General features: G+C 43.0%; 4 protein-coding genes and 4 long non-coding RNA genes across 32 annotated transcripts; 2 read left to right on the top strand and 6 right to left on the bottom strand.

Moving 5' to 3' along the window:
- Positions 1–96,941: 96,941 nt before the first annotated feature.
- LOC102554174 (uncharacterized) lies at positions 96,942–103,025 on the bottom strand. The gene is made up of 3 exons (XR_015641376.1): positions 102,852–103,025; positions 98,372–98,481; positions 96,942–97,760 (listed from the first exon to the last, which is right to left on the bottom strand). It is a non-coding gene; the product is annotated as an uncharacterized LOC102554174 (long non-coding RNA).
- On the top strand, positions 102,762–164,508 carry LOC147999923 (uncharacterized). Of its 2 annotated transcripts, none has more exons than XR_015641378.1 (4): positions 102,762–102,876; positions 154,744–154,972; positions 159,775–159,842; positions 162,219–162,715. It is a non-coding gene; the product is annotated as an uncharacterized LOC147999923 (long non-coding RNA). The 2 variants fall into 2 exon arrangements; XR_015641377.1 differs by lacking the exon at positions 162,219–162,715 and adding an exon at positions 163,567–164,508 and having other exon boundaries at positions 102,772–102,876.
- A 208-nt stretch (positions 164,509–164,716) lies between these two features.
- On the bottom strand, positions 164,717–175,109 carry LOC147999922 (uncharacterized). The gene is made up of 3 exons (XR_015641375.1): positions 173,795–175,109; positions 167,577–167,708; positions 164,717–164,829 (listed from the first exon to the last, which is right to left on the bottom strand). It is a non-coding gene; the product is annotated as an uncharacterized LOC147999922 (long non-coding RNA).
- Positions 175,110–175,250: 141 nt separating this feature from the next.
- Positions 175,251–331,217, top strand: Ercc6l2 (ERCC excision repair 6 like 2). Of its 7 annotated transcripts, XR_015640860.1 has the most exons (21): positions 175,274–175,464; positions 179,540–179,964; positions 185,025–185,144; positions 192,577–192,770; positions 199,207–199,368; positions 199,762–199,969; positions 202,682–202,822; positions 204,583–204,696; positions 206,034–206,153; positions 210,277–210,348; positions 210,992–211,137; positions 221,050–221,145; positions 231,900–231,999; positions 234,911–235,063; positions 235,722–235,805; positions 236,448–236,528; positions 237,503–238,622; positions 242,853–243,007; positions 263,538–263,719; positions 329,888–330,094; positions 330,601–331,217. XR_015640860.1 is itself a non-coding variant. In XM_087590922.1 (20 exons), the coding sequence occupies exons 1-20, from the start codon at positions 175,422–175,424 to the stop codon at positions 329,997–329,999; spliced, it is 3,828 nt and encodes a 1,275-aa protein (XP_087447048.1). In that variant the 5' UTR covers positions 175,274–175,421; the 3' UTR covers positions 330,000–330,938. The 7 variants fall into 7 exon arrangements, 5 of the variants coding, with proteins under 5 accessions (NP_001387628.1, XP_087447048.1, XP_087447047.1 ...); XR_015640861.1 differs by lacking the exon at positions 235,722–235,805 and having other exon boundaries at positions 330,604–331,217; XM_087590922.1 differs by having other exon boundaries at positions 329,888–330,938.
- On the bottom strand, positions 299,192–319,874 carry LOC147999921 (uncharacterized). 8 transcript variants are annotated; one of them, XR_015641367.1, is made up of 6 exons: positions 319,572–319,867; positions 304,338–304,417; positions 302,226–302,310; positions 301,416–301,543; positions 300,629–300,787; positions 299,192–299,951 (listed from the first exon to the last, which is right to left on the bottom strand). It is a non-coding gene; the product is annotated as an uncharacterized LOC147999921 (long non-coding RNA). The 8 variants fall into 8 exon arrangements; XR_015641370.1 differs by having other exon boundaries at positions 300,629–300,755; positions 319,572–319,855; XR_015641368.1 differs by lacking the exon at positions 319,572–319,867 and adding an exon at positions 316,621–316,791.
- Positions 331,218–427,039: 95,822 nt separating the features above from the next.
- Positions 427,040–458,365, bottom strand: Hsd17b3 (hydroxysteroid (17-beta) dehydrogenase 3). Its single transcript, NM_054007.1, is given in 11 exon segments — positions 427,040–427,319; positions 428,246–428,395; positions 431,965–432,030; positions 432,172–432,253; positions 433,394–433,428; positions 437,434–437,469; positions 441,195–441,262; positions 442,683–442,790; positions 444,774–444,849; positions 456,341–456,387; positions 458,203–458,365. Coding segments are annotated over 11 exon segments (921 nt in total). The 5' UTR covers positions 458,345–458,365; the 3' UTR covers positions 427,040–427,208.
- Positions 458,366–465,846: 7,481 nt separating this feature from the next.
- Slc35d2 (solute carrier family 35 member D2) lies at positions 465,847–497,407 on the bottom strand. Of its 9 annotated transcripts, XR_015640648.1 has the most exons (13): positions 497,238–497,383; positions 490,623–490,656; positions 488,300–488,386; positions 486,257–486,324; positions 483,287–483,358; positions 482,118–482,186; positions 477,746–477,848; positions 476,851–476,888; positions 476,393–476,485; positions 474,457–474,524; positions 468,531–468,609; positions 467,552–467,634; positions 465,847–466,923 (listed from the first exon to the last, which is right to left on the bottom strand). XR_015640648.1 is itself a non-coding variant. In XM_087589931.1 (12 exons), exons 3-12 carry the CDS (start codon positions 488,384–488,386, stop codon positions 466,821–466,823), a joined length of 825 nt encoding a protein of 274 aa, XP_087446057.1. In that variant the 5' UTR covers positions 490,623–493,587; positions 497,238–497,383; the 3' UTR covers positions 465,847–466,820. The 9 variants fall into 9 exon arrangements, 6 of the variants coding, with proteins under 6 accessions (XP_087446057.1, XP_087446056.1, XP_087446059.1 ...); XR_015640649.1 differs by lacking the exon at positions 467,552–467,634; XM_087589931.1 differs by lacking the exon at positions 476,851–476,888 and having other exon boundaries at positions 490,623–493,587.
- Positions 497,408–501,299: 3,892 nt separating this feature from the next.
- Positions 501,300–520,429, bottom strand: Zfp367 (zinc finger protein 367). Of its 3 annotated transcripts, XM_087590345.1 has the most exons (6): positions 517,608–517,739; positions 514,978–515,084; positions 513,769–513,919; positions 512,588–512,707; positions 511,332–511,470; positions 501,300–503,805 (listed from the first exon to the last, which is right to left on the bottom strand). In XM_087590345.1, exons 1-6 carry the CDS (start codon positions 517,630–517,632, stop codon positions 503,583–503,585), a joined length of 765 nt encoding a protein of 254 aa, XP_087446471.1. In that variant the 5' UTR covers positions 517,633–517,739; the 3' UTR covers positions 501,300–503,582. The 3 variants fall into 3 exon arrangements, with proteins under 3 accessions (XP_087446471.1, NP_001012051.1, XP_087446473.1); NM_001012051.1 differs by lacking the exons at positions 514,978–515,084; positions 517,608–517,739 and adding an exon at positions 519,851–520,429; XM_087590347.1 differs by lacking the exons at positions 514,978–515,084; positions 517,608–517,739 and adding an exon at positions 519,257–519,674.
- Positions 520,430–527,500: the final 7,071 nt, after the last annotated feature.

Genomic DNA, 527,500 nt, shown 5'->3' with positions numbered 1-527,500 from the left:
AGGATACAGTGGAGAGAGCCACACAAGTGGTCTGAGCTCCTGGCACCAAGTCTTCCAGGTGTTTCTGTGGCTGCAGGTGGGACGCATCCGCACTGACTTAGCCCCAGGGCGAGAGCAGACTTATCAGAAAGTCACTCTCAATCCTGTGCAGATAGATCTTTCTAACAAGGAATTCTTTCTCAGTTCATTAGACATGGGATTAAAGACACTGTGTTTCTCCTTTACCTTAGTCTCCTATAATACCAGATAATCTCCTTACTGAAGACGGCAGTGTCTTCTGTAGAGGTGACTCACGTCCCTGAGGCTTGGGCAACCAAGAGCCTGCCAGGCACAGTCTGCTTGGCTTCCAAGTCTGAAGTCTGGGATGGGACCTGAGATGACTTCAGTGACCTGACTGACTTTAGGGAAGTCTCGTCTTTCTCTCCTATGATACGAAGCCCATCTTTATGATAAGAAGGCTAATAAACCCCATAGCCAGGAGTTCTTGTTGGGCATTAAGGTTGTGAAGGAACAGTTTGGCACCTTGACATGATGGTGTGTTTGAGGGGGATTTGTTTGATTGAAGAAATGGTCTGTGTTGAAATAGTTACATTTTTATATATTGGTGAAGAGCCAGTTAGACCTGGGAAAAGCCTCGTTTCTTGGTGGCCTTCCTTGATAAGGCAGCTTGGTGTAGGGATAAGCATGTGGCTTCTGGGGCAGGATGACATGAGTTCAAGTTCCCGTTCTGTCTCTTGTTAGCAGTGTGACATCGGACAAGCCTGAAACCAACCTGAGAACCCATTCATTACCTGGAAAGCCAGTCTGAAATGACATCATCCGGGGTCATGAAGGACACGTGTAACTCACCTGGTACACACGGGTATTCAATAAAAAGAAAACTGCTATTTAATTACCACCAATGTCAACTCCTCAGTACTCATGGGTTACGTGTGACATAAATCCACTCGCAAGATGACATTATTACATAAGGGAACTGACAGTTTTTCTTTGGTTTTTTTTTTTTTAAATTATTGTTTCTGTGAATGCATGTGTGGATTCCCACAGAGACCAGAAGTGGATGTTGGATACCTAGAGTTGGAGTAACAGGTGGTTGTGGGGATCAAACTCAGATCCTCTGGAAGAGCAGCAAGGGCTTTTACCTACTGAGCCATCTCTCTGGCCTTGTTCATACACTTTTGTCACGGCCCATTAATTTGTGCCCTGGAACTTCTTTTAAGGATTTTTAAACATTGAAGCGTTCCCTTTGGCTCTTGTGCTTTGCTGACGCTATCGAAGGCAGTTAGGTAAATCACACATGCTCCAGGCTTAAGTGCAGAGTGGAAGCTTTGGGGATGTACGTGTGCTCTCCATCTCTGGAAAGGAGCCCTTGTTTTGGAAACAAACTCCTCCACAGCGAGGGAAGCACTCAGGGTTCTCCTGTTTAAGCTGCAGGTGTGTACCACTCTCAAGGCTGCACTTCCACAGGTGGAAAAGGAACTCCTCAGGCCTGCAGGTGGTCCCAGGCCCTCTGGAGTCTCTGGATCACTCCTGACATTAGCTTTTAACAGAACAAACACAAAACATTTTAATTGACAGATAAAAGTGGTGTGTATTCACTCAAGCACACGTCCTGGTGTTCTGAGATGTGTACACACTGAAGCCAGGTTAAATCGAACTAATTTACATATGTGCCACTTCACGAGTTTATCTTTTTGTTTTCTGTAGTGGGGATATTTAAAGTCTACCTCCTGGTTACTTGTACGTATGCAGTCACCTTTCTGTATCTGGGAGTCCCACAACTACGGGTTTACCAGCCTACTGAGGACTAGAAAGATCCTTAAAAATTAAAGTTCCTTTTTAAATGAACATATAAAACAACAGGTTTGCTTGTGACAGTTTCGTGCATACTTGGTTTTGACTGATTCGGGCCCCTCCCCCACCTCTGCTGCTCTGCTTCTGGCTTGGCCTCTCTGCCCTTGGTACTTCCCCTGTCCACTTTCCTGTCACCTTTGCTCTGTTTCCCCTCCCGCCTGCCTCTTCAAGCTACACCCCCCTCCTTTTACTTAATTATTTTGAGACAATGTTTCATGTAGCCCAGGCTAGCCAGGAATAGCCAAAGCCTACCTTGAACTCCTAAACTGCCCGCTTCTACCTTCCTAGTGCTGGGGTTACAGGTGTCCATTGTAGTATCTTCTCTGTGGCTATGATAAAACGTTTTCGCTAAAAGCAGCTCCCCAGAGGAAAGAGCTTATTTGACTATAGGGTTTGTGAAGTTGACAGTTAAAGATAATGAGGATAGACACCATGCCTGGCTTATAATAAAAAAAAAAAAAATTATCGATGGGGGCTGGCTGGGGGCCTTGGTGTAGAAAGCTTGGGTCTCCAGCCAAACTTCTGACTTCTCTTTGGCAGCATCCAGTGCCCGAGTCCTTGGTGGCTCGTGAACTCATGGCGTATCTCTACCCAGGAACAGAGGCTCTTTGAAAGAGAGTGTTGAACTTGAGAATCAACCGTGACGCCGTGGGCCTATCTTAGCAGCGAGGAATTAGAGGAAGGCAAACCCAACAAGCTTACAAGTTCAGATGGAATTATGCCTCGTGAATGAGCCCCAAACCTTGGGTGGCTTCCTTTCTTGGCTGAGAGCAAACTTCTCACCGTTTCTGCAATGACAGTACATTGAACCCCAGTGTTAGGAGACACTGGAGAGGTGGCAGTGCGTAACAGTGACACATTTCCTCCCACAAAGCCACACCTACTCCAGTAGGTCCAAACCCTCTAGCCCTCTCGAGGAGCACCAAGACCCAGTGGCCAAGCATTCGAATAGATAAGCCTATGGGAGCCAACCCTATTCAAACTGCCACGAGAATTTTAAACATTGAAGTGTGATTCTTTTTTTTTTTTTTTTTACATTTTTTTTTTTATTAACTTGAGTATTTCTTATATACATTTCGAGTGTTATTCCCTTTCCCGGTTTCCGGGCAAACATCCCCTTCCCCCCTCCCCTTCCTTATGGGTGTTCCCCTCCCAACCCTCCCCCCATTGCCGCCCTCCCCCCACCAGTCTAGTTCACTGGGGGTTCAGTCTTAGCAGGACCCAGGGCTTCCCCTTCCACTGGTGCTCTTACTAGGATATTCATTGCTACCTATGAGGTCAGAGTCCAGGGTCAGTCCATGTATAGTCTTTAGGTAGTGGCTTAGTCCCTGGAAGCTCTGGTTGCTTGGCATTGTTGTATATATGGGGTCTCGAGCCCCTTCAAGCTCTTCCAGTTCTTTCTCTGATTCCTTCAACGGGGGTCCTATTCTCAGTTCAGTGGTTTGCTGCTGGCATTCGCCTCTGTATTTGCTGAAGTGTGATTCTTAAAAAAAATAGGATGGGGGCAATACACATGATGGGGCTTAAGGGAGAGCTATGGCCCAGAGCTGCCACAGTTTGACCTCTGTAATAGTCAGGATGTTGAATGTTCCCCAAAGTCCTATGTCCCAAGTGTGGTGCTATTGGGTGATAGTAGAACTTTTAGGAGAGGAGGTCTGCAAGGAAGAAGTTGAGTTATTCAGTGTGCACCCTTGGAGATGATATTAGAAACGCAGCTCCTTTCTTGTTTTTTTTGCTTCCCGATGAAGAGGCATCCTTTGTCATATGCTACTACCACAATGCACTGTGCCACCACAGTGTCATGGGCTGAAATCTCTAAAACGGAGTCCAAGCCTTCCTACCTTTCACATTGGTTACCTCAGGAACCTCAACACAGTGACAGAAATCTAATTAGTATGACCTCTTGTTATACAGATAACATGGAGAGAAGGCTTGCAGAGGAAGTGAGCCCTGGGTGTCCGGAATTAAGAGGCAGACACTCAGGGCATGTTTTCTGCTCTCCTAGAAATGGGTTTGTGGAGGGAGAGAGAGTTACAGCTTACTGCTACAGAAAAATTATCTAACCGTCAATCCATAGACAGGGTTCTTGCTAGCCGGACCCATTACAGGGCACCCTGGTGTGTTTCTCTAGGAAGCAAGCAGAGTAAAAACACGAGCTCATTGTCATTAATTTACCCTGTCTTATTTCAGAGCACTTTGAGATTGGAGGGGTAAACAAGGAGGAAAAAGAGGTATGATCAATTTCTAGGAGTTTGAGACTGATAAGTTTTAGATTTAAGTTTTATAATATTTTAGTAACTCTTCAAGACCAAAGCTCATGGACTTTTAGGTGAAAGTGTCAAAACCTACACTTTGAAATGTCCGAAGAACAGAAGGGAATCTAAATGCTCCAGCATATTTTCATTTACTGTAGCTAAGTAAAATTACTGGGTTATCATTATTGCTGTGGTCTAAAGGTACCCTGAGATTCTACAAGAGCTAAAGGGATGTTGAACTGTTCACTGTAGATGAGTGTACATCTGTCTGGGAACTCTGTAACTTTGAGACTACATTGGCTCCTCCTAACCTTTTTCACTCCTTCCTGTTTTTCTTGCAAAATTACGAGCTGTGATACAAATGCTGAATCCTAGGGTGCACTAAGCACTCAGAATGCATTTGTTATAAAAACACTTACTGGTCAAAAGTCAGTTGACCGAATGAGCAAATGAATGAATGCGATGAAGCCCTGTCCTTCACCTCGGAGCCTCTGTGGGATGGACAATCAAGTATCCACATGGATAATTTAAAACACCCAGCTGACATGATAGGCAGTGCCCTGGTCTCTTCAATGATGGCTACCAGGTCTCAATCTGGAGGGTGAAAGTGCTTGGGCATTAAGGTAAAGTTTTGTCTTTTGATGTTGGTGAACCTTCTGTTTATGAGTGGTGTTCTGTGCAGTCTGGAGAAGGGTGTCTAATAGGAATAATCTTGGTTTTGACAAGTTTTTTAAAAATAATATAATAAGCAAAATGATAAGTAGCAAATAAAGGATAGATAGAAACAGTAGAGACATGGAAAGGCATCAAGTTGGGCACTCATGACATCTAAGAGAGACACCTGGAGCAAAGCCTCACTGAGGGTGAAAATAAAGGGAACATCGTCAAGTTAGGGATCTTCAAACACCCAGCAGAAGGTGAATGGGAGATGTCAAAACGGTCAATGAGTAAAGGCATTTGTCATCAAGTCCAACAACCTGAGTTTGATGTGCAGGACCCACATGGTAGAAATAAAGAACTCACATAGGTTGTCCTCTGACCAGCTAAAGAGGCCCCCATAACCAAACAAACAAAAAAAAAAAGAAAGAAAGAAAGAAACCACTTTCTTTGTAAGAAAGAAGAAAGATGGGATAATGAAAGGAAGGAAGGGAGGGAGGGAGGGAGGGAGGGAGGGAGGGAGGGAGAGGAGGAGGGTGTGGTGTCAACTTGACTATATCCAGAATGAACTATAATCTAGAATTGGAGGTTACATACACCTGTGATCCAGAACTTGAGGCTGGAAGACACAGGCTTCTGACCTGTATCTTGACATGAAGATCTTGGACATGAAAAGCTTAAGACCGGGTAGCACATGCCTTTAATCCCAGGAGACTGAGACAAGCAGATCTCCAAGTTCAAGGCCAGCCTGGGACAAAGCAGGTTTCAGATCCAGGTGAGGTGGTGCATACCATTAATCTGGGCCACACCTTTTTGCTATATAAGGACCTTGGAAGGAGGAAGGATTCGTTCTTTGCCTGCTTGCACTTACTTGCCAGCATATCTGTTGAAACCTACTTCTTCAGGATTCCCACTTATACAGAGGACCAGCTCAAACAACTGGAGTTTAAGACAGAATCCTGAGGGTTGCAGTGACTTCACAGCAGAGAGTTTACATCGAACCACACTTGTGACTCCCAGCAGAACCACTGGGGAAGTTGAGGCATCAGCCAGAATTTCTGGGTTGAGCTTTCTCTTCCTGGACAAGCTTCCTATTCACACTATTCCAGGGCATTTTCGCACCCTGGAACAAACAAAATAGCCCCTGATGGAAGTGATTTACCTGTTAGCTGTCCTCAAGGACACGATGGCTTTCCTCTTGGAAAGGCTGTTTGCTGTCAACTCTCTTCCATCCCTGTCACAGAACTGTGCTGTCCAGCTCACCTCCACAAAAGGGTCTTGGAGGAACTCAGACAAACATGTCTATGTGAGGGGAAACTGCTTCCTGTGAACTCAGACACCTCCTGACAATCTACTAGTGTAGCGAGCTTTTTTTCTGAAGCAGAAACTAAGATAATTTGGGGTAGCAGATATTTATTAGGTATCAATAGATTCACAGTAAAGCACAAGGAATAGTATTGGGTAGAAGTCCTCACAAGGTTTGGCTGGGAGAGATAGGAATTCTATTCAGTAGCCTCTCCAGTTCTAACCCCAAAGCATGCCATAGAATTGTGTGCCTCTTAGCAGAGGGCTCAGCCAGTAAAGCCCTTGCAAGCATGAGAACCTGGATCTGGAGTCTTTAGAACCCATGGAGAAGCCAGGAGCAGGTGCCTGAGCTTGAGAGGTAGCTAGCCTGGCCTCCAAGGTGGAATTCCAGGTCACTGTGAAACTCTGCATCAAACAAATATACTGACATCTGTGAGACTCTTTTTTTTTTTCTTTTTGTTTTTCTTTTTTGCTGAGAGAACAGGGTTTCTTGAAGTTTCTCTTTCAAAATATAAAATAGGAATATAATTTATTTTGAGTTACATCTTATCCAAGCAACAATTTTCATCTACTAATGCAAGTTGAAGAAAGTACCCTTTTAGTTTTTTATATAATTTACGATGTATTTATGCTTTTTTGATCGATAATATTCCAGTGGTTATTGCTCAGCCTAGAAAAAGCTGCTTAAAAGTTGCAAATTGGGTTGGAGAGATGGGTCAATGGTTAAGAGCACTGACTGCTCTTCCAGAGGTCCTGAGTTCAAATCCCAGCAACCACATGGTGGTTCACAACCATCTGTAATGGGATCCGATGCCCTCTTCTGGTGTGTTTGAAGACAGCTACAGTGTACTCACATACATGAAATAAATAAATCTTTTTTTAAAAAGTTGCAAATTTATACAGATATCAAAATCGAAATTTTTTATAGAAGAAAATGGTAACGATGACCATTCGTTCAAAACTTCAAACAAAAACATCTGTTGCCAAAACGTACAGAGTAAATCAGCTGGAACCCAAAGAGGGGATGGACCAGTAGTGAGTCAATAAAAAACATCTCGTGCATCCAAAGGACAGTAGTAGCGGGGCTCTGTTGGCAGTGTCGGTTCACCGTGCATCAGGCCCCAGGCTGGACCCTTGGCATCAGTTGTGGTGGTGAGTGGTTGTAATCCTAGAACCCTGCAGACGGGAGTTGAAAGTCGGCTTCTACAACATACGATCTTTGATGTTAGCATGGCTACAGGAGATTCTGTGTCTGACTCCTAAAAGGAGGGATGGGAGAGCGGTGTGTTTGGGGTGGGGTGTGGCTCACTTGGTTCAACACGTAGTTTGCAAACACGGGAAGAAAAAGAGTTCGGTCCCTAGAGACATTAAAACGCTGGAGTCTGTAATGTCAATGCTGCGAGGCAGAGAGAGGTCAGAGGACCGGACCGTGAGAAAGAGGCATCCCTGAGCCTCATTGGCCACACAGTTCAGCCTAGTCAGCGAGCCCAGGCCAATGAGAGACTCTGCCTCAAAGGAGGTTGATGATGGTTTTCTTTTTCTTTCTTTTTTTATTTTCGTCCTCTGCAAGAGCATCGAGATTTCTTAACTGCTGAATCATCTCTCCAGCCACATGGGTGGTATTTTTGAGGATGATACCTGAGGTCTCCTACGGCCTCCACACAGAGACACACATATGTATGCCAACACACGGACAGACATGCATTAAAATCCCTTGGTAGTGTAGATAGAACTACTATGGCACATTAACTCTTCTAGCAATACTTAAGCGAATATTGCAATTCTTTATATTAAAATGTGACTGTTTTCAGTACTGCTTGTTTCAGTACTGTCCTTGTGGAAATATATGTTCTCCTTACTGAACCACTCCCCACCCCAAACACACCTCTCTCCCATCCTTCTCCTGTAGCCGTGCTGACTTCAAAGTCCCTTAGGAAAGCCACAACAACCATTTAAACTTACAATCAAAGTCATTCTTTTAAAAAATAAATTTCATCCATCTTAAGGACACACATGAGCTTTCAAATCGTTTTTAGGAGCCACATAAGCTAAACCTGTTGGAAATCGCTGCTCTTGGGGCTGAAGGGAGTTTATGGGGTTTGTTAGGTGGGTGGAGCTTAGACAGGAAGTGAGGGGTGTGGTATACCTATGCTGTACCTTGATAGATGGAGAAAAGTGGGTGGCTGCTGGGGGGAGGGCTTTCTGCTAGCTTCCACTTCAGGAAAGCTGATACTCTAGGGCCAAGGCCAGCTGATAGCATAGTCGCTAGCCCACCTGTCATCATAACTTTGAACCTGTGACTGCAGCAGCTACTCCTGTAAGGCCTACATGGAAAATAGTGAGACAGTGGACTTCATTAGCTTTATGATGACCCATCTTTTCTGACTACTGGAAATTTCTCTGGCCATTACTCACTGCTCTCTTCTGTTGGCCAAAGCAGAGCAGCTCTTCCACAAGTCAGCTCTGTACTGAATTAGCTTGACTTCGCCATTCCCTTCCCATACCCTCAATTGCAGTATTAGAGCCACAGTGTGCAATGAGGACAGGATAGACTATTTGTTCCTAGTGTTCTGGGATCCAGGCTGGTATTGTCTGTCTCTGTGATCTGTGGAAGTCAACGCTACAAGACTGGAGTTGAAAAGTGAACAAGAGTAGGGCCGGAGTGGGCCAGTGAGTTTGCTCTACAAGCCCCAACACCTACATAGTAAGGTAGATGTAGTGGTGGACACCTGTAATCCCAGCAGTACCCAGCAAGATGGGAGATGGAGACAACAGGTTGCAACTCAAGAGCTAGCCAGTCTAGATTATGTAGCACAGTGGCAGAAACAAGAGAGACATTGACTCGAAACAAGGTGGAAGAGAGATCTGACTCCTGAAACCCTGTCATCTGATCTACATGAGTCACACACACACACACACACACACACACACACACACACACACACACAAGAGATCTATCATCTGGGGCTGGAGAGATGGCTTAGTGGTTAAGAGCACCGACTGCTCTTCCAAAGGTCCTGAGTTCAAATCCCAGCAACCACATGGTGGCTTACAACCATCTGTAATGAGATCTGATGCCCTCTTCTGGTGTGTCTGAAGATAGCTACAATGTATATAATAAATAAATAAACTTTAAAAAAAAGAGATCTATCATTTATCTATCTATCTATCTATCTATCTATCTATCTATCTATCTATCTCATCTCTCAACACATTTTTAAAAACTTAAAGAGGAAAATGGACAAGAATAAACTGACAAAGATCATAATCAGCCTAGCATGGTACTTAAAGCCTAGCACTCAGCAAACTGAAGCCAGAGGATGGACCGTGTGAGCCTAGCCTGGGCTACATGGTGAGTTCAAGGCCAGACTGAGTATATGTGGAGACCCTGGGCTGGAGCTAGGGCTCAGTTGATAGGGTGCTCACCTACATGACAGAGTCTGGCATTTGCATCTAACACTGAAAAACTGGATGCGGTGGTGTGTGCCTACAATGTCAGCTCTTGGGAGGTGGAGGCAGGAGGATCAGGAGTTCAAGCCAAGAATGCCTACACTGTGTGTGTTTGAAACCAATCTGAATGCAATACATGAAATTCTGTCTCAATTAACAAATAAATAAACTGGGGACTGGGCAGTGTTTGTCTTTTGCGGCCATGGGAGAAGGAAACCTTGGTAAAGTTAAGAGTGAGTGTCAAGTCTTGGATAGAAGGCTTTCCAGTAAACCTGAAGTGAAGTCAGGCCTTCTCCCTCTCAGCTGAGTTCAGAAGTTTGTGGATGCCTTTGGAATAAGAAAGCTTGTGCTGTGGACCTCAAAATTTTTTCTGTGTTGCCTGAGGAGCCACAAGGCAGGTATGGTTTTCTGAGGGGCTCTACTTGCTGAAAATTCCACAACTGGAGCCTGTGTGGGGTGGGCAGGGTCCACCCGCAGAGCTTCAGAGGGGCCTCCCCTGGTTCTGTGGGGAGTCTGCCTGTGTGTGTATTTATCTTGAGATGTGTATACAGATGTGTGGGGTTTCTGGAAGGGGTCTGCGCAGAATGTTTAGAGGCACAGTGGTTTAGCTTGGGTAGAAATGGTTACTTTTTCCAGCTTGTGCAGATGGACCATGCATGTGGGCTGTTAGCTCCCGCGTCGGTGCCGTGCTCTGTAAACACTGCTGTGGTCCTGGCCTGCAGGATGCTGTGTTGACGGTCATGCCTTACCGCCTAATTGGCTCTCGCTGGAGGCCATGGCTGTTCCTGCTCTCTGTTACTCGGGTGGTGGGGGTGGAGTGTTCAGAGACCGCAACGGGAGACCAGTGATTTGCTTCTGTTCTTTAAAGTCTATCTATCCATTTCTCAGTATAGCGGACATAAGCTAAGAGGGACCCTACTATCTTTTGACAGACTCCCTTTCAGTGTTTGTGGGTTTGGGGGTTGAAAAGAAAAGTCCAATTACTGCCAAGTCCAGTAACGGAAGGACCATGAACCCCTTAGGGCCTGGCTCCCCTTCCTCACAATTGATTTGTTTTAATTAAAAATTTAAGTCATATTAACTAATTTGTGTGTGCACGCGCATACATGCACGTGCCCGTGTGTGCGTGTATATGAGGAACACCACCTGTGCAGAGGTCAGAGGATAAATTTTGGCAGTTGGTTCTCTCTCCTTCCCTATGTGGGCTCCAGGGATTGAACTCAGGTGGAAGGGTTTGGCGTAGGTGTTTTTCCCTGCTGAGCCGTCTCACTGTCCCATGATGGCTGTTGTCATTCCTTCTGCTCCTATTTCCCTTCAGGACAAGCACGTCTGCTTTCTGCTCTTCTCATTTTAACTGCCCAGATAGGGCTGTGCACTGTGGTTCCTGGCAGCACACGTGCACAAGGCTAAGTCAGCATGGCATGCTGCCAAATGCCAGGTTCCACCACCAACAAATCACAGTCATTCCAGCCCACTACAGCCCTGCTGAGACTCAGCTCTATAAATTGCACCATGACAAGTCGCCTGGGAACTTCCTCTGCTGCTGGCTGCTCCCCACCCCTGCATTTCCTTTTTCCTGTTTAAAAAAAAAAAAAAAAAGTCCATTCCCAGCTCCAGTTTAAGATATCAACACCTACTGCACACAGACATATTTTCAGAAAACTATTTTCACCTTTGAAATCCCTTTCTGGGTGTTCTCTTCCCTTCTCCATTCCTGCCTGGATGCCTCTCTTGCTCCCCTGCCCTAGCAGGAAGAGTTAGTCTAAAGGCACTTCCTGCCACCCCACACTCCGCATCTGGAGGCGGTGCACTTTAAGAAAGGACTCCAGTGGTAGTAAGGGCCCTCCCAGAAGCCCCCAGGAGGATGGTGGGGAGATGCCCTGAGGCAGGAGACCAAGCTGAAGACAGAGTTCCTTTGTGCAGCAGCGGGTTGGGTGACTTTCTTCCCTGCTTCTCATTTCTGAGACTGCAGCAGGACTGTGAGGATCCAGTGCCTGGCTATTTAATGGTCATTTCTCTCCATGATCTGGAAGGATACTTTTCTGCCTTCCCATGGACGTCAGCCCTTGAATAAAGGCATCTGTCTCCAGAAGTCTTAGGTTAAAATCACATAAATGGACTTGGGGAGGAGCTGGAGTGAGCAGTTGTTGACTTTGCAGTTCCCCATTCATGCTAATAGCACCCCATTTCCTTTCCAGGAAATTACCTCATTGCTGTTCCGTGCATTCCAGGGAATTAGCTCACCCTTGTGCTAGACTGTCAATCAAGGTGCCCCACTCTCTCTGGCCAAGGCATTGGCACATTACCAAAAGCGGTGCTAACTGGATTCTCCCTTCTAGGCATTGCATGTGGAAGAGGATCCGGAGGTAGGACACACCACGGCTTCCTAACCTAAGCCAGAACCACTCTACAGAGATCTCTGGTCCCATTCATTCCAGACAGAGGGGTGGGCAGCAGGACTGAAATTAATGCTTTCTCCCAGCCTCCCGAGTTAATTCTGTTCTTGACAAAAGAACAGAAAATAAAGCTCTTACCTTCCAAAACTGGTGAATGAACCATGAGGCCAAACCACACGGTGTCAATCATCAAACTGAGGATAAGAAGTTCATCCAGAAAGCCGGACTGAGCGAGAAGGGACCCCAGAACTGCCCCACGAAGTCTTTCCAAACACTCCATGGAATACCAGGATCCATTATAATATTATATGTATCTTTCTGCTTCTGTGTTAAATGTGGAAAGGCCTTCATCTCCCCTATCTTCTCCTGCTCTTTCTCCCCACTCCTTTCTCTTCTGTTCTTCTTTAGACATGGTCTCACAAGGTGAGTTTGACAGTCCCACCATTTAGCATGATAGCAGTAATAGGCTCCCCACTCCTAGAACCTAAGACCTCCTAAGCCACCAGCTTTTAACCCGGTCTTAGTAACGGGCATGGATTCATTCCTCTGGAGCAGGCCTCAAATCAAATCCAAAAGTGTTTGCTTACCCCTATAACCTTTGTGGCACTATTTACACAAGCAGGCAAATCTTGCCTATCGGGCCAGTATTTAGCATCTAGGGGTTGCCACTGAACAATAGCATTGATGGCTTTTCTCTCACAGTGGCCTGAACCTTCAACACTGTGAGAGCACAGAGGTAGACTGAGGTCAATTCTAGCTTGACTTCTCTATATCATGAAACCAAAGAGTGCTGTGTCTTCAGCAGTAGGGTTTTACAGTCTAGTCCTGGAGGGCAGTCAGAAGCCATGGCAATACCCTCTGTGGTTTTGGGTGGTGGTGGTATGAAGCTTCTAAGACTAATAAATAACATGTAGGACTGTATCCCATGCCTGGCACGAGGTGTCATTTAAGATCTATAACTTAATAGGTTGTTGGGAGGTGGTGGAAACTTGAAAGGAAGTAGGTAGCTGGAACCCTGCCCTTCAAGAGTACAGTTTCTTGACTCTTCCTTTCCTCCCCTGGGCTTCCCCGAGGAAGCCAGCTTTCCCATGCTGTGTCCTCCCTATGTGGTGATCTGCCTTGTCACAGGCCCAGAACTCTGGAGCTAAGAGCTTCTGATGCTTCTGAAACTGTGACCTAAAACAAACATCTTAAGTTATTTGTCTCGGGAACTGGATCACAGCAAAAGGAACCCAGTTATACCCTTGGTAGCTGCAAAAGGCCCTGCAGGATGTCACGGTTCTAGTTAGCCCAGTACACTCGGTGACTTCACCTGTCTTTCAGCACTACATTGGACATTTCTGTTCAATTCCTGGTGAAATGTCTGTCACAAAGACCCTGGGGAAGTCTGCAGCCTACTCAATGCAAGGTCAAATTGAGGCAGAGATGAGTGCTGTCTTCTCTTCTTCAGGATGTGCTAGGTTAGGTACAAGCTATCTTCACTTAAAAGAAGGGTAATCGCCACTGGGTGACACTGGATCTGACTGGTGTGTATGTCCCGAATCTAGGTGCTTGTGCATGAAGATGCCCTTGCAATGGACCTGCAACTGTATTGGCCCCAGAGTTCAGACTGTAAAATGATAGGCACTGCCATTAGAAGTAGCAGAACCTGGAGGAACTGGAGGGATGGTTTAGCAGTTATCTTTTAGAGGACCCAGGTTCTTTTCTCAGTATTCACATGGTGGTTCGCAACTGTCTGTAATTTCAGTTTCAGAAGATCTCCAATGTCTTTTTCTGGCCTCCTTTCTGGCTGGCTTTCCACAGTGCTGGAAGGTGTTATCCAAGCCACGGAGAGAGAAAAGCCATCAGTGGTAATTACCCAATGGCAAACCCTACATGCTACAATACTGACCTGACAGGCAAGGTGTGTCCACCCATATGACAGTGCCACAAACATTATGGGAGTAAGCAAATATTTAGATTAGATTTGACCAGCTGGGTACGTGGTGCACAGGCACAGATGCAGACAAACTCTTATATACATAAAATAAATAAATCTTAAAAAAACAAAGTATCAAGGAAGAAATATTCGCCACAACACTCGTGTTAAATGAGGAGACAGCTCTTGGGCCCTGGTTCCTCTTAGGTCAATGCCTGTCATATTTGCCTCCTAATTTTCTGGTCAGACTCATGCTTCAGGCTTTTTAGCTCACAAACAATGCGTGATTTCCACTGGGCGGTTCTGTCATCTCGTGGGAGACCTTGGAACGTTATTCTTTGTGTTCTGATTTAGAACAGAAGTGAACTAAAGAAAGAAGATGGGGGGGGAGAATCTTCTCAACTCACAATTATAATCTGAATCCGTAATGAAGCTCAGAGTTCAGTATGTGGGAAAAAACACTGTGCCCCGTCCATCTGTCTCCTGGTTTCAATTTCCAAGGACCAAGTCAAGAGCTTGAGAGAATGGGGAGGAAATAAAATCATAGGGGAATTAGGACATTTAAAGGGAGGTTGAACTCAGGATAAAAACGTGGGGCCAAGCTGGAAGCCTGTGGGCCAGTTCCATGTGCCCATGTGCCCACACATGTTCAGGAACTAGAAGAGGACATCAGGCCTCTCTCTCTCTCTCTCTCTCTCTCTCTCTCTCTCTCTCTCTCTCTCTCTCTCTCCCCCTCCCCTTTCCTTCCCCCTCTCCTCCATGTTTCTGAGACCCTTCTCTTACTGAACCTGGAGGTGGGCTGGTAGTCTAGAGCCCAGGGATACTCCTGTCTCCATCCTCCCCACCAGTGACATAATTACAGGTGTTCAACCACACATGGATGCTGGGATTCGAACTCTGTCCTTAAGCTTACAGACCCTGTTTCTTAACCACTGACTCATTTTCCCAGCCCCTGATATGCATTGTTTATGTGTCTAGCTTCTGGCCTATTCAGTATTTTGAAGAAAAGGTAAGTTGGTAGCAGACATTTAAATATATTGAGATTTTACATTAAAAAAAAAGACTTCCAACTTTATTTGAAAAATCAGAATTTAGGGCAACATTGAATCCATATTCTAGCATGGTACTAATTGAAAACTGGTGACTTCTTCAAACAGGGAAAGATTTCTTACAATAGTCTCACCAGGCATCACTAGGTTGCATATTATGGGTTGGGTCAACTCTGCATGTCCTATAGAGGCACATTCATGTGCAACCCTATTAGAGGGAAGGAATGAATTGATTGGAAGGTTGGAAACACTGGGAACAAAATGAGTTTCACCTGAGAGATACTTCAGCATTTGCTGATTGCTTTACACAAACTACTGCTGAGGGGAGAGTGACAGTAAAAGGGGCATGTTGGCTGAAGGCAGGGAGGTCTTCTGAAATACCAGCAACACAAAAGAGAGCAAGAACAGGCTGCAGAGACAGCTCAGTAAGAGTCTGCTGTGTAAGCATGAAGACCTGAGTTCAGGTCCCCAGAACCCGGCTGTGGGGAGGTGGAGTCAGAAGGACCCCTGAAGCTCACTGACCTTAGAGGTACAGGTTCAGTTAAAGACTTTGTCAAAAAAACAAAAAACAAAAACAAAACAAAAAAAAACAAACAAACAAAAAAAAAGAGGTGGAGTTGGGTGTGGTGGAATCCACTTTTAATCCCAGCTTTGGGAAGCAGAGGTGGGTGTATGTCTGTGAGTTGCAGGCCAGACAGGGCTGCATAGTGAGACCTGGCATATGTGTTTTGGGGAACCATAAGCCTTGAATCAATGGTATAAAATATCTGTGAGAAAAGCACCTACTTTCTCTTTAATGTCATTTGATGAAGTTAAGATGCCACTTGTGTGTATAGAGAAGGGTCGGACCAGACCTTTGTGCTGGTCTCAGTGAATCTCTGTTGTGAAGTTTTGAGCAGGTCCTCAAGGCAGAGACATTCTGGCTGCTCTGAACACTCAGAGCGATTTATCTTACTTCTAAGAGTGAGGTTTGAATAGTATGTTCCTTCACCAAGAAGACAGGGTTTCCCACCATTCTCACATCCAAGTTCTTTCTTACATTTTTCTCTAGGATTTAAATGCTCTGGAATTTTCTCTCAAAACCATCCCAATCACCTTTATTTTCATCTTTTACTCTTTTCCTTCCTGCCACAAATCGAAGCTGTGTGCAGCCCTCACCAAATCTGTGTGGAGGTTATTGCTCCCCTAGTCTCCAAAGCTATGAGCCACACAAATCTCTTTTCTCTGTAGATGACCAGTTTTAGGTATTCTGTTACAACCGCAGGAAATTCATTCTCATTCGACTCTGCCTGGCTCCCCCAAGTTGCTACTGAAATTTGTTGGCCTGGGCCATCCCTGGCTGCCAGTCAGTTTTGTGGGGAGGCTGTACCCTGCTTGGCTGAGAACACGCTCTGTGAGTCTTTTCTAGCATTTCCTAGCCTCCTTTACATTTGAATTCTGTTTCCCTGAGACCACGATGACAAAGTTCCTAGGAACGTCTAGACTACAGATTCTGAGTTCAAACAAAAACGTCTCGAAATGAAAATGAAAATTTCTGAGATTCAAAGCCTAACAGCCCTGGTTGTTGCTGCATTCGATCTGGCCTGTGTGCGTGGTGGGGGGCAGGTGGCCTGTGTGTGTTGGGGTGGGGTAGAATATGAGAAGCCAGGAGAAACGTCTGACAGCTTTGCTTCTACCAGTCATTTCTGTTTACCAGGTTCTAGAAACAGAAATTGTGTCCATTGATAACTGGGCTGGGAACATGGCACAGTGGTGGAGTGCTTACCTAGTGTGAGTGAGGGTGTAGGTTTGATAAGAATGGATGAGAGCCAGGTATGGTAGTGTTTACCTTTGATCTCATCACTTGGAAGCTGGAAGGCAAAGGAAGGCTGGTCTTTTAGAGCTTGAGGTCAGCAGCCTGGTTTGTACAACTTCAACCCCCCTGCCCTTAGACATCCATGTGGCTAATTACCTCAATATCTCTGCCTTTACATCTAGACAAAATCCAATGGCTGCTTCTTTTTGTTCCTTTTTTTTTTAAGTTTGATTTTTTTCTTTTCAGCCCCAGGGTTTTGTGCATGGCTAGGCAAGTTCTCTACAGCTGAGCCCTAGCCCCAATGTGCAGTTTTTGTCAACATGGTCTATACATACAACTTTTTAGAGTGCTATGCAGATGAGAACTTTCTCTTATGCATTTCCTTGTGAACTTCAGTCCAGTGTCTTTTCTGGTCTTGTCTGGATGTCTTTGACTCCTGCCCTCGGATTTTCTTTCCTGGTTGCGTTTTGAATCCTTTTTCCTGCCCAACGATTCCTTCTTGCTTGCTATTTGGCCCTCCCATGAGCCTTATGCGTAGTTTTGATAACTTTCATGTCTAAAACATCTTGTTCATTAGATCATCTGGAGTTGCATTATGGGTAGAACATCTCCCAAGGCTTCTGTAGAGCTGTCCATTTCTGAAGGTTCCATTTGGGGCCCATCAGTGACTTTTGTTCTTCCCAAGGTCCTTGAAAGGCTGTGTAAGGTAGGAGATTTTACTGATAATTTTAAAATATCGCCTACTTGTTAAATTGATAATATATTGACTCTTTAGTTAGCTCTGTATACTCACAGGTTCTGTATTGACAGCTCGATCATTCTCAGGGTTACAGCAGTAACAGTATGTAAGCATTGTCGGGTGACTAATGATGACATGAGGTCTTCAGGACACAAAATATTTTATATGAGGGACTTGTAGATTATGGAGTATTATTGGGAAATCCTGCACCAGTCCCTCAAGATCACTGAACTGTGATCATGGGGAATTTATTAACGTTCCACCCATGGCTTACACCTTGTTTGATGAGCTGTTCCCCTGTGATTGTTGGAAGGAGATCCAATGGCTGTGGGTCCCATCAGCCCCATATATGTACGGGAGCTGTTGTTTGTGTTTATCTTTCTCGGCTCAGGAAAGTTCTCCCTGCTTTGACTGTCTCTGCTAGGTCATCATTTCCACCCGGCTTGTACCTTCCAGGAGGCGATGGATGAATCCCCACTTCCAGCTTCTGAGGGTTTATGACTTTAATTCTTTTCCTTCGCTGCTGTTTTGTAGGATTTCGAGAAGGAGTGGAGAGAGATGTTTGTGATTAATCTGCCATCGGTGAGTTCTAACGGCCCCTGAATCAAATTAAATTGTCATCTTTAAGGTCCATGATAATTTCCTTTTCATGCCTGGGTTCTGCCATAAGCCCACAGCACAGATGGACTAGGCATGGGGCTTAAACAACGGCAGCTATTCCTCATGGTTTTAAGGAGGCTGGCAAGTTCAAGGTCAAGTAGTTGACTCTGCTCCTGGGTGAGGGCTTCTTACCTTGGCTTGCTGATGGCTGTCTTCTTGCTGTGGGAGAGTTGAGGGGGGAGAGGGAGGAGACAGAGACACTTTTCGAATATCACTCTCCCTTTTTAAAAATTTAGTTGTATTTTATTTTAGAGACAGGGTCTCTAGTAACCCAGCTTCCCTCAAACTTTCTATGTAGTTGAGGATGACCCTGAACTCTTGATCTTTTTTTTGTTGCCATATCTCAAGTGCTGGGATTTTAGGTGTGAGGCACCATGCCTCATGCTGGTGTCTCTTCCTTTGAGCCACTACCCTCGGGACTTTATGCACTTACTTCCCAAGGTTCTGCCTCCAAACACCATCATCCTGGCGTTAGGACTTGAAGTTGTAAATGGGGCACTACACAAGCTAGTCTGTGGAAGTCTCTGTTCTGGTGCCTCCTTGTCACCAATCACCTCAAAGTTTCTCTCATGTTTCTCATGGTAAAACTTGCCCTGTTTCACACAGAAACAGTTTTCAGCTGATTTGGGAAAGCAGAAGAACTCTAAATAATGCTGAAACCAAAACAATAAAAAAAAAAAAGTCACCAGGCTCAGGACTGTCAAGGTGGATATAGCATTGCTGTGAGGGCATATGTGTTCATAGTCCAGGATTCAATGTCCAGATCTGAATCCACATGTGTACAGTGAGGTAAATGTGTATGAGAGTCAAAGCAATGAAATAGGAAATGGAAAATCTCTTCTGTGAGGGGTACAGGGCTAATGGGCCAGTCACACATTCATAATTCATGTGTGAGGATAAAGTTTCAACTCTACTTCATGCTATACATGAACCTCAATTCAAATCAGTGTGATATGCATAATAATAAAAACCTATCAGAAGGACACCTGGGGAACACGTCTCTGAGTTTTGGAAAGGAAGGAATGTGTTGGAGAGGGTATAGAAAAAAATTGAACGGTGTATGTAAGCTAGAAACCAAGAAAATTTCAGTCTTTAGCCTTTAAAAGGAAATCAAGAAAAATAAATAAGCTACACACTGGGAGAAAATATTACAACAACATATATTTCTGTTCTTACATCAGTCATATGTAAAGAGTTTTCATAAATCAATGCATAATGTCATATGTAGGTGCTTCCAACTGAATGAAGATCCTCTTTTTTTTTTTTTTTTTTTTTTTTTTTTTTTTGAGCTGGGGACCGAACCCAGGGCCTTGTGCTTGCTAGGCAAGTGCTCTACCACTGAGCTAAATCCCCAACCCTGCAGCCAGTGGTTTTAACCATTAAGTCATCTCTCTAGACCTGAAGTCTGACTTTTTGATGGCTTCATTTAACGTGGGTGTTCATTGACTAAAAGACCTCTGGGGGCGGGGATTGAGGATATAGATCAGTAGTGGAGTACTTGCCTAGCAAGCACAGGTCTTGGGTTTGATTCCCAGCAATGAATAACCTGCTCACAATAGCATATGACTGTAATCCTAGCAGGAGGGTTACCAAGATATTCAAGATCATCCTTGGCTACATAAAGAGTTCAAGGACAGCCTGAGCTACATGATACCCTGCCTCAGAAACTCACAGACAGACAGGCAGACATAAAAAAGAAGCTTGTGGCTAGAACTTCATGGCTCCCTCTTCCCTGGCTTCCATGGTGCTGTGACCTGCTGTGTAGAATTGTCCACTGGAAGGACACCTCATGCTGGCTCCATGGACAGGCAGACAGCTGTTCCTATAGGAGCTGATTCTTCTAGAAGCTGTGAGCTTTTGGAGACACTGAACATCTGCAGTCCCTTTCACAAAGTGCTTTACAAAGGCAGATGGAGGCCCGGGTTGCAGGAACTTCAAGCTTGTCTGGTCTGCAGTCAGCACCCCCGCAGGGCGGGCCTTGTTAGTTGACCTAAGAGATTTCATTTCAACGTGCTGAAGATGGATTTTCGTCTTGGCTTTTGTGGAGGCTAAGAAAGATTCATTGCAAATTTCTGTTTGCTTGTCTGGCTTTTGTGGGATAGCGAGTGTTTCCCTTGTTTTAGGTTATCTTTGGCTTCAGGGCAAGAAAAATAGTCAACCATGTCTTGAAAGTTTTAGCCTATACTATACGGCCCTTTTAAAAAATATTTGGTTATCCAGCAAGATATTTCTTGTGTTTCTGTGTCTAGAATTTCTCTGTGGTTTGGCAGCACCAAAGTTTTTCATGGCTGCCAGTCATATCTTAATTGGATCACCTTGTGGAAACTTGGGAAAGATTTTTCTAGAATTTGTTTCCAATTCCTGATGCCAATACAGCATTGATTATCCCGGGTTAAGACAAGATAAGGCAATCAATCTCTCATTTCTCCACCTTTTCTGCACGCCCCTTAATGGGGGAGGGCTCCCCTTTCTCTGTAAAGGCCATCTCCTTGCCAACTCTTACCCTGGAAAGGAGAAGAACCTTGGCACACGCTGGCAAGGAAATTCAAAGAAAGGAAGAGCCCCGAATTCTGCCCATTCTCAGCACATGGTAAGGCTTTTTTCTTCTTAAATTGTGCTCATTTCAACTCACCGTGTAGCAGAAGCAACAAATGTTCTCATCATTTTTCTTTTCAAAATTATAAGCTCCCCCACTGCAGGAAAACAGCCTCTAAGATGTGGTTATTTATTGTTATTATGCGTGTGAGGCACATGCCAACGCATGTGTGGAAGTCAGAGGACAACTCCATGGTTTCATTTTTCACCTTCCATCTTTAAAAAAAATCTTTATCTCTCTTATTTCTGTCTGTGCATATGCCACATGTATGTAGTGTTCACGGAGGCCAGAAGAGGGTGCTGGGTCTCCAGGAGCTGGAGTTACAGATGACTGCAAGCGCTGTGTGAGTGCTTGGAATGGAACCCAGATCCTACAAGAGCTGCAAATGCCCCAACTCCTGAGGCATCTCTCTTGGCCAGGAAAATACAGGTTGGTATAAGTGGCAAAGACACAGGCACAAACAAACAAACAAAAAAAACAAAACAAAAATCTGGAAGGGAGCTTGCCAAATTAGTAAACACAGCAGCACAGCAATCCAGGAGGTCAGATTAAAGTATAATTTAAGTTTTTAGTTTATGATCTCAATAATATAATAATTATTTATAACAACCATGCCTTATTTTTTTATTTGGAAAGCTTTTAAAATGTTGTATTAACTTTGAAAGACTATTGACCTTGTGTATTAAGCTAAGGCATGGTTACACTGTTGTTTATGAGCAGCAGCAACCATTTTTATTCACGCTGGTTGCAGAGGCTTGAACGCCACACATGACAGCTCTGGAAAATGTTAACCACAGAAGCTAAAGGATGCTCAGAGGGGGGGCAACTGGTCCAATGGACACCAATGCTTGGGGTGAAGCCCCTTAGCCTTTGTGGTCTCTGATACTGCTGGACTGGGGATGCTTAGCACTGTGGGATCTGTCAGTTTCCTATTGTCTTCTTTGCCCTTGAAACCACCCCAACTGTATTTGATGCTGAAGTATTTAGTCCTTTGTAATTCATCAATGCCTACATTCTTGGTGTGTGTGTGTGTGTGTGTGTGTGTGTAAAACTGTGTACATGTGTGTGAGTGGGTGTGTTCCGTGTGTGGAGGCCAAAGGTCACTTTGGTGTCTTTGAGACAGAGTCTCTTACTGGGACTCTCTGTTTTGGTTGGACTGGCTGGTCAGTAACACCCAAGATCCACGTGCTTCCATATCTCCAACTTTAGGATCATAACATATGCTACCATACCTGGATTATTGTATGGGTCCAGGAGATCTGAACTCAAGTCTTCATGCTTGTGCAGCAAGCAGTTTACCCACTGGGCCGTCCACCAGTCCTGTGTAGTTCATGAATACCAACATTCTTAACAAGCACAGATTAACAAAAAACAGCAATAGTAAATGTTATCATATGTGTAGAGAAAAAAAAATGGGGCATACACACCAAGATTTTAACGCTGGTTGTAGGATATCTGCTTTATAGGTGGTGGAATTCCGAAGTGTTTTACTGTTAATAAGCCTGCATTATTTTTAGTCTGAAATGTGATGAATGAATGTGAGAAGGGGGTGGAATTAATTCTCATCCTAGAGCGGGCTCAGCATATTCTCTCTGTTAAGGGCCAGGGCTGTAAATAGTTTCAGCTTTGCTGGCCATATGGTGTCCGTGGCAATGACTCACTGCCATTACTCAACCCGCCAGTGTTTCGTGAAGGCAGCATTGGGTATTGCACATAGGAGCGGGCATGGCCATGTTCCAATAAATCTTTATTTTCAAAAACAGGCAATAGACTAGTTTTAGTCAGGGGACAGTTTTCTAGCCCTTGTCGATTAGTTTTCTGTCTCCGACGAGAGTTTTACAGAAGTATGGTGTTCCCACAGAGCCGGGGAGGACAGGAGCCTATAATTATTCTCTTTAGGTGAAATTTAAGTGCCTATAGCCATCGCCATGTCTGCACATACGAGGAAGCTGTTTCTTGCTATTTCAGGATTCCAAGGCTTCAGACACTCCTTGGTTTGTGGTCACATCACAAAGTCTCTGCTTTGATGACCCCATTCTCTTCTGTAATCAAATTTCCCTCCACTTCCCTTTAGGTTTTTGCTTAATTTTTTTTAAAAGGGGTCTCAGATACCCCAGGCTAGTCCAAGGATGACCTTGAACTCCTGTTACTTATACCTCACCTCCCCAGTGTTGGGATCAGCAGCTAGTTCATACTGTTCTGGAGACAGAGCTCAATCCTTCCTGCAAACCACACAAGCGTTCTAACATCCGAACTGCATCCCCAGCATGTGCCTGCCTTGTCTAGGTCAATCACATTTGAATAAAGTGACATTTGAAGGTGGTAGACTGATGCTGTGTGATTTGGGAGTCCTTTATTCACCTTACCATGTAATGTAACAGAAGGTAGTCTAGGCTGCTGTAAACACAGACTCAGCCTCATATGATGGCACTCTGAGGCAAAGCCAGGCAGATCTCTGTGAGTATGAAGTTGCTCAGGGCTGCAAACAAAACAAAAACAAAGAAAGACAAGATAAAAACAGTGGTTTGGTCTCAGACTCACTTGATTTGGAGGCCCAGATCTGACAGGACAAGGTAAGGTCCTGGGAGAGTCCTTCCCTCTCTCTAATCTGTAGCCTATTGCATGATGTGAGGGAATTAGACAATATGACCACTGAAGTGTTTGCCAGCTTTCAGAGTGACTACTGTTGTAAATAATGAGGCTTCAGTTCTGTGTTGACTGCCAACATGCAGGGTTTAGGGCTATATGCAAAAGAAAAACAGGAAAATGAAAATGTAGCTACTCCTCCATCAGTACAGCACGAGAAACTGTGGAGGCTGGCCCTGTCATTAGAATGGGTCTTTAAAGTTCTTACATTCCGCTTGGTATAGAACAAGCAACTGAGAAGCTTGTAAAAGCACTTTGACAGCACAAAGATGATGAATGATGAAGTCACAGAGAGGCCGATGGACTTACTACCTACAACAGAACAAAACTACATCCAGGAGACTGTTCACTTTCTGTGCTGCTCTGAAAATGGGCTGTAATTCTGTCTGTGAGTTTCCTGGAGGCAAAGGGATGGGAGAGAGAAGACCAGGTATGGATATTATTTGTAAAGACTTTTAAACTAATTAATTAATTAATTGTGTGCATGTTTGTGTGTGTGTGTGCATGTTTGTGTGTGTGTGCGGATATCTATGAGCGGTGGACAGAGGACAACTTGCACTGTTGGTTCCCTTTCTCCACCATGTGGGTCCCGGGAACTGAAGGCACATCATTAAGTTTGGCAGCAACCACCCATTCTGGCTGAGCTACCTCGCTAGCCCAAAAATATTATTAACACAATCTTAAAACAAACTGCAAAGAGTTCCTTAAACATGAGTAACATTTAGAGCCATTAAAGATAGGTCAACATTGGGTCTCACCCACAAAGTCAAGTCAAGTGCCTTCAGCAATTTCTCTTCACGGATCCCGTTCTGTGCTAAGGACTAAAGTCATGAACCAGACAAGAAGGGTGTCTTGTTTTCTTGGAGTTTACAACCTGATGGGGAGTAGAAAAGCTGGGGCTGGGTTTAGCTCAGTGGTAGAGCGCTTACCTAGGAAGCGCAAGGCCCTGGGTTCGGTCCCCAGCTCCGGAAAAAAAAGAACCAAAAAAAAAAAAGAAAAGCTGACAGGTTGAGGGAGTGCTTACGTGGCTGAAGAGAGCACATTTGGATGTATAATTCAGGGTCTCATGGGCTACCTAGGGAGATCTTTCTAAAGAATGCGGGGGTTCCCACCATAATATGATAACTCACCAGGCACAGAGAAGAGAAGGAACTTTCTAGGGCAGGAAGAAAATAATTTGCCTGAAGTCCAACAAAGGTTCATGGAATGACAACCATTAACATGGGTGCAGCAAGTCTTCAGCTATTCAAAACTCTGCATACTGAAACAATGTATATCTTTTTTGAAACAGCATTTTCCTGAATAATTTGAAGTAATTTTAATAGTAGTCTTGTGTCTGGCTGTGATTAGGAGAAGAACAATCAACACTGAAAATCAAAATAAAAAACCCAAGGGTCCTGGGAAATCAGTAAGTTTTTCATCTCCACGTCGTTACTTAGTCCTTGGATTCAACTTGAAATGGTTTTCGATTCTGATATTTTGCCCAAGTTAAGCAAATTCAGGAGCTATGTGGTTTGTTTGCATTGGCGTCAGCAAAGACATGGGGACTGGCCTGAGACACGTCATGAACCATCCGAGTCAACTCTGTGGTGCACATATCAAGTCTGCTTTCCCTACCTTGTCTGTGTTTTATGTCTTCTTCCTTCCAGTGTTTGTCTGGCATCAATCACATTTTCCTGAGCTGCTCATCTAACAAGCGTTCCAGAAAAGGACAAAAGTTTTCTGCAGGGCCTATGTCTCTGTGAGCCCACCAGAGACTGCAGCCATTGCTCAGACTTTAAATAGTTTGTGTGTGTGTGTGTGTGTGTGTGTGCGTGTGTGTGCGTGCGTGCGTGCGTGCGTGCGTGTGTGTGTGTGTGTGTGTGTGTCAGTCAGTCAGATGACAACTTTGTGGAATCTGTTCTTTCCTTTGACCTTGTGTTTGGGGCATGGAACTCAGGTCTTGCCCTGTGAGTGCCTTTACCACAGCTGTGCTTCTCACTAGCCTAAGTAATCCACTCTTGTCATTTGTCTGAGGTTTCCAGAACTCAGGCTTCAACATCCTTTTCTGGATGTTGAAATGACACAACGCCTATGCATTTACCTTTAGTTTTAACTTCTCCTGGCCACCATTCTCCAAGTTCCCTGATTCTATCATTGGCCTCGGGTGTCTTTAGATTTAGAGCCCAGAATTCACCATCTTCCATTTTCTTGTTTTCTCTACTGGAGTGCTCTTGGGCCATCTTGTTTAATCCCACTGTTGAGCCTAAACATCTTTGAGAAGGAAGATTCAAGTTCCCATCAATCATTCTGAGCAGACAGGCTTCTGTCACATGCGGGTCTTTCATTGTTTGTTTTCCAAGCAATTCTCTCTAGATCTTGGAAGCATGACAAGGTCATGGCTTCTTTTTAGGAATCAAGTGAATAATTAGGTAACTAAGTGTTGGTTCCTATGAAGCCCTTGCCCCGCCCTCATCCTTTGTCATGTTTGGAATAGTCTCTGGCCTAACAGAGTGCATGAGTTTGATCTATATTTGCTAGGTACATGTTAAAGACTCAACTCTTTCCCCTAGCCCTGCCCAAGCTTGTTACCCTGCTGTGTGGCTGAGATGTGCTCTGGCCTGTTCACTGTGTCAGGGATGCAGAGCCATGGTAGCGGTTTATTCTTCCATGGTGAGCACCTTAAGGCTCATAGGCGTAAGTCACACTCTGTCCTACAGTTGTCTGTGACTCCAGAAGACCATCTAGGCTCAGCCCCATGCCCACAGTCTGGTGTGCATCTCACGAAGCAACCACAAGATCCTTGCCTCAGTGGAGCATCAGTGCTCCTCCAACAGGATTTAAGTCAGTGTAAGCCAAAGCCGGCATTTCCTCTGAGGCTGGAGTTGAAGAGAGATTTGGAATTCCTTACCTTTCTCATCACTAGGTTCCTTGGCTACTGATACTTTTCTTGCTCTGTACACCAGGGGAGAGAAGGTAGTTTCTGAGAGAGTAACAGACCTTGTAATAGGGATTAAGGTATGGGCTCCTTACCTGCATATGACAGGCTATCTTGCCCTGCTCTCCTTAAATTTTAGCCCAGGAGCTTCAATCCGGGTTCCTGAGCATACTAAGAATGTGCACTACCACTGAGTTTTATATATCCTCAGCCCCTAAAAGAACCATTTATGTGATATTGTTTCTAGGTGAACTTGTAGCTGCATTACCTTGGTTACAGGCACAGAATCCAACACAGCCATTTAAACAGCTTTCTGTCCATCTTGCAAGACCAGCTCATTCCCAGCTGGGGCCTAGTGATAGTTTTTAAGTATTCAACACAGCCACCTCATGATCTGATAGGAGAAGGAAGTTCTTCCCTGAGAGATCAGAAAGCCCTCGAAGGGCATGGGCTCTGTCTCTCACTCATGTGACAGGACCACGCTGGCTGGTCACTGACTGACTTCCTCTTCTAGGCCAGGTGGGCACAACTGACTTTCTCAGTACGCTCAGCAAGCCACGTGTCACGAATCATACATCCTGCTCTTTTTCTTCATTGTAAATTTTAAAGGTTTTATTTATTTTTATTTTATTGTATGAATGTTTTGCCTGCAAGTATGTATGTATGCACACCATGCGTGTACCTGGTGCCTATGAAGGCCAGAAGAGAATGCCAAATTCCCTGGAACTAGATGACAGACAGTTGTGAACTACCACGTGGGTACTGGGAACTGAGTCTTTTTGCAAGAACAGCAGCCCCTATTATAACTTTTTCATTTTGAAACAGTTTAAGGCCAATTAAGCATTTCAAAAGGCAATGCAGTGGGTCCCATGCTCCTCCCCACAGCATCTCACACGAGCACACCATGTTGTCAGTCCCTGAAAACTGCCAGAATGGCTTTGTTTCACTTTGTGCACATGGAGTTAGGGCTTGTACTCGGGGGCTCACATTCCAGGGAACTATCCAATCAGTTGACTCAGACACAGACTTGTGTAATCAGATGTTACACACCCCCCCACCAAAGATTCTTTACTTTTAACCAAACAAGCCTTTCCTTTTTCTATGAATATATGCTTTGGCAGTTGCACCAGATGTAACAAGTATATTTCTAGATAGAGAAGGGCTCCACCCCTGGTGTTTCTGCCACCTGACGGCTAGCCAATCAAGATCTCACTTCTCTTTCTTCTCCATATCTTGACCCAGATACATCCCAGCAGTCTTAGTCCCTGGCTCCCTCATGACCAGAGAAAACCATCTTGTCATCCACCTGCTCCTTAGTTTAAAGATCACACACCTGACACAGCACACGCACCTTTCCTCCAGCTGAAAGTGACTCTAGTTAAATGGGAAGTGGGTGTCTGTCCGTGTTCTTTAACGTTTATGCCAGTTTATGTCTCTCTTTCTTTCTTCTCATTCGTGGCCTCATAATCCTCAAGTCAGGTTTCATATAACAAGGCTGGCTCCAAACTCACTGTGTAGTAGAGAATGACATTAACTACCCGCCATCCTCCTGCCCCCACCCCACGGAGCACTGGGATCACAGGTGTACACCATCAGCTCATTTCATAGACTCCCAGGGCTTTCTGCCTGCTACATGAGCCTTCAATCAGTGGAGCTACACAGCACAGATATCCGCATTTGTAGCTCCATTTCACTTTGACATTGAAAATGATTTTTTGAAACTACGTACGAGAGTTGGAAAAAAACTGAAGTTCCTGAGTCTGCCTGCTTCAAGGCCAAGAAGCCTTCTTCTGGCGACTGTCCCAAGCAGTGGCTGCAGCCACCTTTTCCAGGGGCTGGTTACTGACACAGCACTCTTCCATTCTTCTTAATAAAAGGGTTGAACATCTAAAGCAGCCACAGGGATTCTTGGCATTGGTCAGAGGCGGAGATCCACATGGCAGACCAAGAGAGTCATAAAAATCTTTGTTTTAGTTTGGACTCATTTAAAAACTGGAATGAACTTATTATTTTTTTTCTTACACAGACATAGTAATTTCCTCTTATAGGGTGGAAATGCTACCAGGGTATGACATCCAGGGATAATGCCTCTCCGAGAGTTGTTTTCTTGCTTCGTGGTACTGTCTATGGAGGCAGGGGACCTTCTAGCTTTGTTCTGAGTGCTCCTGGCCCCTTACTGCAGGTGAAGCCCTATAGCTACTGCGTGTTCTCACTGATGACTTTCAGAGTTTTACCTTGCATTGTGGTCTGCAGATGTGGTTTCAAAACGTGCCTTTGCAAACATCCATTCCCACCCTCTCATGGCAGCAGATCCTGTCTTTTAGAAGTGCCAATGTCTGTCTAAAACTCGAGAGCAGAAGGGTGTAACTTTTGGTTTGCGGTCTCGCCTCTCGGTTTCTCTCATTACAGAAACACACAAGAAGCTCAGAGTGGTCTGGCGAAAGGGAAAGGAGGCAGCGCCTCTCACTCTGGGTCCATTTCAGACACATTTAAATGGATGACAACTGAAGTGCTGGGTGTGGTGATCCCTGCTTTCTGGAGGACACTAATGTATTGGTTAGTGACTGGACACTGCTTCTAAAGCCCTGGTTTGAACTGTAGAGCAAGTTAACAGAAAACTTTATGCTAAATAGAACCTACCCTCCAAGGTTCAATGAGAGGTGATTCTTCTAATGAAATCAGGTCAGTTCTTTGAGCTTCAAAGTGAAGCAAGAAGCATAATTAAAACATCTTCACTCACAGGGCTGCCATCTTTCCAGGCTACCATAATGGTCTACGTGAATGTCCCGAAGGAGTATTCTCAGTGAACACATCAACAGTGCTGACAGAAGTCGAGCACTAGGTTCTTACTGGCCTTCCTTAAAAGTCACCCTTCATTTTCTAGCTGTGATGAAGCACGCTCACATTGGCAAATTTGAAGTCACTGAAGGTCATGGAGCTGGGGAGACTGTTATGCCCCTCACTTTACAAGCAGGTTAGACAGATGTAACATGGTGCAGTCCCAGATCTGCCTAGAAAAAAATGGCAGAGTAATACTGAATCTAATCAGTTTAGTTTCCTTTTCTGATAGCTCAGCTGACATCATGGATCACACAGACACAAAATGAAAACCCACTGGCAGGAAGATCCTGAAGTCCTTCTCTAGAGATTTAATGCATATGGAGACCGAAACAACTCACTGTGGGTGAGGGGTTCTCTCTTAACTATCAGACAGTTAGAATGTTTTTACCTTGGACCCAGCTCTGGATTTGGTTCCAAAGCTTCCTCCCACTCTAAGGGTGACAAGACTGTTTCTTCATTTTGTGTAGTATATGTCATGACAGGTGGGTGGGACTCAGAGAAGGGTGGACAAGAGGCACAGGAAACTGCTCTGAGGATGAAATAAGGCTTGTCCTGAATCTTGAAGGTCAATGCGGAGAGAACCATGGACACAGATAAAAATGTATGTGCAGAGACAGGGAGAATCTGCAGAAGGATTACAGGCAGGAGCAAGTTTATGATGTGGTAGAGCTAAACAGAGAAGAGACTGAAAGCTAGGGAAACCTTCTCTACCTTTGAGTTACTATAACAAATGTTCAAGCTAATCAGCTTATGAAGAGAAAAGGTTTACCATGACTCAGTTTGGAGGTTTCAGTCCAAGGTCATAGCTAACTCTTACGTGGGGCAGTATATCATGGTGGCTTGCAATAAGAGAAAACTTACTGCTCATGGCCAAGAAACAAAACCAAAAAAGTGTTACAAGATCAGGGGACCCACATCTGCTTTGAAGGTATGCCTTCAATGACCCAAGGTCCCCCAATTAGGCCTAAGGTCTTAAAGTTTCCACTACTCACCACAGTGCCAAACTGGGGTCCAAGTCTCTAACACATGGGTGTTTGGAAGACAAAATAGATCCAAGCCAAAGCAATGATAAAGAACCAGCCATGGGCTGGAGAGATGGCTCAGTGGTTAAGAGCACTGACTGCTCTTCCAGAGGTCCTGAGTTCAAATCCCAGCAACCACATGGTGGCTCACAACCATCTGTAATGAGATCTGATGCCCTCTTCTGGTGTGTCTGAAGACAGCTACAGTGTACTCATATGCATAAAATAAATAAATCTTAAAAAAAAAAAAGAACCAGCCAGAAAAGTTTCAGCATTTATTTCCTTGGTGCTGGAGAGATGGCTCAGTGGTTAAGAATACTTGCTGCTCTCACATAGGACCCAGGGATTCCTGATTCTAAGGCTGAGTGTCTCACAGCCACTTGTAACTCCATTTCCTGAGAGTAAACACAAAAACTGAAAATAACCATTTGAGTGAGGTTATGCTAAGCAACCCTTTGAAGAAAAGAGATTTGGTTATACTTTCAGTTGGCCTCTTAAAGACCAGTTGGCTGTATATATTATGTGACTGTTTTATTTATACTTCAGCCTTATCCAGTTTTTATTATTGTAGCCATACAGTAAGTCCCGAAGTTGGGTAGTATCAATACTCCTGTTTTGCTTTTCTTCTTCAATGTTTTGTTAGCTATTTGTGATCTTTGGTCTTTCATTTTAGGCTTTAGAATTAATCAATCAGTATCGATGAAGTGACAAGGAATCGAAACTTGGCATTGTGCATGCTAGACAAATGATCTACCATTGTGCTGTATCTACAACCCGACCTGCTGGGGTTCCAATAGAGATTATATTAATCCTCGATTATATAAATCCATATGTTAACTGATCTCCTGAAAATATTGAGTCCTTGCCGGGACTGTTACCTAGTGGCAGAAAGCTCTCTTTCCCTGCATAATAACCAGGTTCAATCCCTAGTACTGTCCCCTACCCCAGAAACCACTGACAGTACTGAGTCCTCTCTGTGTACATGAAATGTTCTTCTATTTATTTGTTTGCATTTTATTTCTTTCCTCTAGTTTGGAATTTTTCTCATGTATTTCTTTGAGGTCATGTTCATATATTTTGGTTTATAGCTGAGTATCTTACTCTTGACTGTATTCTTCATCTTAAGCTCTTACTTGCTCCCTGCTGGGATGTAAAACTATAACTTTTGAATATTGTCCTTGTACAGTACATCCTGGACTAATTGATAATTACTTTTAGGAGAGTTTAATAATTAATCTTTCAGATTTCTTTGTATGTATATGTGGTATATGTGCATGAATGTGTGCGTGTTCTGTACATATGTGTGTGGAGGCCAAGCCTGATGTCAGAGTCCTCCTTGACCACTTCTGCACCTTATTCATGGAGACAGGGTCTGTGAATGGAACCACAGTTCATCAGTAAAGGCTAGGCAGTCAGTTTGTTCTAGAGATTCCCTCTTTCTGTCTTCCAGGCAGGCCATCACGCTCACCCAGTATTCACCATGTTTATGTGGGTTCTGGAAGTCCAAACCCCAATCCTCATGCTTTCCAGGCAAGTAAGTGCTTTAACCACTCAACCTTCTCTTGAGTCCCTTTTAGATTTTTTTTTTCAGACAATCATGTCATAGTCAAGCAAAGATAGTTTTTCATTTGTTTGTTTGCTTGCTTCCCAATCTGTATCTGTTTCCCTTCTCATTTTCTTTCATGGCATCAGCTAGGACTTCTATGCCAACACTGAGAAGCTGTGTGTGAGCAGGACCTCCTTTCCCATAGTGGGAATTCTCTGATGTTCTCATCTTAAGTGTGGTTTTCACTGTTACCTTCTGTAGTTGTTTTTCATGGAGTTGAGAATATTATCTCTTATTCCTAGTCAATAGGTTTTTTTTTTCTTTTAAGATTCTGGAATATGGTTGGATTTTGTTAACTGATTTTTCTCTCTATTTGTATGAATACCAAAGTCCCTGTTGTATTTTAAGGGACATTCCTGAATCACATCAACACATTTCATTTTATAGTGTGTTGTCCAGGATTTATTCATAGGCTAACTTAGATGTATGGGAGACTGGGATGGATTTGTCCCAGGTAGTGGTAGAGCTGGGTTGCAGGGAAAGATTCAGGCTGGGGAGGTGACTCAGCTAGAGGACTTGATACATAAGTATGATAACCTGAGTTCAATTCCCCATCCATGAAAAAAAGTTGGGCACAGCCACATGTGTGCCTTTAACCCAGCATTGCAGGGCATGGAGATGGGGGTGGGTGGGACTGACAGTCTAGTACCAGGTCCAGGGAGAGACCCTGTCTCAAGTGTATAAAGCAGAGAGAGAGAGAGAGAGAGGGATAAAGGCCACACGATATCCCTCTCTGGTCTTCTGTCTCTGACTCTCTGTCTCTCTGTCTCTCTGTCTCTCTGTCTCTCTGTCTCTCTCTCTCTCTCTCTCTCTCTCTCTCATCCTCGGATTATACTATTATTCCAAATAGGACAAAATCAAGAATGATAGCCTGCCACATGCCAGCCTCTCAAGATGCCCTGGGTGACTGACCTGGTTAGATACTGTGCTTTATCTGTGACTTTTTGATATTTCAAAGATAGTGGCATAGGACTTGCTATATTATTGTCCCCAGAGAAGGCCTTCCACATTGTTTCCAGGTCTCTTCATGCAAAATTTGAGACTACCTTACAATATTAGTTTATGTCCAAAATGTATAAACAACATGAAAGACTCTTAACAGCAAGATTGGACACCCTAGAAGAAACACCCAGTTTTTTGAGCACAGACTGGTCTTCTCTGAGAAAAGGATGTTTCTCTAATCTGGAAATGGTCAACCATCCAAAGGGTGTTTGTATTACAAGACAGAGAACCAAGTTGTAAATAACATGTTTCTTCTGAAAGCATGCCGATGCACAGAAAAGCATAATAGAATCCCCTCCTCCTGGATAGAAACTTCTTGACCATACATTTTATCCAAGATTGATCTAGTTTTAAAATAAAAATTAATTAATGTGTGTGTGTGTGTGTGTGTGTGTGTGTGTGTGTGCTCGCGCGCGTGTACACCCAGCACACCCCCATGTGGGTAGACTCAGGGGGCACCTTTTGAGAGTGGTTTCTCACCTTCTACCCTGTATGTTTCAGGATTTGAACTCAAGTCATCAAGCTTGACAGCTAGAGTCTTTACCTGCTGAGCCATCTCGCTGGCCCTTAGCCTAGGTTTTGATATGCAAGAATTGACTTTTCTAATTTATTGTCTTAAAACATGCCAAAGCAGATTAAAGTTCTGAAGGGGGAAGCCTGGAAGCCACGTGTTCTCTGTGTGTCTTTTGTGTCAATATTTAGAATTCCAATGTCAGTTATTTAGAACTTCAATGCATGGGCCACATGCTTCTTGCTTCCAGGAACTAATTATTATCACACTTGGCCCCAGGACACACAGCCTTTTTAGTAAGAAATTGCTGCTGTAGTTATGACAACATGGGAACATTGATCACTTATTAGAAACTAATGTGAGATTTTAAAACTAGAGTTTCCAGGAGGGCCTTAGAACTGTAATGTAGACACATCTCCCAGAAATTCTGTGTGTAGGTAGGAAAGCTTTTATTTACCCCCGTGATCTTAGTTCACAGATCTGACTACCCTTGTCTTCACCACATACTGAATATATACTGTTGGCCAAGGATACACAAAAATGTCAGCCCAGGCACAAACCACACAGACACTCTCCTGAAACGTAGCTAGTTCACCATGATCAGGGTTATGATAATCTCTGTCCATTGAGGGCTTGCATATTTGAGGTTATCTAATTACTTTAGCCAACTCAGACTTCTTTGGAGTAATTCACATCCAGAGGGGTTAGAACTGGGAAATTTCTGGGCAACCAAATAGCCTATGAGATGGCTTTTGAGGCTAGAAAACTTCAGAGTTTGTTTTGTGTGGTACACGTGTGTCTATGATTGTGTGTGTATATGATTGCACTAGATGTCAGAGTCAAGTCCAGTGTTTTTTTCTATTACTCTCCATCTTGTGTTTTGAGACAGTGCTTCTCACTGGATCTGGAGCTCACTGATTGGCTGGACTAGCTGGCCAGCAAGCTCCAGGGACCCTCCCATCTCTGCTACACTCATCTTTTTGCATGGGTTCTGGGATTATACTGAGGCCCTTTTGCTTTATGGCTAGTATTTGCCTGACTGAACCGTCTCCTCAACTCCCAGGAGAATATTCAGTTCAAGGCAACCCTGGGATACCTAGGAAGGCTCTCTCAAAGTAACAGTAGCAAGGAAGAAGGGAGGAAAAGGAAGAGGAAGAGGAGGAATAAGAAGAGGAAGAGGAAGGCAGGGCTGAGAGTTTGACAAGCAGATTAACTCAGTTATAAGTAGAGGCTGGGAATTAAGGTGGAGAGTGATGGATAGAGATAAGCCAGTCCTTGTGAATGGATCTGTAAGGAGGTACTATTGGGTGGAAGGTTAGAAGGAGGTAACAGTGGCATTTGCTGAATAGGGAATGCAAAGAAAGAAGAAAGACGGGAAAGAGGGAAAGACTGTGTGGTCACAGATTTTAAGGGCTCCATGAATCAAACTTGGGCAAATGCTCAAGGCCAGAATAAGTACTAGCCCCATTTGGGGCCTTGCTGCTCAAAGTATGGAAGTGTGTAAAACAGGCGAAGTCGTTAGGCTCTCGCAGGCCCGTTGGAGCAAAATCTAGGAAGATCTCCAAGATTTATAAACAAAGCTGCAGAAGCCCGTCTGGGAACTCAGAGCCGAGTCTAGCTGTTGCTGTTAAACATCTGATCTGGCGTGCAATTCCTGTCTTCAAGGTTTGTCTGCATGGGAGTTTGCAAGGCTGCCTGTGCAGGAAAGACGCTTAATCAATGCAGTGCTTAGAGATGCTTTTTAACACTGAGATTCTGTTTTAGCTCTGACAGGGAAAGAGAAGGCGGGAGGGAGAGAGAAAGGGAGAAAAGGAAGGCTGAAGGGGGGAAGGAAAGAAAAAAGGAAGGGAGGGTGGGTTGGAGGGTGAGAGAGAAGGAAGGCGGGAGGAAGAGATGGGGAAGGGAGGGACACTATTAAAGATATATATGCATTAATTTGCTCTCAGAGTGGATTCCTGCTGAGAAAAACCCAGCTGCATCAAGAAGAGATTGCATATTGTGGACACAATGCTTCAGTGCTCTGAAAAGGAATCGAAAGTCCCCAATTCCCACTTTTTAGATGAGTTTCTTTTTAAGGAGGGGATGTTGATACTGGTTGCAAATTTCCAAATGTTTTTAAGAGGGGAGAAGATGCTGGAAAAGCTTCACAGCAAGACGTTTATTTTGTCCGGTTTTTGTTTTCACTAGGCCCTGCTGGGCAGGGATTCCAACAGGTTCCACCCTGTGTCCAGCATAATGGAGGGGTTCAAGTCAAACCTCAGCACCGGCACAGGAGAGTGCAGTCTGCATGTTAGCTAGTTCAGGAAAACACATCACTCCTGGGTGGTGTGGTTCAGCAAGGCAGGTGTTCCATGACACTCAGTTTCTGTGAAGGGAAATCCGGATTTGACTTACCTGGATGCCTATGTGTGAACATCTTTGCAAGGCTGCCTCCAAGTACTCTACTTGAAGGCACAGCTTGGTGGTCATTGCAGAAGAGCTTCACCTGCCCCCTGGGAATATTTGGGAACCCTCAGCTTTGTGCTTTTAAACTAAGTCAGTAATTTCAGTTTTTATTTAGGAGAAGATGACGCAGAGTTTGGGCACTTGGTAGGAATAGGAGGGGTGTCTGAGAGGCCCCGGAATGCCCCACTTTATTTCTCCCTTAGTTTCTGCTCCTATCAGTGGCTGGAATTGGTCCTCTTCTCCTATCACGTTGGCCCCAAAGGCTGAACTCCTCTCTCACTTATCATTCCACTCTAACAGATGAGGGAGTTCTGCTACACACACACACACACACACACACACACACACACACACACACACACACGTAATGAAAACATAAATTACTAACATTACTAACAGTTTCAATTTCAGCATGGGTCTTCAAGATCTTGTCCCTTTGGAGTTCCTGGCTTTCACTGGTCATAACTCCATGAAGCCAGTCCTGCCTCAGAACCCAACTTAATCCCTACACTACCTACTGCTGCCCCCTTTCTCCTGGCACAGGTTGAGCTACTCTCTGTCTTGAAGATCTCCTTGCTGCTGTCTGCTTCTACCAGGATAGTGTGAGCTTCCCGGAGCATGCCCTAGCAATCTCTATGCCTGGGGCAGGAACTGTAGCAACAGACTGTCACTAAATATTTGTTGATTGAAGAAATAAATGTGAAAGGGAAGTTGTGCTTAGATTTAGATAAACCTACCATTTCTCCCAGCTCATAAAAACTGGCCACGTGACAAAACCTTCCAGCTAATGGGTTTCTGGCCTAAATTTGGGGTTACTGGACTGAACCTAGAAGTTACTGCCATATCAAGTCTATCTAAAGTCCAGTTCAGGCTGACTTTGGCCTTGTAACCTAACCCCAAGTTACTTTGGGGCACTTGGTGTTTTTCTTTCTGCTGCCTCTGCACAGCCGGTCCCATCAGCAGGGTGCCTTTAGCAGAGGAGGCTGCATGCAGGGAGGTCTTACTCTCCAGAAAGCCTCATCCAGGAAGGAATTCTTCTTGTCCCTTCCTCCCCTCACACCCATCTTTCTGCCCTTGATCCTAGAGATTCTGCCTGCTGGGGCAGCCAGCCAGCTACTGTGATGGCAGTGGCCTCCCACAGAGCTGAGGGATTGCCACCAGCCCACAATTATGCTGGATCTTGGAAAGCCTCTGTGTGGCAGGGAGCAAGGGCCTGTGTTCCCAGGTATTATTAACTCAGGTTGAAGCCTGAGGACTTGCACATCTTAGGTCTTAAAACACCATTTTCGTTAGACTATTGAGCATAAATATGTCCTAAATAGGAGCTAAGGAGCTGTTCAGTCAGGCCCTGCGTTTACCCCACAGAACAAGGTGTCACAAGGTTACCAATGTGGAAAGCGTGTAAGTTGTGGATAATTTCAGTTTCAAAGGTAGCTCATTGCTAGATGTGAGGGAAAATACAAACAAACGAACAATCTTCTATTTCTAAGGAGCAACTTGGGGATGTGTGCTTTATAGTGAAGAAAGTAATGTTTCAGAAAATTCCCCAAAAGCCATGTGCATAGTACGTGTTGGGGTTCAAACTGTGGCTTAGGGCTTCTTCTGTGGCCCCTCTATTTGACAGGCACACACAGGCCAGCTGTGTCCATAGCATACATAAATGCATTTCTTTCTTCTTTCCTTTAAGTGGTTTAAGTATTGGTTTCTAACCACCTGAAGTGACTGACATCTTTTTTCCCCAAATAGAGTGTCCAAAGCACTATGTATTTGACATAGCCTCCCTGATGCCTTGATCTTTCTTACAGCAAGCTTCCTGAAGAAACAGCCTCTGGTTTTGTTATTTTCTATATCTTTGTATTAAAGAGAAAAATCTAGATTATTATTTCTTCCCCTAACTGAAGGTTTAATCTGCTCTTTTTATTCTAACTTCTTAAACAACTTTTACTCATGTGCATGTGTCTATGTGTACTTACCATGTGTGTTTGGGTACCAGCAGAGGTCAGAAGAGGGCATCCAACCCTGGGCCGGAGTTACTGGTAGCTGTAAGCTGCCCAGAGTAGGTGCTGGGAACCAGACTCTTCCCTGAAAGAGCAGGAAGTGCTTCCGACCCCTGAGTACCTCCCAGCCCCTCATTCTAGTTTCTTAAGGTAGAAACTTAAACATTTGATATTAATTCCTTTTTTTTGAACACAGTCATCTAACAGAGGACATTTCTGAGGATCGTGTAAGCTGCATTCTACAAATTTGTATCTGTTGAGTTTGTATTATTGGTATGTTTCAAATATTTTCTATTTCCATAACTATTTCTTCTTTTGAGAACCCACTCTGTGTAGACAGATGAGCTGGCTTCAGAGTAGAGGCAGTTGCTGTCAAGCTGTTGACCTGTGTTCTATCCCCCGATCCCACAGGGTGAAAAGAGAGAACTGACGTCCTCAAGGTGACCTTTGACCTTCACATATATCACTGCATTTGCATGCATATACACGTTCACAAAATGAATGGATGTAAGAGTAAAAACAGAATAGAACATATTATCATTATATGTTACTTAGGGCTAAATTTTGGTCAGATTTAAAGCCACTAAAAGTATTGAAACCTCTTATAACCTTGCAAGAAATAGGAAGTTTTAGTGAGTCACTTTTCTACACTTAAATATTCTTAGAATCTCTTTTCTTTAGACAAATGAAGGTTATTCACACTCCAGTTTTGTTGCCAAGGCCTGTGTTCTCTGTGGTTAATACAGGCCGGGGTTGGGGAGATGTCTCATCTCATCTTGCACAGCACTTGCTATACAGGTGGGAGGACCAGAGTTTGGAACCTCAGCGCCAGACCGACGTCAGCCAAGAGCAGCAGCCCAGCTGTAATTCTGTGTGAAGGAGGCAGAAATAGGAACCCCGGAGCCACCTGACTACCAGACCAGCTGAAGTAGCAAGTTCTGGGGTCAGGTGTAGAGTGACTGTTTCCTATATGTACTCCCCCAAACGTGCACCTGCACACACCAGTGCACGAACACGCATACACATGCAAACCACCGATCCACACGGACAGGCTGAGACCACATTGAGGTGGGCCCCTCCAAAAACATTTCCTCCAGAGAACAGGTTTGAAATTTCTCTCCTGAAATCAGGGATGAGTCCAAGAGACAAGTGGCAGCCTCTGCCTATTTTTTAAGCAAGAGGCAAAAGGTGTCTCCTTGGTCTTAGCACCCTCTGAAAGGCTGGTCTGCTTCTGTCCCTTGGGATTCCATGCCCTCATCAGTTTGGCCTGCTGTTTCAAAATCTTGGAGCTGGCATACTCTTGGGGACTCCCCTTAACTGAATAACAAACCAGTCTGGCAGGGGAACCAGGACTGGCAATGTGATAACAAGGTTATGAGAATGGACACTTCCTACTGGACCTCACACAGCGTCTTTAGAGCAATTTCAATACTAGATGTTACTAAGTGACCCCTGTGGGTCCTTTACAAAAACACTAGAGTGTTTATATGGAGCTTCCTCTTTGAAAGTCTGGTCATTGGACCCAAGGTCAAATTCCAAAATCTTACCATAAATGTTGCAGAGAGTTTCATACGCAAATTGGGGGTAAAAGTTGAAAGTACAAAATATATCAAAGGCAGATGTGATGGGAGGTGTAATGTGGAGAAGAGTACAGAGCTTTCTTTTTCAAGGTGTCTAATATCCATGAGTTGGAATAAAACAGATGCCTGCAAGACATTTTTAGGGTTGAGATTAAATTTAATCTTGCATGGAGATTAAGTTGCATGATGTGGCAATGGCACTGTTATGATTCTGTTTACCAGATTCCAAAAGAATGTGTCAATTCAGTAAATCTGATTTTCAAACTAGTCAACATCATTTAGCCAAAATAGCTCTATCGCTCACAGGCTGTCTTGGTGGGGTGCTCTGCCCAGCTCATGGCCTTACACATGACAGATACTCTGACTATCAACCAGATCTGATTATTTTTTTTTTTCTGTATAGGGCTAGAATGATGAACTTAATAAAGGACTGCTGTCATAAATGCACTCCCCGCCCCCATGTGTGATTGTGTGTGTTGATGTGTGTGTGTGTGTGCGCGCATGTGTTCATATGTGTGTGAGATATGTGTGTACGTGTGTGCATATGTGAGTGCATGTGTGTATGTATGCATGTGTGAGTGTGTGTATGTGTGTTCATGTGTAAGTGTGTGTGCATGTATAAGTGTGTGTGTGTGTTTTGATGTGTGTTTGGAGCTGTGAGTTCCTGGTGGGAAAACATCAGATGTCTTTATCACTCTACCTTATTTCCTCAAGACAGGGTCTCTTACTCCTGCCTCTATCGTAACACAAAACTGCTGTTGGGAGCAAGACGTGCCCTCCCTACTTGCTAGACTTATGACCTCTCCTTCTGGAATGTTCTTCCATCATGCCAGGCACCATGAGCAATCACCAGCCCAGCCCTCACCTTTCAGCCTCCGAAACAGTGAGTCCAATATGTCTCTTTCTTCCTCTAATGTCAGGCAGTTGCAGCCCCAGCCATTATGTAATGTCCATTATTTTCAGGTGTCATTCTTTTATTCTGTCTACGTACTTTAAAGGTTTGGGAAATAGTCTTGGATGTTTAGCAATTAAAAGCTCAGGTTTCAGTATTTGGTACCGACTTGTGCTGGACTTGCGACTTTTGGTCTAATCACTGATTTTTCTTCTTGTTTATGATAGCATTGGAGAGTGAAACTAGGCCCCACAACTTGCTAAGAAGGTGTCTTACCACTGGGCCACATCCCCAAATCACTGGAAACTGTTAAGCACCAATTTTTTAAGTCTCTGAAATAGGAAGAAAGAACTACCCTCTTGGGTCATTGGAAGAATGAAGGTACTTTTGGTAGTTTGACCATTCGTTTACTGAAAGAAGGTATGTTTGGTGAGACATGTCACTCAGTTGTATAGTCCTTGCCTGGCATATACAGAGTCCTAGGTTCCATCCTCAATGCTATAAAACTGTATATTTGGACTGGAAGGATGGCTTGGTGATTAGGAGCTCTGGTTGCTCTTACAGAGAACCTGGGTTCTGTTCCTCACACCCACACAGTAGCTCAGAAGCATCGATAATTCCAGGTCTCACTTTGTAGCCCTGGCTGGCTTGGCACTCACAGAAATCTGCCTGCCTCTGCTTCCTGAGTGCTGGCATTAAAGGCATGCACCACACTGCCCTGCCAGGAAAGGTATTTTAAAGTGTCTGTTCTTCACACACGTCCTTCTTGACTGATCTGATGTGTAGTTCCAGTGTTTCCTAAGCAGACCCCCAGCCTGCTGGAAGAGGGAACAAATGGAATCTGCTGGCAAATCCTGTTCCCGATTCCAGGCAAGACCTAGACTTGCCTCATATATGCAAAGATAGCCTTCCAGAAAAATCTGAGAGGGAAACTTATCCTTGTTTCCCCAAATAACCCAAGGGCATGTCCTTCACTTCTGCAGTCTGAGTCACTGGCTGTGAAGGCAAGCCTAAGCCTTTAGATGTGTTTTCTTAGTGACAGTTTTACCTTGGCCTGGGCCATTGTGGCCATTTCCTCCTTCAGAACAAGTCCTCCATGTTCTGAGAGGCAGCGTCAGCCTGGATTCACCACGGAAAAAATCACAGGCTCGAGTAATGAGCAGTCTAGAAAAAGATCAACAAACAGATGGACTGTCTGTGGCCAGAAAGTTTGGAGACTGGAAGACCTCCCTGAAGGAGACAGGCTGCCTCAAGGGCTTCTGTATAGAATGCTTGACTCTGCTGTGGGATAGAGACAATGGTAGCCATATAACTGCTGTTTTCCCAACATTTTATGTAGCAGGGAGGGCTAATTTAATATGGCTACACACGACCAACCAAATGGCAGATTTACTGACATGGTTTCCATGAAAAACATCAAAATATGTATTCCTCTGACCCAAGAGGAGAGTTGTTTCTTATAACTGCCCCTCTTCCCATGTCTCTCAACTACATCTTAATTTACAAGGCTTTGAGGAATTTTGCAGATCTCTCTGATAGTGTAAGGTGTTAGTTGCTCTTCTTTCTGTGACCTAATTCCTGATAGGACAACCCAAAAGGAACACCATTTGGTTCACAGTTTTACAGGGCTTAGTCCACCATAGTCAGAGGACCCATGTGCTTGGGCTGGACACTATGAATGTGTGGAAGGAACACCTGGGGATGGGTTTGCTGGTTGTGTGTCTGCACCACCAGTGTGTGTGTGACACCTGCAGAAACCAGAAGAAGGGGTATGATCTCTGGACCTGGAGTCACAGATGGTTTTGGGCCATCGTGATGATGCTGGGAAGTGAACCTAGGTCCTCTAGAAGAGCATCCAGTGCTCTTAACTGCTAAGCCATCTGTCCATAACATCTTTCCAGGCTTAGGTTTTATATCATTATAATCCAAAAGGACCTTCTCTGACATACTGGGATTTTGTTAAATAATTTCTTCCTGAGAGTATAGTATACTAACTTTTCTGATAATTTAAGAAAATCAGCTCTGGGTTTCCATGAGCTGTTATGATTGGTCTACTACACCATGTCAAAAAGATCTAAAGGTTATTCTTAGATAATACCATCTTTTTCAAATACCTGATCCCCAATTTGGATGAAAATGAAAAAGAACTCATAGCTCTTTATTTAATTTGTAGCCTCAATGTTTAGAAATGGGGTGTACTTCTAAGAAGGAAGAGATTTTTGGCCACTCGTAGGACTCATCAGCCATGGCCAATGCTACAAGCTCTTTTCCTAAGACCCAAGCAAGGCCATTCTTCCCTCCTTGCTCAAATTCCCTCCTTTGATCTACAGAAGACACCATGTTTTGACACATACTTGGTACTGGGCAAGAAAGATGGAGCTAACCCACTTAGATTCCTACCTTTCCAAGACCCCAGGTTCATCAGTGTGCAGTGTGGCTGTTATGTTGTTTAGAGCAAGCCCTCAGTAAAGATCAGTGAACTGGCTTCATGGATGATGGACGAGACAGATTATCTCAATAGGCACTCGAATATTTTTTGACGAAGTGGGGATGCAAAATACTGTTTCTAAAACAGTCAGAGTACTTACATGCCTTGGAAGGGATAATTGTTAAATATTTGGTTTAGCTTAAAAAGAATCAAGGCCCAGTGGGACATAGCCTCTTTCATCTACTGGAAATTTTATTTTGTTTGTTGTTTAAAGGGGGGGTGGGGTGGGAGCTAAAGCACTTGTTTAGCAGTATGCAAGGCCTTAGTTTTAATCCTTAGTATACCAGGTAGCTTAAGGAGGCCTCAACTCATTGCACAGCCAAAGATGACTTGATCTACTTTCTAAAGTTAATGCTACCTACCAAGTATTGGCACTGCTGGCATGAGCTACTACACCTGATCTGTGTGGTACTGGGGACCAACCCCAAGCCTTAGAGTGTATTAGGCAAGCACTCTACCAAGTGAGTTGTATCTTAGCCCCTATTAACCCAAGCTTTAAAAGCACAGGGATCTTTTATTTGTCCACTATTTAGTTGCAATTATAATCCAACTCTCAGAGCGAGAAGATTGTGTTCTCAACTCTCGGAAAGATGCCCTTCGCATCACACTCCTGCCCCAAACAGGAATCTTCACTGAGCCTGTGACCGAATGTACAGCAAGGGGCAGCTCTGGAGGAGCACTGGTTGTTGTGTATGGTTAGAATTACAGGAGCAGTAGTAAGTCTAAACTTGACTGAGGCCAGTAGCCTCTTAAGACAAGAAGTAGAAAAATAATGTACCGGTATTAGGATCAGCCGCCGCTCTGGTTTGGACTTAATGCAGTATATCCCCAGGGTCTGTTGGCATCTAATCCCCATTGAGAGGTATTAAGAGGGTAGAGTTTTAATCCTATTATGACATTCAGAGGTGGGGCCTTAGGGAGGTGTTTTAGGGTTAGACAAGGACATCAGGGTAGAGTTCCCACCAATTGAGCATTGGTGGCTTTATAAGAAGAAAAGAGACCATAGAATGATACTCACATGCCTGTCATTGGTTGTGTAGTGCCCTGCAGGAGCTCAGACTTCTACAGCATGAAGGCCATCTTCAGATGTGACCCTCAACCTTGAACCTCCAGAGCCATAAACAAAAGTAAACCTCTCTTATTTTTATAGAGTAGCTTGTCTTGGGCATTTTGTAATAGTAAGTAAAACCTCTCTTATTTTATAAAGTAGCCTGTCTTAGGCATTTTGTTATAGTAAGTAAAACTAATATAGTCACATGAGGACAGGAAAGGGGAAGGAGTGGGTGTTGGAGGGTACTTGGAGATTACTGTAGAGAATGTGGATTTGGTGTTCTAAGGAATGAAGGGCCACCACCAACTTCTATGTGGTGTAATGGGATAATAGATCTATATGGGAAACAGGCCATTTCAGCTGCTGAGAATAAAAGGCACATTTCCAGCTACTGTTGGAATAGTCCAGAATAAAAGAAGAGACAGGCCTCCTTCAGGGAACTTGGGTCTCTTTCCTCATACCCTTCATTACTTTCCACAGGAAACACACTGATGTGATGTCACAGGGGCATGGATATTTAAAAGCTGTACATTGTGAAATAACTTTAGACTCATGAGAAGGTCATATGACATCCTGGCTTCTCCTGCACACCAGATACATCCACAGGAGACTCACTGAATCTGTAGAAGACTCTAGAGTTCTAGCTGCTGCTGTTCATCAAGTTTAAGGTCCATTCATCAGCCCATACTATGCTTAACCGCCCCTCTCTCCCTCCAATCTGTCCAGTCCCTCAAGTTTTGGTGACAGTTTTGAAAGTAGTGACCCACTGTTTTGGGAGACGTCCTTCAGTTTAGGCTTATTTGTATTTTCTGGTTGTTAGATTTGGGGTGTGTGCTCCTGGCCCATCCTACTCATGCTGCTAGGTTAATTGCAGATGATCTAACTGAGAAAAATGTCAGGAACTTCTGTTAATCCTTTTCACATCTTGGCATCCACTTCTGGTGGAGGGAGAATCTCTTGTGCACTGTGTAAAAGCATTCACTTGTCAATAAAAAAAGCCTATGGCCAATAAACTGAGACAGGAAATAGGAGGTGGGAGTTCTGGGATATATAGAGAGGAATTCTGGGAAACTGCCAGGCATGAGCGATTCACCTGGAATGCTAAGGAGACAGACACATGAACCTGAGGAGAGGTAACTAACCTCGTGGAAGAACTCAGACGAGAAGAAACTGTATTGCTGAGATATGACTGGGAACCGAGTCAAGGCTTTCGGCCTAGGCATTTTATTCATGAAATATTAAGTCTCAGAGTTGTTATTTCAGGGTACAAAGTGGCTGGGTAGAAACAACCAGTTACATCAGTTTCTTGTTGTTTTGACTCTCCCTTCATTCATGAAGTAGTTCTCTGGCCACTTCAGAGAGATGTTGATTTCTCCCTTCTCCTGTAATGGCTATAGTAGAGACAACAATTCCCAGAACATCTCCTCATTTATAGAAAACTCTAAGATTGAGCTAATCAAAGGCTGTCTAGCTAGACAACTCAATACTACATCTTGTTCTAAATGCTGTTATAGTCCTTGTTGTGGGGGCAGAAGAGTTTCTGTTCATTATCGTAAAGCCCCTTTCTCTGGACTTCCTCCTGAAGTCATGAACACAAAGCTGACTAGAGAAGATCCCTTAGTGCCCATCTAAGCCATCGGTCAAGAAAAATGGAGCCATGCAAAGCCACTTCTGAGGCCTGTTCGTCATAGTAACTTATTGGGACATCCTAGACACTTAGAGTTAAGGTGCCACAACCAGAAGATTCACATTCCCTTTGCACTCATTATTTGCACATGGTGCAGACATTTCATGCCATCACTTATAATGTGCTTCTCAAGGTGGGGACTCATGATAAACTGTCAGATAGATAGCTCTGATTCATCATTCAGAAGGGCATGGGTTGACAAGGGCATGGTGTTGCTACCCTGCTTCAGTGCAAAGCAGAGGCTACCAATCCATCATGCTACCCCTCGGCCATCCTTGGATGAAACAGACCAACAACGATAAAACCTCTTTGTCTCTAAGATGCCGGCAGCCATGATTGCCTATTGGAACTCATTCAAAGTAAAATTCCAGTATAACATCCTGGAGCTTCGAGAATTACCATCTTGGAGCTTCTAGAGTTTGGAGTTTCCACTCTTGTACTTACTGAGTGGAAGATTAAGCTTCCTACAGGGTAGAAAATAATTTTGGCAACCTTTCTGTAAGAAAGCACCTTCTAGACTTTTTCCCTCTTCGGATTTACAAGAGCATGCATGAACTGGGGAGAAAGCTCATTTTGTTAAGTGTTTGTTGGATGAGCACAAGGACTGAGTTCAGCTCCCAGGACCCATGTTTTAAAAGCTGGATCTAGTGGGTGTTTACAGTCCCAGAGCTAGGGAGACAGAGACAGAAGGATGCCCGGGACTCCCTGGCCAGCAAGCCTAATCGACTTCACAAGTTCCCAGCCAATGAGAGACTCTACTTCAAAACACAAAATGGATGGCATTCTGACTTGTAACAGCTGAGGCTGTGACCCCTCCCCACATGCCCACACTTTACACCCCGGACACTCAAGGAAAGGTGTCTCTTGGCGTTTTTCTTCAGCTTTGAAGTTCCAGAAGCTTGGGTTTACCATTCCCTGTGGCTGGGTACTGTCCTTGTTTGACTGGCTCCTCAGAAGCTGCCACAGGTGCTGTTACATATGTTTGCTGGGATTATGAACACTGTGAGCGTAGGCAGCAAGTATAGGGGTCCCCCACACAGAATTTGTTGAGGGGCAGCAATTGCTATCTTGCCACAGGTTCCTGAGTTGGGTTTTCGGGGAAGGGTAGTAACGGAAAGGAATGAAGACTGATGCAGGGCAGTGGGAACTAGGAATCAGATGCCAGGTCTCAAGTGATAGGCCAAAATAAGTCACATGGCCACACCTAGCTTCCCAGAGCTGAGTTCAAGCATGCCCAGAAAGCAAGGAGGGAAATAGTAACAGTTGCCACAGAGTCTAGGGAACATTTGTGAATGAATACAGCACCACCCAGTTCCTTGGTCAAACTCTGGAAAAAGCCTCAAAAGACCAGTCTTCTCTTTTCCTGCATCTTGACAAAGGCCAGACAGGGGGATAGTTATTGCCAAAGAGTGTGTTCTTAGGTCAATAATGCAAGTTACAATCACGGCTTTGTTTCCCCAATGAGAAGGGACCACTTTGCTCCTTCTGAAGAGTCTATCCCTTGAACATCCAAAATCAATATCAGTGAAATGTGAAACAGGGTTGAGTTTAGACATCAAGACAACATGGCCCCCACAATAGTTTCAGATGAGCTAACTCTCCAGGGACTTGGGCCTCTTTCTTCTCATAAAAATCTAAATGAACTAAAACTTTCCTTTTAGGAACATGTTTAGACTGAACTAATGTAGTTGTATGCCTTAAGTTTTAAGCACTGAAGAGACAGTTTCCTCTTGTGCTGTGACTACACTCTCAGAACACACTGCCCACAAACATTTATGGCTTATTTGAATTATTTTTATTTAGGAAATAATTGGACTGAAGCCATTGCTCCGTGGTTAAGAGTATGTTCTTGGAGAGGACCTGGGTTTGGTTCTCAGCACCCACATCAGGGGAGCACACTGCCTGTAATTCCAGTTCTAGGGGAGAATCCATCTATTTAGGCACCAGCATTCACATACCCACAGACATGCATATCCTTGCCCCCACCCCACACAATTAAAAATGGTAGAAATAAAATAAAATAAGCTTTTAGAAATGATCTTCCAGAGCAGGCTAAACATCTGACCATAAATAAAGGAAATCGGACTGTTTATATACGTTGGGCATGGTGGAGCATGCCAACAATCCCAGCACTGGAGGGGTATAGAAAGATCAGAAGTTCAAGGTAATCAACTACATAGAGGAGTTTGAGTCCAGCTTGGGCTGCACAAGACTCTGTCTCAAAACAAACACAACAATGTGCTGGCTAGTTTTTCCTAGCTTGATACAAACTAGAGTCACCTGGGAGGAGGGAGCCTCAATTGAGGAAATGCCTCCACCAGATTGGCCTGTTGGCAGGTCTGTAGGCCAATTGGGTCTTAAGGTATAAGAAAAGAAAAGCAGGAACAGGAGCCAGTCTGCAGAGCTCCTCCATAGTTCCCACCATGACGTCCCTCGATCTTCTATAGTGATCCAGACGACAGATAGGCGAGATAAACCCTTTCTTCCTCACTTTGGCTTTGGTCACAGGGTTTTTAGAGAGGGAGAAAACAAGCTGGGACAGAAATCGGTACTGGAGAGTAGGCTATGCCTGTGACAAATCTGACTATGTTGTTTTCTGGGAGGATTGTGGAAGTTTTTAGAACTCTTGGAGTGCTTGGAGCTTAATGAGCTGTTAAGGCAAGATAAGAATGTTGAGAGAGTTGGAGAAGATGGAAACCCGGCTTGTGAAGTTTCAGAGGGAGGCAAAGGCTCCGCTGGGGCCATTGGGGTAATACAATTTGAATTAAGAATGTATAGAAGTGAAGCCTTTGCTTTGCTTGGACAATCAATGCTGGCCAGCAGGGGCTGAGGAATCAGCTGAGATTAATAACCCAGAATCATTGAGAGGAAGCCTTCTGGGCAGTCTTTCCTCAGGGTCAGTACACAGAAGCTGTGATCCAGAGATGGATGGGAGCCAAGGCTGCAACTCAAGCTGGCAGTGAGCTTGGGAGTGAGTGTCTCCCGTGGGAGAACTGTAAGCTTGCATTTGTTTCTCTCTGCTCTCCACTGTGGACTGTGGATGTGATATGACCCATTGCTTCAAATGCCTGCTGCTAGGACTTCCCCACAACAGAGAACTGGGAGCAAAAGTTAACCCAACCTTCACCCAGTTGCTTTTTGTCAGGACATTTTAATCACTGTGACAGAAACTAGGACAGCATACACTTACACATTAGTTAGAACCAGAAGTATTTAATGCAGAACAGACAAGCTACAGAAGTTAGCTTGCCTGTTGCCAGGAAGGTTCTTTCCTTATAGGACCTGCCTGCCTCTGCTTCTTAGGTGCTGGGATTAAAAGTGTGCATTGCCATGACTAGCTCTTTCTGTTTTTAAAAAATCCCTAATCTTGACTTTCATCATTATAGATTTTCATACTGTGTTTGTTTGTTTGTTTGTTTGTTTGTTTGTTTTTGAGACAGTGTGTCATGTACTACAGGTGTGTCTGAGTTTGCTATGTAGTTAAGGGTGACCTTGCACTTCTAATCCTCCTGCCTCCTCTGAGTGCTGGGATTAGAGATTTTCACCTCTACACCTAGTTTATATGATACTTGGTGTATGGAAAAGGCAAGCATTCTACCAGTTTAGTTATATCTCTGACCTGTGGAGGGGGCAATTGCCCACCTGTATGGGCACCTATGGAACCCAGAGGATACAATAGAATTTCTCCCTCAATCCTTCTCTACTTTGTTTTTGGAGTGGGGCAAACCTAGAGCTCACTGACTAGCTTCCCAGCAAATCCCCAGGGTCATCCTGTTTCTATCTCCCAGTGCTGGTTATAGGTGCATTAACACCATGCCTGGCTTCTTACAGCAGTGCTGAGTAGAATTGCAAGTACTTTGCTCATGAAATCTTCCCCCACGGTTTGTTTTTTTTTTTTTTTTTTTTTTTTAAATCAGTGCTTATCAGTTGGTGTTGACATTGTGAACACATTGTATCATTTTCCAAGTGTGGGTGGTAGAGAGAGTTTGGGTTTAGAGTCAAGTTGACTGGCTGTTGCTTCTAATCTCCATTCTCCCATTGGGCCGTCTGTCTTCTTGGGGACATGGCTATCTCCTCTGTACCTTTATTTTCTAATCTGTAAGTCAGGAATATAAGATACCTTCTGTTCTGTTCTCGGAATGGGAGAAAAGATGTACATAGGGTTGGTCATTGTGTGCTCAGTAAATGTACTGCATCCAGACGAGGATGGCGGTACGGGAAAGAAGGACTAACCTTGGTCTTGCTTTCTGTACTCTCTGTGTGTGGTTGGGATGGTAGTGTGGTTCTCCGTGTGTAAATAACAGCTAATGTTTACTGTCACCTTGGCTGGATTAGAATTACCTAGGAGATACCTGTGGATGTGTCTGTATGTGTTTCCAGACCGTGTGGCAGGATAGATGGCTCAGTGGTTAGGAGTGCTTGCTGCTCTTCTAAAGGACTCCAGTTTAGTTCCTAGCACCCGTATTGGGAACAACCACCTTTAACTCCAGCTCCAAAGGGAATCTGACATCTTCTGGGGGCACCTGCAATCACATACAACATCCCCTCTCACACAGACACAGACACACACACAGACACAGACACACACACACACACACACACACACACACACACACACACACACACAACTTAGTTAGAAAGGGAGCTGAACACTGGTATTTGTCACTTTGTTTCCTCACTGTAGATACGGTATGAGCAGCTACCTCATGCTCTTGCACCTCATGCTTTCCTTGCTTTGAGAATTCCATTATCTCAAACTGTGAGCCAAAGCAGACCCTTTATCAACAGGAAAGTAACCAGTGCAGTGTGGCTGTGCACGCAACTTCTGTCATGAAACAAGCCATAGCATTTCCTTGCATCTTATATTCTTTTGTTTGTTTGTTGTTTTGTTCTTTGAGACAGGGTTTCTCTGTGTGTAGCCATAAGTGTTACAGAACTGGCTCTGTAGAGCAGGCTGGCCTTGAACTCACAGAGAACAGCTTTCCCCTGCCTCCCAAGTGCTGGGATTAAAGGTGCTCACCACAACTGCCTGACACATCTTATATTCTTAACAACACTCCACAATGTCATTTTAAAATGTTGTATAGCAGGCATCCTGTGGTCATATGGGCTGTACCCAACCAGCCCTGATTGTTGGACCATTAAGTAGTTTCCAGCTTTTTAAAAAAGCCTCATTCCTGCGTTTAACTACTTTTCACAGGTTGCTGAACCCTTTGCATGGCTGTCACTTGGAAGGAATGCAAGGCAGCTTACAATCCCAGCGCCACATTGATGTCACAATTCCAAGTTTAAGCAAGAAAGTCAGGAAATACACACAGCTGAGAAAAATCCCAGCTATCTAGGTGGTAAATGATTCAGAAGATAAAATCTCTGAACAACGCAGAGAATAACCAAGCCAGTGTTGCAGAGGAAGGAGATCTGTGAACAGACAGCCAAGGAAAACTTAATAATGAAATGAATGCTTTGGGGCATTATCCCAGTGGACACAGCACTCGCTGCCCAAGCCTGAGAACTGTTTAGATCAGCTCACCCCCATGTCAAGACTGGGAGTGGCAGCATGCACCTGTAAACCCAGAGCTGTGGAGGCAGACAAGCAGATCCCAGCAACTCAGCAGCTTCCCAGTGTAGCTGAATCAGTAGTGTGCTCCATGTTCAGCGAATGGCTCTGTGATGGCTGTTCTTGGTTGTCAACTTAACTATTTCTGGAATTAACTAAAAACCCAAATGAATGGGCACACATGTGAGGTATTTTTTTAATTAAATCATTTGAATCCATGAAGGACTTTTTTAAAATTAATTCATTTGAAGTGGGAGGACCACTTCTTTTTTTTTTTTTTTTTTTTTTTTTTTGGTTCTTTTTTTCGGAGCTGGGGACCAAACCCAGGGCCTTGCGCTTCCTAGGTAAGCGCTCTACCACTGAGCTAAATCCCCAGCCCCGGGAGGACCCACTTCTAATCTAGATCTTTGATGTGGGAAGACCCACCTTTAGTCTGCCCCCACCTTCTGCTGCAGCCTATAGAAAGGACACAGAAGATGTTCTCTTACTGGTAAGTCCATTCCTTCACTGGCATTAGAGCCTAGTTCCTTGGGAGTCTGGTATATACTGAAGACCAGCTGAGACACCCAACCTCATGGACTGAACAACTACTGGATTCTTGGACCTTCAGCTCTTAGGCAGCCATTGTTTGATTAGCTAGACCATAGTCTGTAAGTCATTCTAATATCAGTCTACTTATCTACATACCTACCAGCTATCTATTGATCATCTATTGTGTATATATATATATATATATATATGTATATATCCATTCTAGAAGTTTCTGTAACTAGAGAACTCTGACTAGCACAGACCCCATATTCAAGGAGAAAAAAAAAAGGTGAAGGGAATTACTTAAGACATTGCTACATGGGCTGGAGAGGTGGCTCAACGGTTAAGAGCACCGACTGCTCTTCCAGAGGTCCTGAGTTCAATTCCCAACAGCACATGGTAGCTCACAACCATCTGTAATGAGATCTGATGCCCTCTTCTGATGTGTCTGAAGGCAGCTACAATGTACTCATATATAATAAATAAATAAATCTTTTTTGAAAAAGACATTGCTACGTGGACCTTTGCTTTCTATATATCCATGCATACATGGGGGACACATATATGTATGCACATCCACATAAAAGGAAAAAGAAAGCTATTAATGCTTGAATCAGAGTGAGACTGAGAGGTGAGCAGGCTTTGGTGGCTTGGTTTAGACAGTCTCCTGTATAGCACAGGGTGGCCTGGAACTTTGCCTCAGCCTCCCAAGAGTTCTGGAATCCCAGGTGTGAGCCGCCACACCCGCCTGGCCCCAACACTCTTAGAGCAAGTGAAGGCTTGGTGGCCCAGCCCTAAGCACACTGATGTACCTGGACGTTCCTTATTGTGCAGAGGAGGCAGGCACTGCTTTTCCAGCATCCTTCCTCTACTTCAGGGAGCAGAGAGCAGAGAGCAGTGGCTAGAAAAGGCTTCCGGGGCACACACTGCCCAGGTACTCAGCACTGATGCTTCATTCAGCGTTATCTTATCTGTTACAGATGAGGGAGAGAGATTAAGCAACTTGCCCAGAAGGTACCCCAGGGCTAGTCAGCAGCAAGACTTGGCTTATGTCCAATTTAAAGGGTGTGGTGCTCTGGCTGCTCCCATTCCCAGCCCATGAATTCTTGCTGGCAGCTGCAAGGTGGTAGGGTGCAAAGAGAGGTATTCACCAACAAAGGACTTAGCTCAGGACTCCTGTCGTTGAGAGCTATCTCCTCACTGTCACACTATCTGTGCTCACCTACTAATGTGCTGTCTTTATTCAATAACTGTGAGTATTTGTGGGGAAAACCAGTTAGAAACAGAAATAAAAACTGTCTACCCAATGATAGATAAGACAGCAGCGCGATAACATCAATCTCAGTTCCAATCTCTGAGGACCACTTTCTGGTTGAATTCCAGTTTCTCAAAGTGTCACTGCTCTTTTTTCATGATAGCTGGGGGAAACCTAGGTAAGAAACTTGAAAAGGGGGAGTCAGGGGTTGGGAGATGGCTCGAAGGCTGAGATCACTTACCATGTGAGTATGAGAACCTGAGTTTGACTCTCTAGGGTCTATATAAAAGCTGGGGCATTGGCTTGCACGAACGTAATTCCAGAAGTGGAACTGCAGAGACAGGCAGATCCCAGAAACTCAGTGGCTGGTGAGCTAGCTAGCCTAGCATACATAGTTTAGAGAGCCTAGCCTTCAGGTTCAGAAAGAATGGTCTTATTTCAAGGGAACAAGGTAGAGCATGATAGAGGAAGACATTCCATGTTCTCTACTGGCCTCTGTGTTATGTGTATCCATACACTCAAATGACACACATATAACAAACAAATGTAACACACACATGTAATACACACACACACGCGGGGGGGGGTACTTATCTTTGTGAGGCTGTATTACCCATGTGCTCATGTGTGTCTGTTGGAGGCCAGAGGAAGATGTCAGCCATATTTGTTGCTCTCCACCTCTCCACCTTTTTTTTTCCTAAGCTTAGCTGGCCTCTGAAGCTCCAAGATCCTCCTGTATCTGTGCCACCTCAGCGTGAGTTACAGGGACACATGACTATCCCTGGCTTTTGTGTGACCAAGCTCAGACCCTCATACTTGCACAAGAGCTCTTACAAACTGAGTCTTCTCTCTCCACCACAAAGAAGGTTTTATTTTAGCACATGGATTGGCTTTTGGGTCTGTATCAAGGCTAGCATAGTGGAGGCATGAGGTAGAGAGGCTCTGCTAATCTTGTGGCTAGGAGATGGGAAATGGGAGGAAGAGATTAGAGTCCCATCCAACTGGGATCCACTTGCTAAAGTTTCTACCACCTTCCAATCATATGACAGGCTTGAGTTAGTCCTTTAACACCTTAGCCTTTGGAGAACAGTCTAGGTCCAAACTATAACAATCACCATCACCATCACCACCAATACTGCTGTCATTTCCCATCACCATCATCACCATGACTACCATCACCATGACCACCATCATTCCCCATCACCATCATCACTATGTCTGCCACCACCACCACCATCACCATCACTACCATAATTGCCATTACTGAGGTCATTATTGTCATTATACCATCATTTCCCATCACCATGACCACCATCCCTACCACCACCATCACCATCATTACTACCTCCACAATCACTATCCCACACCATCATTACCATGATCCCTAGAATGAGCACCATCCTCACTGCCACCACCACCATCACTATTATGACCACTATAACTACAACCACCACTCTTCCACCTTCGTTGTCATATCTGTGGTCATTACCATCAATCACCTGGTACTCTCTAGACCTGGAAGTTCTTGTATTCTATGGCTCAGAGTAGATTCATTTGTTTATGGTGTTCTCAATAATTTCCAGTCTGTACAAGGAGCCTGCCAGGTCTGTAGTCCCCTGTAATCATTTTATTTAGTCAAAATAGCTTAGTCTTAGAAGATTTTATACCTGAAAACAGGGCTGGAGAGATGACTCAGCAGCTAAGAGCATACACTGCTCTCCTAGAGGACCCAAGTTCACTTCCCAGCTCATAGCCATCTGTAACTCTAGTTTCAGAATATCCAGTGACCTCTTCTGGCTTCCATGGGCTCCAGACACAAAAGTGGTACATGGACATACACACAGACAAACACCCATATACATAAATAAATAAGATAGAAAAAAACCAATGGTTAAGCTGGCAATTTACTCAGACAGATGATACAGGTTAAATAAAATATTTACTTCTAAGAAAAATCTTTTTTTTTCCTTTGTTAATCTTGGAGTTAAAATGCAAGGACTGAAGCTTTTGTAGAGTTGCCTTGTCCCTTTAAATGATTGACTCCATGATTTAAACATACTATTATGTCGACAGGTTAAACAGTGGTAAATTCAGTTAGCCAATGACTTGCTGAAGTTCCTCTGAGCTCAGGGTGTAGCTGGCCTGAAGAGATGTTGCCTCATAGTCTGAGGAAATCCAAAGAGTGCCTGAATTGAGACTCCATCAGTAGACATCTGTTTGATGCCCTGTAGACTGTCCCAAACACTAAAAAACAAAAATCCTTAAGATTATGAGCTCATAGCTCAGAGGTTGAAACAGTCTTCTTAAAACACGATCCCCATGACTCTAGCCTCAGTACAGAACTCTGGGATCAGAGAAGGTGACTCAGTTTGCATGTGAGTGGTATGGGGGGTGTTAAGAAAACATCCCAGCTCTGGGCTCTGGGCTCTTCCACCTGTGTTTCTCTGTGACAGCAGAGACTGGTCATCAACTGCTAATGAGATTGACACCATAATTTGCTTCTTCTGTTCCTAGAGACCTAGACACCCCCATTCAAACAAGGTGAGGAAGCAGAGCTGGACCCTGGTGTTTGTCTTGGAGAGAATCCTCATGTGGACCGTGGGGGCATGAAAGATGGAGTTTCAGGAGACACAGTTTCCAATGCTACCATCTAAGTGAGTTAAATATAAACCCAGACTTTAGTCCCCGTCATTTCAGCAGGGCAGACCCTCCCCCATCCTTGAACAGAAGGTGCACGTTCCTTCCATATAGCTGCCTGGCTTTTCTCACTCAACCACAAAGGCCTGTGACAAAGCACAGAGGTGATAGCACAGACTTGGGGGAGATGCCATCAATCGAAGGGATACTGGAGCAGTTTTCTCAGGGTTAGTTAAAATATACACAGCAGACACACAGTTATGTCATTTAGACTGCCTGCCTTGGTGGCTCCATTTGGGAAAACATATTGAGAAATGACTTCTCCCAGGTTCCATTTGTGGAAAGAAAAGTATGTGACTATTTCCATAACACAGTACATTTGAATGCACATGGAAGCAGCGTTGGTATCCAGGGACATTCCCAACAGTGAACAGCAAAATCACAATGAGATGGCAGGCGGGAGGAATGGCAGCACTTGCTGCTCTTGCAGCGGACCCAGGTCAGTTCCCAGCATTCATGTCAAGCTGCTTACAGCCACCTGTAACTGCAGTTCCTGGGAATACAACATCGTCTCCCACCGCCCATGGGCATTGCGAGCATATGGCACACCCATTTAAAGAATTCCTTTTTTAAAAATGGAAACAGAGCCTGTTCGTAGAATATATAATTACTTACAAAATAGCAGAGCCATGAAAATGCCATGTGCAAATTTCAGTGATGATGTCATAGAGGATCAAGTAAGAATGTGTTTATTAAAATGGTTAGGGACTAGGCTCAGCAGTCTAAGAGCACCGTCTGCTCTTGCAGAGGGCTCAGGTTTGATTTTCAGCACCTCGCCCCATGGATGCTTACAACATTTTGTAACTCTAGTTCCATGGGATTCGAAACTCTTCTTGTCTCTGTGGACCAGGCATGCACATAATGTATACACGTACATTCAGGTGCACTCACACATTATACATAATACAATACAAAATTTTTAAAAAAAACATTTAAAAACTTGGTGGTATGGATGGTAAAGTTTGACTGTAGCAGGGTACTCCCACTGACCTTAGTGACCGTCAACACCTCGGGCATAGCTTGCAAAGCACACAAGCCAAGATTTCCCTTGCTTATTGTCCAGAAATGTCTCAGTAATGGAATCCCAAGGGAATGTTCTGCCTCACGTACAGCACACACCCACACATGTGCCCTCACACGCACACATGAGCACGCACGCCCACACCACACGCTGCCTGTCCCTTTCTAACAGCCGATTCTTGGTGATGAGGTCAGAGGCAGACAGCATACATAGCTGGTTAAACCACATTGGATTTGTTACTTCTAAACACGAAAATTTGAACCAGAAATCACAAAGACAAGAAATTAAATGGAAAAAAAAAACCCACATGATTTTTTTTTTTTTTACTTTTTTGTTGTTGTTGTTGTTGTTGTTTTCGTTGTTGTTAATTTCCCCACCTCTGGCCTCCTAAAGCTGAGAATCTCTCTTCCAAAATTTCCTAAAGCTGATCTTCCCTCTGGGTGAGCGTGTCCCTGTGGGTGGGCTCTAAGGAGGTGTTGCTTTTCAAGCCTTCAAGCCGTTCAATCAAACACTAGAGGCTCTGTGAGCAGACACCCTGAAAATTAAGTCACCTAGGTCTGCAACCAGATCCCACTGTGTTGTGTTCCCCTTGACCATCTTCCGAAGGGAGCTTGAATTTGCCCTCAGATCTGACTGGTGCCCACCCAACTTTATGGTTTTTTTTTTTTTCCCTTCACTAAACAGTTGCAAGCTGTTTATAACAAATTCCTCTTGCTCAGTGTTTGCATGAAACCATAAGAACAAACACTACAAAGGCTTCTCTGCAGACGTGTTTCCCATTACCAAGTGATTTAGGGCCCCACAAAGGATTAAAAATATGCAAAGCCGTCCCCTCGCTATTCTTGGGTGAAAAAAAATAACATTATGAGGTCTTTTATATTGTCATGAAATGCAAGGACTGTGCCCAAAGAGGGACATTGCTCCCAGGTGAGGTGTTTGTGTCCCAAATAGAGAGACTGTGCCACCCTTGGTCACTTTCCTAGCTTTTTCTGCCCACCCACCACTTAAGCTTTCTTCTGTCTCAGTTCAGTAAATGTTATGTCCTTAACCACATGATGCCCTGAGTCTACCTCAGAGATTTGCTAACTCACAGAGGTCAGGATGTCTCAGAGACAATTTTTTAATTAATTAGTTAGTTAATTAATTAGTGTTGGGGAATACAACCATGTAGAGACCTGAGGACAGCTCACGTGCAGCTCCTCAGGCATTGTACACATTGTTTTACTGAGCCAGGGTCTCTTACTTGCAAAAAGCTTGCCAGGTGAGCTAGGCTGCCTGGACAGTGAGCCCCAGAAACCTTGATTCCACCTTCTCAGAGCTGGGATTACCAGTTCACATAGGTTCTGGAAGTCAAAATTATGTTCTCATGCTTGCAAGGACTACTTTGCCAACTGAGCTATCTACCCATCTCGCTAACCAAAAAGACCACTTCTAGAGTACCTATGAGAGCCTCCAGGGAGTTCCTAGGCTCATGGGCTTCCTTCCACCCAAGCTGGAGAATCCTGAGAATGTATGGTTGCTCCTGCTGCAAATCAAGATGAGACTCAAACCCAATGTCTTAGGGTTTTGTTGCTGTCAAGAGACACCATGACCATGGCAACTCATAAAAAGAACAGCATTTATTTGGGGCTAGCTTATAGTTTCAGAGGTTTAGTCCATTATTGTCATGGTGGAAAGCTTGGCAACATGAAGGCAGACATGGTCCTGGAGGAGTGAGAGTTCTATATCTTGGTCCCAAGGCAGCCAAGAATAGTAGGCAGAGCCTGAGGATATGAGACTTCAAAAGCCTACACAGTGACACACTTCCTTCAACAAGGCCACACCTCCTAATAGTGCCACTTCCCATGGGCCAAACATATTCAAACCACCACACCCAAGTTAGGCCACCCCTCTCCCAGCAGCAAGCTGCCATCCCAAGATTGCTCTAGCATCTCTAGGAACTGTAGTCATTTGGGGTAAGGTCAGGCTTTGTTCCTGGACAAAGAATTTCCTTTCAGCAGTAAGTGTGGCTAAAGAAATGTCCAGCTGTGCCAATAACAGGTCATAGCGGTAGCTGGAAAGAGTAGTGTGTATGCAGAAGGGAGAGCTGGCATCATATGATCAGGGTCCCTTCTCGTGGGCTTTGAGACTCCTCCCATAAGACTCCCACCCTGTGTGGCCCCATGTGGCTATGACTCTGAGCATTCATTGGTCTGGATCAAAGTCCTGTTTTTTGTCCTAGTGTGTAACTTTCTCTGTATCCCGACTATGTCCCCACATTTTATATATTAGAAACTTAACCACCCAATCTATCAAGTCCACTTGCCAACGGTATTGAGAGGTGGGTCTTTGGAAAGTTATTTGGTATAAAGCCTGAGGATGAGGATGGCAATAGCAGCTATAGAAGAAGTGGCCTGGGTTTCTCCTTCAGCTCTGTTCATCATGTAATGAAGAAATAACAAGGCTTTCACCTAGTGTAGCCCTCTGATCTCAGACTTTAAAACTTTTGTAAGAAATATGCTTCTTTTCTCCGTAAATTACCCAGATTATGTTTTTGTCACTAAGAACCAATACTAGAAGCATGGTGGCTTGGACCTGTAATTCTAGCTCTTGACAGGCTGAGGCAGGAGGATAGTTATAGGTCTATATGTTGCCTACACAACATTTATTATTTTGTGCCAGGATATACCAAACAAAACCTTTTCTGGGTAAAATGAAGATTTCAATGGAAATACCAGATATTACCATGGGGATAAGGGTAAGACCTTCAAGGAGTCAAAGATCTCCTCTGTATAATCTTGAGTCAACAGAAGTATGGGGATTCTGCATATCGAACATAAAATACAGCTATGGTGTTTTGACCCCTAAGAATAGAAAGTGGGCATTGTTACCCTTGGGTTACATATAGAACCACAGTATGGCTGTCTTGGACCCACTGACTTGAATAAACCTGGCATTGCAGTGATGTGACTTATACATCTGAGTTGGGGAAGCGATCTGTCAGTTATGGCGTTAAATCAACCCCAGCATGAGTTTAGTCAGTATAGATGGCTTAAATTCTAGAAACTTAAGAATAGCAATGTTTAGCTTTCTGAAAAAGTTAACTCATTATTAGTTCTTTCAAAAATTTAATTAGTTGATTAAAGTAGTGTATATGTGTGTTCACAGTGGTCAAGGGACAAACTGCAAGAGTTTGTTCTCTCAAACTCAGGTCATCAGGCTTGGTAGCAATTACCTTACCTGCTCGCTCTGTCTGTCTGTCTGTCTGTCCGTCCGTCCGTCCCAAGGATGCTGTGGTACTCTCTGTGTTTAGTCCCCCCCACACTGGTCATATGTGAGAATTGGAATAACAACCAAATACCTAAGGGGAGCAAGAAGGGGGTGGTGGTGCTGCTGATGCAAAGCTGGGCCCTGAACATGCAACTCAAATAAAGAACTTCCTCCAAGTGTTTTCCATTATGAGAGGAAAATGAGTTGTTTTGATAATTTTTGAGTCTCCTTTGTTTTAGGAACATTGGATTTTCGTTTTGTTTGTTTAAATGTAAAAGAGTGAGATGCAAATAGCTTGTTTTCCTTGCATTATCTGCAACAAAACCCAAAGTTTCTTTTTTGTTTTTGTTGGGTATAATTTATCATTTCTTAAGCTGTGTCAAAATGATTGCTGGGAGACACGTGGTAGAAAGTCTTTTACAGTAAATGAAGGGTAATTGAACCTGTCGTCATTTGGGTGCAGGGGTGTTGTAGACGGCTACTGCTGGATCACCAGCAATATAAACAGTAGGTTTATCACAAAATAAATAAATGTAATCTACAGTCTTCCATCTAACTGTATCAAAAAATATTTGGAGTACACGGCCCCATGTTCAGTCAATTTGGTCTCAATAATGTTATTGGCATGACAAGGCCAGTGAATATTGCCAAAATCAACAAGGTAGGTCAGGAGGGACTGGACAGTTTACACAAAGGTGGTGAGATGGCTTGTCACAAGTTTCAACTAGATGCAGATTTGGTTTAGGACAATGTATACTTGGGATCCCCTGTATCCAAACTTGATAAGGCTTTGGTCATGATTAATGACAATGACAGAACATATGTGACTAATTTGTCCTGAAAAGGTCAAAGTGGGCTGATGGGATGGTTCACTGGGTAAGGCTCCTGCCACCAAGCCTGGTGACCTTCATTCTACCTTGGTTTCTACATGATGGAAGAAGAGAACCAACTCCAGCAAGCTGTTCTCTGACCTCCATATGTGCATGTACTTTGTGCATATATGCACAGCCCCACTTAAACAATGAATAAATTAAAATGAAATAAAAAATTTAAAGGTCAACTATTAACAAAACGCACTACAGAAAGAATTCCCATACAAGTAGGCACATGTACACACATACACACACACACACACACACACACACACACACACACACACACACACACACACGTAGTTTTATTAATTCTCCTTATATTTGTTAGACTCACAGCAGTTAAGTTCTAGAACATAGAGTCCATGGTTACAGTACAAACAAATGACATGTAGGCAGGCCTCCTTCCTAGTCTGTCTTCTGACATCTGAGGAAGGGGTGCACAACTCCCCTTCCTGAAAGCAACTATGGTCAGTTTACTATAGACACTTTCAGAAACATAACTAGTGCTCATGTAGCATTCTCTTTCCCTTAATGGTAGAATGATCTTTCTGTCTCTCACGTCTTAGTACACATGAAGCCAGTTCATCCTTTTTTTTATACTGCAGCACTCGGGATTTTCTTGATATTATATCATCAGTCTCCTGTCATTGGACATTTTGGTTGTTTCAATGGTTAATGTTACATATCAGCAACAGCTGATACCCCTAAACACAGCTTGCTTCTGAGGTACGCAGATGTATATAGCACGGAGTTACTGGGTAGGAAGGTTTATAATCTGTAGTCTGTTAAGTTTTTGTCAGGCTGTCTGTCCATGTGGCTCACCAGTCTCCCTAGGAAATGCTTGCAAATGGCCCCCCATGACTCCACAGCACAGAATGCTGTCCAACATTTGAATGGTTTCTTTGATTCCGATATTAATGGTCAGCCAGAGTCACACGATTTTAACAGCTTCTTTTGCTTTGGGGGCCTAGAACAGACTAAACAACCATCTATTCATCCATGCAACAAATGGGCATTGAGTCCTTAGTGATTCATTCAGGAACACCTTCTATGTGCCAGGCACAGTGCCAGGCTGGGGGTGCAGTAAGGAGACAATGGTCACAGATTTTATTGACAATGGGAGAGAGGGGGTGGGGGGAGAAATAGTGACATACATGGACTCCAGAGGAAAAAGCACAGGATGTGTGAGTGTCTAGCAGGAGAGTGTTCTGGCCTGGGAGCCAGAAGTGTCCCTGGAAAGTGCTGCCCGGCCTGGAGTATGGCAGGAATCGTGGAGACAAAATGTGCACACTTGCACAGAGTCTCCCAGAAAACAGATGAAGTGCATGTCACCTTCAAGGTTGCCAAAGGCAGTCAGGGTACAGAAGGGAAAGGGAGCAAAGGGTACAGAGAAACACAGTGCAAGGCATTATGGGAGATGTGCCCCAGTCTCAAGGGACTTGTGGGAAGGAATGGAGAGTAGCTTGCTCTGAACACTTAGCTAAAAACGAAAGCACAGGTGGATCCCACGGCTAAAGCATGTTGCTTAGCTGTGTGCTTGGTTGGCTGGTTTCCTGTATCTGTTTTATGCTGTTCCATTTCTTACCTCGCTGTTCTTCACTGTGCTGTTGGCCTGAGTCTCCTCCCTTAGCATACTTGATGAAGTGAAGACCAGAGCTCTGCTCAGGGATCTCTCTATTTTCTCATTTGCATAAGGAGAACAGGGCAAGACCGATGGGTCATCAGCCTGTCCAGCTACGCGTCACTGCAGGACACTCCGGGACGGTTGTTAAGAGACAGTGCTTAGTGTGTATAGAATGAGAAGTCAGGAAGCTACCCACAGACATTCTTACAGAGCAGCAGTGCAATGACCCTCACTCTGGCTGTGAAGATAACACACTTTTCAAACGTTATAAAGTAGGCCAGGTGTGGTGGCACACACCTCTAATCCCAGCACTCTGCCAGCAGAGGCAGGCAGATCTCTGTGAAATGGGCCAGCTTGGTCTATGTAGCAAGTTCCAGGCCAGCCAGGGCTATATAATGAGACCGGTCAAAACAAGTTATTAATGACTTCCACACAAAAACGTGATTGTGCTCCTGCCAAAACTATACATAATTTGTTAATGGATGAGGGAAGAAGAGGATAGGACTCACTCAAAAGAGAAATTGTAGAGCATTAGTCTTCTGTCATTTAGTCACCCAAACAAAGGAATATTGGCGTTAACTTGCTATCAGTTGCAAGTGCATCCCATTTTTTCAGTACACTGTGGTCTTTGGGACTATTTATAGATATTTAAATAAAAGCAAATGGGACGTCTGGAGGGAAAATCAGTATTTCTCAAGCAAGAATTCCTTTACCTTGCTAATGGGTTTTGCCCACTCCACAGCACTTCCCAGATAAAAGCTCCCATCATTCCTCCCTACCTTTTGTCTGTGTGGAGGCAGCAGCGTGAGTGTACATGTGCTCCTGCATGTGTTCCTGTTCACATAATGAGGTCAGAAGCTAGCTTACAGGAGTCCTTTCTTTCCATCAAACATCATCAGGCCTGGCTGTGAATGCCTTTGCCCACTGAGCCACCTCACCAGCCCAACCCCGCTTTTTAAATAGTATGCACCCTGCATTCTTTCTACAGAACAGAAGTCTGCCACCATGGGATCATACCAGAATGATGTTTAGGTATTCTAGAGCCCAGCCTTCTGTCAGGACTTAAGAGCTCTGCTCAGAGTTGGAGGGTGGAACCCGGAACAAGGCAAACTGCAGCCTGTAATTAGGCATCTCCACAGCCCCAATTAGAGACATCGCTACTCTTTGAACTGCCTTTTATTATCTTCATTTCCACCACAAGGCTTCTGACTAAGTTCCAGTCACAGAAAGTAAAGCCTTCCTCACATGGCCTGTAAGTTCTGGAGTAGCCTGAGTATACCGTCAGTTACCGGCTTGCTTTCTTGTTAGTGACTTTCTTAAAAGTAAGAAGGAGGGCTAGAGAAGTGGCACTGCTGTTAAAGGTGCTTGCTGCCCCTTCACAGAGCCAACTTTCTGGTTCCAGCCCCCCACCCCAACACATCACACACACACACACACACACACACACACACACACACACACACTCTTTTAAAGTAAGGGTATAAAATGGAGTAAACCTGGAATTATGGAAGAAAGCAAAATCTAATGACAGTGTCTGCAAGGGGTTCAAAGCCAAAGGGAAAAATGGGGAGAAGCCAGGTGGTCCCTGGTGTGTTTGGATCACGGGTTAAATGTTTGGTCACAGCCCTGGAACACTGAGTGGAGGCAGCAGGACCTTCAGAAGGAAGAGCTTAGCAGAAGTCAGCTCCCTGGGAGCGTGCCCCTGAAGGAGATGTTGGGACGCTGGCCCTTTCTCTCTCTCCTTTACTTCCTGTCCAACAAGAGGTGAGAGGACCCCCTGCTTATATGATAAACTGTGCCACCATAGGCCAAGCAGCAGACCCAAGGGACCTGAAATACTACCAGGCTCTAATACTTTACATAGTTGTAAGTGGAGGCAGAGAAGCAAGAGCCTAAAAATGAAAACCTAACATGTAAATAAGTCATGTAAATAAGTCCTGTTCTGGCTGAGTGAAGCAGAGTTTGCAGGGGGTGTTGCCTGGACACCCTGGTGCTCTTGCCTTGGGATGGTGGGAGGGTTGGTATTAGTTAATGGGCTCTTGAATCTCTGAAGCTACCCTGCCTGCATGAGTTCATAGTGCCCTTTTATAGGCTGGAGTAGTCTACTGTCAGTGGCATTTGTCCTACTCTCCTGTCCTAAGTGAATCCATATAAGAATGACTGTAGCCTGACATGACCTGAGGGACAGGTGCTTTGTGTCTGTGGGGTTTTGTTTGTCTGTTTCTGTGAGAGGATTGCAGTGGTCTGACCAGTTCACAGAAGATCATGCTTGAGATGGAGAAGGTGAGGTCTCTACTCAGTAGCTAAGGGTACCCTGAACTTCCAAACCTTCTGTCTCTACCTCTCAGGTTCTGGGATCCCAGGTCTGAGCCACCATGCCCAGTTCCTGTGGCACTGGGGACCTTATGCATGCTAGACACGCACCTTTCCAGGGGAGTTAGATTTCCAGCCCTCTGCTTGGATCACTGGATATGATCAGGGTTGGAATGAGTAATCTCAGCTGCAGCACTACTTTCAAAGAGAGACAGAGTGCCAAGAAACAACATTTGGGAGGTTGAGACAGGAGGATAAAGAGTATAAGGCTAGCCTGGGCTACAGCAACATCCTATCTCACTATTATCACCACCACCACCACAGCAACAAAACACTCCAACCAACCAAGCAAACAACAGAAAAACTAAAACTAAAACACTATCACATCTCCCAAAATAATGGCCTGGGAATTGAGGGTGTAGATACTTCTCTGAGGACAATGGCTGAAGTGAAATGCTTCCCAGCTCAGGATCTACAGTGTGTGTGCCCATGTGCTGTGCTGTGCTGTGTGTGTCTACGTGCTGTGTGTGTATGTGTGTGCCTATGTGCTGTGTGTGTGCCTATGTGCCTGTGTGTGTGCAGATGAGACCAACTTGAGAGATCCACAAAGCATCTTAATTTCATAAACGTCAGGAAGTCCTACAACAAAGACAATTCTTATAGAATTTGTTCCCTTGTAGAATACCCTGAACTTTTCTATTTTCTCACAAAACCACAGTATAAATTGAAACATTGATTTTCCTCTAAATAAACAACTTAAAACAATAGTCTTCATGCCAAGGGTTGATCCAATAGATGAACTCTGAAGGGCATGAGTGACTAATGGGCCATCCTGATGTCTCTGTCTGAGAGGTGCAGAGTTAGCTGTGTTTGGAATAGCTCCATTCAAGAGTGTTGTCTTTGAATCCTAACAGCACCGGACCCTCCAGAGAAAGGTGACTACTACGTGTCTCATCTCCCAAGTACTTGGGACCTTTACAGATTCAACTGACCAGAGGGTGGGGAGTTGTTGGTTGGTTTAATGTGGGGATCAAACTTTGTTGTCCCTCTACAGAGTTTGGTGTCTTGCTTTCCCACTAGGGGTCACTAGAGAGAGACAGGAGACAGGTTCAGAATATTATTACATAATCCCAGAAGTGTTGGTCATGACTTTGGACAACACACCAGGCAGAGCTTCTAAAACACAACACAACACACACACACACACACACACACACACACACACACACACACACACACACACAGAGATAGTCTGAGGTATCTGTGCTGACTCTGACCCAGTGGGGTGGAACAGGCCTGAGAGTCTACATCTTAAGTCCCAGGTGATGTCAGCATTGTTGGGTCAGGGGTGTGAGGATAAGGTGCTAGAGGACCAGCTATTTCCCAAGAGTTTAAGATCTCAAGATAAGAGTACTGACAAAGTCCAGCTCCCTTGCTGCAGTCCAGACTGGCTCCTCTATTTTTTTCCTTCTCATCTCCCCTCCTCTCTTCTACCCCCCTCCCCCCATTCCTTTGCTCTTCATTCAATTCTTCTCCTTTTTCCATCAGTTGGACTTCACGCTTGTAAAAGCTTAAGTTTACTTTTTGTGAGAATGTCGTACACAAATATTTACATCATCCCTCCCTTCCCTCTGCTTTCTGGCTCTTCCTGGGCTCCCTATTCCCTCTCAAAGTCATGGTGTCTTCTTTCAGTTATTTTTACTCCCATGTGTATATAAATGTGCGAGTAAATAAATATGCAAATACCTTGCGGAGTCCTCTTACAGTTGTACGTGTACACCTGGATTTAGAACTGACCCCTTGGGATTGGATAACCTCCTGTCAGGGAGCTCAGTCGGAGAGGACTTTTTTTTTTTAAGCAGCTTTTCATCTAGAGGTGGGACCCTGTGAGATTCTGAAAATTTGCTTCGGAATTGGATGCATTTGTCTAACAACACACCATAAATAGTATTTCACTTAGCATGGCCTATACTATAGGAGTTAATAGCTATGCAATAGTCCGGTGCTAGATGACTCTAGGTCAGCTGGACACAAGCCAAAGTCATCTAAGAGGAAGAAAATCAACTAAGAAAATGCCTCCATAAGATCAAGTTGTAGGCAAACCTGTAGGGCATTTTCTTAATTAGTGATTAATAGGGGAGGGCCTAGCCCATCTTGGGTGGGGTCTTCCTTGGTCTGGTGTCTTTGATGCTATAAAAAAGCAGGCTGAGCAAGCCACTGTGGGCAAGCCAGTAAGCAGCTCCCCTCTATGACCTTCACCTGCTTCTGCCTCCAAGTTCTTGGCCTGTTTGAGTTCCTGTCCTGACTTCCTTTGATGATGAATGGTGATGCAGAAGTTTCATTGGCCATGTTATTTTATCACAGCAATAGTAACCCTGACTGAGACAAGTCCACATCAGATACTAGATTAATATCCTGTCATTGGGTGTTCTGGTCATTCTGAGTCTTTGGAATCCAACATCCACATGGAAACCAAGCCATTTGAGAACTCTGCATGCATGCATTCACCGCACTTCCCACTATTGGGCTTGGGAAAGCTCCAAAGGGTAGAGCTGCTGGGGTAAAGATTTTGAAAACTCCGATAGAGAATTGTGAGGGAAATCTACATCAGGATTTTCCAACAGGAAATGGCATGTGGGTTCCACTAAGACAGCAGTAGCATCTCTGGTAGTGGGTTGTCAGTCAGAGTGTGAGCCAGGAAAACGGTTTAATATCTGCGCCCATCATGTATGGGTTCCTACACCATGCTGCTTTCTGGATGAGAGCCAGAGTGCATTGAAAACTTGACGTGGCCAATATTTAACAAACATTGTGATCATTCTTATTATTGTTCTCATATATGTTCAACAATAAGCCCAGTATCCTTAAATACCAATGATCCAAAGCTCTGACATCTGTGTTTTTCCTAGGGCCCCTGCTGTCTTAGTCAGGGTTTCTATTCCTGCATAAAACATCATGACCAAGAAGCAAGTTGGGGAGGAAAGGGTTTATTCAGCTCACACTTCCACATTGCTGTTCATCACCAAAGGAAGTCAGAACTGGAACTCAAGCAGGAAGCTGATCAGGACTGGTCAGGAAGCAGGAGCTGATGCAGAGGCCATGGAAGGATATTTCCTACTGGCTTGCTTCCCCTGCCTTGCTCAGCTTGCTTTCTTATAGAACCCAAGACCACCAGCCCAGGGATGGCACCATTTGGCCCTCCTCCTTTGATCACTAGTTGAGAAAATACCATTTCCTTAACTGAGGCTCCTTTCTCCAGCTTGTGTCAAGTTGACACACAAAACCAGCCAGTACAGCTGCTAACATCAGGGTGTCACTTTCAGGACACTGAGGTTCTTAGCCCAGGTGTGAATGGAAAGGAAAACTCCATTTCCTTGTTTATTTGGACAGTGTGGTGAAAGGTAGATGGACATGTTTATTGGTCAGGGGTTCTCTAAAGTAACAGAAATTGTAGAATGGACCTCTCTCTATATTGCATGCATAGACATATATACAATGATCCAACAATGGCTGTCTATGAATGTAAGGTCCAAGAATCCAGTAATTGCTCAGTCCATGAGGCTGGATGACCCCACTAGTCTTCAGTATGTGCTGTAATCCTGAAAAAAGCAGGCTCTAATGCCAGTGAAGAAATGGACTTTCTAGCAAGGGAAGAGCAAGCAGGCAAAGAACAAAAATGTCCTTCTTCCATGTTCTTATATAGGCTTCCAGCAGAAGGCATGGCCGAGATTAGAGACAAGTCCTCCCACCTCAAAGATCCAGATTAGAAGTGGATCTTTCCACTTTATATTTAGCAAAATTCCCTCACTCTGTACCCCATTTGGGGGTTTTAGCTAGTCAAGTTGACAACCAAGGATGGCCACCGCAATGTGTTTGGGAGGAAAACAGAGCTAATGGTGACAAGGCCCAAGGGGTGGAGTTAGGAGAGGCAAGCTGGGAGGGTACTTTTCCTGCCTTGGCCCAGCCATGGGCACTGGCTTAAGCCAGACCTAGTTCTCAGAACACATGCTTCCCAAGAAGCACATACAAGCACGAAAAAGAAGGAAGAACAAGGGAGAGAGTGTTTGTTCCCCAGGGTCAGTACTAGCACTGGATCCTCAGCACTGTGGGACGAGGCTAAGGGACCAGAGAGAGACACTGTCTCCACAGTGTACCTTTCCATTAAGCAACTATTTCCACACTGGCAGGCACAAAAATGCACTGATTCTAGGGAAGGGGTAAGGCTGGCCTGGGTACAGGTTGTTAAGAGAACATTCCTGTCTGCTGGGCTGCAGCAGCAACTCATATGGAGGCCAGTAGTGGCCTACCAGGCTGGACTGGGAAGTTAATTACTGACTTTGTTCTTTCTGTAAGGCAGGATGCTAAGAACAGCAGAGCCCACATGGGTTAGGCTTCCAAGTTCCAGAGCATGAAAATGGACCCTCTAAATTTTTCAGAAAGAGGTTTAAGATTGGGCGGGAGAGATGGCTCAGAAGTTAGAACAAGTTCTGCTTTTCCAGGCTACCAGAGTTCAGTTTTTAAGCATCCAGTTCAGGTGACTCACAACCCTGTAAGTCCAACTCCAGGGCATTTGATTCCCTCTTCTGGCCTCTGCAGGCACCTGTACTCACATGCATAGATGGACACACACACACACACACACACACACACACACACACACACACACACACCACATTATAAGTCTTGTTTTTATTAAATATTTTTCTTATTTATTTATTGAACATGCATGTTCTATCTACACAGATTCTAGTATAGAGGATTGTGAGCCACCATGTGGTTGCTGGGAATTGAACTCAGGACCTCTGAAAGCAGCAGACAGTGCTCTTAACTGCTGAGCCATCTCTCCAGCCCCCAAACAAGTCCTTTTTAAAAGAAGAAAATTAGACTCATGGAAGCTTCCTGAGTTTCCCCCTTAGATATGATGCCTGCTTCTCTGACCTGCCATCCACCCTTCATCCTTCAAACTTGGCCTGTTTGTGCCTTTAAGGTCACTGATGGATCCGGGTGAAAATTGCAGGCTTGGGACAGAAACAAACTGTCACTTCCTTGCAAATCAAACAACACAGATGGGGCAGAGCACAAGTTCAAAGGTTGCCACTGACATTGCAGAAATGTTTTCTCTGCTATATGTTTTAATTGTGTAAGTGTAACAAGAGATGGATAACGAACACATCGTGGTTAAGAGTTGTTTTTAGAATATTCTAGAGGGATGCAATGAGCCGGGCCTTTTGCCTTATTGCAAACCTTGCCAAAAATTTCAGTTTAAGGAAAGAAGGGCTACCCAGCACTGAAAGGACCTTACATGTGGAGGGGCATCTGAAAACCCAGGGCTGTTACTCATGTCCCTGTCACCGACAGCCAGTGTGCAACAGATGGATCCAAACACTACATTCCTTGGCTGTTGAACTATTACAGTGGAAGCAATGGTGCCCGCTCGGGCCATGGTTATTGTGGTCAGCAAACTTCTGACACCCAGCCCTGAGCTCAGAGCTTCATGGATGTGCTGCTGCCATGACATAACGGGGCCTACTTTGCTCTGGGAATGGCTCCCTCTCCTTGAGTTTTCTGTATGTAGTGTTTCTCGACGAAAGCATTTGCATCCTGAGAACAGCTTTTAGGACCCGCCTGGGCTCTGCAAATTAAAGGGCACTGATTTAAAACCACAGCTATTTACCTACTTCTTCGTAATGAAAAATAAGAGCTGACATCTGGTAAGAAATGTCCCCTGCAACCCAAGGAAGTGACTCTTCTTTTTCTCATCATGAAAGGGACAGATCTCCATTGGTGGCCTTTCTTATTTACACCACACACATGGTAATGGCTCCACATCCAGCTCCTTAGTATAAACAGAAAAGATGGTCTTTTTCTGGGGAAGTTAATGAATTGAACAACAAAGCTGTTCTGTATACCCACTCACTCCAAAGAATAAAAGAGCTACAGTGCTCCAAGTCTCGGGCAAAACAGTTGCTTTCAAACTAATTTTGCCCCTTCCACTCTCCTCCTCCCCACTTCCCACCCCCACCCCTTTTTAAGAAGAAAAAGAACCATTTAATCACCTTATAAGGGCAGAGAGCATTAAGGGAGCAGAGCAAGAGTCTGAGGCCCAGATCTTATTCTTGGCTGGGACAGGGCTCACTGGGCGATCCAGGGCTGTCCCTCAACTGTGCTTTTCTGTTGATGCAGCTGTGATATGGGGACACAGATGTGTGTGTGGTGCCCATGTGCAGTCTTTGGTGAAAGACGTGGAGCTAAATCAGGAGGGCCTGTTTTGCTGTTTGTAGCTCGGGACCTGAGGACTGAAATACTAGTGGGTCTCAGACTCAAAGCTGCTAAAATAGATGCACACACAGACAAGACCTGGGGTGGGGCTCTGGGGTTTTGGAGTGAGGTTGCCATGGCAAACACAGCACCCTGTGTCTGACTTTATAAACATACATCCCAATGTGGTCATCTCTTTACCAGTGAATTATGGTGTGTGATTTCACATGATGTTTCCTGTGATGTAGTCAAAGAATAAAACAAAAAGAAGGCTAGGGAAGTAACTCAGCTGCAAGCATGGAGTTTGATCCCGAGGAGCCACATGATTGTAATCTCAGCACTTGTGAGGTGAAAACAGGCAGATCCCTAGGGCTTTGCCAGCCTAACCTAGGTGGTCAGTCCCAGGACAATGAGAGATTCTGCTCAAAAATTAGGAAGTGGATGGAACCTGAGCATTGACACTTGTCCTCTGACCTCCACATAAAAACACACATTCAGACAACATTCACATACACATATACAACACATTCACATACAGACAACACAGATATACATTCACACGCACATACTTACACACATATACACACATAATACATATATATTCACACACATACTCTCTTACACACATACACACCCTTACACATATACACATACACACAAACTCATACACAGACTCTTACACACATATATGCACACATACAGTCTTACATACACACACATACACACTCTCATACACACACATACACATACTCTTACACATATGCATTCACACATGCATAGAGACATAGAGCTCTTACACACTCACAGGCATACATTCTAACACACATTCACACAATACACATATACTCTCATCCACTCACACACACATACCCAGACATACACACACACTCACACAATACACTGTCACACACAGACACAGACACAGACACAGACACACACACACACACACACACACACACACACACACACGAGGGCGGGGGAGATTGAAGAAATGGGCAGAAAGGATGGTGGCCACGCCCCACTGGGCAGCCTCTGGTATGCAGTTTTGCTCTGTACCCAGGCAGGCCTCTAAGACTTTCCCCATCCCTTCTGGACTTTCTGGCATTTATCCATGGAAGTTTCTGGAAGACTGCTATGGTTTGCCTGTGACGGTTTCAGGTGTGCTATAATGCTACAAGATGTCTTCCCTTACTACTTCTGTTGGCTCCTGCCGACTTCCTTCTGATGGCTTTCCCACTGTCAAAATCTTTCCTTCCTCTTCCCAGAGCTGCGCAGACCTCAGCTTGCCCAGGTGCTCTGAAGAATGTCTTCAGGGAACATTGACGAATATTCACCTAAGTGGTTCAGAGGCTAAGCCTGAAAGGGGACCCAAGATCCCTCACTCTCAGTGTATTGCTGTGTCTTTGAACTTGAACTGTGTTGTCACCACCTGGTATTAGGGTGTTTAAATGGGAGCAAATATTCAAAGCAAAGCCTCTCATGATCTCCCCTCCCCTGCAAATGCCTTACTCTGCCATCTTTTCACAGTGCTTTTTATTCAGAAGACTCTTGAAGATTTTTAAAGATGCTGTACCCATTTTGCAGTTAGGGAAACTGAAAATGAGGTTGGCCCCAAGCCACATCCTGGTGAAAAGTTAATGGTTGACACTCAGTAGCTGGACACTGATGGTAATGTCTCTGTGTTCATTTTCTCCCTGATTGATCCTGAAATACCAAGGGGTATAGAGCCAGTTTTTAGGAATTACATGTCAACTCATTTAATTTCCACAGTGACTCTGTGAGGATCATACATTTATCAGCTCCATTTTACAGATCAGAAAACTAAGGCTTCAGGGTTAGGAGTCTGCCTAGAGGCCACATAGCTAAATAGCAGGAAACTTAGGAAGGGAAATCCAGACAGTCTGGCTCCTAAGGACCCTGTTTGGCAACCTCCCAGGATTCCAGGAATAGGGATCGCTGTTCAGACAAGGCCCAGGGCTTGGGGAGCAGGAAGAATGTGGAGTTCTCAGGGACCACACCCAGGGCCAACCATAGCATCCGTCCATGTCTTCCAGGGCATTCTAGGCAATTTGACACATAGCTACAATGGCCTTGGTCTCAAGCATAAGCTTGGGGACAGTCAGTAAAGAGGGTCACGCTGGCTGACGTATTTGGATTCTCCATTCAAAGGGGTTTTCTCTTTGTTTCATGGTACTCCATTGCTTACAACTGTCCCACCCCCACCCCCACCCCAACCTGCTCTCATCTTTGACCTCATAGCTTCTGCTGATCCTGGTGCCTATTTTTTTTTAACATGTAGACTTGATTCTGCCTTATGGTCCTGTCCTGCTCACCTCCCACTTCAGGCTCAGCGACTACTGACTTTAGGCTTTGTTCTCTTTCTGAGTATGGTCTTGAAGGAAGTTTGTGTGGCTGTTTTCTCTTCAGTGGAGATAATGTGCACGGTTGTCAGCCTGTGAACTCTTTACAAGTGCCCATGTTGCACCGGGAAGACAATTTGAGATAGAAGGGTTAGGGAGCATTAAGGCCTATGGGAAAAAAGTAGATACCCAGGCTGTCTCTTCAGCAGGGGATAGGGGTAAGACTGTCCCCATTTTAAGGTGCTTCAAACACAGCAGTGATCAGGAGCCCTGTGACTCATTCCCCTCACCACCTGACCCACTCTAGACCCAAGATGGGCATTGGGCAATGTGGTGGGAGGACCATCCAGTCTCAGCTTCTGATGAATGCCATAGCTGAGTCTGTCAGGTCCCAGTACACAGCAGGCAGAAAGTATAAGCAAAGAACCAGCAAGGGCTAGGCAGAGGAACCATCTTCATAGCACAGTCAGGATGGAGAGAAACCCTTAGGACTGGTAACACACCTTGGGCCAAGTGCATTGGTAACCTGACCGTGCCTGGGCCTAGGGATGGGCTGGAGCATGGTACCTGAAGCACAGAGGGAGTGATGGCCATCATGAAGAGCTGTGTGTGGGAGACAGCTCCCAAGAGCAGGTAGCTCCCTATAAAGGATCAGACCCTTTGCCCACCTGTGACTCAGAGGGAAGGAACCAGGGAGAGCTGCATCTCCACCCCCTCGCCCTGCCCTCTGATCTCCTGCCAATGCACTACTGTCTCCCAGGAACTGGAACCAGGGGCCAAGGTACTCAGGGAAACCCTTGAGGAGGTTAGGTTCCTAACTGAGATGGATATTAACAGAGACTTGGGAGAGGCAACTGAAGAGACTGGACCCCCCAATCTACCTCCACAGTGTGCTGCTCTTACCAGAGAGTTAAGTTATTCAAAATTAACTGTCTGAAATAACATGAATATTTGTACATCACAGTAGGACATTTCAATACACGTATACAGTGTAGTGACCAAGTCAGAGTGCAGTATTTTTCTTTGTTTTATTTTTAGGTTTTATGCATGTGATATGGGTCTTTCACTGAACCTGGAGGTAGACTGGTGACTGGCAAACACAGCGATCATCACTGCCTCTGCCATCCACAGCTCGGGACACAGGCACATGCAGCCATCCCTGGCTTTTTACATGGACGCTAGAGATTTGAACACAGGCTTCATGCTTGTGCAGCATGCACTCTCGCTGGTTGAGCTGTCTCCCATTCTCTAATTTAACATATTTTAAAGTAAAAAGGAGCCTAAGATTAAGACTACAGTGTTCAAGGCTTCCAATATGTTTCCCTGGAACCCCTGAGAATTTCCATTCATAGGCATAATTCTGGAAGGTTCCAACCATACCAAGAAGACAGAGAAGTCTAATGAAAGGACTACCAAGAAGGACTCCTTGTTCTGCTGAAAGGAACATCACGGGGCAGGTAGTATGGGCCACCTACTTAGAGTCAGGAGAATATCTATATTTCAGAAGATGGCAGGGTCAGTTACCATACATCAGGAGGGAGACAGAAGGCTTTCAGGTGAAGAGGCCGTCAGAGGAGAAATGAGATGGGTTTGGGGAGACACTGACATCAACTCCTTCAATTGATGAAAACAAAGCCTCTAACATTTGGAGGGGAAGGTGCTTTGAACAGAAATTAAGTTTCATGCCTTAAAAAAAGTAAGGGGTGTGTGTGTGTGTGTGTGTGTGTGTGTGTGTGTGTGTGTGTGTGTGTTGCTGTTGCTTTGCACACCTTTGGGAGTAGCCTACCCCACAACCACGTCATGTGACTGCTGTTATTTTGCACAGGCGATAGCCCTTGAATTCAGGGCAGTGGTACAGCTTTGGTCCTTTTCATATCTGTGTTTCTTTCAGGATAGAAATAGTCCCGGAGGAGGATTCTTGTCCCGAGTTGAAAGGTGTTAATTGACATAGTACTTGGGGCTATAAAAAGTTGATGATAGAATGAGATTTGGCACTCGGGTATAGCTGCTTCATTATTTCATCTTTGAAGGCCCAAATGAAGGCATGTTTAGATAAAAAATACCTCCCAGGGAGTTAAAAATGCACTGGCCTCAGTATATCTCTTTCCCATCGCTCATGCATGTTCACACAAAGAGGAAACCGCTAAGGGACGCTTGATGTTTAGTTGTTCTAGAAGTTGGTGGGAGGCAGGAAGGTTGAAGGTCCCGGCATGTGCCTCTAATTTATTTCCTTCTACTTTCCCAAGAGTGGGAGAAAAAATATTTGTGAACTTGTGTATTATTGAAATGTTCATGCCGTCCACTTAGCACTCACCTATCATCCCACCAGTTCTGTGGACCAACACAGTCTCCAGATTGACTCGGTGAGGACAGCAACTTCTGATTTTTCATGGTTTCCAGAAGGCTGTATGGGAGGGACTTCTCTTTCCCCTACCATCCCTCAGCTGCTTCACTGAGGAGAGCCCTAGGGCAAAGGCACAGTTTTTAAAGGGCCTTTCCTCTTCCTGATCTCACATGCAGATCTCTCTCTCTCTCTCTCTCTCTCTCTCTCTCTCTCTCTTTTTCTCTCTCTGTCTCACTGTCTCTGTCTCTGCCTCTTTCTCTCTCTTATACACATGCACGCACGCACGACCACACACACACACACACACACATCTCTCTCTTTCATCTCCCTTTTCCCCTCTCTCTCACGCACCTCACTTGTTCTCTCTCTTTTGTGTATGTGCACATTTGTGTGGGTACATGTGCCCTGTGTGTACATGGAGGCCAGAGGAGGGCACTGGGTGACCTGTTCTATAACTTCTGCTTATTCACATAGGACATTGTCTTTCACTGAGTCTGGGGCTGAGTTGGAAGCCAGTAATCCTGTCCCTCTACTCTCACCCCCAGCACTAAAGATAAAGGTGTACGTATCAATGGCCAGCATTTTATGAGAGCTGGGGATTTGAATTCAGGCCCTCACACGTGCACAGCCATCATTATTACCCATTGATACATCTCCCTAGCTCCTCACTCTTTCACTTTCCTGTCCCCTGACACAAACAATACTTAACAGGTTGTGGTTGGTGCTCTCCTAATAACCAAGAACTCCAAGCCTTCATCACCTGATTAATATGGCAGCGGGGACTAAACCATATCAGCAGCTAAGCACTCCTGATCTCCACGCCGAGACTGACCCTTCTTCACATCACCAGCTCTGAAATTCAATGCAGGGTTGTGACTGACATTTAGAAGAGACGAGACTGGAAATGTCAGGGCTCTCCTGCACAAATAAAATAAGCACGAGAACTTTGCTTTGTTTGTGCTGATTTACACTTGGCTTGTGGTATAAAATGGGTTTCTTCATGTGGATCACACTGAGAATGTGAAGCCACTGAAGCTGGGGTTACAGAGAGGGGAAGTCTTCCTCTGCACACTGGCTTGGCCTTCGTGGAGAGGTCCCCAGGGGGTCCTGATGGGCTTCAAGGTCTTCTGTCTCCAGCTTTCTGATTTCTCAGAATCAATGCCAGTCTCTGTTCTGTCTTTCACAAGGCTGCTCACAGCTCCCAAGATCCCAGCAGCAGAAGTGCATTGTGTGGTGCTGGGGAGCTGGATGAAAACTGTTTCTCTGGCTGGCCTTCAGCCGGTGGCACTGTTTAGGAAGACTGTGGGAGCTTTGACAGTTACAACCCTGCCATACCTCTGTCCTATCTCTGCTTCCTGATCCCACCAAATGCGGCCAAACAGCCTTAAACACTCCACCAGATCCCCAAACTGAACTTGTAGCCCCGTCCTGCCTGCCATTATGGACTGCTTTCTGAACTGTGAGCCAAAATAAGTCCTTCCTACTCTAGGTTCCGGCCTATCAGGGACTTGAACACAGCACTGAGAATACCGGCTGATATCCTAGGTAGCTCCTGGCCCATCCAGAGATGAAGAGCTTTACAGCAGGCATGAGACTTTGCTGGCCTAGGATGTATCTCACAGGAAGACCTCTGGTCTTGTCATCCCTTGTAGCATGCTCTCCTATCTCTCCAGCCCCAAACCGTATAAGTCAAGGCTGAGCATGTTGAAATGATCTTGCAATGCCCTGGAAGCTGCCACAGCATAGTAGTCTGGATAACAGTCAGCCAGGGAACTCCCCCAAGGACTACCATGACCCTACCCACTCTGTTCATTCTTGGGTAATATATTCTACTTAGTTATCAAAGGCAGCCAGGAAATCGCATTATTGGAAGCCCAAGAGAGAATTTAAATTTAAGTTAAAAGATCAATGTGTAACACAATTTCACCCATTATTTAATGTCATTGTTTAATGGTACAAGCGCTCAAAAGGCATTTATTGAGCAACTATTTTTCTGGATCAGATATTGTACAAGGTGCTGAGTAACAGAAAATGAAATACATGTGCTCAAGCCAAAACCCTAACTTCCAGTTAAAAAGTCAACCATTTTCCCAGATAATTCTGATAGATGCTTGTTTTCATAGACGTGGTGCCACACTGTGTTCTTGTAGAAAAGACACATCATTGGATAGTGAAACAGATCTGTTTCTGCCTCTTATCTGGCTGTAGGAGACTTGCTCTATTATGGTTTATGTGGCTTCTTGGGGTCCCAGCTCAGGTCCCCACACTTTCATACCAAAGCATTGTCCCTGCTGAGGCCCCTCCACCCCACTTTCCTTTTTCATTCTGAAATGTCAGTCCCTGAATAAGCTTAAGAGCTTTGACGGCCTCATTCTGCTAGTGCTGTCTCTCTGCCTGGTGCCATCCATGGTCTTCTCCTGTTCTCATGCAGACCTTCACTCCACCCCAGACAGAAATTCCAATTGGGAAGCCAACCAACAGAGGTGCTATTAGTAGCAGTGTCTTCTATGACCTGTACAGCTTTGGGATTGACCTCATTCGGGTAGTGAAGTAACAACAGACACACACAAGAGAACTGGGATTGGGTGGGCCAGTGCTCTGGTGGAGACACACCAGCAGCAACCTAGAAACTCAGTGTGTTTCTTACACACTGCATGGGTGAGGAGGAAGCAGGTAACCAATATGGGTAGGAGGTCTGAGCAAGGGTCTCAGGCTGCACTCATTCAAGAGGGGAAAGTTGTGGTTGAGTTTCTGCACACACTGTGTTAGGTAGAGGTCAGCCATTCACCAATATTCCTACTTGGATCAGTGGGAGGTTTCACTGTTCCCATGAATATGAGGCCTTGGGGTTCTTGCATAGTCATGCTCATATGAATAGTACACGTTCACTCAGGACTTCCTCTGCTCCCCACAGTATCTATGGTGCTCTACTCAAGACACAGTCTGTCTGCTCTCCCCACTAATCACACACATTTACAGGTGTTGAAGCATCTTTCTGGGGTGAGACTCTAGTGCTGTGGTTTGGTGGTGTCTCCTAAAGGCTCTGTGGTAGAGCCCAAGCCTGTAGCACTGATGAGGATCAGTAGACATTTTAGGATGCAGGCTTCAGTTGAAGGAAATTTGATCACTGAGGTGGGAGATGGACCCTCGGAGGGAACATGGGGACCCTGGAACTGTCCTTCCTCTTTTACTGGTACCCTCCTCTGGCACTCATTCCTTCTGTGATGTATTGAGCAGCCAGAGGCTTGAGGTAGCAGGGTCAAGTGGCCACAAGCTGAAGCCTCTGAACTGGGAGCTAGAATGAACCTTTCCTTTATTAACTCAATTTGTCTTACACATTTTGTTACAATAATGAGAACCACACATACTATAATATTCCAAAATTCCAAGGAACCCAATGCCTTCCTCTAACCTCAGTGGGCCTTGTGTGTATGCAAGTGACCTGAAGCCCAGGACTTCAAGTGGCAATCAGATATTTACCTCCCTTTCTTACTCACACAGCTTGCCAATGGCTCCTCCAGCCATATTCACCAAAGTCTCCACTCCTTTCTCTGAGTCATATCTGCTAGATGACCTGGTTCCATTTTTCCTCTCTGAGATGCCTGAACCTCTAATCCCATACCGTCTGTTCAACCCTAGATCCTACAGACAAAAGAATCAGAGGCCCCTGAGGAGAGGGCTGTGTGTGTGTGTGTACAAATATGGAGGCTGACAGTAGCTGATGCATGCCTTTAATCCCAGCACTCAGGAGGCAGAAGCAGATGCCTATCTGAGTTCCCAGCTAGTGTGATCTACAAAGTGAGTTCCAAGATTACCCAGAGAAGCTCCGTCTCAAAAATCAAACAGAGGCCAACGCAGGGTTCCTCCCTCTGTCTTTGTGCACATTTTATTTTGGGACGGGATCTTGAACCTTGATCTTTCTATTTCAGCTAGGCTGGCTGGCCAGTGAGTTCTTGGGATTCTGGGATTTGCTGGTCTCTATCTCAATCTGTTTCTACTGCAGAGATGAGCAGTCAAGCCCAGCTTTCGCTTCAGTTTTGGAGAAGGAACTCAGGTCCTCATGTCCGTGCAGTAAACACTGGGACTGAGCCATCTCCCCAGTCCTGAGAGAGACCTTCTTACTTCAACAAGAGCAGAAAGTCACAGAACAGCATAGGACTAAACACTCTTACCTTGTTAACAAATTGGTAAGGAAGGATTATTAGTATTGATGGCTAACACTGCTGGTTAACTGTTTGGGGGAAAATATTGCACTTCCTACCTTACATCCAAAATCTATTCCAGATGGTTTGAATGGTTTAAAATAAAAACTTAAAGGAATTAGAAAAACATAGGTGGGAACCCATCTAGTCACATAAAAGTAAAGACCTTGGCTATCACTTCATAAAAATATACAGTTCTGCATGTCATAAAGCACCACAGAAGTTTCTAGAAACAAAAATTTTTGAAAGAATGGTGCAATGGCTATGAAGGATATTTATTTTCACTAGGGTACAAAAGAGCTCTTTAAATATAACCATGAAAGAGACAGTCTTCAGCCAAAAGATAGATTGTAACAGAATTCAGTTTGCAAGCTTGAGACCAGCCTGGGCTACACAGGCATGTTCTGCCTTCCTAAAGATGATGACCCTTTTCAGGCATTGTCTAAGGTGAAGGGCAGAAAGCAGTGGCTCATTTGCCTCATACTTGCTGTTGGCTCCAGAACGACAGAGAATGGTTTTCTAGAGGTTGTTCACTGGAGGATGGGGTTTTTTGTTTGCTTGTTTGGTTAGTTCTGTTTCGTTGTGTTTGGGGGTTGTGGAAGGTGAGGCTGAAAACAGGTCATCCTGCTCAGCACAGCTGCTGAGGACTAGAACTTGCTGCAACCACTGGAGAGACTCCAGGAAGGGGCCAGGCTCCTCCAAGGTTTTCATACCTTTGCCCTCAGGAGTTGCCTCTCCAGCATCTGTCTTTCCTCCCTCTTTGTCTTCTGCATCTTCTGCTAAGGAAAAGCTACTGTAGTCTAGTGTCTCATCTCCTTGGGTCCTCTCTACTGAGACACAGCTTCCTAGAATCCTTGTGGCCAACTGTGGCTGGGTAACGTAAATCTGCTCCTGAAGAATTGCTTTTGCTGAAGCAACCTGAATACACTTCAGGGGTGTGGTGAGCTGAGGGCCTCCACACGCAGAGCCTTTCCCACACTTCCTGGGACACTGGGACTGAGAAAGAGAGACTGGGGGACCTTGAGAAAAATTGGCCCCTGAGTTTCCAAACACTCCTGTATATTATAACCCCACTTATAATTCAAGAAAGAGTAGGCAACAGTTGAATCCCCAATACTCTGTAGACCTCCCTCCAAGAAGCAGGGAGGCTGGATAACAGATCACAACATGCCATTAGATGAGAAGAATAAGCTCCCAAGCCCCATAGCACCACAAGCTGTCTGGAGTTTAACTATTGCACATTTTGTGATAACTGTAAGCAAGGCACTGAAGGTTCTGAACACCAAGAAACAATGAATCGAAAGGAATGGCCTAATCAATCAATAAATGCACTAAGTGACCACACTGTTCTCCATACCTACAATGTCATTTGAAAAATAAAATCTGGTGGGCTAGGCTGTGGCTCAGTGATAGAGTGCTTGCCTAGCACTCATGAGCCCCTGACTTCAATCTCTAGTGCCACAGAAATAAACAAATACTAAAATTAAGTGTTTAAAACACCCCTTCACATTGGGGATTTAGCTTAGTTGGTGGAGTGCTTATCTAGCTTCAATTCTGTGTAAACTGGAGGGCTTAGGGAAATGGTTCAGTGGGTAACAGCACTGTGCTCTTGTGCAAGCATGAGGATCTGAGTTCAAATCTCTAGCCTGATTATGTATATCTGTAACCCCAACATGGAGAGGGGAAGCAGATGGGGTCCCAAGTGCTCATTGGCCAGCCAAACTGAATGGTGAGCTTGGAGGACACTGTTTTAAGGTGGAAAACAACAGAGGAAGAGAACTGGTCAAGGCACAGAGAAGAAGAGACCGTGGGATGCTCAGCCCTGAACGGGCCATCTGTATTGCAGTACCACCCTCCAAGGCTTGGAGGTCATCTTTTCAGAAGCCGGTAGAAAGACTATAGGGGCCAGAGGCAGAGGGTGACTATAAGGAAACTCTTTTCTGGACACAGCCAGGACGGCTTCACACAGGAACTCACAGACTTTGTGACTGCATGCAAAGACCTGCGCTAGCTTAAGCCAGACAGAAATCACAGCATAGAGGGTAGGGGCTGAAGCTCAAGTCCCACCCCTGGCCACTGGCAACTGACTGGTGAGAGGGTGAGTCGGTTTTCCTTAAAGACCGAGGCCTCTCTGAGAAGGGCTACCTATTGCTCCAGTAGATGGCCCTGTTGGCAGCAGTTAAGTAAGCTCAGTAGGTTTAAACATTAGTCTTCCTTTTGAAATGAGAGGGGATGAAATTGGAGGGCAGGTCACCAGTGGGAGTGGGGTTGAGGAGGAGTTGGAGAGGAGGGGGATGAGGATAGACTCGATCAAAACATCATACACACATATAAAATTCTCAAATAAAGAAATTAAGAAAAAAATGCTCACAGTGTGCTGAATTGAATCTCCTATATGTTATCAAGGCCCACAGCAATCACAGAAATGTTTAGCCCTTCAGCCAGCAAATCTATTCTTCCCGGCAGGAGAACTTGATTGTTGGCGTTGCTAACACGTAGACCTCCTGCAGGCTCTAAGGCACCTCTCACAGAACCCACCCTGCTCTGCCTGGGGTGGACCACATCCAGCACCACACCTGTATCATATCTTCTTGTTTGAGGAACCCCACGATCCCTCGTCGCCCTAGCAGCTGCCAAGCTTGGAGCATGTTGCCACTCGCAGCCTCTGCCCACAGCCCACCCACCCATCCTGCCGTCAGCAATAACTGGAGCCCAGGGAACCACAGGGAGCCTACTTAAAACAAAACAAAAGACCAAAAACCTTTTATTTTCACAGAAAAAAATTACTTATGTGATTTTTTTTTTAGCTCCACATTCTTTCACTTACATTATTTTACTTGGTTCTTTACCAACCCTTTCAAGTGGGCAGACTGAGTGTTATCACCCACTTGGAAGGCACACTTGTGAGACTCTAAGAAGTTGAAGGACGTGCCCAAAATTGCTGAGAGAGTGGGAGTTAAAGGCACTCATCATAAAGGAATGAAAACTGTGAGAGGGGAGATGGGTTAATTAACTTGATTTGATCATTCTGAGCTGTATTCATGTACTAAAACGTCATGCTGAATCTCAAACACACAGGATTATTTCTTGTAAATTAAAAGTAAGAATTTAGGTCTGGGATGTGGCTCTGCAGTATGGCACTTGCAGAAAATGCTGGAGGACCCGGGTGGAGTCTCTGATACTGCAATAAATAAATAAACAAATAAATAATATAAAAATTTAAATGAGGGGGCTGTTTAGATGGCCCAGCAGGTAAAGGTGCTTGCTGCCAACCCTGGTGACTTAAGTTCCACCCCTGGTACCCAGATGGTACAAGGAGAAAACCCACTCCTGCAACCTGGCTTCACCTGACCCCCCTTCCCCCAACACAGAGGAGCAGACACACACACACACACACACACACACACACACACACACACACACACATAGACAGACAGACAGAAACACACACACACACATAGACAGACAGACAGAAACACACACACATAGACAGACAGAAACACACACACCTGTAAATAAAAAAAATCGAAGTACTAAGTAAATGTTGAAGATTACACAGCCTACTAAATCTACAAGTCTCAGACTTGCAGGATGGTTAAGAATGATATATTTGTTGTTTGCATTTGTGTTAAATTCAAGGCCATTGCTCATAGTTCCAAGGTTTTAAAACTATTACTCTAGAGCTGAGTGTGGCAGCTCCCACTTGAACCCCAGTACTGGGGAGGCTGAGTGGAGCATTATCACTAGTTCAAGGTCGGTGTGGGCCGCATAGAGCATAGTGAGAACAGAGGTGATGGGGTAGAGGAAGAAAAGAGGAGGGAGAGAAGAGAAATAAAACTAATTTATGAATCTCTGGGGTATTGCAGTAACCAACCCCGACCTGAGTGTGCAGCCAGTAGACTGAGATCATCCCTGGCCATCTCCAAGGTACGATTTTAAACAGCGTTTATTATATTGCATGTATGTGTGTGTATCTCTGTGCACATGAAGGCATGACATCTCTGTGGAGATCAGAAGATAACTTGTGAGAACTTGTTCTCTCCTTCCACCATGTGGGTCCTGGGACTGAACACAGGCTATCATGCTTGGAGGCAAGCTCCCTAGCCCCCACAGGTCTCACTGTGTGGCTCTGGCTAGACTAGAACTTGTTATGAAGACCAGGCTGGCCTGGAACTCTACAGAGATCCATCTGCCTCTGTCTCCCAAGTGCTGGCATTAAAGGAGTGTACCCCCAGGCCTCGCTCATGGCAAACTCCTTTGACCCACTGAGCTACATTGAAGCCCCCTGCACTCCCATCAAACTGTATTGTAAGGAGCTAGGTTTTTTACCTGCCTATTCTCTCTCGTCTGTAGCATAGGCTACCCTGGAACTTACTAGTTAGCTGCTATCTGGCCTCCAGTGGATGGTGTTTTTCTTCCCTCAGGCCCCAAATGCTAGAATCACAGACAGGCTCCACCACACTGGGTAAATTCCTATTTTCAAGAGCTCTAACTTTGCTAGAATACTACTGGTCACTGATAGACATTTCCTGAGTTCTGCTCTACACTGTTTTTGCACAATGACACAGTCAAGAACTCACTACAGCTTATTCTAGGGAGCTCAGGACATACCCTTTCTAGGTCATTTATATTTCTTAGACACCTTTTAACACAGTGTTCTTAACTGAATAATTTTGCCCCCAATCGTATCAGGAGGCAACTTTCATGGTTAATAAAGATTGGCTGCTACTGGTGTCTAGGACAAAGGGCAGGGCTGTGTTAAACATCCTCAGCTGCATGGCATGGCTCCTGCAATGTGCACAGTATTGAGGCTCAGAAATCCTGACCTAACATCCCTCCTTCCTGGGAGCTTATGTCTCTGGTTTGTGGGGAGGCTTATTTTAGCAAAACACCAAGTCCTTGATGATGCCCCCTGCTTCTGGCTGGGAGCCCCCTCTGGCTGCTGTGCCCTGGCTTTAGTTTGCATAGAGATCTACTCAAGCCCTCTGAAGAACCCTTGAAGCAAGAGCCAGGAGGACTGTGCCTGTAACTAAAAGGAGAAGGGAATGCGTTTGCGGGGTGGGGGGGTGGGTCTGAATGCTGAACTTTCAACCCCTCTTGGCAGTATTTGCTGGTCAGAAAGCAAAGCCAGCTGTTAACTTGGACAGAGCTATACACAAGCAGACAACAGACTGCTATCTCACAAATTGGAGGCTTTCGATGGCTTCTCATGTGGGCACTGGCCTCAGGCAGGAAGACCACCCACAGGCAAGCACACAACGCCTCCCAGGAGGCCTCTAATCACCCACCCTTCTGGCCACCTGTTCTGGGGCTGCTTATCAGATGTGAAGGAGCCAGTTAATAACCATTTATAAGCTATAAATGGAAGTGGCCGTGGCAGGGAGCTGATAAACATTTGGGGGCAAATTATTTGTGTTGCTGGACTGTCATTTGCACCCCTCTTGAAAGTATGCGTTTCGGGTTACAGGATGTCCAGATGGCTGCTTGTGGCCAGCCCTGTCTACTGAAGGGCTGGGACTATGTTCTCCACCCTGCTTTGGATACTGTGGGATGCCTGGGAGAGTGTCAGCCTTCCCAGGCGTCAGCCCTGTCTTCATGACTCTGAAGGAGAAAGAAAAAGTCAAAGCTAATGAATGCTCCCCTAAAGGATTTTTATGCCATACATTTGGGGAATCTCAGATCTCAGTTTGGAACTAAAGGGGGATTGTCTGTACTCAGCACTGAGCTATCAGGAGTGAGTGTTGTAGAAACTCCAATCATTGGAGTAGATTTTAGATCCCCCTACCTTCCCTCTAAGAGATGATAAGGATGATAAGGATGGCGATATGTCAATCATCTAAACTGACACCTGACAGTCAGAGGCAACCGCAGACCCTGACTTGGGAAGAACATTCCACGAGGTGCTTTCTAGGGAGGCAACATAGCTGCAAATGAGTCAGCTTTGCTGTGGTCTCCAAAGGCCCGTGTGTTAAATGCCTGGCCCCCATCTGTGGGAGGTGCAGAACCGTAAGAGGTAGGGTCACATGGGATGAATTCAAGTCACTGTAGTGTGCTGGTGAAGGGGGTACCTATGCCTTTGTCTCTCCAGTGGGATAAGCAGTGTTCCTGGCCATGATGTGCTCCCACAGTCACAGAGGAAACTACCACAGACTAGAAGCCCAAACAAACCCTTTTACTCTAAGTCTTGATCCTCTTGAGGCATCTGTTACAGTAAGGAAAAAACTAAGGCAACCATCTTTTTTTTTTTTTTTTTTTAGTTCTTTTTTTCGGAGCTGGGGACCGAACCCAGGGCCTTGCGCTTCCTAGGCAAGGGCTCTACCACTGAGCCAAATCCCCAACCCCTAAAGGCAACCATCTTAACCAGGGTTGGTAACTGTGAAATTCAGAGGCTAAAGAGGATCTTGAACAAGGGAAAGAGGTGCTGGGTAGGGAAAAGGTCCTGGGGCATTTGAATATTAGAAGTGACACCTGGTTCTTTCATCTGAGAGCTGTAAGTGGAACACAGCCAGCTGTTCAGTCTTTATCTTCTAAGACTGGATATGACCAGAATTCCTCAAGACGTCAAGGTGTGGATACTACTGAACTGGTGGCTGCTAACATAGAAAAAATGATCAGAGTGCCCAGTCCCAGTTCTGGACCTAAGGTTCTCTGTGACCTGGCTGGGGTTTGCATACAATTTAATAAGCTGTGTGCCTATGCCCCACCTTGGGAGCTACTATATCAAGTGTGGCCCACAGCTGGGCCTCAGGAGTCCATGACTGGCTAGAGAAGCATTCGAGGCCACGGGAGAAGGCCAACAGTGTCTGGAAGAGTAAGTGTTGTCAGGGTCTGTTCCAGACATTGACAAGGCATCAAAGGAGCCTCTACTTGAGAAAAGGGTGGCAGAGATCCAGGTGTCAGAAAAGGGCCTCTGAAGTGGCTTTCAGAAGACAGATTGTGTACCTAAAGCCCCAGAAGGAATTGTGCAGTAGCCTTAGGGAGAAGAGAGTCTTTCCTTTGTAGGTCAGTCAGAGAAGCTGAGGTTGATACAAAGGTCAGACCCAATCAGGGACTGGTGCTTCTCCTGGCCTTCGCATGAGGTCAGCAGGTCAGGAGGTTGCTGTGGAGAGAGAGGTGCAGAGACTTCAAGAAGAATGAGCTCTGGCCAGAAGGAGGCAGGTCTGATCCTCTGGAAAGAGGAACACCTCTAACAAAAACCAACCAGTCCTCAAGCAAAGGATGGCTGCCTTCTGGGCTCTCCAGTTTGGGGTAAAGGAACAGAAATAGCCAGTCTGTGGCTGGAATTGGAAGACTGTAATTGAGGAGGGTGGCTTGATCCTCTATGTCCTGACTGGTGGCTCTTACTTCCTGGTTACCAGTGAGCAGCGTCTGGAGATAGGATGTGCGTATTAGAGAGGACCAGCTATGCAGTAACTCTTCAGGCTGGTGTGAGCTGGACATGATTCTCACTCAGACACAGCTGATGCTAATGGCTTCTCTGACCTCCTTGTGTTGAGTCTTTCATGGGACTTTTTATTCCTCTAGGACTGATGCAATAACCCAGACACATGATATATGGCCAATACCAACCTTTCTGCGTCCAAATTTTTTATAAATAAATATTAGAGTTGTTATTAGTCTATGACTTTAAAGATTAGAACAAATATCAGAAAAGTAAACCTTGGCTTCTTGTAAGCATACAGGCTTAAAATATCAAATGAATCAGTATTCTTTTCTAATTTAAATTTATATTAAATATTAATTTAATATCTTCTCCAATTTGATCAAGCAAAGGGATCTTCTGAAAGCCAAAAGTGACAATATAAAACAACTCTGTGTCTTTATTGCAAAGTGTTTGTTTAGAAGCTGTGTGCAAAGAAGTTTTTGAACAATACTTCACCAATTAAAGCTTTTTCCCATGTAGCTGCCATGCCTGATCTCTCCCCTTTTGGGTTAAAATGTCATTTACATTTTCATCTGGGGCAGAAAGCACACAGATTCTTCGAGGTTTGTAAGTAACTTGGGCTTACTGCCTCTCGTCTTCAACCCACAGCAGAGTGGAACTGAAAAATGAAATCAGAAACCCAGCTACAATGGTTCTTATAGTGTTTAAGTCTTTGCCAATTTGGGTTTGGAAAGAAATTTACCACAGAGTGTTTGGGCACAAACCTTTCTTTTCTTTTCTTTTTCTCCCACCCCTCCCTCCCTCCCTCACCTTCCCTTCCCCTCTCTTTTTTTTTTTTTCTTTTCTTTTCCAACTTTCACCTGGAGCCCTTAGCTGGGAGGTGGAATGATCTCAGATTGAAGAAGAAGAGTATATGACACACAGGTGAGGGGCGTTTGCATTTTATTTCCTTTGTTATTAGGGGGAAGCTTGTTAGCCTTCCCTCTCAAATAACTTAATGGTGACACCAAAGAGATAGCTTTGGCTAATTCCTGGGGAGTTGGCACATCCCACCAGGGAGTGATGCTCCTCAGTCCTCACCAGAGAGCAACTGAGCAGTCAGCCATTTGTGGCTTGGAAAGCCATGTTTCTGAATCCAGGTTTCTTTTATTCCAGGAAACCCATCTCTCTCTCTCTCTCTCTCTCTCTCTCTCTCTCTCTCTCTCTCTCTCACACACACACACACACACACACACACACACACACACACACACACACACCCCTACCTCCAGGTTCCCTCAAAACAAAAGAGCTACTCGGAATCACAGACATGCACTATCTTGTGGAGAAAAGCTAGAGTCCAGAGATGACACACCAGGGTCACTTCCCTGCACCCCCCATGGCTCTCCACATAGCAGAGACCAGCATTTGGGTACTGAGAACTTACTACATGCCAGGCTCAGGGCTTCTTTGGCTACTTAACTCCTCAGGAGTGTGTGTTATGCTCTCCTTATGGGACCGCAGGTGCCTGAGCATCATCAACTTCCTTGCCCTGGACTTCAGCCTTCTTTTCAAGCAATTTAGGGCATTTTGCTGTAGCAAAGTCAAGGGTCTAAAATAGCTCTGCTAATTCCCAAGTCTTCTTCACACCTGAGATGTCTGTGCACATTGTAATTTCTGTTTCTATAAACGATGATGTTGCTCCTGGGTGCAGCCAGTGTTCTCATCTTGCAGGTGGTCTGTCCTACCTAGATGTGTCTGGGAAATACTTGTCTAGTTAACCAACCTTAATTAAGAGATTCACAAAGACCATTTATGAACATTAGTATGCTAATAATTAGATACATTTAGACTCCCGTTCTTCTTCTCCTCTTCTACATGGAGATCCCATAGTTTCTCAGGAGAGGGCTTCCTGATCTAATTCTTACTCCATTTTTGTGTTCAGGCTGAGAACCAATTCTTTTCTGCCCAATTGGAGCATGGGCCACTACGTGTTCAGTGAGTGATTTTTAGTGAACACCTGACCCAAGCCCAGCCAGCCAGAGCCTGTGGAATAGGCTCTTGAAACTGCTTTTGCTTGAGAATGTCACCTCCAGTCTTGGGCTTACAAGATGCCTCCAGGCAGCAGGAAGACCTGGCATCTCTGTCTCCTTTTCTTTGGGTCAGACTCCTCTTCCCTTCTGTGTGTGCATGACAGTCACCCACATCGCATGTGTCCACTGCCTCATCCTCCTTCCAAGATGAAGGCACAGAGAGGTAAGTCATTGTCCTAAATACAGTCTCCTTGGATCCCAAGGGCAACGAGGCCTCACATGTGACCTACAATTTACTGCCCACTCCAGCCATCTCGGCAAACCTGTCTTAGGCACCATATTGATTGTCCCAGAGGATGACAGTGATTAACAACTTGTGGGGTCACGTTGCAGCTGAAAACCTGAAGGAAAGGCCTACACCTTGATCCAAACTGCTCAATTAGGCCAGTGCACGTCCTGCCTGATTCTTCCCTGTTTAAATCTACAGCTGATTCCAGTACTCTGCAGATGAACGTACGGACACCAGAACCCTTTTCCAGTTCCTTTCCAGGGTACACTGATTCAGCTTTCCAGATTGTGCCCTTATCCCTGCCTTAATTGGCATTTTGATGTGGCAAGTATAAAAGGCAGAGAGGGAAGCATCAAGATTAAGGTGGAAGGGCCACTGATATAGAAAGGTGCTTGCCTACAAGGGTGCCATCCTGAGTTTGATTTCTGGAGCCTACATTGTAGAAGAGGACCAACTCCTGAAAGGTACCTTCAGACCATGACATGAGCACCAAGGTATGCATGTGTGCATATACATGGTGAATACATTAGTGTAAAAAAGCATGAACATAGAAGAAAACTGTTGGCAGAATGCCTGGAAACCCTCCCCACCAGGATTATGTGTAAGGGTTGGGGCATCTAAATTCTTGCAGCTCTGGCCCTCTCTCATTCTCACCGTGATTTTCTCTTTCCTAGTAAACTGTCTCTGGTTTTGCCACGATGCACATGCCCCTGGTCCAATTATTTGTCTGAGGACACAAGAGCTTGGAAAGCAGTGCCTTGGGTCTCTAATCCACACCTGTAACATTAGGAGGATGAGGGAGGCTGGCCTGCTGGGGCTGCTGGAGCCAGGGTGGTGTCCTGAAGTGCTGGTTCTCTATGGCATCTCCATGATTTTAGTGGTCAGATCAGGAATTGTCTGCAATAGAAACTGGTCCAGATTCCTATATTTGACCCATATCCACCCAACGAGACTTATTGAAGATTGTTTGCTTGAATTACTGTGGGTAAATTCTGATGCTGTTTGGGTGCCTGCATCCAACTGTGCGTGATGGTAGGATTTCCAGTTACTAGTGACAGTTAAGTTCCCTTCTCTTACTTAGGCAAATTCGAATAAGTATCCTAACCCAATGTGTAAAGCACACAGCTTACAAATCAACACTTTTCTTTGTCCTTGTCCTTGGTATGGAAACAACAAAAAAGGTACAAATTTCCGCATTGTTGATGATTGGCTTAGCATTAGTCCCTGGAGGCATTTTGAATGAAGCAGTGCTGTGCAAGAGGAACATTTTAGTCAGTGGCAACCTGACTCATCACCTTGGTGAATGACCAGCTTAGATTCCAGTTCACTTGTGTTTTCAGCCATCAGGAGTGGGGGTGGGGGCCCACATGAGTGCTGGCCTGTGAGTTGTTTGGGGGAGGCCAAAGACTGACAGTCAGATAATTTCCTCTATGGCTCTCCACCGTAAATTTTCAAATGGGATCTCCTACTGGATTGGTTTACTGTTTGGACTAGAGTGACTGGCCACTAACTCCCAGCATTCCGCCAGTCTCCATTCGCAGTGCTAGGATTTCAGGCATGTGCTGCCATGCCCTGGGTCAGACCTCATGCTTACATAGCCAGTGCTCTATTCACTGAGCCACCTCCCCAGTAGTTAGGTACCTGGTTCCATGGAGCCACTTCGTAAGCCACTGTGGAGTCTCCATGTGTTGAGAAAAGTGTCTCCCTCACCTGTTACTCCCTTTGGACTCCTCAGTTGTTGACACACAGGTGAGGAGTGAGGGTCCCTTTGGCACCAAATGGCTCTTCTTGCTCTAGAGCACTGGTTCTCAACCTTCCCAGTGTTGTAACCCTTTAATACAGTTCCTCGCATTGGACTGACCCCCAAAGATAAAATTATTTTTGTTGTTACTTCATAACTGTAGTTTTGTCATTGTTATGAATTGTAATGTAAATATCCGCGTTTTCTGATATTATGTGACCCTTGTGAAATCATCATTTGGCTCCCAAGGGGGCCCCACAGGTTGAGAACCTCTGCTCTAGAGGTATATATAGAGGAACATACTTAAAACATCTAGCCTTCCTGGTTGTTAGAAAAAGAGGAGGAGGGGAAGGAGGAGGAGGGGGAGGGGGAAGAAGAGGAAGAGGAAGAAGAGGAAGAGGAGGAGGAGGAGAAGTGCACGGAGCCATATTGAATTTGGGCCTAGCCGCTTTTTGACTGCATGGTTCAAAGTGACTCTGGGCTGTTTGGCCACAGAGACTCACCCCTAAGATGACTGCCATAAGTCTTAGGATTGTTGGACAAAGCCTCTCCCATGAATTTACGGCACAGGAGTATAACATTCAAGGGATGCCTCAGCTCGAGCAGATACCAGTTATCTCCTCAGTCAACACCCAGTGTCTCCACCACCTGACCTCATCGCCTGACTTCTTTGCCTCCAGCTATCACTGCCTATACCCTCATCTCCCCCTCCTTCATATTTCACAAAGGTCACTCCCCCTACCTGAAAGCCTTAAAAGCTGCAATGTTCATCCCAATAAACGAGACCTTGACAACAGAACTTTTGCTTGGTCTCCTTCTTCTCTTCACCCCCATTTTGGCCCACAGGTAGAAAGCCTCTTCGGGACCCTGAATAACTGGGTCCCCGCTGGCGGGGACAGAGAAGGAGGAGGAGAAAAAAAATCCAGTGTTTTTCTTACCTGTGGCAGCAATGGCCACAGCACAGGACTGGATCTGCCTGAGTGACAGCCTGTGTCACAGGCAACACTGAGAAAGGGGAAGGTCTGCAGCAGAGGCTTGTGGCCCTAGCAACTGGCTTGGTGTGTGGTCTCTGAGCTCCAATTACACAGCCCCTCCCCCAGATTCTGGAGTGGGGAGCATTTTGTCAAGCTTCCAGGGGATTCCCACAGACCCCCCTCAAGGCTGAGAATCAAATCTCTGAGTTGCCTTTCCAAGCATCACCTTCATCCCCCAGACCCTGGTCATACCAGGCCCCAGATTTAACTCACAAACATACTACCTATAAAAAGTAGTATCGCTGATTTCCCAAAGTAGCAAGAAGTTCCTTCTGGAAGACAGTAAAAGCCCAGTTTCTCTAGGCCCTGCAGTCAGCTGTCATTGTCACTTGGCACCTGAGTACCTGCAGCTATGAACGTTCTGATCTGTGGGATTATCATTTGCTCTTCTTCTTAGTCCTACATATATTCAGATGAGAACTCCCCAATGGACACCACCACCAACCACATCACCCAATGTGATTGTTCCCTTACAGTAGCTTGGTCCCTTTCAAGTTTCGTTAATGTTGAACAACAATGCCATGGCTGCTGACAATTGGAGACTGTTTTCCTTGTAACCCTGTGTTTTATACATGAGTGTTTCATGTCACAGATGACTGGAATATTCAGTATGGTGTTTGCAGCCCAGTTCTTCCCTGTTCGAACTCGCTTTCTGTCTCTCTGTCTCTGTCTCTTTCTTTCTCTGTCTCTTTCTCTCTCTCTCTCTCTCTCTCTCTATCTCTGTGTGTGTGTGTGTATGAGTATTTGTGTGCGTATGAGAGAGAGAGAGAGAGAGAGAGAGAGAGAGAGAGAGAGAGAGAGAGAGAGAGAGTTCTAGCCTCTGTGTGTGGCCGCTTCCTGGTAAAGGCAATGTTCCCTCTGGTGCCTGTCCTGAATGCTTTCCAAGCCTTCTTCCCATGCCAACAGCCAGGCAGGCCTGGTGATCTATCCCTCTCCATCAGCAAGGAGGACAGAGGACCTGCTGCCTAGGCTTAGAGGCTTCCTAGTTGAAGAGAGCCAGGGAGCACAGGCTGCAAAAGGTCTCTCTCCCCCACCCTGACCCTATGCCTCTTCTTGGAAGATGCCCCAAAGGCTATCTGGAGGGTTGCAGCCTTCTGCACTGCTAGGAACCAAAGTAGAAAGCAGTTGCTGTAGAGGGCTAGGAGGACCAGGATTCAGCAGCCCCTCCATGTTTGGGACCAGAAAGGTTCCAGGACAAGATAGCTGGGGTGGAGCTGGTACTTGGCAGGAGTCGAAGGTCTAGGAATAAATACCAAAGCACAACTAGCTTGAATAGGGTGGAGCTGAGGCTCACCTTCTCCAAGGCCTTTCACCTCACTTCACTTCACCTCACCTTACCCCTTTACCCATGCTCTCTCAGGACTTCCCATTCTGGCCTTGTGTCCTTTAATTACTCTTTAAATGATTCTGACTTTATGAAGGAGTATGGTTGGCTAGGGTTAGGACAGACCTAGCTCTCTATGCTTGTGACTCAGTCTACCCAGGTAACTGGCCATGAAAACTGCTCTGACTTCTCCAGCCACCCGCCTGTCTCACTGGTCAGCCGGGCGACTTTTCTTTTCCAGAGGATTCACTGGGAAAGTTGTTCAGTGACATTCCATTACTCGATCTCCCCAAACACCTTTGTAAGTCTTAGTAACTGCCTGGTCTTTGAGTGGTCTGGCTGACTGACGGCTGTAATGTGTTTCTGATGCTGTGTAGTGAACCTCTTCCGACATCCTCAGATGCATGTGGGGGAACCCAGGGCACAATCTCCCTTTTCCTAGCCATCCATTTTCAGTCTAAAAGGTTGGGCTGTGGATCCAAGCTCTTTGACTGAAGAATATTGCCAGTGTATTTTATGCACACTTGGCCCCATGGATGTGTAGTGTCTGCCCCATTGGTGGCGTAACACTGGTGCCAGGGCCTGCTTCAAGGCTCTGTCACCTTGGTCCCCTCACTGTCTCTTTCTCTGATAAGTTAGACAGGCAACTTTTCTCTGGCCCTCATGGTTTTTTGTTTGTTTGTTTGTTTTGGATATGAATATTGGCCAATCCCCAAAATTACTAGAAACAGGTAGGCAGTTTGGCCATTTCCAAGTCTCAGCTGAATACAAATCACTTGGGAAGAGGGTAGAACATCCCCTGACCCCATCTTCCCCAGCTAACATGACTAGATACTTAAAAACAAAGAAAAATCTTCAAAATGGAGGCCAATGAGAAGGCTTAGTGGGTAAGGGACTTTCTGAGTTTAATCCCAGAACCGACATGATAGAAAAGGAGAGAAGCGATTCCTGTAAGTTGTCCTCTGACCGCTACACACCACACTAAATAAACCAAAATGTAATGTTTAAATGAAAAATAATGTTTTATAGTCTAAAGTGTTCTTTCTCTTCTTTACAGTCTAACAATACACACCCTGTATAGATTGCTCTGGGGAAGTGAGTAGGTAGGGGCAGAAAGGAAAACTTCTGGATAAGAAGGTGTGAGGTGTAGGTTAGAGAGAGGAGAGAGAGGTGACTCAGCAGCTCGCAGCTCCAGGACCCGTCTCAGGGGAAGCTCACTATAGCTGGTAACTCCAGCTCCAGGGGACATGACATCCTCTGTCCTTGGGTTCCTGCACACACATGTTCATACACATAGTTTAAAAACTGTGAGATGTACAGGACACAGACCCTGAGTGGGTCTAGCCAGTCACTTCTTAGCACACGCCTCTAGAGACTGAGAAGGACAGTATTCCAGGCCCTGCTACTTTACAGGATAGTTCGTGAACCAATGGACTAATGTTTATAAGGCTATTTTACTCACCATAAAGTGCTGCACAGATGTGAGTTACTGCCCCTTAAAAAGTAATTTCTAAGAAGTTTCAAGTGTTCCTGGGAGCCTGGATGCTTGTTCTCAGATGGCAAACGGAGGTCATTGAATGATCAGCCCCTCAGGATCTAGCATTTGGGGTATATCTCAGTGCAACACATGTGACTAGCAAACGCTACAGCAACCTGTTTTTCACATAATGTCTTAGATAACCACAGGGGTTGGTCTTAACTAAGCACAAGGATTAAGGAGCCAAGTAGCACTGTAGCCTGACTGATAGAACTTTGAGCCTGGCCCTGCCTCATAAATTGGTTTGGGCAAATTGCTAGGCTTCTGGGAACCCCATTTCCTCATCTTCAAAATGATCATAGTAAGAATATGCACCTCAAGATTCTTGTGTGATTTAAAGAGAACTGTGTGCCTTGCTCTGAGACAATTCCTATCAAAGAATCCCTCGTATTGGTCACCCAGCATATCGAAAGGCATTTATCAGGTATCTGCTATGAGGAGAAAATAGCTTGAGCCACTCCTAAACAAGCATTGTTGATCCAAAGGCAAATTATGGACTGGGTATAGGGGAATTCTGTGCCTAACAGCTGGACAGAAACTTACAAAGACAAAAGATATATCCTCCAGTCCCCATCGATTCCCACCCTCCACCTACACACTCACACACACACTCTCTCTCTCTCTCTCTCTCTCTCTCTCTCTCTCTCTCTCTCTCTCTCCCCCAGAAGAACAAAGTCATCCTGTGAAGCCACTGTAACTCCGGCTGGCCTTTAGGAGGAGGTAAAGAAACCTATGCAAACAACTTTACTTCCTAGCCTCTGTTTGTCTTCCCTTTTGCCACCCAGAGAGACATAAAGACTGGTCCTGCCTTTTGTTCTTTTCTTTTCTTCTCTCTTTCTTAGGCAATGGGGTGGGGGTAGTTGGGGTGGGGGTTGTTGCTAAGAATTCTACCCTGGCCTCACACCTGCTTTGTTGAAGCTTACTCTCCACACCAGCTCTGTTTACTTCATTCTCTCAGAGTGCCCCTCCTGTATATAAGAAATACAACTGCTGGTAAGTGGTTTGTTTTTCCCTTGTTAATCCCTTTTGTAACCAGGGTTACAAAATGCATTCAGGGTTCCTTTTCCCCCAAAGCTTCTAAATAACTTTTGGTTGTCTTAAATGAAGAGCCTGCAGCATAAACCAGATTCCATCTACTGCTCTCTGCTGAGAACCTCAGAGGCAGTGCAGCGAGGAAACGAACACAAACAAGATGTGGTTGAAGTAACAGAGCAAAGCAGTTCAGTGGGGGTTGGTGAAGTGGCATTAGGACTCAGTAATAAACATGGTCACAGATGGTACGGAGTAGGGGACATAAAAAAGTAGCAAAGACTTAAGATCTGGGAGCTGAGACACAGCAGAGGCTCCTTCAGGACTGAGTAGGTGATCTAGTCTACGGTGACAGTTTGTATCAGGGAGCCTGGCTCTTCACCTTGGCGTTTCTCCTCCTCTGTGTCCTTCTAGTCCTTCTCTTCGCTAACAGGAAAGATCCTGTGGCCTTTCAGCCAGCTCCAATCCCCAGAACCCATATTAAAAAGCCAAACCCCAGGGGCTGGGGATTTAGCTCAGTGGTAGAGCCCTTACCTAGGAAGCGCAAGGCCCTGGGTTCCGTCCCCAGCTCCGAAAAAAAAGAACCAAAAAAAAAAAAAAAAAAAAAAAAAAGCCAAACCCCAGTGCAGGGTTGGGTGGCAACAGGCAGATTCCTGGACTTACCTGGCTGGCTAGTCCAGTCAACTGTGAGTGCTAGGTTCAGTGGGAGACCTTGTCTCAAGAGATAATGTAGAGAGCAACTGAAGACAACATGACTCTTTGACCTCTGTGTATGCTCACACATACGCACAGGTATCTGCATGCACATGCATACAGTAAACACATGCATCCACATAAAGAACATGACCTGGAAATGATACACATTCCTGCCATAACTTACACATGAGTACAGTTAGCAAGGAGCAGTGGGAAATGTAGTACTGGTGGTAAGTTGCTATGCAACCAGTTATAAAATACAAATTTTATTATTAAACACTTGGGGGACTAAGGCAAGAAGTTTGTGACTCTGAAGCCAGCCAGGGATACACGGTAAGACTCTACCCCAAAACAAACAAGATACAGCCAAAGAGAAATGTCCAGAAGGAATGGATATGAAGTAGGTACTAGGTTCTAGTTCAGATGTATCGGTCAAAATACTTTTGTAAGTTGTTATACCACCATGTGGCAGGCACCTAAATGTAGCTAAGCATAAGAGGCCTGAAGGTGGTGGTATGATACTTAGTGAGTGAGATACGGTCACAAATCAGGGCATCTAAGGTGGCATCTGGTGCTGCAGAGCAAAAGGCACAATTCTGGCATTTCAGAGACTAAGAAGAAAAGATAAACCACCCCCAGCCTACCTCCACCTTTAAAGTGAGACTGTCAGTCAAAAGCATACCAATGGGACCCATGCTGACAATGTGAATGTGAAAGGCATAGTATTGGGTGGAGAACAGAAATGGGAAGAATTGCCATTGGGTAGACTTGCTCAACCATAGCTAGTGTTGGTGATGGAGGCCATCCCTCAAGGCAGGGAGACGAGAGTGAATGCTGAATGGATGCAGCAAAGTAATAAGGGTAGAAGCAGCACACAAAAGCAATCGCTAAACCAAAGCTGCCATGCAAACAAAAGGGTGGCTCAAAGGAGGTAAGGCATCAACTCTGAGAGGTAGGTGCTCTGCTCTTGCAGTCAGAGCTCTTGACTCCCTTTTATTCACTGCTCCACAGTCCCCTTCCTGGGCTTGTGGTCCTTGTTCTCATGGTCCAAGACAATGGCTTCTGTGTTCTAGAAAGCAGAGTGGAGGAAAGGATGACAGAGAAAGTAAGGCATGCTACTTCTTAGAGAGTCTGGAAACAGTTACACAATACCTGCTTTTGCAGCTTATTCATCAGAACTTAGTCCCATGACTATACTTGCTGCAGTGGAGTCTGGGAAATGTAGTTTGCATAATAAATGTCCACGTGTTCATTTAATTGTTACCATGGGTAAAATGTGTGTTATAGGAGAGTTAGCCATCCTGGCCATATTTACCTTGCTATAAATCTAATGGCAGAAGTCATGAGAACTTGTCACCTCTGAATTCCCATATGACAACACTGTACACCGCCTTTCCTTCATCTTACCTTTGAAGCATGCATATATGTCATATGAACACATAATACTTGAGTATGTGTAATACAGGGTCATTGTGCTGAGATTTCAGTCTAATACTCAGCTGTATTGAACCAGCAACAGAGAGGAAATAAAACAAAGCCAAATGCTTGGCAGAGAGTTTTGCTAATTCTTAGCTCACATAGCCTATTTGGAACAAATATTGTGTGTGGATCAGAATGTTTTGACTTCTAGGTTATAGACAATAATTAGGATAGTTGATAATGACTTGTAAGAATGCTTACCTCTGTTCTATGTATCCATATGTATCCTATGTATCCATAATGTACTTAATATGTCACTATCAGGAGCAGGACTTGGGATGGCTCAGTTTCCCCTGCTGTTTCTCCCTGATCTGTTGGTAGTGAAAGGACCGAATTACTATGGATGGCAACAAGAATGCAGGTGCCTTTCCCCGTCCTCCTCAGAACCCACCACTTTGAGAACACAGAGGGGCCACAGAATAAGAGAGCTGGGGGGATGGTTGTCGTGTTTAATGCCCTTGATACAAACTGGCAGGACACATGAGAACAGCATTGCTCAATGAGTGCAGGTGGCGTCCTGCCTCAGGTAACTAGTCTCATTTTCCCTTTGTGTCCTTGGATTCATTTACATCTCAGGCAAAGCATTGAGTGACACTTTAGAAGACAGGAAGGGCAAAGAGGGATCCACAGACAAAGAAGTAGTTTGGGAGGCAGAAAAAGAAAGAAGGAAAGAAAATCCCTAGGACTCCCTAGGGCAGCCCAGTCTAAACTCAGTGACTTGAAGGACATTTCCACTCACATCATCACCTCCAGTTGCCTTTGTGAGTGTGTGTGTGTGTGTGTGTGTGTGCGCACACTTTTGTTTGTGCAACCACAGGTACACACACACACACACACACACACACACACACACACACACAAGTGCATTAAAGATATCTTGTGGCCAAGACTGGAGACTCCTCTATATCAAAACATGTGAAAGGATACATTTAACATGGTCTGTCAAACTCACCTGTACCTCTGCTTGAATGGCAATAACTTAGTATCTCTTTACCAGATAAACTTCTTATGGCTGGCAGAGCAAGTAGCCCTAGTCACAAGTCTTTGCAGGTGGGCAAACAAGGTCCCAAGGATTGCTGGACTCTCTACATCTCAGCCTGGTCATACAAAAATGGGTGATAAGAAATGGAGGATGTTCTGTGCCTTCATAAGGCCACCAGTTGTGATGAGGTGATAGCTTTTCTGTGACCAGGTTGGATCCAGGTCAGGACCCCTTTGCCTGCTGCAATGAAGGTGCTTCTCAGCTTTGCGTTTGCCACAGAATCTACCTTTAAGGTTTCACCTCCCTAATCAACCCCTTTAAACTGTGGTTTCTTGAGTTTGTTAAGTTACAGATTAATAAAGTCGTAACACTCACTTTTCATGCTGGTTGCAAGAACTTAAAAAAAATATGCAAAGCACGGAACAAATGCTCAAAGCTGTTGCGTGTGTATATTCTTATTTTCCTAATAAGTGGGAATGGTGCCCTCCTGTTTTTGTTTAATTTTTGAGAGAGGGTCCCCGTGTACATAGCTCTGACTGTCCTGGAACTCATTATGTAGACCAGGCTGGCCTCAAACTCCCAGCGATCCACTTGCTTCTGCCTCCAAGTGCTGGGATTAAAGGTATGTGCTACCATGCCCAACTTCTCCTATTCTATCAACATAAGCCAAACTATCCCTTTTAGAAATGCTTTCTCCTTTAACGAATGCTCTAAATGTGAATTTTAAGCTGATTTTTAAGTAAAAAAAAGAAAGAAGTGGATTATAATATATTCCCTTCAACTCAAAAATTCCATAGCTTTATGTACAGAGAGAGAGAGAGAGAGAGAGAGAGAGAGAGAGAGAGAATGTCTAAGAGGTTGATTTACATTTCTGCAATCTGTATAAATGTGAAAAACAATTATAAAATGTTTAATTTAATTACTTGTTGTGTAAACTTGAGCAATTATGTAGTGAGAAAAGCCTGAAGGAGCTAGGAACCCAGGTTACCCCCTGAGATGCCTCCCTGCCCAATCTTCTTCAGCAAATAGTAGTTATTTGCTATTTGACCAGGTCAGGGGATCCTGGCTCCATAGTCCTGGCTCAACCCCCTATATTTTGTGGTCTCGCTCATCAGGTTAGGGATAAAGAGTAGTGGGAAGACCTGCCATGTTTCTCCATCAACGTGGAAGGCTCATGCTGAATATGCCCTACATTTCCTGGACCAGGATGTGTAAGTGTGGCTTGTAGTAGTTTGTAACAACTGTGCCTGGGATGGGAGCATTTTGCAGACTTGATGCTGCAGTTTCCCCTGAGCCCAAGCTACAGAAGCCACTGCAGTGATTTTTGAGTATATGCCATGATCAGGCTCCCGGGAGAAAGGAAGCTTAAACATGTAATTAGAGAGAAACCAGAAACACATGGGACATATTCTAAGGGTGACTATGGAATCCAGGGGTAGATGGAATTGCTAAAGCTTTTCAGAGCAGCTGATGGAATTTCAGGATTTTATCTTGCCTTTTATTTTCTTTTTAAACCATTGAAGGCTGAAAATATTTGAGGATAAATGTATGAGTATGAGCTTTTTGGGCAGAGTAGGAAAAAAACTGTCATTCTGAATCCAGGTTTGACTTGGACAAGGAGAGATTTACAAAAACACCAGGAAGGCAGAAATTTATGAAAATCGTATTTACTTAGGGCTGAAGGGAAGGTTTCTGTCTAGCCTGAAAGGGATGTCATATGAAGAGGAGGAAATACTGAATGTCCTGAGTTTGTATTCCCCAATGTGTGTTTCATTGAACCCAAGTCTCACAAGAAGCTTATCGCAGAGGGGTTCTCTGGCAGGTGTCTTTGGGAACCCTCAGAGTCCTTGAGATAAGCTTTCAGAAACCCTGAAACAAATCTTTCATGGTGGACTCAGTAATTTCCAAATAGTGGATCCTTTCAGCTTTCTTTCTGTCTCTTTCTCATTTTAATACATTGTAACATTCCGATATATATGTAATATATTCAAGTATATAATATATAATGATTAAGGTAATTACCATATCCACCTCACTAAATACTAGCCACTTCTTTGTGTTGGGAACTTGTAAGCTTTTTTTTTTCTCTTTTAAAGATTTGTTTTTATTTTTAAAGTCATATGCATGTGTACTTGTCTATGTATGTGTATGAATGCAGTGTCCTCGAAGGCTGATCCCCTTGTGCTGGAGTTACAAGCAGTTCTGAGCTGCCTGCCGTTGGTGCTGGGAACTGAACTCGGGTCCTTTGTAAGAGCAGTGTCTTAGTAAGGGTTTCCATTGCTATAAGAAACACCACGGCCAAGGCATCTCTTCTAGGGCACATTTAATTGGGGCTGACTTACAGGTTCTAAGGTTCAGTCCATTATTACTGTAGTGGTTTGGATATGCTTGACCCAGGGAGTGGCACTATTAGGAGGTATGGCCTTGTTGGAGTAGGTGTGTCATTGTGGGCATGGGCTTTAAGATCCTCCTCCTAACTGCCTGGAAGTGAGTCTTCTCCTAGCAGCCTTCAGATGAAGATGTAGAACCCTCATCTCTTCCTGCACCGTGCCTGCCTAGACGATGCCATTCTTCTACCTATATGATAACAGACTGAACTTCCAAACCTGTAAGCCAGCTCCAGTTAAATGTTGTCATTGTAAGAGTCTTGGTCATGGTGTCTGTTCACAGAAGTAAACCCTAACTGAGGCAAGCATCATTACAGAAGCATGGCAGTATCCAGGCACTTATGGCACCTGAGAAATTGAGAGCTCTACATCTTGTCCTGAAGACAATCAGGAGATGACTGTCTTCCAGGCAGGAGAAGGGTCTCAAAGCCCACCCGCAAAGTGACCTCCAACAAGGTCACATCTACCCCAACAAGGCCACACCTCCTAATAGTGCCATTCCCTGGGCAAACTATATTCAAACCATCCACAAGCAGAATAAGCTCTTAGCAGCTGAGCTCTCTCTCCAGCCCCTCTTACACAAAATGTGTAAACAACAGACATCTGAAACGTAGTACTCCTTCTCAAGTTTTGTTATGAGAAATATAACTTTGTTTGAGAGAGTATGACTCTTCATAGTTCAGAGGTGATACAGAAGAGTGTGTGACTCAGCGTTATGGGTCGGTGACCCACATGGGGTGTTCTGTGACTTCTGGAGACGACAAGACATACACAGGAAAAATGTGTTTACTTTCTGCATAGCATGAGGCTGTATGAAAGACTATGGTGTCTGGAGCTGTGGCTGCCACCCTGTGAACATGACGAGAAGGCAGTGAGAATGGAGGCAGGAGATGCCTATCTAATACCTAATAGACAATAGAGCCACCGAGCTGAGCTTACTTATCATACCTGCCTCTGCCCTTCTCCATAATGACAGCAAAGGTTGCTGATGACCAAATGTCTTCAGGGCTGGACCCTTTGTGTGACATGGGATATCACACAAAGGAATGGACCTCTCTCTCCAGGTTTGAGTGATTGGATGACAGCGTTACATCAGAATCCCTGCTAATACCCTTTCCAGGTCATGTGAAGTCTGAGGAACTCACTCCTGCTGACACTCTTCCTGGAACTTTTTTGCAGAACTCACTTCAGGAAGTGAGAGTTGGGTCTAGGGTTGACCCCTGAGATCATTAGGACTTGGCTAGAGCTTCAGTGTTCAGTGGTCTGGGACAAGCAGAAACTCTAAGAAGCAGGGACCAGTCTGAGTTCTTACCAGGAGTGTACCTTCCGAGGGGATGGTGAGTCACACACTCTTCCTGTTTCTCTTCTGTTTGCAGGCTGTGAGGTAAGCAGTTTTTCGATGCCCAACTAGGATGTGCTACCTTCCTCTGGTCTCAAAGCAACAGGGTCCAAGGCTGAAACCTCCAGGCTCTAAGCCAAAATAAACCTTTTCTCTTTATAGGTTAACTCAAACATTTTTAGAAACAAATAGATAAAAAAATTTAATATGTGTGTATATGGCTGTAGATATCTGTGTGAGGGTATGCACCAAAACATGCATTTGGAGATCAGAGGTCAACCTGTGTTTGTTGGTCTCACTTTCCATCTTGTGTGAGGCAGAGTTTCTTGTTTGTTGTCTGCCATGGAGTAAGAGCATAGGTTCAGTCAAGCCTGGTGGAATCCGCCTTCCATACTGGGATGCTCCTCAGGCAAGATGTCCTCTCAGGACATGTCACAGAGACGTGGATGTCCTTAGCAATAATAAGATGGTTGACTGAAACTATTTCTCTGGTCTTCTCAAGAATAAAGGGGGATAAGACAGAAACAAAACAGAGAAACCCTTTTTAGGAGTCTTGTGGTGATACCTGTTTGTGATCCCCAAATGGGAAATGGCTTTCTTTTTTTTCTTTTCAAGACAGGTTTTCTCTGTGTAGCCCTGGCTGAGCTGGACTTGATTTGTAGACCAAGCCTTGTATCACAGAGATCCACCTGCCTCTGCCACCATGCCTGGCTGGGAAAGGCCTTTATGGAATGGGTAATTCTAACACTCAAGTAAGATCCACCAGCTTTCGAAGGCCTAGCTGAATTTCCAGTGGATCAGCAAAAAGTCAACAAAAAGTTGTGTTACCTGCTGTAATCCCTCCATTTATCCCACCACATGGCTGTCAGTCAGATGATCAGCTACCAGGAAGTGGAGAAAGCCTGTACACTACCAGGAAGTGGAGAAAGCCTGTACACTACCAGTAGGCTTCCTGTTTGGTTGCTGTGAGGTCTCAAAAACAGTGGTGTGACTGACAGTTCTGGGATGGTGAGGCACGTTGAAAGAGTGTGCGTGCATTTCAGGATGCCTGGGAACAAGGTGGAAGGAAGAGTAAGAGGTTTGTCTGTTGTTTGTATAAAAGAAGCCAACGACTCTCACTCCTCTTCCGCTCTTTCTTCCTCTCTCTCTCTCTCTCTCTCTCTCTCTCTCTCTCTCTCTCTCTCTCTCTCTCTCTCTTCCTCTCTCCCTCTCCTGGCCTGACACGATAAAAAAAATAATAAATAAACAAAACAAAACAAAAAAAAAAGCCAACACGAAAACCCATGTTTTTCTTCAAGCATAGCCCCAAGTTCCGTGTGCTTTTTCTCCAGCACTACATAATTCCCACTAGTTTTCCAACCCTGATCAATTAGCAGGTGTAGACTGTGTTGAGATGGTTTCTGAGGCCCACGTAGGATAGCAAGGATCACTCAGTGGTCTGTGCCACAGATGTCCCCAGGGGCATCTGGCTCATGTAGAACTTCACAAGCTTTAAGGAGCCTCCCTCCAGCATGGAATGTTGAGGCTGGTAGGAGTGTTCACAGCCTTGTGACTGAAGAAGCTCAGTCTGGGATCTGGGATTCCTGAATTCTAACTTCTGACCCCCACATTTCTCAAGCTGTCCTGCCTGTTAGGTTTCTCACAACTCATAAAAGACTCTGGGGCTCTCGACTTGGTCTCTTTTCAGCTCTGAGACTCTTTTGGGCATTGCCTTACTGTTGAAACCTAACTCGGACAACCCACTTGACGATCCTGAGGTAGAATCACTTTCTGAGGGTTTTGGAACTTTGAGTAAATACAAAACTTCTATTTATATTATGTGAAGTTATGGAAAAATTTATTATCTTACAGATGAGAAATCCAAGAGTAGGGTGGACTCCAGAAACACTGTGGTCACTTTTTCTTTCACTTCTTTATTCTAGAGTGACTTGTGAGGGTTAATATTATCAACTAGACAGGACCTAGAATTAACTAAGAGACAAGCCTCCAGGCATGCATAGAAAGGATTATCTAGTTTGGGATTATAGAGGTGGGAAAATAGAACCACTGAGGTGGCACCATTCCCTGGGCTGCAGTAGGAACCGACTTAACAGTAGAAAAAAAAACCCATCAATCTCTCTCTGCTTCCAGAGAGATATAATGTGACCATCCTGGTCTCTAACTTGCTGTGACAGTTAATATCACAGGATTTGGAACTACCTAACAAACCAGCCTCCAGGAACACCTGTAAGGGACTGTTTCCTTTAGGCTAGCCTCTGGGCATGCCTGTGGGGATGACCTTGATCAGGTAACCAACCGATCTCCCCTAAAGGAAATGACCAGCTGGTTCAAACACCTTGTTATCTTGACTTCCTCACCATGATAAATATTAAATATGGACCCAAAAAAATCCCTTCATTCCTTAAGATGATTTTACCATGGTATTTTACTACACTGAGAGACAAAGAATAATAAATAGAGCTTGACCCTCAGATTCTGCCACAATAGAGTTTCTAGTTTCAACATGGGTTCCTTTCCTTCATCCTGACAACTATTTCTTTTTTAAAAAGAAAAAACACTTATATGTTTATTGTATATGGGAGGGGCATGCATGTGGATGCAAAGAGAAAAGCTTGTGAGGGCTGTACTTTTCTACACTGAGCCATCTCACAGGCCTTGAGACTGTCTCTTTCGCAAGCACTGCTCACATATATGCTTTACATCTCCCCCCATGGAAGCTACAAATTCTCTGCTTACTGTACCTCATTATTCCTCACCGTTCAACAAGGATAACGTAATATCTAATCCATTGGCTTGCTATAAGGCTAAAGTAAGATTCATTATGAAATATTTATTTTAGGTCCTGAAACATAAAGATGAGCAATAGAGGATAGCTTTTTTCTTTTGGTTTTCATGGAAAATATACTTTCTTTTGATAAAAATAGACATTAACATTGAAATCGTCCTCAGAGAAATGATGTTTTCTTAGATTGAAATCAAACTGTCCTTCCAAAATGGTAATCAACGATTGAATTAACTGTTATTGACGTTTCACAGTTCTCCCTCCTTGTGAGGGGTGTATACTTAGGAGATTACTTAGTCAGTTGCTGGCACCTAGAAATGCAGCAGACATAGAATGAGGGCTCAGCTTACGGTAGAGCATCTTTTCAAACTGGAGAATGCTTCAAGAGAAAGCTGAAATCCCGCAGGAGCACCATCGCTTCTGAATGGTCTTGGGTGGTCACACAACAGACCTCTCCCAAAGGCTTTCCCAGAACTTTTCCTGAATGTTCAATCACTTTATTTCCTGGTGTTTCCCTCTGCTATGAAGAACTTTGAAGATGCACATTGAAGCCAGGTCTAAAATCTTTTGGAGTTAGCCATACTGGAGAATCCCCATTTACAAGAGCTAGGTTCTTAGATTATGGTATGCTCATGAGAATTGAATATATTATTCTTGGAGAACTGGTTCAAATAAAAACAAAAAGGGGTTGATAATGAGCACCGGGTCTACTGAAGTCAGTTGTGGGGTTTACTGTGTGTGAAATAAATGCAGCATGGGATGTCTGGGACAAGACCCTGGAGCCAGGCCCTTGTGAGTGGATATACTTCTGCCAGGCTTGAACTGCTGCCAGGAGTTAGCTGGAGCCAAAAATGCTCAAAAGATTTCCATAGAGAGATAGGTGGACAGTTAATGCTCTGGCCAGCATGCCCACTTTGCCTTTGCTGCTGGACAAAAGGTCCCAATGCAAGGTCACTACATAATGAGCCTCAGTTCAGCCAGGAACGAATTTCAACGGCTTCTGTCTGCTGCAGAACAAAGAGCAGAGCCAATTCAGGTCAGCATGTGAAATGCTCTTATTTGAGGAGAAAGATCCTTGATTTTTTTTTTTTTGTCAGTGGCTATCTGTGTGTCTTCCTAATTGTGGGAAGAAGCACCCCCGATGCCCTTGGCACAAGGGGTGAAGCCTAACCTGGCCATTACACACGTACTGAATCGGCTTCTCAGCTCCGAGGGTTGTGATATTCCCATGTGCAGTCTGAACCAATAGATTTCCATCTTTCTTTCACTGTTCTTGTCCCTCCTCCTCTCATCCTCTGGTAAGATTTTATAGAACAAGAGCAAATATACATGTTTTATTCTAAATAAGGAGTTTCAAAACCTATTTTATAAATTATTATTATATATTATATATTTACATATTAACTGTATAATTTAGTGATTAGATATGCAACATACTTTCAAATAATCACACCAGCCAAGTTAAACAACACATATGTCCCTCTGTCCCTCCTGTCACACTGCTATTTTCTTTGTGTGTGTGTGTGTGTGTGTGTGTTGATAATAAAGATCTTAGTATCTTAGCATCTTAGCTCAAGTATTCAGCACTGTATTAAGTGTGGTTACCTTCTCCAAAAGTTATATACCTTTCATAGCTGAAACTTTGTGTGTGTGTGTATGTGTAGGGGTCACTGGTTCTTTATCAGTGTTTTGACATAACCTTTTTTTCAAATTTAATTTATTTTTATTTTATTTTTTCTCCATCTTTATTAAATTGGGTATTTCTTATTTACATTTCAATTGTTATTACCTTTCCAGGCAAACATCCCCCTAACCCCTCCCCCTCTATATGGGTGTTCCCCTACTCATCCTTCCCCCATTACTGCCCTCCCCCCAACAATCCCATTCACTGGAGGTTCAGTCTTGGCAGGACCAAGGGCTTCCCCTTCCACTGGCGCTCTTACTAGGCTATTCATTGCTACCTATGCAGTTGGAGCCCAGGGTCAGTCCATGTATAGTCTTTGGGTAGTGGCTTAGTCCCTGGAAGCTCTGGTTGGTTGGCATTGTTGTTCATATGGGATCTCAAGCCCCTTCAAGCTCTTTCAGTCCTTTTTCTGTCAAATTTAATTTTACTTAAAAAAAACTCATTCATTTTACATCCTGCTCACTGCCCCCTTCTAGTCACCCCCCTCCCACAATCCTTCCCCATCCTCCATCCCCTTCTCCTCTGAGTGGGCACCCCCCCAACCCCCACTAATATCCCCATATCCTGGCACTTCAAGTCTCTGCAAGGATATGCACTTCCTCTCCCACTGAAGCCAGACAAGGCACAGCTATTAGACCATATCCCACATACAGGCAATAGCTTTGGGGATAGCCTACAGATTCAATACAATCCCCATCAAAATTCAAACATGATTTTTTATAGACCTTGAAAGAGCAATTCTCAACTTCATATGGAAAAACAAAAAAAACCCAGGATAGCCAAAACAATCCTGAATAATAAAAACTCTTCAGGAGGAATCATCATCCCTAACCTCAAGCTGCACTACAGAACAATACCGATAAAAACTGCATGGTATTGATACAGAAAAAGGCATGTTGATCAATGGAATTGAATCAAAGACCCCAAAATAAACCCATACACCTATGATTTTTGATAAAGAAGCCGAAACCATACAATGAAAAATAAAATGAAAGCATCTTAAACAAATAGTGCTAGACTGAGTGTCTACATGTAGAAGGATGAAATACTTATCACCCTACACAAAACTCAAGTCTAAGTAGACAAGGACCTCAACATATATCCGGATACACTAAATTTCATAGAAGAGAAAGTGGGAAATACCCTTGACCGCAGTGGTAGAGGAGACAATTTCATAGCTGAAACTTTGTAACTCTGACCAATGCCTCCCAGTGCCTCAGCCCCTTGGCTATGGGTAGCCTGCATTCCACCCCCTGCCTCTGTGAGTTTTACTAAGGAATGTCTTGTGGTCAGACTCACCAGAATTCTCCCAAATGTTTCTGCCGCTCCCTGAACATTCAATCTCTTTACTTCCTGATGTTTCCCTTCCTCTTGTCCATGATATTACAGAATAGCTTGTTATAAAGAATGTTAGAAATACTGATTTCATGTGTAAGAGAAATCGCAGCAGTGTTCTCTTTCTCTATCTGGCTTGCTTCACTGAGTACAGAAGAAGATTCAAACAAACTAAAGATAGAAGTCAGAAAATCAATGCAGGACCCAAACAAGAAAGTCAGGAACACACAGGGAAATCAGCAACATGGAAGAGAAATTCAGAAAGGAACTTGAGGTTTAAAAATGGCTGATCATGGTGGTAAATACCTTCAATCCCTGTACTTTGGAGGTTGAGACAGGAGAATCTCTGTGTCCTGGCTAGTTTTTATGTCTATTTGACCCAAGCTAGAGCCATCTGAGAGGAGGCAGCATCAGTTGAAAAATGATTCATAAGATCAGAATTAGTGGTTGATTTGGGAGAGTTCAACCCATTTTGGGTGGGGTCATCCTGGCCAGATGGTACTGAGTTCTATAAAACAGCAGGCTAAGCAAGCTGTATGGAACAAGCCAGTAAGCAGTACTCTTCCATGACCCCTGCATCAGCTCCTGCCTCCAGATTCCTGCCCTGTGTGAGTTCCTGTCTTGACTTCCTTCTATGATGAACAGCAATGTGGAAGATTAAGCCAAATAAACTCTTTTTTCCCCAGCTTGCTTTTTTGTGATAGTGTTTTGTTGTAGCAATAAAAACCCTAACTAAGACACTATAAGTTCAAGTCCAGCTTGGTCTACATAGCAAGTACCAGACCAGCTAAAAAGCTACATAGAGAGACCCTGTCTCAAAAGCCAACCAAAGAAACAAAGCAAAACAAACAAACAAAAAAGAAAAACAAAAAGGAAAGAAATGAAAACAAATTGATGCAAAAAAAAAAAAACAACCCCTCTATGATTCAAATAAAAACTACATATGAATAGACTCAGTCCAACAATGGAAATTAAACCAAGTGGAAGACATCGTCAAAAGCATACTACATTCAAATATCAATAAAGAAAAAAGAATAATGAACATTACCAGAATGCCCAAGAAGTTTGGGAGATGGTCAAGGATCTACAGAATATAAGAAAGAACTGAGATAAAGGGATAGAAAAATCTCTTAAATCATGGAAAGTTTGCAAACTTAGTGAAAGTGACACCTAGAGACAAGAATAATTAAGCTCTTCAAATAGACCCAGCTAGAGAAACTCTGAAAGGCATTGTAAGAGAGCCAAAAAAAAAAAAAAAAAAAAAAAAAAAAAAAAAAAAAAAAAAAAAAAAAAAAAAAGGTGTCAAAAACAGTATTAAAAAGACAAAGAAAAGAAACAGTATTGAAAGCTTGAGGAAAAGACAACAAGTACCTAATAAGGGAAGCTAGAGGGGGCAGGAGGAGGATGGGGGAGTTTAGAAGTGGGCGTGAGGTCTCCTGGAGCAGGAATTTTAAGCAATTATGACATGGGTACTGGGGACTAAGCTAGGTTTTCTGCAAGAACAGTACACCTGTAGAGCCATTTCTTCAGCCCAATGATGATCATAATTTCTGAAAGTCACAGCAGATGAGAAAAAAAGAAGAAAATTATGCAAATATACCTTCTCCCCACCCCATTTTCCTTTCCCCGTAAAAACCCTGTAAATTGCTGAAAGTCCTCTGGTGACTTCTCAAATTTGGCACTGGTTTGATTGGTTTTGGCAACCATACTGTAGTGACTCATGAGAGAATACCGTGGGTCTCCTTACTCACAGATGGAGCTTGCTAACCCACGACAGCAATTCCGCATGCTTATGAGACTGCAACAATGTGCTGCTGGTGGGCCAGTGAAAACAAGCACGTCCAAGGAAAGCGAGCCCAGTGAAAAGAGAGTTGCAAAAAGATAAAAATTAAAGCACACATGGTCAGTAACTGCGGGGTTTAAAACAATGCTCTAGTTATTTATTTGAATATGTCCTGGGGCCTGTGAGATGGCCCCGCAAGAAAAATGCCTACTGCCAAACCTGACGACCTGCACTCAGTTGTTCTTCTGTTTCCTGGCCTTCAGGAGGTAAGTGGCACGGCCTTTCTCCTCCACGTGTTCCCCTTCAGAAACTACTGTCCCTCCACGATGTACCCACCATGATGAACTGCATACCCACAATTCTAAGCACAATGAAGTTAAAATACCATGAACTGAATCCTCCCAATCAAAGCTAAAATCAAATTGATTGTTTCAGGTAATTTCTTCACAGCAGTCTGACCTCCCACTGTTAAAGTTTTCTTCTTTTTCTTCTTCTTTTATTTTTAGTGCTCTTTAAGCTTTGCTGTAATAAAGTGCTTAAGCATAAATTTTCTCCCTAGCCATTCTGTGTGTATAATTGGCAGTAATTATATTTAAGCTATTATGCAGTCTTTACTACTTCTTTTGTCAAACCTTTCTCTCCACCCAAAGTATACTGCCTACCCATTAAGCATTCCATCCTACCCTGGACATTGTTAGGCCCTAATGCTCTCTCTATACATTTGCTGATTCTAGAATGTTCAGTAGGTAGAATCACCTGGTGTTTGTGTTTGGCTTATTTCATTTAGCGTAGTGTTTTCTTTTTTGCGTGTGTGTAAGCATGCTTCTATGTGGGTGGACATGTGTTAGTGCAGATGGAAGCCAGAGGTGGACACAGGGTGTCTCCTTCCAACACTACTTAGAAAAAGAAATTAAGAGGGGAGTTCCCTTTTACGAGTTCCATTTACTCATTAGGGATGGATTTAACAAAAACTAAAATTTATACTCTGAAAACCGCAAAATATGCTTACAGAAAACTTAAACTAAAAATGATTTCAGGGTCTAGAGAGATGTTTCACAGATTAAAGCACTGGTTGTGCTTACACAGGACCCAGATTTGATTCCCAGCCACACGTTGGGTCACAACTGTCTGTAACTCTATTTCCATGAAATCTGACCCCCTCTTCTGGTCTCCTTGGGATTTGCATGCATGTGGTGCACATGTGTAGACAAAACACTCATATACATAATGCAATTCTTAAAATTTTTAAATGTTTAAATCACTGGATGGCAGCACATGCTCATGGATAGGGAAACACCACACAGTGGTAAAATGGTAATTACTTCCCAGCATGATTTGGAAGTATCTATTGGTGTTGTGGTTAGCTCCTTTGTTGAACAGACTGATCCTAAAGTTCATGTAGACACAGAAGAGGCTTAGAACAGCTGGAGAAATCCTGAAAAGAACAAAGCTGGAGCATGCTTCTTCCCCCACAACCAATGTCAGAAAGCACCGATCTAGAGCAACCATGGTGGTATAGGTCTAGCACAAAGGCAGATGTGTAGATGGATCGACCAGAATTGAGAGTCTAGAAATGAATCCAAACATCCAGGACCAGCTCCCTTCAACCAGAATGCCAGGGCCACTCAGTGAGGTACCCTGGAGTCTTAGATACAGTAAAAACATGGTGGTTCACATTATGTCAGATCAAACGTTAACTCAGAATAGATGGCTGTAGCTCATCAGTGGAATACTTATCCAGTGTATATGAAGCCTTGGGATCTATCCCAGATACTAAAAACTCCAACTGTAAGAGTTAGCCCAACTGTAAAATTTTAAGTTCACTTAGCACATTCCTTTATTGTTTACCTAAAAGAAGTGAGAGCATATTTGTGTATAAAACCTTTCTCAAAAATTTTCATAGCCCCAGTATCTAAAATAGCCAAAGAGGGGCTGAAGGAATGGCTCAGCAGTTAAGGCATTTGCTGCTCTCACAGATGACCCAGCTTCAGTTCCTAGCACCCATACTGGGAGGCTCACAAGCACCTGTAACTTCACCTCCAGGAAATCTGATGCCCTCTTCTGGACTGCATACACATGGTGCACACAAACTCAAGCAGGCACACACGAAGACATATAATTTTAAAAAAATCTTAAAATAAAATAGCCGAAAGGTGTGAACAACCCCAATGCCCATCAAATAACACACAAACATGATGTAGCAATCCACACAGTGGGAAGTTATTTGGGAATATAAAGTGTTGAGTGGTTCTAAGTGAAAGTGGCTTACACAAGCATGTACCATGTCCCTGACCTCCAGCACTGATCTCTGGCTTTTCAACATGGGGTCTTTACACCACAGCTTGGCCTTGAACTTGAGACCTCTCTACTTCAGCTTCCTAAGTACTGGGTCACAGCCCTGCATTCTCATGCCCAGCATGCCTGCTATTGAAAATATGGTGGTAAGCCATCTACGAGTGGACTTGGAAGGCTTCTCCTGCAAGACAACTTAAAACTTTTTCTATATTGAAAACATTTAACATCCAGGTGTGTCCAAGTCTTTTGCCCATTCACTTCTGAAACCCCATACTGTGGCCTAGATCAACATCAAACACACAGCAGTCCTCCTGCCTTAGTCTCTTAGGTTGTTGGGATTATAGGTGAGTACCACCACAATTTGTGGTGCAGCTGGCATTCAGGACAAGTTCCAGAAGAATGGCCATGAGTTGTTTTTCCTAAAATCACTAATATCTATTCAAACTCAGATCAGTCATTCTCTTCTTTGTAAGGCCTCCTTAACATCTCCCCATTCCTGGTGACTCATTGCATCAATTGATGGCATCGTGTGGCACAGATGGGAAGAGGGTTCAGTCTGACTGAAAATTCTGACAAAGGAAGTCGAATTTCCCAACAGAACAAACACTTTGCATGAAAGCAGAATTGTAAAAATTGGCTGCTAATTCACAACACTGAGGTCTGGTAAGGTTGCACATGGTCTAGAAACCACTTTGGTGATATTCAAGGGGGAGTTATTCCATCCAGAGAATTTTTTTTAGTGATTCCACTTGAGGTCCAGACTCCACAGTGTCATATAAGTCTTTCTTGAGAAAGAGACAGGCCAGAAATTTTCTTGTGATGGCATTTGTGTGCTCAGAGAAGCTAATAGCTCCATCAACAGTGACCTCATCACAAAGATCTGAGCAGCTATCAATCTCTGAGTGCTGGAATTCCTTTTCTTCTCTTGGTGTGGTGTACATGCATGTGTATATAGAGGATGCCAGTTGTATTCCTCTCTTGTTTTTTGTCTTAGTTTTTGAGACATGGTCTCTCACTGTATCTGAGGCTCTTCACTGTATTGTTAGCCTGCCTGGCCAACGAACTTCTTGAGTCCAGCTGCCCCCAACTCCTACCCCAACCTCTAAGTTGCAGTTACAGGTACTCATGGTTAAGTTTGGCTGTTTGTGGGTGCTGGGGATTTGAACTTAGGCCCTCTTGCTTTCACAGAAAACACTCTTACCCACAGATCCCCATCCCCAGTCCCAAAGCTATTTCTTAAGGAACTCTTCCAGCCCAGTGTGCGGCTAGTACCACCCTATGTGTGGTTTGTTTTGTTTTATCCTGGCCTGAGAAGACATTGCTGTGGATCCCCTGCAGGTGCAGGTTTCAATCTTGAATCTGAGCAAGGTATCTGAGCCAGAACACTGGGTGTCACTCATGTTTTCTGAAACTTCTTCATCCAAATCAGGAACCTTTTACCTTGTCTACATAAGAGATTAGAATAAGTTGGAAAAAATGGTTTTTAATAGAAATCCTACTTTGTAGGATTTCTTCTTGACTAATATATTTGGAAAGAAAAAAAAAACCCAGCCAAGCTGTAAAAGGGTCTTTAGTCAGCCCTGCTTTTTAGTTGGGGCATGGAAAGTACTTACCTGAAAATGATTAAAGACAATGCAATGTAACTGTGCATATATTGGAGGTGCACATATGGATGGAAATAGAGGTATACATGCAAAAGAACCAAATGCTATATAACTATCAAAGAAGAATGAGGTTGGGCTCTGTGCATTAGCACAGGAGATTCCTCAGAACTAGCCAGAAGGATGAAAATTTAAAGATCATACGTGCATGTGGGGATGTATGAGTGGCATGTGTCTGTGTATGAATGAAAGTGTTTCTTGAAGGTGAATTAGCAAACGAGGAAACAGACCATCACCCTTCATGTTACAGTGTCTTCTGGTAGGTTCCAGGGCATATATGTGTCTTTTATAGTTCAACACAGGAAAGGGACATTGGTGAATGGTATTTTTAGAATTTGCAATTATGAGCCAGGTGGTGGTGATGGTGCATGCCTTTAATCCCAGCCTGGAACAGAGGGAGTTCCAGGACAGCTAGGGCTACACAGAAAGACCATGTCTTGAAAAACAAAATAAAAACAAAGAAACAAGGAGGAGGAGGAAGAGAAAGAGGAGGAGGAGGAAGAAGAGGAGGAGGGTGGAGTTGTATAATTCTTACCAAAAAACTAAGAGGGTAGATTTTAGAGTATGTTTTATGAAAATAACTTAAAAATGGTAAATCTCAAGCTCTTCCAGACTAACAGGAAAGATGTTACTGCATCTTTTGATTTGATATGTGAGATGGGCTGGGTCTAGAATCCAGTGCATTTAGGTGCAGAAAGCTGTTCAGACGTGAGATGCGATGATATGAAAAGTTAGAATCTAGGCTTTGTGTGGACATGTGGTACTGATGAGCACACCCATACATGTGCATGTGGAAGCCAGAGCTTGGTGCTAAGTGTCCTCCTCAGTCACCTCCACCTTAGTCTTTGAGGCAGCATCTCTCAGATTAGCTATGCTAGCTGGCCAGTGGGCCCTGAGATCCATCTGTCTCTTCTTCCCAGGGCTAGGACTATTACCATGCACGACAATACCTTGCTTTTATCTGGGTATTGGAGGTCCGAATTTAGCTACTCCTGTCTATACAGCAAACACTTTACCCACTGACTGTGTGTGTGTGTGTGTGTGTGTGTGTGTGTGTGTGTGTGTGTGTGTATTTGACATGCAAACATGAAGTCTTGAGTTTAATTCCTAGCACCCATGTAAAAGGTTAGAACAGTATATGTGCTTGTAATCTCAGGGCACGTTCCTGTGGCTTGTTGGTATAACTATTCAGTGAGAAGTGTGCCAGGCTTCATGTATAATTTATAACGAGTTTTAGTGTCTAGTGGCAGGAGAAAAAGAGGCTGTGAAGGTTGCTTTGGATAGGAACACCAGGCTTTCACAAGGCCAAGAGCTCTGGGTCTGTGTACTTTCTGAATTCTGAGACATTTACGAGCATCCTGTTTACTAAAGTTGTCTCAGGAGTTTGTGCCAAGTATTGCTGTGTTTTCTGAGGATGATTTGATGGGAGACAGCTTCAGGAAACGATTCTAAAGATCCTTTGTAGAAATACCCATGTTTGAAAGTTTGTGACTTTGAATTTGACCTTGAATTCACTCCTGGCAGTGCCAGCTGAAGGCTTACCCCATGACATCAGAATTCACACTCACTTCAGAGCATGAATGTTCTGCCTTCTGCTCCCTTCTCTCTGCATTCTTGTGAGTCTCACTAGAACCAATCTCCTGAGGTTTTGTTCAGTCTTTTTTTTTTTTTTTTTTCTTTTTTTCGGAGCTGGGACCAAACCCAGGGCCTTGCGCTTGCTAGGCAAGCACTCTACCACTGAGCTAAATCCCCAACCCCGGTTTTGTTCAGTCTTACTAGTTGAATTGTTCGCTCTGGTTGAGATGTGCTTGAAGTGTGTTTAGGATTTAATCTCACTGTCTGTTTTGGTTTGTGATAAGCTTAGTAGTATTCCATCTGGACCTTATCCACCTGGGACAGGATGCTGGGAGGCTACATCCTGAATAGAGAGAACTTGCTTGAACTGACTTGTACTTCTTCAAAAGTCCTGGCAGTTGATGTGTTTATTGTTATGTTGATGTGTTATAAGTTATGTGTTCTGAATTTGGAGACTTCAAGATTGAGTGCCTTCCATGACCCTTTGTCAAATATCCTCGAATATAAACAGTCTCTCTCAGTACAACTCCAGCTTCACAAGAAAAATAATTTCCAAGGGAATGTCTCTTTCTGACCACATTTTACTCCGAATCTCCTGGCTCAGGAAAGATTGTTGTCAGCATGGGTATTCATTGTTCCTGCATATGATCTCACTCTAGATAAGCATTTTTTAAATTTTCTTTTTTAAAAAAATTAATTGTTTTATTTATTTATACCCAAAATGGTGCCCACCCTCTGGGTCCCACCCCCCTTGCACAGGGTTCTTCCCCCTAAATCCCCTTTTACTTTGCCTCTGAGAGGGCATCCCCCATTGGGTGTCCCCCCACCTTGCGGCATAAATCTCTACAGGATTAGGTGCATCCTCTCCCACTGAGGTCAGACACGACAGTCCTCTGCTACATATGTGCTGGGCCTTGGACTTGCCCATTTATGCTCTTTGGTTGGTGGCTTTGACTCTGGGAGCTCCCAGGGGTCCAGTTTAGGTAACATTGTTGGTCTTCTGCTGGGGATGATAAGCATCTTTAAAACTACAAACTGGGGGCTAAGGAAATGGCCCATCACAGTAAACCCACACAAGCATGAGGGCATGTGTCCTATCCCCACATAAAACCCATTGTAGTAGCCTGTGCCTGCATCCCACAGCCAGGAGGCAAAGACAGGCAGCCAGTCAGTGCAGCCTAATCAATGAGATATCCTGTCCCCAAAAGTAAAGCAAAGGAGGCCCACACCTTTAATTCCAGCTCTTAGGAGGCAGAGGCAGAATCTGTGAGTTCAACACCAACCTGGTCTACATCCTGAGTTCCAGGACAGCCAGGGCTGGCTATACAGAGAGCCCCTGTCTATAAAACAAATAAGGTGGAGAGGTTGGAGAGGTGGCTCAAGATCAATTGCTGCTCTTGAAGAGGACCCAAGCTCAGCTCTTTTCACTAATGTTACATACCTGCACTCACATGGACACACATATACACACAACGAAAATAAAATAAATATTAAAACAAAGACACAAACAAGCAAAATGGCAGTAAGGCAAAGTTTGATAAAGGAAGATTCCTAACATCGACCTCTGGTCTACACACACACACACACACACACACACACACACACACACACACACACACACACAAGCAAACTAAGAGATAATTTGTACTCTTAAACTTTCAATTTTGACTTTAATTTTCATTCTTTCACTGAGTTATAAAGACCCACCCCCCCTATTTTCCTTCTTTAGGGTGTGTGTAGAGACATGTTTAGTTTCCTTTCAAAACAGACTGATTTCTGCCTTTTTATTAAACTGTCTTTTGACATGGATCCTCCTATTTCCTGCAGCCCTGACATCTATCCCATGTTCACTCCTTTGGAAAGCTGTAAGACTTGTTTCTGCCTTGAAATAGCACATCATGGAAGACAGAGAGAGAGACCTCTAGTTTCCCTCCTTCACCTGCTACCCTCCAGCCCCACAGCTGTGAGGCAGTCTGTATCTCAACATGGCTTTGGCATGGATTGCAGAAGGGGAAGGGACTGGGCACTCATAGAGCAGGCTAACTGTGGTGTTTAGAAGTCAAACTGGGGGGGTTGGGGATTAAGCTCAGTGGTAGAGCGCTTGCCTAGCAAGCACAAGGCCCTGGGTTTGGTCCCCAGCTCTGAAAAAAAGAAAGAAAGAAAAAAAAAAAAGAAGTCAAACTGGGTTGAGGGAGCAAGTCCAGAGTAGAGCCAATAATGCCTTTGTTGATTCAGCAACAAGAAGATTGTTTTCCCAAGGAAGGGGGCCAGATGCTCTTAAACCACTTAGAAAATAAGTCCTGTGTAGCCTTGGCTCTCCTGGAACTCACTCTGTTCTAGTGGTTTTTCTTCATCTCCCATAGTCTTTTCATATTTAGATAGCATAATTTTGTCTAACTATATTGCTCAAGCTGCTGCTCCTTTGATCCCATCAACCATGGTAAGACACTGTGTTTGCTTTTCTGTCTATTCTCAAATTAGAATCTTCTAGATGTTCACACTTAGGAGTTAAGCTTGTGGATCTACAAGACCATTAATCTAAGCCACAGCTTATTAAAGCTCCAGTCATAGACTCCATGAAAACGCAAGGTGTTCCGAGTAACCAGGATAGGTTTAATACTCTATCAGTATCATATCTCATGCTGGATTTTGATTTTAGGGTGGTTTATTTTTATTAGTAATTATTACAATAAGTCAATGTGTTGATAATTGTGTTTAAAGCAATGTTATATTTCATTAATTGTTGAAAAATTTAAATAGCAATAAGTCGAGGCTTCATTCATTTTCTGAACCTTCCTGGGATAATTTCAGGATCTGTAGAAAAATATTTGCAGCTTCTAGCAATTAGGGATAGGTGGCTGCCTGTGTCCCCTTTCCCACATACATAACCTTGCTACCAGGACCTAGGTTTAAATGAAAAAGTCTCAGCCCAAATTCTTCTACATTTTCACAAATAACTTTTTCACAGCAAGCACAAAAAAAGTCAGGTGGCCTTTTCTCTCCATCCAGTGGTCTTCCTGGATGCTCTGACACTTTGCAGGAAATACTCATTTTGAAGTCACAACAAACTTTTAACTTGGAAATGTTTAAAGATATGGTCTAAGCTTGCTCTTTATTGGGTGGGGACCCCAGGGAGGAATTCTTCCCTTGCATTGGGCATCACTCTGGAGGTGTTCAGCTGGGTTTACCAGATTAAGGGAAGTGATGACAGTGGAGATCCTGTTAGCCAACCACACACATTAGTACTATCAATTCCTTAGGTGAAAAATGACTACTGTACTATCTATGGAATCCAATAAACCCGGGATATTAGAGATGGAAATGGAGCCACTGGAAATGCCCACTTTAGTCCCTGCTGAAGCTCAGCTGCCTTGTTAAAATCCTGTGATGACTAATCTCAGTTATCAATACACCTAGGAAGAGGAATATTAATTAAATAATTGCCTCTTTTAGATGACCATATGGGCAGGTCTGTGAAGAGCAGCATTTTCTTGATTGCTAATGGATATAGTACAGTAGGCCCGGCCCACTGGAGGCAGTACCATCCCTAGGTAGTTGGGCATGATGTATATATAAGAAAGTTAGTGAATGTGAGCCTTATAGAAAGCCAGAAGGTAATGCTCCTCTGTGGCTCCTGCCTTGGCCTCCCTTGAAGATGATCTAAGATGTGAAAGCTGGAATAAACCCTTTTCTCCTCAGAAAGCTGTTGGTTATGGTGTTACCACAACTGCAGAGATGTGGCTAGGACAGAGGTGGTCAACAGCTAATGACTCAGTGCGACCGAGGTTCTTAAGCTTCCTTCAATACAGCAGTTCCTCCTGTTGTGGAACCCCCCAACTATAAAATTATTTTCATTGCTACTTCATAACTATATTTTTGCTACTGTTATAAATTATTGTAAATATCTGTGTTTTCTGATGGTTTTAGGCAACCCTTTTGAAAGGATCATTCAACACCAGAAAGGGTTATGATCCACAGGTTGAAAACCACTGCAGTACAACAAAATATCAATGAAAGTAAAAAACCAGAGAGTTCTCATTCATTTTGCTAGTTTTCAGGTCTCCAGCAGCTACTTCAAAGCCTCCTTAAATAAAAATACAACTTACAAAGTAGCACAGGTAAAGCATACATGCACTTCAACACAATCCTTAACTTCCCCCAGCTCCTTTACTGTCCTCTTGAGATCTCCCATTGAATTTCTCCTAAAAGGAATCTAAAGTACCAGAGATCCAGGGAGAGCTAGCTGAATCATGTACAATAGGTACAGTGACATATATTTCTGGAATCACTTTACAAATTTGAGCTTGCAGGGATGTTCATGCATCCTTGTAGAACATGTCACAGATCCTCATCTGCAGAGTCACTGCAAGAATCCTGAAATCATGTGACACATGCTGTGGAACCGACAGGCATTGGCCCACTATGCTGCATTCCGTTTGCAGTATCTTTCTTGATGACAGTCATATTCTGGTTCAGGACCCTGGGTTTTGATAGTATATTCAAAATTTCAAGACACGATCTTTTAGGACCTTGTGTTATATATTAATTTTAAAATTTATATTATATGTGCACTGTGTTGAAAGAACCAAATAATTCTGCCAAGTTTCATTTTTCAGACTGCTGGTTAAGTATTGGCACTCATTTTTATCCTTAGTAGTGGGACTCCAGTATCTTAATGGCACATGACCAACACCCAGATGCACACTTTTTAGCCTCCCTATAGCTTGGTGTATCTGTCCCAATAGCTTTCCCACCTCTGGACATATTCTGTCTGGAAGATACACAAGCTTCTCTGACACAGTCCCCTTCCCTTGACCTGAAATGACAAAATCTAGCTGGAGGACTGTATCACAGAAATGCATCCACATCTTGGTGGATATAAAGATGATTTCCCAACTGAGGTGGCTTCTCTCTCACATACCTGCTACTCGTCCTCCAAAATAGTTATGTCGTAGTTTGGGGTAGACAATGGCATCTGTATAATAAAGATAATGCAGTGCACAGGGTGCGGATCTGTCCAATGTCCCAGGGTGAGCATCCTCTCTTAATGATGCTGAGCTCTGGGTTTATTTCCAGTTGCTTAGCATCCCCTTGACTAGTTATTTCAATCTTAAATTCTCTCTTCATTGTGTGAGCTCCTCTCTATATGTTGCTGCGCACATGGGAGGCCATCAGCATTATCTGCACAAAGAATTCTTCCATGATCTTTCTGATCACATCCAGAAGGAATGGGTGCTTGCTAATCCATCTTTAAGTGGACATCATGGCAGTTTTGTGTCTTCAGAGTGCTATACAAGGCTTGTTTGCCCCACAGCTACCAGAACTCCTCTAGCTATATAGTATCAAGTCATACAAGAGGTTTCATATATAAGTGTTCGTGTTGCTAGAGACTGTCTTCTAAGAATATTGGCAGCCACAAGACTGAAAACTTCCAAGCTGGGCGTTTTATTCCTTGGGAAAGTTCAGACTTTAAAAAGTTCTTCCTATTAGGTGCAACAATGAATACTAATTAACACTGTCCTCAAGCACATAAACTCAAGGTATTACCATTTAATTGCTCCAAATTCAGTACCATTCAGGTACCACCATTCCACATGGATGCCGGCCAGCTTTTAGCTTGACAGAATCCCCAAATATTTTGTGTGTGGTTCTAATGTATAATCTTTTGGTCTTTGTCCAAGTACAGGCTTAGGTATAACTCTTAACAGGAATGTCTGGAATCTAAACAGGCATGCTTAGAGCTTAAACAGAGTCCCCATCCCAATGTCCTTCACTGCTAACAGTCAATGCACCCTCCTACCACTGACAGGGAATTATGGGCACTTCCCTTATTATATCTTGTTACACAATTAAACTGTGCAGAAAGTCTGGGGGAAATTTAATGGGAGAAAACTGTTAGTCACCTTCCCTAAATTCTGCTATTGGTTTGGGTGCTTGAGCAGGCAATGTGGTTTGGTGAGGAGTTATCAGCTGAGGGGAGCCAAAGGAAAGGGAATTAAGGCAATTGGCCCACTTGGGGGTTAAAGAAAACAAAACTAGTGATTACAGCTCCCTAACCCCCCCCCAACACACACACTGATATTTCAAAATTGTGTGCCCAAAATTGTTCTTAGTTGAACTCTAAGTGTATATAAAAGCTTTCCTATAGGATAGTGTTTCTGAAATGTATACGTTAGTAACTGTAGTTATTGCCACATATTTCTGAATATATTCTCTAGAATCTCTACTGCGTCCCAACTGCCACATATACAGCAAGCAAGCAAGCAACAACAACAACAACAAAAGGTGAAAAGGGGAGGGGGAGTAGAGAATGAGACTGCGAACCCCTCACGTAAGAGATGGGATGTATAGTGATGCAGAGGGGGAGTCAGCAGGGTCCAAAGGGGAACAGTGTAAGTATGGGGGCATAGGGGAAGACCCAGCATGAGGTGGGGACACTTAGGTAACAACGTGCTCTGTAGTACAGAGTCTGGGTGTAGGAGTGGGGAAAGGCCACTATGAGGGGTTAAATGGTTCTAAATTGTAGCCAAGCTCTAATGCCAACTTCAAGGATTTGAACATCTTGAAGATGTAGGGAAACCACAGATGGTTTCTGTTGTGTTTAGGGATGTGGGTGCGGTTAGGGAGGGAAGGAGATATGATGTGGTATACAGATATGGCTGCAAGATGACTCAGCCCTGGTGGGTGATGGATCAGAGTGGAGAGAAAGACAGAGGTATTAGGGATCTAGGGGCTGCAGTAGGCCAGGGTGAGGACATGAGAGCCCAGCTCGAGGCTGTCAGGTAATACAGCTGTACTCCAGTTAAACTGTGTGAACTCTGCTATTCCATTTTACCTCAGTTAATTCTCATCATTTTTTTTTTTATGAAGTAGCTGCCTGACTGTCTTATAGAGAGATCCAGTGTCATACAATGGGTGAATAACAGGTCAAATTTAAGCTCACTTTTACTCCCTGTTATAAGATCCATGTTCACTGTGACACCTTGGCATTTAAAAACATGTTAATAACTGCAGAGGCAAAGATTGTAGAAGGAGACTCTACCTACGCTGGGATATCCTTGCATCCCAAGATCCCAGTCAACCATACCACCATTGTGTAAGTAACTCCATAATCTAGTATCTTCTACTGGGACTTAGAACAGAAGCCTCCTGTGCAGAGTCTCTGTGTGCTCAGTCTTGTGGTGGTAAGTTGGGCAGAGTCACAACATGTTTCAGGTTTGTGGGAAATTGCAGAGGACAAGACAGAAATCATAAAAGTGCAATTGAATTACGTTGTGTCGTGGCCCCTGGGATAACAGCTGTTTTCCAGGTCTACAATCCTCATTAGGAAATTAAAAACTCGAAGCTCCCCATCCGCAGCCTTGCACTGTTGGCCACGTGGTGACAGGAAGCCCTGTGTTTGTACAGGTGCAGGAGCAAGCAGCCTTTCGAGGTGGGTGGCTAGAAGCTCTGCTGGGAGCACAGGTGGGGTGTGTGAGGAAAAGGCAGTCCAGGAAGAGGCTGAGTACTTGCTGCTCCCTGTGCAAGGGAGGAGTAGAAGGAGGGCCCCTCCATGTTGCTGGGTTGTGTCAGGGCTAGATTCAGTGAATCTCTGCACCAACTGATGTTGGAGGTTTCCGTCCTGGTACAAGTTCAGTTCCCATTTCTAAACAAATAAATCACCTCCAGTATCATAAACCTTTGTAACCCGCTGAAAGTAACCCAAACCTTGAAAACACATAAAGGATAAACCCATAAACAAATTATGTATATTTAAAAAATACATATATAATAAATATGAAATATATCCTTTAAAGTATTAGACAACAAATGTTATATATGATTATATGTATTTATGTATATATACATATATAAAATATGGTGGCTCCCTCAGGCTTGGGGTTTTCGAGACCATGTTGTAAGTCTTAAGGATGATGGGGATAGAGGCACAATGTTGAATGGATTCTAGTTTCTGAGTTGTGTGAGGTGATTTTTGCCCAACTGTAGGTGAATGTACGTGTTCCAAGCACATTTGGAGAGGTGAGGCTGTGACAGACTTGCGTTAGATGCACTAACTGCATTTTTGGCACAATATTCTTAATGTACAATGGGTGTTTTGGGACATAGCCTCATCTGAGGTTAAGGAGCATGTGCAGAACATAAAACCAGGCAGAAACAGGTGTTTTGACAAAGGAATGCTTCAACTATTGGCAAGCAGCTGATGACTGGGGGAGTGCAGACCACTGATTCTATCCACATGGTGGTCAAAAAAGTTCACTGCTAGGACACTTGACCTTGACCCATGTTCCAAATAAAGGAGAGAATTAGCCACCTTGAGTAAGAAGTGGGGACTATTTGGGTCCTAAAGCAGAAATGGCTACATACCTAGCCATTTGTAGACCAGGGGGCAGGGTGGCTAGAGTTAGAGCTCATCACATAATTTGAAAGACTTAATGCAAGAGGAAAAAGAGAGGTCTTTGTCCCCCAAACTCAGGTCTCTGGACTATTGCAAGAGCCATCATAGGTGTGGTTTGCTCTAAGGAGAAGCAAGAACACTAAAGAGCTCTGAGAAGCACTAAGGCTGATTTCGTGGTCTAAGCTACCATGGGGACCTTAAATTTCACTCTGTGTACAACAGAGGCCATTAGAGGTTCCGAGGAGAGAAACAGTAGAACACAACGTGCTTCTGGAAGGTTTTCTGACTCTTACATGGGAAATGTAAGAAGGCCAGTGGGGAATCCAGTATAGGTAGAAGAAGGATATAAAAAACAGTTTTACATGATACCTTGAGCCATGCTCAGGCCCAACTTGGTACCATCTCCCACACTAGCTTGGTTGATGAGTGAACTGCTATTGGGCTAATGTAGATATGGCTGAGAGAGATGGGAAAAAGCCAGGGCTGAAAGAGTTCTTTTAACTAATTTGATACTATGTGGAGACAATCGATAGAAATAAAAAAAAAAAAAAACCTCATGATATATGTGAGTTCCATGATCTATAAGCACATTACATGCTCCTTAAAGAAGAAACTCCTGTCAATATTGCCTGCAGGTGTCCCAAGAGGGGAGATTCAGAATTCTAGCTGAGCCAGAAAGAGGGCTTGCTTGAGACTGATACAGTAGGTGGCCTAAAGAAGTGGGGACCTTAGTGGATAGTCCACTGCTTTTGTCTCAGCCATGATGGGATGGGCTGAGAAGACTACATTTGAACAACAGCTTTGAGAACAAAGCTTCATGGAGTTACAGGAGTGGGCCTGAGGCTTCTTCCTTGAGGAGGAGGAAAGGGTAATTAGGCCCCAAGAGAAAGAGGAAAAAGAGAGTGAACAGGTAAAAATGATTTGGTATATGGATATGACAGAATAACACACAGCAAGAGTAAGAAACAGGCCAAAGAAACAACATAGAGGACTTAAATAGTTACACAGAGAGAAAGAAATCAGGCAGAGAGGGAGCATTTGAATAGGTGATTCTATCATTGTACCACCTTAGAAGATGCAAACTAATTGTTAGTGAGAGGAAGCATAGTATTTACTGGTTTTCTGTGAATAAGGAAAGTTTGGAGGAAAGAAGAGGAGGGACTGGGGGACACAATGAAACTTGAGGGCAACTGAGGGATGCTCATGTCACTTTCACAGGCATATACTCATGTCAACTTTATCAAACTGTACTGTTTAAACACATACATACTTTAGGCTGGGGATATAATATATACAGTAGAGTGCTTTCCTGGTATGCACAAGGCTCTGGGTTTGATACTCAACACTCCCCCCCACACCCCTCCTTTTACATTTGTTTTGTTTTTAGTTATGTTATTATGCATCTGAGTGTGTGTATGTATGTCCATGCATCATTCTCTCTGTGTGTTATGTGCACAAGGAGCCCATGGAGACCAGAAGAGGGCATCAGATCCCCTGGAGCTCAAGTTATAGGCAGTTATGAGCCACTTGATATGGATGCTGGGAACTGATCTTTGGTCCTCTGAAGAGTAGTAAGTGCTCTTAACTGGGGAGCCATCTCTCCAGCCCTACACACATGTATTTTGTTATACCAATTATATTTTCTGAAGCCATATTTTTTTAAAAGAAAAAGGAGATTAGAATTAACCAACTGCTTATGAACTCCATGTGCTCAAACATGGGTTTGTGCCATTTGTGGCAAATGTGATCACTTGCATTTGCATAGCAATAGAAGAGGTTGTTAACTTGCCTAAGGTCAGACACTTAGAAATGGAGGAATCAGTATTCAAAATCAAGTTCATATGTTTTTCTGTCTTACAAAAAAAAACCATAATAGGGGTAGTTTGAAAGTGTGACAGTGGCTCCTCCCTTCAGTTCCCATCAGTCTCGTGGAAGGAGCTCTATATTGTTTTTGAGGCTGTGTCAGAGCAAGCCACAAAGTTTCCATCTGGTTCTCTTAGAGAGTTAACTGTTAGAATGTTTCCTTTGAAGATGCTTCCTCTAGGAACCTGTCAGTCTTGAGAAGCTGGAGCCACTCAGAAAAGCCACAGAACTTGTACATCCCAGACTTGATTGAGCAGCCCAGACCAAGCACTAGCCATGTGGGTGAAGAAGCTATCTTGAACATAATCTTCCCAGGCCAGTTATCCAGTCTTCCCAGATAAGTCTCTAGATGCTATGGAGCAAAGATCATCCAAATCTTCAACCCACTGAACCCATGAGTATAACTTTATGCATTTGGCATGGCTAGGCAGCAACAGAGAGTAATGCCAGCAATCTGCTTTGGTGGTATGAACAGATCTAAGCCTGCATGTCCAATAGGAACAAGCAATGTGTGCCATGAGATGGACTAACTGCAAGAATGACAGATTAATCCCTCACTTGTTATCAAGTCTGGTCCCATTCTATAGAAATGTCATGTAGTCTCTTAAATCCCATCAATTCAATAAACTTCTTGGGTCACACAACTAATGCATAGTCTTATATAAAGTTATAAAGCTAAGTCAGTCTTTCTGGCTTGTATAGATCATTAAAGAGTGTTTTTGATACAGTAATTCCATGTTCTGTAGCCTGTAAAGATATTTAGAGTTACATGGCTAATGGTATTTCTAAATCTAGAGCTGGTGGAAGTCATTTTAAGTCAGAGCATTGAATAACTTCATTTTTTTTCAAAAGTAATGTTTTGGGATGTATTTATTAAAGAGGTCAAGTTGATATTTATTCAGGAACCCAAACCATGTCCAGATTGCTCTTGAATGTTTCTTTGAGGGCGTTGTGTAGTATTAGATTGCTTTGGACAAGCATGACCCCCTGTAAACCTAAATAAAGATATGTCTTTCTTCTGAAGCCTCCTTCAACTAAAAATACATTGCACTGAAAAGTAGATGCTTGCAGCAACTAACTTCAGCTCTCTGTAGTGTTTTAAAAGTTCAGGAGCGGGGTTGGGGATTTAGCTCAGTGGTAGAGCGCTTGCCTAGGAAGCGCAAGGCCCTGGGTTTGGTCCCCAGCTCCGAAAAAAAAGAACAACAACAACAAAAAAAGTTCAGGAGCATAAAAATCCTGATGTGGTAGCACACACCTGTGATCTGAGCCCAGGGGAACTGGGAAGGTGGCTCACAAATGGCTAGAAGGGTCTCTTTGGCTGACTAGTTTAGCTGAAATAGTGAAATCTAGGTCCAGTAAGAGATTCTGTCTCAAAAAGTAAAGTGGAGGAAGACACCCAAAGGTGATCTCCGACCCCTACATATACCACACCACACGCATACAGAGTTCATGAACATAGAGAATGTGTTCCTTTGCTTACAATCAGGGAACCTAAAAACAAATTAAAACATGAAATAGTGAGGCTGCTACCCTCTGGACAGGCTAGGCCAACTATGCAGGACTGTCCCCAGGGCTTTTAGCACACAAAGATAAGGCATCAACTTGAGCTTTTGGGGGTTGGGGGGTTATGGTTCATTGAGAAATCTAGATAGAGCTTGGGGAAATATTCGGGGCAGAACCAGAGGAAAGTAGAAGGTATGGTACTTAAGAAAGCGTTAAGAGCCAAGACTCCAGACAAAAAGAAAGAAAGCACTGAGTGCAAACCAGTTGTGACTGTGCAGAGCTCCTGCCACCAACCATGCCAGCCTTCTCAGACCCTGTGGCAAAGCAAGATGCTGCAGCCAACCCCCTTTGCCTCAACCACCCTGTGTATTGTACAAGTCCATGTTCATGGTGCTATGTCATTCCCACAAACTCCAGATTCCTTCTATGAGTGTGCAATAAGGATTGTGGCAGAAACCCACATGAAAGGCTCCGGTTAGCTAGTGATAAATCTTCTGGAAGATGAAATGGCTCTGATGACTTCCATGCTGCCATCTGGACTGTAGCCATTTTGAAAGTTAACTCTTTACTCATTTTAATTGGTTGTGGCTAGTATTGCTTGTGTCGTTAGATTAAAAATAAAACAGGGAAAGCCTTCCCACTGCCACAAAGCTCACAGCCGGCAGTAATAGTCAGAGGCTTGCTTTGTGAGCTGTTTGGGAATGAATCATCAGGCTACTTGAAGCCAGAGGCTCCAGTAAATCTAAACATTTGATAATGCTTGTTTTGGCTTCATTTAGTGGGTAATGTGAGATCAACCAGTCAAGCTTACTGCCATGCCAAAGCTGGGTGGCTTCTTATAAAAATAGCAGCGTTCCCCTCAAAAATCCCAAGAACACCTGTGAAATAATGCAATTTCTAGACTCAAAAGGGACAACCTTCCAATGAAGAGTGGGAGTGCCATTCAAGTAAAAGTCAACTTGGTTAAAAGCTCCTTGATAGGGGTGTGAACCCTGGAAGTTGTCCATGCTCCTGTGGATGCTAGCCCCACACCCATGCGCATGCAGGCATCAGTAACTGGACTCAGCCAGTTATTAAAGAGGAAGAGGTAGAGGAAGAGAAGGGTGTGGAAGAGGAGTAAGAGGAAGAGACGAAACTGGGAGGGAAACATGAAGGAAGGAGGTCTAGGGAAGGTTGGAGGGAGAAGCAGAGGGAGATGTGACCATAATATATCGTAAGTGTGCATAAAGTTCTCAAAGAATAAATAATTTTTTAAAAAGGGCTTCGAAACTTGTTACTGGGTTTCATGCAAATTTTATCAGTCAGAATTTGTGCAAAATTAGATTCCCTAGGAACAGTGCTTAGAAAAGAGGACTGTGTGTGAGTTTAATTGATTAAAGATACTTCTCCAGGGGAGCCCACCCAGACACAAACGAAGGGAAGTGGTAAGCTGTTTGAATGTTGTTTGGAAGTGTCCCCCAAAGTTCCATGTTTTAAAGGCTTAGTCATCAGCCTGTGGTTCTTTTTGGAGGTGCTGGAACCTCTAAAGAGGTAGACTCTAGTGGAGAAAGGTGAGGTTCTTTGTGGGCATGTCCTTTAAGAGAACATTGGGACCCTGGCCCCTCCTGTCTTTTTTTTTTTTTAACTTCACTCTCAGACACTTGCACCATGATAGACTGTGCTGTCATAGGCCCAAAGCAACAGAGCTAAAAGACCATGAACTGAAGTCTCTGAAACCATGAACCACAGACAAACTATGAACCCTTTCTCCTTTTAAGCTTGATTTTCTCAGGTCTTTTGCTGTGGTCGCAGAAAGCTAGCTGATACACCGGGCTAACATGCTATAGTGGGCCATGTGCTGTGAAGGCTGGCAGCAAATGAACTGGGCTGTCATTTAATGTGTGAATAAAGCCTCTGTGAGCTCCACTATGAATATAATCCAGGGGTTATTCAAGACTTGGCAAAGGATTTGTGAGTTTATATATTGCCATCCATTAGGCAGCTGTTCAAATATTAGAGCAGAGTGTAGGTGAATTTCCCAGCTCTCACTGGGAACAAATGCTTCTAGATACCCAAGCCCTTCCATGTACCTCTCTCCTCAACCTCCAAGTTCAGTGTTCTATATAAGAAGACTGAGAAAGACTGGTATGTTTTGATTATTCAAGGAAATCATGATACATTTTTAGCTGTTATAATTCCTTTCCATTTCTGTAATATTGTTTGTCTTTATGGTATAAACAAAACAATTTGGATTCAGTTTGCATTGAATGTTAAAGTTTTCATGAATCTAGCTATTTATGTGATGGTCACCTAGTGTTTTTGTGTTCTGATCAGTCTTGGAGACACAGGGCAGCAATATAGCCTATGAATGTCCTCATATCTTCAGAGCACAGTCAAGGTTTAGAGAAAGAGATGAGGAAGGTAAGCAGGAGCCATACCAGGAAGCTTCTGGAAGATTGCCCTAAATTCAATGAAGTTTCTTGAGTCATATTTCCCAGGGTCATAAAATATTACCAGCAACCTAATTCCACTTGACTCCATTCTGTGATACGCAGAGACGATGAGGTAAGCGCCTTACTAGGCACTTTGTCCAGGAGCTCCAAATCAAAAAATTTCTTGCAAACCTCTCCTTGAAAGCATAGACTGCACAGAACACGAATTACTGTGTACTTTTCTGTCTGCTATCTACTTTCCTTGGCCTTTTCCCAAATTCTGTTAGCTTCTGTGATGCTGACACTTGTGTATGCTGGGACTAGAACATAGGTCCTCAGACATGTTGTATACATACATGTTGATACACACTCAGGCCTTTCTCTTTCATCACCTCACTGATCACATGACAATGAAACACTCAATGTTCCAGTTGTCTGCCACTTGCTGCCTCCATGGAGCTAGAGGCTTAGCCCTTCTGGTATTTATGCACTAAGCATGGGGGAAAAGAAGTTTCTGGAAATCAGTTCAGGGTAAGGGGAAAGTGGTAAAGAGGAAAGGAGAATAAGATACAGTTTCCTCCAACTGTCCTCTTCCTTTGCTTCCCCTTCCACGGCAAAATATCTCAAAGGAATTTTCTTTTTTAAAGAAGATTGGTTTTATTATTTACTTATGTATATGTGTGAATGTATGAACACGAGCAAGGCCAGCAGAAGGTGTCAGGTCCTCTAAAGCCAAAGTCACAAGTGGTTGTGAGCTACCTGATGTGGGTAACAGCAAGTGCTCTTGACCACTAAACCACCTCTCCAGTCTCTCACAGGAATGTTCTATTATCACACTCTACTTTTATTGTTTCCCAGGTACGATTCTTTTCTGTCACACCACAAATAGCACCTTTCCATGGTCATTGACAATTTTTTGACTACCGAAATGCAAATCAGGTCTCCAGTCTGTCCTTATCCTCAGCCTCTCAGGGGATGACCTGGTACTTGTTGCATCCTTAGCAAATATGGGCTTGCTTCACCCATACCTGGCCAGCTCCTACTGCCTCTTTTCTCTTTACTGTTCCCCACCCTCTGCTGGGCTTCTAAATATGCTAGAGTAATATAATCTGAATTTTGAAACCATGGAACCTTTACCCATTTGCCTCCACTTCTGTGCCGATGGCTGCAAAGTGAACCCCCACCTCCATACTGAACTCCAGATTTGTGCCTCCTCTTGTCCATCTTATTTAGAAGATAACGCATCTCAACTCTATTCGTGTGCTCTGTGCATGCTTCTGCCATGGACCCCATGGACCCAGCCTCCACCTCAGCTCACCTGAACTCTTGCATCAGTCTCTAGACTTCCTGCTTCCACATCTGCCAGAATGATTTTATTGAAAAATTCAGATTATATTACTCCCCTGGTTCCTGCCTTCTACTGAGTTTACACTGCACCTAAAATTAAAAGAAAACAAGAGCCCAAGTCTTCAGCATAGCTTCCTAATGGCAACTTCCTTGGCTCCCACCACCTCACTCTCTGACCTCCCTTGCTAGCACTGACCTTGCAAAGGCAGATGGCTAAGAGTGGTCAGCTCTTGGATGTGTTGGGCACAGAAAATTAAAGAACAGTAATCATACAGCCTTAGTTGGCCTGCTTTTTTGTACTAGCAATTCTTTGCAATCTCAGTAATTACAATTTGTTAACCAGAGTTTAAAACAATTGCTGGATTTATAAAGAGTTTTCTTTTATGATTAAATTTAAAAATTTTTTTTAATTTTATGTGTATGGGTGTTTTGCTTGCATGCACATCAGGGCACCACTTTTGTGCCTGGTGCCTGCAGAGGCCAGAAGAGTGTGGCAGGTCCCTTGAAACTGGAGTTACAGATGTTTGTGAGCCACCATGCAGATCCTGAGAATTAGAATAGGATCTTCTAGAAAAGCAGTCTATGCTTGTAACTGCTCAGCCTTCTCTCCATCCTAAGTTTTCACTTTTACTTTTTAATTGTTTGTAAGTGCGTGTCTGTGTCTGTGAGCACAAGTGCTCATGAAGGTAAAACCCTTGTGTCCTGAGTTGTGTACACTCAGCTATGAACATGGACCTGACAATGCTTTACTATAAGGAAAGGTCAAGTACCACCCTTCAGAATGGATGCAAACAGCACAGCAGACTTTACCAAAGTACTTTTCTCCCACTGTCAGTCACATGCATCAGCATCCTTAACCCAGACCACCTCCCTCCAAGCACAATGTTTCTCTGTCTTTTAAAACAAATGCCTGAGATAATCAGCTTCCAAAGGGAAAAGTTTTGATTTGCTCCAGAACTCATATAGGAGTGTAAATCATTCAACTGAGTAGGCTATGCTCTGCTTCCTGAGTGTGTGCACGATGTGACCAGCAAGTCTCTGGATCCTCCCACCTGTGAAGCTTTGTGATGACACTATTTCAGAGTGACACACCCAATCATCTCTAGAGTTTTCATGCTCCACACACATCGGGGACTCAATGGAGGGAAATCTTAGGGATCAGGATGTTGCAAAGGAAAGGCAATTTTAAGTATTGGATTTTGTTCTTTCCTCCAAATGTGTATCACTGTCAGCTCCAGCCTCATAGGCTGCAGGTACATATTGGTGCCATCCTACTGTTACAGTTTTGATCTGGAATCTGTGCCCCAAGTCCACATAGTAGATCTTTGTCAGACTGAGAGTCTAGAACACAGGGATGGTGGGACAATTATTAGATGGAGTTTGGGACAAGATCTTCAGGTTATTGCCCTAGCCCTGGTTGCTTCAACTTTCTGCTTTTTGGATGTGAGGAAAATAGTTTTGTTTCACATAGGTTTCTACTATGCCACAGGCCTAAAGTAATAGGACCTATCAATTTCTAGTAAGCAGAAACATACTTTCTCTCTACATGACAGTTGTACCCAGTATTTGTTATAGTGTGTGGTAGTTAGCTTTAATTGTTAAATTTACATAATCTGGAATCACCTGGGAAGAATGTCTCAATGAAACTGGGTTGGTCTGAGGCAATATCTTAATTAATTCAGTGGGAAGACCTGACCCACTGTGGGTGGTAGTATTCCCTAGGTAGGGGACCCTGAACTGGGTAAGAGTGGAGAAACTGAGGTGAGCACGAGCAGGCAGGTAACTGAGCATGTGTACATTCACTTCTCTCTGCCCTTGACTATGGGAGTAGAAGACCAGCTGTATGCAGCTGATGGACTGGAACCTGGAATTATGAGATAAGATGAACATTTACCCCCCTGAATTGCTTTTTGTCAGGATGTTTTGTTGCAGCAATGAAATCAAAGCTAGACCATAGTGATGGCTGCACACGAATTGGTTATTTATCTGTCTTATTTCCTACATTGATAAGTTACTGACAGTCATTATTATTTGCATATGCATGGTACAATGTGTACATGTTTATTACTGTGTGTGTGTGTGTGGTGTGGTGTGTAGGCCAGAGATTAATCTCAGATGTCTTTCTCTGTAACTCTCTACCCTATTTTTTACTGTTATTTTGTTTGTTTTCTTTTGTTTTATAGACAACTGTGAAGCTGTGATTGGCCTCTAACTCACGTTGTAAACCAAATTGGCTTCAAACTGACATAGATCCATCTGCCTCTGCCTCCTGAGTGCTGGGATTAAGGTGTGCACCAGCACACTAAGCTGCCATCTTGGGTTTTGCCACATTGAATCTGGGGCTTATCCATTTTATCAGACTGTTTGGTCAATGAACTCCTGGGATTCTCTTGTCTCTGCTTCCTCAGCTCCGGTATTACAAAGGTGTGCAACAATGTCCTCAGCTTTTTATGTGGGTACTGGAGATTCAAGACGCATGTAACATCAAGGAAGAGGGAGGAAACAACTTAAAAGCCAGAGGGTAGAGAGGAGTGCTTGGGAATGCTGAATTCTAAGCATGACATGGATGGTGTTGCATTCATGAGCTCACTGCAGCTGTTGTTACCCACACAGGATCAAGCCCAAAGGTCATCCAGCACTCCAACAAGCAGCAGTCATTCAACCCAGTGAGTTATTAGCAAAAACCAAACCGAAACAAAAATAAATAAATGGATATTGAGTGGGAGGAGGTGCATATGACTAAGACACATTGTTTATGTGTACGAAATTGTCAAAGAATAAATAAAAACACCCTGAGGTGAAACTGCAAGTACACGCACATGCAAAGAACTGTAGTAGATGCTGCTGGGAATTCCAGGGTTTTCATCACTCTGGTGCTGGCCTGACACGGAATGGATGTCAGGATTTGCATCTAAGAAAAGGCAGGGCCACTCCTCTGCACTCACTTCAGGCAGAAGGGCCAGGAGTATCACTCCTCCCCACCTGACCCAGCATTCTTTGAGATAACTGGCTGAGTTTGCCGGCCTCTAGCCTTACAATGCTAACTTTGCAATGTGCCCTCTAACACCCTCTGAATTTCTTCAAAGCAGTGATGTCTAGATTAATTTTATGGGCTGCAAGCTTAATAACATCCCTTAACCTTTCCTTTTCTGTCTGTATTAGCTACATCTCTGTTACTGTGATAAAGTACATGGCCAAATGTAACTTATGAAGGAGAGAGTTCATTTTGGCTTACTGTTTCAGAGTCCATTGTAAGGGTGGTGTGGGGAAAGCACGGCAGCAGGCTGCTTGGAAGCTAAGAGATTACACATCAACCTCAAATATTGAAACAGAGAACAGACTGGAAGTAGGACAAGGCTATTGTCTTACTTTTGTTGTTGTTGTTGCTGCTGTGAAAAGGCACCATGACCAAAGCAACTTATAAAAGAAAGGATTTAATTTGGGGGCTTGATTATAGTTTTAGAAGCATAGTCCATCATCATCATGGTGGGCAGCTAGGTGGCAGGCAAGCACAGTACAGGAGCAGTAGGTGAGAACTCCCATTGGATCCACATGATGAAGCAATGAGAGAGCTAACTGGACCTCCAGCAAGACCATACCTCCTACTCCCTACCAAACAGTTCTACCAGCTGGGAACCAAACATTCAAACATAGGAGCTCATGGGAGCCATTGTTGTGCAAACTATCATAGCTGTAGATGCCTAAAGTTCACCCCTAGTCATGTACTTCCTCTAGAAAGGCTGTACCTCAACAGGTTCCATGACTTTCTCAAACAGCACCATCAACTGAAGACCAAGTGTTCAAATACAGGAGCCTATGGGGGACATTTCTCATTCAAACCAACACATCATCTTTCTCTTTGGCACCTGTTATATTTTCTATACAGGTATTGTGCTAGTGAACAGGCAAACAAGCAAACAGACAAACAAACAAAAAAAACAACAAAGCTAATGCAGACCAGATGAGTAGATGCTGATTTCCACAGTGTAAGTACTCTCTCCATGGCCTATTTTAAGCTCCCAATGGGACATCCCTGTATGTGGAAGTGGGAAGAGAACCTACAGTTTGCCTTCCCAGCCGGTGCAAACTGCCTATAGCACACCACTCCCAAAATCTCTTAAAAAATCATACCCTCAAATCTTTATTTTGGGGCCCACTTTGGGGACAATACAAAGAAATATGGAAACCAAAGTCCAGAGAAACTGGATAGTTTTTTTTTTTTTTTGGTTCTTTTTTTCGGAGCTGGGGACCGAACCCAGGGCCTTGCGCTTCCTAGGCAAGCGCTCTACCACTGAGCTAAATCCCCAACCCCCGGGTAGTTTTCTTAGATGTGGACATTTGGCCAGGAGCTGAAAGAATGGCTTATTATTACTTCATTAGTAACAGGATAAGCTGTGACATTATGTCAGACATAGTGTGCATGTGAGTTACTTAAACTTTCAGTGTTTGTCCTTGGTAATGCATTAGATGCTGATGCTTTATTCAGCACAGTGAGACGAATTCTGGTCTTATTATAAAAGCACAAGCAGATCATAAAATCCTATATTGCAACATTGTATCATAGTGTCCTGCCAAAAGGCCTGACTTTACTCCATCCATTATTCTTTGCCATGACAGTTTCACTAGACCTGTTTTCATGTTTGCTTATGTAATTAGCAAGATTGACTTTGCATCTTCAGATGAGAACCATATTTATTGCATTCTTCAGTAGAACAGAAATGAACTAATCGGTCTTGGGGTTTGTCCTTTCAGAAAGTGTTGTTATAATACATTTAGAACCTTGTAACTTTTGAGAACATTGCCTGGAAGTTGCTTCTTCTTAAAACTATTTTTTCTAATGCCAAAAAATTCAAGGCAGCTCATCTTCTTTTTTGCTGTCTTTTATAACAGACTTTTTTTTTTTTTTTTTTTTTTTTTTTACCTCTGTCTTGCCAAGTGCATGCAGCCCTAGCTGCAGGAATTACCCTCCAGTGTGCGGAATGAAAAGATTTCAATTCTCAGGAACATTCCATCTTGGACTCCTGCAAAAACTGGGTTAGTGTGCCAAATATATGGGATGTGAGTTGAATGCTAAGAGTAGCTTGGCCTGCTGCCTCACACAGTTATCCAGACTTGTAGTGTGATTTTTTAAGAGTTTGCCTCACTTCTCTGGAAAAAGTCAAGATAGGTTTCAGAGATAAATCATGTCCTCCATGTCTACTCATCTGTGTCTTTTACATTTTGTATCTATGATAATACCCTCGTCTATTTAAATCCTGTCTTTAAGACTTGTTCCCAGCGGGGTTGAATCTAGAGCCCCTTGCATGCTTCAGGCAAGAACTCCCCCACTCCTCAAGTTTCTGTTCAACTTAACAGAATGTACCAAAATTGCTATCACCTGCCTGAGGGGCCCTAGCTAACTGGGTACAGTACTTTATGCATGATTTTTGTGGCATCGAATCAGATATTTGGCCTAATTATGCAAATTAAAAGCTAGATACATCAACAAGTCACATCTCCTGTTTTGTTTTGTTTAACACTGGTCCATGTTTTGCTTGTTTTGCTCTCATCACATCTTGAACAACTCAAGTTACGTTTATGGAGCCATTTATCTTACTCTTTTTTTTTTTTATTAACTTGAGTATTTCTTATATACATTTCGAGTGTTATTCCCTTTCCTGGTTTCCGGGCAAACATCCCCCTCCCCCCCCTTCCTTATGGGTGTTCCCCTCCCAACCCTCCCCCCATTGCCGCCCTCCCCCCCACAGTCTAGTTCACTGGGGGTTCAGTCTTAGCAGGACCCAGGGCTTCCCCTTCCACTGGTGCTCTTAGTAGGATATTCATTGCTACCTATGAGGTCAGAGTCCAGGGTCAGTCCATGTAGAGTCTTTAGGTAGTGGCTTAGTCCCTGGAAGCTCTGGTTGCTTGGCATTGTTGTACATATGGGGTCTCGAGCCCCTTCAAGCTCTTCCAGTTCTTTCTCTGATTCCTTCAACGGGGGTCCTATTCTCAGTTCAGTGGTTTGCTGCTGGCATTCGCCTCTGTATTTGCTGTATTCTGGCTGTGTCTCTCAGGAGCGATCTACATCCGGCTCCTGTCGGTCTGCACTTCTTTGCTTCATCCATCTTGTCTAATTGGGTGGCTGTATATGTATGGGCCACATGTGGGGCAGGCTCTGAATGGGTGTTCCTTCAGTCTCTGTTTTAATCTTTGCCTCTCCCTTCCCTGCCAAGGGTATTCTTTTTCCTCATTTAAAGAAGGAGTGAAGCATTCACATTTTGATCATCCGTCTTGAGTTTCATTTGTTCTAGGCATCTAGGGTAATTCAAGCATTTGGGCTAATAGCCACTTATCAATGAGTGCATACCATGTATGTCTTTCTGTGATTGGGTTAGCTCACTCAGGATGATATTTTCCGGTTCCAACCATTTGCCTACGAATTTCATAAACTCGTTTTTGATAGCTGAGTAAAATTCCATTGTGTAGATGTACCACATTTTCTGTATCCATTTCTCTGTTGAAGGGCATCTGGGTTCTTTCCAGTTTCTGGCTATTATAAATAAGGCTGCGATGAACATAGTGGAGCACGTGTCTCTTTTATATGTTGAGGCATCTTTTGGGTATATGCCCAAGAGAGGTATAGCTGGATCCTCAGGCAGTTCAATGTCCAATTTTCTAAGGAACCTCCAGACTGATTTCCAGAATGGTTTTACCAGTCTGCAATCCCACCAACAATGGAGGAGTGTTCCTCTTTCTCCACATCCTCGCCAGCATCTGCTGTCACCTGAGTTTTTGATCTTAGCCATTCTCACTGGTGTGAGGTGAAATCTCAGGGTTGTTTTGATTTGCATTTCCCTTATGACTAAAGATGTTGAACATTTCTTTAGGTGTTTCTCAGCCATTCGGCATTCCTCAGCTGTGAATTCTTTGTTTAGCTCTGAACCCCATTTTTTAATAGGGTTATTTGTTTCCCTGCGGTCTAACTTCTTGAGTTCTTTGTATATTTTGGATATAAGGCCTCTATCTGTTGTAGGATTGGTAAAGATCTTTTCCCAATCTGTTGGTTGCCGTTTTGTCCTAACCACAGTGTCCTTTGCCTTACAGAAGCTTTGCAGTTTTATGAGATCCCATTTGTCGATTCTTGATCTTAGAGTGTAAGCCATTGGTGTTTTGTTCAGGAAATTTTTTCCAGTGCCCATGTGTTCCAGATGCTTCCCTAGTTTTTCTTCTATTAGTTTGAGTGTGTCTGGTTTGATGTGGAGGTCCTTGATCCACTTGGACTTAAGCTTTGTATAGGGTGATAAGCATGGATCGATCTGCATTCTTCTACATGTTGACCTCCAGTTGAACCAGCACCATTTGCTGAAAATGTTATCTTTTTTCCATTGGATGGTTTTGGCTCCTTTGTCAAAAATCAAGTGACCATAGGTGTGTGGGTTCATTTCTGGGTCTTCAATTCTATTCCATTGGTCTATCTGTCTGTCTCTGTACCAATACCATGCAGTTTTTATCACTATTGCTCTGTAATACTGCTTGAGTTCAGGGATAGTGATTCCTCCTGAAGTCCTTTTATTGTTGAGGATAGCTTTAGCTATCCTGGGTTTTTTGTTATTCCAGATGAATTTGCAAATTGTTCTGTCTAACTCTTTGAAGAATTGGATTGGTATTTTGATGGGGATTGCATTGAATCTGTAGATTGCTTTTGGTAAAATGGCCATTTTTACTATATTAATTCTGCCAATCCATGAGCATGGGAGATCTTTCCATCTTCTGAGGTCTTCTTCAATTTCTTTCCTCAGTGTCTTGAAGTTCTTATTGTACAGATCTTTTACTTGCTTGGTTAAAGTCACACCGAGGTACTTTATATTATTTGGGTCTATTATGAAGGGTGTCGTTTCCCTAATTTCTTTCTCGGCTTGTTTCTCTTTTGTATAGAGGAAGGCAACTGATTTATTTGAGTTAATTTTATACCCAGTCACTTTGCTGAAGTTGTTTATCAGCTTTAGTAGTTCTCTGGTGGAACTTTTGGGATCACTTAAATATACTATCATATCATCTGCAAACAGTGATATTTTGACCTCTTCTTTTCCGATCTGTATCCCCTTGATCTCCTTTTGTTCTCTGATTGCTCTGGCTAGAACTTCAAGAACTATATTGAATAAGTAGGGAGAGAGGGGGCAGCCTTGTCTAGTCCCTGATTTTAGTGGGATTGCTTCAAGTTTCTCTCCATTTAGTTTAATGTTAGCAACTGGTTTGCTGTATATGGCTTTTACTATGTTTAGGTATGGGCCTTGAATTCCTATTCTTTCCAGGACTTTTATCATGAAGGGGTGTTGAATTTTGTCAAATGCTTTCTCAGCATCTAATGAAATGATCATGTGGTTTTGTTCTTTCAGTTTGTTTATATAATGGATCACATTGATGGTTTTCCGTATATTAAACCATCCCTGCATGCCTGGGATGAAGCCTACTTGATCATGGTGGATGATTGTTTTGATGTGCTCTTGAATTCGGTTTGCCAGAATTTTATTGAGTATTTTTGCGTCGATATTCATAAGGGAAATTGGTCTGAAGTTCTCTTTCTTTGTTGTGTCTTTGTGTGGTTTAGGTATAAGAGTAATTGTGGCTTCGTACAAGGTATTCGGTAGTGATCCATCTGTTTCAATTTTGTGGAATAGTTTGGATAATATTGGTATGAGGTCTTCTATGAAGGTTTGATAGAATTCTGCACTAAACCCATCTGGACCTGGGCTCTTTTTGGTTGGGAGACCTTTAATGACTGCTTCTATTTCCTTAGGAGTTATGGGGTTGTTTAACTGGTTTATCTGTTCCTGATTTAACTTCGGTACCTGGTATCTGTCTAGGAAATTGTCCATTTCCTGAAGATTTTCAAGTTTTGTTGAATATAGGTTTTTATAGTAAGATCTGATGATTTTTTGAATTTCCTCTGAATCTGTAGTTATGTCTCCCTTTTCATTTCTGATTTTGTTAATTTGGACGCACTCTCTGTGTCCTCTCGTTAGTCTGGCTAAGGGTTTATCTATCTTGTTGATTTTCTCAAAGAACCAACTTTTGGTTCTGTTGATTCTTTCTATGGTCCTTTTTGTTTCTACTTGGTTGATTTCGGCTCTGAGTTTGATTATTTCCTGCCTTCTACTCCTCCTGGGTGTATTTGCTTCTTTTTGTTCTAGAGCTTTTAGGTGTGCTGTCAAGCTGCTGACATATGCTCTTTCCTGTTTCTTTCTGCAGGCACTCAGCGCTATGAGTTTTCCTCTTAGCACAGCTTTCATTGTGTCCCATAAGTTTGGGTATGTTGTACCTTCATTTTCATTAAATTCTAAAAAGTTTTTAATTTCTTTCTTTATTTCTTCCTTGACCAGGTTATCATTGAGTAGAGCATTGTTCAATTTCCACGTATATGTGGGCATTCTTCCCTTATTGTTATTGAAGACCAGTTTTAGGCCGTGGTGGTCCGATAGCACGCATGGGATTATTTCTATCTTTCTGTACCTGTTGAGGCCCGTTTTTTGACCAATTATATGGTCAATTTTGGAGAAAGTACCATGAGGAGCTGAGAAGAAGGTATATCCTTTTGCTTTAGGATAGAATGTTCTATAAATATCTGTTAAGTCCATTTGGCTCATGACTTCTCTTAGTCTGTCTACATCTCTGTTTAATTTCTGTTTCCATGATCTGTCCATTGATGAGAGTGGGGTGTTGAAATCTCCCACTATTATTGTGTGAGGTGCAATGTGTGTTTTGAGCTTTAGTAAGGTTTCTTTTACGTATGTAGGTGCCCTTGTATTTGGGGCATAGATATTTAGGATTGAGAGCTCATCTTGGTGGATTTTTCCTTTGATGAATATGAAGTGTCCTTCCTTATCTTTTTTGATGACTTTTAGTTGAAAATTGATTTTATTTGATATTAGAATGGCTACTCCAGCTTTCTTCTTCTGACCATTTGCTTGGAAAGTTGTTTTCCAGCCTTTCACTCTGAGGTAGTGTCTGTCTTTGTCTCTGAGGTGTGTTTCCTGTAGGCAGCAGAATGCAGGGTCCTCGTTGCGTATCCAGTTTGTTAATCTATTTCTTTTTATTGGGGAGTTGAGGCCATTGATGTTGAGAGATATTAAGGAATAGTGATTATTGCTTCCTGTTATATTCATATTTGGATATGAGGTTATGTTTGTGTGCTTTTCTTCTCTTTGTTTTGTTGCCAAGACAATTAGTTTCTTGTTTCTTCTAGGGTATAGCTTGCCTCCTTATGTTGGGCTTTACCCTTTCTTATCCTTTGTAGTGCTGAATTTGTAGAAAGATATTGTGTAAATTTGGTTTTGTCATGGAATATCTTGGTTTCTCCATCTATGTTAATTGAGAGTTTTGCAGGATACAGTAACCTGGGCTGGCATTTGTGTTCTCTTAGGGTCTGTATGACATCTGTCCAGGATCTTCTGGCCTTCATAGTTTCTGGCGAAAAGTCTGGTGTGATTCTGATAGGTCTGCCTTTATATGTTACTTGACCTTTTTCCCTTACTGCTTTTAATATTCTTTTTTTATTTTGTGCGTTTGGTGTTTTAACTACTATGTGACGGGAGGTGTTTCTTTTCTGGTCCAATCTATTTGGAGTTCTGTAGGCTTCTTGTATGCCTATGGGTATCTCTTTTTTTAGGTTAGGGAAGTTTTCTTCTATGATTTTGTTGAAGATATTTACTGGTCCTTTGAGCTGGGAGTCTTCACTCTCTTCTATACCTATTATCCTTAGGTTTGATCTTCTCATTGAGTCCTGGATTTCCTGTATGTTTTGGACCAGTAGCTTTTTCTGCTTTACATTATCTTTGACAGTTGAGTCAATGATTTCCATGGAATCTTCTGCTCCTGAGATTCTCTCTTCCATCTCTTGTATTCTGTTGGTGAAGCTTGTATCTACAGCTCCTTGTCTCTTCTTTAGGTTTTCTATATCCAGGGTTGTTTCCATGTGTTCTTTCTTGATTGCTTCTATTTCCATTTTTAATTCCTTCAACTGTTTGATTGTGTTTTCCTGGAATTCTTTCAGGGATTTTTGTGACTCCTCTCTATGGGCTTCTACGTGTTTATTTATGATTTCCTGGAATTCTTTCAGGGATTTTTGCAATTCCTCTCTGTAGGCTTCTACTTGTTCTCTAAGGGAGTTCTTCACGTCTTTCTTGAAGTCCTCCAGCATCATGATCAAATATGATTTTGAAACTAGATCTTCCTTTTCTGGTGTGTTTGGATATTCCATGTTTGTTTTGATGGGAGAATTGGGCTCCGATGGTGCCATGTAGTCTTGGTTTCTGTTGCTTGGGTTCCTGCGCTTGCCTCTCGCCATCAGATTATCTCTAGTGTTGCTTTGTTCTGCTATTTCTGACAGTGGCTAGACTGTCCTATAAGCCTGTGTGTCAGGAGTGCTGTAGACCTGTTTTCCTATTTTCTTTCAGCCTGTTATGGGGACAGAGTGTTCTGCTTTCGGGCGTGTAGTTTTTCCTCTCTACAGGTCTTCAGCTGTTACTGTGGGCCTGTGTCTTGAGTTCACCAGGCAGGTCACTTGCAGCAGAAAAGTTGGTCTTACCTGTGGTCCTGAGGCTGAAGTTCGCTCTCGGGGTGCTGCCCTCGGGCTCCCTGTGGAGGCAGCAACCAGGAAGATCTGCGCCGCCCCCTCCGGGAGCCTCAGTGCATCAGGGTTCCAGATGGCCTTTGGTGTTTTCCTCTGGAATCCGAGATGTATGTGCAGAGAGCAGTCTCTTCTGGTTTCCCAGGCTTGTCTGCCTCTCTGAAGGTTTAGCTCTCCCTCCCACGGGATTTGGGTGCAGAGAACTGTTTATCCGGTCTGTTTCCTTCAGGTTCCGGCGGTGTCTCAGGCAGGGGTCCTGCCGCTCCTGGGCCCTCCCGCACGGGAGCCCAGAGGCCTTATACAGTTTCCTCTTGGGCCAGGGATGTGGGCAGGGGTGGGCAGTGTTGGTGGTCTCTTCCGCTCTGCAGCCTCAGGAGTGCCCACCTGACCAGGCGGTGAGGTCTCTCTCTCTCACGGGGTCCTTATCTTACTCTTTATTTGTTGAGCACTTTCAAGGCAAGGACTTGGTCTTACATATATCATTTATCCAAGTGCTTCCTTGCTCTTGAGAAAATATATATATAATTTTTTTGAGACAGAATCTCATGTATCCCAGGGTGGCCTTTAACTCTATGTAACTTGAACTCCTCATCCTCCTGCCTTCTTCTCCCATGTGCTGGGATTACAGGTACACTCTACCATGCTTGGCTCTCTGAATGAGAAAAATCATTAAACTGAGGTGAACTAAAAGGTGAATGTCTCTTCAGATCTGGGCTTGAGCTAGCAACAGAACTTTTGACTCACTGGTCCACATTTCTGTCTGTTTTATCCTCTGTTTATCACTTAAAGCATAACTTCTGGCATGTGAGTCTTTTGTGTCTAAATAGTTTATTATTAATGGAATAGCTTGTGGATTTAAAATGGCGACACATATGAATGCCTCTTTGGATGACACTTTCAAAGTGTTGAACTTTACTCTGCCTCAGCAGATTGAATCTGTCACCGTCTCCTCTAAGTGTGGCCCAAAGTTGTGGGTGGTGGAAAGCGCAGCCTGTGAACCACATGTGTCCTCTGGGCTGTACTGGAAACGTGGAGGCTTCTTAAATTCCAGATGCCACTTAGGCTTCCAGGACAGTTGGCCTGAGAAAAGCCATCCTTGGGCGACTCTGAGCCAGTGCTGGGCTGGGCCTTGAAAATGCACTTCCTTGACATGCCTGGTAGCCGTTTAGGTCTGCTTTCAATTGAGCACTGAGGAACTCTCAGGGCAACTTTGAACACACTTTCCCATTTCCCACTGTTTGCTCCAACCTGATTAGGTGAGCCAGATTTCTCCCTGCCCCTTCATCACTTTATTTCAGTTCTCCTCTTCTCTCCTTCTATGTGATCCATCTAATAACAACCTCATTAAGCTCCATGCTCCATCTTGACTGGATGTTCTTCAGCACTCATTGCTCCTGTCCTAAAGTTCCATTCAGCCTGGCCAGGACTACAGAGCCCCCTGCACAGTGTCAGAGACCTCCCCCCTCTCCTGCAGCTGGTCACTATTTTGAATCTTTAGTTTAAAGGCCTCTTTGGCCTTCTCTTGTGGGAAGAGATTAAGTTTTAAAGGACAGGGCTCTTCGTGTAGACTCTCAAGTCAGCAGCATGAGCACTGCCTGGTTAGCTGTCACATGATTAATTCTCTGGCTCCAATTCTGACTGCAGAGTTAGAATCTCTGGAACCAGAGCCCAGCAACCTGTGTGTATATGTTTACAGTTGGGGCAAGGTATACACACTATACAATTTACTTTGAACCATTTGTGGGTGTAATTATACGTATATTTACCCACACTGCCAGATACCATCTATGGTGGTTTGACTAAGAATGGCCCCATACATTCATCTATTTGAATGCTTAGTCATTAGGGAGTGGTGCTGCGTGACAGGGATTAGGAGGTATGCCTTGTTGGAGGAAGTGTGTTACTGGGGAGTGGGATTTGGGGTTTCAAGTGCTTAGGCCAGGCCTAGTGTCTCTTCTTGCTACCTGCTGATCAAGATGTAGAACTATCACCTACTTCTCCAGCACCATGTCTGCCTACATGCTGCCATGATTCACACCATGACAATGGACTAAACCTTTGAACTGTAAGCCAGTCCCAATTAAATGTTTTTGCTTTATAAGTGTGGCTGAGATTATGGTGTCTCTTCATAGCTATAGAATACTAAGACACCATCAACTATCCATTTCTAGGACTATCAAAATTGTCTCAAATAGAAAGCCAATATTCAGGCTGGAGAGATGGCTCAGAGGTTAAGAGCACTGGCTCTTCTTCCAGAGGTCCTGAGTTCAATTCCCAGCAACCACATGGTGGCTCACAACCATCTGTAATGGGATCTGGTGCCCTCTTCTGGCCTACAGGCATACATTCAGGAAGAACATTGAATATGTAATAAATTAATCTGAAAAAAAGAAAGTCAATATCCATTAAGCAACAGCTTCTCATACCCCATTCATGAAATCCTAAGTACCCCAACTACCCGTCTTCATGAATGTGTCTGTAGAATGGCATCTCCTGTAAGTGGTCCTAAAACACATGTCCTGGTGTGTGCCATGCTGTGCTGAATTGCCTTCTTCCAGGCTCAGAAACATGCCTTTGTGTATATATAGTACATTTTATCTGTCTGTTGATGGACTTAGGGCTTTTGCTATAAGCACTGTTGTACTGTGTGATTTGAGTCCTTGCCTTCACTTCTTTGGAATACCTGTTCAATCGCATGTATGAGCAAGTTTCTCATCTGTTTCCATGGTGATAGCACCATTTACATTTCCATCACCAAGATAGTGTTCCTGTCTCTCTACAGCTCTGTCATTTATTGTTTTCCTAAGTATTTTAACAGTCATTTTATTCATTCTCTCTCTCTCTCTCTCTCTCTCTCTCTCTCTCTCTCTCTCTCTCTCTCTCTGTGTGTGTGTGTGTGTGTGTGTGTATGCACATGCATGTGAAAGTCAGAGGACAACCCAAGGGAATAGGATCTCTCCTTTCATTATGCAGATGGACTCAGGTCACCAGGCTTGGTGGTGAGTGCTTTTACCCAGAGGCATCTCGCCAGCCCTGTTTACCATATTCCATAGGAAATATGCTAGAAGAGCCAGTGCTCTTGTTATAGTTTCGATTTGCATTTGCCAGTGGCTAGTGACACCATTTAAGAATCTTTTCATATGCTACAGCATGCTATATGTGTTCTTTGAAGCAGTATCCATAAAGTCCTTTGGCTCCTTTTACGTTTTTATCTTTTCTTTGTTGATTCATAGGTTCTCTTTATAGATGAGATTCTTGGTATCTCTATGTAGATACCAAGAATTTATTAAACACATGATCTATAAATATTTTCTGCCATTTTATATGATCTTGCCACTGTCTTATTTCTGATTATTATTTTTTTTACAGACGTTCTAAATCTTGTGCAATTTGTGTGCTTTTCATTTTGTCGAAATCTGACTTTTGGAGTACTGTATCCAAGAAATCATTGCCAAATGCAACATCATGATACTGTCCTCCTGCACTTTCTCCTAAGAGTTTCCATGTAGGTCCTTGATCCATTGTAAACTAGTTTTTATGTATGTGGTACTAAGTAGAGGGTCAGCTTCATTCTTTTGCATATGGATATTTGGTTTTTCTGTATTTGTTGAAGAGACTGTCCTTTCTCCATTGAATAGTGTTGTGAATGACTGTCCTCCAAGTCAAGCATATTGTAGAGTACAGCTGTGCCCCTTGCAAAATGACCATCCCAGATGGGCTTGTTGACTGTCCACAGCCTCTCATGGAGGGTTGGAGAGTGTCATGGGATGCTCTCCTGAGTATCCAGTGGCTCCCTACAACCTGTTGTATACAACTTTGCCTTAATTTATTTGGCCTTGAGGAATAACTCGAGTGTATAGATGGGGGAAGACTAAGGAAATGGGGGCTTCATCTATGCAGCTAAAGAGAAACCCTCATTCCTGCTGGGTAAAGGATTTCTGGGCACAGTCTGTTGGGAGAAGAACACCCACTCCCCTATAAGCGACCCTTCCCTATGCTCTGTAAGGAAGCCCAGTGCACTAATTAGTTCCCAAGACAGAACTTTAGCAGAACTGCTTTGGTTTGTTTTTGAAACCTTATGAAGAGAGTAACCTCCATTTTTGTCTCTGTCTAGAAAGGGTTTTTAGCAATAAATGGCTTTGACATCCTTATGTCAATCCAGATTCTAGATGTTGTTTAACACTGCTGGGGAGATGTGAACTAATGCCTATTTACTGATAACAGACCAAAGGAAAGATACCACTGAAGTTTAACTTGGTGAACCAAGGAATTTACTGAGGTTACTTAAAGAAGCATGGGTGAGGGGTAACCCACAGGAGTGTGAGCAGCTTGGAGTCACAGTAGGATTAATTCAGCTACACCTAAGCATGGCAGCTGAAGGTGTCACCAAGGTTTAGTGGTCCTATTCGCACAAGCTGCAAAGACAAAGAGTTATCCTAAAGCTGTCAAGTAGTACAAAATTCCACAACAGACTGATTTCTCCCTGTTCTTAGAAACCCAGGCTTATTTAACTGACAAATTGGACTTAGTTTCTTAGTTAACTATATCTTTCAATGGTCAGTCATCATCCAACTCGGAAGTAAATGTTAGCTGATTAAAGTAGGAAAGGTTAAAACGTTTAAGCCATATGCTGTAGATCTCAACAATCAAGTCAATATGTTTAAAGGGAAGAATTATTAGAGGGTTTATAAAGCCTGTCCTGAACAAATTAACTCATCAGTTTGCCAAGGGTCTGCCAATGAATTCAAGAACCCATTCAAAAAGAGAAACATCTGCTACAATTTAAGTTCCCATTTCTAGTACATGCTGCTGATTGTTCTTTCTGTACAAGGATACACATTTACACAATTGTATTTGAGAATTGATTTGAAATCATTCCGGTGTTTTTGAAGATCAGGAGGCAAATTCCTGAGTGACGTCAAAGATACTGGCCTGTCCTCAGGTTCTTAGTGCTGGAAAAGAACATGAACTTTCCTGGAACTGAAAGGTGTGCCAACAAACCAGGATGTCAGCTGAGTATGCAACCCCTCTACCTTCCCATGCTGAACTTCCTGAGATCACATCCCTCCTGGGACAGTCAAAGGCACTTCCAAGCATATACATGTGTGTTTACCAGAGACCTACATGTCTGCTTTACACCTTTATTAACTGTAAACCTCAATTTAAACTAAATCCCACTTTATCTGGAGTAGAAAAAGCAGGTGACATAGACCAATAGCTGAGGAAACAGAAGCTCAGATTCATTGCGTGTGAATTCATTCAGGGCTCATTCAGAGTCTTGTGGCCATAGAACACTCTTGCTATGAGGCCATTGTTCTTTTGTTGCTAAACATGGCCTTCCTTGCCATTTTCAGCTGTGTTTTCTTAAAAAACAAAAACAAAAACAAAAACACCCGAGACTCAGAAAGAGTCACGAGTTGTTACTGTTTTTGTAATCTCTGGGTTGGCTACAGTAGCATTTCTCTCTCTCTCTCTCTCTCTCTCTCTCTCTCTCTCTCTCTCTCTCTCTCTCTTTCTTTTAATATATAATTCCATTTATAGGAAATGGCCATATGGGGAAGTTCATAGAGAAAGGATGTAGATTGGTTATTGGTATACTTGTGGGTTTGTGGACTTAAAAATGTTTAAAGAACTTTTTCATGTATTTTGTGATTACAATTATAGTGAATTATTCATGAGTTCAAAATGTTTTTGTCCTTTTGTGATGCATCTCCTCTTTTTCCATTTTCTTGATTGTCACTGTTCTATAATACAGACACATTTCTTAAGAGCTTATTGAAATTCAGGATCTTAGACCCTACTCTGATCTAATGAATCAGTCTTCTGCTGCTGCTTCTCCTTCCTCTTCCCTATATTCTCTTTTCCTCCTCCTTTTCCTCCTCTTCCTCTTCTTCCTCCTCCTCCTTCTCCTCCTCCTCTTCTTCCTTCTCTTCTTCAGATAGAGTCTCATATAGCCCAGACTACCCTCAAAATTGCCATAAGATGGCTTAGCAGTAAAGAGCATTGGCTGCTCCTACAAAGGACCCAGATTTAGTTCCTAGCACCCACATGGCATTGCACAACCATTTTTAATTCTGACTTCAGGGGATCCAATGCCTTCTTCTGGTCTCCATAGGCACTAGGCACACACATATATGGAACACAGACATATATGTAGGCAAAACACCCATACTCATAAAGTAAATGGAAAACATTTAAAAACTGTCATGTAGCCAAGGCTGCCTTTGAACTCCTGCCCCTCCTGCAACTACTTCCAAAGTGCTAGAGTTCTGGAATTACAGGTATCTGACACTGTGTCCATTCCCAGATTCTAAATTCTGATAAGACCCCCTGGTACCTGCTACTGCTTGAGAACTTCTGTTTCAAACCCATTTAAAGAAACCAATGGTGGAATTTGTATGCTAGAAGAGATGTTTCAAAACATTACAGCTTAACTATTTTTCAAAAAATAATTTTCATAATGACTGATTTCTATGTGTGAGGATTTTGTTCCAGACTTAGAAAAACAATTATGAGTCTGAAACCAATTTTAAATTTTTATCTAAGGGTTAGTTCAATGATACATGGAAGAGATTTGAGCAATTACTCCTAAGTTTCCATATTAAGAATCAACCTTTTAAAGATTTTTGAGCTTAAGTTCATAAATCATAGCGTCCTCCTGATTTTAGCTTATATTTGATATAGACTACATGTTCTTGGTATTGTTTATGGTTTTTATCATAATTAACTGTGGCTGTGTGGGGGTTATAGTTTTGTCAGAAAAAAAGGGGGTGGGGAAACTCAATTGAATATTGTGGCTAATAGTGTCCCTGGATATAGCAACTGGAAACAGCTTCCTCATAAATCAAGTCAGTTTTTAGTATAGTAAGTTTTATCAACTTTATAAGTCATACCTAGACAAATACACATACACATATACACACACTAGCATGTTAATTTCTGTGATCCAGTGGCCTATATAAATCTTGTGGCTTCATAATAACTAAGCTAACACCTAGAGTCAGAAGTTATTGAGAGTCAACAGCTAAATTTTGCTCAAGGGTCTTTGTGAAGTGACAATTTGAGCATTTTTCTTTTTTTTTTTTTTTTTTTTTTCGGAGCTGGGGACCGAACCCAGGGCCTTGCGCTTGCTAGGCAAGCGCTCTACCACTGAGCTAAATCCCCAACCCCGAAGTGACAATTTGAATTAGCTTTCAATACATTAAATTTTTAAGTTTTGAATTATGCACATGTGTGTAGCTATGTGCATCTGAGAGCAGGTACACTAGGAAATCAAAGGAGAGTATCAGATTCCTTGAAGCTGGGGTTATAGGCAGTTGTGTATTACCTGATGGGGGTACTGGGGGCTGAACTTGAGTCATTTGCAAGACATGTTCTTAATCACCACTGAACCATCTCTCCAGGCCCTGGATTAGTACTCAGAAAAAACACAAAACAAAACAAACAAATAAACAAACAAAAAACCATGTAGACATGACAAAGAAGAGTCAATTCCATTCCTTATATTTTCTACTTAATAAAAATCCACAAGATCAGATCTGAAACTCATTCATTGTGGCTGTGATCTACTTGAGGGCACCAGAGACCCTGACTGAAACATGCTGCACTCACCTTGTGACTTGGGCATAATAGATGTATCAAGGACCTAGCAAGGTGCCTTAAGGCCTATCTCCATTTAAGGTCAAGAAGTTCAGGGTGAGCAAAGGTTGGTATTTGGTTGTTTTTTTTTTTTAAACTGTTCTCCAAGGCAGCTGAAGCAAATGGACAGTCTTGAATTGCCCAGAGCTGTGACTCACTGGGCAAATTAGGCCAACAGTAGCAGGCAGGAGTTAAAGAGCAATATGAGACAAATACTATAGAAATAACTTCAGAGAGTCTCAGACCATTCTACATGAAGGAACTTAGCTGTGCTCAAGGGATGAAAATGTGCTCAGCACAGTGGTCCCTGGCCTGGTGCATGGTCACTACCCATATCACAGAAAGGCTAAAAGGAAAATAGTAGTTCTCAAAACTACTGAGGCAATGAAAACCGGTATATCTGAATGGTCTCAAATACATGTTCAAGGGGAAATTGAGGAAGACTGTTGGGAGTAAGGGGTTTATCAGTGAAGTCATTAATGCCATGGAAAGATGATGGGCACATGGTGATGGGGCTCTGGAGAAAGGAAATCAGGCCTCCTGTGGCAGAGATGGGATCTCTTTTTAAGGATGAGGTGGTTTCACAGTACAAGTCTGCAGACAGACTTTCTAATTCCCAGGCAGAAAGTAGAAAGGCAATAGGAAGAATGTACCAGTACCCATTTTGATGTAAATTCACTCTCCCAGGTGAGAAACCCCAGTACTGAAAGTCTGTTAGAGTAATAGACAGTGTCTCATGTCTCAGTAGGGGCCTACCATATCTGCAAGGGAGGAAGGGTGGCTGCATGCATTGTGGCCTGAGCAACTGCTATATTCTAACCTTACACCCTCACATTATGGGAGCGCCTAGCACAGAGTGAGTGGTTTCATCCCTAGAGAGGTGTCCCTGTGCTGCATAAGAAAGCAGACTGAGTAGAACAGTAAGTAGTACTCCATAGTCTCTGCTTTAGTTCCTGCTGCTAAGTTCCTGTTCTGTTTGAGTTCTTGCCTTGGCTTCCCTCAATGATAGACTGTGACTGGGATATATAAACATATATTTCGATTTACAGCTCCCAAGATTGCTTTTGGTAATGGAACACCATTACCGTAATGGCATCCCCGTTATCACAGCAACAGAAAGCAAACTAAGACACCTTAAACAAGAATACTTAGGAATAGAAAACATAACCGACTACATATTACCAAACGGCAACTCCCAGTGCTGAAGTAGGTAACCAGTAGATGACAAATCCATCAGATGTAGATGAGTCTGGGAATTATGTGCTGCAAGAGGTCAAGCACACTTGTGTGAGTTTTATGTCCTTGAGTCTTTACCAGAGAATCTTGGTTCTCACAGTGAGGCTGAGGGAAGGAAGTTCCTGTGTGCTTCAACAGAAAGCTGAGAATAAGTCATAGCACTCAAAATGTCTGTCTCAAGAGAGCTAGTTTGCTAGAGCCCAGATGCAGGCTTGGCAGAGCCTAACTGCCTAGGAGAAGGAACACACCCATCATTATACCTCTGTAGAAATTCTGACCATCTAAGCTTGGGGCATTACTGAAAAGCATTCTATGATCATAGACTGGGGGCTCATTGGTTCACCAGAAGACAGCACAGCACAGTGGACCACAGATAGCTTTTCCAACACCTTCATTACACTAAAGGACTTTTCTTTTTTTAAAGGACTATATCATGACAGGCTTTCAACAACAACAAAGTAACAAGCTACATAAAAGGGGAAGTATGTAAATATGCACACACATGCATTCATAAAATCAAACCAAAACAACAAAAACGTAAACTTGCATACAGAACAGGCACTATCACCACATTCAGATATGGTTGGGATATTGGAATCAGCAGCTTGGAAAATTAAAGCAATCATGTAAATAAGTTTAAGGCTCTATCAAAAAACATCAATTATCATGTAAGCGCAAATAGCTAACGTAAGCAGAAAAGGAGGTCCTAAGAATGAATGAGAGATGGAAAACATTGAAGCACAAATGAATGCATTTCACTAGACAGAACTGAGCTTAAGGCCATGACAACAGAAAAGTTCAAGAATTCAAAAGAATACAAAAAAGAAAGAAAATCAAACTATCCAGGAACTGTGGATGATTCACAAAAGATGTCACGTATGCATGGTGGGAACATAAGAGAGGAAGGAAAAGAGGCGATGTTGGAAGCCAAAGGGACTTTGCTTTCTGTACACATAATGGTGACATTCTTGCAAACAAGAGGAAAATATAACCATTCACTCTCAGATGCACGCTCTGCTTCCCTGCCTGACTCAGCCTATCAGCCTCTGGGCAGTACACTGAAGGTGGAGGGAAAGTTCCCTCCATGCTCCACTGATCAAGCTTTGCGATTTCTGGAAAATACACCTTAGGTGCTCCCTGTATGACTCAGTGCCATGCTCGCTGCTGATAAATAATCTCATTATGACTCCCCAGTGTCCACTTTGGACAACTTTTAGAAGAAATGAGTTGCTGTCTACATGTTTCTTTCAGGCGATCTCTCTTCGATTATAATTAAGCCAAGTCTCTTCTGAAAAGTTTCCTTCTGAAAAAAATCAGAATGTTCATATATTAAAGCCAAGTGTTCGTTTTTGCCAGTCTCTGTCCCTCAAAAGAGTAGAAGACACCAATGGCTATCATTTTCTATTGTAACAGGAATTTTTAAAAAGATGGCCTTACTTAGTGATCCAGAGTTTATGTGTGTTTCAGATTTTACAAGGAGGAGGAAACTGAAAAGCTGCCATGTGCCTGGTGTGTCTGAGTGCAGTTGAATAAAAGACAGGCTTTGATGTGTGAGGTGGAAAAGTAGCTTTTGTTAAAGGTAACTTGAAAGCCAGTAGTTATACTGGGTTGCCATATATTGTTTATCCCATGTAAAAACTTTTGTTGACATTAAATCCCATTGTGAAGTAGTAAGAGAGCAGAAACAATCTGATTTGTGTTGTTAGAGGTGGAGCCTTGGTGAGGCGATTAGGGTTAGATGAAACCATTAGGGTGGAGACTCTGAACTAATGCTGGCAGCTTTATAGAAAGAGGGGAGACTAGTGTTCTCTCTCTCTCACGCACACACGCACACACACACACACACACACACACACACACACACACACACACACCCTCACGTTTCTCAACATGTGCTACCCTGAACCATCTAGATGCTGCCAGTAAGAAAGCCTTCACCAGATATAGCTCCTTGACCTTGGACAAGAACTGTGAACCAAAGTAAGCATTTTTTTTATCCACTCCTCTCCTCTACTGCTCATTCCCTCTTTCCCACTTCTCTTTTCAGACCAGGTCTGACTATACAGTTCAGGCTGGCCTTGTGATCCTTTTACCTCAGTCTCCCAAATAATCAGGGTGCATCTCTGCCTAGTTTTCAACTTTATCACTAACTTAACTATGGTATTTTATTATTAGCAATAGAAGAGAGATTTAAACACAGGTTTTCTTTTCACAGCTGCCTAGGGAGCCTTGTATTCCACTCTGGCGGGTTTGGAAACAGATACAAATCATCTGAGCACTTGGGGAGTGCCAGAGAGCCCTGTATAAGATGAAGCTGTGAGAGACTAGGACTGAGTATTAGGATTACAGGTTCAGGGCCAGCCTTGCCACATAGTGAGATCTTGTCTTAAAAACAAGGATTGAAAGTGATGGGGCAGAGTAAAAAGAAACATGCAAGGGGTGGCAGAAAAAAGGAAACACAAAGGAAGATGAACATGACTAAAAACAAAATAACTGAGTGCTGATTGTGAAGTTAATAACATTTTTGGTTTTTTCACTTTTTTAATTTTTATTTTATTTTTATTTTTTTCTGTTTATTTTCTTAGTTAATAACATTTTTAACACCACTTAGTTTTTAATCTTTTGTGTTAATTTAGGCCATAGCAGATGACTCAGTTGATGCATAAACTTTATTATAAAGGCATGTGATTGGCATTGCCTTTTACCAAATCTTCCAAATAAGCAGCTTCTCTACCACTCTGTTAACTCTTAGGTGAAGCAATGCCAACTGCAGCTGTAGCAAGAGCAGCACTGTCACCACCACTCAACAGACAGATTCTTCAGCCTAGAGTTTCACTCTTACATTGAACAAGTAGAGCACGTTGCCTGGGAGTCCATCTCAGCCTGAGCTATACAAAAGCAGCAGTGGGAAGCATTCTGTACTAACCACAGTACTACAGAGATGCCCAGACACAAGTTCACTGGTACCCTCAACTACTTAGGTAAGTTCATCTACTTCTTTGCTATGTTCTCCAAACAATACAGTGATTTTAAGACATTCCATTCATGAAACCTGTTAGCTGTCACTAGCTCAGGACTTCAACTCAGTCCTATCTAAGGTTTAGATAAAGGTTAGAAACCTTTAACATTGAAGATAATTAAAAACATACCGGTATATGGTTCTCTAGAGTATTAATGTTCTCTTCATCCTGAGAATGCAAGATAATTAGAAGTGCAGAAATGGTATTTTAAGGCTTGCTGCCTATGTTTTAAGGGTTTTCTTTCTTGGACTTCTATTTGGAAGTGACTAACTTGCTTGTACAGGGTACTGGTTCATTATTTTTGTTATTCTATATTAATTGTACAGAATGGCATCCTAGCATCCAACTCCCTGAGGGCATCTACACTCCTCATTACCCTCTCATCTCCTGATAGTTGGCTATTCACCTAAGCTGGAGATCTGAGCTTAGTTCTGTATCTTTCATAAGAGAATTTCTTCAGAGCTTTTCTAGAAATTCTAGAACTATCTTATAAGAAATGATTTTATATTTTCCCCAGATTTTGACTGTAAACATTTTACTATGTTAAAACACTGAAAGACAACAAACAAACCACAACCAAAGGCTCACATCATGACATCTCTGTCATTTAAATTCAAACATTAAATATTAAAACATCAATTTGTTTCATGTATGCATGTGTGTGTACATGTATGCTCAGAGATGCTACATGAAAATGAACTGCAGACTTCCTGACACTCTATCCTCAATTTCAGGAGCAGCTTCTAAAAACTCAGGTGTTCTAATATGTAATTACCAATAGTTTTGTAATGGTATCTACTCCCCAGCTACAGCCAACCTTCCTCAAGTGTCTATAGTGCATTTTATAAAGTAAATAGTGCAATATTCCTTAAAAATAGTAAAATTTTAGATACTGGCTTTTATCTTTTTGTCTCAATCTCTTTTAATTTGGAACAATGTTCTCTCTAGTACTCAAGCACACGCATGCTCTCTCACACACATTTTCTTGATGACCTGAATTTGTAAATCATGGCTTTATATTGTATAGTGATTCACATTCCAATGATTTGATTATTTCATCATCATGTCATTAGATTGGTTTACCTCTTGGGTATATTTTGTATGAATTCTAAGTTGAGCCTTCTATATCCATCTTAAATACTTGCTTTACTGACAGCCATTTTTATTGCCTTTTTAAATTATTGCATATAAATAAGACCCTTATCCAGCAAATCTTTCTGCTTCTTAACATACAAGTGCAGCATTACACATGGCTTCTTCCATGCCTAGCGATGTTTTAGCAAAATATGCAGCAAAGTCAAAATATGAGTCAACAAGTGCGTCATGCTGTTTATATGCAAACTCTGCATTATTATAAACCATCTTTTTTTTCCTTTTCACTGAAAATTTGGTATTCTACACTAAAATGATTCTTTAAGTTTTTTTTTTTTTTTTTTTTTGGTTCTTTTTTTCGGAGCTGGGGACCGAACCCAGGGCCTTGCGCTTCCTAGGCAAGCGCTCTACCACTGAGCTAAATCCCCAACACCAATTCTTTAAGTTTTTAAAAATTATTTATTTTGTGTGTGTGTGTGTGTGTGAGAGAGAGGGGGGGTTGGGGGGAGCACATGCAGATAGAGGGTAGAGGGCTGTTTATGGACATTGGTTTTCTCCTTCTACCATGTGAGTTGTAGAAATGATAGGCATACACGTATAAGCCTATCATTTATTAAAGGCAGAAATAAATGTGTTCACTAACAAGATGGATGTGCTCATTTATTTTTACATAAAGAAGTGAATCTTAGTCAACTATTTGATAAGATGTGGAACCTCTTCAGAATTGATCAATATTTTGATTTTTAAATTGTCAGTTCATATAATTACATTGTACAAAATTGCAGAAGAATATTTAGGGCCATTTCAAAAATTCAGAAATTCTGTCCAAATCTTAAGTCAGACCCATTGGATATTTTTTTATGAAGCTCAAGTCAGAACCTCAAACAATTTTTATAATCAAGAATTCTATCACAATCTACTGAAAGACATACTATTTTGATACCTATTGAAGGACAATAGAAAAATACTAACATTTCCATCATTAAGCTATTTGTTTCAGTATGATTAGAAAACTTTGTATAAAAAGTAAAAACAGTGAAATTCACAGGACACAACAGTCTCAATTCTGAGCTATCTGTGGCACCATTTTGACACTGGGTAGTGAGGCTCATCATGCAAAGAGCACAACTGTGTGTTCAGAACCCAGGCTGCCATGAAGTCCTGTAGAGACACATTGGGAAGTGCTGCCAGGAGCTCTCTGAACTCTTACACCTCTGATTTTGAATAAATTTTTGGTCATTCTATGTTCAGAAGCCTCCTGCTGATGGCTAAATTGCTCACAGCTGTAACATTCAGTTATATGACTTCATATGGGGTTGTGAAATAGTGTTAAGAAACTGGGCACTGGGACTGGAGAGATGACCCAGCAGATAAAGAGTGCTGTTCAGACAGAAGTTTGATCTCTAACATTCATTTCAAGAGGCTCACAACCACAAAGAATTCTAGCTCTCAATTATCTGATACTCTCTTCTGGCCTCAGTGGGCACCTATACTCACATGTACCTACATACATTTGCATGTGCATGTGCACACACACAGATATAAAATAAGAAAAAAATACAAATAAATCCTTTAAACACTGAAGCTGGACACTAGACCCCTTACGTCTTTACTTGCTACAAAGTAAATCTCTAAAATCTCCCCAAGAACATACGTATTTACTATATTAAAGATGTTTTTTTCTTAAAATATACTTTGGTAAATATGGCAATTTAGCAAATGAGTTATTAGATTCATTCTTTGTCCTGGTTACTTGATTCAGAATTGTCCTTTACAGAGGAGACATTTAATAAGTTTTTATTGACAAAAGCACAGTTAGGAAAATGGCAATATGTGAAACAAAGTGTCAAGGATTACATTTAGTTTCTGAGCACTGTAACCTACTAGAACCTACTTTGGGTTATCATGAAACACCAGGTTCTGTTCCTATTCCCAGGCTTATTCTAATTGGGATGACGCTAAGCCTACTATTGGCAGTAAGAGTTTCTGAGTTTTAACTGCAGAGAGCCAAATTACAGAAAATCTTTAAAACAAACAAAACAACAACAACAAAAGTCACCAGAGAAGGCATATTTAAATACTAGAGGTCAATTTCTATGTAATTAGAAACAGTTAAGATTAAGGATTTTAGAGCTTTTCATGATGGAAAAGCTTTGCACAGAAAAAAGAAAAAACACTATGACATTCACACCTGAGAACCCAGAGAAGGTGGGAGAACTGAGATGAACTTTTAGCATTCCTTCACTTGTTAAATGAGATCGACCAGCTTCTTCAGACCAGACCCCTGCCTTTTGAGTGGTGGCACTCATCTGCCTCCAGGTGGCTCTGACTTGGGGCTAACTGGTCCAGGAAAGCCAGGGCTCATGTTTTGCTCTTTAACACTTTTGTCTATGCACTGGCCAGATACAGCAGCTGGTCTGCTAGTCTTTGATCAGGTTCAAAGCTGGGTCTTCATACCTACTATAAAATGCATGATGAACTAGCAAATCTAAAGCCTAGTAGGAAGGCTAGAACATCTTAGTATGAAGAGAGGAACAGAAACTTAATGAAGCTGTCAGAACAAAAACTGAGAATACCCAGAGCTTAATTTTAGGCTGTAGGGATTTCCCAAGATCTTTTATTTCACTGTTTCTTGGAGGCAGCTTCAATCTGCTAAATCCTTCACTAGTCAGTCAAATGAAAGTTCAAGGAAACGTCAAGGAGCTTTGTTTGATCCCTAAAGTCATTGCCAATAATCAAATGGCCTTGGCAATTCAGCTTAGTAGGCACACTGGGAGCATCATATGGTTTCCATCCTTGGGATGCCATTGACTTGGTGGCAAATCCACAGTGGCACTCTACTGCTCTTGGGGTCACTGGACTGATTCTCAGCCTTGCCTTTAAGATCCCCTGATATTAATCTCCTGCAGACTGTAGCTACTTCAAGGGAACTCAAGGTTTTGTTTTGTTTTGTTTTCTCTCCTATAGTTTCTACAACCCTTTTCTACTTTCTGATTTTCTGTTTATTTTTTAATGGATAAATTTTCACCATACTGTATCAAATGTAACTACTCTTTATTGCCATTTAAAAACCCCATCTCTTCCAGAATGCCAGTTTTCTTCCAAGTTTCCTGATGGCACTTGCCTGATTTTGTTTATTCATTCATTAATAGTTTCAAACGCTTAGCATATTTTTACTATGTGGTTAAGAGTATTTTGTGCCATCTTCCTCTATCACATTGTACATTTAGAGGTGAAAAGATCACATCTTATCAATCTTTCCAATTGATCATGGGGCAGAAAATAGTGGTAATAGTATTCCTTGGTTCACAATGCACAGTCTTTTGGGTTCTAGAAACAAATACTTCAGGCATTTATTCCTTATTTCATTCCCCATCACTGCTACCCTCCCATGTATCTGTTCTGATAAGTTTGATACGTATCATAAATGCATAGCCATGTGCTGCATGACATTTTGGCAAGCAGACTGCACATATGATGTTGTTCTTACAAGACTGCATCACCATACTTTTGTTGTTTATGTAAATGAAGTTTATGATGTTCACATTATAACAAAATTGCCTAGCAATACATTCCTCAGAACCTGTCCCCTGTTAAGCAATACCTGGTGCATTTTTCAAAATGTTGGGTTATATTATATTTTAATAGACACAATACTTATTTATTTACAGCATGATTTAAAGATCTGTTAATATTGTTCTGTGGACATCGGTTAGTTCAAATTGCCAAAGGATACTCAGTAAGTATATGGATGAAATTTTTCTCACGTGTTCCTTCAATGTACACCAAGATTTCCTTTAATGCTGGGGTATTAAAGTGTGCCACTGACTACCAAACACATGATTTCTGTGTGTCAACATGTAACCTAGTAAGAATGAGCTGGTTATCTTAGATTGCTGCTGCTGTGATAAACACCATGACCAAAAACAACTTGGAAAGGAAAGAAGGAGGAGGAGGAAGAGGAGGAAGAGGAGGAAGAGGAGGAAGAGGAGGAGGAGGAGGAGGAGGAGGAAGAGGAGGAAGAGGAGGAGGAGGAGGAAGAGGAGGAAGAGGAGGAAGAGGAGGAGGAGGAAGAGGAGGAAGAGGAGGAAGAGGAAGAGGAGGAAGAGGAGGAAGAGGAGGAGGAGGAGGAAGAGGAGGAAGAGGAGGAAGAGGAAGAGGAAGAGGAGGAGGAGAAGGAGGAGGAGGAAGAGGAGGAGAAGGAGGAGGAGGAGGAGGAGGAGGAGGAGGAGGAGGAAGAAAAGGGGAGGAGGAAGAGGAGGAAGAACTTGCTTGATGAGGGGTGAAAGCAATATTATCTGTTTGGGCTGATCCTACGCCTTGGAGTGTGGGGACAGCTGGAGGGTTTCTTGTTCTTAATCTTAAAAAAAGAAAAAGAAAACCACTTTCAGCCTTTTAATCATTGATATGAAGTGGAAGTTATGGGCTGTTCATGTTTAACTTTTCTTCTAGCTTTAGCTTGTTTTTTTTTTTGTTGTTGTTGTTGTTTTTTTATCGAAAGAGTATTAAAATGTACCAAATGCTTTCCTTGCATCAGCTGAGGTGACTATGTCTTCGTCTTTATTTGTTAATGTGGTATAATGTGTTGTGTTTTGGATGTTGAATCAGTCTTGAATTCCAGGAATAACACCCACTAGGACTTGGTGTATAATCCTTTTAATACGCTGCTAAGTTTGTTTGGCAAGTATCCTGTAGAGGGATATTGATAAAAGTTTTTTTCTTATAGATTCTTTCTTGCTCTGAAAAAAGGGTGATGCAGAAAATGAGTTATGAAGGCTTTCCCTTTCTTTTTTTCTTTTTTGGTTTCTCAAAACAAGGTTTCTCTGTGTAGTCCTGGCCATCCTGGAACTCGCTCTGTAGACCAGACTGGCCTTAAACTCAAGAGATCTACCTACCTCTGCCTCTCTAGTGCTGGGATTAAAGGCATGCACCATTATGCCCGGCTATGCAACCTTTTTAAATTGAGTTTGGGAATGATATGTATTAATTAGTCTTTGAGTATTTGATGGATTTTATCAGTGACTCTAGGCTTTTCATTGTTGGAGGGTTTTTGATTACTTATTCAATATCCTTATCAATTTATGGGTCTATTCAGGATTTCTGTTTACATTGTGGATTTTCAGAGAATTTGTCCATTTCATCCACGTTATCCAATTTTCAGTGATTGTTTATAGTTTGGTCACATCTCTGTTCTAAATTTTGATTTTTCTTTTCTATATTACATTTCTTCATGCTAATGGATCTGTATATGAAAATGATTCACAAATCATTGTGAATCTAACAGTTTGTACTATTTGTATTCTAGCTAATGTTTGAAACGTGGTACAGACTTTCAGTTTTATGAAGCCAGAATCATCAATTTTCTGTTCATGGCTTTATTTCCAGTACTTAGCAGAGTTTGCATCATATTGTAGATTTGCTAAATAAACATTTGTTGAATAAATGAATGAATGATGAATGAATGTCTAACTACTCAGGGAACTGCCAACTTTTCAGGCAGTTCTTTGATATTATTATTTCTTTTTATAACCTTGTCATTTGCTTGAACATTTTTACAGCAGAAAAATAATAAATAATCATTTAATAAACTATAATATCAAAAACAATTTCCATTAAATGGGCTGTAGAGTATATGACATTCAAGAAAATATACAGAAAAGGAGACATTATGACTGGCTTATATATTCATACCTGGAGTCTGAACAACACACTAGTCCTAGTTGAAAAATTCAACCATCCTTTGTGCATGCCACTGTGTATGCACTGCACTTGGCCACAGAACCCTCTGCCCCATTAGTGTAACCAGCTATCACATATCTTTTCTAGGAATATTGTAGGTGTACTATGATCCATTTGATTTGGGCTATATACCATTAAAAAATTACTCAGATACCTAGAATTGAGGTGATTTCTTTACTTCCCTCAAAAATATCCACAGATATTAATGAATACTAAGTGAATAGGTTGAAGTAGAAGGCTTTGCTTAAACAATCTGTGTGATAATTATGTTGTGTGTTAAGATTCTAGGTACTTGCTTAGTACAGAGACTTTTGTCTAGTGACAGTCCAGTGTGATCTCTTTCACCACCACACTAAACCATTGTCTATTATTTTAGGACTGTCTATGCTCAACAGACATGCAAATCTTCAGAGTGCTACAGACTTAGTGACTGAAGCAGCTATCTTGAGGGAAAGCAACAAAAAAGTTGTAAGAGGAAGAAGAAGAGTGGTTTTCCCTATGGTTGTAAATATGTAGGACAATGAGAAGAGAGTGGGGAAATGTACTTTGGGTGGCAGCCTTCCTGCAGGCCTTCAGATACTGAGAAACCATTTGTAAAACTGAGTTATATAAATAATTAGAAGAAAGAAAAACAAAGCCTGTATTTTTCTACAGAAATTGAATGAATTATCGAAATTTGAGAAGGTGTTAACAGTTCTGAAAATATGAATTCTTGGGTTTTGTGTTTCCACTGTGTATAAGTGGTGTGGGATATTTCAGCTATCCTGTCAAATAATCTATGCATAAGTTGGAGAGAGGGAACAGTTCCCCTGAAAGAGTTGCTTTATGTTGAAAAAATAGTATCCAGTTTAAAAATAAACTCACTTGCCTTTTACATATTTTTTCATATTTCTCACATCTTAATTAAATCCTTAACTTACTTCCAATCAAATACAGTTGAAGCCCATATCTTATTCAAATATATAATTAGTTTAGGACAATGTGATCAAATTGATCTTTGTATATCCATTTATTACAAGCCCGTGATGTCTGCACATTTTATAGCCACCACAGCACTCCTTTTACCCTTACTTCATGACAGCCACAGTGCTGCTCCCTGGGGAACATTTCTGAAAAGTAAAACTTCAGCAATAATCTTGTACAAAGTATATAAGCACATTTGAAACTTTAAATTGAAAACTTAGAACCACAAACCACACAACCCCTCTTTTTTCAGTTTTCTTTTCTTAAAGAATTTAAGCGATACAAACTCCAAAGAGAATCTTTAAAGATCAAGTGATGCTCCTAAAAATAACTCAGAGAAAAGCTGTCTTAAAAAGAAATTGCATGGACAAGAGGGCCAGGAGGATGAATGAAAATATGAAAATATGCAGCTGACAGAGGTGAGGGTGGGAGTTGCGGGGAGAACCTCTAGAAGTCCCAGAGACCTGGAATGTCTCTCAGGACCCAATGAGGGTGATCCTCGCTGAAGTGCTCAGCAGTGAGGAGATGCAGCCTGAAGAGAGTACCTCCAGTAGTCAGGCAGGGCTCCCAGTGGAGAGATGGGGACACCAATCTACCTTCAAAAAATTGACCCAGAATTGTTCCTGTCATAAAGAAATGCAGGAACAAAAATGGAGCAGAGACTGAGGAATGGCCAACCAGTAACTGGTACAACTTGGTATCCATCCAATGTGTGGGCACCAAACCCTGACACTATTACTGATGCTAAGTTTTGCTTGCAGACAGGAGCCTAGCATGGCTGTTCTCTGAGGGGCTCTACCAGCAGCTGACTGAACAAATACAGATACTCACAGTCAACCATTGGACCGAGGTTGGGAACCCCTATGAAAAAGTAAGGGAAAGGATTAAAGGAACTGAAGGGGATGGCAACCCCACAGGAAGACCAACAGTATCAACTAACCTGGACCCCCTGGGAGCTACTAAGCCACTGAAAAAAAGGGCATACATGGGCAGGTCCGAGGGCCTCAGCACGTATGTAGCAGAGAACTGCCTGTCTGGCATCCGTGGGAGAGGATGCACCTAATCCTGTAGAGACCTGATGCCCCGGGAAGGGGGGGATGCAGGACCCTCACAGAGGTGAAGGGGAGGGGACAGGGGATTAAGAATTCTGGGAGAGGGAACTGGGAGGGGGACAACATTTGGGATGTAATAAATAAATAATTAAAAAATAAAATATTCTCAAATTAAAAAAAAAGAAAAAAGGAAATCACACGGAGCATTGGGCATAAAGTAGGCCCACCGGTTATGTAACATGAAGAGTATTGGAAAAATCCACAGTAAGGCCAGAAAGCATTTTCCACCCATAATTTTTAAATATGATCAGATACTTTTTTAAAATCATGTTTTACTGAAGTTGTTAAAATAGTGTAATTTACCCATTTTTCTCTTATCTTGATGCTACTCAAATGTAATTCAAACTACTTTAATTTCTTTTCCTGGTTTTTCAAGACAGGGTTTCATTGTGTATCCTTGCCTGTCCTGGAACTTGCTCTATAGATCAGGTTGGCCTCACACTCACAGAAATCTGCCTGCCTCTGCCTCCAAAGTGCTGGGATTAGAGAGTATACCACCACCACCCAGCACTGATTGAAATTTTTAAGCAAAAATTCTACTGTAAATTCTATGCAGTGGGTTTTGGAAGTTTAATTCCTTAAAAATGCACATCTTTTCAGGCTGGATGGGTGGATCAGTGAGTAAAGACATTTGCAACCTTGGCAACCTGAGTTCAGTCTTCAGGAAGATATAAATGTGCAGAAAACCTAAACTCCTAAAAGTTGTCCTCTGACCTCCACATAGCCACACATATCATACACACAATATATCCTATACATAATAATAAAAATTTTAAAATTAACAATAAGACAGTCTGTTCATGTTTAGTACAAATAAAAACCACATTTTAATTAGTTTTTTTCCTATTTGGGGAGGAGTTTCCATAGAACTTGTATTGGCTAACTTCCTGTGCTACAATGCTGTTGATATGCCTGAAGGAATACAAATAAAAACAAAGTTTTAGTATTAATGATCAATCTTTTACATTAAATTGTATTTAGTTTTTAAGTTAGCTTTCAAAAATTAGTTTTGGCATTTTAAAATGTCAGTGTAATTAAGTCTACACTTATTTACATATTTTGTGCATATGCGTGTGTTTGAGGGCCCATGCATGTACTTGCATGCAGAGGCCAGAGGATACTCTAGATGTCACTCTCAGAGGGTATCTACTTTTGAAAATTTGAGACAAGGTTTAAGAGTTACAGCTCAGATGGAAAGGTATCCTGGTAGTTGGGAGCCAAGAAATACCACAGAGTCACACTATACAACAAACCCCACATAGATTTATTGGGAGGGAAAAACACAGGAGGGTGGCTGCCTCTGCTCAGGTGAGAAGCAGAAGAGGACTGAGCTGAAACAGGGTTTACGTAGGATTTCCTGGGTGGACATAGCTTTCCAGGGTGGGGATTTTCAGGATGCAGATTTCCAGGGTAGGGATTGGTAGGATTTCAAGACTTTGAGGTCTTTACTCTGTTAGGCCAGAGTTGGGTCTGGCTGTTAGGGCAGTTAAGAGTGTTCTGTGTGGGGGACCTGGCTGTTGGAGGTCCTTAAGGGGGTTACCTGGGTACTCACATGCTTCAAGGGTCTTAGACAAAGTCTCTTACAAAGTCTCCTCAAGTAAACAGGCTGGCTGGCTGGGATCTACATGTTTCTGCCATCCCAGTACTGGATTATAACTGTACCTGATCATACCTGGACCCCTCCAAGCCCTCTCACATACTTCTCCTTGCTTTTTCAAATAACCACCCAGAAGGTGCCTGATCTCAACTGGCATTTTTTACAATGTTAGTTCTGCAGACCCGACTTATGCTTGCAACTTTACTGTCTAAGCTACCCGACCAGTCTACATTTATTGTGCTTATTTAAATCTTTTTAATATATTAAAAAGATTTACATTTTCATTTTAAACAATGTACCAGCAAAGTTGGGCAGCATGTTCTTACATGGATATACTAGTGTTTTATTTTGATCATTCTCAAAAATTAATTATATTGAGCTTTTATAAATGCATCCCATTTATACATTTTTAATTTTGTTGTTAATTAAATTCTTACATTAAGTAAAATGAAAATATGCTAGAAGGAATGCTTTGAACATAACCACACAGGCTTCCACAACATGCAGTTGTTTTTTGAAAGGGAAACAATAAAACATAGTCCTGCTCAAAGATCTAGAACAGGTGTGACCACACAAGGCTCCCACTCTGCATACAGTCCTTTCCACACTTCCTCTGTTGAGGCTTCCTTTCTTGTTCTAGCTCTTTGCCACTCATTGGTATTTGATGGTTTACTGCGCTGACAAGAAAATCTGTACACCTAAGTTTCTTTCTTGCTAAATTTGAACTATTAATTTTTTTCACTTTATAATTAGTTTTACATGTCAGTTCCAGTGCTATTTATTCAACGCCCCTTTGAAATCCTGTCAATGGTGCCTGTCTTAGTTGGGGTTTCTATTCCTGCACAAACATCATGACCAAGAAGCAAGCTGGGGAGGAAAGGGTTTATTCAGCTTACACTTCCACATTGCTGTTCATCACCAAAGGAAGTCAGGACTGGAACTCAAGCGGGGCAGGAAGCAAGAGCTGATGCAGAGACCATGGAGGGATGTTACTTACTGGCTTGCCTCCCCGGCTTACTCAGCTCACTCTCTTTTAGAACCTAGGACCATCAGCCCAGGTATGCCATCACCCACAATGGGCTGGGTCCTCCTCCCTTGATCACTAGTTGAGAAAATGCATTACAGCTGGGAGGCATTTCCTCAACTGAGGCTCCTTTCTCTATGATAACTTCAGCTGTGTCAAGTTGACACACAGAACCAGCCAGTACAGTGCCTTTGCCATTCTTCACTTACACTTTCACGTGAATCCTTACAATCTTATCCTTAAGGTCCGAGGGGAACCTAATTAGTAATTTGGCAAATAACTGTTCTATAGATTTATCTTTATCCTATTATGTTTTTCTCACAATAGGTTTCTCTTTATTGGAGATTTTCAAGTTTTAGCATTACCTTAAAATATCTTCCATATGTTTTAGAATATTTACTATAAATTTTGTTAATAAGTGTAAAAATCTATTTAAAATTATATAATTGAATGTTTTGCTGCTGAGTAGGAGTATAGTTGACTTGTGCTCTCCAATAATCCTCTTATTTTAAACATTTATCAACATTTTCTCATTTTATACATTGTTTATGAACAATGGCCTTTATAATTTGTTTCTGTTATCTTATAACTTACATCCAACATTGGTTTATTAGAAAGATTAGCACAATGTCAACTAGAAGCAGCAACAGACATCACAGTCCTGGTTTTAAATGGAGACCACATAACATTTCAACATTAGTTACAATAGGGAGTTTAGTTATAACACATTTTGCTAATATTGAATTGGATCATAAAATTTTTCTGCTCATTGTGACATTCTCATAGTTCTGCTTTGTTAATGTAATAAATTGAATTCCTAAATTTTCCTATTTCAAAATATATTCAATTCTTGAGATAAGTTTTTTGATTATCTATCCATTAATATTATTCAGTATGAAGTTCAGTTGACTAGTATTTTACTTAGATATTTACATAGAATAAAATTTGTTTATAATTTCATTTGCCACTGAGTCTTTATTAGACTTTGCTGTCAAGGATCAGCCAATACAAAATGTTGAAGAATGTTACATATCTTACCTTTGTATTCACCTGGAGGTTATCTTATTTTCTTTCTTAAAAAAAAAATTACTTTCATCAGGTCCTCTGGAACTAGATATACAGATTGGTTGTGAGCCACCATGTGGTTGCTGGGAACAGAACCCAGGTCCTCTGTAAGGCAACAAATGTTATTCAATTGCTAATCTATCTCTCAAGCTCCCATATAATCTTTCCTTAGACATTTTCAGCTACTGATTTTTTTGTGTGTACATGTATATGTCTACACATACACATTATTCTCTGTATATGTAGGCCATGAGTTAATGTTGGCCATTTCCTCTCTTACTCTCCCTCTTAGGTTTTGAGATAGGGTCTCTCTTTAAACCTGGGATGTAGTGCCATATAGCTAGTCCCTCAAGCTTCTTTATTGCTATTGACTTAGGATCTCACTGTTGAGCCTACATGCCAAAACAGGGCATCTGGATCCCATTATAGATGGTCATGAGCCACCAAATGGTTGTTGGGAATTGAACTGAGGACCTCTGGAAGAGCAGCCAGTGCTCATAACTGCTGAGCCATCTTTCCAGCCCTATTTCTCTCTTTGAAATGCCTTTTAAGGATAAAGACATTCAATAAACTGGCATAAAAATCATTTCTGCAGGGACTAAACCACCATTCAAAGAGTACACATAGACAGACCCATGGCTCCAGCTGCATATGTAGCAGAGGATGGCTTTGTTGGGCACCAATGGGTGGAGAAGCCCTTGGTCCTGCCAGGACTTGATCCTTCCTCCCAGTTTAGGGGAATGTCAGGGCGGGGAAGCGGGAAGGGGTGGGTGGATGGGGAGGGGGAATACCCTTATAGAAGAAGGGGGGAGGAGATGGGGGGGGATATGGACAGGAAATCAGGAAAGGGATAACACTGAAATGTAAATAAATAAAAAATATCCAATGAAAAAAATCATTTCTGGTAATCACATGTGTCTTTAGCATCTCTGAATATTCTTTGGTGTTTATCCTATTTGTTCATTTGTAATATGTGAGCCTTTTTTTCTTAAAGCATCTTCTCAGTAATTTGTCTACATTATTAATCCTTTATAAAAATTAATTTTAGGCTTTGTTGATCATCTCCGTTAATTTTAAAAAAGCATTCTTCCACTAATTTTGCTTTGATTCTATTTTCTTAGTTTTTTTCAATGTTAGCATTCCTTATCTTCTATGAATTATTACATACAAATTTTGATATGTAGTATTTCTATTATTAACCAGCCTTCCTGGATGTTAAAACAGCAGGACTCATGGGATGACATGAATGAGTTCATTTATTCACACGATGCTCAATCAAACCCCACTTTGAAAGCCAATTTTTCTCCATACCCCTGAAAGTGGAAAATTTCTTGATTCTTTTGGCCTGTTTTCTTCATCACCATTACCATTACCATTACCATTACCATTACCATTACTACCACCACCACCATCACCACCACCACCTGTGGTCACTTCTAGCCACCAAGAGACAAATGGCCAAAAGTTCAGTTTGGTAATTGCTAAGTATAAAAATAAAGACCTCAACATTCCTTTAGCCTTAAGGTCATGGCCTTTCAGAGTCTGGACCTGATGTAAGTTGTTTGCAGTGGGTATGTGGGGCTATTGCTTCATTATATGACTTCATTATATGACTTATGCTTTGCCTGTGCTCCTGCTTCCCAGGCTGCTGCTAACTTCCTCAGCATTGGCTTGGGAGATAAAGTAAGAAGTAGCAATGATCTTCCATGAGGTTGTATAAGTCTTAGACATTCTTCCTCCTGGACGTTTTTCTGTATTCTTCAGATTCACTACTTCCTCCCCAAGAAGCCAGTTGTCCAAGTTCTTACTAAGGTCATCTTGAAATCTCCTCTTTCTCTTACCTTTGACTCTCATCTCTTCCAAAGGAAATGTGCATCTTGTCACTATAAACTGGGAGTAAGCCTGTCTCAAACGCATGAATCTACTAAACTTCACAAAAATACTTTTCTTATTTACATAGTTTATGCATCTCTAAGGATCTCTGCATTAAAGTTTACTTTGTCAGGTCTTCTATCATTCTGAGGTACTCAGCATGTCTTTGTTCACCTTGATTTTACCCCCAATCTTTTTTTTTTTCTTTAATATTTACACCTGTCTTGTAAGAAACATTTGGATTTCATTTTCATTGAGTCTTCTTTAGGCAAACTTAATCCAGCAAGCCTATTCTTTTTGAAACATGTGGGTTGACTTCTACTATTGGTGTTTTCCATTAATCATGGTTTTACTTATCTTTTCCTGTCTCTGCTGTGCTAGTCAGTTTTCTGATTGATGTTACAGAATGCCTGATTGAGCAATGTGAAGCAGGATTTATTTTATTCCAAGTAGCAGTAAGTAGTCACTGGTTCTATTGTTTTCAGGGTCATGGTGAGGCCTTCTCTTTTCTGTGTGATTCGTTTCATTTTATGAAGAACAGAAGCAGAGAGTAAGGAAGGAACAGAAGACCAGATATAAACTGGGAGTAAGCCTGTCTCAAACGCATGAATCTTAGTGACCTACTTCCTGTAACAAGACTCCACCCCTTAAAGTTTTCAGAACCTTCTAAACCAGGGCTACTAGTTGTTAATCAAGAATTCAGCAGCTCACTGTGGGGAAGACATTTTATATTTATTCTATAATAACTGCCTTATATTGGGGTGACTTGAGTTCTATCTTTGCCTATTGAGAACTTGTATACCCCTTTAATATTCCATTACATTAATTCTGACATATAATGTGCATACTTCATCAGAAGTTTACCAATCTCTGTTCCTCTTTCCAGTAAAAACCTCTTTTAACACTTCAAGTACTGTCACTGTCTGCACAGCTTTCTGTTACTGTAACAATTATCTAAGATAACTTAAGAGGAGGGAATGTTTGGCTCAGTTTTGGAGGTTTCAGCTGAGGGTGCCTTGGCACCATTGTTTCTGGGCCTGAAACATCATGATGGGTGCATGGTATAACAAGCTACTTACCCTACAGTGTTCACAAAGCAGAGAGGAAGAGGAAAAACTGGGACTGCAATACCTCCTTTAAGGGCATACTCTCAGTGACCTAGGTCCTCCTGCTAGCCTCTACTTGTTACAAGTTTTGATCACTTCCCAGTAGGGCAAGGCTGGGGAGTTAAGTATTCCTAAGTGGAACTTTGAAGGGTATGCAACACCCAAGCTATAGCACTGCAGTCATAGTCTACATTATTATCATATAATATTCTTATTTTCTTTTATTTTTATATATTCAAATCGTTTCTATTGTTGTGATTGTTGCTTTTTAAGGCCAGTGATTGTTTACCATTTTTTTTTTTAGGCTAATCATTCCTTATTTGGTTTAATCCTTTAAGTTCAAAATCCTTTAAAAGATTCTCTAGTGAAAGCCCATTGGTCTTGTCTGATAATATTTGCTTTAATTAAAATCTAGGTTGGCAGTTCTCTTCCCTTGGCACTTTGAAGTCGCTCTCCCATTGTCTCCAGGCTTCAGTGTTACTATGGAGATGCCTGCCTTTCTTGGTGTCATTCCATTGAGAGGTAATCCGACCTTTTTAAGGACTCTCAAGTCTCTGCTACTTTATTCTGTAAATTTTATTTCTGTTTCTAGTGACACATTTTATTTATATACACACTCTTCATATTTCCCTCTAGCTTTTTGAACCTTTGCACTTTATTTGGGGTCATTCCTTCAGATCTTTCATAATTTTCTGTTAAGATGTTTCATATTCTCTTTATCTCACCACTGCATTTTAGATGCCAGTAACTAAAAATTTCATTTCCAGAATCTCTTTTAAAAAAATCTGTCTTGAAGGTGGGTTTTTTGTTTTTTTGTTTTGTTTTGCTTTTTGTTGTTGTTTTGAGACAGGACCTCGATATGTAGCTCTGGCTAACCTGGAACTCCCTATGTAGACCAGACTGGCCTAAAACCCGGAGATCCACATGCCTCTGCCTCCTGAGTGCAGAAATTAAAAGTCTATGCCATCATGCTTGGCTATCTGATACTTCTTGACATTTTATTTATTCTCATGCTTCCTGTCTAGTAATTTAAAACCACCAAAACATACTTTAGCTACAATTTAAAAATACCTATTACTCTACTAATGGAAACTACCAGGGTTCTACTTCTGTTGCACATTTCCTGTACTGGATTTTGTTCATGATGGCTGTTTTTATATATTTGTTTCAGTTTTGGGATTGTAAACTGCTTGATGGGGCTTTATCTCTGAGGTCTGAGAGGTGTTAAACATGCTTCTCTTGAAAGGATGTACCTGCTTCTTTCCAGCTACCTGGACACAAGTAATTGAGTAGCTATTGTTTTGGGATTTCTCAGATCCTGTGAATTGTGCAAATGCAAATCCTAAATCTGTCTGTAGGTGTAGAAAAGTATCATAGAAAATCAACAGTGACTTGAAAAAGAGATGCCCAGACAGGCACATCCTTCTCTTTTTCTATTGTCTAGATTTTTCTTTTAGTTTTTCTATTCTGGAAGGATATTACATTTCAATTTTTCTTACTTTATTTATTTATTTATTTACTTATTTATTTATTTTATTTTTTTTTTTCGGAGCTGGGGACCGAACCCAGGACCTTGCGCTTCCTAGGTAAGGGCTCTACCACTGAGCTAAATCCCCAGCCCAATTTTTCTTACTTTAAATGGAGGGTTTTTTTGTTTGTTTGTTTGTTTTACTTCCAATATTGGCTTTAATAAGGCCCTGTGTGGATGAAGGCTGTATTCTGTAGCCAAAACTATTAAAATTCATGATTATATAACTAACATGGCTAATGTCTTTGGGATAGCAGTATTAACAGTAAGTATTACCTCAATAAGCTAGCTTTCAGATCCTTACTTAGATGTCCTGTTAGTATGTAATACATTTTTGAGAGGTAAGCTGTACATCCTGAGTAGCCTTACAAAAATACTTTATCTAGTACTTAATGGTGCTTTTGTGTGAAAAAGCTCACATGATCTAAGAATTCCCCATTTATTTGTGTAGACATGTAGATGCAAATATATATGCATACACACATGGAGGGCAGAGGTTGATACCTTCCTTGATCATTCTCTACCTTATTGAGAAGTTCTGTCTAAAACAGAGATCACTGAATGACTGGCTAGTGAGCCTAAGGAATCTCCCTGTCCTCCTCCCTTTAAAAACAGTGGCAGGGTTATAGGTGCAAACACCCATACCCAGGCTTTGTACCCAGATGTTGGTGATATGACTTCAGGTCACTTTACTGACCAAGCCATCTTCTGACACCAGTTCTTGTTTAGCTGCAAAATTTTCAGGCTTATTTATTATCTGACATGAGGTGAAATACTACATCAAAGTCACAGCTTTAGTTTTGCAAATATAAAAATCTCTTTGAATACTATTCTATAGATATCATATGAGACTAAGTCAGGAGGGCTGGGAACACAGCTCAGTGGTAGAGCACATGTCTACCATACACAAAGGCCTTTTGTTTGAGACACAGCCTCATATATCTCAGGCTGCCCTCACACTTGCTATGTGGCTGAGGATGACGTTAATCTTTTGATCCTTATGCTTCTATGCCCTATGTGTCTGTCACCACTCTGTTATGTGACTCTGGGGATTGAACACAGGGTTTCATGCAGGGTAGACAAGTACTCTACCAACCACACCAACCCTTGATTTTTAAATGTTAAGATTTAATTTACTTTTTTTTGGCAAAGAAGGGTAGATCTACTTCATCTCTCTATTACTTACATCTTCCTCCATCTGCCTCTCTTTCCATTAGCTAAAATAATATATCAAGGGAGAAAGGCTGCAACCCAAACTCACCTAACATTCTTATGTTTTCATTCCTATTGTTTTTCATGAGCTTTTTGATGAATCCATTAAAGATCTTCTTGTCCAATAATATATGTTTGCCTTTTATATTGTGAACATAAGTAGAAACCAATTGTAATAAAGTATTGCAGGGCTAATTATATTATTATTATATTTTAATATAATTATACTAAAAGTCTCTTTGGTGTTCAAGTAAAATTCTCTTGAAATGCTTGTGTTATCATGATTGTTACTGGGTGCTAGGTGTTGAGTCTAAGGTCTCATGCATATAAAACATATGCTTTAAGTGGGGTACACTACAGTCCTATTTTTGTAGTCTAAATTGGCTTAATTTTGCTATGTTATCAATTATCAGTGATTTTGCATGCAATATAGTCAATCCAACAATGCTTAGATTAACTTCAGAAATTCTTACCTTGAGGTAACTAGCATAGTGATGGAGGTTCACAACATCAGCATCCCTACAAGAGGATGACAGGCAACTAACAAGAACAAAAGCTTCTCCAAGGGCAGTAAGGATAATTAACTTCATTTTATGACTGTTCCCACTTTATTATATAAGACAAGCATGGCAATGCAGTTACCTAATAGGCACTCAAAGGTGAGGAGTCTTGTTAGCTAGAAGGGTATTCCTTTAACAAGAAAGATTTCTTTCATTTAAATCAAAGTTTATTTTGGATTTATCAAATCACTTGTAGTTTCAGCTCTGAAAGGCTTTACATCTTAAACCAAGGCCAGCCTGGACTATAGACTGGGTTCCAGGACAGCCAGGGCTACACACTGAGAATCCCGTCTCAAAACCCCAGCCTCCCAAATAATTTTATTTAACTCTAGTTTTGTAGTTACTCCCCTTTACTCAGGTTGTTGTTACTAGCTTCATCTATATTCCTAAATGTTTCTCTTTAAAGTTTTTTCCTACTGTTATGCAAACAAGTGACTCTTGATATAGCACTCCTGTGAAAATAGTCTACTAATTTTTGGTATCTGCAAAGAATGGAGATCTCTTTGTTGACTAGGCATAGTATATCCAAAAAAGACCCTACTGTAGGCAGGATAATGATCCCCCAACAAAGAAATTTGTGTCAAGGAGCCTTTTCTAATGTAGTTAAAAGACTGTGCACCTGAAAATAAGATTATTTTGGTGAGCTCCTAAAACAAAAACCACTGTGGAAGGTTCAGGAAATGCACCATCCTTGGCTTTGAAGAGGTCAAGTCAAGGTGTGGCGATTCTTCCACTTCCTAGGAAGGAAGGCAGCTTCTCTAACATTTGGATTTTAGCTTTAGGAGACTTGTATGGCAATTGTGGCCTACAAAACCACATGACACATTAAGAACACATTTGGCTTCAGGTGCTTGTCTGGGAGACGTCGGACAGGCAGAATTCATTCAGCTCCTGCTCAATACGCTGTCTTGCAGAGGGCAGCTGGCTGCGTGGTGTGCTCTCCCTCAGGGTAAGGCACAGTCGCTGCTCATCTCAGAAGGTGAGGAAAATCCGAACCCCAGGGGTCACCTTGTTTGTGCATGGGCTGCTAGTTTTTCACTCGCAAGAGTTACGATAAACTAGGCAAACCCACGAAAACGCCCTCTTAAAACTCGCCTCCTGACGCTCCTTGGCGACAAAGCCAGGACTCACACTGTCCTTTACGGTCCTGGGAGGATGTCACACGCCTGAGGTCGTGGATTCTTTTACAGAAGAGGTTCGATGTCAGCGACTTGCAGTACCAAGTCTCGCGATATTTGGATTTTAGAGGACTGCGCCAGGCCAATCTCGCCCGGAGAGGAAGTCGCTTCCGCTCGTTGAAAGGATAGACCGTCTTCTCGCGATATCTGGAGGGAGGCGAGCGATGGAGCGCTGAGGAGCTCATTCTCGCGGGATTTATAGGCTCCGGCGAGCGTTGTTTGGTGGTTGAGGTGACGCCGCCGCGTCAGGCCCCACACAGCGCCCGACGCTCCGGGCGGGCAATGTCGGGCAGCAGGCCCACGTGCTGTGCCCTCCTCTCCGCTGAAAGCGGCGGGGTTGCTGGGCGCCATCACCTGACCCGATGGACGCCTCTGCCCCGCATCCCCGCGCAGACTCCCACAAAGGTATGAGCTCCGAGCTCGCGCCTCTGCGCAGAAACACGTCCTCAGGGCACTTCCGGAAGCGGTTTCCGCGTGGTTCCCGTGATTGACAGCGGACGATTTCGAACCCTTTCACCGCGGGAAGTCCTCGGCTTTGTGATTCAGCCTTAGGAGCCGGGACTAAAGGATGTAGTGCTGTCCCTCTGCTGAGCAGTGGGATCAGATTCCTCATCTGTAAAATGAATGAGAATTATTGGTTTTCGGTGACTATTCGATGCCAGTGATTACACTTTTGGTCCATGGAGTTCAGTAAATGTCATTTTTGTCTTTGTGTATTGCCAGTTACTAGTCCATAGGAGGGATTTGCCAAGTAGATGTGCAAAGGCCTATTTAGTTCAGTTTACTACATGGTGTATTGAAGCAGAATTTTGACTCTACTAGGTAACCAAGAGCTTTTGAAGGTGTAGTTATACAAACCATCAGGGACGCAGATTAGCCCCCTAGCTTCTATTAATAAAAGTGATTGCAGTAACAAATTACAAAGTTAACTCAACCAGGCATGTGAGAGTCAGAGACCAGCTTGGGTAAATCAGTTTTTATGAACTCAAGGGCTGGAATCCAGGTCACCAATGTTAGCAGCAAGTTCGCTTACGGGTGGAACCAACCAGACAGCCCTTACAGAACAGATTTACAATTGAGTGTTCTATACCCTGGAATCATGTGATAAATCTTGCCTTTCCTTTGAGGAAGATATCTCATGAAAGTAAGGAGGGATTCAGTGCTAATTTCAGGGTAAGAAACCAACGTTGGACTCGTTGGACTGAAAATTGGTCATGTTGTAATTAAGGACCTACAAATAGAAATGCCTTTATGAGTCTGACTGGTAAAGGCAAACAGTGAATCTTCTAAGTGGTGATGGTGGGACTGGTATGCTTGTTCCTCGGTTGAATCTATTAGATTTAGTCACTTTGGTATTTTAGGGGGAAAATTGCTGATGGGTAAAACAGACCACTCAAAGGCTCTGATGAGGAAGTATGTTTCCCATGTTGGAAACAAGCAAATAAGGCACTTTGGAATTGAGGGAGGCACACCAATCATAAGGAAACACCCCAGTACCACCTTTCACAGAGAAGTCCTTCCATGTCCAGCAATTCCAGTCTTTGTAGTAAAGAATCTTTCCTGGCTCCAACTTCATCTATTTGATTCTAGAAGTTATCCAAACTCAGGTACAAAGGTGCTTATAAAAGATGTAGTGGTGTTTTTCACATACAAGCCTACCAGAGAAACTTCTCTGAAATGTGCTTTCCCATAGCATGCCTTTCTCTTCTTTTTGTAAAAAGCACCTTTTGCCATTATGTTTATGCCTATGAGTTTTTTAGGGCCTATATATCTCACTAGATCAATAATTTGTTTTCACTTAAAAGTTCAGCTTATGTTTTTATTTTTTTTAATTAGAGGGTTTATTATTCCAATATGTGTAGATAAAGAATTAGATATCTAGAATCATTAAAATATATTTAAACTACTGATACACAAAGTTTTTCAATAAGTCAAACTATAGGACTAAATTAATATTCATGAATTGATGGTACAAGTGAAGGTTAGAGGAATAGAGAGAAGGGTATAGAATAGTATGTTTTGTTCATTGATGTTTTAGGCATTTTTCATATGTACATTAATGTATTGATTGATTTATTGATGATCCCCTTGGGGGTACATTCTTGAAAAGGAAGTATCTCTAGTGGAAAAAAAACAGACAAAAACAAATAAACATATTTAAACAGATTGTAAATGCTATTATGGTCATAAAATACTGAGAGAATAATGGGATATCTACTAAATTAGGTGGACTAGAGGTAGATTGGTTGTGAGTGATTCAAGATAAAGTGATGGTAGCGTATACTGAGGGAAGAGTAATCCAACTACTAACTAAATCAAATCTGATGCTGCCTTTTAAAATAGTTTTATTAGAATACAGCCATGCTCATTTAGTTATTGTCTGTGGCTGCTTTTTGCTTTAAAGAGTAAGAGACTGTACTCACTAAACTATAATTTAACAATCGCTAGTAGTCGACTGTAGAAAAAGTTTGCTAGCTCTTGCTTTCCAGAGATGTTGGCATAGAGAAAAATGATAGTTTTTGTTTGTTTTCATTTGTTTATTTTTTTGAGATAGGGTTTCTCTATGAAGCCCTGACTGTTCTGCTCTATAGTTCTTAGTCCAAACTAGCCTCTAACTCAGAGAACTCAGAGTTCTATCTGCCTTTGTCTCCTGAGTGCTTGGATTAAAGATTTGCACCACCACACCCAGCTGTGATTTGTTTTTGATGTAAAACCAGAAAAAAGATTGCAGTGGAATGCATGTAGGAGTAATAGAAAAAGAGGTATAAAGGCTACCTTGAAAAGTTGTCTGTGAATGATCCTAGTTAATAAGATGCCAGCAAACTGCTCACTACCATTTTTGACAGTGTTCTTCATTATATGGTACAGTGTCTGATGAACAATTGATATTTAAAACATGTATGTTGAGTGTCAAATTAAGGAATTAGGTCTTTAAAATGAGAGGGTATATCCGAGGTAAGGAGATGCATTGTTTAAAACAGAAATAATGTGTTAAGAATGACTGTAGTGGCATCATTAGCTTAGTCTCAGCCTGTACTGTTTTAGAAAGAAGATACTTTGACTTGCACATCTTTTTTAACTGTGTAGTAGAGTGTTAATTTCATAATAGTATAATAGTTCTCAGTTTGGGTCTAAAAGTATAGAATAGGAGAACATGTTTTTTCATGTGATTTTGGATAACTATGGTAAGACCACCTCAGCAAAGTTAGTGCGAATAATGCTTTTGAGGAATAATTGAAGAGTCACAGTGAGCTGTTCTTGCTTAAAACAGCATACATCCATCACTGTAACAGTGAATGTTATAAAGCTCTAACTGGAGCTCTTCAGGAAGATCCCAGGAAGTCATTAATGGTCTTGTGGGATTAGTGTGGAGTGTGTAAGAAAAATAATTTCCATTATCCTTACAGATATAGCGATATATTTCTTAGATCCTTGCAATGAGGAATTCCATTTGAAAACATATTTTTAGTTAGTGTCCTTTATTATTGCCCTTTAGATGTGCTTAATAACATATTTTAGAAGACCTTTCTCCATTCATAGTGTTTGTCTTCAGGATAGAAAATAAAATAGAAGTCTCAACAGTTAACACAGAATAAGTTCATACATAGATCATTCAGTGAATGACGGGCTCTAACAAAAGGATCTTAGAATTCATCTCTTTTTAAAGACTTATTTTAAGTGTATGAGTGTTTTGCCTACATATATATGTGTATCACCTGGTACGCAGGGAAATCAGAAGAGGATGTTGGATAACCTAGAATTTGAGTTATGGATGGTTGTGAACCACCATGTGAATACTGGAAATTGAAATCTGGTCTTCTCCATGAGCTTTAAACACGCTTAGCTTCAGAGCCATCTCTCTGCCCCTAGAACTCATCTCTTATTACTTGAGGTATTCTAAACCCAAAAGGTACAAGCTGTGATGACTGTGACATCATTGTAGTTAAATAAGAGGTTCCCTTAGTTAGTTATCTACCCTGTGTCCAGGGAGGGATGGAGTAAACATAAAAAGCACATGCCACAAAAATGTACTGTCCTGAACATTTTAGCTTACTCCTTACTGAATCTATTTCTTTTACTGTATCATATAATGAGACTATGTATAATGTTCACGAGTCAGCAAGACTATTTAAATCAGTAGCTTTCAGCTCTGGTTGTAATAAACAAATAGTGAAAACAAACGTTCCTGGCTCACATCCATTAATCGGAACCTCCAGAGGTAGTCTCCTGGCAATATATTTTTAAGCCTGGCAATTATACTATTAATGATACACAGCCAGGATAAAAACTACAGAAAATAGATTATACTGGTGATTATAGGAAAACATCTGATAATATATTTTAGAAAAATCTTATACGAAAATAAATATGGTCTATTTTGTTTCAGTTATTTGGAAAATATGTTGGTGTTTTTCTCAGTAAGTAACTAAGGTGTGACTTCATAAGCTTCTTGAAAAATTAATTTTCTTCCTTTTTATAGACAGGTGGTGTCCAGGAGAAAGATGTCTTGCTCCTTCTTTGGATAATAAAAAGCTTTGTGAAGCAAGCATAAAATCTATTACTGTGGATGAAAATGGGGAGCCTTTTGCAGTTGTCCTGTATCCAGATTTTCAAGAAAAGAAAATACCTCTTCAGAGACTTCAAGAAGTAAAATCAACTAAAGACCACTCCAGAAGTCTTATATTTGATGATGAAGATTTAGAAAAACCTTATTTCCCAGATCAAAAAATTCCATCATTGGTTAGTGCTTTTCAATTATCGGAAGATGGAGACTCAATTCCTTATACTATTAATAGGTACTTGCGAGATTACCAAAGGGAGGGAGCTCAGTTTCTCTACAGACACTACATCAAGGGAAGAGGATGTATTCTTGGTGATGACATGGGACTTGGAAAAACAATACAGGTATTTAAATTAATTACCTTATAATTAAAGATAAGCTCACATATATGTGTGAATATACTATGTGAATCTCTGTAATAGCACTTGTTACCGTAAGCTTTTATTTGTGTTTATCTCACTAGCTAGATGGAAAAGTTTCAAAATTGAGGGCAGTGACTCAGTGTCTCATTGTTTTATTTTCAGTACTTCATTGGTATTTGGGAAATAACAACTTAGAGAAAATGCTTTATACAATGTAAAAATTTAATTAACTTCTAGAGCCCCAAATTCTTTAAAACAGAAACAAAATAGCCCTTGCATTTTGAAGACAAATTGTGGTTTATAATTCATATTGTAGGACTAGAGGTTTGTAAAGAGAAGTGAGCTAAATCTCCTTTCAAAATGACATTTAATTTCATTTTTTAAAAATGTATATTTATAAATTTAAATTTATTCTTTCCCTTCTCCCAACTCCTCTCAAATTTTCCCCCTTTCCCAAGTTTCTTTTTCTCCTAAAAAAGGAAAGAAACAAAGAAACAAAGAAAGAGACAAACCAAGGAATCAACCAACCACCGAGCACACACACTCAAAAGAAAAACAAAGCAAAGAAAACCCATTGAATCCATTTTATGTTGGTCAACGACTCTTGAGCATAAGGCCTGCCCTGGAGTGTGGTTGATATATCCAATGTCACACCACTGAAGTGACACCCATTTTCCCTCTTTGATCAGCTATTTGGAAATAGCTTATTGGTTAGGAGTGAGACTCTGCCTTCTTCCATTGGCATGAACTTGTGTAGGGCTTCTATATGCTGTTGCAGTTTCAGAGTCCATGTGTATATCAGCCCTGTTACAGCTAGACAATGCTATTTCCTTGAAGTTGTCCATGACCTCTTACAATCTTTCCGTTTCTCCTTCAGCTTCAGTCTGTGAGCCTTGAGGGGCAGGGTGTAATGAAGACGTCCACCTACTGCAGTAGTCCAAAGTCTCCCACTCTGCACTAGCACTGTTTTTAAAAAAAGTATGATTCCAAAGTTCTCTGTGTCTTATGTTCTATGAGAAGAAGAAAAAGGAAAAAATAAAAGGAATGTGGTTGGTTTTTTTTTTTTAATGAAAAAAACTTTTGTGGAGGTTGGAGGGAAACTAGGTCTTTTGTTTGAATTTTGAGGTGTTGTTTCCCAGCTTCATATTTATTCTATATTATGAGGTGACTATATGTGAGGAAAGATGGTCTATAAAAGTGTTTGCTTGCAGAGTTTAGAAAGGAATGTCTGTAAAAACAAAGCTTTCCCTGACTGGGTTTTTCTCCACCCCTCTCTGAAATAAAAGGTCATGGCCTTTTATTATTCTAGATGTGACATTCTTAATTTTTTATTTCACTTTTTTCTGAAATCAGTTTTGTAAATGTTCCACAATAAAGCACCTTCTGATTATTTTCTTTGAAATTAGTTTTATAAATCTTCATTCTAAATTTGTCATAGATCTCCTGATTCTGATTTTTATAGGCATGTACTGGCCAATGGATTGTGGTAGAGCCGGCCTTACTTTTTCCAAATATTCACCTTCTCCTTGCTGTGGAGTAGCAGCCTGACTAAAGTGTTTCTCTAATTTTGTTTGTCATGCAGCTTTGGACAGACTTAGGCCAGCAAAAATATCATAGAAGTGATGAGTGTCATTGTGTCCCTGCTCCATGAACCACCTGCATGATTCTTCACATCCTCCTTTTCCCTTTGGATAGTAGCACATTCTAGTAAGCATTACTTTAATTAACACACTAAGTTGAGTGATTTCCATGGTTTTAATTTCCCTCTCCACTTAAGGCGTATTCTCAAGAAAAGTCAAGCTACTCTAGGTTGGAGTTACTGGATGTCTCCTTTGCTCCTGCTAATCCCATTCATCTCTAGCTGGCTGGATACACACACACACACACACACACACACACACACACACACACACACATACACACACACACGCACGCACGCACATTCATGCACGTGTGCCACAGAGGATGACTTGTAGCAGCTGGATACACACACACACACACACACACACACACACACACACACACGCACGCACGCACGCACATTCATGCACGTGTGCCACAGAGGATGACTTGTAGCAGTTTTCCTACCATGTGGGTACCAGGGAACTGAGCTCAAGTCATCAGGCATGTGCCTTTGTCCACTGAGCCATCTCCCTAGCCCTCCCTGGATTCTTCAATAACTTTCAGTTTGTCTGTCTTTTTCTTAACTGGACTTTCAGTCTGTCTCCTTGTCACTTCTGTCCTCTTCCCCCCATCAGCTGGGTTTCATGTTACTAAGTAACCAAAACAGCCTGTTATTGGCGTCTCTAGACTCTCTCAGCCCCTAGCACAGTGCCTGCCGTGTCAGGGGTAGATATGTGCTGTCTATGTGGTTGCTTCAGTCTTTTGTTTTTGTTTTGTTTTGTTTTGTTTTTCTTTTTTCTTTTTTTTCGGAGCTGGGGACCAAACCCAGGGCCTCTACCACTGAGCTAAATCCCCAACCCCTTGTTTTTGTTTTTACATTTAATATTAATGTAGTTGCATCAATTTTTATTTGGTTTCTGTTTTATTTTCAGTCTTTTTCAATTTTCAATTAATTACAACTTTCTCTGTCCTTGCTCTTTTATTTTTTGCATGGCATACATATGTTGTGTCTGACAGTCCTTGTCTTTGAAAAAGAATCTATGATATTCTTTTAAAAATATGTGTACGTGTGCTGTCTGTCTGTATGTCTGAGCACATACAAGCACATGTGACAGTCAGACAACTTTTTGGAGTTCATTGTCCACCATATGTGCATCAGATCTAACTTAGGAAGTCTGTCTTGGTGGCAAGTCTTTTCACCTGGTGAGCCTTTTTGCTGGCCCAGTCTTTACTTTTTATGTAGAGCGTCCTGTCTGCTTATACACAGTGTCCTATTGAGCTATGATTTTATTATTTACTTTTATTTATATGCCATTCTCTTTTTTTTTTTTTTTTTTTTTTGCTGTCTTTTGGATAGATTGTGTTGCGTTTCCTTGAATCCTGCTTGTTGAGTAGGTAGTTACCTTTTCCTAGTGATTACCCCAGAGCTCAGGATAAATGTTTTCTACTTATCAAATATAGCATGCATTTATTTTCTTTGTGGACAGAACAAGGACCTTAGGAACTGTAACTACCCCTAGACCTAACCTTGATTTAGATAAAGTAGTTGTAGCCTAAAATCTTGTCATTTGATGCCAACAAAAGGTAGTTTGGTTTTATTTTTAAGTCAGTATACCTTGTTTTCCTGCCTGTTTGCCATTTTTCTTGCTCTTACATTTTGCTTGTACTACTGCTCTTTTGCATAGAGTCATCTACTTGTGCTTAGATGGTTTTTCACAAATACTACTTTTATATTTTATATTAATATTTTTATATTTCATATATTATAAGCGTGTGGTTCTTTTTGTGATGAATTGGCTGGTTTTAGTTGAAAATAACTTCACTTTGCATTCTTGAATATTATTACTAAGTATAAAAACCTAGATTATTGTTATTGTCCTTACTACTTTACTTTGAAAGTATTCTATTGTATAGTGTCTTTATTGTTTTTTATTACTTTGTATTTAATTGTTGTTGTTTTGTAGGTAATCTGATCTTATTTACACTAGCCTCTTTTAAATCAATTTTATGTCTCGGTTTTATTTTATAAAGTACATATTTGTGATTTTGTTAATTTTTAAACTTTTTCATGGCAAGTAATTAATATTCATCACTAATGAGCCTATGGCTTAAGATATTATCTTAAATGATCAACTTTTATTTCTTCAAATAAATCTCATTAGCATTCCTTTTATCATTTGTGACTAAGATCATAAATATCTACATATTAAAAAATACTTTTTTTATAAGGTATGCACTGTCAAGAAAATATATGGAATTACAGTCACATCTGTAATTTGTAACTTGTAAACAACCTGGAAAAGTTGAAGGTTGCTCAAGTTTGAGGCCACCTTGATGGGACTACGAAGTGAGTTCTAAGCTACACGGGGGCTCAAATGAGACTTACTGCCAGCTCCTTTATTTAGCTCCAAATACAAACTTTCCTTTATAGTTTTTCTAATTCTGTAATTTATAATTTATTTTAAAGTAATGAGTTATTTCCTTCTATATGGATATCCACCTCATAACATATTCATCCCACATCTTTAACCCTGCTGATACTGTTTTGGTCATTTTTACAGATAACTATTTAGGGAGTTTAATTCCCTTGTTGAAGTTCTCGTAGTTGCCAAATAACCAGAGCTAACATTTGAACCAACAAGTATCTAATTGATTGTGTGCTCTTTGCAGTTGATTGTTGGGATTTGCATCCTTTTTTTTTTTTTTTTTGGTTCTTTTTTTCCGGAGCTGAGGACCGAACCCAGGGCCTTGCACTTCCTAGGCAAGTGCTCTACCACTGAGCTAAATCCCCAACTCCCAGATGCTATATTTTGATGAGCGTATTAGCCTATCTTAAATTAGCCTCTGTTGTTCATTAGATAAACAAAGGTACAAACTTGTGAGGCAAATACTTTTTCCTTGAAGGAATTTATTTTCTACAGAAAAAGAAAAAAATGTATAGTTTATTCTAGAGGCTTTGAAAAGATAGTTTCCATGGATAGAAACAAATACAGAAACAAATACTAAGGTATCTCAGATGATGGAATCACGAAAGAACTCATCAGTGGGCAGAATTGTCCTGAGAGGAGATGGCGATGTGGAGTTTGATGTGTTGCTTGATGTGTTACTTGTTAATTCAAAGAAAGTATCAGGGGTTGGGGATTTAACTCAGTGGTAGAGCGCTTGCCTAGCAAGTTCAAGGCCCTGGGTTCGGTCCCCAGCTCCGGAAAAAAGAAAAGAAAGAAAGAAAGAAAGTACTCATGTTTTTATGTCTCCTTTAACACCTTTGCCTCCAGTGTGCTACTGATTGGTGATTGGTGGGCTACTGTTTGCCTCTCGTGTGTTACTGATTGGTGATTGGTGTGCCACTGTTTGCCTCTAGTGTGTTACTTGTCCAGTAAAGTTATACATAGTGATAAAAAAAGTCCTTTTTCTTTCAGGTTATTTCATTTCTGGCTGCAGTTTTGCATAAAAAGGGAACTCGTGAAGATATTGAAAATAACATGCCAGAGTTTTTACTAAAAAGTATGAAAAAGGAGTCTTCTTCTACAGCCAGAAAGGTGAATATCTAGAAGTGTTCAGCTTATAAAGCAAACATTGCAAACACAGAAGCATTTAAACACAATGTAATGTATCTTACATTTTAATACAAGGGTTTAGACATAAAAATATTATTTTTGAAAGATTGCCAATTTCATCTGCTAGTTAAGTCAGATTATTTCTCAAGAATGGCAAGATGAATTTCAACTTAAACTTGCTTGGGAGTTTCAATCTATTACTCGACTGTATTTCCACAACTCATTTTGTTGAATTTACGTGCATATGTATGTAAGGTTAATTCAGTCCTTCATTAATTTGTTTCTAATTTGTGTAAGAACAAGAAGAGGCAGTACAGATATTGGTAGCAAAGGTGCATCATGGATATTTTGTATATTCACACCAGAAGATTATGCTTCTCTCTGCCTCTGCTCTTGTGACAGTGAATGAGACTCATAAATGTGTTCATAAATATATATAGCTTTTATAGAAATACAAGACTTTTTCCCTCCAGATAGCTAATCAGGACCAACTCTGCCGAGGTTAGACAAGATTGGACATGTTCAGGGTGGAGTGATTGTACACAAAATAAGAGATTTGTAATAAAACAATAAAATTATCATAGAGTGTTACATTTATGTTCTTTTTATGTGTACATGCTTGCATGTGCACGTGTATGCAGAAGAACATGCTAACGAGGGTCAGAGGCTGATTGTCAGGTGTCTTCTTTTTCACCTTAGTTTGTGAGTCAGGGTCTCTCACTTAATTTGGAGCTTGCTGATCCAACTCGACTGGCTGGCCAGCGAGCCCCCAGGGATCTCTTGGTTCTGCCTCCTCATTGCTGGCATTACAGGTGTTCACTCCCACCCAGTTTGCCAAGGATTGAACTCAGTTCCTCGTGTTTGCACAGCAAGTACTTTACCAACTGAGTGATCCTTATGTGCTTTTATGCTGCCTCAGTATCTAGAAAATTGGATAAGAATACAGATGGAGTTTTTTGATGAAAACAGTTATTATTTTATAAGTGTAATGAACTATATTCCTCAAGTTCTAAGATGGAGTTTCTTCCATATACGTCTCAGTCATCAGATTACTGAGAAGTCCAGGTTTGCTCCAGTGACCTCAGAAAGGTACTGATTTTGGGTATTTTTGTTATTATTTTAAATTATCTTACTATTTTAACAGCTCCATGCTTACTGAGTCTCAGATTCAGTTTTATCCTAGGGTGATGATCCTTAGTGTGTTTAAATATTTCAAAGACTTAAGCTTACTTTTAGCTCTGAGTTCATTCAATTCTGTAGTGCTAAATGGTTCTACAGAGTTTATCTGCCATTATATGCCACTTATGACAACTAGACTGGCAAGAGAAAAACGAAGAGAAATAGTGTGATTTAAAACATAAATACAGTTAAATGTTTTCAGAATGCTCCAGTAATAGTGAGAGTAGGAAAAGAGAAACGTATCCTCTGTGTGGTTGACAAAGTTGACAGTGGAGCCTTCACTAGTTCTTCCCTTCCTTGCGCTCGTGCGCTCTCTCTCGCGCTCTCTCTCTCTCTCTCTCTCTCTCTCTCTCTTTCTCTGTGTATACTGAATTATGTGTGTGTGCATATGTACTGAAATCCTTTGCCACAGTGTACATTGCTTTTATTAGATCTTCTGTAGCTATAATTTTATTAATTTGTGTTATCTATATTCTAATAAATTCTATTAATGTGTAAATGTTTCTTTGAGTACTACTTTAGCTCCGTTCCAAAATTTTGGAAAGTAGTACTGTTTTCATTATTCTTCTCTAAATATCTGCAACTCTGATTTTGTTCTTTTTACCCAAGTACTATTTAAAAGAGAAGTCTTAAAATTTCCAGATGATTATACTATTTGGTACAGAGTGATGGAACAACTTAACTCTGTGTTTTTTCTTACAGAATAATATAACTATGTTTTTATGTAAAGTATTTTTAATGTTTTGATGCTTTATTGTGCTGAATGTCAAGAATTCCAGCACAATTAGCAGATTTACATTGAGGATTGGATGATAGGGACATTACAAATAAAAATACCAAGATAACAAATTTTGCATAAGAGCTAAGTTTACAGTTGTGAAAGACCTTTGAATTTGCCTTACTCTTTTTTGATATGCCAACTCTACTATAAACTCTGTGTATGGGGAAACCTTGTGACCCAGTATGTAAGTATTCCTTCAACATTTGTCACCTGAAAACCTGTCATGTGTGTCTCAGGAAGTACTCTATGATGTCATTTACTGAAAAACAGTTTGGGGGGGTGCGTATTAGAATTTACTTAACAAAGAAACCTCATATCCACCAATTACTTATATGGCTACTGCTAAGGCACTTAAGCTCAGCTCTCTTGAGAAGCTCATGTCCATATATGGATATGTACTGTCCTTTTCCTAAATATCTTTCTCTATGTTAAAGTCCATGCTTGAACCTAGGCTAAAATCTTCTCTTAATAAACTTCAACTCTGTTTCATGCTTTCTCATCCTGAAACCTTTCTGCAGTGTAGTGAGGAATCCTGATCTCCTGTGAGTGACAGTCTCCAAAAAGGAACTCATACCTGGACAGGTGGCAGCTGTGTCTCTTCTGATGATTTTCTTGTTTATTTCAGCAACTGAGTTCTGAGAAATCCATATTGAACTCTCTGTTATGCTGAGGGTGTTCATTTATATTGTATTTGTGTTGGTTCTCATTAATCTCTTTCGGTTTGGTTTCATTACTTAGTTGACAAATTATTTGTTGACTTCTGAGTTCAAAATTTTATCTTATAACTTGACCCAAATAATTATAAATTATAAAATTAAAAATTATTTTCTGTTCCATATTTTAGATGATGGTTCAATGCTGAATTGATTTTTTTTCTCCATTGAAAGGAAATTTCTTTTTGTTGAAGTACCTAAGATTCCATCTTTAAAATCCCCTCACCCCCAAAGCCATAATATTTACTGTAGAATTCTAACAAATAAGTTCACTTTTGAAAAATGTGCCCAGGGGCTAGAGAGATGGCTCTACAGTTAGGAGAATGTACTGCTCTTGCAGAGGACCAGGGTTTGGTTCCTATCATCCACAGCTCACAGTCATTTATAACTCCAGCTCTAGGGGATTGGATGCTTCTGGTCTCTATAGGCACCTGCATGCATATATTGCACATATACATAGAAACATAAATTTGGTAGATTTTTTACTTAATTTAAAAATATGCAGAGTACTCTTTTTTTAAATAGGGGACACTAAATATTGGTGGCAGAGTAAACTTTTTTGACAATAGACTGATTCCACTAATTTTTTCTTTTTTTTTTCTTTTTTTTTTTTTTTGGTTCTTTTTTTTTGGAGCTGGGGACCGAACCCAGGGCCTTGCGCTTCCTAGGTAAGCGCTCTACCACTGAGCTAAATCCCCAGCCCCTAATTTTTTCTTAAAATCCCTTTTATTGATCCAGTCCTTCCAACTGCTTCAGTCTGTTGGATTCTGTTATTGTTTCTATGGCTGTTTGTTTTGTGATTTCTTTCTCATAGATACAGTGTGGTCTTCTCAGTTCTGTGAGGGATGGGGATGTTGTACTCACTTGCTGTCTTCCTGAACTGTTTACTCTGCCGGGAGTCCTTTCCAGGCAGCCCAGCTCTGTTACAGATTGGTTTTCATATTTGCTCTTCGTTTGCTTGGCAGCAGTGCATGTATGTTTTCAGAGAGTTTGTTTGAAGTAGCATACATTTTTGAAAGAAGTTTTGTGGAAAAGAGAATAAATGAAATAAAGATAAAGATAATGCCAGAATTAAAACAGAACCTTGAAAATCTGATTTCAATCTCCTTGAAAAATAAACAATGAATGAATTAAATGTTACAAATTAAGCAGTAGTAGTTTGAACTAGGGCTGTATGTATGTGTGAGAGAGATTGTTTTATATACATTCTGAAACTTTTCAGGTATGAATAAGTCTTTAAGGAATGCATGAAATATAAGTGCCAATGAATTCCTAAAGGAAAAAACACAAATCATGCATTTCACGTGCTGCTTTTTGGAATGATTCATTAAATTTAGACTAAGTTTATACTGTAACTTGGTCTTTATGAAATAAATCATAGTAAGTTAATTAAAAATATCATCTTGTAAGATCAAACTTTGGAGATTCTAAGAAGAATGTTTAATAAAAGGGAGGTTGGTAGAGAGATAGACCAGTGGGTTAAGTACTTGCTGTAATGATAACATGAATTCATACCCCTAGTACCTGTGTAGAAAAGTAATGTCAGTGCTGGGAAACAGACAAGCAGATCCCAGCATGCCAGCCAGCCAGCTTAGCCAAAAACAGATGCTTGTCTGCCTGCCTGCCTGCCTGCCTGCCTGTCTGCCTGCCTGCTTTCCTTCCTCCCTTCCTTCCCTCCCTCCCTCCCTCCCTCCCTCCCTCCCTCCTTCCTTCCTTCCTTCCTTCCTTCCTTCCTTCCTTCCTTCCTTCCTTCCTTCCTTCCTTCCTTCTTTTCTTTCTTTTTATTTAATTTTCACTCTACATCCTACTCACTGGACCCCTTCTAGTCACCCTGTCCCACAATCCTTCCCCCAACCCCTGACCCCTCTCCCTTTCTCCTCTGAGCGGTTGGGGCCCCCTGGATATCCCCACACCCAGGCTTCATGTCTCTGTGAGGTTAGGTGCTTCCTCTCCCATTGAGGCAAGACAAAGAGCCCAGCTAGAAGAACATATCCCACATAGGGCAACGTCTTTTGGGATAGCCCCTGCTCCAGATGTTCAGGATGCACTTGAAGATGGAGCTGCACATCTGTTATATACGTGTAGGGAGGCCTAGGTCCAGCTTTTATATTTTCTTTGGTTGGTGGTTCAGACTTGAGAGATCCAAGGATCTAGGTTAGTTGATTCTGTTGGTCTCCCTGTGGGGAACAGACAGGAAGACATTCAAAGTCAATCTTTGTCCTATCATTACGTGTACACAAACTTGCACCACCCACAGAGAAAATTAAAATTGAAAAATTAAAGAATTTTTTTCTATCAGTTACAATACCAGTGTAAGAAAGATCTGGTACTGAACAAAAGTTCCTTTTGTTAATTTACTTACATTTGCCACCCTTTAAGCTCTTATATAGCTGAAACAGTTGGAAAGTTTGTTTCCTTTCTGTTGCTGGGTAAAAGACTAGTCAGATAAGAGACTTGTCAGATATAACTTGGGGAAGAAAAGGTTTATTTGCTCTACACTTCCAGCTCATAGTCTAGTACCGAAGGCCAGGAATTCGCAGTGGGAAGCTGAAGGCAGGAACCATGGAGTAACACTGCTTCCTGGCTCATTCTCTCACGCTTGCAGGTTCATGCTTAGCTAGCTTTCTTATACAACCCAGGATAGCTTGCCTAAAGATGCTACAGCCCACAGTAGGCTAGGACCGTCCACATAAATTAATAAAGAGAGCTCCCACAGACATTCCCATAGAACAGTTTGATCTAGAAAATTCCTCAATTAAGGCTTCTCAGATGACTCTAGGCTATGTCAAATTGATAGTTAAGGCTAAACAAAACATAAACACTAGGAAGGAAAAATAAGGAGCCAAGCAGGTTTAAAAAAGATCAGTTATGGGGGGTTGCATTGCAAATGGTGGTGCTACTGTGAAAATGCTTATGTATACATCTCCTCAACTTCTGGAGTGACATGTGTGGGTTAAATCCTTAGCACTGCAGTTCTAAGGGTAGGAACTACTGGGGACACAGATGGAGTTTGTACCCACGATTTTCATCTTATAATATACACAATTCAAAGAGAGGCATCACAATTGGATATAGCATTTCGAGCCTTGACTTTGTATTTGAAGGTAGGAGAAAAATGAAATTATAAGGTAAACTATAATAGCAAAAGCTATTTGAAGTGAAGCAAGATGGGAAGAAGGTGCTCCTGTTCTTGATGGATGGGGGTAAGGAGTTAGCTACAGCTAGACTTTGTTTTCTTCTTTCTCTTTATAAACATGGCATATTATTGTTTCTTATAGGTCATAAGTGGCCTGATGAAACATTATACAAAACTTTTTATTTTATAGTATGCTTTATTGCTTCATCTCTTGGGAGTGGGCAAGTATAAACCTTTAGAAAAATGTACTAATAATTCTCGTATATGTAATGACCTAGGAGTATTGGTCACAAAGAAAAATAAAAACATAAGAAGTTTTAAGTAGTTGGTGAGAGAGATATTCAGGGTTAAAAAATAAAAGTAGAGCATCCGAGCACCACTGTGAAAACTAGATTGCTCTAGTTGAAAGCTAAATTAATCAGCTTTCTGTTACTTTAATAAATTACTTGAGATAAGTTACTTTAAAAAAGTTTATTTTGGCTTTTAGTTTTAGAGGTTTTGGTTCATGATCTATTGTCTTCTTGGCTTTACAGCCTGTGGTGAGGCAGTGCATCATGATAGGAATATATGGCAGAGGAAGCTGCTCACTTCATGGAGGACAAAGTGAAAAAGATAGGAGAAATGTTCTCCTAGGTCATTGAACTGTGTCCCAATAGTTCAATTTCCCTTCACAGGGCACTGTCTTTTAAAGTCCCACCATCTCCCCAGAAACCAAGTCTTTACCACACATGCCTTTGGGGACCATTTCATATTTAGACTGTAGCTTATTTCCAAATGGCTAGAAGTTCAATAGAGAACAGGGGGTAGAGGTAATAAGTGTGGATAAGTCTTGAGAACAGAGCTCTGAAGGGAGAGCCTGGTAGCCAAAGATGTGCAGTGGAGAAAACATGCTCTATCTTGTTTCAGTTTGATTTCTGTTTTGTTTTGGAAATTATGCCAGTTGATAAAAGTAGTCCTTTATAAAAATAAAGCTGGCATGTGGGGAAGGCTAGGGCCAGTTTACCATGTTGATTCTAGATTGATAGAAAGACAGATGGGAACCACTGAGTAAAATCAAACCTTGCTGTCTTTGAAGAACATAAACAGTTAATCTTGTAGTCACAGGTGGGAAGGCAGGGTTTGTGGAAATAAACAGGTAAAGTGACTAACAGAAACCTAGGTGGAGGCTCTCTACTTGCTCTAGTTTTCCACTTTTTCATGCCTTCGACTGAGAGAGTCTGAGAAAAAGGGAGTACGGAAGATAAGAAAGCAGCCCCAGAAGACTGTTCAGCGAAGGGTGCTGCCCATTTGCTTTGTATAACTCTATTGTTGGGATCCTAATGCTACTGTTCTCCTCTCAGAGAGTTACTTTTCTCTTCAGTGCCTTTAAAAATAGAAATGAAACATAGCTGTTCCTGTCTGTGGGTTATCTTCTTTGTTCTAACAAAAAACTAATTACGCAAAGATAATTTTTGAGGATCTTTTTTTTGTCCACATTCAGCAAACCAATCATTTGTATTAATTACTTACTTATAGCATCAAAATCAAGGAATGAACTATTGATATTGTACCACTTTATGTTGGAGTTCTTATTAAAAACATGGATGCTTTTCTTCCTGTTTTTAGATGTTCTTAATAGTTGCTCCTCTCTCTGTCCTCTACAACTGGAAGGATGAATTGGATACCTGGGGATATTTCAGAGTTACTGTTTTACATGGTAGCAAAAAAGACAATGAGCTGACTCGTTTAAAGCAAAGGAAATGTGAAATTGCTCTGACGACCTATGAAACACTGCGCTTGTGTCTGGAGGAGCTTAACAGGTAAACTCATGAGAGTAGTGCTATCAGTGCTGCCAACATCAGTTATGTGCATCTTCATATCTCAGCTCAAAATTCAAGCTCCTTTAAGCCTGATTTTCATGTCAGGATTATAAGCCATAGTATGTGATAGCTGACTCCATCTGGATGGCTTCCTACCACTTCATATCATTTCTCTTAAACTCAGAACAGGACTTCTTTCTAAACAGTAAACTTTAGAGAGTAGAGACGTGTCTCAAGTCCATGTATGACACTTTGCATAGATGATACCTACAACAGTATTGAAAGCCGCCTAGAACACTTGGATCTGCACCTTAGATCACTAGCACACCCCTTATGTATCTCCATCAGGTTATGGAGGGAAAAGCCACTATTGACATGTTAAGACACGTCGATGGAAGAAAACCAAATTAAGAGATTTGTTCTGACCTACTTTGTACCCAAATTCCCAGTTCATGTGTATAGGTCCCAATGTTAGAATGTAATCATGTTCAAAGATGTGATTAAGAAAATATTGGGCTGTTGGGGTTGGGGATTTAGCTCAGTGGTAGAGTGCTGCCTAGCAAGTGCAAGGCCCTGGGTTCGGTCCCCAGCTCCGAAAAAAAAAAAAAAAGAAAAGAAAAGAAAAAAAAAAGAAAATATCGGGCTGTTTACATAGGGATATAAGTCAAAATGAGGTGTCCTTACTAGATAACAGACAAGAATCAAGAGCATGTAAGCAGGGAGGACATGTGAGTTACCTAATAAATCTTTTAAGTGCTAAAATACTATGGTTTTAACCAGTGTCAATTATAGTCAGTGAAAGAGACCTTAAAAGTGATTCTTTCAAATCAGCTAAAATGCCCTGGCATGAGATCACACAGACGTAGTCAAGAGTGAAATGTAGTGAGATGAGATGGGGTATACCTGAAACCTTACCTGCTCTGGAGCTGAGGTGAGACGATCATGAATTTAAGGCCAACATGAGCACATATAATGGGGCCTGGGCTCAAAAGTAACAAAAAAAAAGAATATACTAAAAGCACATGCTACAAAGCTATGTGGATTTGGTTAAGCCATCTCATCTGGAAAATAACTGGATGAATTGGATCTGCTCTTGCCAAAATGAGCTGTTCAAACACAGGTGGAAAGTTTCCATTAGAATTAATCTAACAAGGCTGAATCCGTGTACAGTAATCAATAGTGATTTTTACATGTAGTTAGCTTTCATTTCCATGGGTTCCACATGGCTAGAACAAATTAATGATTTCCCTCAACAACTCAGTATAGTATTTTTATATAGCATTTATATTGTGGAGGGTATTACACATTACACAGATTATTTGAAGAATACAGGAAGATATATGTAGATTATATGAAGATACTGTGTCATGTTATGTAAGAGACTTGAACTTCCACATATTTTGGTCCCTGAACCAATCTTCAGATACTAAGGAGCACATTATATAGTGCTGTGAATACTGACCTGGCATAGTTAGATTTTTCTGTAAAGGTCCAGTTAGCAAATATTTTAAGGCTATACATAGGTTCTGTGGATATTCTTTTTTATTTTTCAACTGACTAAAAATATGAAACTATTAATTTGTTGATCATGCAAAACTATTCATAATCTGGGGTTAGCCCAATAGCCACAGTTTGCTGATACCTGTTTTAAAAAATGAATACTTGAGCTCAACCCCTATCCCATGGAAGGGAGAAAACATTTGTGTTACCCCAGCTGTCCTCCTTATAGTCAGATATTCCGCAGTTCACACCATGAACACAAATCCTGGTTTCTGTCACCACAGACTGTTTCAAACTGTTTCAGAGACTTCTGTTAATGCAGTTCGGCTGAAAGTTTCCTCATTCATCTTTGCCCAGCATGTTTTTTAAGATGCATCTGAACCATTCAGTAATCAGTAATTATTTTTTAAATGTTGAATTGTATTCCTCCTTGGTTGCCTACTCATTTGAAAGTAGTTATTTGAGTTGTTTCCTAGTTCATCGATATCATAAGTAACATATCAAGAAATATATTTATGGAAGCCCTTTCTGACATATGTTTTTATTTTTGTTGGGTGGATAAATGAGAGTGGAAATTTGAGATAGAGTAAGTACAGGTTTAAATGGAAGAAACTACAAACCTGTTTTTCATAGTGATTATACCATTGTACTTTAACGGGATTCTGTAAGGGTTCTATAGCTTCACAGTCTCACCGATATCAGCATTGTGAGTCTTTTTGTTTTTACTCATTTTAATGAGATATAGGAATTCTACCTTTCTAATGCATGTGCACTGTGTATTCTACAGTTGCTATGTATAGAGTTCTCTAAGTGTCAAGAAGCCTAGGTTGATCTGTATAGTTTTGAGTATTCCCTGTCTTTGCTGATTTTCTTTGGGGTTGGGTTATAATTCTCTGAGATGAGATTTGAAATCATATAGTTATTTATATCTCCTCAGTTCTGTAACTTTAACACATTTTTTAGGTTCTGCTTTTAGGTTCACATGCATTTTCAAATTTTTATTTTTTCTCTTGGATTATTTTTAAAAGTACCTCTTGTTTTTATTTCTTATATTGTTTGTATAATACGAATATAACTGCCAACAGTTCTCTTATGCCAACTGCATATTATAGTTTTTCTTCCTTTTATTGTCACATTTTCTATATATTTTAGTGACTTTCTTTACAAGTAGAATTTAGTTGAACTGTGATTGATTTTTTTTTAATGTTCATTCTGACAATCTTTGCATTTGTGAGGTAGGAATTTAGACCATTCATATTTAATGCAGTGTGGGTAAACTTAGATTTTACTAGGTAGGCTTTGGTTATGATTTTTACCCCATGCTAAGTTTGTATTTTACTGTTTTATGGATTCTGGCAGAAGACAATAATCTTGGTTATGGAGGCATTATTAAGCAATTTGTCCAAGCTTATACAGTAAAATCAGTGGTGGACATGAGGTTATAACATTGATTACCAATCTAACTCCAGATCTCAGTGTTTAAACCAGCATGTTATCTGAAAAGATGTTATGCAATTAGATAAATATAATAAATTTTCTTATAGTCACATTTAATTAATGTTTACTTGTCCTTGTGTTCCTTTACATAAATTTCATATTTAACTTTTATGCTTCTGTGCTTATTGCATTTTAACATATGCTAATGCTAAAGACATGTGTAAGTGGTTATTTTATGTGACACAAGTTTTAAGAGTTTCAAAAATTATGTAACTGTAAACTATATCTTTATAAAAGTAGAGAAAGGAGGACATTACTTTTTTGCTGTTAGTTGTTACTAGTTCAAATGTCTGTTTTAATATACTTTAAATGTTTTATGTTTCCTCTGAGTACTATTTTATACATGTGGTGCTCTGTATATTTATAATAAACCATCCACAGAGTAGACAAATGCATGGTATACTATGGTTGAACAATATATAATTATTACTAGTATATTATATTCATATATTTTATGAAATGTTGGTAGATTTAAATATATATCTCAAAAGCCAAATAAGGCTGCATTTTTTTTTTTTTGTGCACTCCTCCTAACCTGTACCTTGAGCTCTTACAGACACTACTTAGGCAGACTGTCTGTCTTTCTGTCTGTCTCTTTCTTGCCCATCCTCCCTGCTTCTCCACTTCATTCAGTTTGGTCAGATAGTTTCTTCTAACCCAGGCCAGCCAGACTTTTCTGTGTACCCCAGGCTGGCCTTAAATTCTTCTGCCAACACTTTCTGAGTGCTGGGATTGCAAAGTGTGTATCATCATGTCTGACTTTTATATCTCCATCTATAACAAATATTTATGCTATAATTTTTAAAGATTTTTGTGTATATCTGCCTTTTCTTAGGGAAAATTAAAATTTTGCCATACTTTGTCTTTTATTTCCTTATGTGAGAATAATTTTCATGTATGAATTGTAGAGTGAGAAGTGTTATTTTTGAACTTCTTGAACAAATGGCTGGGTATTGATGTGACTCCAGTTTCCTGAGTCATCCAGTATTCCCACCCTGTAGTCCTCTTAAGAACTACACATGTGCATGAGAGTGCTCCTTGGCTTGCACTTCTGCTACCTACAGAGCGTTTTCTGTTTCTCCAAGTCTTCTTGTCTATCTTCTTTACATTTCTTATTTTCTGTGTCCTTGAGAGGGTCTATCTTTTTGTACCTTTAAATTAAGGAATCTGAAGAAAAGTTGGACAAATGTGTAAGAGTATTTATATACTTAGCAATTAGAGTCCACAGATCTTTTTGTGAATATCTGTGTATGCACATGTGTGCATTCATGCATGTGTGTGTAAGCATGAATGTGTGTTCATGTATTATATGCACATGACTATACACATTGTCTAAGTACACTAGCAAATCACTTTAGTAAGTTTCACATAACATTACAGCTTGAACCCATATTTTAATTTTGTTATATATCTAAGTTAGTGCTCTTTATACCTCATTATCCCTGTCATATGGGTAGGTGACTTGGTAAAGTGCTTGCTATGAAGCATAAAGACCTGACTTTGATTCCCTAGAACCCACTGAAAATTGTGGCACACATCTGTAGGTTGAGACAGATAGAACCCTGGAGCTCCCTAGCAAGCTAATCTCACCTAATTGGCCAACTCCAGACCAGGGAGAGAGTTTGTCTCAAAAAAACAAGGTGGGCAGCATCTAAGGAGTAATACCTGAAGCTGACCTCTGTCTTTTACATGGCACATGCACACATTGTGTACCCATACAAACAGGTACGTACATACATATATACATATATTCACAAAGGAAAGTAGTAAAAAAAAAAAGATGAGGGGGAAACAAAGAGAAAGCAGTTAAAATTTTTTTAATTATCCTTAAGGTCTTATTAATAGCTAATATCTATAAAGCAGGATTCAGTAAAGGTTTGGATGGTGACTTTAGTTATTTTATACTCACCTGATATAGAGTGATCCCGTTTATCATTTGTATTTCAATAAACTGAGTCCAGCCTAAAAGCTTTGTTTTATGCAGGTTGACATTGTTGGCAAGGATGCTTTATGAATATTGCTGTGAACTTCACATTGTCACTTTGGGGAGCACCATGTTGTTTATTGTTAATGACACTAAATTTACCTGTGGGATAAGAAAGGACGTATCCATACAATATCTTCAAAATACGGTCTTTTCTTGACAGTAGCAAATCTATAAGGCAACATTTTGATTATTATGTTCATTTATGTAGATGTGTTGGGTTGTAAAATTTATCCTTACTTGAATCCATTTATCTTATTAGGTTTCAGCATATAATCTGCTTTTGTAGTTTATCATTCTCTTTACCTTATTAATGGCATTTTTCTTTATAGAAGAGTCTCATTGGTTAGAAATTAAACACACTTAAAGCAAGGTAAATGAATGTCTAATTGTATTGGAGTAAGAAGGTAAGCCAATGAGTAAGTCTACAATGATGGCAGTTTGTCCCTTTCCCCTGAACTATAGACATGCTTACTTGCAATGTGTGCGTTTTCAGTTAGTTGAAGTGATTTGCCTATCTTTTGGTTAGGATGTTGAGCTTTAGTAGCCTATAGTCTACATACAGGTGTTTTACCTGACTATAATTTGCAAATGTCTTCTCTCAGTTTATGTCTTTCATGTTCTAAATGGTGTCTTCAGAAGGGCAAAAGTTTGTAACTTTGACAGCATCCATTTTATCATTAGACTTCTGAGAAGTTTGTGTTTGAATAGAATAAGAAAATTGATGTTTTATAAATTTATTTTTAAATATTTAGATTTGTAATATATCTTAAGTTCATTTTTATATATGGTTTGTTTTTCCCCCTTTAAGTTCTAGATGTTTATCCAATATTTTGCACACAATTTAACTGTTATTCTTGATGCTTTGATATTTTAATTAGACTGGCTTCTGTTCTTTTTGACATTTATCCTGGGTTTGGCTCTTAAGCATTTCTGGCATGTTCCTGAAAAAAAAAAAACAAAAAAAAAAAAACAAAAAAAAAAAAACAAAAAAAAAAAAACAAAAAAAACCCTCCCACTGATGTACAGCAATCACTACTAACCTTCTTCATAAACAGTGTATATTACAAATTTCAAAATAAAATACTAAGGTCTTCATTCAGATTTAATGTAAAGTTTCCTTCTTTGATGTGTCTGTTTCTGGCTTGTTATTTAAAGGACAAATTTTGTCATTTAATGATGTTTAAATTTTTTTCCAGCATTATCAAACATGATCTCTAAAGTAGTATCATATACATTTTATTGGGGCTTACAAAATCATGTCTTTCCTCATTTCTCATGTTTTCTATATTTATCAGTGGTGTTCTGTGACCTAGGGTCACTTAGCCAGATGAGAACTCAGTAGGCTCATCAAAGGATGAAGGTGTTAGGGATATAATGAAAAAATGTTGTGTAAATGTCTAAGGTAAAGAAATGTTCTGGTTTTTCCTTCTATCCGTACCCTTTTCTCTTTAGTTTGGAATGGTCAGCTATTATTGTAGATGAAGCTCATAGAATCAGGAATCCAAATGCTCGAGTTACAGAAGTTATGAAGGCTGTGAAGTGTAAGGTCCGCATTGGCCTCACTGGTACTATCCTTCAGAACAACATGAAGGAGCTGTGGTGTGTCATGGACTGGTGAGTGACGTGCGTGGGTTTCCAGGATCGTGTTTAGCTGAATGCTGCCCCTGTTTTCTGATTGCTGGTTCTTTAAATCACAGCCCCTCCCCAAAAAAAGTGGTCACTTAACTGTTTACAGAAATACTCATTCCCAAGCAAGTTTCTGGGTTTGAAGTTCTGTGAAAGTCTTAGCGTGTTATTGTTGATCCCCAGAGTAAATAAGTGCTGAGTTACCAGTTCATTATCTTCAGTTATAAACAGTCATGAAGAAGGAATGCTGTTTTCCTGGGTCTTGTTTTTGTTGTTATTAAGTAAACCACTGAATATCCCTTACAAGCAATAGAATTGAATGCTTTTCTTTTTAGATAAATTAGTAACTTTGTTAAACGTTTTCTTACTGCCTTTGTGCAGGGCTGTGCCAGGACTTTTAGGTAGCAGGATTCACTTCAAGAAGCAATTTTCTGACCCAGTGGAACATGGCCAGAGACACACAGCAACAAAAAGAGAGCTTGCTACTGGCCGAAAAGCCATGCACAGACTTGCCAAAAAGATGTCTGGCTATTTCCTCAGGCGTACCAAGACTCTTATCAAGGGGCAGCTGCCTAAGAAAGAAGACCGGGTGAGAACTGTGTTTGTGTATGTTAATTCCTTCTCACTTTTTTTCCCTGAAAAGCATTGCATTTGTTTTTAGGCTTACTTCTGTAAAATAGTACATGTGTTTGCGAGCTTTCTATTGCTGTAACATACTCTGGAGATAAATCACTACAAAGAGGAAAGGTTTACCTTGGTTTCACAGGTTTCAGTCTGTGGTCCCTTGTGTTTTGGTAAATATTAAATAAAGGAAAACCATCCCACGCTATTCACCAGCACTGTCAGGCCACATGGCATTAGCAGGGTGTTCTCATCTCAGTCAGCCAGATTCGCAGATTCTCTGGCCCAGAGCTATCAAAGTGTCTTCATCTGACTCGCTAAGTTCCCAGTTTCCATCCCATACTACTGCTGGCTACCCTCTGGGCCCTGAGGTGATCTCACTGCCACGGCTAGCCCCATCAGTGACTGCCCTTCTAGTTCCCATGGCGGGTCGCTGCCACACCAGCCCCATGTAATGACTGACCGCCTATCTCATAGCTCTCTTGTTGACTCTGCTCAGTCACAATTTCCAGTAACCCAATAAAATCAAAACTAAAAGCTTGTAATTTATCAATCAGATTTATATCAGTAGATTCTTACCCCACAAAACATCCACACAATACACTTAGAACCAATTGATATTGATATAAAACCCTCACCTAGATAAGACAAACTGTCCTGTAGTAATCCATCCCTTGTAAGATATTCATAGCAAGCCACACAAATCTGGGTTGTCCTTTCCTCCATCTTGGTGGTTCTCCCTCCTCTTATCTCTCCCACCACTCAAAAACTCTGCACCCTCCTTTTTTTTTCCTTTCACAAGTCTCATCTTACCTTGTGCCTGCCTTCACCTGCATATAGACATCAACCCACATACTTTGGACCTGTAATCTATAAGAAAACATGGTGGAACAAGCTCTGACCTCACTGTGTTATGGAGAAGAAAAGAGACAGGAAGGGGCCAGGAACCCAGTGTCCCTTTCAGGGACACAATCTCAGTGGCCTCAGTTTCTTGTAAAGGCTCCACCACGTCCCAGTGGTGCCAAAAGCCATTGAGCTGGATTTTGGCTTGTGGACCTATGTGGGGTGGGCCTTTGGAATCCAAGCCATGACAGCGTGTGTCTAACACACATCTTAAGCCAGGTGTAATTGCTTGCACTTTTATTTATTTATTTATTTTTGGTTCTTTTTTTCGGAGCTGGGGACCGAACTCAGGGCCTTGCGCTTCCTAGGCAAGTGCTCTACCACTGAGCTAAATCCCCAACCCCTTGCTTGCACTTTTAATATCAACACCAAAAGGCAGAGGCAAGCAGATCTCTGAGTTCAGGCCAGCCTGGTCTTCATAGTGAGTTCCAGGCCAGCCGGCTCTACACAGTAAAACCCTTTCTTAGAAAACAAGACCAGACCAAATTCTCATTTCCTTGATGTTTAATTTTGTGATTCTTAATAGTTCCAGCAGTAGGATAAAGATTCTATAAACTATTATAAGCTAAATCTAACTCATGCTGTGGTGATGGTATCAAATGCACTTTATCTTAGGATACCTTGTAAAAATAGATTTGAAAATAAAAGCTGGTACTGATGTGAAGGTTGAGAAAATTGATAACATATGACTTTTGATATTAATCTAAAGCAAATATGTTGAAGTACTTTGTGAACCTATGCTTTTAAAAATGTTGCATGCAGAGGTGTGTGTGCACGTACATGTGTATGCAATCTGTTATGTAGGAATAATACTAACAAAATATATCAAGAGAGAATTTCACCTAAAGACTTAGAACTTGAGCTCTGGCTCTCCCAGTTAAAGGTTTCCTCAGTTGGGTAGCCCACTGAGACCAGTGTTGTTTGTCAAGTGGAACCAATGATGTCAGGCAGGCTTCACATGGTTGTTCTGAAATGCACAACACATAAGGAACACTTAGTAATTGTTAGTGTTGAACACTGACAGTATTTAGTCACTGACTGTCATCTTCTATGTTCTGCTATTCTCACATATTTTTATATTCAGGACTGAGCATCGAAGAGTAATTATATACTGTAGACATGATTTTGACACTGGTTACATACATATCTAGAAGAATGTTATTTATTTCTAGTGCTGCCTGAAGTAAGAGGAAAATTGTGTTCCTTATACTTGGTGGCATTGTTTTGTTATAATACTTTATCCTTGAATTTGGTCATACGATAGCAAATTATGTTTGCTTTTTCATACATTGATTTAATTATTTCCTCACTAATTTTAGGAATGTATAGCAAGATACTCAAACCAACAAGCTAAAGTAACATGAAGTTTTTTTTAGCATTTTTGTCAGTTTTTCAATATTTCAGTAGCATTTGTAATTTATACTAATGTTCTAAGTCTTTTGTTTTACCTTATTGTGATTTGTTTGCATGATACACAGATAGATATCTACAGAGACCCATGACATTCTGAGAGTGTCTAAGGAAGTCACATTATTTGTTTTCCATGTAATTTTTTTCTTCTAAGTGAAAAAAAGAACAAATGAAAAGGTTTATCTAAAGGTGAGGTAATAGTCTGCACAATATATAGTGGGGTCAGGAGGTGGAATAATTGTCATGCAGCCATACGCAGAGGTATTGTGGGTGATGACACTGTTGCCCTTGTCAAATCCAGTGGCTGTTATGATGATTTTTTCACCACTACAGGAATCTGAATAACTGTCTTTTCCTTTGTGTACAGATGGTATATTCTTCTTTGACAGATTTCCAGAAAGCTGTCTACCAAACAGTGTTAGAAACAGAAGATGTGGCTCTGATCCTCACATCTTCTCAGCCTTGTACCTGTGGTAGTGGCCAGAAGCGCAGAAAGTGCTGCTACAAGGTAAGCATTTTCCATTCATCTCTACTTTTACTCTGTGTCAGCAACACCACCTTACTTCTTTTCTTTAACTTTAGAAGTTATGTTATCAAGGGGCCAAGCCTGACAGCTTAGTTCTGATCCCCAGAACCCACCCAGGTTACAGGCATTAACAGGTTCTGTGATCCCACCGCTCCCTCAAAAGTTCTGGGTGCAGACGGAGAATCCTGGGTGCTTGTGATCCAGTAATGGAAGGCAGACCCTGGCTCTAAAGTTACCTTCTGGGGCTGGGGAGATGGCTCAGCAGTTAAGAGCACTGACTGCTCTTCCAGAGGTCCTGAGTTCAATTCCCAGCAACCACATGGTGGCTCACAACCATCTGTAATGGGATCTGATACCCTCTTCTGGTGTGTCTGAAGACAGCTACAGTATATGCATATTAAATAAATAAATAAATCTTTTTTTAAAAAGCTATCCTCTGGTCTAAAGATGCGTGCCATGGTACATAGATGCCTGCATCACACACATACACATATGTAAATACAACTTAGCAGAAATGCTTTACAACTTTAAATAACCATATAGATAACATATTCAAATGGCTATAAAAGGAAACTAAACTTCAAATTGGTATCTTCTTACTTCATATTAGTAAATAGTCTACTTTCATCTTAAAAATTTTTTTCTTTTCACAGATTTCTTACCACTGCTTATAAGAATTAATCACTGCTTGCTGGGAAGATGTGACTCCTAGCCACAGTGTCCATATAATAGAGATTTGGGTAGTAGAACACAATGCTCTTCTAGAGACTAAAGGTCACTTGTTTTTTTATCTGTTCTTTATATTTCTTGCTTAAAAACAAAACAAAACAAAACAAAAAAACCTCTTCTGTCCCAAATCTGTGATGATTTCAGGGATCCTATGTACTTACCTAGATTGCTTGTTATGACACCTAAGTGCTTTTGCTGTTTTTAGTCATTTCTGTTCCCAGTTAATTTTGCTATCAGATTCGGGGCCCACGACCTGTTCCACAAGTCAGATCTGCCCACTCATCAGTAATCCAATTAAAAAAAAAACAAATTAAAAGTAGAAAGCAGAAAATGGAGATTATTCACTTCAACTACATTGGGGAGAGACAAAGGTCCAACAAACTCCTCAAGTCCATATTCAGGATCCAGAAGTGAGATCAAAGTGTACATCTAAGCAGTGTCAGTCAAAGTGAAGTTCCACCCACCACTGACTCATCATTGCCTGGGCTTCAGTCTGTGAGGTGGTTTGACAAGTTGTTAGAACTGTATGAAATCTCTTTTCTGAAAGTTAAGTTCCCTTTCTGGCTGTGGCCATTTCCTCCTCCCAGTGTGAGATTCCTGGGGAAATTCCCATTTTCTTGTGCTCCTTTGTTTCAATAGATTGAGAGACAAGTGTCTCTAAAATATGTTCATTTTTTCCAGACTGTAACAGCATAAGTAGAGAGTAAAGTGTTCCTTAGAGCATTGTGCCTCACCTAGTGTGAACCTAGTAACCCCTTAATGGCAGCCTTTCTGTCACGGTCCCATATAGGATGGAGACTCCCCTTTTATGGAATAAGCATCACTACATTATGGTCACTACATCACCAAGAGTGACTCTAGGTCAGCGATTCATAGAGAGCCTTCTGAGTACTTGGCCTTTACTGTCTTAGGTAATTAGACAGTAAGTACTAAGTGAAGCATTTTATAATTGGTCAGATAGCCATGTTGTTAAATGCTTGTCTTGTTTGTGTTTTCTGTTCATTCTGTTACAGACCAACTCACAGGGTGACACAGTGAGAACCTTGTGCCTTAGTTACCTGACTGTGCTTCAGAAAGTCGCCAACCATGTTGCACTGCTGCAGGCTGCTAGCACCTCCAAGCATCAGGTTTGACTTTACATGTCTTTGTGACACTGTTGATATAAAACAGATACCATACAGTATTTTTGACACAAAAATCATAGTTCTCATCTAAAAGAGAGTAAGAGATACTTTCTTCTGGAGTCATTTTAGTGACCACAGCCTGGGAACAGAGATTTAGATTACACCAAATTTCCATTTTAATATGGAAGTGGTTTTATGAAGGTTTTTAGTTTACTGAAGAAAGTGCGAAATAGAGAAGTTTTAAAAATATATTGGTGGGCACATCAAAGAGATGGGTAAAACAAGATGGGGAAAGCTTTTCTGTAGGTCTAGGATGCTGTCTTACAACATTCTTAGCTTTTGGAATGGTAGAAACTAGTATTCCAAAGGATTATTCTGTTAGTCACAGGGCATTAGTTCTGACACAGAAGTGGGCAAGGACGTGGGGCTAAAACTCCACCCAACCAACATAGATTAACTTCTGAACCTGTAATATTCCAATCTCTACAATATATCAGCCTTCAGTCAATCAGCTCTTTACACACAGCTTCTTTCCAGTTCTTCTCATTGTCTTAGCTAAATACTCTTAAGTGTGTTTTAGGTCGAAGAGGACTCTGACTTGCTTATTTTAAAATTTAGTAGTTGAATGACATAACACTGTGCATGTGCAAGATACTGGGTTCAATTTTCAACATCAATACTAATTTTTTAAATAAAACATTATCAAGAAACATGTATACTTTTTAATCAGGCAGAAAAGCTTGAGCTTAACGTAATAGCTGTTTATGTCTCTAATAGTGTTTATATATTTTCTTGTATTTTTTGGTATAATTACTTGGATAGCTGATAAATCAATTCCATTCTACTAATACTATGTTTAATTATATTTGTTTAATCTGTTTCCTAAACTGTCAAAAATCAGTCCTCTCCAAGTTGAGTCTTAGTAGACGCATTTGCTGTGGTAACTGTGACTGTATCCTACTCTAGAGCACAACCTCAGTAGTAAGGTTTGTTCTCGTTTAACAGTATTTTCTTGTGATGTAGCCGGTATGGTTAAACTAATTTTGAAATCTGTTAAGAGTCTGGTACAGTAGTCTTGGACAGTATTATTTATTCTTTGAGGAATATTTGTTTCCTTGTTTTGGAAATCTTAAGGAAGTAATGATATAACGTCTTAATCCATAGTATCAAGAATTCATCAAAACCATACATGTTTAACATACAGCTTTAGGATTTTCTGAATTGTTAATTTTACTTAAAGAAGGCAGATTATATATCTGTTTCCCAGAAATAGAAATTTTTTTATAAAGTTTTTTTTTCAGGTTTAATATGTATTGAAAAATTTTCTTCTTTCTCTTAAGGAAACACTTATAAAGAGGATTTGTGATCAGGTATTTTCCAGATTCCCAGATTTTGTTCAGAAAAGCAAAGATGCAGCCTTTGAAACACTTTCTGACCCTAAATATAGTGGGAAAATGAAGGTATGTACTCTCCCTTTAGTGTGTGTACAGACGGGGATGCTGTACAAAAGATCAGATTTATGCAGGGATACAGCAAGCACACCAGCTAATCAGGACAGCCACCCCAACCGTGAGAAAAGACGGAGTTTGTGAGCTCTGCTTATGATCCCAGCACACAATGGTTCTCAGTGGCAGTTGCATCAAACATGTGTTAAGCTTTTCTTTACTTATCTATTGGACTTAAGAACACTTAAAATGTTTGTTGTTCTCACATCTAGATTGAATCTTCTGCCTCATATTTTTGTTTGCTGACCTAAATAGTAAAACTGCAAGGTAACAACATTTCTTACATCTGCACAGGGGAACTGACCTGTGGCCATGTTGTTCTTGGTATGCATTACTAAAGGAAGGGTGTGAAAACGCAGCCCATGGTCTGTAGCCCTGACCTAGGTCTCTGGACATTATCTGTCATAGTCGTGTGACCTGCTAATAGCCTCTGGCTTCCTCCAAGAAGTTTGTTTAATCCCTCAATAGCTATCAAGAATCCTCATTTATGGGTTCACAATTCCCACCCTTTTACTATAGTTAAGAAAAAGGTAAGATTTTTTATTTTTGGCCAAGGGAATAAAAAGGAAGTAATTCCAACTAGTCGATTAGTGTTTTATCTGGAAATATTTTTAGCAGTTAATCTAGATAAGCTTAATGTGGGTTAGTTGCTTAAAACCTAGAAATTCAGTGAAACAAAATAGGTTGAAGTAGTAAAAAGGGATTGCATTAAAAATTATTTGTAGGTTGGGGATTTAGCTCAGTGGTAGAGCGCTTGCCTAGGAAGCGCAAGGCCCTGGGTTCGGTCCCCAGCTCCAGAAAAAAAAAAAAAAAGAACCAAAAGATTTAAAAAAAAATTATTTGTAAAGATCAATTAGTTTGTATTCATGAGAATATCATGACTTATTCCAAGTAATTAAAATAAAATAATTTGCTTTTTATAAAATTTCAATATAAAATCCAGATTCATTTAGAGCTCTATTTTTAGAAATTACACTGTATAGTTAAGAAAATGATTAGATTTCATTTTTATTCTGATTTTGGTTGTTAGAAGCTGGGTAGACATCTTGGTTTCTGTGGAGAACACTGATTTGCAATTTCTAACTGATTTTGCCAGTCAAACAGATCTTGACAATAATAGCTGGGGATATGTATTATAGGATCATTTTTACATATTTAATTATCATCATTATCTGTGATATATATGATTTAGTGATATACAGCCTATAGGTTTATCATAGACTTACTGCCTATAAGGTTAAGATCTTGTATCCTTGATTTGTGTATCTTTTGGGAGTTCCAACATGTAATTGGAATTTACAGTATCAGCTTCTACTGCAGAGGCTCTAGACTCATAAGGCCTGTGTTTGCTGTCATAACCTTAGAGCTGCAGCAGTGACCTGGCTTGGTGTTAATTGGATACTTACCTCCTTACCTGTCATTGGAATAACCAGAAGTTGTACCCACTTAGCTCAGAATTTTTTTATTCATTAGGTGATATATCACAAATCTACTTACTAAGAGAGTAAGAAAGACTAGGGAACCCAGCTCAGTGCTATGGGACCAAAAGGTACCACATTCATCTTTCTAGGCCTGTCTGATTAATTTGAGAAACTTATTTTTAAAATTTTAAAAATTTCACAGTTCTTTGCTGTGAATACTCTCAAATTCGTAGGTAGACTCTCATACGCTATGGAGAGTAAGTAGAAATCTGTAGTAGTAAAGCGACAACACACATTGATGTATTGTCAGTTTTGAACTTTTGGTATGATCATTCATTTAGTGAGTTGTTTTTTTTTTTTTTCCAAAAATAATGAAGAATTGGTATCCAAAGTATACAGAGTGTTCTTAAAACTCAGTAGTAGAAAGGAGATAATCTAGCTTAAAAATCAGAAAGGATCTGAACAGATAACTTACTACAAAAAGAAGTGCAGATGACAAGGAAGTGCAAGGTAAGATGCTGCTAAGTACCTGTAAGCATAAAGTAGAAAACAGGTTCTGTCAGGGTAGCAGAGTCCAGACCACTGGCAGCACCAGGAGCTGCTGACCGTCTTTCAGCACAGGTGAAACTGAAGAGTGAGTTGGTCCCTCTGAAGAATAGTATGGTGACTTTTGTCAAAGCTTTCGCTTGCAGTAATGTCAGTTACATCGTTTTTAAAATGTGTTTGATATTTAAAATAAGAAAATGAAATATTTTTATCGTTATCCATTAGTCACATTATTTGTTATTTATCTAAGAGATAAATTTAGTGAATGCCCACATATGAGCCCCACATAAATTTATTCATAATTTTCAAAGCTTAGAAGCAATTAAGATGTCCTTCAAGGGGCAACTGGATTAACTGTGGTACAAAATGGAATATTTTTAACAATAAAAATTGAATGAGATGTGGTGGTACATGCTTTTAATCCCTTTACTCTGGAGGCAGAGGCAGAAGCAGAGGCAAGTGTATCTCAATTCAGTTAAAAGGCAGCACGGTCTACATAGCAAGTTACAGGCCAGTCATGGCTACACAGTGAGGCCTTCTCTCAAAAAAATAAAAAATAGTAAAACACTTGGAGAACTCTTAAGTGTGCACTGCTAAATTAAAGAAGCTAGCCTGGAGAAAATACATGCTGTGCTGCTATGTGATTCCATCCATGTGACCCTCTGAAAAAGGAAAAACTACAGAGACAGATCAGGGGTTCTGGGAGAAGAAAGGTACCTAGGTAAAGTGTCAGGGACTTTTAAGCAGTAACGTTTTTTATGATGCTTTGATGTGAAAACGTCATGATCCATTCATCAGAATTCAAAACTGTAAACAAAATGAGTGAACTCTACCACAAGCCAAACTCCTGTTAGCAGTAACAGCCCAGTGTTCCTAATCAGTTGTATGGATACCTCATAAATAGTAATGATAATCATATCTTAATAGCATTAGCTTTATATAAACATCAATAGGCAGCAATATGGGGATAGATAGCTCAGAAGTAGAGCGTTTGTCTGGCATGCACAGGCTAAGGATTAATGCCCACTATTGCAAAAAGAGAGATGAGGAGTGGTATGTGGGAGATTTCTATAATTATACTCAGTTCTGAAAACCTTAAAAAAAGTCTGTCAATTAAAAGCATCAGTCATATATAATATAAAATTAAAATGCATGTCATGCATAAAATCTGGTACTCATTGAAAAATAAAACTAAATGCAAATAAAAGTTTATATGTTGTCCAGATATTAAAATATTTCCCCAGGCTGTGACATTTTTACTCACCATCTAAGTAGATTTTTAAAGAACTTCCAAAGCATGTTTTTTCAAAGATTGAGGATAAGACTCAAATTTGAAGGAAGTCCTTTCCAGGTAAACTATTAAGAGATTGTTTTATTGAGTATATTTTTTGCTTATATGTTTATTATCCAAGAAGTTGTTTCCTTCAAAACATTGTTTGTGTACCAAGTTCAGAAAACTTGGTACAGAAAATTCCTCTCCCCTTTGTGGATTGTCTTTTCATGGTTTTCTGTCTTCCCAATGTGGGAATGTCTGCTTAAAAACAACAGCTTTTATTGTGTAGTTTTCGGACTGTTGCTTTCTCTCCAAAGAACTGAGTATGAGGGCAGTTTGAGGTCAAAATCATATCTGGAAGTCAGGGCTGTCTGTAAATAAACAAAGAGAAGAGAGTGAGAAGAGATGTGTGCCTCAGAGGTGAGCATCAGGTCTCTCAGAACCTGCAGAAAAGGAACTGTGAGCATTGCCTACTGTCTGTCTAGAAAGCCATTAACTTGCTACAAGGCAGGTTTTGCTAATTTAGTCTTAACATAACTGTGGGTATAAAAGTGTATTCTGAAAATTAAATTAATCCATCATCTGAAGTGCTCCATTTTAGTAGAACCAGATGAGAGAACCAGGCTTTGGGAGCCTTATCTCCTTACTGACAAAAGGATGATGAATAGTATTTGGTGTGATAAGTAGTGTACTTGTTAATTTTGAATATATGAAGGGAGTTAGCAGAGACAGCTGCAATTAGTGTTGTGTAGAACACTTTCAGGAAGTCTCCAGTGTTTTCTGAACATTTAATTTTGTAGTTGGTACTGGCCCACTGATACCCTGTGTTCCTTCCCAGGTCCTCGATCAACTTCTGAATCATTTTAGGAAGCACAGAGATAAGGTTCTTCTCTTCTCCTTTTCCACCAAGGTGAGTTCCATCCACAGTGTTCTTGCTTGGTTCACCTGGGTCCCTAAGCAGTAAGCACAGGGAAGTAGCAGATTACTGTCTCTTTCTCCTCATCCACAGAGCATGTTGTGGTAAGGGAAGCAACTCAGACCTTTCTAGCGAACACACACACACACACACACACACACATATGTGAAATTAGACAGAGGTGCCACCATCCTATGAAACTCAAAGGTAAAGCTGTATTTTCTGCTGATGTTCTTTTAAGATATTTAGGATTTTTAGAGTTTAGAAAATGACATAAATTAAAAAATGGTCTAAATAAGTTATTTGACCAATGATTTTCTTTTTATCTGGTTTCAGTTTGTTGTTTTTAAAGAAACACTTGCTAAAAAGAAAAGATTGTCTGTGTTAGAATAACAGAAAGAAATACATGGGTTAAAAGGGAGGGAAAGTATTTATTTTTTGGTTCTGGAAATAGAGGCTAGGCCTGGCACATATCAGGGAATCAGTCTCCCACAGATGACCCAGGACTCCATATCTATCGCTTATTACATAGAAGAAAGAAATGGTGATCCCAATGGTCAGTGCTCACTAACCATCACCTCAGTGATTGGACAGAACTTGTGACCAGAAACTGTGCGTCTGCCTTTCTTCTCTACAGCTGTTGGATGTGCTGCAGCAGTACTGTATGGCTTCAGGTCTTGATTACCGGCGACTCGATGGAAGCACAAAGTCTGAGGAAAGACTCAAGATTGTGAAAGAGTTTAACAGTTCACAAGATGTGAACATTTGTCTTGTCTCCACAATGTAAGAAAAGAAAAGACAATATGATGGCTTAATTTCCGTCTGGGTGTTTTCTAAACTATTTTGAGATTAATTTTCATCGAAGCAGCTAATGTTGCTTCGTTTTCTTTGATTGTAAAGAAGCAGTAAAAACACTGTCAGTTATAAACAGAACAGCAATCTTTTATTTCCTCATCATTCTGACATCTCCTTATAAAGACAGGCTGAAAAGATAAGATTCAAAGCAGCAATGTAGACTCCCAGGAGTCTTGGGTAGTGTGAGGGTTCTCCCATCAGAACAGTTGGACACAGTTCTCACTCAGATCTCACCACTGCTACCTCCTCTGCTTGTCCCAACTGGAGCTGCTGCTGGATTTTATAAGGAATAAATTTGTTCCAGCACCTACTTAATGAATCTCTAATTAGAATGGCTTAAAGAAAATGCGCTCTTTGAGAAAGATTTCAGTCGGTAGAAACAACCTAAGGAAGATACCTGGGTCATAATAATTATTTATTTTTGGCACTACGTGTGAGAATTTTATAAATTTGCTATTACTGTTTTCAAACAGAGAACCCGAGAACTTTAGAAATAAACTGCAAAGTGCAAAAGTAGAGTTCAAACTGAACTTGAGTAAAAGGGAGAAGCTCTGAGCTCTCATTGCTGTGGATGAAATCCAGCATGTCCTCACCCGTCTCCTTACATACAAAGCACTGAGTGACATACGTATGGTAGTCTTCAGTTAAGCTCTACAACTAAACCTTCTTAACTTAAGATGTGTAAACACTGGACGGAGGTCCCAGCACTGCAGAGCCCATCATGACTACCTCAGGCCCAGCTGAAAACAGCCAGCAGCTCTAGTCTCACTGTGTTTGAAAAAGTTCTATGTGCCCAACACGTTCCTAACATTGAAAGAAAATCTTTCATTTTTAAAAATCCTATTAGATCTTTACAAACCCACCTTATCGTCTTATTTGCATGTTGTCTTCTGTAATTTCTAGTCCTTTACCTCTTTAGTAATTTTAGTCATGTTTAAAAGTTTTTTGAAATTATGTATGTATGCATATATGTGTGTTTATTCATTGTTGTAGAAAGCTTTTGCCATGGTACGTATGTGAAGGTAAAAGAACACCTTTGTACAATTATATGGTCAATTTTGGAGAAAGTACCATGAGGAGCTGAGAAGAAGGTATATCCTTTTGCTTTAGGATAGAATGTTCTATAAATATCCGTTAAGTCCATTTGGCTCATGATTTCTCTTAGTCTGTCTACATCTCTGTTTAATTTCTGTTTCCATGATCTGTCCATTGATGAGAGTGGGATGTTGAAATCTCCCACTATTATTGTGTGAGGTGCAATGTGTGTTTTGAGCTTTAGTAAGGTTTCTTTTACGTATGTAGGTGCCCTTGTATTTGGGGCATAGATATTTAGGATTGAGAGTTCATCTTGGTGGATTTTTCCTTTGATGAATATGAAGTGTCCTTCCTTATCTTTTTTGATGACTTTTAGTTGAAAATTGATTTTATTTGATATTAGAATGGCTACTCCAGCTTGCTTCTTCTGACCATTTGCTTGGAAAGTTGTTTTCCAGCCTTTCACTCTGAGGTAGTGTCTGTCTTTGTCTCTGAGGTGTGTTTCCTGTAGGCAGCAGAATGCAGGGTCCTCGTTGCGTATCCAGTTTGTTAATCTATTTCTTTTTATTGGGGAGTTGAGGCCATTGATGTTGAGAGATATTAAGGAATAGTGATTATTGCTTCCTGTTATATTCATATTTGGATGTGAGGTTATGTTTGTGTGCTTTCATTCTCTTTGTTTTGTTGCCAAGACGATTAGTTTCTTGCTTCTTCTAGGGTATAGCTTGCCTCCTTATGTTGGGCTTTACCATTTATTATCCTTTGTAGTGCTGGATTTGTAGAAAGATATTGTGTAAATTTGGTTTTGTCATGGAATATCTTGGTTTCTCCATCTATGTTAATTGAGAGTTTTGCAGGATACAGTAACCTGGGCTGGCATTTGTGTTCTCTTAGGGTCTGTATGACATCAGTCCAGGATCTTCTGGCCTTCATAGTTTCTGGCGAGAAGTCTGGTGTGATTCTGATAGGTCTGCCTTTATATGTTACTTGACCTTTTTCCCTTACTGCTTTTAATATTCTTTCTTTATTTTGTGCGTTTGGTGTTTTGACAATTATGTGACGGGAGGTGTTTCTTTTCTGGTCCAATCTATTTGGAGTTCTGTAGGCTTCTTGTATGCCTATGGGTATCTCTTTTTTTAGGTTAGGGAAGTTTTCTTCTATGATTTTGTTGAAGATATTTACTGGTCCTTTGAGCTGGGAGTCTTCACTCTCTTCTATACCTATTATCCTTAGGTTTGATCTTCTCATTGAGTCCTGGATTTCCTGTATGTTTTGGACCAGTAGCTTTTTCCGCTTTACATTATCTTTGACAGTTGAGTCAATGATTTCTATGGAATCTTCTGCTCCTGAGATTCTCTCTTCCATCTCTTGTATTCTGTTGGTGAAGCTTGTATCTACAGCTCCTTGTCTCTTCTTTAGGTTTTCTATATCCAGGGTTGTTTCCATGTGTTCTTTCTTGATTGCTTCTATTTCCATTTTTAATTCCTTCAACTGTTTGATTGTGTTTTCCTGGAATTCTTTCAGGGATTTTTGTGTCTCCTCTCTATGGGCTTCTACTTGTTTATTTATGTTTTCCTGGAATTCTTTCAGGGATTTTTGCGATTCCTTTCTGTAGGCTTCTACTTGTTTATTAACGTTTTCCTGTGTTTCTCTAAGGGAGTTCTTCACGTCTTTCTTGAAGTCCTCCAGCATCATGATCAAATATGATTTTGAAACTAGATCTCGCTTTTCTGGTGTGTATGGATAGTCCATGTTTGTTTTGGTGGGAGAATTGGGCTCCGATGATGCCAGGTAGTCTTGGTTTCTGTTGCTTGGGTTCCTACGCTTGCCTCTCGCCATCAGATTATCTCTAGTGTTACTTTGTTCTGCTATTTCTGACAGTGGCTAGACTGTCCTATAAGCCTGTGTGTCAAAAACGGGCCTCAACAGGTACAGAAAGATAGAAATAATCCCATGCGTGCTATCGGACCACCACGGCGTAAAACTGGTCTTCAATAACAATAAGGGAAGAATGCCCACATATACGTGGAAATTGAACAATGCTCTACTCAATGATAACCTGGTCAAGGAAGAAATAAAGAAAGAAATTAAAAACTTTTTAGAATTTAATGAAAATGAAGGTACAACATACCCAAACTTATGGGACACAATGAAAGCTGTGCTAAGAGGAAAACTCATAGCGCTGAGTGCCTGCAGAAAGAAACAGGAAAGAGCATATGTCAGCAGCTTGGCAGCACACCTAAAAGCTCTAGAACAAAAAGAAGCAAATACACCCAGGAGGAGTAGAAGGCAGGAAATAATCAAACTCAGAGCTGAAATCAACCAAGTAGAAACAAAAAGGACCATAGAAAGAATCAACAGAACCAAAAGTTGGTTCTTTGAGAAAATCAACAAGATAGATAAACCCTTAGCCAGACTAACGAGAGGACACAGAGAGTACGTCCAAATTAACAAAATCAGAAATGAAAAGGGAGACATAACTACAGATTCAGAGGAAATTCAAAAAATCATCAGATCTTACTATAAAAACCTATATTCAACAAAACTTGAAAATCTTCAGGAAATGGACAATTTCCTAGACAGATACCAGGTACCGAAGTTAAATCAGGAACAGATAAACCAGTTAAACAACCCCATAACTCCTAAGGAAATAGAAGCAGTCATTAAAGGTCTCCCAACCAAAAAGAGCCCAGGTCCAGACGGGTTTAGTTCAGAATTCTATCAAACCTTCATAGAAGACCTCATACCAATATTATCCAAACTATTCCACAAAATTGAAACAGATAGATCACTACCGAATACCTTCTATGAAGCCACAATTACTCTTATACCTAAACCACACAAAGACACAACAAAGAAAGAGAACTTCAGACCAATTTCCCTTATGAATATCGACGCAAAAATACTCAATAAAATTCTGGCAAACCGAATTCAAGAGCACATCAAAACAATCATCCACCATGATCAAGTAGGCTTCATCCCAGGCATGCAGGGATGGTTTAATATACGGAAAACCATCAATGTGATCCATTATATAAACAAACTGAAAGAACAAAACCACATGATCATTTCATTAGATGCTGAGAAAGCATTTGACAAAATTCAACACCCCTTCATGATAAAAGTCCTGGAAAGAATAGGAATTCAAGGCCCATACCTAAACATAGTAAAAGCCATATACAGCAAACCAGTTGCTAACATTAAACTAAATGGAGAGAAACTTGAAGCAATCCCACTAAAATCAGGGACTAGACAAGGCTGCCCCCTCTCTCCCTACTTATTCAATATAGTTCTTGAAGTTCTAGCCAGAGCAATCAGAGAACAAAAGGAGATCAAGGGGATACAGATCGGAAAAGAAGAGGTCAAAATATCACTATTTGCAGATGATATGATAGTATATTTAAGTGATCCCAAAAGTTCCACCAGAGAACTACTAAAGCTGATAAACAACTTCAGCAAAGTGGCTGGGTATAAAATTAACTCAAATAAATCAGTTGCCTTCCTCTATACAAAAGAGAAACAAGCCGAGAAAGAAATTAGGGAAACGACACCCTTCATAATAGACCCAAATAATATAAAGTACCTCGGTGTGACTTTAACGAAGCAAGTAAAAGATCTGTACAATAAGAACTTCAAGACACTGAGGAAAGAAATTGAAGAAGACCTCAGAAGATGGAAAGATCTCCCATGCTCATGGATTGGCAGGATTAATATAGTAAAAATGGCCATTTTACCAAAAGCAATCTACAGATTCAACGCAATCCCCATCAAAATACCAATCCAATTCTTCAAAGAGTTAGACAGAACAATTTGCAAATTCATCTGGAATAACAAAAAACCCAGGATAGCTAAAGCTATCCTCAACAATAAAAGGACTTCAGGGGGAATCACTATCCTTGAACTCAAGCAGTATTACAGAGCAATAGTGATAAAAACTGCATGGTATTGGTACAGAGACAGACAGATAGACCAATGGAATAGAATTGAAGACCCAGAAATGAACCCACACACCTATGGTCACTTGATTTTTGACAAAGGAGCCAAAACCATCCAATGGAAAAAAGATAGCATTTTCAGCAAATGGTGCTGGTTCAACTGGGGGTCAACATGTAGAAGAATGCAGATCGATCCATGCTTATCACCCTGTACAAAGCTTAAGTCCAAGTGGATCAAGGACCTCCACATCAAACCAGACACACTCAAACTAATAGAAGAAAAACTAGGGAAGCATCTGGAACACACGGGCACTGGAAAAAATTTCCTGAACAAAACACCAATGGCTTACGCTCTAAGATCAAGAATCGACAAATGGGATCTCATAAAACTGCAAAGCTTCTGTAAGGCAAAGGACACTGTGGTTAGGACAAAACGGCAACCAACAGATTGGGAAAAGATCTTTACCAATCCTACAACAGATAGAGGCCTTATATCCAAAATATACAAAGAACTCAAGAAGTTAGACCGCAGGGAAACAACCCTATTAAAAAATGGGGTTCAGAGCTAAACAAAGAATTCACAGCTGAGGAATGCCGAATGGCTGAGAAACACCTAAAGAAATGTTCAATATCTTTAGTCATAAGGGAAATGCAAATCAAAACAACCCGGAGATTTCACCTCACACCAGTGAGAATGGCTAAGATCAAAAACTCAGGTGACAGCAGATGCTGGCGAGGATGTGGAGAAAGAGGAACACTCCTCCATTGTTGGTGGGATTGCAGACTGATAAAACCATTCTGGAAATCAGTCTGGAGGTTCCTCAGAAAATTGGACGTTGAACTGCCTGAGGATCCAGCTATACCTCTCTTGGGCATATACCCAAAAGATGCCTCAACATATAAAAGAGACATGTGCTCCACTATGTTCATCGCAGCCTTATTTATAATAGCCAGAAACTGGAAAGAACCCAGATGCCCTTCAACAGAGGAATGGATACAGAAAATGTGGTACATCTACACAATGGAATATTACTCAGCTATCAAAAACAATGAGTTTATGAAATTCGTAGGCAAATGGTTCGAACTGGAAAATATCATCCTGAGTGAGCTAACCCAATCACAGAAAGACATACATGGTATGCACTCATTGATAAGTGGCTATTAGCCCAAATGCTTGAATTACCCTAGATCCCTAGAACAAATGAAACTCAAGACGGATGATCAAAATGTGAATGCTTCACTCCTTCTTTAAATGAGGAAAAAGAATACCCTTGGCAGGGAAGGGAGAGGCAAAGATTAAAACAGAGACTGAAGGAACACCCATTCAGAGCCTGCCCCACACGTGGCCCATACATATACAGCCACCCAATTAGACAAGATGGATGAAGCAAAGAAGTGCAGACCGACAGGAGCCGGATGTAGATCGCTCCTGAGAGACACAGCCAGAATACAGCAAATACAGAGGCGAATGCCAGCAGCAAACCACTGAACTGAGAATAGGACCCCCGTTGAAGGAATCAGAGAAAGAACTGGAAGAGCTTGAAGGGGCTCGAGACCCCATATGTACAACAATGCCAAGCAACCAGAGCTTCCAGGGACTAAGCCACTACCTAAAGACTATACATGGACTGACCCTGGACTCTGACCTCATAGGTAGCAATGAATATCCTAGTAAGAGCACCAATGGAAGGGGAAGCCCTGGGTCCTGCTAAGACTGAACCCCCAGTGAACGTGATTGTTGGGGGGAGGGCGTCAATGGGGGGAGGATGGGAGGGGAACACCCATAAGGAAGGGGAGGGGGGAGGGGGATGTTTGCCCGGAAACCGGGAAAGGGAACAACACTCGAAATGTATATAAGAAATACTGAAGTTAATAAAAAAAAAAAAAAAAAAGAACACCTTTGTAGACTTAGTCCTCTCCTACTTGTATGTGAGGTTAGGGCAGTGGTTCTCAACCTTCCTAATGCTACAACCCTTTAATACAGTTCCTCATATTGTAGTGATCCCCAACCATAAAATTGTTTTTGTTGCTACTACCTAACTGTAATTTTGGTGCTTTCATGAATTGCAGTGTAAATATCTGTCTTCTCCATTGTTCTTAAGTGATCCCTGTGAAAGGATCATTTGACCCTCAAGTGGGTCTCGAACCACAGGTTGAGAACCATAGGATGAGGGCATCAGACTCAGGTTCCGAGGCTTATGTAGCAAGTGCCTTTACCTGCTGAGCCATTTTGCTGTTCGTAATTTTGTTTTTAAAGGTATACATTACCATACCCAGCCCCTGAATCTTTTTTATTAGAGGAAACTTACTTTGTTCAGTTTTGTGCTTGGGGATATGAAGCATCTGGCTCTTGCTTTTGGTGCATGGTTTCTGAGTACATTTTATAGTTTTTATTTTGTTCCTGGTGGAAATGCTTCAGAGAGCAATGATTTATGAGGTTTCCCTGTGCCTTTTGTTAACTGTCTTGCCCATGAGAAAAGGAAGGTTTTCTGTGTGGTTAAATTCACAAAGTAATTCTTGGTATAGCCATTACATAAAGAGCCGTATCCACTGTGGCTTTGACCTTTGTCTCCTGCCTACAACTGTTAACTGCTGTCTTTTACTTTGTTGGGAACTACTACTGTTTTAAGTTCTGAATGCTAACTAGATTAGTAGTAACTAGGTTAGCACTGGAAATTTGGAAAACAAAATCTGGCACTTGCATTGTGATTTTCTGAGCATTGTTGAATGTTGGATTAAATAGAACTAAGCTAGGTTCTCTGTTACCTTTCAGCCAGTTCTAATATAGTCAAACCACAGCCACACAGCTCTCTGTTCTAATATTCGGTCCATTGTTTCATGTTTGCACAGTTGAGTTCAGTTTATCTCTCAATCTTTGGCCCCATATTTCCCTCTATCAATTTTTCCCCTTTGTGTTTTCTCTTCCATCGAGTCCACTGCATTCTCAAGATTTTTTTTTTTTTTTTTTGCTGCCAACCTTTGATCTCATTGTTTCTGATTAAGCTAATTCTTTTGTAGGCCTAGTAACACTGCTGTTTTCAGCCTTTTTCACTGCCTTATTGTAGTGGAACCTTTAGCCATATCCTGTGTCATTTTAATTCTTAATTTACTGTGGTGTTAGAAAGTTTTCTCAAATAACTTTGTAAGCCAAGGAGTGCAAAAAATAACTGTCTACCCCCCACCCCGCCCCTGATACATACTTTGTCATAACCCCTCCTTCCCTTTTGAATTCATACTTTGGCAAACTCTAGAAATCTAGATCGGAAATAATTTCCTTTCGGGCCTTTGAAGGCCTCTCTTTCAGCATTATTGTTTAGTATTTAGTGTCACTAAATACCACTTTGATTCTTGGTCCCCTTTGGGTCTGATAAGAATTTTTCTTCCTCTGCAGTCTACTGAAACTTAACAGTGATGTTTGAATCTTACCTTGGGTGATAATCATTTGTTGCACCACGGCCTGAAAACATGTCTCCATTTGGGGGAAATGATTTTTATACTTCCTTTCTTCCTGCTTTCTGTGTGGTTACTTTGGGATTTGACCTAGACAGTTCTCTCTTGATCTTTTTTATGGGTAATTATTCCCCTTATTTTCCACTTTCTCTGGTCGCTGTTTTGTTTTAGACCAGTGGGTCTCACTTTCCTAATACTATGACCTGTTGATACAGTTCTTCATATTGTGGTGAACCTCAACCATAATATTATTTTTCTTATTAATTTTGCTATTATTATAAATTGTAATCTAAATATTTGGTATAGAGGATACCTGATACGCGACCTCCTTTGGGGTCACAGCCCACAGGTTAAAAAATGCTGTTTTAGACAATGCACGCATTGCAGCTGGCATTGAGCTTGCTGTCCGCTTTCTCAGTTTTGCACACAGCCTTTTAAAAATATGTATTTGAATTATTTGTAATTATGTGTGTGTGTGAGTGTATGTATGGGTCCATGAATGCAGATACCCTTGGAGGTCAGAGGCCTGAGATCCCCTGTAGTTAGACATACAAGATTGTGAGGTCTCTATATGAGTGCTGCTAACTTGGTCATCAGCCAGAATGGTGCATGTTCTCAACTGTTGAGCCATCTCTCCCACTTCTGCTCAAATATTTTCTTTCTATCACCCTCCTTCCTGGCTACCATGAGATGGGCAGCTTTCTCCTGCCACAACCATCTTGCTCTGATGTTTTTGCTTTGCTTCAGACCTCAAAGAAATAGAATAACACAGACATGCTTGCCCCCAAAATCTCCAAAACTGTAAGCCAAAATAAACCCTTTGTGCTTAATTGGTCTACATAGTGAGTTTCAGGTCAGCAGAGCTACACAGTGAGATCTGTATCAGAGAAAAAATTACCAAATGAATCTAGAGGATTAAAGATATGAAAATATCTAGCATGACTCCTTCGTGAAGAGGATCCATTTGGCACATGTTTTAAGGAAGAGGACTATTAACAATTTTTGTCTTGAGTATTAGTGTGTGAATGGTCTGAGTATAGGATGATATTCCTGACAGAGTGGGAAACTGGTGAACAAAAGGCTTAAGAGACAGAGTTAGGAAAACAAAAGAAAAACTCTTCCCCAGATTCAGTTTTGCTGTTCCTTTCATTTAATGTCACACATCAAAATTAGCCAGACCCAAAGTCTGTAAAATTTAGTGAACTGCTAGACAGTTAGAACAGGCACTCGGAACAGAAGCTATGGAGGTTTACATTAAATTTTATACTTCATCATTGAACATATTTTATGCACTTACCCACCATCAAAACCCAAATATCCATGACAGGCTTAGAACTAGAAGAATAACTTTGACTCCTGCTTCTGCCTGCTGGGTGTGTACCACCATCCCTCACAACAGTTTATGCTGTTTTCTTTCCAGGGCTGGTGGACTAGGTCTCAATTTCATTGGTGCCAACGTTGTTATATTATTTGATCCAACTTGGAATCCAGCCAATGATCTTCAAGCTATTGACAGGTATGATACTGACAAAATGTAAATGACCCGTGAATTCTTATAATCTAAAACCCAGCCTTGAACTTCATAGACTGTTTAAAGGGTTAGTTAGAAAAGGTGGGTACTAGTGAGAATTTATATTAAAAATGACCCTAAACTTCTTAGCCATTGTTTCCTATCTCCAAATCTTATCAATGTGACATAAGACCATAATAAAAAATCAAGTAGAATAGTTTGTTATTAGTAATTCAGAAATTTTGAGAAACTCCTGAAAGACTCACCAGAGAAAAACCAAATTCAGAGTACGCAGAACAGAACAGAAACAGAAAGTTGACAGTTGCTGACATGAATTGACAACTTGTGGGTGTGGGGGAGATGAGGTTGTTACTCCTGGGAAACAGAGGAGTGGGAGACTGATGTAGATTCCTCTCTATATTCCATACTTACACAAGGTGTGTCTAGAACAGGTTCCTTAACCGTCTCATCAGTTAAGTAGAACACTGAGACTAGTAAAATTCCTGGTTTATTAGACTCAGTGGAGCCAATCAAGTAATCCTAGGTTTCCAGAGACCACAATATGGGAAGTAATTGAATAAACCTGTGTCCTACATTGGGATCCAGGCCATCATTCTCATGTAACCCATGTATATTTTGATTTTAATTACAAAAAAGAAAGTAAGAATTATGAAACACTTTCACAAAAATAGCAGAATAAAAGAGCCATGAGGAAAAGCAGACATTGAAGGGACCAAAATGAGGAAAAGACAAATATAATATAATATAATATAATATAATATAATATAACAAAACAAAGAAATGTATATATAGTTAGCAAAAATGATCTCAGAAATTAAAGCCTTGCTGAGATAAAACTCATGAGCAGATCTGAATAATGAAGTAGAGAGTGATATGGTAAGAAGGATGCATGTAGGGGTTGGGAATTTAGCTCAGTGGTAGAGCGCTTGCCTAGTAAGCGCAAGGCCCTGGGTTCGGTCCCCAGCTCCGAAAAAAAGAAAAAAAAAAAAGAAGGATGCATGTGTAAGACAATGTGCAATCAAATAGATGTAGAATATGAAGAAAAGAGAAAGGAAAGAAAAACACCCCCCCCAAATCATTTGTTTGTTCAGAAATAAAAATGAAAGAAGGGGAGAGAATTAACAATATATCTTAAGAGCATGGTTAATTTTGAAGAGCTGCCAAATAGTAAAAATAATGGCCAATTATTTTGGGAGATGGAATGTTTATATTTATTATATTTTCAATTGTGAAAATAAAGAGGACTGAAACACCCCAGAGTGAGAAATAAGAGGATTTATAAATACAAATTCCCCCCACTCCAAATCAAGTAAGCAATAAATGGGAATCAGGCTCATTTCTGCTGGTCATACTTCTCAACTCTGTGGCTACAGTTAGGACCTCATGAGAAAGAAAACTGTGACTTGTGATTATGATCAGTGACTGATACGTTGTTATGTAAGGCAAGATTAAAAGCAATATGATGCCTAAGAACTCAGGAGTGTGCTCAAGCCAACAGATCAGTGATGGTCAGAGAAGGATCCTATGTGTATAGTGAGGGCTAAAATTTATTGACAGTATAGCTAAGAGGCTTCCTGCAATTAACTATAAAGGAAAAATTCTCCCAAACATTGAAGGATGATATAAAAATATCAATAGTTAGGAATTGGAGCTCAACATAGTTCTAGTGAAGCATCAAGATTGTGCTGGAAGAAGGAACTATTAGAATTTTTCTTTCCTTTCAGGAAACAATATCACGATCATGTTTCAAAATTTGTAACAGTGCTATTTTTAAATGCTAGAAAAAAATTAGGGAGCAAAACCTGTAAAAATGAGGCACAGTGATCACTTGGTCCTTTGAATATACAGTGACCAGTTCTACCTGGTCTCCACACGTCCTGCTTCTACAGATGGAGTAAGGCTTTTCAGCAGTGGTTTTCAACATGTGGGTCTTTCACAGTTTACCTAAGATTTTGGTAAAACACATATTTGTGTTAGGATTCATAAGAGCAGTAAAATTATAGTTATAAAATAGCAAAAAAGGAATGTTTTGATTGGGGGCACCACAATTAAAGGGTCGCAGTGTTAGGAAAGTTGAGAGTCACTGCTCTGTGGTTTCATTATTTTATTTCATATGTATGTGTGTACGTATGTACATGTGACTGTGCATGTGCATTTGAGTAGGTTAGAACTCTCTAAGAAGAAAAAGCAGAACAGTGATAAAATGGAAAAGTTAGATTCAAACATACACTTACGAAATGTGTAAAATAAGAAAGATGGGGCCGGAGAGATGGCTCAGCAGTTAAGGGCATTGACTGCTCTTCCAGAGGTCCTGAGTTCAATTCCCAGCAACGACATGGTGGCTCACAACCATCTGTAGTGGGATCCGATGCCCTCTTCTGGTGTGTCCGAAGACAGCTACAATGTACTTATATATATAATAAATAAAATCTTTAAAAAAAAAAAAGAAAGATGCAGAAGACTGAAAATAAAAGCTATGAATTATGAGAGTCCAGAGAGGGCTGAAGCATTACTAAGGGCATTTACTACTACTGCAGAAGACTCGGATTTTCTTCCCAGGACCCATACTGGGCAGCTCATGGCCTTCAGTGTATCTGGCATCTGAGGCATTGCACTTCTGTGCTCAGATTCATGCATGCAGATTCATACACAGAAACATAAACATATATACATGATTTAAAATATGCAAGATAACCACCAGAAAGATAGTAATCAAACTTAATGAAGAATGGCAATATTAGTATTAAGTAAATTCTTAGTAGAATTTAACCAAAACATTGTAAAGCAAAGAAGGTATGATGCATGAGAATGGTGTAACAGTTGCTTCACATCCAAGCCCAGAATCTTATAAGTAAGGAGAAAGAGAGCAAAGAAGAAAGGAGAACAGAGAATGAAAATGCAGTGGCAAGAACATGGAAGAATCCAGAGAGGAGAAGAGAACATAGAAAAGGAAGGAGGACATAGGAGAACAACATGGAGAAAAGAAGAGAAGAGACAAAGAAGAGGGAAGAGAACATGGAGAAAAGAAGCAAAGGGAAAGGTGGGGCAGAGAGAACCCTGGGCGGGCCCACTCCTGTTAGGAACTCATGTTGCTCTTTCCAAATACAACAGCTAGGTATAGGAAAAGACAAATGGTAAGAATTACAGCTTAATGTTATAACTTAGTAACAAAATACTCAATATTTTTACACACAGCACATTTAAAAAATGGCCATGCATTTCAACTGAAATCACAAAGGCATGGTCTATGGATCTAAAAGATAAAAGCCCTAGAAAATAAGAAGCATGCAGCCAATGTAATTTAACCACATCAAAATGCTGAGATATATATTAAAAACTGATACTGCTATAGAAGTTTGTGAATACAGATGGTACAAGTGCTTGCTCCTCTCTGTTGTGTTAGTGAAGCCAAAGGTCTCAAGCAACCAGGCGAACTCCCCAACCAAGGTTACACTGGAATTTTTATGCTCATACTCATCCTTGTGAATCTCCTACCTCTTCCCTCCCTGCATACATAGTGTAGTACAACAAAGAAAGGCAAGGCCTTGGTCCCTCGTGAGTCAGAAAAGGACAGTCCACAACTCTGTGAACCTTCCAACCTGTCTGGGCTTCCTGGAGGATTGGTAGAAGGCTGGCAGAAGCTGTGAAGGACAGCAGTGGGTCCAGTAGTACATGGAAGCCACTGTGAACTTAACAGCATTGGATACTTATTTCCCAGTTCTTGGCATGGCAGGACTATGCACATGCTAGGTGGGTGCTCTACCACTGAGCTTCATCCCAACCCCTGTAGTTGTTTTTAAATTCTGTGCAAGTGTTTGGAAGTATTGGGAGTATTTTATGTTGTTCTAAAGTTATAACAGGAAAATATGGTCTTTTCAGAGTAACAACAAACCAGTCTCATAAACTGCCCTTAAAAGATAGATAGCATAATACAAGACAGACATTAAAATAACCATCTAAAAATTGGAAGAACACACAGAAGAAGAACTAAAGAATACTTGAAAAATACTGGTGGACAAATGAGAGTATCAACAGAAATAAAATTTATGAGAACAAAAATAGAAATATTCTGGATCTGCCATTCAGTTCTGGAATTCTAAAATGCACTATATTTATCATTGACTTAGAGAGAAGAAAAAGGATCTGTGAACTTCAACTTATCAAGCCTAAAGAGAAATCTTTTAAAAGAAGAAAAAAATAAATTTTACCAAAAAAGGACATTTTCCTATATTATTCTTCGCTTTTTTCTTTCTTCTTGCCAAATAGACCATTGTATACATTATGAAATTTTCAGCAGAGAAAAAATGACATAATTATCGAAAAGCTTCCTGAGTTTGAAGGAAAGCACAAGAAAGAAGAATTTCCATGCTGAGTTAATTCCATAGAGATCCACACCAAGACCTTTTCAGGGTGTCAGCAGATAAAAACAAAAGAGAAAGGCCTGAAGTGGCAGGATTAAGCTGCATGTTGTGTGGAACTGATCTCTAAAAGGCTTAGCTACAATTAGCCTAGCTAAACCTAGAGATCAGAAAGCAGTGTGCTAATGTGTTTAAAAAAAAATATATATATATACATATATATACTTATATATAACTACTCCAATGTATATTCCAATATATCATATATATTTATATAATTATTGGACATACTAATATCCAATATATTACTAATTTGAATATATATTTAATAATATATAATAATACATGTATCAACTTGTCAGCTGAGAAACAATTAAAAAAAAGGATATATAAGTTTAGAATTTATTTTTGAACAAGGTAGTCACTCACAAATAAAGGAGAACTTAGGTCATTCTCACACAAACAAAAGGTGAACAAGTTGATGACCAACTAGTATTTCCTGTAAAAAAACTGCTGAAGGAAAAGCTTAAGTTGAAATGAAAAGACAGCAGACCGTAACTCAAAGCCTTATGAAAATAGAACTCACCAGTATAGGCAAATACAAACATAATAGAATTGTAACTTTTGTTTTCAACAGAAACCTAAAGGAAAATGCATAACATGTTTATAAATCTATCTGTGCATTTATAATATATAAGGATGTAATTTGTAACACATATACACATGCATATTTATTTTGTATATATGTAAACAACCGAGGAAAGAGTTTATAATGTGTCACTAAAAATAAAAAATCAACTAAAAACACAAAGGAAAATCAGTAATGACAGAAGTGTAACAGTTAAAAACAGCAGAGATGGCACCTGGTAGGCCGAGGCAGGCATGTTTTTGTGCATTTGAGGCCAGCCTGGTCTATATAGATGAAGAACATCTAGGGAGAGACCCTCCCTCAAGAAACAAATGAACCAGCTAAAGCGAGACCTCCTTTGTTTTCTTGTTTGAACATAGATGGATTAAACTCCCAGATCAAAAGACATAAATCTAAGAACGAATTAAAAAGGAGTGTCTGACTACCTGATATCTATAAAAATCTCAGTATAAATTTAAGGATATGTGTAAGTTGAAGTGATGAGATGGAAAAAAATACTCCGTGAAGTAAAAGAGCAGAGGTACTGTGTCAACAGAAGGCACAGTTGATTCTTAAGTCAAAACCTGCTATAAGAGTAAAGGGGGGACATTATGTAACGATATTTTTTAAGTCACTGTAACAACATTATAACAGTTACAAACAAAAGTATACAAACATTGAAGCTCTAGACACACTGAAGCAAACTGACAGAATTAAAGGGGAAACTGACAGCTCTACAGCAGTAGTGGTAGACTGTCCTACCTCAGAGTCAGTCATGGATGGATGGTACAAGTCACAGCAAATGGGACCGAAGCAGCACCTCAGACTAGATGTAACAGATGCTCTGTTCCAACAGAGCATCAGCAAATCGTGCTTTCCTCCAGTACACATGAAGTGTTCTCTAGAATAGCATTCACATATTAATCAGCAAAAAGCCTTAATATACTTAAAAATAAATGTTCAGTATTTTATTTTTATTTGCAGTAGATAGATACTAGAAGTTAGCAGCAGAAGGAAAAACTCAAAAATTCACAAATATCTGTGAATAAAACAGTGTACTCACAGATATCTATAAATAAAACATCAAACTCAAACCCAGCTGGTAAGAAAAGAAACAGCAAAGGAAACTTGAACTGTCTTAGAAACACATCATTTGAAAACTTACGTGATATAGTAGAAATAAGAAGGAAATTTATAGCTGTAAATCCTTACCAAGAAGCTTTTAGATCCATGATCATACTTGCAAGAAGGGAAAAAAAACAAACAAATTAATCCCCAAGTTAGAAAAACAAGGGAGGAAAATAACATAGTTTAGAAAAGAAAGAAAAAATAGCTAAAAAAAAATCTTTTTTAAGAAACATGGGATTCTGTCTTTGAAAATACTGAAAAATTGACAAACTTTTGTCTAGATTGACTTACAGAGACAAGGCTCAAATAACAGAAATCATAAAAAAGGGCATTACTGCCTAACTTGCAGAAATCTGATTATCAGAGTACTGTGAACAAGTTTATACCAACACATTTAATGGCCTAGGAAAAATGGACAATTTCCTAGACATACACAGCTGGCAAGGCTGACTAAGAAGTAGAAAACTATGATATATCTGTATGTAAAGAGATGAACTCACAGTCACAACCCATCAAAGAGAAGCCAGAAACTGGATGGTATGTTATTGTTAGTCCTACAAATAATTAACACTGCTACAAAATTCTCCAAAACATTGATGCTGAAGAATCACTTCCATTATCTTGTGAGACCTGCATTATGTAACCTAATGCCAATAACTCACTCTACAAGAGAATGACAAACCAGTATCCTTGTGCATAGTAATGCAGAAGACTTCAAGTGTCTAATTAAGTGTTCACGCAAAACTAAGAAGCACGTTGAACAGATGATATAGAGGATTATTTCTGGTGTTCAAGGATGGTCAAATACTACACAAAAATCACTGTAACGTACCACACTGATAAATGAGGAAAGAAAGTACTCATTTATCTTAATTGATACAGCAAAGGGCAAATTTAACAGTCTCTAATATTTAGAAAGCACAACAAAATAAGAATGGAAGAAAGTTTATCTTTACATGAAAACCATTTATAAAAAATATATAACATTTATAAAACATTTTAAAAACTAATGCCACAGTCAGTGGTGAAGAGCTGAATGGTTTTTTTCTAGATTATCAGCAACAAGGAAAGTCTACATTTTTCTGCCTAAAAAACAGTCACATGCTGTATGTTTTCACTATCCCTCTGTATGTTTTCACTATCCCTCTGTATGTTTTCACTATCCCTCTGTATGTTTTCACCATTCCTCTGTATGTTTTCACCATTCCTCTGTATGTTTTCACTACCCCTCTGTATGTTTTCACTATCCCTCTGTATGTTTTCACTATCCCTCTGTATGTTTTCACCATTCCTCTGTATGTTTTCACCATTCCTCTGTATGTTTTCACCATTCCTCTGTATGTTTTCACTATCCCTCTGTATGTTTTCACCATTCCTCTGTATGTTTTCACCATTCCTCTGTATGTTTTCACTATCCCACTGAATAGTCTCACTATCCCACTGAATGGTTTCACTATCCCTCTGTATGGTTTCACTATCCCTCCTATATGGTTTCACAATTACACTGTATGGTTTCACTATCCCACTGTATGGTTTCACTATCCCTCTGTATGTTTTCACTATCCCTCTGTATGTTTTCACTATCCCTCTGTATGTTTTCACTATCCCTCTGTATGTTTTCACTATCCCTCTGTATGTTTTCACCATTCCTCTGTATGTTTTCACCATTCCTCTGTATGTTTTCACTACCCCTCTGTATGTTTTCACTATCCCTCTGTATGTTTTCACTATCCCTCTGTATGTTTTCACCATTCCTCTGTATGTTTTCACCATTCCTCTGTATGTTTTCACCATTCCTCTGTATGTTTTCACTATCCCTCTGTATGTTTTCACCATTCCTCTGTATGTTTTCACCATTCCTCTGTATGTTTTCACCATTCCTCTGTAAGTTTTCACTATCCCACTGAATAGTCTCACTATCCCACTGAATGGTTTCACTATCCCTCTGTATGGTTTCACTATCCCTCCTATATGGTTTCACAATTACACTCTATGGTTTCACTATCCCACTGTATGGTTTCACTATTGTTCCTATATGGTTTCACTATTCCTCCTGTATGGTTTCACTGTTACACTCTATAGTTTCACTATTCTACGTATGTTTTCACTGCCATCCCACAGACAATGGTTGTATCAGTAGAGAAAGTGGCTTGGTAGTGGGAGGGAAACACCGTAGTTTGTAAGGTGCTTAGGGCATGACTTTGATCCCTCAACCAGTGTAAAACAATAAACAAAACACAACACTGGGCATTGCGTGTAATCTCAGTACTGGGAACATGGAAACAGGTAGATACATGCCGTGGAACTTGCTGGCTAGGCAGCCCAGCCAAATTGGCAGAACAGGCCAGCAAAAGATTGTTTCTAAAAAAAGACGGTGTCTAGGGAATGCCAGCAGATGTTCTCACCTCCACACATATTCTTACATGTATACATACCAAGTAAAATGGTGGCTCCTGGGTACTGCTGGGCAGGGTTGGGGAATTGCTGTTTGGTCAGTAAAGAATTTAGTTTGAAATGAGGAAGGTCTGTATATCATATTGGCTCCAAAGCACTGAGTCTACTTTCTGTGTTTAAGCTATAAACTCAAAATGATTAAGTTAATGTTGTATTTTATCATTTTGAAAATAAAAGATGTGTTTTGTTAGAAATAAATACTAGTGAAATCACTGGATCACTTAGTTCTCACATTAATTTATATTTTAATTTTTTCTTTTGAAAGCAAAGAAGTTTGGAAGAAATTACTATTATTAACATAAAAACAAGTCATTAATTGAGAATAATACAATACCATTTTTGAAAATGGGAAATGCACAGAAGAGTCTAAGAGCCTAAGGTAGCTGGTGTGTTAGCACACATTTTTACTTTCAGCACTCTGGAGGTAGAGGCCACCCTGTCTATGCAGTAAGGTCCAAGCCAGCCAGAACTACATTGGGAGAACCTGTCTTTTTATTTTTATTTTTTTTAAGGCAAAAAGACTTACTAACCAATAATAATATTTTCTTTCAGTATTGAACATTTGACATAAAACTCTGTGCAGATGCATTTTGAAGGATGGGAGACAATAATTGCACTTATATTTATTATGAGCCTCCATGAATTCTCCCATTTAACTTGATGCCAGTGCCTGCCCTGTCTTACTTTGCAGGAAGCTGAGGCAAAGTGACCTTAGTTACTTCCTCAGGTTCATAGAATGATAGTTTCAGGTTCTGATTCCATGCAGTCAAGTAAAATCCAGAGAGAAACAGAAACCTCCCTCTTTTCCTTCCTCCCTTATTCCTCCCCTCCTCCTCAAACTCCTTCCTCCCCCCCCCCCCCCCGTCTTGGAACATTTGGTGTGATTTACTACTTTCTATTTGTGTGTTTGTTTTTATGTACATGTGTGGTATGAGTACTTGTTCTTCTTGAGACAGGATATCACTGGCCTGATCTTGCCAAAGTAGTTATGCTTGCTGTCCTCCTGTCTCCACCTACCCAGTGATAGAATCACATGAACTTGCTACCACACCTGCTTTTTATGTAGGGGCTGGGATCATATTCAGGTCCTCATGTTTGCATGGCAAGTACTTTACTGACTTATCTCCTCAGCTCCTAATTCTGTATTTTTTCATGTATATCACTACAGCCTATTATCCTGCTCCCCCTCAAAGCAGAGTGTGTTCCCCTCCCAGACCATCTCCTTCTACTGAGTCTATAGGAGAACAGAGAGAAGTCAAGATATTTACCTGTGTATTGTAAAGCAGCCCCTTTATATTTATCTCTACAGCGTAGAAGAACCATCACTTGCAAGTCCCTGTTTGATGAACCAAGAACCTGATGAATGAAGTATAGGTACAAAATAACATGCATTCAAGTTTCTCCTGTGGAGATTAAAGGATAAGCATTCTAACACAAAACAGTGGACTACACGCACGCACGCACACACACACACACACACACATACACACACACACACACACACACAGTATTTTCTTGGATCCTTTTCTGATTTCTTTTTTATAACCCTTCTATTCCCTTCTCCAGAAACAAGGTGTGCAGGACTCAAAGTCTTCTCTATGAGAGATTACCAAATATTAGTTGAGTCTTGCCCCACTCTCCTGAAGAACTCTGCAAGTGTTTGTTTAGGGATGTGACTTCAGAGCATCCAATAAAGCCTGTTTGAGAAGTCATAAGGAGCAGACCCATAGGTAACCACTCTGGCAAGTCAGCATAGAATGTTAACTAGTGTCATGGTGTGTAACACAACCTGGGGAATTAGGCAGCTGAGTGATTCACTGAGACCCAGGAGATGGGCGTCAGCTCTTACATCTGCATATCATAGACTTTTCAATTAATTATTTTTAGCAAGATTGACTTTTAGTTTGGTGTTTGGGGGGGATACTTTTTTAATCTCTTTATTTTTAGCTCATCTTATTAATAATTGGCATATTATAATCGGCACATATTATGGTAAACTTAGTGTTTACAGTTGCTAGATTTTAATGATTGTGTACACCTGTGAAACCATTGCCACAATTAAGATAATGGATGTATCCTCTTCTGCCACAGGTTTCCTTACATCGTTTGTAGTTTGTTCCTCCTGCCCCCTCACAGTCTGTTTTAGTTGACTTACTGTTTTTAATTTTCAGAGCCTATAGGATTGGGCAGTGTAGAGATGTTAAAGTGTTTAGGCTCATATCCTTGGGGACTGTGGAGGAGATCATGTACTTACGACAGGTCTACAAGCAGGTAAGAATATACCTCATTCTATGTAAGAGATTGACATCTATGTACTTTTAGAAATTAAGAAGAAATTTATATAAAGAAGTTTTAAATTTTACCCTAGATTTACTAATATTATCAAATAAACTCTTAAATATACTTCTATGATATAGATTAATTGTTAAGTTTATTAGATTTTAGTCCTAAAAGCTTCTTAAAGCAGTATTTCTTTTTTAGAAAATTTATTTTTCTTATTTCATGTGCATTGGTGTTTGCCTGTCTGCATGTGTATTTGTTTAAGGGTGTTGGATCCCTTGGACCTGGAGTTACAAACAGTTATGAACTGCCATGTGGTTGCTGGAAATTGAGCCGATAACCTCTGGAAGAGCAGCCAGTGCTCTTAACTGATGAGCCATCTCTCCAGCCCCTAAAACAATATTTCTTAGACTTTAATGTGCATTTAAATCACCTGGGATTTTGTTGATGTACACATTCTGCATCATTTAGCTAGCTCCCAGGAATGACAGTTGTTAGTCCACTGATCACAATTTAAATAATGAGGCACTCATCCTCAAATGGTGAACCAAGGTGTGGTATGTGTGCCATAAGTGAGTTTCAGGTGCACCAAGGCATTGATCTCATAGCTCATGGCAATGAGCAACCTTACAGCCTTAACAAACCTCCTATTTTCATTTCAGGCTGTTGTTCATGTGTCACCCTCTTCTGTATGTGCCTAGGCATGACAAAGATTGAGGAGCGCTGCCTTAGAGATGAGATAGATACACCACAGGAAAACTGACTGTGGAGATGCCCAATAAATGAGATTGTGCAGCTTCAGCTGTAGCTGCTGCAGCTTGGTGCCCTGCGTGCTCATCTGAAATCTCATTGGCTCTTTAATAATGTGTAGGATATTAATTTATGTTCCTTTTATACCTATAAATAAACATTTATCATTTAGAACTGCTCATTTAGAAGCTCTGGACCGAGGTTCAAGTTTAATTGCAAGTATTAAATTTGAATTGCTCCCTGTATATTTGGCTGGCATCTATTTAAGAACAAACATCTGTCACATGTGGTGGTAGTTGCTAAAAATGATCCAGTCTTAAAACTCATGCTAACTTCTTCATTCTAAAAATAGGATTTGCACAGCAGTTTGTGTATTTTCTTAAATCATTTAGGTCTGAAGGAAACAATTTGGTTTCTGGTCTTTGATACGACACAACTACTTGAGAGAATTTCTGTTCTAGCTTAACCACTCGTGAAAAACATGAGGCTGTTTCTTAGGACCTGTTGTTTTGTGTACTCTCTTAGAGAAGTCCTCATTACTGTTTCCTTAATCATGTAAATGTTTTTTCAACATATCATTACTTTTACCTAAAATGACTTGTTATGTATGTATAACAATATATAACGACATTTTCAGGAGACAGTGTAATTTAGTATTTAGAACTTTATACGATATATACAAAGATAAGGTAGTGATCATATAAGGAAAAGGTATAACACATGGTTTGGAGATAGCCTGGAATTTGAAACAAGGATGCATATCAACATACATGTATTGAGCCTCACGTTCTTTGGGGAAAAGAATAAGAAGTAAGAAAAATAAAACAACTATAAATATGTTAAAACACAGAAAGTTTCTCAAGGGTCCAGAAATTATTTTGGGAACCCTTAAAGACAGAAAAGTAAGAAACCCAGAGAGACTCAGCCAAGGGGAGACTACCAGAAAAATCAGACACAATTTGCACATTCTCACTGCAGTGTCAACCACTAACACAAACAAGGACTACTGATTATTTGGAGTATCAAGTGATATACTTGATAGATGCCTTAGCATGTACTCTTCTCAGCTGTGCACAGTGCAGTCAACAGTTGTCTGTCTGTTCTGAAGTGAAAGCAACAAATAGAAACACTGAACGTAAACCAGAAAGACAACTCACAATTTTTGCTAGTATGCACAAGAAAGTCACTCTCAATGCCCAGAAGTATATAACAAGCCATTCTAGGTAACAGTACTTAGATTGGTAAAAGGCCTTGGATTTGAATGTGCTTTGCTCATATGCACTGACTCAGACAGTCTGTGGTTTAAAGTAGCATTTTCCTAGCACCTATGCTCCTTCATTTGGAGCAGCACCATATGCAATCAAGTTTGCCATTTTGAAAGTGTCTCATATACCTGGATTACCTAGGTATACACATACACAACATTTTATGTAGAAAAGAATTTGCAGAAAGACAGCTCACAGAACTACAGATTGCCCAGATTTTCTGCTTGGTAACATTTTCCATGTTTGCCTTCTCCTTCCTGAAGCTATTGCTTTTCTTCTTTTTCTTGGCCATTTGAACTCATGTGTCACAGACTTTCCTGGGAGATCATGTTTACATTTTACACATTTACATTATGTTATGAAATAGTCAACAGTGGAGAATGTATCCATATGGCTATGCTAAAATGGTATACATCCTTAATGACTACTTGTTGGTGTTCTTAAAACTCTTGAGGGTGGCATTTCTAGCGTTGTCCCAGTAGTTGTCAATGTGATTAAGTCTACAGTTAGCTTGGCATCAGCCTGTTTATTGTATACTTTAGAGTGTACCATAAGTGATGTAATAACTCTGCCAATATTAGTTTTTAATGAATAATTTTAAAGAAAAGTGTATTCCGATGTCAGCTTTCATTATTAAACATTTATAATAATGTAATCTTGATTCAGTGATGAAATAGGAAATGTAAGGTGCGTGCTCCAATGAGGTGGCCAGATTATTATTATTATTTCACCACAATGGCAGCATCTGCAAGGAAATTAAAACAAAATCTCCCTAAGGCTATTCAGCCAGCCCCAGCTAATGTTGTGTGTATGCAGGGAATGCCAGGAAATTCTGACATACTGTTGGAGCAAACACTTCAAAAATATCTTGTATTTTTCTGTTATAGCAACTTCACTGTGTGGTAGTTGGAAGTGAAAATGCCAAGCGATACTTTGAAGCAGTACAAGGATCAAAAGAACACCGAGGAGAGCTCTTTGGTGTCCACAACCTCTTCAAACTAAGATCCCAAGGGTCATGTCTTACAAGAGACATCCTGGAGGTGTGAAATTGATCTCTGACCTCTTCAATAATATTTTATGTAGAGTTTTATCACTCAGGAATTTTGAAATACAATTGGTGTTTCCTTTTCAGAGGAATTTTTAGTTTTCATTATCAAAAATATATGTTTAGAATTTCACATTTAAAGAAATGGGAAATGAATTGTACCTCAAAGCTAAAACTTACTCATGAATACTTATAGATAATACACATGCATTATGAGTCCAGTCCACATATGAGATAGTATGGCCTCCTTGGCCATTTTCAAACAGATTTGAGAGGACTTTTATTAATTTAAAAACAGCTGTTGAATTGAGAACTAAAAAATTAAGATTTTTTCCTAAATAAACAAAACTGTAAAATATGTTTTGATTAGAAGTTACAAAATATTCCCTGAGATGTACTCTCATGTCTCTGAGAGATTTTTATTTTCTGTTCCCAATAAAAATTCCACACCAATATTTCAAACTCTCGACTATGTTCATGCTCAGTACAGATGTTTCTTATTCTTCAAATGAGACACTTCCATGGCTTTAAAAATTGCTTTAGTTCATTAATTTACCAGAACAGTGAGAGTGTTGACCTGTTTTCCAGTTTATGTTAGTGTGGAGTTCATAAAGCCCTGGAATAGCATCCTTTTCCATCTTCTTACTTCATAGACGAGGAGTCAGCCAGGAGAGCTCCAGATCATTTCCCTTGGCTTCTGGGACTTCGTAGTAAAATGCTTCATTGTACTTCATTTAGTAAGCATCATAAATAAAGTTCAAGAAAAATTACTCCCTGTCTTTGAGCAATGCCAGCCTTGATGGTGGTGGAGGACATTCACACAGGGGACATGTGCTGTCATTGTTCTGTATAACGTCAGCATCCCTGTGTCATTAAGGATGAGCATGTGTGGATAGAAAGAAGGCCTGTATTGTCTGTCCTGCGCTGCAGTGTCTGTGCTGTACATAATGACTGACTCCAAGTACTTGAATTGCCCAGTCATGTTCTGTAGTACATATGAATAGCAAGTGCACTAGTGGCACAAGGTGGAGCATCACGGTTTGTACACTCAGCATCCTGATGCTTGGCTGCAGCACTGTTGTTGTACTCTTGAATTAATTATGTAAGAGCAGCTGATGTAGGCAGAACTCTCAGGCAAATGTTTGACACTTGTGCCTCCCAACAGTGCTGTTAGTGAAATTGAACACAGGCACTAGTTTTGTATCCTGTGAAACTGTGAGTTCCTTACTTTGCAAATATGAGAAAGTGTTAAGAATGCAGGTCCTCTTACACTTAGCCTGCCTTTGCTGTTGTTTTGTTTGTTTGTTTTGGTTTGGTTTTTTTGGTTGTTTTCACCCTGTATTTACAGCTGGTTATATTCTTCCTTGTGGACATTACAGAGAGAAGGCCAAGTGGAAGCTGGCATCATGACAGCCACAACATGGTTGAAAGGGGAAGCTTCAGCTCAGAAACTAGAAACAGTGAGTGACAGAAAACATGAACTGGGACATCTTTTTCCTTTACTTCCTTTCCTTCATTTTTCAGTACGAAAAAAGAGAAACTTCTAAAAACTCAGGGACATGAAGTGAATGAAATTATTTAAAGTGATCACTATTCATAAAAACAAGTTCAGGAGCAGTCAGCCCCAAATCAAACTCGCTGTGTAAATGAGCACACCAGCATTGTTTGTTTTTTTAACTAAAGGACAAGTTAAATAGAGAAATGGCCATTAGTGTGTATCAAAACCATGCTGTAAATCAGAGCAAATATTGTATTTATTGAGTCTGTGACCTCAGGATCTCACCACTCATTCATGAGACCTAGGCTGTCACCAGAAGCCATTTTAGGTGTAAAATGCAGGAAACATGCAGAAGATTTTTATGTGGCTGTTCTTGCTGGGTTGTTCTTGGTTTTTGTTTCAGGGTTTGTTGTTTGTTGAGACTTAAATGTATGTGAACTGAGTGACCTTGAACTTAAGGAACTTATTTTTATTCACCTATTTTGTGTGTACACCAAGTTGATTCCTGGGAGTCAGGCTCCATTTGTTAAGCTTGGTGAAAGGTGCCTTTCCCTCTGAGCCATCTTGCTGGCTCGGGTTGAACTTTTTTTTTTTAATTTAGATAAACACAGATAGCAAATATTGGCAGAAGTATCAGATAACTTTCCCAAAATCTCAACAAATTAAGCCTCAATTTTAGGGAACTGAAGGTTTTCCTTAACTGGGGCTTCTAAGAAAAGGGGAATTGGATATAATTTTGTAGCAAATTTTCTTCTTCAGACAAGGTCTCATATAGTTGTGACTGACCTTTAATTCCAGATAAAGGAGAGGATGGTCTTGAACCCCTGATCTTCCTGTCTATTTTTCAAATCCTTTGCTTTTCTTACTGCAAACACGTACCACTGCATAAAACTCTTCTCTCATGTTTTCTAATGTTTCTTTCTGCTTTTCATGTAGCCTAGAGACCCTGACTGTCAAGAACCCACAAATGTCTGTGAGCTCTACAGTGACATGAGTGATGAGGAGTCAGTGGGAAAGGCTGTTAAACACAAAGTCTCTGGCCCCAGTAGAACTCCAGGCTCCTCAGCACAGCTTACTTTGCTACAGTGTGGATTCTCTAAATTGTTTGAGGCAAAGTGTGAGTCAGTCCAGGATGGCGATGGAAACCCTGTCTCCAGTGACGGAAGTTCTGATGAGCAGCCCATGTGCCTTTCAGCAAAAGCCAGACAAGCTGCTTGTCAGAAGACTTGGGACTCTGTTTGTACTTCAGAACATCAGAAATCAGATAACATCCAAACTCCAGATGAAAAATGTGTTTCTGATAAAAGCGAGAAAACTTTAGAACAGAATGTTTCTTCTGAATCTGATGACGAGACAAAGTGTCACAGTACAGCTGGACATCATTGCATGGGACAGGGTGACACAGAGTCAGAAGACAGTGATGTCATCTTTCCTACACAGGATCCCACTCAGAGAGTCCCTAAGAACCCTATATGCTGTAAGCTGCTGTTAGGTGAATCTGAAGATTCTGAAACAGAAGACCCTGTGAAAGTAAATCATGACGATGGCAGACAGAACAGTGGCAGAGGAAATGGACCAGTTTCAAATTTCTTGTATCTTGAGAACATGACCTTGAAATCTGTTAGGAAAAGAAAAGGTACAGATGATATTAGCGATGAGTCTGATGACATTGACATGTTCCCTAAGTCAAGAATAAGAAAGCAAAGAGCCACTGCTTCCTTGAAACTTAAGAGTAAAAAGGAAAACAAAAGGAAACATTATAATTCCCCCATAACAGCAAAGGACACAAATCAAGTTTGTGAAGCAGACGGAGACTGTAGCTCTCAGGTTATTGAGGACTTTTCATCCTCAGATGACAGTTCGTCTGTCAGCCACGTGAGTTTCACTAAATTAAATCACAGAGCAGAAACTGTAAAAGGTAAAAGCAACTTGAGGAACAAGCTGCCTGGGCCAGATAAGAAAAATAACAGTTTTATACCAAGAAAACCAGCAAGCTTTTTAAATGAAAGAGTTGTCAGTCAAGAGCAAATATGCAACTCAATGGATAAAATATTAGGTAACTAAACATTCTGAAAACATTTCTCTAAATAACTTGTTTTAAAGGCACATGTTCTATGAGAGATTATTCAGTTAGCCATAAAATAGTTCTAAAATCCAGATGCTACTTTGAAGCAGAAGTAATGAAGTTGCAGGATTCAGGGATGGCTACTTGCAGGAGGATAGAGAGGGTTGCTGTTTCCCCCTGTAATGCCCTTCCATGTGGCCCACCCTCAGCACAGCCTTTCTGTGCCAAAGCCAATTATTCTGACTCATATGGTAATTCTTTATATTGCCAAGGTTTTGCTACATGGATGTATGTTCTGTGATAGTCTGCAATCTGGAACAATCCTCCTCCATCCTCTCAGTACCACAGCATTTGCTTACAGGTTCTCTCAGTCTGCATTTTGCTCACTATTCTCAGCAGTCAGACGTGCTTGATGTGAGTGAGTAGTACTTCTGAAACTTTTCAGTGGTCATATGTATGTATAATGACCTTTTGTATGTATGCCTTTATATTTTGTGTATATTCATATAATTGTAGTAACATGTCTTAATATGTATATTATGTACTTATGCATGTATGAGTATGTATACATATATTTATGCATAGTCATATGTGATGATGAATATAGCTCATGGGTGTATTTATATTTCATATTTATATTGGTAGTTAATTAGAAAGTTCTCTTTCTCATCTATTATATTTAAATACTATTTCTTTCATCTTGATCATTCTGGTCATATACAGAGATTGATTTAGTAAATAATATTCTGTAACTGCTTCTTTGTTTTGTCCCATACTACACAGTAGTTAAAGGATGAGTTGGCATGGTACCACAGTAAAGGCTGGAGGTGTGTCCAGTAAGAAAGCCCTTGCTCAGTGTCATTACAATAGCATCACTAGAAACACTCTTTTAGGTTTTTTTTTTAACATACCATTCTGTTTCTTTCCATTTTTACAATGTATACGTTATGTCTAACCTGTCAGAGACATTGACATGTCTATACATTCTTGGCTTTGGTTCCACTCCTTCCTGGTACATAGGTAACTGGAAATGTTACAGTTGCTTTCATCCCTGTGTCAGTGTCTAAGGCATTTGGATCATCTGGACCTTGTTTTCTAGTAAATTTTTCAAGACAATGTTACTGAGGGTTTTTTCCTCTACAGCTCTTGTGATAAGGTTTCCTGTCCTGAGAATAAATCCTTGGCTCCCATTTTGTTGAGTGTTTTGAGTACACAGCTTCATTTTCATTCCTTCCAATACACAGGAAGATTATTTCCTTGCCGTTGCTGTCTGTCTAGTGGTTTCACCAGATTGTTTGTCTGTATTCTGAGTGCATATTCTCTTGTGCAAGTGTAGTTTCCTCTGTCTCTCAGGAACATTTTTCCTGTTGTTAGTTACTTGTTCTCATCTCTCAGTTGTTCAGATGTTCTGTCTTTGTTGCCTTTCTTGAGAATTTATCACTCTAAAATTATTTTTATATTTTCATTTGTCTGGGTTTTTATCGTATTTATTTCTTCATGTTTCTTTTAGATTAGTGTTCATTTACAAAGAATATTTTCTTAATGTCTGTCTTTTTGAGATATTCCAGCACTCATTTCTAAGTTATTCTAATTATGATTTATATTGTTAATCTATATCTCCTTTCATGTTCTTACCTTGTTTAACATTGGCTGTGGTTTTCATCCACTTTTGAGCCCTTCAGTTCTGGCAGGGAGGTCTCTGTTGCTTGGTCATTTTTTTCTGCTTATTGTTGAATCCTACTATTCTGCCCACTCTGATTATTCTCCTGCCCCTGTCCCCTTCCCCCACCATGTTGTTTTGCTGGGCTCTATTTGGGTAAGAACACCGGCTAGTGGGCCAGTATGAGAATTTATGTAGTCAGCTTGCTACAGTGTCTCCTAAGGCCTTCTTATGGTAAAACTCCTGATCCCCTCAACTCTGGTGAGCAGAAGCCTTCCCAGAAGCTGCTTACCTCTGGGTGGCCCTTTCTGGGAATGTAGCTTTCCTGGTGTCTCCTGTTCTTAGATCTGTCATATGCCACATTCTGTTGCTTTTCTCTTCTATAACACAGATGCTGATACTATATAGCAGGGTTCTTAACCTTCCTAGTGTTGTAGCTCTTTAGTATAGTTCCTCATGTTGTGGTGACCCCCAACCATAAAATGATTTTTTATTGCTACTTCATAACTGTAATTTTGCTACTGTTATGAATTATAAGTATCTATTTTCTAGTGATCTTAGTTGACCCTTGTGAAAGAATCATTTGACAACCCCCACGAGTGTCAACACACAGGTTGAGAACTGCTGTTTTATAGTTTCTGTTGGAAGATTGTCTCCACTTGATTGTAATTTAGAACTCATGGGGTATCTTGTCATCTAACTCTGTTTTCATGTGGTTCATAGGTGTCTACTTGTTTTATCTAGTTGCTATCTGAGTTCACTTGAGGATTCTGAGGGAATGAACAACCTCTGTTCAAACTGCTTAGTGATTGTTTTAGCATTGCTTTACGGGTGTCTTACTTCCCATTAATCACATAGACAAATATGAAATAATTTGCTACAGGCACCTTAATTGTTAAATTTTATTTATTTACACATTAGGCTTTCTACTATGGTTAAGACTCATTTAAATTTTCCTATGACATATATGTATATTTTGGTATGGTATTAACACAATACAGGAATATCCGTTGGTTGGTTTGTTTACTGGAGTGAAGTCAGAGGCTTAAGGAATTGTTACAGTGCTTTTATAAATAATCGTTTGAGCCTTTTAGCTGCAGGTGTCAGCAGTTGGAAGTAGTGTATTTCATGTAGCATGGAGGTGTTTTCCTATAACTTTTAATTACCTGACGTAGCAATAGCTTGTGTTTTGTGCTTGGTAATTACTGGGGAGTTCAGGGCTAAAACAGCAGAGTGTTGAGGTCGTTGCCAGGGCTGTGTCTGAGGGATATTTTGCATGCCTCAGTTCTAGCCTCCTCTTTTATGACCAAAATTTCAAAATAAATTATTAAAGCCTAGAAGCAAAGCAGTAAAAAATAAAGCTACTTTAAAAAACTCTTTTAGATAAAAGCTGTGAGTTAATTTTTTTCATTTCCTAAAAAGCTCTCATCTTGACATTCTTTGGGCATGTGTACAAAAAGGACAAGATACAAACAATAAAACAAAGTCTCACAGATCAAACACAGCTCCCTGGTCATAAACCCCATGTGCCCTTCCATCAGTACTATCAAGTACTTTGCTAAAGGAGCAGATAAACCTAGGGACTTCCTTAAATGCACAAACATTTTGAAATTAACAAAGAAGAATGATCTATAGAGGACCATTAACCATGATTTGCACAGACAAATATCTATTTCAGATTTAAATTTAAAAAGTGTTGCCTTATCTCAGCAGCCCTCATATTGATTAAAGTAGAAAGTCATTTTCAAGTTAGCCTGGACCAATATATTTGAACTTCTTTTCCATCTACTTTTGAAAACATTGTGATAGTAACAATTATTTTAAAGCTTAAAAATAAAGCAAGAAGGGGGCTGGAGAGATGGCTCAGTGGTTAAGAGCACCGACTGCTCTTCCCGAGGTCCTGAGTTCAAATCCCAGCAACCACATGGTGGCTCACAACCATCTGTAATGAGATCTGATGCCCTCTTCTGGTGTGTCTGAAGACAGCTACACTGTACTCAAATATATAATAAATAAAATATTTTAAAAAAAAATAAAGCAAGAAGTTAGGCATAGTGGTTTATAGCTATAATTTCAACAACACTCAGGAGACTGAGATATAATTGGCATGAGTTGTAGGCCATCCTGGGCTATAGAGTTATTAACCTTTGCCTCAAGAAAACAAAAAAAATATAGTAATTTTAAAATAAATCAAGCATACCCAGGTGTCATGGTGCACAACTTTAATCACAACACTGGGGATTCAAGAGCAAGTGGATTTCTGTGAATTCAAGACCATCCTGGTCTGCATAGTGAGCCCCAGGCCAGCCCGGGCGACAAAGTAAGGCACTGTCTAGAAATAGAGAGGGAAAGTGGGGCAAGTAGGCAAGCATGCATGCATACCTTAGGAGGCTAAAGCAGAAGAATCACAGATTTGAAACTAGCCTGGGCTATATATAAAGACTGTCTCAAAACTAGAGGAAATAAAGAAGTAGGTGTTTCCTTTGTTAGTGTGCCGTTGATAATTAGAACCGTGTTGCTTCATAGAGATAAATTATGTCATAAACATTGTTGCCTCCTAGATGGTGTTCAGGAAGTGGCATATATCCACTCAAATCAAAATGTGATCGGATCAAGCAGAGCTGAAAACCACATGAGCCGATGGGCAACACGTGATGTATTCGAGTTGAAGCAGTTTTCCCAGCTCCCTGCTAATGTAGCTGTTTGCAGTTCTGAGGTAAGAAAAGTTAGTTTTTAACCCTACTTCTCACAAAAGTTTATCAAAAGGATCCTCTTTATACTCTCAAAAGTAGCTGTTAAATCTGTTAAGAGACATACAGCCAAATGTTGAAAAGCCATATATAACATAATAGTTGTAATCACAGAAGATGTTTGGCATTTGTGGTGGTTTGAATGAGAATGGTCCCCATGGCTCATATGTTTAATGTGGAACTATTTGGAAGGATTAGGAGGTGCGATTAGCCTTGTTGGAGGAGGTTTGTCACTGTGGGCAGGTTTTGAGGTTTCAAATGACTCTAACCATCCCCAGAGCTCTCTCTCCCTCTGAATATTGGATCAAGATGTGAGTCTATAGCTTATGCTTGCCTTAGCATTTGCCTGCCTACCTGCTGGCAGCCTCCCTGTGGTGATGGGTCTTGGACTCTAACCCTCTGAAACCCTAAGCCCCAAATAAACCTGTTTTCTTTCATATGTCGCCTTCATCATAGCAAAGAAAAGTAACTACGACAAATTAACTGACAAATCTAAATTAAAAGGCACAATAATGCTCAGTTGATTAATAGTTTCACTTTTTAAAAATGTACCTATGACCCCAAATTGAAAACAGCCTGTGACAGTTGTACATATGAAGTCATAACCTCAAACTACTTACAACTTCTACGAAAGAAGAAAAGTATGTGATTCGATTTCTTCAGGTTTTTTGTTTGTATTGTTTTGGTTTGGTTTTGTTTTTTATTTAAAAGATACATAAAAAAATTCTAGGCTTTTATGAAGGATTTTCATAATGTTAAAGTAATAAATCCTGTGGATTTTTCCTATTTAAGATTGCTGTTGGGTTGGGGATTTGGCTCAGTGGTAGAGCGCTTGCCTAGGAAGCGCAAGGTCCTGGGTTTGGTCCCCAGCCCCGAAAAAAAAAAAAAGAAAAAAAAAAAAAAAGAAAAGATTGCTGTTACATGGAAATAAAGCCTTACATAAATATAATTTGTTTATATGTGATCATTTTCCTCAAAGGCTTTTAAATATGTACTCATCTAAAAGCTTAATGTTTATTGTTTTATGGGTAGGAGCTGAAAGCACATGTTGTATATAACAGGGGCAAATCCTTCTGAACTTTCCAGCTGTCTTCATTAGGATTCAGATTTGTATTGACAATAAAACCAGAATGCAACGTAAAACTCATGACTAGGGAAATGTAAATTTAAAAGCCAAGGATTGGGAGAAAGGTAGACTATAAAGATAGATAGAGCAATATATTCTTAAATATCTTTTTCCTTTTTTTTTTTTTTAAGATTTATTTATTTTGCGGTTGGAGATTTAGTTCAGTGGTAGAGCGCTTGCCTAGGAAGCGCAAGGCCCTGGGTTCGGTCCCCAGCTCCGAAAAAAAGAACCAAAAAAAAAAAAAAAGATTTATTTATTTTGTGTATATCAGTACAGTATAGCTGTCATTAGACCAGAAGAGGGCATTGGATCCCATTGTAGATGGTTGTGAGCCACCATGTGGATACTGGGAATTGAACTCAGGACCTCTGGAAAAGCAGTCAGTACTCTTAACCATTGAGCCATCTCTCCAGCCCCTAAATAAGTCTGTTTCAAAAGAAGAAAATTAGACTCATGGAAGCTTCCTGAGTTTCCTTTTTGGGTTAGTTGGACTGCAAACTGTAAGTTGTTATAATAAATTCTCCTAATATGTAGAGACATTCCATAAGTTCTGTGACTCTGGAGAACCCTGATTAATACACAGCCTTTAGCTAACTTGCAAAGAAATATATACACCAAATGGATTATGTAAGAAGTAATAAACACACAGTGCTAGATAACTTGTGTGGCCGCTCAGAGTTCCTTAGTATTATTCAGCTAATAATTGATAACCAAAAAACCAAAACTGAATCTACTTTAAAATTCACCTATGTCTTTATAAGAAAGGCCTAAAATAAAACACACTAGCTTTTTCATGTTTCTTCTTGATTCTTATAGTTTATACTCACTAATTTTTATTGGTAGAACATTTTATAGATATCCTAAACTAAAACCTCTCTCAAAATAAATTTTTAATTGTGCCTTCACTATTTGATATACAAAATAAGAACATGTTTTACTTTTTTTTTTTTTCCTGAAATAGGGTTTCTCTGTGTAGCCGTGGCTGTCCTGGAACTCAATCTGTACACCAGGCTGGCTTTGAACTCACAGAGATCCACCTGCCTTTGCCTTCTGGGTGGCCTTCTAGGATTAAAGGTGTGTGCCACCACCACCAAGTGAACTTGTTTTACCTTTAATTATACTAGTTTATTTTTCTTTTCTTTCCTCTCTGCATCTCCTACCATGATCACCCCACTCCCTGTCATATTAATGGCCTCTTTTTCTTTGGTTATTGTTACATACACATTTACATGTGTATATGCATACATATTATAAATACCACCTACTGAATTTGTTTTTGTTATTTTTGTATATATGATTCCAGAATTCACTATTTTTTATTAAAAAACTTAGGGGTCACATCCGTGGGAGAAAATTCTTCCTCTCTTAGCAGACATTAGTTACCTGTAGTTCTTTGTCTAGGGGACTCCATGAAACTTTCTTTGAATAAACAGAAATACTCATGTTAATGATGTCATTATTTTGGATCTTGTTTAGGTAGCCATGTTGTTGAGGTATATGGGTATAGCTTCCCTGTCGTGGAACTCAGTATGAAGAATCATCAAAAAGATAGAAATAAGTCTATGACGTGACCCATCTACCACTCCTTGGTATAGAACTTGACAGCCCACCTCATGATACATCTCAGCAACATTCATTGCTGTCCTAAAATGAAAACAACCTAAATGTCCTTCAGCAGATAAATGGGTAATGAGAATGTGGTACATACTCACTGTGGAATACTCCTGAACCATAACAAAGAAACGAAATGTACACTCTGATATTTTAAAACCATCTTTGTAAGGCGCTCCTTTAAAAGTTAGGATATCTGGAACAAAAGCCCGTGTGTCTTGTGTTTCAGGTCAGATCAGAAAGAAATGTTTTAAATGTCAAAAGGAATGATAATGCCTTTATTAGAGTCAGTGTGTTCTTTTATCACATGGACTGTATCACCAGACTTCACTGTACCTGTGGTGTGTGTGTCACAGACTTCACTGTACGTGTGGTGTGTGTGTCACAGACTTCACTGTACGTGTGGTGTGTGTGTCAGACTTCACTGTACCTGTGGTGTGTGTGTCACAGACTTCACTGGGCCTGTGGTGTGTATCACAGACTTCACTGGGCCTGTGGTGTGTGTGTCACAGACTTCACTGTACCTGTGGTGTGTGTGTCACAGACTTCACTGGGCCTGTGGTGTGTGTGTCACAGACTTCACTGTACCTGTGGTATGTGTGTCACAGACTTCACTGTGCCTGTGGTGTGTGTGTCACAGACTTCACTGTGCCTGTGGTGTGTGTGTCACAGACTTCACTGTGCCTGTGGTGTGTGTGTCACAGACTTCACTGTACCTGTGGTGTGTGTCACAGACTTCACTGGGCCTGTGGTGTGTGTGTCACAGACTTCACTGGGCCTGTGGTGTGTGTGTCACAGACTTCACTGTACCTGTGATGTGTGTGTCACAGACTTCACTGTACCTGTGGTGTGTGTGTCACAGACTTCACTGTGCCTGTGGTGTGTGTGTCACAGACTTCACTGTGCCTGTGGTGTGTGTGTCACAGACTTCACTGTACCTGTGGTGTGTGTGTCACAGACTTCACTGTACCTGTGGTGTGTGTGTCACAGACTTCACTGTACCTGTGGTGTGTGTCACAGACTTCACTGTGCCTGTGGTGTGTGTGTCACAGACTTCACTGGGCCTGTGGTGTGTGTGTCACAGACTTCACTGTACCTGTGGTATGTGTGTCACAGACTTCACTGTGCCTGTGGTGTGTGTGTCACAGACTTCACTGGGCCTGTGGTGTGTGTGTCACAGACTTCACTGTACCTGTGGTGTGTGTGTCACAGACTTCACTGTGCCTGTGGTGTGTGTGTCACAGACTTCACTGTGCCTGTGGTGTGTGTGTCACAGACTTCACTGTACCTGTGGTGTGTGTGTCACAGACTTCACTGTACCTGTGGTGTGTGTGTCACAGACTTCACTGGGCCTGTGGTGTGTGTGTCACAGACTTCACTGTGCCTGTGGTGTGTGTGTCACAGACTTCACTGGGCCTGTGGTGTGTGTGTCACAGACTTCACTGTACCTGTGGTATGTGTGTCACAGACTTCACTGTACCTGTGGTATGTGTGTCACAGACTTCACTGTGCCTGTGGTGTGTGTGTCACAGACTTCACTGTACCTGTGGTGTGTGTGTCACAGACTTCACTGTACCTGTGGTGTGTGTGTCACAGACTTCACTGGACCTGTGGTGTGTGTCACAGACTTCACTGGGCCTGTGGTGTGTGTGTCACAGACTTCACTGGACCTGTGATGTGTGTGTCACAGACTTCACTGGGCCTGTGGTGTGTGTGTCACAGACTTCACTGGGCCTGTGGTATGTGTCACACAGTTTAACTGCACCTGTGGGGATGCAGTGCCTTCTTTCTCAATCAGCTGCATGTCTTCAACTTAAGTTTACTTAAAGCTTTCTGAAAAGAATGTACAAAGACAGCATTCAATTTAGGATTAATCACTATGGCAACAGAGATATGGTGACTAAAGGAGGAGGATGTATTCTCCCCTGAGTTTCCTGCCAGCTGTCATAGTCAACCTCTGCTGCCTGAATTCAAGCCAAAATATAGACTGTGACCAACTCTAAGAAACTATATCTGTATTTTTATGGATTGGTACAAGTATCAGACTATAAAAGAAGACTTAATCCCCTGAATTGGATGACAGACACTTGGCACTCCTGCCAGTTTTTGACAGAAAAATAATGGGTTGCTTTGTAGTAAAACCTGGATTAATAGTAAACCCTTCTTTATATTATTGCAGTGTTCTGTAAATGAGAGAACTAAGAGACTTGTCAGGCTGTGGTGGGAGTGTTGGTTTTTTTATAAGTAATGCAGATTTAAGTATTGTTGAGAATACTGTAAACTCAAAATGTTGTGTTAGCAGGACCTTTTCTTATATATGTGTTAGAGTGACGTTTTGTAGATTACCTCAAGCGGGGATTTGTGAGATGTGCTGGGCTTGATTGCAGTGTGTTTACACAGCTTGTGTAAGGAGGGATGGACTGTTTAGAATCAGCAGACTTTGAGGAAAGAGCACATTCTGTAATTCTTCATTTCGGGATACTGAATGGTCAATGGTATAAAGTAATTTACTAGCTTATGAGGTAGTCTAGTAGGTAGTTTATGGTTTCAGCATGTTAATAGAATTAACTCTTAGTAGGACTTTTCCTTAAGCCTAATAATTTTTTAATCTCAATATTAACTTTATGTAACTGTTATCAGATAGTTTTTTCCCCGCATAACAAGTAGGATTAAGGTTTCTAAGATTGCTGTGTATATGCATGAGGTTATGGTACTTTTAGCATAAAAGGAGGAATTCTGTAGGTAACTTTCTGTTCCAAAAAGCAGTGTGTCATCTAAGTGAAGAATACTCACTTTTTAAGCAGGAGAAGGACAAGCCAGTGCCACGTGTACACATAATCTGTTACTTCTTACAACTAAGGTCCAGGACAACCTGTGTCATTCTTCCTCTTAATCTCCAAAACATATATACCTCCTTGCAAAAAAAGTGCTGAAATTGCTCAGAACAGAACATAGACTTTTATTATTGTAATTATGATAGCTGCTTAACAATTACGTGAGGACTAAACTCTTCTGTGGATTTGTATAATTATCATTACTTTTTGCTCATTGTACCAATAAAGCTTTTATAATACTTTATAAGCTACCTGGTTAATTTTATTAAGAACCTTCCATGACCCATGGCTGGTTTCCCATGAAAAGGGGTAAACACAACATACGTACGTATGTACATACATACATACATACATACGTATTTTTTAAGAAGCTACAAACTTAACTAACATTGGATAGATTAACAAAAGTAATTTCCCTTTTAGGAAGTGTGATAATTCCAACTTTTTTCCTAGCTGGTGATCTTTATTATTGTAGAGAGATATTGACTTTGAGCAACTTCTTGGTTTAGACAGTAGTAAGATTTTAATAATTTGCAAAATGTCGTTTCTTTAGATAATGCCTTCTGGTAATAGATTAGAAGTTCAGAGGTAAAAGACATCATTGAACTCTTAGTGATTCACCTGGTGAACTAAGGGATAATAAGGGGAAGTATAACCACAAATTTTACTTATTTTTAAAATGAGAAGCTAAGAGTCTCCAGGCCTCAGAAATGGCTGTCAGCTTCTATCCTGTGGACTCTCTCGCTGTCTTTTCTTGTGTTTTCCTTTTACTTTCTTTCATCTGTGCTTGAAGATTTCCGATTTGTGACATATTAATCTTATTTTTTAAATATATGTAGTTTTTGAAAAATTTACTCAAATTTGACCTGTAAAAAACAAGCCAGCAACTAGATTGAATTCATACTTCCTTTTTAAAATATGGATTTCAAAGAATTGAACTCTGTCTGGACCAAGAAGTTCACCAAGGATTGGAGATGTAGCTTGGTGGAGGAAGTAGTGGTTGATACATAAGAATGGGACCTGAATTTGAATCCCCAGAACTCATATGAAGCCTACTGTTGTAGCAAATGTCTGTGATCACAGTGCTCCTAGAGAGAGATGGGAAGTGGAGATCAGAGAGTTCCTGGAAGCTCATGGCCAGTTATTCTGGGCATAGGCATATCCATGAGCATCCACATTAGTAACAACCAAGAAACCACGCTTGGAGGTACAAAGTAATGATCCACATGCAAGGTTTTCCTCTGACCTCTAAACGCCACACACAACAAGAAGCACAAGACTATAGAGTATCAATTCAACCAAAGATATTTATCAAAGGCATGATTTTACTTTTTCTAAACATTGTGAAGGTTAATGTTAGTTATCAGCATGACTGGATTAAGAGATGCCAAGAAAATTAGTAGTCAGCCTCTGGTGTGTCTTTGATGGTATTTCCAGACAATTGATACAGGGATTGGTAACCTGAAGGGGAAGATCTGCTCTCAATATGGCCTGAATTTGGCTAGATGAGAAAGCCCCCTCATGTCCTGATGTGATCCTTCCTGTGTGGGTACACTGCTGTTGCTATTGCCAGTGGCCATCAGGCATTGACAGTGCTTTAGTCTTTGAATGCCAGCCCACATCAGCAACTCTCTAAGGGGTTTCCAGACCCTCAGCCCCTAATTGGAGCTGCTTTATTGGTCCCTCTTGTTCTAATGTTTCTAGCTTCTTAGACTAAGCATCTACTGCATTCTCTGGTTTCTCACTTAGGGATGGCCATTGTAGGATTATTTAACCTTTGCTTATACAAGTCAGTGTAATATTCTCTCTCTCTCTCTCTCTCTCTCTCTCTCTCTCTCTCTCTCTCTCTCTGTGTGTGTGTGTGTGTGTATGTGTGTGTGTGTGTGTGTGTGTGTGTGTGTGTGTGTGTCTTAGTCTTTTCCTTTGGAGAACCTGATTTATATTTGTACTTTTCCCTTACCTAGATTACCATTCAGTTTGCATTTATATCTCCCAAGTCGCACTGCCTTCCAAAATGAACCACCACAAATGTGTCATCTCTTCCCTAGGTCTCCACTAGTTTCTCCCTCAGCTGGAAATAAACCGCCCTTCCTCTTAGGTTTTTCCTTCTTCACTCAGTAGAAGTTTGTGTGGCCAGTTCTTGCTTTAAAATAGGTGTTTGAGAGTAATGGTATAGTTGGGTTAAGACTTATCTCTTCTTTTTAAAAATTAAAATATATCATTTCCCCCTTCTCGTTCCTCCTTCCAGTCTCTCCCATGTACTATTCCTTCCTTGTTCCCTGTCAAAATCATTGCCTTTTTCTTTATTTGTTACTGCTACACACACACAAACGCGCGCATACTCACATGTGCACACACATGCCTACAAATACAGATACAACCTCATTCTTTGTAGTGTTAGTCATATGTATATGGTTTCAGAGCAGTAACTTGGTCTTAGATAACCCATAAGGGTGCTCTGAGAGCACGGTTTTTCCTGCTCTCAGCATTCTTTAGGTACCTATAAGAAATAACCTTTAAATAAACTCTAAACTTAGATTTTTCTAAGTAAGACGTATCTCTGACTCTGTTTTAATAACCTAAAATGATACTTTACATACAGTTCATATCTGAATAAATACTTTTTTTAAAAAATTGTTTAGTTTTGTCATGGTTCAGTGGCTTCTGACGCGGTTTTGGTCTTGAGGTGTCTGACTTGTTGGGCATAGTTGGTTTGGTCTGGTTTTCAGTAAAGGGGATAAATGCCAGACATTTGCACTTGCTGAGCAGGCACACCCGCCAAGTCTTACCCCTGCCTGTGTTCTAAACACTTAGGTGGTTTGAATCATTTTCTAAGAACAACTTTTTAATTTTCCTGGAAATCACCTTACTCAAAGATACCCCTAAATGTATACAGACTGGGGAATAAGAAATCGTGATATTCTGATACACATGTTTCGGCTTTGGACACTGTTAGGCTCATAATGCCCTCTCCAAAGTGGGTTCTAGCTACCTATCTTTCACCAACAATTGTTTTTGTCTTAAGACCAACTTACAGAAATTCCCTGACTGAAAACCCTCATTCCAGAAGGGTCCTGTCCCATCCATAGAGGAAGAGACTATGAAGAGCAATGGGGCAGATAAGCCTTGTTGGTTTCCCCAGTCAGCCTGCTAGCAGTTATGCCTGTGCAGTAAAGTACCCATAAAACCCAAGGAGAATGGGTTTTGATCTTCTGAATAGCCGAGCATGTGGAGGTTACTGTAGTGTGGCACCCACAGTAGGCGTGGGTGCTCCATACTGTGCCCCCCACAAATGTGCCTCTGCATATTGCTTCAGTGTGTGGAATATCCCGAGTAATAAACTAGTGAGCAGAAGCAAGTGCTCTCAAGTTTTGTGAGCTGCTCTAACAAGCACAGCTATGCTAACCTGGGGCTTGCAGTTGGCATCTGGAGTCAGAGAATCGCTAGTCTTGGAGAGATGGTGAAGAATTAAATTAGGGTACCAAGCGCATGCTCACTGCTGCTTTCTAGTGCAGGAAATCCCAGCACACTGAGAACAGAACCCTCTGTATGTAGTATAGTATTGTGAGACCAGAGGGAAAACACTCCACTTTGCTTAAACATAGATTTGTGTGTAACCCCACACCTCCAACCAGACCTAATCTGCTGGCTGACCTTCCAATTCACATTTCTCAATGCTGGTCATCATTGCTGATGTGATGTGAACTTACGGTAACTTATCTCATGTATATCTATTCTCTGTGTATGTTACAAGACATGAGGATAAAGACCATAACATACACTTCTAAACATGACCACTTAGCAACAGAGAGTGGGCATTCAGAAAACACTTGTTACTGATAATTCCACATTAAAATACAACATAAAGCAGATCCCTACTACCATTTTCACAATAAAACTACTTCAACTCAGCTGTTCAAATTAAAGTGTCACAGTGGCAGGTAATACAGAATGCTTAGTCAGGTTTTAGCAGCATGCATGTTGGTTATACATCATTGCTGGTCATAGGCTGGCAAAGGAAGCCTGCTTGATAAAGGAGCATGTGGAGAATGGAGAAAGGAAGATGGCCCTGCCTGTGTATGGAGTGACAATGTGACTTCATCCTCTGACGCAGTTCTGTGAAATTTCTTCATTTTTTTACATTTATTTAGTCTGTGTGTATTACCATATATGTCCCCATACTACGTGTGTGGCAGAGGGGTGTGTGTGTGTGTTTACACATACACGGAGTTTGAAGGAATCAGTTTTCTACTTCCACCATGTTGTGGGGTCTTGGGATGGAACTCGGGTTATTGGGTCTGGTAGCAAGCTCCTCTATCTTCTGAGCCATCCAGCAGCCAAGTTCTGTGAACTTTCTTACTACAGACTGGGTGTGGAGATGCACGTCTTTATAGCGCCACTTTATAGCGCACTCCAGAGTCTCAAGCAGAATCGTAAGTTCAGTTCCATCCTATGCTGCATGCTGACTTTTAGGCTAGCCTGGGACACAAAGTGAGAGATCCTGTCGTAAAACCAACACAAAGTTGCTTTAAATTGCAGCTATTGTACCTTCTGGGAGGAAAGGAGCTAGGGTTGCCAACCTCAGTTCCCTCTTCCTCCCACAACATGTTTGTGTTTTTAATCTGCTTGTGTTTTCAGGCATGACTGTCAGTTTTAAACATATACAGAAAATGTGGCTTTGGATCCTCTAACCACGTGTTTTTTTCCCTAGACAATGGTTTAAGGTTCAGGAGTGGCTTTTAGCCTTAGGTTTTTGTTGAATACAGAGACCTACATTATGATAGCCTTGAACGATTAATTGAGTATTTTACACTGTTGCACAAAGGTTTGTAAACAGCTCTATCACCTCAGATCCAGCTGCCATTTGCATGGATTTTCTTTCACTGGTCTGTGTTTTGATAGCTCTCCTAGTTCCTTGCATTGCAAAGATAAGCGAATTTATGCCTTTGTGTGTGCTTACAGTTTGGCCCTTAACCAAAGAGATCTCTTTTTAAGTCTTTTGTTTGAACAGATGTGTAAACAAAACATGGCTCTTCAGACTTCACAGTTTAAGGCTTGATGAAAACAGAAACTGAAAGAACATTTGATTTGTATTCTTCATGGCATACTCGGTGTGATCAGGATGATGGAGGGGCAGGGCCACACATGATGGTGACCTTAGAGTGTGCTTAGAGCTCTGCTTTTAGCCTTGGGGATGAGCTGTAGGCCCAGACTTTCCTGGGATAGGCAGGGCTTCTGTTCATCTTAGAACCAGTGTTCTGAGTTTAGCCTTCTGCCATCATGACTTTCCACTGCCTTTGAAAATCTCCTCTTAGTTAAACCTAACTACCTTCCTTTAGGGACATCAGCATGGATGATATATCCACTTTTCTTGTGTACTCTGAAAGAAACCACCTCCAAAGCCTGATCCATTCAAATATCTACCTAGTCAATGATTTCACTAGATCCACAGACAGTGCCTATGCACCACTGTGAACGGCCTTGCTCTACAATGTGTAGGATGAGGTGAGCTATGGAGATAATCTGTGCTGGTTATGGATGTGGTTCCAGAATTAATCCCAAGAGAGATTATCCATAATACCTTTTCTGAAAAACAGGAACTAGAGGCTTGTCTTAGTTTGGGTTTTATTGCTATGAAGAGAAACCATGACCACAGCAACTCTTATAAGGGAAAACATTTAATTGGGGCTGGCTTATAGTTCAGTGGTTTAGTCCATTATTGTCATAGTGGGTAGCATGGCGGCATTCAGGCAGACATAGTGCTGGAGAAGTAGCTGAGTCTTCTATCTCTGGATCCACAGGCAACAGGGAGAGAGAAAAGCACTGGTCCAGCTTGGGCTTCTGAAACCCCAAAGCCCAAGCCCAGTGATACTTCCTCAAACAAGACCATACCTCTCAGTAGTGCTCCTCCCTGTGGGCCTATGGGGGCCATTTTCATTCAAACCACAATAAGGCTTTTGATTTCTTCAAAAGTTGGCTGCATGGTGGCAGGATTGTATAACCACAAGGCAGAAGCAAAAGTGCCCAAGTTCAAGGCCAGCTTGGACTACATCATTAGTTCTAAGGCCCCCTGCAGGTACACTGAAAAAACTGGTGTTTAGGGGAGAAAAACAGTTCTTCACCCTTCTGGATTGTACACTCTTGACCCATTTGACAGGATGTGAGTATTAGGGCCTTTCCCTGTCAAATTCTCATTTCTATATAAGAGCCTGTCTTTAGCAGGTTACCTTCAAATTTATATTTCATTTTAATTAATGTTAATAAAAGGTGTTTGGTTTTTTATGAATATTTTCTGAACGATACAGTCCTGTTTTCTAATATATACATTCCATATGTGGCCACAAATGTGATCATAAGAGCTGTGAGTTACACCAGAGACTATGAAAGCCAGAAGATCCTGGACAGATGTCATACAGACTCTAAGAAAACACAAATGCCAGCCCAGATTACTGTATCCAGCAAAACTCTCAATTAACATAGATGGAGAAACCAAGATATTCCATGACAAACCAAATTTACACAATATCTTTCTACAAATTCAGCCCTACAAAGGATAATAAATGGTAAAGCCCAACTCAAAGAGGCAAGCTACACCCGAAAAAGAGCAACAAATTTTGCAACAAAACAAAGAGAAGACAAGGACACAAACATAATCTCACCTCCAAATACGAAGATATAAGGAAGCAACAATCACTATTCCTTAATATCTCTCAACATCAATGGACTCAATTTCCCAATAAAAAGACACAGATTAACAAACTGGATATGTAATGAGGACCCAGCATTTTGCTGCCTACAGGAAACACAGCTCAGAGACAAAGATAGACACTACTTCAGAGTAAAAGGCTGGAAAACAACATTCTAAGCAAATGGTCTGAAGAAGCAAGCTGAAGTAGCAATAAAATCGATTTTCAACCAAAAGTCATCAAAAAAGGAAGGACACTTCATATTCATCAAACGAAAAATTCACCAAGATGAACTCTCAATCCTAAATATCTGTGCTCCAAATACAAGGGCACCTACATCCATAAAAGAAACCTTACTAAAGCTCAAAGCACACGTTACACCTCACACAATAATATTAGGAGATTTCAACACCCCACTCTCATCAATGGACAGATCATGGAAACAGAAATTAAACAGAGATGTAGACAGACTAAGAGAAGTCATGAAGCAAATGGACTTAACAGATATTTATAGACCATTCTCTCCTAAAACAAAAGGATATACCTTCTTCTCACCACCTCATGGTACTTTCTCTAAAATTGACCATATAATTGGGCAAAAAACAGGCCTCAACAGATACAGATATATAGAAATAATCCCATGCGTCCTATCAGACCACCACGGGCTAAAGCAGGTCTTCAATAACAATAAGGAAAGAACACCCACATATACATGGAAGTTGAACAGTGCTCTGCTCAATGATAACCCGGTCAAGGAAGAAATAAAGAAATTAAAGAATTTAATGAAAATGAAGGTTCAACATACCCAAACTTATGGGACACAATGAAAGCTGTGCTAAGAGGAAAACTCATAGCTCTGAGTGCCTGCAGAAAGAAAAAGGAGAGAGCATATATCAGCAGCTTGACAACACACCTAAAAGCTCTAGAACAAAAAGAAGCAAATACACCCAGGAGGAGTAGAAGGCAGGAAATAATCAAACTCAGAGCTGAAATCAACCAAGTAGAAACAAAAAGGACTATACAAAGAATCAATAGAACCAAAAGCTGGTTCTTTGAGAAAATCAACAAGATAGATAAACCCTTAGCCAGACTAACCAGAGAACACAGAGAGTGCGTCCAAATTAGCAAAATCAGAAATGAAAAGGGAGACATAACTACAGAATCAGAGGAAATTCAAAAAATCATCAGATCCTACTACAAAAGCCTATATTCAACAAAACTTGAAAATCTGCAGGAAATGGAAAATTTCCTAGACAGATACCAGGTACCGAAGTTAAATCAGGAACAGATAAACCAGTTAAACAACCCCATAACTCCTAAAGAAATAGAAGCAGTCATTAAAAGTCTCCCAACTAAAAAGATCCCAGGTCCAGATGGGTTCAATGCAGAATTCTATCAGACCTTCATAGAAGACCTCATACCAATACTGTCCAAACTATTCCACAAAACTGAAACAGACAGAGCGCTACCGAATTCCTTCTATGAAGCCTCAATTACTCTTATACCTAAACCACACAAAGACCCAACAAAGAAAATTTCAGACCAATTTTCCTTACGAATATTGACGCAAAAATACTCAATAAAATTCTTGCAAACCAAATCCAAGAACACATCAAAACAATTATCCATCATGATCAAGTAGGCTTCATCCCAGGTATGCAGGGATAGTTTAATATACGGAAAACCATCAACATAATTCACTATATAAACAAACTGAAAGATAAAAACCACATGATTATTTCATTAGATGCTGAGAAAGCATTTGACAAAATTCAACACCCCTTCATGATAAAAGTCCTAGAAAGAACAGGAATTCAAAGCCCATACCTAAACATAGTAAAAGCCATATACAGCAAACCAGTAGCTAACATTAAACTAAATGGAGAGAAACTTGAAGCAATCCCACTAAAATCAGGGACTAGACAAGGCTGCCCACTCTCTCCCTACTTATTCAATATAGTTCTCGAAGTCCTAGCCAGAGCAATCAGACAACAAAAGGAAATCAAAGGGATACAGATTGGAAAGGAAGAAATCAAAATATCACTATTTGCAGATGATATGATAGTATATTTAAGTCATCCCAAAAGTTCCACCAGAGAACTACTAAACGTAATAAACACCTTCAGCAAAGTGGCTGGGTATAAAATTGATTCAACTAAATCAGTAGCCTTCCTCTACTCAAAAGAGAAACAAGCTGAGAAAGAAATTAAGGAAACAACACCCTTCATAATAGTCCCAAATAATATAAAATACCTTGGTGTGACTTTAACCAAGCAAGTGAAAGATATGTATGATAAGAACTTCAAGCCTCTGAAGAAAGAAATTGAAGATCTCAGAAGATGGAAAGATCTCCCATGCTCATGGTTCGGCAGGACTAATGTAGTAAAAATGGCCATTTTACCAAAAGAGATCTACAGATATATGCAATCCCCATCAAAATTCCAATCCAGTTCTTCATAGAGTTAGATAGAACAATTTGCAAATTCATCTGGAAAAACAAAAAACCCATGATAGCTAAAACTATCCTCAACAATAAAAGGACTTCCAGAGGAATCCTCCATCATCATCATCATCAATTCATGTGTGTAAGTGTTTTGCTTGCATGTCTGGTGCACACAGACACAGAGGTCAGAAGATGGTATTAAATCTCCTAGAACTAGAGTTATGGATGGTTATGAGCCACCTTGTGGGTACTGGGAATCAGACACAAGTCCTCTTCAAGGCAGCAAGTACTCTTAACTACTGAGCCATCTCCCCTACGCTTGATATCTTTTAAGCAGCTGCATTAGTTACTTTTATTGTCACTGTGACAAAATATATGCAGAAGCAACTTAAGAGAAGACAGGTTTGGTTGGGGATTTAGCTCAGTGGTAGAGCGCTTGCTAGCGCAAGGCCCTGGGTTCAGTCCCCAGCTCCGAAAAAAAGAAAAAAAAAAGAGAGAGAGAGAAGACAGGTTTGGCTCAGAGCCTCAGTTGTTATGGTGGGAAGGCATGTCAAGAGTTCCTGGCAGCAGAAGTGTGTGGCAAGTCAGGAAGGCAGGGATCAAAAGCAGGGCCAGGCTGTAACCCTTAAGGCAAACCCTAATAGCCTATGTCATTCAGCAAAGCCTACATTCCAAAGGTTCCACAGCTTCCTTAGACAGTGTTACCAGCTGGGGACCAAATGTTTAAACACATGCCTGTAGGAGTGTTTCACATATAAACTGTAAAAAAAAAGTGGAGAAAATATTAGAGATGCCAGGTTCATGTCTGTAATTCTAGCACACAGGAGACAGGCAAGAAAATGTGAACTTAAGACCAGTATGGGACTTATATAGTGAGTTCAAGGCCAGCCTGGGCTACATACTGAAACAATGTCTCAACTAATTCACTAATCAATAGAAAGGGGGATAATTATGACTGTGCAGAAACAGGTTTTTGCTTTCTTCCTTCACCTTTTAATTGCAACATTTTCCATCCAGTTTTAACACGGTGATCTAGTTGTTTGCTTGCCCTGCTCTCCCAGAGGAAGAAAGGTGCTTTTAGCTTGCTTCCCTCTCTGTTCTAATGTTAAAGGAGACAGTATTACTCTTTAAATTCCTAGTCTGCTTTGTTCTAGGGGCTTAGTGTTATCTCATTGTAAAGACTCCATACTTTGCTCAAATGATCTCGATTTGTTCTGTCCTAGTCAAACATTGTCAGTGCAGCTAAAGCTTCACGGGCATTAATTGCCCATCTCAGCTGTGGTGAAGAGTTTGCTATACTACTTTGAAGCCATCTCTAAAACAAGAGCACCAAGATGTTTATAAATTAATACACTTTTTTTCCAAAAGAAATATGGATTTTTAAAACTATATAAATGGAACTGTGTAAACCAGCAGTTCATAATTCTTTCTGTTTACATATACGTTAAGACAATGATAAAATGTCCTAGGCTCTTCTGTCGGAGAGATGTATAGATGCTCACATACGCACCTTGCAAATGGATCTTCAAAAGGCTCAAGAGTACCTTTCTCTGCAGTCCCAGAACCTTCATAGTATCAGTGGACACGGCAAAGGACTCTTAGTAAGAAAAAGTCCCCTGATCCCTAAGATTCCTGCCATGGCCAGACTCTGAAGCTCGTTAATGTTACCTTACCTGACAAAGGAGAATTAAGGTTGTAGATACAATTCAGGATGAATCAAGCTGACCTTGTTGAATTAACAAGATGGATACCATTAAGGACACTAGCTAACTGACCAGAATTCTTTGCTGAGAGTATCTTGCTGGACTTAGTATATTCACATTCATTCTCACAAGAAGAATCTTCCCTGGCTGTACTCATAGCGTGGTGTAACCCTGAAATAAGTGTTAGAGGAAAACAAGGACTGTGGTCTGCATCTGAGAGTTAGGGAAGTTTGGAAATGAATTGTCCCATAGAGCCTCAGAGAAGGAACATAACTCTGCCAGCACTTTGATTTTAGCCCAGTGAGATCCGTGTCAGACACACCTATAGTAATGTAAGGTCAGAAGTTTATGTTGTTTCAAGCCAGTAATACCATGGTAACTTGTTAAATAGCAATCAGAATATAACTCACCACCTCCATTCTATACTTACAATTCAGTATAACAGTGACAGCACATATATTCCTGAAATCTTAATACAGTTGGACTAAGTACAAATTTATGTTCTACAACTTAATTTCAATAAAATGGTAAATTTATCTACTAAGTAGCAATCTACAATTATATCTTTTTAAAAATAATAAAAGATAGGATAAAGAATTCATGTGGGCGGGGGTTGGGGATTTAGCTCAGTGGTAGAGCGCTTGCCTAGCCAGCGCAAGGCCCTGGGTTCCGTCCCCAGCTCCGAAAAAAAAAAAAGAAAGAAAAAAAAAAATAATTCATGTGGGGGAAAATGATTTTTCTCCTTTTAAGAATCTTGTTTTAAATTGTGAAATATGTCACAAAAATCTAATGATCCATATGTCCAGCATCTGTGTTTGCAAAGGCTGAATTCCTGAAGGATTTATAAAACTGGTTCTTTAGATGTGTATAAAATGTGAGCTTTGTAATGTCAGAAAGAGCAATTGCATAAACAATTGACAAGAGCCATTGCAGGTGCCATCTCTCCATGGCTTCAGAAATCACAGCGTAAGAGGAAGGAGGTTCTTGGTTGGCTCAATTGCGCTTTCTGCTTATTTTCTTTATATTCATGTTAACATTCTCATCTCTTAAAATAATGAATACCCATTTCTAGGGATCAGAAGCTGTCATAACTTGTAGCCTTCATCCTGTTTCTGATGGAAATAAATACATAACATCTCTTTCGGATTTATCCTAAAGATCAGTATTTTCCTCTTTATTGATAATGTTTTCAGACAGTTATGATGTTAAAAGCCTGATGACCTTAGCAAAGCAGCTTTCTGTATTCCTGGCTGTTATCAGCTGTCTGCCTGTCACTGTTTGTCCAGGTAGAGCGCTGTTGCTTCTGAAGACATCCATTTATCTTCAGTAGAGCTGGTTTGTATACAGTTGTTAAGGTGTTGGGAAGGATTTGATTGTAAGTTAAGTTACATGTGTTATACAAGAAAAGGAAGGGGCTAAACGTACACAGTTTCTAAAAGGTCTTCTATCTCTGGGATACGGCTTCAATTATACCTTAGTGTGTTTGTATCTCAGATGCATATTGACCTTGAAATCACAATCCTGCCTCAGCTCCTCAAGTAGCTGGGAGTACAGTACAGGCATGCTCTATAGGGCCTGGCCTTAGCAGTCGTGAGGCCGCAGTTGTGATTGCAGGTTGTGCTGCCTGTGTGCATGCTGAAGACATTACCCTTTCTGTCTGGTAGTGCCAATTAGAAGTCTTACATTTGCTGATTCTTTTTTATTCTCTCTCCCTCCAGTAGGTTTTAGAATGTTTCCTTATCTGTAACCTAAAGGAGGACATTTATTTTCATTTTTCCTAGTAAAGATCCTTTCTTCTCTTTTTAATTAGAAGTTTTAATTTTTTGCCCTGTGGTTACATCATCTCCCATTTTCTCTATTCTTTCCTTGAATTTCAAAGCATGTTTTCTGTCTCTTCTCCCTTCAGTGCCAGTGCTACTCTAAGTCACTTTGTTCTCCTGGTTCATCAACTGTCATGGCAGGTCTGGTTATCTGCTGTCTAACCTGTACATTGTTCCTATTTTGTTTTAAATTTTTCTTAAAGTTTGTATTTGGTCTGTCTAAAGTGCCTTGCTGGGTTTTTTGTTTGTCTTTGTTTCATTGTTTAATCTTTCCAGATAAGTTCTTCAAAAGTGTCCCTCAGGTCATCTGATTCACTGTCAGACTGCAGTAGAGTTTTCTTATTGGCTGCACCTCTGCCTTAACAGGTGTGGGGTTTAGTGTTCTTTGTGAGTTTCTGAATTCTTTTCCCCACCAAGTCACAAGCCTTCCTTTAGTGTTCTTGTGTTTGCACCTCATTGGACTCTGGTTTTCAATGGTTCTTGGCCAGTTTTTATGTGATTTTCAGCATAGCTTTTCTTACCACCCAGGATATACAAAATCAGATTCTCCAGTTGCAACCTGCTGGCCATTCTGTTTTGTCTCTAGACATTCTTAATGTCTAGAGTAAGAAGGTAGCCCCTGCTTCTCTTCTGTGTACCTATTTAAGCTTGTCTGGCTTTAAAATTTTAAATTAGCAGTCCTTCTTGTAGGAAGGGGAGTGCTGGATATAGAACCTAAGGCCTCGCATGTTTTGGGCCAGCATTTTACTACTGTGCTACGTCTTCAGCAGTGCTGCTGCTGCTGCTGCTGCTGCTGCTGCTGCTGCTGCTGCTGCTGCTGCTGCTGCTGCTGCTGCTTCCTGTATATTTCTCCTATGGTATATGTGCACATAAGTATCTTGCCATCCTTGGGACAGTGAGGCCTAAGACCTTCCTGCTTCCTCCCCAGCATCAGGATTACAAGTATGTACCACAGGACTCAGCTTTGATGAGTTCAGATCACACTTAGATCTTTTATTAGTAGATATATTAATACCTTTAATTTAGTTAAGTTACATTTGTGTGTATGTGCTAGTGCCACAGTGGTCAGAGAGTAATTTTCAGAAATTGGTTCTCTCCATCCACAGTGTTTTCTGGGAATCAAAATTGGGTCATCAGACTTTGCAGCAAGTACCTCACCCCATCAAGCCATCTAGCCAGCCCAGTGCAGATCCCTGTACAGATCCCTACACCTGTGCAGTGAACATTTTGCCAGTGAAGCTGTCTTCCCAGCCTCTTTCTTTGGTTTTTTACTTCAGGACATTAAATCATGCTCATCCCCCAGCTCCTTTACAGGTCGTCAGGCTGTGTTCTAGAGTGCTAACCTGTGGTTGCTCTCTCATTTCTTTGCTTTTGGAACCTAGCAGGCTTGCTTTTTCTCACTTTTAAAGTTAAATATGTTTTTGTTGTTGTTGTAAATTTGTATCTATTATTTTTATTTTTGGAATGGAATAGAACTTCCTACCTGGTCACACTTGTCATTGAGATTAGAAGTAGATATAGCATTTGATTCCTTGCCTACTGTCAATTCACAAACAGCCATAAAATTATTGTAAAGTAAGTTTGGTTTTCTTTATAACTTACAAACTGTAGACAATATTTTAAAATACTGAATATTCTTTAGCCTAACAGAGGCTGAGAAGTAGGACTTTAAAAGCTGGTTTTCCTTTTGTTACCCAACAGTTTATTTTTCTAGTTTGTGTGCTTATGTAAAATTAAACAAAAATTGATTCATAATTTTTAGAAAAATACAAAATTTTAAAAATTAGGTGAACTTTTTTGGTTTATTTTTAAATATTATTAATGGACCATGCATGTGTGCTGTAACATACATATGTAGGTCAGGAGACAAGTCTGGTGTTGGTTCTCTCCTGCCCTGTGGGATCCACTCATAGGGCCTCATGCAAGAATCTCTGCCTACTGGGCCGTCTTTCTACTCCTGTCGCACTGGCTGAGTCTGCACAGCTGCACCTGGCCTAGACTCAGCCTCATTCATTTAATCATTGATTATTATCCTTAGGGTAATAGGGATCAGCCTGTGTGTTTGTCAACTGTAATCCTGACAGTAGGCAATACCACATTTTTCTGTATTCTTCCTTTGACTGGCCTACACTACCATCCTCCAAAAGTTGCTTTAGTTGGATAATGTGACCTGCTTCACTGTAAAGTATCTGGGAAGTAAGTGTGACATTCTTTGTCTTATCAATCCAAAACGGCTTTGTTCAGGCTTAGATTGTACTTCCTTTTTTTTTCAGACATACAAAAGTAAGGTGAATGCAAATGCAGTGATACCTACAAAGAAAGACCAGCCACCAAGTGATGGGCACATTTCCTCTCCTCTGTATATATCCCACCCTGTAAGCCAGAAAAAGAAAGATGTCTACCGTACTAACCACACTACCTTCATCATTGGAGAAACACCAAGAGGAATCCGCAGGTATGTTTGTCTGTGGCTAGACCTCAGGCTAATTCTCAGAAGAAATACAGTTTCATAATAAAATGTATATTGTATAATCATATCTCGCATCCAAACTTCAGAAAACACGAACTTTTATAATTAAAAAATAAAAGCAAATCCTTTTGAAGCAGGATCTCACTGAGTAGTTCAGACTGGCCTGGACTTTGCTGGTATTATGAATCTACTGCCTTCACTCCTAAATTGTGAGATCACAGAGATGTAGGAATATGGGACAAGCATGGGATTGAAGCAGTCCCCAGGGGTCAGGTGAAGAAATGAGTGAGTCAGTGGGGTCTCCATACACAGCTATTAATGTTACCAAGAATGGTGTCAAGAGATGAACCAGGCACAGCCAGCCCGGTTCTCATGACCTCTGTGGACAGTGGAAACTACTTGCTCTTGCTCACAGTTGGTTCCTGAGCTGCCTGGAAAAGGAGTAACCCAAAGAGCTGGCATGAGGCAGCCCCTTATTCTGCCTGGCAGGCTTGCCTGGCAACAGCGGTTTCTGCAGGGAATGCTTTTTTATTGTTGTCAGTGATTCTTCTAGAAGACTAACTACATTTCCCCAGTCTTTAAAGAAACATGGGTCTGGTCCCTATAATGGTGTCTGTTCAAAAGGAAGCAGGTATAGCAGGGATTTCTTCTTGCTTCCTTCCATTGTTTTCTTACCCAACCCAGAGAGGAAATTTTTCATGCTAGAGAAAGATAAAGAGTAATATTAGAATTCCAGGACACTAATTAGAGTGCCTGGACACTCCACCCCTTCCTGCTGCCATCACAGTCAGTCAGTTGTGGCTGTTCCTTGTAGTAGTTGAGTGATAAACTTCTAGGGCTGTCAGCACATCTAGCCTCAGAAAGCAAGGCAGTGACATGGGGGTGTCAGGTACAGTTCAGATCCTTCCCATGCAGAAAAGCCTTTGAAATATTAGCCATCGTGACTTCTGATAGACATGCTATAGATTCCTAACTTGGTTTTTATTTTCCCTTGTCTTAAAGCTACTCTGATAAAAGTGGTTAGCTTATGTTTCTATTATTCATTGCATTTTCTTAAATTCTTAAAGAAAATCCTATTGAAGTTCCAGAATTAGGAAAATTAGTGGGAAGGCCAAAAATCATTCTGTAAGGGGCAACCATAGGCAATTCATTCAATGGCTCCTTGGGTTAAATAGCATGGCAGCATCACTCCTCCCAGGGGTGACCTGCCCCAGGGTCACAGGTGAGATGAGATTATGTGTTTTCTTAGCACAGCAGAGATAAAGTTACTTTGGCATCTGCTGAGAGATCACCAAGTCTTGGATAAATTAAATATATCACCTAATAGCCCACTGGTTACTAAATCTTTATAAATAAGTACAAATACTTACTGGGTCCTGGAAATGGATTTGGTGATGAGTAGTAGGCAGAACAGTAGCATCCTGTTGCTTTATTTGACATGAGAACAGAACCATTTAAGAACATGCTTGCATTCCAACAAGAACATTGGCAGTTTCCAGGATAGAAATTGAGGTGGGGGCGGGGGGTTATTCGTGGAATGAAATATATTGTTGTAGACTATTGATCAGCTGTAGAACATAGAACAAGACATGAGCTCCAGAAGCCATAGAACACCTCTCAGCCACAAAAGAATGTGGACACTCACCTTAGGCTGTCACTACAACCACAAGAGACTGTTACCTGACCTGGGAGGCAGAGCCAAATGAACAGGAAATCACAAAAGCTGTGGTTAGAATGCTCCTACATTTAAAAACCCTTGTTTTACCCTAAGAATGTTATATGAAGAGAAAATTCAGCCTTTAAAAAACTAACAATGCAGACCCATGATTGCTGGCCAGTTCTGCCTTTTCACCTGTTCTGGTGTGTTCTAGGTCCATGAGAACTAGTTCTTGAATGCTTCTTGCTCATCCTTACCTGACAGGTAGAGGTGACAACAGAGAACCTCTCCCTACCCTGCAAGTACTTAGGTATCCACTGTGAGTGCCAGGAGAGCTGAATTTACCCTTCATCATGAGATTCTACACTGACTGTATTGCTTTGACTCTCTTAGCCAGACGGAACTTCGTGAGGCCCGGGATCGGTCTGTCTTGCTATGGTGTAGTTTGTACAGTGGTGCTTGGACATAACAGGACTCTGAGGAAATTGGTAGACTGTGTAAAGGGAGTGGGGCCTTTAATACGTGCTGCAGTGCTGGTTTTGGTTTTATCTGAAGACAAATCTACAGATACTGAGCTCTTACGACTTAAAGCCCAAACACGGCATCAGCAAAAAATACACTCCCTCTTATTTATGGTGGGGTGGGGTAAGACAGGGTCTGATGGTGCCCAGACTGCCTCAATATACCATAGAGCTGAGGATGATTGAGAATCAATCCTTCTGCCTTCGCATTCAGAATGTTGGAATCATAAGCGTGTTGTTCTATCAAGCCTGGCTCAAAACTGAGACTGTAGAAGTAGCATCATGCTAGTTCTCTTTTCTCTCATCCTAGAGAGATGTGACTCTGGGGATCTCGTGCTCTTCCCATGACCGTACGTAGTCCTGTAGGTCCTTCTGCCAGTGCTCTCACACTGGACTTCAGTGTGTTTAGGGAATAGGTTCAATTCAGACTCCAAATCCTTCCCTGTGAAAAGCAGCAGTCTGTGGCTTAAGGAACGTAAATAATTTTCTACCTCCACTTTACCAAACCCACTTATGGGTGTGCATATTGAAGTGTCTGTTAGTGTCTTACTCAAGGATGCAATCCACTTCTTCAAATAACATCTTACTCTTTCTGCTTATTTGCTTCCTTTGGTTCTGAGACAGGGTCACCCTACATAACCCACCCTACCTCAACCTTTCCATCCTCTTGCCACTTGAGGACTAGGCTTGCTGTTGTGCACCACCATGCTTAGAAAGTAGTACCTGGCGTCCAGGATTAGCTGTCTGCACTAAAGGTGAACAGTGGGGAAAAAGAACCACACTTATAGAGGTTTTTTTTTTTGTTTGTTTTTGTTTTTGTTTTTTAAGCTCAACAAAACTTCATGAAATTCTATACTGTGAAAGGGAAGGGGAAATTTAATTTTTCTAGAATTTTCCATTTATCAAAGCCAATCTTTAACAATGTAATTCTATGGGACTTGAGTGCTATATAGATTCTCAAAAAAATAGATTGTATAAATGATGATTCTCACGTTAGCCATAAATTGGCTAACTAGAGGAGTAGCCTGCTGAGCTCTCATAATTCCCAGGAAATATATAATAGTATAAATCAGAGTTACCTAAAAAGCTGATGATTTAATGAGCTAAAAGATGGTTTCTGGTAGCATTGGGGAAGAGGCATGTTCTCCTAGTTAAGCTGATGTTCCAGAGGGATGAGGCGCATTGCTTTAACCTTTGTGTTTCCTGTCACTGCTAAGGAGCACATTATCATTCTTAACTCCATCACAGTGAGTGTGGGCACATGGACCACAAAGCCTGTGCCTGTGTAGACGCCAGAGGACAACTTTGTGGAGTTGACCGTCTTTCCACCATTACATAGGCTCCAGGGACTGAATGCAGCTTGTCACTTGTACCTTTTGAGCCATCTCAACAGCTTCCTGTTAAACTCTTTAAAAATAAAATGTAAATGTATTATTAAAAAATGACCACTGGCTTAATCTGACTTATCTTTAGAAAGCAGTTTGAAGAAATGGCCTCTTTCTACAAGCTCTCTGTAAAGGAGTTTGCTGAACAAGTTACTAGCGCCACATCTGAAGAGCAACAGAGAATGCTCAGGGACTTTTACAGTCTTCAGCACCCGGAGGTAAAGGAGTTCTTCATGGATTCTGCTTCAGAGTTGATGAAATCTGTCCATGAGAAAGAAGAGAGGGTGAGGAACAAATCTAAAGGAAAAGAATCTCTTTTAAAAGAAAGGCCCTCAAATGATAGTACTTTATCATGTAATGATTCCACCAACAAAATGTCTCAAGTTTACAACCAAAAAATATGTGAAGGAAAATCAGTCAGATTTCAGAATCATGGTTCCCATAAAGAAGACACATTTTCTAGTGGTGCAGAGATTAAGAAATCACCTGTCAACTTTACTCAGGAGATTTACAGTGAGAGAAACAACCACACACCCAAGGATAGCATGACACTCTTCTGTCCAGACAGCAAGTCTGAAGCCCTAGAGACAGAGCTAGAAGGTTCCTCAGGACATCAGTGGGACCTCACAGGAGCAGGCAGTTCAAGGAACAGACCATGTTTCAAGCTGAGAAACAAAAGAGTAGAAAACCCAGTGTCAGAAAGCACTCCTACAGAAGGCTTACTTGGTGACACCTCTATTCTTAACGACCTCTTTAAAAGCCATGGGGAAGGTCCCACACAGCTGCCAAAGAACGGTCCTTCAGGACCTGTGGCAAAAGCAAAGCAGAGACCAAAAGATTTCTGGGACATCTTGAATGAGCAGAATGATGACAGTCTCAGCAAACTCACTGACTTGGCAGTGATAGAAACACTGTGTACCAAAGCACCCCGCACCACAGCCTCCAAAAGGAAAGAGGAGCTGGAAGCTTCCCTTTGGAAAGCAAACGAGAAGTTTTTGTGGAAGACATTTAGCTCAGATGTTGATGATGAAAGCATAAGCAGTAGGGAGAGAGAGTAGGGCGTGGACGTGCCATTAGATTAGATACCAGTGAGCTGCTGGCCCTGGCTGTGTATGTTCGTGTGTGGGGCACGCAGAACAGTTGTCTGCAAACTTGTGTATTAACATTGCTTTAGCGTCATTTTATCAGCTTAGCATGTTATCATGGGTTGTCTTTTCCTAATATCTGTTTTAATCATCAGCACCCAGTTTATGCACTGCTGGGGGTCAAACCCAGGACTTCATGCATACCAGCAAGCACTCTGGACAACTGAGCTACATCTCCTGCCCCAGATTTGATCTTCCAAACAAATGCAATTGTATCATTATAACTTGTCATAATTTAACTATTATTAACTGGGAGTCTTCCGTCCTCTGTAAATCCAAGGCCTTACATGAGTAACTTGCTCTGTGCATGCCCATTCATTATGTGAAAGATAACAGAATTGAACCAGAGCAGCACACAGCCTTCCACTTTTAAACTCCAGAATGTCCCAAAGTCAAGTGGCAGCCACTGCACTCTCCTCATTGGCATTGAGAACTTACTGTTTTTCCTTCTTCCTTGGAATTATGTTCTATTGCTATAAAATTATTTTAGATAAAAGCTGTAATTAAGACTCAATAATTAGGACTCAATATATGGTATTTGTTAAAAATGCTGATTTTTATAACTACTCAGTGTTTGTGTGCTATGGTGTTAAAGAAATGGGATGATTTCTATCTTTGGCCAGGATAGCAATACCTGAACTTTTCACATTACTGTGATTTAGTAAATATAAATAAAGATATATAGCCTACCTTTGTATTTCTTAAGTAAATGTAAATGAATAAACATTTGATCTTAATTTAAACTTCTTTCATTGAATTTAATATATGTGGTTTACACACTCTGAAATGTGCTCAATTAGATTATTTAGTACCTTTTCTCAGCTTCTCTGGTCTGTGATAGGTACAGTGACAGGTATAGTCGTGTAGGTGACAGATATAGATAGGTAAAGGCAAGGAGGTCCTTCTGTAAAGTGTCTGAATAGCTCCTGGCATTGAGACTGACTGGCACTTGAAATGTCAGTCTGGTACCTGCCCACATTCAGCTGAGCTTGCAGGAAGGAACTGTCTACTCAGAAAACAGTAGGCTCTCCTGATCGAGCGCGCTCTCTCTCTCTCTCTCTCTCTCTCTCTCTCTCTCTGCCTCTCTCTCTCTCTCTCTCTCTCTCTGCCTCTCTCTCTCTCTCTGCCTCCCTCCCTCCCCCTCCCTTTCTCTCTTCTTCCTCCCTCTCATCATTCACTCCCTCCCCCACCTCCTCTCTCTCTCTCTCTCTCTCTCTCTCTCTCTCTCTCTCTCTCTCTCACATGTGTGCACACACACTGGAGTATTTTATTACTTCCTTTGTCCTGTTACTATAAGAACCTCTTGAGTCTGTGTTCCAGGGCCATGGTCACTCACACTTTGCTGCAGGAGCATATTGGAGAGGGGGAGCTGTGCTTGCACTGGCAGAAATCAGTGCCCCCTCCCCAACCCCTGTGAGGCACTGCCACTATGGAAACAAGAAGAAATGGGCTTCCAAGAGCTTTCCAGTCTTTGGAGGCCTCCAAGCCCACTCCACTCCCCAGGGAGCAGAGGGGCCTTATAGGAGGGGAGCAAGCTTAGTCAAACTAAGAACAGTTAACAGATTAACCTCTTGGGCATTTGGGGGTACACCCAGCTTGTGGGGTAAATCAAAACCAGCCCAGGGATAGGTTTGCCACTCAGTAGTCTGCTGACCTTCGAGGCTGGGCAAGGTGGAACTCCTGGGCTTTTCATTTTCCGCCTGCAACAAGATGGATCTCAGCCAACTGAGCTTGGCCGTACCCTGCAGACAAACTGCAGACACTGTGAGCCCCAAATGAGGATTTCTGTGTACTTCCGGTGGCTGGCAACGCCCGGAAAGGAACCACAAAGCCTGAGCTGGGGCCTAGTGCTCTCCCTGCCCCCCTGGCAGGACAGAGAATCTGCCCTAAAAGAGAAGAAAGGCTAATGGAATTATGCTCTGGCAGTAGCTACGGAAAACTCCTGAGCTCAAGCCAGTGGGGGGCGCGTTATCTGCCACCAGCCACAAGCCAGGCGGCTTCCCGCGTCCCTCACAGCGTGAAGCTGTGGGTGGTCCAGCTTTTGTTGTGCAGGAGCTCAAAGGGCCTAAGCCCTGAAGCAGGGATCCGGTGGAGTCCCTATAGCATCCTAACAGGAGGGTGGGGAGGGTCGCCTAGTGCCGGTGGTCGGTCGCCAAGCAGGTATATGGACAGTCAATAGGTCGGAGCAGGTGGGGACCCCCGCGGGGCACAGCTTGGCACAGTTGACTGGGCGAGTGGACCTCAGGCTTAGAATCCTGAATCCTGAATCCTGAATCCTGGAGGCGCGGGTTTCTGCTGTCTAAATCACTTTCAACTGATCCCCAACGCTCAGTCTTGGGAAGCTGCCAGGCGAAGGCGCCCCCCTTCCCGCAAGCACCTAGACAGAGATGCAGAGCAGAGCTAGGAAGGAAGTGGGAAACTGGCAGGGTGGAACTCCTGGCCGGTTCCAGGCGCAGTGTTAGCGAGGGCCCTGGGGACTTAGCCAGGCAAGCCTCGCAAACACACAGCAGGCTGGCCCAGGAGGAAATCCGACTTAGCACCTTGGCGAACTCCACCTAAGATTCCCCAGCCAGTTGCCCCGGGAAGCGGGCCCCCCACGTCCAGAAGCACTCCCCAAGCCGGTGCACGCCTTGCCCTTGCTCTTGTTGGACCTGCTGGCTGGGCCTTCAATCCTTGGCCACACACCCTCTAGGACAGGCCTTGCGGTTGCCTTCCCTGCCCTCCCACCTTCATGCTTCCCTCAAAGCCAGAGCCTTCTGCCAAGCCTCCATTCCCAACCTGTTATCACGTCCTGGAGAGAATGTCTCTGAAATATTTCCTGAATCCCACTGCCAAGAGCCTGAGTTTCTGTCCCTCCACCTCCCATCTGGATGCCTGCAGACTTCTCCCTGGGTTCCCAGGCTTCTGCCTCCTCCCTCTCTAATCCATTTTCCACACTGCATCCCCAAAGCCTGTTGAAACATAGGGACCTCCGCTGTAGTAAACCTCTCATTTCCTCTGTTAGGGAGGGTAAAGGGGATTGGGCTGGGGAATAACTGCATCAGTTCTCATTTATTGAGCATTTACTTTGCCATTTGTTTAACATTTCAAGTGCTTTTTACGTTTAGTCTGCCCTGGAGCTCTCCTGGGCAGGTGTTATCTGTTTTATTGAGGAAGAAACCACACAGCCCTCCCTACATTGGCAATAACTGCTCCAACTCTGTTTCTCTTCTACCTGAGAGTTTCCCAGAAGCACCACTGTCCTGAGTGGAAGGCCCTGCAGCAGTAGCTGTTCTTGGGAGCAGATGAACACCAGGGCTAGTTAGTAAGTAGGCCAGGCCATTAAGTCAGACTAGCACAGACCAACACAACCACCTCACCCCCATCCTTCCACCCCTACCCTCACCCCCCAAATTTGGCTTCTCAACACTGGAGTGTTCCTCCCTCCCCTGGTCATTACATTGTTCTTGACTAGCCCTATACAGGAGATACCCCAAGACAGACTGAGGCACTCTTCTGTCCCTCCTTCCAACACAAGCTATTTAGAACCCTCAAACACACCCCCAACCCCCATGCTTTTGCAACCTGCCTGCCAATCTCTGGCCTTGTCCTTTGCTTGTAAATGAGTCCTGGTTCCCATTGTTCTGGGAGGAGTGGGATTCCAGTCTTTAATTTGTGGCTGGGAAATCTGGAATCAACAGTGGGCCTTTTCCAGTCCCCCTCCCCCGCAAAAAAAATGCTATCACTGGGTTCCTAGCCCTACTTTTCCACCTAGGAGTTAACAAAGACTCTCTCTATACCTTGCTTGAGCCTCACTCTGCTCACTTTGCTCTCCCGTGGCCTGCAGCAGAGACTCAGGGATAGCAGTGAGTAGGAGACCTTGTCTTGGTAGCCAATGTGTGCCTCAGCTTCTGTGCACCTACCTAGTGCATGTAATATTTAGTGCTTGAGTTTGTATCTCCTGGCATATTGGCAGCTTTCCAATATAATTTTTAATTCCTTTTGTTGCATAGATCCATAATAGGACAAAGATTTGGTTTCTTTCAGGGGACAAGTCCTATCATCCTGTTGTTCCTCACCAGCTTCTGGTAGTTTTAAATTTTTATTTATTTACTTATTTTGAGAAGATCTCGGGCACCCTAGCTGGCCCCATCATCATTAGAGGACTGATGTCGTCATGCCTAGTTAATCAACAGGACCTCTTAGGCATGGGCCACATGATTATAAGCCTGTTTCCTAGCAACTGTATTTTCAGTGCCTTCTGTACTAAACCTCAGATATATACCAAAAAATATGGTGCTGTTTCAGAATGGAGCACTGAGCACCACCCCATTTCTGGCCCTGTTACCTTTTTCTACTTGCCTAACTTTTAGTCCCAAGAGGGGACTAGAAAGGCACTGGTGGGAACTAGCTGCCTTGGATCTAAGCAATACTGGGAGGAGAGGCAGGCCAGTAGTCTTGATGGGAAAAGAGAACTCAACTTTGAAAGCTACAAGGTTGCAGGATACCTGGTTACAGTTCTGTTCAGGGAAAGAGCCTACAGGGCTGTGTGCCTTGGAAAGAGAGAGTTGCTAAAAGGTCTGCGATCTAACAGGTCTATGGATTTTCCTGTCCGTTGATATTATATATCAGCATATGCCTGTGGCAAATGGTTTGACTCTCAGGCCCACTTAGTAGCTTGACCTTAGTCCCTTGGCTGATCTCTGGATGCCTCATATTCTGGGTCTGGGGAGGATGTCGTCATCATCGAGTCAGCAACTACTCCTCCTCCTCCCCCTCCCTCTCCCTCCTCCTCCCCCTCCCTCTCCCTCCTCCTCCTCCTCCTCTTCCTCCTCCTCCTCCCCCTCCCTCTCCCTCCTCCTCCTCCCCCTCCCTCTCCCTCCTCCTCCTCCCCCTTCCTTCTTCTTCCTCCTCCTCTTCCTCCTCCTCCTTCCCCTTCCCTCTTCCTCCTCCTCCTCCTCCTCCTCCTCCTCCTCCTCCTCCTCCTCCTCCTCCTCCTCCTCCAATCCTTAACTTCTGACCCAGTTAGTGACAGCAGAATCTGCTGGTATATTCATTCTTCTCCCCAAGGACTCATCTCAGGAAGCCAGTCAGTCCTTGGGCTTTCTCTGCTTAAGTATCTTTCAATCTGCCCCCTGTCTGTCTACGTTCTACCTCTATCACTGTCCGCTGCAGATCTTCCCTTTGTTAGGCTTCCTAGAGAAATCTATTCTTTTGGAGTTTTTCCTCCCCTTTAAAATTTTTTTTATCTATTCTTTGGTAATCTCACACATGAATATGATGTATTTAGGTCACAACTTCCGCCCCACCCCCGGACTCTTCCTATAGCTTCTTCTTCCCTACTGCAGTAGAAATCTATTATTTCTAAAATGTGTTGCAAATGTCACGAGTTAGTCACTGGTGTTACTACAGCTTGAGATGGGGCTTGATAGAGCAGAGAACATCAGGCCTGAGGTCTGCAGCACTCTCAAGCAGTGTTGCCCTATTTCCAAAGGCTGGCTTAATTTCTCTATACTAAAACATTTGAAGTCCTCTTTTGTAGCTACCTGGGTTAGATAGGGTCTGGTGAAGCATAGATTGGACCCTAACCCTGTGTAGTTGAAGATGGCCTTGAATTAATACCACACCCGATTTAGAACTTACTGGGCATGGAACCCAGGGCTTCATGCAAGCTATGCAAGTACCTTACCAACTGACCTAAACTCTTAGTCACCCTACTCTTTGGTTGATCATTAGAACTAACCTTGATATCAACAAGTAGCAGGGCTAGTTGGACACCCAACAATGATTCTTGTTCCTGGAGCAGAGGTGGACTGAGACAAGACTCAAAGCATGAGACTCTAGGAAAAGATACATTCCAAGGCAGGAGAGAGAGTATAGCAGCTCCTGGCTTTTATATCACACATCAGCTCATTTGCACAGCATGGGCCTCTCTGTGCACACTCTGTACACTCTGTGTAGAATATAGTCATACGTACAGACCTCATGCCGCGCATGTCTGACTAGCATCTTAAACGTCCTGCTAGGTATGTGTGCTTTAGTTTGGTGGCAGAGGCTGAGAGAATGCAAGGGGCTTCTGGCCTTCATCTCCGACAACTTTTATTTTTCCTTTCTGCAGTTACTGTGGAATAAGCCTTCTTTCTGATTTCGTTCTCCAGCCCACTCTCTCCCCTTAACTCCTTCTGTCTAACCTTTAAAGATCCATAGGAGGAGATATGGAGATAAAGTGTGGAACAGAGACTGAAGGAATGGCCATTCAGAGCCTGCCCCACCTGGGGATCCATCCCATATACAGACAGCCACCAAACCCAGACAATATTGATGAAGCTAAGAAGGGCATGCTGACAGGAGCCTGATATAGCTGTCTCCTGAGAGACTCAGCCAGAGCATGACAAATACAGAGGCGAATGCTAGCAGCAAACCATTGAACTGAGAATTGGGTCCCCATTAGAGGAGTTAGAGAAAGGTTTGAGGAGCTGAAGAGGCTTGCAACCCCATAAGAACAACAATACCAACCAACCAGAGCTCCCAGGGACTAAATCTCCATCCAAAGAGTACACATGGACAGTCCCATGGCTCCAGCTGCATATGTAGCAGAGGATAGCCTTGTTGGGCACCAATGGGAGGAGAAGCCCTTGGTCCTACCAAGGCTGAACCCCCACCAGTGTAGGGGAGTCAGGGTGGGGAGGCAGGAAGGGGTGGGTGGTTGGGGAGGGGAAGAAGGGGATGTGGGGATGGGATAGAGAAAGGGATAACACTTGAAATGTAAATTTAAAAAAATCCAGTTAAAAATAGATAAATAAATAAATAAAAGTGAAAATATCCCCCCAAAAAAAGATTTATTTATTTATTTGTATATGTATGAATGTTTGGCCACACGTCTGTGTGTCCTTGCAGAGACTAGGGGAAAGGGTCCAGTCCCCTTGAGCTAGAGTCACAGATGATTGTTAACTGTCATGTGTATGATAGAAGTGGAACCCAGGTCATCTTGCAAAAGCAGCCAGTTCTCTAGACGATTGAGTCATCTTTCCATCCCTACTCCTGCCTAACTTTTCTTTGTACCCACTGCCCCTGTTCTTCCCTTAAAACCATGATGCTCTCAACTTGAGATCAACTTTCAGCTTGCACCTCAAAGAGGGAGCACACAGGCACACAGTGTCTATTCGTCTGTACCTGGCTTATCTCACTTAGCATAGCTCCTCTCGGCCGATCCACATTGTCATGGGGTGTGTTTGAGGTGAGTGAGAGACACGTACTAATTGCCCAGATTTAATGGTTACAGAGCATCCCTTTTGTCCGTTCATTTGCACAGTTACAAGTCAGTTTTTAGACCAAGTGCAGCCCGTCTCACCTAACTCATGCTGCCCCTGAAGAAAATGTCAGTTGAGATTTTATTAGGATGATTTTATTCTTCAGTAAATATACAATTTTCCTACGTTGAGGTTTTGTTTGCATTGATATTTCTATCAGTAAAATTTGGTAGGAATAACATTTTTAAAAATATTACTACAGTTGTAGATATGAGAGGACAGCTTTCAGGAGTTCCTCTGAGAGGTGGCAGTCCTGTGGTTAAGAATCTATTGGGAAGGGCTGGAGAGGTGGCTCAGTGGTTAAGAGCACTGATTGCTCTTCTAGAGGTTCTGAGTTCAAATCCCAGCAACCACATGGTGGCTCACAAACATCTGTAATGGGATCTGATGCCCTCTTCTGGTGTGTCCTACAGCAACAGTGCACTCATATAACTAAAATAAATAAATCTTTTTTTTTTTAAAGGAATCTATTGGGAAAGCCTGGTTTGGTGGTAAAACACGTTTAATCCCAGCACTTGGGAGGCAGAAGTAGGCAGATCTCTGTGAGGTCAAGGCCAGCCTGATCTACGTAGCCAGTTCCTGGCAGCCAGAGCTACGTAGTGAGACCCTGTCCAAATAAAAGCAGTCTAGTAGAGAAGACAGGTTTCAGCAGAGGGGCCACATGGGAACACACCACAGCAAAGAAACTCAGGTACAGTACTCTGCAGTAAGTCACCATGGCCAAGGAGTAGCCACTGAAAGCAATTGGAAGTAAGTAAACCACAGGGTCTCCCTGGTCCTGGAACCTGGCACAGAACACAGCCCTCCAGGCAGTTTGTGCTGGTTTGCTGAAGCAGCTTAGGGAGTTCAAGAAACAAATGAGCGTCAGAAGTTACCTGTAGTGGGGGTGGCTCCAGGGGAAGTGGCAACAACTGTGTGGAGCAAGCTCCTCCCTTCCCTTCCACCTGCTCAGCCAACAGCTCCCAGGGCCCAGTTGGCAAAGTCTCTGCCCAGGAGCAAGTCTGGGTTGGGTGCCAACTGCACAGTATGGAGCACAAGGTGAAACCTCCATAACTGGCATAGGAGAGACATGGAGGAGAAGGGGGAATGTGTTGTGTAAGGGCCAGCCTGTGGGCTAGCTGCTCTGGCTCTTCTGTGCACAGGAGTACGCTCACCAGCAGCAGCTGCTGGTGAGCCTCAGCTGACTCCATGACACATGCAGCTGTGCTTTCACTTGCTGTCAGCACACACAGCACACATCATACACCAGGTGCACACATGCTATTTGCCTTTCACCATACCTGCCGTACACCACACACACCACACCAAGTACACACACCATACACCAGGTACACACAGCACACACCAAGTACACACACCATACACCAGATACACACACCACACACCAAGGATACACACCACACCATACACCAAGTACATATACCACATACTGGGTACACATACCATACACCAGGTACACACACCACACACCAAGTATACATACCATACACCGGGTACACACACCATACACCAAGTACATATACCACACACTGGGTACACACGTACTATACACCCTCAACCATGTTGTATACACAGCACAGCTGCCACACACAGCCTACACAAGTGTAGGGAGCCTAGGAAGCCTTGAGTGTATGGGTGTGTATTGTTGCCCGGTACAGCCATGCCAAGGACCCGATGTATCAGACCAATGGGAATGGCAGATCCTTCCCCGTTCAGGTCAGGCTTGCAATAGGTAAAACCTTCCTTTGCTCTGAGTGTTAAAAAAAACTAACAACTGCAGGTTAAGCAGTTGGGATGAGCACAGCCTGACACTGATGACTACAGAGACCGCCCCTCCCCCAAGGCTGGCTGACTCTTCCCCCTGTGCTATATATAATAAGCACACTGAGGTTTTGGGTTATTGTGGTAGTTGGTGCAACTCCATCAGAGCACACAGAGCCCACCCAATCCTACCTTTTCTGTAACTGTGTCTGTTCTTTCTCTAATCCCTTGCCACCTGTGATGGCCAACCTGCCTACTTCTGGAATTAACTAAAACCCAAACAGCTGAGCACGCCTCGTGCGAATTTAAATCATTGATCTTTGAAGTGGGAAGACCCCACCCACCTTTAACCGGAATGCCGGCTTCTGCTGGCCAACAGAAAATTGCTAAGATGGATAATTTCAAGGGCATACTTCATATCCTGTAAAACCAGGAAGAATGTGTCCCTGCATACAGACGTGTGACAGCACTGCTGCCTGCTGGGTTTCGCTAGCAGCTGTCTGCTCGTTTGGGTTTTTGGTGGTTTGTTTGCTTGTTTGCGTGTCGTGGATGTATAATGTGTCTGCAGTGGTAATTTTACTGAGCTATTACAGAGCAGGCCAGAGACAGTTTTATGGATTCTGGGGATGAGGTGTGCTATATAATTCTTTCATTAGGACACTGGACACTCTAGCCAATGGTTTAAAAATAAAGAGAACACACACAGACAAAGGCGAATGAAACTTCTCTGTCTCAGTAACATCTCATTGCATCAAATGGAGTGCGGCTTTGTTCTGCTCCCAGATCACAGCTGAAATTAAAGCGAACAAACAACAACAAAAAAAATAAAAATAAAAAATAAAAACCGACTGCCTTGGAAGTGAGATGTCGGAGGCCTCCTGTAACTAAGGCCATCAACCCCTTGTTCCAGATTTGTGTTCCAAAGTGTGTCCAGTTTGTGAGCATTTAGGAACCTTCTACTCTTTTCTGTAAATGTTTTTCTAGTAAAGAGTCTGGAGAGGTCATCAGAAACAATTATCCCCATTGCAGAGATTGTCCGAAAAGCTACCCAAAGGAAGGGTCTGATTTCAGGATCAACAGAAACAGGCCACACCCTGACCCCCATCCCAACCCTCACCCCTACCCTGACCCCCACCCTGGACTCTCACCCCAAACCACCCCCATCCTAATTCTCATCCCCATCCTGACCCTCACCCCTACCCCAATCCCTATCCATCCCATCCTGACCCTCACCCTTACCCCAACCCCACCCCATCCCCACCCTGACCTTCATCCCCCAACCTCCACCCCAAGTCCCACCCCTACCCTGCCCTGCATTCACTCTAGTTGTCTTAGCCCACTTCAAGTACTTTTGTCTCAACTTTGGAAACACTTGCACCACCATTTCTGCCCCTCAGAGAGAATTCACCACTGATCACGTTTGTTTGTTTCACAGATTTTATAATGTTGCGAGTTGGAGGCCTTATAGGAACTGCCCACTTCAGTGTTAACCAGTTCCTACAGACAGACAGCATATTGCCTCCGAGTGTCTTACGCAGACAAGAGTCTAGAGCACCCACTTCATCACTGCATGGTGCTCACATTTCCCCTACCCTAAACACCAGGTTCTGAACAATTAGGGACCACAGTGTAGGCCAGAGCTTTCTGCATCATTAACTGGAAGCCTGCTGAGCTGTGGTATCCATTCCTTCCCAGGAAATCGTAGTTACGTTTGTAGAAATCTAATTTGTGTGTATGTTACGTGCATGCATGTGTGGTACATGTTTGTGTGTGTGTGCACACGCATGCACATCCAGAGACTTGTCACCCAGTGTCCTTTATCATTCTCTGCCTTGTTTCCTTCAGAGTCTATCACTCACAGTGATCCCCCTGGACCCTCTGTCTCTGCCCTCCCAAGCACTGGAGTTGTAGGCACAAGGCCACACTTGGCTTTTTACATGGGTGTTGAGGGTTCAAACTCAGGTCCTCATGCTTGCATAGCTACATCCCCAGCTCCCACACAGTAAAGGTTTTCAGTCATGCTCTCTGCTTCCCTTGTACTTCCTGGCTGGCTCTGATCCTTTTTCATGACTCTGCATGGAATGTGGCCCTGTTTCTAGGGATCTGCGAATGCAGACTTTTTCATTTGCACAGTGAGTATGAGCACCTGTGTGTGTGAGGGCGAGCATGTTGTTACATTTGCTATTTGCTTATCTATCTATCTATCTACCTATCTATCTATCTATCTATCTATCTATCTATCTATCTATCTATCTATTTATTTGGGAATGGAGGAGGTAACACCTTGGGTGTTACTCCTCAGGTGCTTACCACCTTTTGGGTTGAGACAGGATTTCTCACCAGCCTGGATATTCGCCAACTATGCTAGACTGGCTACCTCCCTAGTGAGCTTCCAGGGATCTGTCTGTCTCTGCCTTCCACTGCCCACTGCTGGGATTTACAAATGTACATTTACCAGATGTACATAAGAAGATGGTGCAAGCCATCTCCTTAACCACCTCCTTTTCCTTATATGTAATGTAGCCTAGGCTGGCCTTAATCTCCCTGTGTGGCCGAAGATGGCCTTGAAGTTCTGATCTCCTGTCTCCGCCTCCTGAGTGTTGGGATTACAGGCCTGCACCACCATGCATGGTTTCTGTGGTGTTACAGATGGAGCCATGGCTTCAGGCTAAGTAAACATTCTATCAACTGATCTATGGCTCCAGCCCTGGGCACAGTTTTAAATACCAGAGACAGAACAGTGATCACTCAAACAAGGCCCCTGAGCTCACAGAGTTGACGGAGACCATTCACAAGCAAAGGGACAGATACGGCATGTCCAGATAGAGTTACGTAGTCTGAGTGCTCTAGACTGAGGGAGGAAGGATTGCTGTCCACACACCAAGGCACCCAGAGGTGTGTGCTGAGTGCCTGGCAGCTTCCAGAGGAAGCAAAATGTTTTATCTGCTGTTGATGCTCAGCCAGGATAAATGCTGTCTCTTTTCCAATAAGCAAATGAGGGCTTGAATCCAGGAGAAAATAATTTCCCAGCATCAACATCAGCCTTCCCCAATCAAGTGGCTTTCCAAATGCTATAAAGCCAAGGCGCCCAGGCTCAAGGATCCAAGAGATGGGCAGGCCTCATGCCAGACCCCAAGGCCTGGCCCAGCTTGTTTGAGTGTTCACAATTTGTTTGTAAATAAACAGTCACTGTGAAGATATCCGGACCCTTTTGCTTGCATATTCTCTGGAGACCCTACTACCTACCAGAAAAGGAAGGCTGACCACCTTAAGTCAAGTCTCAAGTCTCTCTCTCCCTCTCATCTCTCTTTCCCAGTTTTTACTTCCTCCTTCTCTACAGGGTCTCATGTATCCTAGACTGTCCTAGAACTCACTATGACCTTCGCTATGACCTTGGTCTTCCTGAGTAGTGGGATTTACAGGCCTGTATCACACCATGCCAGGGGCTGAGGATAAAACCAGGATTTTGTCCATGTTAGACAAACACACAACCAACTGAGCTACATCCCTAACATCCTCCCTTCCACAAAATTAAATCTTACTATTTGGGGGAACTATTGGAATACATACATTATGAGTAGAAAAGTTGACACCACAGGCTCCTGACCCATGACTGGGAATGTGCACACGCACACGCACACACAGAGGGGAGGGGGAGTCTGGTGGCCAGCACTCTACATAGCTAGCTAGCTTTCCTTGCCAAGGAAAGACCAGGATCCCCAGATCTGCAGATCACCCAGGGAGTGGGAGTTGAGGGCTTATAGGCTTAGGGACTGAGTTGACTATAATAAAAGCTGCTGCTTGTACCATGGGCCTGGCCCCTGTCTGCAGCCTTCTATCTCCTTATAGCTTTGGTGCAAGTGTCAGCCCCTCTTCAGACATCTCCTGTGAACTCTTGGAAGACCTGGTTGTGTCGAGGCTTCTTTATCGTTCCCTGGAATTCTAGGAGTTTATCTCCCACCATTGATCTCCCTGGTAGGTTTGTCTGTGTATTTATACAAACACAGCCCATCTGCTCTGGTAGTTGTCCCCTGGGAGTCTTTGTCTGTCACTCATGTCAGTACTCCAGAGCTAGCCAATACACAGAAAGACTGGTCCTTGCAGCAACTTAAAACCAGCAGGCATCCTCCTGGGAGCTCGTGACTGGCAGAGCCAGAGAGAGCCTCTGTTCTCTCATCTCTGAACATGCTATTGTCTTTCCTTAACTCTGCCATTCAGCTAACAGCCTGGAAATAGCGCCATTCCTCTGTGTAGGACAGAGCTTCAGTTCTCCAGGCTCCCAAACCGACTTAAGGATGTCAACGGAGAATCTTTCTATTTGTCAAGCATGTTCAGTATATGTGTGGTGGTGGGGGCAGGGGGGTAGTGTGTTGTGCTTGTTTATGTGTGTGTTTATATGTGCAAGCAGGCACACATGTGCATATGGGTGTGGAGGTCAGAGGTCAGTGTCAAGTGTCTACTTTTTTTTTTTTTCTTTTTTTTTTTTTTTCAAGTGTCTACTTTTAATAAGCTCTACCATATTTTTTTTTTTTTTTGAGATAGATCTTTCACTGAACCTACAGTTCACTGTCTGGTCTGGGAGTTCCAGGATGTCTTAACACATTCTGTTACTGGTTAGGTATAGACAGGCACTGACGAATTTCAGATTAAAAACAGATCTTTAATAATGCTGACTGCTACCACAGAGATTCAGTTCTGAATCCCAACTGAAAGAAAAACTGGGAAGCAAAAGGGGATTCCTTTTGTAGTTTCTAGAAGAGGTGAGTATTCTAAGGGAATACCTGTCATTGCTACAGACTTGTGTGTGGTTTGGATGTCTACAGTCTGGGTTGCTACATGCCGGAGGTCAACATCAGCACTGAGGGGTGGGCACAACTCGACCTGGCCACTCTTATCAGACAGAGCTTCTCGAGACCTCAACTCGGACAAACCAGGGCTTGCAACTTTCATGCTGAAAATGTCAAGACTGACTGGCACAGGGAAGCCCAGTTGGAGATTTTATTAAAGGTATTTCAATAGTTGCTGGAGGGAGAGTCATTCTTTTCTGAGGATGTGACAACTGGTAGGTTTTTTTATGCTCCAGTGAATGGCCCCATACCCATACCCATGTGAACAACACTAATTGAACTGGATCTAGTGGATTATTAAAAAAAAAAAGCATGATGTTTGAAAGGGTTGTGGAGGGCAGCTGTGATCCTATGGAGGGGAATTGGAGGGCAGGTGTGATCCTATGGAAGGGAAATGGAGGGCCTGTGCGATCATATGGAGTCTCAGCTAACATTTCTGGAAACACCCTTAAAGGCATTCCAGGGGAGAGTCTTGGGGGTGACTAAATCTAGTAAAGTTTACAAGGAAGATTAGCCATCACATCACTTTTTCCCTTTTAGAGAAACTAGATTATTTTTTCACATAATATATCCTGATTGCTGTTGCCCCTCCTTTTACCCTCCCATTTTCTGACCACATTTCCCCATCCATATCCACCCCATTTCTGTCTCTCATTAGAAAACAAACAGGCTTCTAAGAGCTAACAATAGGATAGAATAAAATGATGCAATATAATAAGATAGAACAAAAACTAACACACCAGAATAGGATAAAACAAACAGAAAAAACGAACCCCCAAAAGGGCCTATGATATAGATACAGAGATCCACTTGTTCACACACTTAGGAATCCTTTTAAAAACTAAACTGGAGGCCATAATTGTATAAAAAGGACTTGTAGAGTAAAATGAGAAAGGATGGATAGGTAGGTAGATAGATAGATAGATAGATAGATAGATAGATAGATAGATAGATAGATACATACATACATACATACATACATACATACATACATAGGTACATAGATGATAGACACATAGATAGATGATAAATACACAGATAGATACATAGATAGATACATACATAGATACATAGAAAGATGATAGATACATAGATATTGATGATAGGTATAGATAGATATTGGTGATAGATAATGGTAGAGATAGATATTTATGATAGACGGATAGAGATAGATAATAGATAGGTAGATAGATAGATAGATAGATAGATAGATAGATAGATAGATAGATGATAGATATTGGTAATAGACATATATAATGTTGATGATAGATATTAATGATAAAAAGGAAAGAAAGAAAGAGAGAAAGAAAGAGAGAAAGGAAGAAAGAGAAATGGGTGATAAATATAAAACTTTAAACAATAACATAAATTTTAAAAGAAGGAAGAGAAAGAGAGAGAAAGGAAGAAAGAGAAAGGAGAAAGGAAGGAAGGAAAGAAAAAATTCCTGCTGTGACATTATGAGACCAGGAACCTCCAAGGATGCCGTTGAGTTTGTTTGCTGTTGGCCATCGACTTAGTCACGCGGTCTACCTTATGAGTAGTTTATTTCCCCAGTGAGACTCCCTTGAAGAAAACTAAGTTTTCTCTGGCAAGTGGTCATCAACTGGACATAGAGCTTCTAGACTGGGGATGGAGGTGTCCATATACTACTCCTCTCAGCTCTAGGACCACCCTCTGGTGCGGACCTATTCAGACTAGTCCATGCAGGCCTTATGCATGGATCACATGCCGTTGATCCTATTGCTTTAGAATAGACTCTTATTTCCGGCATCTGGCTCTAATACTCTTTTTGCCTCCTCTTCCTAAGAGTTCTCTGAGCCTGCAGGGGGGTTGATGGGAACATTCAGTTTATGATTGAATGTCCCAAGGTCTGTCACTCTCTGCATAATATCTGGCTGTGGGTCTCTGTATTTGTTCCCGTCTGTTGAAGGAGGAAGTTTCTCTATTGCTGGCTCAGCAAGACACCGAGCGATGAGTTTACCAGAATGTCACTGGAAGTCATTTTGTCTCTCCATTTTGTCTTGTTATGTTTCATTTTAGAACATTAGTATTTAGTTTTACCACAGGCCCCTCGTCTATCTAGTCTCAGGTTCTTGGTCATCCAAGCAGTGTCAGCTATGGGTTCCGTCTTGTGGAATGGGTCTCAGGTCAAGTCAGATATTTGTCAGTTACTCACACGTGCTTTGTGCCACCACTGCTCTAGCACATTTTGTAGGCAGAACACCATAGATCAAAGGATTTGTGGCTGGATTAGTGTTTCTGCTTCTCCTTTGGTAGCATGCATAGTGCCTTCCTGTAGCATAGAAGCTAGAACATAATGGTGAATGCTCTATGTAGGCACCAGTTCAGCTTCTCTATGTTTAGTGAGTTTCATGGGTGTTACCTTCATTGATGGGGACTCGCTGTCAGTTAGAGGAGAGCAACCCACAGTCTTGGGAACAGTCTGGGTTGTTTGGAGGTCCCCATAGGACCCTTATGGCCAACAACTCAATTAGAGTATGAATGTGGGTTTGAAGATACTGACGTGGGTGCTTAGAAGCTGTATCATAGCAGGCTGTGTGAGAAACAGGAGGACACATTTTGCGTCTCTCCCAAATATCATCTGTAACAAGTAACAGTGACTTCACAAGCTACATCTGTCTCACGGGTTGCAGTTTGCCAGCCAATTCCGAGTCCCCCCGAGAGCCTTCAAGGAAAGCAGGTTCTTCCATTCCAACCTTCATTACTGATGTTAGATCTGAAACCACACATTATATATACATTTTATGTCTCTAGATAAATAGCTAGGTTACAGGAGGCTACAGAGGGCCAAGGAGGTCACAGCAGAGTTCGAGTGGCTTGTGGGAAGGCTGAAATGGAAGGCTGGTTAAAACGAAGACCTAAGGTAGTGCTAAGAGTTTAATAAACCGGGTGCTGGTTGCATAGTCATGGCAGGTGACAACTCTAGCTGAGTGTTCTGTCCTAAAAAGTCCAGTCACCTCTTTGATGTGTACCTGTTACCTGGAACGAAAGCATTCCTGGGGGTGGGAGTTGGGGGAGACTGGTTACGACTCAGAAAGGAAACAGCCTGAGTGTCAGGAAGGTCCTCATCAAGCTGACATATGCAATGAGGACTTCCAGAGAGACTTTCTGACCAGTCTAGCCGCCTATACAGTCATGCTAAGAGCTCCACAAAGCCCACCTCAGCTTTTGTAAACTGTCACTCGGGCTGTGGTGGGTTTTTCAATGATGCATGGCTTTGAGTCATTAATGCTTCTGTGAATAACCCTAATTAAGCAGTAGCACCCTGGAGGGCTGGGGCAGGGTACTGCAGAAGATGGCATATGCTTCGAATCAGTATCCAATACACGGTACTGTTTCTTCTATATCCTGCATTCACAGATCCAGAAGTTAAGGGATGGAAATGGGAATGGTTCTACTCACTACTGCCCCTAGAAGCCCACTAGGGAAGTTTTTGCTTTCCGTTCCCATGACCTTAAGTTCAGCTTGCCTAGAAATTCTTGGTCCCAGAGGTGGGAGCACTCCTGCCTGGTGACAACTAACCCTAACTAAAAGCTCAGATTGAGACTATCAGGGGACATTGGATCCATTCTCCACAGGGGATTTAAGAAGATTATGTCTGGAGTCCAGGAGACCCTTTAGGTTGACTCTTGATGCTACCATGTCCTGTGATTAAAGTCAGTGGGAAACTACCACAACAAAGTGATAAAGGCATAGACCCTTCAGAAATGAAAGTGTGAGTCACTCCTCCAGGGGAAAAAAACTAAGACCTGCTGAGGTGCTTGCCGAAGGTAGAAGAAATACAGGACGTAGAGCCGAGGAAGGTGGCTTTTAAATACTAAGGCCACGTGACTAGTTGCAGAAATGAGGATTATAATTGGCACGAGTGCCTCTGTCATATTTTGCTAAGAGAGCGTTTGTGAGTATATAGACATAATTGGAAATGGTGTTCTCCCTCCCTCTTTCTTCATCATATAATGTAACACTGATCAAGATAATATTGATGGCTAGTATCGCATTCAAGTTATGGGGCACTGAGAGACTCAAGAGAGATGGGCACCTATTCTAAAACACGTATGCATCTTCAGTTGTATGTGGGATAGTTATAACATATTGGGCAAAATTATGACCTGGTCGTTGTTGTCATTTGGAAGTCAAGAAAACCATGAGGAGATATGATTGTGTGTCAAGTTGACAGGGGAGGACTCGTGACGGCTGATGCTAGTTGTCATCCAGAGTCAACTAAAACCTAAGCTGCTAGGCACTGGGGCAAGGGATTTTATTCTCTTCTCTTCTTCTCTTTTCTTTCATTACTCTATTTACTTAGTCACTTTCCATCCTGATTGATCTCAGTGAGGGATTTTCTTAATCGGATTATTCTGAAGCAGGAAGACACACCCTAGAGCTGAGCCAAACTTCCTTGTGGCTGCCCATATGAAAGGACTGTGGAAGAAGGAATCTTTGGTTTTTCTCCCGCTTGCCCTCACTCTGAGTGTTGAGCCAATCTATCCTGGTGCTGAGGCATTCTTTCGGTGGTACTGGAACCTACTTCTTTGGGATTTCAAGGTACACTGAAGACCCCAGCTCTCCAGGGATACAACGCCAGATTGTGAGTGCCGGTGCTGAGCTATCCAGGCTCATAGAGCAACTACTGGATTCTTGGCATCCCTAGACAGCCTTTGTGGGACTACCCCTACTGAATGCTGTAAGGCATTCTAATAAACCCTTTAAAAACATCATACACATTCATCCCATCACTTCTGTTCCTCCAGAGAATCTCACTAATGCAAACACCCTTGCCAGCTTCTGTAGCGTGTAGTTTAAAAAAAAAAAAAGGAACCGCCCTAAATCGGGCTAGGCACTGGCATCGGTGGTCTCACCCATCCCAACAGCCGGCCCCAAGCATCTGTCTTACCCTGGTTCCTGCAGCCAGCCTGCTGCCAAGCTGCTCCAGTCAAAAACTTCTCCCAAGCTAGCTCTCTCCCTGCTTGCTAAGCTGACCGAACCAGTCTTTCCTGAATGCCTGGGGCTGTCATTCAGCAACCTGTGCTGGGCTGAAGCACTGGACCTGTTAGTAGCATTTGCTCCTTCTTCTAAGGCAGGGTCACAATCATCTTCCTAACCTGTTCCCCCATCCCCACACTATTTATTTCTCAGGTACCTCCTGGCTCTGACTTCAGCCAAGCAAGCTATTCTTACCAGACATCCTTCTCTCACCGTCCTCCACTTTCTGGGTATTGCTCTTTCCCCCAGGCTGAAGGCTCCACCACTGTGTGCCATCTGGAGTCACTACTCTCTTGACCTGCCTAGTGGGATAAACTTAGATAAGTCTATCCCGGGAAGCTACGCTGTTTCTGGATGGACTCAGTTCTCACAGGAGCCTGAACTCCAAGTCCAGCCATGTCCAAAGCAGGATAGGGCAGGGCTCAGGACCTTGTGTCAAGCACTAGACCCCGCTAGAGAACTGGACATTCACCCCGAAGCCCTAGGATCATTCATTCTACTTCATAGAACTCACTAAGGTTCCATCAGATCACAGGATTTTGAAAGGACAATAGTGACTGTCTTGTCACCCTTGTCCTTTTACACACACACACACACACACACACACACACACACACACACACACGAGGAGCAAGCACCTCTGCAAAGCAGGAAACCCTCCAAACCAGGTCGTCGTGCCCTCGGACCTCAGCTTCAGCCCTCTGCCCCTCCGTTGTTTAATGTTGAGACAAGTCAACTTGAAGCTGGATAATAAATGAATTCCAGCTTGAGTCTTGGCAGGATTTGTTTTGCTTGAGGGAAGTTGTTTATGCTAACGGGTCCCCCCTCTGCATAGTTAGATTTATATTAAACAGAGTCTTGTCCATCATCTGGATACTGCTGTAAACAAGATAATCTTTGTCTACCAGGAATGAGCCTGATGCCAATAACTTTAAATAAACACAAGCACCAGTTTTGTATTTACATTGTCTGAGGTAACCGCTGGCAAGAGCTGTTAATGGCGCCATCGGCCTTTCTCTGGCTAAGGTAGTGTCGCCTTTCGGGCTGACCTTGCTCATACCGGACTAGCTATGTGGGGGCTAAGTGTGGGGAATCTCCTACTTAGCATATGGGTGCTACAACCAGGCCTGCATTCTTCTGTGTGGTTTTGGCATTTTAAAATTCCACTTAAATATCATGACCTCTTTTTGTGCTGGTGAAATGGGGCATGGATTGTTGTGGGGAAGGGCGGCAGTTATTAGACACAGGAAATCAAATCTTGAACTTGAGCTGTGAATGCCTCCAAGGGCCAAGCTTATGGGTACAAGTGGGCTCCAAGGTTTATATTATTAATGAGGCCATGACTCAGCTCTGTGGAAAGGATCCGTATGCTGATTTACATTCCAGTTGGAGGATAAATGAAATTTTGCAGAGGTCTGGGTATCTGTGCAACTCTGGATCAACAGAGAAGCCACAAGTCACCAACTGCTCTTGATGCAGTGAGAACTGATCTCTGTGAAAGAATGAAGACAAAGCCTTTCTTCTTTCCTCCCTGGCCTGTCTTCCTTGCAAAGAAAGTAAGAACTAGCTAGTGTAAAATTCACACTCTACTACTAGAGTAGTCTACTGGAATGTTGTTTTGTGACAGGTTGGAGGCAGGTAACCAGGCTGTCTTTGAAAGCCTGCTTTTGTCTCCTGAGTGATGGGATTTCACCACCTTGCCTGGCTTAAAATGTCTTCTGTCGATAGCCCAGGCTTTTAGTACTTGGTGTTAAGAAACAAGTGTCTTTTTCATTTGTTTGATTTCAGAGTTTTTCACAGGTCTAGTGTAGTCCAGGTGGGCCTCAAACTCTCTGTGTAGCCGAGGATGACCTTGAACTCCTGGATCCCCCCACTTTCATCTCCCCAGTGCCGGGATTACAGATGCACCCCTTTAATTTCTAGCTTAAAGAACTTAACAAGCTACTTGTAGTAGAATCAAGATAATGGTGGTAGGAGATGCAATAGGAAGCGGTGCCCAAGTATTCCATGAGGAAAGTCTTTCTGGGTCCTGTTGGAAGCTGGTAGGGGTACGAACTGTTTCCAAGTCTGAAACTAAGATAAACAAAAAGCACCCCAACCAAATAGACAAAACTAAAACCAAACTAACAAAAAGCCCAACCTACTTCATAACTACCATTTGTGGTATGTTGAGTTACCATTTATAGTATGTTGAGTTAATTTTTTTATGTTAAAGAAACAAGCTATTGAATGAACTATTGGGCTGAGCATGGACTGACTGTATGTGGGATCCACATGGAGGCTACACACTCTAGAACCAGGCTGTGTAGGGATAAGCTTGTGTGTCTCTAAGTCACCTCAGGCAAGAATTTAATCCACAGGAGATCCAGTTTTCTTACTCTGTAATAAGAGTAATTCTTGAACAGTTGGGACTCACTTAACAATGGGGATGCATTCTGGGAGCCACTCCAACTGGGTGATTTTGTTTACTTACCTTCTGGAGTATATGTACACAAAACTAAATGGTGTAAGAAATTCACTAAACTTGCCTTCTATACACACACACACACACACACACACACACACACACCACACACACACACACACACACACACACCACACACACACACCACACACCACACACACACACCACACACCACACACACACACCACACACCACACACACACACACACACACACACACACACACACACACACACACAGGAGACATGGAAGCATGGTGTCTCAAATAGCTGGTGTGGAAATCCAGGACTACAAAACAAGACTCAGTCATAACAAGGAGAGGAAGAGGTGTCTGGGTGATGATAACATTTGCCTAGCATATTCAAGGCACAGGGCGAGGGGTAAATTTTTATGTAAGTAGAAAAAGTACATCCTAAATAATGCTATATAGATAACAATAAGTTCCTAAGACATAGAGGTAGTCACTTAGCACTGTTATCCAGTGCATGCCAGGCTCTCACATGGTAAGGAAGTAGACTCGCAGCACCTCAAGCATGCCAGCTGCAGCACCACAAGCATGAAAGCAATTATATATTGTACATCACCTTGTCAAGACTAAGGAGATGACTTAGTTGACAAAAATTCTTTCTGTGGAAGGATGAGTACAAGAATCTAAATCCCTGATGCTTATCTGAGTAGCCAATTAGCATGGTGCATGCTGGTAATCCCAGCACGGGAGAGAGGCAAAGACAGGAGGGTCCCTGACTAGCAAGCCAGACTAGCTGAGTCAGAAAGTTCCAGGTCCCATGAGACCCTGCCTCAAAAAAATAAGGTGGAAAGTGATTAAGAAAGACACCTGACACTGACCCAGGGCTTCTCTGAGCACGTACACACACACACACACACACACACACACACACACACACACACACACGACGCTCTACAATATTTCTAGGTGACAGGAACCTTGGGGAACCCCTGGTATATATGCTGTCTGCCCCTGACAATACATTATTGTATGGCACATGTCCAGAATTAGCTCATAAGTCTACTGAGGATTACACAGACTTGCGTGCTTCTTCAATGGCTCTATCTTGCTTAGTACAATGTATACAAATAGTTGTTCAAAAGACAACATCATCTTACAGGATAGTGATGTCAGGAAGTCTAAGTGGCAGAGAGAGAACCCCCTTGCGCTGGTCTCCCTAAGCTGAATACCCCTCCACCCCCTGGGACCTTAAGCTGGCTGTTTGTAAGTCCCCGGGGAATGCCTTTTAGAGGCAATGATAGGACCCCTGTCTCCTCTTTCTCTCTTTCACTTGCTGGGCTGTGGCTGCGACATGACTGGACTCTCTGTCAAACATTGCCTCCATGATACCTTCCCACAGTCCCAAAAGAACTGGGCCAAGTCCATTGCTGTCCAGAACCTTAAAACTGTGAAACCTTTGTCTTTTATAAGTTGATCATCCTGAGTGTTTGCTACAGTGGCGAAAAGCTGATTCACACAACAAAAATGTGCTAGCCGACTTCTTTAATCAGAAGCTGCCCTGCCACAACTCAACGGGCCAGGGCTGCTCTGTGCAGTGGCTGTGCTCCAGGCTCTGCTGCCCAGAGCGGGCCCCTCATGCCAAGTCCTGCCTCATTTCGTCTCAGCAGCGCCATAAATACTTCTTGAATTTAACTGCTTCATTCTTTCTACACACACTGGAGCTCACACTGAAATAAAAGAAGCTCAACATCTTTCCAAGTTCCCACAGGGCTCCAGTTGGATCCAGCTTACTCCTGTTTGAAGTCTGCAGTCAAGGATGGGTACTAGTGAGGAGAAAGTAAATAGTTTTGCTCGTGTTTCCTAAAAGAAGTTCACACCTAATCACCTCCTCCTATAGCCCCAGTCTCCTGTGCCCAACAGGTCCTTATTTGATGAACACAAATACTACATCCAGCCAGGCCAAAGGACTCCTCCAACTGTGCTGGGGAGATAATTAATGTCCCAGGGCAGTGTGGGAGGGGGCAACTGGTGGGTGGGGCCCAAACCAGCCCTATTCTTGAAGAGAGTATATTTCTTTCTGAACACCACAAAGAAGGTGATTTTAATAATTCTGTTTGGCTCTCGTGTCCCATGTCTCATAAAAGCTGTTTTGGGGTGGCCCCAGCTTTGTGTGTGTGTGTGTGTGTGTGTGTGTGTGTGTGTGTGTGTGTGTGCGCGCTCTCTCTCTCTCTCTCTCTCTCTCTCTCTCTCTCTCTCTCTTTAGTTATAGAAGCACACACTTTTGTAATCCATTTTTTAATTCATCTCCTGGATACCAAAGGGCCCCCTAAGCCCTGGAAGCCCCCCTCTGACTTCTATTACAGATTTTTCTGCTTGCCAGTCATGGCCAGTTTGTTAAAAGTGAGGGCAGAGAGGGAGGGGGAAGAGAGAGGAGGGGAAGAGAAAGAGAGGAAGGGGGAGGAAAAAGAAAGGGGGAAGAGTGAATGAGATGGGGGGAGAGAGAGAGAGAGAGAGAGAGAGAGAGAGAGACACACACACACACACACACACACACACACACACACACACACACACACACACGCAAGCAAGCCAGCTTGGGCTGGGCGGAGGAAGCAGAGCAGCCTTTGTGTGTGGTCCCAGGCTGGCTCTCCCTTCATGAAATCCCGGGCTTCATTCCTGGCTCTGGTAAACTTGAGCGTCACTGAATGAGTACCTTATCCATTTTCTAAACACTGAAGAGGTTTGAAAGGGCTCTGTGGGCAGACTGTTACTATCGGCAAAAGAAAACAAGTCAGCGTATTTAGCTAAGCATTTTTAATATTTAAACATCATAACCTTCAGCTATGCAGGAGTAGTGGCGGGCAGCCAGGAAAGCTGGCCGAGGGGACTGGAGCTGCAAGTGTTCCTTCAGGTGGGTCTGCTGTCCCTTTGAGGGGCCAACAGGGACCTCCAGGCTTCCCACTGGCCCCAGGCCTGTGTGCCTCACAGTGGTAGCTTGCAAAGGGAGTCATCCAGTCTTTTCATGAGCTTTGTGGTTTGGGCTTAACTCAGCGCTTCCCTATTCAAAAATTAAGTCTCAGCAGACCCCCAGGAGAAAAGGAAACTGGGATGGCGATGTAGGAACGTGAACCGGGAAGCTGTGGGCTCAGCATCAGGACCAGGTACAGCAAATATTATCCCTGTGGATGTGGCCTGGGTTCCCCACTCCAGAGCTGAGGCCATAAAAACCAGCCTGGCCAGGGGCTGTGACAGACCACAGCTCCTCCACGGCGCTGGGGACCCCTCCCAGCCGGGACAGGATGGCACCAGACACCCGCCCACCAGGCTCCATCCCACCAGCTGGAAGTGGCTTTCTGGTTTATGGAGCAAGACGGACCTGTAAAGTCAGTAATTCTCAGCGGCCAGAAGAAAGTCAGCGCCCCGCCCCCACTGGAGCCTGGGGAAGCTTCTGGAACCCCGCAGGCCACTGAGCCTGGCGGAGCTCAGCCAGGCCTCCCAGGCCAGACACCCCCGGTGCCACCCGAGGGGCTGAATGGGCTCCCTGTCTGCCAGAGCAAACAAGACCCCTGGGCGGGGCGCTGGGGCACAGCCTGGCGCAGACCAGGCCGGAGGTTACACAGGCCACAGGGGAGGACAGGGGACGTTTTCTCTCTGGACATTCCACTGGGGAAGGCCTGCCAAGGGCTTTGCCAAGGAGCTCAGTCGGCCCCACCATTACGGATACACCAGTAAATGGCTCCATTCACAGAGGACAAGGCCCAAAGGGCCTTTCTAGTGCAGTGCCTGCCCATTCCCCAGCCAGAGCTACCTCTTGCCAACCAAAGGCTGCCACCCAAGGTTCCTGCTTTGGCTCAAGCTCCCCCAGCTGCTCTGGGGTCTGAGATACATTTCCTGGCACAAAATTCCGGTTTCCTATTTATACAATATAAGTGTGGATCTGACCTGAAGGGGTGCTGCTGTGGGGATTAGTGATGGACCAAAGTAGTTCCTGGTCTAGAGACTGCCTGCATGTTGTTCTGACTTAAACTTTGGAGTAGTTTTGCAAGGGCTCTAGCTTTGCCTTAGGGCTGGCTGGAAGCAGAAGGTAGGGGGAGCTCCCACTGGCAGATTGCTGGTATGTGTATGTGTGGGAAGGCTGACTATTTCCTATCTTTTAGCCTCCCCAGCTTGCCCTGGATGTGACCACTTCCCATTTGTTTATCTTCTTCAGGCTAACAGCAATCCAAATGCGGTGTATATGCTGTGTACTGAATAATCCAAGGAATAGACAGAAAACGTGTCAGGGCGAGTTCCGTACACAGATGCGGTTTTTCCTCATCTTCCATCCACAGGCGGTTGGATTTGAATTAGGTGTGGAAATGGAGGTGGGACTGTGCTATCACCTGCCCCACATTGTTCTCTTGGCCTCACCCACAGGCAGCTCTAAGGTCCTGCCCTTTATAGCACCCTTGTCTGTGACACTCAGCCTAAAATACACCTCCCCGAAGTCTGCAGGAGCCTGTGCTCAGCATAGTTCCAGGCTCCAGCTTGCAGGAGGTGGGAAGACCTTTAGTCATTTAGTGTGTCAGGAGAGCAAGTCTCGTGATACCCTTGCTATAAGTAGATGCTGTGTCCCTCCAGGGAGGCTTCTTGAGTCTGTGACCTTAGATAACTTGTTTCTTCTTGGGATACCTACAGGATAAAGTGGGCAAGAGAGGTTCGAACACAGTGAGTACTCAGAAAAAACTATTCTCTTTTTTACTTCATTTTATTTATTCTTAAGGTAAGAAAAAGTTGGGAAGGTGCCAGCGAAGAGAGGGGCAAAAGTGAGTTGAAGGAACAGTTTCCAGCTCAAATTTAGTCTGAGAAGTGACTGCAGCAAATGCCCACCCAGGTCAGGTTTGCTCCAGCTGTTGAGGAACTGAGGACCCTATGGTGTGGAGGAAAGGTGAAAGGTGACTCGGGTGTGCAGTACCACAGCAGTTGGAGCAGTGAAGCTTTTTCCTTTGGAGAGCAGAGGCAGGTCTGCAGCCTGTGTCCTTGGGCCCCAGTTGCTGCTCACCACTTTTTTTTTTGGTGGTACCTTTGTCACCCTGGCTTCTAACTCACACCATTTGTCTTTGTCTATTTGTTGTCTCAAAGGCTTCAAAGCTAGTCTCAGGGGCTAGGGACTGACAGACCAACACACAAAGCCAATTTCTCCTTCTGACCACTTCTGGGCCCCAAATTTTAGTTAAGAGAATCCTCTGGTCCTAAAGTTATCATATAAATTTGGTCTCAGCTAAGAACTACAAATCACAAAACAAACAAACATGTGTTATATGACTTTTCCCAGGGAGTCGACGTCTATTCACCTCAGGTGAAGAAAGCAATAACAGGCCAAAGAAATGATTCCATCCACATCGATGAGTCAATGACTCTAACAAGGGTTACTGTAGATGCATGACTAAAAGGTGACTTATAGGTATGGACAATTTATGGGCAACTACACCCCCAAGGAGTCTTCTTTACCTCCTACAACTGTGAACTGCTTTTGTATCCATGGGGGATGGTTGCGGACCTATTGAGTTGTTTGTTCCCTTCCACAAGAGAAGGGTGACTGGCCCAATCTTGTCTGAGTGCCTCAGGCAAGTAGTGAAAAACATTCAGATACTAAGATGGCATGATGTTCAGATTTCAAGACGTTGTACTTGATGAGCAGTTCCACAACATTCTACCCCTTCTCTAACTCACATCGTTCCCACTCTCTTTTCCATGTTTCCTGAGATTTGGAGAGGAGCTGTGATATAGTCCTCTTGTTATTCTCTTTCATTTGTGGCTGGAGGCATCGGACCACCAGGCCTCAGCAACAGTCATTTGCTTTCAACAGTGTGACTAGTGTCGAGGTTCTGTAGTATCTTCTTCCCACAGAGAGGAGAGCTTCCCTGACCAGCACCAACAGTAACAAAAGACTTAGGTTGTAAACATATGTGTTTAAAAGGCATTTTTACATAGTATCTTCTTCACCGTGGCTATGACTTCTCCAGCTACGGGGTTTTGGGTTGTTTTGTTTTGTTTTGTTTTTGTCTGGATTGTAGTACAAACATGGATCCCTTCCTGAGGAGTGATCATTAAAACCAATGGATAAGTAGTTGGTCGCATCCCGTATCAGTTGTACCACTGTTGCACCCATAGACACATTATTTAGCATGCAAATAGTATTAACATTCAGGGTCCATAGATAAGCAGGACCATTGCCAACAATCCTTTACCAGCAGTCCACATATCCCCTTCCAACACTCCAAAAGCTTGTCAGGAGGGAGGGGTTTTTCAGCTCAGACCTAGCCCAGTTTCTTCATGTTGTGAAAACAATGTAGTCTGTCTAGGCAATCATTCTGACATGCAATCAGCAGCAATATCTGTAGCCTGTATCACATAGGTGGTCTCATCCATTTTCTGTTCCCAGCCCAGCAATTCATAGGAAGGTAACCTACTCCTGACACTGGGATCATATTCAATAACATTATGGTTTCTAGATGTGCCTTTCCCACCCATATAGGATGCCTTCTGAACTTAAATTCTGTAGCAGTTATTCTTACATTTAGAGGCACAGGATGTTGTAGGATTTTCCTCAGTCCTTGTTGGTTACCATCTACCCTTGATACAACAAAAAACACCCAAGAGTTTTCCAGCTGTGCCCAGCCTGAGTGGACTGAATTCCCCCTCCTTGCCTCTTTAGATACATTTACACACCTTTCAGATGCTTTTCATAATCTGTAAAAGAATTTCAAGGTAGCATGCCACCTACACAGCAGGGTCTTTGTACAAAGGTTGGTGGGATGTCTGAAGGTCACTGCTGTGCCATATGGTCTTGATATTCTGCAGCTAAGGGTGCAAGCCCAAGTGCACAAACATTATCAATGTTCATTACAGCATGAAAAGATTCAATTGCAAATGTGGACCATTTCCTCAAAGATGCAATATTGGGTATATTTGTGTGGGTGAGAGGTAGTATCTTACCAGCACTCTCTAATTACATAGTCATCCCAGTCTGCTGCCAAAGCCTTCTGTGAGTCTCCCCAGCCCTAGGGACACAGTAGGGCTTAGCTTCTGTTGCTTCCTCTAGCCTGGGACAAGAGGGAGTAGAGCCTTGGTCTAGTTTCCATGCAGGCACCAGCTCATCATACAGCATCCAGTTCTGATATTCTGAAGGCAAAGTCTGAGGACATTGCCAATCTCCTGGCCACACTTGACTGCTAAAGCTAAATAGATTCCAGGTTGGTCAGACCCCTCAGAAACACACACACACACACACACACACACACACACACACACACACACACACACACACACACACACACTTCTGTTATGGGAGGAAAATGTGCACACCACACTCCTGAGGGCTAATTACCAACCCCTGGGGCAAACTTCAGCGTTTTCTTCTCTTAGGCTTCTTCCTTTATTCCTTTGTGGAATTATTGCTTGGGTTTTACAGCCTCCTTGGGGCTCACAAGCACTGACAACGCACAAGACTATTTGGCTTCTTGTCATTTTCTCCTCTAGGAACTCTGGCTTGTCACCAGTCTTTTCATTTTCTTTCCAGTGACCTGGACACACCCTTTGTCCGATCACCTCCCTTCGTCCTTCCCTCCCTCCCTCCCTCCCTCCCTCTCTCATTCCCTTCCTTCCTTCTATCCTTCTTCCTTTTCTTTTTGAGACTGTCTCATGCAGCCCATCCCAGCCTAGAATTTTCTAAGTAGTCAAGGGTGACCTTGAAGTCCTATCTTCCTGCCTCCCTCTACCCGAAGGGAGTGTTATTGAAGCCGGGGCCTCATTCGTGCTAGAAAAGAACTGCACCATGAGCTAAATCCTCGGGATTCTGCGTTTAGCTTTTCCTTTTCCCTCTTGATTGCTTTAGCACTTTACAAGCTCAATTTACCCACTGATTTGATCATCATCATCATCATCATCATCATCATCATCATCATCATTATTACTACTACTACTTTTCTGGTTTTTCAGATAGGGTCTCTACAGAACCTGTAGCCCTGTCCTGCTGGGCTGCTGTGTGTGTGTCTGTGTCTGTGTGTGTGTGTGTGTGTGTGTGTGTGTGTGTGTGTGTGTGTGTGTCAGTCTCACCACTGGGGTATCTGGAGCATCACCAAAGAGCTGCTGACAAGCTGCCGGGGTGGTAGGGAGCAAGAGGGTGGAGGGCAGTGGAACACAGTCTGCAATGGGAGACCTTAGTCCGTGTTTCCTGGAGTGGGACACAGTGGGGGCTGGGACAGTTGCTGTGGTTCCCAATCTCCTGTGTACCAGCGCTGCTGAAGTACCCCTGGGAGTTGGGAGAGTGTGGGTGTGGGTGGGGTCCCTGGTCAGTGCTTCCTCTCAGTCTATGCACCAGGCAGGAAGGGGAAGGCGGAGCCTGGGACAGGGCAGATTGGTTTGGTTCTGAGTGAAAGTATCCCAGATGGCCTATCTGGACCAGCCCTTTGGGGCCTGATTTCCCACAGTGCTTCAGGTCCTGACACCCTTGTCTCAAGGAAAGATGAGGAATTAGGTCACTGCGTTTCTCTGCTTTCGTGATGCTTGGCTGATTCTATCCGCACCTCTTGAACCAGGTTCTAAGAGCCTCTTTCAATTCTTGTTTAAAAGCTGTTTCCAATTCAAGCAGTTTAGCGGTAAAGTATTCCCTAATTATCGGTTTCCTGGACTGTGACTGAGGTCCTGTCTGCATGCTGAATCATGGGTTCTCTTCTCTGGGTTGAGGATGTGACTTTAGTGGTATTCGCCCTCATTTGCACATCATTATCTCTCTCCTTGCTATCCAATGTCCTCTACCTCTCATTCCAAACCAGAGGCTAATGCAGAGGGTGTCGTCCATGGAATGTCCCCCTTCCCATAGGTGGCACCTCAGTTGCATGTAATACTGCCATAGCAGAGGCCACGAATGGCTGCCTACGCTCTCACACCCAATATGTTCTACTTCTAGGGTGCCATCCTTAACTCTTGACCCATTTCTTTTATTCACGGTCTTCATACCGAGGACACTATGTATCGAGGAGGAGTGCCCCTTCATACCTTATAGAAGAAAACAACCATCTGGGATTCCCCCCCTCAGATATTCCACATTCAGACAGTTCAGCCTTAGTCATGAGTCTTTCTACCTAACAGTAGGGACCTCACAGCTGTGGCCACAGTAAGAAGTCACACCACCATAACCGCAGGAGGCAGTGGGCCCCTCGTGGGGTCAGTCCACAGATAGGCTATCCTCAGATGCTTAGCCTCAGCTGCGTGTCTTACCACAAGTAGCAAGGGCCATGCATTTGTTCTTCCCAGTCATTTTTGATTCTGTCCTGTTCATGTCCAGGTAGCAAGTGTTGCATGACTCCCTGGGGACTATATGCCTTTTTACTCCAGACAGAGAGGACAAAAATACATCAAACAAGTAATTCCATCCAAGTTCCAAGCTCGGTGAACCACTTTAATTGATCAGCGCCTTGTAGGAAGAGACGTATGAGGGATTAGTAAGACAGAGGAACCAAGAAGTGGGTCCTGGCTAGACCCTCAGTCTGACGGGAGCTTGGTCTTACACACCCCAACCTACAGAACTGTGAAAACTGAACTGCTGTTTCCAAAGCTACCCAGTCTGTGGTAATCATTAGAGCTTGAACTGCAGCTATCAGTACATGCGAATTCAGCGTACAATGCAGTGCAGTAGAATGAACTAGATCTTTAATATGTAGTAAGTAAAATCATGAAGGGCTCAAGCTATGGGTATAGAAAAATTATTTTTATGTAAATAAAATGTATATAACCTTTACTGGTTGGAGAGTGGAAATCTTTTGCAACTATACAACTATTAATATTTCTTTGGGGGAGAACCACCAGTAACCTCATTGTACATTTATTTCTAAATTTAATTGTATATGCATGGGTGTTTTGTCTGCACCACACAGACAGTGGAAGCCAGAAAGGGCACTGGATCTCTTGGCACTGGAGCTACAGCTGTGAACCACTGCACAAGTGCTGTGAATCAAACCCAGGTCCTCTGGAAGAGCAGCCAGCAGCCCAGAGCCCTGAGACATCTTTCCAGCCCTGCTGGACGTTTCTTGGCACTGCTTGGGTTTGGTTTTGTTTTTTGAACTGTGTAATGGTGCTCTTCGTCCAGATGAGAGCCACGTTACTGAAGCTGACAGACACTTGGAGAGGGGTTAACCTGTAGGAAAGGAAACAGAGACCTCTGCCTGAGTTCAGCATCCCAAGGCAAGTGGAGCTCAAGCTGTTTCCGATTAATATCAGAGTCTTCCAGATGATTGGAATGTAAACCACATACCAATTACAAGAATCCCAAGAAGGAAACTCCCTCTTCCGTCTGTCTATCCACCCACTTGTCCGACCACCCACCCACACAACTACAGTGTCTCTCAAGGGCAGAAGGAGAGAGGGAGAGGGAGAGTGGTAAATGGGGGTTGGGAGGGGGCAGTGTTACAAGAGCAAGCTCGAGTGCTCCTGGTGCTAACAATACTGGGTCTGTGAGCAAACCTCTTCCTTCCTTCCCTTTCCTCCTTCCCCTCCCTCCCTCCTTCCTTCCATAGCAGGTCTCATTCTCTGGAGGGTAATTTATATCCAGGAAGACTTTTGCCCGTAGTCACAAAGCCATGTTACAAAGCCAGTGACAAAGTCATCCCTGAAAATAATTCTCTTTCCTGTGCTGAAAGAGAACTTGCACGCTGTGACGCCTTCCTCTGAGTGGCAGCAACACGCAGGTAGGACACCCCTGGCAGAAGCACCTCCCACAAAGGCTGCACAGTTGCAGCAGAAGTTCTACTTCCAAACTCCTCTATCCTCAATCCCGTGCACTGAAAGAAGCTAACGTTAGAATCAGTCACTTACTCTTGAGAGTGAGTGTGAGCTTGCCTCCTTCTTGGAGTGGTCAGTCCTGTCAGCCACTGGAGAAGATGCACACTCTTGCGTGACAGATCGGACATCACCAACAGGATGGCTCTGTAGTCTGCAGTGTCTATTAGGAATCCCGAAACGATGGTTGTATCCCTGTGATCAGAACCCAATCCCAGCTCACTTAGACCATGTCTGTTTTGCTCTTAGTCTCAGTGTTGGTGAGGGTCACTTCATACTCTGTGTGTGTGTGTGTGTGTGTGTGTGTGTGTGTGTGTGTGTCTGTCTGTCTGTCTGTCTGTCTCTCTGTGTGTGTGTGTGTGTGTGTGTGTGTGTGTGTGTGTTGGATGTGGAGCCCACAGCCCACTTGGTAGGTAAGCACTCTCTCAGTTGTAGTGTCACCCATCCTTAGCAGAGTGTAAATCAGCCAACCAGCAAAGCTTTCCTTGGTATCTTTCCTTGGCCACGCGTGTTCATTAGGTAGCTGATGTTGGGGGACAATGGGAAACATCCACCAGATCAAGGGAAGGTGGGAAGAAGGGACAAAGGTGAAATGTGAAACTGTCAGAAGCATGGATCAAAGCCTGGAAAGCACATGCTGGGACTTCCAGGTTCTTGTGTTCATGAAGAACTCATTGGATGAAAGATACATGGATAGTGGCAGACATAGACAGCTTATTGAGGAAGGGAAAGACACTCTTTAGAATGTAGGCCAGAGCCTGGAGGTTTAGAAGCTCTGGTTCACTAGAGTCTCAATCCTTTATGGGTCACTCTTGTCACTCACAGGTCTCAAGCTTTTCTCCTGCTCTCATTACGCATGGCTCATGGTTGGCTGTGGTCTGTCCTTTCTCCCACATTTTAATCTTCATATCTTTCTCTTCCTGCCTTGTTCTGCCACAAAACCAAAAGGGCCTGTTGGATGGGAAAGAGAAAGGGTCACACACATAAAGTACTATGAAGAAAAAGGAACCAGCATAGAGTGCCCCGCTGGACCCTGGCAGAAGATTGATCTGAAGGCAAGGTGCTGATGCAGGAGAAGCGGTGCATAAAGGAGATTGACAGGAAGTGTAGAAGTTGATCAGATGCAAGGAGGAGAGTTTGGGAGTTCGTGGCAGAAAAGCGAAAGGACCCTTGAGAGGCAGGAAGTCTTTCTCTGGTCTTCAGAGCTGGGAAGAATTCTCTCGGCACAGTTCTCTGATACTCTGCTGGCCCCTACAGGAATGCAGTATAAGAAATATGAATATAGCAGATATCCACAGCTATGCTGTGCTTCTGGGTCCCCGCATACTGGCCAAGCTAAACTGCTACCTGCCCTTTCTATGGTGCTGAAAGATCCCCAGAGAAGGTTCTGGGCCATGCTCCCAGGGAAATTGCTTTGTGCTTTGAGAAAATCTCTAACTGCAGAGAGAGAGAGAGAGAGAGAGAGAGAGAGAGAGAGAGAGAGAGAGAGAGAGAGAGAGTGTTAGTTTAGGTTTGCCAGCAGAGAGGACAGGCAGAAGGAGCAATTGCTGATCTGAGAAGGCTGTTCCTGAAAGGCCACAGAATCTGCTGGTGCTCTAAAAGCACTAGGCAACATTTATGTGTGACAAGTTACCTCTAGCTGGGATGGCTTTAAACATATTCCAGTTAACTTGCTTCATGCTCATCCAGACCTGCAACATTGGCTTAATTTCCACGTTCTGCATGAGGAAATTAGGGCATAAATTGATTTAATGACTTTCTCGAGGTCATACTGAGAGTAAATACAAAGTTATCTATTATTGCCTACAAGATTGCTACACAGTTACCAGCTTAAGCAATCCTCTGCCCTTATCTCCCATGGTCTGAGGGTCTGGATCTAAATGATCTAACTTAGGGTCTCTCATGAGCTGCAGTCCAGCGGTCAGCCAGCGCCAAAATTTCATCTGGGACACCAACAGGAAAGGATCTGTGGCTGTCAGCAGATGGCTATGCTTGCAGTAGTATTAGAGTGACAGCCTCAGCACCCAGTGACAGTTGGCCAGAGGCCACCTTGGCCCCTTGCCTTGTGGGTCTCTATAGGATCACTCACAAATACCACCTGTATCCTCAGAACCAGTTAAAGAGGGCACCTGCTCTAAGGAAAGTCTAGGGCACCACCACTGTGCACATGGCAGCTCATCATACTTGCTATGTTGATTTATAAGAAACAACAAAGCCCCATGCATGCTGAGTCAGCACTGGAGGCCAGGGGCGCTGCAGTGCTTCTCTGAATCTGCCAGAGTAATGGCTTGTGTCTGAACTCCATCAGCTTGGCTTCAGAGCCAAGGCATCACTAACAAACACCCAACAATGGTGCCTTACAGGAGGACAGGTTTGTTCTGGTCTGGTCTGTCTCAAGGCTTTCACCTACAGTCCATCGTAGTACAGTAGGCGTAGTGACAGAAGCTTGATGCAGCTGCTCGAATTTTGTCCCCAGACCGGAAAAGAGAGATGAATACAGGGGCCAGGCTGCCTTCTCCTCTTTGTATAGTCCAGGACCTGAGTCTGTGGGATGAAACTGCCCACGTCAGAGTAGGTTTCCTTTCTCAATTAATCCAGCTTACAATCTGCCTCACAAGCATGCCAGCCATTTGTTTTCATGGTGATTCTAGAGCCTGCCGATCTGACAATCAATACAAACCAGGACAGCCTCTGTAGCTAACCGTCGTGCTCACTGTTAGCTTCAGCGTTCCATGGCTGTGAGAACACACCTAAGGCAAAGGATTCATGGAGGGAAGGGCTTGTCTCAGTTCCAGAGATTGCAGTCCACGGTGACTTCACCATCATTGTCTTGTGGCGGTGAAGAGGGAATTCATTTTGAGGGGAGTGTATGGTGGAGAAAACTGATCACATCGAGGTGTCCAGGAAACTGAAGGGGCCCCGATTCTCTCTTCAAAGGCCCTCCAGTGACCTAACTCCTTTCCCCTAGACTCCACTGCCTGTGCTTAAGGAGAGGCAGAAACACACTATACAGCTTATGCTGATTAGCATAATATAACATGGCATTAGGAAGCTGGGAACGGTGCATAGTTGTGGTTTAAATGTGGAATTCCCGCCAGCTCATTGCATTGTTCTGGAGAGCTGTAGAACCTTCAGGAGATGGAGTCTCACTGAGACAGTGGGTCACTGGGGTTCAAGTGGCGTGGTTTTATAGTGGGGTCCTTCTGTCTGTCTTCTCTCTGCTTTCCCGACTGCTGGCACAGAGCAACCAGCCGCCTCATGGTCCTTAAGGTATGCTTTCCTTGCCAAATTAACTGTAAGCCACTACAGATAAGAGAGAAGTGGCTAATACAAGTGTCCTGGGATAGCCTGCTAAGTAGTCACTAAATTAATTAATCAAATTAATGTAGGACTCAGTTAACCTGGATAGATGGTCAGTCATCTCATATACCACACGGAGAAAAACAACTTAACAGGAAAGGATCGAGGTGAACCCTTGAGTATCACTTTAAAAATCCACATATACTTCTGTGAAGACCAGAGATGGAATATGTGAAAGAAAATCCCTTCTCAGGACGTACCGGACACACACCAGACCCCCAGTGGGCACAGCTGGAGGGGCTCCCTCCATACTGTGTTCTCTGACCCCACAAGTGCACTGGTGAATTCCAGAGTCTGCCCCTTGACCCTGCCAGTGCCTGTCAAAAATACATACCACGAACAGCAAGAAGGGTTGAGGGTGTAGCTCGACTGGCGGTGTGCTTACCTAAAACGCACAAAGCTCTGAGTTTGAGTCCTAGCATTGCATTAACTGGGTGAGGTAGCATAGACTTGTAATCCTGGCACCTGGGAGATGGAGACAGGGGTGGGGTCAGAAGTTCAAGGTCATCTTCAGCTACATAGAGAGGTGGAGGTCAGCCTGAGCTGCATGAAACCTCCTCACAAGAACAAGTACCACCACTAGCACACACACACACACACACACACACACACACTCACAAACATACACTCACACACATACACACATTCACACACTCACATATACACACACATTCACACACATACACACACATTCACACACATACACACACATACACTCACACACATTCACACACACACATTCACACACACACACTCACATACACTCACACACATACACACATTCACACACACTCACATATACACACACATTCACACACACACATTCACACACACACATTCACACACATACACACACACTCACAAACATACACACATTCACACACACTCACATATACACACACATTCACACACACACATTCACACACATACACACACTCACAAACATACACACATTCACACACACTCACATATACACACACATTCACACACATACATTCACACACATTCACACACATACACACACATTCACACACATACACACACATACACTCACACACATTCACACACACACACACACACACACACATACACACATGGGTTGGGGGTTCAGGGTAAGCAAGATTAGCTTTGTCCCAGCAGAGAAACATAGGGGCTTACAACGAGCCCTTGGGTGGTATAGTCTGACCCTTTCGTGGATCTTTTATATCGTCCTTCCCAAATCCCCTCCTTCTCTCTAAAGGTAGGTGCTAGTGGCCAGAGCAGCAACAGTCAGCAGTGTAGCCTTGGCACAAAGACAAATGTTTAAATCAGAAAAGAGTCCAGGCCTATCCCCCCCCCCAACAAAAGTAGAGACACCTGAGGCTGTCCTATGATCCCTGCATGTGCCATGGCTTGTGCTTGCACACACACGTGCACACACACATAGTGAGAAAGACATTTGAAGGAAAATGAGCAGTTCCTCCAGCTTTATGGTCCAGAGTGTTATGGTGGGTGGCCACCTTCCAGAGAAGGCTTTCTATGTCTTAAACTCTCGCCTGTAAACCTTTAAGAAATTACTCTCTCAGATTCACTCTCTGTTGTCTGTGAAATTCAGTTTTTCTTTGAGTTATGAGACAAAGGATCCAGAAGCCACTGGCCTGAGGAGAGGTTAGTGGTTCCTGACTTCCCAGGACTCCATATCCACCAAAGCTATTACCCACCTAAGGCTCTCTGTCACTCTCAAGCACCACCACCACACCACCACACCACCACCACCACCACCACCACCACCACCACCACCACCACCACTACCCACCTCCCCTAATCTCTCCTGAGATCTGTTGTTCCTCCTCTTTCCTTCCTGTTTCTTCCCTTTGGAAAGCTCTTGGTATCCTGTGCTCACTGTAGGAAGGGAATCTGCCCAGGATGAAGCTGTACCTTGACCATCTGATTCAGAAGAGACTCTGGGTTTGAGACTTTTGAATTGATGTTAGAATAGCCTAAGACTGGTGGGGACTGTTTGGAAGGGAATCCATGGATTTTTGTGTACTAAAAAGACACAAATTTGAGGGGGTACAAAGACAGAATGCTAATTCTTTAAATTTTTGGTCAACCCTCGCCCCATTTGGTATTATAAATAATCCCCTTGCACTGTGTAGGGAGGTGTTTGTGAATGTTTAGGTCACAGGGCTCTTCACGTACAGATTGCGGCTGTTACAAAACGACTTTGGGGGATGTTTCTTCCTCTGCTATTGGATGTCTTGATGTTGCTCTTCTGGGAAGGGTGTAGCTACTTGGACTTCCTTTTAAAATCCACCTGTTTGTTTATTCATCCATTTAATTTATGTACTGTGGGGGCGGGACACACATGCACCTTGAGTGTATGGAGGTCAGAGGGCAACTTTGCAGAAGGCGATTCCCTGGTCCTCCTTGCTTTGAGGCAGGCTGTCGCTTGTTTCTACTGCTGCATGGTTGAGCTTCCAGCTGATTCCCTTGCCTTCACTTCCACAGGAGTGCTGGGATTACACATTTGGTGGGTCCTGAGGATTGAACTCTTGTCCTTCAGACTTGAGAGGAAAGTGATTTTCCCTTTGCTATCTCCCTGGCTCCTTCAGTCTTTAGAGTTGCAGAAAATAAATTTCTACCTGACTTCTTGTCTATTCTTTGATCATTTCATTCAGGAACATGATGTGTTTAGATCAATCACATCCATCCACCCTTCCCTTCTTTCAACTTCTGAATCATTCTACTTCCTCAGTAAATGTCTCCCCAAACATCCCAGACTCATCCATTTTATTATACTGTGGGCCAAAGAAAGGAAGGAAACATGTCTCCCATGAGATCCCTGAGTCAAGGGCCCTAGATTTATGGGTGTGTGTGTGTGTGTGTGTGTGTGTGTGTGTGTGTGTGTGTGTGTGTGTGTGTGCACATGGGCACAGTGCTAGGCCTCAAACCCAAGCAAGGTCTTGGGCTTGCTAAACAAATGCTCTACTCATGAGCTATGCCCTCGGCCTAATGCCACAAACTTAGATCTTCATCCAAGTACCAGTGTCCCAGCAAACTTCCCAGTTCATTCACAGTTTGTCTCCATTTCCAAGAGGGCTAGACCTTGAATCACCCCAGGCAACAGTATCTGAAGATGGACCATGGCTACCATGATTGGTCGTGCTTGCTGACTCACTAAGACTCAGTGGTGCTATCCCAGCACTTCCAAGGGAAAACAGGAGCCACACAGAACTCCTTTGGCCCCTTGAAAGACAGCTAAATGGGACTTGATATTCATCACTTCAGGGAAATATCTGAGCCCAGCTGTTACCCTCCTTCCTGCCACCCATGTGGCTATGTTTTTAAATATGGCTTGAACTCGAAGCTCTTTCCATTTATAAAAATTCTTTCCCCAAATGCTCTTTCCAATAACAATATTCCCATATGTGCCTTTTGCTTCTGATATTTTTCTTAAAAATCAATTTGCTAAAACAGAGTCCTCTTGTCCCTGGGATTTTGTGTCCACAAATGGTCCTACCCCCTACCCTATGGCAAGGGACCCCAGGACGTTTAGGCTGCTCTCCCTCTCATCATTCCTTAGAGCTTCATCATACGGGATTATGACAGTCTGGGTAGGGCTCCGAACCAGATGTGCAATGACACGGCACACCCAGACACAGAGTCTATGGGCTCTAGGCAGGCTGTCTAAGTACAGTGTGCATTCCTGTCCTACTTATCTCCACCTTTGGAAAAGGGGAGATGATAAGACAGGTTGTCTTCATAATTTCCATTTCCAGATACCAAGGGCTAGAGCTACTCTCTTATTGTACCTGGGATGAACACAGTCCCACTGAGGGGCCCACTCAGGCCATCAGATGACAGTCTCTCAGTTAGGACTCCATGGGTGTGGCTTGGAAGCTCCTTGGGAGAGTCTAATGTGCCAGTAAGATTGTGACCCAGTTGCCAGACACCCCAGCAGCATCCCACCCACCATCCTAGGACACAGCTGTCATATTAATGCACAGGTATAGCACTCTGATTTGGGGTAGGTTTCTCCTTCCAAAGGTTGTCCTTTCTGCCATATGGAGACTTGGATCAGGTCCAGTGGCCCTGTGGCTAGAGGCATTGTACTGGCTGGTTTCGTGTGTCAACTTGACACAAGCTGGAGTTATCACAGAGAAAGTAGCCTCAGTTGAGGAAATGCCTACATGAGACCCAGCGATAAAGCATTTTCTCAAGTAGTAATCAAGGGGAGGAGGACCCCTTGTGGGTGGTACCATCCTTGGGCTGGTAGTCTTAGGTTCTATAAGAGAACAAGCTAAGCAAGCCAGGGGAAGCAAGTCAGTAAGTAGCATCTCTCCATGGCCTCTGCATCAGCTCCTGCTTCCTGCCCTGTCTGAGTTCCAGTTCTGACTTCCTTTGGTGATGAACAACAATGTGGAGGTGTAAGCTGAATAAACCCTTTCCTCCCCAACCTGCTTCTTGGTCATGGTGTTTGTGCAGGAATAGAAACCCTGACTAAGACAGGCATATAACTTCATTTATTTCCAAAGAATGGTCCTGGTCCTCCCTTGCCTTGGAGACATGACTGCTGGGTGAGGCTCCTCCTACACACCAAACACACACACACACACACACACACACACACACACCACACACTCTCTCTCTCTCACACACACACACACTCTCACACACACTCTCTCTCTTTCTCTCTCACACACAAACACTCTCTCTCACACACACACTCTCTCTCTTACACACACACACTCTCCCTCACACACACACACACACACTCTCTCTCTCTCTCTCACACACACACTCTCTCTCTCACACACACACACTCTCTTTCTCTCTCTATCACACACACACACTCTCTCTCTCACACACAGTCTCTCTCTTTCTCTCTCTATCACACACACACACACACACACACACACACACACACACACACACACACACGTTGATTCCAGGATAACTAGATTGAGCAGGCTGGGCAAGTTGTCACTCCTGTCCAGAAGCAGCCTATCATTTCTCTTTTGTTTGTTCTTTGATGAGGCTTCAAACTCACAAAGACCCACCTCTCTCTGCCTCAGCCTCCTAGTATTGAGATTAAAGTCATGTGCAACTATGCCAGCCCTCTCCCTTTGAAGGCATATTCGTCTTCCTGTGTGATGACTGTTTGCACGTGTCTATGTGCACCACATAGGTGTAGAGCTCACAGCAACTAGAAGAGGGTGTCAGATCCCTTGAAACTAGAGTCATGGATGGTTACTAACCACTACGCCAGAGCTGGTAACCAAACCTAGATCCTCTGCAAGAACCAGTAACTGATCTTAATGGCTGAGCCATCACCCCGCCCCAGGGAAACAGCAAGTCTTTAGCGGGACTAAGCTAGGGTTTTTGGGGGAAGAGAAGCTGTAGGAAGATAGATTTAATCTGGCAGGCAGGACTGAGGTTTAGTACAGCTTCTTCCCAAACAGATGTAACTTGTTTTCCAGATTCTTACGCTCCCTCCCCTATCTGCTCACAGTGCTGGGTGCTTGTCAATCACCTCGTCTTAATCTCCATTCACCCATTTCCCTTAGCTACCCCCATCGACCCAAGGTGGGAGAGGGATTTCCAGTTTCCTTCCCTTTTCTGCATGGTAACTTTCAGGAAGGTCTACGTTCCTCACTTGAAGATGATATAACCGTAGGGGTGGGAATTCCATTGGAAGTGTGAGATGATGGATTCCATTGGAGTGCTGGCTCCTGGGTGCCGATCTCTGTGTGAGCCAAGAGAGTTCACACAGAAAGGACTCTTATCTTCCTCCGCTTGCTCTTTTGTCTCTGTGGGTTCAGCATGGAACCAGGTACCTGTTATTTGGAGAAACAGTTAACGTGCCCAAACCTTTCAACTTTTCCTAGTGAAAGTTACAAACTGGTTTTAGATTTAGGTGGCTACTTCCAAACAGGACGGTTGCTATCCCAAGTTACTCCATTCGAGTTCCACACATTCCTTCCCACAGTTTGTCTAACCAGTTTTAGTAGTTATTTTCCCCTCTGATTCTTACTTCATAACCAACTATTGTAATAAAAAATCGGCTATGTGCCTTGATTGACAAGGGCAAAACTATCCTGAGAAGAGAAGCAGCATGGAGTGTTTCATCTGAGTTCTGGTAGGAAGGGTGAAACAGTTTTCTTTTTGAGGTAATGAACCTCTCCATAAAATATTTGCCCAATGACTACTTCCTACCTATAAAGTGGGTATTGTAGGGAGACGAGGAAGCTATTCGCACATGTATTTATGGAGGAAAGATATTTTAAATATGTTTCAACCAATAATAATGTAAAAATACCCAGGAGCCCTGTGATGTGGAGACAGAAAGAGTCTAGGAGGTGAGGTGATGTCTGCCCCGGTCCCCTGTGTCACATGCAGAAATGTTTCAAATATAAAATAAACGAGTAACCGAGAAGCTGGAAGGAAGGAGGGTCTTTGCCCTTAGCTTCTTTAAAGGGACACAAATTGTATTTAAGTGAGGAAAACTTTAGCATTTTAAGGAAAGGGAGATTTGAAGTGCTGTAGGGATTGCTTTGTTTTTTTTGGGTTGTTTGTTTGTTTGTTTGTTTCTTAAGACAGGGTCTCAAACAGTCCAGGCTGGTCTCAGACTTTCTCTATAGCTAAGGATAACCTAGAACTCCTGCCTCATTCTCTCAAGTGCTGGCATTACAGGCTTGTCACAATGTCTGCCTTAAATTGGTTTAAATCCTAACATCTTGTAACTGACAGGAATATCAAGGATTTTGCGATCTACATCACGTAACCCAATGGCTCCTTTTCACATTCTCATAAAGTCCTTTCCTTCTTGAGAAATCTCAAGCCCTGTCATGCTGAGTGGGTGGGCGCCTGGCTGCATTCAATCTCTGTCTCAGGGTAGGGACTGAAACGCCACAACCAGAATGAAGAGACCCTATTTCCTTCACAAAACGTTGGGAGTTTTTTTTAAGCATGGGGTTTGCATAAATAGACCATCGCAGGCCACAGGCTGGCCAGTGCAACATGCTTCTCAGTTCATAATAGGTTCTCCGGAACTTGGAAAGCATTCTCTATCTCCTATCCTCAGTCAGCAATGGGGTTTTTTGATAGTGTTGAGCATCCCTCATCTCTTGGGAGCTTACCTTGGGTGCAGATGATCTGTGGTCACCTGTAGGCCACAGTTTTCAAGTTTGTTGCCTTATAAAGAATAAAGAAAGGAGGCCAAGGGTAGAAGGGATTTTTAGGGAGGAATACTTCCTTGTTTCTCTGCCTAGTGATCTTTCACAGGTGTTATTCTGGGAACTAGTTGGAGGTTGAGGCAAGATGCCTCAACTGGTTGAAAGTGGTTACTTCTGAGCTCATGCTGCCCAGAGCCAGTAAGGAGCCCTCAAACTGGTTCGACATGTGTTCTCTCTGCCCACAGAGAAGTGATCCAATCAAGAGATGTTGTCACGGGTCCTACCTCACTGCCTAATCAGAGCTAACTCAGTCACAGTACCCTGTAGTTCAGTGTCGTTTAATTCCTTTACGTGAGTTTCACTTCCCCAGCCTGGGAAGTCCGCTTCTGCTGGTAGCTTTGCCTGGAATGGTCTGCCACCCCTCCTTTAGCGAGAGTCTTTATTCAAGTTCGTGTTAGCATTCTAATGATTGCGGGTCCAGAAACGATCAAGTAGGGAATTTTCAGTAAAGAGAAATTCCAATAAAGAGAGGCAGAATACCCTGACCCCAGGAAACAACACCTCTCCAACCCACAAGGCCAAGCTGATAGCTATGTGCCTGGCCCAGACAGAAGTCCCTACAAGAAAGGTCCCAGTGGAGAAGAGAGGAACAGTGTCTGCTACACATAGGATGGGGTAAGAGAAGGGGACAGAGGCTGTCTATAGTAACCATAGAGAATACAGAAACAAAGGCTGATCAGAACGCTAAAAAACCCACAACCTTCTAAGAAAAGAAAAACTTATCTGGAAAGAGCCACCTAAGGACAAAGGGTTTATTTTGGCTCACAGTTTCAGAGATTTTTGGGTGTTGGGGGGCAAGCATGTCTGTCTTGTTCTATTGCTTTGAGGTCTGAGGCAAAGCAGAAACATCAGAGCAAGATGGTTGTGGCAGGAGAAAGCTACCCATCTCATGGTAGCCAGGAAGGAGGGCGATAGAAAGAAAACATTTGAGCAGAAGTGGGAGAGATGGCTCAACAGTTGAGAACATGCACCATTCTGGCTGATGACCAAGTTAGCAGCACTCATATAGAGACCTCACAATCTTGTATGTCTAACTACAGGGGATCTCAGGCCTCTGACCTCCAAGGGTATCTGCATTCATGGACCCATACATACACTCGCACACACACATAATTACAAATAATTCAAATACATATTTTAAAAGGCTGTGAACAAAATATGCCCTTCAAAGGCATTACTACCTCAGTGACCCACTTCCTCCCAGTACACTCCAGTTCCTAAAAGCCCAGTGTCAGCTACAAGCTCATCAGTCCCTTAATACAGGAATGCCTTCATAATCAAATCATCTCTTAACAGAGCCACCAACTGGAGACCAAGCCTTTAACACATAAGCCTTTGGGGACATTTTATTTCTACAGCATAAATTATTCAGTCATAAAAATACAAAAATTGATCATTAATTTCTCTACAAATCATGATGTGCCTATCAGAGTAGAGAGGAGACACTTAACCAAGTTAGGGCCAGTGAAATATGAGCCTAAGTTGTTGCTAAGGTTTATGGGAAAGATCCTTAAAAGGTTAAAAACACTCTGGGCATTCTCCCCTTTCCTTTCTCGTGCCTCCTCCTCACCAGATGTGAAGACTCCAGGATTTTTATGGTGAATTTGTAATTGTTTGGATCCAAGCTCTTTCTATCTTTCTGTTCTTACATCTGGTTTCCCTTATTCAGGAGATAAACAAATCTTTATCTTGTTTAAGTAATTTTACTGGGTCTCTGTACTGGCAGCTGAATATAGTTTCTCTCTGATATAAGACATATAGCAAATTGTTTGGAGGCACAGAGCTGACTGTGGAAGCCCAGGCTTCTCCAGCTGTGTTAGATAACTCATGATGAGTTACACTTGTTGTGTGCACATGCGTGTGCATGTGTGTACATGTGTATGCATAAGCATGTGTGTGCATGTGTGTGTGTCACAGAGTGTGGGGGGCATAGGATGGAGTGCGGTACATTCTGCTGCCTGTATGAGCACCCATGCAGAGGGGTGATGAGAGAACATGTGGGGGTGCCTAGGAGAGTTCAAGGCCTAATTTTCAAATGAGTGGTTTTGCCTGATCCCTCGTAGGATTCATGTGTCTGGCCACTGATTTTAACAGCAGTTTGAATTACAGAGTCACTCTTTGGAGCAGAGGCTGCCTGCTGACCTCTCCTCCTACCCTGCTCACTCCCTCTTTCTAAGCAGTCAGCCTCCTTAGTCTATAACACCAGCAGAGAAGTTGCGTATGGAGTTTGGTTATTCAAGTTGTACGCTGGCATTTTGTAAATCCTGATTAGGCTACCTTTCTCTCAGAAAAACCTCAGAAAGCCCTTTTTGGTATCTTAACAAAGGTACCTAACAAGTGCAATGCCCTGAGTTTGATCCCTGGGGCCAATCAATCAACCAATCAATCAGAAGCATTAGTGTCCTGGGTGGGGCATCTAAAGATGGGACCTCTCTGTAATTGTCTCACACCCATTAATTTAGGCTGTCTTTGTATCCCTCACTGAAATGGCACTGGAGGTGGATGCTGTCTAGAGGGGACATAATCTTGAAGGATATAGCTCTCTGCAGCTCAGTTGGTCTCCAAAGGGAAGAGAGATGAACAACACCTGCCAGTAGCATCCCTGGCAGTTTTCATCACGGGACCGCAGTAGAACATCTTAGCGTCTGTCTCATCCAACACTCTCAAGTGCCTGCAACAGTGGCTAGTCGGAGGTCTTTGACGTGTGTGCATCTGCGCATGCCGTGCATACTGTTCTCTTACTGTGATGAAACATCATGACCAAGGCAACTTATAGGAGAAAGCATTTGCTTGGAGGCTAGTTAGACCCTGATCATCCCATCAGCAAGCATGGTGGAACACAGGAAGGCATAAAGCTGGAGAAGCTGCTGAGAACTCACCTCAGACCCACAAGTTGTAGGCCAAGAGAATGACAGACACTGGGCCTGGTGTGGGCTTATGACATCTCAAAGCTACCCCCAGCAACACATTTCCTCCAATAATTCCACATCTCCTGTTCCTCAAGCAGTTCCACTAACTGGGAACCAGGCATTCAAATATAGGAGCCTATGGGGATCATTCTTATTCCAACTGCACCGTTCATATAGGGTGTAACCAGGTGGTGGGCAGGGGCTATGCATGAAGGCCAGACGTCAACCTTGCCTACTGTCTTCAGAAGCCATTCACCTTCTTTTTGTTTTTTAAATCTTCATGTGTGTGTGGGTATTTCTGTGTGTAAATGAAGGCGCATACACACCACTGTATGCTTGCCATAGTAACAGGTACAACTTGAGCATCTATCACGGCCTTCCACTTGGTTTTGAGGCATGGTCTCTTGCTGTTTGTCACCATATTCACAGGGCTCACTGGCCCAGGGGCTGCCAGGAACTCCCCTAGCTCTACCTCCCACTTCTCCTTAGGAGCCCTGGAATTACAGATCTGCACTAGTGTTGTCTGGCTTTCCGTGGGTTCGAGGGATTTGAATCCAGGTTCCATGCTTGTTCAGCAAGCACTTTACTGATTGAGTCATTTCCCCAGTCCCTGCTTAATATGTTTTTGACAGGAAGATGAACATGCTCTTACATTGCATACCACCATTGCAATCTTAATTTTAACCTACAGAGGACATGTTAGCTGCATGATCTTGGAGCACATTAACAGAAAGAAAACAGATACCCACTGCTCCAAATGACTAAATACAGAGGCTAAAGACCTCGGCACAGTCCACTTACCCAGGGGTGCTATTTGCCAACAAATGGATCCTTCTGTACATGGAGTCACCTCTCCCTGGTATCTACTATGCCCTTGGGTATGGGCCTGCCCATGCAGAATGCAATGCAAACATGCTTCTGTTTGGGGTCTGCTCTTGTCAAGTCTTCTTCACTTAGCCGTTCCGGCCTCTCAATTTGGTATCTCTGTCTTCCAGAGAGTGATCTAGGCTCTTCATTCTACACAGGTGACTCCTCAGAACCTAACCCAAGTCCTTTTCGGTTATTTGTGTGTCTTTACACAGATGTTAACATTTATTCAGTCGACAATTCCCTTTAAGCTGAACAAAATCTACCGTTTTGTTCTAGTTTTGTTTCTGTTGCATTAAAAAACAGGCTGACAAAAAAAAAAAAAAAAGCAACATAAGAGGAAAATGAGTTTGTTTCAGCTTCCAATTCCAGTGGTGTGGGTAAGTCAAGTCAGGAACCTCAAACAGCTGTTCACATCACATCCACAGTGAAGAGCAAGGAGAAATGTGTTCATGCTTACTCGTCCGCTTGCCCTAAGTTCTATTTCTTTACTCTTATACAGTTCTGTGCCCCTTGCCAAGGGAATGGTGCCACTCACAGTGGACTGAGTCTTCCAACGTCAATTAACCTTATTAAGACATGGATATATCTCCCACAGATAAATCCACAGGCCAATGTAAGCAATCCCTCACTGAGACTCTCTTCCCAGACAGTTCTATGCTATGCAAAGTTGGCCATTAAACCAATCATCACAAGTGTTGAGCTCAAGATTTTGAAGTGTGCCTTAAGAAATTGAAATAAAAAGAGATGGTAAGAAAATGTCTCAGAAGCTTGAAGTCTGTGAATACACACAAGCATCCTGTAAGGTCTACAACCTGCAAATATCAGGGCCTCACAGAAGCCCCCAAGCAACTATGTATGCAGCACCTCTGGGTGTAGTATGCATTGCTTACTAAGTCTCTGGTCCCCTCTCTTTGGCACATCTCAAGATGGGCACAGCTTAATTTGTTCTGGCCAATGAAATAGAAATCAGAATAGTTTAATTTTTTTGCATGTGTTATAACTGAATACTATAAGTCAATTCTCTGCTTACATGTGTGAGTGCATGCATGCCTGTGCAGGGTGTGTGTGTGTGTGTGTGTGTGTGTGTGTGTGTGTGTGTGATGCACCAAGGCACATATGTGAAGATCAGTTCTCTCCTTCGACCACATGGGACCAGGGAATAGAACTCAGATCATCAGGCTTGGCAGCAAGCATTTCCTTTGTTCTGTGAGCTATCTTGCTGACATCACAGTATTTCACCTTAGTAAATCTGGAAGGATCTCTTAGCCCTGCTTCCCATGTGCATCTCACATGGTTCATTGTCTTCCCCAGTTGCCCTGCTCTCTCCCTCAACCATCCCAACCACTGTCTCTACTCACCTATGAGACTCCAACTCTCTATAGTCTGTCAGTCTTCAGTGACTATGGCCCTGGTTCCTCAGGGACTAACCTCTCCCACCAATCATGCTTCAGAATACAGCCCAGGGTGCTTCCTTGAGCAACTCTCCATCTTCTTCCTGCCCCTCCTCCATCCTAGAGATAATTTATTCCCCCAGGGCAGAAGGAAAAAGTTGGGTCTGTCTTGCTTTAAGATTCATGTTTTGGGAGAGATCATCCCCCCACCCCACACCCCAGTTTCCTGGCTTCGGTGAATGGCTCTCACTGCCTTTAAACAAATGTGACTCAAAACTCACCTCCTGCAAGGAACATTTCAGGATTGGTTGCACATGAATTGCTGCATTTGCCGCTGTGGCCCCCTGGAACTCAGCTATTCAAGAGACTGTGTAAACGTCCCCTTGTCTCAGGGTTCTTTTGTCGCTGTGCTCTTTGGGTTTCTAGGCAGCCTTTTCAGATAGATTTTACACGTGGGATTAGGAGGAAGCACTCGGGTGCTGACATACTGAGAAATATTAAAATAGCTTACCCTAGGAACAATAACAAGGTCACTGCCTTGGAACCTTCTGAGGCCAAAATTTCCGTTCCTTCAGGAGTTTGACAAATACACGGATCTCTATATCACAGGCTCCCAACAAGCACTGGGAACTAGCTTAGGTGACAGACTTTCTTTCTCTATGGCATGTTTATTGTAACCCAGTGCAATGACCTTGTGTATTTATGGGGTATGGCACAGTGTTTCAGTATGTGGATGCAAAGCACATTGCGTCCCATCAGATAGACAACTTTCTCGTCTCTTATTACTTCTTCATGTTTGGACATCTTCAGCTCCTCTCTCCTAGTTCTTCATGAAGTGCACAGAAGGTTTGGGGCTCGGTGGTTAAAGTGCTTTCTGTACAAGCATGAGGGCCAGAGTTTGGATGTCAGAACCTATGCAAATGCTAGGTGAGTGTGAGGCCCTGAGCTGGCTAGTCAGTCCCGATTTGCCGAGAGAGCTTGCCTCAGTGAACAAGGCAGAAGGCAGCTAACATTAAGGATGTTTGAAAAGCCACGTGAAAGCCTACTACTTTATAAACTTCATATATATGTGAATTTAATTGGAGTTATCCTACACTGGGGATAATGTTCCTCCAAGAAGTCATGGTTGCCAAATACAAATCTCACATGGTAGGTGTGCAACACCTTCCCCTCTGAGTTGTTGGTCGTGATGCCCCGGAGACCTGTAGAGCAATACTAACTATTACTACTGCTCCTGCTTGCCCAGCAGAACTTGATGGTAAGAACCTATTGCTGGAGACACCACAAATATGGGTCACAGGACATGGAGAAATCAAGTTGGTACTGACCAAAAAGCTTCCTCCACTCTGGTAGCTTTCACAGAATGGGAGGTGCTATGTAGGCTGCTGAGAGTTAAGTAGGGGCAATCATCTAGTGTTTTATCCATCGGTGATGTGAACCCTATGAATTACAATATTGGACTTGAGTGAAACACAGCTCTGAATGTTATGGGAGTGATTAACTGCCTTCTATTTGGATTTAAGGCTTGCTATACAGTAATAAACATATACCTGGTACTATAAATCTGGTCAAGGAACCCTTGGTTTGGAGAGTTCATAGGCCCCAGGAGTGAACCTACTAGTATTCTAGTAAGTGAGCATAGTATCAAACATCCCTCCAAATGTGTCTCTCAAACCCATAAACTACTGCATCTCTTAGACCTGATCAGAGAAGGCACACACACACACACACACACACACACACACACACACACACACACACACACACACACACAGTAGATGGTAGCTAATGCAGAAAGTCACAAATGAGGAGGTGGAGGCCACACAGAACATTTTGGTACAGGATTGGGCCAGCTGCTGAAGTGGCCTGGGCACCCAGTCTGGGAGCCCAGCGGAGGAGCCCTTCCTCCCCATGTCCCATGGCTTCCCTTCCCCTACTTCCCCAGTTATAGAGCCGTTCTCCATTGCATTTCTCATCTGAGACCATCCTGTTACCTTTTCACACCGAGTGACTTCTCTGCTCTTTGATGATCCCACTGTTATGCCATCCACAGTGGGATATTTGAAAACAAAACAAAGCAAAGCCAAGGTGCTTCAACCCACCCCATTTTAAAAAAAACATTTGAAAAACACACTTAGGCTCTTCCACCTTGAGTGCATGCTTCAAGACATCCTATTATGAATGATAAATATATACACTAAAAAGCACACTCACATTCCCAGAGGAGAGCCAAAAGCTATAGAGTAGGTCACCTAGGGTCAGATTATTGAACTGAGAAGTGACACTCTGCTGCCCAGTTTGTCTGCTAGCTGTGTGATGCACATGGTTCCTTAGTTCATGATGAGGTTCATGCTGTTGCCTTTGCCCTTCAATGTGCCATCAACTACATTTCTCCTGAAAGGGATAAAAGGAGGAAGAGCGGCCTGAAGGAATCAGTGGATGAATGACCGAGTGGAGGAAGGAAGGGGGAGGAGGAAGGGAGAGAGGAAGGAGGGAGGAGAGAGGATGGAGGACAGAGGGAGGGTGGAGGAGGGAGGGGAGAGGGAAGGAGGATGGAAGGAAGGGAGGGGGGAGGGAGGGGGGAGGAGAGAGGGAGGAGAGAGGGAGGAAGGAGGGGGACAGAGGGAGGAAGACTGAACAGATTGCTCAGGCTATGCAGGAAGGGCTGAGGTAAGCCTTTGGCCAGGTCATTCTGGGGTTCGCTCAATCTCTGCCCTGGGTCTCGTTAGTTCGATTGCCCTCAAATCCCTTTGTGTGGTTAGGTTTCTCCTTTTCCTGAGGCTCCCGCCCACACTAAGTCACTCCACAGACCATTTCTAAGACCAGAATTGCTAACTCTCAGGAGCAACTGACAAAGGAAAGGAGAGCTCATTTGACTGTGTCCCATTTTATCCACTATGCAACCCTGGCATCTCTGTTACACTTTCTCTGCTATATATAAAAAAATCTTAGCTGGGGAAAGATTCTTAAAACATTAACATACCCCAGGCCTCAATACAGCATAGTGTACTGGAAGTGATAATCACAGCAGCAATGCCCACCAGGGTTTACAAGCCAGGACTAAGACATCATGTAATGAAAATCCACGACCTCCTATCCGTGGAAGCAAACACGAGTTTGAACGCAGTTCCGCTCAGATTTTCATAAGCCTCAAGGACAGGCAGGTTGTGCTTAAGTGCAGAAGGGACTCAACAGGAAACCAATGACTTGGTCTCCTCGTGAAGAGTCTTACCTTTGTCCTTCCTTCCTGTGCGCTGCAGGCTGTTGACTACAGTGGACTAACTGGGTATGAGGGCACCTGGAAAGCTTCCAGGACTCCCTTAGCTTTGTTTCCTTCAGGGTTGAAATACTTCCAATAGACAGAATTTTAAGTAGTAAGAGGGAGGGAGGGAGGGAAGGAAGGAAGGAGGGAAGGGAAGAAGAAAGGGAGGAAGGAGGGAAGGGAGGAAGGAAGGGAGGAAGAGGAGAGAGGGAGGAGGGAAAGAGTTACAGGGGTAGAAAAAAGTTCAAGGAAACAGACGAGGCTACACCCAGCTGTTTTGGAAACTGTTCAGAAATATTTTACTTCTGGGTCACACAGGCAGCTCTGTGTTGAGCAACAAAGGTCCCAGTAGCTAATTCAGTTGTAGTGTTGATGGACATGTAATAGGAGTTGGAAAATGGCTGGCAGTCTCTCAGTGTAACAGGGCATCCCATCCCCGACACCCTCGGCTTCACCACTCATCATTTCCTCACGTCTTGTCTGGTTTCAAAAACTGGATGAGAGTCCCTTCTAGGACTGAATATAATAATCTTATTTTTGATAATACCAGGGCGTCTGGTATTACTGCCCTTCCCTGACTCTTCTGTTTCCTGATGTCTTAGAACCTTCTCCTCTCCTTTAGCTGCCAGTGTCCTCCCTTGGCAGCTTGCTCTGAACCCAGCACCCATATTCTCCAGCACCAGTGTTCTAATCATAGACATGATCGCCTGGTAAAGGCGGACTCTGCTCGACGCCCCGAATTTGGAAGGCAATGTCAAGGCGAATGAGACCTAAGCAATTGTGGATTTACCTCCACTGAGATGCTGGAGCGATGCCTGGCAAGCTGCAACTGGTTCACCAGGTAAAGAGTCATCTCTCCTCCATGTCTCCTCCCAGATTCCATCAGACAGCAAGGCTCTTCTTGGCTAGTACTGCCGAGATATTAGCCAGTACTGTTTTGCCCACTAGGGAGGAATGCCCGGGGCATCCCTGACCATAAGTATCTGTGAAAAATCAAGAAATGTGACTTCATTGACCTTCTATGCCCTTAAAGGTTACCAGACACGACTGATAAGGTCTGCCCTGGCCAGTAGCATAGACAAGCCCTTAGCCTGGCTCTGAGCTTAGACTGCTTAGGCTCAAGTCCAAGTTCATGCACCCTAACTTACAGGGTTACTAGAAAGTTAAGTTCCCCGATCCTCCCTTATTCACAGGTCGGACATGAGAAACTCGTGTCTAGGCCACAGCAGGTGATCAATCTGACTGTTTATCGTTGTTGCCTCCATTCCTCTTGGACCGTGATATAAACTGAGTTAATGGAACAGTAATTGAGCTGCACATTTAGTCCAACCAAGTGTTAGTGATTGAAACAATAGGTTCACTTTTGTAGAGTGGGCACTGTCAGCCACATTCCAGGCACTGTGGCTGGGGCCCGGTGGGTGTCGATGTAATCGATGTTTTCAACAATGTTCTGAGGTAGGTGTACAGATTACCCTCTTTCTACATAAAAAAGATCAAGAGTTGGAGAATGTAACAGACAGCCCAGAGACAGTCAGGTACCCTTGCATTCTTATTTATTAAATGTGTGTGTGTGTGTGTGTGTGTGTGTGTGTGTGTGTGTGTGTGTGTGTGTGAGAGAGAGAGAGAGAGAGAGAGAGAGAGAGAGAGAGAGAGACAAAGACAAAGACAGACAGACAGACAGACAGACAGACAGACAGAGAGACACGCTGGGTGCACTGGTTTCCTTAAGACAACGCATATTTATTTTCTTACAGCCCTGGATACGGTGGGAAACCAGCAGAACCCATGTCTCCTTCATAAGCATGTGGTCTTGTTGCTTTTGAGACACGGTGACAAATTTAACAAAACTTGAGGGAGGTAGATTCATGCAGATCAATGTCTCAGAGAGTCGAATTCACTTCTACCATATCCAGGTCTCGTCGTGTGTCAGCCTGGTCAGGCTACTGGCAAGCTTCCTGGGTAACTTAGCAGTCAGGCAATGAGGTATACTATGTTTCTGAGTCTCCTTAGAAAGAGCCCTGGGGAACTGGAGAGATGGCTCAGCAGCTAAGAGCACTGACTGCCCTTCCAGATGTCCTGAGTTCAAATCCCATCAACCACATGGTGGCTCACAACCATCTATAATGAGGTCTGATGCCCTCTTCTGGTGTGTCTGAAGACAGCTACAGTATACTTATATAGAATAAATAAATAAATCTTTAAAAAAAAAAAAAAGAGCCCCGGACTGTAAAAAGACCTTTGAGGTTGGCTCTAGACATACAGTGTTAATGTGCCTCTTAGACCCTGCTCTCCTCTGGGCCCACCTCAACATCTTAAATCTGGTGTGCACCTTACAGATTTATACTGGGCACTCGGTCCCTAGCCGCAACGCTGTTTTGAAGGCTATAGAGCCAGGCTGGAGGGAGGGTGGATAGCCAACAGGGGTGGACCTTTGGAGGTATCTGCCTGGTCCTGGCTTGAGTTCTCCAATACCTGGCATATACCTGTGATCAGTCTGTATCACACACTTCTGTGTGTGTGAACTGGGGGTGGGGGCTGGGGGCTATGAGCAGCAGATTGTTCTTGAAGCTACGTTGGTAGCTTTTCTTTTCCACACGGACAAACTGTCTAGAGACGATGAAAACTGTGACCCCAACACACTTACTGCCTGTCACCTGGCTCAGAATGTTGGAACTGGACATGTAGCTGCAGGCTCATTCTGTTTGCAGCACACGATTGCAGAGGGTAGAAGTGGTCCAAGTGTGCCTAAAAGGTTCCTAAGGACTTGGATTGTCCCCACCCCACTCCGACCCTGGAACTTTCTGGATGGGATTTCCTGGGAACGTCTGCTTTATCTGTAAGCTTAGCCTCCCTATGATCCAAGGCTAGCTTCAAGCCCTACAGAAATAAATAAATAGCTTTGCTCTCTTGCCCTGTGAACCACTTGGCTGCATCTGGGAGTCTGTTACTATCTGCTTCGAGTGTTGGTAGGTGCTGTTTGGTGTTGGCCACACAACCCTGCCCTGGGCCAGTTCTGTTCTTGCTGGGGGGTTGTGCCTGTTGGAAACAGGCCTCTGGACCACACAAGGACTTAATAAACTGTTTACCTCCATGCTGGTGTCCAGGCCACTACACCCGCTGTGGTCTACCCCACCTTAATGACCGGATCTCGGCAGCTAATACCCCTAATCAGAACCTCTGAGCTGGCTGGAGTTTACCTCTGGGTCCCAGAAGCTCTGCTTTTCCTCCTGTCACCTCCACTCTCCCTCCTTATCCTACCTAAACTTCCCATCCATCCATTCTGAAAACGCAAGAATCCGAATGTTTCGTCCCCCAAGCAGTTTTTAGTAATTTCTTTTATTTCAGTATCCACAGTGTTTGGGACTGCATTATCTAAGCAACAACGCCCACTCCAACTGAAAGGTCCAGCCATCTTCTCTCAGGTAGGGTCACGATGTTAAGGGTCTATGGGCCATCAGCAAAGGAAGCTGGCCACCATTTTCCTTTCTAGAAGGTGTTTGTTTATATATATAGCCTTGCCACTTGCACACCCTAAGAAACCACTTCAGAAAACATAGTCTGAGGCCAAGACCCCCAGTCAGTAAGGAAGAGGGAACGGCCCGTGCAGCTTGTCCTCTCGGGAGCAAAAAGCCTAGCTCTAGAGCAATGGGGCCCCTGCACTCTCCCTGCATGCCTCCCTCAGCCATTGCAAGGACGCTGACAGCCATAAAAAATCAGGCCTGTTAACAACAAGGAAGATCACAGGCCCTGATTCCTGTCGAGCTCCTGCAATAACAGCTACCATCTGGCTCCCCATCACAGCCCAAGGCAGGGCCTGATTTATGGGGCAGCTTGGGTCAGGGAGTGGGCCTTGTTCATTGCCCTTTCCCCCACAAACACCCCAGTGGGCCAGGCCTGGGAGAGGGCCACTGCAGGTCATCAATAAATCCTGGGCATAAAACAATGCAGAGGTTTATTAAGGGAGCTGAGATGGAGACTAATGCGAGTTATTCTGGTTACATGCCTAGCTCTCTTCCCCCACACAGTTCAAAGTCTGTGCACCCTAATGCATTTCAGCAGCCAATAAAAGTTTCTCTCTCTCTCTCTCTCTCTCTCTCTCTCTCTCTCTCTCTCTCTCTCTCTCCCCCCTTCCCCCCCCCCATTGACAGCGCTTATAAATGATAGGGCAGGAGGTGTGAAAGATACACAGCAGCTCTAAGGCTCTAAGGCAGCGATTTACCTCAGAATAATTGGTCACCAAAGGAAGTCAACTACAGAAGACGCTCATCTCTTTACCTAGCCCGGGGTTCCCTTGTGGGGATGGAAATTTTAAAAGTAATCTAAAATCGAAATTTGGAACCACGGTTGGGGGATAAAAGTGACAGTTTCGAATGCTTCTGTGGCTCTGAAATGATGCCTTTGCAGAGAAGGCCAGACGGGATGGCCATGAGGTTCACTCTCTCTGTAGGCTGATAAGAGGAAGTATTCAACTAGAACTATCGGCTGCTGGCCATTTAGCCCTGGAGGGCTAAAATGGTATTGGCTGGAGATTAAATTAAACTGTATCGACGTGGACTAATGGGGTTTGATGAAGAGGAGCCTGGCCAAGGTTTGGGAAGGTAGTTGTGCAGTACTGTAGATACTAGCTGTATCCAGGAGACCCTGGGGTTCTGAGAACCAGCATGATGCATGCCTGAGCACAGTATTACTAAGGATGTTCTGGTTCGCCTAGGAAAACCCCTCCTATATCTTTTTATCTTTACCCAAGATGTTGAAAAAGCCCCCACGAAGTTGTCTCTTGTAGATGTGGTGGCACACACTAGGGAAGTGAAAGCCGGAGGATTTCGTATGTTCAAGGCCAGCTGGGACCCCATAGGGAGAGCATCTTTAAAAAATTAGCAAGTTAGCTCTTCCTAGAGAATGTCTCAATCTCACCGTGTTGCTGTGATAAAACACTTGAACAACCCCCCCCCCCACAAAGAAACAACTTAGGAGAAAAGGGGTTCATTTCAGCTTTCAGTTCTAAGTTACAGTCCATCATCGTGGTGAAGTCAACACAGGAACTTCAAACAGCTCGTCACATCATATCCACAGTCAAGAGAACACAGAAATGTGTATGTTCTCGCTCGATTCCCTACTTAACATTCAGATGACTTCTCTACTGTGATGGTTTGTATACGCTTGGCCCAGGAAGTGGCACTGTTAGGAGGTGTGGCCTTGTTGGAGTAGGTGTGTCACTGTGGGTGTGGACTCTAATACCCTTGTCCTAGCTGCCTGGAAGTGAGTATTCTGCTAGCTGCCTTCAGATGATGATGTAGAGCTCTCAGCTCCTCCTGCACCATGCCTGCCTAGATGCTGCCATGCTCCCACCATGATGAAAATGGACTGAACCTCTGAACCTGTAAGCCAGACGAAATTAAATGGTGTCCTTATAAGAGTCACCTTGGTCATCATGTCTGTTCACAGCAGTAAAAGCCTAACTAAGACATCTACTCATATAGTTCAAGATCCCTGCCTAGGGAATGGTTCTGCCCTTGTGAGCTGGGTCTTCCCACATCACTTGACTTAATTAGAACAATTACCCACATGCACACCCAGAGGTCAACGCGGTGTAATTGCTGTTGCAACTCTCTTCTTGGGTGATTCTAGGTTGTCAGGTTGACCAGCTCTAGCCTTCACACGTAGGTTACACTCCTCTAGGCACCTTGTGTATTTGTCAAAAACAAATGTTTCTTTTCTTTTTTGAAAGGTAATTTCACAGAAAGAAAATGGTAAGCTTGGATTGGAATTGACAAATCTCAGTTGCTAATGGGTGTTACCAAAGATTCACAGTACACAGTGTATGGGGTATATTGGGGATGGGGGGATAGGGTGTGCATAGTACACCTATATGAAGGCCAGAGGTCAATATCTGGTTTCTTCCCTCAATCTCTTATAAAAAGCCCTTATTTTTCGAGACAGAGTATCCCATTGAAACTATAGCTAATCTATTGACTTAGGCTATCTGTCAGTGAGCTCTAGCAATTCACCTATGTCCCCCTTTTCAACACTGGTGTTACAGGTGTAGTTTACCACAGTCGGCTTTTGCATGGATGCTAAGAGTACTAACCCAGGCTCTCAGGCTTGCACACAAAACCCTTAACCTAGCGAATCATCTCACTAGCCTTGCCTGATTTTTCTGTTCATCTTTGCCCTTCATCCACTGTGCTCACCCTTGGCCACTGATACTAACCTGTCTTGAAAACTGGGTTGGGAATTCTCCACCAGTCTACTTCCTTACTTGCCAAAACCTCTTAAGAGCACAACCCTGGCCTTGGCATCCAAAGCCTTGGATCTTTCTGGCTTTGCTTCTATAGCTGTGCATATTCTCCCTGCCCCAGAATGAGTTAATTTTTGTTGTTGCTTGTTTCTTGGTGCTAGGGAGCGAACCCAGGGCCTAGCCCTTAAGCATTCTACATCTTAGTTACAACCCCATGTCTTTACTTTGAGACAGGGTCTTGCTAAGTTATTCAGGCTGGTCTCATGATCCTCCTGCCTCAGTCTTTTTGAGTAACTGAAGATTACTGTTTGTGCCACCAAGCCCAGCTCAGAATTAAAGCTAGTATTCCCTTTTGTTCTGAGTGTATAAGGCTTTTCACATACGTATTTGACCTCATATAGTAAGGAATTTACTCCTAATTTTAGATATCCTGACCAGCATTCCTCGTGACCCATCAAAATATTTAGGAGACAATACTTTTCCCATTTCTGAGCAACATCTTCCAACCTGATTCTTTCACCTCAAGATGGAGCTGAAAAAGAAAAGGTTTTTATTCAGTTTGCCTGAGGTTTAAAGATAGGATGGAGTCTCCTTCTCCCCTACCCAGCAGACTGGGAGGAGCTGTGTGTCCCCCATCTCCAAGTTTGCACAACTCTCAGGCAGGTACTATGGCTGCTTGGTAAGACACTGACTGGTCTAGGCAGGAAATCTGTGTTGAATGAATAAAGAAACGTTAACACCTGCCCATAACACATCCAAAAGATGTGTGGAAGGGACATGTATGGTGGGTAGGCACAGATCCAGCCCCAGGAGTAGATAGGACGGCCCTCACAACCGTTGTCCTGATGCAGCTCTTGCCTCCTGAATGCCATGAGGACATAGCAGGCATCTGTGGCCTCAAACAATAGAAACTGCTTTATCTTGAACAGATGCACCAAAAGCTCACACTTTAAAACATTCTCTCCATCACATGCCCTAGGCAACGTCTGTTTCCGAGCTCTGCAATATGAATGTCTTTTGATTGCCCACAGTCCTCCTCAGCCTCAGCTTCACTCTCTGTGGCCTCAGTTGTCCTCAGCCAACTATCATCTGAAAATATGAAACGGAAAGTCCTAGAAATAAGTCTCAGTAGTAAGGTGGAAGCTTAAGCTGTCCCATTTCATCCCACCTGGCATGGGAACCATTCATCTGTACAGTATAGCCACACTGTGAATGCTACCTGCACATTGGTCACTAAGTAACCATGGCAATTAGTAGATGAGTTGGGTCATAGTTTGCATATTCAAGGAACTCTTTTTCACTTAATAATGACAATACTGGCAATTTGATTGAAGTATATCCTCCTCTCCCCCTCCTCTTCCTCCTCTTCCTCTTCTTCTTTTTCCTCCTCTCTCCCTCCTCCTCTTCCTCTTCTTTTTCCTCCTCTCCCCCTCCTCTTCTTCCTCTTTTTTCTCTTTCCTCTTTCCTCATGCCCTCCCCCTCTTCTTCTTCCTCCTCCTCTTCTTCCTCTACTTTTTCTTCTTTCTCTGTTTTGAGACAGGGTCTTTTATAAAAATCCCAGCTGCCTTCAAACTCACCTTACATCCAAAGACGGCTTTGAACTTCGGATCCTCCTGCCTCTATCTCTCAAACACCGGGTTTACAGATTTGTAATACCACACCTGTTTATGTGGTGCTGAAGATGAAACCCAGGATGTTACACATGCTAGGCAGCCAGTTTACCAAACTGAGCTGTGTCCCAGAGCGACAGTATATTGTTATACTGTAAATTAAGTGATATTATAGGTGCGAGTATATAAGAAAAAAAGTGTCTACAGGGTTTGGTGGTCTCAGGCTTCTGGTGGGGATCTTGAAACAGATTCCTCTTCAGTAAGAGATAGTGTATTCTACAAAGGTTTGAGTTTTTGTTTACTGTTTGGGTTCCATTTGTTTCTTTCCTATGCTGAGAAAAAAAAAAACCGGTTTTGTATTGGGCTGAGCAGGGCAGGACAGCCTCTGCCCACACTGCAGGATCAGCCCTCTGGCTGATGTGACCCTCAGGCTTTTCCAGCAAGGTTTCCCTTATGCTCCCAGCTTCCTTCCCTACTGGTCTAGACCCCCAAGGGCCTGTCTCCAAGTGCACACTATAGTTTCTTCTTTCTCCCTTTTGATCCCTTCCTCGTGCTTTCCCTGGAATCTTGGAAGCAGATAAGGGAAGCCCTGGCAAGCAGCCCTTCCCAGGTGCCGTTCACATGGGAGAGCATCTGCCTGACACAGCTGTTGGCAGGCGGCTGCTCCTGGCCAGCCCCAACTTTGATTTATCATCCTGAGAATAAATACCAGTAAATAAATGACAGAAGTGTTCTTCCTCCTCCAGCCTCGACCCAGCTTAGCGATAATTAACTTGCTCTTTTTACTTTCCTCTTGCTAACCACAAAGTAATGACGTTCCCTGATGGATGAGTTGCCCACGACTGCCGGGCTGACAGGTGTTTTGCCGTCCCGTGGAAACTGGAAGGCAGATGTTGAAAAGTGGGAGCTCATGGGTCAATTTATTCCCTGCAAAATGACTTTAAAGGTTGAGCACACATTTAAAAAAAAAACCACCCATATGTTCATATGAAAATTTGTATCTTGGCATCTTGGTAGGAATTGGAAGTGGTGGGTTTGTGGTATGCCTGGCAAGAAATGGCTAGATCAGTGGTTCTCAACCTGTGGGTCACAGCCCCTTGGGAGGTCAAATGGCCCTTTCACAGGGGTTGAAGGTCAGATATCCTGCATATCAGATTCTACAATCCATAACAGAAGCAAAATTGTAGTTATGAAGTAGCAACAAAAAATAACTTTGTGGTTGGGATCACTACAACTTGAGGAACTGCATTAAAGGGTTGCAACATTAGAGAGGTTAAGACTCACTGTTCTAGACACAGCCGCCCCTCTGTGCCTGGTCCTCACTTCTTCTGTTGGTCCCTGGGACCAAGGCTGAATGTCATTCTCTTGCTCTGCTGGTTTTCTTACAATAGGCAGCTTGCTGAGTGTGTATTGTGAGTTGAAGATGATTATACAACCCTTTGTTGTGTCTTTCACTGAGAGGTAAATTCAGTCACCCCCAAACCCCAGTCTTTTGCAGTTTCAATGCCCTTAAGATGTTGCTGAAAAATTAACTATGAAATGAAAAAACATAACAAGTCTACAATGTATCTAGAGCCAGTATGTGACATATACTTCTGGGGCTGAGTCGGGAGGGCCACAGGTTTGAGACCAGCCCAACTCACACAGTGAGCTCCAGGCCCACTCTGTGTTAAGTCCTGCCCCTCCTCAGATGTGTTTAACATAGCTTAGCTACCTCAAATATGCATTCAGTTGGGCATACAGCTGGGCATCACAAGAGAATCTCACCTCGTGTTGCTATCCTGAGAAAGAATTAAAATTCAACACCTGAAGTACATTTCTACTGAGTTTGTATTGCTTTTGTGTCATTATCAAGCTGGAAACGCAGAAGCTGGCCCATTCTGAGGCTGCCTCTGTTGGGTCATTTGACTCAGTTGGGTCTATTGGATCAATCAGCCCCAGCTCCTACCTTCTGTGACTCAAGGGTTCACTTTGCATTTAGCATCCTGGAATTCAGAATGCATTTTTCCATATTAGCAATACTATGAATGGTATCGTGGATATTCCACGTGGAATGACGTGGAAATTTCTGGTTTCTTTGGAGATTCAGTTGTATCATGAAGTGTTTTTCTGGAAACCGTCTTATGAGAGGATGCTTTGCTGAGGTAGACATGTGGGAGGACATTTTGCTGAGAACAAACACACAGTGTTTTTCTAGAAGTTGCCTGGGAAAAGGACATATGATGTTTTGCTAGAGCGGACGCTTGAGAACACATGGTATTTGGGAAGGATATAAGTATAACCCAACTGACAGTGGATGATGCTGTGTGGTATCAGTTTACCTTACCACTCTCTGCTGGTCTTCCTTGGGCTTTGCTGACACTGGTCCTCACTGAAAATGCTGTGGCAGTGGGTCACCTGGCCTTCTTTGCTGACCATCCTTTGTCATGACTTTGTAGAGAGAAATGCACCAAAGAACTTCTCATGGCTTCTTGCCACTTCCACGGACTTGGGCCAATTAGCAGAGCCTTCTGGTTTCTTCTGGATCGAACTGCCCTTGCTGATTCATAAATGGTGTTTGGAGCTACCACTGCTGATTCGTGTGAACTGAGCTGCTGATATCCTGACAATAAAAGTTGGAATCACCCCAAACAATTTCTAAACAGGTCCACATCCTCCTTTGTCCTATTAACCTTTCCTTTCCACTACCTCTGGGTGGGCTAGAGGGAGGTGAAAGCATTTAAGAACCTTTACTAAAAGTAGGTTTTGAAAAATAGAGGCCTATATATTAGAGCCTTGGGCCCTCCCAAGAAGTCATAATGGCTATATCTGTTGAAGAAAGTCGGGCTTGAATTATATCAATGGTCATTTAAAATGGAGAGATGGCTCTGTGGGTTAGAGCACTTGCCACATAAGCATGAGGACATGAGCTTGGATTCCATTTAAGGGGCTGGGGTGGCTAGGCATGCACTTGTAACCCTAGCACTGGGGAATGGAGGCAGGCAGACCGCTGGGGCTTCCTGGCTGCCAACCTAGGTCTAGGTTCAGTGATGGAATCTGACTGAAGGGAATAAGATGAGCACCTGACCACCCACCAGAGGTAGTGGGAAAGAAAGGTTACTAGGAAATGGGTGTTGTGAAATAATTCTTTATTGTCAATCTTTATTGTCAGCAGTCCAGTCCTCTAGCAAAACACCAACACAGATTGTTAGCGGCAGTCCAGTCCATTCGGCAATCACCACTCACGAATCAGTAATGGCGGTTCAATCCAGAAGAAGCCTCGAGGTCAAAGTTGGTGGAAGTGACAAGCTGCTGAACCAAAACTAAAAGCATCGTCAGTGAAAACCAGTGAGGCAGAGCAAGGTGAACCAATGCCAGAGCCTCCTCCCACTGTCTGTGGGTCATATTTCTATTCTTTCTAAGCATTGCATGTCCTCTCATGTGTCTGCTTCAGCAAAACATCATATGACATTACTGAGTTTCCAAGGAAACCAGAAATTTCTACTTCATAAAGTACTAGTGTGTGCTGTCATTGTTTCCTATTGTCTCAAGATCAAGCCTTCAGAAATGAAGCAACATGGCACTTAACGGGGAACCTGGAAGGTGTACTAGACTGATACAATTTTAATAAGCGAAAAACTTTAGGACCTGTATAGTTGAGAACTGTCAACCATATGTAGAAGCTGCCGTACAGCACACCACTGTCACCTGCATATTCTGCTGCCACTGTGGGAAGGCAAGACAGGACAGGGTCAGCTCTGATAAACCTAAGCACTTAATGCCTTGGCATCCAAGCTGTGATCTGTGGACACTCTCCAAACATCAGTTCCCCATTGCCCAAGACTAGTTACGTTCCAGGGTGCGCAGAAGATAGCCAAGCCCCAGTATGTGCAAATGTCTTACATAAGATGACATAGTATTATGTAACATATTTGCACATGGTATTTGTGTATAATATTTGTATCTCCTCCAGTATGTCTAGATCACTTATGATTCTGAATACCATAAATCCTATGTAAACCATCATTATGCTATGTCATTTAAAGAATGATGACAGGAAAACATTTTCTACAAGCTCAGTATAGATTCGACTTTTTTCAAAATATTTTTCATCCACAGTTGGTTAATCTTGTGAATGTTGGACTCATGGTTATAGAGACTTACATGGTGGGTCTGGTACTATTCGTGGTTCTAAGTATCCATTACTGTGAAGCCTACACAGAAAGATGGACTGCTGTGTGCTAGGCTTGGGTACAAGTTAGGCACCAAACAAAAACATGTCAAAACTAAGCAGTTACCTAAGAAAGATTGCAAAGTTAAATAATATCACTTCATTTTGCTTAGGAAACAGTGCTCTGAAGCATGACACAGTCACAGATTGAAGGCACCTCCATATTGGCTCTACCTCACTAATATTCCTCCTTCCACATGACAGAGAAGAAAACTCCCATCTGATCTTAGAGGCCTATTTGTTAGGAAGCCCAATGGTTCCTTACTGTCAAGTGTATCTGTCTACGAGTAGTGATTGTACTGTAGTTAATGGGACTGGTCATGCCACATACTATTGTGGCTCTCCACTTGGGGAAGTTGCACTACAAAATGGTCATAAAAACTAGTTGTGGAAGATAGTATCCCAAACACTGGAGAAGGAGACACCCCAGGGGTATCCAAGAGAAAGTGCTGGGTGGAGGAGACTTGAATAGAGACTTCCTATGGGACTTGTGAGCCATCTCCCTGGGCACACCCAGAAATATATGGTGGTAGGGTTCACAAAGGACCACTTATTCATACGCAGAGTTTTTTTTAAAAAATTCAGTCTTCAGGGTAGAAAGAGTGGGTACTATCTAATCAGAGTCTTTTACCATTTGGGCCTGAGGCTGAAGTTCCTAGAAGAAAAGAGAGAGAGAGAGAGAGAGAGAGAGAGAGAGAGAGAGAGAGAGAGAGAGAGAGAGAAAGGGAGGAGAGAGAGAGAGAGAGAGAGAGAGAGAGAGAGAGACGGATGGACAGGAAGGGGTACCTGTATTGAAGATTTTAGAAGGCCAGATGACTGGATTTGGGAATTGTGGCTTGTAGACACAAGCTCAATTACTTTGGGCTAGTCTTCATGCTTTTGAAAGCCATTGTCTTAGTTAGGGTTTTACTGCTGTGAAACAGACACCATAACCAAGGCAACTCTTATAAGGACAGCATTTAATTGGGGCTGGCTCACAGGTTCAGAGGTCCATTATCATCAAGGTGGGAACATGGCAACATCCAGGCTGCCATGGTGCAGGAGGAGATAAGAGTTCTACATTTTCATCTGCAAGCCTCTAAGATTGACTTCCAGGGAGCTAGAACTAGGGTATTAAAGCCCACGCCCACATTGACACACCTACTCCAACAAGGCCTCACCTCCTAATAGTGCCATTCCCTAGCCCAAGCATGTATAAGCCATCACAGCCATCCCTGCGTCTGACCTAAAATCTTTCTGACCTTACAGTGTATTCTCACCAGACTTATAGCTCTCACCCATCCAAAAGCTGTCAGACAGCATCTGAAGCCTGTGGCAGAGTTTGCCCTGCTTTGCTATAACCTGCCTACCCCTGGCCCACCAGTGCAGTTGACAAGCAATGTGATTTATGACTTTTTGTGTAACTAATAAAAATCTCATATAACATGTCAATCAAAGGCAGAACATGGTATTTGGGGAGACCAGAATCTATGTTCCCAGGCCATGGTCAATCATACTCAGCTCCAGAATTAATTTATTCTCTTGATGCCATCTGCATCAATAGACCCTACTTTCCGGGAATCTACAATTTGTCTGGCAGGTAAACTCTAGGAATGTGAACAGAAGTAATCACGTTCATTAGTAATCATGTGCCACACCAGCCACACACAGGCATCTGTGGGAAATTTCTAGTGGCTCACACATGCAGTAGAATACTGTGTGTGTAATAGGAACACCACATGTGTGATGTGAACACTGTATGTATTATGGGAATATTGTATGTGTTATGAAAACACTGTATATGTGTTGGGAGCATGTATATGTGATAGGAACACTATATGCATTGGGAGCATGTACATGTGATGTAAACACTATGTGTGTAATAGGAACACTGTATTGTGATGGGAACACTGTATGTGCCATGGAAACATTTTATCTGTGATGGGACTGGGGACAGAAGCAGCCACAGGAAAAGGACTGAAGGTAGATGAGGCAAGCCTTGTGACAGGCTCTGCCCTCAGACATCCCCCAAGATTTGAGGGGAGAAGTACAGAGTGGGGAGTTTGTCCACCGTGCACAAAGTGTTCTGAGCAGAATCAGCAAGTGGCATATTCAGACCAGAGCCTCAGGGCATGTGTCCTGTGGCCTCCCCAGAACTCAAGGTGAGAGAGCTGACACTCCAGAGGTAAGAGTATTCTCTCAGAAAAGAGCCATGCAGACTCTGGTCCAGGGATTTGTTTCTGGACATTTTAAGGAGGCTGGGAGGGGACCCTGGAGGAAGGAGGCTATGGTGGGGACCTCAGGAAGTGCCTCAAGTCCAAGAGTTCTGAGGTTCATTTGGTATAATGGCTCAGCATTTGTCTCACTGGAGTGTTTTTTGTTTTTTTTTTAATATTTGACTCAAAAGCACACAAAAGGCCTAATGTAGAAAATCAAGCCCCATTATCACCCAAATGTGCATTTTGTAAAACAAATGAGAAGTGGGGGGAGAATAAAGACTCTTTAAAGTACAAATAAAATATGGAGCTTATGAAATCTGAGAGAGGCCAAGGCTGGTGGGAAAGTCCAAGACAGTGCCTGGCCTAGCCAGTTGTCCTGTTCACCAGCAGCTCCACTCAGAGGTCTCTCCAGCTAACACATGCAGGGGGTACAGTTCCCTGCTCATCCCCTACCACCATGGCAACTCCCTGCTTCAGGGTGGTGGAGCTAAGTAAAAAACCACACACACACACACACACACACACACACACACACACACACACACACACACTGTTTTTGACATACCTTACTCTCCTCCTCCAGATCCTCTCAAGTTCCCCTTAACTCCTGCCACCCTGAAACCATGAGCTCAGATAAAGCCTTCCTGTGAGTGCTTTTCTCAGACTTCTGATCACAGCCGTGGAAAAGTGACCCAGACCCTGTCAACACTTGTGAATGTCAAACTTTCTGGTTCCAGTCATCATTTTGTCTGTGGTTTCTTATTTGGTTTCCCTGATGAACAACAATACGGTCAAATACCCTTTCATATGTCTCAGCCACTGACACATCTTCCTTGGATGCTTCGACTGCTCACAGCACACCACTGCAGTGTTTGGAATCTTGTGGGTGTTCCTTATTCTCAATATCAATCCCTTATCAAGTACCTGATTTTCTCTCTGTGGGATGTTATGTTGTCTTCTCTCTTCTCTTTTCTCTTTCCTTCCCCCTCCCTCCCCACTCCCTTCCTTTTTCTTCTTTAAGTTTTCTTGATGCAGGCTGTCACTTTGGGCCCAGACTAGATTTGGTTGTTCTCCTTCTGCCTCGGCATATCTCATGCCCAGAGTCTTTACATTTTCTGTGTGGAGTCCTTTGTAGCAGATACACTTTTTATGATATCTGATTGTTAAATTTTTATTCTCATTCTCTCTCTCTCTCTCTCTCTCTCTCTCTCTCTCTCTCTCTCTCTTGTTCTTGGTGTCTCGACCAAGAACCGTTTGTAGAAATCCAAGATGATGCTTCTGTTTTCTTGCTGAGGCTTTTTACAGTTTCACCTGTATGTCTTTTAAATTGTTTAGGTTAACTTTAGTAAAGGCCTTGTGAATGCCAAGCTTACTGGTTCCAGTCATTCTTTTGTCTGCGGTTAATTTGTGTTTCCCTGATAAACATTGCTGCCAAATACCTTTTCATGTGTTTTAGCCATTGACGAGTCTTCAAAAGGCCTTCACACGTGTTGAGTGGCTGGCTATTCAGTTCTCAGAATGTTTGCTGAAAATCCCATTCTTTTCCCATTCGGTGACCTTGGCGTCCCTGTCAGAACTCTGTTTATCACAGATTTGGGGGCTTATTCCTGGAAGACAAACAAGGTGTTTGTCTCCTCTGGCAGCAACACACGTTTTTGATGATTACATGTGAGTGTGTTAGAGTCACCTTGTCAATTTCTACAAAATGGTTCCTGGGATTCTGGGGAGTAGAGAGAATCCATGGTGTCTGTGAGCCCCAGTGGTCTCAACACTTTCAGCTTGTGTCTCTGATTATTTAAACACTCTTAACTTGAGTGAAAAGTTTTACACTCTTCAGAGGACTTCAAATACTATAACTTTACTAAACGTGTGTGTGTGTGTGTGTGTGTGTGTGTGTGTGTGTGTGTGTGTGTGTGTGTGTGTGTGAAGGAGTTGGCCTTTATACAGCCTGGTTGAAGAAAGAAGAAACAAAAGGTAAAAAGCAGATCAGTTATTTAAAACTTAACTTTCCCCATAAGACAGAAGCAGGAACTAGTTTCAGTTTGGTGATTTGGAACTTCAACGTGGGCTGTCTCCAGCCCTTTGATTTTTAGTATTATTTGTTGGAGCCGGGTATAGAAGAACAGTCATGTATATGTCCATGTTAGTAGACATCTCAATTGCTCTACACCTTATTTTGTAATAGAGCCTCATCAATTTGGATAAGTTTGCTGGCCAGTGTGCTTGCAGGGATTCACCTGCCTCTGCCGGACCACAGAACTGGGATTACAGACAAGAGATACAGTCCCTGTTTTTGTGTGGGTGTCTGTCTTAGTCAGGGTTTGTCTTCCTGAACAAAATATCGTGACCAAGAAGCAAGTTGGGGAGGAAAGGGTTTATTCAGCTTACACTTCCACATTGCTGTTCATCACCAAAGGAAGTCAGAACTGGAACTCACACAGGGCAGGAACTTGGAGACAGGAGCTGATGCACAGGCCATGGAGGGTGCTGCTTACCTGGCTTGCTCAGTTTGCTTTCTTATAGAACCGAAGACCACCAGCCCAGGGATGACACCATCCACAATGGGCTGCCCCACCCCTACCCCTGGCTTAATCACTAATTGAGAAAACGCCTTACAGCTGGATCTCATGGAGGCATTTCCTCAAGGGAGGGCTCCTTTCACTGTGATAACTCCAGCTTGTGTCAAGTTGACACACAAAACCAGCCAGTACACTGTCAGAGAGAAAATTCATCTCCTGATGCTTGTGTGGTAGGTTCTTTGCTGTCCAAACCATTTCCCCAGCCGTAACCTCACCATACTTCCCCCTCAGAATTTCCTAAATACTGTGTTGTGTCATTTACAAATAGAGCATTGTGATTCTTCCTAACAGATGCTCGTTCGTTTCTTTAGTAACTGTGCTGCATAAAACTGCTGGTAAATGTTATCTAGAAGCACTGGGAGCAGTTACTCTCTTCTTGTTGCTGATCTCAGTGGGGAAGAATCTGGTTGTTTGGGGTTGAGTGTGACGTCAGTTGTTGGCTCTCCACAGATGTCTCCCTTCAGTAGGGGGATGTCTCTTTTACTCCTCACTCATGGGGCCTTCCCATCACAGTGGCAAGAGTTAGAATTTGTCAATAGGTGCTTCTCATCTGCTCAATGATCATTTTAATTCTACTGTTTCAATGTTTGCACGAATAACCTGACGTTAAACCCACTCTACATCCTGGGAATGCATCTCACTTAATGGGGTATAACATTGTACGTGACTGGATTTGGTATGGTTAACTTTGTAAAGGATGATTGTGTCCTGCTTATAGAGACATCAATCTGTAATTTTCCTTTCTTTTGATGTCTTTATTTGGTTTTAGCATCTAGTTAATACTGGCTTTATGGAACAGTTGGGGAACTTTTCCTCTTCTGGTTTTTTTTTTTTTTTTTTGGAAGACTTTTGTGAAGAACTATTATTTATTCCTCCTTAAAGGGTTGTTAGGACTCAATAATGAAACCTCCCAGCCTGGGATTTTTCTTTGTGAGCGACTTTGTTAGTAATTCAATTTCCCCTTTTGTTAGAGGTTTATTCACATTGTCTACTTTTAATCAGTTACATTATTGTCTTTCAGAAGATTTACCCACTTCATCTGTTATTTTGTATTTGGACTACATCAGTTACAGTATTCTTTATAATACATTCTATTAACATAAATCAGACGGTTGTCTGCCCTCTTTCATTTATTATTTTAATATTTAGAGATTTTTCTCTTTTTATCTTGGTTAATCTAGGTACAGCTTTTCTTTATTTTCTTAAAGCATCAGCTTTTGGTTTCAGTGATTTTTCTTTATTATCTTCCAATAATTTCTACTCTGTTCAGAATTATATCCTCTTCATTGTTCTTTTCCTAGTGTAATATCATTTTCATAACACAGGCTGACCTAAAACTTGCAATCCTCCTGCTTTAACCCCCAAAGCACCGGGACTGCAGCTATACACCACCACACCTTTGTCTTCTGTGATTTAATCAGTTTAGCTACCAAGTTCCTCTGAGCAATACTTTGACTGCATCATATAACGTGAATTACAGTTTTATTTTCAGTTATCTCCAACTCTTTTCTGATTTCACGTCTGCTGTTTCAGTTTTGTGGTATTTAACATGAAAGCCAAGGGCTGCTACTTGCTAAGCTCCCAGCCTACCACTGATTCCCTTTGAATTCTGACTCTCTAGTTTTAGGGGTGTTTGCCTAATTTATACTATTTACAAGTTTCCCAAGTTCTTTTTTGCTTCTGGTTTCTTCTTTTATTGAATTGTTGTCAGAGAACATACCCTGTATTATGTCTGAGAGTTGCTTTAGCATTAAAGTGAGATTTGTCATGGAAAAAGTGCCATGTATGCCTTGAAAGAATACATATGTAATGTACTGTGTTATAGTCTGTTATGTTGAGATGTTCTATCAGCTATTGGGTCTAATTTTTTTTCTTTTAAAAATATTTATCTTTATTTTATGTATGTGAGAGTTTACCTGTATGTATATATGTGCACTGTGTTCTTGCGGTGCCCATAGAAGCCAGAAGAGGGAACCAAGTTCTCTGGAACTGGAGTTAGAGTTCAGGTAAGTGCTGAGAACCAAGCCCAGGTCCTCTACAGAAGCAGCCAGTGCTCTTCATCCCTGGGTTACCTATCCAGCTCCGTGTTTAGTTCTTTTAAGTGGTTTCCATAGAGTTTACTGCATGCATTTCAAAAGAATTGAGTTCTAGTTTGTACCACTTATAGTGTTGTTCCAGGGATGAACAAATGCAGCCCTGTAGAGTTAGTTACATTGCAACCCCCTTTTTTAAAAAAAGATTTATTTATTTATTTATTTATTTATTTATTTATTATATATGAGTACACTGTAGCTGTCTTCAGACACACCAGAAGAGGGCATCAGATCCCATTACAGAGGGTTGTGAGCCACCATGTGGTTGCTGGGATTTGAACTCAGGACCTCTGGAAGAGCAGTCAGTGCTCTTAACAACTGAGCCATCTCTCCAGCCCATACCCCCTTTTTTTATTGATGCTATTTAGACATCTTAGATCATTAATATAAAAAAATCACCCTTGTCTTAGTCATTGTCATATTATTGTGAAGAGACACCATAACCAAGCCAAGTCTTATTTTTTTAAAAAAGCACTTAATTGGGCGCTTGCTTACAGTTTCAGAGAGGTGTAGTCCATTATCACTGTGGCAGGGAACATGGCAACAATCAGGGCAGACAAGGTGCTTGAGAAGTAATTGAGAGCTACATCCTGATCCACAGACTGAGAGGAAGACATGGAACTTGGCCTGGGCTTTTGAAACCCTAAAGTCCACCTCCAGTGACAAGCTTCCTCCAACAAGGTCACACCTAATCCTTTCCATTAGTACCACTCCCTGGTTACTAAGCAGTCAATATACGGAGCCTCTGAAGACCATTCTTATTTAAACCACAACAACCCTGTTATTGGCTTACCAGACACCTTTATAGTCTAATAGAGCTTTGCCCTCTCTACCGTCTTTGTGTTATTGCCAAATATACCAAATATATCACATGTATCTGACACCTTTATGTGTTGTAGATCCCAAGATACATTATGTCCATATCATTTTGGAAAAGTTGTTTAAGTCAGACAAGACAAAAAGAGGCAGGAAAACATGCATTTACTCTACCCTTTATAATTGCACAGGTACCTTTGCTATTTGTTGTATGTGAATTCAAGTTACTATAGGGGTTACATGCTCTCAGCCACAAGAATTCCTTTTAGTATTTCCTGTAAGGGCAGTTAGCCAACATCAAATTCTCAGGCTTCCCTTACCTGGGAAAATGTTTATTTTGCTCTCATTCTGTAATAACAGCTTCATAGCATATCTGCAACTATTCTTGCTTTAGCTAATCTTTTCCATGCACCTTTTGACTGTGTCATCCACTGCTCTGCAGCCTCCATTGTTTCTTCCAAGAAGTCAGCTGTCAATCCTCCTGTGGTTTCCATCTCTTGGTGCTTCTTTCAAGATTTTTTTTTTTAATCTTTAACCTTCAATGTTTTTGCTATGATATGTCTGTTTCGTTTGTTTGTTTCCAGTTCTACTTAGAGTGTGTTGATTTTCCTCCATGTGTACGTCACTGTATTTTAGCAAGTGTGGGAATACTCTGAAAGATTCTGTGTCGATAATTTTGATGACATAGGTGAAATGGCCCAATGTCCAGGAAAACACAACCTATTGCAACTCACACAAGAAAGAATGGACAATTAACAGACCAGCGTTTATAAACTCTTATATAAATGAATCAATAATCAATATCCTTCCAAAACAGAAAGCACCTTCTCCAGATGGATTCGCTAGTCAGTTGTACCAAACACTTGAGTAATAAACCATGTCAATTCCCTATTGGCTCTTTCAGATGTGAAGGGGACTGCTCCAGTCATTCTGTGACCATTACCCTAGTATTAAGGCTTTGCAGATAGTTTTGATCTCTTTGTGATTTTTTTTTATGGGTATGTGTATATGGGTATGAGCTCATGTGTGCAGGAGCCCAGAGAGGCCATTAGAGGGCATCAGATCCTCTGGAACTGGGGTTCCACACGCTCCGCCATGTCATGCTAGAAACTGAACTCAGTTACACTATAACAGAGTTACATGCTTATAAAGCACTGAGCCTTTTCTCTGACTCCTAGAGAATAGACTTGTAAACTGCTCCGGGTGGTGCTGCATTATGGCAACATTATGACGTGTGCCAGTTGGTAGCATTGTCTGGTGGGTAGGTGGCCCGAAGGGGTTTCTATCTGATTCTGTTGCTCATTTAACAGTTTCCATTTTTTTCTCTTCCATCCCTCCTCTTCATCTTCTTCCTCTTCCTCTTGCTTTGTAACTGGTTCTAAGGAAATCCTGCATTTCTAAAAGCTACTCTTTTGGCTTTTCCTTGAATTCAAGAAATTATCAGTTTCTAAAAGCTAGTTTGCACCATACACTTTAACTGCCATACACCAAAATTACAATAACCCCATCACACTGTTTAATAAGGCAATAATTGGTCCCCAGGCTGGCAAACCTTCCAGCCTTCTACTAGATTCTCCTGTCTGTGGAGACTGGGTTGCTACCTCATAAAACAGCACAGCAGTTTCTAGGACTTCAAGGAGGAGGCCAGAAATTCGATTAGCTGACGCCTTTCCCCCTCTGTGCTTGGCATATTTTTATTCTTGGGAGGAGTATATAAAACACACTGTTTGCAGCATTTATATTTAACTAACACCTAATAATTTACTGTTTTATGTGTAAAATCTATCGCCTTGGATCTTTTTTCAATTTCTTTCTCACATCTTTGTCTTTCTACAATAAGCCTAATCCCCATACAGTGCAGTTTAAGAGTGCCCACACTGATCACATAGCCGAGAGAGTAGCTCCCACCCTACCTAGTTATAGGCTCTATCTTAAATGGTGCTGCAGCCACTTATCCATGGAGCGTGTTTTAAGACCCCAGTGGATGCCTCAAACCATGGATCTTACTGAACCCGTGTACTGCGGGTTTTCCCCGTGTACCCTGCAGCACTGAAACAGAGTCAATCTGTCCTCTGGCGTGTTTTACGCATCACCTTCATGTTTGGAAGCCATTATTAAGTAAAATGAAGGTTAGTTTGGTGGGCATCTGTTAAGTAAGATGACTACTAAGTGACTGACAGTCAGGTAGCATACACGGACGGATACATTGAACAAAGGGGTGATTCACACCCCAGGCAGGACAAAGTTGGATGGCGCAAGATTTCATTATGCTGCTCAAAAATAGCGTGCAATTTCAAGCTTATGGCTTGTGGATTTCTGGAATTTTCCATCTAATATTTTTGGACTGCAGTTGACCACAGATAGCTGAAACCCAGTAAGAGAGGGATTATGGTTTGAATGTGAAATGTTCCCCACCAACTTATGTGTTTGAATATTTGGTTCCCATTTGGACAGCACTATTTTGGGAAGTTGTGGAAACTTTAGACAGTGGGGCCGAGCGGGAGGAAGTTGGGCACTGGAGGTGGGCCCTGAAGGTTGCAATCCCTGTTCCTGTCCCTCTTTCTGTTTCCTGTCCACCACATGCTCCCAGTATCAGGATTAAGCCTAAGCATATGGAACTAAGCAACCATGGGTGGAGCCCTCTGAAACCATGAGCAGAATAATCCCTTCCTCCCTTAGATCACTTCTGCCAGAAATGATGTCGTAGATTACTCAAAAGTAAACTACCTCAGCGTCCACCAAGTACAACTGTTAGAAGACCACTTGGATGCCTGCCCCAGGGGCAACATCAACATCACAGATGTCTCAGGAACAAGGAAGTCCGACAGAGATTCAGTTGCTCTAAGATCCAAGAGCACGGTTGAGTCTCTGTGCCTAGGGATTTCTGAGTGCACGTGTGCATATATGGGTAACTGAGCATATGTTGTATGCATGATAGCATTTGAGCTTGGGATGGGAGAAACAATCTTCTTGTTTGGTTTCTACCTGGGATCACTACATTGGTCTTTGTTTTCTCTCTGCTGCAACATACCACCCCTCAGCTAGAAATGCACCAGACCGTCATTCTGATGTCATACATCCACAGAGTTGTGGTCAAATGGCTACAAATCGGGGTGGGGGGAGGTAAATGCTATGTCTCCAAGGGGCTTGCTTTTGCTGGATTGTAGAAATTCCTGTTTCCCTGTAGAACCAGAACCCGCCATCAATTGCAACATTTATAATCTTTCAGGACATCACCCCTTTTCAACATCTGTCAGAATCCTGGAGACCAAACCCCACAATAGTTAAAAAAATCCCCCATTTCTAAAAAACTGAAGAGCTTGGCTTTTAATGTTTTGTAGACAATGTGGAATCCTGAATTTTTAAAAATCATTTTGGTGGTGACAGACAAGACTAAACTGAAATAAAAGGAACTAGGTACAGAAGGATACATAAAGACTGACCAAGTATCTTCAGAGCAGGAAGCAGGATGACCATGATGGAAGGAAGCTAAATGGATGGGAGCAGAGAACATGGAAACTATGCCAGATGTCCACTAGGTCTGTGACTAGAAGATCTGGGGTCAGAGAGTGAGAAGAGCAGAGGGGACTTGGAGATGTGGTTGTTGGGGCAGGGAGTCTGCAGGTATTTCTGTGGGTTGACATTCTGAAAGCTCCTTAGAAAGCCACCCAGCCTCAGAGCCAGAACTGTCCTTGACCAGAGTAAATATCACAGGAGTTGAGAATCTCTTCCAACGTCCCACTGAAGATCACCAGGCACTGACTCTAAAGTTAGTTCTTTGGGGATGAGAAAAGACGAGGTCTAGTTTGTACCCTGGACAGCTGGGCAGTCTCTCTCTCTCTCTCTCTCTCTCTCTCTCTCTCTCTCTCTCTCTCTCTCTCTCTGTGTGTGTGTGTGTGTGTGTGTGTGTGTGTGTGTGTGTGTGTGTGTGTGCCCACTTCTGGAACATAAGGCAGGTAGAAAGAGAAGCTGGGTCAATGCTGGTGGCACCAATCCAGCTAAGCCAGGTGGAACAAAAGGGAGCCAGGAGTGTCCACAGTCCCAGGAAAAATCGTTTTTTAAAAATACACACAACAGGGCTTGGGGATTTAGCTCAGTGGTAGAGCGCTTGCCTAGCAAGCACAAAGCCCTGGGTTCAGTCCCCAGCTCAAAAAAAAAAAAAAAACAAAAACAAACACACACACACACACACACACACACACACACACACACACACACACACACCAATCCCTCTGTCCCCTCTTCCCTCTTCTCCTGAGCCTGCCAAAATGTCATCTTCATTTGCCAATATCAGTCATCTGAGTGGACATTCACATATGACATTCAGATCTGTCAGGCTGGAGAGGTGGCTCAGTGGTTAGGAGCTGCAGTTTTTCTAGCATCCATATCAGATGGTTCGCAACCCGTATTAACTCAGTTCCGGGGCATCTGATGCTCTCTTTTAGTCTTCATGAGTACCTGCATTGCCTGCACATATCCACACATACATACAATATTATAATAAATATATACATACATATATACATACATACAGGTTCTAAGGTAAAAATAAAATCAGAGCTGTCTGGTTAAACTAGTAAAATTCAGAGGAGTCACAGCCTGAGGGGACAGCCTAGCCACTGTCTATGCCAGCTGAAGAGACAGAGCTGAGGTGCTCACTCAGGGCCATGGCAGACTAGGCAAGGCCCTGAGCCCCAAGACTGCAAAAGTCTGAAGGTTCCATCCATGTGCTTAGCCTTGGTTGCCAGCTGAGAACAGGCCCCAAGGGGAAAAAGGAGGGTACAGTCAAAGTGACCAAAGGGAGACACCATAACCCACCAGAGCACTCTGTGGCAGACAAAACTAACCTGAGTTATAAGAGGAACTTACCGGAAAGATTTAAGATATAATTTTGGAAGATGCCATGTGGGATGACTGGAGGATCAGCTTCTGAAATGAAATAAAACAGAGATGCAGAATGCAGTGAAGCTTCGTCTCCGTACATACAAAGACTGTTTGACACACAGCCAGAGACAGTCTCCGGCAGGCTCATCATACCACTGAGGCATGTCACCATCACACCTCATGCCTCTTCAGTCACAGCTGCGGGCTCTCTATGTCACTCCTCTAAGCACCCACATCCGGGGCTGCAGAGATGGCTCATCAGTTAAGAGCACTGATTGCTTTTTCTAGAGGTCATGGGTTCAGTTCCCAGCAACTACATGGAGACTCACAGTCATCTGTAATGGGATCTGATGCCCTCTTCTGGTGTGTCTGAAGACGGTGTACTCACATACAGAAAGTAAATAAATAATACTTTTAAAAAAATAAAAAGTGGGGTTGGGGATTTAGCTCAGTGGTAGAGCGCTTGCCTAGCAAGCACAAGGCCCTGGGTTCGGTCCCTAGCTCCGAAAAAAAGAGAAAAAAAAAAAAAAAAAAAAAGCCCACACCCAAATGAGAGTGCCACTGAACTGAGCACACTGAGACCCATTCCCTGTCTTCCAGAAGAAAAATAGTTAATGGTTTCCCTGCACACAACTTCCACAGATGTTGGTTTTCTCTCCGAGAAGGCAGGGCGCCCAGCAACGCCTGAAAAACACAGCAAATGTCCCCTACCGAAAGATGGGACGGGTAGAGTGGCAGTTTGGCCTCAGCTATAAGAAATCATTCTGTAGTTGTTTGCTTTTTTTATACGTACCCCAGGCTGGCTGGCCTCCAGTTTGGAATCTACCTGCCTCGGAGTCCTCAGTTCTGAGATCATAGGTGTGTGCTTTACATACTCAATCAGCATGACTTCTGAGAGCGTTCATTCCTGCCAGTTTTATAGATGATAGGGAGTGGAGGAAGTTGAAGACCTTGCTCAAGATCCCACGTGGGAAAGAAATGAAGGGGGGTTCAGTGTGTACCCGGTGGCTCTTTGTGATAAGACTTTTCTGGGGTCTGATGGGCGTAGGAGTGCTGGCAAGTGAGTGGTCAGTGTGTAAGGTATTTGATGGTTGAATGTTGGCTGAATGTCAAGTTGGTCTTGGAAAGATGCTATTCATTTGCTAATAGAATAGATGACTTAGCAAATGGGTCCATCTCTCACAGTGCTGGGCTTTAAAAGTCACAGATCACAGTGATGACTGGCTTTGCTTCTCTTGGCTTGTAAGGACCCTCGTTTCCATGTGTTGTTGCCTGGCATCAACCTGTCGATCTTATTGGATTAGATGCCCATCTTAATGATCTGTGTGTGTGGGGGTGTGTGTGTGAGAGCTAGAAAAGTCGGTCTGTCTCTGTCTCTCTGTGTGTGTATCTCTGTGTGTGTCTCTGTCTCTCTCTGTCTCTGTCTCTCTCTGTCTCTCTCTGTCTCTCTCTCTCTCTCTCTCCAAACTCTGCCCCCCAAGTCCACATGGAATGTCTTCCTCGTGTGTCTGTTTGAGGCTCAAATCTCCCTTCCTTTTCTTGCTGGGATAACCTTCTTGTCATCATGTTAGACTTAGCCAGATGCTAAATCCAAGAAGCTCTCATTTCAACATCTTCAATCTGATCCCAAAACTCTGACTTCCAAGTAAGAACACATTTTTAGTTACTGTGTTTAAGACTGGGAGATACCCTCTCAGGGGTCACTTTTTGTCACACTGTAGCCACCTGTCTCCTCTGCATCACACCTCCCCTTCTCATTCACACAAGCCAGTTCTGGCTTTACTGCCACCCTCATCCTGTGCCCCAGATCCTGGCTCGGAGAGGTGGTGAAGAACACTCAAACTCTGTATCTTTTCTCCACATCAAGACTCTCAGAACTGAGGGAGCACAGCTTTCTCATTCTCTGAGTGTGACAGAAAGAACAACTCCATAAAGAAGCCTCCTCCCTGGAGAGGCACCATTTATACTTTAGTACATCTGTGTGTCAATAGTATTTACCCAGCTGGTAATGTCCCAGCTCTAGAGGCAAGTCCCAACAGTCAGTTGTGCCTCATGTGGGATCCATTGATTTCGGGTGGCCTGGGTTCTTTTGTCACCTATGATATGATCAGTGTTGGCCAAGTTCCAAACACCTTTGGCTGTGTTTAGAGTCTGAGAAAAGAGAAAGATTCAGATACCCCCCTCTGCATAATCTGAAGACACTGGTGTGTTTTGATTTTGATTTTCAATGTCCACAGATTCCTTTTGCCACTGAATAAAAACTTCTGGATCCTGGGGTGGGCTCAGTCTACAGCTGGTACTGTACCCAGTGTCCTTCCAGCCTCCTGGCTGCCACTTAGCACAGTTCCAGTGTGTCAGTTATAGGGTCTGCCAGGCACCCAGCTCTGAGATTCACACTGCACTCAAAGGAACATGTTGCTTCTAGAATAAATCCTTGATGGTTGTCACTCATGAGAATCAACTGGGAATGAAACCATTTTAGCCTAGGGATGGAACAGTGTGGCACCCCTCGTTGTCTAGCTGGGACCTAGGCTCAGTCTGGGTTTGTCAGCCTGAGCCTCAGTTTTTCCTTTCACATAGATACCTGAGAGTCTTTCTACCCCAATTCTATCTTTTCCCTATTATAGCTAGGGAAAATTTTTCATGTGGGAGTGTTCATGTATGTTCAGGTGCATGTGTACATGTGTAAGGAGGCCAGAGATCAATCTTAGATGCCACCCCTCCTAAGGTACCTTCTGCCTTGGGATTGGTGGTGGGGGTTGTGCTTGTTTTGTTCGTTGATTGTTTTTTAGTTAGCTCATTAGGCTAGTCTGCTGGGCAGTGAGTCTCAGAGATCCTCTTGTCTCTACCTCCCCAAGTCTTGAAATTACAAAGCTGCATCAATATTTTTACATGGGTTCTGGGGACTAAACTTGGGCCCCCATTCTGTGTGTCAAGCACTTCACTGACCAAGCCACTTGCCCAGCCCCAGAGGACATTTTCTGAGATGGATCAACATGTATTCTTTCAGACAGCACATGGAGTGTTTCCCGTAGACCTTAGTATCAGGACTTTCAGCAAAGATTTGAGTAAGCATCCTACTAGAGGACCTACACCTGATCATTCAGAGTTGCCAACCCCCAGGCTGGGTTCTGAAGCTCCAGAAGGCAAAAGCTGAAAAGGTGTCTACTTATTCTGCATTGAAGATGGGGAATTTTGCCAAATGTGCCTTCATTCAGGACAAGGAATTGTCCCAAATACTGTGGGGGAGGAGAGACTCACTGGTTGGCTGGTGGGTTAACAATTCAAGTGCTATGGCTTTGTGGAAAGTGCCATGAACTGTGAGAGAGAGAGAGAGAGAGAGAGAGAGAGAGAGAGAGAGAGAGAGAGAGAGAGAGAGAGAGAGAGAGATTGATTCATAAAGACAAGAGAACACACAGAAGGAGTCATAGCCCAGCAAAAGCAGAAGCCACCTGCAGAGGTGGTTACTGATCTGATCAAGGATGCAGAGTGCTGGAGCTCAGGTCTAGACAGGCTGCCTAGTAGATCCATGATGCAGAATCCAGGGAGCTCTTGGGAAATAGAAACCTGAAATGTTTCTTATAGAAAGGGTCCTGGTAGGCTTAGTAGATTGCCGAAAATCTAAAGAAAAAGTTACAGGATGTGGCTGGGGTTCAGTCGGTGGAGTGATTGAAAGCATGGGTGAGCATGCTAGAAGCCCTGTGCTTGATTCCAGCATGGAATGAACTGGGTGTAGTGTGTGTGGTATGTCTATACACTCAACACTCAGGAAGTAGATGCGGGAGGATCAGGAGTTCAAGGCCAATCAATCTTGGCTACGTAGAGCTTGAGGCCAGTTTAGGATATGGGAGACTTTCTCTCAAAACAAAAACTAAAAAGCAAAACAAACAAACACAGCTGGTGGAGCAGGACATTGACTTCCTCTATTGACCTCCACATGAACATGAACACACACAGGTTGGCATAGTTACTCTAAGGTGCATTTTGAGTCTAAATAGTATTTTCAAAACCAGGAACTTTTAGATGGAAAAAGAAAATCTGTGAACATTTGGAAAGTGTGTGTTGCTACCCAGGAGACTGTAGAACCTCCATTTGTCATAAAGTCTGGTGCATATCTTAATTCCTGCTTGGCCCTGGTACCCACTGTGTAGCACAAATAGGCTTGTGTCCCTGAGCAAAAGTGGGAGTGTCCAGTCACTACCTCTCTGCAGGGAGGAAAGAGCAGATCCCAGGAACAAGAAAAGCAAGCTCTGAGAGTACCACAGTTTGAGTACCAAGCACTGCACAGGGCCTCAGTTGGGCACTTCTGCATTCCAGCCATGTGATTTGAAATGGGAAGAATAAGTATGCCCTTAATGAGATAATGTTCTTATGTTTCCCAGAAGCCCCCTCTCGGCAGCACTATCCTTAACAAAAGCATGAGGTCCCCCTTTTCTTCTTTCTACCTTTCTTCTTTCAGATATTAACTAAAAGCCTAATCATGTTTTCCCTGACACTCTGGGCTCTCTCTCTCTCTCTCTCTCTCTCTCTCTCTCTCTCTCTCTCTCTCTCTCTCTCTCTCTCTCTCTCTCTCGCCCTTCTTGCTTTCCACCATTCAGCTACCTTCATTGACAGCCAAAATCAAAAAGGTATAGTTTTCCATCTTTCTCCATCCTAACAGCTGCACAGATTAACAGCTTGCCCACCCTGTTGTCTTTCTTTCAACTCTAATAAAATGATCCTCAGGTTCCCTTCTTATGCTATTTTTAAGTTATTTTGTTAACAAGACTAAGACATCCCCCAACCCCCCACCCCACCAAAGGGAACCTTAATTTCCCTGGTAACCATGAGATAGACTAGGGCCTGGGTCATCAGGTGACCTAAGAGTTAAACCTGAGCTCCTGTGAGCATGAGACTTGAGTTTCTGGCTCATCCTTACGTTTTTCCTTAAAAACACCCAGAAACTGCCTTGACTACTTAGGCTGGGGGAGGTCTCTGAAGCTCACAAGCTCACTAAGCCATTCACACAATGTTCACAGTTCCCAGAGCCACTGCTACCAAATTGCCAGGTAGAGGGGCAACTTGCAACTATGTAGCTGTGAAGACTGGCAAGATGGAGGCTTCTGAAAGGCCCTGCAGTCTCTGTCCTCCAAAGATGCTGCCAGGTTACCCTTGTGATTTAAATTTGTTCCCTCACAAGCAGTGTGCAAATGCTATATTCTATTCAAAGTAGCCGTTGAAACAAAGGTGCCCAGACAATGCAGCTGAAAAGATTTCATCCACGCAGCTGCGGGATGCTGCTGTTCTCCCAGCAACCCCTTTCTTATTCAAGCACTTTTGGTGCTGTGTCCAGCAGATTCAACTTGGGGACACAGGCTGCTGGCAGTCCCCATGGTGTTTGGGGTTTTTTCTCTGTTTGGGAGAGTGTTTATGTGTGACCCTCCTCCCCCACGTGTGAGCTGAGAGCTGAAGCTCTCAATGGGCACATTTGCAACTTCTCAAAGGGAGGAAAGACAACTCCTAAAAGAAACCGGGATGTTTACAGAGAAGTAACCCCTGTGTCATTTTCCCTCGCAGGGAGGTCCTGCCTTGATTGCTAATAGTTGTGTACTTTAGCCATGTGTGGCATAACCCGTGGTTGAGGCCCTGAGCCACAAGGTTCCCTCCACCCTGCAGCTTTCTTTCAACTGCACAGAATACAGTGAGGCTCTGCTGACTGGGCCCACCCAGGGAGCAGCCCAAACCCTCCTGCAAGGACCTCCCAGTCATCTCCACTCCCCCTGACCATCCCACAGCTGCTCCCCACCAAGGAGGCAGAGCAGGCTCCTACCTTCCTGCCCAGGAAATTTCTCCGGCCTTCTACCCCAGATCAGGGCACAACCACCACAAAAGCCCTTCCCACGTCTCTCTCTAGGTGGGCAAGTAGATACAACTCAAAGGCTCTAGGGAAGTTCAGGGAAGGGAGTAGACAGGGAGGCAGTCACCAGGGTGTGACCTCTACCTCACCCCAAGACAAACAGCACTGAAACCCCAAGGAAAGGCTTCCTGGGAACTGTGGGGTGTTTGGAGTGACTGACAAAAGTGAAGCTCTGTCCCTGGAAGCTAAAGCCAGGCAGAAAGGAGGTGCCAGCAGGACCAGCTAGCCATTCTTGCCCCAAAGACTATGAGAAAGGATCTTCATTTTATAAAAATCACCCAGGTTTACTTGGAGACTAGAGGAGGGACAGGCAAAGCAGTAGCAGAAGCCCTTAGCATGTTGTTGTGGTCTTCCAATAGGGGCTGATCAAAGTGGCTTATATTCTACAGGGGCTGGAAGATGTCAGATCATTCATAAAGTAATAACACATCAGGGAACCGGAGAGGTGGCGCAGGGATTAAGAACACTTGCTTCTCTTACGAAAGATAAAAGTTTGATTTCCAGCATGCATGGTGACTCACCACCACCTATAACACCAGTTTCAGGAGATCTGAAGCCCTCTTCTGGCCTACACAGGCACCTGTACATACATACATACATACATACATACATACATATATATATATATTCATACCCACATAAATAATAAATAAATAAAATTTTAAATAATAAAATATGGCTGTGATATGTAGTATAAATAAAAAGCCAGAGAGAGAGAGAGAGAGAGAGAGAGAGAGAGAGAGAGAGAGAGAGAGAGGAAGAGAGAGAAATTAAGAGTAGTGGGGTACTGGATGTAATGGCTTTCCTAGGGCCCAGCAATAAAGTAGCAATGTGAGCTTGCAACATTCCCCACCTGCCAGCATAGCTCAATCTTAGCCAGAGACCTGTTGACAGTCCTTGTCACTATGTCACATTCTAGGACCCCATCTTATTGCACCGGCATGTCAAGGGTGGAACCTGGCAATACACATGTTTAACAAGGCTCCCCGGGTGAGTCTGGTCATCGAGTTGGGAAAGAGCTGTGATGGCCAGGGGTTGTGTAATCAGAAAAACTTGAGCTTCAGCACACAGCTGTTGCCACTTTTGTGACCTCAGATCCTCCTCTCACCCCCCTCTTACCTTCCTCCCTTGCAGCATAGGCACCATGGCCCAGCTGCCCTCATCGGATGGTTGTGAAGATTAAGGGCACCAGGTACATAAGCCACTTTATAGGGTATATCACCCTTGGCATGGGTAGCAAGGGGCGGAGGACAAACCCTCAATACCAGATCTGTAGTACTTGTGTGTTATCTAGTCAATAAGAGTGAGTCTGGATTAAACAGTGCTACTAGGGATCTCATGTATCCTAGACTGACCTTGCTATGTAGCCAAGGATGACCCTGATCATCTGACCCTCCTGCTTCTATCTCCCCAGTGCTGGGATTACAGGCACAAGCTACCAAACCCAATTTGTGCAGTACTGGGAATGGAACCCAGAGTTAGGTTCTCTAGGGCTCCTTTCATCTGGCTGCAGATTCCTTCTCCAGCCTCCAGGAGAACACTGTCCGTAGGGCATCATTTTGCAATTTAAATATGAATTATCTGGGAAGACTTTGGAGTCCTACATCAAGCTTTTGTAGAATCCATCAGACTTGTTCATGTCTGTGTCCATCATGAGACAGCAGATACTTCTCACCAGAGCCAGGATGGGTCTGCCTCCTCAGGAACAGTGACTGTTCTGGGAGTCAACTAGTACATGAGAACTGCGCAAAGCATCATCGGTTAAACTGTGGGAAGTTTCCTTTACATCCAATGTAGCACTTCAGGCAGCCGTTACTGGCATTGCATGGTGTGTAAAGTGGGCACCTTGTGTGCTAGAGCCTAGTCTGTGTCGAAGTCTCCTGATACAACATGGATGACCTCAGACAGAAACACTGTGGTTTCATTATGCATTTGATTGTGTTAAGAAATCTTTTGCTGAAGCCGATTTTTGGCAACCCTAGATATCAGAGGCAAAGCTCTATACTCCACAGCTTATGATCTCTAGGGATGAAGAAATAGCTCAACATCTGAGTGTGCACTGCTTGCTCTTGCAGACACCCCGAGTTTGGTTCCCAGCACTCAATTCCAGCAACTCACAAGCACCTCCAATTCTAGTCCCAAAGGATCCACTACCCTCTTCCAGTCTTCTGAGTTACCTGAAATCATGCAGGACCCACAGAAAGACACATGCATACAATTTTAAAAATAAGTCAACCTAAAAAGGGGGGAGATGGAGAGATGGCTAGGCAGTTAAGAGCACCTGATGTTCTTCCAGATGTGGCTTTGATCCCCAGCACCACAAGAGCCTTTAAAAACATCTCTAAGGGAACTGAACACCCTCTTCTAGCCTCCGTGGGCATCAGACATGCACATGATGCACAGACATACTTGCAGCAAAGATTCATAGAAACCACAAAAGAATAAAATTAAAAATTAGGAAATAAAAACAAACAAAAAAACCACCTTGAGTTCTATACCACTATTAAGACACAAAGTGCTCAAAGAACCTGTGTAAAGTTTTGGGTTGGGGATTTAACTCAGCAGTAGAGCGCTTGCCTAGCAAGCGCAAGGCCCTGAGTTCGGTCCCCTGCTTCGGGAAAAAAAAAAAAAAAAAAAAGAATACCCTTTTCCCTTTCCTACACAAGGAGCAACAAACAGGTATAGACCCCAGGCTGGACTTAGGTTGGGAAGATACGTTATTTTTTTGTACAGAGTTAAGAATTAATTTCCTAGGCCAAGGAGATGGCCCTGCAGATGATGTCACTTGCCACATGAAGGTGGAAGGGAAAACTGACTTCACAGAGCTGTCACCCAACTCCCACACGTGCTGCAGCATACAGCACACATGCACACATAATCATGCAAATTAATTAATTTAAATTTTGTAATGACAAGTCTCCTATAGAGTGATTTTGGGGAAAAAAAAACATGATTTCAGAAATAGAATACATGTCATCAAAAGTTCAGGTAACAATTTTGGAACAGTTTGCAGAATACTTTGGAAACTGGGTTATAATCTAAATTCCTCTCCTTTCCCTTAGGGATGGATGAGTTCTCATTACATGCTCACTTATATAGTAATATAATAAAGCTATGCTATACCCACAATGATGTGGGTACGGTGAGCGTCTCTATATGATTAAATACGCCATGTGCCCTATCACCGTCCTGAGGTGGGTTTTAAGCCCCTCACTAGTGTCTACAAATAAGCCAGGGCATCCTGAGAGTTGCCTCTGCAGAATGTCACCAGATGCATTTGATGAAGAGGCTATAAAATCAATCTGACCTGCTCTCTGTCCCAGTACTCCACCAATCCTGGGAGGTAGGCTCCAGAGTCACTGAGATTTGTGGGGCCCTGCAACAGAGACCAGAGGCGGACTATTCATATGTGTGGCGGGTCCCAAGAGATATGTATTTCCAAGAAGAAAAAAGTGTTCAGGAAAGAACAGTGATGTCTATGGCCCATTCACATGCTCAGATAACAGTTTATCTAGGGTACCCTGCTAGGTGGACAGACACAGAGCAAGCCTGCCGCCTCATTTAGCTGCTCGATGAGGAAGTACATTCAGATTCCCAGGGTAACCCAGTGAAACTTTCACGTTAGGACTATCTGTAGTTTTTACATAGTTACCCACAATCCCAGCCGTATTAAATGATTAAAATGCTGGACCTGCCCTGGTAACTGCCTTGACTTTTTATCTTGTATTGAGCCACTGCTGTCTGGAGCAAACCCCCAACAGCAGGTAGTTTAAACCAGCTAGAATATGCATAGAGATCTCTTCGGATTGTTGCATACTGGGATGGCTAAGAAGTGGCATCAGGGCCTGAAGCTGCACCTCAAGTCATGTCCTCAGGCTGCTGGTGGTGCTAGGCTATAAGAAGCACTCACCCTTGGAGGTGCCAAGGCTATTAGTCACTGTGCTTGGATTGGAGTGACAAGGGAGGCCCAAGATTTTCTAAACTGTGCTTGTGCCATTTCTAGACTATCCTCTAATTTCTACCTGAGGTTCCCACACCAGCTGCTTTGTCTTCTGTGGGATCAACCACTCCCACCACAACCAGGAAAGATAGAAATCTGCTGAGGTCTCAATCAACCTCAACACAGCCTCCTGGCCAGAATAAAATGATGTTTCCAAATGTTATCCACTTCCCATGGCCTTTCTAGACTCGCCGGTTGTTGATTTTTTATTTTTCTGTTTTTACAGAGAGAATAAACAAACAACTTGGGGAAAAGGAAGTTAGCCTACATGGTTTGTTCAGCAGTTTTGTTGGTTTTAAAACTTGATGGAATTTTTGTCTTAGCCTAAAATATCCGCTGACCCTCTTGCTGTTTGAAGCATCTCTTCTCCCTGGCACTCACTTTTGTTGGGGAATGTGTAAACTTGTAGCCCCAGAAGTTTGTGTTTATGTCCCCCAAACCAGAATAAATAGCTACGTGATATTGAAATCACCTGTCAAAATACCCACTGCATTCTGGGACACAAAGAGAAGTCTGTCCCATGATTGGCTCAGGGGCTTGAAGAATTCAATAGCTGTTTATATCATTCAGCTTAAAAAAAAATAACCTGTAATTACTGCATTTTAACCCCAAGGCAGCCAATTATTTCACAAAAGCTCTCTCCAGGAAGCCAGACATTAGCCTGGCTAATTAGGCTGACATCACTTTGCTCTTATCACAGTGCAGATGGACCCAGCCTGAAAAGGGTCCTGCCAGCCAGAGGTGACTGTGGGTGGCATGCGCTGTACGGTGTTCTGCCTTTTACTGCCTAGTTTTATGCCTTCCTCAAAGCAGGGTCCCTTTCCAAGAGATGGACTTCCATCCAGTGGAAGGAGAGGCTTGCAATTGAACTGGTCTCCTTTATTGCATAAGGAGGAAGCTGGGGGGAGTGGGGGAAGAGTGGAAAGGAAAATAGCACGGTTATAATGTCTTCTAAACATAGGAAATCATTCTTTGCCCTATAGGAAAGGGGCTTGTTGTTTTAGCCTGTGAGACCATTTCCCAGCCCCCTTTGCCATGGTACATTGGGTAAGAGGTCAAGCAAACTCAGGAAAATAAGCCCAAACTAGAAGAGTTCTTTCCTCCTGAAGAATCGGATGTGTCGGGTCTGGGAAGACGGTCTATTTCATAAGTGCTTGCCATGCTATCATGAAGACCCAAGTTTGATCCCATAGCCCTGTGTTTAAACAAGAAAGCCTCCTATGTTAGCTTGCACCTGTATCCCAGCATGGAGGACAGAAAGGCCAGAGCATCTGTCTCTAGGAATCCCTGGCAAGGAAGAGACTGCCTCAGAAATCAAGATGAACTGTGCCTAAGGTCGACCTGCACACACACACACTCAAACACATACATGCGTTGGGGTGCTAGACCCTCACTGTCATACAAAACTTCGCTTCCTCCGGGATTTTGCCTCGTGAGTTCAAAGAATGGAATGTATGGACAAAGACTGATGAAAGCTTGGAAGAAAAAGAAAGAGTTGCCTCTCGAAGGGGCATCCAGCTGCCAGTCTACAGGCTTTTAAAAGACTGAGAGCGAAAACTGGGGTAAGGCAAGGGGAGGCAGTAAACTGGTCGGTCCAGTTGGCCCAACCACTGCCCAGGTGTCCACATTCAATTCCAATCCTGTCCTCGTGTATTCAAAGCCAAGGTGTTCATTTAGAAGATCCATAACGAGAAATCAAGATTCCTTCTGGCACCCCTGGCAGAACCAAAGGCATTTTGCTTAAACACTTCTGGCATCTCTGGCCTTCAGTAGAACAGAGTTGTCCACAGGGCCAGAACATTTCTGGCTTTCAGCTAAAACAAAACACAACAAAATAAAACAAAACTGAACAAACAAAAACAAATAAAAAAATAAAAAAAACCCCACAAACATGTTCATATCTAGGATCCTCTATCCTAAAATTCCCTGACGAGTTTCTTTCTTCTGTTCTCATTGGAGACAATCTAGATATCGTAGCCAAACTGGCAAGCTCTAGGTTCAGTGAGGGATGCCTTCTCAAAAGTTAAGGTGATCAATTAAGGAAGATGCCCATCTTTGGCTTCTGGCCTCACCTGCTGTGAGGAAAAGACTCATAAGCAAGGGACAGATGGAGCGCACCTCAATATAGTAAAGGCTATATACAAGAAACCTACAACCAACATCATGCCAGATGGAGGAAAACTGAAAGCATGTCCACTGAGGTCAGAAACAGGACAAGGGTGGCTACTTGCTCCACTCATACTCAGCATAGAGACTGAAGTCTTAGCCGGAACAGTTAGAGAGGGGAAGCAGACAAACCCGATAGAAGCAGGAAAGAAGCCAAGCGTTTGCAGCTGACAGGAGTCTGCCATAAGACCCCAGTGACTCCATCAGCAAACTTTCAGAGCTGATAAACACTTTCAGCAAAGTGGGAGGAAATTAACACCCATATCAGTCATCTTTTAATACACCAGTGTCCAACACGATGAACAAGAAATCCAGAGCTATTGTGACATTCACAATAGCCACAAAAATAAATGAAGTAAAACACCCGGGAAATGAAAGACCTCCACAAACACTTGGCTTGAGAGACTGAGGAAGACACTAGAAAGGCCTTTCCTGAACTCACTCTTAAAACAACATTGAGAGAAGAGTGGGTGGCCTAAGGAAGGCTGGGGAGAGGGGGGGCTAAGGAAGGCTGTAGAGATAGCACTGCACATGGCAGGGGATTTGTCACAGAAGATGAGGACCCAGGCACAGACTGCCTTCCTGTCAGGGCCTTGGGACTTGAAAGGAGCAAGTGAAAGAGACATATAGACACATTTTTCTTAGGTATAAGCACAGAGGCTAGATCCAGTCTGCAGCAACTGACCCAGGATGCCAGTCCACGGCCTACAGAAGCAATCCCAGGAAGCCATACTGACAGGAAGTCAGACCCTGTCTCCAAGTAACAACCCCTGTAACAATCGGCCCCAAGTCAGCTGGATTTGAATTCCTAACTGACAAGTTCCCTCACTTCCAACTTAGGAGCAATTAGAGAAAGCCAGACAGGCTCCCAACCTATCCCCAGCAGCCTGCACTCGGAGAGCACCTGGAACCTCCCCCATATGCACTGTAAACTTTCTCCACTTCTCCGCTGGCCTTTGAGTAGCTGCCAAATGTAAGCACCCGGTGGCCTACTCCCTCCCTCCCTGTAGCAAACTTAGAATAAACAGCCTTTGCTTGCTTTCCTTGGGTGGTCTCTGTTTATTCCATACCAGAGTCATCTACGTCTCTGTTCATCCTACTGGAAAGTATTTACATCCGCAGACCTGCTCATGTGAATGTTTGAGGTTATTTTCACCATGAATTCCTCTGCTTCGACCACAGGTGGAAAGGCACACCCGGCACCTGTCATTTCTATGTGTGATATATCCCATAATAAAATCGTTCCATCACGGTCGTATTAAGAGAACAAAGAAGTGGGAACCTAGGTCTGGGTTCTAACCCCAGCCCCGAGTTGTCTGTAGGTTCTTAAATCAATGTCTGACTTCATGAGTGTGGTTTTGCTGCTCTGAAAGACGCAGACTGTCGTTCATAAGGACTAACGCTCCTTCTGCTTATGACCCACTGACGTCATGAAACACGGATCTTCAGTTTCACCCTGCAGTGCACTGCTCTTCCAGTGGAAGCTCTCAGGAACGTGAATTTTTACTGTCTCCATCTATACTGGATCATACAGTAATTCTAGGCTTAGCTTCTGGAGGGAACTTCATACACTAAGGGCTTGAGTAGACATTCCTTCAAACTTAATGCTCACAAATGGCTGACAGAGGCAAGAGAGGACTCTCGATCCAAAAATCATTACAGAAATGCACGCCAAAACCACAAGGCTCTTGAGAAACTGCTTGGCACCCTTTAGGTTAACTAGTAAGAAAATACTGTGAAGATACTGTGTTGGTAAGGACACAGAAGCAGCACAATCAACAGAGAGGATGCTAAATGCAACAGAGGTCACCTGACTGAGCAGCCGTACAGTGCACCAGTGGTTATTTCCCTCCGTGTTCCAGTGGCTAGTGGAAGCTTACAGCTCACTGCTTCACATGCTACTAGCTCACGGAAAAGTCCAAAGTCAGGGTCAGAGCAAACGAGGTAGCACTTGCCTTTAATCCCAGCACTCAGAAGACAGAGGCAGGTGGATCTCTAACTTGGACTCCAGCCTGGTCTACATAGTGAGCTAAAGGCCAGCCAGGGCTACAAAATGGGATACTACCTCTAAATAAACAAAAATCAGGGTTGGAAATGTAGCGCATGTTGATAGAGTGCTTCCCTTGTATGCAAGAAACTCTTTGATCCCAGGAACTGCATAAGACTGAGTATGTTGACTCTGGAACTCAGGAAGTGAGGTCAGGAGGATCAGAATGGTCAATGTTACCCTTGAATAGTGAGCTCAGCCTGGGCTACATAAGTAAGACCTTGTCTTTTATAAAACATTAAATTTTTAAAAAAAATCAAGGCACAGTTCTACTGAGTACAGCTCTGTCTTGCACAGTTGTAAAGTCGAAAGATTATAAGCAGAAGGGTCTGCAAGCCTGTGAGCTCCCTGTGCTAGGAACCTGTGAGAAGAAACTGGCTTCTGCCATCCTCACCATAGTTTGAATCTGTCTCTGCTTTCTGCTTTCGGCTGCTCTCTGACAGGTGAGTAGTAGTGACATCTCATGACGTGTCTGGGGACTTTCCTCCTTGCTCCACACCGTCCCTAATACTTTTTGTGTCATCCTCTAGCCCCATTCTAAGCTCTCCCAAGGCACCTTCCCCTTCCTGACTTCCTTACTCTTCTCCCACCCCACCCCACATGACTTCCTTACCCCCAACCTCCATTGAAAGAAGGGAGGAAGGTGTCCCACTTTCTCTGGGTCATGAAGTCCTAAAGAATTCACCACTTCTGTCTGCCTCCCCTCCCTTCACCAACTCTGCTGGGGAAGGGTGGAGGAGGCAGTTGGCCAGAGTGCTCAAAGGCTGTCTCTGCCCTTTGTACTTGTTTATATTCGTTTTCTGGTCACAGCGCAAACTGTTTTGCTTTCTGCTGCTCGGAGAGATGAGGGAAATGTAAATGCCCCTGCTGTTGTTGAAGCCTGCTGGACAGCGAAAATAGAGCAGCTGGGCCGCTCTCCACTAAATCATGTCACACAGCTCCATTGCGTGCTTTCAAAGGCCTTTCAAAATCACAAGGGGTCCTAGGCAAGACCCTCAGAAAGCACTGATTATGTGCCTACTGTGTGCCTGGTTCTTGGTGCCTGGGTTTTGGGCATCCATGCTAATAAACCCCAAGCCCCTCCCTGGGCTTTTGGTCCAGAACAAGCTGTTACAGAAAGAAATAGGCTGAGCGGTTGCACAGAGATGGATAGAGGCCCTGCAGTCTGGAGACATAAGCTGTCCCTCACTGGGAGCCCTGTCATCGATGAACTTACGTCTTCTCCCCTAACTCAAAACACAGAATGCCTCGATCCTGCGCAGAACCAGTCAGACTCTCTGAAAGGAGACCCTAGAAGTCTGTATTTCAAAAACCAAATAAGCTGGGCATGGTGTGTACACGCTTTTAATCCCAGCTGTCAGGAGGCAGAGGCAGGCAGCTTTCTTGAGTTTGAGGCCAGCCTTCTCTACGTAGCCAGTTCCAGGACAGCCAGGGCTACACAGAGAAACCCTGCCTTGAAACGCAAAGCAAAGAAAAAAGAAAAGAAAAAAAAAGGGGTTGGGGATTTAGCTCAGTGGTAGAGCGCTTGCCTAGCAAACGCAAGGCCCTGGGTTCGGTCCCCAGCTCCGAAAAAAAGAAAAAGGAAAAAAAAAAGAAAGAAAGAGAAGAAAAAGAAAAAGGAAAGCAGTCAACGGGTACCGTGCATGGGAGCTGACTCCTACCTTGTTCTAGAATTGTGGGAACTAAATTCTTTTGTTTAAGCCACCCAGTCCACGGCGTTTTGTTACGGCAAGCCAAGCTGACCAATATAGTGCTTCTAAGGCTCGTTCCACCGAGAACTACTAACCTCATCTAGCTTTCTCATACCGGGGAAGAAACCCAGATAAAATGCATAGCCAGGTCTCCCTGCCTTGTTAACAGGCCATCTATGATCAAATCTAGGTGTTTTGGTCCCACCAACTCAAAGACGACAAGGTTCACTGTGTGCCAGTTCTAGCCAAGAGGAAAGAATGTGAAGTCAAGTCAGAGCTCAGCTGATGTGATGCATGCCTGGCGGCAGGCAAAGCACTGGGATTTGGTGGGAACCTGGCCTCAGAATCCAGCCACTCATTCACTGGGTAAATGGCTAAGTAGGTGTACTGGCTTGTTTTACGTCACCTTGACACAGACTAGGGTCATCATAGAAGAGGGATTCTCAATTGAAACAAACAAACAAACAAACAAACAAATGTCTCCATAAGATCAGGCTATAGGCTAGCCTACCAGGCATTTTCTTAATGAGTGACTCATGGGAGAGGGCCCAGCCCATATAAACCTTTTCCTCCCCAAGTGCCTTTTGGTCATGGTGTTTCATAGCAGTAGTAACCCTGACTAAGACAGTAGATAAACTAAAGCACAGACATGAAGACCTGGGTTTGGATCACCAACACCCACATACAAACCTGGTGGGGCAGCACACATCTATAATCCCAGGGCCTGGGGAGGTGAAGACAAACGATTATCATAGCCCAGCAACCAGCCAGTCTATCTGAAACAGTCAGAGACCCTGACCCAAAAATTAAGGTAAGGAGTAACAGGGGAGCTAGCATCCATCATCTACATGTACATGTTCTATATATGTGTATGTGTGTGCGTGCATGCACATACATGCATACACATACACACGCACACACACACACCCACCGCTAGAATCCAGCCACTCCAGTTAAGTAATGTAACCAAAATACCGGGAAGACACAGGAGAACCTCACGACTCAGGTGTGGTCCATACATCAGCATCAACGTCTCCTACGAACCTGTCAGGGATACTCGGGTTTGGCTCAAACCTAGTGAATCAGTGTCAGATTGAGGCCAGGTGTCTGTCTAGATGGTCACATATACATCCCCCTCTAGAGTCGATGTTTCTTTTGGAGGGCATTTTGAACAAAAAGAAGGGCTCATAGACGACCTGACAATATCAGGATGCTTTTTCCAGCCCTCATCCCTCATAACCAATGGAGCCCGGGGAAATGCCAGGATTGAATAGTTTGAGTTCAGAACATCTGTGTTTGCCAGCTCTGAGCCTGCCTTCCAACCATGTGCTCAGCATTGTACAACTACTGTCCTCCTCCATGACAGAACTTCCATGTTTGGAAGCCTGAGAGAACCAGAGACAGTGAGCATTTGATTGCTTATATTATTTTGGTTCAAACATGGCTCATGGCCCAGGACTAACTTATTTATTTTCATATGATACATTTCTATTTCATTTGGGAATTAGCCAGAGAACCCTATTCTCTCTTTTAGCTGCTAGCACTCGGCCACCCAAACTCCTGGCCACCTTTCTCTCCTTACCTCCTGCCTCTTCAGTGGCATGGAGATGTTTGTGATCAATGACCCATCTGCAGCCTCCAACCCAGAGACTCACTCTCTCCCTACCCCTCCCCACCCTGTCTCTCACTGGTATGGTTCCCACACAGTCCATAGCCTCAGTCTCTGTAGGGACTTTGGAGGGTAGAAGACTACCCACAGAATGCCTATATATATTCCACCAGCTTCTCAGCTTTCTCCCTGAATGCTCTGTGGGTACGGAATGGGCTCTGGGGAAGGGAGTAAGAACATGAATGGGGAGCAATAACACTCACCCTTTATTCCAGAACCCACCAGACCCAAACACTAGGCATGCAGCAGGTCTTTGCTCAGCACTGCCCTGGGAAGAACCGAGCAGCCCTTGGATGTGATAGAATCCTATTACAAGTCCTTGGAGTTGAGCTGCCTCTTTCCTACCCCTGCCCCCCCCCCTTGCAAAAACAGCCTGTTCTGCATATGGGATGGAAACTCTGTCCTGGCAAAATGCAAAAAGTAAATATTTAAAAGGAAAAAAGCACACACAAGGAAACAAAATGCCTTGGCGTTTATGTTTCCATGGTCAGGCGCCAAGAACCTCCTAGTCTGTTCCCGGCTCATATTCAGGATGCCATATGGTTTGAGAGCAGGATTGAACCCCTCTTCACAGTCCGGCGGGTCTGGCCTTTCTCTCCCTGCATTGGCTGTTCATCTTTTAGTTTCTCACATCCCTCTACTGACTGCTGTCCCTGTGTTTACAGGTTTTGGATTTCTGATGGGCTCTAAATCAACAGGCCTCACAAGCCTGCTGGGGACCACATCCGGGAGGGAGGGAAGCCACACTGAGAACTGAGCCCTGTGATACTCTGGAGTTGGCTTTCTAATGCTCCCATGGTGAATATTTCCCCAAAAACTCTGGGCAAAAATATATATAAAAGATAGCCAGAACTCTCTTTGGCCTCCTCCTCCTCCTCCTCCTCCTCCTCCTCCTCCTCCTCCTCCTCCTCCTCCTCCTCCTGGAATGGGGCTTATCCAGCCTTTTGGAAGAGGAAGCCTGATCTGGAAGGCATAGCAGACGAGCTAAGCCACTCCTGGACCCGTCTGAGAGACGGAAGAGGCGCTGGGCCACTGAGCAGCTAGGTTGAAGGCTCGCCTGATTCTCGTTCCCTCAGGAGCCCCACCACATCGAATGCTATTGTAAGACACTGTCATAAAGAGATGACAGAATATACTATACAAAGCCTAGCACACCCTTACCTCAGGTGTGGGTGTGGAGGCGCAGCGCAGACGCGCTGAGGTCTGAGGAGCGAAGTGCCTTCCTGCTAAAGATGCTGACAAAAGCACCTTCTAGGTCTTTTGTCCACACCCAGAAGCACCCATACAGACAGAATTTCCTCCTCTTAATTTGGCTGCACCCAATTCTCGCAGGGACTGTTTCATCTGAGTCTTGTCACACACTGATTCGGCCCTGAGAAATGACTTAGCTGATTCACAGGCACCTTTGGGCTACGGGCCGTTGTTCGGTGAAAGGGATAGCAGATGTGTCTTCATCTTTGAAGACACAGACATGACATGAGACAGAATCATCATATTTATTCTCTGCAGCTTCCAGCCTGGCTTTACAGAAAGGCTAACCCGACTCGGAGGTGGAGATGCACAAGCTAAACCTCTTTTACTATCATAAACTTCCAAGTGACATTGCATGACAGTTAAAACAGAAGACCTGAGAAACTGCTTCCCCCATCACATACACACACCCTAGCCCACTCTCCCCTCGGGTTCTTTGAGTTTAATTTCAGCTCAGACTGCGGAACTGATTAACCGCTCAGGAACAAACAATTGAACAACAACAATTGAGGTTTCCAGGCAGAAGATACAAGCCTTTATTTATTTATTTATTTATTTATTTATTTATTATACTCATTCATTCATTTGTTCGTTCGTTTGTTTGTTAGAAGTAAGGTCTTACTGTATAGCTCTGGCTATTCTGCAGCTCACTCTGTAGACCAGGTTAGCCTCTAATTCACCATGATCCACCTGCCTCTGCCTCCCAAGCGCCAGTATTAAAGGCATGTGCCACCAAACCTGGCTTACAAAACACATAAAGAAAATTTAAGACTATACATTTCCTAAGAATACAGCGTCACCTGCACCTCACCAGGTTTTATACAAAGTATCTCTCCCCACTTAATACAGAGACGATGTATCATCTCCAATTTGCCTTTTTGTTGCTGTTAATCGTATAAGCAAGCAGCACGGGATCCTTTGCTTTGCTCATGTACTAACTCAGACTCACTAGCAAGCCGCTTCACTGGAACTAGATGCTATCAGGTCACTTTTATCCCAAGATAACCAGCAAGCCATTTGATCTTTATGGCTATAGCTGACATCCTACCAACTGCTGGTCACATCAAACACATGTTCAAGTGTTTGATATTCATTTTCACTGTGTCTTCAAGGAATCATCTACTCTCCTACACTTTTGCTCAATCATTTAGGGGAGCTTCACAGGCTCGGGGATGTTAATCTTCTACCATCTGTGTTTCAAGTATTTTCTCTGTCTTATCCTCTTGTTAATGTTTGTATACTATCTTTTCCCATGTTTTAATGTCTAAAAAAAAACTTTTCCCATGTTTCCCATGTCTAAAAAAAAACTTTTTTTTATTTTATTTTTTAAAGAAACGTATGTGGCTGGGGATGGTGGCACATAACTTTAGTCCCAGCTCTTGGGAGGTAGATCTCTGAGTTAGAGGCAACGTTGGTCTACACAGCCAGGGCTACCTTATGAAGCCCTGCCTCAAAAAAGCCCCCAAAACAAACAAACAAAACCAGCAATAACAACAACACAGAGCAGCAACAACGAAAACCTTCTGTGTGTGTGCAACATGTGTGTGCGGAATCCTAAGGAGACCAGAAGAGGCACAAGGTCCCCAGAGCTGGCCAACTTGAGTCCTCTGGAAGAGCAGTCAGTGCTCTTAACCTCTGAGCCATCTCTCCGGCCCTTAAATTCTTATGCAGTCAAATTAGGGGACTTTCCTCACAAGGCTCTGGAGATTTCCAACTTGCTTTCAAAGGTTTCCCACACAGGCATAAAACTCAACTATTCCAACTTTTTTATTTGAATTGCTCTTAAATTAGGTATTAATTTGGAAAGTTTTGTGTTATTGTGATATTATCTTTTCCTATTGAAGAATCAACAAACCGTGACCTATGGGTCAGTTGTAGCCCAAGTCCAATTTCATAAAAATAAGGTTACTGAGACCCAGCAACTTGCTTGTCCTGTTCTGCATATGGCTCCAACTCCACAATGGCATCATTGAAGGGTGACCACTCAGAGGCTCTCATCTACATGGACTAAAATACCCAGTGTTATGTTTAGTTCTATCAGCCAGTTCATGTATAAATCATAATGATTTCATACAAAAACAATAACTAGAAATAACTTAAAAACCAGCTAAAGACATTAAACAGGGAAGTTGATATGATTAGTATTAACATCAAGCCAAGCTTGTAACTAAGTAACTATAGAATGTTACTTACTTTTTTAAGAAAAAGTCTCATGAAATATCAACTATCCAGAAGAAAACAGTAATCAACAAACGATGTATAATTAAACACATCGAGAACCACTTTTGAATAGAAGCATTGATAATATTAAACATAAACTTTAATGATTGTATTGGCTATACACTTAGTAATCATTACATAGCTGTGTTTTGGATTACTTTGTGTGTGCATCTGTGCGTGCGTGTGTGTGTGTGTGTGTGTGTGTGTGTGTGTGTGTGTGTGTAGAAGGGTGGGGAGTTTAAATGAGTCATCCTATAGGACAACAATGCCCCTAGTAGACATCACAGACTGACAAGAAAGTTCAGTACCAAAAATAGGATTTCTCTTTTGATCACTTGGTCGGTGTGGCCCCATAGATTCTGAAACATTATGGGATACTATCATTATTCTTGGTTACCCTCCAGAACATCACAGCAAGAGTCTACTGCTAAAGAAAGCACATACTTGAATCCTGAAACATGGAGAGATTGATGGCAACATTTACCTGGAAGCTTCATCCCTATAGGCTAGCTTTCATAGTGCTGGAAGGTGCTCTACACACTACTGGAGGAGAAAAGTAACCATCAATATTATCCAGCTGTACATTCTACAAGATACAAAAATGACTAAACCTGGTAAGATATGCCTACTGACACAATCCTGGCATGAACATTACCAACTACTTTCTCATTGGATTTAAGGTCTGCTCCACAAGAAAGGCCCCACGTTTGGCACTGTCATACAGCAGGAACCTATGCTAAGGTCATAGGCCCTAGGGGAAAACCTAGTATTATTATGTTAAATAGACATAGAATTAAACTGACTCTGTTTAAAAGAACGTTCTAAAGGGACACAGGACACCCAATAATAACACACACTAACTCAGCAACTTCCGGACAACATACTTCACATTTTAATTCTTTGAAAAGACAATTCCTGGGCTGGAGAGATGGCTCAGTGGTTAAGAGCATTGACTGCTCCTCCAGAGTTCAAATCCCATCAACAACATGGTGGCTCACAACCATCTGTAATGAGATCTCATGCCCTCTTCTAGTTTGTCTGAAGACAGCTACAATGTAGTTATATAGAATAAATAAATAAATCTTTTAAAAGAAAGGAAAAGACACTTCCTTACAGGAGTTGAGTCTAGAGAAGGTAAAGCTGAAGCAACAAGTTCCCAAAAATTATTTACTGAAGTAAAGTAGATCAAAGAAGTTCTTTGATTTATCTGAGTGACAGGTACAAAAAGACCCTTCCAGGAAAATAAAAAGAAGAAAGGCTGTTGGGGAGCTTTTCACTTCCATTGTATTGTTATGTGCCTGGAGAGAGGTTAATAGGGTTATTAAATGTGCTACTTTTGTGATTTTTTTTCCACCACTTTGACAGCGAGTTAGATGAATGAAGCCAAGGGTTCTTTGTCTTTATTTCGTTGCCAAGAGCCTGCAGTTCTTCCCAGAAACTGAATCTGATTGAAGAAATATTTATGAAATTAAAAGTTCGTCAAGAAAAGTGTAGAGCAGTTGTCTCCAGCTCCGGGTGAGCATGATGAAGGCCCCGGTGATTTAGGAATCGTGGGCCTCCCAGTTTGTTCACACTCCTCAGCTCTGTGTTAAGCAAGCGATTGTGGCAGAGAACTGCTGTCTGTAACCCCCAGGGAGGAGGTCTCTTTCTCCTCACTCCTGTCCATCTGAAGATAAACTGCACTGCTGAGGAGACGCTCTGTAACGGCCTCATTGTGCAATTTTACAAAATGTTCTAATAGATTGAAACAGTGGCTAATGTGAGTCCGAAAGCCGTCGGTGGCATTTTTACTTCTAATGCTTGAGGTAATTTGTCCTTCCTGAGCGTGCAGACACATTAGAAATGAGCATGACCAAAATATATCCCTCAGTTTCCTGCCACTATAGCATAGTACAGTGGGCCAGGGAGACGGGGAATCCAGATCACTGGCCATCAAATCCAGTCAGTCAGTGACTGTCAGTTAGAGACCCCTGTCTCGGAACAAAGGTGGGGCTATGAGAAAACACCCAACACAGATGTGGCCTCTCACACACACATCTGTATGCACACATATACACAAACAAAAAAGTAAAGCAAAAAAAGTTTTAGTAACTAATACGGGGTAATGAGATTGTTCAGCAGATAAAGGTGCTTGTGGCGGAGCCTGATGAACACATATGGTGGAAGAAGAGGATTTGCTTTATTTATTTATTTGTGTGTGTGTGTGTGTGTGTGTGTGTGTGTGTATGAGAAAGAGAGAGACAGAGACAGACAGAGAGACAGAGATAGAGACAGAGACAGAGAACTTCCACATCAATCATTAACCAAGAAAATGCCTCATAGGCTTACCTACAGCTCAATCTGATGGAGACAGTTCCTCAGCTGAGGCTTCTTCCCAGGGTGTGTCTTCCTCCACTTTTATTAACCTGATCCGGGATCCCTTCACAGACATGCCCAGGGATTTGTTTCTGAATCCCACTAAGCTGACTACTGTGTGTGTCATACAACTGCGCTATTACTCATGTTAGGACGTTCTCTTCTAACTTAACAACACACGGATTTAAAATGTTCTCCAAATTTCACAGGTTGAAGGTTGTAGGTGACAGATGACAGGCTTTAGGAAGTGGCTGGATCCCAAGGGATGTTTGTCTAATCAGTAGAGTAAACCCTTCATGAATTCACTGTATGATGTTTTATTGAAAAGAGAGTATAGCTGGAGAAAGGAGTAGCTAGCAAGATGTCCTCAGACGTTCCTGTCTGGCCCTCTTGCTTCCTGGCCTTCATGAGGCAAAGCAACTTAGAGCATCTTCCTCAAGAGCCTTCCATGAAATTGTGTATGTGTGTGTGTGAATATGTGTGTGCATTCCTCCTCACAGATTTATGGTGACTAAATGATAAAACTATGTAGACTTTAGTGAACCATTTTCTTCCTCAGCACAGGGCGACTTCTCTTTTAGTTCTTGATAGAAATCACTTGTGTGACTTTTCAAGCAAGACCTCATCCAGGTAAGCAACATGAATTCAGGAGCATGTGATGTATTAGCCTTCTGTGTACTTCTCACTGTGCATTCTAGCCCTAACACTGAAAACACATCAAACTCATGCTCATAGTGAAGGTCGCATGCACTTGGCTACTCTCTAACATCACTAGACACCAGAGAGCTTTTCTTCCTCAGGGAACTAAGCCTTATTTTCACAGTGTATCCCAGTTTGTGAAGCTAAATGACTTGGTTCGGTTTTTGTAGACTTGCCTTCTCCCTGAGGGCTGCCACCCACCTCCCTCCCTTTGCCCATTGTCCTTTTTGCACTGACAGGTGCGGTTGTTACTCTTTTTGCTGGGATGAAACACCATGACCCAAAGCAACGTATGATACAGCTTATTTTGGCTTACAGTTCCAGGGAGATAAGATGGGAGGCTCTGGCAGCAAGGAGCAGAAGGCTGAGACATCATATCTTCAACTGTAAACAAAGCAAAGGGAGAGAACTAGAGTAGGGCCAGGCTTAAAGCCTCGAAGCCCACCCCAGTGCTGTCTATCAAGACTCTACCTCCTAAAGGTTCCATAACTTCCTCAAACACCATCACCAACAGGGAATCAAACGTTCAAATACATGTGCTGATAGGGGGGACATTCCTCATTCGAATCACCATAGCAGGCAAAGTTGTTCTCTCCAGCAGACTACTGAGTGGGCTCTAGAAGTCTCACGAGAATGCACATGTGGGCTAATAACTATTAGAAAGAGCCCTGGTAGGTGACCCCTCCGGATGTGAGTTTCCATCTCAAGGCATTAGGGAAGGAATCAGTGCTGAAGGCCTGGAGTACATGTCCCAGACATGTGGCTTTTCTATGCTTACCATACATCCAGTGAGGACTCAGTAAAAAGAGGGAGAAGTATAGTCATGCTAGCATTCCAGATAGTGGTGAGTCCTGGGAGCTGGGAGGAGGGTGCACTGCCCTGCAAAGGCCTCTCTCTGACATAGTGTTTAGGGGAAAGAGTTCCTAGTAGGTAAGAGGAGGGTCTCTAAAGCCAATGGAACAGCTCATCCTCCTACCACAAAGTTGAAGTGCCACAGGGTAGCTCTTTTAGGACACACAGAGACCACAGCATATTCAGAGATAGGTACCCCTGAGGTCAGGGAGTCTGGTCACAGAAAGCCTGGGGAACTTAGCCTCTTTTGGTCCCTAAGCCAGGCCCCTACACTGTATACAATATGTCTGAGGTAATGAGGGAATGAATGGTCAGCTGGGGTTGCCATCCAAGGACCATAAATCTTGTGGGTTGGTGTATTAGTTATTTTTTGTTGCTGTGATAAAACAACATGGGCAAAAGCAACCCCTGAGAGAGTTTATTTGGGAGCGTACAGCTCCAAAGTAAGAATGGACAGTAGTGAGGAAAGCATGGGGACAGACCATTCAAACAGGAAGCCAAGAGGACGAACTGGAAATAGGATTCACATATGAATCCTACTTTGTTTTGTTTTGTTGTTTCATGAGACAGGGTTTCTCTGTGTAGCCTTGGCTATCCTGGAGCTCACTCTGTAGACCAGGTTGGCCTAGAACTCGCAGAGATCCACGTGAATCTGCCTCCTAAGTGCTGGGATTAAAGGTGTTCGTGAGCCACCATTGGCTGAGGATATGAACCCATAAAGGTCACCTGGAGTGACGCACTTCCTCCAACATGGCTTCAAATCCTAAAAGTTCCTTAACTTCCCCCAAACCACCGGGGACCAACTGTTCAAACTCATGAGCCTACGTCAGCATTTCTCTTTCAAACTGCCACTGTTGCAAAGAAGCAGAATCTATTTCCCCTCTTTTCTGGAGGCCAGAAGTTCGAGACCAGAGCACCAGCCACATTTGCACCGAGGATGGTGGCCTTTGAGGTTGTAGGCATCTGTCTTGTATCTCTGCATCACAAAAAAAGCTCCCAGCTCTCTAACCTCGGATAAGAGATCCTGGTCAGGACACTAATGCTATTCACATGGGCCCACTCTCATGGACTAATTGTATCCCCAAGACCTCACTTCCAAACACCAGCACATTGGCATTGGGGTTCAACATATGAATTTAGGAGACCACAAAAAGCAGTCTTTCACAGCAAATCATCTCTATTCCTGCCCCTGACAGCCTATCTGATGTTTCTTTTGCTATAAGTCACCCATCATGTGTAGATCTGTTACAGTAACATAGATGGTCAGATAGACATTTACCAGGATTAGATGGAAAAGAAGTGTCCCTCAAAGGAGACCTTGCTCTGTCCTCCTGCTTCTGGCATGAGGCTCTGTACTTATTCCATCTCTCCACCTATTTATCTATGGCCCTTTCTACAAACTCACCTCTTGTCCCTGGAGTCAGACTGTGTGAAGGAAACCTCATGCGCTCCCTGACTCTCATTGTACCGTACTTCCCCTCCGAAAACTCTCGGAGATCTATTGCTTGAATTTGACCCATACCAGAGGTCTGTGTGAGCACCTCGGCCTGGACCCAGCCACGTTCAGCACAGGACCAGCACCCAGTCAGCTGGATCTTCCAGGTGGAAGTAGAGATTCTCACTTCCAAAGATCTGGCAGGGAGGGACAGTCTCGAAACCACACTTGTATGAACATATTCTGTGATTTAGCTCTGTCCGGGTGCTACATTTGCAGCACAGGACACAGGCCAGCACATCGCATTCAGTGTGGTTTGCGCCTATTGTCCCTCTTGGAATACATTTTGCGGACCCCCTTCACAATGCTGGTCCTCCTGTGTAAACCCTGACACTGAGTCTTACACAAGAAGTTTCTGTTTATTCCAGCCCAGGGCTACTCTGAGGTGACAAAGTGACACCCCTGTCACCTTAAGCAGATTACAGCTGTCATGGGAGTGACCCATGGAGGTTAGGACATCCAGCAAATAACCATGGCTGGCTCTTATGTTATACTCAGGGATGTCCCCAAACATTGTAGGATGTCTCCCTGCTTGAGAGCCGCTGGTCACATTGAAGCTTAACTAGTTTTTGGCAGCCATGAGCCTTGTCTGTAAGGCGTCAATTTCATCTCATCCTGCATGGTCTTCAGATCCTGAAATCCTAATATTTAAAAGCAAATACTTAGGGCTGGAGAGACAGCTCATCAGTTAAGAGCACAGGATATTCTTCTAAAGAACTGAGGTTCGATTCCCAGCACCCACATGGAATTCTAACTCCAATTCCAGGGAATCTGATGGCCCCTAACCTCCCTCAGGCATCAGGAATGCTAGTGGTACACAGGTACACATGCAGGAAAAACACCCATTCACATAGAATAATAAGAAATAATTACTTAATTAAAAAGTGACCTCAAGAGATTTCCAGGTTATTTGAGAAGTTACCCTCCACTATTAATATGCAATTGCTATGTCCTCAGTGTCCCTCTTGAGGTAGTTGTTAGTACACAGAAAGGTTCATTTTGGCTCAGTTTTGAGGGTTCCACCTCATAACCTCATAGTTGTTCCCACAGCTTTGGGCCTATCAAGGTGTGACGTCACTAAAGAATCTGTGGAAGAACAAAGCCACGCAGGTCACAGCCAAAGCAAAAAGAAGGATCCAGAGTTTCATTATCCTTAAAGGCTTGTCCCCCGTGACCCAACTTCTCCTACTAGTCCCCTTCTAAAATCTCTACACCCCCCTTCACTGGCACCAGGCTAGGGGCCAAGCTTCTAACACCCGAGTCCCCAGGGGAACTGAGCTGTAGCACTGGGGAACCACAATGGTGACACTGCCTGAGTGGGGGTGTTCTTTCCTAATCCCAGCCCTGTCTTGACTGCCATGTTACTGTAAAGATTTATTTAGCCCAAACAAAGAAGGGTGTTCTCTGAGCCAGCTTTAGCCATTCTCACCGGGACTTTGAAGAAGTACCAACTGACCCTAGATACTTGTTCTCCGTGCTTTTAAGTACACCTGGCTGTATCTTTGTATTAGGAGAATCTCCTCTGTCTCCCTATAGTCTCCACAGACTGACCTAGCTCTGAGCCACTCCAACACCATTCCTTCCCTGGCCCTCCACCCCTTGTCCTCAGAATAGTCAGGGACACCGCCTGCCCCCAGAAGACATCTTTCCTTTATTCAATAGAACGCTGGGCAACCTGGTCTGACACAGGAAATGACTAAATTTATTCTCCTCTGCAAGATGCCCACCCCTGGGAGCAATGGGTGGGTGCTCTGTGAACAGCTTCCTGATCCAAGGGAGACCCTGTCACAAGGACCAAATCTCTCAAACCCTGTGAAGCAATTATATAAAAGGCTCCCCACCCACACCCTGCTGGATTGTCTAGAAACCCATTCCTTCTTAACGCATGCCAGCTCCAAGTGTCCAACTGATACAACCTCAAAAGCCTCAAAACACAGTTTCTGGTTTTAATTACTTCAATGACGTGGAGCTAAGAGGCCGCCATTTTTTACTTTTGATCTTTGTCGCACTGGAACTCATCACAGCAGGACAGACACTTACTCATCTATCAGTGGCAAACCATTGCTGTTCAGCAGCAGCCCTGAGGGGCTGCAGGAGGCAGGGTAGAGAAAACTTTAGAAAAGAATGAGAGGACCAAGGCCAATCAAAGGTGTTAACTCTCCCATGTTTGCAATCTGCTCATCGATAAACACTTATCAAGCACCTGGACAGACACCAGGAAGCCCCTAACAGGATCCCGCTCTCAAATGTGCACGCTCTAGCCGCTCAACATTGTGTGCAGAGACCCCAGAAAGACAGGTGACTCTGAATGCTTGAGCCTATCCCAGAGCTGGTTTCTGACATTACTTGGATTTCTAACAAGGTTTCCTTTTGGAGCTAAAGCTTGCATATCGAAGACTGAGATTCTTGGAAGATTTTGGTCAATAGGTAGGAAAGGAGACCAGTGAAGGAAACAGACAAGCTCCTCAACTTCCCTACTACGAAGGGGACAAGGGACAAAGCACCTAGGCAAAAGAGGGGTGGGGGAAGCAGTGGAGTTTCAAGGGGGGAAAACCCCTCAAGTAAACCCCTGTTTACCGGCATTTCTAAGAAGGCCTTGGTCACAGCAGCTAGTGTGACACACTCAGCTGCCTCCGATCGCCAAGTGCTGACCACAACTGCTAGCTGCCCGGCACCATTTGGTCAGGTACCAGGAGAAGGGTGAGCCACAGTGGGTGGCGTCCGTGGCTCCTTTCTGTTGGTGGGCCTTTTCTCTGCCTTAGGACCTGCCTTGTGGAAGGGAGGGCAGGGAGCCTTCACAGCCAGCAAGCCTCTGATCAGTTTATTTATTTAAACAGCAAACATCCTGCCTGCCATGGGGCCTCAGTGGAGTGAGGGCTGTTCCTGAATGGGACAGACGCTGTGTCTTCACAGAGACCACCCACATTGCTGGGAGGTTTATGCCTCCATGCAGGGGAAATGACAGCCTGTGTTTTCAAGCACCACAGCTGCCCAGGAATGTATGTGTTGCCAGCCGCACCCAGTCACACCAACAGGCAAAAGTCGCCTCCTCCTCCTCCTCCTCGGGCTTTCTCCTGGGCTCTGCTTTCTTTTGTTTTGTCTTTAGAGTTTTTATTCCTCTCAGCTGCAACGGTAATAAAGAAAAGCAGAACATAACAAAACAAAAAAAAAAAAAAAAGAAAAGAAGGAAAAGAAAAGGTTAAGCCGTCTCTCTCAGAAGGAAGAGAAATACTTGAATAAACAGAAGGTCACTAGAAAAGCAAACAGGCAGGGGCTGTTTGTGGAGGACCCAGATGGGCGTCCAGGAAACCTTTCCAAAATGCAGAGCACAGGACTGAGGTGCCTGTGTGGGGCTCACCAGTCAGCAATTTACATCCTGATTCCAAACCCTACAGGTCACCCAGAAACACACAGGTGGTTTGGGAAAGCTCAGACCTCACTGAAATAAAGTCAAACAAGGCCCTGGTTAGCATCAGTGTTTGCTCGGCGTGTCTTGTATCCATGTGTTTTCCTACCAGATGAGCAATGTCTTAAATCGGCGATTACTGACCAGATTTTATTGTATTTGTGATTGGAAAGTTGAGGGAGGATTGAGCATTTAGCTCTATTTTCCATTTGCTTGATTTTCTCAGTGTCTCTGTGGCCACACGCACACTCCAGGAGCCATTAAGGCTCTGTCTCTGAGCAGCATGCCTGACCGTAGTCAGCCGTGTCTTCAAAAGTGATGTTGTTTTTGGACTTGGGAGTCACAACCCATGTCCCAAGTCTGACCAGTCATTCTCAGTAAGCCACACAAAAAGCCAATTAAAAGAGGAAAGCAGAGAACAGAGAGTTATTCAGAGAAGGGACAAAGATCCAGCAAGCCCATCAAGTACGTCTTTGGGATCCAGAAGTGAGATCAACATACAAATTAAGGGTCAAGGATGTGCACATCTAAGCAGTCCAGTCAGTGTGAGGTCTGGCCCACCACTGACCCAACAGTATCTGTTATGTGGTCTGACAAGTTGTGAGAACTGTTTCCGGGAGTCAAGCTCACCCTTCAGCTAGTTAGTCTTCCTTCTTCCCACATGAGAGCCAGGAGAAATTCCCCCTTCTGTGGGATATATTGTTTCAATAATCTGATAGTCAGATTGAGAAACAAATGTCTCTTTAGAGTATCTTCCTTTTTGCCAGGCTGCTTTCAATGTCAGACCAATATCCAAATTCCTCCAATAATTCCCCGAAACATGCTGGTCATACACAGATGGAGAGAAATTTGTCTTAAAGACATTTTTTCCATTCTCTAAGGGTTGTCTTCGTTCTGTTAACAGACTTTATGTTAAAACGGTTTTAAGTTTATGGCACAATGGAATTCAACACAGAGTCCCCGTGTATCCTTACCCCAACACACACAGCTCACCACCACCAGCCTCCCACTCCAACACTGGACAATTATCACCGTTAAGAACTCACAGCAGTATGTTATTCTTACCCCACATCCCCAGTTCACACGGAGATTACTCAGGACGTTGTACATTGTGTGGGTTCTGATGAAATATACGATCCTGTATCCACACTGTGTTTCATGGAGTTACATTGATTGCTCTGGAAACCCTAGTGATACAACGATGCAAAACCTGTTTCTCAAGAACACTCAACTTCAGCATGTAAAACGCCCTGCTTGAAACATACATGCCTCTCATCTGCTAAAACAGAAATTCTAAACCTTACTCTGGCAGCTGTTCCAATTGCTAGTATACCTGATGCTGAACTTACACTTCAGTTGGAGCCCTGAACACAAGCTCTGGCATCATTAGTGGTGAGCGTTTAGGTTTTGGCCCTCACACCCCGCTCAATGGCCTGGAGACTTCCATGTCCATCCTAAGACACCTGAGTTTCTACTGTTGGAAGCTCTGTGTATTCACTAATGTCTGGGTCAATCTTCAGAGTCTCCTCTGCAGTGTATTTTGACATGAGACATGAGAATGAGAAAGGGATGAGGTCAAAAATAAACTGATCACCAGACCCAGTGCTCTACAGACAGACACAGTGCTCCACAGACAGACACAGTGCTCCACAACAGACACAGTGCTCCACAGACAGACATGGTGCTCCACAGACAGACACAGTGTTATGCAGACAGACACAGTGTTATACAGACAGACACAGTGCTCCACAACAGACACGGTGCTTCACAGACAGACACAGTGTTATGCAGACAGACACAGTGTTATACAGACAGACACAGTGCTCCACAACAGACACGGTGCTCCACAACAGACACAGTGCTCCACAACAGACACGGCGCTCCACAACAGACACAGTGCTCCACAGACAGACACAGTGCTCCACAACAGACACAGTGCTCCACAGACAGACACAGTGTTATACAGACACAGTGCTCCACAACAGACACGGTGCTCCACAGACAGACATGGTGCTCCACAGACAGACATGATGCTCCACAACAGACACAGTGCTCCACAGACAGACACAGTGCTCCACAGACAGACACAGTGCTCCACAGACAGACACAGTGTTATGCAGACAGACACAGTGCTCACAACAGACACAGTGCTCCACAGACAGACACAGTGCTCCACAACAGACACGGTGCTCCACAACAGACACAGTGCTCCACAGACAGACACAGTGCTCCACAACAGACACAGTGCTCCACAGACAGACACAGTGTTATACAGACACAGTGCTCCACAACAGACACGGTGCTCCACAGACAGACATGGTGCTCCACAGACAGACATGATGCTCCACAGACAGACACAGTGCTCCACAGACAGACACAGTGTTATGCAGACAGACACAGTGCTCACAACAGACACAGTGCTCCACAGACAGACACAGTGCTCCACAACAGACACGGTGCTCTACAGACAGACACAGTGCTCCACAGACAGACATGATGCTCCACAGACAGACATGATGCTCCACAGACAGACACAGTGCTCCACAGACAGACATAGTGCTCCACAACAGACACAGTGCTCCACAGACAGACACAGTGCTACACAGACAGCCACAGTGCTACACAGACAGACACAGTGCTCCACAACAGACATGATGCTCCACAGACACAGGTGAAATGAACTAAGGAAAAGACAGGACAATAACACAGCCCATGGTGTCACCTGGGAGGCACAAGGAGGTTAGGAAGAATAAAGTCTGGGCTCAGTTGACCCTGATACTTCAGTCATGTCCCAGCCAGATTTAGGCCAAGGTATTCCAGGGTTCACAGCCTTGGTGTTCTATCTGCAAAAGCATAGGTCAGTTTGCTTGGGCAACTAGATAGCCAATAAGTAACCATGACATGCATTGAACATTTATAAAGAAGACCTATTTATTCCTTTATCGTCTCTTTTCTACAAAAGGAACAGAGTGAGATAAATTTAAGTAGGTAGCTGAGGAAAAAAAAATCCCAAAACATTTGAAAAGTTTGACATAATACAATAAGGAATAAAAGGGAGAGGAATAGAATGGGGGGCAGGATAGAAAAAAGAAAGGATGAGATAGATGAGAGATAACAGGAGGGAGAGAGGGAAGATGAAGAGGGAGGGAAGATGGGGAAAGAAAGATAAGAAAGGAGGAAGATGAAAGGGAGAAAAAACCCACAAACCTGGCCATGTTATTAATTAAAAAAAAAAACATGTTTAGGTAGCCTAGGCTAGCCTAAAACTCATTCTATAGCTGAAGATGACCTTGAACTCCTGATCCTCTTGTCTGTATTTCTAAAGGGCTGGAATTACAGGCATATACCTCTACACCAAGTTTTGTGATGTAGTGGAAATAGAACCAAGAGCTTCCAGCACACTCAGCAAACACTGTGCCAAGTGAACCCCTCAGCCTCTGGCCACTCTTTTGGTAACATTGATACAAATATCATGACTGATATTTCCAGTCATGCCCTTGGTCTTCAGAGAATATCACGGAATAGTATTTTCCTTTTTTTTTTATCATCTAAATTCCATTGCAGTGTGTAGTTATTTGATGATTAATTCCCATTGTCAACTTGACCTGGGAAGGGAGTCTCCACGAGGGATTGCTTAAATTATGTGGGATATTACTATCTTGATTGGTGGGAAAGTCTGCCCACTGTGGATGGCTCCACTCCGTGGGACAGGTGTCCTGGGTTGCACAGGAATGCTGCTGAGTACCAGCAAGCATCTGTGAGTTCAGTGCTCTCCGCTCTTGACTGAGGATGTGATGTAAGCAGTTGCTTCAAAGTTGCCTTGATTTCCCCTCAGAAATGGGCTTCTGTCAGAGTGTCGTATCACACCAACCAGAAAGGAAACTGAATCGAGTTATGCATCATTGATAAGCAAAGCCCCAGAGCCATTAGACTTGACCACGGTAAAAAAAAAAAAAAAAATATATATATATATATATATATATATATATATATATATAACATTACATCATATCTGGACAATTCCAGAATTTCCTAATATGTGGCCTAGCTTCAAAAGACATGGTGGTATTTCACCAAAACATAAATTCATCACTTCTTTATTGTGGCCTCATTTTCACTGGTTGGAAAAACCAAGCTGGTGTGCACAAATATGTAAGTGTGTGCGTGCCTAAGCGGTAGAGTGTCAGTTCGTCTTATTACCAGGCATGCAGGGTATGTCCCTAGAGCCATACCCACACGCTTTGTTCTTGTGTTCATCCCCCACCCTTGGAACAGTTGCTCTCCATCTTCAGGGTGTGTCAGAGTCTCTTGAAGGGTTTGTTGGATGCGGATACTGGGGCCCAGCTCTGCCTTCTGATTGGACAGGCTCAGGTGGGCATGCAGGCCAGCGTGTTTCAGAGTTTCTGCGTGAAGCAGTGCCACTGCTCTGGAGACCACATTTGAAATCTATGAGAGCTGAGGCCTGCCTGGTAAATGTAGGCTGACTGAAACGTCAAAGCCTCTGGTCATGTTCCTGCCAGTGACCAGCAGAGGAGGCTGTGGACTGTGGATTGCACAGTCAGAGTTTAGAACTCAGAAGAACTTTAATGCCCATTGGTCCAAGCACAACTAAAAGTAGAGATTTCCCCAAGGTCTGGTTTTATTAACCAAATCTACTCAACCAGCAAAAGCATCTCAGCTCACCCTGGCTTCCTCCCTCTGTGCCAGCTGGCCCTGTGCTCCAGACCTGGTGCCCCCAGACACCACTGAAACAGCCAAGCAACGGACATCAACAGCAGAGCAGAGCATGTCACCTAGCAGGTGCCAGGTGTGGTCGGAGCGGACCTCAGGTCCATGGGTTCAACTTTTCTGTCACTTACCAGCTGATTAAGTAGGAGAAGTCACCCATCTTACACAGAATCTTCTTCCTGTAGCTCAGTTTATAGCCAACATTGTAGTTCTGTAGCAAGACTGCATAGGCCTTCGTGACAACGTATGTTCATTCCTGTATCCTAAGAATAAAAGACAAAGACAATTTACCCAGATGCTTTCCTTAGAACTGATGACTCCCCAGACTGTGCCAGCATTGTCTCCCCCTCTCTATAGTCCTCCTGTCAGTTGGTCAGGTTGCCCATTACGCCAGCTCTGTTGCCTAATGAGTACAGATAGGCAGGTGTTTGGCTAGCAGGATATAAGGTATTCACTAGGATCTAAGGAATAGCAATCAAACCTATTTCTGGGCATTAAGTTAGAGACATCCGTGCACATCCTGAGTCTCAGCCCTACGAAGGGACATTGTGCCAGAACTCTTTGAACTGTTTCTAAGGTCAATCTTAGGCTTTGGGGCCTCTCCCACAGAGGCAAAGCTATCAGATAAATACACATACATAGTCATGTGTAAAGGTATATTCATGAACTATGCAGGAGCACACAAACAACCATATGGATAGGTATATGTAATATATATATATATGAAAAATATTCATGTTCATATATATACATATATACCATATGAATATTTACATATACATATGAACACATTCATAGCCATTTATGGCTCTCCTCACTAGTCCAAGTCCTTGACCATCTCAAGAACAAGAAAAGCCAATGAACTTTTCAATAGAACTTTATCCACAGACATGTACATACAGAAATACTTACACCCCACCCCAAAAGTACCTCATATTTTGGTCTGGAGTAGATTGTTCAGAGGTTAAAGTACTTGCTACACAAGCATAAAGACTTTAGATCCCTAGAATCCACTTAAATGTCAAGTGAACATGATGGTCCACCCGTAATTCTAGCCTTAAATTCTAGCAGAGACAGAGGCTCCCTAGAACAAGCTAGCTAGAAACAATAGCTATTATCAGTGAGCTATGGGTTTGATTGACAGACTCTGCTTCAGTGAATAAGATGAAGCAATTGGGAAGATTCCTGACATTTCCAACATTACCTTGGGCCTCTACATGCACATCCTCTTACCATGTGCACACACATATGTGCGCACACACACACACACACACACACACACACACACACACCATATACACATGAAAATGAAAAATAGAAAAAAATATTAATTTAAAATATACACATATAAGCACTCAAGTGTATATTTTAGGAGTACCATATCACCACTGCTCCAGGCAAAAGTAGAGTTGTATCTCTGACCTCATCATGGCCAGGCCCCATCCAGCAAGGTGATAGCAGCCCTGAGCTCTTGTGAACAGCAAGAGTATCACCAGGCAGGAGCTGAGACAGATATGTGTGAGTGTCTTCTTGGAACTTTAGTTGAATCAGATTGTACTTTCCAAACAGCAAGTCTGAATTTTTGGAAAAAAAAAATCTTCAGGGCTCCAAGTAAAGGAGAAGCAAGAACATGGGAGTTTCACCTCCACAAGGGTTTGGGTCTCCTTACTTCAAACCACTTCTTTAGAGACAGTGGAATAAAATCTTGGAGTTCAGAGGTCTTGGATCAACTCTGAGCATAAGTAAGAGACAACCTGGGCCACCTCTGGTTTCTTTTCCCTGGACAATCAGCAGCTAGGAACAGGATGTCTCCAACAATGAGTGGTGAAGATTCTTTGTAAAGACAAACCAGCTCCCAACCAGTCAGGCACCCAGAAGAAAAAGCCCTGAAAGACTTTCATGGCACCTCAGTAGAGAAAGCCGGTGCTACTGGCATTCTGTAACCAATGCAGCAGTGACATCAGCAGCCAAGGATGGGGTTGCAGAAATCGCAGTTCCTTCTTGGGGCATCTGTGATGGCCTGTGGGTCTCTAGGGATCCACTATACCTCTCTGAGCCACTGGATTCACTACACAGGTGCCTTATGGACTGAGGCACAACAGTTAGATAAAATTACAGGTTGACTGTGACTGTCCCATAGAATAATAAAGTCTTTCAATGACCACAAAAATTCACAATTCAACTTGTGTTGTTTCAAGACAATCATAGGAAGTAATTAAAGGGTGTGGTGGTTTATGTCTCTAATCCTAGTACTTTGGAAGCAGACAGACAGGTCCCTGCAGCTCACTGGCCTGCTATTCTAGCTAAATAAGTGAGCCAGCCCTCAGTTCAGCAACAGACCTTGTCTTAAAAAAAAATATGGTGGAGGAGCCAGCAATGTTCAGCATGCAAAGGTTATTCTTCCATGTCTGACAACCTGAGTTTGACTCACATAGTTGAAGGAGAGAAACAACTCCTGCAAATTGTTCTTAGATTCCCTTTGCCATGGTAACACATACCCCAACACACAAAATTAATAAATAAAATAAGTTTTTAAAAAGAAAGAGATTGAGGAAGATACACACATGGGACTCTGACCTCCACATGCCGGTGAACCCATGTACATGTGTGCACACATACATACACTTACCTGTACACAAACACACACATACGTATATCCACACAAACTTGCACAACATGCACAAGAACTTTTATGTTGATCAGGTGGAGAACTCAAGTGAATAGAAACATGTTCATAGTCTCTTCATTCAGAATGTGGTCAACCACAATCCTACGGGGAAGCTCCCTCTTTGGACCACAGAGCTGACTCAGGAAACCCTATTTACATACATCAACATATTCAGGACAATAAAGTCTCCCTTGAGTGAGTCTCATGAATGTTGAAATGATATGAGATCTGTCCAAGGCTGTCAGCATGTCTCTGAAGTGTCTCATCTAAGCTCCGTCTTTCTAGTTGGACGGTTTTCAAATTTACTAGTATTCACTGAAGATCTATTGTCCAAGACATAGATTTTTATCTTTATGGAGCTACCAAGAAAGAAAAACATATGCAGGAATTATAACAAACCTATAAACATGCCCTTTAGGAGAGGAACTGATCACAAGTGGAAGAGCCTAGTGAGTGGAAGGCTCAGGGCGGGGTGTGGAGAATCATCATGCATGCTGTCTTGGCACCTACAAGAACACCGAGGACAAGGGACAATGACAAAAAGCAATGGAGCTTATCAAGTAGAAGTATGAATCACAAGCTGGCAGCCCTGAGCCACCTCTGCCAACAGATGTGTTTCATTTGGCCTGCAAATGGATTTTTTTTTTCTTAAAGTATGTTGCCAGCATTCTAAAATCAGTGTTTCGTATAAAATCCTGGGTTTTAGCTTCTCCTGAAAAAATATCAGAACATGTTAACACTGCGTCTGTGTCCCCATATAACGAGTCAGTTGTGTCTTATAGCCAGGTTGGGCCCACCAGAGCACCATGGATCCTGCTCTGTCTACCTTACTGTTGTGTATCCTGTGACCTGTAGACATGAGTCACTGCACTGTGACTGCTGACTGTAAGTACTGGGATGGCTCAGACCCAGGTGTTCTGGCAAATGTTTGATACATTCTTAAAACAAGACTTGTTTGTAGCATTTGCCAATTGCTATGGTATAAATACTCTCAGATGTTACCAAACTAGAACTGGGAAGAAAGGTACACAGTCGGCACTTGCAGGCCCCTGCATGCTTCTCAAAACATTGAACTGAGCTCTAGGGCAGGCTCTCCTAAGGAAGTTTCTCTTTTTAATTATTAATTTAAATTTTTAATTATTATTAATTTTTATTAGTGTGTGTATCTATTTGTCTGTGTGTATGAGCATGTTTGATGGGGGAGGTGTCATAGGAGGTGTGAGGGGCAGAGGGCAACTTTTGGGAGTCATTCTCTCCTTTTACCTTGGGCTCCAGGGATCAAACTCAGTTCATCAGACTTGCATGATGGTTACGCTGAGACATTTTGCTGGCCCTGAAAGCTTTTTTGACCTCAGAAGTCAGCATCTTGGGTAAGAGAGATGATCTAGTCAGTAAGTGCTTGCTGCACTCCTGAGCTTGAGCCCCAGAATCCACATTTAAAAAGCAGAAGGTGTTGGTGCAGACATCACACACACACACACACACACACACACACACACACACACACACACACTTCCCCTGAGGGAGAGATCAGTACCGTACATTCATGTAGGAATTAGCACAAGCTAAAGCTGGTGAGTCCTCCTCTCCACCTCTGGCAGGGGACTTGCTGCTACTACTCTCTTGCTGAGGTCTTTCGTTTGTCACACAAGGCTACACATACCTGGTGATCACACCAAGGTAGCTTGCCATCGTATTAGCTATTTGTGGCACTGCAGTTGAAAACATGCATTCTCCCCCACGTTGTGTGTTTTGGAAGAATGCTCACTACAGGCACCTGGGGGTCGGGGTGGGGAGGTGTTTTTATTTGCTTGTCTTTCTTCCTCTTTTTCTGTCAGAGTCCTGGTTTGGAAGGACAACAGAGGAAACCTCTCTGGTGCCGGTTCTGTGATGAGCCCTTCTTGAGTTTTCCATCTTCAAAGAGAGCCTGTCATTCAGGACTAGGACAGAAAGCAAACAACTGCTGCTTGGCTGAGGGCTGGGGAGGTTGTGTGGCACAGAGCAGGGGTGGCTGCCCCTTGAAGCCCACCTCAAGCTCAGGCAGGTAGGCAGGTCAGCAGGGTAGATGCCCCAGCAGGTCCCAGCTCCCAGGTTGCTGTAAACCAACACTTGTCCCAATGAGACTCTCCTTGGGTGGTCCCAGGCTTCGGGTGGGTGCTGGGGTTACCTGGCATACACATTTCTCATACAATGAAGGGTATTCAACATACCAGATTTGTCTGAAATCACTAACACTTTCTTCACATAAGCATAGGTTTGCTCCAAATTTTTGTTTTGTTTCTCTACACGCCCCCCACAACCTTTCTCTCTTATTCCATCAACCTCTACCACCTCCTTAGCTGCCGTTGTTACAATCACATGATGACATTGATTAGGAGCTCTCGAGTGTCCAAACATGACATGGAAATCTGGGAAACCGCACGGGGCCACCACTCTCTAATTTTATGAGCCCGGGGCTATGAGGAAATAATAAATGGAACCACATGCCAACGCTCAGGAGACAACAGCTCCCTGGGAATCTGCACAAGGTGCTTAACCTTTCCTTGAGCAGTTTCCTCTCTGAGGAAGGGAATGCCAGAGCCCCCCTTATACCCGACCCAGAGTCAGAAAGCATACCAGCTGCTGTATTTGTGGTTGTGTGTTAGCTAGTGACTAACAAAGGATCAGTATTGGTGTTGAGGACAGGTGCAGAGCTGGGAGCTGGGACTGAGGTGAGAGATCCTTAGGCCACTGAAGTCTTGACTCCTCAGTGCTGGGGTTACACCTACACAAACACCCAGCTTTTGTTTCGATGTGTGTTCTGGAAATTGAACTCGGCTCTTCCTGCCTTACTGGCTAAGCTGTCTCACCAGCCCTTGGCCATATTCTTAAGGCAGTAGTCAACCTTGTGTGGAGTACTTGCCTAGCATGCATGAAGTACTGTGCTCCATGGCCAGCATTGTACAAACCAAGTGTCTGGTACCTGTAATCCTCAGACTCCAGGTGTAAAGACAGAAGGATCAAGAGTTCAAGGTCATCCTTGGTTACATAGCAAGTTTGAGGCATGCTTGGTCTAAGGGGAAGGAACATCATACCCTCTTTGCTGTAGGTTACATCACAAGTTGACTATTGACTATCTCAATCCATCCATTCATTCATTCATTAGTCATTCACTTACTCATTCAACAAGTGGTTAATGAGTTCCTACTGTATGCCCGGCCTTCCTTGTCTTAAGCACTGGAAATATGCAATGATTAAAATGGGGAAGATTTTAAATGGACTAAAAAATCTCTGCCTAGGTAGAGATCCAAAGGAGGAAGAAAGTGAGTGCTTTTTAAGATCCGTAGTCAGAGCAGAGGACCTGGCTCAGTACTTTTGCCTGGTATGCCTGAATAGTATACTACAGTACTCACTCCTACCATTGACTTAAGTTTATAAAACAATTTAACTCAAATAACAAGAAAAATAGCACATTAAGTAGGTGGTAAGTATAAAGGGAAAAAGGTTAGGTAGCTGCAGTGAGGAGGAGGGAGCCTCATTTGAGAAGACAACACAGGGTGGAGGCCTCAGGCCATCCCCAAACCTCTGTGCTGCCCACCCCCAAGTCCCTCTGCTGGCTATAGCCTGAGTATATTACTATTGGCACGTTCAGGAGAAAGAGTTTATCTTGCTTACACATCCCAATCATGGGCTGGAGAGATGGCTCAGCGGTTAAGAGCACCGACTGCTCTACCAGAGGTCCTGAGTTCATTCCCAGCAACCATATGGTGGCTCACAACCATCTGTAATGAGATCAGATGCCCTCTTCTGGTGTGTCTGAAGACAGCTACAGTGTACTTATATATGATAAATAAGTAAATATTAAAAAAAAAAAAACTCACACATCCCAATCATGGTCCATCCCAGAGAGAAGTCAGGGCAGGAACTCAAGGCATGAACTTACCTACACACAGGAACTGAAGCAGAGATCATGGCGGGACACAGCTTACAGACTTGCTCCCCATGGTTTGCACTGCTTGCTTTGTTATACAACCCAGGACCACCTGCCCGGGAGTAGCCTGTCCACCTGAGTAATTAAAAGAACACCCCCATAGACAAGCTCCCAAGGCCAATCTCACAGAGACATTTTCTCAGTTGAGGCTCTCTCTTCCTAGATGATTCTACCTTGTGTCCAACCAACAAAAAACCAATCAAGTAAGGGGATAGAGACGTTTCCAGGCCTCCTGGTACTCCACACCACAGAACCTGGCTGGAACATCAACTATAACCAACCACGCTGTTTTCACGTTGTGAGATGAGCTTCAGCCCAACTACCTCTGTCCAGGGGTCCTTTGTCACCTAAGTTGTCAATCTTACTCCTCATGTGAACACTGCTGTCAAGCCCTGGGTCCACAAGGGCTTGTGCTGGTTTCAGTGCAAGGCTGGAAAGAGAGGACATCCTTCCTCCTGAAGGCCCCTGTCATTTTTTATTAGCATCTGCCATGACTTACTTTGGTGACTTGACCTTCTACAGGGTCTTCCAGCGTTCACACACACTCTCTCCACAGTTCTCACCATCCTTGCTCCTAGCTCCCATGACTGCTCTTTCTCTCATCCACAACCAGTCCTCATTGGCTTAAGTCGGGAAAGAGGGTGACTATTCCTGACTTTGCCAGACTGATGACTTCCTTTGAGGTGCTCTGGACAAGAGCACCCTTTGACCTCCTTTTACTGCACTCGGCTGGAGAGCCGGATGGCAGAGCAACACTTCCTTGTATGCTAGAAATAAGGGCATCTCCAAGCTCCCCTCCACGGGTGCAACTCACCAGAAAGAAAGGGCTTCTGTTGCCAGGAAATGCATCTTGTGTCAATCACTGGGTTGGAGGGGACTGCCTCTTGCGAAGCCAGACTAATTCTTGAGGGAAAAGAAAATTGCCAAGAAGAAATGAGAACATGCCAGGGGGAGCGAGAATAGCTCCTAGGAGGCCATGTTGAAATAGAGTATAAGAAGGAAAGGGCAAAAATAATCATGAAGACAAAGGAAAGAAAGAAGAGACACATCAAGTCAGTGTGAGGATGGAAGGCTAGGGAGGAAGGCTTAACCGAGGATGCAGGAAATGCCCACTCTTTCTGCTCAGCAACTGGACTGTGGACCAAGCATGGCACCCTGGCTTCATACTGCCTGCTTGAGCATCATAGCTCCCTGGGAGAGAAAGACAGAGGAGAATGTCATGGTTGAGCTTAGCTATTGTCCTAGTCCATTTTCTGTTGCTTCAACAGAATACCAGAGACTAGGCAACTTGTAGAGCAAACAGGATTATCTTGCCAGTACCCACTGGTATCTGATGATAGACGTGGGGCAGAAAGGGGGAACACATGTGTATCACGTGGTGGAGGAAGCCCAAGAAAATTGAAAAGGGTAGATCTGCTTTACAACTCCCATGAAAGCTAATCTCTTCCCATGAGAACTAGTCAGACGTGAGAAAAAGACATCAGTCCTTCTCTAAAAGTATCACCTCCCAAACACAATAACTGTGTCTTAGCAGGCATTTTACTGGGGACTAAACACATCCAAACTGTTATCACCCACTTAAGAGTTCATGCCAGGGGCTGGAGAGGTGGCTCAGCGGTTAAGAGCACCCGACTGCTCTTCTAGAGGTTATGAGTTCAATTCCCAGCAACCACATGGTGACTCACAACCATCTGTAAAGAGATCCGATGCCCTCTTCTGGTGTATCTGAAGACAGCTACAGTGTACTTATATATAGTAAATAAATAAATCTTAAAAAAAAAAAAAAAAAAGAGAGTTCATGCCAGGAACTGGAGAGATGGCTCAGAGGTTAAGAGCACTGATCGCTCTTCCGGAAGTCCTGAATTCAATTCCCAACAACCATCTGTAATGTGATTTGATGCCCTCTTCTGGTGTTTCTGAAGACAGCTACAGAGTATTCACATACATAAAAGAAAAAGAGTTCATGTCAATGACATCAAAAAGATGCTTGAGTGAACAGTTAAAGGGCAGAACAATGAATTACTTCTGTTCTCTGGCATAAACACATGCAATGTGCATGCTTAGTTCATGCATGTGGGTTATATCTGCTAAGAGAGCAAAACAACTGATTACAAAGTTTTCTTGGGGGCTGGGGAGATGGCTCAGTGGTTAAAGGCACTGACTGCTCTTCCAGAGGTCCTGAGTTCAATTCCCAGCAACCACATGGTGGCTCACAACCATCTGTAATGGGATCTGATGCCCTCTTCTGGTGTGTCTGAAGACAGCTACAGTGGGTTTATATACATAAAATAAATAAATTAAAAACAAAAACAAAAACAAAGCTTTCTTGGGTGAAGTAATATAGTTCATCCTTCTTAAAATCATACCCACTATCTATTAAATAGACATAGACCAAGAGAATGAGTAAAATATTTAACATTTTCTTTTTGTTTATGTATAAGTGGCTATGTCTGTGTCTGCACACATGTGTGCAGGAGCCCACAGAGGCCAGAAGAGGGCGTTGTATTCTCTGGTTCTGGAATTTCAGACACCTCATATGAGTATGGGGAACCAAACTTGAGTCTTCCACAAAAGCAGTAGATGCTCTCCAGGCCCTACGTAAAACATTTTGAGTCTCTTAGAGGAACAAACACAGGGAAGGCAGGGTCCACGAGGGACATTTTATTCTGAACCCTGAGTTCCTCCTGTTACCTCCAAATCTCACAGAATGAGCCCTGAGATGAGAAGGGATGAATGGATTCCATCCTTCTTTCCTTTGATCCTCTTGGGGGCAAATCTTAACTTGAAGATGCATTATGTAAATTAAAACGATCTGCTCAAATGCAAACTCACCCCGGGTTTGCACATGTGTCTTGTGAAACAATAAATCATGGGCTCTCTACCATGGGTAGAAACCCGGTGCCACTGTGCCTGTCTTTTTTTAATTTTTTTTCCCCTAAATGTCTAGTTGTGGTTTCTTCATCAAAGTCAGAACTCCTGAAACTCTGCATTTCTATAACCGTTTAAGTAGACTGCAGTCCAGACAACAGTGAGTGACCACAGGGTTTTCTTTAAAAAAAAAAATCTTAGTTTATTGTACTGGGTTACACAAGGGCACTTTCCTGTGAGTATATAATATACATTCAGTATATTCCACCATAACCTGCTATCCTCTCCCTTCTCACCCTTTCTCTTTCTCCATCTGTAACTACCTGCTTTTCTTCATGTCTGTGTGTTTGGGGTATGCATGGGCGAGTGGGTAAATGTGTGTGTAGGCACACATATAACATGGAGGCCAGAGGTTGTCACCGGTTTCTGCCTCAGTTTCTCCCCATCTTTTTTTCTGAGACAGTCTCCCACTAAACCTTAAGCTAGGCTGGCTGTCCAGTGAGTCCCAAGGATCTGCCTGTCTCTACCCACTGCCCTCAGCACAAGTTTGCAAAACTGTGCCTCAGCTCTAGATTGTACGTGGGTGCTAGGAACTCAAACTCAGTTCCTCAAGTTTGCCCAGCAAGTGCTTTACCAACTGAACCCTCTCCTGAGCCCCACTATAAGTTTCTCCTGACCCATCCCACATCTCCATCTCTTCCTAGAAGTCCCGGTTCTATTTCTCAACATTTCTTTTACTCCCTACTGAATGTGGTTCTGTGTGTCCAACATTGTAAAGCAGGCAACACCACCTCTTCTGTCTACATCGGCCCAAGCTAAATGGAAAATGAAGGTGACCGTCACCTCTATGCTAACCTGAATTGGGTTTTCTGCTCTTTGGGCAAACTACCAGACACATAAAAGACAGACAGTAAGTTGAGCAAGAACGTCCCCTTCCTGCAAAAACCTGCTGTCAATAATGTGAAAACAGACTTGTATCTAACGGCACTCACTGTGTGAGAAGGCATATGGTGGGCGGGCCTTGGCTTTGGGCCCCCCCCCACACACACACATCATTACTATTTTTGGTAAGCAGTAATTCACACAGTTTTCTAGAAGTTTTTTCGTCTTGGCTGTGATGTGAGACAGATGGCCTTGGGATGTTCCCACTGAGGGTGCCCCTGGGAGCTTGGGTTCCCAGGCTGCTCAGCTCTCTCTCTCTCGGTGGGGAATCACGCAGCTGCTTTTCTGGAGAAGCTTGGCCACCTTCTGATCTTGTAGATTCTTTTTCTACAACTACACATGCAAGATGCCAAAGTAACTTGACTTAGGCAATGGCAGGAAGGTTGCCCAGCCGGCAGGAGTTACAGATGTAAAATATAAAACAGTCCTATAGATTAATCTAGACTGGAAATACCAGACCGTGGGGAGGATCCTCCCCCATGACAGCAAGCAGCTCCAGAAGAAAGGCATTTGGTAGATATTTTTCCTTTGCCCCCTGATAGTTCCTTAAAAGACTGTGAGAGGTAGGCCTTTTTCTGCCACTAATCTGACACCAGTCCCCAAGTCCCTTCTGGCCACCTCCCTAGCTCTACCCACTAGGCTCTCACACGGATATTGTGGCAACTTTCTGATGGATCTAGGGACAAAAATAATAGAGGGTTGTGGGGAACTGGCTGCCACAAAGGCAAAGAGCTATGATGGTGGATGCCTCAAGAAAACCAGGAAGAATTTTCTGGAGGATTGTGTGAATGAGGTATAGAGTAGATTGATTAATCCCTGTATCTCTGCCAGGGCCAGTAGGAGAGGGTGATGAGTTTGGAGAAAAAAAAAAAGAAATAGTAAAGAATTGTGGAGAAATACAGGCTCCAGGAAGATGCCTTGATCTTGGTTTTGGATATGGGAAGATACCTGAGAGAGGTATCTGGAAGGTTATTAACTATGCTCTGAGATGGAGGTAGAAATCTGAAAGCTGTCGGCCCACGGATAGCTTTTCAAATCATGATAATGAGAGAGGATGGATCGGGGCAGCCCAACCTAAAACCCTGGCTAGCTATCCTGTCTATAGCTGACCATACTACTTAACCCACAAGGCTGCATCTCCAGGTAAGAACCATATTCCTCCAAATCCCCTCTCCCATTAACCAGGAGAGCTTCTTCATGCTGCCTTTTCCAACATGCCTTAAGCTTCTTCAAGGACTTGTTTTGAAGGATTGGTTTTGAGATCTAAAGTGTAGGCAAAGCCCAGTAATAACAGGCAGGGTGTAATCTTAGAAACCCCAAATGGTTCCCAGTTACCAGGGTGATTTCCAGGTCCCCTTGTCCCACACAGGAACTGTGATGGGGCCTAAGAGCAGAGCTAGCTCTCCTCAGGAGAAAGGCAGACCACCTGTCCCATCACATCTGATACCAGTGCCCAGACATCCTGCTCCTCCTTAGAGACATCTCTCCACACACAGCGGCCTCAGAAAAAGACTATGTGGTGATCACAAGCCAGGCTAGAAAGGATCCCCGGCTGGAAGGACGTGCTGAAAGCAGCAGAGAGAGATTGATGTGCAGCCTAGCTGCCCCAGGCATGTGTTCGCCATCTGTCAGGCGGAGGGAGCCCTGCCAGCCCTACATGGTTATTCAGTACTAAAAGAATATTCTTTAGTTTGACTGACACCCTGGGCAGCCTTTACCAAGATGGTTGGGCTCTGGGATCCAGATGGGACTGAGGGGCCTCTAGTCTCCTGAGGGAGATGCCTCCCTCTGGAGGGCTAGGCCACCCAGGGTACACAGAGTGGGAGGGCTCTCTGGGGCCTGCAAGGAGAGTGTGGCTTGGCTCAGAATGGGCAGGCCTAGGCCTGAGCGGGGACGTTTATATGTGGCTGGGCTTCAAAGATGAGCGAGAGACTGTAAGAATGTTCTTCACACATTAGCCCTGCTCCCCCTCCACCCGCCCCACAGAATCCTAAAGAGAACACTAATGCTAGGCTTAGGTCACCTCCCACAATGAAATAATCAAGTTTAGGCTTTTCTTGAGAAAAAAAAAATATATATATATATAGTCTCATCCATTAATTTCAAGCCAGACAAGAATAGACACATAGACCCTTTTCAGTTCTAGGCCTGTTAATTTCACTGAACATTCAGGTTTCCCTCCCTGAACACACCCTCCTCCGCGAAAGACTGTATGTTTCCTTCCCACTGGACACAACCACACCCAAGCAGCCACTTCAAACCACAAAACGTGGACGGATCTGAGCTACGCCATCTCCAGGCAGAAGGAATCAAAGCCAGCATGTGCCTGGCCATGTATCCTTTCCTCTGTCACATCAAGTTCCAGAGAAGTCATTCCATAAGCCTGGATCCCAAGCAGACTTTACCTGGAGCAGAATAGTAAGGAGCCGACCTTCCTGCCTTCTTTCCCTTCTGCCTGCCTGCCTTCCTGCCTTCCTCTTACCTTCTTTCCTGTCTGCCTTCCTTCCTTCCTTTCCTTTTTCCTTCCTTCCCTCCCTTCTTCCTTCCTTCTATACTTCCCTTCCTAGCTAGTTAACCTGGAGGTCACAATCCTCCTGCCTCTGACTTTTGAATGTTGAAATACCACATCTTACATTCTTTGTAAATTACTGAGATTTGAGGTCTGGTTATTTATGCAGCAAATCCTAACTTATCCTGACATGTAGGTACACCCAATCCTGTTACCACCAAGATCTCTCATACATGTTTTATGCTATTTTAGAGGCTGGAAAAAAATATACTCTTGAAGCTACAAAATGGAAAGGCAAACCAAAGGAGGTCAGACTCAAGCTTATTGTGATGTCAGGTTTTCACAATTAAGTGAATCACCAGCCCTGGGATCGCACTGGGTCTCAGGCAGAGATAAGCAAAACCTCAAGTCCCAGACCAAAAAAAAAAAAAAAAAAAAAAAAAAAAAAAAAAAAAGCCTCAGGCTGGGAAGATGGCTCAGTGTAAGAGCTCTTGCTGCTGAAGCATTGAGACCTGAGCTCAGATGATCAGCACCCACATAAAAGTCTGGGATCGGCTGCATGGGTGCCTGTGACCCTAAACCTGTGAGGAGCACGGACAGGAGAATCGCTGGGGCTTGCTGGCCCCAGTTTCGGTGAAAGACTGGTTCAGGAGAACAGGGCAGAGAGCCATGGAGGACACCAGGCATCCTCTTCTGGCCTCCAAGTATACATGATGAATACCTTCACAACACAAAGAGAGAGGTGGGGAAGTGATGGAGGGAAGGGGGGAGAGAGAGAGAGAGAGAGACAGACAGACAGACAGACAGACACGGGGGAGGGGGTGAGGAGGAAGAGGATGGAGGGGGATAGAGAAGGAGAAGGTAGGAGAGGAAGAGAGAGAGGGGGAGGGGAGTTGAAGAGCTGGAGATTTGGGGCAAGATGAAGGATTGACCAGAATGTGTGCGTAAGTTATTTAATAAACAGCTCTCAGCTTTGTCCCTGACTGTTTAAGATAGATTGGCAAAAGAGCAAGTGTTAGCATTTGTGCTTAATTTGGTTAGTGAAAAGGAGAGAATTCTGCTCTACTGAGTCATTCCAGGCTCCTCTGAACCCTCCAAGCAGGAGCACTCCCCACCAGCTCTCAAAGCAGGAGGCTGGGGACGCTGAGATGTGCCAGTGGCTGGAACACTTTCCTTTTGGTCCCCAGAATGTGGTTGCTGAAAGCCACATGTCCTCCTAGTGAGCTTCCCTTGAGATGCTCAACTTGGCCTCTACGACCAAATCTTACACGACCTTGTCACCAGTTACCCGAGTACAGGTTTGCCTTGTCCAAACGTGGCTCCAAGAAATCCGTGTTTGGTTTACTGCTCTGCTCACCACTCAGCACTCGCAGCAGGCTATGCTCACATGAGCTGGGCACACATGCTATTTACACAAACGCACATGTGTATCACATGGCAAACGTTCTATCTGCCCAGGATGAGGGATGAGGGATGAGGGATGAGGGGAGTGCAGGGCTGCCCCAGGTGTTACAGATGCTTGCTGGGGATGTGTGGGCTATCCTGTCACTCTAACATGGCATTAGTGGCAGAAGCTAGGACTTGTGGGTACCAAGTAGCTCTAGAATGAGGAAATACCTGCTTTGCAGGAAAACTCTCATTTAAGAAATTAATACAGAACTTTTTATCCTTCTTCCTTTTCTTTCTCCCTTCCTCCCTTCCTTTCTTGCTCCTTTCTCCTTCTTTCCCAATGTAAGGGTTTTGGGCCATGTGTTTCTTCCACTCCATGTCTTGATATATGTAAAGCTGGGAAGATGGGCTCAGTTGGTGAAGCACAAGCCTGAGAACCTGAGTTCAGATCTCCAGCACCTACAAAAAAAGAAAAAAGATGAAGGGCCCTGACCCCATTAGTTGGGGTACACAGACACGCAGATCCCAATCAGTGACTAGTTTATAAAGTAATAAGCCCAAAGTTCAGTAAGAATTTAAAAAAAAAAGTGGAAAGAGATCGAGGAAGACTCCTGAGGTCAGCCACCAGCTGGCTTCTACACTCATAAGTATGCACATACACACAAGCACCCACCTGCATACATATACACACGCCTACCACATAACACACACAGCATGCACCATAGGTACTGCCCCCTGAATTCTAAACTGTAGTCTTGTCTTCCACCCCTCCAACCCCACGCACCCAACACACACTCAAAGGCCTAAATTTCATAGCAGACAAAAAAAAAAAAAAGGCACTTGTATCCAAAGTCTGACGCTGTCCTTAAAATGAATGACTAGCAAACTTAATGGAGAATATTGTAGAGAGAACTTGTACCTTGTCATCATACCTGAAGATACTGAGTAAATTATGAGACCGAGAAGGAAGTTACCTCCAAAATATCTGGGGTATGCCTGGCTAATGTCAGGTTTGAAAAAGAAAATCTGCGCAGGGCTACTATGTTTCACATCCAGAGCCAGCAGCGGGTCACTCAATTACACATTTGTTGAAAAGGGTCTCCATAGGTCTAGGGAAATGGCTCAGTCAGTTAGGGTTTACCACACAACCCTGCGGACCTATGTTCAATCCCTTCTAGAGGCCAGAGGGAACAGAGGGCATCTTCTAGAGAGAATCTTCTCTATGGAGAAGACAGATATGGAGCTGCTGTCTGTGATTCAGGCTCTGTAGACACCCTTGCAGCAGCTCAGTGAGGGTCAGTGTGAGAATTAGACAAGATAGTGTGAAGACAGCAGGCCTGGCACCCTGGGAGCACTCCACTACTGTTACAAATGTTTGATAGTTTTGTAATGCGAGGAACTCCTTGGAGACAGGGCCAGTCAGCATCATGGCTAAGGAATGCTCCATCAGCCACGACCTGTGAGTTTTGCTTCTATCTTGGGCTTTCCCCTGGAGTTTTGTACTGACACAGGAAGCCTTGACTCTCCTTGTTCAGGTGCATTACCCCAACCACCTGGAACTATACACTCAGCCTCCGGGAATTCTTGTGCAAAGTGGCTTTGGAGTTCCCTGCCCACAACCCAGAATCTAAGAGGAGGATGTTTCTCCCCGAGGAACTGCATGTGATGGTTAATCTCAGCTGTCAATAAGCTGATGATATAAAGAACTACCTGGAAGATGAGCTTGTAGTGCACTTATGGGGAATATCATAAGTTAATTAATGTGGAAAACACCTGCTTTGAATGGCACCATTCCCTGGTTCAAGACCCTGGACTACATAAAAAGGAGAATCTTTCTGTGCACAGACAGCATCCAACACTTCCTGCTTTTTGACTGTGCACCCAAGGTGACTAGCTACTGTGTCCTACCACTGTGACATCCTTGCACTGATGGCCTATAACTTGAACTTCTGGCTAAAATAAGCCCTAAGTAGCTTTTATCAGGGTGTTTTTATTACCACAAAAGAAGAATAACAGAGAACCCACCATAGCCGGTGGTAGCAGGATGTGGTAAGTAGACACGCAGTGAAATGAGGGCTGAAGAAGAGGACAGTGGGATGTGAAGAACTTCGTGTCCCCACACAGCTGGGAGTTGTTCCTGCACTGGCTCACACAGGACAGTGTGACCAGGGGTTTCCTTGATTTGTCCGCAGTCTGAGTAGGAAAGTATCCGATACTTCGTTTTTTGTATAGGCTGCTACTCACAAACCTCTCATATACACCCTTCAGCATATTAAGGAAGGTCCCACCTATTCCTATGGGAGGGCTGGATTCCTTTCTTTTAATCATAACCAGGTGTTGGGCTTTATCTAATTTTTCAAGATTTACTAGGATAGCCAAATGACATGTTGGGGATCTTTGTTTTGTACAGTCTCATTTACTCTGTTAGCAGGATGACTACACTGGGTATTAATTAAACTAGGCTTGCATTCCCAGGAAACACTCACTGGTCATGGTGGTTTTTCATACCATGTTTTTTATACACTATTATATACAATGTTACACACTGTTGCGCTCTATGCTACAAGCTGCTGGTGATGAGACACAAGCCTCGACTTTTTTCATTTGCAATGCCCTTTTCACCTTTGACTTCAGCCTTTTTTTTTTTTTTTTTTTTGACTTCAGCCTTTTGTTAGACTCACAGAATGAACTGTGGAGGGTTCGTTCTTCTCTTTTCTGAAGAGCTTCTATAATGTCGCTATTCGATTTTCATACATTTAGGCTTCTTATTGACATCTGTTGAAGTTTTTAAAATATGACCACAAGTTCTCTGGTAATTTTCCCTCTAAGACATGCATCTTAACTCTCACTCTCTTGAAAACAAGCTGCAGTTAGTGAATTTCTTCTTGGGAGAGGAATAGTGGGTATTCCCTATCCCAAAAATGGGTTGTTAAGTCTGAAACACACACACAGAGAGAGAGAGAGAGAGAGAGAGAGAGAGAGAGAGAGAGAGAGAGAGAGAGAGAGAGAGAGAGACAGGAAATTTATCTGACATACTCGAAATCAAAGCAGCCAGGAAGGCTTTGAGGACATAAGCAATAGAGTGACTTCTCCTCCTTTAGTCTATCTTTAGGGTGACTCCAGCCCACCCCTCCCAGCACAATGTGGTGCTGGGGATGGAACACAGGCAAGCACACTAGGCAAGCACCTTACCCACAGAGCCGCATTCTCTAGCACCTGGATGGGCAAACATTTTCTTGCTCCATTGCTTCTTCTCCGGTTGCCATCATCTCTGAAACAGTTCTCTTCTACTGGCATGTGGCTATTCTGAGTCTTATCTTTGCATCGCCCTCTTGGTGAGTTCCCCAGAGTAATAAGAGGTAAAGACATGATTAGTTCACTATATCTTACTCTATATCTTACTAAAAGGCTTCTGTTAAAAAATATTTTAAACTCATCCTGTAAATTCTTCATACATGAACACAATGTATTTTGGTCTTATCCATCCCTTACCACCTTCTTCCAATCCTCTGGGACCTGCCAACTCATTGCCTGCCAGGCTGGACTTCATGTCCTACTATTGTTGATGTTCTGGTCATTAATAGCCCAGAGTCCAGTTAGTGCTGAATATGGGTGTGGAACCATCTACTGAGTATGGTATCCTACTGAGAGCCACATTCCCCCCCCCAAAAAAAAAGAGAATCCACAGACATCAAATGAAAACAGTTTCTCAGCTGGGAATAGGACCTGAGAATCCTTCCCCAACCTGTGCTAGAATATTAACTGGCTTGACCTTATGTAGGTAACTACAACCGCCGTGAACCGACACAAGCACATCAGATTCAGAAATCAGCATTTCACGGTTCTCCCCCATCCATTCTGTCTGCTCACTCTTCCGTGCTGTCCCTGGAGCCTTGGATGGGGAAGAAGATGATATAGGTAATCCACCCCACAGTTGAGCATACACAGTTATTCATACTGCTCAGCGCCTTGACCAGTTTGAGTCTCTGCATCAATCATTACCCACTGGGTTGAGAGCAGTCTACATCTATGTGCATACACACAAAAAATTAATGTAATTTGGCAACATGACCATTTAGCAAAACACCACCAGTAAGTTTCCCCCTGGGGCCTGGGGGTTGTGTGTTTTAGTCAACTTCGAGATCTCTTGAGAGCTTCTACCCTTCAACTTACCTGCCTGTCTCTCTGTTTGTCCTCAAGAGTTCTTATGTTCTAGCAAAAGTTCCCTGACCCCCAGCTTTGTTCTTTGCCCCCCATGGCTTCTCCATCTGCTTTGCCTTCCGTGTTTATTTTCCATTGCTTTGTCCTACAAGGATATTGCCTGGAATAAAGCATAAAAGCTTTATTCTCAAATCCTTTTAGCTTGCACATATATTCTAGTTCTGTTTATTTATGTATACGCCCTTTTGTGGAGAGCTTTTGGGGCCACTTCTAGGAATGTGGCAAGAATTTGATATTGGGCGAGGACAAGGAAATAGGCTCAAGATGAATACAGCTAAGGATATATTGTATTCCTTGTATCTTGGTCATCCTGATAAACCCCTAGGTACAGTGACCACAGGACTTGGTTTATTGCCTTGCTTGCTCCTTGACTACTTTGCCTTTGATCTAGAACTGACCCTATTCTTTGCATGTCCCTAGAATGGTATAAAAGCAGACTGGAAAAAATAAAAATAAACCCTGCTTCAGCACTGGTTGGAGTCATGTTATAATGTTGTCTAATTGTCTTTTCTTTTTGTAATCTTCACTCTCTCCCTTGAGACCCTGTTGACTGACTGAGCTGGCTTGGCTACTCTTTGCTTGTTAATTGGGAAGTTTTTGCTGAAGTAGGGGACTTATTAAGGTGTTTAGATAGAGAGTAATACAACACACCTTAAACAGTGTAGGAAAGAAAAGGGGAAAGCCAGTTTGAGATGCAAAATGGAACCAAGAAAAGACCAAGACCAAGAGTGATGAGTCTTAACCTCCAATCACAGAGGATAGGACAGGAGGACCTGCACAAGTCTGAGGCCAACTTGGGCTACACAGGAATTCTAGGCCATCCTAGGCTACATACGGGGTGTGAGCCTGTTATAAATGGTGTGGTGGAAATGATATCTAAAGAGAGACTTGTGTCTCTCCATCTGGTTATAAGCCTTCTGAAACAATGGACCCCATAGAAGAGGGGATTTCTTCAAGAATCTCATGCTGAAAGAAGGAAAATGTACTTGCCAGAGGTGGGAACTTGTCCCTAAGAACAGCTTGTCAGGCTGCTTTACAGAATGAGGCTAAAGTCCAGACAATAGTGGGTCAACTTCTTGGGGTACAGGCTGTAATCAGAGTTTCAGGAACACTTCTTTGTAATATAGGGATTTTTTTAAAAAATCTATTGTTTAGGATAAACATGAGAAACAGTTGAATTAATATTCAAATATAAAGTAAAATTTAAAACTCTACAGTTGGCCCTCAGTATCCTCAGGTTTGATATCCGCAGATTCAACTGAGCCTGAATCACAAATATTCAGGAGAGTCAGAAATGGGGCCTTTGATTGTGAGCCCAGTGCTCAGAGGACCCAGGAAAGGGTTTATCGTGAGTTCAAGGCCAATCTGAGCTATGTGGCAAAACTTTATGTGTGTGTGTCTCTCTCTCTCCCTCTCCCTCTCCCTCTCCCTCTCCTTCTCCCTCTCCCTCTCCCTCTCCCTCTCTCTCTCCCTCTCTCTCTCTCTCACACACACACACACACACACACACACACACACACACACACACACACAGAGACAGACAAAGAAACAGAGAGAGACAGAGAGACAGACAGAGACAGAGACAGAATTAAAACAAAAATAATTCCCTTGGATAAACTGTGCCAAGCACTTCCATAGCTTTCTGTGATGTCATAGATCCTAAGTGCCTTCCAGCAGTTGTACATGTAGTTGTGTTACCAGACCTGGAGTTCACACAGTCCATATCCAAACAAGCTGGGTGTGGCCACCTTCTTTGATAGAACAGCTGAATAGCAAGTTAATAATGGAGAGCAGGACAAGGAAATGTGACCACATGGGGCAGGAGGAGTGATTCCTTCCCCCAAGGCCATCTTCAGGGTCCTGAAGTGAGATTTGAAGTTTAAATAGAGGGCCAGGTGTGTGTGTATCTATTCTCCTCTGGTTAGCATGGGGTTTAGGCTTTCTCTTCTACCAGCATGAGATTCCTGGGAGAATTCAGTTTCGCAAGGTCCATTGTTTCAATAGTCTGATAGTCAAAACAAGGGACACTAAGTAAAATATTTTCATGCCTGGCAAGCTGAATCCAGTTAGGCCCATGATTGGCAGCACTACTATTAACAATGGTCAGATGCTCTTCTCTAAATGTAGTATGGAGACAATTTGTAGCATATTTACATTGCATCCGATATAGCAGGCAATTGAGAAATGATTTAAAATACATACGATGATGGGCCGGATACCTTCAATCCCAGCTCTCAGGAGACAGAGGCAGATAGATCTCTCTATGAGTTTGAGGCCAACCTGGTCTACAAAGTGATTTCCAAGGTACTGAGGGCTGTTACACAAAGAAACCTCTCTGGTCTCCACAGGGCATCAGGCACACACATGTCAAACAGACTTGTATGAGCAAGTGTGTGTGTGTGTGTGTGTGTGTCTCTGTGTGTGTTACATGCACAAATTACATATTTATTAAGAAGAGAGAATTGAGCATCTTCAGCTCTTGATACAAGTTTCTGATAATAATTCCCCAATGGACACGGAAGGATAGCTGTATATCAATTCAGTGTGTTACTGTCTCCTTATTATCTATGGCTTTTACTGGAGTTTAAACTACCCTTTGTAAAGCTGGAGAGATAGCTTAGTCTGTTTGCCACAGCAGGCTGAAGACAGGAATTCAATCCCCAGGACTCACATTAGAAAGATAAGGCAAGCAGAGAATGGGGTACATGTCTTTGATCCCAGCATTCCGGAGCCAGAGGTCTGAGTTCCAGACCAGCCTGGTCTACAGATCCAGTTGTAGGACAGCCAGGACTGACTACACAGAGAAACCCTGTCTCAAAACAAAAACAGATAAGGTCATTGGCCCACCCGTTTAATGTAAGGCATTGGCTGCCCTTCCAGAGGATCCAGGCCACATGGTGACTCACAACTGTCTTTAACTCCAGTTCTAGTAGATTCAGTGTCCTCTTCTGGTCTCCACAGGGCATCAGGCTCATGGTAAACAGATCGACATACAGCAAAACACCTATTCACATAATATTTTTAAAATAAATTAGTTAAAACTCATATTTTTAAAAAATGACATGCCTGTGGGAAATGGGATGTGTGGATCCATTAAGTTTTGTTTAAAGATAGGTTGAAGCAAAGGTATTTTCTAGAATCTTTGTTTAAAACATTGGGGCTCAGAGTCCTTTCTTTTAAATCTGTTTCTTGTCCCAGGAGAGCGACATTGTCTTTCTTGGATTTTTATCTCAAAAACCCTTGAAATAAGCCATAGGGAATATCAGGGCAGGGAGAGAAAGAAAAGAGAAACTGTTTCCCAGAAGTACCCACTATAAATTAATCACTCATCCCAAACTTCTGGGAATAGAGGTTATTCAGGTCCTGGGTCATCTTGACTGACAGGCAGCAAAAGATGATGAGTAGGCAGAAACCCACGCACAGCAACTAGACTTTGACTCCTGGCAGATCCCCAAGTGGCAGAACAGGATCCTTAACAGTGGTCTCCAGTCTAAAAGCCTCTGAAGGGAGTTGCTAAGACTTCTGGAACCACCGTGGGCTGTGATTTAAACCACCTTTCCCAGTAAAGGCAAATGTAACCTTGAAACAAAATGTCTTTACCTGTTACAAAGCATCAAAAAAAAAAAAAATTCAGATGCTTATCAGGTCAAGCCTAAGTGAAGGCAGAGCTTGATTCCAAACCCTTCTGCCCTGGAGGTGTTAACAGAACTTGGCACATCTGAGATTTTCACAACCTCCTGGAGCATGTAGGCAAAAGATAGTGATGGCTAGGGACCACCCAAGATGAGAAACTTAACACAAGTATCACCCAGAGGCTGCCCCACCCTCCACTCAGGGAACTGAAGGAAAAAAGGCCACAACCAAACATCCCTGGAGGTGTGGCTTCAGTTCAAAGCATTCCAGGTGTAGAGTGGCCTCAGGTGGCAGAGCTAAGTGTAGATGCTCTCCTAAGAATGCTGCCCAGTTCCAACCCTCAGCCAATTCCCTTCTTATGAAAAACCTTCTAAATATAACTAGTGACACAATGATTGCAAAACACAGTACCTGCGGCTGGGGACACAGTGTGGTGGCTGGAGTACTTGTCACACTAATGAGAGGACCAGAGTTTGGGTCCAGAGGATCTAAAAGAGTGCCTGTGATCCTAGCCTCGGAAGGAAGAGACAAGTAGACATCTACATCTGTGAGTTCTGGCTTTGACTGAGAGACCCCACCTCAAAGACCAATCAGAGAAGATTCTCAGTATCAACCCTGGGCCCTGCACATGCGTACACACTTGAACATGAATACATACTGTTGAGGTTTGTTGAGGTCTACTGCTGTGTATTGTAATGTTACATTCTATACCTGAAGGTCTAGGCCTACAAGTGACTTCTCGACTTTTTGTTGTGCAAACCCTGTGTTGTACACGGACAGAACACACCCAGACAACATGGTTCCATGTGGAGAGATTTAATGAGAGAAGAGTAGAAGAGAGGAAAGGTGGTCGGCCATTGGCACGTGATGGGAGGGGAGAAGGGGGCAAGAACAGAGAATAACAAAGAGTAAGAGAGAAGTAAGAGAGGGAGGAGGTGGCAAACAGCCCCTTTTATAGTCAGGCACCGCTGGCTGTTGCTAGGCAACTATGGGGCAGAGCAATACCTGACTATTCCCAGGTAGTTGTAGGTGTGGAACTTAGAATACCAACATTCCCCTGTTTTGGTTTAAAAAGAAAAATTAGAGGCGATGGTGAAGCAAGAATAGGGTCATTGTGATCTCTGACTACTTCCTGCTTGCTTTGGGGCGACGTGTCTCTAGGGAACCTAGAAAAGTGGTTATGGGATGTTTGTCCAGTCTTAGGAGTTGGCCGTTTCCTTGTTGTCCAGGGTCTGTGGAACCATCCGAGGATAGGTCAGAAGGAACAGGTCCAATAGAAACGTCTGTGTCTGTGAGAGGAGACCGAAACATCTGAAGGTCACTTCTCTGGAGCTGTCCTGAGTGTAGTAAGCCCCTGGACTTGACAAGATGCTGGAACATCTTTAAGATCTGCAGAGCAAGGGAGAAGCCCAGCTGGGACACTGGTGTGCACAGCTGAGGCACTGCGCACCGGTGGCGGTGTGAGCACGCTGGAGCAAAGTCCCGGACAGAAAGAGAGTGCTTGCTTGTACAAGGGTCTTAGGGGTCGCATGTGTGTGGGAAAGTAGGCCTCACAGACAGAGTTCCTGCGGAACAGGGTCAGACCTATTTTTCACAGGTACAGACCAGGAGATACAGCAACGAGGAAGGGAGGAGGGGGAGGCCTGGGTATGGGGCCAGACAGAGATACTGTTTTCTGGTTAGCGTAAATTAGACCAAAACATCTTAGGAAATGGGGACAGGGGGCGAACACCGATAGACCTGTGGATGAGAATAGGGATTAATTGCCCCGACCAGTGTTGGGGCTAGATTTAGAGCCGGTGCTCCTGAGCCAGAGAGCAGCTTATCCAGGCCGGGCCTGGCATTAAACTGTCTCAAGAAGAGAGAGAGGGAAAGTCTCACCCAAGGGAAAAGGCTCCATCCCCTGAGGCAGCACGGGTAGCTCCAAGCTCAAGAACGTTCCCCTGAGGCCATGTGTACACCATGGAAAGTCAAGCTCTGAGGTAAAGAAAGCGCACAGAGGTTGAGTTGGTACCATTCACCAGCACACGCTTGAAGAGGGCGCTCTTCTTGGCGGGCAGCTGTAAGCAGCAAGCAGGGCATCGCAGCGATGGAGAGGCCTGCTGGAGTGGTGGAAGTCCTGAGTCCTACAGCAGTCAGCAGGTGGTGGTGGTCAGATGGCATAGATGGTGTGGCTGAGGCAGCAACTGCGATCAAATTCCTGTGATGTGATGTGCTGTGCATGGAAGCAGCAGCAGACTTAACGGCAGGGCCCAACAGCGGACATGAGGTGGCAATCTTGGGTCATGCACGCTGAAGCAGCACGCATCTTTAGTTCTCCTTGCCACGTGGAGCCAGCCATGGCAAGCGACTGTGACTGCGCCCCGGGCCCAGGGTAGACTGTGGGCAATGCGGTGGGAGCGCACAACTCCATCCCTCTCCTCCATGGCTCCTTGCTAGCAGGCAACTAAGACCTTGCCCCCGGGGCCCTGGGCCCAGGACAGGCTGGGGGCTGTAGCAGTCAGTAGAGACACACTGTGGGAAGGGCCTATCCTCCTCTGCCCCGAGGTTGCTGCTGCTGCTGCGGCTGATGGCAGGGCACCAGGCACAGGAGATCAATGTCCTCATGCGGGGCATCCGAGTCTCAGCACCAACGTTGCTGTTTAAATCTCGGCCCATGCCAGGACAGAATACACCCAGACAACATGGTTCCACGTGGAGAGGTTTAATGAGAGAAGAGGAACACCTTGTTCCTTGATTTAAAATTATTGGTTAAATAAAATTGGCAACAGCCAATTACTGGAGGGTTTAGAGGTAAATGGGTTTGGGATAACCTGGTTGGATGAGGAGAGAAGGGGGAAGTGGGGGAGAACAGGAGAGAGGAAGCTGCCATGAGGGACATGGATGATGAGCATGTGGCCAAGAGAAACAGTAAGTATCTGGGGTACACCCCTGTGGAGGTAGCCAGGCCAGCAATTAGAAGAGTAGATTAGGAGTAGATTAGGGGTCCCCCCCCCCAACAATAATTTTCAAAGCCAAATAAAATGACCGTAGTCTGAGTCTCATTTATTTGTAAGCTACTCAGGGATAAGCTTAAATTGGTTCTACTACACATACTACACACACATACACATGAAACAAAAACGGGGGAGAAAAAAAGAAGCACCCAAGAAAAAAAGATGAGTGGTAAGTGTTGTGTTTTATAAAAAGATAGGAAGAAGGAATATGTTTGGTGGAGGCATGTGGGGGAAGGGGGTGCCTCTGCAGGCCCATCCTGAGGCATCCATCCCGCCTTGAGGTACCAGCTTATTCAGGGCATGGGGAGGGGAGCTGAGGAAGTAATAAAGACAAAGGAAGGCAGAGAGAGAGAGAGAGAGAGAGAGAGAGAGGGAGGGAGGGAGGGAGGGGGAGAGAGAGAGAGAGAGAGAGAGAGAGAGAGAGAGAGAGAGAGAGATTAAGGAGCAAGAGGAGAGGGCAAGCAGCCCCTTTTCCTTTTATAGTGAGTCAGGCACACCTGACCATTACCAGATAACTGTGGGGGTGGAGCTTAGACTAAATGCCAACAGGAAGCCGTTCAAAGGATGAGCCCCACCTGCAAGGCAGGGAGGCATGTTATGCAGTCATTGACAAAGATAGAAAAATGTCCTCTAGCCCAGGGGTTCTCAACCTTCGTAATGCTGTGACCCTTTGATACAGTTCTTCATGTTGTGGTGACCCCAACCGCAAAATTATTCTGTTGCTACTTCCTGACTATAGTTTTGCTACTGTTATAAATCATAATGTAAACACCTGTGTTTTCCAATGGTTTTAGGCAACCCTGTAAAAGGTCTTTTGACTCCCTCCCACCCCCAACTCCCCCCAAGGTTGAGAACAGCTGCTATGGTTGGGCCAGGAGCGAAGGTGTGAACAAGCTATCAGCCAAGCAGCATTCCCCTGTCTGTCCTGGGTTAACACTTTGGAGAAGGGAGAAGTGCAGGCTGCCTGTAAGGGTTCCCAAACATTAAATGAAATCAGAGACAATCTTGTCACTACATTAAAAAATAACTTTAAAAAAAAAAACCAGATAAAGAAAAACAAAGCTAAGCTAAAAAAAATAGAGTCAATAATTGGGTAGAACAGAATATGCTTAGCAAGCATGAAGCTCTGGGTCCAAACCCCAGCACCCACGAACAATAACAACAGCTAGACATAAACAGTGAAGCAAGAAAGAACTGGGTAGAACCGGTTGTGGTTCAGGGGTCAAGGAAGAACCCTGAATTCAAACAAAAGACATTTGTTTAGGCTCAGGAGGCAGCTCAGCTGGTGAAACACTGGCCTAGCATCACGGAGCCCTAGGTGGGGTTCAGCCCTATATACAGCAGGTGTGGTGGTACACACCTGTAACTCCATCACTTAGAGCAGAGAGTCAGGAAGATAAAAGGTTCAAGGTCACCCCCTGCAGCACAGATGACTTGGAAAACCAAAGGCTGGAGAAACAGCACATTCCTGACTACTGGGTCTGATTTCTCATATCTCGCCCTGGATGTGTAGTCTCCAGTTGCCTCTGTTGCAAAAGCGAAGTTATCTTTTCTCTTTACTCCCTGGACCAGGATGAATAGAATCTTCAAAGTGGCCCACAATGCTGGCCCTGACTCCTTTACCGCTCTTCCTTCCTGAATCACACGTCCTGTGGCCCTGCCTCCAGACAAGTGAGGACGCCTGAAATTGCACTGAGTATATGCTAGATGTCAACACCAAGCAGCAGGACCCACAACGGCTTCAGGGTGAAGGCAGCTGTGGTCAACCTCTCCACTCTCTTGCTTATCTTGGTTTACATGGTTGTTTAAATATGAACTGTCCTCCATAGGCTCAAGTGTTTGAGGGTTTGTCCTTCAGATGGCAGTGCTGTGCTGGAAGGCTGTGGGGCCTTGAGGAGATTAAGCCTTGCTGGAGGAAGTGGTCATGAAGGGATCCGTGTTGGCTTGAGTTTTCTACTCCCAATATGCCTCCCTACACTGACAATGGTATTCTCTCCAGCTTCTGGTTAAAATAAATCCTTCCTCTAAGTTGATTCTTGCCAGGCAACTGGTCTTAACGAATGAGAGAAACAAACATAGTTAGGAGTACTATGATCCTGCTGTACAAATGGTTTTTGACTAGCCGTGAGAACACCATGAACCCTGGGGAGTCAGACAACTGAGGAAGTTCAATATGGTATCTCTTACATCACAGCTGGTCAAGGAATAGGAGGATCAGGAGTAAAGAAATTGGCCAATGTGGGAACAAGAGTTTTTCAGAAAATGATAGAAGCTATGAAAGAAATGGAGCCATGAGGTAGGAGAGAACCCAGCATCTCCTGCCAGGAAAAAGTGTTTTTTTAGGGTCAAGTTGCTATGAGCTGAGTCCTGAATGACAGACAAGGAATGGCTGCTATGTGAATTTGGGGCAAAAGTGTTCCAGGTAAAGTAATAAGCAGAAACAAAGGCCCTGAGTTGGAAATGAGCAGGTCCATGAAGTACACAGGAGGCTAGTGCCCTTGGAGGGATTGAGTGACAGAAGGGTCATGGTATTCAATGGATCTATGTAGGAGGGTGTTTCTCAAGTGTTAGCGTCCAGCATATACTCCGTGCAATTATAATTTTCTTTGTTCAGTGATGTCCACACACTCCAAGCTTCTTGCATTGACGTCATCGGGGAGTTATGTAAGTCAGAAAGTCCGTTCAGGTCATACAGGGATGAGAAGACCAGGGCAAAGCAAAGAACTTAACCTGGAACCCATGGAAAAGCTAGTGAAGTGTTCTAGACAAGGGTGGCTAACCTGAGCCTCATTTATTCTTATTCAACATTGTATGTACATGAGCGCGTGTGCTTACTCGAAGAAGGTAGAGAGGATGTGGAATCCTCTGGAACTGAAGTTACAGGCAGTCGTGGGCTGCCAGACATAAGTTCTGAGAACAGAACCTTTAGAAGAGCAGCAAGCACCCTGAGCCAGTGAGACATCTCTCAGATCCTCCAAAGATTTCTTTTTTTTAGAAAGAAAATGTGGCTATAGCCACAGCCCTGTTAACAGTTCGTGGGATAGCTCTGTCTTTGTGCAGAGCCTCCTACAACAAGGGGGGAGGGGGGACAAGGAAAAAAGGCATAGCTGCCTGCCCTCCAAGCTGTCAGAGTCCCAGACACCATGCTCAGCATCTCTGGGATTCTGCTGAAAGATAAACACTGATAAGGTCTGCAGGTCATCTCCAGCAGCCAAGGCCCCCAAGCTCGCTGGGAGGGGCTGGTGCTCCCAGAGCTGAGTGGACAGAAGCCAGAACTGCATGTGTTTCCCTTCAGAAGAAAGCTGCAGCTGGCCACCCACCCTGGGTCTGAGCTGCCCCTGGATGGATCCCCCCCAGAGGGAAAGCATTGTTTGTATCCTTCTCTGAAAGGCCAGGAGGTCGTGGACAAAAAGTCTCCTGCAGACTGACAGGATTGGGGTTGCATCTATGCAGAACTGTGGCAGAATCTCAACCCCTATTAGCAAAAAAAAAAAAAAAAAGCCTACACTACAAAAACTACTAGTGGCCACACCATGTCTGGGGCAGTGTGAACCTTAGAAGTCTGTCTAAATTTATCAGAACTGAGCAGTGCCTGCTGGGATGGGCAAGCCTTTGAAGTTAGCTTCTTATAGAGAAACAAACCAACAATAGCAGGAACAACAAAACCCCACAAACTCTCTAAAACTAAATTATTAGAACGATGCGGGCATCCCTCCAACCTGACTGTAATCACCCTCCATATTTATGGGCTCCATTCTAGAGGTTTAACTAGCCAAGGACCAAAAATTCCACATTTGGGACTGCAGATAGAACTCAGTTGGTGCTTTAACAGGCACCAAGCCTTGGGATTTGACCCCAGCACCGCTTAAACAGGGCATCAAATGCACATTTGCAGTACCAACGCTCAGGAGGAAGAGTTAGAAAGATCATGAGTTTAAGGCTGTCCTTAGATATGCAGCTTGAGGCCAACCTGGGCTTCATTAGACCCCTGTCTAAAAACAAAACAAAAACAAACAAAAAAACCCTCAAAAATGGCATATGTATTGAATATGTATACTTTAGTCTCTGAAATACAATGTAACAACATCTGGCTATTATATTCACTCTGATTTACCTAGAGATGGTGGAGTACACACCACACTCTTTTATGAGGGACTAAGTATCTTCAGATTTTTGTTTGGGGCATGAGGTGGAGTGAGAGCCCCTGGATGACTCTCTTGCCAGCACTGAGGGATGGTTATAATATATCCTGAAACTGTTCACACAGGGTCTGTGACATGCCCCTCTATAAATGGAGGGTGAAGGTTAGGCATCTTTGTCTGACCCTAGACAGATCGACCTAACAATGATACCCATAATCAACCTCACAATTCTCTCAACAGCGTTTTGTTTGACAGGGTCTCAAGTAGCCCAAGCTGGTCTCAAATATGATTTGTAGCCAAGGATAAATTTGAACTTCTAATCCTATAGATTATCCTTGGTACATGATAGGCAAGCACTCTGCGCCTCACACTCAACACACACACACACACACACAGACACTCACACCCCTCTATCAATAAATCCAACTCCCCCCAAATCACCGAGCAAAGCCTTATGCTCAGTCTAGCACTCACACAGAGCAACACTGCCCTCTGATGGTAAGTGGAAGACTTAATTCTTAATTGACTGCTCACGGACAGGTTCTCACAGGGAGCCTCACTCTACCACCTCTGCTCCTGAAACAATGTGGGGATTAAACTCTAAATTCTGCCTTCTTGGAGTGGGTTGGAGGTTGATTCTGGGCCTCTGGTGATCCAGGAAAGTGATGTTCTAGTTGAGGAGCTCTAGGGTTTTTATGCCTTAGTGTTTGGATTTTGAAAGTCTAGTCTGCAATGCTAGGTAATCCTGAAAGGCTGTTCCAGTAGCAAAGAAGACAAAGAATTAAAACTTGTGCTGCCTGTGAAATGGGACTTTTGCAATGGCTGCACACATGGTGTTGATGACTACAATGGAGCAGGACTGAGAGCAAGAGCGACTGCCTAGTTTCAATGGGATTTTCTGGGCCTGAGAGACGGTTTAGTGTCGTAGAGATGCTGGCACCAAGTCTACCACCTGAATTCAGTTCCCTGGATCCACATGGTAGGAGGAAAGAATCAACTCCCAAAAGTTGTCTTTTGGCCTCCATATGTGTGTGCTTACCTATACATACTAAATAAACAAATTTTAAGAAAATGGAGGGTGGTGTCTCCGAAAACCCCATCCCCTTCTGCTGCTCTTCAATCCAGCCCAGTCTGTCTCTGGAATCTCACCACTGCATTTTGGGTGTGAGGCACAGAGCCATCCTGGTCCTGCCTGGGTGTAGCTAGACTGCACTTTGCAGTGAGGACTGGCAGAAATCAAAGACAGAATCTGTCCTTCAGCTGAGCCCCGGCCTGGCCTCGAAAGAGTCCTTTCTTCTTCTGGGTTCTGACTTGATACTGTCTCCTGCAAGCAGCCCTTCTCCATCACAGTATGCTCAGCTCAGTGCATCCTGGCTTTGCTGTTCTCCCAGTTTCCAGAGGCTGTTCTCTGTTCTGTGTCCATGTACAATCCTGAGTTCTCTGGTCTCTCCCTGTCCCATCCCCACATCCTGAGTAACACATCTATTCACCCCTGCTGGTCTTCTGAAGTCAGCTCCTTGGGTCAGCCATTGACCTGTGGCCTGGCCACAGGTGCAAGGAGGACATAGGAAGACAGAAAGGGGACAGGCCATCCCTTGCTTGCATTTTGACTTTCTGAGCATTTTCTGTTTTGTTTTGTTTTGTTTTTTTTTTTTAATTTTTAATGTATGTGAGTAAACTGTCGCTATCTTCAGACACACCAGAAGAGGGCATCAGATCCCATTACAGATGACTGTGAGCCACCATGTGGTTGCTGGGAATTGAACTCAGGGCCTCTGGAAGAAGTCAGTGTTCTTAACCGCTGAACCATCTCTCCAGCCCTTTCCGAGCATTTTCTAAGGCAATTGTTGCATTTGTATTTTCCTTGAACACAGAAACTGCAAATGCAGATGAAACACTGCCAGACTTCATGACCATGAGAAAGGGAGCTGAGAACCAACTTCCCAAAGTTCAGTGTGCCTCTGAGAAGAGCCTCCTTAGAGATGACCGACTGTGAAGGTCTTCAGAAAGTCCTGACACCTGACGGCTGTGCATAGGTTGGTCTTACCATCTGGCTGCCCCTCAAGAACCTCAGGATTGTTTCCAACATGCCAGAGTTCAGAAACCAGGCCAGGCTTCCCTCTGGATTAAATGTTTCCTCTCATTTAGGACCAAAATCACAGAAACATCAAAAAACAGCTTGGGAATGTCAGCTTTTCGAAAATGCTGCATCCCACTTTTAGCTACCCCATAAATACACAATTGCCTCCCAAAGGCCCTTCTAAAGTCTGCTGCCATCTAGATGACTGCATATAAATTCTAAGGCTTAAGGTCATTTTTCTTCTTCAAAAGCAAACCATCTCTTGGTCAGTGAGTGGCACCTCCTGCCACTGTCACCACTTGGCTTGAGGCTTCTTCCTCTGGGCTGCTGGCCATATTCATTCAGCCCTGCACTGGCTGCCAGCAGGAGAACAGTGGCTGGATCTTACGAGCTGTCCCAGATAGAGAAAATACCCCTTCTCCCCCAGGATTGTCCCCATATTTCAATCCCCATGCTGAATGCTTCTTGACTTGCCTCTACCTCTTAGGGTAAAATGAGGCAATCACGTTAATCTCATAGACTCCAGCTGTCTACTTGATTAGTATGGTGAGTCCTCAGGGCTGGTTGCTTAAAGCACCTTTGCTTTGGCAGAGCAAGACCCCTCAGCCAGGTCTTCTACCTCCACACTATCAACTGCCATCCTTCAAGATGTCTTCTTACTGGTTTCATCTTACGGCTGTGGGAGGAGTCAGAAGCTGGGGCGTAGCTTAGATAATCCAAGCCTCGCCCAGATGCTAGCACCCTGTAAAGCACCAGGTTTAAAGTGAGTTCCGCATCACACTTGCTGTGCTGGGAGACAGACTTGATTGGATACATTAATTCAGGCTTCTGTAACAAAGTACCACAGCTCAAGTAGCTTAAACAGTAACAATGTACACGTGTCGTTTATAAAAATAACAGAAGAGGGAGCGGTCTGTGGGGAGAAATCTACTGCAGAGAAAGTGGCCATTGTGAAGTAGTGGAGGGCAGAGTGAGTGACAAGAAAGTCAAAAAACACAAATGTATGAAGAAAGTCCCATCTGACACTCATCACACCACATGCTAACAAATTAATTTGGAAGATTGGATGATTTATTCTATGTGTGTAAGTGTTTGCCTACCTGGATGCATGTGCCTCATGTCTGTGTCTTGTGCCTGAAGAGGCCATAGAATTTGAGTTAGAAAAGGTTGTGAGCTACCACGTGAGTGCTGGGAACTGAATGCAGGTCCTCTGCAGGAGCAGTGTGTGTTCTGAAGTGCTAAGCCATGTCTCCAGCCCTTTTTAAAAGAAAGTTTTATAATTAATTAATTTTACAAGAAAGTTTCAGCATCCATTGCACCTTCAAGGTACTCTTAGAGTCCTTGCTTCCTAGCTGAGGTCAGTGGGCAGGTTGAGTTTTTATCTTCAGAAAGTTTTATAATTAATTAATTTTACAAGAAAGTTTCAGCATCCATTGCGCCTTCAAGGTACTCTTAGAGTCCTTGCTTCCTAGCTGAGGTCAGTGGGCAGGTTGAGTTTTTGTCTATCTTCGAAAGCTCTTTGGGGATGGTGAGGTGGCTTGGCAGGTAAAGGCTCTTGTCACAGAAGCCTGAAAACCTGAGTTCAATTCCTAGAGACCACCTACAGGTGGGAGGAGAGAACTGACTCCATAGAGTTGTCCTCTGGCTTCCACAAGTGTGCTGTGGCACATGGCAACACACACATTATGCTCGCTCTCTCTCTCTCTCTCTCTCTCTCTCTCTCTCTCTCTCTCTCTTTCTCTCTCTCTCTGAAAAAAAAAAAAAGAAAGTTCCTTGCTACTAAAATGCATGGTGCTCATGAAAAGTAGGGCACCACTGTCTTACTTCATCACTTGCATTCAGCTGTGACCTCACTACGGTTACCAAGGGTAACCGCAATACTGTCTGTTAATTACATAATCTTCACAGTCAAGACACATGCACGGATTTTTTTACAATCATTCTTCCACTCATGCTTATTCTTATTGAAATGTATTTCTCCATCTTTGTGTCTGTCTCTTTCCCTGTCTACCCTCTCTCTACCTCTCTCAATTTTATCGACAGAGTCTCATGTGCCCAGACTGGCTTGAAATTAGCTATGTAGTCATGATCCTTCTGCCTCTACCTTTCAAGTCCTGGAATAACATAAAATAGAATTTTATCTATCAAATCTTAAACAAATATTTTCATCTATAAACGAACAAGCAAGAACCGCTCTGCATTTTCTTGTGCTCTGGGGGCTACAGGGATGACTTCTGGGAGCCCCTCCTTTGGCTTGCAGTAGCACCTCCCCCTGCTCTCTGTGTGTGCACGGGGCCTTGGTGTCTACCTGTAATCAGATACTCTCTTCTGACAAGGATGCAGCCAGACAGAGCCACATCTCCCCCCAGTGCCTTCTTTCTTCATCTTTCTGAAGATGTTCTCTCTCTGTCTGAAGCACTGGAGGTTAGAGTTTCAATTTAGGATGAACTAACACTAAACTGGAGAAACTCAACAGGAAAGATCTGCAGAAAAGAGGGCTCCAGGACTGGGTGTCTGAGAAAAACCAGGTGTTTATTTGCAGTCCAAGGGACTATCTCACGTTCAAATGCTGCCCTCTGCCTCCATAGAAAGCACCACAGAAGCCAGCTTACTTCAGTGACAGACACATCACTCAGGATCACAATGGGTCACAATGGATTTGGGTTTCTCGAGTAAATTTGATGAACTCCTCTGGAATAGCCCTATACCTAGAGAACTTGAGAAGTAATCATTCTTCCATCCGATGGCTGGAGAGAGACAAGCAGCTCCTGGGGAGACTGATCTCAACACAGCACTGGCTTCTGGGAAAGGCAGGCCCACCACCGCCACCCAGCCCTGCCCCCAGTAGCTTATCATCCAAGCAAAGCAGAGTGGAGTCTCATGTTCATTCCCACAATTCCACAGTGTGTGGCAAGTGGGGAAGCAGCAGGGAAAGACTCTTCAGCAGACTTAGAGTCTCTCTGATTATAAAGGGGTGGGTGTGGGGGTGCCAGAATCCTATGGGACTCTATGTTGTTTCCCAGTGGAGACTGCATAAAACTGACTTCAAAAGTTTGAATAGCTGGTAACTACTAACGAACTGTGCTCATGAAGAGAGAAATGTCGTGCATGTGGGTGAAAGAGATATTCTCTGTTCAGAAACCAAGGATGCTTAAGTTCCTGGGAGGCCCTGGAGCCCATAACTTGGCCCATTGGAATGGCATGGCTCAACTATGGAAGACCTTGGCTTGCAGGAAATGTTAGGCAAATGGCAGGCTGAGCAAGCAAGGAAATCTTTATAGGCAGTCACCGATGTTGTTGTCTGACCTATGCTGCTGGCGACCATGGCAGAGCAGTTCCCTGTTACTCCGGGAGGCTATGGAAGAATGGAGCTTCGCCTCCACTCACTGCCCTAGGAAATTGTCACAATAAACAGGCCTTCAGAACCATCCTGACAAATTCTTTCTCAAGTGCTCCCCAAGCAACAGCCCGACTTTCCTCAGAACTTTGAAAGTTCAGCGTCTGTGGTTTGAATCATGATCTGGGCTCGCAGGCACGTTCCTGCGCATCTGTATATTTTAAAAGAAGGAAATTTCATTTGTACATTACTTATACAAACAAACTTGCGGCCTTGATGTTTTTAAAACTGGGTCTTGGATTTTGGGTGAAAGTCCTTGGTGACAGAGGGAAGTTTTATTGCTGAAAAGGGGAACCTGCTCATTTCCTCTAATCCCTCACCCTGGGTGGGAGGAACAGAGTTACAAACATTGCCGTTCCCTGAGCAGAACATCATTCTCCAGACTCACTGAAATATAAATTATAATGAGGATAGGGCCTGCTAAATGTAAACAGCGGCTAAACCAGTACTCCAGGCTTTACGTCACTGCCCGACAAGCAAGTGAAAACTAAGCTAAAGAAAAAAAGTGTCCAGTTAGTAAAAAACCTGGATTAAAAAGAGGAATAAAACAATGGCATTAGCTGAGAGGCTGAGGGCTAGCTCTAAAGCATACACTGACCGGAGCAGCTACAGAAACAAGTTCTTTCAAACCCCCAAGGAATATAAAATGTTTTTGCTTTAAGATTTTTGTTTCTATTTTGAGACAGGATCTCATGTAGCCCAGGCTGACCTCAAACTCTCCAAATAGCCAAGGATAACTTTGGACTTCTGATTTTTCTGCCTCCTCCTGAGGGACAGCATTACAGTCATACATTGCCATGCCTAGATTTACACAATGCTGGGAAACTAACTCAGAGCTCTGTGCTTGCTAAGCAGCCCTTTACTCACTGAGCTATAACCCCCACACCCCCTCCCGCCCTGTCTTTTGCTATTAAAACCATACTTTGGAGGTAGAACAAAATGGAAAACGCCTAAATTCATGGTATGCCATGTCAGAGCCAAGGCTAGTGGTAAGAAACGAGCAGATACATTTCTTAGAAACCCAGGATGTGGTGTCCTGAAATCACAAGAAGAAACCGTTCCATCAGAGTCAGTAAGTAACAACTAAGATATGAACCAGAAAGTGGCTTCTATGATTCCTCTAACCTTGTCAGTCTCCGTGGAGAAGTGAGACTTACTGGGGGTGAAGGAGACCAGTAAAGAAATGCAGAGTGACACAGGAAAACTCTATAAGCTTCCTAAGGGTCAAGAGAGGGGAGATATTGTGTAACAACTTCCTCTGAATTGAAACAGTCCCTCCAAGGAGAGGGAAGGCTCCAAGACTCAGGAAGTTAACAACTCATAAGTTTCCAGAAGTTTCTGAAACTAACAAGTTTCACAAGGCCAGTCCCCACCTCCATCCCCATCCCCATCCTTATGGAAACAGTAACAATTGATAGGGGAGGAGACTCTGGCGTCTTAAAAGAGACTCTCATATCTCTCAAGTTGCCTGCAAGTTGTGCAGAGAACTGCAGCTCTCATGAAGTATCATCCAAACTGGGGTGGGCTTTGTTGTTGTTTTTGTTGTTGTTGTTTTGCTTTGTTTGTGTGTTTGTATCAACCTCTGAGTCATCCTTGTTTCTGCATGTAACCCCAACAAACTCATTGGTTCCCTGGTATGGACTTTGGTTGAATCATTTCTCTTGTCTGTTGCTGGGCCCATGTGGAATGAGTAGATGTTTGCTCACATCTCCCCAAGAAAAGACACATAACAGGTGATAATAGATGAGGGATGGCTTAAAGATGTGTGGATGGAATCTCTTTACTAATGGTACATGGTACATAGTGGAAGATAATTAGATGCTGGCAAGAATGATACAGAACAGCCGATGCTGTGTGCATAGCGGGTTTGCTGTAAGAGGCCACTAAATCACTGCCTGTAATAATAAAAATAGAAAGCAACATGTGTCTGATGGGGGCATTTACTAAATATACCAGAAAGATGTTTCCATTAAGAGTGATATCGTGTACCAATATCTATATCTACTTTCATAAATTTAGTATTTTTTTATTTTTACTTATGTGTATGTTTGTATGTATGGCGTGCATGCCACATATATGTATGTGTCTGTGGAAGCCAGGAAAGGGCATCAGATCCCCTGGAGCTGGAGTTACAGGTTGTTGTGACCGGCTCGGTATGGGTTCTTAGAACAGAACTTGGGTCTTTTGCAACAGCAGCAAAGGTTCTCAACTGTTGAGCCATCTCTTCAGCCTCAGATGTAGACACTTAAAACTGAATGCATCCCTTGAGACGGAGCTGAGAGATGATTCATTATCACTACTCAACAAACTTGAAATCTAAGCAAGCCTAGTAGGGAAAAGAAAGAAAATGATGTTATCAGGGCATTAAAAAAGTAATTCTGAAAACTAGAGTTAATAACTAGAAGGACTCAACAACGGTATTGCTGCTGCTGCTGCTGCCCTTCTTTCCTGTAGCTATAACAAATTATCTGAGACCAGATATAAATAGATGGTTACTGATTGCTGGCCTGAGGCATGGTGCCAATGTCAGCTGGGCATCAGTTAAGAGCATTCACTTTTAATGAGGCTACTCCCACGTTGATCCGTGAGTGGGTTCCAATGACCATGAGGACAAAGTTCAATCCTCATGTCCCAGTCACTGCTCAAAGGCCTCACTTCCAAATGGCAATGTTACTTCAGGGACTAATTTTTCAACAGATCAACTCAGGGGTCATATCCAAGCCACAGCAACTAACTGGACGTTAGCGTTATAAATGTTCAGATGGACATGACAGCTGTAAGGAATCGCTGAAGGGGTTTTTGAAAACTCAGAAGGGTTCTTCTGCGTTTGATTGCTTTTAAACGGCACTGATTTCTCATTCTAGCTTAAAGAACTCAAAGCTGTATGTTGCAGCTGACATTCTGTGGGTGTGATTCAGGTAAGAAATCCAGGCAGTGGACCCAGAAGGAAAGGAAAGGATTTGGCCCTACATCAAAAGATTGGCAGAAGAATGTAATTTTGTATGTTTTAAGTTAAAATAAAATGTTTAATGTACCAACCCCTTGACCTAGTAAATCCACTCCCAAGGATAAACCTAAAAGAAATAGAAACATATGTCCACCAAATTCTTAGGCAAGTGTGTTCATAGCAGCTTGGGTACTGTTGTCCCACACTGAGGAACCAAATACCCATCAAGAGGAGAAAAAGAAAATGAATTAGGATATAGTCTTGTATGAAATAGATTCAACAAGAAAGAAGAATGAACACAAACATGTGGATAACTTTCATAAACATGGTACCAAGTAAGAGAAACCTGAGAAAAATGAGACCAGACTGCCTAATTTCAACTACTCTAGGGGACACAACTCCAGAACATTCTTGAGTAATAGTAGTGTCTGGTGTTTTTATAGGCTTGGAGGTGGCACACCTGTTTAGACATTCCCATCTAGGTATTCTTATTCTGGGTGAAGAATGGGAAACAATGTTTAAATGTTCACCTGAAGATTTGCCTAAGAAACAATGTTTAAATTTTCACCTGAAGATTTGCCTAAAGCCTCTCTGATACAAGCTAACAACTGAATTGAACCTGATACAACACCTAATTCTCTCCATGCAGTGATGAGAAGGGGTATCTGTGTCTACAGCACATGCCAGCTGTGGACAAAAGCAGTTGCTGGCTGGCTGGAGCTCTGTAACGTCCTCTGGGTCTAGGATTATGCAACAGTGAAGTAAGTTCTGTAAATATCAGAGATGTAAATGGGATCTGTCACAGATTCTAATGACAGAAGACAAGCAGCCTGAAGGGCAGACTTCTCAGTGCACAAGACTTGCTGTCCAGGCACAAGGGCCTGAGCACCCATGATATATACATCTACATCTACATCTACATCTACATCTACATCTACATCTACATCTACATCTACATCTACATATACATATACATATACATATACATATACATATACATATACATATACATATACATATACATATACATACACATATATATTGCGTGTATAAATGTGTGTATACATGTGTGTTTGTGTATGTCTGTATGTGTGCATGTGTATGTGTATATGTGTATGTATATATATGGCATGGCTACATGTGTCCATAACCCAATGCTATGGAGAATGGAGACAGGAGGATTTCTGAAGCTTGCTGTCTGTCCAACTATCTCCAGGTTCAGTGAGCAACCCTGTCTCAAAGAAATAAGGCCAGCATAGCTAACGTCTTCCTCTGACTACCTGTATACTCTCCCTTCTCCTGTCACCCCCATTCTCTTACAAAAGAGAGATAATAGATGTTTGCTAAGAGGTTGAGGAAGCACATGGTGGCTCACAACCACCTGTAATGGGATCTGACGCCCTCTTCTGGTGTGTCTGAAGATAGCTACAGTGTACTTATATATAATTAATTAATTAATTAATTTTTTTAAAAAAGAGAGGTTGAGAAACTGACCCTTTATCTCCATGTAGAAATGAACTCAGATCAAAGGTTTAAATATGGTGCTGCCATATGGCCCTGAAGTCCACTGATAGGAGTATCAGTGATAGGGTGAAAACCTTACATACCCTGTAGTGTATGTATGAGCAACCTCATCCAGAGACTGGAAGCCAGAGCAAGCTGGATGTCCATCAACTTATTAACTAATAAGTAAAACAGTCCACATTTCAATAACATAATGTTCAACAGGAAATAAAAGAGATCTTTGTGTGTGGTTAATCATGGATGAGCCTTTAAAACACTATGCTGGAATGTATGCAATAACAGAAGCCAGTTATATTAACTTCAGAAAAGCCACAGCACTCAGGAGGCTGAGGCAGGAGGATGGAGAGTTTGGAGAAAGTCTGGAATATAAAGCATGATGCTATATTTTTTTATTGTGTGCTCAAATACATAAAGAAATGAAACACATTAGTGGTTGCTTTGGTCAGAGAGTGTCAGACTGATACAGGATAAAGAGTGACTGCTAACGGGTGTGGTACTTCAATGTGGTGTCATGAAAAATGTTCTAGAACTAGTTGTGATGGTGATTAGACTACTCTGGAGGTACTATACATACTGAATTGTACATTCTGTGCATCTATGTGCATCTCTGTGTGTCTGTATGTGCGTGGCTTATGAATGTATACATGTTTGTGTGTGCACTACTGGGTGTGTTCTTGGGGAAACCAGCAGTCAACACACACGTCTTCCTCAACCCCTCTCCATGAGCTCCTGGAACCCATTTATCTCTGCCCCTCTGTACTTCGGTTACTAATGCACATGACCAGGGCTTTACGTGGTCACTAGGGACCTGAACTTGGGTCTGTGTGCTTACACAGCAAGCACTTGACCCACAGAGCCAACTTCCTAGCCCATGAATCACATATTTTAAAAAGTGTAGCACATGAGTTTTTAAAGAAAAACGACAACAAAGTGGAACTCATTCAAGGACGGATAATGTTATGTTATCTATAAAATTTTAAAGATCAAAATCCATCTAGATGCAAAACAAAAGGATGAACTGTGCTTAGTCATAAGAGCAGGTGTTTTGATCTCTGCGAAGCACCACTTGCTTAGCAGCTTGTAACTAATAATCTGAGTCTACCGCAAACCCAGAGAGGAGTTAGGAAAAGTAATCTACAGGCTGATGGGATAGTTCAGCAGGTAAACATGCCTGCCACTAACCCTGAGGACCTGAGTTCAAGCTCCGTGCACCCCATGTGGTAAAAGGAAAGAACTGAATTCTGCAAGTCACTCTCTAATCTCCACATGGGGGAACAGAGAGAGAGGAAGGGGTGGGAGAATAAACGAATGTAATAAAAAAAACTCAAAGAAAAGGCAACTTACCATGAGTAAAGGATGGTTAATTCTGAGAGGTGGCTCTTTTTCCTTTTTTTTTTTTTTTTGTCTATAGTTTCTGACTTATCTACTGGTTTGTAACAAAGGGATTTGTCTTTTAAATATGGTTTTAAAATCAGTTTATTTTTTAAATTTACTTTCAATCTAGCCAAAAAAAGAAAGATCGTGAAACCAATCTTCTCCTGAGTGATGTGGTGAGCTCAATCCAGAGAGGTGAAGGACGCTGTCCACTCTTACCACTGTCAGGCTTCTCATGAGAATCTGTGCCACCCGAATGGATCCTTTCATCTTCTCTCTCCTGCCCCTTCTTGTAATGAATGCGCACGCGCACACACACACACACACACACACACACACACACACACACACACACACCTCACATTATCTGCTTTAAAATCTCGAGAAAGTAATTGAAAAACGTCCTCTCCCTCAAGTTAGACCCCTAGACCCCACTGTGAAATTTCTAAAGGTAGGAGCAACCCCACAGTTTCTCTCCAAGACCATTAGAGGGCAGTATGGAGCCAGGGCTCAGAGAATTCCAAGTCTAGAGGCCCTACCGAGGCCTGCCTTTGGCCTCAGAGTAAGCACAACCTTCTTAAGTTCCTCTGGCCCCAGGATGGCAGTCAGCTTTCTCAGGCCAGAACTGGCTAGCTGTCTTTGAACTAGAGTCCTCTGCTTCCCAAGCAGGTAGGTCCAACCTGCAGCCTCAAGAGCATATGTTCCAGCAACCCTAATACATCTTGTAGACCACAATGTCATTAGCCCTCTGTCAGTATGACAAAACATAATACCTGAGATAACCCGGTAAGAAGGGTGCATAGCTCCATTCCGTGATGGGTTGGCCCCATTGTTTTCAGGCCTGTGGCCAGGAAGAGCACCGTGGTGTGTACATGACCAAAGAAGGAACTGCACACTTTCTCAGCCAGTGGGAAGCAAAAAGAAAGATATGAAGAGACTAGTAGTGTTAATCTAATGGCATACTTCTTCCACTAAAATCCCACCTCTTCAATGTTCTATTACCTTCCAGTAGCACCAGAGGCTGGAGACTGAACTTTTAACATGTGAGTCTTTGAGTACATTTACCCAAACCATAGTACTCATGTTTTTCTATTGCTGTGATAAAATGTTGACCAAATCTTAGGGGAGCAAAGGGTTTATTTCATCTTACAAATCCCAGGTCACACTCCGTCACTAAAAGAAGTCAGGACAGGACCTCAAGGTAGGAACCTTGAGGCAGGAACTGAAGCAGAGACCATGGAGGGAAGTGGCTGATTGGCTTATTCTCTGTGCCTTGCTCAGTGTGTTTTCTGACCACCTGTCAAGGGTGATATTAACCGCAGTAGTCTCTCCCACATCAATGACTAATAAAGAAAATGCTTTACAGAAATGTACACAGGCCAGTATGACTAAGGCAACTTCTCAACTGAAGTTTCTTCTCAGTGACTTCAGCTTGTACCAAGCTGACAAAAAAAAAAAAAAAAAAAAAATCAGTACAATTAATCCCTTTTCAATCTGATACACAAATGTATCACTATTAAGCCATAACCTTTCCTTTCTTTTTTATCCCCAGATTGTGTTACTATCACAACACAAAACCAGTATAACTTTAAAAGTCCCAGTCTTTAAAATATTCACTGATTTAAAAATTCAAGTTATCAGCAGGGCATGCTGGTGCACCTTTAATTCCAGCACTTGAGAAGGAGGGAGAGGCAGGTAGACCTTTGAATTTGAGCCATCCCAGTCCACAAAGCAAGTTCCAGGACAGCCAAGAATGCAGAGAAACTCAACTCTGTCTTGAAAATCAAAAACAAACTAGCAAATGAATAAAAATGTCAAACAAACAAAAAGTCAAGTTATCTTTAGAGATCCAAAGTCACTTAACTGTGGACTCTTTTGGTGGGTCTGGCATGGCCTTGGAAGAGAAAGTGTGACAAGGCCCCCCATCCCACCCCAGCACAGCTAGCAAGACATGAGTCTCCTCAAGTGCTGAGAATTGCTGTAGATGTAAAGCTTGTTTGCATAATGATGTACATATTTTACTTCAATGTTCCTCCTTCAGGGAATGTTCTCGCTGACAAGGTCAAGGACTCAATGATAACAAGAAACAGCATGATTCCAGGAAGTGAGAATGTATCTGGTGATTCTCAGCAAAATGGTGATGCTGTGACCTTCAGAAAGGCCCTTAAGGCTGTGGGAAAGAACTCTGAAAACATGAATACATAAATCAGCGTAAGAACTGTTCTTTACAGGATTTCTCAACTATGCAATATAAGGATGCAATTGTATGAGGGGCTTCATAGGCCCAAAAGAACAGAGGCAGCTGCACTGATGAGTCGGCTAGGTCAGAAAGATATTAAAAGAGACATGATTTGGTCAATAAAGGAAAAATCCTTGATCACAAAAACAAGGCTCAGATAGATGGTTATATAATATTAGTGGTAAAATGGTGGTCTCCTCCTAGAAGCCATCAACATCTAAATTTGATCCAGATATTCTACTCCCTAAAAGAGGTAGTTATATGTGCAATCCAAATAGATGTTGGGGACAAACAAAAGGTCTGGTATCAAGAAAAAAGATGATAGCTTAATATTCCTTTCTGGGATTGCTCAATAATATACCTGGGAGTTGCTAAGATAAAAAAGAAAAAAGGAATCCAAAGATTAAAAGAATATATTGAGATAGCTAAGTATTGTAAAAATGAGCTTTAATGCTGTTTGCATCGGCATAAACAAGAGCTCACTAACTTGCAAAAAAATAATAAAAAGTATTATACTTAAAACTAACTTTCTCACATAAAAATAGACTGTCTCTAGACTTCACAACCACATGTGCTGTGCCTATCAAAATGCACAGGACTTGCCATGTTAAAAAAATGCTAATTCGTGGAATGATCAAAGAGGAACCTGGGGTAAATTACTAAACTGATATGCAATCTCTAAGGAAGTATCTTATACAAACAAAAGACTGGGCTTTGGTCTGCAAAAGAGAGCTATCTCAAGCAGATCACAGAGCTGTCAGTTTGCATCCATCACTGACTCCAAGTCCTTCTTTGGCTGCTTCCATTCACCTCAGGGCCTTCTCTCAAGCTGAGGCTGGAACTTGGCACTCTTTTAAAATAAAAACAAAACAAAACAAAACAAGTTTAATAGTTTCTTATGCCAACAGGGAAGACCAAGGGCACAGTTACAGTAGTTCAAAGCAAATGGAAAATTCAACACCATAAAAACTGAATGTGAGGGCTGGAGAGATGGCTCAGTGGTTAAGAGCACCTACTGCTCTTCCAGAGGTCCTGAGTTCAAATCCCAGCAACCACATGGTGGCTCACAACCATCTGTATTGGGATCCGATGCCCTCTTCTGGTGTGTCTGAAGACAGCTACAGTGTACTCATATACAAAATAAAATAAATAAATCTTAAAAAAAAAAAAAACTGAATGTGTGCCACATCTGGGACTCACACACAATCTTCTGATTTCAAAGGGCTTGGGCAGTTTCACATCTCCGGCTCTGGCATCCAGAACAGCTTGCTCACTCTGTTCTTGGTGATAATCTAACAGTCCTGTCATCTCTAATATGCTGGGATCTCCACCACAACTGAGCTTCACCTTCAGCGATGTCCACCTTACCTCTGCTGAGGAACTCTGACCCTACTACATGGTGCCATGCTAAAGTGGAAACTTCTGGTTTCTTTGGAAAGTCAGTTATGTCAAATGATGTTTTGCTGGGGCACACAGGTGAAAGGGTGTTTTGCTATAGCGGATATCGGACGGATATGTGATGAAGGAATATAAATATGACCCCCACGGAGAGTGAGAGCTCCAGCATTGGTTTGATTTGCTCTGCCTCACTATTCTTCGCTAACAACACACATGTATTGATTCTTACATTGTGTTGCTGAGCTCTGCTTATAGTAATGCCATTGAGAGAAACCTGCCAAAGAACCTCTGGTGAGGTCCCTGTGGCTTCTTGCTACTTCCACAGACTTGAGCTGGTTGGCGAACCTTGTGGTTTCTTCTGGATTGAACTGTCCTCGCTGGTTCACGTGTGGTGACTATCAAATGGACTGGACTGCAGCTGCTGGTTCATGTGTGGTGTTGCTACTGGTCTGAACTGCTGGCATCCTGACAACAGAGATTGGACTCACCCTCAAAGAACTATTTCTAAACACGTCTACTTCTTCCATGTCCTAATAACTTTCCTCTTCTACTACCTCTGGTGGGCGGTGGGCTAGAGGAGAGTTTGAACTCTTATTAAAAGTAGACTGAGAAAAATGTATGCTTATAGCAACCCTTAGCTTCTCCTCATGACCCACTTCAAGCTTGTAGCTTCCATGATGTCAAGACCAGTAGTATCCTGTGGGGGAAATTCTTACACAATCCAAATTCAGATGCCAGTTTGGAACGCAGCCTTGGGTCCTCTGGACCACAGTTTATGTATGCTGAGCCTGAAGAAACACTTCCTGGAAGGTGCTTCAGTTATGCTGGTCTCTTATTAATCTCAGCTGAGCCTTCAGCTCCAGTTAACTAGCATCAACTGTCCGGTAAAGCAAAGCTCTCACTTCAGTGGTACACTTCTCTTGTTAATAATAGCCCATTCTTCAGCCTTACCTCACCCCAAACCACAGAGTCTTAGTTCTAATATATCACATAAATGGTGCCAATGGAATCTTTGCTTCCCCGTGAAACGTGATAAGCCAGGCCCCCACTGTTTGTATTTCTCTCAGTATAATCTTCCAAGTTCCCACAAAACTGTTCTCTAAGACCCAGGCACTCAAGGGTTTCCCTGGCCCCAAAGTTCCAAATGCTTCCACAATCTCCATAAAAAAGACATGATCAGGTCTGTCGCAGCCGTACCCCACGCTCCTGACACCATTTCTACCCCAGTTTGCTTTTCTATTTTTGTGCTAAAACTAACTTGGGGAGGAAAGGGTTTATTTCATCTGACATCCCACAGGCCACAGCCTGTCACTGTGGACAGTCAGAGGAAGAACTGAAGCAGAGACCATGGAGGAGTGCCCCTTAATGGTTTGTGTTCCATATGATAAGTCTGTTTTCTTAAGGAACCCAGGACTACATGCCAGAGATGGCAACACCCGCAGTGGACTGTGCCCTCCCATATCTATCTCAATAAAAAAAAAATGCCTCACAGGCTTATGGAGGGGATTGGCGTATGATAGGACAAACACTTGAATCTAAGATTAATCAATGTGATACATTGTATCTTCCAAAGATGAGTCAAGATAATATCTCCTATTACATTGTTATACCCTCCTCCCACCCCCAAATTGAGATATATCATGTGTGCTTGCTTGCAACCTATGGTCCCATTCATGTCAGGTTGTGCTCAACAGCCAGCTATATTCCCAACTGGAGAAGTAGGTTTTGTGTGCTCTCATATGGGGGCCTGGTGGGGCATTAAACAAGGTGTATTGTGGCTTGTAAGGCTAACCTATGCAAGACGGTAAACCGCAAGGTCTTCTTTGCAATGGGTATGCTTATAGGCCTGTCACCGTGCTGTGAGGAAGAACAAATATCCATTAGAGACCACATGGAGGCTCTAGCTAGCAGCCTCAACTGGGGTCCCAGCCATTAACCCCTTCAACCACAGGACATATAAGAACACAATCATTCAGAAGATGACTCTAACTCTAGGGCAGAACATATCACCTCTATGTCCCCAGCACCTCAAGAGTTGGAGACCCAGAGGCTCTCATTCCTACAGTTCCCATCGTCTGCATTAGAGAACTCACTCTTGTTTAGTTCATGGGTTGGCTTCTTCTGCTGAAATACTGTCTTTTGAGACAGGGTCTCAGCATATGTTGGGACATGGTCCAAGGATGAAGCTGTGTGAGATTTCTGAGGGCTTGTGAGAAAACATCAAGAAAACAAGAGTCTTGTGACTTCTGTGCCTTCTAAACAAGGATTTGTTCTTGGAATGTGCTTCCGAGCCCCTCCCAGGTATAACACATAGAAGTAGGTTTGCTATGGACTACTCACTGCTGCTTCCTTTTGTTGTTCAAAAAAATGTTTCCAAGCGTAAGCTGTTCTTGTGCCTGTATACAGGTTGAACTCTAGTGAACTTTGCTCACATGACCTTGATAACCCTCAAATATAAATTGCCTGATGTTCTGAATAAAGCTGGCTATTGCATGAGACTTTGATCCACCTCGTTGTTGTTGTCGTTGTTGTTGTTGTGCTGCTCTCCCAGATTTATCTAGAGCAGTAACACTAGCTGTTCTGGAACTTGCTATATAGACCAGTCTAGCCACAGACTTGTGGAGATGCTCCCATCACTGCCTCCTCAGTGCTGAGATGACGCTGAGGTTTTTCTTTTCCATGTGTGTGGTGAGTGTATGTGCGTGCATGACTGTTCACGTGTGCATGTGGCTATGCAAGCAATTCCGTGGGCGCCCGTAGTCAACACGAGCGTCTTCCTGGATCACACCCCACTTATTTACTGAGGCAGGGTCCCTTGCTGAACTCAGGGATCACCAGTTCTGGCTAGTCTAACTGGCCAGCTTCCTCAGGGATGCCCTATCTCGGTTTTCTGAGTTTTGGAGACACAAGCAAACTGCCAGGTCTACCTGGCTTTTGTGGGGGTTGTGAGCATTGAAACCCCAGGTTTTGTGCTTGCTCAGCAAGAGTTTCATCCACAGATTCATCTCTCTAGCCTCAAAGCCATGTCTTAAAACTTCCTTCTGCACTTTTATCTTTATCAGCACAATCTAATATGAATAAAATACATACACCTGGTGCTCTCGTTGAAATGAGAGGGTTAAGGAAGAAGACAAGAGACTGGCCTGAACCAGCTGTCGCCCCAATACCTGCCGCCAACCAGGTTTCTGAACCTGTGAGAAACCGTATTTGAGAAACCGTGTGCTCTGGGCTCACAGAAGTCCTGGTAAAGTTTACCAGCATCAGGTATTGTTTGAGTTTTAAGTTCTGCATACATCTCAAAAACCACGTGTGGGGCGGCAAGTTGTGAAAGGTGCCCTGATTCCTGATCGAGAAAGGTTGAATCCCCGGGGAACCCTAAAAGGGACAGCAGGCAAACCTGTAGGAAGGTTTGAGACAGACCAAGTCACATAGAGCAATGCCCCAAGCCCCTCCTCCACAGGTGAGGATGTGACCACAGGTTGTGTGTAGGCTCAAGACAGATCAGTCATAGAGGCAGGACCACGCCCCCGAATATGTAGATGAGATCTGACCCATCCAAAAAAAAATGTATTTAACTGTCCTGTTCAGAATTAAAGGTGTGCAAGAATCACTCCATCGTCTGAGAGCTTCTGTCATAAGAGCTGTAACACCGCTGCTTGGGGAAGAGATCTGCTCTCCCAAAATCACCTCCAGAAGCCCTCCTGCACCCCTCGCTGGTTAGTCAGTCTCCTGCTGGCTCAGCCTGGCCTGAAATGGAGGCGGAACAACACCTGCCCGAGTTCTCCTCCTTTCTCCTGGACCTGCCAACCTAGCCGGACCAAAGATCTCTGTGGAAAACCTCCCGCACAGAGTCCCACAGCCACCCTCTAGGTAAGTTCCTTCTGAATGTTCGGAGAAACTGCGGTATTTTTTTCAGCATATTTATTAATTTTATGACTTTTTTTTTCAGGGTTCCCCTTGATGCTAGCCTCCCTTTTACAGAAAATATACCCTTTACACCCCAGCTTTTCTTGAGACCTCCAAACTCAGACCACTGCACACTGCCTGGGGCGTGACAGGCTCCCTTTCGGGAGGTAAAGGACCGTCGCCCTCTGGCCGACGACTACCACCAAGGAAGAGCTCTCGATCTCCTCAACTCTCCCTCCAGCCCACGCTCACCCTACTCCCACCCAACCCTAACTCTACCCACCCCCACTCCCTTTCCCCACTATCTGTTGCTGATGTTGCTCTTCAGGTAATCTGAGAACTGCTTCAGGAGAAATCTTTGGGTGGTGCTGCTGTAGAAGATTCTGGAAGGAATCAGGTTCAGAATTATCGCCTGCAACAGAAAAAAAAAATGTGTGTCTGAGACAAGAGCAGAGCAAAGAAATTATATCAGACAGTCTAGAGTTGGTCATTTAAGGATTATTTTTCCTGACTATGATGGGCAGTTCAAGTAGTTCTAATGTTTAAGGTCTTGTGACACTTCACGAAGGTGAATTTCTTAGAGGCCCAGGTTGTCACTTTAAATGCCCTTTGGCCATCCTGATCATTCTGAAGTACATGTTAAATCAAGAGAACTCACTCTGTGCCGACCGCATCGCTACACCTCTTTTTTGCCCTATACAGCATTTGCTATTCCTTCCTGAAGTCCCATTTCCAAGGTACCTTTCCTTTTTGAGATTTGTTTATTTTATGTATATGAGCACACTGTAACTGTCTTCAGACACACCAGACCCCATTACAGATGGTTGTGAGCCACCATGTGGTTGCTGGGATTTGAACTCAGGACCTCAGGAAGAGCAGTCGGTGCTCTTAACCGCTGAGCCAACTCCCCAGCCCCCAAGGTAACTTTTTTACTCTTCCTACCCTGCTTTCTTCTGCTTTCAAAGAGAAGGAAAAACTGATTAACATTTTTTTTAGAAGCCAACTTTACTGAAACACAGAGCAGAGGAAGGTAGAAACTACTACATGGACGATCAGGTGTTTGTCTTTTCTACCAAAGAACTTTTTCCAGTAGCTACCAAGTGGAACCTTTCTTTCTAAGTGAGAAGTGGAGCTGCGGGGCTACCTATAGGCTGAGCACATAGGCTTCAACACTCTTACTACTTTTCCCTGGCTGTCCTGTGAGCACGCTGGTCCTGTGAGCTTACTGTGAAAGAAAATGGTTGGCTGTCCCACTAGCAAGGAAGAACCAGCCCCACCCTGCCCAGGATGCCAGCATACAGCCCTCTTCCCTTGCTTCAAACAGGGGTCACTGATTACCAAGATTTCATGAGCAAGGCAGCCACAGGTTTCAGCTCCAATCGTGACATATTTCAAGGATTCTTTAACAAACTCATCGGCGGTCTTGGTCACCCTGCTGGTATTTAGGTACTTAGTCATTGGGGTTGAAACAGAATAAGGGGTCAGCACCTGCAGAGAAAAGTAGAGTATGACACAGAACCGTCTACTGTAGCAGAGGCTGAAGCGTGGACACAACGTTTCACCATCCATGTTCAGCTCCTTTCTGCCTGCGGAATGTTCTAAGCTCTTTGATAAAAGACACAAAGCTGGCACAAAACTGAAGAGGGGATTTGATTGTTCAAGATGAGGCCTTAACTGCTCATTTCCAGGTGCTCCAATGCCCTCCAGAGCATGCAGGGTAACTGCCAGGCTCAGAAAATAAGAGCTATAATGGAAGCTCAGGGAGGGCTCTGTGTAAGCTCAATAGCAGGGTGTCTTCAGGGGGTCCTGGTTCAATTCCCAGAACTGCATACACAAACAGGAGGAACTCAAAACTGAAGTTCAGACAAGCATAAATCATTCAGCATAAGTATTGCATTGAAGGGATTTATGCTAGAAAGTCAATAGGCCAGGAGTGGTGGGCACATACCTATTGTCCTAGGGTTGAGGCAGGAGAATCAAGAGTTCAAAGCCAACTGGGCTACTAGTAAAACTCTGCCTCAACAGACAAGTGTGCTTGTATCCCTTTGAAAATCAAATGTAATTGCGTACCCTACATGGATTCTGTCAGTGCTAAGTGAGTGAGGTTCTATGTGTGTTGTTCTAATACACATAACCGAAGCTGGGGTCACCTAAGGCAGTCTGGACTCCCTTTCTGACCCCCTGTTAGGATCATACACATAATCTTTTCTATGGTAGTAAGAAATATAAACCATCACACAGATGGTCTTCCAGGCATCCAGCATTGTGCTTCAATCCATGTCCGAACATGTCGCAACCTGATGAAGGATTTGAAACCGTTATTCCGATGTTACTACAGATGCTGAGACCTTCAAGTCTTTATCAAAAGAAACAAAACAAAACAATAACGAAAAAACAAAGAAACAGAGCTGTCAAGGTACTCTGCTGGGACCCTCATAGTAAAACAGAAACTGACTCTTCTGACTTCCACACACAGGTTTGTGATGTTTGTGTTCTCTATCTGTCTGTCTGTCTGTCTATCTATCTATCTATCTATCTATCTATCTCTCATTCTCTCACATTCTTTCTCAGGTATAATAAAATTATTTGAGAAAAACAAACCATTCCAGCTCTCCTGGTTACATCACATCACACTGCTTTATAACTAAATCCAATTATTTGCCAGCTGGTCTATTTGATCTAGTTCTTATACAAATTAATGCTGTGATTCAAATGCCTAACACTCTCCCTGCCTCCGGGATCTCAAAGGGTTACTCTTTGAGAAAATTCCCAAACCCTAGCTTTAAGAGAGAGGAAAATAATAATAATAATAATAATAATAATAATAATAATAATAATAATGGTGTTTTCATTTTCATAGTTAAGTTAACTTTGGTGGAGAAAACACCTTTGTGACCAAAATAGGGGCTCAGTAAATATTTTATTATTAGATATTATATGTTAACCTAAAAAGTAAGGTGATAATAATAGGCCCATTTCATGGACAGAAAAACTGAGGCTCACAATTTAGGCAAGCTATCAAGCAGCAGAGCTAGGATGAAATTCAGAGCCAAGTGATCAAGAGTCAATTGTTGTTCAATTGTTGCAGTAAAAATAAAAAAGGGGCAGAACTGGTTCCCGTGCGTACCCTTGCAGTTGTGCTCTCGCTAGTTCTGGCTCCAGCGGGCCATTAGAACTAGTGCTAATTTATCTCACCAGCTCCATGCTGCCCCCAAAGCACTCTCTGACCCAGGCAGGTCGCTGCCACACCAGTTTCATACAGACCTCCTACCTCGCGGCTCTCTTACTGTGGACTCTGTTCACATTTCCAACATCCACTCCCTGGTTTCAGTGGTGGGTACCCTCTTGTAACTCTCTGCAGCTGCTCCGTTTACATCCAGCATCCGCCTCCTCATAGTTATGGTATAAACTCCCAATAACCCGTTAAAATCAAGACTCAACAAACAGTAACCCATCAACCAGATTTATAAGTTAAATTCTCAGTCCACATTACATCCACACAATCAACTCACAACCAATTGATAAGGATATAAACTGCCCACCTAGATAAGATAAATTTACCTACAGAAATCCATCCCAACTACCTTGGCAATTCAAGGCCACCCGGATCTGGGTTATCCTCCCCATCTCCATCCTGATTCTCCTTCCTTCTCCTTCTCTCCTGCCTTACAAAACCTTTGTCCCCACCTTATTTTTTTACTGTCCAATCATGGCCTTGACCTAACTGGTGCCAGCCCTCACCTGCATATTGACGTCAACCTACAGTCAATCAAGATAAGTACTTGACATGCTAATGAGAGACCCTGTTGAAAGAACAACTAAGGTTGTCCTCAGACTCCCCACACACACTCATGGACACACATGTGTACCTGCTCACACATATACATACCTACTCATAATGGCCATGCACACACACACATACATGCTCATACATATACATGCCTACTCACATACAAACATGCAGACACACATACATACCTGCTCACACTATGCATACCTACTCACACATGAACACACACACATATAATTTCAAATCTGCCCATTTCGTCTCTAGTGGTATACTAACACTCCTTCCCAGACTGTACTATTAAGCCAGACACATGTAAATCATCGACACTCAGACTGTCTCATTGCTCAGCCCAGGGACGGCAGTAACAACCTGTTTCAGAGAGTGCAGTTGATCTTCACACAATGGCTCTGTTCCTCTTCCTACCACCCAAGACCAGAGTGCTGGGGTGCCCATATCCTCTCACAAGTCAACACCCCTTTTTCCCTCCCCTAGTCCCAGCACAGGTCAAGTGCCCAGCTTCCTTTTGCTCCTTTTCCACATATCAGAGAGGCAACAATAGTTAGACCAACCCTCGCTGTCTGTTCTAATACAGCACCATGCAACAAAAGGCTCCACAACATTTTCCCCCAGATATCTCACATAGCTCAGGCTAACCCTAAACTTGCTGGGTAGTAAGGATTATCATCAACTCCTGACCTTCCAACTTCCGTCTCTTGAGTTCCGAGACCACAGGTATGTTCCACCACATCCATTTTTTTCCTTAGAATTATTTATTTATTTTATGTATATGAGTTTGAGGTAGCTGTCTTCAAATACACCAGAAGAGGGCATCTGATCCCATTACATCACCATGTGGTTTCTGGGAACTGAACTTAGGACCTCTGGAAGAGCAGTCAGTGCTCTTAACCCCTGAGCCATCTCTGAGCCCCGTCATCACATCCATTTTTATGCAGTGCTGTGGATGAAACTCAGGGTTTGTGTGTGCTAGGCAAGCACGCTATCAATTGAGCCCTACACGTGTTTTTGAGCAACCGCATCCATACTCACTTCCTCTCTCTACCCAACACCCAGAACGGAGGGAGACCAGCAGAAATCTCAGCAGCAGGAGGGATTGTGGAGGCGACATTTGGCCTGGCCTTGGTCAGGGAAACCCAATAGCACAATCCAGTTCGTCTTCATATGCACAGCCTGTTTTGCAAGGGATGATGGACTTCCACCCACCTAACCAAGGCTCCCACTTGGGAGGGCCCACGATTGTGCACCTCACCTGGATAATGATTCCTTTATCTCTGTATTCCACATTCAAAGCCTTGGAAAATGTGCACACAAAAGCCTGCAGTGAGAGAGAAAACACTTCAGGTCCTGGAGCTTGCTTCCTTCTGCCTTATAGACAGCCCCCTCAGGTTCCCAAGAGTTTCACAGCTACTACCTGCTTGGAGGAAGGAGGAAGGGACTTGGGCAACTTGTCACTCACCTTGGAAGCTGAGTACAGGCTATACAGAGGCCAGGGACGAAGGGCTACTCCCGAAGAAATATTCAAGATGAGGCCTCTCCGCCTGAAAGACAGGGGAGCAAAGGCTGCACTCCATCCCATAGCAAAGAGGGCTGGAGCTGTCAGAACCCACCCCCTGGATTCCCCTGGCTCATGAACTGACAAGGAAACATTCCCCAAAGCCTAAAGGAGGACATTGTGTGATGATGTCACTCTGCAGGCTTGGTACTCCAAACAGGACCTCTGCTAGGACAATGGTACCCCTGCCGAGCTACAAAAAGGCAAATTGGCTCAGATAAGAAGAAAGGAGGAAGGGATTCTCAGTCCCGATGGAAACACGTGCCTTGGGTCCCTTTGGACTCATAGGAATAACCTGTCACAGTAGGGACACGTGTCCATCCTAGATACTCCTAGATACAACATGTTCACTCCAACACCCCTGTGCTTTTCAGGGCTCCTTACTTATACCTTTTGAAATTCAATTTTTTTGTTCATTTTTGAAACATAGCTATATTGCTATATGGCCAAGACTAGCCTCAACCTTACTATGGAACCCAGACTGGCCTTGAATTTGTGATGATCCTCCTGCCTCAGCCTCTCCATTACTGGGAGAAATTACCTTTAATCTTCCTGGTTAGATGTCCTGAGTTGGGTAGCAAGAAACTGAAAATTAGAATACAAAGCCACCCACTTCTTACTCTAGAAAAATTAGAATATCAACTATTTGATCTTAATGAATAACAGGTGATGAAGACCAGCCCCTAACAGCTGTTGTAATAGGGTAACCCAAATGCGGACTGTTGGAGAGACTGAAAGGGGCAGTTACCAGGGAAACAGAGTACTCATTCTGACAGAGGATGGAATTCACAATAGAAAAGGACATGGTCTTGGTCTGAGGCCAACTTGTTTCTTTTATAGTCAACATGAGTTAATTTTCTTTTAAAGCCCATGTGTTTTGAAATGGCTGTGCTCAATCTCCCTTTAAAACATGTTACATTGACCTTCACGTGTGCACATGGGAAGTGCTGATCTGCCCCAGAATGAGCTCTTTCCCCCCAATAATCCCAGTGTTCTGTCTTCACAGGTTTTAACCATCCACTAAAGCAGCAACTTGATGGACCCCCCACTACTAAATCCCCAGGCAAGGTGGCTGCTAAGGCAGGACAGCCACCTTGCTCCACGCTGCTCCTGGGAAAGGCCTTACCTTGATTCCATGTGTTTGAGAACAAGCTGTGTCATCTATAAGAGAAGGCCAAACTTAAACCTTGACAAAGCAACTAAGTAGCAATGAACAGGGGTCCTTGGAGGAAGTCGGAGAAGCTTCAATCTTCCTAGATGACCTTGAGAATTGCTGGCAAACCTTAGAGGCCATTCTGGCAACCTGAGGATCTGGCTAGAAGCCACGGCAAACAACCTAGACAGATGGCAAATTATCCAGCCACCTCTGGCTTCTTCCCTAGGAAGTCTTCCTGGAGCACCAGGGCACTGGAGCCAGAGGCACTGGTTTAAGGGGGCAGGATCTACTCGATGGATGAAGGGAGAAAATGCCAACCATCACATACTCCACCCGTGAGGTGGAACTGGGAGCTAGCAGAACACTGAGAAGATAGCCTCTCCTCTACACCTCCTCAGTCAACCTACTCAGGGCAGGTCTACAAAAGGAAGCAAGGAGACCAACAGCCCAGGGTCCCTGCAGCAGCTTCCAGAGAGACTCTCCTACTACTGAACCATCACATGCACCAGGCCTCTCTGTCAATCCCAGAGAGCTTCCAGATGGTCTTCCTATGACTGGAAGTGTCGTGAGGAAGACTCACAACTCTGTTAAAAACTGCCTCTGCCTCCGAGGAAATGAGAGAATGAGAGGTTAGGTTGAGTCGTACACACTCCAGGGCACCACTTGAGCATCCTCAGTGTCTCCCACTGGAGCTCTCTAACCTTACTGGGCAAATTATCTCAGTTACACAGACAGCACTGAACGGCACCAGTCCCTGCCCCAAAGTTCCCAGTGTCTGTCTAGTCTCTGTGGCGGTTAATCTTCATCCTCAGTTGACAGGCTCTGAAGTCACTTAAAGATACACATCTGGGTACATCTATAAGAGTGTTTCCACAAATATGTTACTGAGAAAGGCAGACCCTGAGAATGGTGGTAACATCCCATGGGCTGGAGTTCTGGATTGAATAAAAAGGAGAGAGGGAAGTAGGCACCAGCACTCCTCTTGTTCTGCCCCTCACTTTAGACACAACATTACCAACATTGTCATCTCCTGCCATGCTGCTTTCCTGGGACTGATGCACTGTGCCCTCCTTCACCACCATAATGGACAATAGCCAAAGGAATCCCTTCCTCTGTCAAGTTGCTTCTATCAGGTGTATATGTGTGTGTGTGTACATGTGTGTATATGTATGTGCATGTGTATATGTTTATATGTGCATGTGCATATATGTATGTGCATGTGTGTATATGTATGTGTTTGAATGTATGTGTATGTGTGTATGTGTTTGTATGCGTATATGTGTGTATTTGCTTGTGTGTTTGTGTATATGTGTCAGCGTGCATATATGTGTGTGCATGTGTGTTTGTGTGTATGTGTATGTGTATGTATGTGTATATATGCATGTATGTATGTGTTTGTATGTATGTACATGTATGCATGTGTGTATTGTGTATGTGTGTATGTATATATATATGTTTGCATGTGTGTATATATGTGTGTAAGTGTATGTATGTATGTTTGTATATATGTGTGTGCGTGTGTGTGTGTGTGTGTGTGTGTGTTTGCTCATACACACAGAGACCAGAGGAGGATACCAGAAGTCTTTCTTATCCCTCTTCACCTTATTCCCTTAAGACAAGGCCTCTCTCTGAACCTAGAATCCACTTGTTTTTTGCTGGGCTGGAAGTCAGACGGCACCACTTTTTTTGTGTGGGTACTAAGGATCCAAACATGGGTCTTACCTTCTGAGCCATCTCCATTTGCCCAGTAACAAGAAAATTAACTATAAAGTCTACCCTCCCATCTTCCTAGTCACTTAAACTTTCTCTCCTACCTCAGCCCTTGACAAGCAAGAGCATATACTTGCTTGTACACGTTGCTGCCAGACAGCACCTTGGAAATCATTAAGAGTTGTGGATCATGCTTGCAGCCAGCCAGGTTAGTGAATGCATGGTATATTTAGAAGCTGATTTTTCATTTATTTTCTTTGTTGCTTAGGGAGTTTAATGTCCATAATAAATAAACTTTAAAAATTCAAATCAAAGCATTTCTTTAGTAAAGGAACCAGAAGGTTACCATATCCCTTTTGGGAAATCTAGATGATCAAACGACCCAAGATTGGAAGATCAATGTTTAAAATAATGTAAAAAGATTTTAATGATCAGCTTCAACGACAGTTGATCACATAAACCTTAAAGCCACATCAGCTGGGAGCTCTAAAAAGCCACAGATTGCTTAGCATACAAACCCCGTGAGTACTCGATAATAACCAAGCAGGAAGCTATAACATTCCAGTGTGCTGACAGAAAAACAACCAGTGAGGAAGGAACTATTGCCAGAGAGCTTAATCACCAGAAACAACTGCCTGCGAAGAAGGGTGCTGACCAGCTTCCCCTCCTGATGTTTGAACCTGGTCCTCCTCAGCCATCTTACGTTCCAGACCCTGAAACTGGACCCACACACCCCCCAGCAACCTGAGATCAGTTTCCACCTTGCTTCTCCCTGCAGGTCTATTGACTGCCAAGAGAGATCAACAAGGCTGTCACATACAGATGTAAACTTCATAGATGAGGGGTCAGCATAGGCAGAAAGCTCAGCGCTCACTCATCGGCTGCGTAGTGTGGTAGAGGTCGAGGGTTCTATGCACTCAGAGGAAGGGGGAACATTCTGTTCACTCTAAAGCATTTAACTCCTCACCAGGTCCCATGAACGCGGCTGTGTCCATTCCTAAGCAGCACCTATTTCTAAACTGTCTTTTTAGGAGGGAGGCTCTCTTCTTCTTCACACATAGGTATAAATTGACTAGCTTTGAGGGAATCATAGCATAAATGAGTCTGCAACTGACCCAAAGCAAAGGACCCAAGAGCTCAATATACCTGAGACACTGCTTTATCTAACACTATTTGTGTGTCTCTGTGTAAAGGGAGGGGCATGGGTGGTCATGCATGTGAAGTCAGAGGACAACTTCAGGGTCCTCAGGCACCTTCCGTCTTTTGTTTGAGACAGGTTGAGTTCTCGATGGCTGGGACTTCACCACATATGTCCTGCTAGCTGACTCACAAGCTTCAGAGGTCTGCCTGTCTCTGCCTCCTGTCTCACCAACGCTGGGACTATAGGCATATATCATCACACCTGGGGTTTGAATTCAAGTCCTCATGCCTACAAGACAACTAGCAGGCCCATCCCCCCAGCTGCTCCATATAGCACTCTGGCAACAGATGCAGACTTGGAAATTCAGGATGATTGGATAACTTGTCCTATGCTGTCCGATTAATCAGCTGCCGAGCTGAGCTTAGAACACACCCTAAACACTGATACGTCCAGGGTACATTCTAAAATCCAGAGTTTAAAGCCTGAAACCAACATAGGCTATGATAAGTTTAACTTACAAATTAGACATAATAAGAGATCAATGGGGGTTGGGGATCTAGCTCAGTAGGTAGAGCACTTGCCTAGCAAGCACAAGGCCCTGGGTTTGGTCCCCAGCTCCGAAAAAAAGAACCAAAATAATAATAATAATAATAATAATAATAATAATAATAAAATAATCAATTAAAGTTTTAAAAAAGAAGAGGCTACTCTACAGAGGACCTTGAGCTCAATTCAACAAATACTGAACAACAGGCCCTTCGTCCTCTTTCCCGACATAGTGAATGTCTTTCTCTTTACAGAGACAGCTAAACATTTTTTTTTTCAGAGCTGAGGACCGAACCCAGGGCCTTGTGCTTGCTAGGCAAGCGCTCTACCACTGAGCTAAATCCCCAACCCCAAAATATTTTTTAAAATATTAAATGTTGAGAGAATTGCTCTGAAATCCTGAGGAAGTGTTGGCATCTTTAGGCCTGATGTACTCCTAATGAAAAAACAAGGTTCAGATGCTGGAGAGAATGAACCCAGCTGTGTGTTTTCCTCATGAGAACGGAGTAAAGCGGGAAAGATAAGGCCCAGCCTGTGCTTAAGACCAGTTTCATTTCAAGGAGTGTTCCAGCTCTGCATATTAACGTGTTTAGCATGCATGTTCAGCACGTACCTTGACTACGGAGGTAATGTTGCAGTGGATGACACTCTGCAATAAATAATTAGACACAGTCAGCCCAGTGCTCAGAGAATTATTATCCCAGGAAAGTTGGTGCTAACAAAGAATCGAGTGGGCCAAAGCTAAGTGCCAGGGGTTTCATCATGTGCTCCTGAACATCCTGACTCCTAGCGAGGCTCAGTGACATCTTTCTACGGTCCTATGTGAGCCTTGGTAGGAGAGCTGCCTTGAAAATTCAGGAAATAATAGGACCATAAGTGTCAACAGAAGACACTTCCTGATTTCTGATGGTCAGACTGACTTCTGATGAAGCAAAATCAATGCACATACAATAGAAATCACATTTCAAATTTTGAATGTTTAATTTCTCCAGGACTGGTAGCATGTGGCATAATACCTTTCTGCCATGTTGGACCTTGACAGCATCCCAGTCAGCCTCTCTTCCCTGAGACAAATCCATCCTTCCCTAGTATGCCATGTCTAGAGCTGGGTTGGCCAGGAGTTTAGATGAATTGAGCAATTTTTTTTTTTTGGTTCTTTTTTTTTTTTTTTTTCCGGAGCTGGGGACCAAACCCAGGGCCTTGCGCTTCCTAGGCAAGCGCTCTACCACTGAGCTAAATCCCCAACCCCGAGCAATTTTTTTTTAACTTAGGATATTTTCAACTACATATGGGTCTATTGGGAGGAATCTCTTCTTCCTGGAGGATAGAGTTTAATTTCCAGCTGGAGGAGAAAGGCTCAGCACAAGGGGGTCTAGGATAAAAAGGTGAATAGTCAGATAATACAAGATAGAGTTTCTGGGCTGTAGAAGACAGGAAGAGTAAATGCTAATAGAGCAGGCGAACAGGGACATCTTAGGAACCTGGAACCACAGCTTGGGTTATGTGCACAACTCTCTCCCAGAGAAGCATCATCAGCCTGGGACTCCCAACCGAACTGGGCTGCAAGCATACACTGCTCTACAGAATGGAACATAGAACTCTTTAACAAGCCCCTGGGGACTTGGTTTTCATGCAGGTATGCTTCAAGGCAGAAGTCAGTTATGGATGCTTGCACAGTAGTCAGTCCTCTGAGTGAAGTTTTGGAGAAAAGTCACTACTTGCCATCTTCTATCTATGTATAATCGAACGTGCATATGATTAAAATCAGATGCATCGTGGGAAAGTACATCCAGTGAGCAAAGGTTGACACTATCCAAGCCTGTTGATCAAACAGAGAATTGCCCAGATGGTGACCCTTAGAAACTACCTCTTTTCCCTAACCCCATAAATGAAGTCTTCAAACACAACTGGTCTTGACTGCTCCAACTCAAGGTGCTGGCTGTACTCATGTGGCAGACCTGATCCACACGATATTTTCATATTTTCTTCTCAAGAAGTTCTTGGCCAGTTTTAAATCTGTTTGCACTTCTTCAATTGCTCTGTGTATGTGTGTGTGTGTGTGTGTGTGTGTGTGTGTGTGTGTGTGTGTTTGAACAAGAAACCAAGAATCTGGAAACACTTGGTCCAGACAGTTACTCCCTTAGGAATACAAGAATCATCTTACCCAAGACATGAATGAAAGGGGGAAAGAGGAAGGCATAGATAGGACTCCAAACACAGGCACAAAGAGACGTGTGAGGATAATGGAAGCTGCTAAAGAGAAAGACAGACTTGAAAGTGAGTATGAAACGGAGATCGCATTGGGGATTTAGCTCAGTGGTAGAGCGCTTGCCTAGGAAGCGCAAGGCCCTGGGTTCGGTCCCCAGCTCCGAAAAAAAGAACCAAAAAAAAAAAAAAAAAAAAAGAGCGCTGACTGCTCTTCCAGAGGTCCTGAGTTCAATTCCCAGCAACCACATCGTGGCTCACAACCATCTGTAATGGGATCTGATGCCCTCTTCTGGTGTGTCTGAAGACAGCTACAATGTACTCACATATAATAAATAAATAAAAATAAATCTTAAAAAAAAAAAAAAGAAACGGAGATCGCATTTGGAGAGGAGTGTGCTGCAGCTGAGCATCAACAATGCGGTGTTCCCGTGAGCGGTGTTCCCGTGAGCTTACCCGTGACTCTAACCTGATACAGCTTAGAGTCGCCTGAGAAAGGAGGAGCGAACAGGCCAATGGGTCTGTGGGCGTGCATACCTCTGTGTATCACCTTGACCATGGTGGATGTAGGAAGGCTCAGCACAGGACAAGGGGAACTATCTCTAGGCAGATAGTCCTGGTCTGTGTAAGAAAGCTGGCCAAACATGAGCCTGTGAGTAAGCCAGCAAGCAGCGTTCCTTCAAGATTTGGAGGTCCTGCCCTGACTTCCCTTGATGATTGGACTTGGAAGTATAAGCCAAATAGACCCATCTCACACACAAATTGCTTTTGGTCAGAGTGTTTTACTACAGCAACAGAAAGGAAACTAGGCCAGCAGGCATCATAGGCCAAGCAGCAGACCCAGGGCTTAAATGGACCAGAGGGACACCTGCTCAACTCAGGAATGGAAGGGTGAAGTCTGCTCAGACTACAGTAACCCAACACACATGCTTCAAAGATCAGGGCTGTGGAAAGGGTCAGTAAACAAGCCCCTTCGAGGGCGGTTCAATACATTAAAAAAAAATTCTCCCGGCCTAAATGTCAGTTGTGAGTTTGTCCTCTCTGAACTTCCAGAGCCTCCAGCCATAGCGTCTAGGCTATGAGTAGCAAGCCCTGGGCATTCACATGCTCCACATTCTTGGATTCAACTAACTATGAATCATACCTCCCTGTGGTGCCTCTGGCTGCTGGTGTGTGTGTGTGTGTGTGTGTGTGTGTGTGTGTGTGTGTGTGTGTGTGTGTGTGTGTGATTTTTAATTCAGTAGTGTAGCCACTGATAAATTACCCATGCCCTAGGAAGCAGCAGCCCACCCATGCTCATGCAAGCAATCCTAATAAACCTCATTAATTCATTTAAAAAAGAAGAATAAGGTATGACAATGTCTCCTGGGTATAACATGGCCATCGGACTTAGGAACCCACAGCAGTGGTTGCCTGCACAAGATCAAGCCAGCCAAGATCCCAGCATGGAGTGTTGAGGGCTAATGAGTCCCCAGTGCAAGCTGAGGAGTTATTGACACCTGATGGCTTCTGGTAGAGGGAGAGTTGGCTTCTTTAAGGATGCAGCCCTGTTAGGTCAACCACATTCCAATGGATGGTCTATGTGCAACACAAATTGGATTATATGTTATTTAAAAAAGAAGAGGAAGAGGAAGAGGGAAAAGGAGGAGGAAGAAGAGGAGGAGGAGAAGACACAAAGTTGGAAAGGGATGGGAAGAGTGAGATGGATCTAGGAGAAAAATATACACAGCCTGGTAGAGAGCAAGAACTTGAAGGCTCATGGGCTTCAGACTCTAAGGAGAGTTAATCCCCTAGATACTGAGAGATGTAGACCTCCCTCTCACTGTAAGCTGGCTACATCTTACCATCTAGGAAGTCAGAAATGGCCAAGAGCTGACTGCTCTCATGATACTAGAGCCATAAATTTGTTGGGCGGAGCACAGATTCCCAGAAAAGAGGTATCGTGGTTGGGAAGTTTTTGATGGGCAGAGAAGAGCAGAGACAAAAAGGTACACACTTGACTGTGGGTCAAGTTCTAAGGTGAAAAGAAAGATAGGCAGACAGTCACCATGCAGCAGAGTCTGGCCTGAGCTGATTCCCTTCCACCACCCCCACTCCCCTAGCCCTGGCAATCAAACCAGGGTCCATATCTGACTGGGAGAGAAGCAGATAGAAAGGACGGAGGCTCACCTGGCTCTCACCGGACGTGCTCAGGAAATGACTTGGGAGCAGGTTGGGGAGCATTCCAACATTGTTGACTGGCAGAAAGAGTCAAGCAAAGGGTGTGAGAACAGGTAGGAAATCTTCTCACAGAAATGCATACAAATGGATATCTGTACATGAGTGCTCGTTGCAATATGACTTAATAACAAGGAAAGTGACTGCAAGCTAGGGAGAAGACCCAGTCAATACATTTTACACAAAATGGGAACCTAAGTTTTTTCCCCAGCACCTACATTAAAACAGAAGAGAAGGGAGGGAGGGAGGGAGGAAGGGAAGGAAAAAGGGAGGGAGAGAGGGAGGGAGGAAGGGAGGGACAGAGGCAAGCAAACTGGGGGCAGGAGAGCTGGCTCATTGATTAAGAGTACTTGCTGCTCTTGCAGAGGACCAGAGTTCAGTTCCCAACACCCACACTGGATGGTTCACAAACACATGACAGTGTACACCTACAGTCCTAGCACTGCTGGAGCTCACTGGACAGTGAGCCTAGGAGAATCAGTGAACTCCGTGTCAGTGAAAGACCCTGTCTCAAAATATAATGTGGAGAGTAACAAAAGAAAACAGTTGACTTTGGCCACTGACATCCACATGTGCACACACACACACACACACACACACACACACACACACACACACACACACACATTGGCTATATAGAACTTAAAGACATTAGGAAACAACATTTGAGGATAACCCTAGACTTCTGATCCTCCTTCCTCAATCTCCTTGTGCTTGGATTATGGTGTGTGCCAACATGCTTGGTTTGTAAGGTGTTGGGGATGGAGCAAGCCCTCCACCAGCCAAGCTGCACTCTAGCTCTATATTTCTGGTTTAATGCTACAAAACAGTACGCAGATGCAATCCCAGTTTTGAAAATCCCCATCCGTACCCATAAGAAGATGTACCAAAATGCTGTCACAAGTCTGGGGGACCTTAAAAAAATTGTCCTTCATGTGTTTACCCATCCTTTCCAATTTTTCCAAAAACGATTTATTTTTATATTTTTACTTGTGAAAATGTAATTAAGGTTTAAATTTATGGGAACTTTAAAACTCAAATCTTAGTTTCTTCTGTGTAGTACTGACAGTGTACCCTGCATGTGATTGCAAGATGTCTTGTCTATTAATACAGAAAACATCTTGATTTCTGAGTAAGGAGTGGGTCCTTTTTTCCCTGTCTGTGAGTTTGTATGGATACATGTATGTGTGGTATTCAGAGAAAAACTTGAAACATTCAGTTCTTGCCTTCCACCATATGGATCCCAGGGATCGAACTCAGATCATCAGACTTGGTGACAAGTGTCTTTATGCACCAGCTCACTCCCAAGAGGGCCTTCAATAATCACTTTAATGCCATAATATAGTTTTGAGTTTTGTATAGACTGTCACAAATTAACGTGTCACTGGTTATTATCATACATACATGCAACACCAATATTTGAACTTTTAATTTACTCACCTAAAACTCCTATTTCTAAGCCTTTAAGTTGTTCTTCAATATGGTCATAGATGTCTTCTCTGGTAAAATCTGCTTGTACAACCTTCACACGGCTTCCAGTGGTCCTCTCTGTATGAGAGATCACAGATACTTCTAGCAAGCAGGAGTACAATCAGCCCTCTTTACCCTGAAGTTCCAAACATTAAAAATAGATTTTGTGAGACCGGAGAGATGGGTCATCAGCTAAGAGTACTTTCTGCTCTTAAGGAAGACCCGAGGTCAGTTCCCAATACCCACGTCATGTTGCTCACAAAACTTGTATCTCCAGCTGCAAGGGATGAAGCCTCTTCTGACATCTTCAAGCACCTGCACACGTATGCTCATTCCCACACAGATACAGACACACAGACACACAGACATACAGACACACACACACACACACACACACACACACACACACACTTCAAAATTAAAAAAATATTTTTAGAAAAAGTTAATATTGTGCTTCCCAAAGTCATATCAAAATCATTGGTGATCTTGTTAGACACATATATTTCTGTCTCTACCCTAAACCTGATGGCTTAGACACACTGGAATGAGCCAGATTGGTCTCCACAAGCCACCAGGTGATTGACACATACTCAAGTGTGAGTTCCTGGAAGAAGGCTATGAACACTAGTCTGATACACTCACACATCAAGACACTCAGATCCCTTCAGGATCCTTTGTAGGTGTCCGCTACAATCTATCTATACGACAGCTTGCCCCTCTACAACCCTGAGAGAACAGACATTCTTTTTCCTATTCTCCGCAGCATCAAATTGAGGATCAGAGCAGCCGACTAACTTGTCCAAGGGACCTACTCTTCACTCGTAACACCTTTAGAGCCTTATCAGCTGTTTTGTGCTGACTTGCCAGGTGGAGGCAATTGTAGACAGCAGTAACAGCTACAGGTAGGGCATTCCAGTCTCCTGAGAAGTGCCTTAGCTTTGTGTCTAGACTCAGTTCCTCTGGATCAAGCAATCATGACACACAGCATGGCACTTGGGGGGTCCTTTAATGTAAAAGACATGACTTGCTTCCCAGTAACCTGATTTAAAAAAAAAAGCACATTTAACATTATGAGGAAAATGCTCAAGAATGTCTGGTCCTAATCGGAGGGACTTCTACTATCCACCTACAGAACAAAAGTCAAATTCATCAGTTCAAGGGCATTGGGCCTCCACAGTTTGGCTGCATAACCCCCACCCCCACAACCATTTTCTATTCTAAACCTCCCCCAAAGAAACAAGGCTGGCCCAGTACAGCCTGCTATGGCTTTAAAAGTCTTCATAATTAAAGATGCATGCCTTTGCATTGATAAACTGGCTAGTTATTAACTTAATTATTAAAAGTCGGATATCAGAACTAAGGATTATGGTCAATTTCTACCAAAACAATCTAAACAATTTTAATTAATAAAACCTTATCTATAAAAGATGTCTTTTAGGATTGTACAATATATAACCTTTGTGACTATATATGGCAGCCTCGAATCATGTCTTTTTATTTTTATTTAATTATTTACATTTAATTTAATGTGCATTGATGTTCTCCCTGAATGTATATCTTTATAAGGGTGTGAGATCCCCGGAACTAGACATGCAGACAGCTATAAACTGCCATGTCAGGGTGCAGGAATTGAACCAAGACCCTCCAAGAAGAGCAACCAGTGCTCTTAACCACTGAGCCATCTCTCCAGCCCCACCTTTTTCTTTTTTTAACCTGATGACCATCAGCTGGTATTTTCTCATCCTCCTACAAGGAGCAGAGCAGGCACATGAAGAACTGACCTGGTTCCTGGCTTTGAAGGAAGAGACAGAAGCTAAGGGCTCTGGCTGAGCAGGGCTGATTCAGAGAGTGAAGGCCCAGAGAAAATGGCCCTCTTGAGCCTGAGTGTCTTCCAGATTCCCTCAGGTTTCAGAACTCAGGGTAAGTGACAGCCTATGCCTTCCCTTTGTCCCTGGGCCCAGCAGTGTACAGGGGAGAGATAACAGACAACGGGCTCCAGGAAGCAGATGTGGTATGAACAGGAAGGGCAGCGCCATGCTTACACACATCTCCCTCACTCACCAATCTCTTCTGAGATGACCTGTAGCTTTTCCAGTGTCCGGCTGATAAGTACAACATTGAGTCCATGTCTGGCCAGCTGCAGGCAGGAATGGAAAGACCAGAAAGATGGTGAGCGGATGGGAGGCCTTGAGGGACGTACCTGTTTGCCGTGTGAGTCGCCTGCTTCCCCTGAGCTAATATGTGATGGATGTTCCTGAGGTATGAGTGAGACAGCAACTGTGGGTGAGGCTGAAGCCAGCAGTGTGACAGTCAGGCTGTGTGCACATTATGTGGCCAGAGCCACCGTAAGAAGTCTTCCTATGTGGGCCTACTGTCTGAGAGCCCCTATCTGAAACTGGAGGGACTCACTGCAGCCAAGTACAGAGCCTGGGGGTTGTACCTCAGTAGCTGTATACCTTTCTTTTTGAGACAGAGACTAACCAGATTGAGACTTACCAACTGGGTCTCTCTACCCCACCTCTCTAGAGCTGGAATCACAAGTGTGCATGGCACTGCCCAGCATTTTCACGTGTGTTCCGTGATCAAACTCAGGTCCTTATGCTTGCAAGGACTGAGCTATCCCTCCACCGCTCTTTAAGTACTGTTGGGAGGCCATCAGGGTAGAAGGGCTTACAAGCAACGCCTGGCTACCCGGCTCTGTGAGCTCTGGTTATCTTCCCACAAAGCATCTCAAGGAGCTACACACCAAGAGACTCAAGATGCATGTGAGAGACTATCAGGCTCCTGTTCATGTTGGATGTTCTCACTAATGACATGCATGCAGTTTTCAAATCTTCCTTGGGTCCCTTGGCCCCTGCACCTGTTTGCAATCCCAGAGAGTTAAATTTTACTCCCTGGCAATAAAGTGATTCTTTAGTCATTCAGCATGAGTTACTGTTCTCTTTCCTTCTTTTTCCAACATTTATCTGCACACACACACACACACACACACACACACACACACACACAGAGGGAGAGGGAGAGAGACAGACAGACATTACATTTTAATTTTATTTTAATTAAGGAAATGAAACACATCAGTTGAAAGGTTGTCAGGTAGTTGTGGCACTGCTTTGGTAGAGACAGAGGCTTTACAACCTGAGCAACAGCTCTAGGGACAACATCATCAAATTCACCACAAGAGTCCCAGGAAGCGACAACCATGGGACAGTTGGGAGGACCGTAGAAACATCTGACTACACTGCCCTTGGGGCTTGGCTGAGCCCAGCTATCTTGTCTCTCTGGGTTTCTTCTCATTTTCTAAAATGGAGGTGGAGCCTCCCTAGTGAGTCCTATGAACTAGACGACACCTTTATAATAAACACAATATTCCTGCTAAAGTTCTTTAAAATTGGTTAAGAGGCCATTACAGAGCTATTGAAGAGATGGCTCAGCAGTTAAGAGCACTTGCTGCCCTTGCAGATGACTCAGGTCCAGTTCCCAGGACCCACATCAGGTGACTTACAACCACGTCAGTTCCTAGGAATCCAGCATCCTCTTCTATGCAGGCAACACACTCAAATACATACAGACAAACCACTAATACACATACGGTTAAAATTATCGTTTTTTTAAATGAGAGGTTATTATAAATATAATTTAGAATTTAGAAATCATAGAAATATAAATTAGAATTTAGAAATACAAATTTCTTAACTGATTTAAGAGAAATAAATTGAAGAATTTTATAACCACTTAAAAAAAAAACAACAAAAAAACCACAAGTGTTTCCAGGCATGATGGCACATGCCTTTTGTCCCAGCATTCAGGAGGTAGATGGATCTCTGTAAGTTTGAGGCCAGGGCTATGTAGAGAAGTCCTGTCTCAAAAAACAAAACACACACACACACACACACACACACACACACACACACACACACACACACACAGAGCTGGATATGGTGGTGCATGCCTTTAATCCTAGGGAAACAGAGAGGCAGGCAGATCTCTGTGAGTTTGAGGTCAGCCTAATCTACAGAGTTCCAGGACAGCCAGGGATCTGTTATACAGAGAAACCCTGTTTGAAAAACAAAACAGAGAGAGAGAGCGAGCAAACAAACAAAATTATCATAATAAGGCAATAAGGATATAAACTAGTATTTTAAATTGTCCACAAAGAGAAATCCAATCACAGATTATCCTCTGGGTAAATTCTATCAAACATTCCAAAAACAAAAAACAAAATCTTTCCAAAATTGCATAATAAAGAATTAAAGGAGGTCAAGTTCTCTCTTTTTATGGGGATCCTATAACCTTGACACTTCAGACTCTAGAGAACAAACACCATCACTTAGTAATGCTGGCCATCAGGAAACAGCCCATGACTCAGCAGTTCTGTTCTGACGGATGCTGTCCACTAATAAGCCTGTCCTCTCGGAGACGGGGACAGACGTAAGGGAAACGTGAGTGTCTGCTGACAGAGAAAGGCATAGCCAAACTGGGACATACTAGAATGCTATAATAAAGGGATAAAGGTGCTCTTCCAACAATGAAAGTCAGTGGACCACCTTCAGCAAGGGTGAATATTTTAAAACAAGGCCAGATGGAAAAGGTAAGCTGGAGATTGGGGTAACTGGCATCACACAAGACTTTAATGCAAGGATGGACTCTGGGCCGTTTCTCTGCAGCCACCAGCAACACTGCCTGCAGAATGGTGTCTGCTAGTCTGTGGGTGGGGAGTCTTCCTACATGCTAGGGAGGAGTAGCCCCCAAACTGCCAGAAAAAAAGAGGAATGAAAATAATGACCTCCATGGTGCTTTTTGCTTCTGGAATTCTCTAGCCATCAACCATCACGAATTCACATCAATGTGACAAGAGGCTGACTCTATACTGTATTTCGGACTACAGTTTGGTGAATAAGAGCCCTCAGCTTCTCTTGGGTGACGTCAGACCATATCAGTCTCATAAAGAACAAGCTGGCAGTGCAGTCCAATATTGAAGTTCAATATTAGCCTTGTTAGCAGGCTTTCTGATAAGGTGGTACAATTAACTGGTACTGTAAACAGACACACACACACACACACACACACACACACACACACACACTCCTCGAATCTCAAGAACAACTGAAGTCAACTTTAATGGCCAGCAACAGACATGAGGCTTCATACCCTGAGACCCTTTATGAAGAGCAGAACTGTACCCACATGTCTATGCTAGGATCGAAGCTTCCCACTAAATATACTCAGTGGCATATTCCGAGTTGGTTACTAAGAGAGACTGCAGACCTTTGAAAACAAACTTTTCTAAAAAGTCATCCTTTTGTAAAAGTAGACAAAGTGATTGAATATTAAAAAACAAACCAACCAAGGGGCTGAGGAGATGGCTCAGTGGTTAAGAGCACATACCACTCTTGCAGAGGACCGGCGTTCAGTTCCCAACACTACGTTGGATGGCTGCAACTACCAGTAACTCCAGCTCCAATTCAGGGGCATTCATGTGTACATTAATGTACACAAACACAACAACACAGCACACACATAAATACCCATCAGGGAACGTGAAATGCAAGCCGAGAGGCTTCTCTCATCACACTCAGACAAACAGGTTGCAGTGTGACACTTCCCCAGCAGGGACCACAATGGCTGCTTCCTGGGAGACCCTCATCTATATCACTGATTTCCTGCACCACCTACCTTTTCCCTCTCTCCTTATGCCTTACATAAAGTTCAGCCGTTTTGCCCCCTTGTGAGTCTCATACATGCATGGCTTAGGGTGTTTTGAAACCTATGTTCTTTTGCACATTATCTGACTGTTGCTGGCTTATCTCATTTACTGAAATACCCAGCCTTCTGAAGGAAAAGAATCTCTTTAGGATACCCTCCACCAAAGGCACGAATTGACCCAAGCAGTGATGGTGCATGCCTTTAATCCCAGCACTCGGGAGACAGAGGCAGGTGGAACTCTGAGTCTGAGGCCAGCCCGATCTACACAGTAAGTTCCAGGATAGCCAAGGCTATACGAAAAACCCTGTCTGGGAGGGAAGGAGGGGAGAGCGAAGCTGAGAGCAGGGTATAGGGACATAGGGGTCCTCACTGTTGCCCAATGGGCAGAGGCTAAACCCACAAGGTAAATTCGGATACTAGAGGTCCTGGTAATGGTCAGCCTCTTCTGGGAATGTGATCAAGCAGATGCCACAACCTTTAAGGAACCTGGTTCTCTGTCCAAGAGAAGGTGAGACAGCTACCCTGGGCGACCTTTCTCTTTACGCAGAACGGTCTGTTTGTGTGAGGAGCTTCAGTACAAGGCTGCAGTGCACAGTAGAGGGAAGGGCACGCAGCAGAGCTCCAGACAGGAAATCGCCGATCATCTGAGAACCCTCTGAATGTTATCGAGGTCCCTTAATACTGTCAGTCACATCCTTAGCATCTGCATCCACATATAATTAAGAGTTTTCTCTGCTTTTTTTTTTCTTTTTTAAAAGAGAAAGGCATTTATTTTTATTTCATGTATATGGTTTTTTTTCTGTTGTTTTCTTTGTGTCTTTTCCAATCTGAAACGTTCACAGATTTCACCACTCTTCTGGGAAATGCCAGATAAAATAGGATTTCACCAAGCAGTTTTAAAAATAAGATATATTGACAAAAAAACTAAAATATCAATTAGGAGGAAAAACCATAAACCCAGAGCTGTGGCAATTCTGGGCTGACGGAGTCCCCCACCCCCCACCACTTCTGAAAGTTGGAATTCTGTCACAAAGGTGACTTTAAGAATGAAGAACTTTTGTCTCCCAGTTTTCTTCATCGGCTTCCCAAAGGGGAAGTTGTCCATTAAATGAAAAACAATTTGCATTTTCAGCACAAAGGGTGCTCTTTGCCTGTGGGCTCCAGCCTCTCCTTGGTGGCGCCTTTTCCTGGAGAGTTTCCGTGGGGCATGTGAAGTGGTCTGGGCCAAAAGGGGCTCAGACAGCACTGCGCTGTCTGGGCAGCATTGTCCCCTTTGTCTGCTCAAGCAGGACTCAATCTTATTCTGAGAAAGTCGGGACTGACAGGCCCCATATGCGGGTCTTCAGCCCCTTTTCAGAGAGTTAAGCCCCAAGAATCAAGGCCTTTCCCAGAATGCATTGCCCACTGGTCCGGGATCTCTGCAGCACATACTGGCTTGAATGGGGGCCTGGGTCAAGAAAGGTGCTTGTGGCTGCTAATCTACACTCGGTGGTGGGAGGTAGACAGGGCTTCCTCTGTGTGGCAGAGAATAGAAGACAGGGCTGGAATTCAGGTGCAGAGAGACGAGACAAGGGCCTCAGAGGTGGAAGCCCTCCCTGTGCCTCCCAGCCCAGCCCTTCCAAACGTTCCCCTCTCCCCCACCCGCTTTGCGTGATACTTGAAATTCCTTTAACAGGGGGCAAAGCCTCCCCAACCACTTGGAAGATGAATGTGGATTAAACTAACATGTGCACAGAATAGGCTTCCGGAAAGCCAGAGATGTGCAGTCCTCTATTTCTGCCATTAAGCACGACTTTGAAATTTCCAGTTGTTTAATTAAGCAGGAGCAGCGGGATAAATCAGAATGTGAACCAAACCCCAAGGAAGCTCACTTTCTCTAGCCAAGGATCAGAAAAAGGGAAGCCTGGTGAGAGTTTAGTGAGAGTGTTTAGGCTGGGAGAAGGCTGCGTGAGGTACCTTGCTGTCTGAATTCCAGGCCCCACCAGCAATTCACAGCTGGGGAGGCAGACACAGGTGGGTCTGCAAGACTAACTAGCTAGGTTCAAAGAGAGACCTTGGAGAGACAGACAGAGAGACAGAGAGAAACAGAGACAAAGAGACAGACAGAGAGACAGACAAAGAGACAGAGAGAGACACAGACAAAGAGAGACAGAGACAGAGAGACAGACAGAGAGACAGAGACAGAGAGACAGACAAAGAGACAGAGACAGAGACAGACAGAAATGCAGAGACAGACAGACAGAGGGAGAGGGAGATTTCTATAAGCCAGATAGGTATTTCAGGAACTCCACTAGAGGAAACACAATTGTCAAGGTCAGAAAGATTGCTGGTAGAAAAAAATGAACACTGGGAGCTGTCTACAGGCATCTCTGAGGTTGCCCCTCCCCTGCTCTAACGATTTTTGCTGTTGCTTAGAGTAAGATAATTTCTACAAGTTCACAGTTTTTTTTTTAATCTGTTTCATTCTACTATTAAGCTCATCCACTGAGTAAAATTTCTTAGGCAGAAATAGTGGTGCACATTTATAATCCTGCTACCCTGGAAGTGGAGGCAGGAGGATTGGGGGTTCAAGACCATCACATTGAGTTTGAGTGAAGAAAAGCCATGGGAAGACTTTGTCTACAGACCCGTCACCTACACACACTCACGCACACACATACACACGCACACGCACATGACACACCAACAAACAAACCACAAAACAAAACAGAGGATACTCTCTAAGTAGAGAGGAAGTGGCTAGAGCTGTGTATGAGAGAGAGAGAGAGAGAGAGAGAGAGAGAGAGAGAGAGAGAGAGAGAGAGACATGGTAAGAAAGAAATAACAGAAGGAAATGGCTCAGCGGTTGAGAGCACTGACTGCTCTTTCAGAGGTCCTGAATTTAATTCCCAGCAACCACATGGTGGCTCACAACCATCTGTAATGGGATCCCATGCCCTTTTATGATGTTGGAAGACAGTGTACTCACGTCCATCAAATAAATAAATGTTTAAAGAGAAAAGAAAAGAAAAGCACAAGTTCTCCCATTCTCCAGGGGGGGCTTGTTCCATGTGTCACCCTGAGTAGAGCATGGTACCCAGACATGTGGCAAACATTAATCATTCCATGTGCTTCTGTGAAGTGTGAATGTGTATCTTTTATTATTGCCTTTTGATTTTTATTCATTGGTCTTTAGGAAGAGGATCTCATGTAGCCCAGGAGGAACTCGAAGTTGCTATGGAGCTGAAGGCAACTTCTGCTTCTTCTTCCCAAGTGCAGGCAGGGGTTACCGGTGTGTGCTGCCACACTTGTCATGTAATGCGTATTTTTGTTGGGAATAACATATTCAGAAGATTTTTAACTTAGGTATTTGCCCTCCATAATGTGAGGGAACCTCCTCCCACCCAGATTTGCAGCCTTCCATTCCACCCTGCAGATCTTGAATACACCAGCTTCCAGAGTGATGTGAACTGATTTCTTTTTAAAAGATCTCTCCCCAGATATACATATTCTGTTCTTGCTCTCACATCTACTCTCTTTCTCTCCTCCTTCCTTTCTTCTCTCTAATTAGTTTGGTTTCTCTAGAGAACCCTAACAAAGTCTCCAATTCATGCACACAGAGAGAGAGGGAGAGAGAGGGAGAGAGAGAGAGAGACAGAGAGACAGAGAGACAGAGAGACAGAGACAGAGACAGACAGAGACAGACAGACAGAGACAGACAGACAGACAGAGACAGACAGAGAGACAGAGAATATATGTGAAACCAAATGTCTGGAAAGGAAACACAATTTTAAATTGTATTTATTTACGTGTATGGGTATTTGGCCTGTGTTTCTGTGCTTCACGTGCTCGCAATGCCCTTGGAGGTCAGAAGGGGGATGGCTGATCCCCTTGAACTCAAGTGACAGATGTTCATGAGCCACCATGTGGGTGCTGGGAACCAAACTCAGATCCTTGGTAAGAGCAGCAAGCTCTCGTAATGAGTGAACTGTCTTTCCAGCCCCAATTTAAATGTTCAAAGCAAATAGAAGCTAAACTTGGAAAGTCTTCTCTACACAGCATTCTGCCCTCCCCATCCTGTTTAACCCGTGCCCAGGTGAGAATGCTACCACCTCCCATTGGTTGAACTAGATTCAGTCAATGATGGCCAGAGGTCAGAATACCCGTATAGCTGGTTGGTTCTCAGCTCTGGAATCCATATCACCCCATAATCCGAAGCAGTCGTTAGCAGGAGAGAAAAAAATGGACTTTCTGGAAGGAAGAAAAGCCTGCATGAACTCGAAAAAAAATTATCTTTTAAGTAAGACACAAGGAAAGATGAAAAGGTTTGTACAGAAGAAGAAAGCAAGAACTAGCCAAGGACAGAACAGAACGTCAGGACACAGGCTCACAGAGCTCCCTGGTGCTGGCAGTGACTCAAAAGCCCAGGGATGGCGGATCACTTCATCTGCCAGATGATGTCAACAGATCCGGTCAGGGTGAGCACTGACATCTCATCCAGCTCCCAGCACCTGACTCCTGACCCTTGCTTTCTAAGATGGCAAAAGAATGAACAGCTTAGGCAGCATTGTTTTGGGATCTCTAAGTCAGTCAGGTTAGCATGGATTTGAGGGAAGAATGGGGAATCTGAATGAATCCAGGTAGCTCAGCAACCCACAGAGGTTAAGGCCACAGATGGTGGGTGGTTTGGGCCTCTCCTGAGCCCTGATCTGAAATAGGAAACCAGTGTATTAAATGTAACACAGCATGTCCATTTTCTGTCACTGTGACAGAGTACCTGAGATAAACAACTTAAAAGGCATCAAGGTTCACTTTGGCCCCAGGTTACAGGAGTGCCTAGCAGTGGCCAAGGACCCCTTTCTTATGGACCTGTGGTGAGCAAACCTTGCAGGGGAAAGCTACTCATTTCAGGGCAGCTGGGAATTGATAGGTCTACCCAACGTCCTACCAGTAGGACCACAGGCCATAAATGTGCCTTTGTGGGGGGCGCACAACAATGACACGACAACCACAGGAACACTCGAGCTCTGTGATCCACATCATAGCAGTGAGAGAGACGTCTTTCGATTAAACATTTTTTATTATATTTAGCATATGTGCGTGAGTGTGGTGTGGTATGGTTTGGTGTGGGAGGTAGGTGTAGGGAGTGGTGTGTGTACGTGTGTGGTGTGTGTGTGTGTGTGTGTGTGTGTGTCCACTCATCATATACATAGTGTGTGGGATGGTATGGAACGTATGTGGTGGGATGTGAGTGTGGGATATTGGGGTAGAAAGGTTGAGGATGGGGTGTGTGTTTGTGTGTGTGTGTGTGTGTGTGTGTGTGAGAGAGAGAGAGAGAGAGAGAGACAGAGAGACAGAGAGACAGAGAGACAGAGACAGAGACAGAGACAGAGACAGAGACAGAGACACATGTCTGGAAGTCAGAGAACAACCTGTTAGAATTGGTTCTTTCTTTCCATTTTGGGATTAAACCTCAGGTTGCCAGGCATCAATGGTTTTACCCATTGAGGAACCTCACCAACCCTTTCCCTTTCAGTTTTTTGACAACAGAAGACGCGGCTTTGGAAAGCTGTTGCTGAGCCCTCTTTCTATTCTCCACACTCAAATGTGACCACTCATCATCAAGGACCAGCCAGTAGTGGTTGAGGGGACATCCTTATATGCATTAGCATAAGCATGAAGAACTCAGATGACCAAAGGCCACACATTTTCCTGTTGGGGTGAAATCTGGGCACGGATGCTCTGTGCCAGCACCTGGGAGCCTTTTAAATGATGTACACGAGATGTGTCACATCCAAAGTGTGTATAGAGAGGCTCCAGGACACCTGGAGCTGCTATGTCACACAGTGTGGTTTACTGTGACAGCAGCCTCTGGGATGGAGAGGTAGGATAGCATCCTCTCTAAATCTACTTATCGAAACCTAACCCTTGCTTTGAAAACAGCCAAAGGGGAGGTCTTCGCATGCTGCAAAATTAGCTCACAAGGGTAGAACCCATGTTGTAGGGTTAGCACCCTTAGAATATTCCCAGAGCTTGGTTCCTGGCCGCCCATTGAGGTTTGCCCTCTGTAACCCAGGATGAGCAGTGAGCACCATGGGGCCTCTGAGCCTTGGGAACTGTGAGTCGTCTGGACTGCCCAGCTTACGGCTACATTCGTATGAGAACTGGGGCAGGCTAGGGTGGCCGAGCTTACTATGGATCTCTACAAGTCACTGAGACCACAGGAGCCTGTGTGTCCACAATTCCGCCCCTCCGCTGAGCTGCCTTTCCAGTTTTATGAAGAATGAAGAAAAATTAGGATATTAACTTAAAATTTCTGGTGAGAAAAAAAATGACTGAGTCACAGGCCTTCATTTGAGAGAATATTATGTCTCCTTTTAAAAATAGTATTTTGGGGGCCGGACAGATGGTTCAGTGAGTAGCGCCACTTGCCACCAAGCTCGATGACCTGAGTTCTCTGCATAACCCACTTGATGGAGGAGAAAATGGATTCTGCAGTTGTCCTCTGACCTCTACATGCATACCATGGCACTCACACACAGACAGGCAGACAGACAGACAGACAGACACACACACACACACACACACAAACACACACACACAAATAAATATATGTGAAAAACACATAAATAAAATTAAAGGCAATATTTTTGACATAAGGAAATGCTAACAACTAAATATAACTTAAAAAGCAATGATGTGTATGACATGGGATTTGAAAGAAATTTGGGGGAAGTTGACAAGTTCTGAATATCTGACTCCCTTGTTTAGGAGACTGACTCCTCTCACTGAAGTTTTACAGCATTCTTTATCAAGACTTACACACTTTTCTCTGTGTTCATGTGTGGTGTGTATGAGCGATTAAATGCACATGGGCTCACTTATGTGTGCAGGCTAGCACGCGTGTAGCATGTGGAGACCTGAAGTTTTCTTTGTCAATCATTCTCCAATGTATTGACTGCAGCAACAAGTCTTGCTGAACCCAGACCTCGTTGATTATCTAGCCTAGTTGGTCAGTTAGCCTGGGGGAGTCCCCGTCTCTGCCTCCCCAGTGCTTTCGAAACAAAAGCTATACATGATACATCTAATCTACATAATTTTTGAGCTAGTATGTTCCCTATTTGTATGGGATAAATAAAAGGGATGTATTTACTTACTTATTTTAAGACAGGGTCTCACTATGTGGCCCTGGCTTTTCTGGAACTCGCTATGTAGACCACACTGGCCCTGAACTCACAGAAATCCTCCTGCCTCTGCCTCCCAAGTGCTGCAATTAAGGTGTACACCACCATGCCAGGTTGCGTTTACATTTTTAAAGGCACATTTAAATATCTAAACACTATTGTACAATTAAAACCAGAAAACACCAAATGCCCCCATAAATCCTTAAAACCTAAATGGAGGCACTGGTACTTTGACGTGTCATTAGTTTGTTGACTGGCTGGATTGTTTTAGAGAGCATCCAGAGACTAGAGAGATGGCTCAGTTATAAAAGCATTTGCTGCCTTTCCAGAAGACCATTTTGGTCCCTAACACCACATTGGTGGCTCACAACCACCTGTAACACCAGCTTGAAGGAATCTGATGCCATCTTCTGGGTACATAAGTGGCATACACACATAAACACACATAAAATAAATCTTTTTAAGTGTCTAAGAAATGAGATTATAATTTTTTTTTTAGTTTACTCTCATACTAAAGGTGCTTTACTTCTTAAATGAATGTCTATGACCTCTGTACACAGGAAAGTGATGGGTGGGGTGGATGCTTATGACAAGGGGGGGATGGTTGCCTAGAGGGTAGCTTCAAAGCTAGGCTGGTCGAACTCACCTGTAGTCTCAGCTACTTAAAAAGCTAACTCGGGAGATACAGCTGAGGTCAGCCCGTGAGACACGGCAAGACCCAGTCTCCAAAATTCACACCACAAAAAGCAGCCACCTCACCTCAAATGAATAGGCTTTCCCGATGCCATCGCCTGCTCCGGTGATCACTGAAAGAAATGGAGACAGCCTTGAAGCAAGAGGACAGACACATCCTCAAGCCTCTCTCTCATGGCCACAGTCTCTTGTCCATCTCTATCTAGAATGCTCACTGCCACAAAGCCACATTGCTCCATCCCAAGGTTTCCAGTCTTTGGTAACCTGGACAGAACCCTGGAAGTGAAGGGTTTTTTGTTTTGTCTTTGGGGGGTTGTGTGTGTGTGTGTGTAGGGTGTTTGGAGGGATCTGTCTAGAAAACACACTATGACATGCAGCCAACAAGTATTCTATCCAGGCTTCTTAAGACTTGGGGCAGTGCAAAGTTAGTGCCTCAAAGACAAGCATGAACCCTATTACTGATTCATTCCTGCCCAGTGCTCACTCTAAGAGCACCTCAGGGTTCCTTCTGAGAAGTGAAGTCTGGTCCCTCCCCTCCTCCACCCCATAGGTCAGCAGCCCTCAATGCCTGTGGAAGATAGGAAACCTAGCAAAGAGGACACAGGAAGGGGGACGTGTGTGTGTGTGTGTGTGTGTGTGTGTGTGTGTGTGTGTGTGTGTGTGTGTGCAGGGACCTGAGGGCCTTGGATAGCTAATCCCCAATACCACTGTCTATTATTAGTACCTAATAATCTCACAGGCCTTCAAACCCTTTCTTTCCAAAATTGGAGACAGATGACCAAAATTACACGTTTCACAATTCACCACAAATATACCCACCTGCAGCTGACCTTGGCACCAAGGGCACACTTTTTTTAGGGCACATTTTTTTTTTTTTGGTTCTTTTTTTCGGAGCTGGGGACCGAACCCAGGGCCTTGCGCTTCCTAGGCAAGCGCTCTACCATTGAGCTAAATCCCCAACCCCAGGGCACATTTTTTTAAAAAAAATGTTCATTAAAAACCTGTTATTTTTTTTAACAATAATATTAACAAAAGAGTTGAGTTTATTGAGCATGGATATCAGTATGCTTTCCTCTGGCTATTTTCCAGCCTTGTTCCTGGAGTTTCATGTTCCCTACTTGAAATCAGTTCCCTCCCTGGTTTGTCTGTGCCTTGAAGACATCACATATTTGCTCATGATAATGCTACTCATTCTTGACTCTCAAACAAGCTAAGATAATACTTTTCACTTTGAAGCCACAGTTTCTGGCTGCATCTTAACTGCTCTTTGGGGAGTGTTCTTAGAAGGGCTAAGTGGGCAGTGGCTGTACAGAGGTCCAGTTGCACAGGCACATGGGCATTTGATTGTGCCCAGTAGGGTATTCGGATCCAGAATATACAATCTCAGTGGCTTAGTAAGTTTAATATAGGCAGCAAACACATGTGTGTGCATACCATATACTCGTGTACACATATGTACACATGTGCACAGACAGTGGAAGTGTAAGAAACATGAGTTAGAAATCCATGGGTTCAATGGGTTCATCCTAAACAATTCTCATGTGGTCATCAAAAAAAAAAAAAGAATCTATGAGAAAGTTTACAAAGTTGCCAAGTTTAGTGAACAGAGGCACAGAATGCATTTAAAAAGATAAATTAACATTTGGATTTCAAATTTTTTGAAACACCCTTTAACAAAATGTAAGCACACAGAATCTGGAATTCTGTAGAGGAGAACTTGGTTTATTATTTGTATTACCAGAAAAACCTCCAAAAAAAGAAGTAAATCTAGCCAAGTAACAGACACCTGAGTGAAACCTGAGGGGCAGCACCCCCCCCCATCTCCTGATCCAAACCTTGATTCCACTCATGCTGTCTAGCTACACCATTACATGTGTGAAATCATTCTGAGACATAAGAATAAGAAAAGACTCAGAGAATCCTCTTACCTGCCCATTGTCCCATTGATCTCAGGAAAGACCCTGGTAAAGCCTTGCAGAAGCTCAGAAAAAGGTACCGGGAGAACCTCACACACTTCACCAGGCAAACGAGGCACACAAGCAGCCCCACGGAAAGGAGGAACTGTTCCATGACCTCCTCTGTGGCTGTCTTGCTAGAGACCTGGCTGCTGAGACCTGGCCCTTACCCCCTGTGTGACTCCCAGTGCAGGCAGCCTGGGAGCCCGCCAGATCTTTCAGGAGGCTCTGGGTGTGTTCCATGTATCCGGGGGCATTTAGATTAGAGTAACTTCTTTATGTAACCTTGTGATTCACAGGCTTTTGAACCAAGTCTTCTTAATAATATTTGTATGGCATGGTTAGGCTTTTGTGGCTGTGGAGTTGCTCAGTAAAGGAGACAGTAGACTTGAAGAAAAGTGAAGCCCAGAGAGAAGAAACATGGCACTCTGGGATACTTGGGTCTGGAGTCTCCAAAGAGACTTGTTCTTATGACTTGATCTCCAAACATCTCTGCATTAAAAGCCCGATCCCCAGAGTGGTGGGGATGTTGGGGGGTGATGGAGCTTATGAGTTCTGCAGTCCCATGAGAAGGCAGTATTCAGAGGGAAACACTGGCCATTTGGAAAGAGTCTTTCGTTACTAATGCCAAAAGATACCATAAAGCCTCACCAGCATGACTGACCAAATAAAGACAACGCCGGTAGGTATTACCAAAGTAGACCTGGAAAAGTCCACCAGCCCTCAACCCTACACAAGACTTACAAACTACTAAGAAGTACAAGTCTTTCCCAGGGAAGAGCACACTGATTGATTATCTAATACCAAGTGGTCATCCCTGAAAACATACAAAAAAATTATACAGACTAAGCAGATAGTATTTAGGAATATGTGTTTGTATGTATATGTACATATGTATTAATATTTACATTTTTAAACAATAACAATGCAATAGCAATTAATAAAAAAAAAAAGAGGCCGTATATTTGAAAGAGAGTGAGGAGGGGCATATGAAGGTCGGTGGGCAAATTTCCTCCATGGTTGCTGAGCCAGAGTTTTGAGATTAAGGTCACCATTGCAAATACAAGAGTTAATCTTAATGATTAATTGATTATAATAAACTGCATGTGACATTCCTTGACAAGTAGTAGAAAAGACATTGGAAAAACCAACACTGTAGCCACCAACTCTATATTTGGTCATACTTAAGTTTAATATAACTTAATAAGTTTTAGCTCCTGAACTGCACCAGCTATTTCTGGTGCTCTTCCTGGCTTACACATGTGTTCACACAGGAAGCTCCACTAGACACTCAAAGTTTCCAAGCTTACTGTTGCCAAAGCGATGACCCAAGATATCATTATCAGCAAAGGTAAAGCAAAAAGGACAAACTTTTAGGTCACATTCCAGGGTTAGACGCATAGCTCCGTTGGTGGAGTATTTGCTTAGCCTGCAAAAGCCTACATTTGATCCTCCATACTGCGTAAACCAGGCACAGGACACACGGCCCTAATCACAGCATTCCGGAGGTGGAGGTAGGAAGACCAGAAGTTCAAGGTTATCACTGGCTACATTGTGAATTCAAGGACAGCCTGGGCTACTTGAGACTCTCTGGGGGAAGAAAAGAGAGTGGAGAGAAGGAACAAGATACTAGAGCACAGCTGTAGTTACTGCAATCACTAAATTAGTGGACCGAGTGGACAGCCTTTCTTGTCTCTGGTTTAGAAGAAATCCTTTCTACTTTTCCCCGTTTGGTACAATAGTCACTGCTGGTTTTTCACAGGTAGGTGTCGTCATCATCGTCATTGTCATCGTGGGGAAGGTCTGATCCTGCTGCTCCTGATTATGGTTTTTAGTCATGAAGGATGTTGAGTTTTGTTGCATTAATCATTTGTAGCTATTGAATTATCTCAGCGCTCCAGGGGTGAAACCTCCTCCTGGGGTTTCGTCATTTTAACCTGTTGTTTACTGAGGAGTTTTCCATCTGTATTCATCAGGGAAATTGTCTGTAGCTTGCTCTCGTGTGGCCTCACCACCCAGCTTTGGCATCAGACTGGAGCTAGCTTCTTGCCATGAGTTTAGAAGCGTTTCTTCCCTCCCAGTTTTGTGGGACAGTGTGCATCTGGAGATATGATACAATTCAGGACTGAACCCACCCAGTTCTTTGACGTTCTTTGTTGGGAGACTATTACTCCTCCAGCCTCATCACCAACTATTATTTTTTTGGTTGTTTATATTCTCTTAGTTCAACTCTGTAGGTGATACAGCCTGTGCCTAAAATCCTGTCTACTTTTTTTCTAGGTTTTATAATTTCATCAGGATACAAAATTTCAATAATCCTCTGGGTTTTGGCGATATCTACTTAATATCCCCTTTTTTTGTCTAATTTTAAATCATGGGGTCTTCTCTCTTTTGCTTAATTTGTCCAAGGGTTTGCCAATTTTTATCTTTTCAGAGAACGGTTTCACGGATACTCTGTATTGTTCTTTCAGCCTCGGAAAAACTGGGATTTGAGGCGTGGGCTCCACACATAGCTCCCACTGTTTGCAGCAATCTCTCTGTGCCTTTTGGCATAACATGCCCCGCTCCAGCTCCAGTTTCCAGGCGACTTTATATTCGAGCTGTGCTTACTGGGTTGCCTCATTCCGTGTCTGACTGAGACCAATTTGTTCAGATCTTAAGAGACCTCTTCTTAGTTGTGTTTTCTCTGGTTTCTTCTGCAAAGCTAAAGGCCTATGATTAAGCCTGTTGTTCTAAATAAAAAGAAGCACACTTTCAAGAGTGTCTCTGAGTGTTTCTTCCATATTGTTCCAAACAGCGTCACTTCCTTTGAAGAGTTTTTTGGGATTTGTCCTGGATAGTCTTGCATCAACTTGTGACACAAGCTAAAGTCATCTGAGAGGAGGGAGACTCAATTAAGAAAATGCCTTCGTAAGACCAGGCTGTAGGCACGCATTTTATTAATTAGTTATTGATGGGGGAGGACCATTGTAGGTGGGGCCACCCCTAAGCTGGTGGCCTTTGGTTCTACAAAAAAGCAGGTTGAGCAAGCCTTGGGGAGCAAGCCAGTAAGCAGCACCCCTCCATGGCCTCTGCATCAGCTCCTGTGTCCAGGTTCTTGTCCTTTTTGTGTTCTTGTCCCAGCTTCCTTGATGATGAACAGTGATGTGGAAGTGTAAGCTAAATAAACCCTTTCCTCCCCAAATGTCTTTGGTCATAGTGTTTCATCACAGCAAAACGTGACTAAGACAGGACTCTTCTTTTCATGGACATTGTGTTTCTTTTGGACAACTGAAATGTTTGAAATCACACAACCCACATGAAGCCCACATCAGCTACTTCGTCCGTACCGTGATAAAATTCCCTGACAAAAGGAAATCCCGAGAAGATGTTTGTCCTGGCTTACAGTTCCCGAGGGGATACAGTTCATCATGGCAGGGAAAACATAAGAGCAGGACTGTATGCCAGGAAACGGACAGATCACTCTTTATTCACACATTGGGTGAGAACTGGAGAGAGAACAGGAAGTGGGACTAGGCTAGGAATTCTCAAAGCCCCTCCATTCCCAGTGCTGTGCCTACTCCAACAGGTCTCCCTACTCTCCTTTAACTGTGCTGCCACCAATTGGCGGCCAAGTGTTCAAATGTGTGAGCCTATGGGAGACATTTCTCATTCAAGCCACAAGGTTGCTTCCATTTCTACGAGCTGTAAATCTAAGGAGTGTCCCCAAACCAATCTCAGCTGATAATTTCCTAGGTGGATTTACAAACATCACAGGAGGCTGCTATACTTATGGTTACATTTCATCTCCAAAGGGGAAAAGGCATAGGACAGACTCTAGAGATAAACATCAAATGTAAACTGTCTTCCCAACGCAGGGTCAGTGACCATCCACACAGAGTGCAGCAGCAGCAGAAATTAGCTCCAGCCTCCATACTCAGTACCTTTGAAGCCCAACACACAGGTATGATTAAGTGTTCATGGGCTGACCCCAGTCCCTAGCAGGTTTACACCAGGAAACCCAGAGAGCAAGGGTTACACGTGCGTAAGAAGTCCTGGTTAAGTAGTGGTCCTGCCCATCCTTGACACATCATTGTCTGGGTTCTAGTCTATCCACAAGGTGCCCTAACTTGCATGTGAGTAGGGCTACCACTCTGCTCAGCGCTCAGAATAATGTCTCAGAGAGTTTGCCCAGGGCAAGACGATCTGTATTTTATATATGCTTAAAATTGCTTCCTGGGTGGCAAATTCCTCTGTGGCTGGCACTAGGCTTCAGCTTTTTCCTTCCCCAAAATGCGGTTCCCAGGGAAATTCCAATTCACTGGAGACCACTCTTTTAATAGTCCGATAGCCAAATGAAGGGGCCCAAGTGTCTCTGGAGCTAATGTCGAGGTCCAGTTTGCTTTCAGGATCCAGTTTGCGCCTTACACCATAGGTTCTGAGGATCAAATTCAGTTCATCAGACTCGTGGGGCAAGAATCTTTATTTTGCACCCAACAGCCCCCTCCCAACCGTAATTCAGAACCCTGACTGGCGATTCCATCTGCCTTTCTACAGGGAAAAGGGTTACTTTCCACCCAGATACAAATGCTGCTCTTAGGGTGCCCTCTGCTGGCCAAATGTGGAAAAGGAGGAAAATCATTTCTGAAAGATTCTAAGAATAAAATTTAGAGATCAGGAAAACAACTTTGAAAGACAGCAAAAACTGTTCTTCACTTCTCTGAGTGAGTGATTTCTGGTCTCAGGGTTTCAGAAGAAATACTGAAGATGTTCTAACAATAGTTTGGAAGCTCCCAGTGTCATGTTCTAGAAGTTTGTTTTTTTTTAAAGATTTGTTTATTTTATGAGTACATTGTAGCTGTCTTCATGCACACCAGAAGATGACATCAGACCCCATTACAGATGGTTGTGAGCCACCATGTGGGTTGCTGGAAATTGAACTCAGGACATCTGGAAGAGCAGTCAGTGCTCTTAACCGCTGAGCCATCTCTCCAATTCTAGAAGTCTTAAAAGTAAAGAGCGCTATTCAGTTGGAAGAGTGCCGGACTAGCAGACATGAGACCTAGATTTGATAGTCACATAAACCAGGCTTAATGGTGCATAACTAATCCCAGCACTTGGGTGATGGAAGAGGAGATCATAAATTCAGTCATCCTTGACAGGAGACCTTGTCTCAAAAACACACAAACAAACAAAACACTCTAGAACACAGTAGTAATTTAAAAAGCAACAGTTTTAAGAAATGGAGAATCAGGCCTTGTGGTGCATGCCTTTAATCTCAGCACTAGGAAGTTTGAGGCAAACAGATCTTTGTGAGTTTGAGGCCATCCAGCTCTACATAGGGAGTTTCAAGCCAGCCAGGACTAGATAAGGACACCCTCTATCAAAGAAAGAAAGAAAGAAAGAAAGAAAGAAAGAAAGAAAGAAAGAAAGAAAGAAAGAAAGAGAAAGAGAGAGAGAAAGAAAGAAAGAAGAGGGGGAGAGAAAGAAAAGAGGTTGGAGAGATAACTTGGTGGTTAAGAGTACATACTGGGGGGCTGGGGATTTAGCTCAGTGGTAGAGCGCTTGCCTAGAAAGTGCAAGGCCCTGGGTTCAGTCCTCAGCTCTGAAAAAAAGAAAGAAAGAAAAAAAAGGGTACATACTGGGGGCCTGGAGAGATGGCTCAGAGGTTAAGAGCACTGACTGCTCTTCCAGAGGTCCTGAGCTCAAATCCCAGCAACCACATGGTGGCTTACAACCATCTGTAATCCGATCCAATGCCTTCTTCTGTTGTGTCTGAAGACAGCTACAATGTACTCACATACATAAAATAAATAAATAAATCTTTAAAAAGAGTACATACTGTTCTTGTAGAAGACCCAAGTTTGGTTCTCAGAATCCATGTCAGGTGGTTCAAGGCTGCCTGTTAGAGACTGACACCTCTGACTTTTCCAGGCAGCTGCACTAGTGTGCATATACTTACACACACACACACACACACACACACACACACACACACACACACACACAACCTGAAGAAGAGGAGGAGAAAGGAGAAGAGGAGGGAGAGAGAGAAAGAGCAGAGAGGGGAGGAGGTGAGGTGAGCAGGAAAACAGCAGAGGTGGGAGAGAAGAAGAGGAGGAAGAGGAGGAAGAGGAGGAGGAAGAAGAGGAGGACACATGAACAAGTACATGACAAAGATACACAAATGGATCAACCAGAACATGAAGATTATTCTCCATGAATTAGGAAAATGCAGGTCCAAACCAAAACTCTATAAATATGGTTACTAATAAAAAAAATTTTTAATGTATGTTGTGAAAGATGAGGAAACAGTAGCTATGAAAAAAGTACAATGAATCATGTCCTCAATAAATTAAAACTAGAGCTGGGCACGTTGACACCTTTAATCCTAGGACACAGGAGATAAAGGCAGGCAGATCTCAGAGTTTAGGGCTAACCTGGTCTACACAGTAAGTACCAGGACAGCCAGGGCTATACCTGTCTTGGAAAAAATAATATCAGAATTCTACTATGTATAAATCCAAAATAACTGAAAGCAGGGTCTTCTGCCTTTTGAGACAGGGTGTTTGCTATGCGGCCGAGACTGGCCTTGAACTCACCACAGCCTACACTGGCCTCCTGAGTGCTGTAGTTGTGATCAGGGTTTTGAAGATGTATTTATACTTCTATATTTACAGTGTCATCACTCACAAAAGCCTGAAGATAGGAACATCCCAAGGGCCCATCCACAGGTGAGCAAAAAAAAAAAAAAAACAAAACGGGGTATTGTAACCATTAACATTGTCAGCTTGGCAAGATCTAGAATCACAAGACATGCCTGTGAGGAATCGTCTAGATTAAGCTGAGATGGGAAGAGCCACTCTGAATATGGGTGGCACCACTCCATGGGTTATGGTACCAGACTTTGTTCAAAGGAGCAAGCAAGTAATGCCCCTCCATCCATCCCTCTCTGCTCCTTGACTGTGGACTCATGACCAGCTCCTCGAGCTCCTGCCATCATGACTGTCTGCTCAGAGTGGACTGTACCCTAGACCTGTAAGCCAAAACAAAGCACTCCTCCACTAAGTCGCTTTTATCAGGGTGTTTTACCACACCGATAGGGCCAGATGACGCAGTGAGACCATCATTGGTCTGACAAGAAGGCAGTGGGATGAGGCACTTGACCCAAGTTCTATTCCCAAACCCGACAGAAAAGGGAAAGAACTTGAAAGCTACCTCCACAAAGTTGCCTTCTGACTGCCAGTCGTGGAGCCGTGGTGCATTCTGTGTGTGTGTGTGTGTGTGTGTGTGTGTGTGTGTGTGTGTGTGTGTCTGTCTGTCTGTCTGTCTGTCTGTCTCTGTCTCTTCACACACACACACACACACACACACACACACACACACACACACACTTGTACTTGGAAACCTATTCCTTCAGTTGCTACTACAGCTGGCTCTACTTCTACAAACCCATCTGTTTGCTGGCAGGGCTGGGGAGTGAACTCTGTAAGTACTTGTCACACGCATCTAACCTTCAAAATCCCTTGAGCAAACCTGGAGGAAGCTGGGCAGAACAAGACAGGAAGAGCCACGTGTATTAGTTACTTCTCTGTTGTTGTGACAAACAAAAAACAAGAAACGAAAATCACGACCAAGTCAACTTACAGTAGAGTTTATTTGGGCCTACAGTTCCAGAGAGGTCAGTGTGGCAGCAATCGTGGCAGGAACAGCCCTGAGCTCGTCAAACCACAAACAGGAAGCTCAGAGAGCAAACCTGAAATGGGTGAAGGCTTTGAAACCTCATCTTGTTGTTCCTTCGAGGTGGAGTAATGTGCATGCACATATGTATGTATGTATGTATGTATGTATGTATGTATGGGCATGTGTGAGCACATGTGTGTACACGTGTGTGTGGAGGCCAGAGGCTAACGATGGGTGTCTTCCTCAGTCACTCTCCACCCTATTTTGTGAGACAGTGTCTCTCACTAAACCTGATGCTCACCATTTAAGACTGGCTGGCCAGTCTCAGGATATGTCTGTATCTGTTGCTCCATGCCTGGCTTTTTATGTGAGTGCAAGAGAACAAAATTACTGCCTCCTGAGTACAGCAAGCACTCTCCCCACTTCATCCCCAGAAATATCCTTAAACACCAAACAACTGACTTTCTGTGCAATATCATACTGTGTGGCACATATAGAAATGACTTTATTTCACTGTGATGACTTGGGAAAAAAAAAATACCAACATAGCATAAATCAAAACTGACCAACTCTTACAAAGACATGTTTCAACAGCAAAAAGTTTTCCCTCCTTTTCCTTGGCTGGGACCTTTAAAATTAAGGCCATGGTGCTGATAAGCAAAGTCACCTTGGAAATATCTTCCTCAGCACACAGTGAGGGCCCCATGGCTGACTTTGAGCAAATTCGCTTAGATAGGAAGGTTCTGTACCAGGAGTTATGGGTTCCTTGTGGCTCATTATGCAGTATGAGGTAGCTTTCTTTGTATTTCCCAGACATTCCTTTTTGTGCTCTGACCAAACAGGTGACTGCCCCATGGGTGGGACCTCTGGGCTGCCCACTCCTGCTGGGGCTGCTCTTTCCAGCCTAGGCCTGCAGCTCTGTCTGCAGTCTAGCTCTTCAGATCCAGAGGGAGGCTTTCTTCATCCACAGGTTGTTTAGGTTTCGACTGGCTGCTTAGTGTTAAAAAGGAGTATCTTAAACCACCTGCCATGCTGGAGAGGGAAGAAAAGGGGGTGGGGGGATCCCATGAGCACTGTTAATATAATATAATGTAATTGTAGTCAGCTCGATTTGAACACAACTGTTAAGATCTCTGGGGTTTTTTTTTTTTTTTCCTCACGGGTTGGTGAGATTGAGAAATTTCTTCTCTGCTAATGTTTGGAAGACAGGAAAAGAGAGCGAGTACTCAGTTTTTACCGGATAACGGAACACGTAATGATTCTACAAAGAACACCCGTGCCTAGAACCCAAAAATGTGTTCAAAAGCATCCAAGTGCCAACAGCATCCTCAGGACACAGCCCTTCAAAAGGCCTCAGGCAATGAGACCCACAGGGCAGGAGGAAGATGTGTGAACTGAATTTAGACCTTAGCCCTGAGATCCTTTATGACACATGTCCCCAGAGATCACATGGAAAATGAGGGCTACAAACTCAACAGGCCGGGAGCAGGGGACGCAGTTCGGTGGCAAAGCACTTGCCTGGCCCGCACACGGCCCTGGTTGCACCCCGAGCATGGCAAATAGTACGACCATTTCTCCTTGCTTTTTGTTGCTTATTATATACCTAGTAATCGTGTTAAATCCCTTATTTACTGTGAGTTCATTTAAAAGTCTCACTTACCAAATATTTAACCCTATAAAGTTTAAGAGGGAGAAAATGTAGTCTCCACCAACCAACATCCCAATGTAGGCAACCGATACGTTCTGCAAAGAGAGGGGGCTCATCATTGAGAGTAAGGAACTTCGGGGGAACCGCAGACACGTGACAACTGAAGCCAGACGTTGCATAGACGCTTGCACGAAATTCCTAATGACATATGGCTTTATAAATAAAGTCAACTAAAATGTAGTAACTGAAAACTGCACTGTTCACCTTCCCCGGATTCCAGGCCAGAGGTGGGAGAGTACAGCTGTAATTTGCTTTCTAGCTGCTCCGGTCTTTATACCACCACTGCACAGGAAATTTTAACCCTATCACCCCCAACCTGAACAGGGCAGGTAGCTAAGTTCTAAGTAGAACTCTGTGCAAGTCATTTGAGGAAGCCGGTGGGTGGAGCGGGTAAGGTTTGCCCATTCACTTTAGGAACTTATGTGAAGAGGGGAAAAAAAAAATGGGGACTAGAATTCAGGCCACCACCACTCCCAGTTCGAGAGTCGTGTCCTCAAATGCACCCAGCCGTACACAAACCCCTTTGCACCAATCTACCACTCCAAGCTCACTGCTTTATCATAGAGTATAAATACTAAAAACATTCCTTTCAGAAGGATTCGTCTTCCTAGTGGGCAGGTTCTCCCAGCAAAACAAATCCCAGATAACGAAGTGATCACAGATATTTGGATTATTTTTCTTTCCGGTTGTTAACTTGTTTTCCACCAAATTATGCCCTCACCTGCCTCCAATTTTAAAGTAATAATCACCTTTTTTGGGGGGGTTAGCAACCCCCCTCTACGCTCGATCAGCAGCAGGGATCACACAGCGCCCTCTAGAGTCACAAGCCTCCACACTCACTGCATCTCTGTCCGCAGCAAAAAGCAGCTTTCCGCACCTGGTTTCCATCCGGTTCCCACCCAAGTGTTTAGCGCAAGGCTCCATCACTTACCTTGATCGCTCCAACCACCGCCGTGGTCAGAGCTGAGTTGTAATAACTGCAAAGAGCTGTGGAATACATCAGCAGAAACCTGAGGGCAGGAGACAGACAGCGTAAGCGCCAGCCTGCTCTGGCTGTCATGAAGGTTCTAAAACCCGGATGTAGACATTCGTCATTGAGCTTTTTACAAGGAAAACAAAACAAAACAAAACAAAACAAAACAAAAAGGGTTCAGTTGTGCAAAAGCCAAACCTCCTGCGTTTATATGGTGTGTCCACAAAGTGAGGGGAGGAAAAGGATTTTTATCAACAGGTATTAACTCCACATCTTCATACAGGTATATAGTGTGATTTGGTCACATCCGGTTCCCGCTGGCCCCCTCTCCAGTTATCCACTTTCTATCTTCACGAGGCTTCCGTTTTGTTGGGGAGTCTTCTGTCTTTGTTTTTGGTAACGCACTACATTTATTTGTTTTACTTTGAGATCTGCTTGTTTTCAGATTTGTTTGAAGGTGGATTTCTCTATGTAGCCTAGGCTGGCCTCCACTTCAGAGAGAAATACTTGCCTGTGCTTTCAAGGTCTTAGATTAAAGACATGCACTCGACTCTATGCCTGCCAAATGCCCTTGTTTTTACAGAAATGTTACTAGATTTGTGAATGTGGTCCTAGTATCTAGATGCTGAAGTATTGGGCACTTCAGAAAAGTCTGTTTCTAGGACCCCACGTGGTGCTGTACGCCCATCAACATCTTAATACGGGAGGCAGGAGGGAGGCTCGAGAGTTAAAGGGTAGCCTTGGTTACATCAAGGCCAGCCCGGGTCACATGAGACCACCCACACTCCACATATATAATGTGTATGCATGCGTGCCTTCAATTGTTATCATTTTTATGAACTCAATTAATAATATTATCCAGGCATAAAATTAATGAGCTTTTAAAACTCGGCCTGTCACCAAGTGCAGCTCTGCCTGACCTTGGTGATCTGAGGAGATGACCCACACTACCTAACTGGGAGGAGCTCAGAGTACCCAGAATACATCTGTGGAGCCCAGGAAACCACAAGCTAGGCTATATCCTGTGGCTTCCAAACTTAAGCTCAGACTTCCACAAGGACAGGCATGGATATTCTTTATTTCTCCTGAAAAAGTACCAACCCCATGTTCTAGTCAGGCCATGCTGTAAAACACTTTGGCCTGCCTGCAGATTCAGTAACTAGGACCCCAAGATCTCAGTACCATCTGCCAGGAGTATGGGGATCCTGGGTAACAAACGAGTTGCTAGGAATGAGCCCCAGTCCTGTAACACAGCATAGATAGAGAGGCTGCACTTCTCAATATGCCCACTAGATGTCCTCAGAGAGGGATAAAATAAAAATTGTAATGTGCTTGCTAGGCAAGGATGAGGACTAGATTTTAGATCTCAAGCACACACGTTTTAAAAAAAAAAAAAAAAGCCAGGTTGGATGGTGCACTCCTAGTCCCAGGACTAGGAGATGGAAAGATAACTTAGGGTCTTTGGGTTTGCCAGCCACTCAGTCTAGCCAAATCAGAGAGCTCTTGGTTCAATGGGAGACCGTATGTCAAAAAGCAAGGTGGAGATTGACAGGTGAGATACATGATATACACACATGTGCATACTCTACACACATGGACACACACACACACACACACACACACACATACAAGTTATTTTGAAAGAAACATTTATAATTACTTATAAAGGGTATCAGATAAGACCAAGACATTGATCTAAAAGAGCCTCCATTAATTCCATGGAGTCTTACGTAGGGTTACTATTTCTGTGATGAAACACCATGACCAAAGAAACTGGGGAAGGAAAGATTTATTCAGTTTACACCTCCACAGCACTCACTTCTTCATCATGGAAGGAAGTCAGGACAAGAACCTGAACAGGGCAGGAACCTGGAGGCAGGAGCTGATGCAGAAGCCATGGAGGGGTGCTGCTTACTGGCTTGCTCCCCATGGCTTGCTCAGTCTGCTTTCTTATATAACTCAAGACACCAGCCCTGGAACGGCCCTGCCCATAATAGGCTGGGCCCTCCCACATCAATCACTAATTAAGAAAATGCCCTACAGCTGGATCTTACGTAAGCATTTCCTCAGTTGAGATACCCTCCGTTCAGATAACTTTAGCTTGTGTTGAGTTGACATAAAAACTATTCCCCACACATGGGAAATGCCACCACTTGGTCTCTGCATTTATTTATTTACTTACTTTTGAGTTCCATCCAACACATGCCAGCACATACAGGAGTGCAGTACCCACCTTTAGACAACAAAAACCAATTTACACATCTGCCATTGAATGTAATGGTACGGTGGCAGTCAGTCTTGTCAACATGACTAAACTTAGGATCATCATGGAAAAACACTACTGGCCATGGCTGGTAGGGAGGCTCCAGAAATTTTTGAATGAAGAGGGAAGACCCACACGAACACGGGCAGCGCAATCTCACGGGCTTTGGTCTCAGACTGAATAAAAAGGAGCAATGAGGTGGGCATCACCCTCTGCTTCACTACAGATGCAAAGTGTCGGCTGCCTTTCTTCTGTCACCTTCCCTGCCAAGTGGACTGTACTCTCCGTGAGCAAAAGTGAATTCCTAAGTGGCTTTGTCACAGCGAGGATAAAAGTAGCCAATATCGGTACCACGCGTGTGTCGCCTCTGATTCCAAGCTCAGAGTCACAGACACAGGTAAGGTCACAGGAACCAGAATCTCCTCCTTGGCAGTATATCTCTTCATCTTTCTCTCCCTACTGACTTGGAGCTGGCCATAAAGAAACTCTCCGACTTATCTTGTAAACGATCATAAGAGCCCTGTTTCTGAGAGACAGAAACATCTTGAGGAAAGTAAGCTACAGAGAGAGAGAGAGAGAGAGAGAGAGAGAGAGAGAGAGAGAGAGAGAGAGAGACCAGGAAGCATCTAAACAGAAAGGTTTTCCAGGCTTCCCCACTGTTTATCAACAGACCACACTCTTGTCTGTCCAATTGCATTTCCACCACCACAGTCCACACATCAATCACATCTATGCCATGACAACTGAGCACCACCCGGTTTACAAAAAGGGAAACGAGAATGAACTTGCTGTTCACTGGGTGAGCAATGCCCCCCACCTCCACTGTTCATCCCCCCACCCCCGCAAGACTCTCTGAATTTTTTCCTCTGGCTGCTCATCTGCATCCTTATAACTATCCTTTATAACAAACCTCAGGGTGTCTAGTATTTGTCTGCAAGTTTTGCAAGATGCTCTAGCAAATGGCTTGGCCCCAAGGAAGGGGGTCTCAAGAACCTGATTTTAGCCAATGCTCTGGAAGTCCTGGAGATACAATTGGTACAGTGCTCGAGGACCTGAGTTCAATCTTTGCAGTTCATGTAGCGGGGAGGGAAGGAGGAGTTGGGCATGGTAGTGTACTTATAATCTCACCTCTGGGAGGCGGGTGCATCCCTAGGGTTGGATGCTGGATGCCCAGCCAACCTGAGTTGGCAACTTCCGGGTCACAACTACCCTGTGTCTAAAAACAAGGTTGTTTCTGGACCTTCAAACATTTAAGCTACACACACACACACACACACACACACACACACACACACACACACGAAAGAGAGAGAGAGAGAGAGAGAGAGAGAGAGAGAGAGAGAGAGAGAGAGAGAGGTGGGGGAGCAAAACAACTCTTGATACCCTAAGTAAGGAAGTCAGATACCTTCGTGTTTCTAATAAGGAGAACATTGCTTCCTCGGAGAGATCAAAGGTTCTGGGTCAGGTTAGAAACAGATTAGGATAATCGGCTTAAACAACAGGAACCTGGTGCCAGCTGCTAAAGGAATGAACTAGAACCTGAGCTCTCTTAGCATGGCGGCCTTTTTCAAGTCGAGGCTGCCAGCCTGCAGCTCAGTCTGCATTTTACTTTGCATGCGTCCGCTGTCTATCCCATCTTCCTGAAGCGCTCGGTCCCCACGACCTGTTTGCAAACCCTTAATCACACATTTAGGATTCCAGAAGATTAGTCTAACCTCACCATATCTCAAAAGGAAATTAAACACCTGCCCTTTCAACATAGTATTGGTTTTGTAATAAGCTTATTAAAACTGAAAGTAAAATCCAGTAAGGCAGCTCAGCAGATAAAGGCCCTTGCCTCCAAGCCTGACGACCTGCGTTCAATACCTGGGATCATTATGGTAGAAGAAGAGAACAAATGCCACATGCACACTAAGGCGGCATGCACATATGTGTGTGCGTGCACACACACACATACACACAGGAATAAATGTTAAGAAAAATTGTGGGGTTGGGGATTTAGCTCAGTGGTAGAGCACTTGCCTAGCAAGCGCAAGGCCCTGGGTTCGGTCCCCAGCTCCAAAAAAAAAAAAAAAAAAAGAAAGAAAAATTGTAAAGAAAAAATTTAAAGAGAGTATTTTAAGATTATGATTTCGACAAATTCAATAAGGGTCTAGTGGTTGAGGGGGGGAAAAGGTTGATACAAACTTACAAGTGGTGACATTAAGAAAGCCGGCTTCAGCTGGCTGTCTGGGTCCTGCCTTGGGAAGCACCTGACATTAACCTTGAGCTGCCTGCTGAGTGGGCAACTCAAGCTGGTGGCCAGTTGTCCCTAACAGTGACTTCTAAGGCTGTGGGGAAGCAAACCAGCTGGTTGTGTTGTGTCACAACCCTCAAGGGAGCAGAACGTTGAGAAGTCCACCATGCCAAAGCTGGAGTTTTCTTTCTAACATGGCTTTGGAATTGAAACTTAATAACAGAAGGCAAAGCCCGTAGAGAAGAAAAACTACTGACAAGGCTGTGAAAAGAAAGCAGACAGCAGAGCTCAACAGAGCTCAAGAGGAGAGGCAGGTAGCATCCGCTCAGCGTGGCAGCGTGAACCTGTGGGCCCAGCACGTGGGAGATGGGAGTCAGGACAACTGGAACTCAAGCCTGGGATGCATGAGACCCTCTCTCCAAATGCCAAAACAAAACCAAGAAGGAGATATCAGCAACCACGAGAGCATTTCTTTTTCTCTTTTTGTTTCTTCCTCCTCTTCCTTCTAACTCAGTCTGGCTGTAAACTTTAGGAATCTCCTGCCTCAACCTCTTGGGTGATGGGACTGCAGGCATGGTCTGCAGTGCACGGCGTGGCATTCCTTTCTGTCCCCTTTCTACATGTTTATTACGTCCCAAGTCCACTTTGGGATTAAATCCTCCAGTATGCATATCCTGGCCTCATGAATCTGATTCTTTTTTTTTTTTTCTTTTTTTTTTGGAGCTGGGGACCGAACCCAGGACCTTGTGCTTGCTAGGCAAGTGCTCTACTACTGAGCTAAATCCCCAACCCTATGAATCTGATTCTTGAACTCATGAGGCTCAGAGAGGCTAAGCAGCTTATCCACAAACCCTGAGCTAGTTGAGTGTCAAATCCAAGATCGAACTTCCACACATGGGTAGACAGACAGACAGACACACACGCACGGAGGGGGGGAGAGACAGATAGACAGACACAGAGAGACAGAGTAATAATAATAAATTAAATTAAGAACACCATCACCAGAATAACTATTAAATCCAATAAAGCTAAAGAAAGAGGTAATGAGACTAGAGAGACAGCTCCAAGTGTTAAGAGCGCCCACTGCTCTTGCAGAGGACCTGGATTGGGTCCTCACCACCCACATGATGACTTGTACTACCTGTAACTCCAGTTCCAGGGGACCCAGCACTCTCTCTGTCTGTGCTTCCAGCACAGACAAAACCTGCAAATGCAGAGCTGGCAGGTTACGTTGGGAGTGTAGGGGTTGGGGGCCCTGTCTAGAGAAAGTCAGGAGAAACACAGGAAAGAGGATTCTGGCAGGACAAACAGATGACAGACAAATTAGATCTGACTTGTCAAGAAATACCATCAACCAACTTCTCCGCTTATATACAGTCTCTTACCCCAAAAGACAGGAAAGAAGAAACTGTACGATAAACAAAACATTCTTCCAGTGGCTGAATTCAGTGGCCTGTGATGACAAGAAAAGACCCATCGTGCAGTGAGTGACAGTTCCATTTAAATCCAGTTGGCACAACCTACCACCTTTTGTGCCATTGATGTATTAACAATAATTATACACTTCTATCAAAGAGACATGCATTAAATATCAATAATTATTTACATAAGCGATTATTATACTACTTTTCAAACCTTTATTTGAAAGTTTCCATCATAAAAAGATTTTATTGTTACTTATAGAGTACTTCTGATTCCCTATGTGCACATGTCAGAGTGCACCCTTACACATACACACACACACACACACGCAAATAATTAAAAAACTAAATAAATCGTAATAAATTAAAAACCAAGAGCTAGAAGTATTTATATAAGCAATAAATAAAAATTATTTACTCTGGACACCATAAACCCAGGAAGGGTTATTTAGTAATATTTCTTCACCAGCCCACACTTTAATCAATGTTAGTTTTCTATCTTTAAGAATGAATCTTAAACATTTTAAGAAACAGAATCTACAAAGCATGCTGTATTATGAATCTTTTGTACTCCGGGGAGGTTTTCAATCTGAAAAGAAAATCAATTTTATAAAACCCCTCTCCCTCAGTTGCAACCCACTACATGTATTTTGAACCTACTGTAGGGAGAGTCAAATGAGTATCCCAAGGACCTGAGGTTTGTTAACAGAAGGGCCATTTTCTCTGATTTCATTTCCCAGAGGCAGAATAAAAGCACAGTTAATAATCCACTGACTATGTAAGTCTGAAGTGTAGGACTGACTTCCCTGAGTAGTGAGTCACCAAAAACTTTGGCCTTTCCATCTCTCCCCATCATCCCATCCATACTCCCTCCAGTGACAGAGAGTGAAGAGTTCACTCCATGTCATCTATCTGCTTTCAACTCGAACTTTACACAGATGTACACAAACTCCTTTCTTTAGTTCATAATCTAAAATGGACTCAGTCAAGGCCCCAAGCAACCAGCTAAAAGACCTTGGAATAATTCAGTGAACAGTTTGAACAGTTATGGGGTGAAAACAGATCACTTTTTCCTGGTAGGGCCTCTCTCCTTTTCATTACTAATTACAGTGTACACCTTACATCTCTGGTCATCTCTTGTCATCCAGTACTTTAAGGGTGTACTCATATTTTATCTTTAGGTTCTTCTATTACATGTATATGTGTGTGCATGGTATGGGTATGTGGCTTAGGCACAGCACACGCATGGCATTCTGAAGACAATTTGCCCGAGTCGGCTCTCTCCATATGTAACATGGGTCCTGGGGCTAGAACTTAGGTCGTCAAGCTTGGCAACAGGTAAACATCTCTGCAGCCCAAATGAGTTGCATTTTGAACATTTTAGCTTTTGTACTTTATCATTTTAGAGGAAAAAAATATATCTCCATTCCCCCTCCCTTTGTGACACCGAGGATCAAACCCTCAGTCCTGTGCATGCCAGCCAATGTCCGACCACTGGTGTACATGGTGTGCCCTAGATACTGCTCGTAGATCTTAAATGTATTTTTCTAGTTATATTTTTTCCTAATAATAATTCTACAAAGTTCTCCAGTCCATCTGCAATTTCAGTGCCTGGCAATTACTCAATTCAAAGAGCTCGCCCAAATCTCCAGAGTATGAATTGAAGCGGTCAGAGAGGGCAAACAGTGGGTGATCCGTCTGGCACCACATCAGGAGGCAAAATTCTCCTAGAATATGAGAATTTAATGAATCATATCTCCACTAACAATGGGGCTAACTCTCGACTTACCCACAGAGTAAAAAATACAATGAAGCTGACGTTGCATTGAACACTCACCCTAGCACATCCTAGCTCAGCCTCGCCGACCTTAACCATGTTCATGACACGGGCCATATTTACCTGCTGAAAGTCTCCAGTAGAGACGCTAATAATGACAGTTGGGATGAGCATGAAGCAGGCATTGTAGAAAAGCACTCCGTACTTCCCCAACTCCTGTGGGAATAAGAAAATCGCATTCAGTTGCTAAAAGGTATCGTTGTCTCCTGGGCCGATTTCTCTATTTATGCATAATTAGAATGTGTAAAAGGCTGGCAATGTCCTGTAAGACTTTTGGCCCAGGTCTGTTGTAAAATGGACCATTGCACTGTGTTGTAACTTCAGAATAAATGTTTGTTCTACACCAACAAGCACATGTACAATGGATGAAAATAGAGGGCTTGGGGCACCACCCATCCCTGACACTCCACTCGTAAGCACGTTATTCAGAGTAGCAAATCTGAAATGAGATAATGGAAATTTAAAATGTTAACCAATTCTTTTAAAACATCTGCTCCATCCATTAAAGAATAGCAGCCTACCGTGTGTTTGCTTTCACTAAAGTGGCCACCCACATCTCCTAAAAAAAAAAAAAAGGAGGAGGTGACATATTGTATTCAGGAAGGCGGTGAACCTGTTTTTGTAAAACTGTCACCATTCAAAGAAACAAATGGGCATACAGATTTTAAAAATAGCTCACAGAAAAGCACCCATCAGTCAGGGAGAACTCCCTCACAAAGCACAAAGAGCCCAGAACAAAGACCCATATGCTGGCTCACCCCAGACAGCTTCCGGTCACAGCTGGGGCTGGGTGAAGGCTGGGGCAGCACGACAGGCAGGCCCAACAGCTTGCAATCTGAAGAGATGGTTAGTACGGGAGGACATGACAAATGACCATCAGCCACCTCACCTCGTGAGGAAACAGGCTTGGAGAAATGAAGGTTTAAAGGCATAATGGCCTATGAGTTACCGAAGCTTACAGCTAGAAACCTACGGCATAGACTAAATGCTCTCAGAGTTAATATCATGACCCTCTACACTTCCTTCTGAATCTGTCATGGTCGTTAATGATGCTGCTTTTAAAAAAAAATGAATTTGCTTTTCAAAATGTATATAAATATACCTCTACGTATACACATATACACGTGTACATATATATTCATGTATGTTTTGAAAAGCAAATATATATGTATATATATATATTCTGAATTCACATCTAAAACAGTGACATCTTTTCCTCCCTCTCTAATTTTTCAACCAAACTCTTGCAAGAAGGTCTTATACAGACAAGATAATTAAGAAGAAAGCAGCAGTTTCTAGATCACAGAGCACGCATCGAGTTGCATGCCCACTGAACATGCTCACTGTCATTTTTCATGCCGTTCCAGGAGCCAGACGGCACAGGCTAATGCTGCAGGAGGGAAGAAGGTCCACTACCTTCGGGTCCATCTTCTGTTTGGTATAAACTCCGTTTGCTGCGGTGAAGATGTCATTCAAGAATACAAAAACGTAGCCTTCCCAGTTGAATGTGAGGTCAGAGCTGGCAGGGAGAACAGGAAGGGGAGGTGTTAATAAAGGCACTCTCCAGCTGGCCTCAGAGCATCCTTGCTTGTCTGTGGCCTGGTCAGATCTGTGTGCAGTGCTAGTATCATCTTTTCTGAAGCAAACTATTCCCCTACTAGCAGTGAGTCATTAACTCCTCTGGTTCCTCCCAGATGAGAACAAGACAGCTGGTCAGGCGACCTCCATTTAATTACACTTAGCTTAAGATCTGGGGACCTGAACTGTCTAGCTTTAACTACAGACCCTTTGCGGGTTAACTGATAGGTTGGCACAATAATTAGTGAGCCGTGGCTGTCCTGAGACCACCATTTGCCCACACACCACTAGCCCTGCTTATTATAAGCAGGGTCATTCCCCAGGGGACAGCCTGAGAGTGACATCTCCATCTGGTGCCCAGACAGTTCCCTGTCTGTCAAAGGGTGAAGCACACCCTATGTGCCTGTGTAAGCCTCCTAAGACCCCTTCCTTCCAGGATTCTGAGCACCTCCGCAATCTCCCTCCTAAATAAGTAGCGCCAGCATAAAAACATCGAAGAGAAATGACACGTGGATGTGGCAGACAACCATGTCACGAGATGTGACTTGTCCACTCACACGTCCCCATAATATAAATTGTCAGAAGGCAAACCTTCCATACACCCTCTTAGGAGGAGTACCTGGAGCTTGCGAATTTAGTCAGTTAGCTAACTAGCTGGTTACTTGGTGGTTCCCTGAGACGGGATTTTACGACATTTACCCAAGAGGGTCTGCAGCTCAGACAATTCCCCCTTTGTAGTACATAACACCACAGGCAGGTAACACTGCTCCTCGCTGGCTGGGGACTGATGATTTAACAGACAAGTACAAAGGAATACAAATCGTGTTAGTATTTTCCCTGCACAGGAATCCACACAAGAATGAAACTCAAAACAGTTGGATACAGAGATTTCTGAACTGTATTAGCAAAGCTTTCAGTGCCAAAGACAGACTGGGACCTAGCAGGAAACACAGGAGGAAGCAGTGGCAGGGAAAGGTTATTTTAGAGTTGAATTACGCAGGCTCATCTGAGTGCCAACTGTCTGTCTGTCTGTGTTCAGCAGTAGATGTGGCTCCTTTTGTTAGTCCAGGAGAGGGCCAGTTCTACAAAGGGAGGCTAAACCTAGCTGTCAGGCACAAAGGGTAGAGCAGAGCCTCCTCATATCTCTTGGTTCTCAATGAACCTTTGAGTTCAGAACAGCCCTGATGCCAAAGCAGCGAGTTCTGGCTAAACCCATCTACCTAATTTTGCTTCTCGTTCATAAATGCTGCCTGCAGGAATTGCTGGAGGGAGCTAAGTCTGAATTTGCGAATGATTCCTTTGAGCAACAGAAGTGTTAAATTCAACTTGTCTATAGTTTTTCTTTGGAGGCCGGACAGGTAGTTAGTTCTGTTGATAAAGTGTTTGTCACACAAACGCAAGGTCCTGAATTCAATCCTCAGAATCCACATTAGAAACCTAGACATGGTGACATTTTTAATCCTAGAGCTGAGAAAGGGAGACAGGTAGATCCCTGGGGTCCAGTCGTCAGTCAGTCTAAGCTGAATCAGCAAACAAAAAAACCGTCTCAGTAAACAAAATGGGCAAGCTGTTTGAACAAAAGGGTATACTGTGTGACATACCATAACATACCACAGCTTCCCTGGGAAGATTTTTTTTTCTTTTGATGGGGGAGGTTACAAGGATGGAGGGCAGAGATGGAAGGACTGGGAAATGGGTGGAATTGGGGTACATGATATGTAATTCACACAAAAAAATCAATTAAAAATTAAAAAAAAATTTTTTTGGGGTTCTTTTTTTCGGAGCTGGGGACCGAACCCAGGGCCTTGCGCTTCCTAGGCAAGCACTCTATCACTGAGCTAAATCCCCAACCCCCCAAAAAAATTTTTTTTAAAGGAAGCAAACGGACAGCTCCTAAGGAATGATGTTGACCTCTGTCCTCTGCAAACACAAGTGCACACACACAAGTGCACACACACACACACACACACACACACACACATGCCCATACATGTGAGCACAGCATATACACACAAAAAGTCTTAGTGAAACAAACTTTTCTAATTTTGAATAAGCAGAGAAGACCAAGGTTTTGGAGGTATGAGGAAAAGGCACTTCCTGGGAGAGCTTTAGATCCATAATCCTGTCTCCTCCATGTCCAAGAATGCCCAACAGAGAATGGGTAATCCCTGAAGCTGGCCCACCCCATTCTTACCCATCATTCACTGGAGTAGTAGTGAGAACAAAGTGTATGAGGAATACGATACCAGGCAAAGTAGAGCATACGCAGGGTCAGCAGAGGGACTGTCACTGGGGCCATTCCTAAATAATCTAACATTTTCAGCCATGTGGCTTCCTTAGATGAATAAAATATAAGAAAGGAAGCACACATCACTTATGGGCAAAAGTCTTATGAACCTGTGCAGAATTCCCCATAACTCCTGTTCCTTCCTGGATCACCAAGGAAGCCCTGTCTGAGGTAGGGACCCTCAGTAAACAGGAAACAGAACCCACACTGACTGCTCTGGGTTCACAGTCAAGGTAGGGCATATCTGATGTATAGAAACAAGTGAAACACGGGACCTGTTTATTACGGCAGGTGAGCCTGGCTCATCCAACTCAGTCTGATCAACAACTGTTTGCACAGGGGTTGGCTGACTTAGATAGACAGGAAGTTATCTCTGGAAGGGAATGAACAAGAGGCATCTTAAATAGGACACATGGAACAACAACTGGGCTTGCTCGGGGCCCGGAAACAGGATGTTGAACAATAGTGATGGTTGGCTGATAATTACGATTAAGATACTGGTGACAGATGACTCCAGATGGACCAGCTAGGACAGGATTGCCATTCCAAGCTGGCTCCAGGGAAAGCAATATGACTTTAGAAACAATCATCAATCATCAAAATTAATTGAGTTCACTCAGGTTCTACACTGGCCACTCCTCACCAAAGACTTAGACATGTTTGTGTGTACACACACCTGTACACTAGTACGTGTGCAGGCCAGAGGGTTATGTCACTCATGTGTCTTCCTCGGTCACTCCCCATCTTATTTTTTGAAACTGAGTCTCTCGACTGAATCTGATGCTCCCCATTTTGGGTATACTAGCTGGCCAAGTGAGTCTCAGAGACATGCCCGTGCCAAGGTCCTGGGTATGTGCTACTACTCCTGGCTTTTTTTTTTTTCAGACATGGATGTGGGGATTACATGCATATACATAGAAGGACAGACAGAGTCATTTCCCCTGCCCTGCTTCTACATATTAATAGCGAAGGGAAGAAGTCTGAACTAGTAGTTAGCCTTGGCCTGTCCTGGAACATAGCAGCGTATGTAATGACCACACGCCAGTTATCAGCAACAATAACTGGCCCTGTGGCATTGGTGCATGTCTTTAATCCCAGCACTTGGGAGGCAAAGGCCTTAGTTCAAGGCCAGCCTGGACCTGAATGAACTTGATAGACTTGAATAAACTTGGAAGGAACATAATGAGTTCCAGGACAGCCAGGGTTACACAGGAAAAACCCTGTCTCGAAAGAAAACCAAAATCCCAAACAACAAACAAACAAACAAACCCCAAACCAACCAACCAACCAAGAAAACAATAAGTGGGTTTATAAACCCTGTTGACTTATTTTAGGTGTAGGTGTGTGTGTGTGTGTGTGTGTGTGTGTGTGTGTGTGTGTGTGTGTGTTGGGTGCTGTGTAATGAAAATGGATCTTAGTGTATGCTAAGTACACATTCTACCATTGAGTTAAACCCAAACCCTACTCTGTTATTTTAAACCAAATGCCTAAGAACGCCTCAAATAGAATTTTTAAAACTAAGGCCATTCAATGACAAAAGTAAACTGGCCACTGCCTTTTGTCGAGGATAATTTTGTTAACACCCTGTGATGCTTGCAAACAGAAGAACACTGTCATCTACAGAATTTACACTCAAGACCCACACAATTGAATTTTAAAGAAAGTCATAATATTTTAAGCTATGTTGGGCCACTTTTGACAGCTACCCTTACTGCCCATGGCATTTATTTTATTTTATTTTTTTTAATTTTTTTATTTTTTTTGATGCTCATGGGAACATGTGGGGATGCCACCAACTCAACAGATTTCTCTCCCAGCTGCTCAATCCGGCTGCAGAAAGATGGAGGAGGAAAACAGGACAGGGTTGCTATTGCCAAAAAACACAGAGAAGCCACTGAACAGCAGGGCAGGGCCAAGTCTCACCCGGCTGCTATGAAAGCCCCAAGAACGATGGCCAAGACACTGAGGATGATGCTCAACGAATACTGTTTCCTGCAGTCAAGAAAAAAGAAAGGGAAGAAATATTATTATGTTAATTAAAAAAAAAAAAACCTCAGACATCAGTGGCTCTGTAGCTAATATCCGACATCCGACGCGTTCATGTAGAGAAGGCTCTGGAAATGTAAATCGGGACACACTTACTTACTTCTTAAGCTGTTGCTTTAACCTAATTATAAAGTGATTTTTCTCCTCCCCCTGGAAAGGTGCTGGGATAAAATGCAGAAGAGGGCCCGATGCACAGTATAAGGCTTAAAACATTGTACTTTTAACTAGAAATCTTTACGGCAAAATGGAAATTTGCATTTTCAGGGGTCGGCCTGAGTATTCTCCTAAGACAAGTCTATGTCAACATTTATGAGATTTAATTTATTCTGATATCATGCCATGGCCCATCAGGGCCCTGTCCCCTGCTCTTCTGCCTGCTCCCCATCCCCCTCTTTGTCACTATTCATTCCACCCAGCTCAGCACACAGATTGGAAACTGTTTAAGGATGGCTGTTACTTCTTTTATAATTTCCTACCACAATGCCATTTGTCTGCTATAAAATAAACATTTAAATAACCCTCACTGAGATAATAGGGGTCTGTGGAAACAGTCGACTTTTTTTTTTTTAAATGAAGAAATAATTTTTTTGTTAGTTGCTGCGAGTAGCTACTCAAATCAATTACTCAGAAAGACGGCCCCATGGCGAGGATCTGTGGGATTAAAAATAACACAGAGAGACTGGGGAGATGGCTCAGGTCTTGTTCAGCAAGCATCAAGCATGAGGATCTGAGGTCAGATCCCTAAAACTCAAGTGAAAATATAGGCCACAGCACAAGCCTACAAGGCAGAGACAGGCAGAGACTTGCCTGCCAGCCAGTCTAGCCAATCAGTGAGCTGCAGGTTCAGTAAGAGACCCTCTCTCAAACAACAGTGGAGAGCAATAGAGAAAAATATAGGCTATCAACCCATGTCTTCTACATGCACATACATAGTCTCACACACCCACATGTAACATATATGAATATACTCCCCACCCATACAAACACAGTACTCGGGAAAATTTGATGAAAAAAAAAAACAAAAAAACAAAAACTGAAAGACTTACCCAAGTATGATGGCCTCCAGGAGTAAAGTGAGTGGAATTGTAAATTTCCTGAGCACGGTGAACATGGGCAAGCTGTCAGAAAAGATTCAACCTTAACATCAGATACACACAGTGTCAGTTGCTGCTTCTGTTCTTAAACATGGTAAACATTTTTAATTAAGGTCATTTTCCAAGTTAAATATAATGAGTTAACATTCATTGTAATAGTTCCAGTTAACAAATCACATTGGGCTGGAGAGGTGGCTCAGCGGTTAAGAACACTGACTGCTCTTCTTGAGGTCCTGAGTTCAAGTCCCACAACCACATGGTAGTTCACAACCATCTGTAATGGGATCCGATATCCTCTTCTGGAGTGCCTGAAGACAGCTACTGTGTACTCAAATAGATTAAAAAAAAATAATTCTTTAAAAAAAAAAACAACTAAACCATATTAAGTCATAAAATAGGGACTGAATAATTTTGTTCGCAAACTGATTGTGGTGGCTTGCACAGATGTATCCTCACCCACCCACAGATTCATTCATGTGTTTGAACTCCTAGGAGATAGGGCCTGGCTGGAGTAGGTGTGGCCTTGCTGGAGGAAACGTGTCACTGTGGGGACAGGCTTTGAGGTCTCGTGTGCTCAAGCTGTGCCCAGTGTAGCTCACAGTCACTTCTGTTGCCTGTGGATAGAGATGCAGAACTCTCAGCTCCTTCTGCAGCATGGTGTCTTCCTGCACACCCCATGTTTCCTGCCAGGATGATAATGGACTGGACCTCTGAACTGTAAGCCAGCCCCCAATTAAATGCTGTCCTTTATAAGCGTTGCCGTGGTCTTGGTGTCTCTTCACAGAAACGGAAACCCTAAGCCACTGATTCAATGCAAAATCTCTATCAGATCTCACTTGGCTTTCTCTTTGCAGAAACTGACAAATTGACTCCAAAAATTAAGAGAGAAATACAAGGGACCAAGAAAGCCAAAACCACGTTGAAACAAAGTCAAGGGCCTGGAGAGAAGGTTCAGTGGTTAGGAGCACTTGCTGCTCTTCCAGACAACCCAATTTCAGCTTCCAACATGCATAATGGAACTACCTTCAGCTCCCAGCATGCACATGGACGCTCACAACCACCTGTAACTCCAGCTCCAGGGGATCTGACATCCTTTTCTGGCCTTCTTGGGTACTTGCATTTACATGCACATACCCATGCACATATGCACACATATGTGTGCATAATTAAAAATAAAATAATTCACTTTAAAATATATTTTTAAAAATAACAAAGTAAGGGTACTAGGGAAGACAGCTTGGGTGGTAAAGCTGCTAAGCCCAGATACTGAGCGTAATCCCATGACACAATCAGTGGAATGAGAAAACTGATTCTGGGTGGTTTAAAAAAAGAAAAGATTTATTTATTTTATGTATGTGACTGCTCTATCTGCAGGTACACCTGCAGACCAGAAGAAGGCATCAGATCCTAGTATAAATGGTTGTGAGCCACCATGTGGTTGCTGGGAATTGTACTCTAGACCTCTTAACCTCTGAGCCATCTCTCCAGATCAAAGGACTCACACACACACACACACACACACACACACACACACACACACACACACACGCAGACAGACACATGCACACACACTCAAGCATGTGCACACGTGTGCACACACACACATACAGATTTTTTTCTTCAAAAAGACAAACACATACACATGTACATTCACACTCACACACACATGCACAGGATCATCTGTCAACTTTTGCACAACTCTTGTTTTCCTATTTTTGCATTTCAGACCACACTTTCTAGTTAGTAGTTTTTTGGTTTTTTTTTTTTTGTTTTGTTTTGTTTTTTTTTTTTTTTGGTTCATTTTTTCGGAGCTGGGGACTGAACCCAGGACCTTGCGCTTCCTAGGCAAGCGCTCTATTACTGAGCTAAATCCCCAACCCCTAGTTAGTAGTTTTGTAGGATAGTGTGGTCTTTCTGAACTGTGATTTTAATTTTCGCAGTAGCTTTCAATAAAATTACAATAGCCTAAGCAGTGAAAACACAGGTGAAATAAGAAAGACTATACCTTTTTTATAGTCCAAACCTATAACTATTGTCTGTTTTTTCATTTTTTTCCATATACCAAACATGATCTATACCAAATCTGACAGAATATTTCTGGTTCTGTAAAGCCATGACAAAACCCAAAGTTACCATGATCATATTAGTATGAAACCACCCAGATAATTAATCTCTATCTGACAGATATGAACCTCATATTCTATGTTAAGACATGAATATCAAGAAAAATAAGCTTTTATTTGTTTATTATTTTAGTTTTTAGTTTTGTCTTGTTTTTTGAGAGAAAACTTTTACTATGTAGCTCTGGCTGTCCTAAAACTCAATACGTAAACCAGGCTGGCCTCAAATTCAGAGATCCACCTGCCTTTGCCTCCTAAGTGCTGAGATTAAAGGTTTGCACTACCACACGAGACAATACACAAGCCTTTAAACATTCCTAAAAACATTTTGAGTTAAGCTCAAAACTATGCTTTCTCAAATTGTTAAATATCACCGTTTCCCATGGGACACTTGGGATGGCTGAGCCGGCTGTCAAACCTGGGAAGAGGGAACCTTAAGTGAGGAGTCACCCCCATCACAATGGCCTGTGGGCATGTCTGTGCAGCATTTTCTAGATTGATAAATGATGGAGTAGGACCCAAGCCAGTGTAGTCAGTGCTATGCCAAGGAAGTAGCTGACCCAGCCAGAGGAAGCCAATAAGCAGCATTACCAGAATAACTGGCTCCTCTTCCGTCCCTGCCCTGCCTTCCCTGAAGAAATGGTAACCTGAAAACTAAAATAGACCCTTTCCTACCCACGCTGTTTGGGGCCATGGTGTTTATGATAACAACAGAAAACAAGCTAGGACGACACACAAACAAAACCTCGGAAAATCAAACTTGGGTGTTTGAACCACTGGAGGTGGTCACCTTGAACTGTACCTTAATTTACTTGTGCTTGACAAGCCACTTATGTGGTTTCCAACGTAGAGAAGAGGCAGAGGGAACAGCTTCAATAAAAGGAAAAGGATGCCGTTAGAACTTCATTCTCATATTCTCCCTGTGTATGTATGTTGGGTATGAATGGCGTGTGAGTGTGTTCTGAGACATCAAGAAACAGATGGGTGACCAGTTCTCACCCCACAAACCAGCCCCCTAATTAATACAGTTTTCCTCCTGTCCCCCAGGGAAGGAGAGCCTGCTTGACCAAGCCTTGCCAGGACCCTTTGATCACCGTGAGTGACTATTAAAAGGTTACTGTTTTGAGCCACTGAGTTATACAGCAAAAAGTAAATGGAGCACCCCCTTGAAGCCCACAGAACTTTGCTTCATGATGAAATACTTAAGTCTCTACACTGAGACCAAAGATGTTGTGTCTGTCAACATGCACCCCACAGCAAAGAAGGTAAAAAACAAAAAAAAAAACCAAAAAAACCCCAAAAACAACAACAACAACAACAACAAAACAGAAAAGTTAAGATGTCGGGAAGCGGGCTGGACAGATGGCTCAGTGGTTAAGAGCACCGACTGCTCTTCCCAAGGTCCTGAGTTCAAATCCCAGCAACCACATGGTGGCTCACAACCATCTGTAATGAGATCTGATGCCCTTGTCTGGTGTGTCTAAATGCAGCTACGGTGTACTCATATATAATAAATAAATAAAATATTTAAAAAAAAAGATGTCGGGAAGCACGTTTCTTTGCATAACTTGAACCCACATTAGAAAAAAACAAGGCTAATAAAGTATCATTAACGCTCCTTACTTCAAGTCCACACTGCTGAACTTAAGTTCCCTAAGAAGGGAGTGGAAACAGGGAAGAAGTTAAGAGAAAGATAGAAGAAGCTGTCCTTGTGCTGAAGATTCTAGAAGGCCAAATAGGGAAACCTCAAGATTACGGACAATTAAAACATTGCAGACAAAAGAAACTATCTTGGGCTATTTTTAGTCCCTTCAAAAACCATCTACTCCCAGCATAGTATCTAACCTAGTATCCTAAAATTATCAACTCTAAATATATATGAAGAAGCCATTCGAGGGCCTCACCCTTAGGAAACATCAATTAAACCTCTCGGTCCAAAGACTGCCGTAAGCTATTTCACATCATCTGTCAGAAGATTACTCTAAGAATTTAATGTCTGCATCATGCCAGGTTCCCTGCAACTATCTGATAAAAACTGCTTTTCCACTCCATATCCCCAAGAGGAAGTCAGATCTTCTAATGCTTCTTCCACATATATTTCTACATGTACCCAATATATCAAACCGTATATTCTATTCTTTACTCAATAGCTTCTATCAGTTTAAACTAAAATGAAATCTGAAAGCATACACAATAAACTAGGAACCAGGGCAAATCTGGCCTGTGCCTTGTTTGTATAAATAAAGTTTTATTGTAACATAACTGCACTGACTCATTTGCATATCACGCGGGGCTGCTTTTATGGTAGAGTAACAGAGAGAACCTGGCCCTTAGCCACAGAGTTTGCAAACCCTGGCTCCGAAAAACCAAATATTTGGGTTGTTAAGCACATGTATTCACCTTTTCCTGTCTTCTACTTCAATGAAGGTGTGCTGAGGTAGGGCTTACATAGATGCAAAGTAGCCAAACTCTGGCCTCACACTTGCACTCACTGACTGACCTCCCAAACCCAGCCCAGCCATATTTTTATCTTCACTGCATTATATAAATAGTTATTTATAAAATATTAATTAAGAACTTTCTCTTCCAGTACTGAGGAGGCTGAAGCAGAAGGATTTTTAATTCAAAGCCAACCTAAGGAACATAATGAGGGTGAATCTCAAAGAAGGAAAAGAATAGTTTTCTGCTGAGCGTAAGCAAGAAGTGTAATCCAAAGTTTGGAACAGGCTCCTGCTTGCAGGTCAGTTTTTTAAATCCCGTTCGGCTTTTGTTTTTATGTCTTTGTTTATTTTTGTTTGTTTGTTGTGATTTGTTTTATTTTATTTATTAGTGTTTCAACACATACCTTTCCAGGAATTTTCTTGTCAAAATCAGGGAAGTGGATTATTTTATTTAGCTTGGACACATACAGTATCATTATGGTGGTAGTCATCTAAAAGGAGAAAAAAACCTTAGCAAAACATCATCTGGAAAGACAGTACAAGGTACCCTGACAGAACCAGAAGCAAATGTTTATCAAAAGGTAACCTAAAAACTCCACTTTTCCAGGCTGGAGGGAGGGATTTTGTGGAAGCTGAAATTCACACCACTGGATGGGTCCCATCAGAAGAACAAGCAAGATGTATAATCAATTACCTCAGGAGTTCTAGAAATGCTGATGAAGAAAAGGAAGGGTGCCTCAGAGAGTGGCCACACTTCCTACAAACTGAGCTTGGTCTCTCAGGTTCTCCTTTCAAAGGCCAGGGAGGAAGGAAACAAGTCCTACAAAGAGAACACTACACTCCCTACACCTACACAGAGGCAGGTGGATCTCTGTGAATTCGAGGCTACTTTGGTCTACACAGTGAGTTCCAGGACAACAAGGGGCCACACAGAGAGAGGAGGGCAAGGAGGTGGGAAGGTGCAGACTCCACACGCATGCACTTCTTTACGATATGAAAATAGGCCGGGACTTTCTGAAAGAGGAAAGGGAGAGGGAGGATGGGAAGTGAAATGATTAAACTGTATTAAACACACTAAAAGTATAAGACTCGTCGCCTTGTACAACTAATACAGGCTAATATAAATGCCCCAAGGAAAGTGAAAGGGCATTGCTTTGGGAAGAACGGCATTAAGATTTTTCTTCTTAGAGCCTGGAGATGGTTCAGTGGTTGAGAGAACTTGCAGCTTTTCTGAAGGACCTGAGTTTAAGTCACTTCTGGTGGTCTAAAATTCCCTGGAACTGTAGCTCCAGGAAATCCTATGACTTCTTCTGGCTTTTGGGTGTTGTGCCAGGGAAATGTTAGTAGTGATCCCCAAGAAAACAGACAGGAGCCGATCTGATGCAACTGACAGCAGGGTCTTTTCTATTGCCCCCACAATGCACCACCCATCACACAGGACAGATTTGGTGGTAGGGGAGCCCTGAACATCTATGGGTCAAGGCTTTATAGAAAGCAGCAATGGGGGGATGGGAGGATGGGAGGGTGGGAGGATGGGAGGGTGGTAAATGTGCAAGCATCTAATTGGAAGGCCACTATAGCCTTTAACATAATTGACTAGTGCTGGGAGTTATATCATAAACTTAACTTCTGCTCCCCTCTGCATTGGTGGGCATTAGGCAGCAGGTGGGCTGGCCTAGAAGTACAGGTTTGTTGGGGGAATAACCTTGGAGACACTGGTCTTGTTGGTGGTTAGCCTAGAGACTGGAGCTGGGCTCGGGTTTTGTTGGGGGGCAACTTGGAGACTAATGTTAGGTACCAGCCTGTTAGTTTACCTGAGTTTAAACTTAGGTCAGGTTCTCTAAAATGGAGTCTGAACTTAAAAGATTTGGCATCTCATGGGTACTTGCACTCACACCTATTATATCCACACATAAACATACACAAACATTCGTAACTAAAAGTAAGTCTTAGCCAAGTGTTGTGATATACACCTTTAATCCCAACACTCTGGAGGCAGAGGCAAGCTGATCTCTGAGAGTTCCAGGACACCCAGGGCTATACAGACCAAGCAGAGTTACAGCGTAAAGCCTTGTCTTGAAAAACAAAAATAAATAGAAATAAAATAAATCTTTAAAAAGATTTTTCTTTTCAGTTTAGCCAGCGCAACCAAATTGTTCCATTTAAACCCTATTAGTTGCGAGCCTGAAAGCTGGCTCAGCAGTTAAGAACACGCAGAGAACCCAAACTTGGTTTACCATCCATGTTGCATGGCTGCAAACCACCTTGTAGCCAGTTATAAACAATCTAATTTCCTCTCCTGGGCAACTCCACGGGCAACTGTGCTCAGGTGAACAGACCACACACACACACACACACACACACACACACACACACACACACACACAAAATTTTAAAACAATGACAGTAAGTCTTAACAATCTTATTCTAGGACATAATATATACGTCAGAAACCCCCATCTTATTACTTTTGAAATAGAGTCTTCATCTCCTATGTAAATTTTAGAACTTACTCAATTATCCTCATACAAGGATCCAAAAGTTTAGGAACTGCTTCGATACCGTTATGGTAAACTTTGGTTCTCATTTACCTGTGAGGGGCACTGGTGTACTGCAGCATGTGTGTATAGGTTGAGGCAATGTGTGCCAACTACGGTCTTAAACAAAAGCACTTAAAATAGCTTGTATACCAAAGGCTAGTTAGGACTTTAGTATTTTTCAACTCACCTGTCCAATTCCAAGAACAATTGGTGAGGGAAAACTGCAAGAAATACAGAACACAAATCAGTTTAGCTGCATATAAAAACCTGAAGAAAATAAGTAAAACAAGAACTGTGACGGAGATTAGACAACAGAAACTTCAATTTTTTTTCTGTTGTCCATTTCTTTTTCATTAAAAAAAAAAAAGGTTGCTAAGCTTGGCAGTTTTCTTTTGTTCTGTGAAGTAAAATAAATATAAGAAAAAGTGGAGCAATACAATAAAGTTAATAAAAAATGTAAAATATTACATACAAGAAGACCTCTTATGGGCTAGAGAGAAGGCTTAGTGGTTAGGAGCACTGACTGCTCTTCCAGAGGTCCTGAGCTCAATTCCCAGCAACCACATGTTGGCTCACAACCATCTGTAATGGGATCCGATGTCCTCTTCTAGTGTGTCTGAAGACAGTTACAGTGTACTCACATACATACAGTAAATAAATAATAATAATAGTGTTTACAAGCAAATAAAACTGATATTTTAAAAAAAAAGACCTCTTACAGTAGTTTGAATAAGACTGCCTCTCCACCCATAAGCTAATTTATTTGAATGCTCAGTCACCAGGGAGTGGTACTATTTGAAGGAATTAGAAGCATTAGGACCTGTGGCCTCAATGGAAGAAATGTGTCACTTTATAGAGGTTTCAAAAGCCCACACCAGGCCTTGTCTCTGTCCCTCTCTGCCTATGAATCGGGATGAAGAATTCTCAGCTACTTTTCTAGCACCATATCTGCCTAAATGTCGCCATGTTCCCCACGATGATGATAATGGGTTAAACCTCTGAAACTGTAAGCCAGCCCCAATTACTGCCATGGTCATGGTGCCTCTTCTAGCAATGGAACGCTAAGACACCTCTACACAGAAAACTGTGAACTGAAATTAAAAGTTAAAGAAGAATAAACTATTGGTGCAGGCAGGCCTGTTGTTTTGACTAACTGCAAGGTTAGGCAGAAGGATCCCAACCCAAGGCCAGCCTGAGCAAGTTAGGGAGACCCTGTCTCCAAATAGAACATGGCTCAGTGGTTAACAGCCCTTACTGCGGGCTGGAGAGATGGCTCAGCGGTTTAGAGCACTGATTGCTTTCCCAGAGGTCCTGAGTTCAATTCCCAGCAACCACGTGGTGGCTCACAACCATCTGTAATAGGATTGGATGCTTTCTTCTGGTGTGTCTGAAAACAGCTACAGTGTACTCGTATAAATTTAGAAAGAAAAAAAAAACCTTAAAAAAAAAAAAAAAGCCCTTACTGCTCTTCCAGGGGATCTGAGTTCAGTTCCCAGGACCCACGTAGGGCAGGTACCAATAACTCCATTTCCAGAGCCTCAGCACTCATATACATATTTAAAATAAGAAAAACAAATCTTTGGAAAAAGTAGGCAGGCAGATACACAGAAAGGCTACCCTCAGAAAGATAAGTAACATGCCCTCCCATTTCTTTCTGGATTAAAGAACACTTAGAAATAAATGAGCGAAGGAGTAATGCTTATGAGATGCACTTTTACAAAATGTAATTCAAAATGTATATCATCTCCATCTAGACATTCATATCTGTGTACTTATCCTTCCATCCAAATCTGAAACTATTCTAATAATTACAATAATTTAAAAGTGGTTTCCGTCTAAAGGTTCTCTTGTGTTTGCATTCTTTTCAGTGACAGTGACGGAATGCCTTTCCCAAAAGCCAGAATGATAAAACAGACATTTAAGGGCAATGCTCCCAGTTGCCTGCCTACAGACCATTCTTTGTTCATTTTGGGGGGGCGGTTGTTTCAGAGGAGTGCTTGTTCATTGTTTGAACAGCTTCCCTGTGTTGTCCAAGCTACCCTTGAACTCTCAGACTTGAGAAAGTATTGAGAACAAAAGGTAAGTGCCACCGAACCCCATTCACCAATTCATGAATTGAATTCTGTGGGAGCAAAGGTAAGGAAGTGCATGCATCCAAGAGTGTGACTGAGCTGTGGAAATTACACGGTGGGTGAGGTACTAGCCGTGCAACCATGAACCTGAGTTTGAACTGCCAGCACCCTAAAAGATCACACACACACACAGGTCTCTGGTGAATAACTAAGCAAATACGGAGAGCAAGTTCTAAGCAAATATTTGTTAAACTGAATAAAACCAGTTTGATTTTTTTTTTGTTTGTTTTGTTTTGTTTTGATACAGGGTTCTCTGTGTAGCCCTACCTGTCCTGGAGCTCAATCTGCAGACCAGGGTGGCCTTGAACTCAGAGATCCACCTGCCTCTGTCTAAATGCTGGGATTAAAGGTGTGAGTCACTGTGTTTGGTTTTGGTTTTTTTTTTTTTAAGACAAGGGCACCCCTGAATAGCTCACGTGGCCCTCAAACTTAGCAATCTTCCCGCCTCACCTTCTGAGTACTGATATTACAGGTGTGCCAGACTTTTATATTCAATACTTTTAAAATTAAATGTCGTTAGTAAGTGTTCACATGGGCAGTCTGCCTGTACAGCACTTATGATGACAACTGTGGGCACTTGGCCACAGGCTCCCAGAACACACATTTCAAGGTGGTCCTGCTTTTCTTCTGGTCCTTGAAAGTCTCTAAGTTTATGGGCTCTCTCTCCTGCCAGGTAAATCCAGCATTACACTTGTCCTGGCCTCTCCGGTGCCAAGTCATAGCTGCTTGCTATAAACTCTTCATGTCTTCAAAACGAATAAATAATACCACCTGGGAAACTCCGACATATCACCAAGCTCAGTGACGAGCACAAGTTACAGCCTAGGCCCCCTCTGAACTACAACTTCTACGTGCTGACACTGAGGAAATACTTCCCAGATTTTTCCTCAGTGATGCTGGTGACTTCTTAATCACAGCTGATTCTTCGGCCCCAGCTGACCAGCATTGATTGACCCAGCAAAGCAAAGGTTTTGCTCTAGGGGTTGTGATTTCTTGTTATCCACAGTGGATTCTTCAGTTCTAAGTGACCAGGAAAAAACAGATTCTTAATTAAAAATTTTTTTAAAAAATCACATAATGGCCCTGATAGAATCTTTGCTTCTCTCTGAAACTTCACGAGCTAGACATCTATGGCCTGCATGATTCTCAACATTCTTCTTCCCCAAGCTTCCCTAGAACAGCCCGCTGAGTTGTGAGCACGCAATGGCTTTTCCAGTCCAAAGTTCAAATGTCACCACCATCCTCCCTAAAACACATGGTCAGACATGGTTAGATCTATGACCCAATACCAATTCCTGCCTTAGTTAAGATTTTCATTGCTGGGGTTGGGGATTTAGCTCAGTGGTAGAGCACTTGCCTAGCAAGCGCAAGGCCCTGGGTTCAGTCCCCAGCTCCGAAAAAAAGAAAAAAAAAAAGATTTTCATTGCTGTGATAAACCACCATGGCCAAACACAATTTGGGGAAGAAAGGGTTTATTTCACTTACCCTTCCAGGTAACAGTCTATCACGGAGGAAAATCAGGGCTGGAGGTGAAGCAGACGCCATGGAGGACACTGCTTACTGGCTTGCTTTGCCTATTTTGTTATACTACCCAAGAGTGAGTGGCACTTTCCACAATGTTCTGGGCCCTCTCACATCAATCACTATTTAAGAAAATGCCACTCAGGTTTCCTATAGGCCAATCTCATGGAGGCATCGTCTCAACTGTGGTTTCCCTTCTCAGATGACTCTCCCAACTTGTGTCAAGTTGATAAAAAACTAGCCAGGACGAGCATGAACTTAAATTAACAAAAGAGCTTAGACCACACACAGGGCTTGTACCCCCAATCAAAAGTAATCTGTTCAAAATGCAACAAAAGAAGCCCCCTGAGCTCCATCCATGCCCACAATCTTGTCAGAGAACTGTCAAAAGCTTCTTCCTTCCCCCTCTAGCCCGCACTCTTGCTCAAACAGCTATTGCTGGAGTCAAGTTGCTTGCTGTGGATCCTTGTAACTCAATCACCCCAACCTTCTTCTCAACAATGTGTGCCTCAAGAATCTTGAAATGAGAAAAGTGAGTGTCATTCCAACAGAGCCGGGATGTATAACCTTACACTACAGAAACGAAGCGGGGAGGTAAGGAAATTATATTTATAAGGAGTATAAAGCCCTTTAGCTTTCCTGAAGTAAAAACTTCACTCGTAATTATCTTCCTCCTCTCTCCCCTCGGTGCTAGGTAGATATGAAACTCCTGATTTATATGCTAGGTGGCCACATTACCACTGGACTACGCACAGCCCTAGACTGGATCTCAAAGCTTTGAAGATGAAACGGTCAGGGTACTGGACACCTATTGTCTTCAGAGCAGTGGCCAGCGTTCACTGGCTCCTGCTGAAACAAGAGAATGTATTTCTTAGAGGCATTGCTGTCGTGACCAGTCAGCAGCCTGCAAGCTTTAGTGCCTTTGGCTGACAGAACCACGAATTGCTCCCGAACGTGTTCATGACACCCTTATGTTTCTAATTGTAGATTTTGGCTTTCCATTAAGATTTGTTTTATTGTGTGTGTTTAGGTGTTTTGCCTGCATGTGTGTACCAGGTGAATTCCTGGTACCTAAGAAGACCAGAAGAGAGCACTGGATTCCCTAGAACTGGAGTTATGGATGGCTGTGAGTCAACTCAGGGGTGCCGGGAACCAAACTGAGTCCTCTGCAAGGTCAGTCAATGCTCTTAACTGCAGGCCATTTCTCCAGCGCCTTTGCGTTTTCTTTATTTTACTTTGAGGCAAGGTCTCTTATGGCTCAAGATGGCCTTGAACTTGATAGATCTCCCAAGTGACGGGTGTCCAACTGTCAGTGTAGTGCTAGGGATTGAATCCAGTGTTTTGCAGGTCAGGCAAGCATCACCAACAGCCTCACCCCTATTCTGACACTTTCTTTTTTCTTTGTGGACTTAACACTACATGTATTAACTGGCTTAAGTGAATATTCATTTTAATTTAACATACTGTTGTGTGGTTTCTTTTCTCATAAATACTTACTTCATATGCTTGTGAGAGGGTGTTAGATTCCCTGGAGTTGAAGTTATAGGTAGCTGTGAGCCAACCAATGTGAATACTAGGCTGGGAAGATGGTTTGGTGTGTAAACTAGCCTGCTGCCAAGTAAAACAAACTGAGTTCCATGCCTGGGATCCACACAGTGGAAGGAGAAAACCGACTCCTGGAGGTTGTCCTCTGACCTCTACACACACACACACACACACACACACACACACACACACACACACACACACACAATGTTACTAGTTTATTGCTGGTACACTAGGATGTGAGATTAAGGGTTTTTACCTGTTCTACTCACTTCAGTTACCTATGTGTCTGAGAGCATGGCTGTCATATCCTAGGCACACACAGAATGGAGGCTCTGTCCCCGCCCTCCCTGTATAGCTCTACTGGGGTCTACATGGCACTTGGTCACTCCCTTCAAGTCATCCAGCTATGTCAACTTTCTCTCTGCTCTTCCAGGAAGCCAAGCTCTTGCTGCTCTCTTCTGTCTGACCCTGTTCTCTCTCGGGTCACATCTGAAATGCTTTCTCAGTTCTTGAACCTGATTGTTTACTCCCTACTGTTGAAGCAGAACTACTTCCATCAAAGCTGTTCCACACGGTCCATACCTAGTCTTCCCAGCACCCACCATGCGCTCAGCACAGTAGATACTCAATTGTATCTGTTGGACTTACAACCTGTGGACCTGATGTGGGTCTGCGTTTTCCCAAATACAAGACAAAAAGGCAGACCTGTGGAGTTTACAGAGTGCCTTGGGTTGTGGCTGCTCAGGCAAGGCCCTGGGAGGTCAATACCATGCTTGTGGTCAGCTAGGTTCTCTATGCAAGAAAAGTGCTAAGTGTAGACTATTGCCAGGGAGCAGAGCAGTCACCCCTGGGGCCAGATTTAAAGCACAGTTCTCTCCGGATTCTACCACACAATAGAATTAAGTAGGATATTATTATAGTCTTTACGAATATGTTCAAAGAAGCATAGAGTTGCTAGTGAACTCCACTCTGATCCAAAATACTTATCTTGTAAACTTCTGGATGGTTACTTGAGAATGGATGATTAACCTACATAAATAGGTCACAAGTCCAGATGTAATCGATGGGACATACATTTTTGTTTTGTTTGTTTTGCTTGGAGCTGGAGATGTAGCTCAGTAAAAGTGAAAAGCCTTGGGCTGCTTCCCCAGCACTATATAAAACAGGTGTGGTGTTATACACGGGAGGTGGGGACAGGAAAACCATTAGGTAGTCCAGTGGTTAGCCTGGGCTGCATGAAACCCTGTCGCAAAAACACCACAAAGATTAAAAGGTAATAATTTGCCCAAAATACACTTATGTTTACGATGTTGCAACCTGTCATAACAACACTAGAGAGGTTCAGTCATGAGGATTTGAATTCGAGGCCAGTGTGAGCTACCTGATGAATGCCTTGTCTCAAAATAAGTAGCCCTTAAAGTCACTTTTTTCCTCAGTTGGTGTACTTATTTAAGGCTTGCAAAATTGGCTCTCCAAGTTCAGCTGGTGTGTGCTGTGCTCTTGATCGCAAGTGGACTTTGTTGGGTGGTGACTTGGTAAAGGCAGAGCACACTCGGCTTTCCACGCCCCCGCCACCCCGCATCCCATATAACCAGCCTCACCCATATGTGGTCAGCAGCGCCTTGTTGACCAGCACGATGAGGAAGGAGCATGTCCCGTAGAAGAGCGCCGATAGCAGCCTGGCCAGGCGAGAGGGCAGCCGCGCCGCGTCGGGCTCCTCCATCTCTGCCCTCCGCCGACCAGCCCTAACCCAGCCCGCGGTCCCGCCCCCAGCAGCCAGGGAAGAGGGTGCGGCAGGAACAGGAAGAGTCGGGGCGCGAACTCCGATCACGGCCCGCCCCGCGCCGGTGCCGGTTCCTCTAGTGAGCTCTCTCCTTGGAGGTGTCCACCGCCTGGGAATGCCGGAAAAACTGCCTTAACCGGCACCCCCAGAAAGGTTGAGGTTCGTTTCCGCTTTTTTGTTTGTTTTAAAAAGTGTAATTTACATCCTACCGGGCGCGCCTGAGATGCGTTCTTGACAACTGAATACAGCCAAGCAAACACGCAAATCCAAGCTCAACATCCCCACAAAGGGCAGGAGTTGCCCTGAGCCCTCCCCGTGGGTCAGTGCCAGCTGTGGTGCTGGGCTACACCTCCCTGCATATGGTTCGGTGCTCAGAGCGCCCCCATCTGCCGTGGTGGATGGCATAATGGTAATTCCCAATTTACAACTAGTACTAAAAATGCTTCCAGGCATAGTTCAAGATAAGCGCTTGTGCGGAACACTTCTGTTTCTCGTTCCTAAGTGCCTAAGACTGGCATCCACCATAAATGCCATGTATTCGGCTTCTCTTCCTCCGGGCACATTTGGTAAATTCAGGCCTCCCTCACGAAAGGCCCACTTCTCCCTAGGACAGCAGCCCCAGGATCCCTGGCTCTTGTGAATAAAAGATCAGAACTGCAGAAGGACTGAAGCATTATTTCCACTGAAGAGTTCCATATTTTTAATTCTAGATAATAATTTTAAAAGTCTTAGAAAAGCTTAAGATGTCCTGTTAAATAGGTGAAGGTCAGCTGTATAAAAAGGCTAGAACTGTGGGAAGTGGCCTAACACTGAAAATTTCGGCCAGACGAGCTCAAATTACCTCGAAGAAAGGAAACAAAGGCACATAAGATATTAAAGTCTAATTACAGACTGGAGAGATGGAGCAAGAGTTGGGAGCTCTAGTTGTTCTTGCCGAAGACACAGGCTGTTGTAACACACACACCAGGCAGCTCACAGCTACCTGTAACCAGCCAGCTCCATGTAGATCTGATGCCTCTGGCCTGGGCAGACTTAGGTACTCAGTGTATACAGATACACACAAGCATATGCAGAATTAACAAATCCTTTTTTAAATAAGATAAACCTTAAAAATCTGAATGTAGTCACTTTGGCTGATTTCCTCTAAAGATCTGTTGTTTCTGGTCACTCTACACATACACTCTGCAAAACAATTTTTAAAATCGTACTAACATCAGCAGAAGTCTGCACTTGGGCACTCTTAACGATCATTCCAATTTGTCCTCATGTTCAGATGTATTGCACTTTTCACCTGTATTAACTTGCATTACACAGCCCGACTACCGTTTCTGAGTTCTGTCGGCACGCACCAGTGTTAGGTGGAAAGGGTTCCTCACTCCCTGGTAAAAAAGCAGGCTAAGTTGGTTCAACTCAGCTCGACCTGGACTATAGTAAGATTCCTAGTTGGATAAAAGCCAGCAGAAACAAATTAATCCAAACCTTAGGGGACTCAGCAGCTTGATTTGGATAGGAGAGCACGGGTCCCTTGGTCCCTCTGTGTCTCTTCTGGGTGTTACATACCAGAGGTATCAGAGGTGCACAATGAAGAATCTGCCAATGGGACTGCTCGCTCCATCATGGACCATTGAGGTTTATGTTGTGGGTATAAAAGAAAACAAGTGGGCTGGGGATTTAGCTCAGTGGTAGAGGGCTTGCCTAGCAAGCACAAGGCCCTGGGTTCAGTCCCCAGCTCCGAAAAAAAAAAAGAAAAGAAAAGAAAACAAGTATCCAGAGGAGAAAGAGAAAGAGGGCTGCACTTGGCCAGGGAAGTGGGAGGGGATAGTGGAGACAGAGAACAGAATATAGAGCTAGAAGATAGCAAGAGAACAGTAAGAATAACAGGTTATAAAGGGATGAAGAGCGGAGCAGGCATGGCAGGTAGGAGACTAGGGTAGGCTTTGAAGCATTTAACAAGCACTTGTGAGGGAGCCTGGAGGCCTGTGCAGTCATGGTCAATGGAGCCACACATCCTTTCTAAGTATCTAACTGTCAAAATCCTGCTAGTCTAGGTTGAGTTGGGCCTAGACTCAATTTTGGACTGTATCAGTGCATCTGCCCTTTTGAGGGAAGTTGGGGTACCCATTGGACCTGACAATCAGGGTAGGGCAACCTTGAAAGATGAACCAAAAATAACTCAGGTAAAAAGAAAACCTAGCGGGCTCTTCGAAGGATGATTCCAAACTCTGCACCCTTGAGTAAAAGGAAATCTCCACTTATTACCCTAAATAAGACCTGAGATTGGGCTAGAGAGATGGCTCAGAGGCTAAGAGCACTGACTGCTCTTCCAGAGGTCCTGAGTTCAATTCCCAGCAACCACATGGTGGCTCACAACCCTTTGTAATGAGATCTGGTGCCCTCTTCTGGTGTGTCTTAAGACAGCTACAGTGTATTCACATAAATAAAAATAAAATTAAAAAAAAAAAAAAAAAAGACCTGAGATAGGGCTGGCAATAGTTAAACCTCCAAGTTAGCAAAGTAGATAAAAGCCACTTGCTATCAAGCTCAAAGCCCCAAGTTTGATTCTTAGAACCTACATGTTGGAAAGAGAGACCAATTCCAAAAGCTATTGTCAGGCTATCTCCACACCAGCCATAGCACATGCACTCATGTGTGTGTGTGCACATGCAAACACCGCATAACAAATGTTTTTCTTTTCTAATTAACTCCACTAATACAATTGAATGAAAAAATAAAGTAAAAAGGACACGAGTGCTCTTAGGTATGATTGTAGATAAAAGGAAGATATAGCCAGAGGCAGAGATACTCGGTAGGGTTCAGAATGAACATGAGCCTGAACCAATACCCATGTAAGGAGAGGAAGGGAGAGGGGAAAGCCAGGAGACCAAGAAGCCAAAAGTGGCTATATTATATAGGGAAAAGCAGCTGGGGTAGAAGCAACCCAACTTCTGACTGGAGAGTTCAGTGTAAGGGCAGGATATGCCAGCCAGGAGGACCCTGCAACAGTTAGGAACTGAGGGGTGCTGGGAGAACCTGGTAGCCAGTCTGCTTTGATATGTTAATAGGCAACCCAGTTAGCCATTTGTCCTGGTATCAGTATATACATATGTACACATCTATTTACACAGATGCACTCACTCGTCCGAGCACAGGTGGAGGCCAGAGGCTGACACCGGATCTTTCCTCAGTCTCTCTCTCCTTCCCCTATTTTGACTGAACCTAGAGCTTGGTTGGCGTTTCAAGTAGGCTGGCTGATAAGCCAGAGAACCCCTGGAATCCACTTGTTTATGTCCCCCAGTACTGGAGTTAGAGGCCTACATACCTTGCCCCGCTTTTATGTGGGTGCTGGATATCAAAGCCCAGTGCTCATGGTTATGCAGCAAGCACTTGGCCCACTGGGCCATCTCCTCAGTCCCAGCATAATTTTAGCACTGTGATGAATAAAGTAAGGAAATTAACATCCACGATCCAGCCCAGTGTTAACAGGGTAAGCCTTTAAAACCAACATTCAGGAGGCAGAGGCAAGCAGATCTATTTAGTGAATTCTAGGTCAGTCCAGGTTACAAAGTGAGCCCTTGTCTTAAACCATAATTTTAAAGAAACAGTAATTCGTATTATGCTAAAAAAAAGAAAAAAGCCTGAGGGTTGTGTACATGATGTAGTTGTACCGTATGTATGATACTCTGAAGTCAACCCAAAACCTCAAAAGAGCTGTCTGAAGGATGTCTGGTTGTGGGTTGTTTCCATTTTTTTTTGACCGACCTACCTACCTACCTACCTACCTACCTACCTACCTACCTAATCATCTATCTATTATGGTTTTTATATTTTTGATAGAGAAACAAATTACAAAAACTGTAAGAATGACCCATGTACTTTATGCTTTAAATTAAAATAAAATTTTATTCAAAGCATCTTTTAAAATTACAGCATGTTTATTAATATGCTGTTAACTCTGCCAAACTACAACTTAGCCATTGAAGCATAAAACACTTCAAAAATCTGAATGTAACCACATTTTTAAAACAAAAAGCAGTCATAACACACCTCAAATTTTAGATGCCAATGTATTTTGTCCAAGTACATAGCTTATATCAAAAAAAAAAAACAAAAAACCCTTTAAAACATGGCCAATGTAAGCAGTTGGAATAATTTCTTAAACTGTCCAATCATACAAATAAAAATTCTTGTGAATATTAACTACAATTGTTGACAAAAGTCAATTGAAGAAACAAAGTCCTTACTTTTTGAAGGCCTTAAATCTTATCTGTGAATTGACCAATTGCATTTTTCAATTGTACTGCTGTCCTTAAGGTGAGTTGATCAGATTTAAAATTTCCTAAGACTTCTGAGTGTTGCATTTTGGTTCATACACTCCCATTTCTCTGAGGAAAAATTCTAGAGAAAATGTCGAACGCCAAACCAAGAACATTTAGATGCCATATGTATGGTCTCTTATCGTACTTGTAAGTGCTCCACGTTAAAATTCTACATACCAGATTACAGATAACATTCTTAGACAGACCATTACAAATATAAATTCTCTTATTACAAAAAGCCCCTAAAGGTCTGAAATTGACTGTACAGAGGAATTCCATTTTTAAAGTATGTCCTCGTCATACACATTATTCTAACTACCCCAACTTCAGTTTCACATTGGCGCTTCTCAAGACATTTCTTACCTCCACTCTCCAAGGCTATACAATTTAACTACCTGTGCACTGCAACTGCCGAGATTTTAGCCTACATTCTCAGTAATGTATAATCTAAACTTGTAGGATAGGATGCTACCTCCAAAATAAAAAAAGAAGGCACTGAGGAGCCCATCTTTCCTCTCATTACTTTGAAGTCTCCAATTAAGGAGTCAATAAATCACTATGCTCTGCATATAATTTTATTCACCTTTTAACAAAAGCTCAAGTGATAGATTCCTGACTCCATAAAAGAGGTGGCTGCTCGGCCCCTAGAATTCTGTTCATGCCTTAGTACACACATGTTCAATAACTTCATTTGGAGAAAATGGTTTTGAACCACCAGACAAGACACCTGCAGCTAAAACTATCTCAGAAGCCTGCATATTTGAATAGCCAATATTCACTCAAGTGTTTAACTGATAGCTAAATTTAGTGAACACAAAATAGCTTGGCATGTTATTCTGAAGTGAAGCAGAAAGGTGGCAATATGCACTGAAAATATAAATATGGAGGCTTCCATCCGCTAATAACGCTAAACAAGCAGAACAATTAAAATTTAGTGTTTACTATCAAAAGACCTAAAACATTTTACTAGAAAACAACCCTGCAGATGTCCCTTTTATTAATACAAACACAAGTGCCAATCTCATTACAGGGCCCATAATAGATCTCACTGGTGCACACATATGCACCAGTTGCCAGGTTACATAGACTTTGCAAGATTAATCACTCAGGTCCAGCAGCTGAGCAATGTGCAAAAGTCCCCAGTCAACAAGCTGAGTGACGAGCGCTTTCTAAGCATCAGCATTACAGTGAGTTAAAAAGCCCAGAAAGATGGGATGAGACTCATTTTATACCAATTTTAAAAACTAGTACCCATCTTACAAAGAGCCTCAAATACCTATTTTCTTTCAAGGCCATAACTTATATCATCTTTCCAAATAGTTGGCCTCTCATTTCTCTAGACTTATTGGCCATGCTATTTTGCAATTTAAAAATATGTATTTTATACATATGTCTCACACTGCCCTGCTTCAGTGTTTACAGTACTGTCACACACACTAACATACACTGTTAAAAATGATCTTATAAATAATCTATTTCAACTTTCTTTGGCTATTTGTACCAATCTGTCTTTTCACACAAATGTCTTATTCACAAAGTGCTTCCTGTGAGAACTGCTTCCAATGAATGCATTAAACTTGCAAAACCTAGCTTCCCACAACTTGTAGCTTCTACCCTGTAACTGCAGTCCATATTTACAAAATATTTTAAACTTTACATCAAATCCATTTCCATATAAAAAAAAAGTGCAATTCTCTCTCACCCCATCAGAGGCAACAACATTCTTCATAAGTTTCTACAGAATAGCAGCCTATGATAAGCAAATAAGGTGCTTAGCTTATGCCCGAGGGTCTACTTTGTAAGTACGCTGGGCAGTACTTTTGTACAGTGAAGAGTCAGTGTGGGGGCTACTGGCGGAGTGGGGCCCCTGTCAGATTGGCCAGCTCAATGAGTGCCAGGGCCCCATGCAGCCTCTCTCGTTGCTCCTGCAGCCGGCGCTGGGCGCCACTCTTTTCATCGTCCTCCTCATCAGACTGGAGGTACTCCAGAGGGTCTTGCTGCTCCTGATCAGCCTTCTGAACTAGCTTGCCTTTTAGGGTGGGGGTGCGTTGCTCTCTCATCTCCCAGTACCTGTGCAAAAGGCAAACACACACTGTTTATGTGGCAGACATCAGACTGCGAAGTATTTTCCTAGTGGGGCTGGAGAGATGGATCAGAGGTTAAGAGCACTAGCTCCTCTTCCAGAAGACTTGGATTAGGTTCCCAGAACCCACATGGCAGCTCGCAATTGTCTGTACCTCCAGTTCCAGGAGATATGATGCCCTCTTCGGGCCCCCATGAACTCCTGCACACAAATACACTCAGGTACAAACACATAAAATACTTTTTAAAAATCATTCTTAGTTCTCAAAAGATGAAGTACAAACAGTAAACAAATTCGTATTTTTTATACTGATATCTCATCTTGCCTAAATCAGACCCATTACATATGGATAGGAAGATAAACAGCTCAGCCACTACTGAAATTTTGTGGAGGTTCATCAAAATACTCAAGATGCAGCTGCCATATGACCCAGATATCCCACACCCAAATCAACAGACTATGGAGATGCTCACATAGTAGTTCAGCATTGTTCACAGTAGCCAAGTCTAGGTGTCTAGGAGCAGATGCTCAAATAAAGAAAATGTGGTGTGTGTGTTTGTGTATGGGTGTGTATACCCACACCCCCACACACATGTTGGGACGCAGTCAAAGAATAAAGTAGGGTGGGATTTCTGAGTACTTGTGATAAAACTCCAAAAAACAAGAGTCTTGTGACCTTAGTTTCGTCAAAGACATGGAATTGTTCTTGGATTATGCTTTTGTGCTCCTCCCAGGTATAGTGGATAGAAGTGAGCTTACTTCAGATTATTCCTTACAACTACTGTTATCTGTTTATATGCTATATGAGGCTTGCCCTTGTAAATGTACACTTTACTCTTGTGACCACTCTTAACCCTCAGAGTATAAATTGTTTGACGTTCAAAGCTGGCTATTGCATGAGACAGTTCACTCATTGATTGGCTCCATTCTCCCAGGTCCCACCAAGTACACTGTGACAACGACCTGGAGTCAGCTAAGAGATTAGAGCGGGAACCACAATTGAGCTTATGCATTTTTTTTTTTAAAGAAAGAACATGAGTATTAAAATCACAACTGTTAAATTGCTTGCAAGTTGTTTATAATTATGATCACTTGTTTTCAGAGTAGGGCATTTTATAGGACAGAGTCTGAAAGAATATTGAAAAGGCATAAAAGAAGGGAAAAAGATCCCATTTAATTTTGGGTCACTTGGGCATTAATTTGGATTGTTATCAAAACACTTAAGGAGGATATTAATCATGAAGAAGAGATGGTAATTCTTGCATAAATGTAAACTGAATGATCAAACCTTAAAATGGGTAAAAATGGCAAAAAGGGATTTCCCCATTCAGGCAAAACTGAAAGTAAAGACAGACCCAATAACTATGCTGGTGATGTCTTACACACACACACACACACACACACACACACACACACACACACACACACACCCCCTTACTAAAGCCTCCTTCAGATGCGTATCATCCATAGCCTGAAAATGACCCAACTTTATAACCTAGGCAAGCTAGGGTAAAGTGAAGAAATGAAATTCATTTACCAATACCTCCCCAAGCCCCGTGAGCTGTTTGGTATATTTCCAATGCACTATTTATAACCCTAGAAGGAAAGTCAGTGTTGGCTAGTTCCCATATATTATCTCAAGAGGCAAGAAAAGAACAAGCTATTTGAATTCAGACTAAAAAAGGCAATTGTGTATCGTGTGGATCCTTGATTGCCTGTAAACTTATTTTCCCCACAAAATTGTCTCCTACAGGATTATAGCACAAGAGGATGAACCTTTGGAATAGATTTATGTATACATAAGAGCCATCAAATACTAACTGCTTACTTTCCTCTTCTTGTTCAATTAGTAAATCAGGGGAGGAGCCAATGCCAACAATTATATTAATTTGATCCTTGCATTATATTACCTTCAACCATTAGTTTTTAAAAGCATTACAGAAGTTTTTGGATTTTTGTTGTTGTTGTTGATGGTTTCAAGACAGGATTTCTCTGTGTAGCTCTGGCTATCTTGGCACTAGCTCTGTAGAACAGACTGGCTACAAACTTGGGAGATCTGTCTGCTTCTGTCTTTTGAGTACTGGGATTAAACATGCATCACCCCAGCATATTACTATGAATGTACAGGAAGTCATGGGACTTTTCTCATATGAACTTAACTTGTGATTATAATTTGTCCAACTTCTTTCATCCATAGGTAGATACTTACTGTATTGATGGTTCATCTAAGCGTATAGGAGGGATTGATGGTCCAGATTGTCATTAATCTAGTAATACTTCCTTTTCTTCAGCCCAAGAGGTAGAACTGGCTGTTTTAATTCATATAATCTTTGTAAAATAACTTTTATTCTCTGGATAGTTGTCAGCTCTGAGGCTCACTGCCTCACTCTGCTAATCTAGGCCTAGTCCTGGAAGCTTCTAGCCTCCACACAATCTTATCCATGCCTAGAATGCTTTTAGATTCTGAGACTTGCTGATGAATAAGCTCATTGCTTTCTAGCTTTTTCTGAACCCTGACTGGATGGTTCAACTCAGCTGTTCTGGCCTAAACTCCTCTCCACACTGACTGATTCGATCTGGTTTCTTTCTCTCCATCTCTCCTGAATTTCTCTGCTTGGCCTCAAAATAACTCTAGCAATCTGTTCTTTTAGCTCCTTCTCATTCTGTGGCTCGTTCTGTCTTCACCTGTGTCTAGCTCCATCTCTCTTCAACCTGTTTCTGTAACTCTCCCAGTAAAACTGCCTCCTCCCTCTCTGCACTGCTCCTGAAAGTAGCTTCCCTCTCCCCTCTTTTCTAGTGAGAGTTGGGTATATTTTATTCTGTCAAATCTTTCTCTGATTTGCTACTGTCTGCCTGCCATTCAAGTAGACATCACTTTTAAACTACCATCTTTCTACAAACTAACTTTACTACCTTCATTGTTTGAGATTAAAGGTGTCTGCTAAGGCTGAGACACACAACTAGAAACAGCTTTTCAGTAAATAATATAATCTTAGCGTTCACAGTGTATGCTGGTTTGAATATGCTTGGCCCATGGGAAGTGTTATTTTGAGGTGTGGCCGTGGGAGAAGTGCATCACTGTGGAGGTACACTTTGAGATCCTATACAAGCTCCACCCAGTATGAAGAAAGCTTCTTCCTAGTTGTCTGCTGAGGGAGGCTTCTCAGGGCTGCCTGTGGATCAAGACGTAGAACTCTTGGTTCCTTCTCCAGCACCATGTCTGCATGGATGCTGCTATGGTTCCTGCCATGATGCTAATAGACTGAGCCTCTGAAACCATAAGGTAGCCCCTAATTAAGTGTTATCCTTTACAGAGTTGCCTTGGTCGTGGTGTCTGTTCACAGCAATAAAAACCCAAACTAAGATGCAATGAGATCAAATATCTTGTAACTCTTAAATATCATTTCAGATTCTGCTTATGTTGTAGGATTATTTCCAGCAATAGACTCATTTTCATGCATATTCAAGAAATAAGCAAGCTGATGTATTAACAACCTGCCCTATTTCTACTTCTCCATAAGAAAATTGGGAAGAGGTTTCCATCTGTCATTGTAGATGGACCCGCTAAAACTGTACATTCTTTGGCTCCTCCTGTCCTAGGCCATCAAGGATGGTGGAGGGCAAGGAGACAATGAAAGTCACTAGAAAGATAGCAAACCTCCAGCTAAAAGGCAAAAAGAGATATAGACCATGTCATAAGTCATGTCCACCAATCTAGGATAAGATAAGGCCCTATGCACCAAGGGAGAAGAAAACACACAGAGCCCTATGCTACCTGTGAATCTCTTTCCCGCAACACTAGTGACTTTGGCCTATGCATCTTTGATGAGTGTCATGTATTGTATGTTCCTCATCCTCCTTGCCCTTCAACTTCTAGATTGTATGTGACTGGACGTTGGGACTGTAATAGACTTACACATTCATCTGAAAAGGGGACCACATTTAATTTTTCCCCGAACTTGAATAATTTCCCATTTGCAAAGGACATCATATTTATGTTCCTATGAACATATGGGCTTTCATTCTACAAGAGAACAAAACAACTACTCATATCAGTTTCTTTTCAAGCTAGTCTCTAGATTTTTCTGATCAATATAGTAATACAATCAATAGTATTTAACATAGTTTTGATCCCTATTCTTGGGGGCAGAGTATTAGACACAATTCTTTTACTATCTAAAATTATTCATTATGTTTATAACTCATTTAAAGGATATTCATGCATCAAATGACAATCTATCCACAACCTCTCAAAATGCACTACTCTGGATATCCTTCGTTCAAGAAATTCATAACATAGTCCCAGAATGAAGTCATGTGAGATTTCTGAGTGCTTGTGAGAAAATGCCAAGAAACCAAGACAAGAGTCTTGAGTTTTTGTTTGTTTGTTTGTTTTTGGAGACAAGGTTTCTCTGTGTAACACTGGCTATCCTGGAACTCTTTTCAAAGACCTGGTTGGCCATGAACTCACAGAAATTTACCTGCTGGGATTAAAGGTCTGTGCTACCACCACCTAGTAAGGGTTGTGATCTTAGCTTTAAAACTTTGTGCACCTCCCAGTGTAGTGACAGGAGTGAGTTTACTTCGGGTTATTCATTACAACTAGTTATTCTTTTGTTTGTATTGCCCTTGTGATTGTACACTTTACTTAAGTTACTCCTCTTAATCCTCACAGTATAAACAGTCTGATGCTCTGAATGAAGTTGGCTATTGCATGAGACTTCAGTCTGCCTCATTTATTGGCTCCATTCTCCCAGGTCCCGTCACAGTAAACAATACATAGTGGATTTTATTCAGCCATAAAGAACAAAGTTGTGTAGACACAAAAAAACAAATATCACATTTTCTCTCATTTGAGGATTTCAGTCTTTATATAGCCTCATTAAATCATTTATATGTCATGAAAGTAGAAATAAGACTGAGGGTCGAGGAGGAAAGAACACAGGGATTGTTCTGATAAAGGCCTTAATAGAGTTGAATGTATTTTATGAAACCCATTACAATGAATATATACTAATAAAAATGAAATTTTGTTAAAGTGGTTCTTTAGTAAGTATTTTTTTATGACTATTCAGAGCTCATACATGGGAATCTTATTTATACAGAGAACTTAAGACTGGGGAGTAAAGATTCCTGTTCATGTGTCTATAATCAGATATTTGCTGTTTTAGACCTCCCACTGCATTCTCGAATCATGTTTGCCATTATACTATATGCTGTCCTGGGTATGTAGCTCAGAGGTAGAACATTTGTGTAACATGTATCAAGGCCTTGAGTTCAACTCCCAACACCAGAAACAAATAAACAAAAGACCCCTACCTTTATTTATAACGATATTATTATGTATGAACCCTAACCCTAACCCTAACCTTAGGAACCTATCTTATCTTCTGAACCAGTAGCTAAGCACCTACCTAACACATACGAGGCCCTCAGCATCAGGAGCTTCAGAACCATACAGGGGAAAAACTTTTTATTTAACAAAATAATGGTTTTTGGTTTTTTTGAAGACAGGATTTCTCTGTGTAGACACCACTGCCCAGCTTTATTTTTATTTGGGGGGGGGGAGGATGTTTTGGGGGAAAATGGTAACTTTCGACAGAATTAAACATTAAACCTATGAAATAAGACCAATAGCCAGTTATGGAGGCAGGCAGGTCTCCAAGTTGAGACCAGCCTGGTCTACAGAGTGAGCTCAAAACAGGCAGGCTAAAAACAAAAACAAAAGAAAAAAGAAATATGACCAAGAAAGAAATGTCAATAATATACTTTATCCAAAAATTTTAACATTAGTTTTAATTTTAGTTTAGTCTTATTGTAGCCACTTGATAAGTCACAAGAGAAAATGTAAATAAATGTTCACTCACTTGGTGTCTAAAGTACATATTTAAATGATAAGTGACCATACACAAGTGCCAATATAAAGCCCTGTATACTAATGCTCACAGCCTTATTTAAAATACCAAAAACTCAAAGATCTATCAAAAGGTGACTGACTAAACAAGCTGATGTAGAGGTACACAATAAAAGGAATGGACTATTGGAACACTCAATAAGCATGAGCCTCAAATGATGGTGCTGAGTTAAAGCAGCCATCTGCTTTAACTGATTCATTTAACTAGTTCTATGAAGCCCTAGAAAGTACAAACTAGTGTTCTGTCCCAGAAGATCAGTGCTAGCTGGAAGCAGTGCAGTTAAGAGTTGCTATAGGAGGCTGGAGAGATGGCTCAATAGTTAAGAGCATTGACTGCTATTCCAGAGGTCCTGAGTTCAAATCCCAGCACCCACATAATGGCTTGCAACCATCTGTAATGAGATCCAACACCCTCTTCCAATGCGTCTGAACAGTGTACTCATATACATGAAATAAATAAATAAATCTATAGAGGAGCTATGGAGGAACTTGGATATGACAGATACATCCATTACATTGACTATGGTGGTTCCACGGTGTAGACAAAATGTCACATGTATCAAATTGTACACTTTAATACAACGTATTATATCAATTATACTCATATATCAATTATACTCAACAAAGCTTTTTAATCTTTGTTAAGGGATTAAAGGTACATGCCTTTAATCCCTGCAGATCAGAGGCAGAGACAGATGAATCTGTGAGTTCCAGGGCAGCCTACTCTACATAGCAAGTTCCAGACCTGCCAGGACTATACTGTGAGACCCTGTTTACAAATAAATAAAACACAACTATATCATTTTAGGAAGTCTATCTCAGCACACTAGGTGGTGAGTACAGTACATAAGCAGCATTGAAAGAACCGCTAGTTCAGCTTGAGGACTAAAGCGAGAGAATCTTGACAGGGCACTGGGGCTCTGAGTACTACAGCAAAGGTGTGGGTTCCACACTCAGGATGACACAAGCCTCCATCTATGAACTGGGTCTCAGAGTATTTGTTCTAAGAGTTCCCAGGTCAAGTAAGGTCAAGTAAGCCTTTCCTGAAATGATATTTAACCTGAGTAAGACAAAAAGATGAGCAGAATGGCTAAAGGAAGAGGTGAGGCCTCCAGCCAAGAACAGAGGAGCCTGAAACAACAGTGACATGGTCATCAATAAGCACCTGCCCACTGTGGCATAGCTAGCAGGAAGAACTACAGCAGCACAATAAGGACCTAAAACCCTTTAGTGATGTTAACAAAAAGTTTTCAAGTGAAATATTCTCAGGGAAAGATTTTTATGCTGACCTCCTTGTTGCCGTGACTTGCAAATTCATGAGTGTTCCATATTTTTCAACAGTGAATCAAAAAAGGAAAAAAAAAAAAGAAGAAAAAAGAAAAAAAAAAGAAATACACTGTGCTTTGGGCACACAAACTATTATTTCTGTCACACACAGATCCCAAACACTTATTAACATCTCTATAGGAAATTAAGGATTATTCTGAACTATTTTATAAAACATACATAAGTAATTTATTTAAAATGAAAGAATTCTCAAACTCTAACATAAACCCAAGCCCTAAGACATCTTCTGGGAGACCACACACACAGCCTTACTTTGCCAGCCACTCGGCAGCAGCTTTGTTGTCCGTAGACTGGTGTTTGCTGAGTGTGTCTGTTGGCTCTTCTCTCTTCAGCCGGGCATAAGGGTGCTTTGGACAATGGCGGTTTGCATGAGTGAATCTGCTTAGGCAGCCTTTAAAACACAGAATGTGGACATTCAGACATACGCAATATGTCCAGCTTCGATACGTACAAAGGAAGGCAGAGAGATGCTGAATTCTCTAACCAAACAAGCTTCTATAGTCACAGTCATGGAATCCAAGGCCCTCTCTAACTATGGTACACATATATACATGCAAATAAATAGACTCATAAGATAAAAATTTAAATATTAACAAAACAAGGGTTTTCTAATGAGTCAGGCACAGTGTTACACACTTTTGATTCTAGCACTCAGGAGTCAGAAGCAGGTGGATTTCTTTGAGTTTGAAGCCAGCCTGGTTTAACTAGGGAGTTCCAGGCCATGCAATACTACACAGCGAGACCCTGTTTCATAAAGAAACAAAACAGTTTCCTCTCATATGTGGAAACTGAAAAGAAATCAAGAAAGGGAACAGGACTATACTGAAATCCAACTACCCTTTTAAGAGGGCCAGTAAGATGGCTCATGGAGTAAAGGTGTTGCCACCAAGCCTGATAACCTAAGTTTGATCCCTAGAATGTGAGTGATCCCCTTATTGCCACACAAATAGATGGATGTAAAAATAGGTCCCTTTAAGAAAAGATACACTTACTTACTCTAGTTAAATAGTTTATCAACCAAAATAAAAGCCTACTTCAAAGGCTACATTTGTTATGAATTTTTCTACTTCTTAAAACTTGTGTATGGGTCTGGAGAGATGGCTCAGTGGTTAAGAGCCCCGACTGCTCTTCAGAGGTCCTGAGTTCAATTCCCAGCAACCACATGGTGGCTCACAACCATCTGTAATGAGATCTGATGCCCTCTTCTGGTGTGTCTGAAGACAGCTACATTGTACTTATATATAATAAATGAATAAATCTAAAAACAAAAACAAAAACAAACTTGGGTATGTAGTTCAATGAGAGTACCTGCCTAGCATGTGCAAAGGCATGGGCTCAATCCATAGCTTGGGGATGGGGAGCTTATGATGTTTTATAAAAGCTTATCAAAAATCTTCTCTTCTCAAAAATTCTAAGTAAAACTACCAGCTGATTACTAATAATCTAAGTAAAACTTACTCTAACCACTAGCTGGTTACTATTCCTAAAATCTCACTTCAACACCATACCATTTTCTGAACAGACAAAAGGCTTCTCTCCGGTGTGAAGACGTTGGTGGGTCTTGAGCTGTCCACTTTGAACAAAGGCTTTTCCACAGTCTGGGTAGTCGCACAGATAAGGTCTCTCACCTAAGAAGACCGACATCATCATCAGACATGAGGGAGCAAGAAGAAGGGGAAGGAGGAAAGTCCGCCCTCCTCACATGGATCAGAACTCCAGTGAGGAATGATATTTATCACAGTGCACACAGGCAGGGAGCACTGGAGCACCTGTCTCTAACTTCTGCCTTCTGTGGCTATTTCCTTGGGCTCATTCAACCACAGGGGATACTCCAATAACCTGCTAGCTGGCCTCTAGCATCCCTCTTACATTGTATCTCAAGATGGAGGCACCAGCACAGAACTCTGCTTTTGTAGTAATTCCTCAAACCATCCCAAACCTCCCTGAGCTCCTTAGACTGCTAAAAAACTTGCCTGATAATTCTTCTCAAAATGCAATGTCACCTAATTCATTATCTGGAGAAGGTCCTTAGTTTCCTGCAGTAGAGACATTCCATCCAGGAGGCAATGCCTCTTTGTCTGTCTTATCCTTGAGAACACACCTCCCTGCCCACTCTAACCCTGAGTCTGCAGCCTTTCAGCTGCACTTGCTGTCTTCCGGTTACGTGTCCTGTGGTGATCAGGTGCCGTAGGCGTCTCCTGCAGAAATTCTCCTACTTTCTGTTTCATTTAAATTTCTACGGATGGCATAGTGCTAACCTAGATAAGGCACTCAAAAATTTCAATCGTAATTAGTGTATTATTTATTGCTTGCTGATTTACTATAAGGCTCCTCCCGCCTGGGGTCAACATTATAGAAAGAATATGCGCCTTCTACAAAGTCTTTTCCTCTTTATACAGATTGCAAGGACTGCTATATACAACATGTAAGTGTTAGAGGAAACAAACAGAATTCAGGTAGGTAGAGGTGGAATAAAAACACAACTGACAATGTTCAATTTTAAACTAAACCCACCATTCCCCACCAAAAAGCAACTGAGTAACAGTGGTTGATTTTTAAAATTTCAAAGTAATAGTGGCAATATAAGAAAATATAAGTCAACTTTAACCTAATTAAATAATATTAATTAACAACTTAAGTACCAAATCAAGTATCACTTCTAGCCATTTCTACAATGTTGTCACCTTACCTGTATGAGTCCTTTTGTGAGCCTGGAGTGATTTCTCCCTGGGAAATACCCTGTTACAGATGTTACAGCGAATCCTGCTAGATGAATGCTCTCCTTCATTTATTAAATCCCGAACAGTGTCTGCTCTGGGCCTTCCACGTCGGATTCCATCCTGTTAACATTGTTAATAAACTTCAGTATAATTTTCTGGGATCGTTAAAGCAGCATAAGATACAAACTGAGTAGCATCAGCAAGAACTGTAGAGTAAGTGGCTCTAACAGCCCACACCTCGCTACAGATTACAGAAAACTACTAAAATCAGCAGTCTCAGCAACTCCCAAAATACTAAATCAGCAAACACCTCCAAAGCACTTTCATTTGCCCTTTATTCCTTTACCCAGTGGCAAACCTTCAAAAGGTCTGTCCTTAGTGTGTGACTTTGTTCCCACCTGCAGAGAGCAAACCAGAACCTACTCTGAAAAACTATCTGCTATGACCTGGATGGGCCACTTGGTAGACGGACACAAGGCACTTATCTTTATCTCATTTAATCTAGACATCTCTCAGGCCAAAGACTAACTGTTAAGAGGGCATTGTTCACAAACAACTTGCTGCTCTTGGGACCAAAAACTTGGGTTCGCCCAAAGCAAGCAGACCCAGGAAAGACTGGGAAAATCAGGGAGAAGACTTCACAGAAAATCAAACATACGCTCAGAAATTCCTGAACCCAGTCAGAAGCTCTACCCCAAGAAAGTGAAGGCTACAGCAGAGATGTAAACCTGGGTAAGGAAAACAAAGTGTGTGTCCTGTCTGTGCCCCCAGCTCCTGCCCTAATGGGGCCCTTGCCTATGCCAGTGGCCTTGAGCTTGATCTCAATATTCTACACTAAAAAGGCATATCCTAAGAGGAGAAAGATGGAGCTACATAGAAGTAGTTTTAATAGGCTTACCTACTGAAGCTAAGGTAATTCAAAATAAATTCTTATAAGTTTAAAAGACAAATTAAAAAGTTCAGGGTACACTTCAAAATATTAATTTAATGTCACATAAATTAAAAAAAATGAGAAGGCCACGTGTAGTAGTACAAGCCTTTGATGCTAGTACTTGGGAGGCAAAGGTAGGTGGATTTCTTTGAGTTCCAGGTCTTCACAGCAGAGACCTTGTCTTTAAAACAAACAAACAAACAAACAAACAAACAAACAAAAACCAAGAAGCTATTATGACATATACCTGTAAATCCCTGCTCTGAGGAGCTGAGGCAGGATGACTGCAAGTGAGTCTGAGGCCTGCCTGGACTACAAAGCCAATCTGAGGACAGTCTGGCCTACACAGTGAAACTACCTCAAAAAACAAACACACACAAAACCCAAGACAACTTGAATAGTTAATAGCATACCAACATGGTCACAAATGTATTACAGTTATTTAACATGCAAGCAAACGGTAAACAGAGTATTGTTCATGGGAAGCTTGCACTATTGTCTCTAATCTACAGCAAACATGGTTTTTAAAAATTCCTTTTATTTCCCAGGTAAGTTGTCACATACATGGGTTACATGAAAAACGAACAATGCTACAAGTGTCATGCACAGCTAAGAGATGTCACTGTTCTCCATGTAAAAACCTATAGGCTTCCAAAGCTTAAATCTTAGCCTCAGACTTAAAATGTTAAGCTCTAACCAAACTTCCTTCAGTCAAAATTTTCACTTTGAAAGAAGTTCACGCCAGGTATGGTGGTGCACACCTTTAACTCCAGTGCTGTGGATCTGTGAATTTAAAGTCAACCTGGTCTAAAGAGCAAGTTCCAGGACATCCAGGGCTACACAAAGAAACCCTGTCTCAAGAAAAAAAAAAAAAAAAAAAAGAAAGAAAAAAATTAAATCACCTATTTATTTTGCTAAATTGTATATAAATATACATACATGTATGTGTGTGTATGTTATTTATATGCATAAAATAAATGCATTCTTTTAATTAAGGAAATAAAATTGGAAATAAATCTAATGTTCCAAATAAATGAACTGTATCTACTAGCTACACATTATCTGTGTGCATGCCTGTGTGTGTACATCTGGAAGCCAGAGATCAATGTCAGGTATCTCCCCACCACCACCATATTTTTTGAGACAGGGTCTCTCACTGAACCCAAAGCTCACCACTTCTACAAGGCTGGCTGGGCAGAGGCCTTGAGATCTTCCTGTCTTTCTATATCCTCAATCCTTCTATCACTGTGTTTATGGATGTGCTTCAGACGGCTTTTATGTTGATGCTGGATGCTAACTAAGGCTCTAAACACAGGCCTTTATGCTTATGCAGCAACATTTTGCACCCTGAGCCATCTCACCAGCCCCAACCATATATATTAAAATAACCAATATTACTTGAATAGGCCATTTCCATCTTGATTTTAACAATAAGAAAACCATGTCTCTAGGCATGTTTAGCAGCAGTCAATTAACGGTATCTGTAGACTGAAGGACAAATCTTGTTAAGACTATTGACTCAAAGAAAAAACAATGTCAACATGAAATTTTGGATAACATCACTAAAAACTTTTGCATACATAATCTCCCAACCTTTAGAAAGTATTTATAATTATATGAAGATAGAAGACATAAAAAGTCCTTGAATGTTTTTGACAAGTTCAAATAAAAGACCTGACTTAACATTTCTATTGTGTAATAAGACACCATAAACCATAGAATCAAGCCAGTAAGCAGCACTCCTCACAGCCTCTGCATCAGCTCTTGCCCTCCAGGTTCCTGTCCTGCCTTCTCTCAGTGATGGGAGTATGACCTTAGTAGTTCCTTCCAAGTTGCTTTTGGTCATGGTGTTTTATCACAGCTATAGAAACCTATCTAAGATAAAGCATAGTAAATCAGGAAGAAAAATCAGTAGCAGCAGCAGCAGCAGATCTTTTTTGTGAGCAGAAATGTTTGTGAGCCTTACATTTGGGGCTGGATCCAAACTCCCTATGCTTCTCAGATCTGCTTACTTCCCACCTGATCTGTATTCACAACTTTCCAAGTCTCTACTTCAATACTCAATATCAAGTTTTGTGCCCTTATGTAAAGCATCTCAACTTATATAGATAAGTTATAAATAAGTTATGTATGCTTATATCAACTTAATATTTTTAAAATTAATCCCTAAAAGTCCATTTACATGTGTACATATGGGAACAAAATGTAGAGTGAAAACAAGCATTCTGCTGGTGTCAGAAGTTCTGCTATCTATCATGTGACCTTTATCTACAGAATGCTTTTTCTCATTCTCAGCAGGTAAGTATTAGATGAATTAAAAAAAAATTCAGTGTTCAACAGATAGCCTGGTATTTACTCTTAACATTACAAAGTGCCCACTCCATGCCAGGTAATAAATGGTAGCTACTATGCTAACAGAATAAGTAGTTTCTATGATGATCAAAAATCACTATATACAATCAACTGTGTAAAAGACTACATGCAATATAGATGTTTAGATATAAAAGTAGATACAGGTCAGGCAGGGTCAGGCTCAGTGCACTACAGCATCCATCATGAATGCAGTCTGAACAGGGAGTATAGGGGCACAGACTGGGATACAGTGCCCTGGAAAACAAGGAAAACTGTTCTTGGTCTCCTAGAATTCAACCACAGAAGATAATGTTATAGATAAGTAATGCTAAGTGATTTTGAAATGAGGGTCCAAAACATGCTAGCAGGTGATAAGATGTTCTTTACTCTCTCAGAAGAGCCAATCTAGGGTACAGACAAACAAAAAAGCAACAGAAAGCTGACATAGGGTGTGTACAACTCAGATGTTAACACCTCCTCTGGGAGTCATAGCAACAAACAGAAATAAACGCTGCTCTCACTCACAGCTGTTAGTGCCTTGGAGTGACATAATGAAGGGTAATGGGAGCACTCCTAACACTGGGTACACTACACACTCATCTCCATCTTCCTGGAAAGTGAGCAGACTCAGCCAAGCATCATGACTTCACTCAAAGCCTGGAGAAGTAGATCATCACCATAAGAACTTTAGAGCCAAAACAACATAGGGGGCTTGACTCCCTCTCCCTCTTTAAACCAACAACATCTTGACCATAAATAAATAAGGCCATTTTCTCAAATAAAGCCATAGTCCAATATTTTCTCTCTTAAGTTTAGAATCCTAAATGAATTTCTAGAGCTGCACTTCAATCACTTCACTAATTAAAAAAAGAACTAGACTCTGTTATCAAATCAATTCTGAAAATTAAAAGTGTTTTGTGAGAAGGGGAAAAATACACATATATCAGCCCTTTCATTTCCACATTAATTCTGGTATATTTCCCTCTGAAAGAGGTGAAGATGTAGAAATAAAACTCAAACTTATGCACTGTGAGACTATTTACAACTATGTAAAGATAAGTCTGATTCAAGCCAAAAAGCACACACCTATAATTTCATCTATTTACTACAACTCTCAGCAGCTTGGGACCAGAGGCAGGAGGATCTCTGAGATCGAAGCCAGCTTGGTCTACAGAGTTCCAAGACAGTGGAGGCTACACAGAGAAACCCTGTCTGGACAAACAAATAAAGGTCAACCTATGGAGCCAAGACCCCTGTGGGGGTCAAACGACTCTTTCACAGGGATTACCTAAGATCATTGGGAAACACAAATATTTACAGTACAATTCATAACTGTAGCAAATTTATAGCTATGACATAGCAGTGGGAATAACTTTATGGTTGGGGTCACCACAACTGGAGCTGTATAAAAGAGATGCACCATTAGGAAAGTTGAGAAGCACTGATTTACAACAACTTTTTTTTTTTTTTGGATAATCCAAAAATCAAACTGAGTTAAAAACTAAGATTAAATCATGGGAGAAGAGGGCAGAGAGATGGCTCAATGGTTAAGAGCACTTGTTGCTCTCTCTTCCAAAGGACCTGAGCTAGATTCCCAACACCCTCAAGGTGGTTCATGAAACTGACTTCAGTTTCAGGCATACACATGCGCAGACACATAAATTAACTACAACTTAAAAAAGTCACAAATACAAAAATCTCCCATGGTATTTTTGCATGCACTTTACAGCACTTAACTGTACAATGCATTTTCTAAGGACTAAAGTATTAAATTAATAAAGATACCTAAAGTACCTAAGATGACATGTTAGGAGGGGCTACCTAATGCTAGCAAAATAGCTGTTGCTTACACCAACACAGATACTACTACCAATATCTCTACTTTTCTTTCAAATATGCACTGTGGTGCAAGTTTCAACTTTACTGCTCTATGCCACTAGTTAAGTATATACCACTAGTTAAGTATTTACTTCCTCACCAGAAATAGTTTCAACATTCTGGCTACTGCCCATAACGTCACCAAACTTGCTACAATTCATAAACCAAGTATCCCTTAACCTGCCGGGCAATTTGCTCGCTACACCTGTAGCAAATTATGTTATTCAGGCATTCAAGCAACAACAGAAAACTGCGTATGGATCTTGCAATAACATTTATTCGACACGCAGATTTACCGATACATTCTTGAACGCTGATGAATGTAAAGTATCCCGGGTCCTTCCGGGCACAGTTACCATGTACCAACAACACTGCCACTAGCTAGCTATGCGGTCTTCACCAAGACGCTTTAACAAACCCAACCCTCAGCTGCTCCTGATGTAAAGTATATATATAGCAGGACCTGGTGTCGCTAGCCTTGAATTCCAGCACTCGGAAGGTGGAACTCTCATAAGTCCCAGGCCAGCCAGGGATACCCAGCCCACACCCCAATGTAGGCTGGAGCCAAAAGCTCACATCCTTTCTTTCCACATCTAAGAAGGCCGAAGATGCGAGGTTAGAAGCACAGCAGTGCAGGAAATCTTGACACTGCGAGCCTCCCCCTCATCACCCCGTTGCACCTGCTGCCCTCAGACCAGCCTTGGCGCCGCACCCGTCACGTGACAGCCTAGCCCCCAAAGGTCCGGTTTTGGCGCGCGGCAGTGACGTCAGCGTCCTGTCAGCCACCGCCCCCGCCGCCCCGATTTTCCTCCCCGGCCCCGCCCCGCTGCCAAGCCGCGCCGTTAACGGGCCCCAGGCGGCCCCGCGCCTCGGCCGCCCGAGCCACTCACCTTGAGGTGGCCGCTGTCTGGGCTGCTCGCCTCCTCCTCGTCCTCCCCGCCCGACACGGCGGCCACGGAGGCGGAGGAAGGCGGCGCACCCCGCAGCGTCGGGAGCTCAGTCGCCGCGGGCAGTCCGGCCGAAACGACGCCGCCCGCCGCCCCCGGGCTGAGCGTCACGTTATGCGCGTTCTCACCCCAGCGCCACGGGTACACCATGAAGTCGCTGAAGCCGGGGCTAGTGGGGACGAGCGGCGGCGGTGGCTCGGGCTCTCCCACGCTGCTGCACGGAGGCGTTGCCGGCGTGGTCCTGATGACCGATACCAGTACGCGCTTCGGAGAGTCGTGGCAGAAGATGACCGGCGGCGGCTCCGCCATGGGTGCCGGGGCGCCGCGGATCATGCTGGCTCGTCTGCAGCCCTCGCGCTCTCGGCCCGAGCTTGCCTTGCTCGCCCGCGCTGCTACGTCTCGGCGCCTCACAGCCGCCGGCTCATGGCAGGCGGCTCCGGACGATCAGGCTGCAGCAGCGTTGCTGACAGGAAAACGGGATGCGAGGCGCCGAGTCCCCGAGAATAACAACCTGCCGCCGCGGTCCCTGCTTCGGCTTTTCCCGCGTTACATTTCGCGCCTGGGCGGAACCAGTCACCGCGAGGACCCTGCGGCTGGCCACCGCGACGAGTGACAGGTCGCGAGGGCCAATAGCCGGGTCCAGGCTGTGTTCCGTCCGGAGGGGGCGGAACCAATTCGAGCGCGGGTCCTTACTGCCACGTCATTGGCCGCCGCTCTCATACTTTTTTGTCTTGAGGGCCAACTGCGTTCGAAAGTCTGTAGGAGCGCGCGTCTCGTCTTGACACACCCGTCGGGAGCCCCACCCTGGCCCAATGATTCCTGCAAAGGTGGGGGGAGGGAAGGAGGCTGTTGATTGGAGGAACTGAGGAAAGGGGGCGTGGTAGCTGGTGGTGGGCGGGACGTTCATACTCTGTCCCGCCCCCACATCTAGTGGGGGCGAAAAGAGGGCAGGAATCTGCGAATTGGAGAAGTTGCGGGGTGGGTCGTGGTGGTCACTGCTGGGCTAGAGGGCCTTCTCCATCGCCCCACCCAACCCACCCTGCTCCCGCCTGTGGCTGTGGGGCCGTTTCCGCGAGCAGCCAGTTTAAAGGGCTGAGGCCGCGCCCGTCCCTCCCCGCCCTCCGCTGAGCTAGGCGCCAGCAAAGCAGCGCCGGTTCTTTTGTTTTTGCTTTGAGACAGGGTCTCTACAGAGCCCTAACTGTCCTGGAACTCCCTATGTAGGAGCCAGGATGGCCGCGAACTCAGAGATCCCACGCGCCCTCACCACCAATACTGGGACTAAAGACGTGCGTCACCACGCCTGCCTAAGGGCATGGGTTCTTAATGGAGTCCTGTGACCACTAGCCTGGCTGAGGATGAGTCCTACAGCATTCCCTGGCTCCTGGCACTTGCTACTAGGCTTGGGACCCCGGTGGGGCGCACGAGGGACCACTCGCACATAAGGCAGCTCCAGGCTGTCTGCTCCCGGCTGAACTTGCTTGTGGTGTTTTCCAGGCAGTCTGATGCTGGTAGCTGTTCAAAGACTTGAATCTCATTTAGCAGCTAAAGGATAGAACCGTAACAGGGGCTCGTTTGTTTGCTGTGTTTCCCAGGCAGCCGGATCCTAGTAGCGGTTCAGGAAAGATTTTTATATCTGAATGACTATCCAGTGATTAAGCGATACAACTAGTAACTAAACTCCATCAAATACAACGCTATGCCTAAATTAATTTAGCCACAAGATTTTTTGCTTTAGAGGAAACTGCCTAAGTTAACAAATCAAAGCAGGCCTTATTTTTAACTACATCTTTATTTTGAGTAAAACTACCTAGCAAGATACAAAAGCCAAATTATTTGGCTTTAAGGAAAGTAACTTGGAAACAGAAGTGAAAATATTTCAAAAAGATACATTGAGTACTTTGTATCTTTGAAGTGGGACAAGTGAAAGTATCTTTTCAAAAAATGAAGAACAAGGCGGCCAGAGAAATAGCTCTATGGTTAAAAGGACTTGCTGCTCCTCCAGGAGACCTAAGTTCTGTTCTCAGCTCCCAGTGGTGGCAGCTGGGTATCACAGCTTGTAGCTTGTATCTACTGCATGTGTGTGGGGAAAATACAGTCCGATTTTTTTTTAAAGATTTATTATATATACTGTCTTCAGACACACTAGAAGATGGCATCAGATGGTTGTGAGCCACCATGTGGTTACTGGGATTTGAACTCAGGACCTCTGGAAGAGCAGTTAGTGCTCTTAACCTCTGAGCCATCTCTCCAGCCCACAGTCTGATATTTTAATAGTCAATCTGGAAACTGAATGTTCAGTTTTTGTTTTCCACAATGGAATAAAATTGTAAACTGACAGAAACCTTACTGCATTGTTTCAAGTCCACTGGAAGGGAACTATAAATCACCTGTTTGGTAGTTGATAGTGAAAGTTAAAAATAAAGATAGCCATCATGAATACTTGAATGAAGGGCTGGGCAAAAGCCCACAGCTTAAACACTGGTCAGTAGTTACTATTCAACACTCACAACATGCTCCCGGGCAAGATGAATCACCCAGAAAGCAGAACACTGACAATGCTTCTAAAAATTACCCTTGATGAAGGGTAACCTGGCAACTTCACTTGCTTCTAGCCACAAGAGAATGAAAAACATGCCAGGAATGCAGGGATCATTTGATTCTGGGAGAACTGAGGTCACTTTGAGAGAGCTCCACTTTCATGCCACCAGGGGGAATGCAATGTGTGCTTATATTACTGATGTCTTCGTTCTGTCCTAGATATAATTAACAGCCTAAGGAAGTACACTAACTCTGAAGACACTAAAACCATCGGAGGTTAGCAGTGGTCTCCTGCTGAGACTAAAGACAGGGCAGTGGTGCATGCTTTACTCTCAGCAGATGGACGAGGCAGGCAGATCTCTTGAGTTTGAGGCCAGCCAGGGCTACAGCTACACAGAGAAACACTGACTCCAAAACCAAACAAAAGACCGTCTCAAAATAATAACTATACTATTTCAGTGTTCAAAATGTAATCCCTCATGGGTGTGGCTTAGTGGTACACCTAGGCATGTGTTGAAAGGCTTTGGGCTCTATCCTCAGCACCCCCTATGAAGAAACCTTCCTGATAAAAGTCTAGATGTCAAACCTTTTACAATGTATCTTAAAGCCTTAAAATGAAAGTAAAAAGGGGGGGGGGTTAATTTGAACATGTAATATATCAAGAAGCACGAGTCTACTTTATTGCTTCCAAAGCAAACATTGTTATCCTGTGTAAGACACAATTTAAAAAACACAGTGATCTAGTGTCACATCTAAAAATGTACATAAAGCAGTTGTGAAAATGGAAGCTGAAGGGCTGGAGAAATGGCTCAGCAACACTTGCAGCACTTGCAAAGGACCTTCGTTGGATATCCAGCATGCATGTCTGATAGCTCATAACTGCTTGATCTCCATTTTCAGGGCATCTGACATCCTCTTCTGAACTCTGGGAGACCAGCGTATACACATAAGTATATATGACTTACATTCATGAGTCGCCAATCTACAAAACATCCCTCTTTTCATTAATCTTGAACAATTCTATCTGGTCCTTACTGGATTCTAACCAAATCCCCGGATTAAAAGATCTATTTAAAAGTAATTTTCTAGTTTAGAACAAATATTACATTCTGCTCTGAAACACTACACAGTTCATGTAATCAACAGTTCATGATGATATTTAGAGGCATCATTTAGTAAAGGCTAACAAAGTACCACAATATCTGTGAAGTGTCTAGTAAATGGAACATGGAAATTAAATAGAATGAGGTACATGATACTTTATATACTCATGCCTACAGGAATGAAATCATCACCTTCCGTCTAGACAGACTGTTACCTCCCTTAGCCAAGAGTCTATGAAGAACAACACACAAGCCCTGATTTTATAGCCTGGTCCAATATATCTAAAGTATCCAGTAAAAAAGTTACAGCCTAACTTTGTTACTTTGTTTTCTGGGAAGATCTGAGAGGTCACAGTTTCAAAGCAAAGGATAGAGAAAGGACAAGTGAGAAAAAGAAGATAAAAGAACAAATGCTATTATTTGTCTTAATTAGCTTTAACTATCAACACAGCCTAGAGGCACATGTGCAGGGAGTCTCAATTGAGACAGTGTCCAGATCAGATTGCCTGAGGCAATTCTGTGGTAGATTGTCTAGGTTAACTCATGTAATAGAGCCCAGACCACTGTCAGCAGCACTATCCCCTGGGGAGGTGTTCCTGGATTGTTTAAGAAGGTTAGCAAAACATCAGTCCATGAGTGAGCCAGAGAGAACCATTCCTCCATGGCTCCTTTCAGGTTCTTGATTTGAATTCATGCCCTTAGTCCTCTCAATGATAAACTGTGACCTGGGAGTATAAGATGAAATAAACCTTTTTATCCCCTAAATTGTTTTTTGATCAGAGCGTTTTATCACAATAACAGGAAGGAATCTTGACCATGAACAATATTACAACATTAATGTAAAAGGCAAATTCCTTTGATCAAGAAACATTTAAAAGATGTATTTGTATGCACATTGGTGTTTTGCCTATATGTATGTCTGTGTGAGGGTGCCAGATTCTCTGGAACTGGAGTTACAGTTGTGAGCTGTCATATGGGTACTAGGAATAGAACCCAGGTCTTCTGGAAGAGCAGTCAGTGCTCTTAACTACTCAGCCCTCTCTCCAAGCCCCAAGAAGCAGCTTTCTAAGTTATGACTGAGCAAACTTCTGTAGAATTTTTAGTCAGTACTCTAGCCCCACTCTACCATATGACAGTAGACTAAACCTCTGAAACTGTAAGCAAGACCCAATTAAATGCTTTCTTTTAGAAAAAGTACTGTGGTCATGGTATCTCTTCACAACTATAGGACACTAAGACAGACTGTGAGGGATCCACAAAAGCAATAAAAATATTTAACAAAGTCATACACTTATAAATTGGTAGCGCTAGAATACAAATTAGTGGTAGAGGACTACCTGACTGGACAGAGATATCTTCCAAAGTGGAGGAAAGGGGTCAAAACGTAGATTGTAATGATGGTGTACAAAATTTTGAGGTTAAGTGGAATTCTACATTTACAACAGGAGATGTGAAGGCTGAAGGGTTACTCAGTGGTAAAGAGCACATGTCACCCTTGCAGAGGACCTGAGTTTGGTGCCCAGCACCTACATAATGGCTCACAACTCTCCATGACTCTAGTTCCAAGGCATTCTACACCCTCTTCTGACTCCATGGTACCAAGTACTCACATGGTATACATACGTACGTACGTACATACATACATATATACATGCAGGCAAAAACTCATACACGTAAAAATTTAAATCTAAAAAATTAAACAGGAGATTTTGTAATATGTAAATTATACCACCCCTTGGAAACCACTAATTTATTTTCTGTCTGTATGAGCTCTATAATTGATATTTCCCATAAATGTACTCTTACTGCCTTTTGGCATATTGTGTCTGGCTCCTTTTACTCAGTATGATGTTATAGAAATGCAGCTGGAGAAACAGCTCTATAATTAAGAGTGCTTACTGTTCTTGTAAAAAAACAGTTTTATTTCCCATGCCCACAGACAGATGGCTCACAACAGTCTAACTGCAGGTCCAAAATCCTCTTCTGGCTTTTGCAAACACACACACACACACACACACACACACACACACACACACACACACAAATCTTTAAAAGTTCTTCTTCCCATCACTTGCTAGGCATTAGATATCTTCCAGATTCGGGCTGTTGTTAATGCCACTGTCTTCCGTATATAGGTTTTTATTTATATATGAATTATAGTTGCATATATTTTCATTTCTGACTCCTTTTCTCCCTGATTCTATTGAACTTCTAAATCCTTCAAATTCAGCCTCCAACATGTCCACATGAAGCAGAAGGCCATATAGAAACTATGAAGTTTAATTTTGGGAGGAGTTGTACTGCTTTTTTCCCCTAATACTCACACCACTTTATATTCCAGCAAAGATCCATGCAGGTCCCAGACTCTTCACATCCTTAGTGATATGTGCTTTACTTTCCTTCAAAAATGTTAGTCATCCCAGGGATTCCCCCAACCAAGCTAGCTGGGGAGACTAGCAATATTGGCAAGTTTTAGGTTTGAGTGAGATGCCCTATATCAATAAATAAGGTGCAAGAGGAATTGAGGATAATTCCTGACATCAAACTTGTACCTCCACAGGCACTTGTCCACAGGTGCACACACATCCATACACATGTGCTGAAACATGTAGCCATGCACACCACTCACACACACACACACACACACACACACACACACACACACACACACAGCCTTCATTATGTATCAGGGCAACATAGGAAGGAGCCAATGAAAAAGCTGTGTCTGCAGTGACATGAGCAACAGAATAATGTAGTACTGGACTGGATTCACAGTATAAAGTAAATACCTTGAATGTACACTGTGTAACAAATCATTGGATACATTTGTATGAAAGAAGAAACTCCTAACTTGCTTTCTGTTTCAGGTATTACAGCTGGAAATTTGTTCCTTAGCTGGTAGTGCTGTCTGGAGAAACTATGGGGTCTTTAGGAGAGGGCCTCAATTAGGATATGTTACCCCTGCCTGATTCCTGTTTTGCTCTCTACTTCACGGTCCACCACAATGAGGACAGCCTCCACCCCAGGCTCCCAGTATGAACTGAGAGCTTCACCGGGTCTTTCTTGCCAAAGTGGACTGATGCCTCTGATATTGGGCACCACATAAATCTTTGCCTTGTTTCTGTCTGATATTGTGGGTGCAGCAATGCAAAGGTAATTAAAACCTGTGGATTTACCCATCCCTTATATCACCTAACCCTTTCTCACACAATGTTCCAAGGTTCATCTGTGCTGTAGTGTGTGCTAACACTTGTTCTTTTCTGCCCCACTCCAAACCTAGCTGCTGCTGTACCACATTTTATTTATCCATCACCCAGTTAGTGAGCATTTGGGTTGTTTCTTCCTCCTGGCTATTGTGAATAGCACCTCTGAGAATAATACAAAATTTCATCTAAATACCTGTTTCCAATTTTGGTTAAAATATACAGGCACTAATCTTTAATTCAAAGAAAGATCTTAAAATATCTAGCTATCTGACAATTTACTGAGAACCTATGATCTCCCTGAATGCAAGCCCAGGAAATCACAATTTGAGACAAAAATCACTTTTGATTTCTTTGCACAGGCAAGTGGGAAAACAGTAAAACTCAGACCTTTTAACACCTGTATTTAATTATTCCTTTCACATGTGCTGTGAAGTGAAAACTACTTGAGAGAGAGGAAGGAAACCAGCAGGCAGGGGTGGCATTATGGAGGGCAATGAGGGAGGAGGACAGTTTAGAACGAAGTGCAATGACATAGACATGTATATATACATACATATGAACACACCTATATAACATAAAAACCATTACTTTTAATGCTAACTTACAAAATTAATTTTCAGGAGAGTGATGGCTCAGAGGGCAAAGGCACTCGCCAGCAAACCTGACATCTACTTTGGAGTTTGATTTCCCAGAAGCCAGGCCTTAACTGAATGTCTCAAAAGAAAACAACCACTATCTAAACCTCA

Source organism: Rattus norvegicus, chromosome 17, assembly GCF_021556685.1.
Source record: "Rattus norvegicus strain SHRSP/BbbUtx chromosome 17, alternate assembly SHRSP_T2T, whole genome shotgun sequence".
In the NCBI taxonomy this organism is placed as follows: Eukaryota; Metazoa; Chordata; class Mammalia; order Rodentia; family Muridae; genus Rattus; species Rattus norvegicus.
The sequence above is the reverse complement of the archived record's forward strand: the minus strand, read 5'-3'. Positions and strand labels throughout refer to the sequence as shown.

Excerpts from the sequence above, each read along its gene's own strand:
- Ercc6l2 (XM_087590921.1), top strand. The coding sequence starts at position 175,422 with ATGGACGCCTCTGCCCCGCATCCCCGCGCAGACTCCCACAAAG. Across the intron at positions 199,369-199,761 it reads CTGTGGTGTGTCATGGACTG|GGCTGTGCCAGGACTTTTAG; the intron begins GTGAGTGACGTG and ends GCCTTTGTGCAG. Across the intron at positions 232,000-234,910 it reads TACGACAGGTCTACAAGCAG|CAACTTCACTGTGTGGTAGT; the intron begins GTAAGAATATAC and ends TTTCTGTTATAG.
- Slc35d2 (XM_087589935.1), bottom strand. The coding sequence starts at position 497,359 with ATGGAGGAGCCCGACGCGGCGCGGCTGCCCTCTCGCCTGGCCAGGCTG. Across the intron at positions 486,325-488,299 it reads ACAAGAAAATTCCTGGAAAG|CTGTTCCCTCTGCCTCTTCT; the intron begins GTATGTGTTGAA and ends CTTTTATTGAAG. Across the intron at positions 468,610-474,456 it reads CTTCTTTCCTGTCTTTTGGG|GTTTCTGCTGATGTATTCCA; the intron begins GTAAGAGACTGT and ends TCCTGCCCTCAG.
- Zfp367 (NM_001012051.1), bottom strand. The coding sequence starts at position 520,240 with ATGATCCGCGGCGCCCCGGCACCCATGGCGGAGCCGCCGCCGGTCATC. Across the intron at positions 513,920-519,850 it reads CAGACAGCGGCCACCTCAAG|GATGGAATCCGACGTGGAAG; the intron begins GTGAGTGGCTCG and ends CAATGTTAACAG. Across the intron at positions 511,471-512,587 it reads TTTTGTCTGTTCAGAAAATG|GCTGCCTAAGCAGATTCACT; the intron begins GTATGGTGTTGA and ends TGTGTTTTAAAG.